This window comes from Pongo abelii, chromosome 13 (assembly GCF_028885655.2).
Source record: "Pongo abelii isolate AG06213 chromosome 13, NHGRI_mPonAbe1-v2.0_pri, whole genome shotgun sequence".
Lineage (NCBI taxonomy): Eukaryota > Metazoa > Chordata > Mammalia > Primates > Hominidae > Pongo > Pongo abelii.
In genome coordinates this window covers 66,333,599-66,827,070 of record NC_071998.2, presented here as the reverse complement: position 1 = coordinate 66,827,070, position 493,472 = coordinate 66,333,599, and the positions used below count along the sequence as shown (strand labels likewise).

The 493,472-nt window shown below is 40.1% G+C and overlaps 1 protein-coding gene and 1 pseudogene across 2 annotated transcripts; one reads left to right on the top strand and one right to left on the bottom strand.

Annotated features, from left to right (window-relative positions):
- Positions 1-23,857: 23,857 nt before the first annotated feature.
- Positions 23,858-491,731, bottom strand: PCSK5 (proprotein convertase subtilisin/kexin type 5). 2 transcript variants are annotated; one of them, XM_063714247.1, is made up of 38 exons: positions 490,993-491,713; positions 449,957-450,061; positions 396,852-396,965; positions 359,118-359,261; positions 355,969-356,045; positions 311,772-311,860; positions 307,890-308,062; positions 283,689-283,901; positions 272,627-272,727; positions 247,105-247,208; positions 224,162-224,279; positions 222,145-222,333; positions 211,503-211,639; positions 206,215-206,358; positions 201,721-201,823; positions 199,833-200,026; positions 196,673-196,757; positions 192,814-192,911; positions 192,266-192,395; positions 191,743-191,858; positions 153,943-154,045; positions 147,636-147,772; positions 138,693-138,899; positions 137,193-137,261; positions 88,873-88,915; positions 85,745-85,881; positions 84,287-84,487; positions 78,960-79,040; positions 74,985-75,068; positions 72,862-73,057; positions 62,104-62,321; positions 60,457-60,693; positions 55,449-55,679; positions 51,091-51,268; positions 45,258-45,475; positions 32,839-32,939; positions 29,532-29,718; positions 23,858-25,229 (listed from the first exon to the last, which is right to left on the bottom strand). In XM_063714247.1, exons 1-38 carry the CDS (start codon positions 491,182-491,184, stop codon positions 24,820-24,822), a joined length of 5,664 nt encoding a protein of 1,887 aa, XP_063570317.1. In that variant the 5' UTR covers positions 491,185-491,713; the 3' UTR covers positions 23,858-24,819. The 2 variants fall into 2 exon arrangements, with proteins under 2 accessions (XP_063570317.1, XP_009242803.1); XM_009244528.4 differs by lacking the exons at positions 23,858-25,229; positions 29,532-29,718; positions 32,839-32,939; ... (13 more) ...; positions 147,636-147,772; positions 153,943-154,045 and adding an exon at positions 185,634-188,263 and having other exon boundaries at positions 490,993-491,731.
- On the top strand, positions 93,035-94,621 carry LOC112134938 (pre-mRNA-splicing factor RBM22-like; annotated as a pseudogene).
- Positions 491,732-493,472: the final 1,741 nt, after the last annotated feature.

The window sequence follows — 493,472 nt, the reverse complement described above, 5'->3', positions numbered from 1 at the left end:
AAGAAATTAGGCATAAAAATACAAAAATGTCACAATGTAAAGCTATTTTGTAATGAATGATAATATGTGACAAACATTTGCAGAATGCAGCTAACACTTAAAAGATTTATAGTTTTAAATACTAGTAGACAAAGAAGATTGAAGAAGAGTCATGATCTAAGCTTTCATCTCAAAAAGCTAGAAAAAGAACAGTAAAAGAAACCAGATGCCTCGCAAAAACACGTATGTGTATAAATTTCAAGAACAGGCAAAAGTCATCTACAGCTGGGGTCCCCAACCCCAGACCATGGATTGGTACCATGGCCACGGATTAGTACATTAGGAACTGGGCCATATAGCAGGAGGTAAGCCGTTGGCGAGTGAGCATTAACACCTGATCTGGTTAGGCTTTGTGTCCCCACCCAAATCTCATCTTGAATTATAATCCCCACGTGTCAAGGAAGAGAACAGGTGGAGGTGATTGAATCATGGGGGAAGCCACCAGCCATGTGGAACTGAGTCAATTAAACCTCTTTCCTTTATAAATTTCCCAGTCTCGGGCAGTTCTTTATAGCAGTGTGAGAACGGATTAATACACCACCTGAGCTCCGCCTCCTGTCACATCAGCGGAGGCATTAGATTCCCAGGAGCGTGAAGCCTATCGTGAACTATGCATGCGAGGGATCTAGGTTGCTCACTCCTTATAATAATCCAATGAAGTGGAAGAGTTTCATCTGGAAACCATCCCCACGACCTGTCCATGAAAAAATTGTCTTCCAGGAAACCGGTCCTTGGTGCCAAAAAGGTTGGGGACCACTGATCTACAGCAATAAAGGTCAGTTTGATTGTTTAGGACAGGGTTGACAGGAGGATCATAAGGGTGTTGGGAGCTTATGTTTTACTCTCCTATTTCTAGATTGGGGCAATGGTTGCCTAGTGTGCTCACTTTGAAAATTCATCAAGCTTTATCCTTGTGTACAGACAAATAACAATGTTCTATATAGGCCGGGCACTGTGGCTTACATCTATAATCCTAGCATTTTGGGAGGCTGAGGTGGGTGGATCACTTGAGGTCAGGAGTTCAAGACCAGCCTGGCCAACATGGTGAAACTCTGTCTCTACTAAAAATACAAAAATTAGCCAGGCGCAGTGGCTCACGCCTGTAATCCCAGCATTTTGGGAGGCCAAGGTGGGCGGATCACGAGGTCAAGAGATCGAGACCATCCTGGCTAACATGGTGAAACCCCGTCTCTACTAAAAATACAAAAAAAAAAAAAAATTAGCTGGGCGTGGTGGCCGGTGCCTGTAGTCCCAGCTACTGGGGAGGCTGAGGCGGGAGAATGGCGGGAACCCAGGAGGCGGAGCTTGCAGTGAGCCAAGATCGTGCCACTGCACTCCAGCCTGGGTGACAGAGCAAGACTCCCTCTCATAAATAAATAAATAATAAATAAAATAAAAATTATCTGAGTGTGGTGGCAGGCGTCTGTAATCCCAGCAACTCAAGAGGCTGAAGCAGGGGAATTGAACCTGGCTGAGATGGCGCCACTGCACTCCAGCCTGGGTGACAGAGTGAGAGTCCATCTCAAAAAAAAAAAAAAAGTTCTGTATAGCTCAGGTATGACTATCATTTACATGGTCATAGAATTATAGCACTGAATTTTTATGTAACAAAATGTTATGTATATTAACTGGAGGAGGAGGAAATGGGAAGTATGCAGGGGTGGCAACAGAAGGGAGGAATCTGGAGAAGAACTGCTCATCTTGCGTTAGTGGGAATGAGTAGATAGATGCCTAGCCTGGAAACAAGCAGCAATCTAAGCATCTCACAGTTAGGGAGATAGATCTTAAATAGCTGAAAGGGTTGAAGTCGGTTGCTTTTAAGAAATGGGAAGTGCGATGTGATGTTAATGACAGGTTAATGTTTCTTTTTCTTAATACAACTTGTAGAACAATTTGATTCTTCAAACTACATGCAGGTTTATCTTGATGAAAAGAAAAATTAGCCTTTAAAAAGTTAATTATGGGCCAGGAACAGTGGCTCACACATCTGTAATCCTAGTACTTTGGGAGGCCGAGGCAGTGGATCACTTGAGGCCAGGAGTTCAAGACCAGCTTGGCCAGCATGGCGAAACCACTGCCTCTACTAAAAATACAAAAATTAGCCAGGCATGGTGGTGCATGCCTGTAATCCCAGTTACTTAAGAGGCTGAGGCATGAGAATCTCTTGAATCTGGGAGGTGGAGGTTGCAGTGAGGCAAGATCGTGCTACTGCACTCCAGCCTAGGTGACAGAGTTTCAAAAAAAAAAAAAAAAACAGTTAATTATGTATTTCCAGAGTGTTCAGAAAGTTGGGAAACATGGGATGAACTTTTTTCTTTACATCTTTCATATGGTATATTCTTTTACTTAGTAGCAAAAGATCGAATGCTTTTTTTAACCTCATTTATTTGTGGGCAGAACACTTAAAATCTACTCTCTTAGCAACCAGGGTGAACTTTTTTTTTTTTTTAAGACGGAGTCTCGCTGTGTTGCCCAGGCTGGAATGCAATGGCGCAATCTCGGCTCACTGCAACCTCTGCCTCCTGGGTTCAGGCAATTCTTCTGCCTCAGCTTCCTGAATAGATGGGATTACAGGCACCCGCCACCACACCTGTCTAATTTTTGTATTTTTAGTAGAGACGGGGTTTCACCATGCTATCCAGGCTGGTCTCAAACTCCCGACCTCAGGGGATCCGCCTGCCTCGGCCTCCAAAAGTGTTGGGATTACAGGCGTAAACCACCGTGCTCGGCCAACTTATTTTTAAACAGGATACTGTATTTGTGAATTTCATACCCAGCATGTTTTCATTAGGTTTTTAGACATCTTTTTAGGTAAAGTGCTTCTAAATTTAATAAGCCCAACTATTAATGTGGAAAAAACCCCCACACATACTCTATAGAGCATTTCTTTACTTGCATCAATAAATACTTATAGAGCATTTCATCAATAAATACTGTAAATGCCACATGTGTCTAGTGGCCACTGTATTAGACAATACAACTATGAGGGTCTAAAAGTCTGGAAACAGAGGAGATAGTAAATAGTACTTTTTTTTTCAGATTAACAATTGGACTCACTGCTTTAATTTTGAGCAGCTTCATCTGAAAATGTATTGAGCATTTTACCTGAAAATATAACTACATTCTGACTAAAGTTTTTTTTTTTTTAATCTAAAGAAGAAGAGAAATGCAGTCCATAGTGTTTCTCTATCTTGATTGTAGGACTCTTAGGGCTAAATTAGTTCAGTCACAGTAACTATAATTACTTAGAACCATGATTTTCAAAACGTTCTCCAAAGAGCCCTGGGGCCTCACAGAAGTGTCTTGGTGATGAGCAAGCAAAGGGATCTCTGCCCCTTCCCAACCTTAAGACAGCAATATTTTTCATTTGTTCGTTTGTTTTAAATTTTTTTAGAGATGGGATCTCGCTCTGTTGCCCATACTGGTGTGCAGTGGCGTGATCATAGCTCACTGCAGCCTAGAAATCCTGGGCTCAAGGGATCCTACCGCCTTAGCCTTCCCAGTAGCTGGGACTACACGTACGTGCCACTGTGCTCAGCACTTTTTGTTGTTGTTGTTTTTTAAGAGTCAGGGTCTTGCTCTGTCACCCAGGCTGGAGTGCAGTGACATGATCATAGCTCATTGCAGCCTCAAATTCCTGGCATCAAGTGATCCTCCTGCCTCAGTCTCCCAAGGAGCTGAAATCACAGGCCTGGATCATTGTGCTTGGCTTGTGCAGCACTCTTAATTGTTTTATTTTTATTCATTTACTTACTCTCGCCCATGGACTCAGGTCACACTAATTGTTTTATATATGGATTCCTTAGAAGACTTCATTGCGTAAAAAGGCCTCCAATGCTAAGAAATACCAGGTAACTTCTGCTTGGTTTGATTATTTACACTTCCTTCCCCCTCCCTCAAGGTTCACATTCTCTATTTTCACATCAACAACATACACATAACAGGCAGCGCCTCAAGCACCTTTCTGGAAGCAGTCCATGTCAATCCTAGGAGTTACCACCTCTAGGGCACTGAGTGGATTCCCAGGTGTGTGTTCTGCTTGGCTCCAAGTAAACATATACCAGCTGCTAACCACAAGTCAGTCATGGGAATTTCAGGCTCATTTCAGAGTCCCTTTAGGTCTTTCTGAGCCTTCAAAATATTTTCTAGGGTTGCCCAGGGAGTTGTTTTGCTTACCGATTTGAGGATATTTCAAATTTATTAATGGCTCCTCATCTAGTACAGAATTTCTGTCAAATGAAGTTTTTGTTTTATTTTACATTTTATCTCCTGAAATCAACAAAACTTAATATTAAGATTCTGAGCTTCCCAGCATATTTCAAAACCAGACTTTTCCCCTGGCCCTTCATCTGACCAGCTGATTTATTCGGTTCTCTACTATTTTCTGTGGATTTGGTTTGAGTATGTTTTTGAAATTTTAGAAGATGGAAGGCAATGTTACCTTGGATTCTTTGCTCTTTTGGAAAGTTTATTTTCTTCCTTTTTAGACAGTTTTCCTTTTTAGACAGTCTTGCTTTGTTATTGCAACAGCTTAACTACATTGAAGATATCTCGTTCTTCGGAACATTTTAAAAGTTAAACAAAGATAACTAGATGCACATTGAACATTCAAAAGAAAAAAAATTTAAAAAAAAAGAAAAATGAGGCCAGCATGGTGGTTCTCGCCTATAGTCCCAGCATTTTGGGAGGCAGCGGTGGGAGGATCACTTGATCCTGGAGTTCAAGGACAGCCTGGGCAACATGGTGAAACCCTGTCTCAACAAAAAATAAAAAAATTAGCTGGGTGTGGCGGTGTGTGCCTGTGGTCCCAGCTACTCCAGAGGCTGAGGTGGGAGGATAGCTTCAGTCTAGGAGGTAGAGGCTGCAGTGAGCCATAATTGCATCACTGCATTCCAGACTCCAGACTGGGTGACAGAGTGTGACTCTGTCTCAAAAAAGAAAAAAAAAAAAAAAACAACAAAAAAATTAGGTCCCCATGTTTCACCGTAGAGATTCAACATGTGAGTGAGTATATTTTCTCCATTTCATCTACTGAACTGGTAAATTTCAGCAGTTGTAGCAGCAAGAATTTCAGCGTGCTTTTCTTTATATCACTTCATTGTTCATCACAATACGTCTGAACCATCTAGCTAGATGTCACTGTTACTGCACTTCAGAAGAAACTGAAAGTCAAAGATAAACTGACACCAACTCAAACGGTGTAGCCAATATACCTCAGAGCTAAGCGTCGAATCTTAGTCTTCAAGCTTAGATTCAGAGGGACATTATGTTAGTAGAATCAGGCTTAGCTGCCATGCCCTGGAGTTGTGAACATCTGGGACTCGGGTCCCTGTGAGCTGTGGATGCTGGAGGGTAACTGAGGATGATCTGCAGACCCACCAGTACAGCTTCTGTAGGACATGTCAGTTCATCCTTTGCTTGGCTCTTGCCGCTGCTAGCTGGATTGTTTCAGGCACCAGGATAAAGTTAGCAAAGTTGGAGATCAACCTTTTAGCAGAGGCAGCAAAAAGGCAGAAACTTCATAGACACATAAGCCCTAATCAACTTGATACACTGTGGACAGGAACAAAGTCTCTGAGCCTGGAGGAATTGGGATGTAACAAGGATCCAGAACACAGACTGGACCAGAATAGTCAACTAATGTCAGGAGAGAATAAGCTTAAATCTAAGCCCCTGGCAAACTTCTTGGCCTACCTGTTGTTATTCCTTTGACTCATAGCTATCTTTTGTTCCCTGTAGAGTTTTACCACACCTGGACTCTCCATAGCAAGCTCATGTTCCCTAGTAATCCCCACACTCTGATTGCTTATCCAGATTCCAAGCCTTTGCTCATTTCTTCCCATTCCCTCCACTTATGCCTACCCATCTGTAAGATGATGCAAAAATGGAGCCCTTCATTTCTTCATACTTTTGGAAGAGGCTGCCCAGGGTAAAATCTTTGTAATAGATGCAAATCGATACACATTTCAAGTCCTAGAAAATCCAGGTCATGCTAAAAGATTGTGAAACCCTTTTTGCCCATAACTAATTTCAATTTATAAGGGAGTGGAGTTGAAGAGGGGAGAGAGGAAGAATTCCTTTGGAGATATCAGTGTGCTCCGCCTATATCCCCTTTAAGTATCAATCAGGGAGCTTGACTTGTGTCCCCCTAGCTTAGGAGATGGGACATAAGAATTGTATGAGAAGTTGTGGCTGGATTGGCCTTAGAGAACAGAGCAGGAAGAGAGAAGGCAGCACTTTCACCCTCTCTGTAGGGGGTTGAGGGTGGACAAAGATGCATGCTTCCCATGGACCAGGTCTGCAGATATGACTGGAGTCATATTTGCAGAAGATTCCATTCAAGATGGCAGCCTGGAGAGGTAAAGTGACCCAGAAGAGGGGCAGAGGAAAGATTTCCAGAAGCTCAGGGTCTGAAATGCTTCTTGGAGGCAGTCTGCTAAAGGAGATATTGGGCATACTACAGACATTGCAATTGAGTTGCCCCAAAAGAGAAAGTTCAGAAAGAGAATATGTTTTCATCACAGCAAGCTTGGAGTCAGCCATGTAGGGTTGGGTTCTTTTCCCTAATCTAGAGTTTCTCAAACTATATACTGTGAAATCAAATTAGTGGATTTTGGTCATCTTTTAAAAAATAATAATAAACTAGAATGCGTTGGAAAATATATTGGTTGGATAAATATTGTTTCCCAAAACTTTTGCTTCAGTTTTATAAATAGGTGTTGGTATAAATTTTATTTTTTACTGTGAATGTGGTCCAAAAATGTGAAAGTTCCTGTTTTAATTTGTTCTCCCTTGCTTGGTTTTGGAGGGATTAGGCAGCTGCAATACGGGAGATCAAGATCAAGGCCTCTGGAGCCAGGCAAGTTATTTTACCTCTTTGTGGTTTAGTGTCTTATCCATAAAACCCGGATAACAATAGTGCTTACCTCATAGGGGTGTTAGGATGATTAAAAGGATAAAACTATTTGATCCATGCAAAGTGCTTCTAATGGTACCTAAAAAACAGTATGTGCTTCACAAATGCCAATTGTTTTTGTGGTGCTGGAGATTTTTTTTTTTATCGTGGCCAAAGATAACAATGTGATTTTAAAGACACAGTAAATTCTTCCCTAAATTATGTGCACAGTCCAGTTTTGTTCAGGTCAAGACAATGATGTCTGTGAGCAAATACATACTCCTTAAATAGTTATGGAGTAGCTATTGTATGCTGGCATTCTGCTATGTGCTAGGGGTACAGAGTGGAATAAAATAATATCCCTGACCTTGAAGAACATACAGTCTCCAAAAGAAATTCCAATTTATTTGACTTTATCTCCATCACCCCCACGTGGTGCCTGGCATATTGTAGGTCCCTAGGGAATAGACGTTTGTTTGTTTGTTTGTTTAGGAGACAAGGTCTTGCTCTGTCACCCAGGCTGGAGTGCAGTGGCAGCATCGTAGCTCACTACAGCCTCAAACTCCTGAACTCAAGTGATCCTCCCACCTCAGCCTCCCAAGTAGCTGGGACCACAGGTGTGCACCACCATGCTCAGCTAGTTTTAAATTTTTTTGTAAAGATGGGATCTCCCTATGTTACTCAGCTGGTTTCGAACACCTGGACTCAAGCGATCCTCCCAGCTCAGTCTCCCAAAGTGCTGGGATTACAGGTGTGAGCCACCACACCTGGCCTCTAGAAAATATATATTGAGTGCATTTTGTTGGAAGGAATCATTAGCTCTCTTTACCTCAGCCAGATGCAGTAAATAAGGGAACCTCTTATCATGTCATCTTTTCTTTTCTTTTTTTTTTGAGACGGAGTTTAGCTCTTGTTGCCCAAGCTGGAGTGCAATGGCACGATCTCAGCTCACCACAACCTCCGTCTCCCCGGTTCAAGCGATTCTCCTGCCTCAGCCTCCCGAGTAGCTGGGATTACAGGCACGCACCACCACGCCCACCTAATTTTTTGTATTTTTAGTACAGATGGGGTTTCTCCATGTTGGTCAGGCTGGTCTCGAACTCCCGACCTCAGGTGATCCACCCACTTTGGCCTTCCAAAGCATGTCATCTTTTCTAGTATCTTTGAGATGTGGAGGAAAGAACAGCAGCATCGGAGACTTTTTCTGTAAATGCCAAAGGTTTCCAAAAGTCTACATTTGAAGAAAGATGAATTTGCTCTTATAGACATCCTCTGGTGTCTCCTTTATACTGTTTATTGAAAAAAGTTTCTAGGGAAGGAAAAAGAAAGGAAACAGATGGCTCCAAATGATAGAGCAGAATCTTATGATTTCTTCTCTCTTTGCTGCTTGGAGCAGCTGAGAAGCCAGCAGGAAAGAAAAGCAGGGATGTTGTGTGTCCTCCTGAATCATTCATCACCTCCTTCCTCCACTCCAGCATTCCCAGTCCTTCAGCTATGTAAACAGAGCTCTGACGCCACAGCCCAGGGAGGTCAGGCAGGGTGAGTAGGGCCAACACTTCCTCCCACACCCTGCTGTTCAAAGCATCGCAGACTTCCAAGCAGGTTGCATGGGAAATTAACCAATTGACAGGGTGGTTTTGTTTTTGTTTTTGTTTTTGTTTTTTTTTAGCACAGAGGGAGTAAGAACCAGAAAAGAAATGGAAAAAAAAAAAAAAAAAAGGCTGATTTGTGATTTGGGACAATAAAGCCGTCCCTAACCTTGCTTTGGAAAGAGTATAGAGCTGTAGGCTGTAGAGTGACGACACTGGTGCGGCCCAGTGTCAGAATGTGGGCGCGTCTCCTAAAAGGGCCAAGAACTACCATTAGAAAGGGCAACAGTAAAAATTGACACTTAATTGTTGTGCGCGTTTACACGTTTATAACGCACAAAGCATACCCGTATATATTATGTCAAATGAGTTGGCCAGTATCATGTGGAGCTGAAATGGGAATGAAGATATCCTGGACTTGAAGACCAGCTTGCTTTTAATTAAGCTTTTCATGTCTGAAATTCTTCCCCTTCCATATAAAGCCATCTTCCTCAGTGCTTACATGATTTGTGGATCTTAAAGAGCTGTTCCCCTCCCCTCAAAGCTACCACAGCCCAGGGAGGTCAGGCAGGGTGAGTTTGGTTATCTAAATTCTTTGATCCACTTGTGGGTGGAGGTAGATGCAGTAGCTGATGCATTTTGCATGCTGATTAGTGCTGTGAGTATATCGAATATCAGGGTCAGCTCTGTGGGTGTGCCCTGTGGCCAATCAACAACACAGGGCCTTATGCTTATTTTTAGTTTTTGAGACAGGGTCTCACTTTGTCACCTAGGCTGGAGTGCAGTGGCACGATCTCAACTCACTGCAGCCTTGACCTCCTGGGCTCAAAGTACCCTCCCACCTCAGCCTTGCAAGTAGCTGGGGCTACAGGTGCCCACCATCCCATCCAGTTAATTTTTGTAGTTTTTGTAGAGACGGGATTTCACCATGTTGCCCAGGTTGGTCTTGAACTCCTGAGCTCAAGGGATCCGCCCAACTCAGCCTCCCAAAATGTTGGGACTACAGGTGTGCACCACCATGCCTGACCAGGGCCTGGTGCTTATATGGGCCCCATGTGCTGCTGCTGCCATCTTGAAATTTATAATAATTTTTACACTGGACCCCACAAATTATGTTGCCACTACCAATTGACTTCATTAGTTTTCTGAGAAGCCAAATCCAGATGGTTGGTCTGAGAATATTGTTTGATTTCTCCCAGTTTCTGCAGTATAAGTGGCGCATGCCTACCTAGGACAGATAACAGGTGAACAAGGAAATAATTACATTGGTGTAGCAACTTATAGTTTATGACAGACTTTCATGTGCATAATCTTTAACCCTCACGAACAAATGTCAGCAGGCAAGTCTATTTAAGGTAATCAGAAACCCATCTGTAGGAGATTAAATTGATTTCATAGGCAAACATCTCTTTAAAAGTGAAAATCAGAAAAACAGGACAAAAAATTATCCAGATGTTACACAGCTGTGCTGCAAAGGAAGTTACAAAGTCAATAAAGGACTCAGTGTGGAGTTTAGCCAAAGGGATCATGTGGAATAAAAATTCCAATCACAAGCCAAGGAAGAGAGAGACATTGTTCTTGGAGCAACTTAGAGCATCAGTCACAAAGATCCCTCATGGTTGCTCACAGCCCACGGATACACATCATAGAGTCCAGCTGAGAACTCCTTTGTCAAGGATTCTGCCTTTGACTCATCACTTCTTGATTAGCAGTTTGATTTGGTTTCTGTGTCCCTTTTTGTTTTTTTAAAGCAACAGATCAATACTGAAAACAGGGTTTAAGCCACCTTTATAAGCTTGTTGGCCTGAGACCTAGACTCTCAAATCCAGACCAAATACAACCTTTTGACAACCCGGCAACACCCAGTCTGTGGTTTCTGATTTGCTTCCACCTGGTTGTCTGACCTAATCTCCTGCCTCTGCCTGCCCCAGTTGCACAACTACGGTTCTGATCTGAAGTCTAAAGTCCAGGCTGCTGCTGCTTTTGGCAAGGCATTGACTGGCTGAATTTCCCTGTGGGAGCACAATCTATTGCAACTTTGTCCCTAACTCACAGCCATTTGAGGACAGAATGAGACAAAGAAGGATGCCTTCATGACTTTTCACCTCCATGGTGCAGATATGCTCACTTTTCCAACTCTTTTCTCAGGGCACTCTTCAAATCCTGCATCCTAAGGGGTTTTCTACATGCATTCAAAGTAAAATTGACCTAGAAGAAAGACTGGATCATTGTTCTCCTTCCTTTTCCAATGTCCTCAGCATACTCCTAAGATTACCGGTGGCATTGCAGCCAAACTCGAACATTCAAGTTTTCCACAACTTGGAGAGAAAGGAGAGGTTCATTGTAGAAGCATGCATTCTTTTGGATGATCAAGGTATAAATGGGATTTCTATCAAGAGACTATCCTGCTGAGATGCAGCTATGGTTGCTTTATGGAGAGTGAAAAGCTGTAGGGGAGATAAAAACATTTCACTAGAGGTCAAGTACTTGGCCAGTGTATTTATAGATCTTCTGGCCCTTTAATCAAAACTTGATGACTTGAGTCAAGAATGTACTTTATTTTTTCCTGGTTCAGAAGCAAATCACTTTGGGTTTCTGAAAGAGCAGTCTTTTTGTTTCTCTGTCTGCTGAGAAATCAAGTTAGAAAATCCAGTTAATGATCTAGTTACTTAAAACCACTCATTAGAGTGTAATTGCTTTTTGGAGGAAAAAAGGAAGGTCTTGTTAAAAAGAACTGAGTGAGTGTGTCTTTGGTTCCAGATTAAGTTTATAGGGAAGTCAAATCTGCTTTTCTCTCCCTTATGTAATCTTGCTTCACAAATCCTGTCAAAACAGATTCACAGAAGGAAGACTATTAACAAGCTGCACAGCTACTAAAATGATATGGGAGGGGTGAGGGGAAATTAGCAATTATTGAACCCCTTCTGCATACCAGGAGTATTGATGGTGGAATCTCATTCCTCACAGCAACATTGGGAGGTCAGGAATGCAAGTTTTCCACATGTAACAGAGAATCAGAAGTTTAGTAACTTGCCCAAGATTCCACATCAGCAAATGTCAGAACTGAAATTCCATCCTAGGAATCTTTGTCTCCCACCCAAACTCAAGATGTTTCTGTTATGCCAAGCCCTCTATATAAACATAAATACTGTATAGGAATGATAAATCTAATCATGGCATCACCTAGTGAGGTTTATCTCTTTTTGTTTTTAAGACAGAGTCTCACTTCCTTGCCTAGGCTGGAATGCAGTGGTATGATCTCAGCTCACTGCAACTTCCGCTTTCCAGGTTCAGGTGATTCTTATGCCTCAGCCACCCAAGTAGCTGGGATTACAGGCATGCACCACCATGCCCAGCTAAGTTTTGTATTTTTAGTAGACATGGGGTTTGACCATGTTAGCCAGGCTGGTCTTGAACTCCTGACCTCGAGTGATCCACCCACCGCAGCCTCCCAAAGTGCTGGGATTACAGGCGTAAGCCACTGTGCCCAGTCTTTTCTTTTATATATATATGTGTGTGTGTGTGTGTGTGTGTATGTATATATATGTTTGTGTGTGTATATATATGTGTGTATATATATATATATATACACACATATATATACACATTTTTTTTTTTTTAAAGACAGAGTCTCATTTCCTCGCCCAGCCTGGAATGCAGTGGTTAGGTCTCAGCTCACTGCAGCCTCTGGTTTCTGGGTTCAAGAGATTCTTATGCCTCAGCCACCTAAGTAGCTGGGATTACAGGTGTGCATCACCACGCCTGATTAAGTTTTGTATTTTAAGTAGACATGGGGTTTCACCATGTTGGCCCAGCTGGTCTTGAACTCCTGACATCAAGTGATCCACCCACCTCAGCCTCCTAAAGTGTTGGGATTACAGGTGTGAGACACTGCGCCCAGCCTTTTCTTTGATTTTTTTTTTCCTTTTCTTCTTTTTTTGAGATGGAGTCTCCTTCTGTCACCCAGACGGGAGTGCAGTGGTGCGATCTTGGCTCTCTGTAACCTCTACCTCCCAGGTTCAAGTGATTCTTATGCCTCAGCCTCCTGAGTAGCTGGGAATACAGGCATGCACTGCCACATTCAGCTAATTTTTGTATTTTTAGTAGACATGGGGTTTCACCATATTGGCCAGGCTGATCTTGAACTCCTGACCTCAAATGACCTGCCCACCTTGGCCTCCCAAAGTGCTGGGATTACAGGTGTGAGCCACCTTGCCTGGCCTTTTCTTTGATTTTTTTTAAAACAAAGCTGAGCTGAAAGACCACTGAGATTTAAAAAAGAGAAGAGCTTTGTACTTAGGAATAGTCTATGTTTGAACAGAATGGGATGTAATTATTGAAATCAAAGTGTGGGTATAGTTTGTTCAGCTGGCACTGGGCCAATGTCTTTGGACACTGGTGGAACTTTCCCACTTCTTAGGATCACTGGTTCCTTGGAAAACTATCACAAGAAAAGGAAAATTAGGTGGGAAGAGAAAATAGGGTCCATTGATGACATTACTTATGATTTTTGCCTTGCCTCTGCCAACTTCAAGGAGGTTGGGTTGGCTCAGGAACTAAAGTCCTTTAGCATGTTGAGTTGAAATTGACCTGTGATTTCAAGTTCACTTGAAAAGTGCTTGTCATTTCATAGACCACAGGAAAGTCAAGTTAGAGACTTGACGTCTATAGTTACTAAGCTCTGAAGATCCTTTTATTCTCCTAAACACTTTTCTCAACATTTCTTCCAAAAGAGCCTGCATATGAATAAATTAGCTTTTCCTAATCTTCCCTTTCTTTGTGTTCCAATGTTTTGTTTCCCCCCACCCTCTGAATTATTGCAATGCTCACATTCTCTCTCATATTGTGGCTATTTGTACACATATATGTTTTTCCACCTAATTACTAAGCTCTTTGAGGGCAGATCATATGTCTTGCTTATCTTTGCTTTCTACGGTTTAGCTAGCATAATCAACATAGGGCTTTATTTTTTTTAATTGCAAAAATACAGTGGAAATGGTTGTGTACATAATAAACTTTTATATCTTGCTTATTATATGTAACTATTATAGCATATTTTGTATAGTCTTTATAAACTTACTTTTAAAATGTTATGAAGTAGTTTTATATACAAAAATGAACATTTTGTGTGTGAAAGCTCTGGTTCTGCTTATAATATTTTTTAATGTGGAACTGGTGAATTCAAATAGAACAAACACTTAAAAGACTTTTGATTTTGCTAAATTGATTTCCAAAGGAGTTTTATTGGCTGTGGTAGGCCCCCAAGCTTCCCCACCCTAAAACCTGGGACTGAATATGATGAAGTGTCATGCCTGTGACTGTTACAGCCAAAGGGAAATGATCCAGGTGGGTCTAATCTAATCACACAGAGTTATCTCCAGCTGGTGGTGGAAGCAAAGTCAGAAAGATTCAGCATATGAAAAGGATTCTAAGCACAGTTGCAGGCTTTGAAGAGGAGGGAGCCAAGCACAAAACCAGGGAGCTACCTTTAGGAGCAGAAAGTGACCCCTGGCTGACAGCCAGAAAAGAAACCTCAGTCCTCTAACTGCCAGAAACAATCTGCCAGCTGCCTGAATACCTTGGAAAACAACTCACCTCCAGAGCCTTCAATAAGAGGCCAGCCTGGCTAACACCTTGATTTCACCCTGGAGTAGACCCAAGCCAAAAACCCAGGGGAGCCCACCTGGTCTTCTGACTTTGAGATAACAAATGAGTGTTGTTTAAAGTAGCTAAATTGTGGTGATTTTTAAGTGCAGCAATGGGAAATAAGGCCAGGCACAGTGGCTCATGCCTTAATCCCAGCACTTTGGGAGGCCGAGGCGGGGGGATCACCTGAGGTCAGGAGTTTGAGACTAGCCTGGCTAACATGGAGAAACCCGATCTCTACTAAAAATACAAAAATTAGCCAGGTGTGGTGACGGGTGCCTGTAGCCCCAACTACTTGGGAGGCTGAGGCAGGAGAATCACTTGAACCCGGGAGGTGGAGGTTGTGGTGAGCCAAGATCACGCCACTGCACTCCAGCCTGGGCAACAAGAGCAAAACTCCATCTCAAAAAAAAAGAAAGAAAATGAAGACATTCGCTTACTCTTTTACCAAGTAATGCATGAAATTGCCTATGTTCGTGCAGGTGGTGGTGGACAGAACTCCAGAATTGTGTACTGTAATTAAAACAGTGTTTGCTGGCCTGGTGTGGTGGCTCACACCTATAATCCCAGGCCAAGGCAGGCAGATCACCTGAGCTCAGTAGTTCAAGACCAGCCTGGCCAACATGGCAAAACCCCATCTCTACTAAAAATACAAAGTTTAGCTGGGTGCGGTGGTGTGCGCCTGTAATCTCAGCTACTGGGAAGCTGAGGCAGGAGAGTTGCTAAGACATTATTAAAAATTTAATATTGCCTTCTCGTAGCACTGGAGTGTGGGAATAAACGAGAAAAAAAGAGGAAATTCTGGATAAGAGATTTGATACTGAGAGAAAAATCACAGAGAAGATTCTACTTAGAAAAGAGTAGTATGTTCTAGACTTATGGAAAAATTATTATATTTTTAAGAGTAGTGTGTTGAAGCTGGCTTCTCTTACCTTACAAAAGCCAATTGTTAAGTTTTCAGGAATCTAGAGTTGCTTGTTATTTTATTTATTTATTTATCTTGACATGGAGTCTCGCTCTGTTGCCCAGGCAGGAGTGCAATGGGGCGATCTCAGCTCACTGCAACCTCCACCTTCCAGGTTCAAGCAATCCTTCTGCCTCAGCCCCCCGAGTAGCTGGGATCACAGGCGCCCGCCAGCACGCCCGGCTAATTTTTGTATTTTTTGTGGAGACGAGGTTCCACCATGTTGGCCAGGTTGGTCTCGAACTCCTGACCTCAAGTGATCCACCTGCCTCGGCCTCCCAAAGTGCGAGGGTTACAGGCGTAAACCACTGTGCCCATCCTGAGGGTCACTTGTTAGATACAGCTATCATTAAAAGTTAAGTTACAAAAACTTTCAACTAAAGAAGTTATATTAGTGGCCGGGCGCAGTGGCTCACGCCTGTAATCCCAGCACTTTGGGAGGCCAAGGCGGGCGGATCACGAGGTCAGGAGATCGAGATCATCCTGGCTAACATGGTGAAACCCCATCTCTACTAAAAATACAAAAAATAGCCGGGCGTGGTGGCGGGCGCCTGTAGTCCCAGCTACTCGGGAGGCTGAGGCAGGAGAATGGCGTGAACCCGGGAGGCGGAGCTTGCAGTGAGCAGAAATCACGCCACTGCACTCCAGCCTGGGCGACAGAGCGAGACACCATCTCAAAAAAAAAAAAAAAAAAAAAGAAGTTATATTAAAAACAGGTAAAAAATGCCCCCCCAACTCATCTTTCTTAAGTTTACATTTTATTATTGTCTATGCTCTTGAGATTATTTACATCTAATGCATTTGTATGGCAGAAATACTATATAATGGTTTGCTTTTTTCAATTTCTTTCTCACTCTGTATTAAGTGGTATGGGAGTTGAAGCTTGAAATTGGCCATGATGAGAGTACTTATACCATAGAAACAGACAAATGCCTTTTCTAAGCCAATGAGATACCAGGAAAGCTTTTCAGAGACTTGGATCAGAGCTAAGGCCTTTTTCCTATTGGATGTGGACTAAAGAGAATGCAAACTCCGGCACTGGCGGCAGCCATCTTGCCAGTGTTTAGGGAGACTCCAGTGAGAGTGGAGCCAACATAGCAAAAAGCAGGAGAGAGAGATGGAGACAGACCGGTACTGTGGTCATGGCTTGTTCATTTCCAGCAGTACCTGGTCCCACCCCTAACCCTACACTTTTTTTTTTTTTTTTTTTTTTTTTTTTTCAGTAAGAGACAGAGCTTCACTCTGTCCTCCAGGCTGGAGTTAAGTGGTGCAATCATAGTTCACTGAAGCCTCAAACTCTTGGGTTCAAGCAGTCCTCTAGCTTCAGCCTCCCTAGTCGCTGGGACGATAGGCTGTGCCACCATGTTCAGTTGTTTTTGTTTTTGTTTTGAGACAGGGTCTCGCAGTGTCGTCCAGGCTGGAATGCAGTAGTGTGATCATGGCTCACTGCAGTCTCAACCCTGTGGGCTCAAGCAATCCCCCCACCTCAGCCTCCCGAGAAGCTGGGATTACAGATGTGTGCCACCATACTGGCTAATTTTTGTATTTTTTGTAGAGATGGGGTTTCGGCCATGTTGCCCAGGCTGACCTCAAACTCCTGGGCTCAAGCAGTCCTCCCACCTGGGCCTCCCAAAGTGCTGGGATTACAGGGTGGGCCACCATGCCGGGCCCTTTACACTTTTTAATTGGGCCAATACATTTTTTTTTGTATTTAAGTCAGTTTGGGTTGAATTTTCTATCATTTACATTAAAATCAGATTAAATGACACAGCAACGTCTGCACCAGGTCCAAAATTACACTGCTAGCCCCCAAAGTGGCTTCACTTGGTAACAATAACTTAGTCAGAGGGATGGGAATTCTCCATCCTCAGTTGTGTTCTGATCTTATAATCCTCTCTTTCACAAACAGATGTTTGCTTCATCTAATAAGCCTTATATAATTTCCCTTGCAGGCTGGGATCAGTTCTCAGTAAACACTTTTGTTAGAGTGATATTCTTTTTTTTAAATTAAAAAAGATTTAAAAAAATAGAAACGGGATCTTGTGGATAGGATAGGTATTCTTAGCTGCTGGTGACCTAACAGTTACTCTGCCCTACCTTCCTCTTCCGTGATAATGAAAATCGATTTTTATTCAGAGCTGCAAAGCCCCAGAAGATGAGTCATGATTGTTCTAAGTCCATCATGGTCATCTCATTACCCTTTATCACATAATTGCTTTCCAGCCTTCCTTACAGCTAAGTTTGGCCATGGAACCCAGTTCCATGGCTTCTACTCTTAGAAGGCACACATACACAAGCATTTTCATGTCTGTAATCACTCAGCAAATATTTGCCTTGTACCATGTAGTGTGCTGGGCACTAGAACCACAGAGATGAACAAAACATCTGGTCATTAACTTTCTTCACCTTCATGACTTTTTTTTTTTTTGTCTATGTTTGAGAATAATACAAGGTGGCATTAGTGGCTTTAAAACCCCAAAATATTACCTCAAATTTTAATCTTGTTTGTTCATTCTCAGAGTGCCTTGCTAAGAATTACATCTAGTTAATGTGTGGTGATCAAGTTAGATTTAAAGTCTATATAGGCCAAACATGCATTGATAGAAATTCTATTTCTTTTTTGAAACAGTCTTATCTGTACTTCTTTTTTTTTTTTTTGGAGACAGTGTTTTGCTCTTTCGCCCAGGCTGGAGTGAAGTGGTGTAATCTCGGCTCACTGCAACCTCCGCCCCCTGGGTTTAAGTGATTCTCCTGCCTCAGCCTCCCAAGTAGCTGGGATTATAGGCACCCACCACCACATCTGGCTAATTTTAGTATTTTTAGGAGAGACAGGGTTTTGCCACATTGGCCAGGCTGGTCTTGAACTCCTGACCTCAGGTGATCCACCAGCCTTGGCCTCCCAAAGTGCTAGGATTACAAGCGTGAGCCACCGTGCCCAGCCTGTACTTCTTATATGACAGTGTAAAATGTATTTCAATTAATGGCATCTAAACTTGGTTCCTCACTTAGGTAGTACACGGAGTAGTTTCTTTTTTTGTGAATTCTAAAGCAAACCTTGTTAACGCTGAACAGATCTTGAGAGATCTAATGTCAGAAGTATGTATTAAGCACCTAAAGTCTTTACCTTCAGTTTTTCTAAATATTTTACCTCCAGTTCATGCCACCTCTGAATCCACATTTGGAAATTCATAATTCTTCAGGTATTTTTTCTTTTATGGGGTAGAACCTCTCATATTTTTTAGTGGGTTGAAACATAGTTACATAGGGTTAATATTTACAGTCACCTAAATTTGTTTCTTTCTTTACGGATCCTCATCTCTGTGCCTCTAGATGAGATTGTGCACCTGAACTGCAGGCTTCCTTTAGGACCTCACTGGCATTGCCTTGTGGTGACTCACCATTATAGTAAATTCCACCCAGCTCAAACTAATCCCAAAATAGGGTTCAGAGATTACGGACAAAGGCTGGGCTAATTCTTTGCATAACAGCCAAGTGGTAGAGCAGAAAAAACATGAATCAGAGAGTCCTAGATTCAAATCCCAGTTTGACCATTTGCAGACACTTTGACTTAGAGCACTTTGAGTATCAGCACCGAGCCTCCCTTCCTCATTTGTGAAGAGGGATCATATTACTCACCTTGTAGCATTTGTGTTGTAAGAAGTCAATAAGATCATCATACGAGTGAAGTGCCAAAGACCATGCCTGGCCCATAGATGTCATTAAAAATGGTATTTACAGTACTTTTTTCTCCCTAACTATAAAGCAGCATCATTGTCTGAGGTAAATACCCAAGGTTCGTCATCTCACGTCAGGGAAATCGGAGATGCGGACACATAAGAAGTGAGTTTAAGAGCAGAGGTTTTTTCTGTTGTGGGGTGAGGGGAGGGGGGAGGGATAGCATTAGGAAATATACCTAATGCTAAATGACGAGTTAATGGGTGCAGCACACCAGCATGGCACATGTATACATATGTAACTAACCTGCACATTGTGCACATGTACTCTAAAACTTAAAGTATAATAATAATAAAATAAAAAAGAGCAGAGGTTTAACAGAGGAAAGAGAAAAGAGAATAGCTCTCTCCGGGTGCCCGAGTGGGTCTTCCGGTTTCATGGTTAAATGCATGGGATTTTATAGAGGAGCCTGAGGAGGTGGTGTCTGATTTACATAGGGCCTGAGAGGTTGGTTGGACCAGGTGTGCCATTTGCATAGTATGCAAAGAAGATAGCTATCCTACCCTAATCTTTTATTATGCAGATGGGGTCTCTACCTGGCCGGTGCCACGTTGTCTGCTTTTTTACTGCACGTGTGGTGACGAAGAAAAGGAAAAAGATAACCTCCATGTTGAATATACCTGCCTTCCAGGTATCCCTTTTCTATTGGCACAGCTGCTGGCATTTACCTATGGAGGCTTTTAGCTTGCTTATCTATGCCTGCACCATGATTTTTTGGGCTGCTTTTTATTAAAAGGAAATCTTATCGAGGACTCTCTCATCCTTACTATCTGCCTAAATAGTTTCTTTCTAGCTCCTGTATCAACTAGATTGAAAGTTCCATGAGGCCTCAAATCTGATGGATCCCAGTTGCTGTTTTTCCAGTAACTAGAATAGTGCTGGGCACATGCTAGACACTTAACAAATACTTGGTAATTGATTGTTATAATTATTATCATAAAAGTCAGGTAAACTCCAGTGCCTTCTTCAAAGAATCCTGCCTCCATCCACTTTTTCAAATTAAGTCCAAGCACAAATCTTCCCATGAAGCCACATCTGTATGCTCTAATTTGTAGCTATTTCATGCTTAACTGGCACCACCTCCTCCCCTCCTTACCATTTACTGTCAGGATTAAACAGGAGTGCACTGCATATACAACATATGGCCTAGATCATTTCTCCATATCTTTGAGTCTTGTCTTCTTAAAATTCAATTCTACCAGTCATCCTTGATTGTTAAACAATTGCTGGGCACTGTGCTGGGTTCTAGAAAAGAAACAGTAGCTGCCTCTAGGAGTACCTAGTCTTTCGGTGGATACAGCTTTTTAATCTAACGATTACATCACAAGGTGATATGAAAAGCTATATGCACAGAGCATCTAGGTAGCAGAGATGGGAGAAAGTGATTATCTTTCTCAAAAATCAGGGAAGACTTCCTAGGGGAGGTTATAAGGAAATGTGACTTTTCAAGGAAGGTCAGGAATTTTCCAGCTGGTTAAGGTGGGAGAAGAATATTCCAAGGAGAGTAAACAGTATGTGCCCAAGGGCATGAGATAGCAGTATATTATCCTGGAGAGCCTAGAAGCAATTCAGTACTGTTGGAGCATAATGGAGAAGCTGGGAAATAAGGAGGGGGCCAGGAAATTGAGGGTGCTAAGTCCAGAGACAGAGCCAGTGGCCATATGTAACAAAGTTTTGAATGTCATAAACACTGTAGGTGACAGGGACCCTGGAATGGGATTATCTGAGGAACCTTGGAAATGACCTTTGATAGCAGGGTAGAAAATACGCCAGGAGAGAAAGAAAAAGAGATTAAAGCTGTGCAATACTTCAGGAAGAGGTATGAATGGTCTAGATGAGAAACACCGAGGGCCTGATTTGCAGCAGGACGAGCCGCAGACAAAACTACTCAGACACCGAGTTAAAGAAGGAAGCAGTTTATTCAGCCAGGAGCATCGGCAAGACTCCTGTCTCAAGAGCCGAGCTCCCCGAGTGAGCAATTCCTGTCCCTTTTAAGGGCTCACAACTCTAAGGGGGTCCAATGAGAGGGTCATGATTGATTGAGCAAGCAGGGGGTACGTGACTGGGGGCTGCATGCACCAGTTATCAGAACGAAACAGCACAGGACAGGGATTTTTACAATGCTCTTCCATACAATGTCTGGAATCTATAGATAACATAACCGGTTAGGTCAGGGGTCAATCTTTAACTGCCAGGCCCAGGGCGCAGCGCCGGGCTGTCTGCCTGTGGATTTCATTTCTGCCTTTTAGTTTTTACTTCTTCTTTCTTTGGAGGCAGAAATTGGGCATAAGATATTATGAGGGGTAGTCTCCTCCCTTAGATTGAGGCAGTGCTGATGAGGCAGAAAGACAAATTAAGCTGATTTTTAGGAGAGAAAATTCAGAATTGATAAAGCTAGCTTGGTCTTTGGGTGTAGGTAGATAAAAAGAAGAAAAAATAACACTCTTGTTGTGTATCTCTTACTTGGAAAATGTAATGCTAAGCACATAAAAATGCTCAGAAAGTTATTTAATAAGTAAGTCTCCATAGCATTATCTGGTCTTGATTTAATTTTATTTCCAATTTTAAAATTACTTTCTATTAACTGGAACCTCCCATGTTTTACCCAGCCTCTTGGTGTGTTTCCAGTCTACAAGGATTCTCTTAATATTTCCAAGTGATTTGCAAGCAGAAAACTAAAAGGTGACTTTGTTTTCCAATCGCATATTTATCTATTTAGATAGTCGTTAGCAAAGTATTCAAAAGCCATCTGAGAATGACTGCGTGACTGAAAACAAAGAAGGAAAGATGTCAAACCTCAATACACAAGCATGAGCCTTCTTTTCATTGCAGGCCACACAGAGGAACACCACAATTTTTCTTAGTATTGAAGTTCAGCTCAACCTCAACCAATCTTTAACTGTGTATCATAGAGATTTTTTTTTCATAGAAAACAATTTCCAGTTTACAGAAAGAAATGTCAGACTCAGTCTATCAGAGCTTTAGAATTAACAAGGAAGATGAACAACACAGTATAAGCAAAATTGCTCGTTTTTGTAAGCTAACTGCAACCACACAGATGAGAAAGTCTTCCATTGATATGATGGCTATCATGCATATAGTTTTATATGTTTCTAAGAATTGAAAGTAGAACTATCAGAACTTCAGATACATTTTGAAGAGATAATGTTATTTATTTATTTTGAGACAGGGTCTTGGCTCTGTCATTCAGGCTGAAGTGCAATAGCAAGATCACAGCTCACTGCAGCCTCGACCACCCGGGTTCAAGTGATCCTTCCACCTTAGCCTCCTGAGTAGCTGAGACTACAGACACTTGCCACGATGCCTGGCTAATTTTTAAATTTTTTGTAGACACGGGAGTCTCACTATGTTGCCCAAGGCTGATGTCGAACTCCTGGGCTCAAGCAATCCTCCTGCCTTAGCCTCCCAAAGTGCTGGGATAATAGGCATGAGCCACCACTCCTGGCAAGGAGATAATTTTATTTATTTATTTAGTTAGTTATTTAGTTAGTTAGTTAGTTATTTTTTGAGACGGAGTCTTGCTCTGTCACCCAGGCTGGAGTGCACTGGTGCCATCTCAGCTCACTGCAACCTCTGGCTCCCAGGCTCAAGTGATTTGCCTGCCTCAGCCTCCTGAGTAGCTGGGATTACAGGTGTGCACCAACATGCCCAGCTTTTTATTGTATTTTTAGTAGAGATGGGGTTTCAACATGTTGGCTAAGCTGGTCTCAAACTCCTGACCTCAGGTGATCTGCCTGCCTCAGTCTCCCAAAGTGCTGGGATTACAGGTATGAGCCACCATGCCTGGCCAAGGAGATAATTTTAAGTGATCAGAATTTTTGGAGGCATATCATACATGTACGCGTATGATCTCTGAAAACTGTTTTAAAGATAAAGTCAGCAAAGTACAGCCTGTTGGCCAAATCTGACCCACCACCTGTTCTTGTAATGCTGTGAACTAAGAATAGTTTTTGCATTTTTAAATTTTAAAAGGTTGAAAAAATCAAAAGAAGAATAAAATTTTATAATATGTGAAAATTATCTGAATTTCAAATGTCAGTGTCCATAAATAAGGTTTTATTGAAGCACAGCTCACCCATCCGTTATGTACCAGCTGCGTTCATGCTATAATAGCAGAGCTGAGTAGTTATGACAGAGACTTTCTGGCCAAGAAAGCCTAATGTACTTACTAGTTGGCTCTTTCCAGAGACTGTTTGTCAACCCTGTTTTAAGAGCTTTCCTCTAAAGAAACACAAGCCTTTAGTAAACTGAAAACTTCTTCATAAAGATTTTCTGTGTCAGTGATACATTATGTTAAGAAAAGAAAATGCATGAATTTAGTAAAGATAACATTGATATTATAGACTAAAACAATAGGCATGACTTTAATTATATTTAGGATGCTTATTTTCCCACCTTATTTCAGTAGCATAGTTATAAGAACACATGCTTTAGGGTGATCATTCTTTTTTCTTGAATTTTGTTGAGCTTTGCATGACCTTGGACTAGTTACCTAACCTCTTGTAAGCCTCAGGTTTCCTACAAGAACAGAATAATAGCAATACCAACCTCATGGGAGTGTGGTAAGTACCAAAATGGGTAAGTGGGGCATTTTTGGGGGGGAATTACTTAGCTTGTTATCTGGTAGTAGGTGTGCAATAGATTATAATTATCATCATTCTCTGAAAATGTCATTTTTGCTTTCTGGTGCTCCATTTCTAGTACTGCCTGTAAGGTCTATTTTGACAAGGAAATCTGTAAGAACCTGCCAACATCATTTTGCATAGCAAGAGCCCTTCTCTGTGTTACAATCTGGACAAAAACTGTCCTCAGTTGCATGAATCCAAGAATACACTTGACAGAAGAATGGAAAAAAGGAAGCCTAGGAAGTCTAGAAACAAAAATCATCGTGATGAGCAGTGCTGGAAGGCTGGTCAGCAGCCAGAGTACAGCTTGTGAGCAGCATATTGGGATTTTTTTTTTTTTTTTCCATGTTAGACTCTATTCCAACTCTTTCTATGGAGAGTCCACGGTTTTGTGATGGGTTGTTGATGAAGGAAAGCTCTGAATTTTTTAGAGTGGATGAAGTGTTTGTCATTTTATTCCATTTTATGTTAGGTTAACACTGCCATTTTTCTTTTATTATTCGATGTCTTAGCTGATGTCTCCCAGGCGAAAAGTACCCAGAAAATCATGAGAGTGCAGTTCCTGGAAACTCAGTGTTTTCTTTCTCGCTGGGCTTGCTCTGCCTTTAGAATTGTTGTGACTCTGGATTCCTGCAGAGGAACTAGGGCCTGGGGTGACCTCCTGGCTCCTCAGCTATGATGCACCTTCTCTTTTCTTCCCTTATCTCAAGTAGGTCCTGAGCAGCACAGCCCAGGTGGTCTCTTCTGCTCACCAGGGGTGGCCTGGAGTCAATTGATAAGAGCCCTCTTTTCTTGGCCCTTACAAAACAAATTTCTGCCTAAAGACAACTAAAGGGAAGAAAAACACCACCAAACCAACAACTCCTTTGTACTTCCATTATCCCCAAAATTAGATAAAGAAAAATTAGAATACCAGGAGGCAGCAGACACCTCCACAATGCAGCTTGGAAACAGAATTTCTATAGATCTGCTGTCCTTTTTTTTAAATCACATAGAAGAGTTTGTACAAATCTCATTTGTTTTCACTTACTTCATTTTTGTGTCTTGACACATTATTTTGAGGAAAATGCCTCTGAATTTTATCCTTGCTCTTCAATTACGGTTGAACAGGAACTGTTAATTGAGTTTAGCCACTCAAAAGAAGAACAAAGTATTTCATCATTCTTACATATTCTGGTTGGACTCATGGTTAAAGAAGACAAATAGAAACACTCACACATCAGCCTGGTGTGGGGATAAAACCAAAAACAGTGATGCTCACAGGCATGCCTGAGAGTGGAATGGTGGTGGTGGGGGGGTGCCTGTTTACTGGTAGTAGGAGTAACTCTCGTCATCATATTCTAGCTCATCTACGTCATCATCATCCAGCAGCCCATACTTAAATTTCCGGTAGACTGTGCCATCCTGGCCCATGTAGACGATGTCATCATCATCATCCTCATCATAGTCCCGATCCCTGTACTCAATCACCTGATCCTCTTCAAAGCTGGTGCTCTCTCGATAGCTGCTCTTATAGGAGGAGTAAGACTTGTTGGGGTCGGCCAGTTTTTCATAGCCGGCCCTTGCTGCTGGCTGGACTCGGCCGCGAGATTTCTTCCACACTACCACAGCTGCCCCGAGCAGAAGCACCAGCATCATGGAGGAGGTGATGAACAGAGCTGTCTTGAAATGCTCAGTTGCAGTCCTAACCTTGCTTGTTCGAAGGATGCATTCGTCTGTTGGAAGAAAACCCCAAAGGAAGAGGCAAGAGGGAAAGAGTGGAAGAAATAGAATAGAGAAAATTAGTTTCTGAGGTAAAGAATTTCACCTTTATTTTAAAAATTGCAAATGGTAGAATCACTGTCTCTGATTTTCCTCTGTTTTTAATTTTAATTTTAATTTTTTTGTAGAGACAGCATCTCACTATGTTGCCCTGGCTGGCCTCAAACTCTTGGGCTCAAGAGATCCTCCCACCTTGGTCTCCCAAAGTGCTGGGATTACAGACGTGAGCCACCGCACCCGGCCTGTCTCTGATTTTCCTAGTGATTTGCAAGCAGTATGCCTTCCTAGAAGGCATGCCATTGTATAAAATTGGAGTATGTACCCCGTGAGAATCCTAGCCTATGTCTGATGAAGCCAATAAATCCTTCTAGAAAGAAGGTCAGTTTGCCATCCAAAGGGAGTTCCCTTACCCCCATACCTCATAGGTCAGTCACCAGGTGTCCAACCTTATCAACTGATTCTTCTATTTCACTCCTAAGAAAATACTTCATCTTGGACCAAGCTTTAGTTATTGCTAAATGCTCTATTTTCTTTCCCAATTCCAACTTCTTTTCTAAGACTGAGTCCTCTCCCAAGGTACCCTTAAGTCTGGGCCAACATGACTGTCCCACCACTTAAGGGCAAGAGCAGAAAACTTATAAAACTACTGACTCTGACAGCCATGTGGGGCCTTAGAAATTACTTAGGCCAATTTGTTGTTTGACATTTGAGGAAACTAAAGCCCATCAAGAGGAAGCGAATTGTCACATTGTCAGAGACAAGACCTTATTTGTGGAGCAATCAGAATTCAAATCCAGGAATCCTAGCTCCATGCTACAGTCTAAAGACATTAGGACAAAAGGCTCTGACAACTGTTCTTTGGCTTCTTGGAGTTTTGTGCTCCTAGCCTGGCAGAAAAAGAAGTACCATCTTTAAATCCTATCAACTTGAATGATAGGGAATTTTTTTCTATCATTATTAAGAGTTTTTTTTTTTTTTTTGAGATGGAGTCTCACTCTGTCGCCCAGGCTGGAGTGCCGTAGCACAATAGCTCAGCTCACTGCAGCCTCTGTCTCCCAAGCTCAAGCAATTCTCTTGCCTTAGCCTCCTGTGTAGCTAGGACTACAGGTGCACAGCACCATGCCTGGCTAATTTTTGTATTTTTAATAGAGATGGGGTTTCACCATGTTGGCCAGGCTGGTCTTGAATTCCTGACCTCAGGTGATCCACCCTCGGCCTCCCAAAGTGCTGGGGCATGAGCCACCACATCCAGCCATTATTAAGAGTTTTGAAATCCAGAGCTCTGACCCCCGTCATCCATCAGCCTCTGTTTTGATGCCTTGATTGAGAATATGGAGTAACCAAAACAGTTTCATGGAAGGAAAGCTTCAACTCTAACTTTAGTGATGACAATGAGCTCATTTTTCTTACTTCTTATTCATTTATCCAGGTGGTATGATTTGGGTAGTATGTCGATTTTTTTTTCTATTCTTTAACCCACCACATGGGAGTATGAAAGAACCAGAGAAAAAACTATCAGGCCATGTTGGATGTACAAGCTGAGTTACACGGTAGGTTTTTCATAAATATTTGTTGAACCTCTTGGATCTCTCTTGTTCAGGGGATAATTTCATGAGCAATTCTAGGTACATTCTACACAGTAGATAAATGAATATAACACTGCTGCCAAGGTGCACTGATTTTTGCTTATTAAATATTGATCAATTAGATTTTAATTCATCATGACTATGTATTTCTCTTTCTTTTTTCTAGTGAGAAACAAGTTTTCTATTTTATCATAATTTTCATTCTCATGGGATTTTACCTATCAAGCCGAGTTTCTTCTTCTAAAGTAACAGCCCTATCATTATTACATTAATCATTAGCAAGTTCAGCATAGAATTTTTCCCTGGAGAAAACATTAAAGCATTGGAGAGATTGATAAGCAATCTGTGTGTGGTACTGTGAGATAAATACTGCCTGAAGCAGTAGAATCAATAAGAAAACCTTTCGAGGTTGTTTGAATTACTAGGGTGCCATATGCAGTTATGCCTTGCTTACTATTCTCCATCCCAGGTCTGCAGAGTCAGGGTTAGCCTTTGTGATATGGTTTCTTTGAAAGGGCAAAGTGTCTCTGTAAAGAAGGATCAGGTAATCAAGAGCATTTAGACTTTTGCAGATTGCTGCAGGTGGCTCTTCAAGAGCTGCAGGGGGACCAGGAAAGCTGACAAGATAGTTCTTAGTTGGAGGCTTTCAGAAACTCTGCATGCAACACGCACAAACTTCTGGTTTCATTTAAAGGCGTTAATGTTGTGAGGTTTATTATTCTTAGCTGACACAGAATGGATATTAGGCAATCAGACCCTGAATGTAGGTGTGTATGAAGAACAGGGAAAACCAGCTGCTCATGGGGGTGGGAAAGCTGAAAGATGGAAAACGTTTTTGGAAAGATGACACTTAAAACCCAATTGAAAATACTGATCAAGCCAGGCGCGGTGGCTCACGCCTATAATCCCAGCACTTTGGGAGGTTGAGGTGGGTGGATCACCTGAGGTCAGGAGGTCAAGACCACTCTGGCCAACATGGTGAAACCCCTTCTGTACTAAAAATACAAAAATTAGCCAGGTGTGGTGGTGGGCACCTGTAATCCAAGCTACTCTGGAGGCTGAGGTAGGAGAACAGCTTGAACCCAGGAGACAGAGGTTGCCGTGAGCCGAGATTGTGCCATTGCACTCCAGCCTGGGTGACAGAGCCAGACTCAGTAAAAAAAAAAAAAAAAAAAAAAAAAGAAAGAAAGAAAGAAAGAAAATGCTGATCAAAAATAAAGTAAAAAAGAAATGGCTGGTAGCAGTTATGGGTCTGGGATTTTCTTTACTTACAAATAGACCAACTCACAAATATGGCATCTCTTTTTGTCAGTGAATGTTACTTCTGAACCCCAAAGAAATTATCCACTTCTGGACTAGGGAGTGTATTTTAAGAATATATGTTTCTTTTTTTTCTTTTCTTTTTTTTTTTTTGAGATGGAGTCTCACTCTGTCACCCAGGCTGGAGTGCAGTGGCGTGATCTTGGCTCACTGCAAGCTCCGCCTCCCGGGTTTATGCCATTCTCTTGCCTCAGCCTTCTGAGTAGCTGGGACTACAGGTGCCCGCCACCACGCCCGGCTAGTTTTTTTTTATTTTTAGTAGAGACAGGGTTTCACTATGTTAGCCAGGATGTTCTCGATCTCCTGACCTTGTGATCCATCCTCCTTGGCTCCGCAAAGTGCTGAGATTACAGGCATGAGCCACCGCGCCCGGCCATGTTTCTTTTTTTAGAAGGAATCCCTCAGTTTGAGATCTTTCTAAGTTTGTGACCAATGAGAACCAAGTACCCACATGGATGGGGTTAGACATGAGGACAGCTGAAAGACTGGGAATTGGTAAAGGGGGTTTTACTTCTTAGCCTTCAATAAAAATTCATTTCTAAAATGTCATAAATCTCTAAGAGAGGCCTAGGTTTGGGCTGAATTTCATAGAATGATTCTTCAACAGAATCACGATAATATTGACATCAGCTTCCTTGATAGTTAATTCTTTTCTTTTTTTCCCAGGAGGGAAGAATAAAAAAAGCAACAAAATAAATTCATAAAGATAAAATGCTAGCTCTACTTGAGTTCTAGTCTTGGAGGCAAGCAGAAAATCTAATTCCAGATGAACCATTTTTTTAAAAAAAATTTAGACAGCATCTTGCTCTGTCACCCAGGCTGAAGTGCAGTGGTGCGATCTCGGCTCACTGCAATCTTTGCCTCCTGGGCTCAAGAGATCCTCTCACCTCAGCCTTCCGAGTAGCTGGGATTGCAGGCATGCACCACCACGCCCAGCTAATTTTTGTATTTTTAGTAGAGAAGGGATTTTGCCATGTTGCTCAGGCTGGTCTCAGGCTTCTAGACTCAAGCCATCTGTCTTCCTCACCCTCCCAAAGTGCTGGGATTACTTACAGGCATGAGCCACCACGCCTAGTCCCCAGATGAAACTTTTAATATTGGTGTGGACCTGGCATGCGAATCCAGCTCTTTGAGCCTCAGTCTCCTCATCTGTAAAATGGAACTGATAATCCCTACTTGTGAAGTGAGACAATGGACATGAAGTTTCAAGTACAGTAGGCCCATAGTAGGCACTCAATAAAAAGGTAGCCATATTGATTCTCCTGAACTTTCCATCCCCCCTCCTTCTGCTCCCATTGGCTTCCTGAGGACATGCCCTTCCTCTGCAGGCTGCTCTTGCTCTCCCCTCACCCGTGGTGTCCTGGCAGTCACAGCACTCCTGGGCACTGGGGGGATCGGAGGTGTTGCAGCAGTGGAGGCAGCGGCTGTCATCCATGTGCAGCACCAGGTTGGCAGGGCACAAGGTGCAGTTCTTGGCCCCTGGTCCCTTGCATTCCATGCAGCTCTCGTGGCATTTTTCACAGTTAAACTTCTCTCCCTGTTAAGAGCAATCAAGAGGTTCGTTTTGAGTGCAGAGGGATTAACAAGGCACTGGAGTTCCCAGATGGTATTTCATCTTGTCTTCATAAGGAGGGAAGTGTGTGGGGGACGGCAGAAGGGTGGTGTGTTCTGAATCCATTTTAACTGTGTTGGGTGAAAGAACCAACTGTCTGTGATGGGGTGGAATCATGGCTGGGCCCTGCCCTTTGAAATCTGCTAATAACAGTGGGAGAACAGTTGTCTAGAATAGTTTGGGTTAGAAGCTGACAGCTCCTGTGCTCAAGGACAGCTCAGGTCAAGGACTAGTTTTGTCTGGCCCACATTGTTGACTTTCAGTTTAAAATATTTTGCATTCATTTCCCACATCTCAAAAGTGGGATATTTCACATGTAAATTTGTTCCTAATTTCTCTTTAGAAACTAGAAGACCTGTCAACACTGGATTCATCATTCCCACATGGTAATGGCCCCCCTTTCCACTCTTCTATTTGACACAATCCCCAGCACTTGCTATTATGTCACCAGCATGTAGATGATACATCAATTTCCTCTTTCCTTCAAGCATCAAGCTTACACTGTGGTTTTCTTTGACCCATCATTTATGTTAGTGACCTGTTTGGCCTCTGTGGTTACTGGATTATTGTGGTCTGGCCCCAGAATAATAAAGGTTGTGGCTGTGTAGCTCAAGTAGTTAAATCTCTTTGGGAAGGGAGTGGAGAGATGAGAAGAAAGTGGCTTCTCTCCCGACAAGTTGCCTTCTTGACTGGTGCTGGAAACATGGGTTAGGGAAGATGCCTTCCTATTTTACTTCTGTAACTTTGGAAGTATGGTATGACGGAAAAAGAAGAAGGAATGGAAATTGCTTTTGTTGAGCACCTTGGCATGTTTCAGGCACTGACAAGGTGCTTTCTCAGCTGTTATTATCTCTTTGAATCCTGCATCTCACATATTATCTCATCCTTCAGGTTTAATCCCAGCTTTGTTACTTACCACTCATATAATTTTTTTTTTTTTTTGAGACGGGCTTACTTTTTTGCCCACACTGGAGTGCACTGGTGTGATCGGATTCAAGTGATCCTCCTGCTTCGGCCCCACAAATAGCTGGGACTACAGGCATGCGCCACCATGTCCAGCTTTTTTTTTTTTTTTTGTATTTTTTGTAGAGATGGGGTTTCACCATGTTGCCCAGGCTGTAATCTTTAACAAATTGTTTAACCTCTTTGAGCCTCAGTTTCTCTAAACTGTAATGAGGGCTGTTGCCAGATTTTAAAGAGTGCTCATATGTAAATATGTTAGTTTGTGTTAATTTCATCATGGGAAGATTTACTACTTTTCTAAAGTTTGAAAACATAATCAAGAAATTTGTGGTCTTGCCGGGCGCAGTGGCTCACACCTGTAATCCTAGCACTTTGGGAGGCTGAGGTGGGTGGATGGCTTGAGCCCAGGAGTTTGAGACCAGCCTGGGCAACATGGTGAGACCCCATCTCTACTAAAAATACAAAAAATTAGCTGGGCATCGTGGTCAGAGGCATTTGAACCACAGCAACTTCATCTTGAATAGGGGCTGGGTAAAATAAGGCTGAAACTTACTGAGCTACATTCCTAGATGGTTAGGCATTCTAAGTTACAGGATGAGATAGGAAGTTGGCACAAGATACAGATCATAAAGGCCTTGCTGATAAAACAGCTTGCAGTAAAGAGCCAGCCAAAACCCACCTAAACCAAGATGGCAATGAGAGTGACCTCTGATGGTTCTCACTGCTACACTCCCACCAGCGCCATGGCAGTTTACAAATGCCATGGCAACATCAGGAAGTTACCCTATATGGTCTAAAAAGGGAAGCCATGAATAATCCGTCCTTTGTTTAGCATATCATTAAGAAATAACCATAAAGATGGGCAAGCAGCAGCCCTCACAGCTGCTCTGTCTATGCAGTAGCCATTCTTTTATCCCTCTACTTTCTTAATAAACTTGTTTTCACTTTACTCTGTGGATTTGCCCCAAATTCTTTCTTGTGTGAGATCCAAGAACCCTCTTTTGGGGTCTGGACTGGGGACCCCTTTCCGGTAGCATCTTTCTGGTGACCACGGAAGTGACAATAGGGAGGAAACCCCCAACCCAAAGGCTAACTTTCGGTAAGTGGTGTAGACCAGTGACATGGTAGTCCCAGCTATTCAGGAGGCTGAGGTGGGAGGATCACCTGAGCCTAGGAGGTCAAAGCTGCAATGAGCTGTAATTGCACCACTGCACTCCAGCCTGAGTGACAGAGTGAGACCCTGTCTCAAAGAAAAAAAAAAAAATTCATGGTTTCAGAAAATCCATGGCAAATGAATCTCCTTGGCAAATGAATCTCCTTCCTTCCTCCCTCCCTCCCTCTTTCTCTTTCTTTCTTTTTTCTTTCTTTCTTTCACTCTCTTTCTTTCTTTTCTTTCTTCTCTCTTTCTTTCTCTCTCTCTCTTTCTCTTTTCTTCCTCCCTTCCCTTCCCTTCTCTCTGTCTCCTTTCTCTTTCTTTTCTTTCCTTCCTTCCTTCTTTTCTTTTCTCTCTCCTTCCTTCCTTCCTTCCCTCCCTCCCTCCCTCCCTCCCTCCCTCCTTTCTTTCTTTCTTTCTTTCTTTCACATGGGGGGTTTCCTGGTAGAAACCAGAAATTCTAAAGAGCTGTAACACTGCAAATGAATCCTTCTTAATACACTGTGAAGGGGTAAAGGAAACAAAAGACCAACATTAGCTGTGTGGTTCCCATGTTACTCACACGTTTCTGCTTAGACCAGAGAGAAGTAAGAGAGAAGGTAGTTTGTATTCCGACATGGTATTCTTATGTTGACTGAAACTTCTATGTTGATGAATAACAAATGTAGAATTCATTCCGAGGCCCTCACGACTTAACTTCCCCATTATTTTAGATCTTCTCAGTTCCTTTTGAGTAAAGCTAAGGCTATAGGTGGGTAGCACCATTATTCCATGATGCAATGGTAGAAGATTTTAAAATATTAAACATGCACTATTGCTATAGTAAGAGAATTTTGGGACATTTTGATTGCCCAGAATGACATGCAGGAAGTAAGCTCATGTTTCCCTCTAGAAAGAGCAGAAGGCCCAGGACCCCCAGCCCTCCATACCTCTCCCACTCTGTATTCCCCAACAAGACAATCCGAGGTGCAGATCCCTCCCATGAGGTGGTAACTCCACACACAGGATAAACAATTCAACGCTCCTTTTCCTGAAAGAGAAAACATTCTAAGTTATGAGATTGACCTTAGATTTCAACCTCTGTCTTTGTTCCGGAACACTTAGGAACAAGGAATATGTCAAGTAAATTGAAGCAGAAGGGTGAATTGATTGAGGACACGAAAAAGAAAAAAGTCTCCCACACAAAGTAGAAATTATACAGTTAGTTCAATCTATGTAGACTCTCAGTCTGAAAATTAAGGATTTGGGGATGACAGATCTTTTATTACAGCAAGAGGAAAGATTTTCAGAGAATGAGAAATCATGTAGAAAGTTTATAAAGCCTTTATTCGTTATTCTGCTTATTGTTTAACTAGTGTGGAGGATGTTACCAGGTGTTTGGAGGACTGCAGTACTCAGTGCATAAATCATGAAGAGACAGTTTCTAACTGAGAAACGGCACTAAACTTGGCACTTAAAATGCTAGGGCTAAAAGGACTCAGCAGATCATTTTGTTTGGTGGTTCTTACTTTTGGGGTGGTGATGATGGTGATAAATTTCTTTGAAATTCTCTTGAAAGCTGTAAGTTCTCTTCTCAGAAATTTGACATCTTATTTATTTCTCATTTCAAAAATATTGATAAATGAAAACTAAGGCCCAGACATGTAATGTCACCTATCCAGGGTTACATAGTGATGGTCAATATTCAAATTCAAGTTTGTTGACTCATAATCCATTGATCTGTCTTTCTTTCTTTTTTGTTTTGTTTTGTTTTTTTCAGATGGGGTCTTGCTATGTTGCCCAGGCTGATCTCAAATTCCTAGACTCAAGGGATCCTCTTGCCTCAGCCTCCAAGTAGCTGGGATTATAGATGCATGCAATTGCGCCTTGCTGAGGTGCTCTTTCTACCACACATCTGCCTTAGCTCATGAGCCACCAAATAGAAGACGTCTGAATCTGCAGCCTCTGTTTCCTGTGGAGACAATACTCTTATCTCCTAATTCAGACACCCCAAAAAGGACTGATCCAAACATTTCTTCTATGCAAGTATCAAGGGATAACTTCTGGAAAGTTTGGGGACAGGAGACCTAAATCTAGCTCATTCTGTTAGGAAGTCCTGGACATTTTTGCTGATAATTTTTAAATGGGAGCATAAGATTAATGGGCATAGAATGTGCCTGGTATTGTAAGTTGGAACTTGGTATAGGTCTTCCCATCAGAACAATCCTGTAAAGGGTGGTTTTTGAACTTGAAATAGAACCATGGATCTATCATTTACATTCACATAGTTAAATTGACGTTTCATGGCTGAACTGTGAGCTCAATCATTTATAATGTTTCTGAGGAAAAACAAATTCTGAGCTCCAAACAACAGCTTAGAGAATAAACACCTTTAGTACTGAACTGCTTCTTAGGTTGGAAGCTGCCTGTAGTGATATAAATTCAAAACCAATTTATTTTTATCTTAGCTCTAGCTTCATACAGAATTTCCCACATGTTCTGGAACGTTATTGTGGTCTCTGATGGAAGAATCAATCTTCTCCTATTTCCATTCTTTCTTTTTCCCATTCTACATTTTTCTTTCTTTTTTTTTTGAGACGGAGTCTGGCTCTGTCGCCCAGGCTGGAGTGCAATGGCGCCATCTCGGCTCACTGCAAGCTCCGCCTCCTGGGTTGACGCCATTCTCCTGCCTTAGCCTCCTGAGTAGCTGGGACTACAGGAGCCCGCCACCACGCCCGGCTACTTGTTTTTTTTTAATGTTTTTGGTAGAGACGGGGTTTCACCGTGTTAGCCAGGATGGTCTCGATCTCCTGACCTGGTGATCCACCCGCCTCGGCCTCCCAAAGTGCTGGGATTACAGGCGTGAGCCACCGCGCCCGGCCCATTCTACATTTTTCTAAAATATAGCTTAGATGTCTTACTTCAATTTTTAACATACAAGAGAGTTTTTTTAAATGAAGAAATTTTAACGTGGAATCTAAAACAACTGAACTCATAGAAGTAAAGAGTAGAATGGTGGTTACCAGAGGCTGGGGGCTGGGAGGCTGAGGGGACTGGGGAGATGCTGGTCAAAGGGTATAAAGTTCTAGTTAGACAGGAAGAACATGTTTTTGAGATCTAGTATATCTCATGGTGACTTTAATTAACAATAATGTACTTTCAAAATTGGTAAGAGAGTAAATTTCAGATGTTATTACCACAAAAATGATTAAGTATTTGAAGTGATGGACTTTTTTTTTTTTTTTTTTTTGAGGTGGAATCTTGCTCTGTTTCCCAGGCTATATTGCAATGGTGCAATCATGGCTTGGTGTAATTATGGCTCACTGCAGCCTCGACCTCCTGGGCTCAGGTGATCCTCCTACCTTAGCCTCCTGAGTAGCTGGGATTACAGGCGCATACCCCATACCCAACTAATATATATTCTTTAGTTTTATTTTAGACAGAGTCTTGCTTTGTCACCCAGGCTGGAGTGCAGTGGCGCAATCTCAGCTCACTGCAGGTTCAAGCAATTCTCCTGCCTCAGCCTCTTGAGTAGCTGGGACTACAGGCGTGCACCACCACACTTGCCTACTTTTTTTGTATTTTCAATAGAGATGAGGTTTCACCATGTTGGCTAGGCTGGTCTTGAACACCTAACTTCAAGTGATCTGCCTGCCTTGGCCTCCCAAAGTGCTGGGATTACAGGCATGAGCCACTGCACCTGACCAAATTTTGTTTATTTTTTTGTAGAGATGAGGTCTCATTATGTTGCCTAGGCTGGTCTCAAATTCCTGACCTCAAGTGATCCACCCACCTTGGCCTCCCAAAGTGCTGGGATTACAGGTGTGAGCCACTGTGCCTGGCTTGATGGACATGTTAATTAGCTTGATTTAATTATTCCACATTGTATACATATATCATGACATCCCTTTGTACCCTATAAATATCTATAATTATAATTTGTCAATTTATAATAAAATAAATTAAGAGTAGAAAACACTAAAAGAGGGGGAACAGTCCATAACTAGGTTAGATCACAAAATTCCTACCGTGAGGTTGGTTACATTTTCTTTCTTTTTTTTTTTCTTTTTATTTTTGGAGACGGAGTTTTACTCTTGTTAGTAGAGGTGGGGTTTCACCATGTTGGCCAGGCTTGTCTTGATCTCCTGACCTCAGGTGATCTGCCCGCCTTGGCCTCCCAAAGTGCTGGGATTACAGGCATGAACAACTGCACCTGGCCAAGTTTGGTTACATTTTCTAGAAGACCAACAATAAATTGTCTGAGGCCTAGATCCCAGGCAATACCCAAGGGCACTATATGTCAGCTTTGGGTGACAAATCAGACTTCATTTACATCTCCTACACCAATTTATTGCAAAACTTGCACACTTAGGGTACCCAGAATCTTTAGCAAAAGGCAGTTTGTTAATTTCCAGAAGGCTTTCTATTATTTTAAAGTTTAACACCTTACATCTATCATTGCTTCTAAGGTTCTGCAGGAGCTTTGGGACCTAAAAGACAGGCATTTTGTCATTTCTTTAAAACTCAGAGCAGCTCACCATCTGCTCTCCTTCAGACTGAACCCCATGGGATGAATTCAACAAATGCAGAGCAACTTCTGGGGTCTGTTCATGGGCCGCAGTCTGCACAGAAAGATGCAGCTTGGGAGAGTTAAGAGGCTTTGGTTACTCAGCCTGGGTTTTGATTCCAAACCATTTCATGAGGAGAAGAAACAATAACACAAAATCAAAAAACAAAAATGAAAAAAAAATAGAAAAAACAAAATTTTATGCAGAGGATAAGTAAAAAGTTAGGTGTGTGAAGGCAAGGAATGAGCTAATTACGGAGGTATCAGTTACAGAGAAAGGTACATATTAAGCCTGAGTATGCTATGTTTTCCTGCTCCACCCCTCCTTCCATGCTTTTACATATTTTTCTTTTTTAACATCCTAAAATTATTGGGCAGTCCAAAGTGAACAAAATATGATTTAGTTGGTAATTTCTTATGTAGGTTGCTAAATTTTTTCTGATTCTTTCATGCATCCTCATTTCTTACTATGAGAGCTAATGACTTAAAAAAGAAGGAATTCGTCTTTTTTTCTACCTAGTTTATATCCCATGAGAAAAACCTGTCTCCAGATTTTGTATCTGTATGTTGCAAAACCAGATGATAGCACAACATTTTCCTAACCAGCAAGGGACATATGTGCTGTAGTAAAGAAAGGACTGCTCACTACAAAGAATTATATGAACAAATAACATTAAATAAAAAATTAAAATTAAAAAAATAATGATAGCAGAAAAAATGAGCACCAAAGACAGAAAACTTCAACTGGGCAAGTTCACAGGTTGATGTCAAATACAGGAGGAAGAGGTACAAACACTCAGGACAGCTTCAAGATTTACCCACTAACTCCTAGTCATCCCTTGAATACAATCTCAAGGATACTATGTGGATGAACTTTTGAGACTGGGAATGCCCCAAATCATCCTTAATTCACCCAGGAAATCTCAAACCCAACTAAAGACATGTATAGTATTTCTATACTATAAGGCCACAGTAACCAAAATAGCATGGTACTGGTACAAAGACAGACACATAGACCAATGGAAAAGAATAGAGAACCCAGAAATAATGCCACACACCTACAACCATCTGATTTTTGACAAAGTCGGCAAAAATAAACAATGGGAAAAATAATCTCTGGTCAATAAATGGTGCTGGGATAGCTGGATAGCTATATGCAGAAGAATAAAACTGGATCCCTACCTGTCACCATATAGGTGATAACTCAAGATGGATTAAAGATTTAAATGTAAGACTTTGGCCAGGCATGATGATCCACGCCTGTAATCCCAGCACTTTGGGAGGCCAATGTGGGCTGATCATTTGAGACCAGGAATTTGAGACCAGCCTGGCCAACATGGTGAAACCCTGTCTCTACTAAAAATACAAAAATTAGCCAGGCGTGGTGGTGCACACCTGTAGTCCCAGCTACTCGGGAGGCTGAGACAGGAGAATTGCTTGAACCTGGGAGGCAGAGGTTGCAGTGAGCCGAGGTCACGCCACTGCACTCCAGCCTGGGCAACAAAGTGAGACTCTGTCTCAAAAAACAAACAAAACAGGCTGGGCGCGGTGGCTCACGCCTGTAATCCCAGCACTTTGGGAGGCTGAGGTGGGTGGATCACGAGTTCAGGAGATGGAGACCATCCAGTCTAACATGGTGAAACCCCGTCTCTACTAAAAATATAAAAAAAAAATTAGCCGGGCGTGGCAGCGGGCACCTGTAGTCTCAGCTACTTGGGAGGCTGAGGAAGGAGAATAGCGTGAACCCGGGATGGGGAGCTTGCCGTGAGCCAAGATCGTGCCACTGCACTCCAGCCTGGGTGACAGAGTGAGACTCCATCTCAAAGAACAAACAAACAAACAAAGAATACGAAAATAAGCCAGGGGTGGTAGCATGCACCTCTAGTTTCAGTTACTTGAGAGGCTGAGGCATGAATATCACTTGAACCCGGTAGGCGGAAACTGCAGTGAGCCAAGATTGTGTCACTGCACTTTAGCCTGGGTGACAGAACTTTAGCCTGGGCGACAGAGTGAGACTCTGTTTCAAAAATAAAATAAATAAAATAAAATAAATAAAATAAAATAAAATAAAGTAAAATAAAATAGATGGGAACAATAGACACTGGGGAATACAAGAGCAGGGAGAGAAGGAGTGGGGCAAGGGTTGAAAAACTACTTATTGGGTACTACTCTCACTACTTGGGTGACAGTTATTTATATTCCAAACTTCAGCATCATGCACTATACCTTTGTAACAAACCTGCACATATACCCCCAATTCTAAAATAAAAGTTGAAAAAAATGTATTGTTTTTCAAACTGTGCTTACAATATCATGAATAATTTCTCTAATCCCCACAATCATCTTCAAAGGCTGATGTTGTCCTGTTTTGATTGGTTGATGGTAAGAGACATTAGCTTACCTAATGATGATTGCCTAATGTTAATTAGGACCCAAGTGCCCCCACTGCACTGCGCCGCCAACTGCACAACACTAGTGGGCTGGAATTAGGGTTGTCAGATTTTGCAAATCAAATACAGTATTTTTGGGCAACCCTAGTTGGAATAAAGGTCCCACCCATCCAATAATGATGGTAACAGAGGTAAGTTCAACTTTTAAAAAAACCAAATAGAAAGCCAATATTTACCACCATATGGCCAATGATATCAGCTTTCCACCATTCCTATCCCACCCCCAATTCAGTGTATTTTCTCATCTGTTATCTAATTCCAGTTAGAAGTTTTAAGTGGTAACCATATATGTCTCTGGAATGAAAAAGAGATAACAGATTAATGATTAGTTAATGCAGTTTGTTTGGAAGGCTAATTCTTTCATGGGCTGGAGTCAGTTGTGAATGGGCACAGACTGGGAACCACGATATGGTAGAGTTTTTATGGAGTTGCTTTAGGGGCTTCCTGGGAATGGTGGTGAGGGGAGCATGGAGAGGCATCAGATGGGGTTCTGGGGTGGCTCCTCTGCTCACACCTGAGCAGCTGTGCCTGGATTGGTTTACCTAATAGGATTCAGCCTCAGATTTTGTCTGAGGAAGGTGGCCACTGCTAAAATATCATTTGAAACCATTGCTCTAGATTATTACTGTGGTGTCCAATACAGCAGCCACTAGCCACAGGTAGCCACTGAGCAGTTGAAATATGGCTAGTGCAACTTGAGTTGTGCTGTACATGTAAAATAAACATTGGACTTTCAAAGACAGTACAACACATGTAAAACATCTCAGTAATTTTATGTAGATTACATATTCAAATGATAATATTTTGGATAAATAAAGTGTATGATTGAAATTAATTATACTTGTTTTTTTTTTTAAACATGACTACTAAAAATTTTAAATCACATTTTATTTCTACTGGACAGTGCTGCTACACCACTAAGTACAATTACACAAATTAAATTAGCCTGGTCTGCGGGGACCTTGGCTGTCTTGTTCACAGTTGTAGAACATTGCGCCTTAAGTAAACGGATGAATGAAGACACAGAGTACTAAGGGAACATAGAATGAAGGGTCTGGGGAGGTTTTCTGGAGGAAGTGATGACTCTAATGGATCAGAAAGAGGTAGCCACGCAGAGCAGGCTGGAGGAACTATTCCAGAGAGAAGGAAAGTGGGTGAGGTTGGCTCAGGTTTATAGTAACTAATTATGCCCTGATTAGAGGATAGGAGAAGAGATGGTAAGAGATGAGGCTGAATATGAGAAGAGCTCTGTGTTGAAAGGCCTCATACGCAAACATACTAAATTAAAATTCTATCCTGGCCAGGCCTGGTGGCTCACACCTGCAATCCCAGCACTTTGGGAGGCTGAGGCAGGCAGATCACTTGAGGTCAGGAGTTCAAGATCAGCCTGGCCAACACGGTGAAACCCCATCTCTACTCAAAATACACACACACACACACATTACCCAGGTGTGGTGGTGTGTGCCTGTAATCCCAGTTACTTGGGAGGCTGGTTCAGGATAATCATTTGAACCCAGGAAGCAGAGGTCGCAGTGAGCCAAGATCATGCCACTGCATGCCAGCCTGGGTGACACAGTGAGGCTCTGTCTCAAAAAAAAAAAAAAAATTCTATCCTAAGGTCAGTGGAGACTCGTTTTTTAAGTGGAGATGTATCATTATATTTGTTGTGTAAAGAGATCAGTCTAAGAGCATACGGAAGACTGGTTTATTACAGGGTGACTAATGCTAAAGTTAGGAAGACCAATTAAATAAATAATTGGTAAACAATTCAGACAATGAATGATGAGTCTGAACTAAGGCAGTGACACTAGAATACCAAGAGAGGGGAGATGGAATTAGAAGATATTTAAGGGGTAGATTTGGCAGGATTTGGGGACAAATTGAATGTGGGGATTGAGAGAGGGGGAGGAGCAGAGGGTAATGGCCAGGTTACTGTCTCAGGCAACTGGGTGAATAGTGGGGCCATTTATCCAGATAGGGAGCACAGAATAAGTAGTTTGGGAGTGGGGTGAGGAGTTGGAGGTGTCTGTTGAACATCCAATTAGAGATACTCAGTCAGCAACTGGATGTATGGAACCGGAGCTCAGGAAAACCATTTGGGAAAAGAAGCAGATTTGGAGACACCACGGCATAGGTAATATTGGAAGCCACCTTAAACTTGGAGATGGCTATATTCACATGTACTTGGGAAGAAGTTATTTTAAAATATAATGTCATCAAGATACTTTTCAGGAATTTCAGCTCAGTGGCTAGACAGCAAACGTGCTGATGGTCTTCTCCCAGTGTGGGGGAATACCTGATTTCTCATCTTGTTTTCCCTAATTCTTGGCGTTTCTATATCATCAACATATTGCCTCAAGATGAATCATTTTGGAAGGGGAAAAAAAAAAAAAGAGGATTAGAGGCAGGCTCTAACAGGTTGGCCTTTGCTTATTTCATCCACAAGTCTTAAGTGTCCCTCCTGCCATCCCACCAGGCATTTGGATTAGTAGAGTGAGGCTGGGCAATAATTTAGGGTACAATCCTCTTCCAAGAATCTGATTATCCATTAGTAACACATATGCATTAAAATAATATTTTATAAGCTCGGGTTCTGACATCCCATTTACTTTAAACATAATGAAATTATAGAATAAATGTAAAGAGAGGAAAACAAAATAAAGATAGATGGCCTTACAAAGAAAATGAAATCTCTTTGGAACATAAAGGAAATATAAATGCAAAATGGTAGTCAGGTTCAAGCCATCCACCTTCTCTGCTCCAGGACTAGAAGTAGGCAATGGTGACGGTGAGCTCACCTTTTCTACCAAAATAGGAACTAAAAGTGTTTTACATAAGAGCAGAGCCAAAATCCAGGCTTAGCGCTTAAATCAGGAGTCATGTTGGGACTCTGCCTTCATATATACATCACCTCCTGACAAGATCTCTCCTGAGCTGCTGATTGAATTGCTGATGGCATCTGTGCTGTCATCAATATCACTTCCAGGAATACTGGAACATCTTGTTCTGGACTGAGTTTCAGGTTGAAGACAGGGATAGAGTTAATGGAAAAATTTCTAGACTGTGAGAAGTAAAGATAAGAGAGAGAGGGAGTAAAGAACCAAAACCAAAATATTTCATTTACAATGAGTTTAAGACCAGCATTCCAAAGTATATAGATAAAATGAATGCTAAGAAAGATGACAGGCCAGTGCAGTGGCTCACACCTGTAACCCCATCAATTTGGGTGGCCAAGATGGGAGGATTGCTTGAGCCCAGGAGTTCAAGATCAGCCTGGGCAACATGGCGAGACATCATCTCTATTGATTATAAAATAAAGTTTAAAAAAAGGATGACAAACATAATCAACAATTAGAACATGAATTTATATCAGATAATACTGATTTCATAGAAACATTTGACAAAGTCTTTAAAATTGGTGTGTTTAAGATGCTCATAAATAAATGAAGACATAGTATCCATAAATATGTTAAATTATAAGACACAAACAGAAAGATCTAAAATAAAAATGATGAGAAAAAGAAACAATTAGAAATCTTTTTTTTTTTTTTTTTTTTGAGGCATGGTCTCACTCTGTCACCCAGGCTGGAGTGCAGTGGCACAATCATGGTTCACTGCTGTTTTGACATCCGTTGCTCAAGTGATCTTCCCACCTCAGCCTCCTGAGTAGCTGGGATTACTGTTGTGTGCCACCATGCCTGAATAATTTTTGTATTTTTTTTTTGTAGAAACAGGATTTCACCAAGTTGCCCAGGCTGGTCTTGAACTCCTGGGCTCTAGTGATCCTTCCACCTCAGCCCTCCAAAGTGGTGGGATTACAGGTATTAGCCACTGCACCTGGCCAATTAGAACTCTCAAAAGTAAAAATGTAGTCACTTAAATTGAAAACAAAAAAAATAGATGGGTTGGATTTTAGACTGAATACAGTCTTAAGCAAGTCAGGGAATGAAATGGAGTGCTGAAGAATTAACCTAGTATAACTCACATAGAGTCAAAGAGGTAAAATATAAAAGAGTAGGTAGGATACAAAGGAAAGATCAGTAAACTCTAAATTGCATTTAATAGAAATTCCATAAAAGGAGATTGGAGGGGAGAGTGGAGAAACAATATTTGAAGATTATTTATTAATTTTTTTTGACAGACTCTCTCTGTTGCCAGGCTGGAGTGCAATGGCACAATCTCGGCTCACTGCAACCTCCGCCTCCAGGTTTCAAGTGATTCTCCCACCTCAGCCTCCCAAGTAGTTGAGATTACAGGCACCTGCCACTACACCCGGCTAATTTTAGTATTTTAGTAGAGATGGGGTTTCACCATGTTGGTCAGGCTGGTCTCGAACTCCTGACCTCAGGTGATCCGCCCACCTCAGCCTCCCAAAGTGCTGAGATTACAGGTGTGAGCCACCGCATCTGGCTATTTGAAGATCTTATAGCTGAACATTTTTTCATTTGCAAAAAGACATTAGGAATTTGTTTCCTATACAGTCATTCATTCAGTGAACAAACACTTAATGAAAACTTATGTTTTACACTCCAGAGTAGAAACAAGGGATACACAATGAATGTAGTATAATCCTTGCCTTTGCTTGAGGGGTTCACAATTAGTAGGAGGGATGGACTTGTTTAATTAAAATGTAAAATTTGTATGATAAAGCAGTGTATTACAGAATTAAGAAGGAGGAAGAATACTCCTGGGAGGACTAACAAAAGCTTCATGGAGGAGATGAGATGATACTCAAGCTGAATCTTTAAGTTGAGAGTTCCCTAGAGCGTTGAGTCAATAGAGGCATGAAAGAGCATGGCATATTTTGTGGCTGCTGAGTGGTTCTGGGTAGTTCTAGCTTCTAGAATACATGGAAGACAAGTCCTTAAGACATAAGTTAAGGGGACTGCTGGGAAAATCTTAATCGCCTTTTAAATATAAAAACATTTATTGGCTGGGTGCGGTGGCTCACACCTGTAATCCCAGCACTTTGGGAGGTTGAGGCAGGCAGATCATGAGGTCAGGAATTCGAGACCAGCCTGACCAATATAGTGAAACCCTGCCTCTACTAAAAATACAAAAATTAGCCGGGCGTGGTGGTGCGCGTCTGTAATCCCAGCTACTTAGGAGGCTGAGGCAGGAGAATTGCTTGATCCTGGGAGGCGGAGGTTGCAGTGAGCCAAGATCGCACCACTGCACTCCAGCCTGGGCGACAGAGTGAGACTCCATCTCAAAACAAACAAACAAACAAACAAACAAACAAACAAAAAAAACACTTATTAAAAGTTTATTGAAGTGTAATAAGTAAATGCATAGAATGGAGAGATATACCATTATACCATATTCATAAATATGATAACTCAGGATCATAAAGATGGGGTTTTCTCCAAAATAAATTCAATGCAATGCCCCTCAATATCCAAATACTTTTTAAAAATGAAAGATTTTTAAAAAATGAAACCTGACTGGTTACATATTTATATAAAAGAACTAAAAATAGCCAAGATAATTTTGAAAAGAACAGATATGTATCCTACCAGCTAATAAATTTTTCTAGAAAGTTTTAACAATTAAAATATAGAAGTATTTCTTTCTTAAATATTCAGAAGCATTCATGGTGCTCATATATTTATGGCAAGATGTAGAGAAAAATGAGAAATTTGAATTTTAAGGCAATCACTCTGGCATTAGTATACCAGATGACCTGGTGTGGGGGCAAGATTCAGAGTTGGGGTGACCTGCTGGCTGCTTCAAAAGGTGTGATACTAGATACTGAGAATGGAAGATGAGGGTAGTGAGAATGAAAAAGATCTCATTAGATAACTATTTGGGAAAGAGAACCAACAGATCTTGAAGTTTAGCTTTGTTGGAGGTGGGTGGGTTGGGCAGGCAACAGGGGAAGGAGAAGAGTCAAGGAGAACTTCAAAGTATCAGCCTGGGTTCCTGGGTAGATGGTGAGCCTTAAGGATCTCTGGGATAGACAACTAGGTTTCTGTAAAAGAGGCATGGAGCTTGGGAGAACTTGAGGCAGAAGTCTCAGGGAATAGTGGGAGTAATGAAAATAAACAAATTTCCCCAGACAGACTCATCAGGTAGAGTAGGAAAATGATGAGTGGACGAACAATACTTCCTCAAGGAGATGATGCCTGTCTCTGGGCCTTGAAGGATGGGGGATGGGCAGGAGCAGCCCAGGTTAGAGGGAAGATGTGGAAGTTAAGAGCGAACAGAGGGCGCTGATGCTGGAAAGGATCACACACGAGGTGGGGAAGCAAGAGGAACCTCCCAGGTGGTGACAAGAAAGAAAGGGGCAAAGAAGGAAGAAAACCTTTTCATTTTTCTACGCACACATGCAAAATGACAGGTAGACTCTCACCTTTGCATTGATCACAAGTTGGATGGCATCTCTCACAGGTCTGTGTGCTTTGCTCTACATAGTAATGGTCTGGGCAGGAGCGATGACACTCTCCTTTGGAGCGCAGCAGAAAGAAAAATCTATCGCAAGACAGGCAGTCTGTGGGCCGTGGGCCCTGGCACCCCTTGCAGCTCCTGTTGCACCTCTCACACCGGCCAGTGGAGTTGTCTGCGTAATATCTGAAGCCAAAGGAGAAGAAAAGATGGAATACGAAGCTTTGCTCCTGAATTGGGTGCGGTGGAAAAACATGGTAGTCAGATGTCATTTACAAGCTGAAATATTTAGCCTCTTTACCTCACTCATTAGATTAATTGCTAATAACACTAATGAATCCAATGATTTCCAGTGTTCTTACCTGTAAATTGGGCCAATCCCTCCCCTATTTTTGTAAAAATTAAATTGGGTAACACATATGAAAAGACCTAGTGCTTATCACACCTAGTAGCACCTCCATCGTTGCTAGCTACCATTGCCTTTTTCTACCATGTGCCTCTCCAAATTCATACTTTTAAGTTGTGGTTAGTAGCTGGCATCAGAGAATGGAAGGGTCTTTTTTTTTTTTTTTTTTAAATAGAGATGGGTGTCTCACTATGTTGGCCTGGCCATTCAGAGGTACATTTAAAAGATCCATCCAGGCCGGGTGCATTGGCTCACACCTGTAATTATAGCACTTTGGGAGGCCGAGGTGGGTGGATCACTTGAGGTCAGAAGTTTGAGACCAGCCTGGTCAATATGGTGAAACTCTGTCTCTACTAAAAATACAAAAATTAGCCAGACACGGTAGCATGTGCCTGTAATCTCAGCTACTTGGGAGGCTGAGGCAGGAGAATCGTTTGAACCTGGGAGGTGGAGGTTGCAGTGAGCCGAGATCATGCCACTGCACTCCAGCCTAGGCAATAATGTGAGACTCCGTCTCAAAAAAAGAGATCCATCTGGCCAGGCACAGTGGCTCACACTTGTAATCCCAGCACTTTGGGAGGCCAAGATGAGAGGATGGCTTGAGGCCAGGAGTTCAAGACCAGCCTGGTCAATCAACATGGTGAAACCTCATCTCTACTAAAAGTACAAACAAATAAACAAAAATAGCCAGATGTGGTGTGTAGTCCCAGCTACTTGGGTGGCTGAGTCATGAGAATTGTTTGAACCTAGGAGAGTGAGCTGAGAGCACACCACTGCACTCTAGCCTGGGTGACAGAGTGAGACTGTCATAAATAAAATAAAAGATAACATAAAATAAATAAATGTACCTCTGAATTATTCTTCTAATTTGTCAATTAAAAAACAAATTTTGAAAAGGAGGTGACAAGTGTGATATTGACGTTTACATAATAGATACATAATAGATATAACCTTGTTTGAAAAGATTTTTGGAGGTTAAATATAATAACTATAACCACTATTCATTAAGTTTGTACTAATATGCCTGATAGTATTCCAGGGACTTCATAAACATTATTTCAGCTTATTGAACCTGCAAATGAGACACTAGAGTGTGGTAGTTATTAGCACTTGCCCTCTGGAACAAGACTATAGTTTTAAATCCCAGCCATACCATGTGCAAGCTGTGTGACCTTGGGCCAGTCACTCAACATCTCTGTGCCTCAGCTTTCTCATCTATAAGATGGGGCTAATGTTAGTACCTACAATTAAACATGTGATTACTGAGAAAGGGGTGGGGACCATGATGGGCACATTATAAATAATTAATTTATATTAGTGATAATTATAAATTTTATGATTTATCCTCATAGCAAATCTTATGATTTAGGTATTATTATCCTTATTTTACAGAAGCAAACATTGAGGCTTAGAGAATTTAGACAACTTTCTTAAAGTCAGTTAGTGAAATGAGACAATATGATTTGAGCTTAACTGTTAAACGCTATAACAAAATAGTGCATTAATTGAAGGTAAACAAAGGTTTGCAAGCAAGACAAAAGAGGGTAACGAAATTCTTACTAAGGATGAACTTCTAAAGGTCATCTGATTCATCTCTGTATCTCTAGACATCAGCACCACTAAACCTATCCTAGAAACCTAAAGGTTCATCTTTGTTTTCTCTGGTGCAACACTACAGGTCCCAATAGGCTTTTTTTTAGACTAATTCAGCTCCATGAACTTGCTGAAAACTCACACCATGCCTAGGTTATGCTGAGCCTTGCTCTATTTAGCCACCTGTCACTGATCTGAGTGAGCACACTTGAACCTCAGTGGCCTAGCTTGTGGTAACTTGAGACTGGCTTCACTTTCTGCAGTTATGTGAAGAACAATGACTACTATGTGTTAATCTGTAAGACTGAGGCATCTGAGAGTCAAGGCGATGATGAGCTGAATGGTTGACAAAGCCCACATAAGACTCAAGAAAAGAAACCATCAAGGAAAAGCGAAATCTACACAGAGCAGAGGGAATACACAGGATTAGAGTCAGAAGATCGAACTTTTACTCCTGGCTCTGCCATGTATTAGTAGCTCTGTGACTTTGGGCAAGTCACTTAACCCCTCTGACCTCAGTTCCTTCATCTGTAAAATGGAGAGACTAATAGCAACCTCATAAGATTGTTGTAGAATCAAATCATAATCTAAAGATACATTGTGAGTGGAAATACTTTGTAACTCTTAAGCAGCATACAAAAGTTTTTTTACCTAATGTTTTTATTATAGATTTTCATAAAGATGAAAAGCATCAGTGGAACTGTGGGAAAGAAATGTTATCAATTCCAAATAAGTTTTTAAAATTATCAAGGAGTAATGCTAAAAGAGATAATGAAGAGTTTATTGGATCAGATTAAAAGAGTACAACACCACTGCTTGCTCTGAGGACTCATCTTTTGAGCCTCCCAGCCTTGAAGAGCATAAGCACAAGCAGTAACCTAGGCTTTAAAGAAACTTCTCTGAGTTAAACACCAAAATAATTATGTGGGTTGGGATAGGGTGCAGAGAAGTCTATGCCTACTTTTCCAAGGCAGAGATTTAACATACGAGGCTTATGCCAAGCATGTGGAACACTGATTTTACAAAAGGAAGCATTCTCCTCTTATACCTCATGAATATTCCATTTCTTCTTTATTAGAGATCTATGGCAACCTGTGCCTCCCCACACCAGCCCTGGGGAACTTCACACGCTGTGGAACAATGGTCTTAATTCCATGGTCTGCATTCTACTTAGATCACAGGATGATCAAGCACCCTTTTTGTGCTTGAGAGTATTTACTGACTTGATTTGAGGAAGATGGGATCCAGATCTTTTCAGACACTTACTAGGGTGATGCAGAAGGGCTAAGCCAGGTAGCTTTATCCCTGTTTTGTTTTGTTTGTTTTTTGACAGAGTCTTGTTCTGTTGCCCAGGCTGGAGTGCAGTGGTGAGATCTTGGCTCACTGAAACCTTCACCTCCCAGGTTCAAACAATTCTTATGCCTCAGATTCTCGAGTAGCTGGGATCACAGGTGCCTGCCAACACATCCTGCTAATTTTTATATGGTTAGTAGAGACAGGGTCTCACCATGTTGGCAAGGCTGGTCTTGAACTCCTGGCCTCAAGTGATCTGCCCACCTCAGCCTCTGAAAGTGCTGGAATTACAGGCATGAGCCACCACGTCTGGCCATCCATCTCTGTTCTTGTCTGGCAGGGCCCTTTCTTCCTTGATCTATATGGCTGGTGTTTTTCTTTTTTTCTGAGACACAGTCTTGCTCTGTCACCCAGGCTGGAGTGCAGTGGTGTGATCTTGGCTCACTGCAACCTCAGCCTCCTGGGTTCAAGCAATTCTCCTGCCTCAGCCTCCCAAGTAGCTGGGATGACAGGCATGCGCCACCATGCCTGGCTAGTTGTTTTTGTATTTTTAGTAGAGACGGGGTTTCACCCTGTTGGCCAGGCTGGTCTCGAACTCCTAACCTCATGATCCACCCACCTCGGCCTCCCAAAATGCTGGGATTATAGGCATGAGCCACCCTGCCCGGCCTGGCTGGTGTTTTTCAAGAGCTGCTAATGTGTGGCTCTGTGCTGAGTGTTGTAGAAGCGAATGTAAGACATAAGAGGTGTTTTTCTTCCATGCGTTTATAATTTTCTTGGGAAGAGGCGTATAAAAATAAGAATAAACTCTTAAAGTCAGTGACATGGTTTGGCTCTGTGTCCCACCCAAATCTCATCTTGAATTGTACTCCCATAATTCCCATGTGTTGTGGGAGGGACCCTGTGGGAGATGGTTGGATTGTAGAGGTGGTTTCCCCCATGCTGTTCTTGCGGTAGTGAATAAGTCTTACGAGATCTGATGGTTTGATAAGGAGAAACCCATTTTGCCTGGCTCTCATTCTCTCTCTTTGCCTGCCGCTATCCACATAAGATGTGACTTGCTCCTACTTGCCTTCCGCCATGATTGTGAGGCCTCCTCAACCACATGGAACTGTAAGTCGAATTAAACCTCTTTAGTTGGTAAATTGCCCAGTCTTTGGGTATGTCTTTGTCAGCCGCGTGAAAACAAACACATTATTCTTTCTTTTACTCATCTTGTTTATACATACAAAGTACTCATCATGAAATGTGTTAAAAAAATAAGTGAACGAATGAGATAAATCAAAATGCAAGGCAGCATATAGCACTAAAATGAATGAAACAAGCAGTAACTGCTATAGGACTGAAGAGATGTGTCAATTTGGGTGAAAGCATTTGAGGAAGGTCTAAGGTTACAGCCCTTGATTTGGGTCTGGAAACTCCCAGTGCTCTAGGTTATTGATTGGGTAGAAAGAGTCAGCAACAGGCCTATCATCAATCTTTTACTCTTTACTGGGAATGCCCGGGGGGAGAAAAGGATATGCTGGCAATCAGACCTTCTGATAACACTAACAGTTCTTCCTAGCAGAAAAATAATTGAGTCTTTATCCGTGAAATGCTTTTAGAAGGATACATCAAGTGTGTGTGTCTAGGTTGTTTATGATAACAAAACCTGTAATTTGTGGATTTATAGGGGACATGACAGGTTGGGGAATTAATGGGGAATAAATGGAGATGTTAATGGAACTATTTCCTTTGTAAATCAATGTTCCACACTCACTGCTCTCCTCACATAAGCAGGTTGGGAGAAGGTGAGACCCTGAATTTTAAATCTGAATCAGAACAAGTCCTGAAGCTGAAGAAAAAGAACCTCCATTAATGGTCTTGGGCTTCTCTAAGGAAAGGATGCTTTGCTTCTGCCTTGTGATTGCTGAGACCCTTTGCCAAATTGTTTTAATTTTTAGAAACAAGGTCTTGCTCTGTCACTGAGGCTGGAGTGCAGTGGTGCAATCATAGCTTACTGCAGCCTCCAACTCCCGGGTTCAAGTGATCATCCCCTGACTCAGCTTCCATAGAAGCTGGGAATATAGCCTCATGGCACTATGCCCAGCTAATCTTATTTTAATATTTTACAGATGGGGTCTCACTATGTTGCCCATACTGGTTCAAACTCCTGCCTTAAGTGATCCTCCAGCCTCAACCTCCCACGTAGTTGGGATTACAGGCATGAGCCACAGCGCCCAGCTGCCAATATGCTTTGAATTATCAGTAAGGACTGTTGCTGAGGAAGATCAATTGCTCAGGTGAGTCTGGCTTGACAATCTGACCCTTTGTATTAACTCACTGGGTCACTCTGCCTCTCCTGTTTCTCTTCTGTTATTGTGAATTGGTTCATCTTTGCTCCTCACTAGCACTGAGACTTCAACCTGGTTTTATAAGTGTTCTGAATCTTAGTTTCCTCATTTGTAAAATGGGTTGATATCTGGTGTGGCTGTGGAATTACATGGGGGAAAATGTATTGAGCACTTACCCTTCCCTGCACTGGAGCAGGCACTCTTTTCCTAGCTGGAACCAGCCCGGTCGGCAGGAGTGGCACTGCCTGCTGTGTCTCCCTTCACATGTCCGGCAAGAACTGTGGCAGTGGGCACACCGGTGGCTGTCCTCATCGGCATAATAGCCCTCTGGGCAGTCCTTCACACAGGTTGTGTCTGTCATGGGAGAAAAAATATCTATTTGGACATCAAGCATGACACAAGTCTCCCCTGTATTTTCCCTCCTGTGTACCATGGCAGGAGGGAGGAGAGGGCTGCAGGAGGAATGGGACGATCCTGTGAGCTGATGGATATATTTGGGAACTAAGATTAGTGTCCAAGAAACAGAATTGCCCTAAGGCCGTGAGGAATACAAGGAAAACAGAAGTCAGTGATACGGTTTGGCTCTGTGTCCCACCCAAATCTCATCAGTGATCCCATCTCATCTCATCAGAGATCCAAATCTCATCTGTGTCCTACCCAAATCTCTCAGTGGATTAGCTGTGGTGGGTAGAACAGAAACTACAGTCCAGTGACTGTGGATGTTGGCAATGGCTCATTGTCCAGCTCATGTATCTGGTTAACTAGGGGGAAGCCCCAGCTTCTTGAAGGAAAAACACCGCTGTATTAGTCTCTTATTGCTGTTCTTACGAAGTATCCCCAACTTGGGGCCTTGAAACAACAATTTATTATCTTACTGTTCTGGAGGTCAGAAGTCCAAAATAGATCCACAAGGCTCTGTTCCTTTTAGAGGCTCTAGGAGGGAATCTGTTTCCTTTCCTTTTCCACTTGTTAGAGTCCACCTGCATGCCTTGGCTCATGGCCCCTTCCTCTGTCTTCAAAGGCAACAGTGCAGTAGCTTCTCTCTGTCCCTCTGCTTCTGATCACATCACCTTCTATTACTGACTGATCCCCCAGCATCTCTCTTTATTTTTTTTTTTTTGAGACAGAGTCTCACTGTGTTGCCCAGGCTGGAGTGCAGTGGTGCGATCTCGGCTCACTGCAAGCTCCGCCTCTCGGATTCACGCCATTCTCCTGCCTCAGCCTCCCGAGTAGCTGGGACTACAGGTGCCCACCACCACGCCCGGCTAATTTTTTGTATTTTTAGTAGAGACGAGTTTTCACCATTTTAGCCAGGATGGTCTCGATCTCCTGACCTTGTGAGCTGCCTGCCTCAGCCTCCCAAAGTGCTGGGATTACAGGCGTGAGCCACCGTGCCTGGCCCACCCCCAGCATCTCTCTTATCAGACCCTTGTGATGGCATTGGGTCTACGTGGATAATGCAGGATAATCTCTCTATGCCAAGATCCTTAATTAAATCACAGCCCCGAAGTCCTTTACCAAGTAGAGTAATACATTTACAGGATCTAGGGATCAGGATGTGACATCTTCAGGGGGCCATTATTCAGTCTACCACAACATCCAAAAAAAGTATCTAATTTATAAACAGCCTGACTCTGGTGGTGTGGTGGTGTGGGACACGGTAGAGGGAATGTGAGGAGACCAGGCTGAGCAAATCTGCACCCATTCCCCAGGGGGATTACAGCTCTGTGTCCTACACCAGCACTGAAGCCTCAACTCTAGTGTAATCTGCAGCCTCGGATGAGGGGAAGACCACTTTGTGGAGGCAAGGTGTCTTCTCCTCTGTATGAAGGCATCTGAGATGATTATTGGTGGCACTCTAGATTGGAAAGAAAAGAAGGTCCCACGGGGTGGGATTACATGGGAGACGTGGCTGGAGGAAATGCTTTTATGAAGTAGCAACTGCTGGGAAGGAGAGTCACAGAGATTTGTGGACCAGGAGCTAAGGTAGATGGATAGAGAAGACTGGTCTCTTTGAGTGTTTTCTATTGTGAAGTGATTAGGAATGGTATTGAGAATAGGTCTCCCTGTGTCTTAGCAGGGGGATGGTGTCCTTGCTCAATATGAAGAGGAAAAGCTTGCCACACATGTCTTTAAAACATTTTTCTTTTTTTAATGTTTAAAATTTTAAAATTTAAAATTTTTATTTTTTTCCATTTTTTGTAGAGATGAAGTCTCACTATGTTGCCTAGACTGGCCTTGAACTCCTGGGCTCAAGCAATCCTCCTGCCTCAACCTCCCAAAGTGCTGGGATTACAGGCATGAGCCACCGCACCCAGCCAACCACATGTGTCTATTTGGAGTTTCACGCTTCTCAGGTCTACTCTCCTGGTGGGGGGAGAAAAGTGCTCCTACTTCCTGGTCTTCACCATATTCATCTCTCTCTTCTGTCTCCTATGACTTCTTTTTTAGTTAAATTTTGTTTCATTTTCTTTCTCCCATGCTTGTTTTAAGCCTAGTCACAGTATCCCTGGGAACCTGAGGACATTGTTTCATATTAGCAATAACCTTCAAATCTGATCTGTGGGACATGGCCAACCTTGACCTGTGCCACATTTTGCTCAAGAGGGATTTCTTAATCAACCATGCTAAATGGAGGGGAAATTTTGACGAGGAGCTGAATATCCACATGTTCTTAAAGTGTAACCCCACAAGCTACTTATTAGTTACAAGGGAATAAATAGTAATTATGTAGTAGAGAAACTGAACATCTCGGCCAGGTGATCAACGTTAATATCACTGAGGAGAGGCATGTGGAGATCACGTTCCTCCAGGTGTGACTCTCGGAGGATACAACATCACTTCTGAAGTATGCTGGCCAAGCATGCACACTCTGCAACTGATCACGGGCAACTTCACACTCACCCAAAAGGAAAAATGAAGACTGTATTTTTCTTTTCTTTTCTTTTTTTTCTGAGATGGAGTCTTGCTCTGTTGCCTAGGCTGGAGTGTAGTGGCGCGATCTCAGATCACTGCAACCTCTGCCTCCCGGGTTCAAGCGATTCTCCTGCCTCAGCCTCCTGAGTAGCTGGGACTACAGGTGCCCACCACCACACCTGGCTAATTTTTATATTTTTAGTAGAGATGGGATTTCATCATGTTGGTCAGGCTGGTGTTGAACTCCTGACCTCATGATCTGCCTGCCTGGGCCTCCCAAAGTGCTGGGATTATAGGTGTGAGCCACTGTGCCCGGCCAAGACTGTATTTTTCTAAAGCATTGATATTGTAAAAGAAAAAGAAAGTCTGTGGAAACATTTCATATTAAAGGAGGCTAAAGGGACATGGAAGGGCCTGGCATAGTGGTTCATGCCTGTAATCCCAGCACTTTCGGAGACTGAGGCAGGAGAATAGCTAGAGCCCAGGAATTCAAGACCAGCCTGGGGAACACAGTGAGACCCTTGTCTCTAAAAAGAAAAAAAAAAATGGCTGGACATGACATGGAAGGACCAGGTATGGTGGTTCATGCCTGTAATCCCATCCCATCTACTTGGGAGGCTGAGGCAGGAGGATCTCTTGAGCCCGGGAGTTCAAGGCTGCAGTGAGCCATGATCATGCCACTGCACTCCAACAGCCTGGGTACTGCGCCTGGCCAACTTGTCTCTTAAAACAAAAAACAAACAAACAAAAAAGTGGCTGGGCGCAGTGGCTCACACCTGTAATCCCAGCACTTTGGGAGGCTGAGGAGGGCAGACTGCTTGAGGCCAGGAGTTCAAGACCAGCCTGGTCAACATGGTGAAACCCCATCTCTACCAAAAATACAAAAAAAAAAAAAAAATTAGCCGGGCGCGATGGTGCCCACCTGTAATCCCAGCTACTCAGGAGACTGAGGCATGACAATTGCTTGAACCCAGGAGTCAGAGATTTCAGTGAGCCGAGATCATACCACTGTACTCCACTCTGAGCCTGAGTGAGACTCCTTCCCAACAAACAAACAAACAAAAAAGGGACATGGAAGCTAAATGAAACAACTGACTCTAGCCTGAATCCTAAAGGGGCACTGAGAAAATTTTAATATGGATAGTATATTAAAGTATTGTATGAATGTACAATTTATTAGAGTTGATAACTATCTTGCGGTTATGTAAGAAAATATCACTAATCTGAGGAAATAGGCACTAAAATATTTATGGGAAAGGGGCCATGATGTACGCCTTCAAATGGCCTCGAAAAATATATATTGGGAATGATGTACATGTATACATTGAGAGAAAGACAGAAAGAGAGCGATAGACAGAGAGAGAACGAGTGAGAAGGGGGGAGAGAGCCCACAAACAAATGATAAAGCAAATGGGGTAGAAGATGAGTAATTTGCGAACTGGGTGAAGCACATCCGTGTGCTGTTCTTTCTACAGTTCTTACTCTTGCATCTTTTCTGCAGGTTTGAACATTTCCCAAACACAAAGCAAAAAATCAAAAAGAAAGAAGCCTATCTACTGGACAAGGCAGTTTCCCAGAGGGAAGGAAACACAAAGCTCTCCTCGGAGAAGTAACTCACTGAGAAGAAGGCTGTTCCTGGGGCATGTGTGACACTGGTCCTCCGCCGGCCCCATGCAGTGGAAGCACTTAGCATGGCAGGGCTTGCACCCGGGAGCATCCTCATCCCAGTACTCGGAGGGGGCGCATTTCTCGTTGGCCATGCAGCTCCCACGAGGGTTCATGATCAGGCCTTTCTGACATGAGGTGCAGGTCCCAGACAATGAGCAGGTCAAGCAGGACTTGTGGCAATCTGTGGGCATGGAGGGGCAGCAGACAGAGTGAGCGAGGGCCAGGGTGGCCCTCGTGGGAATGGCTTCCCCTGGAAAAGGGTCTTCACATTCCTTTCACATTTCTTCTGGAGATTTCCAGAGCTCTGGGCCAAGGGTATGGGGCCATGAGTTGAGTACAGCCCTTGAGCTCTGGGGTGGACCATTCTTTTGCAAAATGAGAGAAAATTATTGTTTTATTTTCTCTGTTGTATCCAGAGAGTGCTTTCCTGCAACAGCCACCTCAGAAATATTAGTAAGGCTCACTATAATTACCCAAACTGCAACAAAATAATAACAAGCCATTCGGTAATGGCACTGAATTTTCCACCGTCACAACACCTACTGTTATGGTCCTCCACTCACCTCCGGAGTACCTTGAGCTTATCACAAATACAGCAATTGTTGGAATGTATTTAATTGTCTGTCGACAAATAAAAGTCCCTTTTGCATGTATTTTTCAATACATGGTGCCTATGAGAGGGCCTGGCATGTAATAGGAATCGATACGTATTTGTTAAAAAAGAAAATAACAATTCTCTTCCGCCTCTAGGTTTTCATTTTCTGTATTTAACTAGAGACGGGGGCTGGGTGCAGCGGCTTACACCTGTAATCCTAGCACTTTGGGAGGCCAAGGTGGGTGGATTGCTTGAGCCCAGGAGTTCGAGACCAGCCTGAGCAACATGGCAAAACACTGTCTCTAGAAAAAACACAAAAATTAGCTGGGCATGGTGGTGGGTGCCTATAGTCCCAGCTACTCAGGAGGCTAAGGTGGAAGGATCTCCTGAGCCCAGGAGGTCAAGGCTGCAGTGAGCTGTGATCACACCACTGCACTCCAGCCTGGGTAACAGAGTGATACCCTGTCTCAGGAAAAAAAAAAAAAAAAAAAAAAGAGATGGGCCTTCACTTTGCTGCCCAGGCTGGTCCTGAACTCCTGGCCTCAAGTGATTTTCCTGCCTTGGCCTCCCAAAGGGCTGGGATTACAGGCATGAGCCACTGCACCAGGCCGACCATCTCTGGGATTTAGTAGTTGCCATTCTCTCTGCCTGCAATTCTCTTCTCCCAGAGGCATGCATGGTTTGCTTCCTCCCTTTCTCAATGAAATCTAAGACATCTCTCAAGTTTTATCTCCATCCTGCCTGTCTTCCTGTCCTGCCCCCTACCTTATTTTTGCTCTTGGCTTATGGTCGTTAGTACCTGTCTTCCCTAATAGAATGTGAGCTCCATGAAGGCAGGGACTCTGTCTCACTCCTTGCTGTTCCCCAGACCTGAAAGAGCACACAGCACATAGCAGGCCCCCCTGTAAGCATTCCCTGGGTGGATACATGCATGGTATTATTGTTGTTTATATTATCCTCTCATTTTATCTAAATCAGGAAATTGAGGCTGGAGATGCTAAGTCACTTACGCTAAGTAGTATCAGGAGTTGAGCCCAGGACCTTAGCAACTGCCTTGCTGCTTCTGCCCCAGTGCCTCAGGAAAGGTGTGGGACTTTTAGAGGTGTCTGTACTATCTATTACAGGATAATCTGGGTGATTGGAATGGATCCAAAGTCCTTGTGTTTCTTAGAGAAGATCCTGCTTACAGATTTTTTTTTTTTTTTTTTTTTTTTGCTATAGGTTCTTGCTCTGTCACCCAGGCTAGAGTGCAGTGATGTCATCATGGCTCACTGAAACATTGACCTCCCAGGCTAAAGTGATCCCCCCCATCTCAGCCTCTTGAGTAGCTGGGACTACAGGCACACACCGCCACATCTGGCTAATTTTTGTATTATTATTTTTGTTTTAGAAATAGGGTCTTTCTATGTTGCCCAGGCTGGTCTCAAATTCCTGGACTCAAGTGATCCTCCTGCCTTGGCCTCCCAAAGTGTTGTTGAGATTACAGATGTGAGCCACCATGTCCGGCTGAGATTGCTCCATTCTAAATGCTTCTCTACACTTCCCCAAATCTTAATTTTCAGATCAGGTTATTTGTATTATCTCTCTGGAAAGTTAGGTTGTCACTGTTTCTTCCAATACCACATTCCTTCCCCTCCCTTTGGTCTGGTAGAAAGTGCAATGGCGGCCAGGCACGGTGGCTCACGCCCATAATCCCAGCACTTTGGGAGGCTGAGACAGGCAGATCACCTAAGGTCAGGAGTTCGAGACCACCCTGACCAATATGGAGAAACCCCGTCTCTACTAAAAATACAAAATTAGCTGGGTGTGGTGGCACATGCCTGTAATCCCAGTCACTCGGGAAGCTGAACCAGGAGAATCGCTTGAATCAGGGAGGCGGAGGTTGCGGTGAGTCAAGATCGCGCCATTGCACTCCAGCCTGGGGGCAACTAGAGCGAAACTCCGTCTCAAAAAAAAAAAGAAAGAAAGAAAGAAAGTGCAATGTCATTGTAGGGAGACACCTGAAGTGAGTTTCCAACTCTGTCCTCACTAGTGGGGTCACATTGAGCAGGTGCTTAACTTCTCAAAGCATCTGTTTCCTTCTCAGAAAAATGGAGAAAATTGCCATTTACCTCAATGGCTCTCAACCCACACTAAGCATCAGAATTACTGGTGGTGGGAGAAGGAATTAGAATGTTGGGTGCAGGCATCTGTGGTTTTAAGAGCTGCCCAGGTGATTCTAATGGGCAACCAGGGGCCTATCTCAAGGAGATAATTAAATCAGATAAATTAAGAAAACGTACTCTGAGACCTGTAAAGCTCTCTGTATGGTAAATTACTTTCATTATTCAACACCAGAGAAAGGCCAGAAGTTGAACCTCAGTTCCTGCCCTCGCAGAGGCAAGATGGCGCTGGAGGCCTGCGGCTGAGTCTCTCACCTCCCAGAAGCCATTCCCAACTCCACAGCCTGCCTCCCACACGAACGCCCACCTCTTCTGCATGCGGACACAGCCTTGACATCCACGCTTTTTCACATATGGGCAGGTAGGACATTAACACTAAATAGTGCTTTATATAAAACACACAAAAAGGCATATCCACAGCACAAGGCTGGAGCAGAAAGCCTTCAGGACTGAGACACATCTTCATGTCCTACTAAAAACCTTCCCCTCAGTACGTCCTAGGGTGTGGGTGTCCCAGGGTTTCTCAGTGGAAGGTCACTCTCAGGATCTCACGGTTGTTAGGGGAATTGCCTCTGGACAGCTATCTCGTCGTGTTTGCTTGGGGGCGACATGTGGGGGTGAAGGACCTCAGGCTGCCTCATCGGAGTGAATCCTGGGCTCTAGAAAAGCCCCCTGCCCCACAACATTTCTCTCACTTTCTAGAGAATTCTAGAGTGCATAACTTTTTTTATTTTTCTGTTCCTTGATAATGAATAAGAGGCAAATGATTCATGCCAAGTTAAAACAACAGGAGGTATAAATAATAGCAGATCCTTTCTTGAACATGCAGGGACTGAGTGGGAGTGGAAATGGGGACCTTGGAGCAGGAATTGAAGGCTACGAAGAGGAAGGTGGGGAGCTTCCAGGGAGCAAACCATGAAGGGAGGCTGGGCGCAGTGGCTCACGCCTGTAATCCCAGCACTTTGGGAGGCCGGTGTGGGCGGATCACTTGAGATCAGGCATTTGGGACCAGCCTGGCCAACATGGTGAAACCCTGTCTCTACTAAAAATACAAAAATTAGCTAGGTGTAGTGGCAGCCGCCTATAATCCCAGCTACTCAGGAGGCTGAGGCAGGAGAACCACTTGAACCCGGGAGGTGGAGGCTGCGATGAGCTGAGATCATGCCACTGCACTCCAACCTGGGCAACAGAGTGAGACTCCATCTCAAGAACAACAACAACAAAACATGGACCGAGCGCCGTGGCTCACGCTTGTTATCCCAGCACTTTGGAAGGGCGAGGCAGGTGGATCACTTGAGGTCAGGAGTTCAAGACCAGCCTGGTCAACATGGTGAAACCCTGTCTCTACTAAAAATAGAAAAATTAGCCGGGCGTGGTGGCACACACCTGTAGTCCCAGTTACTCAGGAGCCTGAGGCAGGCAAATTGCTTGGACCCAGGAGGCGGAGGTTGTAGTAAGCCAAGATCGTGCCACCGCACTCTAGCCAACAGAGTGAGACTCTGTCTCAAAAAAAAAAAAAAAAAAAAAAAAAAAATCACCCATGAAGGGAGACAAGAGGCACCAAGAAAGTCCCTTATGGTGGCACAATTTGCTTGTATTATAAACTTTTAATGGCTTAACATTTCAAGAAAAGTCTCAGGTAGCTTTTGAAGGCTCCTCCTCTCTGCTGTAAATCTTTATATGATAACTTCTTTTGACCAGCTGTTCATAGCCACTGTTGTGAGGAAGGTCCACGTGATTTGTCACTAATAAAAGTTACCTGTACAAAGCTTATGAGCGATTCATTTAAAAATTATTTACAACCGGTTCAAAATATGCCTCCTTGAGTGAGATGGTAAAGGATGAGACGGACTGGTCATGGTGACTCACGACTGTAATCCTAGCACTTTGGGAGCCCAAGGCAGAGGATTGCTTGAAGCCAGGAGTTCAACACCAGCCTAGGCAACATTCTGAGACCTCATCTCTATGTTCCCAGCAACTCTGGAGGCTGAGGTGGGAGGATAACTTGAGCCCAGGAGGTGGAGACTTCAGTGAGCCATGTTCGTGCTACTGAACTTGAGCCTGGGCAACAGAGGGAGACCTTGTCCCAAAACAAAAACAAAACAAAACAAAAAAAAGATTGAGATGACAGCTCTGGCGCTGGGGCTGGGGCTGGAACTGTGCAAACCCCAGAGCCTATTTTGAATCCCAGAAGTCTTTACCTCTGCACTCCTTAATCTCCTTTTCATAATAGGTTCCTGCTGGACACTCCTCCAAGCACAGTCCATCATACAGGACCCAGGAACTCTCAAGACAGAGCTCGCAGTCGTCGGCTTTGGGGCCACTGCACTCCAGACAGTCTTTATGGCAGGGGACACAGTGGCGTGAGTCTGCATAGAAGCCACGGGGACAGGACTGGTGGCACATATCATCGTGCAGGAAGAACTCAGGCATGCACTCTGGGAAAAGGAGGAAGCAGCAAGTTATCTCTGGGGGATAGGAAAAAGGAATTCATTGTCTGCAGTGGGCTAGCTCCTTCCTCAGCACTTTGGTTGATTTGACCTGAGAGTATGCTTGCCCTTTCCCCACCCTGCCAGGGCATAGACTTGATGTCTAACAAGCCCTGCCTTGGGACAAGGAGGCCACACATGGTGACCATATTAGATGGTGCTGGACTTACACACTGAAATGATCTGCCCTTTGGAGGTGCAAAAATTTGCAATGCTGCAAAAGACAGGGATGGCTGAGAGGCTGGCGGTATTGTTTGAAAAACCCGAAGAGCATTAACAGATTTTAAAAATTGTATTGAGAACCTCACACTGTGTTCAATACAGAAAGCAGTTTAGGAATGGTTGGATTAGTTAACTTTTCATTCATTGATCAGGTACAACAATGAATAAAGGTTTGATCAGTGTGAAGAATACATTGCGGGTTTATTTTATTTATGTTCATTTTCTTACTTTGGGGGGAATCCTGGGAAACACTTGAGGTCACACCAAAAGAATACTTTGGATAGGACAGCACCAGTTAACTGAGTCTGTCTTATTCTGGAGAGAAAATTGAACAGCTTTTTGGGGGAGATAATTCCTGAGGGAAAAAAACAACAAAACTTGTTCACAGCCAGAGTGGTCATCTCAGTCATAGTTGCCCGAACTTTTCTTTCTTATCCTGTTTAACAGCTGCAGTTTTTTCTAGCTACCTCTGTGTTTTGTGGCTTACTATCAGTCTGTAAGATTTTGTGTTCCAAAAGATGGGAACAGCTGGGCGTGGTGCCTCACGCTTGTAATCCCAGCACTTTGGGAGGCTGAGGACGGTGGATCACCTGAGGTCAGGAGTTTGAGACCAGCCTGACCAACATGGAGAAACCTCGTCTCTACTAAAAATGTTAAAATTAGCTGGGCGTGGTGGCGCATGCCTGTAATCCCAGCTACTCTGGAGGCTGAGGCAGGAGAATCGCTTAAACATGGGAGGCAGAGTTTGCAGTGAGCTGAGATTGCGCCATTGCACTCCAGCCTGGGCAACAAGAGTGAAACTCCATCTCAAGGAAAAAAAAAAATATGAGAACATTGGGTTCTTCTCTGTACCTCTAGCACCTAGGATAGCGCTTGCACATCTGCTGTGTGTGTACATATGGGGGTGTGTGTAAGAAATCATGCATAAAGGGGCTCTTGCTTGTCTTAGCTTGCAGCATCCATAATGAAAAGGGTGTATCTCACCCTCAGTTTCTCTGATGACAGGCACAGAGACATACCTTTCAGGAATGGTAGGAAGACTGGTTCCCACAGCTCTTTGCCATCCACCCTCAAATAATCGGCCCCCACCTGGTGGCTCAGCAGAGCCTTGCTCTCCTGTGGGAAGCTCCTAGGTACCTTTGCATGTTTTCTCATGGATGCAGTCCTGACACATCTCTGGGCAATGCTTGCATACCCCCTCCACGGCCACGTGCCTCTTGGGGCAGTTTTCCTGGCACACTCCGTGGTGCAGGACGAGGCCTCCTTCACAAGAATGGCAGCTGGTGGCGTTTCCTTCACATGTTCTGCAAGGAGAGCTACAGAGTTCACATATGCCGTCTTCTGCATAAGAGCCCCTGTGGAAGGAAGACAGAGCGCAACTGGAGAAGCTGACCTGCTGGAGAAGTGATTCATTCCTGGCGAAAAGGAATTAGGGCTAAAAACAAAAGGGCTGCTGCTGTTGTCAGCTGAGAGGCATCCATGGGATTTATGAGGAAGTGAAAAGAACATTCAGAAAAACGGAAGGAAAAGGACAGGCATTATTCTTGTGAAAGGAAAATAAATCTTGGGACCCCAATATTACTAAGCCAAAGGGAAAAATCAAGCTGGGAACTGCTTAGGGTAAACCTGCCTCCCACGCTATTCCTTAAAAAGATAGCTACTGGCAGGGTGTGGTGGCTCACGCTTGTAATCCCAGCACTTTGGGAGGCCGAGGTGGGCAGGTCATGAAATCAGGAGATCGAGACCATTCTGGCCAACATGGTGAAACACTGTTTCTACTAAAAATACAAAAATTAGCTGGGCGTGGTGGTGCACGCCTATAGTCTCAGCTACTCAGGAGGCTGAGACAGGAGAATCACTTGAACCCGGGAGGCGGAGGCTGCAGTGAGCCGAGATTATGCCACTGCACTCCAACCTGGTGACAGAGCGAGACTCTGTCTTAAAAAACAAAAACAAAAACCAGATAGTTACTAAGATTTTAAAAAGCTACAATGGGTTGAGTAGGGTGGCTCATGCCTGTAATCCCAGCAATTTGGGAGGCTGAGGTGGGTGGATCACCTGAGATCGGGAGTTTGAGACCGGCTTGGCCAACATGGCAAAACCCAGTCTCTACTAAAAATACAAAAATTAGCCGGGTGTGATGGCTTGCGCCTGTAGTCCCAGCTACTCGGGAGGCTGAGACAGGAGAATTGCTTGAACCAGGAAGGCAGAGGTTGAGGTGAGCTGAGATTGTGCCACATCACTCCAGCTTAGATAACAGAGTGAGATTCTGTCTCAAAAAAAAAAAAAGAAGCTACAATGTACTTTTTTTTTTTTTTTTTTTTTTGAGACAGAGTCTTGCTCTGTCACCCAGGCTGGAGTGCATGGCACGATCTTGGCTCACCACAACCTCTGCCTCCCAGGTTCAAGCAATTCTCCTGCCTCAGCCTCCTGAGTAGCTGGGACTAGAGGTGCGTGCCACCATGCCTGGCTAATTGTGTATTTTTTTAGTAGATACAGGGTTTCACCGTGTTAGCCAAGATGGTCTTTAGGGTCCAGCCTACGGGGCTTAGCAGGTGTTCTCCCCGTGTGTGGAGACGAGAGATTGTAATAAATTAAGACACAAGACAGAGATAAAGAGAAAACAGCTGGGCTCGGGGGACCACTACCATCAAGATGTGGAGACCAGTAGTGGCCCCGAATGGCTGGGCATGCCGATATTTATTGCATACAAGACAAGTGGGCAGGGTAAGGAGGGTGAACCTTCTAAGTGATTGACAAGGTGAAGCAAGTCACATGATTACAGGATAGGGGGCCCTTCCCTTTTAGGTAGCCGAAGCAGAGAGAGAAGGCAGTGTACGTCAGCGTTTTCCTCTCTGCACTTATAAGAAAGATCAAAGATTTTAAGACTTTCACTATTTCTTCTACCACTATCTATTATGAAGTTCAAAGAGGAACCAGGAGTGCAGGAGGAGCATGAAAGTGGACAAGGAGCGTGACCACCGAAGCACAGCACCACAGGGAGGGGTTTAGGCCTCCGGATGACTGCGGGCAGGTCTGGATAATATCCAGCCTCCCACAAGAAGCTGGTGGAGCAGAGTGTTCCATGACTCCCCCAGGGAAAGGAGACTCCCTTTTGCAGTCTGCTAAGTAATGGGTGCCTTCTCAGACACTGGCGTCACCGCTTGACCAAGGAGCCCTCAAGTGGCCCTTATGCGGGCGTGACAGAGGGCTCACCTCTTGCCTTCTAGGTCACTTCTCACAATGTCCCTTCAGCACCTGACCCTATACCCGCTGGTTATTCCTGGGTTATATTAGTAATGCAACAAAGAGTAATATTAAAAGCTAATGATTAATAATGTTATAATAATGATTGATAATTGTCCATGATCATCTCTATATCTAATTTGTATTATGACTATTCTTATTCTAACTATTTTCTTTATTATACTGAAACAGTTTGTGCCTTCAGTCTCTTGCCTCGGCACCTAGGTAATCCTCCGCTCACAATGGTCTCGATCTCTTGACCTCGTGATCCGCCCACCTTGGCCTCCTAAAGTGCTGGGATTACAGGCATGAGCCACCGCGCCCGGCCTACAATGTACATCTTACATATATTGATTGATGTCTCATGTCTCCCTAAAAAGTATAAAACTAAGCTGTGCCCTGACCACCTTGGGCACATGTCATCAGGACCTCCTGAGGCTGTCATGGGCATGTGTCCTCAACTGTGGCAAAATAAACTTCCTAAATTGACTGAGACCTGCCTCAGATATTTGGGGTTCATATTCTTGTGAATTTGACTGGTTTGAGAACAATTGTTGTTAATTTGTGTATAGTTTAGTCATCTTCTCTTTTCCCTATATGACCCCCTAAGTTTTATTATTTTTTCTTTCTTTTTGTTAGAGCCTAACTTTAAAGTGGAAAATATTTTTTATTCAATTAATAAATTTTAAAAACATTTAATAAACAAAAAAAATTTCCAAAAGACTCAAAAGGGTTAATGCCCTGTAAGATTGGAACCACTGGATGCTGTCAACCAACCTCTGATGACTTTTTTCAAATGCATACATATGAACATTTGCACACAGCACTAAACATATTTTGAGTACCAGCGTGTTTGTGCAAATCACCTTCTTCCAGGCAGAATCTTATGTCTGTGTATGTAGAACCCCAGTGATTAAACTATCCCATTGTAGAAATCACTCACTGGTGGGGGAACATGGTAAAATATAAAACCCCAATCCTCTCACATATATTTGGGAGATGAGGGATGGATAGATGAGGTTTCTTTTTTTTCTTTTTTCCTTTTTTTTAATACTTTAAATTCTGCAGTACATGTGCAGAATGTGCAGGTTTGTTACACAGATATACATGTGCCATAGTGGTTTGCTGACCCAACTCGTCATCTATCTACATTAGGTATTTCTTCTAATGCTCTCCCTCCCGTTGCCCCCCACCCCCGACAGGCCCTGGTGTGTGATGTTCCCCTCCCTGTGTCCATGTGTTCTCATTGTTCAACTCCCACTTATGAGTGAGAACATGCAGTGTTTGATTTTCTGTTCCTGTGTTAGTTTGCTGAGAATGAAGGTTTCCAGCTTCATCCATGTCCCTGCAAAAGACATGAACTTAGATGAGGTTTCTTTGGTGGGAAAAGCTGAAGGGAAGAGCTGGAACTTGCAGAAGAGGAAGAACCATAAGCCAGCTTAGAGAAAATGGACTTCTGATGTCATAGGTACCTATTCCAATTGCTTTCTATCATGATGCATTAGTGAGTTAGTGCCATAATACTGCTGTGTCACAAACCATCCCAACCCAAAACTCAGTGGCTTAAAACAACAATCATTTACTTTCACTCGTGTGTGGGGAAGCAGATCTAGGCTGGGCTTGGCAGGCTTGACTCCAGGCTACACACTGGGTCCATGCCTTCACATTCCTCTATTTTCCCTGGCTACCGGGACTACCAGGGGACATTCTTCTCACAGCCATGACAAACGCGCAGAAGGGCAAATTCAATCGGGCACATTTTATGCCTCCACCTTTCTTCTGCTAACATGTCATTGGCCAAAACAAGTCACATAACCCAGCCAAAGTCAAGGGACAAGGAAGTCCATTTTGCCTCTAGTGGAGTTGGTGCAAAGTTGCAGGCAGTGGGCAAGAATACAAGGAGTGGCAAAGAACTGCAACAAATAACCCAGTCTACCAGAGACCTCTTTAAATCACAAGCCAGGAAGGGATCCGCTCCTACCCAGCATTTTTACTTGGTGTTTTAATTAATCAGTGCTCACATGTTTAATCATTCTTTCAGTTATTTCTTTACTGTATGCATTCAGTAAACAAAAATATATTGAGTGTTCCAGGAAGAAATAGGGCAGGGGTGAACAGAAGTCACATTTCTTTGTTTTGTTTTGTCTGAGACAGGGTCTTGCTCTGTCACCCAGGCTGAAGTGCAGTGATCTCAACTCACTGCAACCTCCACCTCCCGGGTTGAAGTGATTCTCCTGCCTCAGCCTCCTGAGTAGCTGGGACTACAGGCATGCACCACCATGCCTGGCTAATTTTTGTATTTTTTAGTAAAGATGGGGCTTTACCATGTTGGCCAGGCTGGTCTCGAACTCCTGACCTCAGGTGATCTGCCTGCCTTGGCCTCCCAGTTACATGTGTGAGCCACTGTGCCCAGCCAAAAAGTCATATTTCTGATATAGTTTCAGGTAAGAAAAATTGGAGAAGAAAGCAGTCTAGGTAGAAGAGAGAGAAAGAAATAGTGTCCAGATAAAAGCTAAGATCGGGCTTCCTCACACAGTAGTACCCTTAGCTTTTTTTTGACCATGACAGAGAACGCTTGAAGGAGAAAGACTCAGCTACTTTGCTCAAACAAAGTCTATCTCTTAAAAATGAATTGAACAAGACAGTGGATGGCAATGTGTTATATGCCCACCAGCAGTTTGATCAGATTTGAGAAATTTGAAATTAAGGAAATTTAGTGCATTCTTAAATAGATCACATTCTTTTTTTTTTTTTTTTTTGGTGAGACAAGGTCTGGCTCTGTTGCCCAGGCTAGAGTGCAGTGGTGCAATCATGGCTCACTGCAGCCTCGACTTGCTGGGCTCAAGTGATCCTCCCACTTTGGCCTCCTGAGTAGCTAGGACTACAGGTGTGTGCCGCCACACTGGGGTAATTTTTAAATTTTTATCTTTTTTTTTTTTTTTTGTAGAGATGGGGGTCTTACTATGTTACCCAAGCTGGTCTCAAACTCCTGGCCTCAAGCAGTGCGCCACCATGGCATCCCAAAGTGCTGGGATTACAGGTGCACCTTACCAATCACATCTTCTAATCGAATGAAAATTTGATGGATTCATTGTTCCTGTATGCATAGTAAAGAATCTGACCTCACCCAAAGAGAGGTCTGGTCTTTCTCTTCAGCTAACCTCAAAACCTTTTGAATTTCCTAAGAGTTAGGGGTGTCTTTGTTATTCATGATGGGCCTCTCTTGCCACACCTGAGAGTTGGTACTGGGATGACTCAGAGTGGGGCCAGCCACACCTTGTAAGCTTAAGGTGGGAACTGGCTTGCCACAGTTATCCACTCTGTGTTTAAAGGAGGGGAGCTTTGTAATATCAGGCCCACTTCCAGGGAATCTCAATGCTAGGCCTGGCCAAGACCTGCAGAGAATAGTTTCTGGACACTGAAGATGATGAATGCTAATACAGAGCTAAAAAGATGCAACACGAATAAATCTTTTTCAGATCCCTCTCAGAAGAGGGTCAGTGGATGTTGGATGAGATGCTGAAATGAAAGAAATGGATTCAAGCAAAAAGAAAGAAAAAAAAACCCTTGAAGTGGCTCATGCCTGTAATCCTAGCACTTTGGGAGGCCCAGATGGGCAGATCACCTGAGGTCAGGAATTCAAGACCAGCTTGGCCAACATGGCGAAATGCTGTCTCTACAAAAATACAAAAATTAGTCGAGCTTGATGGTGGGTGACTGTAATCCCAGCTACTCAGGAGGCTGAGGCAGGAGAATCGCTTGAACCTGGGAGGCAGAAATTGCAGTGAGCTGAGATTGCACCACTGCATTCCAGAGCAAGACTCTGTCTCAAAAAAAAAAAAAAAAAAAAAGTAGTCTTCTCCACACAGATCTGCCTGGGAGTTGGTTCTCCTTTCCTCTCTCTGCATTTATAAAACTGTTTTTCTTAGTGCTTTATTTCACAATTATTTTATTTAAGAAGACGAATATTTCTTTTGAAAAGAAATGGTTGCATGTACTAAATCGTTAAATTCAAAGTACTTTATGTTGAAGTCTTTCAGCTCAGATAAATCCATGTCCTGTGAAAGCTGTGTGGTCCTGGGCCTTCACCTCCATTTCACAGACACCAAGACAGTGACCAGCAGCACTTAAAGGAAGGCTGTTTTTCTTCAACAGAGCTTCAAATCTGTTCATGTTTGGTGAATGTGAGTCCACCTTAACTTTTCTGTTGCTTTTTAAACAACTACCGTAATGATATATGTTACTGGCACGGTGGCTCACGCCTGTAATCCCAGCACTTTGAAAGGCCAGGGTGGGTGGATCACCTGAGGTCAGGAGTTCAAGACCAGCCTGGCCAACGTGGTGAAACCCCATCTCTACTAAAAATACAAAAAATTAGCTGGGCATGGTGACGGATGCATGTAATCCCAGCTACTTGGGAGGCTGAGGCAGGAGAATTGCTTGAACCTGGGAGGTGGAGGTTGCAGTGAGTTGAGATGGCGCCATTGCCTGGGCAACAAGAGTGAAACTCCATCTCAAAAAAAAAAAAAAAAAGATAAATGTTACTGTTAAAACCTATTTTTGGCCTGGCGCTGTGGCTCATGCCTGTAATCCCAGCACTTTGGGAGGCCATGGTGGGCGGATCATGAGGTCAGGAGTTCGAGACCAGCCTGGCCAACATGGTGAAACCCTATCTCTACAAAAGATAGAAAAAAAAATAAAGCCAGGTGCGGTGGCATGCGCCTGTAATCCCAGCTACTCAGGAGGCTGAGGCAGGATGATTGCTTGAACCTGGGAGGCAGAGATTGCAGTGAGCTGAGATCGCGCCATTGCACTCCAGCCTGGGCAACAGGGCAAGACTCAGTCTCAAAAAAAAAAAAAAACCACTTTTTTTATCATGAACATATACTATATTTGAAAAAGCAGGGGCCACTAAATGCTAACTTATAAATAACTCTGAATATCTGGATGCTGTGTCATTGCAGGTTATGTTCCTGTTATAAATCTTATTGCTGTTCTAGGATGGGTCACACCCAAAAGGGTGATTTCTCAGAAACAGCAATAAAGCTTCCCAAGATAAACTGGATATTATATGTTCCTCAGACTCTGTGTCTTCTGTTGTTAGCTTTCTTTTGTGTGTGTGTGTAAACACAAAGATGAGGGATTCCACTATAATCAGATCACCCTACGCATAACAGGAGGGCATATGCTTGCAATTCTGTAGTCTGCAATATTCCTAGGCCATGCTGGTAGCTTTCCTACTGCTCAAGAAATACAGACTACCTTGACTGCTGCATGTCTGCGTAGTATCCCACTGCTCCATGAAAATGGTTCTACCCAGACTCGGAGGTAAAAAACATTGAGTGGTCAGCTAACTGGAGTAAAGCAAAATGCATCTCTTTCTTCCTTGTTTTAATGCGTTGTCAATTCCTGGAACACTCAAAGAATCCAAGAGAGAGTTGAAAAAGGTAATGATTAAATAAATAAGGCAATAATAATGACAACCAGTTCAATCCTACCACTGAGGAAGCAATGACTGACTCTGGTAAGCAAATCTCTTTCACCTTTGCTTTATTGTAACACTTGGCTGAGTTTGCTGGCGTGGAGCTCGGTTGATAGGGGAGGAGGACTGGGAGTTTCCAAACCTGCCTTCTCACCTGGGTTCTCTTACTCTGACCGTTTGCTACCCTTTGTCCACTCTCTGCTTGACAAAATCCTTCAAGAGCTAGTGACCATCAAGCCTTTTCTCAAATACCCAGCTGGGGATGAAGTTGGAAAACATTATGCTAAGTCAAAAAGTCTGTCACAAAAAAACATGTTTTGTCTTTTTCATTTTGTATGTTTTGTTTTTGTTTTCAGAGACAGGGTCTTGCTATGTTGCTCAGGCTGACCTTGAACTCCTGGGCTCAAGCAATTCTCCAGCCTTGGGCTCCTGATAGCTGGGACTAGAGGTGTGCACCATGGCCACCATGCTTGGCTCAAAGACCACATTTTATGTAATCCCATTTATAGGAAATGTCCAAGAATAGAAAATCTATAGGGACAGAAAGTAGACTAGTGGTTGCTTAGGGCTGGGGGAAATGAAAAAAGTAGGAATAACAGCTAAAAGCGTATAGGGTTTCTTTCTAGGTTGATGACAATGTTCTGAAATTGATTGTGGTAATGATTGCATAACTCTGGGAATATACTAAAAACCGTGAATTATACACTTTTAGGGGTGAATTGTATGGTATGTGAATTACATCTCAATAAAGTTGTGATTTAAAAAATACTCAATTGTACAAGAAGGCAGCACTGAGTGATAGTTAAGCACATGGACTTCAATGCCAGAGAGGTTTGGGTTCAAATTCTGGCCACACCATGTATTTGATGTGTAAAATTGAGCCTGCTATTCTTTTCCTCATCGGTCAAATGAGGGAAAATAATAGTAAGTGGATAAGAGAATTCTTGTGAGAATTAATGGGATCAAACATTTAAAGCCCTTAGCACAATACCTGGACATTGCAAGCATTCAAAAAATAGTGATTTAAAATGTTTTATTTTCTCTTGGAATCTCTTAGCCCTTTGTATATTAAGGCCCTGAGAAGTATGACGTTGACTGATGTAAACTTCCCTTAGTGGATTGTAAGCGTTTTGCAGACTTGGACTTCCTGGAGTTGGTCTTAACTTAGCTTTCCATATCAATGTCAATATCAACATCAATATCAATATCAATTGTTGGTAGAAGAATAGACTCCACTGAGCTACACATATACAATACAATATATTGATATTGTATCAGTATCAATTTTTACACCTAGTTGCTGCTAAATCTGTGTTGTTGAGCCGAATATGCTTGGCTTTCTACACTAGATTGGATGCTTTTTGAGGGTAAATACCTTATATTTATACTCTATATTTATACTCATAACTTATATTTATACTCTATAGAGTCTATCTCAGTAATGAAAACAAATAGGTCACTAGGAAATAGGTGCCAGTTTTGCTTTTTTGCTTTTTTTTTTTTTTTTTGAGATGGAGTTTCGCTCTTGTTGCCCAGGCTGGAATATAATGGCGTGATCTCAGCTCACCGCAACCTCCACATCCCGAGTTCAAACGAGTCTCCTGCTTCAGCCTCCTGAGTAGCTGGGATTACAGGCATATGACACCATTCCCGGCTAATTTTGTATTTTTAGTAGAGACGGAGTTTCTCCATGTTGGTTAGCCTGGTCTTGAACTCCTGACTTCAGGTGATACTCCCGCTTGGCCTCCCAAAATGCTGTGGTTACAGGCGTGAGCCACCATGCCCAGCCAGGAAATAGGCGTTGTTGTATCAAATTCTTTTAATAACAGGGCAAATGAAAATTCTAACTCCTTAAAGTAGACACTGTCAGTTACTTCCACACATTTATTTCCTGCCTCCCTCTCTCCATTCTTCCTGGCTGTCAGAGTCCTGAGTTGCTTGGATGTTCAGGCATGAATCTTGTTCAGCCTAAACCACTCCTATATTTCCATTCTTTTTGCCAGGGATTGATTTAGGGAGGTATCAGTGATGCATTCTTGCGACTGAGATTAGAATAAAAGTCTGAGGAAATTTTCTTTTCTTCAAGAAAAGGATAAACAAGGGGAAACATCCCCTTTCCTGGCCCTTTAGTGGCTGCATGGGGTGACCGTGTCTGGAGCTGAGGCACATAATGTGGGCTCAGCAGCGGTGCCAGTCAGAGAGGATGAGCTAAGGAAGGTACAAGAGCAAAACAGAAAAACCAGACTTTGTGATGACCTTGTTGGCCGCTCAAGTGACCGATACTGGACTTGCAACATTTTTGTTCTGTGAGATAATAAACCCTGTTATGTCTCAGTCATTTTACTTGGCATTTCTGTTGCTTATTGCTGAAAGTTTCTTGCTGTACTCTTGCATTTGCTATTCCTCACTTTCTTCCTAGGTAAATTCTGGAGGTGGGACTATTGGTAGGAAGAGTAAAGCAACTACAAACCAGGGGACCAAGGAAACCAGGAGGAATCAATAAATAACTAACCAGGTGTTATTTATTATCTATAATTCATGCCTCACCTATTTAAACCTTTAGAAGAGGTTCACATCACAGCCTTACTTTTGTAATGGAGGAAAAAAAAACATGACATCAGTTGATCATTAATATAAGGTGGGAAAATAACTTTTTTTTTTTTAAAAAAAGACAGGGTCCTGCTTTGTCATCCAGGCTGGAGTACAGTGGCGCAATCACAGCTCACTGCAATCTCCTGGGCTCAAGGAATCCTCCCGCCTCAGCCTCCCAAGTAGCTGGGACTACAGCACCCACTGGCTAATTTTTAAATATTTTGTAGGTGGAGTCTTGCTATGTTGCCTAGGCTGGTCTCAAATTCCTAGCAATCCTTCTGCCTTAGCCTCCCGAAGTGCTGGGATTACAGGTGTGAGCCACCACGCCGAGCCCCTGAACATATTTTTCATAAAAGTAAAAATATATACATAAAATAGTCACAAAGGAGAAGTGGGCATCTGGCCTCATGTAAGTTTTGGCTGCTGTGGCCCACACCCATGTCAGTCAACAGAGGACATTTATGTGGGCGCTCATAGAGCGGAGAAGAGTTTTTTGGTGAATAAGAAAGAATTGCTCCCAAAGTACCATAGGAGAGTGATTACAAGCAGGAAGTAAAATTAAAAAGGAAACTTACTCCGGGCACTTGGAGTAGCACCTGCCTTCATGGAGGAAGAGAGGGTGGCCTGGCTGCATCTGGCATTTTTTGCAAAGATCGGCTCCAGAGCAGATGGCACAGGCCTCCGTACAGTTCTCGCAGCTCCCGCTCCTTATGGAAGGCCATGTGCCTTGGGGACAGGAGGAAACACAGGCCTGAGCCAGAAGATATGCACCTAGAAATTCAGGGAAGAGGGAAGATAGGAATAGTCATCATGTGGTTTTCCATGCAGAGACATGGCTTTTTTAACCTTTCCAAAGACCAGAGTATCCAGGCACTTATTTCAGGCTTACCAAAATATTTGCTAGTGGTGCTAAGTCCTCCAGGATGAGTTACATTTCTAGAAGGCAATTGACAGCAAGAGGCTTTTGCCTGTTTCTTTCCTTTCCTACAGATATTAGGTATAGGTCATGATGGGGCTTCCCTTTGCCCAGTTGATCAGTCTTATTAACACACTCTCTATGTCTTCCTGGTGTAAGGCAGCTGTACATGCACAGCTTGATGGAATCTATTAATACTCTGCTTCCCCAAAGCCCATCTTGTTAGGACACTAACATAGTTGCAACTCTTTTTTTTTTTTTTTTGAGAAGGAGTCTTGCTCTGTCTCCCAGGCTGGAGTGCACTGGTGTGATCTTGGCTCACTGCAACCTCCGCCTCCCGGGTTCAAGCGATTCTCCTACTTCAGCCTTCCGAGCAGCTGGGACTACAGGTGTGCACCACCACACCTGGCTAATTTTTGTATTTTTAGTAGACACGGGGTTTCACCATGTTGGACAGGTGGGACTCAAACCCTGACCTCAGGTAATCTGCCCGCTTCGGCCTCCTAAAGTGCTGGGATTACAGGCTTGGCCCAGAGTTACAACTCTTCCACCCAACTCTCCCTTTAACAGAGGATCCATCTATTTTTTAATCGAAAAACAACAGATACTCATTAAGAAAACCAATTTTCAAATCACTCTCACACCCAAAATTCCAGGAAAATGCTTTAGCTTTTTGAGTGTAACCTTTTATATTTTATATGATTATAATCGTGGCTTGCCTATTATTGTAAATTTTTCTGCTTTTGCATCAGATTCCACTATTAACGTTGTACATTCCAACATGGACTTTATAATGATCATGTAAACATGTAAACGTTCTTTTTTTTTTTTTTTTGAGGCAGCGTCTTGCTCTGTCATCCAGGTTGAAGTGCACACTGCAAACTCTACCTCCCAGGTTCAAGTGATCTCATATCTCAGCCTCCCACGTAGCCTGGGATTACAGGCATGTGCCAACACATGTGGCTAATTTTTGTATTTTTAGTAGAGACGGGGATTTGCCATGTTGGCCAGGCTGGCCTCCAATTCCTGGCCTCAAGTGATCCTCCTGCTTCAGCCTCCCAAAGTGTTGGGATTATAGGCATGAGCCATCATGCCCAGCCCACTTAAACATTCTTTATGTCAGTGTACCATTTAAGTAAAATATTCCCCTAATTCAGGGAAGTTATGATATTTGTGATTTTTGTTTTTATAGATGAAGCAATTGATAAGTTATCAAGCTGTTATGTTGCTGCTCTTATTCCTTCCTCCCTCCCTCTTCATCATGCCTTTAGATTAAGAAACTTTTTTCTTTTTTAAGACAGGCTCTTGCTCTTTCACCCAGGCTGGAGCACAGTGGCATGATCATGGTTCACTGCAGCCTTGACCTCCTGGGGCCAAGCAATGCTTTCATTTCAGCCTCCCAAGTAGCTGGAACTACAGGGACATGCCACCATGCCCAGCTAATTTTTAAAATTTTTATAGAGATGGGGACTCACTATGTTGCCCAGGCTGATCTCAAACTCCTGGGCTCAAGAAATCCTCCTGCCTCAGCCTCTCAAAATGTGGGATTACAGGTGTGAACCACTGTACCCAACCACTTCTTTGTATTGTCCTTTGAAAGCCAGTTTTTATTATTGGTCAATGTTTGGGTCCCTGTGTGTCTCCCGAGTAGCCACTGTAATAGGAACATGTGATGGGAGTAGATCAAGGCCTTACAGACCTCCTTACACCAAGATGCCACTACATATGAGTTTCAATGACTTGGCTTGACTGCTGCCATCTTCTGTCACGTAACACACTAACCTTTGGGACATGAAGTGCACAGAGTTGCAGATCCATTGCAGGTATTACAAGAAGAATGACAAGGCTGGGATTTTCTCAAAATATCTATATGAGAAAGAAACAACAGTTCAGGCTTCTCCTTTGAACAGGCACATAGGATTCCAGTACTGAAAAAGATCTCATGGGTTACCTAGTCTCTTTTCCTGCCCCAAATGGAATCCTTTTGATTGTACATGAGCTGATTGTTGGCACTGGCTCATTGCCATCGTGTAGACTTCATTTATTTTTTTTTCTCTTACTCCGTTTGCAATTGATTATCAAGAAAGATACCACACGAATGTGTGGTACCACAAGGAATGTGGTATTCTACAAGATAGCCTCAAATACTGTGGGGATATCTGAACAAATAATTACTTCTTTTGTGTGTTAAAAATGGGAGTGAGTTTGTATTTGTGTGTATGCACTTGTGAGTGAGTTTATGAGTCAAAGGTAATCACTTCTATTGCCAAGATTGTTGGATGACCTTTTCTTTTCTTTTTTTGAGACAGAGTCTCGCTCTGTAGCCCAGGCTGGAGTATAGTGGTGTGATCTTGGCTCACTGCCACCTCTGCCTCCTAGGCTGAAGTGATTCTCCTGCCTCAGTCTCCCAAGTAGCTGGAATTACAGGTGCGCACTACCATGCCCAGCTAATTTTTGTATTTTTAGCAGAGACAGGGTTTTGCCATGTTGACCAGGCTGGTCTTGAACTCCTGACCTCAGGTGATCCACCCGCCTCAGCCTCCCAAAGTGCTGGGATTACAGGTGTGAGCCACCGCGCCTGGCTGGATGACCATTTCTCTTCACTCCAAGGTGATAATTGAGAATTCATTGTACCTCTTGTGGAGGAAACTCTTTTCTTTCTTTTTTTTTTTTTTCTGTTTTTGTTCTTTGAAAATCAGATTTTATTATTGGTCAATGTTTGGGTCACTGTGTTCTTCAGAGTAGCTACTGTGCTATGCAACCTAAATTTGTCTCATCTTAAGTTTGTCCCAAATCATTGTTAAACATCAAAATTATCCCCTACTCACAAGCTTTCTGGTTGGTCGGGCTATAAGTAGGTTGTCCCAGGTTAATATACCATTAACCAGGGAAACATTGGAAGTGTTCCCTTCTCCCTTTCCCTCCAACAGCATTTGATGGGCAGGCTTTCCCAGGAAGTCACCTCAGCAACTCCATGGGACAATTTCAAAGACAGAACAGCTTCAAGACATCACTCAATCAATACATATTGAGACCTTGACTAGAGCTCAGGGATTGCTCAGTAATCAGCATGGCTCACACAGGAAAACATTAGAAAACGAAGTTCTAGCTCAGAATGTGGGATTTCAATGACCCTGACCCTCAATCAATGTTGACATCTTACCATTTTCCTTCATTACCTCCTCCCTCCCTTTCTCCCTTCCTTCCTCTCTCGCCTTTCATCTTCTTTCTTCTCATCCTAATAGTCAGCCAGGTATAGATGGCTCTCTAGTCACACCTGCCTTCAGATCCCAGCTATGCCGCCGAAGGGTAGGGTAACCATGGATACAGTAATTGAACTCTCAGAGTCCTACTTTCCTTGTCTCTAAAATGAGAGAAAATAATTCTGCCCTTATAGAATTGTTGTGAAGACTAAATGAGACAATACGTGTCAAGTGCTTAACATAGTGGTGCAGTAAATGGTCGTTCCTTCAGCTTCCTGTTGATTCTCTCCTGCCACCATTCCACTCCATTTCTGAGGCTTGTTCTCCTCCCCTCTTCCTTCCCTCTGGTTTCATACCTGGGTGGCCTGCTCAGCTTCTATGATGACAGTCATGGATACAAAGCTGATGAGCCTTGCCATAGATGAAACTAGATTCAAATACAGATGATAGAAAGATACATACATAGGATGGATAGACACAGATATGCGGGTAGATGCAAATACAGGTGGAGATGGAGATGGAGATATAAATGATTAGGCTGCCAGGCTGGGTAGCTGGTTTTTTCCTAGCTTGGAGAGAAAAATTTACCCTGGCTTTCTTTTATTTTTTGAGACAGAGTCTCACTCCATCGCCCAGGCTGGAGCGCAGTGGTGCAATCTTGGCTCACTGCAACCTTCACCTCCCAGGTTCAAGCGATTCTCTGGTCTCAGCCTCCCTAGTAGCTGGGATTACAGGCGTCTGCCACCAAGCCTGGCTAATTTTTGTATTTTTAGTAAAGATGGGGTTTCACCATGTTGCCCAGTCTGGTCTTGAACTCCTGACCTCAGGTGATCCACCTGCCTTGGTCTCCCAAATTGCTGGGATTACAGGTGTGAGCCACTGTAGCCAGGCCCCTGGTTTTCCAATATACTAATTAAAGCTGATGATCGACTGGTGTATTCTCTCTGGGGCATCTGCTAAGGGCTGAATTTAGCCTTGTGCAGAGCCACCTTAGCCACAGGACTGTCACAAAGGTGTTCCGCATGCCTCTCAAAGTAACCGATTCTGTCCCCGAAGGCTTTTTAAACCTGCAGTATCACTCAGCCCCAAAGAGAAGGCAGCTGAAAGGCGAGCAACAATCCTGTTGCTAATAGTCAAATGCTCACTGAATGGCTGAGAGCAGTTGTTCAAAGAATAATAAGGCAACAATATTAATCAGACAGTGAACACCTTGCAAATCTTCAAAGTTCTACATCCAGGCTTCAGGCTGATTTTCCTTTGATGTTATCATGTATATACTAAAATATATTTATAAAGACATGAGTTTTCATCAATTTTCTCATATTTGTATAAGTTTTAATGTCTATATCTACAAATATGCACATATTTATAATTACATGTATCTCACATTCTGGCAATTTGGTATTTTACTGCATACACCTGGTATAAAATTCTGTACTGTCAGCCAAGCACGGTGGCTTATGTCTGTAATCGCAGCAATTTGGGAGGCTAAGGTGGGAGGATAGCTCGAAGCCAAGAGTTTGAGACCAGCCTGGACAACATAGTGAAACCTTGTCTCTTAAAAAATAATAACAAATAAAAATAAAATAAAATTCTGTAATGTCTTCATATGTCCACCAGAGGGAGATCTGTACAAGCAGTTAATTTAGCAATTAGGCCTGGGCAGGGCATAAAGTCCTCCCCAGCAAGAGTTCTTTATCATAAAAGATTGGGGACTTAATCTCAACAAGTAAATTTTAACCATGATCATAGTTTCTCTTTTTCAAACTTTGGAAATTCTAGACTGGACAGGACCGCAAAAAAAAAAAAAAAGAACCACTTTGACCCGAAAGTGCAGTGTCCATTCTTCAGAAATGACTGTAGCTAAACTATATAAAGCAAGAGGTTCATTTATTCTATTTATTTTTTATTTAATACATAATTCACACATGGTGCAAAATGGAGAAAAGGCATGTACTGTGATGTCTCCCTCCCAATCCCTTCTCCACCCTTTTTCATACAAGCTGTATCTATTCACATGGTTTATCACCTTGCTTGTAAAGTAAACAAGCAATATATTTGGAGATCATTCTTTATCAGTACAGAAAGAACCTCTTCCTTTTGGTGGCTCCATAGTATTCTATTGTATGAATACATCGACTTTATTTCTCTCATCTCCTACTGGTAACCACTTAGTTTTTTCCATTCTTTGTGATTTCAAACAATGCTGCGATGGCTGGGAAGGCAGAGGTGCTTCCTTAGCCTATTAAAGTTCTGCAAGGACAGAGGGTTTTCTTGATAGCCTCTGCCAGCCATGACCATCTAGCACGTCACGAATGTCCTTATCTGTTACAGAAATCTCCACTGCGGAACTTCTCACAGTCTTCCCTCTGAGTGCCCACTGATGTGTTGTGTCTATGGCCCCCTCCTCTCTCCATCTTTTTCTAATGACCTCTGCATCTCTGCACCCCGTTTGCATCTGGCCTCCCAGCTTCTTTGGGTGATTTCTCCACGGAGACCATCTCCAGAGACAGTCTCTGCTGCTGTGATTGTCTCCTCCCTATTTCCCTGTTACCTCTTTTGATTTGAACTTTCCACCTTCGTCGCTCCTGCAGCAGGCTCTTCACCACAGATAGGTTTGCAGTGGGCACAGCTTCTTTTTTATTAAAAAAAAAAGTGTTTAGTTTTTTTTTTAATGCAAAAAGGATAACGAAGATAAACTTCACCTATAATCCCACCACCCAGAAATGTCTGCTGTGTATACTGTGGTACATGGATGTCTCATCTTCATATTGGGTGTGTGAGTATAATTACATCTATGTATATGTGTGTCATCATTTATAGCTTCTGTATACATAAGACTGACCCTGAACACTGCATTTAACACTACAAATCTCGTAGGCATTTTCTCTTGTCATTAACATTCCTTGTAAACATCTTTTTTTTTTTTTTCCACGAGGAGTCTTGCTCTGTTTCCCAGGCCAGAGTGCAGTGGCGCCATCTCAGCTTGTTGCAGCCTCTGGCTCCCAGGTTCAAGCGATTCTCCTGCCTCAGCCTCCCAAGTAGCTGGGACTATAGGCAAGCACCACCATGCCTGGCTAATATTTTGTATTTTTAGTAGAGATGGGGTTTCACCATGTTGGCCAGGTTGGTCTCGAACTCCTGGCCTGAAGTGATCTGCCTGCCTTGGCCCCCCAAAGTGCTGGGATTATAGGCGTGAGCCACCGTGCCCAGCCGTAAACGTCATTTTCAATGGTTTGCATATTTATTTGTATGGACGGTAATTCAGTTAGCTTTTTTCTTTTGTTATATTTTTGAGATTGTTCCCTTCTCTTTTTAAAATCGTAAAGCTGCTCTCAACATCTTTGTGAGTATACATTCTTGGCTAAGTCAGGATTCTGCCTATTAGGTATCCCGACTTACCATTATCTGGTGCCTTTTTTCTGGGGCCATTTCCCTTAGACCCCTATTTATCTCTACACCCTCTCAAATGGCTTTCTTTCTTTTCTTTTTTTTTTTTTTTTGACAGAGTCGCGCTCTGTTGCCCAGGCTGGAGTGCAGTGGTGTGATCTCAGCTCACTGCAAGCTCCACTTCCCAGGTTCAAGTGATTCTAATGCCTCAGCCTCCCAAGTAGTTGAGACTACAGATGCGTGCCACCACACCTGGCTAGTTTTTGTATTTTTAGTAGACACAGGGTTTCACCATGTTGGCCAGGTTGGTCTTGAATCCTGGCCTCAACTGATCTGCCCACCTTGGCTTCCCAAAGTCCTGGGATTACAGGCGTGAGCCACTGCGCGTGGCCCCAAATATTGCTTTCTTTTGTGACTCAGGGAATGCCGCTTTGAAAGCAAACTAGTGTTTCAAGTGTTAAAACTGGACCAAGTCAAATAGGGAGTAGACTAGGCTTTATTGTGTCATATGTGTCCTGAGAGCTTTATATACATTTTCTCATTTAATTCTTAAAATGACTTTGTGTGAGGCAGTTTCATGTTTTCACTTTACAGACAAGGACACAGGCTCAGAGAGGATGAGTAACTCGCTGAAGTTCACACAGCTAGCAAAACACAGAGCCGGGATTTGAATTCATGTGTGCCGCGCCCTAAAGCCTGCATCTGCTAGAGGGTGTAGACATAGGCTTTAGAATTTTTCAGTAATAAATTTGAATTCTCAAGTAATTTGATGGAAGTCAAAATAATGGTGTGCTGGTAAGACAGGTCTCTAGAAAAATGAAAAATCAAAAACCTGATTTGTAGTGTTTCCAATTTCTGTGGTGTAAATACTCCCACCATAGCTAATTTCAAGCTGTCAATGGTTTCACAATCCACTTCCAGAACTCCTGAGTGTATAACGATCCAGGCAAGCTGATACAGATGCTTCCTTTGTCCTACTGGCCAAACAGTTAATTACTTACCCAGTGCCATGTGTTTTTTTGCACTCTGTGTTCTGGTAGGTTAAATAACTAAAAATGGTGTACTCATTTCTAAGTGAGACAGCTGTACACATCTATAAAGTCTCTCTAAAAATCAGATTTCCATGGCATCTTTGAAGTTTTCTAAAGTTCAGTGACTATTAGGCAACATATCTCCCCACTACTGAAGTCGATTTTTTTTTTCACATGTGATTGGCTTTCAGTGTTTGTGACTAACTCTGGGATTTCAGTCTTTCCCCAAGGATAAGAATTAAGATCAAGAGACAGGCTAGTGATAAATTGTTAGGATGTGGTCACAGACACAAAGCTAATTCACCATGTCTGTGTTCTGTAGATTAGACTATCACCAGAATATGTAATTAGAACCTGCTATAACATGGTTTTAATCAATGTTGGAAATATGAGGTAAGATAAATGTGCAGAAATTACTCCTGCACTACTGGGGGAAACCATTTAAGAAAATCCAAATGGTTTAACAGCAGCAGAGGAAAGTGCTTCCATTCCCAAAAGTGGCTTCAGGAAACCAGCTGAAGCCATCATCTTCCTTCAAAGCCCGTGGTCTGCCATACCTGAACCTTTCCACCAAGGTTGTGTGGTGCTTGGGTCACTGCTGAAGCCATTTGCAGCCTGTCGAATATTATATATTTTTGTTTGTTTGTTTGTTGTTGTTGTTGTTGTTTTAGACAGAGTCTCTCTGTTACCCAGGCTGGTGTGCCGTGACACAATCTCAGCTCACTGCAACCTCTGCCTCCCAGGTTCAAGTGATTCTCAAACCTCAGCCTCCTGAGTAGCTGGGATTACAGGCACTGACCACCACGCCCGGCTAATTTTTTTTGTATTTTTAGTAGAGATGAGGTTTCACCATGTTGGCCAGGTTGGTCTCGAACTCCTGACCTCAAGAGATCCACCCACCTCGGCCTCCCAAAGTGCTGGGATTATAGGCATGAGCTACCATGTCCGGCCTTGAATATTGGTTTTATTCCTGCCATTTAGGGACACTAAATAATTGTCACAATATACTAGTGACCAGGAGAGAGGGTCTAGGGATGATCTATACATTTGTGCAGTGACTTTTTGGTGGCTGAAAAAACAGAGAGTCGAGCGCAATCTTTGATTACTTAGTCTTGGCTGGAAGATTTGTCAGGCATTGTCTGATAGGTGGAGGAATCTGCATCCTTGGACTAGGTAGGAGGTATTCCCACTTTGTTGGCAGTTGGCAAAGAATGGTGGCTCTCTCACTGTAGTCATTCTCATTCTGATTAGCCACCTTATTAAAAGAGGAGTTCAGGGAACTCTAGCTGGACTTTTATTTCAAGGGTGTTTTCCCAGCCTGTGCTGATAGATGCTTATGGGGTTGGTTGTAGTCTTCAGACGCAAACAGGATCTTATTGTTTCCACTGGGGAGCAGCATGGGTGAAGGAATGGATTGAAGTGTGTGTCATCTTACCTTTCCTACCTGAATCTGAATCTGTGTTTGAAAAACAAAATAAAACAAAACCCAAAACGAAACAGAAAAACGTTCTGGTACCACCTAGGCAGCTATATCCTCTCAAAAACACTCTGTAATTTGCCTGGGTTTCCTCTGAATTGACCCAGGATGACTGCAATCTGCTTTCCATCATCTTAAAGGTGTGGCTAATTAGTGCTTGTTCTCTGGAACCCTCTACTCTCCTATTACACTCTCGATCCTGTTTTTTTTAAGAAAAAGAAGTCAGGAGTAGGCATTGGCTCAAATACTCCCAGGACTTTATGGAATGCATTTCCCATTTACTATCCATTTCAGTGCTTACACTATGCTGGGGGAAGCTGAGCTATAGCTTTACCTTGCTTAGTGAATAAATGGCTATTTCTCTGTGTTAATGGTCTGCATGTCTTATTTCATATATCATGGCAATGGGAAAGTACAGCTCTGTCGTTGACTTGATTGCTTTTGTCCAGCCATGAGAAACACTCTCATCTCTGTCCCCAGTCCCCTATTAGTGAAAAATCCCCAAATGCACTAATTCCTCCCTCTCCTCAAAAACATTACATTGTGATAGCAGAAAATGTGGAGGGGTGGGTGTGGTGCTTCGACAAAAGGGAACCACTGAAGCCTGGTTTCTGCTTGCAAAATGCGTAGTCCAGTTGAAGGGACGTGGAATCATTTGGGGAATCAAGCCTGCTCTAACTCTTGGCTCCCTGGACCGTGTCATCATCTGGATGCCAGATAAAATACAGATGTTCAGCTAGAAACACAGCACCAGACCATTTTCCTTTTGGCTTGCACTGCCTCTTAAATGCCTGAATGCCAGACAAATTCATTTTCAGCGTTTGCTTCAGCTATAACTCACAAAAGATAGCCCAATCTGGATTGAATAATCTTCTCGGCTCTGTCTCTGAAATAGGGCCCGTGTTCTCCGTGGCCTTTGGCTGCTGGGCTTTCCACGGTCTCTGAGCTGCTCTTCCTTGAAGTCACATGTGTAAAACTGCCGTAGTAGACAGCAGCCATGGACGTGCCTCCTCTCCAGCCCAGCAAAAACCACAGAGCTGTCACTCCCTCGAGCCCTTAGCACACTCCTCCTGTACAGCCCTCTCTTCGGCTGCCGTTGCCTTTGCAACGAAGTGACCCTTTTAACAAATTCTTGCCTCGAAATCAAACGAAGAGCAGCTCCTGTTTTTGTGACTGTCTCTGCATAGAACATGAGTCAGATTTTTCCAACAGGAAGAGGACTTTGTTTTTTAACCACCTCGGTCACGGAGGGGTCGCTGAAAGTTTGTAATTACCTTGCAAGGAAGCCTATAATTGAGGCTCAAGTGTGAGGAGGCGTGTTCTAAAGACTCAGGGAGGAATGAGCACCTGCAGGGCTTTGCTGTTGGATTCCAAGCTCCCACACCTGTCCCCTCTCCTCCCTCCTCAGAAGCTTCACGCTTTCCCTGTCGCGACTGGGAAGAGCAACTTTTAAGGGCAAGCTTGAATGACGGTGAGCTCTAATAACGCAGCCATAGAGACCAACTGTTTTTAGCATAAAATCTAATACATTCGAGCAGTCCTTGCTTGTCTAATCGGAAAAGCCTACCCTACAGGTAAAATTTTCCTTTACTGTAAAAATGATGTGTAATAAGGACATAGGACATGCCTGTGATAGAAGTGACTCCGAAATTTCCGAGAAAATGATACCGGGGCCATTTCCCTCCGTGACTCTCTTCACTTGCTTCTGGGCCTGCTTCACCCAGGTAGAAACTCAAGCAGGTAGACTAATCATAAATTGCCCTTTGGGCTCTCTCTGCTGGCTGAATGCCAACCTCAGCTTCCTACCCACTCCTACTACAAGCATCAGAGAGACTCGGGAACGATCCCAACTTGATTCTCACTCCCAACTCTTGTTTTTCTGCACAGCCTTTCTCTCCTGGATAACTAAAAAAACCAGTTGTAGAAGGAGGGAAGCAGAGTAGGTAGCTCGACCCCTGTGACCTCTTTTTGGGAGGCACATACCATTCCAGACTTTGCCCTCCTCTTGGGTCTTGGTGGCATGCACGCACACCCCACGCAGCAGCTGCAGTCCTTCCCGGCAGCTGCTGCACTCGTCATGACCAGGGCCTGTGCAGGTTTCGCACGCTCGGTGGCAGGACTCACATTCTCCCATTTCTCGGTCACCATAGAATCCAGGACCACATTTCCTCACGCAACTGCCACCTATGTGAGGACACAGAGAGAAAGCATGAAGGCTTTAGTGATCTTTGCAAGGCCAAGTTCTAAAGAGGCTGGAGGAAATTTTAGGGACATTTTTCTTTGCATTTGTTTTTATTATTTTTGAGATGGAGTCTCTCTCTGTTGCCCAGGCTAGAGTGCAGTGGCATGATCTCGGCTCACTGCATCCTCCACCTCCCGGGTTCAAGCAATTCTCCTGCCTCAGCCTCTTGAGTGGCCGGGACTACAGGTATGTGTCACCACGCACGGCTTATATATTTTTAGTAGAGATGGGGTTTCACCATGTTGGCCAGGCCACTGTGTCCGGCCTTTGCATTTGTTTTCAAAGAAACCAAGATGGCTTTAGCTTATGTCAACCAAGAAATGTGTTTTAATAAATCCAGGTCGGGCGAGGTGGCTCATACTTGTAATCCCAGCACTTTGGGAGGCTGAGGTGGGCGGATCACCTGAGGTCAGGTGTTCGAGACCAGCCTGGCCAACAGAGGTTGCAGTGAGCTGAGATTGCGCCACTGCACTCCAACCTGGGTGACAAGAGTGAGACTCTATCTAAAAAAAAAAAAATTCCAACACTTTACCTAAGTCCTTTTTCAACTGGGAATTTACATTGGCCATTAGAGGGTTAAGAGCATCGAATACAGAATCCTTGAGGCCTTGAAAAACTACAAATAAAATAAATCTCTGTGTAGAGAAACACTGAAGATCATTGTGGACTGTCCTTCTCATTCTTTCTCCCCCAAACACTCAAGTGCATTGGGCTACTATCCTCTTCAGCTGGAAGAGTCACACTGTATTTCTTTCCTAACTATCCATTTCCATCAGTCAGTGAGTTGACCAAAACCTAAGGCAAGGGATCTTGTTAGATTCTTACAGTGCACAGGGATATATAAGATGGATTAAGTCTCAAGACAAGGGTCAGAGCTCTCAATATGCCAGGTGACTTCAATGCCAAAACATTCATCTTCAGGTCCCCACTCTCTATCTCCATCCAATTCAGCCTTGTTTCCATCAGCTTGGAGATATTTGAGATTAATTAGTGGAACAGGAACCATGCTTCAGTAATAAAAGCAGAAGGAGGTGGTTTGGCTAATGTTTATTTCTAAACCAAATTAAAATTTCTCCTTGGGCCAGAGGTGCCCACACGCACAGACTCTGAAACCAATCACATGTGCACTCCTGTGGCCCCGACTGTGTGGAGCTCCAGTGCCTGGTTCTTACCTTGGAAGGTGCCATTTTCTAACTTACCCAAGAGAAAGAAGCCCTCTTCACACCAGTAACACCCATTCTGGTCACAGCTGCCACAGTTACTATCACATGCCTTGCATTCCACTTCCTCACTGTAGGTCTTCTCAGGACAGGTTTTATAACAATGGTGATCAAACCTAGAGGAAGAAGACATCATTTCTTTCATGACATATGTTGATGTATTTCTCTTCACCATAATTTAATCTCCTTATGTATGTCTATGCAGAGTTTTTTGTTTTGTTTTTTTTTTGTTTGAGATGGAGTTTTGCTCTTGTCGCCCAGGCTGGAGTGCAGTGGTCGATCTCGGCTCACTGCAACTTCTGTCTCCTGGGTTCAAGTGATTCTCTTGCCTCAGCCTCCCGAGTAGCTGGGATTACAGGTGCACACCACCATGCCTGGCTAATTTTTGTATTTTTTTCCAGAGAGGGGGTTTCGCCATGTTGCCCAGGCTGCTCTCAAACTCCTGGCCTCAGGGGATCTGCCCACCTCTGCCTCCCAAAGTGTTGGAATTACAGGCATGAGCCACCACGCCCAGCCTGTGCAGCATTTTCAACAGGAGTGGATAATTGAATTTCAGGCTTGGTCTGTTACGCCCCCCTCAACCCAAGTCACTAACCACCTCCTTCTGGACCTCCAAGGACTCTTTATCAGGGCAGCTGGGAGAAGGCTGGGGAGAAAGAAGGGGTACTGATACTTATTTATAGAGTACTGATTATGTGTCAAGTATTAGCTCATCTAAATCTCCATAAATCTCGTAGACATCATGTATCTTTAATTTCTAGATAAGGGAACTGGAGCTCAGGGTTAAGTGCTCAAAATCACACAGCTAGCTAACGGTGGGACTGGGATTTTAACCAAAGTCTGTGTGAAAAGGTTGCTTGTGTGATTTATCACATAGCAACTGGCACCGAGGCCTGAAATAGCTTGGTGTCGAGTCCAAGCAGCTTACTGAAATGTCTGTAACCAGATTATTAACAATAGTAGCAAAGTAGCTTAGCTTTTATTTATAAATATTTTTATGTATGTTATCTGTTATTCTCATTATACAGTAAAATGTTGTAATTCAGACTCCACTGAATTGCAGGCTTACCTGAAGGGGGAGTGGAGTGAAATTGACCCCTGCCTTTGATGAATTTCAAAGCATCAGCATGATATCAGGGGAAACCTTTGCATATCTTCCTTAACAACAGTTGTTTTTTTTTTTTTTGAGACTAAATCTCCCTGTCACTGAGGCTGGAGTGCAATGGCGTGATCTTGGCTCACTGCCACCTCCACCTCCTGGGTTTAAGCGATTCTCTTGCCTCAGCTTCCTGAGTAGCTGGAATTACAGATGCGTGCCACCACACTCGGCTAATTTTTGTATTTTTAGTAGAGATGGGGTTTCCCCATGTTGGCTAGGCTGGTCCCAAACTCCTGACCTCAGGTGATCCACCCACCTTGGCCTCCCAAAGTGTTGGGATTACAGGCGTGAGCCAACACATCCAGCAACAACGTCTATTGTAAGGCATTTCACTCGCTGTATTCAAAGTTTCTAAATGTTTTCAAAGATTATATATGTTTGTTTCTTGAAATAAATATCTCATGTTGTACCCTTAGTGATATTGGAGCATGTTCTTCCAGGGTATTTGTTTTTCAGAGGGTTTTATGAAACATGCTCATTAGCGGGTAGTGGTGAGCTGAAGAGGCGGCCAGGTTTGGCTCCAACATTTAACAGAGGATGTTTGACAAAGTTTAACAGAGCCTGGCCAACATGGCGAAACCCTGTCTCTGCTAAAAATACAAAAACTAGCCGGGCGTGGTGGTGTGCACCTATAATCCCAGCTACTAGGGAGGCTGAGCACAAGAATCACTTGAACTTGGGAGGCAGAGGTTGCAGTGAGTTGACATCGTGCCACTGCACTCCAGCCTGGGCCACAGAGTGAGACTGTCTTAAAAACAAACAAACAAAAAAAACCCAAAAAAACAAAGTGGGTCAGGAGTGCAGTGATGTGAGACATAGTCAATGTAGAGAATGGCAGGCTATTCTGGAAAAGTTAGATTAAAACCATAAGGCTAAGAACTGATAAGGTTAACTGATCATTTTTAGTATGTTTCAGCTTGTTGGGCTTCCCTTTCTCTCACATCCTCCTCGCTCCTTTTACTTTTTCTTACTTGTTACCACATTTCAAGTGTATTTGTTTTTGGACAGGTGGGTCGCCTCCTCTTGTCACCACATTGCTTTGTCCAATTCCATGGATGGAGGGAAAAGGCAATGTGGTGACAAGAGGAGGTGACCCGCCAAAGCCCAAATGTCACAAATGTAGACCTGTCACTAGCTGTGGTGCAACTGGAGTAAAACCTTGCCCCTCTCTGAGCTTCAGTTTTCTCTTCAGGAGATTAACATCCTCCTTGTGTCTCTGACAATCTCAATAAAATGATCGAGAGATGAAATAGTCGTGAGAGTTTGTATATCACAAAACTCCTGAGTTCTTAGGAGGACAGGGAGGGACTATGCAGCCCGTGCATTACCCACGGCCTTCCTTTCCTTTGCAGCTCCTTTCTCTTTAGTTTTCCTTCTAGGACAGTCAACAGTGTGTGCTGGAAGGGAGGCTAGACTAGGAAGAGGAGGCGATATTGAAACATGCCATTTTTGATTTTGTGATTGTTTTTAGAGTACATTGGGAGTGATGGTTACCTCTGTTTCATTTAACCTAGTGGTCTCTGTCTCTTGTTACCTAGGGGATGATTAAGAGCTAATATAGCACCTGGCTTCACCCTGGAGCCTTCGCTCTGGTTAAGGACAAGGTATCCATGCAGACGTTTGCAAACAGCTTACTTAGGACCAGGTATATTATTAAGGTCTGCCCAAGAACAGCAAGATCTGAATCTTGGTAACCCATGGCAGGATTCCTAGACACCAGTGTCAGGCTGGATGACTTCCAGGATCAAGAAAGAGATGGTCTCCTTTCGAGAAAAGGAAACAGCTGGGCTCTTATTGCTAAATCCAAGAATTGCTCATTAATAGCCTGACAGGACAGAGTTGCTTTGGGCTGCAGGGCCACTTTGCTTTAATCGCTGGATTGAGGATTATGTCAGTAATGCTTAAACTGCAGAAAAGTTAGTGCCATGAAAAGGAAGACCAGACTTACCTGTAATACCCCATAGCGCAGGATGTACATGTTCCTGGATCATCTGGAAAAAATTTAAAATAATAAAAAATAATAATCATGAGGAATTTGTCATTTGGAAAAATAGGGTCTGAAAGTTGTAGCTTGAGATAAACAATCCTGTGGGATAGTTTCATGAAATGTACTGTCCAGAAATAATATTTGAACAGATTGTACTGTTTTTAATTAGTAACAAGATGTACACTAGGATTTATCTTTATCAAAGGTAGTAAGAATTCTCATAAACACTTGGCCCTGACTTTCAAGGAGGAATAGGCTCAAGCTACTGGGTCTTCGAATTAAAGATCAACGAGCATCCACATTAAGAACCCCCGGCCTCTACTGAGATAGAGGGATCAAGCAACTCCACACACAAATATTTGGAAGGGGCTACAAGCTTCTGACCCTGAATAGAGGGTTTTCCATCAGTTACCCCAGAATCTTGCCAATGGAAGTGAGCATCATTTGGGACACTCCTTTGAAATCTGCACAATTATTTTTCTCAAGTATCCACTTCATGTTACGCCCTTCGCAACTTTCTTAAAAAAACTGTCCTGTTCTCATTAAGAGTAATGATTCAATGCATCCCTGCTGGCTCACAGAAGGGTTCTTTCCTGCAGCTTTCAGGGGACTTAAAGAGAGAGAAAAGATTTTGAGAGTCATCATCTCAGTCTATTTCTCTCCCTCCTAACACTTCCCAGAAGATGCAACTCTCAGATCTGGCTATTAAGAGAATTCGGTGACTTCCTCTGGCCTGCAGTTCTTGCACATAACAGAGCTACCTCTGGCAGGTTCTTTCTGTGATCTAACCTGCCCTCCAGTCTTGCTCTTTTTAATAGGAGATGAAATGCAACTGCTCCTCCTTAAAATGTTCCTCTTGGTATGTGAAAATTTTATGTCACCTTTAATTAACAAAATAAAACTATATCATTTGAACTTTGTGCATAGCTTTCCTTTCTAATCTATTCTGTCCTCTTCTGGTTTTTTCAGACTGCCCTTAGGAGGTAGACACAACCTCGCCCAAATCTTTAGTCACACATTCATCTTCGGTCCTAGGGAGGCTACCAAATGATATTCCTGTGTACTACACATAATACAACTAATGCAATGCACCAAATGTTAAGTGGGAAAATTTCTAGCAAAAGCTCTGCTAATTAAAGCAGGGATCTGCAGAACCTTCTGGAAATAGCTTGATGATGGTGCAGTGGAAAGAGTGCTGGCCTGGAAATTGAGCTTCCTGTTTGAAGTTTCAACTCAGGCTTAATTATCTTGTGAACTTGCACAAATGTCACTCTACTTTCTGGGTCCTGGTTTCTGCAGGTGTAAAATGAGCTGGTTGGACAAGATGGTTGTTAAGACTTCTGGAAAGTCACAGATTCTGAAGTTGAGCCTAGCAGGAGTTGGCAACTATGGCCCACTCCAGGACCTTGACCTTGCCATCTATTTATATGTATTGTGTAAGGATGCTTTCATGCTATATAACCAGAGTTGAGTAATTGCAAGAGACCAAAGATATTTACTCCCTGCCACTTCACAGAATTTGCCGTCCCCTGACTATAGCACTATTAGCTCATGACTTGGTCATGCTTATCTTTGCTAGGGGACACAGGTGTCTGTAATTGTCTTAACAGCTGGTTTCAGAGTTCCTCTTAGGAAAAGAACTGTCTATATTTAGGAAACTACCTTGTTAAGCTCCTTGGGGTAGAAGTTTAATTGGAAGAGTTGAACAAGAGCCAAGACAGCCAAAGAGATAGAAGGGGCCTTCTGCAGGAAGCTGTTATCTGCTCATGGGAAGGAAATGGTTTTTAATGTCTGGGTCAACATGGTTTGTAATACAGTGACTAAGACAGGACAGTGAAATGAACCAAAAACCAGGCTAATTAGGTGGAACCAGGAACTGAAGCTAGAGGTGACCATGGGAAAGAAAAGCTCCCTGGCATTCTTAGAAATCTTGGGGAAGGCCAATTCATAGGCTGGGGATCTGAACCCATTGTAAGGGCAAGCAGAGGCCCCAGTGAACACCAGCAGTTCCCCTGGACTAGTTCATTTTCCATTACGTGTCTATTTTTGCATCCATATTCTTTTCAGTTTCTAAATAACCTCCAACCACTCAGCTTGCATTTGGGCAGCTTACTTTACTCTGCCTCCCTGATGAACATATTTGACTCTAACGGTTTTGCTAATTTGGCAAGGGCTGGGGAAATTCTAATCCTGTTCTTTAATGTTCTGGTCATCCCTCCCATCTAGGAACTTAATGAGCTTGCTCTCTGCTCCTTTAAGCAGGTCACTGATGAAAATGTTAAACAGAACCAAGCCTCAGAAATGTGCACACCAATGCCATCTTGAGTTCAGGGACTTTTCCAGCCCAGTTGCACAGTGAATTTGGTACCTTTACAACAGTTTGCATAAATGAATAATGCATAGAACAGGAACTGTGCCTTATAACAACTTATGAATGCTCATTAGTTTTTCTCATTATTAGCAGTTGTTCTAAAGAATGGGAATTATTTAAAAAATTTTTTCCACCCCAGAAGATCCACAAGTCAGACATAAGCTAAATGGATTTAGCTTGACCACTGAGAGGCTGCTGTTATGAGATTAAGGAAGAAGGTAACAATCCCAAATCTAGAAGTTGACTCTAAGTCAGCTTGGCATTTAGATGGTGAGGAGGGGTGGCTTAAGGAGAAAGATCAATTTTCCTGGCTTCTAGTGTGTGTGTGTGTGTGTGCATGTGTGTGTGCGTGTGTGTGTGTGGTGAGAGGAATGGGAAGGGAGTCTAAACAAGCTACAATTGTTAGCTGTCTTGGAAGGTGTTATCCAAAGAAGGATGTTTAAATAGCTCGGGTGATTTGATCTTGTCAAACTTTTGAGCTGAGAGAGCATATTTTGGGGAGAGATGGGGAAAGTTCAGTCAGAATTCAGAGAGAGCCTCACACATTTGGAAAAAAGCATTCAGAAACAGTGGCTGGCTTCCAGCTGCTCATATCTTTCCTAAGGAGGACATGTGAGCAGATGCCTCGTCATGACGGGGATGCCGTCTTTCTGTCTTGAGAAAACTCATTTTTATGGTCTCATTTGTATGGGGTGGGGTGGGCAGGACTACAATGTCTGCTCTATCTTGAGAGCTCTTCATGATCCCCTGTGTCACCTTCCCACTGTGTCTTTGGGGATCATCCGTACTGTCACTCATCACGAACTCACTGTCCCATGGAGACATTGCCTCCTGCTTCAACATCACCTTCAGCAGCCAATTTACATTCTATGCCATTTTATTTTGTTCTCAGTAATAACGATCACCTTCACCATTGAATTTGGATGGATGAGGGCCACAGTGGCAGCTGTGCATATCATACCTATAAGATGTATTGGAAAGGAGATATTTTAAACGTGAACATCTAGAGAAGAAGAATTTATTTTTATGGTTTACATAAACTCGGTGTCCCATAATTCAGGATACATACAAGTGGAGGGTGAGCATAACCATGGCAACCCCACACAGACTGTGAAAGGGTCCTGGCCTCTTGCTGCTCTGTGAGAAATAAAATGTCGGCACAAGTCAGCAAGCTGGCATTTCATGAAGACAAAATGTCACAATTACAGGGTGAGACTGGCCGCCCTGGCCATGCTGGCTGTCTGAAGAGACCAGGTCTCCCTATAGTATCCAGGCTGATATCAAACTCCTGATCCCGAGTGATCCTTCTGCCTTGGCTTCCCAAAGTGCTGAGATTACAGGGAAGTTACTTTGTCACTGGATAAAGATACTTGTGAAGAAACTGGACTTCCAGCTTCCAGGTTATGTATCTCAGTATTCTAGCAGAAAAGCATGAATTTAAGATGGGGTCTCACTGTGTTGCCCTGGTGGTTTTGAACTCCTGACCTCAAGCAATCCTCCTGCCTCAGGCTACCAAAGCCCTGGTATTACAGGCCAGTCCTTGGAGAGACCAGGAAATCCAGAGTTTTCTCTAAGAATGGGGATTCCTGAGAAGTGAGTTTCACCTTGAATCAAGAAAGGAGAATCATATACTGTCAAAGGCAATTGCCCGGAGCATCAAGAACAGGGGAACAAAGAGAGCTAGGCTTGACAGGATCATGGTGGTTCTCTCTCCCACCTAAAACCTACCACTACCTTAAGACCCCCCTCAAGATGGTGACCTGTCTTGGTTTCAACACCTTAAGCAGGAAACACTGGGAAGATGCATACTTCTTCATTCCGTATCAGACATGTCTTAGAGGAAACCCATATATCTGAATGACCAAAGAAAAGTATGAGAAAAATGAGAAATCTGTGCCAGGCCATTCACAATGTTTTGCTGGTGCCCTGGGGCCCACATGCATTTCAAGAAAAATAAAGTGTGTCGAACCTGCAGAAGACTGAAGTATGTCTCTCAGACCTGCCTCTTAGACCTGGAGCATGGCCTGCCCACCTAGGTTTGTGATGCTGAGTTGTCTTTAAAAGAGGACATGCTGGCCGGGCACGGTGGCTCATGCCTGTAATCCCAGCACTTTGGGAGGCTGAGGCAGGCGGATCACAAGGTCAGGAGATTGAGACCAGCCTGGCTAACATGATGAAACCCCATCTCTACTAAAAATACAAAAAATTAGCTGGGTGTGGTGGTGGATGCCTGTAGTCCCAGCTACTCAGGAGGCTGAGGCAGGAGAATGGCGTGAACCCGGGAGGTGGAGCTTGCAGTGAGCTGAGATTGTGTCACTGCACTCCAGCCTGGGCAACAGAGCGAGACTCCATCTCAAAAAAAAAAAAAAAAAAAGATGACATGCCAAAGTCAGATGTTAGAGAAGAGAAGAGTACTACACACAGAACGTGGAGAGAGGGATTTCTAACTCGAATGGAAGACGGCCAGTTGGCCTGCTGGGGAAAGCCACATCCACCAGTGACATGCTAGACAAACTGGCCTGGACCATATCCTATTACCTAAAGAATAAGCCCCACATTTGCTCCTTCTGGGTGAAGGGAGAGCGTAAGAGTGGAGAGGAGTTTCGATAGAGACATGAGAAGCCTACAGGTCCACATGATTCCCTTGTTGATCAGATGTTAAAGACTGATATTATACAGTCAATGACCCTGTAGCAGATAAGCTTCTATAGTAGGCTTCAGCCATGCCTCATCTGGAACTCCCAGAGGACAAGACTATCCCCACACCAGATGCTGGTGATCCGGGTGATACCATTACTGAGACAGAGCTTAAGAAATAATCTCTACCTATTTAGAGAGATCTGGGCAATCCCTGTTGTGCAGAGACAATGGTGTGCTTTCATTCGGGTTTCCACAGGGCAGGCTGCACAAGTGGCTACAGAGAAGTCCTTTAATAAGTTAATCGTCAATGGCTGCAGACCAAGTGTAAAATGGGGAAGATCCCAGGCAGCCAGAGGAAAGGAAAATGACAGAACCCCAGACCTGGGGATCCAGCTAGAGCTGATTCCAGTACTGCCGGGAGCTCTTCCTCCTTCTGCAGCAGCAGATGCATCTGCCAATGACTTCAACCTACCTCCAAGTGCTCCTACAGCTGTGGTGAACATTGCCTGGCCATGTTCAACTGCTATTGCCGTATCCCCACCCCTGCTATTGCTCTGCCCCTACCTCCAGGATTTGAGACACACATGTTCCACTCAATGGGACCACCTTCCCCTTTCAAGAGGACTCCAGGATCCATCCACTGTCTTTCTCAGGACCCTCAGAGATGGAGCTCATGCCAGAAAACACAGCAGGCCCTAGCACATTATCACACCCCTTGCTGTATGAGAGAAAGGACACTTAAACATCCCAATCAATGAATCTTGGAATAAGTATTTTTTTTCTTCCTTTGTGGTTTCCATGGTATCTGAATGTGTTCAGATGTGGGCAGGTGAGAAACAATGGCCGTGGTTTTCTACACATATTCAAAGGATTGATGGACCTCAAATAAGCTACCATTAAAACATCTGGCTACTAATATCACATGACAAGTAAAATCTAATGCCTGTCTTCTTCATTTCTGTGGATGACAAGAAGCTGGGTGAATTGCAATACACAACAGAATTACCAACCCAATCATATGTTCACTTTGTCTCTGTTTATGGGGGGAAAAATTGACCTGTAGGAAAAAAACCTTTTGAACATGTTTATGTCCACTGGGTATATTGTATTTTATAATCTCCAAAAGGTTACTAGTACTAATTTTTGTAGTGGCGTAAGTGTGATTTAACTGTTTTAAATTCACATTATCAGAAAGACAAATAGAACCCAGTACTCATCACAGCCCAGATCTTTTCTTTCCTCTTTTTTTCTCATTTGTTACCAAAGAAATTTAATAGTTCACTATCTAAAAAAGACAAAAATGAAATGTCTTTGTATTCCATTCAAAAAAAGAGGAACATACTAGCTAAAATGCTTCTAACTTGGTTTTTTTTTTCTAATTTTATTATTCTTCTCGCATGTTTATTTTTCTTTTGAGGGAGACAGAAGAAACTCAGTGTCTTAAGGATAGCCTTTTATCATAGAATGTCTATATCTGCCACAACTGGCCGTGAAGTAGACACTATGTTTAGGCAGAATCAGCCCTCCGCAAAACTGGTGGTGGTGGGGGGTAATTTTAGGGTGCTCCTATCTTATCTTTGGCCATCTCATTCAAGCTTCTAGGACTTTCATTCATACCCCATGCAAGCCAGACTCCCCCCTACCACTCACCATTGAAACCTATCTATCCTGTGTCCTGTTACTGCAAGAACCTACTAGGTTACTGGCTAGGATGATAGACGAAGGGGCATGGCAAATATGTGCTCTTGGGAGACTCCTAGGCTCTCACCTCTCTCACTCTCTTCTCAAGTGTTCTAGACTCCTTAGGTTCCTTCCATTTTGACTTTCTTAGGCTACATCTGCAAATGCTCCATAAAACATTACCCATTTGATTGTAGTTTAGCACACCCTGGATACTTGCTTCTCCCAGACAATCTCAATCTCTTGGCCCAGTCACCTTTTCTGTTCTAATCATCTATATCTTATGCTCTACCAAACTAGGGAGGGGCTCCATTCACCTTCCCAGGATTCAGCTTGGCCAATATCTCCCACACTTAGGCCAAGTATTAGACCAAAGTCATGCTCCAGCCATACTTCATAGAACTTCCAGCTCCAGCCACTCTCCAATCTCAATCAACAACACAAATCTAAAGTTCTGATCTCCATACTGTTTTGATTAATCACTCATTGGCTTAAAAAATTAGTATGTTAGAAAATATAACATTTATACACGTTATGCTCACCCTCCACTTGCATGCTAATATATGTGTGTATATAAATTATTATTCATTATTATTTATTATGTACTAGTGCATGAATGTATTAGTGCATTTTCATCCTGCTAGGACGAAATACCCAAGACTGGGTAATTTAAAAGAAAAAGAGGTTTTGCCAGGCGCGGTGGCTCAAGCCTGTAATCCCAGCACTTTGGGAAGCTGAGGCCGGTGGATCACCTGAGGTCGGGAGTTTGAGACCAGCCTGACCAACATGGAGAAACTCTGTCTCTACTAAAAATACAAAATTAGCTGGGCATGCTGGTGCATGCCTGTAATCCCAGCTACTTGGGAGGTTGAGGCAGGAGAACCACTTGAACCCAGGAGGCGGAGGTTGCAGTGAGCTGAGATCATGCCATTGCACTCCAGCCTGGGCAAGAAGAGCGAAACTCTGCCACAAAAAAAAAAAAAAGACAAAAAAACCCAGAAAGGTTTAATGGACTCACAGTTCCATGTGGCTGAGGAGGCCTCACAATCATGGTGGAAGGTGAAGGAGGAGCAAAGACATGTCTTACATGGTGGCAGGCAAGAGAGTGTGTGTGGGGTATCTGTCCTTTATAAAACCATCAGATCTCATGAAACTTATTCACTATCATGAGAACAGCATGGGAAAAACCTGCCCCCATGATTCAATTACCTCCCACCAGGTCCCTCCCTTGACATGTGGGGATTATGGGAGCTACAATTCAAGATGAGATTTGGGTGAGGACACAGCCAAACCATATCAATGAATATTTCACATACATTAAAAAGATGTGCTAGAGTAGAAAATTTAAGATTTAAGAGGTTAACATAAAAATCATGAACATAAGTTCTTTTTTTTTTTTTTTTGCAGCCTAAATAAATTATTTTTCCTACCTCTTTCTGGAGACCAGTGACCCAGGCCACACCTAACCAAATGCTACATCTGAGCTAATAAATTCATATTTAACCTTGTCAAAACATGTTGAGTTTTGTTCCTTAAGATTGTAACTAGAAGAAATGGCTCTCTGATGGGGTCACTCACTTGCATGTACATAAGGAATCCCCTGCACTTGGCTTCCAGCCCTTCTTTATAGACGGACTATTTGATTCTAATTAACTTGTTTACCTAGCATTTTTGGGTCAGGAAATAAGTGGAAATATAGATGTGAATGAAAATGTTTGAATGATATGATTAGATTCCACTTTTTCCACCTCTTCACCACCTTCTGTAGCTTTAATACATAAATTTATTCCCCAGAGCAAACTTTCTAGATCAAAATAATCAATGGTTATGCCTTGATAAAAAAAGCAACCTGAAAATTCGTCTGTTGGGAATATATTTAAAATAGTATAGTACAGGCATGCCTCAGAGATATTATGGGTTCGGTTCCAGACCACCTCAATGAAGTAAGTGTTACAATAAAGCAGGTCACACAAACTCTTTTGTTTCCCAGTACATATAAAAGTAATATACGATACTGTAGTCTATTAAGTAAGCAATAACATTATGTCTAAAAAATGTACACACCTTAATTAGGAAATACTTTATTGCTAAAAAATGCTAATGATCATCTGAGCATTCAGATCTTTTTGCCTCGATATTGATGGCTGCTTGACTGATCAGAGTGGTGGGATTTGAAGGTTAGGGTGGCTGTGGCAATTTTTTGAAACAATGAAGTTTGCCACATTGATTGACCCTCCTTTACATGAAAGATTTCTCTGTAGCATGTGATGCTGTTTGATAGCATTTTACCCACAGTAGAACTTCTTTGAAAATTCGAGTCAATCCTCTCAAATTCTGCTGCTACTTTATCAACTAAATTTATGTAATATTCTAAATCGTCTGTTTTCATTTCAACAATGTTCACAGCATCTTCACCAGGAGAAGTTTCCATCTTGAAAAACCACTTTCTTTGCTCAACCATAGGAACCAATTTCTTGTCTGTTCAAATTTTATCATGAGATTGTAGCAATTCAGTCACATCTTCAGGTTCCGCTTCTAATTCTAGTTTTCTTACCATTTCCATCACCTCTGCAGTCACTTCCTCCACTGAAGTCTTGAACCTTCCCAGTCATTCATGAGGGTTAGAATCAACTTCTTCCAAACTGTTAATGTTACTGTCTTGACCTCCTCCCATGAGTCACAAATGATGTCAAGAATGGTGAATCCCATGGACATGAAGATGAGAACAGACACTGGGGACTACTATGAGAGACGGGCAATGGCTGAAAAACTACCTATTGGGTACTATGCTCACTACCTGGGTGATGGGATCATTCATACCCCAAACCTTGGCATCACACAGTATACCCATGTAATAAATCTGCACATGTACCCACTAAATCAAAATAAAAGTTGAAATTATAAAAACATAAGATGGGTGCAGTGGCTCATACCTGTAATCCCAACACTTTGGGAGGCTGAGATGGGAGGACCACTTGAGCCCAGGAGTTTGAGATCAGCCTGAGCAACATAGAGATACTCTATTTCTACAAAAAATAGATATTAGCTGGGCATATTGGTGTGTGCTTGTAGTCGCAGCTACTCAGGAGGCTGAGGTGGGAGGATTGCGTTAGCCTCAGAGGTCGAGGCTGCAGTGAGTCAAGATTGCAAAAACCCTGTCTCAAATAAAAAGAAAGAAAGAAAGAAAGAAAAACAGGAAATAGAATAAAAAATTGGCCAGGCCCGGTGGCACACACCTGTAGTCCTAGCTAGTTAGGAGGATGAGGTGGGAGGATCGCTTGAGCCCAGGAGTTTGAGGCTGCAGTGAGCTATGATCACACCACTGTGCTCCAGCCTGGGCAACAGAGAGAGAAAAAAAAAAAAAAAGTAAAGAAAAGAATGGTGCACTCCAGCCTGGGCAACAAAGTGGGGGGGGGAAAAAAGAAAGAAAAAAATGGTGCATCCTTTCCAGGAAGTTTCAATTTACATTGCCCAGATACATCAGAGGAATCTCTATGGCAGCTATTGCCATACACAATGTCTTTCTCAATAAGACTTAGGCCGGGTGCAACAGCACAAGCCTGTAATACCAGCACTTTGGGAGGCTGAGGTGATTGGATTAGTTGAGCTCAGGAGTTCAAGACCAGCCTGGGCAACATGGCAAAACCCCATCTCTATAAAAAATATGAAAATTAGCTTAGTGTGGTGGCATACACCTGTAGTTCTAGAAACCCAGGAGGCTGAGGTGGAGGAATTGCTTGAGCCCAGGAGGCGGAGGTTGCAGTGAGCCAAGAGTGTGCCACTGTACTCCAGCCTGGGTGACAGAGTGAGATCCTGTTTCAAAATAATAATAAGACTTGAAATTTGAAATTACTCTTCAATCCATGGGCTGCAGAATGAATGTCCTGTTAGCAGGTATGAAAACAACATTAATCTCCTTGCACATCTCCATTGGAACTCTTAGGTGACCAGGTACATTGTCAATGAGCAGTAATAGTTTGAAAAGTCTTTTTGTCTGAGCAGTAGGTCTCCACCGTGGGCTTAAAATATTCAGTAACCATTCTGTAAAGAGATGAGCTGACCCCGGCCTTTTTTCATTTATGGACCACAGGCAGAATAGATTTGTCATAATTCTTAAGGGCCTAGGATTTTCAGAATGATAAGTGAACATTGGTTTTAACTTAAAGTCACCAGCTGCATTAGTCCCTAATAAGAGAGTCAGCCTGTCCTTTGAGACTTTGAAGCCAGGCATTGACTTCTCCTCTCTAGCTATGAAAGTCCTAGATGGCATGTTTTCCCAATGGAAGGCTTTTCCACCTAAACTGGAAATCTGTTGTTTGGTATAGTAACCTCCATCAATGATCTTGGCTGAACCATTTGCTGCAGCTTCTGCATCATTACTTGCTGCTTCACCTTCACTTTTATGTTATGGAGACAGCTTCTTTCTTTAAGCCTCATGAACTAACCTCTGCTAGCTTCCAACATTTCTTCTGTAGCTTCCTTACCTCTCTCAGCTTACATAAAATTGAAGAGAGTTAGGTCCTTGCTCTGAATTAGGCTTTGGCTTAAGGAAGTGTTGTGGTTTGATTTTCTATCCAGACCACAAAAACTTTCTCCATATCAGCACTAAGGCTGTTTCTCTTTTTTATCATTTGTGTATTTGCTGGAGTAGCACTTTTAATTTCCTTCAAGAACTTTTGCTTTGCATTCACAACTTGGCTGTTTGGTGCAAGAGACTTAGATTTCAGCCTATCTTTTTGTTTGGTTATTGTTTTTTTGAGACAGAGTCTGGCTCTGTCACTCAGGCTGGAGTGCAGTGGTGTGATCATGGCTTACTGTAGCCTGGTACTCCTGGGATCAAGCAATCCTCCCACCTCAGCCCACCATGTAGCTGGGACTACAGGCCACCACATCTGGCTAATTGTTGTATTTTTAGTAGAGACGGGTTTTCACCATGTTGCCCAGGCTGGTCTCTAATTCCTGGGCTCAAGCAATCCTCCTGCCTTGGCCTCCCAGAGTGCTGGGATTATAGCCGTGAGCCACCGTGTCCAGCCCTATCTTTGTTTTTGACTTGCCTTCCTCACTAAGCTTAATCAATTTTAAGCTTTTGATTTAAAGTGAGAGACTTGCAACTCTTCCTTTCATTTGAGCATGTAGGTGCCACTGTAAAAGTATTAACTGGCCTAATTTCCATATTGTTATATCTCAGGGAAGGTCTGATGAGAGGAAGAGATATGGGGAAATGCTGTCAGTGGAAAAGGCAGAACACACACATTTGTCAACTAAGTTCCGTCTCACATGGTGGGGTTCATGGTGCCCCAAAACAATTATAATTGATCACTGATCACTGTGATCACCATAACAGATAAAATAATGATGAAAAGTTCAAAATATTGTGAGAATTACAAAAATGTGACACAGAGACACAAAGTGAGGATGTGCTATTGGAGGAGTGGTATAGACAGGCTTGTGGCAGGGTTGCCACAAACCTGTAATTTGTAAAAAATGCAATATGTGCAATGTACAATAAAGCAAAATGCAGTAAAATGAGATATGCCTGTTCATTTATATAAGATGGGCTAATAGACATTGAAATTTTGTTTCTGAAGAGTATTTAATGACACAGAAACATTTCATGATAGGCTATGTAAAAAATGATGATAATCCATATCTATGTATATGGTAGGTAGATACCTACCTTTGTGGATGGATGGATGGATGGATGGATGGATGGATAGATAGATAGACAGAGATGGCTTTATTGAAAATCAGAAGGCAAAAAGCTAAACTATTAACAATAATCTTTGGTTTACATATACATATATATGTTTCTATGCTTTTAAAATAAATGTGTGTTACAGAATTGATTAAAACAAAAATGTTATTAAGGGGGAAAAAAAAGCTCAGGTCCTGAGTTCTAGACATCATTTGGGTCATGTGTTTGAAAACAGCTCCTCCCACAGATCTCCCGTGAGGGAGCTTGTCGTTTGGCTAAGATCTTTACTTTTTTGTTCCTTTCTTTCCTGCCCACTCCTATTTCTCATCTTCCCATTTTGTCTCCTGGCATTTCCTAATTCCACACCACCAGGACAGGACTGATGTTCTTCTGTGGGGTGTGGCTAAAATGATGGCAGATGTTTGTATAATCTCCTTGAAGAAGATTCACTTTTAAAATGAATTGTTTTCCTGATACAATTTTGCAAAGGAGGCCAATGAATAGGAGATGGGTTATTCTTGGCTCTCCCAGGACTCATGGCTTTCACTGGGGCCAAGCATTCTTAAACAACTCCCTATATGAGCACCTGCAGCCTTGTTGGATTAGCAGCAGAATGTCCACCCCTGTTGAGATGTCCTACTACACCCTTTGAGGAGAAAGACAGCATTATAAGCAGCCAATACTTGAATTGTTTTGAGAGATAATTAAGTAAATTGTCAATAATGCATATTCTCCCAGGGTAAATATATACTTACTTACTGAGCAATGCTGTACAAATTTGCAGGAGAGTCACTGACGTTTTTCAGTCCACCCAAAGATAATGAACTGGGTAAAACATTTATATTCCCAAAGAGTGCAACTAATTATAAGCCCCAAATAACACTAAAAAGTACATAATTCAAATAGGTCTTGCACTTAGAATTGCCTCAAATAATTAACACTCGAATACAAAATGGATCTTCTGACAGTTTTGCCAAAGCTGATTTTTCTGGAAGGTTCAATGGTGCTGGGATACAAAGTATTTGGTTGGGGGTTTGCTAGTGATTTTCAATCATGTTGTCCTCATCGGTGCCCAGGGACAATGAATAAATGTTTGAATTGGCAGTAATGCAAATGGTGCAGCTGACAGTGGGGCACAACTCCCTGGAGGGACAGGGTGGTAGAAGAGACTAGAATAAGTAATTGAAATTATTGTCTACAAATGTTGGCTAAAGAGGGTTCAGTCTTCTATTGGACTCTAGTCTTTATCGTGTTCTCTAATTCCAGCGATGGAATATTATAATAGGCAAGCTCTTTGTGGATTTCCATGCTTCTCCAGACTGACTAGCAGGTAGAAGTGATGGATGAAAATATGCAGCAATTCCTATAGGGATCGCTCACTAATGCTGTACATTCATTCACGTATTCATTTATTCTGAAGCCTTCATTTTTTGGGGGGAAGACATAATAAAAAGAAAAAATTAGATTATTATTATTATTATTGTTTTTGAGACGGAGTCTCACTCTGTCGCCCAGGCTGGAGGGCAGTGGTATGATCTCACTGCAACCTCCGGCTCCCAGATTCAGGCGATTCTCCTGCCTTAGACTCCCTAGTAGCTGGGACTACAGGTGTGTGCCACCACACCCACTAATTTTTTTGTATTTTTCGTAGAGACAGGGTTTCACCATGTCGGCCAGGTTGGTCTCGAACTCCTGACCTCAGGTGATCCACCCGCCTTGGCCTCCCACAATGCTGGGATTATAGGAGTGAGCCACTGCACCCAGCCTAGATAATTATTAGAATGAAAACAAAGCATAAATTTTTGTTCAATAAATGCATGAAGCAAACAGTAAAACGCAAGCTTCATGAAGACAGGTTGTTCTGTTTTGTTTTCCTGTATCTCCAGTGCCAAGAACTGCTACTATATAGCAGATGCTCTAGAAATATGCATTGGGTGAAGAAAACACATAAGTAAGTACATAAATTCAGATAAAGGGTTAGAGAGTGATGAGACTGGGGTGGAGAGGAGAGGCCCTAATTTAGATGGGCTAGCGAGGCAGTGTCTTGCAAGAATTGACATCTGAGTAGATATTCGAATGATAACAAAGAGCTAGCATGGGAGGTTCTGAGGGCAGGTGTTCCAGACAGAGGCCAGGGAAAGCTTGTCCCCTTCAAGGAACATCAAGAAGGCCAGTGGGGCTGGAAGAGATGGAGAGAAAGGGAGAGAGTCAGGAGGTGATGCCAGGGTCATAGGCAGGACAAGATCATATAGGATCTTATAGGCCAGGACAGGAGGTTTACATTCTAATCGAAGAGTAATGGGGAGGCATGAGAAGCTTCAGTAAAAATGACCTATGTGATCTGATTTACTTAAAATGATGACTGTGTCTACTGTGTGGTAATGGCTTATTTAACTGCAGAAACAGATACATCTATTAAATCTTGCTCAACTAGATTCTATGTAACATACTCAAGAAACTTTAATTTAATGTAATTTATTTATTTATACATTTTTAGGAATATCCGAGAGGAGAAATGATTAGGGATAAACTAAGACTGTGAGTACAGTAACAGCAAAACTCAGATTTGAGAGAAAGTAAAGAAATAAAATTGAGAATATTAAATGATAAGATGTGTGGGGTGAGGGAATGGGATTACTCCCTGGCCTTGCCCAAGCACCTGGATGGATGGGAGAAGAGGAGCACCCAGCAGTGAAGTGGACTTAGAAGTAATAAACACTTAATTGATCCCACACTACAGTCCATCCACTGTTTTGGATACTGTAAGGAGTATAGATGAGAAAGGCAGTCCCTACATCAAGGAATTTGCAAATTGGTGAAGGGACAGTAATTGACAAAGCTAATTAGAGAGAAACCACAGTGTGGCGAATGACAGAATGGAGAAACCTCTAATCTAGTGTACCACAGAAATATTTTTTCAGGCTGAAAGAAGCCAAGTTATGATTCTTTCTCTTCTGTCTTCCCATATAATTAGGATTTCATCAGCCAGGCACAGTGGCTAATGCCTGGAATCCCAACACTTTGGGAGGCCGAGGCAGGTGGATCACTTAAGATCAGGAGTTTGAGACCAGCCTGGCCAACATGGTGAAACCCTGTCTCTACTAAAAATACAAAAATTAGCCAGGTGTGGTGGTGCAGGCCTGTAATCCTAGCTACTCAGGAGGCTGAGGAGGAGAATCACTTGAACCCAAGAGGCAGAGGTTGCAGTGAGCCAAGATCATGCCACTGCACTCCAGCCTGGGTAACAGAAAGAGACTCCATCTTAAAAACAAACAAACAAACAAAAAAACCCCCAAAAAACAAACAAGCAAAAAAACAAAAAATAGGCTTTTATTTATCTTGCTTAATGGGCAAATTCAGAGCATTCTTATTATAGTTAGGGTTGTCAGAGAAAATGCAGGGCTGGGATAGGAACACATGGATTGCAGTCTTAGTGAAGGATGGATGAAAAATAAACTTTTTAGGAGGAAGAGACGGGAAAAAATTATCTTGGTCTCATCCTTAGCATTGAGTAGTTCTATTTGACCCTCCAAACCTCATGTTAAAATTTTATCTCCTCCCATTCAAATAGGTATAAAAACAATATTTTTTTTAAAAGGATAAATTTTTTTTAATCTCCAATGTTAGGGGCAGGACCTAATGGGAGGTGTTTGGGATCCATATGGGTGGATCCTTCATGCATGGGGTGGTGCTGTCCTCTTGGGAATGAGTGAGTTCTTGCTTTACTAATTCCTGTGAGAGTTCCTATGAGAGCTGCTTGTTCAAAAGAGCCTGGCGCCTCCCCTCCCCTTGCTTTCTCCCCCTTCCACCATGAGTGGAAGCAGCCTGGAGCCCTCGCTAGAAGCAGATGCTGGAGCCATGCTCTTGTACAGCCTGCAGACGCATGAGCCAGATAAACCTCTATTCTTTCTACATCTCCTGGCCTCGGGCATTCTTTTATAGCAATACAAATGGACTAAGACAGGTAGATACAACAAAATAAAACAACAAAAAAAAACCCTTTGAGAATGTGTAACCCTAAGCTAGATATCACATAGGTTTATAGTCATAATTCATGTTACCTGTGTGTTCTAGAACATCTCAAAAGGAAAATTCAATTTCAAGTAGTTCCAGGTAAGTAATGCCTTAAGATAATTGATAGAAGGAAATGCAAATCTTCTCTTAAAAAATATAATCTTAACCCAGACCTTAAAGTATTTTCACGGGTAAATTTTCAAGGAAAATGGTCACAGTTTAAAAACACAGACCACATGAGGAAATCAGTCACCATGAGAGAAAGTCAGCAGAAATAACACCAGAATCAAACCCATAGAGACTACAGATCTTGAAAGTAGCTGGTACAAAATATAAAGTAACAAATATTTAACATTTTTAAAGAAATAAAAAGAACATCTTGAAAATATGAAATAACCAAGTGGTTTGTAAAACAACTACATGTAACTTCTGTAAGTGATAGACATAAAAATTAGAATCTAAAGCTCAGTGGATAGATTAAACAGTAGATTAGGCATAGCAGAAAAAGAATTAGGTAAACTCAAAGATAGGTACAAAGAAAAGATAGAAGCTTCAACCCATAGAGACAATAAAAGCTAAAAAACAGGAATGGGTAGTTAAGAAATGTGGAGGTTAAAATGAGAAGGGCTAAAAAATGTCAAAGTTCCAAAAAGTGATAACTGAGAGAATGGGAAAGAGACAATATTCGATAATAATAAAATCCTTGAAAATTTTCCAGAATTGTTGAAAAAATAAAAAAAAGACCCACCAATCTGGCTGGGCACAGTGGCTCATGCTGGCAATCCCAGCACTTTGTGAGGCCAAAGCAAGAGGTGCTTGAGCCTGGGAGTTTGAGGCCAGCCTAGGCAATATAGCAAGAAGCTGTCTCTACAAAAAAAAAAGAAAAAAAAAATTAAAAATTAGCCATGTATGATAGTGTGCACCTGTAATCCCAGCTACTCGGGAGACTGAGGCAAGAGGATTGCTAGAGCCCAGGAGTTCCAGGCTATAGTGAGCTATGATCGCACCACTGCACTCCAGCCTGGGTGACAGAGATATACTGTCTGTAATGATGATAATAATAATAATAATAATAATAATAATAAATCCCCATGATTAATTTCAAGAAGCAGCACAAATATATATATTACTATTTTGTTAATCTACAAGAAGACTCATCACAGTGAAACTACAGAATAACCAAGGAAGCAAACAGCTGTTAGCCCAGGGAGAATGATAAAGAGACATAGTATGTAAGAAGAAATACCTTAAGAAGGGGCATTGAAATTTGGTGGATGAAAGAAGGAGGCTATGAAGGAGACTAATTTCTAGTACAATATTTAGCTCAGAGTCAGGGGGAATGAAGCAAGTAGAAAGATATCACAATGAATGCTGTGTTTTCAGTATTGCTAAGAGGATTCTGAACAATTTGCTAAGAAAATAAAGTGATACCTAAATTAGAGCACGTGTGTATGTGTGTAGGGAGAGCCTTCAAATAATGGTTTCTTGAGGAAGCAAAAGCTTAGGTGAGACCTGAAAGATGAATTAGAGGGAGTGGTACAGACAGAAGGCAGAAAAGGAAAGAAAGGCATTCATGTAGAGAGAGCTGAATCTATAGAGATGATTCCTTTAGTGAAAGGATTTATTCATTTCCCCTTGAGGGAACTGTAGAGCGAGTGACAAGACCTCAAAATATAGCATAGTTGCCCCCGTCTTAAAAACATGCAGGTTTTCAATAATAGGATGGGGAAAGTACCAAGGTGGATTGCAAAGAGTTTGGTGTAGCTAGAGTAAGAAGTAGAAATGCTTGGAGAAGCAAGAAGAGGCAGGAGAGGAAAGGCTGGACAGATCAGTGGCTGAAGATCAATGATAATGAAGAAGGTTTTATGGCATTCTTGGGAGTGTGAATTTTTTTTTTTTTTTTTTTTTTTTTTTGAGATAGAGTCTCACTCTGTCACCAGGCTGGAGTGTAGTGGCATGATCTCGGCTCACTGCAATCTCTGCCTCCCATGTTCAAGCAATTCCTCTGCCTCAGCCTCCCAAGTAGCTAGGACTACAGGCACGCACCACCACGCCCAGCTAATTTTTTTGTATTTTAGTAGAGATGGGGTTTCACTATGTTGGCCAGGATGGTCTCGATCTCCTGACCTCGTGATCCGCCCCCTCAGCCTCCCAAAGTGCTGGGATTACAGGCATGAGCCACTGCGCCCGGCTGGGAGTATGAACTTTATCCATGGCCATGGGAAGTCATTTTAGATTTGTAGGCAGTTGTCACCATCAGGTTTATATTTTAAAAAGAAGGCCATTATTAGAGTAGAGAGTGGATTTTTGAGAATGAGAGAATAGAAGAAGACTGGAATCAGAGAGACTAGTTAGAAGACTGATGCGGTATCTAGGGGAATGGTGTCTGTGGCCTGAACTAAAGTATAGTTGTTGAGATGGGTAGAAGTAGACAGAGTGAAAAATATTTAGGAAGTAGAAAAGACTTGTTCAACCATTGTGAGTTGAATTATGTTTTCCAAAATGGTATGTCCAAACATTAATATCTACTACCTACCTATGAATGTGTACTCTACGTACACACTCATAGTACTCTAAGTACATAGTATACATAGTAATACTCATAGTACTCTAAGTACATAGTACACATTCAAATACTCTATGTACTTGGCAATAGGGTCTTTGCAGATGTAATCAGGTTACTAAGATGAGGTCACATTACATTAAGGTGGGCCCTAAGCTAAATCAAATGACTCAATTCTGTATAAATGTGAAGACACAGACACACAGACATAGAAGGGAGAAGGCCATGAGACTATGTGGCAGAGATGAGAGTTATGCAGCTGCAAGATAAAGAATGCCAAGGACTGCCAGCAGCCACAAGGAGCCAGAAAGAGGCAAGAAAGAATTTGCCCTCAGAGCCTCCAGAAGAAGCCAGCCTTGCCAATTCCTTGATTTTGGACTTCCAGCCTCCAGAACTGTGAGAGAATACGTTTCTGTTGTTGTAAGCCATCCATTTTTAATTTTTTTTTTTTAGAAATGGGGTCTTGCTATGTTGCCCAGGCTGGTCTCGATCTCCTGGCTTCAAGCGATCCTCCTGCCCTGGCCTTCCAAAGTGCTGAGATTACAGGTGTCAGCCACCTGCCAGCCTAAGCCACTCATTTTATAGTATTTTGTGGCAGCAGCTCTGGGAAACTAAAATGTAACTTACATTTAGGGGCACCATGTGCTCCTGCCTTGATCTTTAAAATATTCGAAAGAGAGCTGCCAGTTCTTTCAAATTCACCTACTTCTTTTTAGTGAAAAGAGGAATGCTTTATCATGTGTGAATTTGTGAGTTTGGGAGAAGGAACTCATATGCCCAGACGAGCGAGATGGGAAGGTTAACGCAGAGGGGAGTGGTTAGGAAGTTTGCAGTTCAGAGATCTAATTCGTATTTTCCCTTTTGGCCTTATGAGGAATAAAGCTGATGCTTTGATTTTTTTTCTGTATAATCTCCTTTCTCCCTTAATGCTCATTTGATTCTGAATTGTGGGAGAGGTGTAATTATTACCTTTTTATTTCAACGAAGCCCAAGGAAAGGGGGAGGAATGATGGGTTTCCTGGAGTTTTGGCTTGAGCAGCTGAACAGTGCTGTATTTGGATCCCTGGGACTCAGGAGTGGGATCTGGGGATATGGGCGGAAGATGATAGCACACAGCAGGCACTTAATATGTTTGCTGACTTTAAAGTGGTCTAACTTCCTCATTTTAGGGGTAATTAAACTGAGCCCCAAGAAACCTCAGTTACTTGTCCAAGATCACACAGAGCAGGTGCAGGTTTGGGAACTTCTCTTCCTATGATTTTCAAGTGATTTCCCTACTCCCCTGTGAACTACCTTTATTTAAAATTACATATCCTTTAATAAAAATATTCACACACCCACTTTAAAAGACCATACTACACAGGCTTAGGATGCTGTTCAAGATCACTGACCCCTCTGCTGGTTAGCAAAAGCCCACATCACATTTTCAGCTAGAGAATGTCTCTCCAGGCTGCAGGCCTTGGGACACTTCAGCTGGGACCTTGTGCCAACAGTTTACCCAAATCATTCAAGTAAGAGTACTCCATCCCCCACAGAAGGGGTCCCCAGGATATTTAATCACTGCAGTTTTTATTTCAAGACCTTGCCTTGAATGTCCTCTATTCAGGATACTGTGCCAAGGCTGAACTGCCTGGAGCAAAACAGAACAATCCTTTGGAGATTGTGGGGCCAGGCTGGAGAGCCAAAGGGAGTGGGCATTCAGTCCCACCAAAATAATATTTTTTATTACCTCTCCATTCAGACAGATAATGGAAGGTTTCAGCAAACACAACCTTCCATTTCCTGATTGCTTAGGTACATTTCACATTCTCAGCATCCGAGGAAACTCCCCAAATAAATATATTGCTGGAAAAAAGGAAAACCAAGACAACATACACTTATCTCCCTTGCTGCTCAAACAGAAACAAAACTGCTGAAAAACAAAACTTATTCTCCAACAGACATATTTTCTGATCATTAATTTTTGCCCAAATTGCTGGTTCATGTAAACAAACTAGGGCTTGTGTAAACAAGTCCTGTTATCTGAAAAAAAAGAAGAAAGAAAGAAATCTCAGAGACATCCTGTGTGATTCACTTTAAAGAAAAAAAAAAAGAGTTGCTCATATTTTTAAAAAAATATTTTGAAAGAATCTGCCTATTCATCATCAGGCATATTTTAAAGAAGTGATGTTTTCTTTTGTGTATCTTCAAGTCGCTATAGCAACTGGATCACTTTCTATTCATTAATCAGGAGGCACCAGCCAGAGAATCTATCCTTTCCCTCTAGGTTTGGAGCCTTGGCCTATTGCTCTACCTTTTTAAAACTTCACAGATTTTGGAAATAGTTTTCTTCAGAAATGTTTCTCTTGATCTGAGAGTTTTGCTATGTTCCATGTGTTATTTATTGCTACACATTTTTGTCCTCTGTGTTATGTGGTGGCTTCTATGGAATACTAGGTATGTTTTGGTTACTTCTCTCTACTTCTGTGCTTTTATTGCTTACAGCTATAGGAGGTTTAGCTGAATCTCCAGAGTTGTGTAGCAAATTATACAGAAGCGCTTCCACTTGTTCTTTCTTTTGTATACTGCCGGCTGGAAATGCTGTCTAGTTACAAATGGAGCTTTGTTTTCTTTAATACCCTTTTTAAGCTTCTCCTCCTTCTCAAAAGTCAGCAATCCATCTCAATTTTTACTAGTAACACTTGGACCTGCTGAAACTGTGACGAGTGATCGGCGCAATTCTTAATCACTTGGTAGCCTGAGGAATATCGTGATCATCTTTCCTGGGTTGTATTCACTCCCCTGAACACTTAGATTGGATGTCAATTGCTGGATGGTTCTAAACATCACACAAAGAGGGAAGGAGAGACTTGAGAGTGCCAGGAGTCTAGAAGTGGTGGACTGGAACATACTTTGCAGAAATGATTTGTTCGGCCAGCACAAACAATGTTTAAACTATATTTAAGGAAATCAAAAGATTTTTCATAAAAGTCTGAATTACCTCGAGTTCTGCACGCAGCAATTGGTTGGGGCTGAGGAGCAAATGACTCCTCTAGATGGGGATGCCCTGTGGCCTCAGTCCCCAGCTGGCCCACTTGACCGTGGTACCTGCCTGGCACTTGTAGATATGAATTTCACCCCTTTCCAAATTTTACAGATCAAGAAACTGAGACTAGAAATTTTTAGGGACTTGGCCAAAGCCAAACAGTTAATTAGTGGCAGCTTGAGGACTAAATCCAGTTTTACTGATCACTAGCCTGGTGCTTGTAGTTTTGTTTTTGTTTTGTTTTGATTCTGAGACAGAGCCTTGCTCTGTCACCCAGACTGGAGTGCAGTGGGATGGTCACAGCTCACTGCAGCCTTGACCTCCTGGGCTCAAGTGATCCTCCCTCCTCAGCCTCCCGAGTAAATAGGACTACAAGTGTGCACCACTACATCTGGCTAGTTTTTGTATTTTTTTGTAGAGATGGGGTGTCACTATGTTGCCCAGGCTGGTCTCAAATTCCTGGGCTCAAGTGATCTGTCCACCTCAGCCTCCCAAAGTGTTGGGATTATAGGCATGAGCCACTGCACCCAGCTGCTTCTAGTTTTTGAAGATTAAAACTGTTATCTTCTAGTTTCTCCTTATACTACAGACTGGGGTACACACCAGGTAATGAGGAAATATGTTTTAGACTGATTATGACTGAGAACTATACAAATCCACGTGGGCCACCACCAGGCAACAAACAAAGCAACAACTCTTATCACTGTGGGCTTTAAAAAAACACTTGGTGCTATTTAGAAAAAGAAGTGAATTATGATTCAGGTATAGAGAAACGCATTACCAGCTGACAAGCACGTGTATGTGTGTATGTGTGGGGTGAGTGGGGAAGAAAAGGAAAAACACCCTCTCAGCTCATTCTTCTCCAAAAGTGGCAGCTTTTCAGGATTTTTCAAAGGCAATCTGAGAGCTAGGAATTATGAACAAGATGAAAGAAACTTAGAAGCAGCACTAGGAACACAAAGCTGATTTGTCTAGAGAAGCTAGTGAAAGAGAAAACATATTTTTACATTATTTGCTGTCCCACCAATTAATGGCAGATGTCTTAAGTCTGTGGCACAAGTCAGCCTATCCACCTCTCCAGTCCCACGTTAGAACATTTTGAAGGAAGGCAGACCCACAAATGTGTGTGTGTGTGTGTGTGTATATACCCACAAGCATGTGTGTGCGTTTTGGGAGGGTAGGCAGTGCATTACTGAATAAAAAGGCAATGCTCTTCAACTTTGGGAGACTTTTCTCCTTGTATCCATTCTTAAAGAGAACAAAAATTTATAAATAAATCCTTGTTGTTTTGATGCCACAGTAAATTAAGAGAAGAAGTTGGCCATAAGTGAAGACTCAGACCGTGGTCATACTTCATCTAAATGGTTCATGGGGAAACAGTCATTATAATAATAAAAATAAAAGCTTAGCACCTGCCAATGGGGCAGGCTACCACTGAGATATTATGTCTTGCTCGGCTGGGAGATACTCTGCTTTAGTGTCTACAATGGTCTTAACACAGAGCTTTGTGATAACGAAGAAAAGATTCCTGTGAACAGCCAAATACCCAGTCTCTACAAAGCCAAGCTCTTCTTCCTAATGAACCTCATGTGACCACTTTAACAACATTCCCGGGGCACTGAGGTCTGAAGACAAGAGGGATTTTGCAGTATGATTAAGTTTACACAATCACACATAAAGTAGAAAGCAGGCTGACAATTATCTGCTGAATGTGGAGAGAGCTTTGCCCCACCGTGAAATACCTTAAATTGGCCGCTTATCTAAGATATGATTCTTTGGGATAATTGCTGGCTTTCTCTCCCCTGCATTTCTACTTTTATGGGCCTGATTGTTTTATGAAAGCACTTCTATTTTCCTTCTCTCTGGCATGGGAACAGCCCAGAACCAGTTTGCAGGGTTTACTGAGAATAAGAGCTCCATTTTAGAAGGCTGGTGGCCCTTTAGCCTTGCACTGGGATGCCTCTCTCAGACACTGCAGGTTCTGATTCCAAGGCCATTGTTCTTTGTGGCATTTCACAGCTCTCCAGGGGCCTTCATTCAGATTGGCAGGTGATAAGCTATTTTCAAGTCATGGGTAATCATAGTAATTCAGCATTTTTCCTTATTAGCACCTCTGAATGGGGAAGGTGCACCGAAACTGCTCATCTGTGCAGTCTATTTTTTTTTCCAGGTTTACAGCTTTTGTGCTCCAGATGGGCTATGTTGTTAGTCCAAAGGGTCTCAATGAAAGAGCATCTACCAATCTTTCTAATGGCCACAAATTACATGGATGACAATGCTCAGCATTGTTTCCTTTGCTTCCAGAGAAGCAACCGGCTGGTAGGAAAGCCATTGATACATCACTTCCAGTATCTTGAGGCTTTATTCAATGATAGATGCACAAGTGGCTGCTTAAGTCTGTGAGTGTTTATTCTTGGTGATGAGGCAATTTGCCAAAGCATTGATCCATTTTAGAAATCTTCAGTATTTCTAAGAAGTTTGGCACTGATGGGAGAGACGAGCTTGACCACAGAAGGCTCATAGATTTTGGCACGTGCATGGAGGGGAACAGGGCTCAGTTTCCATAAAAACACCGCTGTGAACATCAACGTTTTTTTATCAGTGTTACGAAAGATGAAAGGGCTTATTTTGCAACGGGAATTAAATAGGCACACATTTAGAAACATTTGGAGACCCCTGTGATTGACCCAAGCTGCCATGATCCCTCCTTTTGGCCCATTATTGCCAATTATGTCTACATATAGTAAGTACCATGTAATTATTTTTTACAATGGACTATTTACTTCATTCATCTAGCTGTTTAGCTGACAGCTTTGCCACTTTTTTGAAGCGATATATAGCTTACCAGAAATAATTTATCCTATTAGATGAATATTTCCAGGAACTATGCTGATGCTTCAGTATCTAAGAACTTAGCATGTAAAACCAGTGGATTACATGAAAATTGTATTTTCTTTAACCAGTGCTTACTTTTAATGCACCTAAAGGGAAGTTTGAAGAAGCTTTCTGTCTTTATACTAATTTTGAAAGCTCTACATTGTGAAAGTCTTAAAAATGGGCAGGCATAATAACATAGGTATCAGATGCAATTATAAATCAAAAGAAAAACTGTGGTTTAAATGGGCACCAAGAGCTAACATTTCCTTCTCTTTACAGGATTGCAAAGAGAATTGGGCAATATTTAAAACTCTTTATTTGAAAATAACTTCAAAATTACAGAAAACTTGCAGAATAAAATATTAACCCTTTACCTAGATTTCACCTACTGTTAACATTCTGCCACATTTGCTTTAGAAGGTGGTCACCCACTTGTTTTATATATTATACATACATTTTTTTGGAACTATTTGAAACTAAGATGGATATTTGTGGTCTTTTATCCATAAACATTTCAGTGTGTATTTCCTAAGAATAAGTATGTTCTGTCATGTAACCACAATAGAGTCATACTTCAGAAAGTTTCAACTCAGGAAATTTAATATTAAATACATTTATCTACTCTCCTACCTATATTCCAATTATTTCAATTGACCCAATAATGTTCAATAGAGATCTATTCTAGGATCATGCATTGCATTTAGTCATCTCATTTGTTTAGTTTCCTCTAATCTGGAACAATTTCTTGGGTTTTCTTTGACTTTGGTGATATTGATATTTTTAAAAGGCAATTTTTTTTTACCTTTTTTCAGCTTTTATTTTAAATTCAGGTGGTGTATGTGCAGATTTGTTACCTGAGTATATCGAGTGACACTGTGGTTTAGGGTATAACTGATACTGAACTTAGTACCCAGTAGTTAGTTTTTCAACCCTCCTCCCCCTCCCTCCCTTTCCTCTTCAGTAGTCCCCATTTTCTATTGCTGTCATCTTTATGTCCATGAGTACCCCATGTTTAGTTCCCTTTTATAAATGAGAACAGGCAGTATTTGGTTTTCTATTCCTGTGTTAATTTGCTTAGGATAATGGCCTCCATCTGCATCCATGTTGCTACAAAGGACATAATTTTGTTCTTTTTTATGGCTTCATAGTATTCCATAGTATATATGTACTACATTTTCTTTATTCAGCCCACCATTGATGGACACCTAGGTTGATTCCATATGTTTGCTATTGTGAATAGTGCTGTGATAAACATATGAGTGCAGGTGTCTTTTTGTCAGAAGGATTTCTTTTCTTTTGGGTATATATAAATATACTGGATATATTTGGGTATATACCCAGTAGTGGAATTGTTGGGTCAAACAGTAGTTCTGTTTTAAGATCTTTGAGAAATCTCCAAAGTGCCTTCCACAGTGGCTGAACTACTTTACATTCACACCAACAGGGTATAAGCATTCTCTTTTCTCCACAGGCTTGCCAGCATCTGTTGTTTTTTGACTTGTTGATAATAGCCACCCTGACTGGTATGAGATGTTACCTTTTTGTTTTGATTTGCATTTCTCTGATGTTAGTGATGTGGATAATTGTTTCATGTTTGTTGTCTGCTTGTGTTTCTTCTTTTGAGAAGTGTCTGTCTCTGTCTTTTGCTCATTTTTTAAGGTTTTTTTTTGTTTTTTGTTTTTTTTTTTGCTTGTTGAATTAAGTTCTTTGTAGATTCTGGATGTGAAACCTTTGTCAGATGTTTGTTTACTCTGTTGATAGTTTCTTGTGCTGTGCAGAAGCTCTTGAGTTTAATTAGGTCTCACTTGTCAATTTTGTTTTTGCTGCAATTGCTTTTGATGACTTAGTCATAAATTCCTTCCCAAGACCCATATCCAGAATGTTGTTCCCTAGGTTTTCTTCTAGGATTTTTATAGTTTGAAGTCTAACACTTAAATCTTTAAACCATCTTGAGTTAATTTTTGTATATGGTGAAATACAGGGGTATAGTTTTATTCTTCTGCACATGGCTAGCCAGCTATCCCAGCACCATTTATCAAATAGGAAGTGCTTTCCCCATTGCTTATTTTCGTCAATTTTGTTGCAGAGCAGATGGCTGTAGGTGTATGAATTTATTTCTGGATTCTCTACCCTGTTTCATTGAGCCATATGTTTGTTTCTGTACAAATACCATGCTGTTTTGGTTACTGTGGCTTTAAAGTATAGCTTGAAATTGAGTAATGTAATGCCTCCAGCTTTCTTCTTTTTGCTTAGGATGACTTTGGCCTATTCAGGCTCTTTTTTGGTTCCAAATAAACTTTAGAATAGTTTTTGCTACTTCTGTGAAATTGACATTGGCAGCTTGATAGGAATAGCACTGAATCTCATAGCTTTGAGCACTATGGCCACTTTAATGATATTGATTCTTCCAATCCATGAGCATGGGATATTTTTCCATTTGTTTGTGTCATCTCTGATTTCTTTTAACAGTGTTTTGTAGTTCTCATAGAGATTTTTTTATCTCCTTGGTTAGATATAGTCCTACATATTTGTGAGGGCAGGAAGGGGGTTATTGTGAATGGGACTGCATTCTTGATTTGGCCCTCAGCTTGAACATTATTGGTGTATAAAAATGCTACTGATTTTTGTACATTGATTTTCTATCCTGCAGCTTTACCAGAGTCATTTTTCAGTTCTAGGAGCCTTTTGGCAGTGTCTTTAGGGTTTTCTAGGTATAGAATCATATCATCCACAAAGAGAGATACTTTGACTTCTTCTTTTCCTATTTGGAGAAAAGCAATGGTTTATTTTTAATAAAGTTTTTCATTTGGGATTGTCCTGATGTTTCCTCCTGTGTAAACTCAAGTTAGGCATCTGCAGCCAAACTACTACATGGGTCGTGTTGTGCCTTTCTTAAGACATCACCCCAGGAAGCACCCAGTGTCCATCTGTTCCTCTTTAGTGTTGTTAATCTGTACACTTGGTTTTGCATCTCAGAAATTTCCTCTAATTGCTATCCAGCACAACACCTGGACCTTGAAGGTGGTGAATAATTCTTGTAAGGCAACTAAGAGTAAACGTCTTCAGGATAGGCATGAAATGGAGTTTCAGAATTCAAAGCTCAGCATCAAGGCAGGAAGAGGTTATTGATATAATATAATGATATTAATAAATACCCCATTAATAATATTTGTAAGAAATGCTCACATTTATTGAGCCCTTCCCATGTGCCAAGTACTTTATTACATAGTTTAAATGTAATAGTTAAATAGTTTTCTATTGCTGCCATAACAAATTTCCATAAATTTAGCAGCTTAAAACATAAAAGTTTATTATGTCACAGTCCTGTAGGTTAGAAGTCTGGTAGAGATCTCAGTGGGCTAAAAGCAGAGTGGCAGCAGGGCTGGGTTCCTTCTGAAGGCTCTGGGAAAGGATCCATTTCCTCATTCAATCGGGCTGTTGACAGAGTTCTGTTCTTTGCAGTTGTAGGCCTGAGATATCCATTTCCTTGCTAGCTATCAGCTGAGGGTTGTATCTGGCTTTTAGATGCTACCTGTATTTTTTGGCTTGGGCCGTCTCTTCTGCCAACTTCACGGCTATCAGTGATGGTCTCTGTCCTGTCTCATCTGTCTTTCTGATTGCAGTTGGAAAGGTTCTCCACTTTAAAGACTCATGAGTTCAGATTGAGTCCACTTAGCTAATTCAGAATAATCTCCCCATCTCAAAATCTTTAACCTTAATCTCATCTTCAAAGTCCTCTTGCTATGTAGGGTTACATATTCACAGGCTCTGAGGATATGAGCATGGACATCTTTTGGGGCCTATTATTCTGCCTACTACAGATGGGTTATCTCATTTAATACTCCCACCAATACTGTGAGACAGATATGGAAATTATCCTCCATTTACATGAGGAATCTGAGGCTGAAGTGAATTTCCCCAAAGCACACAACTAGCCTCTTACAGCTGAGCCAGGATTAATTTCTAACAGAAGGATTTATCTAAGCTGGGAGATTTAAAATTTTACTTTGGCAGCAGAATCCTTTACCAAATGAAAACTTACAAAAAATCAAATAACCTAACAAGATGAAAGCAAAGCTGTCCTGGCTAAATAGGGAGAAGTGGATGGTGAGGAAGAGAAAGGGCTTCACAGAAGAGAGGTGGCAAGCTGCTGATTTGGGCCACTGGTCCAGCCCAGCCCCCCCTGCTTCCAGATGAGGGAGGGAGACCCAGAGACTGGGTTGAAATGACTCACCTGAGGTGAGCCCTGAGGCTGAAGTATGGCTCTTCTATGCTCCACAAGGGCCCTTTCAAATCATTCACCATAGATTTACATGTGAGGATGCTGACATTGACTTGGTTGAACATTATGGATTACCACCTGCATGTGGTAAGCATGATTCAAGGAGCTGATGAAACAACAGTAAATAGAACCGATCAAGTCTCTGCCTGCCTGGAAGTTACATTTTAAGTGAGGGAAGAAATACAACATACAGATATTAAAAGTCAATAAAACATCAAAATATCAGATACTTATATCTGATCTGCTAGAATTAAAGTAGGATGACTGAAGTGAGTGTGTGTGTGTGTGTAGTGTAGACAGAGAGGGAGGGAGGCTGAATTGGGTGCTGAGGATAAGCCTCTTAGGAGCTGACATTTAAACTGAGATGTGATGACAGGAAGGAGCCAGCCACATTGGTATCTTGGGAAAAACATTCCAAGTAGAGGGAATAGCTAGTGCAGGGCCCTGGGGCAAGAATGGGCTACAGCAATCATGACTAGGGCCCTGCAGTGTAGCTGGAGTGTGAGGTGAGGAACAAGAGGTAGACACTGAGGCCAGAGATGTGCAGGAGACTAAAGTTAATAAGGCTCTTTTGAATAAAGTACACATCTGTCAGTCACCAAGCATTATCTACTAGTTCTAGCTTCAGACAGATGTATTATAGAATTCCCAAGTAAAGGATCACTGGCTTCTTGGCAGAGTAAAAGCATCATGCGCCATCATATGAGGTGTTTGTTAATTGGGCATAGCTCTGATGCTCTCCCTGGTTGCTTGCTAGGGTCCCAAGTGGCCCATCCTATTAATGCACATTTGGGCACATGATGTGACAGTTGGACAATAGCTTTGGGTAACTGTCATTAGCCATGTGCACCATGGCGAAGTGAAGTTGTTACTGACTTCTTGGTTCAGATTTGCATTTCAACATTCAAGGGAGTAAATGACCGTACTCAGTCTTAAGGAATAATTGACATAATTTATCTTTAAAATCTCAGTAGGTCAATCTTGCCATTTGTAAAACTTTCCAGTTGCTCCTTTGCTGAGCACACAAAACGAATTTACTTCTGAGCTGAGTCCTTGCATGCCAAATTTTTACAGCCTTAAATAGTATTTTTATCACTACTATAAATAGTTCTTGACTTACCTCCCACAGACCCTTTAGGGCTGAAGGCAAGAGGCCTCCCTAATTCACTTGTTTCAATTCATGTAAGATTTCTAAGTTGAAGCCAGGTCATTTGGATAATATTTCAAATGTACAGGCTGTATTTCTGCTAAACACAATAAATCTGAAATTTTACAATTAGCTTGGGCAGCTAGCATGGTTGCACTGGGCTTTCCAATAAGCACCCCTTCAAAAGAACTTTCCTTCTGTCTCAAGACTCACCTCCAAACCTGACCCAAAGGCTCAATGTCGTCACTCAAATGCTGGGGTCATGGTAATGTGGAGTCTATATTTTTGGGTTGATTTTATTTTTCCAGTGGAAGATCCAGGTTACTAGCAATTATGGGAGGGCATAGAATTCTACCATGATGGTAAATCAGGCTGTCAGCTCTTTCTGGTCCATAACAGAGGTTGGAGAGACTGATAAACTTTTCTATTCTAATATTCTACCACCTACCCCTCTGGAGATAATGCCATGTCTGTGCTCTTGCCCTGGTGATCTGATTGAGTGGGGACTGTTCTCCCAGTGTCCCCAGGGCCCTCCCTGTCCCTGGGAGCTGTGGAATAAGGACCTGAGAGGTAGACATCCTTGGGTTACCTGCCTGGTTCATACAAAACGTTATTCACTTGTCTCACCTAATAATGGATAGTTTATAGCTAGTCAGAACACACTGTCTTTATGGAAAACATATACATATAGGAAAACATATATACATAAAGGAAAGTTGGTTGCTACAGATGGCCACAGGCACAGCTGCGAGGAAAAAAGTTTTGGTTCACCCAGTCACATCATCAGTGAGAACATGACTAAGGTTTGGAGAGGTCAGCCTGGATACCCCTTGCCTTCCACTGCTTCAATTTGGGGTACTTGGCCAAAGGGTGATCAGTGAGGCATGGCCCTGTCCAGATCCTGCCCCTGGACCTGGTCCTTCTCCAGCTTGCTGCAGCGTTTGGTCCCTGTTCTGCTTCTGACGGCCCCGGCTGGCCCACTGTGCTGGAAGCTGAACTGGAGGCTGCGGGGAGGACTGGAGCCAAATTTTCCCTGGTGGGAGGTGCAGAGAGACTTTGTGGAAAGGATGAGTCTGGATGCCTACCAAATTACCCTCCTGTTGACTTTTGGAAAGCAGGAATTTCAGGCTCTAGAGGTGCAGAGGCAATTTACTGACACTCATCATTGGCCCAACTCTCAGTTGGAGACCAGCCTGTTGAGCAGCTGGGTATCAACATGCAGATGCTCCTGCCTCATCCACACACAGCATCTCTCTATTCTGGTGTCTGCTCTGTGACTTAAACCAATTTTTTTTTTTCTCCTCAACCAGTGGAGCTTGAAGCTCTTCCTACCATCTGGTAAAGGACTATGAAATAGCAGTTTGGTTGTGGCATAGGGAGGTGGAGAGTTGGGGGGTGAGATGAGGACAGCTAATAACAGGCACAGAAGTCACAGATAGTTACTGAGTGCCTCCCTGTTGACAGGCACTGTGTTAAGTGCTGTGACACAGTGGTGCATGTCAGACATGTGGCTTCAGATACACCAACAGGTTTCTCAGAAAAAGGGTGAACGTGGAGAGAAAGCAAATTAAATTTTGTTTTGATATTCACAATAAAGCCTCTTGGTTCCTCTCTCTTGAAGAACTCAAGATATGAGCACCTTTCTAGTTTTCATCATAATCTCTAGGGACGTATTAGGAGGTACAAGGAAGGCAATTTATGTGATGCTTTCCTTTATAAAACAGGATAGAATTAAGAAACAAAAAATGTAAAGGGCTTGCTCAAGATTTTCACTGTGTTAGGGGAAGGATGGACATGAATAGAGACTAAGATTTCTGACTCAATTTTCCACACTCTTGCAAAACTAAATGAGACCTAACCATCTGAAGTTCTAGTCACTACTGCCAGACTCATTTTTATTTTTCTTTAAGCTTGGTGAACAGACATGAGCTGGGGTCTTGATTGCCTAAGGATTTCAGAAAAATCGAAGATATTTCACTAAAAGGAAGTAATTTGGCAATGGTTTTCCAGGTTATTATTCCTAATCATGCAGAATCATTCTCACTAGTTTCCAGATTCATCTGTAAAGGTGAATCCATCCCTCCAGCTCAACTGCCCTTGGACGTTTAATGTCACAGACCCCACATTGCTTTCGAGACTGGCAGACGGTCTTCTGAACCCTTCACCCTGTGTGTCCGGCTCGACCACACTCCGCTTTTGTTTAACGAGGTTTGTTTTGGAAGTACTTGGCTCAGTTCTCTCTGCAAGCTTACGTGATCCAGACAGACTTGGCTCACAGCTCCACTTCGCAGGTCAGTTACACAACAAGTAGGAGGAACTTTGATTATACCCGGCTCCGGGGGAAATAGCGTAATAGCATGAAGAGCCAAGATGATGAGCTAATTGCTCTAGAATTGAACTTAAGATACCTCGCCACTATGTTCTTCTCTCCCATAACTCTAAGAATGTGAGATTGAATGTTGGAGAAGGAGCAAAGGAAATGTCAGGAGACACAACTAAGGAACAGAGAATGTAATCAAGAATGAAACAAATGCAGCAGACCGACCTTTGCACAACTTTCATTTATGTTCTTTAGGAAAATAGTGTATGAGTGCAGTCTACTTTGGAAAAAGAGCAACTATTTGGTTGGTCTGTGGGTTTGGAGCCAGGCAGTCCTAAGTCTGAATTTGGCTCTAACACTTGCTAGCTGTGTAACTTTGGGCAAATGACATAAGCTCCCTGGGCATTGGTTTTCTCATCTATAAAATGAGGATAAGGAATTTTTTTCTTCTTTTTGAGACAGGAACTATTTCCACTGCCCACGCTGGAGTGCCATGGTGCCATCATAGTTCACTGCAGCCTCAGCCTTCCGGGATCAGACAATCCTCCTGCCTCAGCCTTCTAAGTAGCTGGGACTATGGGTGCGTGTCACCACACCAGGCTAACTTAAAAAAAAATTTTATTTGTAGAAATGGGGCCTTGATGTGTTGGCCAGGCTGGTTTTGAACTCCTGACTTCAAGTGATTCCCCTCACCTGCAACACTGACCGCCCAAAGTGCTAGGATTACAGGTGTAAGCCACTGAGCCCAGCCTATCATAAGGATTTTGAGCAGAGAGAATTACATTGAAGATTAGAGGTCATGTTTGTAAAATGTCCACCTAGCTGAACAATACATTCTAATATAATGTATCTGCCTCTCTTTCAGCTTCCATTCTCAACACAGTATCTTAAACAGATGTTGAAGTTATCTGTTTCTATATCTATCTTAATCAGTGGCTTTCAACTCTGATTGCACATTAGAATTAGTCAGGGAGTTTTTAAAAATTATTATTTTTATTTTTTTGAGAGAGAGTCTCTTTCTGTTGCCCAGGCTGGAGTGCAGTGGCATGATCACAGCTCACTGAAACCTCAATTTCCCAGGCTCAGGCAATCATCCCACCTCAGCCTCCCTAGTAGCTGGGACTACAGGTCTGTACCACCACACTCAATTAATTTTTGTATTTTTAGTAGAGATGGGGTTTCACCATGTTGCCCAGGCTGATCTCAAACTCCTGGCCTCAAGTGATCCACCTACCTCAGTCTCCCAAGGTGTTGGGATTACAGGCATGAGCCACCATGCCTGGCCAGGGCATTTTTTAAAAATACTGATGTCCACACCTCATTCTAGACTAATTAAATCAGAAACATTGGGAATAGGTGTCAGCACCTGCATTTTACAGCTCCCCAGGATCCTAGTGTGTACCCAGAGCTGAGAACCTCTGGCCTATCGCATTTGCATGTGAGCCACTTAGGAGCAAAGAACAAGTTTTATTCATCTTTATATCCCCATGCCTAGCCTGATGTAGATGCTCAGGAAATATTTCTTGAATCTAACTCAAAAACTGAAAGATGCTGTTCAGATTTCCAAGACGTGTCTTATATGGGCTAATACATTTTTTAGGCAGCAAACAAAGGCAAGAGACAGCAGCACTTGCTATTGTCACAGTAGGCATTTGAAAAATGACACTAAAGAAGGGTCAAGGTCCTTTTAGCTGACAGCCTACTTATTGACTATAAGGCATTGACCACTGGTCCTCTTCTTGACTCATCAGTTGCCAGAGATAAAAGAAGTGAGGTAACAGAATACTTGGGGAAATTTCATCTCTTTTTTTTTTTTGAAATAGTGACTTCTTCAAAAGAATTGCTTTGAGAGAAGAAAAAAGTTAGATATTTCCAAGGTAAGACAATGGACAAGTTCAGAGGAGCAGAAGAGAAATCATTTATTGAAGCATATCAGGCACACATTTGGGACTATTTCATGTGCAAACACACAATGTGAAAGCTCAGAATATGCCAGCAACAGTCCCATGACCAATAGTCATTCCCCTGTGAGACTGTCACCATTACACACAATCATTATTTTCTCTCTTTTCTGCAGGCACATGGTAAGATTGCACCTCTCCACTCTCTGATCCCAGGCGTAATCATGTAACTTGCTTTAGCCAAAAATACGTAAGCAGGAGGTACAAGTGCCACATCCTGGAGAAACCTCTAAGAGCCAGTGTCTGCTTTGCCTCTGCCATGGCAAGATAGTGGCTGCTCTATCAACCTGGTGCTGAATTAAGGATCACGCAGAGCAGAGTTCTCAGCTCACCCATGATGAAGATGTAACATGAGAGAGAAATAAACCTGTGTTGTTTGAAGTCACCGAGATGTGGGAAATACAACCCTGTATATCCTAGTGTTTACTTATAACAAAGAGCTTCTAAGCCAACTACTTCCTTTGTGAAGACAGGGAGCAAAGTTAGGCACAAGGTTGCTCCAAACAAACTGCTTCTGAACTACTCTGTCATTTCCCATATGCATAAAATTGGTCACATTTCAACATTTCTCTAACACTCAGTTTCCCCATATGTAAAAATTGTTGGGTTGCAGATGTGAAAACACATCACGTACATTAAGTGTGTAGCCTGGTGATGCTTGATAAATATTAGGCTATACAGTCCTATTATATGTGGAATAAACAGAACAAGTGATAGGAAAGCAGAAAGCACAAAAGTACATAATAAATATGCACCAAATGAATCAATGAAGAAAGCCTGGATGAGTAAGGGACAATGAAACTGCACAATGTCTGCAAGTTCTTCCAACTTTGTGTTCTCTTTTTTAAAGGTTTTATGTCTTCTTAGTACCCACCTGTGAAATGAGGTATCATTTAGACAATGAGGGAGCAGGGAGGCTCTAATGAATACAAAATAGAAACAATCAGTTTATAATTTTTTTAAAGACAGAACTGTCTAATGGAGCTTGTTTCTCTTATCTTCAGAAACTATTGACATTGCATTTATATTCTAAACCTTCCTCTGAAGCTGGCTCTGAGTATGGCCTTAAAAAAAAAAAAGAAGAAGAAGAGGCATCCTGAATGTCCCTTCCCCATCTGCCCATGGAGACGATAGTCAGTAACTCCCTGGGTCATGCACTAAGGTTGGCTACACAGTGGATGATGCACTAGGTCCCTGAAAAGACGATGCTTTATGAATGCTGAGTAGCAGTTTTACAATCAGCCACTTCCTTCCAATTTAAAGGAGACACACTGCTAGTATATATTTTATTCTGCAATATATTTGGTTTGGAAGGTACCAAAATGGTTTGACACCGTTCTTGTGCCTCTGAAAGTATGTGGAAATGTTCCAGTGAGAGATCTGAGTAAAAGTGAAATAGATAGCAATCAATGTCCACAGTATTTAATTTGAAAACCTTGCATATCTGCTGCATTAGCAAATTAAAGAGTGAACTTCATGTCTTCCATATCGCCAATACTTTTTCTATGAACTAGGGTCTCACTTCTTATGGAAAGATGGAGTAGTAAGAGTAAATGAGGTTGGTTCTCTAAGTCCTAGATTTGAAGCTTGAATTTAATGTGGGTTGAGATGAAAAGGGTTAGGGTGTCTCCTGCCAATCACACACTTATAATAGAACCCACTTTCCATAGAGCACGAAGGTCCTTTGTAGAGGTAAACGAAACTGAAGGAAGGTAAAGTGATGGGGAGGATGCCACGGCTAACTGAAAATATGCTCACTGACTCTCTCAGTCTTGCTGCTGTAGAGCTCGCCCCTGTGTGCTCAATCCCATCTCAGAACCTTCCAGATGTAGGCCCTGAAGGCTGACAGCTCTAGATGAGCAGTGAACCCAAATTAATTTGCATGACTATGAAGAACAGTGTCACTGTTTGACTGGTTGAGTCAGTTATGTTATTGGGCATGAAGCTGCAGCCAAAACTAAGTATGATGGCTTTAGTATGAAGGACTGAGGAAAGGGGTAGAAAAGAAGGCTTTCTTTTATCTTATTTTTATTATTATTATTATTTTTTTCCGAGACAGAGTCTCGCTTCTGTCACACAGGCTGGAGTGCAATGGCGCGCGATTGCGGCTCACTGCAAGCTCCGCCTCCCAGGTTCACGCCTTTCTCCTGACTCAGCCTCCCGAGTAGCTGGGACTACAGGCATCCGCCACCATGCTCGGCTAGTTTTTTGTATTTTTAGTAGAGACGGGGTTTCACCATGTTAGCCAGGATGGTCTCGATCTCCTGACCTTGAGATCTGCCCACCTCAGCCTCCCAAAGTGCTGGGATTACAGGTGTGAGCCACCGCGCCTGGCCTCTTTTATCTTTTTATAATTGCAAAAAAGCATAATATCCTGCTCTAGAATCAGAAGGGAAGAACATTAGCTGGTATGATTAGAATGTAATAAAATACATGAGTTTTGGTCTGGGGCTATTCAGGGTCAAGTCCTGATTCTACTAGTTACCAGCCTAGTGAACTTATCCACATTTCTAAATGTTCTGACCTTTATGTCTTCAGCTGAAAAATGAGAACAATAATTATTATATCTATTCCATAGAGTTAAGTCAGGTAATATATTTAAAAAACTTAGTACAGCACCTGGCACATTAGTAAGTATTCAATAAATGCTAGCAATTCAGTTACTATATTATACAGAATCAGCAAAGAGAACATTAATGGAATCATTCTAATGTTGAAGTACTTTTCTTTTCTTTTTTTTTTTTTTTGAGACAGAGTCTCGCTCTGTCACCCAGGCTGGAGTGCAGTGGCACAATCTCGGCTCACTGCAAGCTCCGCCCCTCCAGATTTAAGCAATTCTCCGTCTCAGCCTCCGGAGTAGCTGGGATTACAGGCGTGTGCCACCATGCCCGGCTAATTTTTTTGTATTTTTAATAGAGACGGGGTTTCACCATCTTGGCCAGGCTGGTCTTGAACGCCTGACCTCGTGATCCACCCGCCTCGGCCTCCCAAAGTGCTGGGATTACAGGCGTGAGCCACCGCGCCTGGCCTTCTTTCTTTCTTTAGAGTTGGGGTCTAACTCAGTCACCCAGGCTAGAGTGCAGTGGCTTGATCATAGCTCACTGCAGCTTTTAACTCCTGGGCTTAAGTGTTCCTCCCACCTCAGTATCCCAAGCAGCTGGAACTAGAGCCATGCACACCACACCTTGACAATTTTTAAATTTTGTGTACAAATGGTGTCTGGCTATGTTGCCCAGGCTGGTCTCGAACTCCTGGCCTGAAGCCATCCTCCTGTCTTGGCCTCCCAAAGTGCTGGGATTACAGGTCTGAGCTACCATGCTTGGACTACTTTTCAAGTCAGATTGATTAAAATACAATTTTCATAGTGTAACTTTTGCCCTTTTTATGTGTACAGTTCTATAAATTTTGACAAACGCTTATAGTCATGCAATCACTCCAACAATCAAGATATAGGACATTTCTAAAACCCCAAATAGCTCTATCAGGCCCTTTATTTTTATTATAATGTGGTTATTACTAAGGTAAAGTTCGTAATTTATTCAGCTTTCTTTAGTTTTTACCTAGTGTCTTTTCTCTGTTTCAGAATCCCACCCGAGATGCCACATTACATTTACTCATCATATCTCCTTAGGCTCCTTTCGGCTGTGACAGTTTCTCAGACTTGATTTGTTTAATGAACTGGACAGTTTTGAGTATTAATCGGGTATTTTACAAAATGTCCCTCCATTGGGATTTGTCTGATATTTTCTTCACTACTAGACTGGGGTCATGGTTTTTTGGCAGAAAGACTACAGAGGTAAAGTGGTTCTCATTACATTGTATCAAAAGTACATTCAATACATATGATTTATCCCTGGTGATGTTTCCCTTAATCACATGTATGACGTAGTGTTTGTCAGCTTTCTACACAGTAAAGTCCTTCTTCCCCTGCCCTTTCCAAACTGTGCTCTTGGATGAAAGTCACAGTTAAGAAGTAGTAGGGAGTGATGCTCCACTTTCTTTCTTTCTTTTTTTGAGACAGAGTCTCACTGTCACCAGGCTGAAGAGCAGCAGTGCCATCTCGGCTCACTGCAACTTCTGCCTCCCAAGTTCAAGTGATTCTCCTGGCTCACCCTCCTGAGTAGCTGGGACTACAAGCACGCACCACCACGCCCAGCTAATTTTTGTATTTTTAGAGACAGGGTTTCACCATGTTGGCCAGGATGGTCTCGATCTCTTGACCTTATGATCTGCCTGCCTCAGCCTCCTAAAGTGCTGGGATTACAGGTGTGAGCCACCGTGCCTGGCCTTCACTTTCTTAAAAAAGGAATATTTAAATAAGTTATTTGGTATTCTTTTGCATGAAAGATTTGTCGCCTCCTTCCTATTTACTTATCCACCATTTATTTATGTTTGTATGAACTCGTGGATACTTATTTTATTCTTTGAGTTATAATCTAATACCATTCTATCTATATTATTGGCCAAATTGTTCCAGCTTAGGCCAGTGAGAGCTCTTCAGTTGGCTCTTGTGTCCCTTTGACATATTTCCATCATTGTGGATTTTTTCCTTTGAGCACCTCCTTACTTTCTGCAGTCAAATGCTTTACCTCTGAGCTATACCCCTTTCTATCCTCCTATATTCTGTCATTACAAGATGCTGCAGGCTCATCCTGTTTATTTCCTTTCCCAGTCGCCAAATCAGCCAATTCTCTAAGGAGCCTTGGTATTGTTTATTGGAGAATGGTATTAGAAACCACAATCAAGGCATTTGTGTTTACTGCTGCTGGGGTATTGTAGCTTTTAAGTCCTTTCTGCTGATAGAGCACTTCAGACATAGAGCACTGTCTCAAAATAAAATAAAAATACTTATGCATTTTCTTGATTGTTTTATCTCTTTATTCTTTTTTTAATTCCGTAATGTTCACTTTTCCCCCAAAATATTGAATTTTCTTTCCAAGTACAGGCCAACTGTCTTATAGATACCCCACATTCTTGATTTATCTTGTGATTATCTTGAGGCTAAATAAGACTTTTCTTGACCTCAGCATCATTGACATTTTGGACTGGGTATTTCTTTATTGTGGGGGAGCAGTCCTGCGCGTCATAGAATATTTAGTAGCATCCTTAACCTCTATCCACCAGATGCAAGTAACAACCTTCCAGTCACGACAATCAAAACTGTCTGAAACATCGACAAGTATTTCATGGAAGCATAATTGCCTCCAGTTGAAAATGAGTGATCTAGACATTTTTGTCAATACGAGGTGGGGGCTGGGTACGGTGGCTCACACCTGTAATCCCAGCACTTTGGGAGGCCAAGGTGGGAGGATTGCTTGAGGCCAGGAGTTTGAAACTAGCCTGGGCAACATAGCTAGACCCCACCTCTACAAAAAATAAATTAGTCCAGGCTAATAGTGCATGCCTGTAGTCCCAGGAACTTGGGAGTCTGAGGGGGGAGGATCACTTGAGCTCAGGAGCCATGATCAAGCCACTGCACTCAAACCTGGATGACAGGGGGACCCTGTCTCAAAACAAAACAACAAAACAAAAAGAATATGAGGTGATATTATCTACTCGAGTATCACATCAGGAGACATACGATGTCAGGTTTACGGAACTGATAATAGTGATGTTATGTATAATAACTTGTTTCAGTTGGTAGCCAGCAAATCTCTTCATTGTAATTAACTATTAATTGTGGTAGTACTTTGAGTCTGTATGATGATCTTGTTCCATAGCAATTTTCCACCCAGTGTGTTTAAAGCTACTTATGATTTGATGATTCTCCTTTGGGTTCATATACTAGGGGATGCAAAATGATGATTTCCTAATTCTTTCCTGAAATACATGACAGCTGAACTTTTTCTGTAAAGAAGAGCTTTCCCTTTTATTCTATTCCCCTCTCTCTTCCTTTTTCTTCACTATTGATGCATGGATTTAAAATATTAATTGAGTTGGAATTATCACCCATTTAAAAAAAATGCTCTAATTGTCCTACATTTGGCTAGCGGGAGTCCATTCACACTACTTACTATGTCACTTGTTATGAATATGTAAAATATTTATCTGGTTCAAATCAAAACTAAAAAGATACAGCAAGGTTGGGTGTGGTAGATCATGCCTGTAATCCTAGCACTTTGTGAGGCCGAAATGGGAGGATTGCTTGAGGCCAGGAGTTCAAGACCAGCCTGGTCAATATAGTGCAACCCCATCTCTTAAAAAAAATTAAAAAAAAAAAAAGATTAAGGTCAGGAGCGGTGGCTCGTGCCTGTAATCCCAGCAATTTGGGAGGCTGAGGCTGGCGGATCACGATGTCAGGAGTTCAAGACCAGCCTGGCCAACATAGTGAAACCCTGTCTCTACTAAAAATACAAAAAATTAGTCAGGTGTGGTGGCAGGTGCCTGTAATCCCAGCTACTTGGGAGGCTGAGGCAGGAGAATTGCTTGAACCTGAGAGGCGGAGGTTGCAGTGAGCCAAGATCGTGCCATTGCACTCCAGCCTGGGCGACAGGGCGAGACTCTGTCTCAAAAAAAAAAAATAAATAAAATAAATAAATAAATAAATAAAAAGATATAGCTAGTGAAGTCCTGCCCATCTCCTTTACCTTTCTCTATAGGTAAACACTTTCATTAGTTTCTTAGTTATCTTTTTTCTCTTTGCAGAAGTAAATAAAAATGTAAATACACTCATACATTTTATCTCACCATTTTCTTACCACAAAGGTAGCGAGAGACAGGACTAGCTGGATTTCCTAGGCTGACTAAGAATCCCTAAGCCTAGCTGGGAAGGTGACTTCATCCACCTTTAAACATGGGGCTTGCAACTTAGCTCACACCCGACCAATCAGAGAGCTCACTAAAATGCTAATTAGGCAAAAACAGGAGGTAAAGAAATAGCCAATCATCTATCCCCTGAGAGCACAGTGGGAGGGACAATGATCGGGATATAAACCCAGGCATTCAAGCCAGCAACGGCTACCCTCTTTGGGTCCGCTCCCTTTGTATGGGAGCTCTGTTTCCACTCTATTTCACTCTATTAAATCTTGCAAGTGCAGTCTTCTGGTCCGTGTTTGTTATGGCTCAAGCTGAGGTTTTGCTCACGTCCACCACTGCTGTTTGCCGCTGTCGCAGCGTCTACCACTGCTGTTTGCCGCTGTCGCAGCGTCCACCACTGCTGTTTGCCGCTGTCGCAGACCTGCTGCTGACCTCCATCCCTCTAGATCAGGCAGGGTGTCCACTGTGCTCCTGATCCAGCGAGGTGCCTATTGCCACTCCTGATCTGGCTAAAGGCTTGCCATTGTTCCTGCATGGCTAAGTGCCTAGGTTCATCCTAATCGAGCTGAACACTAGTCACTGGGTTCCACGGTTCTCTTCCACGACCCACAGCTTCTAATAGAGCTATAACACTCACCTCATGGCCCAAGATTCCATTCCGTGGAATCCGTGAGGCCAAGAACCCCAGGTCAGAGAACATGAGGCTTGCCACCATTTTGGAAGCGGCCTGCCGCCATTTTGGAAGCCACCTGCCACCATCTTAGGAGCTCTGGGAGCAAGGACCCCTGGTAACAGTAGCATACTATGTGTACTTTTGCGCCTTGCCTACCGTGTAACAGTGTGTCATGAAATCACCATCAGTTCATACAGATCGTCTTTGCTCTTTTGGTAGCTGCAGAGTGCTCTATTGTGTATATGTACCCCATTCATTCAACCAATTTTCCATGGACAAGCATTTAGGTTGTTTCTGATAGTTTACTACTACAAGTAACACCACAATAAATAGCATGGTGAATATGCTGTTTTGAATCCGAGGATGTATGTCACCAGGGTAAATTCCTAGACGGGGTGTTGTGGGGTCAAAGGGTAAATGCATATGGAGTTGTGTTACACTGCCAAATTTCCTTCAACAGCCATTGTACCATTTTGTCTTCCCACCAGGAGGCAATAACAGTGGTGTTTGCTTTCCTACAACCTTGCCTATAGAACTTATAAGCTTTTGAATTTTTGCCAGTCTGATAAATTAGAAATGGTATCTCACGGTAGTTTGTTTTTTTTTTTTTGAGACGGAATCTTGCTCTGTTGCCCAGGGTGGAGGGCAGTGGCGCAATCTCGGCTCACTGCAACTTCTGTCTCCTGAGTTCAAGTGATTCTCCTGCCTCAGCCTCCCAAGTATTTGGGACTACATGTGTGCACCATCATGTTCAGCTAATTTTTGTATTTTTAGTAGAGACGGGGGTTTCACCATGTTGGCCAGGATGGTCTCAAACTCCTGAACTCAAGTGATCTGCCCGCCTCGGCCTCCCAAAGTACAAAGTGCTGGGATTACAGGCGTGAGCCACTGCGCTGGGCCTCTCACAGTTTTAATTTGCATTTCCCATACAATGAACAAGCATCTTTTTCTTATGCTTGAAGGCCATTTGTTTCATGTGATTTTTTAAAACATCTCTCCCTCTGTCCTCATAATTTCCTGGCTATCACTTTAGATTTGTCTGCTTTATTTTATATCTGGATTTCTGAAATAGTCTTCTGGCTGGTTTATCTACTAAAGCCTCTCTCCCTTTAATTATCCTGAACACAGTTAACGCAATAACCAAATTAACCTCTTAATACCCCCTTCAAGACACACACTCTCTCACTTCTGTTTTTAAAAGAACCTTCAATGATTCTCTTTTAGTCACAGAATACTTTTAACCTCATTAGTCTGGAATTCAAGATTTTGTTTTCAACCACTTCCCCAAACTTCTCTTTGCCTATTTCCTTAGATTTCCTCATTCCTTCTGCAAAATTAGTATACCTGGTGTCTCAAAATCCATAGCAGAAGCCTTTTTTTCCTGCTATTGTCCAAATATAAAGACCCCCTATAGTGCAGCTCTTCTCTCTTATCTGTCTAAATTCTATGTAAACACTAATGTTCACCTCAACTCCTATCTTCTTAAAAGCCTTCCTTGAACACTTCAGTGCCCACAAGTTCTCTTTTTTTAAAAAATCCTTTTGGTGCATATATTTGTCCCCTTATTTGGCAGTGACTTTTTACAGCCTTTCTCTTTTTTTTGCAATTCCTTAAAATTTTTAAATTTGGATATGTTTTATCCCAAGAGTGGAGACTAAGCCATTTCAATCTGCAAATACTGATACGTTTTCATGATCTCTAAGTTAAAACAAGGGCACATTAACCACTATATTTATTGATGAGGTAGAAAAGTAAGAACAACTTATGTAATTTGATTAAAATCAATCATCAAGTCAATGGTATATAATCAAGATGTCTGGATCTCAGGTTATAGTTAGGTGTCATAGCTATTGCTACATTCCCTAAATTAAAACAAACAAACAAACAAAAAATGTGCCTCAAAACATTAGGTAAAATTACTCCATTTACTTCTATCCTCAGCTAGTGAAGAAATATAATTTAAAACTCTTAGATTTATCTTAGTAGTTAAAATTTCCATTCAGGATACTGGTTAGAAAGAGAAAGAATTGACATCAAATATTCTCAGAACAAAATAGTATTATATAAAATGTTATCTATTTGTTTACAACTTGATAAAGAAGAGAAATTGAATCTCATAATTTAAAAAATCCTTATTTCATCTCAAAGTATCTAATTCAACACTTTCCTCCAGACGAAACAATCATTTTTGGTCATGAGTTTAGTTTTCTGCCTCCTTTTTGGTAATCTTTCCTTGGAATGACAGATAGCTAGCTCCACCCAGGAAATAGATGAGATTCCAGTTAATCTGGAATTTGAGGGTTTTTTTAAATTAGGTATAAAAGATAGATATTAATGCTCACTAAATAGCTGGAAAGGAATACAAAGCTAAAAAAGAAAAAAACCCAGGATTTTCAACAGCTAATTATTACATAATGTAGATGAAATGTCTCACAATGACTGATTTCACTTTTCTCTGACTCCCCTAGAGATCATCTAGACCTGGCCCAGAGATGAATCTACATTATTAAAATGGAATAAAGTTAAGTTCTCACCAAAGGTTGATGTCCCTTCTCACAGGAAGAATCTTGGGGAAATCTATAGTAAATTATTCAGATTTTTCAAGTTTGTATTTATCTGTTTAAAATTATAAAACTTAATAAACCATGGTCTGATCAAAGCTTCCTTACAGTTCTAATAGTTCATGAAAAATCATTTTTTAATTTTAAATATTTATTTATTTAGAGAAAGGATCTTGCTCTGTTGTCCAGGCTGGAGTGCAGTGGCATGAATACGGCTCACTGCAGCCTTGACTTCCCAGGCTCAGGTGATCCTCCCACCTCAACCTCCTGAGTAGCTGGGACCACAGGTGCATGCCACCACATTTGGCTAGTTTTTTGTATTTTGTTGTAGAGACAGGGTTTCACCATGTTTCCCAGACTGGTCTCAAACTCTTGGGCTCAAGTGATCTGCCCACCTTGGCCTTCCAAAGTGCTGGAATTATAGGCGTGAGCCATTGCACTTGGCCAAAATCATTTATTTTTGTATTATATGGTTTATTTTTTCTTCTTCTTGGTTCATAAACAAAGTTTGATTAGAGAAAACAGCAAATCTAAGACCCTGCGTATCCTAAGCCATTCATCTCTGCTTTGAATTTGGACAATTCTAAAATTCAATTCAACAAACATTCATGCATTAATTGCACATTTATTATGTCCTGGGCACTCTGCTAGTTCAGAGCATATAAGTCAAAGAGCTTGTTCTCAGGTAGTTTAGTGTCCAGGCAGAAAGGTGTATACATAGCAAATATTACACTAGTCACCTCTAAAAGGTATTCTCACTGGCCTAACAAAGGGAAACTAGAAAAGGGAGAATTTATTCTATTGGAGAGATCAACAAAGGGTTCAGAAATAAGGTGACAATTGGGTTCAGCCAAGTCAATCCAAGAATAAACGAGGCCCAATACGTAGAGATATTATAAATTAAGGGACATTTTAGAATTTAAAACGAGAAATTAGAGGTATTTAGAATGGTCTTGTCACCCTTTCTGGTGGTGTCACTGCACTTTATACCTGTCTCTACTCTGGCAGATTGTCTTCTAAGAGATTTCATTCCAGGTGTATCACTTGGGACAGATCCTGCTATCCCTTATAGTAGGATCACAGCCATATCACCCTTGAAATTCTCCCCACCAAGGCGAGCACTCAGCACACAGTAGACAAAGTTTCTTAAGTAATGAATGAACTGAAGAGCTTAATAGCATTTTGTAAAGTAAATCAAGTAAATCAAACTTTCTAATCTATCTCTTTTTGTGAGGTGAGTCTTTTGGATTTTGAATCCCCAGAGGGTCAGTGTCTGCTGTGGAGTCCATTTCCAGTGGCTTCCCCTTGGTCTCATCTTTAGCTGGGTCGGCTAAGTGGAGGATGAGGCCAATGCAAACACCCAGTGACCATGGTTTTCTTGTCACTGTTCCCACCTCCATGCTAAGATCCTCACTGATCCTGAAGGAGTTCACACACATTCATACATTCCTCTCAAGGTGTCTTGAAGCTATGGAAGGAAGATCTTCTTTTCTCTATGTGTATCTTGCTGGGTAGGCTTGCCCCACTGTCATCACTGAGCAGAGCCAAGAGAGCCCAAACCTCAGATTTTAGATTACACACAACCCGCCTCCAAGACACACAAAAGATGCTAGTATGGGCACACAACACACAACAGCAAAGATGCCAGAGAAGACCACAGAAATTAGCTGGGGTGTGAAACTTAACGGGAAAATATATCTGAAATGGGCAAACAGTGAAATCAAGATAACCAAAACATTCATCATTGCTCTGTACAAACTCACCTTCTATCACTTCACATGAGACAGCCACTGGAATTTGCTTATAGTTTTTTACTTCAGTACGTTTATTATTTATGCCTAGGTTTATTTTTTGCTTCCCAGGTAATTAGCATTTTGCCCTTAAATATCTGACTCTAAATTTTATCTTCTTCTTAAATGTTTATTAACTTTATTATGAGATTTTATTATCCAGTAATATAAGCATCATTTTATAGTGGACGATAATGGGGGAATGGTATTTAAGCTTCCAGAAACTGTATTTTCTAGTTACAGATATTATAGTATATGTATCTTTTCCATTTAAGGCAAAGAGTGGTGGTGATAGCCACAATATAAATTATAATTCATGTACAATATTTAAGTATTAGTTTCAAATTAGCTCAAAGAGAAGATTTAGAATATTCCTAGCACAACGAAATGTTAAATGTGTGAGGTGATGATATACCAGTTAACCTGACTTGATCATCACACATCATATGCAAATATCAAAGTATCACATGTATCCCCTAAATATGTAAAACTATTATGTATTAGTAAGAAAAAAATTAAGAAAATCCACTGGGTAAGGGAAATAAAAAGTCTGCTTTATTCTGGCACAATCTTACCCCTAGCAACTTCATGAGTGTTCTATAGAACAGCATTGGCCTCACTGGGCAACTTGTCAGAAACACAAATTCTCAGGCCCACCTTAGACCAGTGAATCAGAATCTGCATTTCAACAAATTCCCCAGGTGATTTGTGCCCACCTTGAAGTTTTAGAAGCTTCAGTGGTTGATTAGTCAACCAATCCCAGGGCTTCATGGAAGTTCCATGAAGAAAAATTATTCCATGAACTTTTCAGCTGAGTTTCCTTTCAAAGATCACATATGCTAATTATTTTTTATATGTTGCCTAAATGTACATTAAGAAACAATCCTGGAATTCAGTAACCTCCCTATTTTTCTTTTTTTTTTTTCTTTATCACCAATGCAATGGTGCCATGTGTTAACAAACTGTCTGCATCACCTCCTGCAGGCATGTGAAAAGGGAAGAAAGAAGGAGCCACTGACTTGAATTAAAGAGTTATATGTGAGAGTGACAAGTACTTTGCATTGCATGATGGGGAATTCAACTCCACTGTTACCACGATGCTTGATTCTCTAAGGGTTGTTTTAGGCTCCAAGCAACAGAGTCATTTTTATTTTCATTTTTATTGTTTTGAGATGGAGTCTGGCTCTGTCCCCCAGGCTGGAGTGCAATGGCACCATCTCGGCTCACTGCAACCTCCGCCTCCTGGGTTCAAGCAATTCTCCTGCCTCAGCCTCCCGAATAGCTGGGATTACAGGTGCCTGCTCTCACATCCAGCTAGTTTTTGTATTTTTAGTAGAGATGGGTTTTCACCATGTTGGACAGGCTGGTCTCGAACTCCTGATCTCAGGTGATCCACCCACCTTGGCCTCCCAAAGTGCTGGGATTACAGGCATGAGCCACCGTGCCCAGCCCAACAGAGTCATTTTTATAAAGGAAAACCCCCCTCCCTCTACCCACAAACTTTTGTGTTTTACACACCAAGTGAGTTACAGGAATTAGGCATTTCTTTGCTTGAGTTCATTCACTGTTAATCTTCCAAATGTGTCACCTTGAGAAGCTAAGGAGAGGCTGAGTCTTAGGCACCTGAAATGCGGTTGCTGGTCAGTAAGCTCCAACAACTCATTGACAACCAGAGGAAAAGGTGCCATGGCCTCCTTTTCTAAACTTGAGTTTCATAAAGACAAGAAACCCATTCATTGCTTCAAAAGCAAGTATTTCCTCACAGTGATCCTGTTTGTGTTGAAGAGAGCATACTTAAGACGTTGATGGTGACACTGAGGCTGACAGCAATGACAAGAGTGCCTGCTGGGGCAATGACAGGATGAAGATGTGTGGAAAAGGACTCAGCTATTTCAACTCTTTAGGTGACAAAGGAAGAGGACATACCCAAGCTGCATCCCAGACATCCTTCTTCACAAGGGACACATTCTTCATAGTCTGGGTCTTGGACTTCACCTACACAGACAGAGAAGTGAAAAACACAACTCATTTCCATTGAGTGGAGACAAGTTAATTGCTATAAAAATATGTTCGTGTGTAGCTTATTTTAAAGTAAATCATAGAACAATTATGAAGCCCAAAACCATCCTCGAGGATATATGTGGTTTCTACTTTTTAATCGCCTTCTATTAATTGAATAGATTGAATCAGCTTGATTGGGTACAAAGAGAACCAGGTTGGACCATATGCCATGCAGCTCATTTTGAAGTCAAGCTCATTGATTTTATTTATTAAAGAAGCCAGCTCTGCTTCTGGGAAAATGGAATTGGGTATGTAAATGAACAGGTTCTTTTTCTCTTTCTATCTGTGCTACTAAACACTTTTTTAAAAAGTTTAAAATCTTTTACTACATTCATAAACATTAAGGAGAAACAGACTTGAGTGTCTTAATTATTCTAAAAATGTCTTGGAGCTCTCTTCAGCACCAGACCAGGCATAATTCTTATACAGAGCAGGGCAATAACAGTCCATGGCATTCTTACATAGGAGAGAGCTGAAATTATAAGTGTTGTTTTTTAATTTCCTTCTTCACATAAAAGATAAGAAACTGGGCAATAACAACACATATGATTCACAGAACATTTTAATATTTTCAAGTAGTTTTAGGCTGGTCCTCACTGGCTTCTCAAAGCCACTCTGTCTTGATGCTGTGCTCTTCCTTTGACAGATGAAGACACCAAGGCATGGGCAAATTAGATGAGTTTTGCCTAGGGTCTCATGTATAGTAATTGGGAAGGAGAAAACTGTTGACCTGGACTTTTGGATTCTAATTTTATTTTCTCTCGCCTATATCCTATCCACAATCCCCCCACCCACCAAGATCATTTTCTTTTTCTTTCTTTCTTTTTTTTTTTTTTGAGATGGAGTCTTGCTCTGTCTCCTAGGCTGGAGTGCAGTGGTGTGATCTCGGATCACTGCAACCTCTGCCTCCTGTGTTCAAGCCATTCTCCTGCCTCAACCTCCTGTGTAGCTGGGATTATAGGCATGCAATACCATGCCTGGCTAATTTTTGTATATTTAGTAGAGACAGAGTTTCACCATGTTTCCCAGGCTGGTCTCAAACTCCTGGCCTCAAGTGATCCACCTGCCTCAGCCTCCCAAAGTGCTGGGATTAGAGGCATGAGCCACTGCACCTGGCCAATTTTCTATACACTTAGGTGCATTCCTATGACCTTGGATTATATCTGAGGAAACCCAGAGAAAGGGTGTGTGAACAGAGAGGGAGAGAGAAAGTTACCTCTCTCCCCACTAGGATATGGAGTCACCCAAAATTATCCCAAGTGCTGACATGCAAGCCAGGAAGGCAATTCAAGTCTCCAGGACATCCAGGGTGCAGCCCCTCCTCCCATGTTCGGGTGCTGGGCAAGGGCCCAGGAGCAGGCTTACCTTGTCCACACTCCAACTTCTGGCACGTGTGGTTGGTGGGCGCTATGAAGTAGCCCTTCATGCATCTTGTGCAGACATGCACGCTGTGGCAAAGCTCACAGTTGTCTGGACAGGGCAGGCAGGTGTTCCCTTTAGTGGCATAGTGGCCCTCTGGGCAGCTATCTCGACACTCTCCCTGGTACAGGAAGTGCTCTCTGCCATAGTTGTCTGATCAGTTACAGGGGCAATGAAAAGAGGGAAAATGTACAAAGTTAGCCATGAAGCTATTATAATGTAAGATATTATATTTTAAAAAGATGCGACTGATCATGGTGGATAAGCTTTTTGATGTGCTGCTGGATTCTGTTTGCCAGTATTTTATTGAGGATTTTTGCATCAATGTTCATCAAGGATATTGGTCTAAAATTCTCTTTTTTTGTTGTGTCTCTGCCAGGCTTTGGTATCAGGATGATGCTGGCCTCATAAAATGAGTTAGGGAGGATTCCCTCTTTTTCTATTGATTGGAATAGTTTCAGAAGGAATGGTACCAGCTCCTCCTTGTACCTCCGGTAGAATTCGGCTGTGAACCCATCTGGTCCTGGACTTTTTTTGGTTGGTAAGCTATTGATTATTGCCACAATTTCAGCTCCTGTTATTGGTCTATTCAGAGATTCAACTTCTTCCTAGTTTAGTCTTGGGAGGGTGTATGTGTTGAGGAATTTATCAATTTCTTCTAGATTTTCTAGTTTATTTGCGTAGAGGTGTTTGTAATATTCTCTGATGGTAGTTTGTATTTCTGTGGGATCGGTGGTGATATCCCCTTTATCATTTTTTATTGCATCTATTTGATTCTTATCTCTTTTTTTCTTTATTAATCTTGCTAGCAGTCTATCAATTTTGTTGATCCTTTCAAAAAACCAGCTCCTGGATTCATTTATTTTTTGAAGGGTTTTTTGTATCTCTATTTCCTTCAGTTCTGCTCTGATTTTAGTTATTTCTTGCCTTCTGCTAGCTTTTGAATGTGTTTGCTCTTGCTTTTCTAGTTCTTTTAATTGTGATGTTAGGGTGTCAATTTTGGATCTTTCCTGCTTTCTCTTGTGGGCATTTAGTGCTATAAATTTCCCTCTACACACTGCTTTGAATGCATCCCAGAGATTCTGGTATGTTGTGTCTTGGTTCTCATTGGTTTCAAAGAACATCTTTATTTCTGCCTTCATTTCGTTATGTACCCAGTAGTCATTCAGGAGCAGGTTGTTCAGTTTCCATGTAGTTGAGCAGTTTTGAGTGAGATTCTTAATCCTGAGTTCTAGCTTGATTGCACTGTGATCTGAGAGATGCAAGGCTGGTTCAATATATGCAAATCAATAAATGTAATCCAGCATATAAACAGAACCAAAGACAAAAACCACATGATTATCTCAATAGATGCAGAAAAGGCCTTTGACAAAATTCAACAACCCTTCATGCTAAAAACTCTCAATAAATTAGGTATTGATGGGACATATCTCAAAATAATAAGAGCTATCTATGACAAACCCACAGCCAATATCATACTGAATGGGCAAAAACTGGAAGCATTCCCTTTGAAAACTGGCACAAGACAGGGATGCCCTCTCTCACCACTTCTATTCAACATAGTGTTGGAAGTTCTGGCCAGGGCAATTAGGCAGGAGAAGGAAATCAAGGGTGTTCAATTAGGAAAAGAGGACGTCAAATTGTCCCTGTTTGCAGATGACATGATAGTATATCTAGAAAACCCCATTGTCTCAGCCCAAAATCTCCTTAAGCTGATAAGCAACTTCAGCAAAGTCTCAGGATACAAAATCAATGCACAAAAATCACAAGCATTCTTATACACCAATAACAGAGAAACAGAGAGCCAAATCATGAGTGAACTCCCATTCACAATTGCTTCAAAGAGAATAAAATACCTAGGAATCCAACTTACAAGGGATGTGAAGGACCTCTTCAAGGAGAACTACAAACCACTGCTCAAGGAAATAAAAGAGGATACAAACAAATGGAAGAACATTCCATGCTCATGGGTAGGAAGAATCAATATCGTGAAAATGGCCATTCTTCCCAAGGTAATTTACAGATTCAATGCCATCCCCATCAAACTACCAATGACTTTCTTCACAGAATTGGAAAAAAACTATTTTAAAGTTCATATGGAACCAAAAAAGAGCCCGCATCACCAAGTCAATCCTAAGCCAAAAGAACAAAGCTGGAGGCATCACACTACCTGACTTCAAACTATACTACAAGGCTACAGTAACCAAAACAGCATGGTACTGGTACCAAAACAGAGATATAGATCAATGGAACACAACAGAGCCGTCAGAAATAATGCCACATATCTACAACTATCTGATCTTTGACAAACCTGACAAAAACAAGCAATGGGGAAAGGATTCCCTGTTTAATAAATGGTGCTGGGAAAACTGGCTAGCCATATGTAGAAAGCTGAAACTGGATCCCTTCCTTACACCTTATACAAAAATCAATTCAAGATGGATTAAAGACTTAAATGTTAGACCTAAAACCATAAAAACCGTAGAAGAAAACCTAGGCATTACCATTCAGGACATAGGCATGGGCAAGGACTTCATGTCTAAAACACCAAAAGCAATGGCAACAAAAGCCAAAATTGACAAATGGGATCTAATTAAACTAAAGAGCTTCTGCACAGCAAAGGAAACTACCAGCAGAGTGAACAGGCAACCTACAAAATGGGAGAAAATTTTCGCAACCTACTCATCTGACAAAGGGCTAATATCCAGAATCTACAATGAACTCCAACAAATTTACAAGAAAAAAACAAACAACCCCATCAAAAAGTGGGTGAAGGACATGAACAGACACTTCTCAAAAGAAGACATTTATGCAGCCAAAAAACACATGAAAAAATGCTCATCATCACTGGCCATCAGAGAAATGCAAATCAAAACCACAATGAGATACCATCTCACACCAGTTAGAATGGCAATCATGAAAAAGTTAGGAAACAACAGGTGCTGGAGAGGATGTGGAGAAATAGGAACACTTTTACACTGTTGGTGGGACTGTAAACTAGTTCAACCCTTGTGGAAGTCAGTGTGGTGATTCCTCAGGGATCTAGAACTAGAAATTCCATTTGACCCAGCCATCCCATTACTGGGTATATACCCAAAGGACTATAAATCATGCTGCTCTAAAGACACATGCACACGTATGTTTATTGCGGCATTATTCACAATAGCAAAGACTTGGAACCAACCCAAATGTCCAACAATGATAGACTGGATTAAGAAAATGTGGCACATATACACCATGGAATACTATGCAGCCATAAAAAATGATGAGTTCATGTCCTTTGTAGGGACATGGATGAAATTGGAAATCATCATTCTCAGTAAACTATCGCAAGAACAAAGAACCAAACACCTCATATTCTCATAGGTGGGAATTGAACAATGAGAACACATGGACACAGGAAGGGGAACATCACACTTCGGGGACTGTTGTGGGGTAGGGGGAGGGGGGAGGGATAGCATTGGGAGATATACCTAATGCTAGATGACGAGTTAGTGGGTGCAGCGCACCAGCATGGCACATGTATACATAAGTAACTTACCTGCACCTTGCGCACATGTACCATAAAACCTAAAGTATAATAATAATAATAATAATAATAATAATAAAAAGATGTCACTGAGTGCTTTTTTTCCTAGTGGATGAGGGGTGTAAGGATGGATTTAATGAAAAGTGCAATAGCTACATCCTTGTAGTTGAGAAGTTTTCCTTGCAGGGAATTATTTTCCAATATTTTATGTATTTCAGTGAACAGCGACTACTATCTGGGATGTCATTGCGAAACGATGCTCTGTGAATAACTACAATTCAAAATGTGTTTAACTTTCCCAAAGGCTCCTTTTGGTATCTGTGAAAGCTCTCAGAGTTGGGGGCTATAGAGAGCCCATGAGAATAAACACATGCGTAATGATCGACACTTTTTATGAAAGTGCAATCTTTTAAAATGATTTTGAATTGTTATCGGTCACATGCTTGCGTTAACTATCTAAGGTCTGAATTTCTGCAGAGCTGCCAATGCCTATAATGACAAGCTTATTGAAGCACTAGACCAAGCACACTTCTTTGATTCTTTTACGTGCGTTCCTGAGGGTTCCTGACTTCTGTCAACATTGGATTCTATAAGGAAAGAATCAGCAGTGCCCACAGCCTAACAGACCATGGGAATTTGTTCCTGGAGGGAATGAAAAAGCCTAACTAGTTACAAAGCATCACAATTAGTTACAAAGGATTCTAATCAGTTACAAATACAAAAACAACAATAAGATGAATACTGATGCATCTAGAGGTCTCCTGCTCCCACCCTCCTGGAGTTTTTGTGCTGAGTATGCTGGGGGTATCCATCTTCTCTGAATCAGATTTCCCATATGTCCCTGCCTCTGAAGAGCAGCTGATCTGTGTTACTCAGAATAACTGGGGTCTAGGGTTCGTTCATCATGTGATCTACCACATGGAGATCCAAAATCATCGATCTTCAAGATGCAAGGCTGCTGAATTTGTGGATAAAGATAGCACTAACCCCATGTTGCAAGTGCAGGAACTGAAAGTCAGTATAATGTTAAATTGACCCACGTGAAGTTGCTGATATTTGACTATTTTTTAATTGTGAGCATGGCACTTTCACATCATTTATCATAATATTTCTTATTTATTCAAAGCCATAGTTGAAATACATTTTCTTTTTTTTTTGAGACAGGGTCTCACTCTGTTGTCCAGGCTGGAATGCAGTGGCGTGATCTCAGTTTACTGCAACCTCCTCCTCCTGGGCTCAAGTGATCCCCCCGCCTCAGCCTTTCAAGTAGCTAGAACTACAGGTGCGTGCCACCATGGCCAACTGTTTTTTTTGTTTTTTGTTTTGTATGTTTTGTAGAGATAGGGTTTCACCATGTTGCCCAAGCTGGTCTTGAACTCCTGGACTCAAGTGATCTGCCTGGCTTGGCCTCCCAATGTTCTGGGATTACAGGCATGAGCCACCGTGCCTCGCCTGAAATGCAATTTTTAAAACATGCTTTTGGATTATGGGCTCTCAAGCTACCTTTTTTGCTGATTGTGATTTTATACTAGAAGGCTACTGGTTCCCATAGGACCAAGAAAATAAAAAGGGCTTCTACAGAGGTGGTGGAAGAAAATATTCTACTGTTTCTAAATTAGACATAGAATAGATTATCCTCTAAGGAAAGAAGAGGGTTTGGAAGGACTAATGTGCATTTGGTGATTCTACAGCTATCGATCAACATTGTGGAGCACAAAACTCTGATCTGGTGGAACCCGGAATCTCTGAAGATCACAAGAGGGTCATCCTTCCAAGTTATGTTCTCAGCCACTTTATGAAACCGTAGCAAATGCCATTTCCATCCACTATGACTCATTCAGAAAAAAATCTTTTTTTCAGAGTTCCCCAATTTCTCTGGTGTAGGTAGGAAGATTTGAGGGAGAGCAGTGAGGAACTCTACCTCTTCTCCATCCCTTGCGCCTTCACATGACATCAACTCAGGATCCAGATGCTTAGAGGGAGTCTAAGGCTCTAAATATGTATTTGTGGAATTTGGCAATATTCAATTTTTCCCCTATATCCAACTGGATCATCCATCTTAAAAATTAGCAACGACGGGCCCAGATTTAGAAGGAAGTGTTCTTCAATTCCATTTTTATTGTTTGGGCATGGCTTTATTGAGGCGCCTCTTTGGGTGTTATAATTTGGGTTTAAAGAACAGAGATTTGAGGGGGTCTCAGTGTTTAAAATACATAGACCTGCAAAGGGAGGTCACTTAGATGCCTTGGCCATGACCAGCTTTTCCCATAGGTTTGGTCCAGGACTATGTCAAGATTTGGTCAGATGTCGAGTAGCCCTGCTCAATTAGTTATGGATGATAATTTGGATAGCTCAGAAATTTAAATACCATGCACAACTTTTTGGCTACTTGCCCAGGGTCTTCAACTTTAAATTATTATAATAGTATGTAGATGAAGCTATTTGCAGTGGTAGAAGTGCTGATACTTTTGTTAGGCACCAAAAACTTTCCTGGGAAAACAGGCAACAAGAGTTCAAATGGGATAATAGGGGACAAGAGTTTGGATTAGCTTTTGTTTATTCTGGAGAGTAATTCACTTTTACCAGAGCATTTCTTGGCAGCTGATTCTGTTAGGTGAGAAGGTGGACCAGCATGATGATATTGGGTGTCCATAGAAGAAAAAGAAGGGTGAGGGTTGAAGGCATGAGGCGAAAAGGACTGCTGGAAAGGATAAAAGAAAGGTGCAGGGATTCTGAAAATAAACTTGATGAAGTTGACTACCACATTTTGCTTACTGTAGCTGTTGTGTGATTGATGGAATTTAGCTTTGGGTCATTTGGTAGTGAATAAATCTGGAAGAGAACTGGAGTGAATCCTCAGCAATATAGCTGGAGATGTGCACTTCCAAAAGGCATCATACCTAAACCTTAATGAAGTCACAATTAAACAAGGGATGCAGTCTCTACAAATTGGTGGGAGGGGCTTATGAAGGTTGATGGGACACCCCGGCTGGAGGATTTTTAGCCTTTTATCAAAGCTTCCATTTATGGATATGGAACTTCTTCAATTAAATCATCCATCTTCTTCAGCACTGTGTTATCAAGGTCTCTGCTACACTTGCTTCACTAATGCTTCACTAATGCTTCTTAAGGACATCACACTCTCAAGTAAGCAGAGCTACCTCAGGGCTTGGTAAACAACACCCCACCTTGAGGAAGCCTTCTCTGCTCATTACAGCTGGAAGTGATGCTGCTTCTCTGATCTGGGGTAGGATTTCTACCATGCATTTGGTCTTCATCTATTATTTTCTTGTTTTGTAACATATAAGGACAAACCTCCTTGTTAGACTGTAACTCCTTGAAGGTGAGTATCATGCTATCATTTATCTCATTTTCTCTGGCATTCAGTGCATAGTAACTTGTAAATAGAAGGGATGCAATAAATGTTTAAGATAATGGATTAAACACAATTTCAAATAGAAAAAAAAATAGAAGAAATGTCAGCGCATTTATAGGTAGATTGGTCCAAGTAGTTGTAGGATGCTTAGAAGACTAGACATTTGTTTGGTATCTAAACTTCTTTCTAATTTTGTGCTGTATATGGAGATGTGAAAGTGATTTTGGATGCCATCTTGTACTTTCTCTTCTTTTTTTTTGTTGCAAATAAGAAGAGGCATAAAGAGGTGAAGTGACTGGTTTAGTACCTTCTCGTCAGTAACAAAGGCGGGACTTGAACCCACATTTTCTGACTGCTGGTCTTAACATTCCTTCCATTGAACCATTCATTTATTAATTCATTCAGTTATTTATTGTGAACCTTCCATATACCAGACACTGTGCTGGTGCTTAAAATACAGCAGAAGCAAGGTAGAAACCATGCCATGCTCTTATGGGGCATAGAGACTTATGGACCAAATAGACATCAAATGTGTTGAGGCTCGTGAAGGGGGATGTGCAGTGTTCCCAGGTTGCTGATGTGAAGGCCTCATCTAGGCAAGGAGGTTAGGGCAGCCCTCACTGAGGAAATGATGTTGAAACTAAGATGGAATAGGAAGACATCAGCCAGACAACAAGTGGAAACATCTCAAATGAAGTCTTAGGAGCAAGAGAAACTCAAATGCTCAAAAGAGTAAGCAGCTACAAACAATAACAGTAATAATAATAAAAATAAGAATAGTTAATATTCCAAGTGCTCACCATGTGGCTAGCCCTGTTCTAAATGCTTTATTGTTTTATCTCATTTCATGTCATTTAATTTTCATAAAAACTCTTAAAGAAGTAAGCATTATCATCATCTTGTAGATGATGAAGGAAACAGAATAATGCAGTCTAGAAGTAAAATATGACAGATATTTGTCATATTTTGACACATGAAACACAAAGCAATACTTTTAATTTATATACAGAAATGTGTTATCTCCTGATCTCCTGCAAATGCCTGGTACTCTCAATGTGTTCTTCATTTTTCTTGGTTTATTGCAAAGAAGAATAAAGATCAGTAATTCTCTTCCACCAGAAAAATGATGTAAGGATGATGATGCTGGTAACTGACAGCCTCAGGATCAGTGAGACAACTGGGAATGGTGGGGACTGGGGAGAGATGGAGAGCAGCCTCTTTTGGACTCCAGGTAATGATTTGGGAAACGCAGGTCCAGTGTTGGCAGATCTTTTGAATTTTCAACAGACATTAAACCCCCAGGTTTTTATTTGCAATGTCCCAATTTTTAAATTTGGCTCAAATTTAAAAAGTAGTATATAGAAAAAAATAAAATATGAATCTGGCCCACATGAGGTCAGTAGGGGACAGGCATATGAGTTGTGGCTGGAAAGGAGTCAAGGGTCAGAGTGCGGAGAACCCTTGAGAGCATGAAATAGAATCCAATGACAGCAGGAAACTTTTAGTGCAGGTAAATCTGGGACACAAAAGGTCACATTTGTAATCATTCGAAATGATGATCTTGCTCTGCCGAGCTCTGGCAACTTATAAGTGGCATACTTTCCTTAAAGACAGAACGTGTCTTTCTTAATTCCCTAGCTTTTCACTTTTACCTCCACAAATCTTAGCTTCACTGTCTATCTCATGTCTCACCTCATGCTTCTATGTCCTTCTCTCTCCTTCTCTGGAAAGGCATCTCTTAGCTGCTTTCTCATCTTTTCAAGGGCACCGAGTCTACACCCAAATAAGGTGAACAAGTTTTTTGTGTCCTGACAACAAGCAGAAAGTTCAAGGTTGTACAGGCTCTCCAGTGAACAGCTGTCTGATCTTAACCCTCAACCCCAGACACAAGGCTTTTGGGTCAAACCAAAAAGCGTCTTCTGATGGCCATCAGAAGAGGAACAGGTTTGGGGTCAGGAAGATGGAGGAGCAGCAGTCCTCTCACCTGCTCCACAGGAGGTGCAGTGGGTAGGGCCACTTCCTTGGCATCTCTGGCAGGTGTGGTGGCATGGATGGCATTGGTTCTCAAATTCAAATTTCCATGAGGGACAGTTCGAAACACAGCGGCCATCATCAAAAATCCTAGAGGAAAAGCAGACTTTTAGAATTCTTCAGGGTGACTTTCCAGAGTGGCCCTAAGTATCAGAACATGTTGTGGTATTCATGTTTGCTGGACAGATTTGACTTCATTGTTCCAGAAACAAGGGGGATGCCTGGGAGTGATCATCTTAGAACATGTGAAATATTAGTCACGTACCCAACCTTGGCCCAAGATTTGGACCTAACAGCCAGCATGCCAGAAACTGGCTGGGAAAACAATCCCGAATCTGCTTCCAAACAAGCTAACTGGTGCCCACAGGGACTAAATCCAGATTATAGGCCCCAACCAAACCCAGCCAAAAGTCAGATGGAGGTCTCTAAACTTTCCACACACTCAGTGGGCCTCTGAGAGAGGCCTTGGAGAAAATATTCTTCCTTTATCTATCAGCATGCTCATGCTTTGCAAGGGAAATGTCAGCTCCAAGCGCTCTTGACGAGTAAAACAAAACACTGCTTTGTAGCTCGGGTGCTACTTAGAAGCCTGGCCTGTGTATATTGCAAGTAATCAATGAACTCTGATTTTGAGTGTCATGTTTTGCAAACATTTCCTGAGATGTGGAGTACTGCAGTCTCCTTTTCTGACCATGAACACCTACTGTGAACACCTACAAAGGGCATTACAGATGCGTTAGTATATGGGCTTCTAAAACTTTGGTTTTACGTATATACAATATATATCCTAATGTCATTGTTAATATTTTTATAGTTTTGCTTCATTATTCTTTGCAAACTAATCATAAGAGCAAATGTGATTAAGTAAATTGTATCCAAGTATTCTGTTCAGAAAAATACAATATGTTTATCAAGTGCAAGAGTCAGATAGGTAATATGAATAGATGAAGTGAGCTGGGGGCTGCACACCCAGAGTTCCTAATTTAGTGGGTCTTAAGGAGAGGCCGCTGAGAATTTGCATTTCTGACATTCCAGATGATGCCAGTGCTGCTGGTCTAGTGAGCACTCTGAGATCCGCTGCTCAGTGACAGTCTGGATTACTGTGGAATTCACTAAATGATTCCTATGTAATACAGGTGACATCAAATTGGCATCTCTTACAGCTCCCTTAGAATAACAGTTATTGTATCAATTGTGAGGTTCACTGAGCACATAGCATACGCAAGCTTCCGTGGGCATAATGCTGCCATCCAGGCCTGGGACATCTGAGTGGGCCTGCGAAGGAAGGGAAGGATGTCTTTTTCTCTCTACTACTCCTCTCCACTTATGATGGACACCACACGAAAGGTCAGGTGTAGGCCTCAAGCAACTTGTTCCTGTATTGGCACTGGCTTGTTTAAACTTCACTGTTTCCAGAGCTAGAACCAACCCTGAACTGGGGGGTGGGCCATTTCAATCCCAGGTTTGGAAGAAGGTTGGGTGGGGCAAGGCATCCTGAATAGTATGTCACTTGCAGTCTTCCATCTCATTCATTCCCACACCCTGAAAGTCTGTGTCATTTGCATCTGTTTGGAGGCAGAATGGGATTCAAGCCAACAACCTAAGACAGAAGTCCACCTCTTTCTTGGATTCCCAGGCCTTCATGTTCTGTTAACCATCCACAGCACCATTGAATGAACAATCCTTTTGGTCCACTGCAGAGTATGAGTCCCAGTCCTAAACAGACACTCACACACATCTGGCTGTCCATGTCAAAACAGATCCCCTGCACCATAGCATAGAATGAGATGCCTGTGCTCCCAGCCCAGATTTTTAGTGGATGGCACTAATGCCAAAGGGGAATATCCCAGCCCCACCCTGGCACCAGTTACTGAGCTAGAAGACTTTTCAAGGAATAGTCTGGATATGGCTAGTTTAAAATGAACAAACAAACAAACAAAAAAAACCCAAAATCTTTCTGTAAGAAAAACTGTGGAAGAGCTTTCTGAGGATTTTAAGCAAGGAAGCTCTTCAATATTCTGCTGAAAAGGAGAATGGGGCAAGTTTATTCTGGGGGTTTATTTTCTTGCTAAAATCAATTGAGAAAGGGATGTGAAGTACATCATCATTTTATCTCTTATAGCAGTGGTCCCCAGCCTTTTTGGCACTAGGCACTGTCATTTGATTTGGCTGTATCCCCACCCAAAATCTCATCTTGAATTATAGTTCTCATGATCTCGAGTCGTGGGAGGGACCCAGTGGGATGTAACTGAATCATGGGGGCGGTTATCCTCATGCTGTTCTCGTGATAGTGAGTGAGCTCTCACGAGAGCTCATGGTTTTATAAAGGGATTTTCCCCCTTTGCTCAGCACTTCTCCTTCCTACCACCCTGTGAAGAAGGAGCCTTTCTTCCCCTTCGCCTTCTGCCATGATTGTAAGATTCCTGAGGCCTTCCCAGTCATGCAGAACTATGAGCCAACTAAACCTCTTTTCTTTATGAATTACCCAGTCTCAAGTATTTCTTCATAGCAGCATGAGAACAATCTAGTACAGACCAGTTTCATGGAAGGCAATTTTTCTCCAAATGGGGGGCAGAGGATGGTTTTGGGATGATTCAAGTGCATTACATTTATTGTGCACTTCATTTCTATTATTATTACATTGTGATATATAATGAAATAATTATGCAACTAACCATAATGCAGAATCAGTGGGAGCCCTGAGCTTGTTTTCCTGGTCTCATCTGGGGATGACGGGAGGCAGTGACAGATCATCAGGCATTAGATTCTCATAATGAGCATGCAACCTAGATTCCTCACATGGGCAGTGCACAATATGGTTCACATTCCTATGAGAATCTAATGCTGCTGCTGATGTGACAGGAGGTGGAGCTCAGGCAGTAATGTGAGCAACGGGGAGTGGCTATAAATAAAGACGAGGCTTCACTTGCTCACTTGCTGCTCACCTGCTGCTGTGCAGCCCAGCTCCTAATAGGCCATGAACCAATATCAGTTCATGGCCTGGAGTATGCGGACCCTTGTCCAAGATGAGATGACAGATTGGTTTGGGGGGAAATCATTTGTCTTGGGAGAAGTAATCTCCCATTAATGGGAACCACTAAAAACCACTCAGAAATAGGAGAGGAAGCAGATATAGAACGCTTCCATGTTTACGTAGGAAAGGGGCTGTCTTTTTGACTTGATTTTAGGAACATACCAATCACATAATTATGTTTTAAACCATTCCCTCCATGTCCACCCTAACAAAAGCATAGGTGAGATCTCCAGTTTTTGTAAGAGAATGATTATTTCTAAAGATAGAAAGATAGGGAAGACAGTTATGCTTAAGTGAAGGCACTGAATTATGTCACCACGACCCACCCCACATTCTCCAACCTCCCCCCAAAATATTGCTAAGAAACTTGAAGAAAAATCCCATTTCAAATGGCCACAGTTTTCAACAGATACCAAGAAATTTTCCCTAGTGGAAGAGAATAGATATTTTGCTCTATAAAAGTAGAAAATGGAGCTGATAAAAATTTTCCTTAAAGCCAACTCAAGGCATCTCTGGGACCACCAGTCATACAATTCATGGATTCCTGAGATGCCCAGGCAAGCTCATCTCTGCAGGGGAAGAGCTTCTCTCCCCAACTCATGCCAGCTCTTGACCTTTTCATAGGAAGTGAACCATTCCAGACGGAACAGGGCTGAAAGAAAGGGAGAATGCAGTGGAACCAAGTGCTAAACAGCTGGGCAGAGATGATCTTAACACTGGCGCTGAGTATTCCAGAAGGCCCCCGGATGTGTGTGTGACATGAACTGTAATGAAAGAGATGGCATGTCAGGGTTAGCTGGTCCTCTTTGCTGATTGTTGACTTGGCCTAATTAAAGCCATTAAAACGGCACTTAGTGTAATTTCTTGGTGCTTTAATATTCTAAAAGAATGAAATCTAGTAAAAAGATTTTTTTCTCTGAATTCATTGAAATAGATCAAATAAAATGTTTGAGCATGGGTCAGAACAGAGGGAACTTTGAAATATTTTTAATTAGTTCACTGACTCTGTAACTCCTTCAGGACTGGGCAGGCAAATTAGGTTGGGCAATGAGGATCCTAGCATCACAGAGCTTTGCATGTTAAATACAGTGGCAAAGAGGGCACTTGCTTTCTCCAGGTTTTTAATTGTCTTTAAGAAGCTAAACCCAATGGTTTATAAAATTGTAAAGGAAGGGTGGTAGCTGCCTTATTAAACAAATGTTAAAATATACCCCTAGTTCAAAAGACATCCAAACATGCTTTGGAATTTGATTGTTGGTATGGTGGGGAGTTGGAGAAAAAACAGAACCTCATTTTGAGAATGCTATCTGTATCTTAGAGTAAGTCCTGATGCTTCTTTAAAGCAAATTCAATATTTAGAGGCATAGTTATTTTATTTTATTTTTTAATTTTTAAACGAGATTTTTTTTATTTTTTATTTTTTTATTATTATACTTTAAGTTTTAGGGTACATGTGTACAATGTGCAGGTTAGTTACATATGTATACATGTGCCATGCTGGTGGGTTGCACCCATTAACTCGTCATTTAGCATTAGGTATATCTCCTAATGCTATCCCTCCCCCCTCCCCCCACCCCACAACAGTCCCCAGAGTGTGATGTTCCCCTTCCTGTGTCCATGTGTTCTCATTGTTCAATTCCCACCTATGAGTGAGAACAGATGCACAGTTATTTTAAAGAGACACTTGGAAAAATATGCTCATGGTTAGCATTAAAAATTGTTAAAACTGTTCCTTTGTGTCTTCTTCGGTCCTTTCTCCTTCCTTCTTTCCTCTTTTCCTTCTTTTATTCATTCTTTCCTTTCTTCCTTCCTCTTTCTGAGGGAGCTATTTGGAGAGCCAAACCTATGATATTGATTACATACTTCATCAAGTTCAATAAAGCGCATTTATTGAACTATGTGTTGATCACTGTGGGGAATAAAGGAAGAAACACACCACAGCACCCACTTGCAAGAATGTTATAGTCCTGCAGAAGCAGGACAAAATGACGATTATGCAAAGCAGAGGGCATGTCCATCCCAGAGATGCGAAGTGCCTGCCACTGGAGCAGCCTCATCTCCCTTGCCTGCGAGAGACCTGCTTCCTTTGCATTGGGCAGGGCAGTGATTAGGCCACTCACTGAAACACTCAGCAGCCAAAAAACATTCAGTGCTAGGCTCAGAGGAGCATTGACTGAAAATACAACAGGCCTCCAGCTTTCTTTATTAGAAATTCCCAGTGTATTAGCAAACATGCTCATTCCATTTGCATACTTGCTATTCCCTCATTAACTCAGTTAGCAAACATTACTGAGTGCCTGCTATTATCCCCGAACTGTGGTAGGTACTAGAGATCAAAAATGAGTATCTCAAGTGGCTTACAGTCTAATGAAGAGATAGCTTTGTAAATGAAAACCTTCAAAGGCTACAGCTGCTCTTATGGAAGCTTATAGAGAGCAAAGGGACATAAAAATGGTTAATTTTTATGGGAAGAGATTATTTTTACTGGGAAGAGGTCAGAAATGCCTTTAAAAACAGTTCACCCCTTGTAATCCCAGCACTTTGGGAGGCCGAGGCGGGCAGATCACCTGAGGTCAGGAGGTCAAGACCACTCAGGAATAGGAGAGGAAGCAGACATAGAACCCACCATGGCCAACATGGTGAAACCCCGTCTCTACTAAATAACACAAAAGTTAGCCAGGCTTGGTGTTGGGCGCCTATAATCCCAGCTTCTAGGAAGGCTGAGGCAGGAGAATTGCTTGAACCCAGGAGGCGGAGGTTGCCATGAGCAGAGATTGCACCACTGCACTCCAACTTGGGTGACAGAGCAAGACTCTGTCTCAAAAAAAAAAAAAAAAAAAAAAAAAGAACAGTTCACTTTTTAACTGACTCTAGAAATAAGTGGATATTTGACCAGCAGACGGAAATGATGATTGAGGGATGGCTGTGCAGAAAAGGATGAGATTTCAGGCATCAAAAGTGGCATCAAAGGCACCCTAGTCATTGATGAAGAAATCTGTTCCATGTCCAGGGAACTGGTCCTTGTGGTGGGGACTGGGCATCACGGGGAGAGGATACGACAGAGCTAGGCTGTGCCCAGACCAAGGAGAATATCTGTGGAGTGGGAAAGAGTTTGCTTCTTTTTCACTGCAGGCCCATGGGGTGCCGCTAAGGTGGTGAGCACCTCCTCTCTCCACCCTGCAATCCATGAGCTCACACCACCAGGAGATCCTGAGAAGCCACTTACCTTGTCATGGGGCAGGTAGTGCAGTCTTCCTGGGTTGGTCCCTGGCACTTGGCACATGAGGCCTCACAGGTCTGGCAGTGGCCATGCTCATCAACATATTCTCCTGGGGAACAAAATCTAGTTGTTTATTTCATTTCTACATGGCAAGGCTGCCTGGGCTGTCAGTCTGAAAGCAGCCAGATCTCTGTGGCTGCCTGAAAGCAATGCAGACAACACAGAGAGGAGAGGCCCTGAATGGCTTCAGCTGCTAGTCCCAAATCCTGACCTTATCATAACAACTGCTCCTTTCCCGGGGGCCACAGAAGTTGGAACCTCAAAAAGTTATGAGGCAATGACATATTTCTGAATCTAGTCAACATGTGTTACAGATTTTATAAGTAGGGAAGGCCAAGCAGGGCTTCCCACCAGACCCCTTTACTGAACTCTTACTGACTTTTCCATTAAAAGCTGAGGTCTCCTGGTCCACAGAGGGCCCTATAGTCTTGGTTCAAGTGAAGCAACGAGCAGGACCCACCTAGATCTTGTCTTACCACCCCATGGGGTAGAGGTGCAGGAATCATGGTTACTAGTCAAGAATGGGTGCTGAGTCTTGGCTGACATTGGGTGATTGTAAGCTACATCTCACTCTGAAAGAGTAATAGTGAAGAAATAGCCAGGGAATTCTTCCTTTAATTGGAAACTTTATCTTTCCCAAGGAAAAACACATATGGGGCCCTGCAACAGAAGCAAATCCAGCCTCATAAGGTTCTTGGAAACATTTTAAGAAATTACTCCCACAGCAAAGGTGGCAGAGGGAGGCCAATCTCATGGAAAGTAAATCTCATGGATTGAAAGATGGGCCTCTACTCACTGAATCCAACCCTCATTGCGCTCATCCTAACCTGCTATTGTCTTTAAAAAAATTGACAGGCTTCTTTGGTCAGATCCACAGAGCCACTTTTTCTGGTTTAGAGACTGGTCATGCTCAGAAAATATGGTTTCAGATTTTGGCAGAGACATAACCTCCACTGGACCTCAACCCCCTCCAACTCTGACAGCCCCCATAAGCCATGTCTGAACACTGTCAATCTGAGATCCAGCTGGTGGGGTGAGATAGCAGGACCCGCCCAGGGTTTAATCAAGTTGTCTTACTGCAACTCCAAGATTCACTGCCTGATTTAGCATAGTTGCATTGAAAAGAACCCTGGAAAACCTAGACTTGACTGGTGAGGAAATGAGGGAAATTCATCCCTTTTTCTTTCCCCCATCGCTTTACTGGACTGTTACAGCTAGCATGTAAGTAAATCTTATATATGTAAATTTTGCACTTGCAAGCACTAAACCCCAAAGACAAATGTGAAGAGACAACTAGAGTTTGCCTTTATGTAGCAGAAAAAGTCTTTCATGTAGGGTTATTCTATTCATTTTGTTAACTGAAGGGAAAAGTGCATGTTCAGAGTGATGCAAACATCTAATCACAGCACACCCTGCACACCCTGGGCTCTGTTCCTCTATATCTCCTCATTGTTACCAAGGTACAGTTTGGACTGGGAAACTTATATACAACTTTTAGAATGGGAATGGGACTGTGATTCTTACTTCAGGACTGACTAGGAAACTTCCCAGGAGAACTAGGCCCAAAAGAGTGCATAACCAGCAGGGGCAAAGGCATACCAACAGGTATGCAGGTTGTTCACTGCACAAGGTGCCTACCTACCCGAATGGTCCAGTGGAGGCTGACATCCAGCCCATTTGCTTCACCATGCCAGGCACTCTGGTGTAGGCTGCCCCTGCCTCTGTAGAGGGACACCTTTTATTAACTCATTCAAATGTGTTGACTGGACTGGTTACATTCTTGGTAACCAGTAGTCCTGAGACAGAAAAAAGCTGTGACCTCCATCTAGCAGGAGTGGTGATTTCAAGCTGAGACTGTGTCACTGACTACAGGCATCATCATAGTTATGCAGCCTCCTTTTTATTTATTCAGGCTCCTCCACTTCACCTCTTGTTTATGGCTTCCACTATTGTTGTAGGAGGCACAATCAATTGAGCAGGGTGATTATCAGTCCAGGTACCAACAAAATTAAGAGCAGAGGACCCAGGGCAGACTCAGTGGGAAGAAGCAGACCTTGCCTACAGGGGCCAGTGCAAACGATTTGTGTTTACAGTTAGATGATATCTGTGTATCTTTCAAAAAAATGTGCTGAGTGGAACAAGAATGGAGGAGGTTCATAGAAGCTGAAAACCCCACAAAAATCATATTCTAGAGAAATGTGGACTCAGAGAGCACAGCTTATCCATTCATTCATTTTATGGATATATTTTTTAACACTACATACATGCCAGCTACTAAGGGAGATGTAGAGACATACAAATTAAAAAGACCCTACTCGTGGGTTCTCAAAGATTTTATGAGAATGATTTATAAAGAGATAGTTATAAAGCAATTACTAGCTAAGGGACTTCTACTTCCTCAGACAGGCCAGATTAAAAACCAGAACAGAAGAGCAAGGGTGTACACAGGACTCTGCTAGACCCAGAGGCAAAGACAATTACTTTGCCTTGACATCAGTGCCTATAGGAATGGACAGAACTCCTTACATTCATCTATCCTCATTTCCATGATATATCAGACCCAATGCTAGGATAGGATTTTAAACTAAAACACCTTGCTCTGCTAAATCAAATGCTGCTTAGAAGGTTCTCAGAGTTATATCATGTCTGCGCCCAAAGTCTTTATCATACAGATGAGGCATCATTAGGTTAGTCGAGGGTTATTAAGATATAACTGTGAAAATTTTAAATTTTCTTCTGTATCTCTTGTTTGCCTTCTCATCGGCTTTCATAAACCAGTAGGTGGCTTTAATACCCTGGCTTTGCACGTCTTCAATCTACTCAACTATAATGGCCTCTGTTGGCACTCACAATGTGCTGCCTTAGATATAATGACCACAAAAGATTACCCCATCTCCAAGATTTTAAATACATCCTCCAGACACACCTTTTGATGCCACACTATAAATCTACATCATCCCAGGTGACTCCCTGTCACTGTGCGATTATCCCTTCATTCATCTCTTCCAATCTCTGGCTTGCATCCCCCACTTGGGGTAGGCCAAGCCATCCCAAAGCCCAAGTTCCACCCATTCTTCTGCAAAAGGAGACATCACCTCCTCATTTGCAATAAGATGTCTGAGTTCCCTTGGCTTTTTTTTTTCTCGATGTCAAAAGTCATCTCTGTCTTCTCGTTGGCTTTTTACTTATCTTCTGTCTCCAAGAAAGGTCTGCCACTCTTCCTGGCTATTGTCAATTCCCCATCTACTGTTATAATCTTCTTTCCTCAGAATATTTCTCTGCCAGTTCCTCTATGTTTAATCTCTTCCTCACATCTCCCATCCTTGTCTGATCTACAAAAGTTTTCTGCTAATTTAAACCTTCCCAAGCCCTTTCCCTCCCTGATAAGGGACTCGTAAAACTTGTTTTTTCCTCCTACTATTTGGAAACAAAATGGTGAAAACTTCATGACCTTGAAGCTTATGTAAGAGAGTCAGTGTAAGACAGCTAAACTGTGCCTGTCTCTCAAGTCTGCATGCCTCTTCACGTTAGACAGCTGATAAGAATAGAGGAGGCTTCTCCCATTCTCACATTTATGTAGATGTTTAATTAGTTACATAAACAACTGCCCCCAGCTCTTACAGGCACAAGTTTTCACTGCATGTTTGGAACTGAAGAAACCGGATTCCAAGGACACAGAGAAGTTGCTTTTTTTGTTGTTGTTTTTGGAGCAGCAAATTCTTGTCATCTGTCTTCATTGCACAGTGAAGCTGAATGTTTATGACAGGCATGATATACAAAATTCTTACACAAAGTCAACTTTTAACAGAGCCTTCAGGAGCCAGTATTTTGTTTTCCACCTCATCCTACAAGCTCTTCATTCTGGCATCTTCATCCATTGTTATGATTTCCAGATCATCTTTCTCCTGTGATCAAAAAATGTTCCATTCCCCCTTTAGTTTCTTTCTCATCCAATGCTATAATGGTTCAAAGGACACTGAGGAAGTGTAGTCACTTGGAGAGGAATGCTACCTCAAAAGTTGAAGACACAGCTTAAAAATTAATACTTATAAATTTTAAAAAGTTACAAGTGGCTTGCCGTGCTTATTTCATCTCTTGATAACACTGTAGAATACTATCAACAAGTCCAGATTCTAAGTAAACATTATAAAGTCTTCCAGAATAACTGAACATGTATCATAGCATCCAAAGTTACAAAATATGATTGAAGTATAATCCTTTTTTAGGTTTACATGGCCAGAAGAGCCTCATTTCTCCTGAACAAATGCTACGCTTTCTTTTATACCTCATATTTCTTTATTGATTACAGCTAAATTTATTGTAGAATTCTAGCAAATAAATATGTACACTGAATAAATTAATCGATACATAAATATGATATTTTGCGATGTGAGTTTAAAAACTTTTTAGCAAGATGATTAGTAAGAGAGGATGGGAGGAATTTGATGAGAATTCAGCTGCTTGGTTTTTGATCTGGTTATTTCAGTGAGTAACCTTGGGGTATGAAATTATCTGTAGACTTCCCTGTGAGGCCTATTTATGTGCCTTGTCACTCAGATGCCAGAAATCATAGAGTATGAGTGATTCTACCATCACAAGTGTTAATCAAATAATACTATTTCTTTGCAAGAATGCCAACATATAGTTTCCAACTTAAGATACCATTTTGTGAAGATAATTTTTATTAAAAACATCTATATGTTTTTTTCGCCAGCTATAATAAATACTCAGCAACACTTTCAGCTACTTATGTGCTAATGGAATCAGTTGGTTTTCAAAGCCTTGTTAAGCATAAAGTTTTATAGCAAGGCTCAAACTATGAGGCCATCAACTGAGACTGCAACATCTTTAAGTCAACACAATCATTTGGCCTTAAAAAGAAAGGAAATTCCGACAAACTCTACAACATGGATGAACCTTGAAGACACTATGCTAAATGAAATAAGCCAGTCACAAAAGCACGAATATTGTATTATTTCACTTATATGAGGTACCTGGAGTAGTAAAAGTGATACAGACAAGGTAGAATTGTAGTTTCCAGGGCCTAAGGGTAGGGGGAAGAAAGGGTTATTTAATGGGTACAGAGTTTCAGTGGAAGAAGATGATGAAGGTCTGGAGATGGATGGTGGTAATGGTTGCAGAGCAATGTGAATGTACTTAATGCCACAGAACTACACACTAAAAATAGTTAAAATGGTAAATATATATTATGAATATTTTACCATAATTAAAAAAAAAAAAGTCTACACAAAGAGTTTGTGTCTTAGCAGGCCAATATTCCATTTTAGCCAAAAAAAAAAAATCAGTATTGCCTGTCTTTTGGGGATGGGTCCAAAGGGTATCAACCAATCCACCATCTTGGGAAGCCAGTCTGTTGAAGTGAGGCTTGGGAGACCTCCTGTGATAATGGAAATAAATTGATATATGAATAAAACTTGGGATAAGGGAGACATCTGGCAGATGGAAAACTCTGTCTTCTTCCTTTCCTCAAGGATGCACTAAAGACAGAATGAACATTAGGCAGCTAGAAAGAGGGTTCTACATCCCTACTCTGAAGGTGTCTGGAGGAAACCTCTTCTCTATCCCATCATCTCAAGGACAACTTGCCCTTGTCCTTCCTGCATATTCTGTTTTTGATTGACAAGACTTATCCTTCCTGGTCCCATTGCTTTTTCATTCTCAGGCAGGCACTGGCATTGATCTGTGGGGTTTGTGCAGATGCTCTGAAATGCTACTCTGGCAACCTCATGGGTTGGCACTCCTGCATAAAGATGGATCGTAAATTGTGGATCCAACACACACACACAAATATTTAGTTTCCTTCAGCCTACACGTTGTTCAAAGGGCAGAATTAAGAGTTGATCTTTCTAGTTTCCACCGTCGTTTGGCCCTTGACCACAGTCAGGCAGTTAAAAAAGTGTATCCAAAGTGAAGTCTTGTCTGACGCACCTGAATGTAGTGGTGATGTAGCAATCATACAAGCTCCTATTCATGGACGCCTACTGTATTACAAGTGCTGTTCTATGTAATATTTAGTCCAGACAAAAACCTCTTTTATAAACAAGAAACTGAGGCTCAGGGAGATTAAAAAATCTTGCATAAGTTCATTCAACTAGGTAAGTGGCAGAGCTGGGCTGTGACCCAGGTGTATCTGAGACTGAGCCCATGCTCTTTGTATGATATTTGCTGGTATGAATTCATTTCCCCCTTTAGTGTTCCAAGTAGCTTTGCTATTTGTAAAAAGAAAGAACTGAGTACATGCCTCATCTCAACTACTTGATGAGGTAAGGGCATCAAAAAGGAATTTACTGTGAAACAAACAAACTTTGAGCAGACATGTTTCACAAAGCAGATTTACTCAATGATTGATTATACCCTCCAAATTTATTTTCTCTGTTAAAATGGCCACCATTCTTTAAAAGGCAATTCCATGTATCAAGTAAACAGATTTTACAAGCAGTTTGTTGTGCCCGTTAGGCAGTAAGTTCCTAAGAGGAACTCAGAAATATTTTTTTGAATGAATTAACTTGGTTGAGGGTCTGGACAGGGAGTTTCTATGTTGTTTAATTCTATTCAAAACAAACTGGCTTCTCAGAAATAGCTTACAACCACAATTATGGTAACAGCTCTCTGTGGTGGTGGGGAAGACTGGGGGGATTTTGATCAAAGGATACAACATTTCAGTTAGGAGGAATAAGTTCGAGAGATTTATGGTACAACATGGTGACTAGAGTTGATAACAATGTATCATGTACTCGAAAAATCATTAAGAGTAGATTTTAAGTGTTCTCATCATGCACAAAAAATAAGTATGTGAGGTAATGCATATATTAACTTAATTTAGCCATTCCATAATGTATACATATTTCAAAACATTTTGCTGTACACCATAAATGCACACAACTTTTATGTGTCAATTTTTTTTTTTAAGTTTCTAAACAGCTGGTTGCAAGACCAGACCCAAAGTGTGGGGTTTGAGGGTGGGGTGGAGGTAAAAGGCCTGAGTGTGATTTTTTTTTTTTTGAGACAGAGTCTTGCTCGGTCGCCCAGGCTGGAGTGCAGTGACGCATTTTCAGCTCACTGCAACGTCTGCCGCCCATATTCAAGCCATTCTCCTTCCTCAGCCTCCCGAGTAGCTGGGACTACAGGTGCCCACCACCACGCCCAGCTGATTTTTGTATTTTTAGTAGAGACAGAGTTTCACCAAGTTGGCCAGGCTGGTTTTGAACTCCTGACCTCAGGTGATCCGCCCACCTCAGCCTCCCAAAGTGCTGGGATTACAGGTGTGAGCCACCATGTCCAGCCCTGAGAGTGATTATTGTCTGCAATTAAACAAAATAAATTTACAAAGCTTCTCATTGAACCTGTGGATGAGGAAAATCATGAAAAACATTGTTGGTGGATGGGAATCCATTTATTGCTCATGTTAGGTGTGAAATATTTCTTGACAGTCTCTTTATTTAGTGGGCTGTCTTTTGCTATTCCTGTGAGCCTAGAATTTCTACAGGTTTGCTAGTGCACTCAGTCTCTCTATTCATCAGTTGTGATTTTATCCCCAACTGTCTCCTCTATTTGTGGCTGCAGAGGGCCCACCCTAGTGGTGAGAACAGTACAGTATCTGATGCATTCACGGTGAGGCGATATCTAAGTTTTAATACATGTTGACAGAAATAAGTGAGCATAATTTGACAGAATAACTTATTTATCTTTCAGAAAGCAGCGGTGACAACCTGATGCAAGTCACCCTTGGGAGACACTGAGAAAGTGAATGACTTGAAAGGGCTGAGGGCCGGGAGAAAGGGGGCCTCTCTCCGCATGAGATGCAAGCCCACAGCAGGAGAGGGGACCCCGCTGCTGAGAGTGCTTCCCATGAGTGAGCACGACGCTGCCAGGCCTTAAGGGATGTGCCATTTCCTTTCTCTTTGGAGCGATGAAGATGGCAGGTGAAATTTTCAGGAGCGTGGCCCACAGAGCCTTCATGAGGTTCTGAACTACATACAGGTGCTAGTGCCCTGAGAGTTAAAGCCCCAAGTCCTTTCCACAGAGCTTAATACCACCCAAATGTTCCTTGTTACGGCTTTTAAGTCCTGAAACACCGACACATGGATGAGACTTGTTATCATCCTCTTTCATTTCTTTAGCAACCCAGTGAACCTCCCTCATGGCTTTTATAACTTGCTCTTAAACCCCTTGAAAATACCGCTGCAGTGTGGCTTTCTCTGCTCCATTGCCCTATGGGAAGGAACATCCTCAAATTACCCTCTTTCTCTTTCTCTGTGTCAACACATAGAAAGTACTGGCTCATCATTCCTCTCCCACACTCCTTTCCTATTTCTTTATGCCCTGACTTCAAGTGCTCAAACATTTCAGCCAAATCTCTAATTAAGAGAAAAGAGAAGCCCCTGGAAAGAGGAGTAGCTGCATACCAAGGCCTGGGGCTCTAGCTGCATGATAGCTGGTCGCAGCTTTGTAACTGACAGTTTAGTCTTTCACCGGTTCTCATTAACACTGTCTAAGAGATCCGCAGGTTTGCCCAGTGACAGGTCTGTATGGAATGCGGCACCCAGGATGCCTCTGTCCCTTGGTGACTGAAGAAGCATTTGATTAGTTGGGCTGCCCAATGATTTATTGGGAGTGACCAAATTGTGCTTTCAAAAAGACGAAGTGTGGAAATAAAGGAATCAAGGTTTGCTCTGTGCCTACTGCGGGTCAGCATCGTAAGAAGCACTACATTGGGTAAGGACACACATTTTGGAGTCATCCCGTCCTGGGTTACATTTTTGGATCCCTTCCTTCTCCAGCTGTGTGAAATTAATCAAATCACATATTTCCCGGACATTCCTCTTCTGTAAATGTGGATAATACTCTCTCTTTCTCTCATAGGACGTGGTGGGGGTCAAATGAGAAAACAGACCTACAGCACCAGAAGAATGGATGACAGAGGTTAGTTATGATTGTTTGTGTTATCTCGTTAAATATTAGATCATAATGTAGGGTAGTTAGGGGTCTCAGCTCCATTTGATCAAACAAGGAATTTAAGCACCAGAATGTTAACCCTGTGTGAACATCATCTAAACCCTGGTCAGACTGGATCCCAAATTGTGCTTTTTCTCCTGCCCCTGAGGAATGTATTGGTTGCATATGTGGGTGGCAATGAGGCAGCTAAAATTAATGACCCTCCGGACCAAGCACAATGACCTCGCAAAGCAATTGGGCTTCAGATGCAACCTACACACGTTCTTTTTTTATTATTAGCATCCCCTGGAGACAGCCTCCCTATACCAGCACAAAGCCAGCTTTTCCTGCACTGTGCTGTGGAAAATTCCAGAGCCATGGCTGTGCCCTCACTTAGGCTGCTGAGGTCAAAGTCGGTCAGAAATAGGTGAATCTCTATCAGATGGGGCTTTTCCCCAGCAGAGTTTCATCAAGTCAGGTTCAGAACTTGGGATCCTTGGTCCCCCTATGGACTGCTCACTGCACTTGGGCTGTACCTGCTTCTTCACTGGGTGGGTAGGGGCTCCCCTACTTGGCAGGTATCAGGACACATTGTACAGTCCTCTCCACCTCATTGAGGTGGAGCACATAAACAGATGAGAAAGTGAGGGCAGTGGCGTTTGTATGGATGGGGGTGGGGAATGTGGTGTGGAGGGGCAGGAGGCTTCTAAATCCAGGTGTCAGAGAGCTCAGGTGTTTCCTTGCCTACCAACGTCCTTCCCCGTGGTTTGCATCCTATCAGAGCTTTAGGCTGTCCAGAGTGTGGAATCCAGGACTAGCACCTCACTGGTTCCACAGTAGAGAGGATGGCTCTTTCTCCTTTTTGAGATTCCTCTCATTCCCACTGTGTGCTCGGATGACGATGAGCTATCTTCTCCCCACTTGGAAGCATGCCTTCCCCCAAGAAGTGGGAAACTGAAGTGCCTGTATCTGGAACCAGGTGTCTTAAATGTGAACCTCAGCCCTGTCTTGGCTAGATGTGTAACCTTGGGCAAGTTCTATAACCTCTCTGAGCCTCAGTCAGCTCATCTGTAAAATGGTGATAATCACAGCTAAGAAAATGGCCAGATGGATTAAATTAGTTAACACATGAAATGTGCTTTGAAACATACTGGCACACTAGTAAGCACTCAATAACATTCAGCTGTTGCTACTCCGGTGAGTAAAACTGGGTCCCTCAGATAAGCAACACCAGAGAGCAAACACCAGAGAGACCTTTAGAAACACTCAACGCTCAACTCACTTATTGTCTGGTGGCTTTGAATAATGTACTTAATCTTTCTTCAGCTTTATAAAATGAGTTCAATTGCTCCAAACTTTGCTAGTTCCTGTTTGTCTCCTGCCTAATATCAGGTAATATTATTCCTTCTCATACTGTGGTTGATTTAGAAGTGCATAGTAATGGCTGGGTAATAGTAATGGTGGTGGCTCATGCCTGTAACCCCAGCACTTTGGGAGGCTGAGGCAGGTGGATCTGAGACCAGTCTGGCCAACATGGTGAAACTCCATCTCTACTAAATACAAAAAATTAGCCAGGAGTGGTGGCGCATGCCTGTAGTCCCAGCTTTGGGAGGCTGAGGCAGTCGAATCGCTTGAACCCGGGAGGCGGAGGTTGCAGTGAGCCAAAATTGCACCATTGCACTCCAGCCTGGGTGACAGCGAGACTCCATCTCAAAAACAAAAAAAAAGAAATGCATAGTAAGTATACACAAAATATTTCAAAAGGATTTCTTTTCTCCACAACTCTTCAGGGACCCCTTAAGAAAACAGACTCCAATTTTATTAACCATTGTATTACTTTTAGGAAGTCAACCAGGCATGGTTCTGTTTGGCACCAAAGTTCTATTCAGGAAATGGCAGCCCCCTTCCCTTTGACCCCCAATACTAAATCTACATTTCTAGTACAATTCACTCACTAAAAAATTGTGGGCAACTTAAACCAATATTGGACAGAAAGGCAGGTCAGCTATTCCTCTATTGCTTAATATTATCCCTCTTGTTGCCTTATGGAGGAAGCTCTTGAGAGTAATATAACATTGTTTGTGACACTCACTGATCTTCACCCAGCTCTTAGCACAGTGGTCAGGAATTGGTTGTGAGCTAACTTGTGCAACCTCAATATAAACCCAAGGAATTGTTTCTTTGACATTAATAACATCATGAGAGGTTGCTTGATTCATCAAAACATTTCAGAGTAGTATGACTCAATGCATTCTTGCTCTTTTTTCCTTTCCTGAATGCCTTGATATCTCCTTTCAAGGCTCTACATGCCTCTCTCTACCCCATCTACGCTGTAGAGAGCCTGGTTCCACCAGTGACATCGTAGCCTCTGTCTCCCTCCACCATATGGACCTGAGAACTTGCCTTCTCAGCCTAGTCCTACAGAGAAGTCCTGCGGAGTCATGTAGAGGACAGAGGAGGAGCTTGCAAAAAACCTCTGACTTCACTAGAAACATTGCAGCTCTAGAAAGTCTATGTGGCCTCTAGAACAATTCAGTCCCTCTGGTAGAAGAGCCGATTGCAGTGCCTTCAAACTCTCCCCGCTGGAGTCTGACTCCACTCCCCATTTTTTTTTTTTAATTTTGAATTTTTTTAGACAGAATCATGCTTTGTCACCCAGGCTGGAGTGCAGTGGCGTGATCTTGGTTCACTGCAACCTCTGCCTCCCAGGTTCAAGCGATTCTCCTGCCTCAGCCTCTGAGTAGCTGGGACTACAGGTGTGTGCTACCACACCCAGCTAATTTTTGTATTTTTGATAGAGACCAGGTTTCACCATGTTAATCAGGTTGGTCTTGAACTCCTGACCTCAGGTGATCCTTATAGAGAACGATCGCCCGCCCGCGTTGGTCTCCCAAAGTGCTGGGATTACAGGTGTGAGCCACCACACCTGGCCTCCACTCTCCATTATTATCAAGCCCACCCCAAGCAGGCCCTCAGCGTCTCCCTTGGAGGCCACCGCACCTTCCTGAATTACTTAAGTAACTTTCCCCTTGGTGGCCTCTTTAGCAGCATCTCTAGGGAACAAGCAACCAGGGAAACAAGTCTGGGCCCCATTTGGGGGGTCCTGGGCCATCAAAGCCTAGCCCATGGCTTAGGTCTGCAGCTACCAGGCAGGCTTAGCATCCACGGCTCAGGAAGCCTGCCTTTCCCTGGAAACTCGATTCTAGTGAGCATCTCAGGCAGAGCTGGTGACTCAGGCCCTCCTCCCCTTCCCAAACTCCCTCCGGCTGCTGTCTGACCTGCTATGACTTCTTTTTGCTTTCAAGGCTGCTCTTGATATTTATCTTAACCAGATTTTACATGGTATGATGTGCCTGGGGCCCCAAATTTTCCTGGGGAGGGCCAATTCCTCTCTCTGCTGTTCACAGTTTGCCAAAATGGGCAGGGATGGGCTGTGGAAAAGCTGCCTGTGGGCTTGGGGAACTTGAACAGTCTTTGGCTTATGCAATTGTCTAGTGTCATTTAGGTTATAATTTTCTAAAGATGAATTTGTCAGAGGCCAACATTTTCTATGGAATAAAAACAACCGGCTTACAATAGTAGCATGAATGATAGACTTGCAAAATGGCTAAAGAAGTAGGGAGAGGAGAAAGTTGTAGTTCTGTTGTTTGGGGAGTGTAAGTCCAGGCATTGGGTCAAAGATAAGGGAAGCTTTTCTAGAAAAGCTTTCTCTATATTTTCACACTTAATTCTCAGAGCCAGCTTATGGAGGTGAGCATTGCTCTCATCTTACAGATGAGGAAACCAAGGCTCAGGAAATGTAAGCAGTCTGTCCAAGGTCACTGAATTAGTAATAATAAGAACAGCTAACACTTATTTCATGATTAGCATATGCTAGGAATTGTTCGGAGTGCTCCACAAATACTAACTAACTTGATCCTTACAATAACTTGACCCTGTTGGGAAAAAGGCATTGTATACTGCTTGTTTTTTATATCATCTCCAAGGCCTGCTTTTTGTTGTTGTTGTTGAGAAAGTTGAGGCAATGAGACATTAGTGGCCTGTTAAGGTCACCTAGCTGTTGCCAGAGCTGGGACTTAAACCAAGAAGTCAGACTCCAAACTCTCCTCTTTTAACCAGAGTTTTGCTATACATACCCTTTTCCAAGAAAGTAGTAGAGATGAGATTTTATGTTTAAATGGCACCCCCCTTCCAATATGCTAGAAATTCAAAACACTGGTGGGCTGCGTGCACACACACATATGTGTGTGTGTGTGTGCACGTGTGTGTGTGAGTGAATGTGGGGAAAAAGTCAAACATGCAATCCTAGACTCCTCAATCATGTAATCTGGAACTATTTGCTTGCCTACCATTTTCTTGCATGGGGCGTGGGGTGTTGGAAGAAGGCTCACTTTCTATCCTTTGTGGGATAGAATCAGCTGACATCAACTATCAAGAAAACTAGCCAATGTAGAATCAAGTGTTCAAATCTAAGTCTTGTCCAGAGCAGCTGGTTCTGATTGTACTCTTCCCCGAGGACAGGGCCATCTCTTGCTTATTTTGGGGTCTCTGTGGCCTCACTGTATGAGTGGAAGATTGTTCCTAAGTGTGAGGAATTCATTCCGTTTTTTTGTTTGTTGAACTGAAAATAAGATTGCCTTGGGCATGAAAGAATGGAGGAAGTGGTTAAGTGGGCAGGAGGGAAAGTGGAGAATGTTTCAGAGAGAGACAAGGAAAGAAAAGGGTTGAAGGTAGAATAAGTCTGATGTCTCTGGGAGCAGGCAAATGCTTGGGTTGACTGAAGTAGAAACTGAGTTTGAGAGAAATAAAAAATGACCTTGGATAGAGGATGTAGACAGATAACGGAACATCAATTTGAGGGGTATCAACTGGGTACAGCTGGTCAAAGGGAACCACTGAAGATTTAGAAAGAGATAAAGTCTATGCTGGGCACAACTTTGGTGAAGATCACCCTGGTCAAGGGAGACTAAATGAATTGAAAGACAACGTCCAGAAAATCAACCAGGAGATGGCTGCAGTAAGCCAGGGTGAGGGAGCGGAACCACTACAACCAAAATGGTGAGGACAGAGTGGTCCCCAGAAAATTGAGCCATCAGATCTCAGGGAGAGATGGCCTTTAGAACTCATCTACTCTAGCTGCCTTTATTTACCCTGCCCCAGGGAATGGGTTGAATTCCCTCAATGATTTTCTAGCCCAGCCAGTGACTGCTCAGTGTTTGAATGAATACTGAAAAGGAAGAAGAACTCACTACCTCTTCTTCCATTTTTGGAAAACTTCAACTATCTGAAATACCTTTGTAGTAGGCTAAATCTGGCCTCCCATGAAATTTTATACATTGGTCATTACAGAAGAATCAGCTTCTCTGAACAAAAAGAATGATATTTATGGGAATAATGAAAAGAGAGAAGATCTGAGTCCAAGGCATGGACACATGGTTTTGAGTAGGTCGGTGAAACCCCGTGGGGCTTAGTCACTTCTGTGGAAACGACAATGATACATGTCCTGCCTAGTTCTTTGCTCCACTTGGAGGATCAAATGATACGCTTTGTGACAATGCTTTGGAAACTTCAAAGTGTCACATACAGGAGGGGCAGATAAGATCATTAATGCTCTGCAGGAGGGACTATGGTGCATAAGTGGCTGGGAAAGCCAGATCCATATTCCAGCTCTGCCACTTTCTAGCTGTGTGATGTTTTAGGCTTGCTACTTAACTTTTCTAACCCTCGTTTCCATAAGTGCAAAAAAATATAAAAATAACCCTACCTCAGAAAGTTGTTGTAATGACTAAATTTGATAACATATTTAAAGGCACTTAGCACAGGGTTTGTCTGGAATATAATAAACGGTGAATAAATGTTATTATGACTGATAAATGATGACAGCCTGCATATAGGAAATGAGTGGAAAAAAAGGAGTCAAGTTGATGGACTTAAACTTGAGTGAGTAAGGAAATGGTGGTAGCATTGCCAGAGCCTGGGAATGTAGGAAAGCTGGTTGGAATGATCTAGCAGATGTATTGAAACTGAGCGACTCCTGGCGTAGCACTGTGTGTTTAACCACATGCCACAGGCAGTACTTTGTCAGTGGCAGTATTTTGTCAGTGGCAGTATTTTCAGCCTGCTCAACGCTGGGTGGCTGTGTTCTTTCTCTAACACACAACTCTTGTGCTATCAACAAGACACACAACTCTTGTTATCTCTCCTGCTATATCAACCCATATAACAAGAGTTGATGGAGCAAAATATAGTGCAGATGTTCACAGCCCATTCCCCCTACAACCATGCCATAAGCAATCAGGAGTGCCTTTCATTGTTGCCAGATAGAGTGTCATGTTTAGGTACCAAAATGATGAAAGAAATGTCATCACCTACACATTCCTTCAGAGGGGCCATCCTGCCCTTGGCCAGCAGAACTGGCGGAAGAGTTGCACATCCGTAGATACTTGGCATAAAACTCACGCGAAGAGAAGGTAAGTTGTTACAAAGGGCTTTTCTCACAGTGGTCTCAGTGGCTGGGATTTTGGGACCATTCTAAATGGTCCCAAGCATAGCTGCTATTCAATCAATTATGAAGTGCTAGGTAAAAGATGAACCAGCATTAGCAGGTAAAAGGTGCAGTGCTTGCAGGGGTTGAATGCTCATGGCGGGTGCAGTGAGGAGCATCTTGTACCAACCCACCTAAGTGCCTCGTAGGGCAAGAGCATGACTTTGATTTTTTTTTTGAGACAGGGTCTCATTGTCTCACCCAGGCTGGAGTGCAAAGGCACAATCACAGCTGACTGCAGCCTCAAGCTCCCAGGCTTACGCACTCATCTAGCCTCAGGCTCCTGAGTAGCTGGGACCACAGGCATGCACCACCATGCCTAATTGTTTTATTTTTGTAGACATAGCATTTCCCTATGTTGTCCATGTTAGTCTTGAACTTTTTGGCCTCCAGTGATCCTCCCACCTCAGCCTCTCGAAGTGCTGGGATTACAGGGGTGAGCCACCATGCCCAGACTTAAGATCTTTTGAGGTCAGGAGAGGGAGAAAGCTTTGGAAAGCCTCTCAAGAAAGTTTCTTCAATTGACTATCAGACAAACCGGTCTCCACTTATGGGATCCCCATTTTACAGATGAAGAAGCTAATAATTAGAGTTTCTACAGCTTGCCCCAAATCACACAATTTGTCTTGTTCCCTCTCCAAATCCAGCTAGGCTGAGGGAAAGAAATAATAATTTTGGGAAGATGCAGAGAGAAATAAAGGCAAAGCAATACCCAGGGATGATAGGTGCCAGGTCATCTCTAGCTTAGCAAAGGACTTCATACGAATGGATGTTGATAGTAACATTCAATTAACTCATCCCACATGGCAAACTTTCAGTTATGTATCCTGGAATTTCTTCTGTTTCTCTGCCCTTGAATTTCTTCCATAAAGTAGTGGTTTCTAAACAATTCTTCTCAGTCCAGATCTTTCTCCTGAGTTCAGTAATCCTGCATCCATTGCCCACTGGATTCTCCACCTGGATACTTTACAGGTATCTCCAACTTACCATGTTCAACAAGCCTTACCACTTTAGCCCAGCACTGATACCCCTCCTGTGCTTCCCATCTAGGTGAGTGCCACCATCATCCAATCAGGGGAGCCTGCGCCAGGGAGTCATCCCCGATCCCTCCTCACATCTAATCCCTCACAATTTCAGTCTGTTCTATCTCCCGAACAGCTCTCCATTCCATCTGCTCATCCCCATCTCCAGCACCAGCCCATGTCTTTTAGCTCAATCATTTCTATACCATATGGTGGATTTATCTTCCCAATTGGTCTCCTGGACTCGATATTCTCCACCCCCCATGCCAATTCTGTCATTCATTCTGTAGCCAGAATGTTCTCTCTGAAATTCAAATCTTATCAGACCACTCTCCTACCTAAAATCTTGCAATGCTGCTCCCTCAATACAGAATAAAGCTCGAAGAAATGACATACAAGAGCCTTAAAAATTTGGCCCTTGCTGCAATTTTACCCTCATCCTCCATTGCTCGCCTTACAAACTGTAGCAGACTCTTTTGGTGCCCTGCACACACCCTTTGGCCTCATCACATCCATATGCAGAAACCAACTTACAGGGGAGAGTGTTGCTTTGTACTTCCTTGAGGCCTGTGCTCTGTCAGGCACATGTGGCAGGCCAGAAGAGGGAGCGAACTGACCCCCAGGAGTTGTCCTCAACCAATGACAGGGATTTAGTATATGAAAAGCACAGCTCCATTGCCTCATCAGTGGGGTAACTCTGAGGCCTATGTTATATACCATTTTCCAGAGTTTCCCCATGACGTTGAACTCCAGTTGCCCCTCTGGTAGCTTACAGTAGCTGGCTTGATGACATTACCTTCATTGGCTGCGTTCCCTTCCCTATCTGACTCTCCTGCTTCACCACTGGCGTTTTCTTTGAACTCCCCTAAAAAACTCTTGGACTTGAATCTTTGTCTCAAGGTCAGCTGCTGTTGAGGTCAACTAAGACACATCCTCATGCTCTGGCATTTCCAAGAGACTTCCAGTCCCCCAAGCCCATGATACACTCTCCCACTTAGAACTGCCATTTGAAGTGTGCCTACTCCTTTCTTTCTTCTTCCAGCAAACTTCTACTCATTCTCTGCAACTCAAAGTAGCCGCCTCTGTGAAGAATTATCTGAATCTTTCCTACCACATCATTATGCAGCTGAATTAATTCTTTCTGTGCTTGGTTGTGCTTTGTACGTATTTTAATTTATAATTTAATATATACTTAAATTGATAATTTATATTTTAATTTATAATTTTATTTATTTATAATTATGTATATCAACTGGTGATTCTGCACGTATGTGTCTTCTTGACAGGGACTAGTTGCTGTTTAAGGTCAAGAATAATTTTCCGTGATCTAGACCACAACTTGCCATGTGACGAAGTGATCGAAACATTTTGGTAAATAAATAAGTTGACTATTGGACATTAGGGATGCGAAAAGCAGTGACACGATAGTTAAAAGCTCCATGAAAAGGCATTCAGTAATTCATTCATCATCTAATTATTGAGCACCTACTACATGTCAGGTACTATTCCAGGCATCTGAGATACAGTAGTAGGCAAAACACAGATCTCCTTCCTGGTGGAGTTTACATCATAACACAGGAGATATAAAGTAAACTGTAAACACAGTAAAGTAGCAAATTTTGCATGGTTAGTATGGTTAGAAGCTACTAAATTCTATGAACCAAAAAGCTGAACAGGGCAAGCAAATCAGGGAGTGCTGGTAAGGGGTAGCGATGGGAACGCAGGTTGCAAGTAGAATGTAATGGGGATCCAGAAATCACAACAATATAACTCAAAAGAAGGGTGTGTGCATTACGCTGGAGTTGTTCTGAAAGTTAGTTGACAAGGTAAATTACCAACATGCAGTGCAGTAATTTTGCTTTGAGTAGGCTAGACATTTGTGACTTCAGAGCACACCAGCCCTATTCTATCTAGGCTTGAAATATCCTTAGTTAAAAATGACTGCTTTCTTAGACATGTGGTCCCCAGGCAGATTGCCTGCTGTGAATCCAGTTTTTAATGCAAAATGTCTTTCCAGCACAGAAGTTCACTGCCAATTTATTGAAGTTCATGGAGAGAATGATATCAGTTGACAAAAATATATTAGAGAGGGGTGCTAAGTTTCGGGAGGTAAAGTGAAGGGATAAAATAGACCAAGGACTATGCATCCAGGAAAGCAAACATTTTCAACTAAATTCACATCACAGTTACCATCAATCCACTTCTTAGCAAAACCACCCAGGTTGGAAAAAAGTACTGCATGAGCAATCAGAATTATTCTTCTCTGCCTAATGGTTAATATGGTGAATTTACCTTTTGAACATTCTCATATAAAAAGAACTGCAAAGATTGGAGAGTTAAATGGGATCCAGGGGTATAAGAATATTTTTAAGAACAGGTGACTTATAAATTAGATTGACAGAGATTCTAAGGGAGATGATGGCTCACTGTAATGGGAGGCTCTAAAAATAAAATTCTGGAACTGTAAATCATAAAAGGTCCCAATGAGGAAGAAAGACAAAGGCAAGAGGCACTTAAGGAAACCACTATCACTTCACAGACAATTCTGTGAATTCGGTATTTTAATATTTATAAGGAGGACAGAGCTTTCAGGGTTTCCTGCCAGGAGCCCTGGATCCCTGCAGAGGATGGAATACTGAGAAGGGCCTCTTTAAACTTTCCAGTGGCTCCTGGAGAACATAACATGACCCAGATTTCTTTACATGGCACCCGGGGTCATTGCATTCAGACCCTTGGCAGCATTGTTAGCTCATCTCTCTCCCACTGTGCCTCAGTCCTTGGGACCTGCTACGGTTTGAATGTCTCCTCCAAAACTCATGTTGAAATTTAATTGCCATTGTGACAATATCAAGAGGAGAGACCTTTAAGAGGTGATTAAGTCATGGGGGCTCTGCCTTCATAAATGGACTATGCCATCACTGTGAAAGTGGGTTCGTTATGGTGAGAGAGGGCTCCTGATAAAAAGATGAAGTTTGGCTCCCATTTCTCTCTGACACATGTACACTCTCTCGCCACGTCATGCTTTCCACCATGTTATGATATAGCAAGAAGGCTCTCACCAAATGCAGCTGCTTGATCTTAGACTTTCCAGCCTCCAGGACCATGAGCCAAATAAACTTCTATTTTTTATTAACTACCCAGTTTGTGGTATTCTGTTATAGCAGCAGGAAGCAGACTAAGACAGCCCCAAGGCTCCATCAGGGAGAAATTCCTGGCACTTTCCAGGTGCTCACACCTCCCTGTCCCTTTCCAGCCTCCTATCTACAGCTCTATCCTTCCACTACTACCTCCTGCCCAGGGTACTGACAACCCATTCCGTAGACCATATCCTCTCCAATTTATTTTCATAACACATGTTAACACATCAGGGCATTTGCTCCCTCACTTAGATCCCTTTATTACAGTATAAAATCTGTAAAGGGAGGAAATGTATTCTATTATATCCTTATATACCCTTATATTATATCCCCTATGCCCAGCGCAGTACTTAACACATAGTAAGTGTTTAATAAAAGTTAGATGAGTAAATAGTTACCGAATTAATGCAAGATACACACAAAAGAGTATTGCAGGAAACATTCAACAATCCAGCAGACATTTATTCAGTGAGTTAGTGTGTACCACATGGTAATGTTCTCATGAGGATATATTATTATTTCCACTGCACTGAAGTAAAAATGGTGGCTCAGAGAGTTAGACAAAAAATCCAAGTGTGGGAGGCCGTATAGTGGCCCCAAAAGATATCCAAGTCCTCATGCTTGGGACCTGTGAGTATTACCTTGTACAGCAAAAGGGATTTCTCAGATGTGATTAAGTTAAAGATCTTGAAATGGGGAGATTATCCTGGATTATCAGGGTGGCACCAATATAATCACAAGTGATCTTAGAAGAATAAAACAGAAGGAGATTTTACTACAGAAGAAGGTGATCTAATCTCTCTCACTGCAGAGTGAGAGATTTAACGAGGCTACTGCTGGCTTTGAAGATAGAGGAAGGGGCCATGAGCACAAGAATGTCAGGAATGCAGCTCTAGAAGCTGAAAAAAACAATGAAATGGATTCTCCCCTGGACCCTCTGGTAGGGTGGCCCTACTGAAACCCTGATTGCTGACTACTGACCTCCAGAAGTGTGAGGGAATAAATATGTATTGTTTTATGGTACCAAATTGTAGTTATCTGTTAGAGCAGCCATACGAAATTAATACAGCAAGATTACAAATGCAGTTCAGTATAGGCGAGTCAGCAGGTGCATTGTCCTAACTCTGGAGCTCTGCCATTATTAGCTGTGTGGTTTTGGATGAATTACTTTATCTCTTAGTGTCAGGGCAAAAAGCTATGTGAAACACCATTCTTGCAGAAGCATCAGACAATAGCCTTGTTTGCGCTCTGTGAGGTGGGCTGATGCTCATCTTAGCATTGCCCTTGTGGACAGGACACCACTGGACAGAGGCAAGTGGAGACAATTAGCTGTGCCCTGCCCACTGCTCAAATGTTCCTATAGCAGCCCTGTTAAGGAGAGTTGCACCAGCAGCCTGGGGAGAGCAGGGGCTGGGTGTGGTGCAGGGAAAGGGGCTCTGTCTTCTGGGGTGGATGTTTCGTATGCTTCCAGATGCATCACCCATTTAATCCTCAGCATTGCTGCTGTTAATACTTTCTTGTTATAGATGAGGAAAGTGAGAATTTGAGAGATTTAATACTTTATCCAAAGTTACATGCTAAGTGGCTGAGCTGGGACTTGAACCCACATCTTTCTAGTATCATTACTAAGACTATGTAGTTAACACCAGTGTTGGTGGTTCTCAAGGTGGGACCAGCAGCATCAGCATCAATTGGGAATTTATTAGAAATATAAATTCTCAGATTCCACCTCGGATCTACTGAATTACAAATTCTGAGGTGGGGGTGGCAGATAGGAATCTGTGTTTGAACAGGCTGTCTGGGTGATTCTGATGGCCACTGAAGTCTGAGAGCCATTGCTCTACGCTCATTGCCTTAGAGTCCTTTGGAAGGACTGTCGCCATCTCAACCCAGGCTTAGGCTGCTTACTACTCTGAGTTATTGCTTAGCACCAGCAGTAGAAAGCGGCCAATGTGCACAGTGCAAGCATACTTCCAGACTTGCCATCCGGAAGAGTGGGTATGGTGTATGTCCTCTTGGTAGAGGGTTTAGGAGGGAGGTGAAGGAGGGATCCAGCACAGAGTCAGAAATTCTGCCGACTACCTGGAGAGTGAGTTTGATTTGAATCATTCAGTAAGACATGGCTAAACATCATCTTTATTCTATTTCTGAATTGTCCAATAATTAGCCTGAGACAACAAAAGGAGGCTGATGTTGTCTCGTTGACAACCATTTGATTAAGCTACAGGTTTAAAGCACCTGCCTGTATCTGGAATTCTCCATGTTAGACACGGTCCCTACATTCCTTGGAGCTTATAAGACAGGGAGACGGAACTTCAATGATGGAAGCCCAGAGAATACATATCACAGAATGGTGGGGTGTGAGTTAGATTCTGGAGGAGGGTTTCAGGCCTCCACGTTCTGCTAGCCTCATGAAGAGTTTGTGAACTTGGACATTCCTGAATGATGTATCTGTTCATCAGTTTTTTTTCTGGCACAGACATCTGAGGTCAAGTTGCCCCAGCCCCACATGAGGGCCCTCTATGGTCTGCAAATGTCTCGCCACCTCCTCACGCTGTGTTCTGTGTGGGAACAGCATAGGCGGGTCTTCATTCTCCAGCTCTGGATCATCGTGTTTTACACCTACAGAGCTGGAAGCGGGAGGTGGAGGCTTGAATACGGAAAGGGACAGTGAGGGCTAACCTAGTATTGAGATAGCTGCAAACTGAGGCTTATGTATTTTGGTGGGGGAAAAAATATCTGACAATGAGATCTTTCTAGGCAGCAAACCTAAAGAAATGATAGATATGGTGAGAGTGTGGAAAGACAATTTTTCAGCTTTTGGTAGTTATATAACCCCTTAGACTTGTAGCATATTTTGAGATGACCCCTTTGCTGAACCAATTTCTGGTTTCTCCTCCTGTGCTCAGCTACTTCCAACATAGTCTGTGACACACTCGCAAAGGTTGCAGTAACTCAACAGTGATCCAGCCAGCGAATTGATGTTTTCGATCTGACATAATTTAATTCTTGCCCTCCCTGCACCCAAGTAGGAGTCAAACCAAAAGAAGCACCAACATCTTATTTGTCCTGCCTCTTCAACTGTGCCACAGTATTTTTATTCATTCATTTGTTCATTAAAAAACTGTTTACTGAGCCAGTATTTGTGCCAGCAGCTGTGCTAAGTATGGGGTATGCAACGATGAGAAAAAGCAAATGCGCTCCTGCCCTCATGCTTAGAGTCTGGAGTGGGACTCATACACCCAACAAATAAGAACAAACACAATTGTGGACCTGTGATTCCAGCACTCTAGACTTAGGGAAGCATGTCTGCAAAGGGTCCAGTGCGGGGAGGCTTGGCCACCGGGACAGGCTAAAGGAAGGCCAGAGAAGCGGGGAGAGAGAAGAGGAGAGAAAGAGAGAGAGAGAGGAGAGGAGAGGGAAGAGAGAGAAAGAAAGAAAAAGAAAGAAACGAAATTGAGATGGGTGTAGGGGCATCAGACTTTGCAGGACATGTTAATGGATCCTGTATTTACCCCAGTAGCCACAGGTTTTAGCAGGAGAGCATTGTGATTAGATTTGCGTCTTGAAAAGTCACTTTAGCTTCTTTGCGGAACTGGAGAAGATTCAGAGTGCTTCTGGGAAGTGATGATGATAGCCAACCTAGGACAGTCATGGTGGGGATAGAGGGAAGAGGACAGATTCAAGAGAAACTCAAGAGGTAAATTAACTAGCTGGGTGATGGACTGGATATTAGTGGAGAGAGAGGGATCAACAATGAATAAAAAAATTCTGGTTTAAGTAATATTAGTAACCAACATGTTTTTGCCTAATACATATAGGCACTGTCCTAAGTACTTTTATGGGTTGTCATTTAATCCTCAGAATGTTCCTGGAAGAGAGGTAGGATTACCGTCCTCCAAATGGGAAAGCAGGGGCACAGAGAAGTTAAATGTGTTCCCTAAGATCACACAGCTAGTAAGTGACAGAGCCAGGATTTGAACCCAGGCAGCCTCCCTTCAGATTCTGTGATAGTAACTATGACATTGAACCATGTCTTGAAAAGATCAACTTGGGATCTGGCAAAAGGACATATTGTGATTGAGCAGGTATGGTCTCATTGTGCTAGTTTTCACTGCTGCCATCACAAGTTACTATAAATTTTGTAGCTTAAAAAAGCACTCCTTCACTAACTCACAGTTCCGTAGGTAAGACATCTGGGTACGGTGCAGCTCAGCTGCTTCTCTGCTCTGGGTTTTACCAGATTGAAATCAAGGTGTTATCAGGCTGCGTTCTTTCTGGAGGCTCTGAGCCTGGGTCTGTTGCAAGTTCCTTGGCTGTGGGTCAAGTCCATCTCACACCTTGAATCTCTCTAACTTCCCCTTCTGCCTTCTGCCTGTTTTGCCTTCTTCTACCACACCTCTCTGATCGCCTCTACCTTAGGCCCATCTGGACAATTCAGGCTGATCTCTCTATTTTAAGTTCATTGGATATTAACCTTTAATTTCTCTTGCAAAGTCCCTTGTCAATAGTGAGTACCCAGGGAATGAGAATGCAAGTTTAGAAATCTGCTGTCACACTAGACAATTCCTGGCTGCTATTGCTGCTGCTGGTCCACACTTTTAGTGGCAGGGTCCTAAAGCATTGGCTTTAATGGGTTTGTGCCCATGGTTTTGCGTGTGTTTTAGGACCAGTGACAGAAACTCTGTGAAGTCTCCTGCTATTTTCTCTTTACGTGGAACAGAATGGCTGGAAGGTTCACAGGGATGATGCTGAAGAAGGGGAAACTGAGGTGTAGACACATAGAGAGCTATGCTGAAGTTTTACAGAATTCAGGCTAGAACTTAGTTGTCCAAGTGTTGGATCAGAGCTATTCCTTTCCTGTCATTTGCTCAATTTTTCATTTAATTATTCATTCATTCATTTTTTTTCCAACTACCCATAACAGTTATCAAGCACCTTCTCTACGAGACATTTTACCAGGTTCACGACATATAAGGCATTTACAGACTTTGCCTCCATCAGACAAACTATGTAGTGAGAATTACATACATTAAACAAATATTCCTACAAGTAACTAGACATTTATCATAAAATTAATATAAAAGAAATGTAGAGGCTTCCTAGAAAGCTTATACAGGAGATCTAACCTTGTCTGTTAAGGATCAGGAATCAAAGAGGTGACATTTAAACTGAGGCCCAGATGATAGATGATTCAGGTGAGACAACATTAAAGGAGGGGGAGTGATGTGTGGGGGTGTTCTAGGGTGCAGGGCAGAATGGAAGAATCAGGGAAAGTAAATGTGGCAGGAAAATACTTGGGGAAGAAGAGAATGTCGTGAGCTAAGTTTAGAGAGGAGAGGTGGGTCAGATTGACCCTGGCCTTCAAGGCCATGGAAAGGAATTTCAATTTTATCCTAGGGAAATGGGAAGTCACAGGGGAGTAGAGTCTCATGCTGAGCTTTGAATTTTTAAAAAGAGCATTCTGGCTGTTGAGGAAAATGGAATAGGAGATGAAGATGAAGACACGTGACTGTGGACAGATGGGGTGTGTTCAGGGAGGCTAATGAGGAGATATTGCAATAGCCCAGGTGAGAAGTAGCTTGATCCAAGGTGTTAGACTAGGATAGGGACAGAAGAGGTGAAGAACAGAAAGTGGATCTGGGAGATTTGGGAGGTAGAACTATCTTGACTTGGTGTTGGATCAGATGTGGGAGTGACGAAGGAGATGGTCAAGATGACTTCTGGTTTCTGCCATATTTGTGGCTTTTCTGATAACATAGAACAATTAGACATTATATTCTTATATATAATAAAAAGCCTTACTTTTTTAGTAGTTTAGCTTTTATTATATTGTAACCACTGTGATTTTGGTGGCAAGAAATCCTGTTTAATATCACCTGGAAAGAATTTGTTTCACCAGATTTGTCAAAGGAGCTCACAGAATTTGTATTATGTATTTGTATTAACTTTCAGCGTGCTAATATTTCTTCTAATGTTCCCAATAACTCCATTTTAGTTCTTCTTCATTTCAACTTGGGCTAGAGAATGCAAACAATAGCCTCTTTACAAAGAAATTATGAAAGGAAGTGTCATGTCATCATATCCCCATTTCTTTGTAACAGCCACTGCCTCATTTACCGTAGGTCCATTTTGATTTTGTCCATATGGCCCATTGGTTGTTACTAACTTTAATGATCAAATATTGACTCCTGCCTTGTTCACACAAAGCATGATGTAGCCACAGTGTGTACTCCTGGGTGGACATTAATAACATGCACCTGGGACCTGACAGCACCAGCTAAAATATAGAAACCCGTCGCACACTCCACAATCATAGCTTGAAGCTTGTTTTGATGGAATCCTCCTTGGCTCTTGTATTTCTCCTTGTGGGTGCTCTGATATCAGATTGTCTGGGTTTAAATTAATCCCAGACCTTCTATCTACCACTGGAGTACCTTAGGCATTTACCTCATCTGTTTCCTTATTTGTAAAAAGGAGATAGAATCAGGCTATTGGAAGTATTGAATTAAATAACCTATATGAAGCCTTTAGCTCAGCATATAGGAAGTACTCCGCATATGGGGGTTACTGTTTTCATTGTTAGGGAAGGGAAGAGCTAGCACATCATGTTTTTTCATTTTGTTCTTCTCTGGTGATGACAGTTTAGAGGGCTAGGGGGTCTTCTCTTAGGAGAAAAAGTTGGTACTGAGCAGGCTTATGGTCCCAAGTCCAGTTTTGCAAACAGGCCTTGCCAAATTGTTGCTCTGACTGTGTACATCAGAGTGAGCAGAAGCTGTGGGCTGCTGCCTCTCATGTGAGCTTGCACCCTGTTCTTTCATTCAACTGGCTCAATACAGCCATCAGTGCCTGGGGACTGAGCATTTCTGGCCGCCTCAGCATTCTGTCTGAGTGAATGCTTCTCAACTGTTGGCAGGAGGCCAAGAGTTGACTTGATGGGGTCCTTGGGCATATCAATTAGCCTCTCTGAAAAGAGGGTTGATGACACTGAAGACAAGAGGGTGGAGGAAGGGCAACAGTCCAGCGAAGGTTCTTTACCGGTTGACCCCACTCATCTCTCCATCCTTTCTCCCAAGCTGCCTGCCCTGCTCATCCCCTGCCTGGGCCTTCATGTGATCACCGTCCACAAGACCCTTTCAATGGCTTTATGCCTTTGCTCAGGTTCTCTCTCTCGAATATCCTTCTTAAACATCATAACCTTCTTTGATTTGTAATTTCTTGCTTATCCTTCAAGGCCCAGGTCAAATGTCACTTCTCTCAGATGTTTTCTTGTTCATTTATTCCACAAATATTTCTTAAGCAAGGCATGTGCTGGACATATAAGACACAGCTGTGAACAAGACAGATGAAGCACCAGTTCTCAGGGGGCTGGCTGACAATAAGTAACGAACCATAAAATGTCACGTGGTAAGTGCTATGGAAAGTCAAAACGAAGTGGGCAGGTGTGGGGTCAGTGGTGGAAGGAACTGCTCAGAGGAAGTTATTTCTGAACTGAGACCTGCGGGATGAGAAGAAGCCAGCCATGTGAAGAGCAAGGGTCCTGGGTCCCAAACAAGCTGGTTTTGTTTGAAGGATGAAAAGAAAGTTGGCATGACTAGAACATGTGAGGGCATGGGGGATGGTGGTGTGAGGTGACAGCACAAAGACCTCAGGTAAGGAGTTCAGATTTTATGCTCAGTAAACAGATGAAATCTGATTTTCCATTTGTAATGGCACTATGCTGTGCAGAGAACTGATTAGGGAAAGGAGAGAAGAGAGGAGAGGGAGAAGTCTGGGAGCTGGTTCGGAGGCTGTTGCAGTAGTCTGGGATGGCAACAATGGTGGTTTGGCCACAGTTACAGCTATGGAGTGGGCAGAAGTAGACCATTTAGAGATATATTTGGAAATACAGTGAATGCCATTTACTGAGGTGGGAGAGATTTGGTGGTAAAGATGATCAGGGGGTTGGGGTGTCTGAAGTCTATTTTGGACATGTTAATTTTGAGATGCCTATTAGACAGCTGAAGGGAAATGTCAAGTAGTTAATTGAATCTACAGGTGTGAATCTTGAGGGAAGAGATCAGGAATCTATATATATTTTAAGAGTCATCAGCATATAGATGGTATTTAAAACCATGAGATTGATAAAGATCTCCTTGGAGAGAGTGTAGAAGGCACAGGGAAGAAGAGAGGATGATATTCAGGAAGACATCCACATATTGCAGTCCTGTACACTGCCCTTCCACGCCCCACCCCAGTGACCTCCCTGACCACCACCTAGGATAGGACATATCTCTCTCTCCTCTTTTCTATTCCCTAGAGGATGAATAGTGACTTCCTCCCTCCTTTGCAGGGCTATTAAGATTCTCAAGATCCTAGATTCTCCAATCTCTGCAGGTCTAACATCATATCAAGCACATTAAAATTCACCTTTATTCTACATTAAAATTAATTATAGTCACGTACCATATAATGACATTTCGGTCAATAACAGACTGTATATATGACAGTGGTCCCATAAGATTATACAAGATTATATTTACCATACCTTTTCTATGTTTAGACACACAAATACTTACCATTTTGTTACAGTTGCATGCAGTATTCAGTACGGTAACATGCTGTACAGCTTTGTGGCCTAGAAGCAATAAGCCATCCCATATAGCTTAGGTGGGTGGTAGGCTATGCCATCTAGGTTTGTGTAAGTGTGCTCTATGATGTTTGCATGATGACAAAATCACCTAAGGATGCGTTTCTCAGACATATCCCTGCCGTCAAGTGACAATGGCTGTAAGTATAATTCCTTAGTTGCAGTGGACTAGTTTGACATGATCCACTTTGTAGATATTTAATAAAGATATCATTTGATTTTGATCTTTGCAGTTTTATTTGTACATTTTACAGTCAACTCCATTTTTAAGGTTTCATGCTATTTTTGGAAGTCCTTGGGAAGCTTGTAGTGCAAGGGCGTGGAAACTTAGCATGTGATTAGTGAAGTGAGCTTGCTCCTTTGAATCCTGACAGTATTTTATACCTTTAAAGGCACTTAAACTGATTCACCTTGTAACCATGTGTTTTATGTATAAGTGTCTGTTTCCCTCAGACTATAAGTTTGAAGAGGGCAAGAGAAACCTCAGAACCTAGTTTGTGGCAGGGACTCAATAATATTTATTTGTGGAAGCAACTCTTTTGGAATGAGAAAAAGTCAAGCCCAGGGACACAGTGTGCTTTCTATCTTCACTTGAGAAAAGGCTGTTATCCCCTTGCCTTGCAACATATGTGATGTGGACTTGCTTTTCTCCAGCACTCTTAAAAAGGAATCAGTGTTGTACAGAATGTTGAAGCTGTGGGCTTGAGTCCCAGCCACACCCCTTACTAGCTGTGCCTCTTGCATCAGAAAATGAATGTCTATCGGCCTGATTTTTGTGTGGGCCAAATTAAATAAATCCATTTTAGTAAAACTCTGTGAAGCTTAAAACACTGTATTTTTAAAATAATGTACTGTTTTCTAAAATGAAAAAAAAAAAAGTAAAAGATCCTAAAACTCATGCCTCAGGGAATGTTTCTGGAATTTTCTAGAAAGTGGGATACAAAATATCTTTTGTTGCCTGACACCTGGCCCTAAAAAAACCACAACTGGATCCAAACAATGGTCCTTTAGAGAAGAGAACTTGTAAGAAAGTCCTTTGGTAATAAACCAGTCAAACTGTCCTTGTAAGTCCCTTGGAGGTAGAGAATGGGAAGGAGTGCTGGCCATCCCAGGTCACATTCTGGTCCGCTGAAACGTAGTGATGCTGCATAACTGTATCTTTATTGCTCAATAAGTGAATCTGGACCTGATCTTCACCTCTTGTGATGAAGAGGAGACAGGATTATACAGATTAGCCCCATTTCTAGGTGACAAGTAGTTCTAATGAGCTACAGTGAAATTAAGTCCACCTTGGCTATGCCCTGCTAAATATGTCAAAGGCTCTAAAGTATTTCTGTTCGAGAACTTCAGATTTCATGAGTCTGCAACAAACATAACATTTAGAAAGGGATGTTGACCAGAGAAGAGAAGAAGATCTGTGCTGTCATCTACACATATTGGGCGCAGGGCCCAGCCTGGGCTGGGTGGGGTCACACTGCAGCTGTCCTCTGTTCCACCTCTACCATCTTGTGGCTGGGGACAGAAGGAGGGGGTATTAAATTGGCTGGGCCATAGTTTAAAATTGCCTCCAATATGCAATTTCTGTTTAACACGTTGCCGTCTGCCATTGCTCTCTCTGTGCAAGGCTGAATGATAATATGGAAGCTGTTAAGAATGAATGTCTATTTTATATTTTAGCGGCATGACATTCTTTTTACATGAGGGGGATAAGATGTTATGTATTTATTTCCATACTCAGATATGTTGCAAGTATTGATCACTTTGATTGAGAAACTTTAGTAGTTACTATAGCAATCACTTCCCCTTCTTTACCAAGTACTCAGTTTGTAAGTTCTTTAAAAATGAAGTGTAGCTTATTCAGTGGAAAATAATGAATCTGGTAGAAGAGATCAGCAGTGTGACAAGCCTCTGGTAACTGGAGTGGAAAGTGAGTGATAATTAGCAGTCTTCCATGGATGTGGGGATTCAGAATGGGCACACTATCCTTCTTCTACAAAGTGTACAAATGTAGATTTTTCTGGACTAAACCACCAAATTTTGAATCACTGTTCTTTGTAGCAATAGATAATTAGATTAAAACCATGAAAACATCTTACTTCCCTAAGCATCTTGTATGCAGCAAGTTCACTGGTAACTGGAGCAAGATCATTGGTAACGTTCTTCCTGCTCTCTTCCTGTCTGCCCAGGTAAGACTCATCCATGCTTGAGGGACCAATTTTAGCTCTATCTGCTTTAGGGAACTGACCAGTCCAATTCAAAGGAATCTCTGCCTGTACTGAACTTAAGAACTCAGTGTACCACTCATTTGAGATTTGGCATGTACTACTTGCTGTTAATTGTCTTAATGTTAAATTGTATTATTATTATGAATCTGGATATGGAATCTCAATCAATTTGTTTCAAGTCTATGTGGCTCAGTTTCTCATGTGTAAATGGAGGATAATACATTCACCTCTAGAGTCCTTCTGAAAATTGAGAGAGAACATATCCACATCAGTATGTATATACATACTCTATATTCTCACATTGTGTAGTACATAGTAAGTGATCAATAAAATTAATTTCTCTCCATCCCCATAATGGGACTTCAAAGCAGTAGAGGCTCTTTCTCATACCTGGTTATCTCCAGATCTTTAAACCTAGTTGGAGCTCCATTTGTTTGTGGCTTTGGCTGGTTTATAATTTCTTTTCCCCAAAAAGCAGAGCACCGAACCTTTAAGACTGGTAATTGCATCTCAGGCATGGTTCAAAAAGATCTATACTCCACTGCTGTTTTTAGCTAGCTTGTTCAGTACCACCCCCCCCCCCGCCCCGGTATGTACCGGAGATTTATTTTAGACAAAAATCATCTTCTAGACATCCAGCCAATGTCGACTTTATGCAAGATGTCAGCAAATTGAACAAAGCCACCTTCCTCTTTAACAGCTTTTACACTGCCTACCTCCTTGCCCCCAGCCATGGCTCCCAACCCTACAGACACATACTAGTGGGTGTGCTGCGCACTAGAGGAAGAATGGGACCAGGTGGGCCCTATTCTGGGGGCCAGCATCTGTACAATCTGATAGAAACAATACCAAGCCTTTATAGATTTTTTTTCCACAGCCTTGCTTTCTAAAGATGGGATTTAACATATATTCATGATCAAATCTAACCCATTCCTTTCTTACATTGCTGTTTCTCACTCCTTCTCAATTCCCTCCTCTGCTCACTCTTTCTTTTCCAACTTTATTTAGATATTTCATGCGTCTCCACCCTTTCCTTCATATTCAGCTTCTATGTAGAAACAGGGAAGTTTCTCATGACCTTACCCTTTCAGAGAAGTTTATACGTGGGTATGAACAGATCAAATAAACAGGAACTTAGGTTAATTTAATAGAAAAAATAAAATATGGAATAACATTGATTTTGGCCAGTATCAATTACAACCGTTCTACTATATTTTACAAAAAAACAACTGAACATTTTACACATGTACAGTATTTTTCAGTAAAAGTGGATTTGGATTTAACAATGGGTCACTAATTGAAAATAAAAAGACAAAAGAAAACAGAAATAGGACTTTTGTCTCTGGAAGGTTAGAGCATTTGTTGAGTCTCCAAACTTTGTACTATCCATTACATATATCTCATTATGAATATATATATTTATACATAATATATAACATTAACTTAAACTTTGAAAGCATTATGTTCTAGTTAATAATGTTATGTAGATAAATGAGGCAGTAACACACTAGTAGTTAAACCAGTATTTCCGCGACGTGCACCTGCATGGTCAGTGGGAAATGGAATGCACGCTGGTAGACCCCAATGAATTTTGTTGTCATGTTGATGGTTATTCGTCTAAAAAAAACAGACATCATTTTTATCTTTCCTATCACAGTAACCTCGTGCCTCAAATATTATGGGCTGATTCAGTTAAATAGATTTCTTTGCAGGCAAATTCGGTTTTGCCATCTGCTTGACCTTGCTTTAGGCTTGTGCTTGCATTTGTCCATGTAAGACTGTGCCTTTAAATGTAAAACTGTATGCTGTACCCAGGATTAACTTTCATTTTTGTGTGTGTCAGAAGGGCCTGTGGTATTATAAGGGGAAGACTGCTTAGCAAAATCAGTTGGTTCCCTAGTTACTTATGAATCATTATGTGATTCAATAAAATTGCAATGCTATTAAGAGGGTCATCAGACTATTTACTTATTATTCACTTTGGGTTGTAAGTTATCTTTGATGTCTAGAAATATTTTCAAGGCAGGCTTTTTCCTAGCTTGCTGTTTGGATGGGGACCTCAGCATCTACTTCCCAGCTCTTTCCCAGGATAGTCCATATTGATAGTATTCCTCTCCTCAGCTGTGACTCCAGCAGCATCTTCTAAGTAAGGCTCTCAGAAGCATGAAGCCTGCAAGATGGCTGGTCACTTGTAAAGCAAATGAGGTCACCAATGAAACTTTCATATGAAGAAACTTGATATCAGTCTAGGCTCCCCTAAACAGAGAAACTGTCAAAAGATCTATAAGATTTCATCGTTTCTGGCCACTAATCCAAATAGTTTCCTCATAATTCAGTCTTCTAGTTTCGATGAAGTGTTTTAGAGAGTCATAGAAAACCAGTGAAAATATTTCTTAAAAAAACCCAAAAAACAGATCATCTCAACATTCAGTGGACCGGCATATAATAGTATGGTATAGTTATAGAGGGACAGAGGAGTGGGAAAATAAGAGAACTAAAAGGGTACAATCATGCCACCCATATTCAATATCCAGTTTTATTTTCTTAAAATGACAAGATGAAAAAACTTCTAATAAGCACCATTGAAAAAAGTTGCCTGGCCAATATGGGCACAAGCTTAAATATTATTTAAATAAATTCCATTTCTTAAAAATACAGGACCTCTTAGGAACTTTTCACTCCAGGAAGAAATTTCCTGCATCGTATCCAAAATGCTTCCCACCATGACAAATGGAATTTCAGATGGCCTTTAAAAAAAATGGGGGTAATGGCTAGATAGCACCAAGAGATTGTGCAGGGTCTACAAAGTTAACACTCCGAATTTCAGGGGAGCTGGATCAGCCTCAGCTCATCTATGTACCTCTGCATTCTGTCCATCTGTCCATCACCAATTTGACTATACAGAGCAATCCCATTTGGCGAACTGTGTGTAAAATAACCCAATCTACAATGGAAAAGCCAGTAGCAGCAAGTCTATCTGATGAAACCAGTGGAGCAGACTTATCAAGTGAGTAAAATGCAAAAACCAGTACATAATGCATGAAGTAAATGATGTGTGGAGAGTATCCATGTTTCACTGTGAAATACCATGGCAAACGACACTAAACACAACTCTGTAGGATGTTCCTAATGCCCTCAGGTCCAGTTTTCTGTCATTTTCCCCCAATGGTGGACTCAAGCATGCAAGAGCTTTCTATTTCATTTTTGTCTATGTATGCTCTCGCGATGTTTTGGAAAGGTATTTTTAGGTGTTTCAAAAGGGAAACAAGCAAGTCAATGCAAAAGGGGAAAAATGGACCTTCAAAACCAGGGCAGGAAATCAAATCATTACTTTAACGTCAAATTTTGGCATCAAATGCTTTGGTCATACAATAGTGTCTCTGTGGTTCTGGCTGTTTAGCACTAAACACCCAGTTATAAAAGGTAGGCTTGTTGTAGTTTTATTTTTTTTTTCCATTTAAGTTCTGACAAAACAGTTCACCATCTCCCTGCACAAACTTGAGAGAGAGAGAAAGAAAAAGAGAGCAAGAAAGAGAGAGGTGGCTTGCTTTTTTTTTTCTTTTTGGCTTTTTTTTTTTCTTTTTAATAATATGGAATAATCTATAAGTCTACAGGAACAAAGAAATCTAAGATGGCTGCTCAGCCTTGAAATGTACATGTTTTGCAGCAAAGTTGTTGAAGAACCTTCCGTTGGCACAGATTGTTCTTTTTCACAAGCATACAGAAGCCTCCTTCCGCCCAGGACTCTTCCGTTGCTTTTCCAGAAGTCAGCAAGAGAGAAGGGGAGTTGAAGACGAGAGCAGCATGATGTACACACACGGAAGAAGGTTGTGATTGGCCAGAGAGGCAGATTTGGGGAATTGGAAGAGATCATTCAGGAGTAGTCAACAGGAGGAAATTTGGTCCACCCAAAGTGATTTCAGTCAACCGCATTGTTTTTCAAGGAGAGACATTGCAGTCCAATGGTAAATGTATTGTGAAAAAAAAAAAAAGATTAGAAAAAGAATAAATTAGAAATCAATTAATAACACAAGCAAGAAATTTGTCTTCTTTGAGATACCTAGAGCAGAGAGTATACAGTCATTTATACCATATTTCATTGAATCTAAGACACAAGATTTAAGATGCACCATCATTTTAAGTAACACAAAGGAAAAGATGCTTCATATTAAACGGTGACACAATATTCTCTTATCAATTAGAATTTTAATTTTAGACTTATTAAAAGTATTTGTTATACTTATGTAACATTGTTTTGTTTCCATGCTTATGCAAGAACCTTTCCTTTGAATATTGAACAATAGTTTAATTTTCAAACCTCTTTAGAACTGCAATTAAATTCAACACAAGAAGTAGTAGTCATGTGCCTAACTCGGTTGAACAGATGTCTCTGCATCCAACCTGGGCAGTAACACTGATATCACATCAGTTTTCTGGTCAAAAGCAGTTGTAAACTGCCACAAATTATAAGATGCATCTGATTTCCGAGATGATAAAATGTAAAAAATATATGTCTTAGAATCACAGAAATATGACAGTTGAAAGAGAATAAATAACACATCCTTAAGTGCAGCTGCCATGTGATTTCAAAAGCCTGGTGAGCCATCAATATTCTCATTTTGTAACTGACCTGAAAATGGGCTCACTGCAGATACGATTCTTCTTTTCCCACTTCGGCCCACAATCCTGACACTCCACTAATCCTGACACTCCGCTTTTAGCGAAGTGCCATTTGACATAACTTATCCGGTGCTCACCATGGTTTAGGGAAAGCGGTACCAGGCATTTCAAGAGTTGTAATGCTTTAACTAAGTACTACTGGTGAACATTTCAAGTTACAATGGCTTTCCTGCATCAATCATTTTTTTTTTTTTTTTTTTGAGACAGTCTTGCTCTGTTGCCTAGGCTAGACATGATCTCCGCGCTCTGCAACCTCCACCTCCAGGGTTCAAGTGATTCTCACGCTTCAGCTACCCGAGAAGCTGGGATTACAGGTACATGCTACCATGCCTGGCCAATATTTGTATTTTTAGTAGAGATAGGGTTTCACCATGTTGCTCAGGCTGGTCTCACTTTCATCTTCCTCAATTTTCTGTTACTAACTTACCAAAAATTCTGGTCATATTCAGAAATAGGGGAACCATGTTTTTAAGTAAAGTAAAGCAGGCACTTGCTGGTAACTAAAAAATGATACTTACATGGCCCCTGGGGTGCCACCACCCCAAGCCTCTATCACCCCAGTGTGCTATAGTAGAATCAGCCCTGGCGAGAAAACCTCAGAACACAGGAACTGACTGTGTTGGGCCCATGCCTGCCAGACCAATCACATACTGGAAAAACGATGGAGATGCAAAGTCACCTACGATGCTCCAAAGAAGTAAGACCACAAATGATGTCCTATCAGTGCTATTAATCATGTGCTCAGTTCTTTCTGACACCTTTTTGAGATTCTGTGGAATAACCAGATGAGGTCAGTAGTATTATCTTCTTCATTTTTTACAGATGGTGGAAATGAGGCCCAGAGAAGTTCATAACCTGCCCAAGGCCTGGAGACCAGATATGAATGACAGCATTCTGACTTCCAAGTCCACATTCTCCTGACAATGGTACTGTTTTTCCTTTCATGAAATTTCCAGAAGGGAAAACATTCAAAAGCAGGGAAAGAATAAACCTAGGGCAGTGATCATGTCAGTCAGATTGTTCCAACTGCATATTTTTTGTTTTCTTTCTATTTTTATAACAATCCAAAGATGTTTTGAACAACAATAGTTTAAACAATTTCTACATCATTGATATGTAATAGCTGCATAAATTTAGGAGTAAATTTTAGGGTCCCTTCAGCATAAGTTATTTCAAGAGTCAAAAAAGTTCACAAAGTGTTGGAGTTGGAATAATTTAAATTCATTCATTTTACAGATGGGGAAACTGAGGCTAGAGAGGTGAGGAAACTTGGTATTAGCTAAATTGTTAGGGAGAATTGGATGTACAGTGGTTCTCAAACCTGGCTGCAGATTAGAAACACTTGGGAAGTTAAACCTATGATCATGGGCTGCACCCCAGATCAATTCAATCAGAATATCTGGGGATGGTGCTGCATCCTGGTTCAGGATCATTGGTGCAAAGAAGAACAGACCAACATTTTGAAATATTAAGTTCTATACTTAGGTCTATCATTTCCTAGCTCTACACCTTGGGTTTTCCCTTCTGTAAGATGAAGATATTACTTCCTAGCCTCACAGGCTTAATGAAAGATTCAGATACCATTTAATTACTGTTTATACATCAAAATTATAAACAATCCAAATAATAGGAGATTGGCTAAAAACTATAGCATCTTCACATGATTGATTGAATTTTATGCTGCTATTAAAAATAAAGTTTCCTAAAACTTTGTAAAAACATAGGATAATGTTTATGCCTAATGTTTAGTGCAAAAAGCAAGATACAAAACTATGTGCATGGTATTTTAAAAAATCTGGTGAAAAGTGCATATGGTAAAAACTGGAAAGAAATACAACAACAATTAGCTAGAAAAGGCTACATATTGTATAATTCCAATTATATAGATTCTGGAAAAGGCAAATCTAGGGAGACTTGCCTTTTCCAAAATCAGTAGGGGGAGGGAGAGATGAGTAGGTAATTCACAGAGGAGTTTCAGGGCAGTAAAACTACTTTGCATGGCACTATAAAGTTGCATACATGTTGTTATACATTTGTCCAAACCCACAAAATGTACAACCAAGAGCGAGCCCTAATGTGAATTGTGGACTTTGGGTGATAAGGATGTGTCTCTGTAGGTTTATCAACTGTAACAAATGTATTCCTCTAGTGCTTGATGTTGATAGTGATGCTGATAGTGGTGATAGGGGGGAAGCTATGCCTGTGTGGGGAAAAGGGGGTATATGGGAAATTTCTGAACTTTCTGTTCAATTTTGCTTATGAATCTAAAACTGCTCTCAAAAAATAAAGTTTATTAATTAAAAAAATTAACTTGAGCCATATTGGCCAGTGCCACTATAGCTGATTTATTTCTTCTTGCAATTCAAACAAATCCATTAAGGGCATAAGTTCAAGATGAATGAATGCCACCAAAATATTGAGCATGTCATATCAATATTGGGCATGTCATATCTGATGCATGCTGTGAGTTTCTTTTTTAAGTGGAAAAATATTAGTCCTGAAAGTAGAAAGATCATACTTTGCTCATAAGATCGATATGGGCAGTTGTACTCACCATCCTTGCAAATGGCTCCCATTTGACACATTCCTAAGTCTAAGAGATACCCACTGGGGCAGCTTGTACAGTTCTTGAATCCTGGGCCATTGCACGTCAAACAACTGATATCACATCTATGAGAAAAATGTACAATTTTTTAATCCATTCACACATGCACAGGGGAAGGTGTGTTTACTAGCAACCTCATAATGTCTTACATTTAATTATCCCTCTGAAGATTACTCAAAAATCTTTCCTCACAAAAATTGCTAGGTTAGGTGACACAGGTAGACACTGTGATTTTAAAGGGTATGGAACATGTCCTTGAAATTGAAATATTAAAGGTTTTAAGGTGCCCCTGAGGCAAAGGAATAAAAATATCAAAGATAAGCTGGGTTAAAGCTTCAGAACAGTGTCCACAGGTACATGTTTAAACCTAGTGTTATCATTACAAATTCTAAGTTTTCTTCTTTTCTTATGAAGATAGTCATCAAAAGAACTTAGGTCTAAATGCTAGGGCCTAGGGGGCAGATCCACTTACTTTTTGCAGGATTTGTATCCATTCTCTGAAGAGTGGTCAAAGTAATAGCTGATACTACAGCTCTGCACGCATCTCCCATCCTCCATGAAGTAGCCCTCTGTGCAGTTAATGCACCCATCAGCTCCTGCCCCTTAAAAGCAAGACAAATACAGGAAACGAGAAATAAAACCTCAGAGGAGGTGGTGTCATGGCCTTCTTCTTTAACAGTTTGAGAAAATGGCATCAAAGATTAATAATTTAACCTTCATGCTTTTTCTTGATTTCCCTGGGAAAAAAGCCTTCAAAGTTAAAATGGAACCTCTTGACAAAAACATTCACTGTCTTTTGAAAGAAGAGCTATCACTGGGCTATGTAAGTTTCTCAATGAGGATAGGATGCTGATGACTGCTTGACTTTCGATGAGAATACACACACAATTATCAAAAGAGAAATAAACTTTTCCAGCATTACTTTAAAAGTAGCAAGTGGGTTGCATGAGTGATGGCTCAAACCAGAAAGAAAAGCAAAACCAGAACCGGGAGAATAAACAAAAGAACTAGGGAAGGTACCAGCACAAGTGGCGCAGAAGCGGTGGCAGGGCTGGCAGTCCTGGCCATTGAAATACCGTCCATCTTCACAGGAGACAGAACACCGGGATCCCTGCAGGCTGGAAAAAGTATAAAGGGAGCTTCAAACAGACTGTTGTGATCAGGCCAAAACGTAACGACTCCCCAAACTCCATATGTAACAGATACAGTTTCCCTCAGAGGCCAGTGGATCTGGAAAAGCTTCAAAGCAGGGGAAATAGCCCGTGTACCCTTTTTTTTCTCCTCTCAATGCTTGTAATGCTTCTCTGTGCCTACAATGATGTCTGTAGCACACACACACGCTACTAGGCTTCGGGGACATCCTCCTTAATTTGTTAGACTGATGGGCACACTCCTACTTTCCGCAACATCTTACAACCCAGAGGTTTTAAATGATTGACAAAACAATCACATTGTCTAGCAATAAGCCCAACAATTTCTTAATATCCAGACTTACTACATAATAAACAGTTATTTCATGATTATAAATGCAGTAGGAACACATGGTACAATGAATTATGACTGAGTAAAAGTGTACGACCATCCTGTCCAACCCACAGCTCAAATTCTCCAGAGTAGCCGTTCTGATTTTAAGTGTTTATGATTTTAGTCTTCTATAGGTTCTCATCAAAACAAGATTTAAAATACTTTTGCCTCTATTTCTTGATTTATTCATTTGAAACACTCTAATGAAAAATTTATCAAAACTAACTGTACTGCTATTTCCCCAATCATCTTGACTTTTCTTTGTTATATTATTATTTAGTGTTTCTGGGAGTTAACTATATTAAATAATCTATTTAAATTTCTATTTACCTAGCAATATGAGATAGTATTTAATGAGTTGTCAGAATGTCAAATGAGAAATGCATATTTTTCTTTCCCTTCTAATATCTGTCAGCTATCATATTTTTCACAGTCTACAGGTTAATTCTTAAAATTGAAAGCAAATAAAAAATTTTTCCTATATTTGGCTGGGCATGGTGGCTCACACCTGTAATCCCAGAACTTCGGGAGGCCAAAGTGGGTGGATCACTTGAAGCCAGGAGTTTGAGACTAGCTTGGGTAACACAGTCAGATCCCATCTCTACAAAGGCTAAAAAAAAAATTGCTAGGCGTGGTGGTGCCTGCCTGCAGTCCCAGCTATTCGGGAGGCTGAGGCCAGAGGATTGCTTGAGCCCAGGAGTTTGAGTGAGCTATGATCACACCACTGCACTCTAGCTTGGCTGTCAGAGCAAGACTCTATCTCTTAAAAAAAAGAATTACAATAATTAATATAAAAAATGTTACTCACTGAATAACTAGTGTGATTGGAAACACAATGAGAAAATGTAATTCTACACTGCCAAATCAATGAAACTAGAAGATCAGTATCTAAACAGGGTTAAATTGTTTCCATTGTTTTAAACTCTTTATATTGCTCCAAATTGACATCTTAATTGACTGCTTTGTATGTGGATAATGCTAATTTAAAAAATTAAAATTTATTTTTCCCTATGCTCTTAAAAAAATTTGGAAAGTACAAAAACAAAGTTGAAGAAAAAAGAAACCCAAACAGTCCCCATTAGCATTTTAATTTATTTCCTTCCTGGATTTTGTGCACTGATATATTTTTTCCCTGTTTGTTTGTTCTTCACCACTATTTAAAAATTTACAAGTCTCTTGAGGCAAAATGGTCAACCCTGGAAGCCCTTAGAAAAATGCAAGGGGCCTCAAGGAGACTAAGGGCAGCATAAGTGAAAGTGGACTTCATTCATAGATCTCCTCACTGGCCAGAGAGAGAGCGCTGTCATTTAAAAAGCCAAAAGAAAATCCCCTTCCCTTTCTGTAGCACTAGAAAAAAGGATACTGCCTTAAATGGATCCATTTGAGAGGAAATAAGGACCACCAAAACACTTATCAAAGTTAAAAAGCTGCCTAGTTTTTCTAATACAGGACAGCACTTCCTTGTGAGGTTGGCATCTGTTCAGCAGGACACAGAGGTTGCATGAGGTAAGGGGGACGTGTAACAGACAGCAGTCACTAACCCTGAAACGTTCTGCTGCTTCCAAAATACAGGTACTGCGAGGCTAATGCACTTGGTATTGTGAATGCCTCTGTTCTCTCTGTGGTAAACTGGCCAGGTTAGACCTGTGCTGTACAACATAATCTGGCACACGTGGCTACTGAGACCTTGAAAGGTGGCTATAGTATGGCTAAGGAACAGAATTTTAAATTTTATTTAATTTTAACTAATTTAAGTCTAAATGGGAAAAATTGGCACTTGATTCCATTATTGGCAAAAATTTGGGTACGTGTGGAACAACTTGGCTATGTAAAATTTTCTTTTTCAACTATAAAACCTAAATAAAGAGCAAATATTTCTCCTAAAAACAATTTTGTCTGAATTGAGATGCGTTTTAAGGGTAAAATATATATCAGATTTTGAAGACAGTACAACAATGAAAAAGAATGAAAAACATCTGATAGTTTTTATATTGTTGAAATGATAATATTTTAGATGTATTAGGTGAAATAAAATATTTTATTAAACTCATTTCCCCTGTATCTTTTTACTTCTCTTAATGTGGTTACTGGCATATTTAAAATTACATATATGGCTCTCATGTTTCTACTGGCATGCACTGGTTTAACATACCCTATACAATGTTCCCTAAGAAATAAAATAATTTAAATCATCTTTTATTTCTCATGAACCAAGTATGTGCCAGATGGTAGAAGAGGTATTTTGTAAATGTTATCACAGTTAACCTTCATCATAATCCAGCAAAACAGGGGTTATTATCATCATTTTGTAGAGGAGAACATGAAGGCTCGGAGTAGTTAAGTGACTTGCCCCAAATCACACAGTTAATAAATAGCAGAGGAGGATGTGAGCCCACATCTACTCTCTTTCTATTATACTGGTTTGCTCCTTCTCCAAGAAGAATTAGGTGGCTAATTCTTTCTCAGTACTGAAGTCTTGAGATGAAAATTGCCAAGTAAGCTAATACTGAATGCATTCATGGGGGGAAAAAGAAATAAAGCCATAGATAATCAATCTAAATGAAAATGATGCTCCAATACTGGTTAATGGTGAAGAATGTACCTGCCTGGAAACTGCCTGGACCCTGCCTAGTTTACCTCCAATCACAGGTGGAAATAAAGATATGATCAATACTTACATCCAGTGCAGCAGAGTTCTAATTCTACATACAGCCCCAGTCCAACTCTTCACTAAATGCAGAATGGTCTCACCTTCCCTACTGAGATCAAGAGGCTACCTAGTTAATTTGAGCTGTACATTGTTCTCTTAGAGAGCTGACCAACTATTGAGCTTTAGCAATGAGCAAGTCATCCATTCAAGGAAAACATCTCCTGGTGTTAAATCTATGTGCATACCATAGCATAATGGAACCAAGCCCGAGGTACTTAAGAGAATGATTGGGTATGTGGAGAGAAATAATAAAGATAAGGGAATAATTTCCGACCGTCCAAGGAATGAATCAGGGGATTAAATATAATTCATTGGTATTACCTGCAAAGTAATCCTTGACTGGCACAATGCAGGTTAAAAAGCACAAAGAATGCCTCTCAAATGACCATTTTTATTGAGTTTTATCTGAGCCATCTTTTCTAAAGAGAATTTATTTGGATATAACCCTTCTTTAGCCAACACAGCATCCCATTTTTCACATATAATAGCAGAGATAATGCAAATAGCAATCAAGTGCTTGAATGGGAGTCAAACCAAGGGTAGCTCATAAGAGAGCTGTTTATTTACTTGTTTATCATTTTTTCATTTTATTTACACTGAGAAGCTCTTTGGACTGTTACTTGATAAAATCCTTCACTCTCTTACCTTAACCCATCCCTACATTCTGTACAGTTATGGAATTCAGTACACGTCTTGCAGTTTTCACTGCATTTCTGGCAAAGATTTTTCTCTGTTAAAAAAAAAGAGAAAGTTATAAATCAGTTGGTCAATTGGGTTCCACAAAAGCATCGAGATGTTCTAATGCTTGCTAATGTATGCTACAGTACCTATGGCCTTGAATAGACAATTGCAGGAAAAGCCACAGAATCACCATTTGTTATCATTTCTCAGCAAACCAAGAACAGACAGAAACCGTAACACTGGAAAACAGCTTAGACTTCTCTGCCATTTTGCAGACAAGAAAATGATAGCCTAGCTAATTCTTAGTTGAATAGTTTATAGGCCTTTTTTTTTTTCCTTCTTCTTGCTAGTCTCTCTCCCCAGGAGGGTTTCCTAACTTGCAACAGTGCAAATCCCACTCACAAAGCTGGGACAACATCACTGTATAGGGATTGAAAGGCAATGCCTGAGACGGAGGAATGGGAATGTAGACCCCCATGCTCATAGCTTTTAGGACTGGTCAATTGAGCTGAACTAGAGAAGGGAATCTATATTTAAGACTGCAAGGTAAGGACTGCTTATTTCTTACATTGTTTATTTTAAACACTATTTTAGTGTCTTGCACTTTACAGCCGCAGTAGAATTGGTATAAATGTTATAATTCAGATAATATCTATATTTTGGAGAAATCTATATTCTGGAGAATAGAAAAGTATCATTTGAACAAGTATACTGTGAATACTTGCTTTCCTAGTTACTACCAGGTCCATATTGAAAAAAGTTGGCAAATTTATGGTTGTTCTGTGGAGGAAAATATTTGGCATATTAAGGAAGACCTTCTACCTTAGAGAAAATTTTGCTAAAGTCTTGGTACCTGCTCTGATATGCAAGTGGATTATATCCATGTGAATTTGTAGAAATGAATGAAGCTTTCTTCATGGGCTTCCATCTGCTCTTTAAACGTTGATGCTCTTCAGGGTTCCATAGAGAAACACAGCTTAGAGGATCCCTGCAAGGACCTGCTGGATCAAGTCTGAGCCTCTGAGCATGAAATACGAAGCCCCTTACAATCTTAACAGTAGTCATCATAGGGTCTCTCTCACTGTCTCGTTGAGAATACTGCACATCTATAGAATCTTAACTCAGATGACCCAGATTTGCATTCTGCTTTTAGCACCTCCAGTGGGCAAACTCAGGATCTCTGTTTTTTATTCATTAAAACGAGATTACAATGTTACCCACCTCTCTGGTTGTCTTGAGAAGTTAAATAAAATTAATTATTCAAGGGAATGATATGAACTATTAAGCACTGTAAATGTATTGGCAGTAATTATTACTAGTCATGATCGATCATATGTGATCATTATGTTGTACATAAATGGACTCATTAGAGAAGAAAACTATAACATAAGGCAATTACATAGAAGAGAGAGATATACAAACTACTTGTGTCAACACTTTGTGGTAGATGAAGTCATAGTTTGAACACCTTAATTATCTACCTTCTAGGCTCTGGAAACAATGGACTCTCAATTACCTTGGTTCTGTCATACAACATTCCAGAATCAAATTTCTTTTTCAAGGCTCAACCTTCTTGATAGAATTTTGACTTTTTTTCCTCACAAGGAATACTGCATATTTCTGTGGATTCTTTATGCCCCCTTCTGTCTCCCAATTTCTCCTTTCTCCCTCAAGTCAAAGTTCATGTTCTAAATTTTGGGGCAAGCAAGAAAGGCAGAGTCCTTACCCACTGCCTTAAAGGGTAAGTTGAAAGACCCTCTCTGCCTCACAGACAAATGCTCCTCTTTGAAACCAGAGAGAATTTCACTTCTTAAGAAGCAAGAGTATTCACTTTAGATTTCTTGTCTGATTTTTTTAAATAACTCTTGTTCCTTTAAACTTGAGTTTTCTTTTTTCTTCCTTAGGTTGTGCAGAAACATGAAATTTAGTGCCATCATATACCATGGTATGAGGTCCTTGTTAAGAGAAATTATCCAGAACTCAGAAATAAAGGAAAAGATAACTGCAGTCCTTTTCAGAGCCACACTAGAGCACTGTCTAATAGGTCTACCTTAAGACTATTTAATTCTCTAGGGCAATATACCTTCATCTGTTTGCTAATGATGGCTGATTAGGGCCTAAACTCTGTGTTAATGCACACATTTTTGTTTGGTAAAGTTGCAAATTACTCCTATTCATTAGAAAAAAAAATTCCCCCAAATTCTACTTGTATTGCCATGTAGAAAATTATTAAATTATTCAATTTTGTCTCCAAGTTAGCAAAAGGATTTCCATTTTGCCTTTCCTGGTGGACTACAGTACCTGATCATCTTTCAGCCCTATTTGTCACCTTGCAAGTTCCCTCAGTAGTGGGTTAAATAAGTCATTGACAAATGTTCATTCTACTCTTAAAAGACAGTCATATTTTTTGAACTTTTTAAAAAGTATATTTTGATTTCATACAGGCCTGGTGTCTATTTGGTCAGTGTGCAGAAAAGAGCAGGCCGGAATGTTGTCGTTAGCAAATCTGCTTGTAAGGTTGGCCCACAGCTGGCACATCTGGGAACTTGAATTTTGGGAGGGTTCCCACTACCCTGAAAAGAGTGGCTCACTTTGTCTAAATTGTTTGTATAAACAATATGGTTTATGGTGAACACCTATTTTCCTTTGAAGAGTCTGGAATTTTGGTATGTGTCAGGTCTGACCAGCCCCCAGTGACAACCCTGGGCCGAGTCTTTAATGAGGTTCCCTGGTAGACAACATTTCATGCATGTCGTCACGCATTGTTGCATGGGGAACCGAACACGCCCTGTGTGGCTGAACCTTGTTCCATATACCTTTTCCCTTTGATGATTTTTTGCTGTAATATCTCCTATCTGTGAGTTCATGAGCACGACTATATCCCAGGCCTTGTGAATATTCCCAGCAAATCACTGAATCTGGGGGTGGTCTTGAGGATACTCTGACAAAGTTATAAGCATTTTTACATAAAGCTTCTAAAGGGTTCTCTTAAAATAAATGAACTAGATCCTGTTTGATATGAAGCACAATTCCAGATTTCACAAAGAGGCTATCCCTCCTGAGGTCACTCAAATGAAAACACCACATTTCTTCTCTAAAACCCAAGTATTTGAAGTGAGCTTACTGGTATCCTGATATGACCCATCAGGGCAGTGAGTAACACAGCTGTTGGTTTCTTCATTCAGAAAGTATCCATATTTGCAGGACATGCACTGGTCACCATGGCTCCCAAAGCAGGACTCACAGTTGGGGGCACACTTCCTGCAGCGCTTCTTGTCGGCGTGGTAGTGGCCTGGGGGGCAGCTGGAGACACAGATCCTGCATTGTGAAACAATAAGAAAGAAGGCAGCGTCATGAGCGAACCAGTCCTCAGCATTCTCTTGGAGGTGCTGAGCAAATGGCTGAGCTCAGCCTCCAAATCACTTTTAAACCAGGATGCCAACACCACATCCAGAGAGCCAGATTGTTTGTTAAACTTCCTCCTGCACAGTGTGCTGAAGTAGCAATGCAGTTACCCAACACCAAGTCTACCAAGGACTTGTCAAACCATTTCCTGGTTTGCACCTAGCTCTTGAAAAATGATGATGGTTACAGAGACGAAGGTTATGGTGGTGAATCAGAGGAAAACTATGTGGGAACCACAACTCTATTCAGAAAGGTCCCTTTAATAAGGTGTGACTTCTATTTTCGTGTGTTGTTTGTCATATGGATCCTGTATGTGCATGTGTGAGTGGCGGTGGTGGTTGTATGCTGTTGTCTAAATTAATATAAATATATTTAAATTCATGTTGTATATGAGAACATTAAAAAAAAAAACCTTTCTCGTTTGCCCATAAATGGAAGCACAGAGCTTTATTTATCCACTCAACAAATATTTACTGAGCACCAATTAAATGTCAGGCATTTTGCTAAGTGCAGGAGATAACAGAGGCTGGGAGATAGCCAAAGTCCTCCTTTCTCTTAAGGAATTTAAATTCCAGCAGACTTACAACAGGAATTCTTAACACGTCTAGGTCTGTCTGGGGGACTGGAGTATGGAGGAACCATGTGGCAGCTATGCTTAGTGAGTTTTCGCCTGAAGGAGGAGGGAGAAGGTGGGTAGGGCTGTGAGAGACAAGGGGAGGTCAGGATGAACTCCGATGGGGGCAGTCACCATTCCTTGGCTCTGCCCAGGAAACATATCTGCACAGCTCAAGCAGACACCAGGGGCTCAGAGGCACAGGGTACACCTTAGTGCCCAGGGCAGAAGAATGAGATCAAGCAGGACCAACCCCTTTGCCACACTGATGGCCTATGTGCTGGAGAATGTGGAAAAGCATCAGTTTGGCCTGTGCATTGGCATCTTTGTGAAGCCATGAAATCAAACATCAGTGGGGTGGAAAGGACATGAAACTTGTGTGAGATGGGAGCAATAAGTTCAAGAAATCTATTGTACATCATGATGACTAGAGTTAACAACAATTTATTGTGTACTTGAAAATTGTGATGAGAGTAGTGTTTAAGTGTTCTGGCCACAAAAAAAGATATGTATGTGTGCTAATGCATATGTTAAATAGCTTGATTTAGTTGTTCCAAAATGTGTGTACGTATGTATGTGTGTGTGTGTATATATATATATACATACACACATATATATATATATAAACATCATGTTATGCATTATAAATACATGCAGTTTTTACTTGTCAATTAAAAAAAAAAAAAAAAGAAAGGTCTGGAGGGGCAGGTGCTTAGCTGGTTCCTCCACCGTCCTCCAAATGTGAGAGAAGACATTTGCAGTTTCACAGCATACATGCACATTTTGCGTTTTGTAACTCAATATAGTTTTCACCATTCTGACTAACACAGGGAGGCAGTCGGCCTGCACAGCAGCCTCTTCTCTATGTTTAGGTCCTGGTGGGAGAATAGTGGAAGATGCCAGTGGCCTGCACACACCCCATGGTATTAGCCTTGCAGGAACTCCTAAGATGCCTGGCACATGCTGTGGGGATGTGACTTGGCCCCTCTCTTACCTGGTATTGTTTTTCAGCTTGTAGTAGTAGTGCAAACAGTCATTGCAGTGGTCTGGTCCTGGCCCGTCACAGCCAACCTCACTGCACTCAGGGTCGCAGGGACCTTTCCAAAAGACATTAGAACAATACTTGGAAAAATGATTTTAGAGCAGGTCAGCTTTACCTTGAATTTGGTATAAAATAAGACTTTTTTTTTGTCTTATGCAGAGAGTTTCTTTAAGACAGAGGAATAACTGTCAATGTGGCTTTAGGTCCAGAGATGAGCTCTTGACTTTTTTTGACTTTTGATTCCTAGGCAATCTCAATTACCTAGGTATAAAGAATGTAAATTCTAGTCATGGCCTGATCTTCAAAGCACATATGGTTGCCTTGTGGTAGATAAATATTTTAGAATTCAAATGAACTGTAGCAACTGGAAAAAAACCAACTGCAATTAAGTATGTGTAAGAGTAAAAAGATTGGATTTGTAGAAAAGAGAGAAGTTGTGGACAAAAAAGAAAAAAGCATTATTATTTAATGCCTAGACCAAATGACCTCTCTCATTAAAGCTACTGAATACCTCTGAAATACTGTGGCCAGGAAGAAACACCATTACAGCACCTGGCACAAGCTTATCAGCATCCAGTCTCAGACACAGATAATAGATTTAAAATTGCATCCTACACAAAGGCCAATGGGCAATTCAACAAAAGAAAATGACATATAAATTAAAAAAACGCAAGCAAGCTTAAAGGATTCCAGACCTGGGATGAAAGTTCCCAATCTCTCTTACTACATATTCTTTGGTATAGAACTGGAGATAATGAACAGTAAGAAAAAAAAAAAATGCCAGAAAGATGGAGCTATTTTGTGATTGATGAAAAACTTTCTAATGACATGGGCTAGTTACAAAAGTTTTTAATTCTCTTCTTTGTTCTCCATATTCTGGAACATTTGGTCTCATAATCTGCAAACTCTTTCCCACTGAAAATTCATATGATTTTAACTAGCAATAAATATATCGAATGAAATGTACAAATAGTAAGTCAAGGGTAGTAGAAAACCTACTTATTGTGACCCAAAGGACTTACTGTTATACCTTGGTTTCTTTGAGTCATTATGGGACTATGTTTCATAATTAACTGAATCACAGAAACATAAAAAAATGTTAGAACTCGGGTGGAATGACTTAGAGAAAAATCTGGTAGTCAAATACCCTCATTTTACTGATGAGGAAATTGATTTTCCAAGAATTTCAGTGGCTTGCCCAGTATCACATGGTGAGGAGAGGGGATCAACGTAGGCCCTGATACTTAGGTAAAAATTCCTGCTTAGAGGTAGCAAATCACGTACTAGGGATGACTTCTCCATCTGAATGGAAATAAGTCATTTCAAAATGCTGCAGACTTGAATATACTTCTGATTAACTGCAAGAGTCATTTGACAGCACTTCTTATTTCTATTTTCCCCAAAGCTTCAAATCGATCTCCAAATTCCACAGCTACTGCAACTTGGGACATTTTAGCCGTCTGCCATCGTACACCAGGGGAGTGGTGTCTCTGCTGTCTATGGACTGAAGTTCAGCCAGCTGTGATCTCACAGTCCCTTGGATCCAATGACACAGTACGGGAATCTGGTTATGATAACGCCATCTGTGTCTCTAATCTGGCTGACTTCTAAATGAAGGTGAAAATTGCAGCTCCAAAGGAAAGGAGTCATGGGTGGCCCTAAATTTTCACCAGATGACTTCTAGAATTAAAAAAAAAAAATCCCAAACGTTTATTCTTGATATTTGCCAAAAGGGCTCTCACTGTATGGCAAGTTCACATACTATGCTGTTTCTTTTATCATCTTAAACTGTCCCAGATGCAATTTAGCATTGTAGGTTGCAGGATAATAATGCAATAATTGTCTTGGTTCTCTCACAAGTGCCAATGTTGATGTTTTAGAGATATAAGCAGAAAAATCACAAAGATGTATAACTGTTCTGAATCTCAACATTCCAAAATTTGAATGGGAAACATTACCAAAATATGAATAAAGAGTAACAGCTTACTATTAAACTCTATTTATGTTTTTTGGATCTACTTTCTCCTATCCAAGAAGACAAAATAGTTTACTAGTTAAAATATAAGTAGCAATGCTATAGGCTCAAAGCAAAACATCACAAAATCTAATACAATCCAGCTCTGATAAGCTCAATTGGTCTTAATTTCAAGCATGTTTATTGATTCTAGGATGCTATCTGTTTAGAATAAAAGTAACTACATATGTATTTAAGATACTCTGTTCAGGTGGTTAATGAAGTACTTTTATTTTTAGTATTTAGAGGAAAATCTCAGAACTGCAAGAAAAAATATTTCTCATCTAAAGATACATTAAACTTGTATTTATAGTTCTTTTTTTTCTTTTCTTTTCTTTTTTTTTTTTTTTTTTTTTTTTTTGAGACTGAGTCTCACTCTGTTCCCAGGTTGGAGTGAAGTGGCACGATCCCAGCTCACTACAACCTCTGCCTCCTGAGTTCAAGTGATTCTTGTGCCTCAGCCTCTCCAGTAGCTGGGATTACAGGCGCATGCCACCACATCTGGCTAATTTCTTTTTGTATTTTTAGTAGAGATGGGGTTTCACCATGTTGCCCAGGCTAGTCTCAAACTCCTGAGCTCAGGCAATCCACCCTCCTCGGCCTCCCAAAGTGCTGGGATTACAGGTGTGAGCCACCGCGTCTGGCCTATAAATAGTTCTTCATTAGGAGAAGCTTTGTCCATTATGTGTTATATGTCATATCTTAGAAGGACTGAATGCTCCTAGGAGTGCTAGCTAATGCAACAAGACAGTAGTCAGAAATAATGACAAGAAGGACAACAAAACCATTTTGCAGATGATAAGGCTGTAATACCTAAACCATCCCAGAAAATCAACTCTAAACTATATAAATTAATGAGAGAGTTAAGCAAAGTGGCCATATATAAAATAAATACAACCAATAGATTTCCTACACACCAGCATATACTAGTTAGAAAGCATGGAATATTTTCCACTATAAGAGCACCAAGGCCCAAAATACTTAGGTGTAACACTAACAAGAAGAAAACTACATAAAATTAAAAGATTTCAGTTAAGTGGGACATGATCTATGTTTTAAATGGAAAGATTGTATGTTGTAAAAACAATTCTTCCCATAAGATTGCATATAAATTCAAATTAAATTCCAATGAGACTTTTAAACGGAGACTTAAAAATCATTCTAAAATTCATCTGGAAGTATAATAGGGCAATAATTGCTATGGAAATGGGAAGCAGATGTTCTACAAATATAAAAATACATCATGAAATAAAAACAAGACAGTGTGGGTGGTACTGGTTTGAGAATTATTAGATTGATGAATCAGAAAAGGTGGAACCAGAAAAGATGCTGGTATAAGAACTTACTATATTGTTATAAAGGAAGCATCCTAAACCAATAAAAAAAGAAGGGATAGTTACTCAGCCAATGATGTTAGTCTGTTTGGAAAATAACTAAAGACAGAGCTTCAATTGACACTATATGTCATAAACCAAAATGAGTTCCAGATGAATTAATGGCCAAATGTAAAAAATAAGAGATTACCAAGCAAAGCACGTGAATATTCAGTAGACATTAAAGGATAAAACTTCTGCAAAATATCAGTGTTATATCTGAGACCATAAACCCCAGCCTCTAATAGTTTTTTTTGTCAAAACACAAAACAAAACTCAACAGTGATAAGTGAGAATACGTTTTCAGCAAATATGAAACAATGTGAGAGATAATAACATACAGAGTGTTCACAAGGAGATAAGAGGATTACTGTACTTTGAATAGAAAAATGGGTAAAAGACAGTTGTATTTAATTCAGAGAACTACAGAGGAAGAAATGTTTAGATTTACAGGCAATCAAAACTATAACATTTTTAAAACGTTCACCTCTTTCTTTTTTTTACTCTTTATTTTTTTCTGTTGGCAGGAATGAGTGTAATAAACAATCACATAGCTGGTCACAGTGAAGACTGGTACATCTTGTCTGGATAGCAAGTGACAAAATGTTTCCAAGCCCTAAAGCTGATTATCCTCTTTGATGCAGTAAGTCTTAAAACAGAACTCTATTCTAAAGAAATAATGAAGATATAGACAAAGATTGATAAATAATGATGTTTATCCAAACCGTGTTTAAAATAGTGTAAAATTCTGTAAGCGAACAATATGTCCCAGATTATGGATTACCTATATTATGGTACAATCACGGTATGGACTATTAGCTTTGTAGATAACACATATGGATATTTGAATATATGAGTGCACTGATATACACACACAAATATTTAAGGGGAAGAAAATATGTCAGAGTATGGGTAGTAGATTGTTCTGTTCCATTCCATTCCCATTCCCATTCCTGTTCCCGTTCCCATTCCCATTCCATTCCTTTCTGTTCTCCCATGTGGTGGGATGATGCATGAGCTGCCTCTTTTTAGCCTGTGTCCCACTGGAAGCCAGCTCACCTGCATAATCCTCTGTGCCATAGTCGTCTGTGGGGTCTTCAACTCGGCTATAGCGGAACCGTTCCACTTTAGGAAACTCATTGGTTGGTGAATATGGCTGCACGGAGGTGCCATAGAGGACCAAAGACCATTCTTTCAATTTACCTTGAGAAATAATAATGAAATCACAGCATGACCAAATCTTCCCTCTTTAGCTCTGTAACATCTTTAAGTCCTTCTCACTCAAGAAAAAGCAACAGAACTGTGGAAGGCAGATGGATATGAATCACTACGTCAAACGCAGAGCTAGAAATGCGTATTTCTCATCACTCGCAGAATTAACTATTTAATAATTCATATACCACATATTGACTGAGCATGTACTACAAGAGAGGCCTTGATTTAATCAGCATTTATAGGAAGACTGAGAAACAAACACACTTCAGATTGCTGGATCAAGGGCTGAATTTCAAATTACAAATATTTAAGAGAATCCCAGGACTTAGAAGGCTTTGTTTTTCTAGGTATAAAAAGTCTTATATGGCCCGGCGCAGTGGCTCATGCCTGTAATCCCAGCACCTTGGGAGGCTGAGACTGGTGGATCACGAGGTCAGGAGATTGAGACCATCCTGGCTGACACGGTGAAACTCAGTTTCTACTAAAAATACAAAAAAAAAATTAGCCGGGCGCAGTGGCACGTGCCTGTAGTCCCAGCTACTTGGGAAGCTGAGGCAGGAGAATCGCTTGAACCTGGGAGGCGGAGGCTGCAGTGAGCAGAGATCATGCCACTACACTCCAGCCTGGGCAACAGGGCAAGACTCCATCTCAAAAAAAAAAAAAAAAATTTTTTTTTTTGGCATTATCTGACTTGTTAATAAGTAGACAGAACAACTCTTTGTTCTAATTCCTGGTATCAGTCATTCAATATTAAGAAAACATCACTAATTACACTATCCTACAGACCTGTGCTGTCCAATGTGATAGCCATTAAACATTTGATTATTTAAACTTAAATGAACTAAAATTAACAAAAATTTTGAGATTCATCTTCTCCATCACACTAACCATATTTCCAGTGCTCAAGAGCCATATGTGGCTAGTGGCCATCCTACTGGACAGCATTTCCATCATTGCAGAATGTTCTATGGGTCAATGTGCAAAACAGCGTTTTCTTTCTTTTTTTTTTGATTTCGCTCTGTCACCCAGGCTGGAGTGCAATGGCATGATCTAGGCTCACTGCAACCTCTGACTCCCTGGTTCAAGCAATTCTCCTGCCTTATCCTCCCAAGTAGCTGGGATTACAGGTGGCCCCCACCACGCTCAGCTAATTTTTGTATTTTTTGGTAGAGACAGGGTTTCACCATGTTGGTCAGGCTGGTCTTGAACTCCTGACCTCAGGTGATCCACCCGCCTTAGCCTCCCTAAGTGCTGGGATTACAGACGTGAGCTACCACACCTGGCCCAAAACAGCATTTTCTGGTCAGGAACGCCTTGAGACCTGAGGCAAGTGTTTCACCTTCTATGAGTTTGGATCACTTACAAGGAGCATTTTGCTTTAGTTTAGTTCCTATTTGTTAACTTACTTCTTAGCTTCATAAAATTGTGTTCAATGCAAAAAGTTAAAAAAAAAAAAAAAAAAGCAAACATACCTCCATTTCATTAAAGTTAGTAAAACTGACCTCAAAAGGAATCAACTGTAAGCAGAAGTGATTAAGACAAAACCATTACAAACATAGGCATATGCTGGTAGGAAGGTAGAATGCCCCTCAGAACCCCTCTCACCTTGGCTTAATGCATAGAATCTAGACAAGGTCAGGGGCTAGGGTCTGGGGCTAGCTCAGAGAGTGACGGATTTCAGCTTGTCAGCTTCCTTCATCTATTAGCACCTACCATCACCATCAAATCGATGTTTGATGTTTTTAAGTGCTTACTATATGCTGAGCACCAGTCTAAGTGGTTTGTAAGTTTTATTCCATTCAATGTTCAAAACAACTCTAAGGTAGGTACTAACATTCCCAATATATAGAGGAGGAAACAGAGCCACAGAGGTTGGTAACTTCCTCAAAGGCAATAAGAGGACAGACTGGTATTAAAACATACTCCAATTCCAAATCCTGTGTTTTTAAACCGTATACAATATTATCTCCTATTCATTTCTAGGAGTTTAGGAGCCTGACATTTAAAAGTGAACACATTCTGTGTTGCATGCATTTTTTTCTGACTTTTACATTGGACCAGTACAATTGGTTTATATATGATTTGCCCTCTGCCAGCTTTTCTTTGGACTCATTTGTTAATGACCAAGCTTTTCACAATCAGGGTATTATTCAGGCCCAGAATTCTAAGTAACACGCATTAGGGAGTGGTAAGAAGTGAATGACTGCTGGAAATTGATGACCTATCTGATTGCCTTTAGGTAACAGTGCAAAAGAGAATGCATTTTCCTTATGGCATCTCTCAAGTGTACAAATGAAGCATGTAATACAAGGACACTATAGGTCATCCTAATCATTAGTCACCTTAAAATTTAGTTCATTTTATTTAAGATCATTTTGGATGCAAAAGTTTACCCTCTAAGTGCTTTGAAGAGTGCTGTCTCAAAATTGATTATTTCCCTTTGTGCCATTTCTGAAGGACATCATAAGCCCACTAGGGATCTCCTTCCTGTGTAATTCATCTCTTTATATTTCACTTATTATGTAATTTTATTTCCTTAGAACCTCTACTATGATTCACATCAAATAACTGCCATATTTGGGCCATCATTTTTTTTTTCTCCTCTACCTCTTTTTCTGTTTGCTAAATTTTATAGATGATTTTGCAGTTAATATTGAAACCTGTTACTATGAAATAGCTGTGTAAATACAGAAGGAGAAAAATCCATCTTACTTGCTAACACATAAATGCAATCTGCATATATAGGTTCAATGTGCCAAAAATCAAAACAACACCGACCAACGCTCTTAATATGTATTGTAATAATAAATAAATGGGAAGAGACAATAAATAAATATAAATTCAGCTTGGAGCCAGGGAGTTCTATATTAGGGGATGAGTCTACCATTTAATTGGGCTAGAAAATTCTACAGATCCAACTGAATTTCTACTCGCTTACTGATGTAATCCCTTATTAATCAGAGAGGAAGAAACCTATCATAGGACTGTACAACACAGAAACAACGATATAGATACATGCACATACACACACACACACACCCACCCATAAACAGGACACTCAAAGTCCCTTACTAAAGGTGTAACTAATCCTGAAATGAAAGGTTGGTTGAAGGAAAGATACACAAAGACTATATGTTTCTATTAAAGTCTCCAGGCTAGTAATAGCATTAGGATATCTCTCGTCTGGTGTAAAAAGAACACCTCAACACCTCTAAAATGACTGGAGGTGACTAGGGTTAAATGTGAACATTTAAATAGTGTAAGGAGATGCCTCTGCTATGAAATAGGTAACTCTAGATTAGCTGAGCTACTGTAGAGTTTTAAATGCACATAATCATAGTAAGCTCTGTATAGACTCAGAACTTCTTGAGGGCAGAGGGATTTACATTCGTGACCCCTGACCCTTAGATGCAATGCATGGTTAACCAGTAGCCCTTAGGAGCAGCCTGGGCTTATCATGGAGAGTAGAATTTCTGGTGTCTGGTGGTAATAAAGAACAGAGTCACGTTTAGTTAGTTTTATAACTTTAAAATGCTCAAAAACGTACTCTTTATGTCTGCACCTTCCTTGGTACACAACTGCCACATTTGACAGTGTTTATTTCTCCGGGGTCTCTTGTCCTGTAAGAGTCCAGCAGTGATGCCTGCTAATGGATCACAGCCCAGTCACCATGCTTCCATTTCACCTATGCGCCATGACCCTGTGCAACCTCATGGCAGGGCAATAAGCATGCGCTGCAAAGAGGAAGAAAGGAGAGAGGAAGATCCTGGGAACTATGTAGATTACGAAGAGGTGAAAGGGTCTAGAAACTCTGTGCTATAATCTGCATGTTTTCTCTATCAATCCTGCCTTATTGACAAACATTTGCTTTCTTGATAGAAACTTGGTAACTACTATATTCAGGCTGCATTCTGGAGGTGAGCTGGGCACAGATACTCTTTAACAAAATGTTTATCCTGATTCATTGTGACCTGGCCACCATTCTGGCTTTGACCTCCCTGATTATGGGACCACTGTGGCAAACAAAGATGAACCTCATTATAGAACTAGGGAAGAGATAACCAAAATGTACAGTCAACAATGGATCTCTCAGAATGAGTAACTTTCTCAGATTGGCAGGCAAAAGTCTGGCAAATGTGCCCTTTATCCCTGTGTTCTGCTGTGTGCCTCCTTTGCCCTGTGCAGCTAGCTGTATCTGAATGCTACACACTCCTACAATTACAGAATGTCTAGGTTACTTTATTCTGTAATCTGGAGAGGGCTAGAACTGGATGTCAGTCCTAAAACTTCCCCCAAGCCTGGTTCTTCTAAAGAGGACTGGACAGAGCACTGAGAAGGAGGACTTTATCTGATGGCTGAAGATGTGTTCATGGATGGGTGGGAAGCTAATTAGTTATCAAACAGATCATTCACTGCTGAGCCACTCTGTAGGGCTCTGTAATGGGCAACACAGTCTCTCACCCCATGTTGCCTTGTACTTGCCCTTATTTTATATTATAAACAAGCTTTACAGGTTAGCATGAAGATGGGAATAGGCTGTGTGCAGAAACAGACTGAGCCTACCTGAAAAGACCTTTGTTAACATCATAATTTCTGTTTTACATGTCAAGAAGGGTTTCTTTTTCCTTGGCTCTTGGGCTCATGCAGGGAAGAATATCATCATCATTTTCTTTGGTGGTACCCAGATTAGCTGGCATGGGCCAAGCTCAACGTCTTGCCTAAACTGAAAAGTAAATTTAGGGAAAACTAAAAAGAAATAGATAACTACGGAAGACTGTCTCTTCTTGTGAAATTATGCAATTGAACTCAGTGCCGGTGGACAGGCTGGCTTGTTTACAGACATAGAAAGTCTGGGAAGCTGGTTAGAGATGTGGATCATGTATTCTGAAACATCAATCAAAAGCTGTCATGTTTTGTTCTATACTATATATCTTCTTTATTTCCTATCCTGAAATTATTATCTCTCAAATGGTAATCTTGAGAACTGAAATACATGCAGGTAATTCAAAGCACACATGAAATGAACCACATGAGAAAAGATGCTAATATGTGAGTGTGAAACACTCTGGCCAAAATATACTCCATCATTTTCTTCTACACAGTAGACCAATGTATAGAAAGGGAGTTCTCACCTGGAGTCTTAAAGTTCCTTAGCTGAGAGGGAGTATCATAAACTTCAAGGACCCAGTCACCAGCAGCTCTTTCTCCCCAGCAATGAATGGTCATGAACTCCCAGTTTTTGAATCCTTCCATGGAGTGATCAAATAGCCTGAAAGTGAATAGAACATTGTTATGTGCGATATTTCAAATCCAATGAGGGTCTAGTTAAGACCACAATCAACACCGTTTTTTGTATCCATTAGCAAGTTCAGCTGGGCACTAGAGCTGGTCTGCATCCTGGATGTCACCAATTTGCAGATATAGATATACATACATATATATATAAATCATTGTTTTACCACAGAGAAACAGAATTGGGGCTGGCTATGTAACAGCAAATCTGGAAGGGAGAACCCACTGGGGATCAGGAAAACCAGGTTAAGACTCTACCTACAAGACTGACAGCACAGTATTGAAGACGTGGAGGAGCTAGGGCTCTCTTATACTGCTGATAGGAGTGCAAAATGATACGAGGCTCTGGAAAACAGTTTGACAGTTCCTATAAAGTTACACACACACTCACCATAAAACTCAGCAATCCCCCTCCTACCTATTTAAACAAGATAAATGAAGACATATGTTCACACGAAAAACTTCATATGAATGTTCATAATTCCCCAAAACTGTAAACAACTCAAGTGTCCATCAACTGGTAAATGTGTAAATAAATTATGGTACAGTCGGTCCTCTGTATCTGTAGATTCTGCATCTGTGAATTCAATCACAGATTGAAAATGGATGACTGTATATCCATACAACAAACTACCCAGTAATAAGTACTAATACATACCATGATATAAATGAATTTAAAAAACATTATGCTAAGTGAAAGAAGCCAGACACAAAAGACTACATACTGCATGATTCAATTTCTACAATATTCTAGAAAAGGCAAAATTATACGTAAAGAAACAGATCGGTGGTTGCCAGGGGCTGGGGAGGAGTGAGGAAAAGAGGCATGGAGAATTTTTGTGGGTGACAGAATTGTTTCATATGTTGAAAGTAATGGCGTGTGGCTATACAGCAACACAGATTTGTCAAAACTCACTGAATTATTCACATAAAAAACTGAATTTACATTGTAGGTAAATTATGCTTCAGTAAAAAGACTGCCCATTAATCTTATCCAGTTCAGGGAGTTATGCCTGAAATCCCAGCCTAGATCCTGCTCTTTCAGCCCTGCCAGTGATTTCCAAAGCTCCGAATTTGCAGTTTAAAATCTCTTCCTGCTTGAAATAGCTAGAATTATTCTGTTTCCTGCAATGGAATCCTGAAAGATATGAAGTATGAAGGGAAAGAAAACAAACAGATTCCCTTTCAAGAATAAAGAGACATTAATAATGTATAAAATTAACATATTAAGAAATAAGTGGGTGCAGCGGTTCACGCCTGTAATCCCAGCACTTTGAGAGGCCGAGGTGGGCAGATCACCTGAGGTCAGGAGTTCCAGACCAGTCTGGCCAACATGGTGAAACCCCGTCTCTACTAAAAATACAAAAATTAGCTGGGTATGGTGGTACACCTGTAGTCCCACTACTCAGGGGGCTGCGGCAGGAGAATCCCTTGAACCCAGGAAGCAGAGGTTGCAGTGAGCCTAGATCATGCCACTGCACTCCAGCCTGGATGACAGAGCGAGACTCCGTCTCAAATAAATAAATAAATAAACACATCACTTATGCAGGTATATAACATAGACTTGACTACCCAAATAAATATCCCAAAGATACAGAAGACATTTTCTGTAAAGATGAAACCTACATAGTGGAAAGTGAAAGATGGGGCAAGTCCTTTTTGTATAGAACTTTAAAAAATTATGTTCATCTATTATTTCACTGAAAAAAATAAAAAAAGAGTAAAATATTGCAAGTGAGTGAGGCAAACAGAGAGGAAAAATATCTCTAAAATTTTCTTAGGTGCAATCATGTCCAGTTACTGAGATATTTCTCTCCTTCAATGGGGACAAATGGTAACAAACGTTATGGTAACTGAAGTTTGATGGCTATTCAGAACACACAAATCAACTCTCTTTGCTTTAATCTCATGTTTACCAGACAAACTGGTGGTTATAATTTGACCTTCTCTGTACCTCTTCCCATTGAGAGAAAATGTGCCCTTCTAAACATAAAAGTAACTAGTTCAGTCCTCTTATAACAATATATTAGAACTCTGATTTTTTAAAAACGTATTTTATCAGTGCATCTGAGGCTCTTTCTAAAATGCCGGCAGGGTTCTAAAGCTAAAGGGTTCAGAAACACAATTTTGGATTGTGATAGGTAAATGGCTAACACTTTGCAATGTTCCCTAGAGAAAAGCAATAAACAGGAAAATCACCTGCTATATGTTCCTGAACCCTTGAAAGACAGAAAAATGAAAATTATTAGGCAGCATTCTCAGGTGTCCCATGGTCAAAAAATCTGGGAAAGGCTGAATCAAACAAAGATGAATAGAACTCTTTAATAGAGGACATCTCAGATCTTCAGAATATGCAAATGTGTTTTATCAATTTCCATAATGGGGTTAATTGGGAGGCAGTGATTTTCAAAGTTTACCTGGACATGAAGCCTATTCTCTTTCTCTTTTTAGAACATCTGTATGTGATCTATAAAGGTTCCCTCTCGAAACAGAGGAGTGTGGCACTTCAATAAGGAACGAGGTTGGATCTGGCAACTTTGGCTCATAGTGACAAGGATGAAGATGGCAGCTTTTTACATGAATATTTTCCCACTGGAATGGGTCCTCAATAGAGAAAGGATGGTGCACTTTATGGAGATTCTACAATCCACTGAACGACCACAATCAGCTCATTTCACAAGTTTATGGCTTAAGACTAGACTTGGACAAGAAGAAATGGCTGTGTCATTATATACTTAACTTACATCCATTGAATCCTTCACTAAAAACCCACAACATGTGTATGTTGGGCAAGAAGACAACAGAGATAGGGGAGGAGGAGCTTTTTCAAACTGCCCTTTCTAACAGAGAGATGTTGTTAAAGGGAATATGTTGATACAGAAATGGCTAGAGGCAGAAAAGCAGTTTAGAACCACTTCCTTCCTTAAGTCCCACAGCTCCAGCTTAAGCTCTAATTCGTTGAGGCCATGGTGCCATTTGAGGGCACTGAAGCAATAACTTGTCACATAATACCTCTCCAAGAGTGCTGAACTTAAAAGCAGTTCCCAAACAGTTTAGACAGAACACTTGGCTCATTGCCTCACATCCAAAAACTACAAAGGAGACTTGAAGCTGCCATCACATGAGGGGCAGTCTTGTTTCCACAACCTCAGCCAACTTTTAATCACTCATGGGTCAATGATTTGACTGCTGGATTAGCAGACCCTACGTTTCTCCCCTTCCACCCTTTCCTGTCCACCTTTGAAAGTCATTTCATTGCTACCAATCACTTTCAAATCACATCGGGCACAAAAATTAAATATAAACTGAGTGCCAAGAAGAAATATCCACAAATCAGAATTCAAGTAAGTGTTTCAAAGCCCAAACATAAATGAGCTTTGCCTATGTGGCTAAGCAGTTTTCCACCCCCTGGTCTCTTCACATTATTCAGAGTTGGAATGTTCATTAATTTCATGTGAATATAAGAGTTGAGGAGAGGAATGAAAATGCAGCCAAACACGACCATCACATTTTGCTGAAAGAGTTGATAGGGAAAAAAAACAGGCACCAATGGTTGTTGTATCACCTAACTGGGCTTTTACATTGCTAGTTTCATTCCGTCCTTTATAAGTACACATTGTTGTGTGTTTTAACTTGGATTCAATACTTCAGCTACTTCTTATTTTCTACCATTGTAACATTAAAGGAAACTGCATCTCTGCATAAAACAAAAGGTAACATAGCTTGTAGGTTTGCTTTGCATTGCAAAGAACATACTTGCTTAAGACAATCAAGTGTCAAACCATGGACACCTGCTACAGAGATTCCAATTGTGGGATCTTCTTTTATCAACTAAAAAGTTTAATGCCCAGTGTGAATGTCCACGCTGTGCCAACAGTGAAGAGATCAGACACATGCCAACATTATTAGTGTGGGTAAAATGTCAATAAAGCAGAGCCAGTGTGCTGAAAGCCAAAGTACATTAACTCCATGCCTTTATCCACTTCTCCTCTTGCAGTGAAATTCTGTCCTGTCAAAGTTGACTTCATAATCACGTGCTCGATGAAATGATATATGCATGTGATGGCACAAATTGTGCATCCAGTTATTAAAATGGTGCCCCACAGCCCTATCCCTGCAAGTGGTTTCCAAATAAATTACTTTGGATGAAGCCTGGTAGAAAAGATGACCATCAAGTGTAGTACATCCTTTTGAGGAATTAACTCAGGAAATAACTTATATAATTACTGTAAGCTTTATTTCCCTTCCTCTTAAAGAGTCTAGCCAATGTATCAAGGCTACAGCATTCTTCTATGATGTTACGGCAACTAAATAACAAGATGTTTTATAAATACTGACAGCTATGTGTTATCCTATAATTATTTCTAAAATTGTAAATGGATCTTAATTTCAGAATCATCCACTACTATTCAAATGGTATTTATGTTCACTACAGAACTAGACATCAGGCCAATATTCCTGGAAATTTTCTCTTTTCTCTCTTCTATTTTTTATTTTTTGAAAGTGATTCATTACAATTTAAGGTAGAGCTTGAAGAACTCATTTGGCTCCACTGTAGTTGAGTTTTTGGTTTTCTTTAGATGTTTGGTTTTTGTAAGTTTTAAATAATTTCTTCTGATACAGGGTATTTAAAACATACTATTTGCTTTTTCTCTCTTTCCTAATCTCAATTACTTCTTTAAGAAAGATTGAGAAGGAGAAAGGAACTGGTTCTAGAGGTCTGTAATACCTAAAATGATTTTTTTTTTTTTTTTTTGGTAAAAAACCTTCCAATATGCAAACTATTATCAATTCATTCACCAACCCCAAAATGCATTCCTTCTTGTGGGTACATAAGTACTTAATCTTCCTCAAGATTTAATTCATTTTAGAGTAGATGGCTTTTATTGAAGTATCTGTTTTATATTATAAGCCCCTTTGTAATTTCCTTGCACAGCATCCAGCAGCATACTGCTTCCAAGTCTTTTGATGACACAAAAGTAATAAGAATGTGTATGAAAAAGCTGGATGATCTTTTAAATCCTTGCTATTTAAAGTGTGGTCTGTGGACAGGCAGCTTCAGTATCACCTGGGAGCTTATTAGAAATGCACATCCTTGGACCTCACCCCAGACTGATAGAATTAGACTTTTTGGGAGAGGGACCCAGGCAACTGCATTTGATAGAGTCATGTACCAGGTGCTTGGAGAAGCACTGTGTAAATAAGAGTTACTACTTATTAAGTGCTTACTATGCTAGGCACTGTGCTAAGTATATAACTGTACGTGATCTTAATACGTGTACCAACCAACTCTGTGAGGTATATACTATTACATCTATTTTATAAATGAGGAAATTAGGCTTTCTAAATTGAAACACAGATATCAGTGAAGTCAAGAAAAACAAAGACTGTACCTTCTTTTGAATGAAGGAAGAAGGTTCACGTGGTTGGGTGTTACTGGAATGTAAAACATTCACTGTAGAAGTGTAATTTTTACTGCAAGCCACAGATGCATTTATATACCATGATGCCTTACAAATGTCAATAGTCTGTCATTGAACATTTGGGTAGGGAAGTGACAGAAATGACTGAAGCATAAACACTACATTTTAAATATATTTAATTATAGGACTCTATAGGTTTTGCAGATTAGAAAGTATACCTTCTCTCCATTTAAGACCATAATTAGAAGCAGAGATATTCATCTGTAATCAAATTTAGAAAGGGAGGCAAAGTTTCACCTTTCATTCGAGGCCAAAATTTAGAACAGAGGGCCAGTACATCTAAGCTAAATCTAAAACTCAATGAGGGAGATTTAGAAAAAAAAAAAAAGACAGCTTTTTATAATTCTAACAAATGCAGTTGAAGAAAGAATCTGCTGGGATAAGCTTTTGTTTGAAAAATTTTGACACAGGCAGACTTTGAATGTGTCATAGTATATAGGCTTATATCTAAAGTTGCTCTCATCTAAAAACATTTTCAAAGGACCCAAGCCCACCTGGCTTCTCCCTACACACTCGACCTCCATGCTCTTTATGGAAGTAAATCACTTGCTGTGAATATTCAATTTGCCTTTTTGTTAGGCAGTGTAAAGGCCAAGGGGAGAACCAAGAGGGTGGGACGGCAGGGGAAGAACAAAGGAAAGTCCATTCTAGGACTTCTCCATTGACCCACGGCACCCACCCACTGAATGATCCACGGGGCTTGCCAGGGGAGCATGCACGCCGGGCTAATGGGGCACAGAGCTCAAGCTGGACTGGAGTTCTGAATGCTGCTGAGTGCCTTCCAGCGCTTAGCACCTGCAGATGCTTGGGGAAACTGTTCCTCCTCCAACAGCTGTTCTCCACAGGAGTTCGGGCAAGTGCCCGTCAGCCAGGACAGGGAGCCACTGAGGGGCTCCAGACGGCCCACACAGACTACATCAACGTGTTCAGCACTTCGCGGAAAACAGACTTTCAAGGAATTCCTGTGGTGAGGAGATAAACAATTCTGAAGAAATTCCTCACTGAAATGTCTAAGTAAATGAGGACTTCTGGAAAGTCAACCATAAATAGTGACCATAGTTTCAGGTCCCCAGACTAGGGTGTATATTTTGTCAATACTGTAAAGGAGAGCACTGTCCTCTGGATTCTCCCCCTCTGCTTCATCCTCATTGTCTGGTCTCTGGTTTTTTCATTGCAAAGGAGAGGTGTTGCCAAGTGAGCCTCCAGATTCTGGTTCCTTCTCCCAGGAGCCAACACGCAGCCTGCTGTGAGTAAGCCATGGAGCAGAGGAGCTGCTTCAAAGGCCTTGGGGAGTTTTCCACGTTGGCTGCCAGGCTAGTTAAGTGTGCAGTGTTGGAAATTCTAATTCGGGATGAAAAGAATCACCCCTGCCCCCAGAGGGGTAGGACAGATAAAATGAGGAAAAGTCTGCCACAAGAAGCCAACATCTGCATCTCAAACCACCTCTGCTAGGGAAACATTGTTTTAAACTTTTCAGAATTCTTATTTAAAAAAAAATCTTTGTTCTTTGCTTTACATGGGCCTCCTGAGAAATCTTGACTTCTCTGAAAAAAAGACAAGGGTCTGGCAGGGGAAATATTTATTGCTCTTACCGATCATCTCTGGCAAATTCCTTCTAAAACCTGACCTCTTCATTTTTTTTCCCTACCACGGAGACGGACTGCCTTGCATACCAACATGAAGGACACCAGGAGCAAAGCAGGCCTTTGCTTCACCTCCTCTCCACCCCTTTCTGTGCCCTTGTTCCCAGCTCTCCATTCTGGGAATGTGCTTTGAAATGGGGCCAAGGTGAGAGGGCATGAGGCCTCCTTGCCACTAGGTCAGAGACTGAGAGGTTTTGAGGAAAAGTTTCCTCTAATGAAATGAAAGCTTCAGAGTACTCCAGAGGGATAGAGTGCCAAAAGAAACTGTCTTTCTTTAGCTGCCTCGGTAGGAGGGATGCTACCAGTGTCAAGCACAGCAGGAACGGGGGAGCCAGGCCTTGGAAGGTGGCCATTCATGGTTTTGGGACCGGGTGCAGCTGTTTCACATGGAAAGGGTCAGATGCTCAGAGCAATAATTCTGCAGAGCTTGTAGACAAATGAATTCACAATATCCTTTACATCTCTTGGGGTCTCCAGCCCCCTCCAATCTCCAGGCTCTCTGCCTCTCTTCAGTGGCTACTTATTTTCAGGACTAAGATGGAGGATAAATGAGAGCCACATTTGAAGAAACTGCTCCAGACCAAGAAGACACATTCTGGGAGCAAACTTTATTCCCAGGTGGTCTTGATGAGGGAGACTGAGGTGCGCTATGGGAGCGCCGGTCACCGCATGTCGGAAATGCCTGTTTCTTTTCTCCAACACAAGTCATGCAGCACTCTTGTGTTCAGCACTTTGCAAAGAGCAAAGCAGATGTCGGCTGTTGAAGAATGCATGCGAGCCTGAAGCCAGCAACACTGCAATCCACCAAATGCCTGTGATGGAATCCATAGCTCCTCTGCTCACAAGTTTCCTCACTGACGTCATTTCAGGGGAAGCCAAAAATAAATAGCGGAATATGCAGGAAGAGCCCAGACAGGCTGAAGAGGTTGAGTTTTTCAAGCAAACAGCAACAGCGGAGGGACTGTTTCTCTACAAGGAAGGGGGCTCGGGGGAACACGATCCACACATGTGAAGCAAACCTTTGCACTTCACAGTGTTTCACCGGGATACATTTTCAAGTTAAACCCAGATGAATAATGGTAAAGAAAAGAAAAAAAAAGCAAGAAATAAAGGCCTTCCCTAGCTTCGGTAACCACAGCTGGAGAGACCTTCATTAATCACATAATCGTGTATCTGAAGTTTTGCTTGCTGGAAAGAAACCTCAGGCAGGTACCTGCAATTACCCTGCAGGCGGCCTGCTGAGGCCTCTTTGTCTGCAGTGGGAGGAGGACATGAGGAAGCGCCCAGGGATCCTATGCTGAGGAATCCTTATGTTCCTTGCACCTGCATACACTTATTGTGGCAAAGCTGCACATCACATTTAAAGTACTAAACCCAAGTTTCCCATACACTAATGGAAGATGTTAGATTTGAAAGAACACAGCAAGTCTAAGCACAGAAATAAAATGCACATGAAGATTTCAGATTCTGGGCTGGGCGCAGTGGCTCATGCCTGTAATCCCAGCACTTTGGGAGGCCAAGGCAAGAGGATCACTTGAGGTTGGGAGTTCAAGACCAGCCTGGCCAACATGGTGAAACCCCGTCTGTACTAAAAATACAAAAATTAGCTGGCTGTGGTGGCATGTGCCTGTAATCCCAACTACTGGAGAGGCTCAGGCAGGAGAATCGCTTGAACCCAGGAGGTGGAGGATGCAGTGAGCCGAGATTGTGCCAACACTGCACTCCAGCCTGGGCAACAGAGCAAGACTCCATCTCAAAAAAGAAAAAAAAAAAAAAGATTTCAGATTCTGTACTCCTAGTTGCTATAAGCCAGAAAAGTTATTGTTCTCTCCTTTTCTCACTGTCCTATAGTAGATGAAGTTAGGGATTTTTAGAAGCAACTGGCAAGTTCAGTCTCACTGTTGGCTGTGCAGACTTTCATGGGCCTCTTGCCTCTCAACACCTCTGGCCTGTTGTTAGTGTTCTAACAAAGATCACCTCTGCCATGGTCACCTGGCGTGTGGACAAGTGGCTATGTCTACATAAAAGGTTGACTTTCATTTGAACTATATATGCCACTGATAAGAAAGTTTTTGCCCCCATTAAATGTTCTTCTGAGAGAAAAAAAAATCAAAGAAGCTTTAGGCTTTGGGCTGTGGTTTGTCATTTAGAACCACCATTACAATGAGGATCACAAGAAAAGCTGACATCTCCCCTCTTCGGTCCCACTTGCTGACAACTTTCTCCCATGTTCCCAACTACTCAAAAAGCCAAGGGAGCAAAAGAAAATGAGTGATAGAACATTCTGGCCACATTCTCTCAGCAGGATCTTGGCTTGTACAAAATACAGTTACTTATATGCTGGGGAAGTGTTTTGGAGGAAGCAGGGAGGAGAGGCTAACAAGCGAAACTGAATACCCTCTAGGGCAATAAAGACTGAAGAGTCAGCTGGGCGCGGTGGCTCACGCCTGTAATCCCAGCACTTTGGGAGGCCGAGGTGGATGGACCATGAGGTCAGGAGATCGAGACCATCCTGGTCAACATGGTGAAATCCCGTCTCTACTGAAATACAAAAAACTAGCCAGGCATGGTGGGGCGCGGCTGTAGTCACAGCTACTCAGGAGTCTGAGGCAGGGGAATTGCTTGAACCTGGGAGGCGATGACTGCAGTGAGCCCAGATCACACCACTGCACTCCAGCCTGGAGACAGAGTGAGACTCCGTCTCAAAAAAAAGGACTGAAGAGTCAACCTTAAAAACAGGGGTCAGCAAACCATAATCCTCAGGCCAAATCTGGCCTGCGCCTGTCTGTAAGTGAAGTTTGGTTGGCACACAGGCATGCTTATTCACTTATATTGTCTAGGTGGCTTCTGTACTCGAATGGCAGAGTTGAGTAGTTGGGATAAAGACCTGGCTTACACAGCTCAACACATTTATTGTCTGGCTCTGTGCAGAAAAAATCTGTTAACACCTGCTTTAAAAAATTAGAATTTCCTTTAAGTTTTGAAAGTAAGTGCTTGGGCAAGAGAATTCGGTTAATCTGTAACGAATGACAGCAGATACTTAATGGTGGGGGAGGGGATATCAGAGGCCTTATGAGTTAGTGCTCTGCAATTCTTTTGTAGGATCAAGAACAAGTGGCCTTTAATTTTTCTACTGCATCCTTTTCTTAGCCAACTATTAAATGCCCCACTTTTCCACGTCTACAGATTATAGGCAGCTTCACAATCTCTACTTATCAGCAGTGAGATCCTGACATCTAAGCGCCCCCTCTGCTGGCTCCCAGGTTAGGTGAAAGCAGCAGCTGTTCCCTTCTACCTAAGGAATAGCCAAGTGTCGCTGTGACTACTACACTGGTGGGCAGAGACCACTGCTGTACCTGTTGGCCAAAAGCTGAGACCTAGTTCCCGAGGGCGAGGTCAGGTAGATGGCCAGGTCTCCTCTCCTGGGGTGGGTGATGGTGATGCGCACAACGACGTGCTCCAGGTAGTTGACATGGCGGTTGGGGTTATCCGAGCAGCCCGAAGCTTTGTAGATGGAGCGCACTGCACTGTTAGGGCGGATTGTCCTGTAAAAGAGAGAGAGGGAGTTGGAGCAAATGACATCACAGAGCTCAGGTGAGTGAACCTGGAGGCATGGAATAAATATACAATGTTTAGTATCCAGCTGATAGCTGGATACTAAATATACAATGTTTATTACCAAATGTGATATACAATGTGCTATCACCAAAATAACTGGGTCACTGAAAGGATTACCAGTTAGTGGGAAAGATGCAAGGGAGAGGTGAAAAAGGAACAAGGTTCTTTCATCTTCATGAAGGTAATAGATCTCAAACTTGAGTATGCATTGATATCAGCTTGTTAAAACACAGATTGCTGGCCCCAGAGTGTACGATTGAGTAGGTCTGGGATGGATCTCAAGAATTTGCATTTCTAACAAGTTCCCAGGTGATAGTGACGTAGCTGATTTATGGAATACACTGTGAGAACCACTTACTGTGGTACAGTGGAGGCTTGGGGATTAGCATAAAGGGGGTTCACATCCCTTGCTCTGTAACCCACCAGCACATTCTTCCCTCTTGCCTATAGGTTCCCATCTTCCTCTCTAGCTTCTTCCTGTGCCACAGTTCCCCTTGAACACTAGGCTGCAGCCACAGTGGCATCAGGTTCAACCTCTGGGATAACACAAGTTTCCCACCTTGGGGACTTTGCACACACTACTCTGCCTGAAGTACTTTTGTTGTTGTTGCTGATGTCCCTATGGCTAACTCTTCTTCCTTCAAGGTCAAAGCTTAAATTTCCCCTCCCTGAGACCTTCCTCGAGCCACAGGTGAAAATATGTCCCCCATCTCTTATTTTTTACATTTTAAAAATTTCCAACATCCGTTTATTAGAATTTGTAATTATATACTTGTTTTTTTTTTGGTGTGATGCCTCCATTAGACTGTAACCTCCACAAGGGTAGGAAGTATTACTTATTCTCCTTTTTATTCCTAATGTTTTGCTCAGTGCTTGATATTCAGTAAGTGCGAGAAAAAGTTACTTAGTGAATGAGTTTGTGAATGAATAAACAAATAATTCCTTTGATCCCATTTCCACACTTTTCAAATGAGAATAATACCCAAGTTATTACACAGCTTTAAGAGGAAAACATACATGAAGTGTCTAGCCCTTGGCATGGCCCATAGTAAGTGCTCAATAAACACTGGTTAACTTTCCACCCTTTTGTTTTTTCTCTCTCATTCTCTGCCACAAGAGTAGAAAGAAAATAAACTCAAACAACTTTAGTTGATTTACTTCTGCTTCCTAACAAATTTTCTCAAGAATGACAATGTCTCTAGTTTCATCATCAACCAAAGTTCAACAATATTTTTCAGAGAGAAAAGTCTCTGAACAGAAAGCCAAGAGCAAAACACTAATAAGCCTACTAAGATAGAATCCTGTTGGCAAACCCTGTCAGCACAGCCTCCAAGTCTGTGCCACTAAAACTGGGGAATAGGCCCTGAAAGCTGTGAGTAAACTGCAATCTCATTTACTGTACATTTTGTACCACTCTTTGGATAACTACGCAGTATAGAGTTGTTACAGTTTTTAAAAGTACACTGACTTCTGGAGAATACTTGTACCATCAAATAGAAATATTGACAGTAGAAAACTTTCAAGAGCCCAGGGGTAAGCATATCTCCCAATCCCTTTTTTAAAGATGCTTTTCTTTGAAGGATTCTTGGGCTATACTAGTATGAATTTAACAGCTCAGAATCCTAGCCGTTCTATTACCATTTCATAGTCACATTAGAGAGAAACTACAGAAGCTTTTAGCCTCTGTGTGCAACAAGGGGCTGTCTTGCTCTATTTTGGGGCATTGTCATGCTATTTGCCGGCAGCAAGCATTACTTGATTTGTCGGTCTGTGCTCTCCACACACACGTGCTGCCGGGGAACGGTGGTCCACTTCTCTGCCTCCATCACCATGGCTTCTGCGTCCATCAGTCCAAATCCATAAAGATGGCTCACTGTGGAAAGCGAGAGACTGGTCAGCTTCACTAAGCTACATATGTCAAATTATAACGTCACTCAGTAGAGACCTCAGACACCACCCTGCGGGATCCTAGCTATCTTTCCAGCAATGATTTGAGAAATAAATCCAGCAAAACAAATACATAATCATGTCAAGAAAATAAGACATATGTGCAGTTTTCATTGACTATCTATCACTACCAGTAATATGCCTATCATTTATGAATTGTTACTTCATGCTACGCACTAGTCTACAGTTTTACATTTAGTTCTCCCAACAATCTTCAGCTGTTAGTGCCATTATTATATCATCATTCATTAATGAGAAAGCTGAAGAACAGAAAAACTTAGCCAAGATTGACTAGCAAGTCACTGGTCGAACTAGGTTTTAATGCACATAGTTTTTCTCCAGGGCCCCACTGTTTAATCGCTCGCATTTAACTGATGGCATCACTGCTTTCATAAGATAAAATAATTAATAGGTTTAAAGAGAAGTAACAACGTATATGACTTCTCATAGAGCAAGAAGAACTTACATACAAGAGATACTAACGTTCTGACATATCTAGTAATTAGGTTGACTACCTTAGAAGACATAAATTATTAGCTTTCTTCTAGCATATACAAAATTTATTAAACTTTATCCATGAAATATTTGGAGGCCTCTAGACTTTTATGCCAGCTTCAGGTTTTTGAATCTTTTGGTTCTCAGTTAGCATACCTATTGATCTGAAGCTGAATTTGACATAACTGTCTCAGAAACTTCAATTAGATATAGGAATACTTGACTGATACAGTAATATATACATGTGCAGATCTTTCTAAAAATACTTTAAAATTCCAGTTGGTACTTAAAATCTCCACTTCTTATTGAACTGTCTCTTATAACTTTATATTCAATACTACGTCATATTTCCAGTTTTTGTCTAAAACATTTTTTATTATCATCACATGAATGACTTTATGCAAACATTTATATAGCTGCCCATGCTTATGGATTACTTAAATACACCAGCTTGATTGTCGCAACGTGCTCAGATGTAGTTCCATTCTACTTGCAAAACAACCTCATCACCAAACCTTTGCTTTAGGAAGGCCACTCTTAGAGATTCCAGTCAGAGGCTGCTCTTTCTGCCCCGCTGCCTTTGTCCAGGCTGAGAACTTGGCCTGACAACCCCTCTTTCTTTCTCTCTGCAGAGTTAAGCCCTACTCTAATAAGTTCCTGAAGGCCTGGCTAGTCTATCTTTTCCTTCTTGAAGTACTCTCTGACCAATGAAACAGTCAAAAGACATTTACTGAAATTCGACTATCTGACCAGTGAACTTTTCTCCTTTCTACTCTGGTAACTAATTAATTTGTCAATCCATCTGCCCTTCTGTCCATCCATCCATCCATTCATCCATTCATCATCCATCCCTCCATCCATCCATCATTTCTTGAATGCCTTTGATGTGCCACACACTGTTATTAGGCACTGCACCTTTTATCTGTGCCATCAATTGCATTGCCAATTAACTCTCTCTGTCAGCATATGTCTTTTTACTCCAGCTGCATTATAAACTGGTTGATGACAGCAACTGGGTCTTGTTTCTTTATATGTTCTATGTTAACAGAACTTGATGCACATAGAGGACAAATAAATTATAGTATATAAAAACGAACACTGTGCTAGGATGAAAAAATACTGCCTTAATTATGTGATTTGCTAATCACATAATTCTTAGCAAACAAGAAAATAATACACAATTTCCTTGTTTGGGGATGTTATGATCTATCTCATCTACATTATTAAGTTCACTGAGCTCCATGTGAGAAAATATGTGTAAAGAAACATATGAATGTAAGGTCTCTTTACTTTAATATCAGGTACTTAGCCAGATACGACATATTAAATAAAAAAAGTAAACCTACTTTGCTATGGCACAGATATATGTGGGAGTTTTATACAGGTACTTCTGCAATTTTTATTATTTTTTTTAAATTAAAAACTGAGCATATTCATTGTAAAACATCTTATCCAGAAAATAAACAAAATGAAAATTATCAAAAACCTTATCACAAGTTGATAAGTTTTATGAACAATTCTGAATATTTAGTTTCAGTTCTGTAACATCATGAGGGGTAATTAAAAAGGGACAGAGGTACTCACATGATACAGAAGAAATGTCAAATTTGGGCTTAAGGAACTAAACTGTGGAGATCTTTTGTAAAAGTTCATGAGAATCATTATGTTCTTACTCATCATTTAACCATAGCCTATACACCAGGTCGTCATGGACAGTTGACGGTATTTTTCCCCTACCCTGGGGAAATTGAAATTTTTACCAAAGATGTTATGTCAGGAGCTCTACCTCCAACCAGTCCTTAAATATCCCCCATGCTAGTGTCAAGTGGTTTTAAACTAGCACAACTCATCATTTTATTTCAGTTTAGGGAAATAAGATGAAAGATTTGATTGGCATGTTGGGGGTGTGGAGAAGGGAGGTGGGGACTTGGACAGGGCCAGGGCTTTGAGCTGTCACTGCAATACCAGATACATGCCCCACCTGAGCGGCCATGCTTGCACTCAGCTGCTCTGGCTCCTGTTTTCACCCTCCCCTCCTCCATAACTATCCACCTAACAACCATGAGGACATAAATTAACATGAACAATCAGACACAGAAAACACTTCATGCCTGTTAAACAACCACTTGAGTTAAGTAGAAAAGCACCTTGAGACTTTATGAAGGCCATAAATTTGTTTCCTTTTCCAATTCAATTTCTACCCTCCAGAGACAATGTCTGTTCACGAAACACTCAAAGTAGATGCTCGGAAAAGAGGCTGACTAACTACAGTTAAACTGCAGACTGATCAACCGAATAAAACTTCATACTAATATAATATTAGTGAACAAGAAAACTGGTTGCTGAGTAGATCAATGAAGGTCACTAAGTCAATAAGGGAAATTGCACAATAAATGTGTTGGGCAGAGGAACTCCCTCAAAATCTGGTGTCAATAGGGGAAAGAACCATTATGCAGTTTGGAAGAACTAACAATTTTTTATGTAAAATGTTCATACTTAAAATGACCTACAAAGAGAGAAACATTGACATTTTTGGTGACCATTTGAGTCAAGTCTGTCTTGCACATCTACTGTTACCCTGACGGGCTCCCAAGGGTTCAGAATATGATTCTCTCCATGGGCTGTGAAATGCCTGGCTTGGAGCAGGGCTTTCATAAATATCTGTGAAATGAATGAATGGTACCTAGAAGAGAAATGTTATTTAATTCACCAAGTGTCATAAAGTGTTTACCAGGGAATTGTAAGGGGAAATTAAGAGGCCTGTTCTTTTTATTACTGATTTCTGTAAAGTCACCCTTAACATTTGAAATTTATTCAAGGATAGAGCCAATATTCACATTTTACAATGTACAATTATAGCAAATATACCATGCAACAGTTGGTTACGATACGGCCATTCCATAACGAAAGTAATCTTATTTATGCACATTTCTCACGCCCAGTTCAGAGCAAAAGCTGAGCCTGAATATAATTTTATGATGATCAAGTGGAAGCCATTCTGCGCAAGCACTGTGTAAAATGCAAAATTCCATGAAATCAGAGCACTATTAACATTGGTGTGAACAGGAATCCCGACCAGTTCAAATAGAATTTTTCATTCCTAAGAGTGGGGGCAGAAACATTCAATTCAGTTTTAATCTTAGTTAAAATTCAAAAATCAAATATTAAAAACATAATTGAGGGAACAAGTTATGTATACAGAATAATTAAAGATCTTGAAACAGAGTTACTGGAGTACATTTCAGAAAGTAAATTTATTTTTTAGTGGAGTGAGGTAGGACAAGCTCTGTTTCAATAAAGGAGGTCTGCAAAACTTGCCTACCATTATATCTATTCCTTTAGAGTTCAGGGCTGTTTACATTTTGATAGGTATAAGATATCAATTGAGGTCTCACAAATAGGCTCATTTATGCACATAAGCTCAGGAAAGCCGTTTCATCTTGCACCAGAAGTACAGCTAGTTTTTATTCAAAGGTATCCAAAGGCTTCCTTGCTTGGAATAGTCAGATGGACAAGAGAACACAGGAAAACAGTTAATATTCTCTGGCAGGTATATTCTTATTTTCTGATGAGACCAGGAGTGCTGAGAGAAGATAATTGTTAGGCACACAAGTAGGTAATCGCATAGTTTGAAAGCAGATTCAGTTAATATATGCAACAGCTTTAGCTAGGAGGCCTAAAAGACTCTATTCTAAAGATAAGCTAGAAAGCTCAGCAGGAAAAAAAATAGAAGTTTCTGGGCATAAGAAGCTGTAACCAGGAAAATTGGGTATATGTTCATCTCTTTTAGTGGACTGTCCTTACTGGAGCCAGCTATTTAACATTTTTTAAAAATTACACTGAATGGATATTTCATGATGACACTAACACGATTGTGAGTAAATCACTCTATAAGGAATTGACTGGTTAAAAACAGTTTGAGCTTCCTAAAGTGAAAGAGGACCTTTCTGCTAAAACACAGTGTTATGCAGCATCCCGCAAACAAATAAATAAAATAGGGCAAACAAATAAAATAAGGCAAACAAGCAGCAACAAAAACTCTCTCCAAGGAGCCTAGGAGAAATTTTAAATTTTGCCTGTACCTGAAAAAATGCAACTTAGTAACAACTATCCATTACTGAGTATTTAATGTAAAAGCCCAGCTAAAATATCTCCTATTCCTTATGACCAGGGAGAGTAAATGTCCAGATTTGCTCAGGACTGTCTGATGTTAGCATTGAAATGCTTGTGCCCTGGGAATTCCCTCATTCCTGGGCAAACCAGGAGACTCGTCACCGTACGTGCAACTGAAATCGGAATGTGATAGTACTATGGAGAGAGAGTACTCTCCCAACTGTTAATATCAATAATCTAGTTCCTAGAGGGCAGTCAGGCATCCTGCACCTATATTTCTATTTGTTCGGATGCACATAACCATCAAAATATGAAACATGGCTGATAAATTAGATTCAGTAATTTGATTATTCGAAAGCATCAGTTTCAATATACTTCACCAATATAAGCTAATAATTGATCCAATTAATTATTATATCACTCAGGTTGTAAAGCACCTACTCTGTATTCAACACCGTACTCAACAGTGAGATCCAAATGCAACAGAAAATAATTTGTGTTCTCACTCAAGTAGGAGGTGAGACAAGAATAACTTTATAATTTGAGAAACAATTAAAAGCACCAAACTGCATAATTACTGTAAGTATAAAAGGATATCCAAAGAGTAAGAAATCAGTCAAATACAAGGGCTATCAAGCAACCAGGTGTATAGTAAGTACTCAATCCATGTGAGCCACGATCTGCAGTAACATAAGGTAACCTGAGGGGAAAGTGATCCATATTTGGATTGTGGTTTCATGCATGTGTAGGATTTAGTTAGGTGGAGGACGAAGGTAGCACATCGCAGGGGCCAGGACTGAGCATCCTGGTTAGATAATTAAGTCCTTCTGTGGTTCGTTGAGGCACCGAGGAAACCAGCATTCCTGCAGTCGGGTGAATAGTCAGCAGGGGAAGGGGAGAGTGGTAAGTGTGCAGGGAATAGAGGGTGAGACCAGACTGCAGGAGAACTCAAAGACAACCATGATTGCTGGGTGTCAGCTGCCATCAATCAAGTTGTTGCTATTCTCATCTACCTATAAGTAAACCACCAGAATAAAAGGTAGTTACCCAAATTCCCGTCTTGAGGAGGGCTGCTTGATCTGTGGGCTGGGTAGAAATTCCGAACCAGAGATCAAAGAGCTGCCTGCAGCTGTTGCAGTCCTAGCACCTTTGGATTCTTTGATCCTCAATGTGCTGAACCACCTGCTCTGAAATAACTGCTCCCACCAGGGACCTTGTGCCTCCCTCACCTACTAATCAAACCAGGCCAAATGTGCAGGACAGGAGGAGAGCATGAAACTGAGAGGACCTGGGACGCTTTCCCAAGTTGCCATCGTCCCACATGCATAATGTAAACACTTAAGTATGGTTTTGTTTTTTTTTTAAATGTAAAAAGAAACAGCTAAATATGAAAACAAAATGAAACTTCCTACGGAAGAAAGAAAAAGTGGGAAGTGATACTTTTCAGTCTCATGTCAGCAGTTTCACACCTAAATATCTGATAGTGGAAAGCCAGAATGCTCCCAGAAACACCTACTTCTTCCTCTGTCTTATTCCCTTCCTCCGCTATCTCTTCTACGCGTACTCTTATATTTCAGTGCAAAAGGAGCATGAGCTTCTTAGAGAGAGATTCAGAACTATAGTTGCAATGCTTTCTTCTGCTGCTCAGTGCAAAAATGCAGACTCCCTTGGGGTAGTAAAACATGGCAGCTGGCACCTGTGTTCTGCTGCCTGGTATTTATTTATTATTTATTTATTTAGAGACGGAGTTTCACTCTTGTTGCCCAGGCTGGAGTGCAATGGTGTGATCTCGGCTCACTGCAACCTCTGCCTCCCAGGTTCAAGCAATTCTCTTGCCTCAGCCTCCCCAGTAGCTGGGATTACAGGCATGTGACACCACGCCTGGCTAATTTTGTATTTTTAGTAGAGATGGGGTTTCACCATGTTGGCCAGGCTGGTTTTGAACTCCCGACCTCAGGTGATCCACCCGTCTCAGCCTCCCAAACTTTTGGGATTACAGGTGTGAGCCACTGTGCCCGGCTGCCTGGTTTGTTTTTATTTTTCCCTTGCTCTTCCTAAAATCTCATGCTCTCATAACAACTCCAGCCAGATCCAAACATGCCAGCCGTCACCAGCGCTACTGAGAACTTGCACGTGGAAAGTTTCCAGATACTGTCTCCTGGGCCTGTACTTCAAAGCTACTCTTGGGGATGGGTTTGATCAGCAGCTGTACATAGTCAGAAAGGCTCTTCAGTATAGACTAAGGAAATGGAGTTCAGGAAAATACTGCTGAGTTCCTCTTCTCCACGCACAATGTACTTCATTATACACATGTAGGAATATAATGTTTATATATACACACACAATTTATTATATTCTATATGAACATATAGAAACATATTTATTACTATTTGTTTCATTTGCAGAGTTAAAACAAGAAGGAGATATGTCTGCTTTCTGTCAAGGGCCTCTTTCCATTTTAAGAAAAGAAAAAAGTGTCAGATTATTTTCTTATTTTCTTCTGACCAGTCTTCATTTATTTGCTCCCAGCATGGTTACAATAGGCAAGTAATTCGCTTAAGGTAATTGATGGGTATTTCCTGAACAGGAGTAGGAAAACTACTATACCAGCTTGGGGAGACCCAGCCATGTAACCCACATCATATCCAGATCCCATTTTTGCTTGTTTTTAGGAATGACTGTCTGGACAAAGATGAGAACAAGATAAAAAATGTACTACCAGGGCCTTTGGGTAAAGGCTAGTTGAAGATTAGATTGACCACATGTCAGTTCCCCAGCCTAGATCTTCTTGATGTAAAACTTGAGCAAACAATGAATGAAATAGGATTTTGGTTAGCTGGCAGCCAAAATTCCTATTTGTGGATTATTTACATATTGCTTTTAGATAATTCTTTATTTAATTTTCCTTTAGTTTTGCTTTGCTTTTCCCTTAAGTTCTCGTAAGATAAGGGAATAGAAAATTTAGTTGACATTTATTTCAAGTGAGTGCCTGTTTACTCAGTGGTTAACAGTAATTACAAAGATTTGGTTATTTCATCCAGCTACACATCCCTCAGCTCACCTCACAAGGAGCCTTCTTCACCCACTGCTGGAGGTGATGATGGCAAACAAAGAAAAATTATTCCTTGTCACTGGGAATGTCACTATTTCACAGGGAAGAAAGCTACCACATATCCTTCTCAGTTTCTGCCACTATGTGGGCTTCTCAGGAGCATTCCCTTTTATTTTCATAAAACTCAACTGATTTTTAAGCTTAATGGATGTCAGTAGGGAAATTTCTGTAAAATTTATGAAAAGTAAGCCATTACTGAGAACTGGATGTTCTTTTAGAAGAATGGCCCTTAAATCCTTCAGTAAGATTTGGATTCATGGAGAGAAGGTAATGAGACCAGAATATTTGGAATGGTGACATTTTCAAGGAAGCTGTGTGGACCTGGAATGCATGGCTGGATTTACTCTGGAGGCAATGAGTGCCAACGATCAAGGAAATGACATAATTGAATTGATATTCTGGAAAGATTAATCTGGGATTTGTTATACGGGATATCAGAGGCAGAAGGACTAAGGCAGGGAACCTATTGCCATGGTGCAGGCATGTGAGATCATAAACCAGGTTATGGAAATGGTGAATGAAATGAGAGATCAGGTAAGGAAGAAGCAATGGAGTTTTGCAATTAAAACTGGAGGTGACCAAGGAGTCAGGAACAGGGTGACGGACAGAAGGGTATCCCCTGTCAACAGAGGCCAGCTTCGGGGAGAAGTTGTTTTGTGAAAGATGATTGATGGCTTCTGTTTTAGAAGTTCTCAGCTGTAAATGACATAGAGAGGGCCTTGTGCAGAGATTCTAGATTGGTAATGGATGAAGTCAATGTTGAAGACGTAGAATTGAAAATCTTTGGTGAAGACATGATACTTGTAACTGAAAAGAAGGCAGATATGTGAAAGAAAAGCAGTGGCATTAAGAGGATGGGAGAGGAAAGGAGAGAGGGAGAGAGAGGGAGAGAGAGGGAGAGAGAGGGAGAGAGAGGGAGAGAGAGGGAGAGAGAGGGAGAGAGAAACTCCCTCCTTCCCTCTCTCCCTCTCTAAGCAACAGACCTCAGGGAATGGCTAAGGTTAAAGAAAGGGAGAAAAGAATAAGTAAAGAGCCAAAGAACCAGGGCTATATCTTTGCATCATTAAAAACAAAGAGAGATCTAGATTGGGTTGATCTAGAGCATGAATCCTAGAGGAAGACAATAGGTCTTCCGATTTGGCAAGCAGGAGATGGGTCAAAGTTGTAGAATAATTTCCCTTCAAAGGTGGAAGTAGAAACAAAGTAGAAACAAGATTGCAAAGAATTACAGAAGGACTGAATGAACTAAGGAAATGGACTCAGCTAATTCAGACTACTTGCTGGGAATTTTTAGTTGTGAAAGGAGGGATGGAACAAAGGCAGTAGAATGGAAAAGGTTTTCTTTTTCTTTTCTCCCCCTTTAAGAGTGATACAAAGTTTGAAAACATAGAGTCATGGTCCAATTGACAGAAAAGAGAACAGATGTGGCTGGGAGCAAATGGCTCAGCAACTGACAAGAGATGTTTGGGGAAACCTTTCACAACTTCCTTATTGAAACAGCAGGAAAAACACAATTTGAGAGACGATTTTTTCGTTTCTTCTAGGGATGGCACTTCCAGATGCACAGGAGAGAAGGTAATTCATTACATATGGTGGGCGACTTAGGACAGTGGTCCTCAAACTTGCATGTGTATCAGAATCACCCAGGACTTGTTAAAGCACACATTTCTCAGTCTCAATGATTCAGGAGTTTTGAGGTAAGGCCCAGAATGTGAATTTCTAACATGCTTTCAGGTGATGCTGGTATATTGTTGGTCCGGGGACCACACTTTGAGAACACTTAGGTTATTAGGGATGGCATCTCCTGGCAAAGTCTGATTAATTAGGCTAACATCTCCAGCATAGATCCTGAGACTCTCTAGGCATGATTCTGAAATACCCCTTCCCTCATGCCAGGAGCAAAAGAAATGAGAGTTGACTGCACAGTATATGATGTCAGTATCTTTTTATATGGTTATCCCAAATATTTCTGCTTCTCTTACAGAAACATTTTGAGAGGATAAAAGTTCCCTTAATTAACCTAGACTTGCATTATCACTCACACTTCAGGGACAGATCGGTCTAGATACTTCCCTTCTTTGAATGCACATTACTTAAGGCGTTAAGTACACACGGCATTGTTAGGAAAGAATCCGGGTTTGACTGAGTTGAGATGAAAAATCATGCTCAGTGTACAAAGGTGAAAATAGAAAATGCACTGATCTGTCTATTTCTGAATCCTACTGCCCCTACAATTGAAGCACATTTAATGCATTGAGCATGCTTCTCAAAATGAGAGGCTGACGGGAAATTTTACAGGGGAGGCAAAATTCATATCTTACATATGTATTTTATTACACAGTAGCTAATAAAATCTTCACAATCATCTTATTAGCAAGATAGTATTATTCACATTTTCTAGCTGAAGAAACTAGGTCTCATGAACATGAAAAGAACTTGTGCAAAGTCATAGAAACTCAAGCTCAAGTCTTCAGAATTTCTTTCTACTACATATTTATCCATTGATTACTGTGGTCTACAAGACATACAGTATTTCTTTCCACTAAGGTACTCAAATCAATCATAATCCTCAGAATAATCCTGCAAGGTAATAAAGGGGGAAAACATATGAGGAAATCATCTACATAACTTATCTTTTCCAAGTCAACCACACAAAGTACTGCTCTCATCTTCAAAACTTCAGAACTCATTAAAACATCATGTGCAATATATATATTTATTTATTTATATGTTGGACTTGGAAGGAAAGTTTAACATCTGGTCCCTAATGCTTTCCCATATTCTTGCTGAGAAATGACCTTCTTCAGTCATTTCTATCAGGGATTTTCTGTGAGTGTGAAGATATTAATATGGAAAAGATACTTTATTTTATATTCACGCTTTGGCTATTTTTTTTTTATTAGAGCTAACCAGGCACTTATAGATGGAAGAATCACATTGAGTATCATAGAGCACCTTCCCATTTGTTAACATCCAGCAGTGATCACAATAGCTTTCTTTTTGGCTCTTTCAAGGATGACTCTGGAAATTTCAGGGAGAACTGTGTCTTCTGGTATAACACCATAAAATGAAGCCTGTTGAAGCCATTACTGGGACATGTGATAGAAGTTTAATTGCTTTGAAATGCCAAAGGCTAGCAAGATGTGAGCATGTGTAAAGAGACTGAATTGAGATTCTAAGAAAAAAAAAAAAAAAAGAGTCTGGATCTATTTATTTCCCAGAAGATGTATCCAGATGGATTCTGCAAAGCAACTGCCTGGAGTCTCACTTTATAGTGCTAGGTGCAGTGGCCTTGGAAGTCATGCACAGAACCAGGGAAGGATTAATTTTCAGCATTTCTTTTTGAGCCTTTGGATTTGGTTTATATTACAGACATTGGCACCAATATAAAGATCTCTCTAGATAACAAAATAGGATAGGCTAAGCCATCTTTAGTAAAATTAAATTTGGAAAAGATGTAATCATAAGCCCCCTTTCATCTTGTTTATCTGGGCCCTCTTATTGATCCTCAACTAGTTTCCACAGTGCCCACTTACCATGGTCTCAGTGTGGTCACAGCAAGTTAGAGCCCTCTGTCCCTGATGTGGGATATGAAACTGGTGCTGCAGTCTGTGCTAGGAATATCTGATGCCAGAATCCAAACTGATATGCATGTATTAATTTCAATAAGAGAGTTTCTCGTGTTTACCTCAATCACAGTTTATTCCTTTCACATTTAAAGCTCTATTCCTTGGTAGAAAAAATGAGCTGGGTGGGGGGTATTTTCACAAGACAGGTTGATGATAATCATGGAGGACTTCAAATGAAGCCTTTTCACCCCTGCTCTGGGCTCATGTATCCAACATATGCCAATGTTTACAAGCATTCCACCCCAAATATGAAACTTCTACTGGAACTCAAATGAAAGAATCATACATTTGAATTCATGAAGCTTCCATTATTTTTGTTGAATGTAAAAAAAAGTACCTGAAAAGAATTATAGATTTGTGCTTAGCACTTATGCTCACTTAAGAGTCTGAGATTTTACTTCAAACTTTGTTTAGAGAGCTGGTGATAAAGATAGTGATGAAATAGCCACAGATATTGCAATTTTTTTTTTAAGATGGAGTCTTGCTCTGTCACTCAGACTGGAGTGCAGTGGCACAATCTTGGCTCACTGCAACCTCTGCCTCCCAGGTTCAAGCGATTCTCCTGCCTCAGCTTCCTGAGTAGCTGGGATTATAGGCGCCCGCCACCACGTCCAGCTAATTCTTGTATTTTTAGTAGAGATGGGGTTTCACCATGTTGGCCAGGCTGGTCTCGAACTCCTGACCTCGTGATCCGCCCACTTTGGCCTCCCAAAGTGCTGGGATTAGAGGCATAAACCACCGCTCCTGGCCAGATATTGCAAAATTTTATTTGACTCTAGTAACACTGAGTTACTTTGCCAATGAAGAAATAGGTTCTGTGGGTATCAAGACTGAAGCAATGGCTGCAGATTAAAATGAACAGAACCATCTCTGGATGCATACTTCTTAAAAGATACCTGTGCCTTTGATAGCTCTGGAAGAAATCACAACAGAATTCCATGCAACGGGGATGCCCATGTGGGACTTCTGTTGATTAGAGAAAGGTACTTCTTTCCTTAAGGTGGACATCATCCCACTGCAGGGCACGTTCCTTGGTGACTGGATCCAAGGCCAGATTTCTGTCCCCACCCACTCAACCCTTTAGTTTGGCTCCCTTGTGCAGTTAACAACCTATGCAACCAAGTGTGGCAGCTCTGTCAAACAATCAGACATTTCTCATGTTTTTAGCTATCTTCTCTGATTCTTTCATGATATGTGACTGCAATTCAGTGGGAGTTTTAGGCTTCTAAGATGCATAGAATTGCACTTTGGAACCAAGCTGGATACATATCTTCTACTTTGGCTGTAAATATACTTCTGAAGGTAAAACATGAAAAGAAGCAGATGATTTCCTGACAAAACCATCCCACACAGTATATTAAGAAAGCATATACATTGTAACCTCTGGTGGGTTCAGAAAAACAATACAGCTTCTTAAGACTATTGAAAATTCTAAGTTGGCTTCATGGCCGAGAAAAAGAATATGAATACAATACTTTGGAAGGAGGAAAAGTCATTTATAAACCCTAAGTGCTTCTGTCATTCTGCTTGCATAATAGGTGTACAGCAACTCAAGATGCTAACCACAATTATGTATACTTGCTTTCTTTAAATCTTTGTGGGGTTATATGGCAAATACAAAGACTACAATTGTATGCTAAAAAGAAATCAAATATGGGAAGTTAGATGGCTTTTCGGAGGTCATGGTGAGCAATAACAACCAACGAAAAGACTTTGGTCAAAGGAAATATGTGAAGCCTTCTCAAAGCACAATTTCTGACCTGACATTTTTCAAGAAGCAATCTTGTCACCACACCCTTTGCCCGGGATTTATTAAAGAGTCATTTCAAAAAGCACTTCTTCTAAAAAAAAAAAAAGAAAAAGTGGGATGTAGCAAAGATGATTATATATCCCAACTCCACAACTTTCCTCATTTAGAAGAAGGCCAAGAGGTGATAAAAAATTTCGCTGAATGTCTCAGTCTTAAAGTCACAAATACATAATTGCATACTAAGATAATATAAAATGATCACTGCAAGACAATTTCCTTTCATTTCAACCAGTCAGTTTCTTACATACATGCCATTTTGTAAGACATATAGGAACAATGGATTCACACCATCAGTGTAAGAAATAATATGCTTTTTGACATCAGACTAGCAACTTGAATCAACTTGCTTGAAAGTCATTACTACTATCTAGCTCACTTTCTCAATCACTGCAGCGGCTCCAAAATGTTTTTCAAATGAAATGAGAACTCCTAACTGCAGGATTCAAGTAGCTTTGCTTTTGATTTCTTTTAGATTACTTTCCTCATCACACCATACCTGTCCTCTTTGTACACTGAGCCCTCTCTTTTGCCCCTTCCCCTGACTTGTTGCCTTCACCATAGCTGTCTCCTCCAGTTATAATTTCCAGTCCCTGAGAAACACAAACAAAAGAAGGCATTTGTTTAAACTAAAAGAAACTACGTTATTCCAGATAAGCTTGGTTCCCCAACTTTTGGTAACCCTCAAGTTCTCAAACATCTTTCACCCTCTCACTGTACTTATTTATGCTTTATTTAGGTTAGGCATATGTCATTAATATAATTCATAATCATTGGCAGATTATGCTTTTTCCAACACTTTTGAGGCCATTTATTGTTTATTGAAATCCAAGTAATCTTATAAAAAAGAGAAAATAAGGTTAATAATTTATCCAGAACCATCAACTAAAATCGCTGACAATATGAAATGAAAATAGCCCAAATTAGAGAAAACAGACTACAAAGAAGAGAAAAGAAGTGTCACAAGAGACATGTGACTATAATGTAGTGAGTCTAATATTTGAAAGTGCTAGGGATCAAATTTCATTTCGAAAACACAAATTCCATGTTAATGGATATAATTCTATATACATCTACATCTGTGTCTCTATATAAAATATACTGGATTCTTATCTTACAAAAATCTGAACAGAATATTAACTGAATATGTTTTATTAGAATGCACGACATATAGCTCATAAATAATTTTACTTAAGTATATACTATGAATGAAGAGAGGCATTAAATTCTTTATATGATACAATTTTCCTCATTCTTTCCTTTGCTCACTCCACCCCAGCTAGGATGGCCTCCTTGCTTTTCTTTGAACAGGTTTTGTACATGCTATTCATCTTGCCTGAAATGCTCTATATCTAGTTAGCCACTTGGAATGCTCCCTTATTCTTCAGGGTTTATGTTCAAATTAAAGAGGACTTTTCTGACTAGTATTTTAAAATTATAATTTGTCCACATAAAGATTTTTACGTAACTATTTGGAACAGTTGTACTCATACTAAGTCGGAACCAGAAACAATAAAATGTTCCATGAAAAAGTGAATGAGTATAGAAATTGTGGTATATTCATACAGTGGAATACTAGATAGCAATAAAAGAGAATGAATGCCTGATATACTTTTAAAAATTTAAAACATTACTTTTTTTTTAAACTTTTATTTTAGGTTTAGGAGTACATATGCAGGTTTGTTATATAGGTAAACTCACGTCACGGGGCTTTGTTGTACAGATTATTTCATCCCCCAGGTATTAAGCCCAGTATCCAATAGTTATTTTTCCTGCTCCTCTTTCTCCTCCCGCCCTCCCTGCTCAAGTGGACCCCAGTGTGTGTTGTTCCTTCTTTGTGTTCACGAGTTCTCATCATTTAGCTCCCACTTACAAGTGAGAACATGTAGTATTTGGTTGTCTGTTCCTGAGTTAGTTTGCTAAGGATAATGGCCTCCGGCTCCATCCACGTTCCCTCAAAGACATGATCTCATTCTCTTTTATGGTGGGAATGCCTGACTTACTTAATGACACAGATGAACCTCAAAAATCTTATATGGCTAGAAAGAAGCCGGTTTCAAATAATTTAATTTATATGAAAGCCTACAAAAGACAACCTCATCTATAGGGACAGAAAGTAGATCAGTGGTTGCCAGGGCAGGAGGAGGGTAGAGGATGAAAAAGGAGCATAGAGGATGAAAAAGGAGCAGAGAATAACTCGTTAGGGTGACAGAGGTTTCTATAACTCGATCGTGGTGATGGTCACACAGATGTACACCTGTGTCAAAACTCACTGAACTGTACACATAAAATAATGTGCTTTTTTATTGTATGTAAATTTACCTCAATAAAGCTGATTAAGAATGTATGAAGATTACCAGATATACTGTATAAAGCTGGGATTCACTTCCAAGTTGTTGGACTCTGGAGCCCAACCACTGAACCACTGAGTTCAGAGCTGAGTGAATTTTTTGTTTTAAATAAATACAAAACCTCAAATAAGAAAATGATTGTTGAATTTTAAAATAGGCTGTAAAAAGAATGTAGAGGGGTGTGTGTGTGTGTACTTTGCTAAGACTCTCTTGACTTAAATCATTTTTGGGCATCTTATTTTGGAACTGGATTCAGAATCCAATTATGAGTGGTTCAATTTCATTACTTTATAGTCAAAATACACTTTTGGACTGACATCATCCTCTATAATCACAAGCTTAGAGCTTGACGACATATATCTTTGCCTAAAATATCAACCACAACCACAAAATATTAAGAGTTGTTATTAAGAATAGTCAAAGTCATGTGCTGAAAGAAGAGTTTTACAAATACCTAGGTAAAGTCCAGCCTCATTAGAATTAGAGATTTGAATTTCTTCAGGTGATTACACAAAAGAGACGTCTACTTTCTCTTAAATGTAGATGCTTTTACACATTGCTAAAAATCATATTTTAAACTCACAGATTTACACTGAATATCAATTACTAGAGTTGATAGGCTGTTGATAGGCTACAATCAGTTCAGATTTCTATCATTAGTTCCTAAGTTGAAGCAATTAATTACAGCTTTAAAGATTTAGTAGGTTGAACTTAAGGTGACATTTAAACATTTAAATTAATTTGCAAAACAGAATTTAAGTATAGTTGCATTATCATTGATACACGATTAATGGTTAAAAAACTTTGATGCCATATTAGTAATAATTTTATTATAAAGTCCTTGATATATTTTCTCTAGCCCACTCCAGGTAACTGAATTAATTTTCAACCCCCCAAAAATTCTAATTCACATCACAGTTCTGCATCTTTATTCTCATTTCAGGGAGTAGAAAGGTTCATGTATGAAGATATACTTTTAAGACTCTTTTTGTTTGGTATTTTCCATTTTCAAAGCACTTTTCATTCAATTCATTCTTCTCATTATGTTTAGTATTAGCTATCCACATTCCTCAAAAACCAAGGTACAAAAACTCTAATTGGCTTCCTCAAAGGCCACAGAAAATATCACTAATAGACTTTCTTCTAGAATTTAAAGGCTCTTAAGATTTTGGCAAAATCACAAAACCACTCCAAACATAGTTCTCTTCATTAACTAATTACATCTTGTATAGAGATAACAGGCAAATAGTGCAACCATCATTTTAATTCTATTTTGAGAATGGGTTTTAAGTGTGAAACCGCATGCATTTAAAACTTACAGGGATGAAAGGGCAAAACAAAATGAAACCCCCAAAAGCCTAAAAAACCTAATACCACCATTCAGTCAAGGACAGGCACAGAGAAAACATCACTTTTCATTTGTAGAAAATATTTTTGAGCGTCACATATTTGGTAGGCATGAGTTGAACATTCTGATGAGACAAGTGGGCATTTTGGATGAAAGACTCTGGATTAAGCCATGACCAAGCAGAGTTTGCTATCAGAGCTTTTATATTCCCATGGAGATGTTTGGGTAAATCATCTACCAGGCAAAACAATAAGCGTAAAATTCCTGAATTCTGTGTGATTCACATTGTTTTGTTTGTTTGTTTGGTTTTTGTTTTTGTTTTTTGTAAATGAGCTAGAAGATAAGCTCATCTACACAATGGTCAATAAATACAAAAATGAAAGAGTTTCAGTCAATAAATATGAAATGGGTATGAGTTCGCAGAGCACAATGGTAGAAAACAGAATCTTAAAAAAAATATGTTAGGCAGCATTTCCAGGGGGCACATTTTATTAGGTGGAATCAAATGTATTTACTTCCCTCTGTCTTTTCAAGTAGGAAAGGCCTCAAGACTGGAGTCAAGCAACTAATTCTTCTGATAATACCACCTCAGACACTGACCAGATGAGTACCACTTCACTTCAACCTTTCTTTAAAACCACAATGTACACACTACCAATTAAAGTGCATTATGTAGCTTTAATCATAGCTACCAACAGTGTATCAGCATAGTAGGTGGCGAAGATGGAATATTATTTGTACAGTGAAATAATAAAGGAAAATGAAACTTTACCCTTTCAAATGGTAACACATCAGAAATCACTTTATACTCAAAACACAACTCAGAAGCACATTTCAAAACCTTTCATTTTGATTGAACACACAGCATGCTTAATGGTTTCAGCACTTTGAATTCTTTTTAATAAGTGTTACAAACTGAAAGCAAGACAGGTAGGTATTAAAAATATATTGGACATCTTAAAATTATCAACCCTACCAGTAGAAATAAAATGATGGCAATTAAAAGTAATACAGGTTATTAAAAGTTAAGGCCTCAGAGGCTAAGAAGTCATGTTAGACTGTCAATTGTTTTCCCCACGGTGGGTAATCAGTTAGAAATTAAAAAAAAAAAAAAAATCTAGTAGTTTAGTTGTGGTCAAAGAAAGAGTCAGTGGGGATGGGGGAGGTTTCAGCAACATGCTGGTAGAAAAAAAGAGACTTACATAGTCTGGGAGGGCAGTGAAATGGAAGGCGTGGTAACCTCTCTCACTTAGTTGTCATTTTTTGATTTTCAATGACATTTTTTTCATTCTTTCGCCTAGTAAAGATGACAGAAGGTCCTAATTTATTATCTGATGTCTATTCCTGTTCCTAGATTTAAGAGAGTTTAACTGTATACAGTCATATAATCCAATATAAACACTTTGAAAAAAAGAAAACTAGATCACTGATGTTGCATGCATTCAATTATAATTATAACTTCACACCCAAACCAAAGATAAGGACTTGGGGCAAGAATCAGCCTGCACAGCCCAGGCACTCGTGGGAGAGGTCAGTGGATTTACAGTTTCCTCAGATTATAGCACTAAAAGGGAGGAGATCACAAGAAAGAGCTAACTTCTTCCTGAAATGATACAAGCCATAGGTTACGAAAAATGCCTGATTTAAAAGTCTTCCGCATGGCTCTATGGATCTGCATATACTCTACGCCCAAATGGAGCTGGTCAAAATACACATCAGACACCACAGAAGATATTCTCTATAGCAGATGCCTTCTGCTGCCGACATTAAGGTGAATTTTAGATGATGAGAGAAGGATCATCAACACTTATCTAACATGACCTGGCAGATTGTTGGGGCTTGACTAAAGAAAAAAAGAGATGGAGTGTAAATTTCTGTTTCTGTATGTAAGTTACACCAGGGCAGGTCAGATTAGTCAATGCCATGGTGTCCCTGACGTTTCTTCCCCTCCCACTTTCTGCGCTCACTTCAACATGTGTTGGGTTGGCATGCTGAAGGTGCTCAGGAAATATTGGTAAATAAATAAATGAAGAGATAACATCCATTAAATTCCAGGAAGAAAAACCAGCTGGAATGGCAAAAGCCTTCACTTTTATGGCTAATTTGTATGCTTTAGGGAACACAAGGGAGAATTAGAAAGAATAGAAAACAAAACAAAACAGAAAAGACTTTTCATAAGCAGAAAGGGAAGGGATCAAGGGAGGAAAGAAATAATATTAACAAAACCCCAAACAGCTTAATGCCAAAGTCACCTTCTGGCATTGCAAATACTGGTCAGAAGCAAAATACTGGAATTTGGATTTCAGTTCTCTGGTGGCAGAATATCACATCTGTTCATCTGGTCTAAGGCAAATAATTCCCTATTTTCATGGGCAATGTAAAGTAGATTCTCTGATAGGTACATGATATTATACCATTTAATTAAAAAAAACTATCTCTGGAGGAGGTTTAAAGTCAAAAGCTGTTGTCTGAAACTTAGCTAGGATTATTCACAAGATGAACAAGGCCAAACAATGTTCAGTCAGTTTCCATAGGTATGTATTCATCAGATTATGTTTATTCTGAAAAACAAATCTACTGGAAAAGATATTTTAATTATACTATAAGAGATTGTTATTATTATTTAAGAAACAGCAGGACGGAATAATCTTAGTTTGATTAAAATTGTTGAAAATTAAGGTGCCATTAACATAAGAATGTTTACATGTGTCTTCCCTCTCTGTGAGGTCATCTCATTACAGGGTCATTTACAGAGTGCTTTTATAAGGAGGGCACAGAAAAAGAAGAAAGTTCTCTGTCCCTAGCTCATCAGTGAGCACCTCCAGGGTAATCCCACTCTCAGAGAAACAGAGATGAGTCATCAGAAAGCCACATTCTTTAGTTGTTCAAGGCCAACTTCCTAGCCTGAATGAGAATCTGTCCAAGCCAGCAGCTGCTTCAGGACGAGAAACCCTTCCCTGTTCCAGTCCATAACACATGTGGGTAAGAATGGATCAAGTCTGCCTTCAGGAGGGCTGCACACATCATCTAGCCCTGCTGTCTGCCTAGGATGTAGGACATGGGGGTATGTCTGAAGAAATGTAAGGAGGTTGGATAAAATGGACTGGGTAGGGTTTTGGTAGAGACTATTCATTGGGGTGTTGGCTTTACTGAAGTTATCAGTGATAACAAAGACTATCAAGTCTAGTGATGTCTGAACTCCAAAACTGAGTTGTTTGCTACTCTAAGTGGCTTCTGCTTTACCTGATGAGAAAGAAATTCTGATGGGGGAAGCTGATGTCCCTATTATTGGCAGGTACCTATTGAGCAATTTGTGAAATTGTTCTCCTATTTTTTTTTTAAACTACTTTTCCAACAAGTTATTAATAAATTACTCAACACTGGGAAAACAAAAGCAAGCCCAAGGAAGAACAGGAGTTTTCAGATTCATTTCACGCATATATTTTACTCAGTGTTAGGACTGAGTTGGGTGAGACAAAGAAGGGCACCCAGGACCACACACTTCTCTAGGTAGGCAATTTCCATTTTCCCAGTCTAAGGAGAAATATGTGACTATGGATTCCTGCTAAGCAAGACCTGCAAAAGCCGGCTGACCTAATTTAAATACAAGCCCTTGTTGAGCTCTTGTTGTAGGAACCTTTCCTAAGCACTAGCTCTTTTTTGTTCTTTCAGATGTTATTTCCTAAAAAGTCATAGCATCTTTCTGCAGTCCTAGTACCCTGCATTCTCCACTTCCCCAAAGCATGTTGCTTCTCCTGCTAGCCTCTGCCTTAATCACATTTATTTGTGGGACTCTAGGGAGGGATGGTAATGTTTACAGTAGAGAAGAAAATAACTTTTTTTTTTTTTTCTTAAAGTCATCTTATTATGATCCTGTTTAGATGAAATATGGGACTTGCCATCAACAAAATTACAAAACAATCCCACTTGGGAGCCCAGCCCATTCAGAATAATTCATCTGTGAAAAAGCGAACTTTAATTGTTACTCTTGGCAGCCATCTAAGAGAAGAGTGAAATATTATACTAAATATTGCCACGTGCAATAGTAAAATACCATTTCTTCCTTGCCAGAAGCAGTGCACAAACCCCTTCAGATTCAGGTTTGGGTCTGGTGATTTAGTCTAAATCCTCTGTTTCCCCCTCTCCTAAAATAACAGAGGTTTTCAAAAGAGCTGCATTTTTGTTAGAACCATTTGCTCTTTTTAAATTACCAAAAAGGAATAAGTAAAACTAAGACATTTATTTGGGTTAAAGTTTCTTCAGCTTCATGGAGGTTAATGTCCTTAGTCTGTGATCCTTCTACTAAGAAGTTCATTCCAGCTTTCAACTAGCTAAGGTTATGTGTCAGCTCCTTCTCTCCCCTGCAGCCTCATGGATTTATATTGTACGAGTTGGGAGCATGTGGAAGCTAATCAAAATGAAACATACATATGGCAAATTACATCCTGGATTTTCCGGAACAACCGAAATTTCAAATAATTTTGATGTCGCCCATACAGTTACAATTTTGGGATCAAATCTCCTGATTTGGGCTTCAGAGAATGCAATGCCAACAGGTATTTACAACTCTAGATTAAAAGTTCATTGAACACTGCTGCATTATATAGTTTACATGCATGGAAAGGTGTTTGATAATACTCCAAAGCAGAGAAATATTCTTTTCCTAAAAATAGAGTGAAGCCTTCTGTGAAGATATTAATCAAAGAATTATTAATGTGGCACTGGTTATCTAGGATATTTATAGGTTTTGTTTCGGCATGAGTCTATAATAAATTATTTACAAGTAATTTTAAAAATACACATTCTGGCAGAAATATTTGCATATATTGCTCATATAAGGATATATATAAGGATATATTAAGATCATATGTAAGATATGATATGTAGATAATGTTACTTAGCATCCAAAATGCTTAAATTATTAGGGCCTTAAAAATTAAATGACTTGCCCAGGACCATGTTACCAACGGTCTGACCATCAGAACCTCAATTTTTAAGTAGATGTGCCCTGTGCTATGGGACACTGTATTTCATCCATACAGATATATGATGATACTAAGATTATTTGGGAATACGTTTTAAGTCTATAGATATAAACAAATTAATGTTTGTTATAAGTTAGATTAATGAATTAAAACCTTATTATAACTTAGGTCACTTACAACTTGAGTAAATATACTAAACTTTAGGATATATGTTTTATATAGCTATTTTATTTTTATTATAACATATATTACCTATGACAACAAATACAATAGCTACTGTTAATAATTAACTTTGGGAATTATGATCTGTATTAGCCATGGGAAAATATTCAGTACTTGTTACATATTGTGCACAATTGCATAAGGACTGGACATTATAAAGCTTCATTAGAATTTTTAGTTTATATAAAGTAACATTTCTTAGAATTATTAACCTGCTTTTCTTTGTGGAAGATTTAAAACAAACAAAAACAAAATTTGTAGAATGCATGGCCTTAGCAACTAACAGTGCTACACTAAAGTGAACAATATATATCAGTTATTATTGAAGTGGAAGTAGTCCTATAGAAGGTGAGGAATTTTAAAATACATTATTATAAATATCACTTAGATATTCAGTGACAGCAAATAGTAAACTAATCAGGGGTCCCATAGGCCGACTATGCATGGGGGTTGGTCGATCTTTTAAAAAAATTGACCTATGATGTGGGAAGCCAAAGAAATCTCCCTTATCTGTGTAGTTTTAACTTAAAAAAATCAACCTGCCTTTTATTTACTAAAAGATCAAGCTCTTTGTTTGTCAGTACAAAATTTAAAGTTTCGTTTGAGGGGTTCTATTTCCTGCTCTCCATTTAAAATGGGGGAAAAATAAAAATATTTTGCCTGTGACAGAATATGAAAGAAGTTCTCACCCTTAAAACCAGCAGCATTGGTTTTCCAGTCATTAGCGTTCAAATGTCCCGCACGGGAAGTCCTGACAATAACATGCTGTACGTCTCTCCAGGTCAGAAACGGACTGGGGAAAGACAAGGTAAGAATCATTGTACCAAAAAAAAAAAAAGATGGGGGAAGCAGAGAGTCACAAGCAAATTAAAAAAGCAAAATCAAAATGGCAAAGTACTAAAAACAAAGGGTCAGAGATTTGGGTTTGGGATAACCAAATGCCAAATGCCGCTCTTGTTCTCAACATGGAGAAGTGACATTAGTCTGTGGGAGGCAGAAAATGTAACCTTAAACTGAAGAAATAATAAGACTGTAGTCAGGGTAACTTAGTTTTTTAAAAGGGTGAGCATTTCCAGTTTCCTCAACAAAATGGCTGCCTACTATGGTGCTGTGGTTCTTTGTATAAAAGCTTGGATAATCATCAGATTACAGTAAGCTAAAATCAAAACAGAAGGCCTCTGAAACGTTTCTTCTTTAATCATTGAATAGTTCGGTAATTGAGTTGCAATTTACCAAAAGAACTTAGCAATGTTTAACCTTCTATGCATACATATGTGGGATATGGAAAAATCTCAACGAAACAGCATCCCAATTTTCAGCATTTTTAAGGAAGAGAACATGGTACAGAACCCAAAGCTGGGCTCCAAGGCACAGACAGCTATAAGAGTATTCTTAATTTGCAATGGGTAGTTATTATAGTGTGTTCTTAGACACCTAGTTCTTATGGCTACTAGCACTGAAGAACACAAAAGAGACTACTGAGCAGGAGATACTTTCATTGGAGAACTGCAATGCTAATCATAATCACACAGAAACAAATCCAAGCACATACACACAGACTTTTATTCCCTTTCATAGACTATGTATATACTCGAAGACATTTGACTCAGCGCATGCATGCAATTCTAATCAGGATACTTATTTCATTCAGTCTTGAATTCTGAGGTGTGCTGATCTTTTACTTAACTAAGAAATATGACAATTTTCATGCAGCATGTGCAGCCATTTTATTTGTTTCTCACCAGCTACCTTCACTTCAGCAGTAATATTTGCAAAGGATGGGAGAGAAGATTTAGGGAAGAGGAGAAAATTACTCACTACCTGCCTTGAGGTGTGATGGGGCTTGGGGTAGTCTTTCTGCACTCTCTTTTGTAGGTGTATGGACATTGGGGTCTTTCGGGCAGAGGGAGAACTTGATATCTTAATTGTACCTAATTTTTCATGATAGGGCCTGTATGTTTCTTCACTTTATACTACATTTTTTTCCCTATCATACTCACCACATCTATGTTTTTTAGGGTGGTCAGGGCAGCCTTCTAGTAAGAAGGGGTCTAGTGATCAGATTCTGGCTCCTTCATTTTCTATGTGAAATTAACCTCTCAAAGTCTTAGTATCCCCACTTAGAACATGGATGCTAATATCTGCTTTATGTCGTTGTACTGATTGAATCAGTTAAAATAATGCCAAGTACTTAACCTTGTGCCTGGTGCATAATAAGCTATTAAGAAGTGGTAGACAGCAAAGCATTTTGCTAAAATTTGCAGCCACAGCTCTTATTTGGTGGCTTGAATATGAAAGAAATGGGGAAAGAAAAGTACTATTGAGTTCTGATACTTTTTCTGTTACGGTCTCAGATTGAAAATAAAAGGAAACTGAGTCCTGCCATTTTTTAAAGTTTCCAGAGCAGGTAAGACTGGATCTAGATAACTTGGTAAAATTATATTAACAAAAGAACTTGAATTGTGGAAATTAAATCCCAACTACATAAACTTTAAAAATATGAGAACGATGAAAACAGAATTATTCTTGTTTTCTTAGGATACAGCACTTGTTAGGAATCAATTTTAGAACCTGATAAAGCAAGAAACTTTCAAGAAAGGGAGGCAGGCTGTTTGGTGGAATCCAGGAGCAGGATGTTTTGCTTCTAAAACAAATAGCACGATTTGAGCCTTTGCTGACTAACACTAAATTCATTCACATGATCATTCAGTAGACTCAATGCACTACTGTCACAGAAATTAGAAAGTAAATCGAGGGATAATCCTGAATGCCAGTCTCAACATAAGATGTTCTAGCTCTGCCTAAGATGGTATGTCCTAGTTATTAGGGTGAAGGACAAAAATGACAAGAAAGCTTGGTCCAGAAAGACATTCTAGCCACTTAATTATGGTAAAACAGAATCCTCCCAAATGAACATGTTTTTATTTTGTCATGAGTAAACAGTGAGATACCAAAGAACACACTTAGGTTTGATGAAAATATCTAAATCAACCTAGTAATTTAAAAATAACATTTGACACACAGAACTTTCACATTTTAACTCCTTAAACTTAACTCTCCTTTAGGGAGGAGAAAAAAAGAAGTCAATGTCTCATGTTACCTGTCACCAGGGCAAGATTTCTTCAGAAATATTAAGCAAGAAATTCTGATCATTGGGAGATCCACATTTTCCCCAGTGAAGCTTAGCACTAAAAATTTAATTTTCATAATAGAACAGGGAACATTTACATTGATCTTATACCTTAAGCACCTGTATTCTGGCAGATTCAGGAAGCCTCCTGCATTCAAACTCAGACTGAAGAAATAAGAGTTACTTGTTTTCATGCTGAGTAGCAAAACCTAGTTCTTGGAGTGCTTGTAATTAGAAGGAAGAAATTAGCTTCAGGAAATTGGAACTACACATGGAAAAAGAAGGTGTTTGGATGGTTTTACTCTGATATTTGGTAATGCACAACTTCCAAAATGATCTAATTTGAAAATTTCCTGAATTTCACCAAATTAAAGTAAGGAAGATAAATTGAAAAACCAATGGACCTGGAATCAGTAGTTTTTCTATCTGTGGGAAGATAATTAGCTCAGGAAATAGCCATAGGTTAATTTTGCTGGACATTATGGTTTATTTATTGCTAGAATCCAGAGACGACTCTTGTTTATGGATATGTCTGATTCACATCTTACTTTTCATTTGTATTTGTACTCACAGGGACGATGCAGACGTGAAGACTAAGTCAAACTATGAGAGATCTCATAAACCATTTATAAAACAAATGCAGAGAGAGAAGGCTGAGTGCTCTCTGCAGGGAACTCCACAGTCCACAACCATAATTTAGGACTCCCTAATACCTATTTCTCTCTGCCAAGTATCTTGGACCCAAACTCCAGTGGCCTCTGAAAACTGAGACCTCTCTGATCTCCAAGAATAGACAAACTTATGCAACAAGAGCTTTGAAGCAAGCAACTATTGAGAGATCAAAAGTCTAACCCACCTGGAGAAAAGAACAACATCTCCCAATCCTGAGTCTCGTGACCACCACCCTATAATAAATCACATGTAGTTACGCTACACACCTCTCAAATTTCTTCCTGGAATTAACAAATGCCCTTAAACAAAAATATATATGAAGAGAATAACATTTATAAACACCTACAAGATATGGGTAGCCATCTATGACCTTTCAAACCAAGGAAATGAACATGACTTTCTCAGGAGTTCTGTATACGTAATCATTTATAGTTTTGCATCCTTTGCTGAACTCATAGCAATAACCAACATCTAGTGAGCACTTGGCCAGGGCCAGGCAGTGTATGTTTTATATGCATGATTGTTGCATGATATTGAAAATCATATGACGTGGGTAACATTCTTATTCCTGTTTCACAGACGACAAAACTGAGGCTTTGAGTTACACATAGTAACTCAAATACACAAGTAGTAAGTAGAACTAGAATTCAAGCCAGTTGGACTTGGCTGTATAACTTATGCTATCAATCACCATATAACACTATTTCCAAATGGATCCACAAAGGTGAAGCAGAGACACACATCTATTTGTCAGGAAGTTCTTTGACAAATGGATCAAAAAGCCAAGTATGGCACGTCGTGTCCTCATGGTTACACACACTTTGTACACATACTCTCTTTCTTGACTCTGTTGATTTTTGTTTACCATAGCATTCAGAAGATTCCTGAGTCTTAATCTGTTATGCAGGTTCCAAAGGCCTTTTACCCATTCTTTCAAAGGTAAACATAAAAATAACATACCAGGAAAATCATATGATTTTTATAATAGTTTACATGTATACTGTATGTCATAACATCAGTGTATTATTGCATACCATTATTGTTATGAACTTGTCATCTTGCCTGCCATGGACACACTTGGATGTGGTTCACAGCCAGGCTACGTGACTCTTCTCCATTCAACGAACCTCAGCTGAACCTCACCTTAAACACTTCTAGTTTTCTACTTTTCAGCTGCAAAAACAGCATAATTAATGACACTATCACGACCCAGTATTTGCATTACATTTTTACTCTGAGCAGTTCAGAGTATTTCACAGGCCCAACACAAGGTTTAGAAGAAGCAGGACATCTCCCAAGAGAGACATTTTGTGTTGTGCTTCTTGTTGGGCTAAGTGCAACCGCTAGCACTTCAATTAAAAAAGAAAAAAAAATCCTTCACCGAAGGGTTTTCCCAGATAATTCTGGGAAATTCATGTGTGAGTGCTAGAAATACATCTGTATCTGGTGGTCTTCAAAAACAAGGACCAATCTGAAATCTTGGGTGACTGACTCACCTGCACTTATTAAGGAGAAAAAAATAACCAACCTCCCACTCAACCCACCATCCAAATACATCCTCATTGTAATTTCGGGGCAGCTGATAAAAAAGACAACAGATACACATCTTATTACAGAAAGAGAACTTATCAATAAGAGGAGCAAGAGCTAGTCCAGATAAGGAAACTGCTTCCTAAAATAAAAGAGTGATTCTGTCTAATGAAATGATGAGGCCCAGATCAATGGGAAAAATAGCATGATCAATCAGCATCGCAAATATCCAACTTCCTAAATGTTCAAAACGAATTCAAGATGAAACTAGTCTCCTTCAATCCAAAATAAAACCACTTTTTAAAGATTATGTAAAATAGAAATAGAAACAAGCAGTCAGAAAATTAATGTCACTGTACCAATGCTAAAAGAAATCGGCAGTTATGGGAACAGATTCATGGTGAGCTGGAGACACAAAGATGAGGCAGAAAGTATTTAAAGCCTGCTGAGATAGGTAAAAACATTACTCTGATTGCAGCTAGTGTATGAAAGTGGTAATTCAAGAATAAAATACCGACCATCCAACAAAGAAAAACAATCTTCTTTTGTTAGGTAATGAAGAGCCCGAAAGGATCATCAGATTGTCAGTCCCATTGCGAGCAGGAGTATCCGCCACTGGGGGTGCATTTGTTTTGCTTTGTTTTGTGTTCTACAATAATTCAAAAGTCTCAGGCCTAAAATTGGTTTGTAGTATTGGAAAATACAGTTAATAATACCTCAGGATTTAGAAATGTGAGTTGTATTGGTATTATCCAAATACCCACTTATGATTCCTCCACACCTGAACCAAAGTGGAAAAAATGAAAGAAAAGCAGGACCACACAAAGTTTTATTGTGAAAATATTCTAATCCCCTGGATTTACTCTAAACCAAAGGTAAATTTGGATTCTAAACACACTTAACAAAAGATAGCCCCTAATTTATATAGAAAAATTTTGTCATTGAAGCTGAAGTGTCTTTTCCTTAGAAATCCTGGCTTATCACTGCAAATACTTACTGCATGTAAAAGACAAAAATTATGTTTTATGCAGCCCCTATGAAAATATAGTATTTTGTTTGCAAGCTCAATAATCATTTCCTTGAAATACTTTGCTACATAAGCTCTTACAAAATAGAACTTGAGGAGGAAGGGTCAGTCATTTGAGATCACATGCATTGAAACCAAATTGCAATTATGAAGCTTTCCACCAGGTCTCCCTGTACACTTAACTCCCTCCAACAATTGTGCCCTGAATATAATCCTTAAGGCCTCTTTTTATTCAAACCCATAACCCAGAATCTAGTTCTGGCCTTCATTTTTACCCCAAGCTTGAAAACTGTTCAGAGTAGGCAAATGTGACAGTGTGAGTGTTCCTAAATGTATCCCCCTCAACCTGTGAGAAACTCTTGCTCACTTTCCCTTTTCTGCTCATTCTGTGGGCTGTCCCAGGACTTAGCATGTATAAATTATGCAGTTCTAGGCTCGCAGACTAAGTCCTGCAGGAAGACATGGTTACCCCCCTCATTTCTACTTCTCATTCAAAATAATAATAAATTTTGTTTTGCATTCTACAGCCTCTTAATCACATGAGGATGGTGTAAATTATGCTTCAGAGTCAGGAAGACCTAGGGTGAATCATGATCTCCTACCTGATAGTTCTGTAACACTGGACAATTTACTGAACCTCTCGAGGTCTCTGTTTCCTCAGCCGCAATGTGGAGAAAATCACGCTGTAATCTCTCATCATTAGTATGCTGTAATCTCTCATCATCTAATCCCCTCCCACCACCTCCCACTTCTCATTCTCCATTGTCCATCATCCCACACTCGACATCCATGTGCATACATTACTTAGCTCTCACTTTTAAGTGAGAACACGCAGTATTTTGTCTCTCTGTGTCTGACTTGTTTCACTTAAGATAACAGTCTCTAGTCCATCCATATTGCTGTAAAAAACAGTTTTTGTTTGTTTGGTTTTTTTTTTTGAGATGTAGTTTTGCTCTTGTTGCCCAGGCTGGAGTACAATGGCATGATCTCAGCTCACCGCAACCTCCGCCTTCTGGTTTCAAGCAATTCTCCTGCCTCAGCCTCCTGAGTGGCTGGGATTATAGGCATGTGCCATCACTCCTGCCTAATTTTGTATTTTTAGTAGAGACGGGATTTCTCCATGTTGGTCAGGCTGGTCTCGAACTCCCGACCTCAGGTGATCCACATGTCTCAGCCTCCCAAAGTGCTGGGATTACAGGCATGAGCCACCGCGCCCAGCTGATTTCATTTTTTTATGGCTGAATTATTATGCCTATTTTAGAAACTCCTGGTTTAGTGTATCAATTCCTAGCAGTCTTTCTAATTATTAGACATCATCGATAGGAATAAAAAATATTTTAAAAATTACACCACACACACACACACACACACACATACACACACACAGGAAAAGATCAACAAAGACTAACAGAAATCTATTACAAAAATTTTGAAGTATTTCAAAAAAACTTATGAGCTAATGTGACTATGAGGAAAATAATTTTTAACTTTCTTTTTCATTGTCTCCCTCTATTATATATCTTGGGATGTCAAAATGCTATCTTTCCAGAATCCCTGATAATAAGGGGTACACAGGAGACAGAGTTCTGACTAATAAAGTCTACTGGGCATTTCTGAGAAAACTTTGCTTTCCTGCTATAAAGATTGCTAGTCCTGCATCATTTTGTCCTTTCTCCTTTTATTTGGAATGTGGATATAATGATTGGAGCTGCAGCAACCATTTGGAAAAGAACAACAAAAAACCCCACACAGACCTTGGCCTTGGAAGCCTTGAGCTTCTTTGGACTTGGTAGCCTGAGCTTGGTAGCCCTGAGTCAATATCTTGACTGCTAACTCGTGGATTTTTTTCTTGTACAACCCTCTTTCTTACTACTGAAGACATTTCCTAAAAGATGTATCTCCAAAAGTATGGAGTAGTAGATGGCATGTATTGAAAGCTTCTTACTGTGTGCCAGGCATACACACTATCAAAAGTATTCTATATTCATTATTTCATCTATTCTTCATGACAGTCCTGTGAGACAAATACTGTTATTACTTTCATTTCCAAAATAAGAACATCAAAGCAGAGAAAGTCTAATGATCTTCCTCAAAGTCATACAATTAGCCACAGTTGAGACTGGCCCAGGCAGCCAGATTCTAGAGCCTCAGCTCTGACCCTCGCTACCCGCACTGTCTTGGACTGGAGAGGCGCGTGATGGAGAGTCAGGTTAATGGTGTTTGTAGGGATTGGACGTTCAGCCTCTAGTTTTGTCAGAAGCGGGAGGAAATGATCCTCTCACTTCAGAGGGATCTCTGCTAGAATCTCAGAATTGGACAGGGAGGTTTATCCCTCATCCCATCCTTCAACGGCAGATTTGAGTAGGTCTGTGCTTGGAGGCTAAGCAGAGCAAGGACATAGCCACAGCCTTTCTGTAGCCAGTTTTTTTTTTTAATTGAGAATGAATAATTTTTTTAAACAAAGGAAAGAATGGAAACAAAGAAAGGAAAAGGAAAAGAAGGAAAAAGAAACGTAAGAGGAGAGTATAGGGAAAGGAAAAAGAAGTGGTGAGAAAAAAGAAGAGTCTAGACTAGAAGAATAACAATAATATGGAGCTTATGGAAAACACAGTGCAGGGAAAATGAATCAACCAAGCAATAAAGCAAACCGAGTGAGAGTAAGGAAGATTATGAGGAGTATGAAGTGGTATTAGCAAAAGCAAAGGATGCATAGGAAAGAGTAAATTGACATGGACAGGTGGAATTGATATCATGGAAAGCTGAGTTGATGTGGAATACAAATGTGAAGACTTCTTGCATTTTTTTTTTTTTTTTTGAGATGGAATTTTGCTCTGTTGCCAGGCTGGAGTGCAGTGGCATGAATCTTGGCTCACTGCAACCTCCGCCTCCTGGGTTCAAGTGATTCCCCTGCCTCAGCCTTCCTGAGTAGCTGGGCTCTACAGGCCCACACCACCATGCCCGGCTAATTTTTTGTGTTTTAGTAGAGATGGGGTTTCACCATGTTGGCCCGTATGATCGTGATCTCCTGACCTCGTGATCTGCCTGCCTCGGTCTCCCAAAGAGCTGGGATTACAGGCGTGAGCCACTGCACCCGGCCACTTCTTGCATATTTTTAAGGAAAGAGATGACAAGGAAGACAAGACGATGGATTTGGAGGACAGGAAACAAACCTGGCTTCAGAATATTAGCTTTATCTTGCTCTGAGGACTAACAATTACTGAGTCTTTCCTATTTACCAGATGCTTTACTGGGTGCTTTATGTATGCTTCACTTAATGAACACACAACCCCATGAGATAAACAGCATTATTATTCCCCTTTTACAGGTGTGGAAACTAAGGCTTAGAAAGGTTAACTTTCTCAAAGCCGTGTAACTAGTAAGAAGCAGAACAGGAATTTGAAGGCAGGTTTCTCATATACTTCAGGCCCAGGCTCTGAAGCTCTGTGGTGATCTTCGCCACTAATCAAAGTCACATTTGATTAAAAATGTTCAAGGCGGGCTAAAAATACTTAATGTTTTCCAGGACATATTAATGAAAAGAGTTGCATCCCTTAGACTAGTCCTAAAATATATACGTTTTCATTACAATACAAATGAAAAAAATCCTAAAACTAAGCAAAACAGGACTTCTAGTTAAAGACTTTCTCTGCAAAGCTAATTTTAGAAGATAATAAAAGAACAGTTAAAGTGATTTAAAAGAAATAAACCCAAGAATTTTACACTAGACTTGTCGTCCTTCATGAGTGAATACAGAAGACATATTTGCAGGATTGAGAAAACTGACCGTCAACAAATACAGACTCTGAAGATCAAAATAAAATAAATAATTTAAAGTTTTATTTTGATTTATGAATAACTCAAAATTTAAAACTGTAAAATGTGTAGTTGTTATTAGAAAAGACCTGATGATGACTCCAAAATAAATTGAACAGAATTAAGACTTAATAATTGTTTTAAAAGAATTCTTCTGGGGATAAAAAATAATAAAAAATAAATTAACAAAAATGGTCTGTTGCAGAAATCCAAATTATGGTATTAAAGATAGGGAAATAAGTAGATGAGGGCATTAAAGTAAATGTAAGCCACGTTTATATAGCAAGGAGTCAAAGGTGATAACTCTTCTATTACAAAATACATTTATTTTAAAATACGGCTTTATTTACAACTATCTATAAAATATGAAAACTAAAAATTAAATAATAGACATAGATTTTTTTCCCTTGCACAAAACATATACAAAGATTCATGAATGGGAGAATTCATTGCAAATAATATAACGTTTTAGATTCAAAAACACTTAAAAGGACAAAAAGTTGAATTTGTTGACAAAGTGCTATGTAAAATAAAGATGTAACAGCATGACATTTGTGCATCAAAATGGATGAATCAAAGACTTCAAGAAAAAAAAAGTAGGCCGGGTGTAGTGGCTCAGGCCTGTAATCCCAGCACTTTGAGAGGCCATGGTGGGTGGATCACTTGAGGTCAGGAGTTCAAAACCAGCCTGGCCAACATGATGAAACCCCATCTCTACTAAAAATAATAATAATAAAAATAGCCAGGCATAGTGGCGGGTGCCTGTAATCCCAGCTACTCGGAAGGCTGAGACAGGAGAATAGCTTGAACCTGGGAGGTGAAGGTTGGAGGTTGCAGTGAGCCGAGATCGCACCACTACACTCCAGCCTGGGCAACAGGAGCAAAATTCTATCTCAATTAAAAAAAAAAAAAAGAAAAAATAAGCAACTGATGGAAGCACAGTAGTGTTCAGATAATTTAGTCCATTTATGTCAGGAGAAAAACATATAGGATTTGTTTACATTATAGTTAAAATTTAATAATATTGAAATATATGTCCTACAAAGAGTCATTTTTTTAAAGACTTCACAGATCAACTTAAGAGTTTGTAAATGAAAAGTTGAAGCTACATTGGGCCAAAAGGAAATTTCAACAATTGCCCTAAGCAAAAACAATACCTCACAAAACACCAGTGTTGCTGATAATCTAACCCTATTATCTGATCACAATGTAGTGAAAAAAAGGCCAATAATAAATCTCAATAGCGACAAAGTTTAACACTTAACAGTACTTTACTCAATTGTCATTCTATCAAAGAGGAAGTGAAAATATCATTAGAAAATGACAGTCTATCAAAAGTGTGTTCAGAGATAAATTCACATCTTTAAAAAGTTTTATTAATATCAAAGGAAAGATAAATGAACCATGATTCAGCCACTAAGATTCATAAAAGAATGAAGAGGAAAACAGGAAAGAAATTTTAAAAAGAAAGAAAGAAAAACAGAAAAAAAAATTACTGATAAAGAAATCTCAAAACTGACCTTTGAAAAACAGTAATAAAAAATCTAACCAAGAAAATAAGAAGAAAACACTAATAAATTCTAAATATTAAGGCAGTCGTAAAAACCAATATAAGAGATGTTTATAGTATTAGAAAATACTGGGATTACTTCTAAAAATGGCTTTGAGGCCAGATGGTTTCCTTCAAACATGCAAGAACTCTGATCCCAAGGGTCTCTGGAGAGAAAATACAAATTGCAAAATTCCATAATTTATTTTGTGAATTTAACATCATCTGATACCAAAAACTTGCAGAGACAGGCCAGTTTCAAGGTCAAACCAACATGGGTTAAAAGCTTGACTCTCCGTTTACTACCCATGTTACCTTATAGATGAGAATTACATGAAATATACCAAAAGTATACTTTAGAAAATGCTATTTATCTGCTGTAGGTACACAACTAATGTTAGCTAGCTGCTGTAATAATAGCATAGAACACACATATATACACACACATTAGGTAGTAAAAGGAAATCTCAGAAAAATAAACTCAAAGACATAAAACACGCTAAAATGAAACCAATAGCATATTAAATAACTAAATCTGATTCATAAATATAAGCAGGGAATAATATTAACAAAGTATTATTCTAATAAATCATATCGACAAATCTAGTATGAGAAACTATATATTCATCTCAACAGATACGGAAACACCCAAATCTCATTCCTAATGATAATATAAAACCAAAAACGCTGCATAGGCATTATGAAGAACGTCTAAAAGAAACACAAACATTGACAAAAAGTGAAACAGAAGGTAAAAAAGAAAAAAGAAATCAATAGAAAATCAGGATCTAAGTGTGAACCCTTACTATCTCATAATATTTAACATTTTTTGAAGGGTTAATGTAATAGAAATAATATTGTGATGATATCAGCTTCCTTATTTTAGTACTTTCCATATACCTAAGTTCACTTAATCCTAGCAACAATCCTGTGATTCTGAGTTACTGACCCAAATTTCAGATGAAGAAACTCCAACTAAACAAGGTTAAGAAATACTTCCACTTGCTCAAGGCCATCCAGGAAACAATAGTAGAGGCAGGATTGGAACAGAAGTTAGCTTGACTCCAAAATCTGAACTTATAATGACTAATTTGTACCACTATCCAATAAGAACAAATATGAAAAATTATTAAAAATAAACAAGTATTACTATCATCAGATGCTATGAATATATTCTGAAAAAAAAAACAAGAAAATCAGCTATAATATAATGTGAGTTAAAGGACCGAGAGATAAGAAAAACATACAAAAATAATGGCTCTGTTATAGATAAGCAATAATCAGTTAAAGACATAATGGTAATAGCAAAACAAACAAATATTTGCTATTCCAAAAAATAAGTCTGAAAAACTATGAAACTAAGGACAAGTCTGATACATTAATATGCCAATAAAAAGAAGATCTAAACAATGTAGAAAGATTTTCTTGATTGGGAAAACTTGTGAAGAAGCCAAGATTTACACAATTGTTATAAATTGCCACTGGGATTGTTTTTGGAACACAAAAGGCTGGTTCTAAATTTTACCTGGGAAAATGAACAAATAAGAATGTTTAAGAAAATGTTTAAAATATGAAGTGATTCTGTAATGTTTAAAGATTTGGTAGAAGATAAAACAGAAAATGCTAAAGGAGATCTTCATAAATGCAACAACTTAAAAGAATACAAAACAAACTGCTTTTGGAGGAGATAGATTACTTAACAAATGACATTGGGCAAATAGGATCCCTATAAAAACTCAATTTACATCCTCATACTGGACAATAAAATAAACTCTAGTTGGTTAAACTTTAATGATGAAAAATAAAACAAGAAAACAGCATTGCATATTGTCACTGATTTATGGTATCTAAAAATCAAAACCAGTGAATTTATGGATATAGAAAGTAGAAGAAAGGTTACCAGAGGCTGGGAAGGGTGGTGATGGGGAGTGCTGGGGGTGGGGCGGGGGGTAGGAATGGTTTGGGGAGGTCAAAAATAATAGTTAGAAAGAATGAATAAGACCTACTAAATGATGGCACAGCAGGGTGACTATAGTCCATAATAACTTAATTGTACATTTAAAAATAACTAAAAGAGTGATTGGATTATTTGTAACTTAAAGGATAAATGCTTGTGTCACGGATATCCCATTCTCCATGATGTGATCATTACACATTTCATGCCTGTATCAAAGCACCTCATGGACCCCATAAATATATACACATACTATGTACATACAAAAATATTAAAAATTAAAAACTCAAAAAAGAATAAAGAAAACACTACATGAAAATGCCAGTCATTAATTAATAAATGTTAACATAGGAAAGAGCTTCCTAGCCTGAGGTTTTTTAATCTGGGGTCCATGAATTCCCCTAAGGTACAGGAAATTCCTTGCCACATGTAAATCTGGACTCATTTAGGGTAAAACATACATAGCTTCATCAGCATATGTAAAATTCTCTAGGAGGTACAAAAAGATCAGGTATGCCTATATAATTGAAGATTTCATAAAGGACACATATATTTGACTAAATAATACTTTTAAAATAAATTTTAAAATTCCCTATTTCAAAACAATATAAACAATACCTAAAAGCAAATGAAAAATTAAAAAAAAATTTGCTGTAACTATGGCCAAAAGGTAATATGTTGAGTATATGCAGGTAAGACAAATATGAACATGAAAGAGTATTAGGTGATTAGTAGAGGATTCAAAGCATTATTATCTTTTTGAGTGACTTTGAAATACGCTTTTGAAATTCAATTTGAATATTAGTCCTTACAATTCAAAAATGTCTCAGCATCTAATTTCCAACAACTGAATGGAGACAGCACCCACAAAAACTTGAAACCTTCTTTAATCAAATCTTGCTGACTGCAGGTTAGAAAAAACATTATTTGGTTAAAAAAAAGGTTGGTTTAAAAAAACAAATGGGAGGGGAACAACAAAATGAACAACATGATCTGAAAGGAAAGCAAAATGCAGATTAAAGACATTAAAAGACAAAGTATGCAATATTTTTTATAGTAAACATGATGCCTATATTAAGAATATTTGGAACTAGCATCATAGCATTAGGAGTTATACTAAAAGCTTAAAACATGCTTAAAGTTGGCTGTGTAGGGAGACATTTGATTTACATGTCTGCATGATTTCTATATATATTTTGTAAAATGTGTTATTTTGATAATATAATTTAAACTTATATTAATTAATTTGAAGATATTATCAAAATAATACATCGTATAAATAAACACCTAAATTTTAAAAATGGTTCTATTGCTAATAATAGATTATAATGGTCATGGGATTGCTCTTCCTGGTATCTGTCAGTATTAAATAAATACTTATTTGCTTCTAAGATATTAGTGGCAAATGAAATCAGTAGAATGCTTGCAAACACCACTGTGATGAAAAAGGCTCTCAATCTTTTGGATTTCAAAGACTGGAACATTGTTTTTCAACTTGGGAATCAAAGTGAGATTCATCACTTTCATTGCTAAGTAAGGATAGCATCATTTCATACAAGTAAGAAAATGTTATGCAAAAACAGTATATATAATCAGAATGAGTCACTTTAAAATTACTTTTTTAAAATTAAAAAATATACCTTTGTTTTAAAAATAACCTACATTGCCACTGTTATTCACCTTTGCCTGGTGACCCCTGAACACTCTCACTGAATAGCATCTCTACAGACCAGATGGTTTCTGGGCAACCTTCCAATGTTACGATTCCTCAGACAAACTGATAACAATTGCTTTATATTCCAGGTATGGGATCCCAAATGCTTGAGAATTTTAGCACAATGAAAATTATAAAATTGAATACATCTGCTATGGAAAATGAGGCTATCAGATGTCAATTCCAATGGCACCTAAATTCAGAGCAATGAATAAAAATTCAGCATGACTAATACGATCACTCCTGTATCATACTCTCTCCAGGAAGCTCGCTATGACATTCTTTCAAGTTGTTCGTAAAGGTTTCCAATAGCTAAATGACAAGCAGACTCTGCTGAGAGCCCTTGAGAGACCTCACCTCCCTATTTTAAATCTCACTAGAATTCTCTTCCTTCGTACCAACATTCCCTGGTTGTGTACCAAGTTTTTCAAATAAATTCGAGTGCTCACTGAAGACTACATAACTGCATTCTTGCTGACTAGATGAACAATTTTAATCTGTGAAGTGATGCCAGTTTTCAACCTGTTTTCAATCATATACAGGCAGGTTTCTAAATTCATTATAGGAATATAAAAATTATGGATCATTCAGGTATTCCTCTTTATCATTTGGCCTTCTATTAAGGCTTGGTTGTGACTGCAAGCTCTATTAGACGAAAAAGCTAAGATGTGCTTAATGTTGCCAGAAAGCAGTAACTCAGTAAAAACTCACAAAAAGCAAGTGTAAGTTGAATCACTTTTATGACTCCAGTTGCAGCAAAAATGCTGTCATCTCTTTGATGGCCTTGCCACTTCTTTTCCTTATTTGCCATTATTCATCCTTTCCTACTCTTACCCTACCGTCAATCCCTCTAGCACAATATAATGCTTTGTTTTATTTTTTCCTTCATGCCAGATATAATTATCTTTAATCTCTGCCTCCCTTGACTGAAATGTAGGCTCTATTGGAGCCAAGTTCAAGGCCTCACACACATTTGTGCTCAGCTTACTTGACTGTTCCTGGCAGCTCTGGCAAGGACCATGCATGTTTTGTTCATAGATGTATTCTAGTTCTTAGCACGGTGCCAGGCACATACCGAACTAGCTAAACATTGCAACTATGACTTGTAAGATGTATTGCAGGTTCAGAAATGTGAAAAAAAAAAAGTTTGTTTCAAAATAAAGAAATTACGGTAACAAGTATGACTCAATAAATATTTCCTGAATGAATCAATCAAGATTTAAGAGTTTAAACTTGTTGGCACAATATCTCACTAACTACAGATACCTGAATAGATACCTATCCATACTTTTGAATAACTGTAGGGAAAGTTCCTTCTCTCCATTTACTCATTCATTCCCTTTACATTTTTTAGTGCCCATTTGTAATTAACCACGTCCAGTTACAGTACTTAACAAAGAAAGGTGATATGGTAGAATGGTGGGTTCTGGTGTCACATTACCTTGTATTCACCTTCCACACCTATCACCTGTGTGAATTCCTAACCCTCATTTTCCACATAGGAAATATGGTGATAATGCCTACCTTAGAGCACTGCTTTGAGGATAAAATGAGATTACCAATATAAACATTCAGCTCAGTATTTGGCATAAAGCTTTCATTGAAGGCTGACTGCTGTTTTTTTCCACCATTTTATCTCTTAATTTTATCTTTTTGCACTATGCAACATCTCCACACTCAAGGGGGGCCAATGGCAAGTAGAATCTTTTGGGTCACAAACAGGATGTCACTGTCTGATGTACTACAATCTTTACTGGTAGGGATGATACTACCAGGCGTCACAGACTTATTGCTTTTTCTGTGATATGCAAACAACATAAACTTTTACTTCATCTTAGTCACACATATGGTGGTTACTCAATAAGGTTCAGAATTATGAATAGAGAAATGAAAACTTAATCTAAGATGGTAAGAAATAATGCAATCTTACAAACATACAATGTCTTTCTTTTTGTGTTGCATGTTCTATTCCAGGTATTACAGTTTATTTCACTATGAATGTGCTGCTTGGAGCTTTCAACACATCAGATGTCATAATCATCTTGTTGATGTCAGGATGAATAAAATCTTACATGTTAGTAAAATGACATGTTTTAAATCTGTCATTTTTATTTTCCTTATTTACTTTTCTCTCCTATTGATGGCAAAATGCATTATGATTATAAATTTTTAAACAGAGGAAAAAAAGAACGCTGCAATCAGTTAATACAAAAACTAGATTCCAGTGTCACTAGGAACAATTAGGCTCTTCTGAGCAAATGACACCAAACAATTTTAACTTTTATATGACAAAAATGTCCTGGAAGTAAAAAATTATAGGGCAAGACAATGTAGCCATAGGCTAGATCAATTCAAAACTCAGCCCAAGAAAACTTGGCATATAAACAGATTAAGTTTGAACTATGTTTCAATATAGAGTAGAAGAATATAATCTGAGAATTTTCAAATACAAAAACAGCAATATTTGATGAAGCCATCCAATGATACATTATGCAATGAGTCTTTTAATACGCTTTGACTAAAGTGATTAAGTAGCAGGCTACGATGTGAAACTAATGGACCCTAAAAAAGTCATCTTCTCTTTTTCTTAGCAAGAGAAATCATATTTGATGGTATTTGGGGTGTTACCATAGGCACTATCAGAACAAAAATTTCCTGGCATTGAGTAAAATCCACAAACCCTCAAGAGACTAAATTTAATACTAAATTTCACATATTTCTTGTAAACTCACTAATACATCAGTGGAGTTTCTAAGCAATCTTATCGAGTAACTGCGTAAAGGTTAATTCGCTAACACTCTGTTTAAATTAAAAGACACAGAAGCAGATGAGCAATTTATAATGTAAATAATATTCTCTGTTTTCTTTTACTTTTTTAAAATGGGAACTGTCTCAGTCATTTATAGCAATCATGATCTCCGGGCAGGCACTTTTTGCAGATTAATTAACTGATAGGGAGGCTGGTGTACCGAAGGACAGTCAATAATTGCCAGAGAAATTTGCTACAGGTCTTGTTGCAAAATCTGTAGGCCCAGAGACTTTCTTGTACAACTGGATTTTTATGCAGCTTCTAATCCCCAGAATCCCATGGGAAGAATAAAGGGTATCTATTTCCATAGATGATACCACAATTTACTTGAGTTTAGCAAAGAAACTAGATCTTGATTTTTTTTTGCTTTTCCCAAAGGCACATATGTAATTCATTACCTGTTGGCTATACCTACAAAATATACATCAAATCTACCCACTTCTCTCTGTCCCCATTGCCATCACCTTGACCAGGCTACCCTAATCTCTCCTGCACTACTACACTGGCTTCCCAAACGGTTTACTTGCCTTGCTCCAGCACAAACTGGATATTTATAACATGAGACATTTCCAACATTTGACACTTGAAAATGATACTTGATCAGCTGTACAAGGAAAAGGTCTGGTGATTGCAACAGGACTGACAACTATTCTTTGGAAAAAGCAATCTTTATTATTATAGTAATAAGAATAAAATGTTTTTAGTGACTAATACATTTTTCAAAATACAGCTAAGGAAAAAGAGGCAGGTAACAGTCTCCTAAGAACTCTTCTGTCTTCAGTTCAGTTTCTGAGCAACTCAACTATCTAACATGTTTCTTAGTTTTCTCATATAGGGAAGGAGTTGGAACACACTGGCTACATTTCAAGATAATCCAAGGTGAGTGAGCCTGTTGACCAGGGCTTTTCCAGTTATAATAGACACCTCTGGAAGCTGTAGTTTTTGAAACCATTAGTTAAGGTACAAAGATGAGTCCAGGAAAAGTTGGCTTCTACATAATTTGAACTTGAGAAGGACTAGAGGACAGAGTGTATTGTCTGTGTGTATGTAGACATAACAAAGCTATTTTCATGCACAGTCCTGGCAGAAGGCCCGTGGTAACTGCTCTTTGGGTCTGGTTACAATTATTTCACTATAGGGAATAGTTCAGGACAGTACATCCCTTCTCTGTCCGCTAGGCCTCAAGTCAAAATGTGCATTGTTTTTACCTTATAAACCTTTTTAGCTCTCCTCCCTGGTTTTCTTCTAATTCTCTTCACCTTCTTCAGGCTGTGTACCCCAAGCATTCATACCAGAAATCTCAGCAAAATTTTAAGCCCAACATACAACACTCCAATACACAAAAAAACTCTAAGAGTGTATGAAAGGAAGGGCGTGTGGAATACCTGCTTCTTTACCCTTGTAATTGTGTGGAATCAGGGCACATATGCTTGTATTTCTCTCTGTGCAAGTACTTTCTAAGTTCTAATTGAAATAAATAAAACTCTCTTAAAAGGAAAAGCTTGGTATGCCCTCTGCAATTTTTTACCTCAATAAGCAAATACACTTGTGCTCCCTGCCCACTGCAGCATCTCATAGAGTTGAATGTGGCCCTCGGGAAAATTTTTAATGAGACATTTTATACTAAAATGTGTTTTTAATTTAAAAAATACACAGATGAGAAGACTAGTTTACAGGATATCAGTACTAAGATGCTAACCCCAATATTAAGAAATGTTTATGTCTATCCTTCCCATGTGGCCTCCCTTAACAGTACTCAGTTCTAGAAATATGAAGCACCCCTCGCCCCAGTGAGTACTTTAACTCAGAGCTGGCTTGTTCAAAACTCCAGAACCCTTCTCGACTGTCCCACAGTCGCTGTATCCCAAATATTCTGGTCATTTCCCAACAATTTTCCAATGCTGGAAACATGTAGGTAAGACAGATTATAATGAAAGGTGAAACAAAGACATAGAGTGGTTGATTCATCTGAATTATGTAAGATTTATATAGACGGACTTTTTAGGTTTACCAGAAATGCAGATGGTCAGTTTAATTTCCTGAGAAAATTTTCAAGATGGATTTGTGAAATCAACAGCATATGGTGTGAATCATCCTTTGGCTCAACACTTCTTTAACTTCTCACACTTTGACCTTTCCATGTCTCGAATGATCCCTTCCTCCAAAGATAAAAAGGTAGAGGGGCTTCCCTTGGAAGGTGAGAGCGGGAATAACATCATGTTAGTGGACTTCACTAGAAGTCCACTTCTAGCGAATGATAAATCAACAGGATGAGAGATGAGTTGAGGCAGTTTGGGAGAAAGAAATCACTAATGAATATCAACTAAAGGATTTGGAAGGTAAAAGTAACTAATTGAGCAATTGAACTTCTCTAGGACTCAGTTCCATTGTACAAAAAGTAAGGTTGGACTAGATGAATTAATATTTGTTGAGAATGGACCTTGTTCAAAACATTATGCTTAGGTGTCGTGGAGGATACAAATTTCTATGGAACCAATGTTCCAATTTGAATCATCAAAGCTGGGCATTTTTATTTTCATCCAAGTCCTGCACCCTCTACAACCCTTCCCCCAGAACGATTTCATTGACTTCCTTAAATAATTTGCATATATCTGTTAGTGTACATTTGCTTCCCTGATGAGAATATAAAATCCCCTGAAAGCAAGTGATATATAATATTTTATACATATTTGAATTATGTCCTGAGTAACTTAGTGCCTAGTATGATGCTTTAATTTTTTTGTAGCGTTCAATATATTTGTTATATACACATAAATAAAGATAAGATATAATCCTTATTCTCAAGGAATTTAAATTTAATTTGCAATAGGAGGGAAAAGATAAGTAATAAGGAGAAAGTAGATGAGCCTACCTAGAAACATGTGAATGTGTATATGTATGTGTATATATAAGATACCAGAGGGAGCTAATGTTCAATATGCACCAGGTGTATTTCTACTGTAGAAGAGCAGCTGTTATTTTAATTTATTTTCTAAATTTAGATCTAGATATATTGGGTTTTCTCACAGTAGGGTATTCTTGTGGCCTCTGAGATATGAAATGTAAGAAAAAGGCTTTGCGGTCATTTAAAGCAAGAATTTATAGGAGATTCTTTATACCAATACCCTTTTAGGAAGTTAAAAATAATTTCAGAAGTTTCAACCTGACTCAGTCCCCTTTATTTACCATTCACTGTATAGTGTAACATTTCTTGATTACTGAACATGTATTCTTCAATTTTCCAATGAAAGACCCTTTGCATTTAGAAGCAGAAAGTTTTCTTTGATGAACTTAATTTTTGTATTTCCTGAGTTGATGCTATTTTTACATATGAAATATTCCACCAAAATAAGCTTTCCTTTGCTAATAATTGCAGATGGGTCAGGAAAACTTTCAGTACAACTTATTATTCTGAGCACTCTGTACTTTCATGAAAGTTAGTTATTTTGACTTTATTTTATAAACAATTTTATACAAAACATCATTTACCAGCAAGCTCTTTCATTTTTTTCCCCCATAGGTCTATAGCACTAGGAACATATGGTAGGACCTAGATGCAAAACACTTTTCAAACATAAGGTGTTCTGCCAGGTTGCTAAGCTAAAATTAGTACAGCCATCTTTCATTTTGGTTTTTCATTTAATAAACCTGCTTCCTTTCATACTCATTTTATTTGAACTTTTTGAGTTAGGCTATGTAAAAAGACATCATTTTAAGCAGCAATAGCCCAAATGATATCCTATAATCACTGATTACATGTTCCCTATTCATTTAGCTGAAACACCAGAAAGTTATCAAAAAAAACCACACAAAAAAATCATACTATTAAACATTCTGAACCAATAAAAATGTTCTGAGGGTACCACAACACAAAAAATTTTTTCTCCCCTCTCTTTTAAGATTAAAGTATTTTTTCTTACTCTGAAATTGTCCATAATTTTTAGAAGCATCTTTGAGAGCAAGGAGGAAATCTCCCACTTTAGCAGAAAGGCAAGACTCATGATGAGACTGTCAAAGGTGGCTGTAGAGCTTAACACAACCCAAACCAAAGAGGCTCCAACCCAGGAAAAAAAGGTAAAGGAGAAAGATTTTCAGAGGAACTGAGAATTCTTCTAGTCTTGGGAGCAGAACAATTTCATGCAAGTATCTGCGAGCATATTAGAGTGGAATTTGTTGCAACACATATTCTTATACATCCTGTAGAAAAAGGATGGCCTGAGAGTCGTACTAGCTGTTACAGCAAAGTTATTTCTTTACTTTTTTTTGTTTTGAGACAGAGACTTGCTCTGTCCCCCAGGCTGGGGTATAGCAGCATGATCTCAGTTCAGTGCAACCTCTGCCTCCTGGGTTCGAGCAATTCTCCTGCCTCAACTTCCTAAGTAGCTGGGACTATAGGCGCGTGCTACCACGCCTGGCTAATTTTTATATGTTTAGTAGAGATGGGTTTTGCCAAGTCGGCAGGCTGGTCTCAAACTCCTGACCTCAGGTGATCCTCCCGCCTCAGTCTCCCAAAGTGCTGGGATTATAGGCGTGAGCCACTGCTCCTGGCCATTGCAAAGTTATTTCATGATCAAACTTGTTATGTCTGGAAAAAAGATCTGGATACTTTAAGTTTATCTGTTTCTATGTTTTGTATTTCATTCCACTTCTTTTTCTTTCTCCCCCACAACCTTTTTTTTGAGATAAGGTCTCATTCTGTTGCCCGGGCTATAGTGCAATGGTGTGATCATAGCTCACTGCAGCCTTGAACTCCTGGGCTCAAGGGATCCTCCTGCCTCAGCCTCCTGAGTAGCTAGGACTACCGGATGTATTTGTTTTCTTTTCCCTTAGTTTCCTGGGAAGGTTTTTGAATGGCAGAGAGGCCAATGGTAGAAGCAGCATCACAGAAAGAACCACAGTCCTACCCATGCAGGCAGACATCTGGAATGTAAGGAAGGGAGGCTGGGGAAAAGCTCAGGACCTAGTTTTCTCTAATGTTCCTATGACTGAGTAAATACAGTAATCTAGTGATATTCAGAGAAACAATAAATTTCTCCTGATAGTACAGGGATAGCTAGGACATGCAGTCAAATAGGGACTGGCAGACTCTTGCAGTTTTTCATTCAAAGGCTCAGCATATCCAGTTACTGAATGAACCCTGGCAGGCCATGCATACCCAGCGAGTAGGGCAGTGTCCTGAGTCATAACTCTGCCTAGAGCTGTGGCTTTCTCTCCTCTCTTCTTAAAAGAGTGTATCTTGTAGATCTTGCCCCTCAACTTGTGTTAGTAAAGGCTGAATCTCAAAATACCAAGGTTCAAGTGCTGTTGAGAAGTAATAGTGTAAGAGGAGATTGCAAGGGGTGGGGCTGGGTAAATGAGTGAGGCACTTATACAAGGATTAGGTTTAGTTTTAGAGCAACTGCAGCCTTAATGCACTGTTACTGGAGCTCCTCTCTTCAATTTCTTAGTTTTAGATATGTTTCACATTAAGCTGGAGGCCCAATGCTTATCGATGCTAATTTAATATCAATATCTGACCCACCCTTTTAGTACTCAGACCTCTTTCCCATAATTTTCAGCTTCACTTTACAGGCAAAGATTGGGCTGTACAACAAACCAACGGAGTTACAAAAAAAGGTTTTTTACTGAGTTTATCAGATAGTTCACCATCCATTTTGGCCCCACAATTAGAGTGGACTGTTAACATCTTAAAACACAGTGCATTTTCCAGGTAGCCTGTATCTTAGGAACTTCCTTCTACTCATCACAGTTTTGTCAAAAATAGATCTTTAAAAATGCTCAAAACGCAAAAGAGAGAGAGAAAAAAAAAACAATTCCAGTCTTTCAATGTGTTATGCAGTCCAAAGTGACCTTATCTCAGGTTATTTGAGGCATAAAGCAAGATTTTTGCATTTCAGCTTAAATCGTGATGAAAAGAACTGGTTTTTAAAAAAATAATAGTGTTATAGTAATATCTCAAACAGCTGAATATCACCTAATTCTATGACGCAATAGTTACAGTATCAGGTTGCCAAGTTTTAGTTTGAGATAGCCTTTGAGGGCGAGCATGGTAGAGGAATTCCTAATGTTTTTTCTTTTAATATTTTGTGGATAGAAACATATTCCAGAGAAACAACCTAGAATTTCAGAATAAGAACAATATATTTTTCAAAAATCCTGGGTAGAGTTCACCAAATTAAAAACACAGACACTTAATTGAGACTTCTGCTGCCAGAACACTTTAGCGAAAAGTTGTAAAGTGAGAATTTAATAGGATAAGTGCCAGTTCCTTGCTAAACCCAAACTTTTAACACCTTAAAAGATGTAATATGTTGAAAATGACTTCATATTTAACCTCGTCAAAAAGAAAGAAATCCCAATGTTCATGGGGGCTTGGATATCTCTCAATCTCCAGGCTTGGGCAAGAGGCCACCCAGAGACAGGGCACCATATCCAGAGCCCATGTCCTTCCCCCGGTTTCAGTCCAACACATGACTTAGCAATTTGCTGTGTCCACGTTATATTCAGGTCCAGCTGCCTTAACATAGGCTCTCCGTCTTACAGAGGGGCAGCTGTGAAAGCTGGGAAACTACCTGTGTCCTGAGAATGAACTAGCACGATTCTTTTTTTTTCTTTTTTGAGATGGAGTCTTGCTCTGTTACCAGGCTGGAGTGCAGTGGTGCGATCTCGGCTCACTGCAACCTCCGCCTACTGGGTTCAAGCAATTTCCCCGCCTCAGCCTCCCCAGTAGCTGGGACTACAGGTGCCCGCCACCACGTCGAACTAATTTTTGTATTTTTAGAAGAGACGGGGTTTCACCATGTTGGCCAGGATAGTCTCGATCTCTTGACCTCGTGATCCACCCGCCTCGGCCTCCCAAAGTGCTGGGATTACAGGCATGAGCCACTGTGCCCGGCCACATGGTTCTTATTGTAATCCCTGAGCCTCTTCATTATCCTTGTATTCCTTCTCTGTCACTGGCTATTGCTCTACTTCAGAGTGTAGCTAGATGAATGGGCCTTTCCCTTCCTCCCTAGGGCAGAGGTGCAGGGCTATTTTTAGAAAACCGCTTATATCATTAATTCAGTTCCTTTTTCTTATGATCTTCCTGCAGGGAGAGCCTCAGAGAACAGGCCTTCAATCCCTATTCTAAAATTGGACAGGACATGTTTGGAATTCAAAATTTTTTCAGAGATGATGCCCATAACATACATGACACAAAATCTCCAGCGGGGTCTGAGCCAGCACTTCACAATCAAATACATGAATATTTCACAATAAATGTTATAAATAATACTGTAAATAGCCTCAAATGAGTTTATGGCAAACTTTGCCAAAAAATGAATTCTAGTGTTAAATTTGCAAAAGAACGTTCAGTTTTCCTGGCATTTAGGATTTTAAAATTGAGGACAAGAGATTTTAGATCTGTATTATTAGGTTTTCAAAAAGTTAAGACAAATTAACCTATTTGTTCTTAGAGAAAAAAGAGATGAGGACCTATTTACAAATAGCCTAAAGGGGTCTTTCACAGTAATCTTTTTGACATAGAATTTGACTATACTGAACAGGATTTGATATAAGTGGGTTGTCCTCGTCCCTGGCATATTCTATTCTGCAGAGCCAGTCTGTGACTGTGCTATCGTCGTGGGATTGGAGCTGCCTAGTCATGCTTCAGAGAAAGAGACCAGAAATGGGCAGACCTAACCTCTCTGGGACGCTCAGGAACATTCCCAGACTAGAATAAAAACCTCAACAAGGCAAGAGAGTTGGAGCCAACTGGCATGCATGTGCTATGACTCCATAATAAAGTAATTACACAGTTTGATTTTTTAAGCATGTAAAACCAAAAACCTTATCTTCTTCTTAATATAGGGGAATTTTTTTTAAAAGCCCAAACCTTTTAAGTTTTAAAGGTGGGACTGGGAAGATTATATTCTAGGTTGTCATGCTAGGGGCCCTATACAAGGGAAGGGGTACGTTTTCCCTGAGATCAGGGGTTGTCACCATTGAAGACATATAGAGATCAAGGCTTACTTGGCTTCCAGGGCCAGTGCAATGATGCCTGCAGCCATGGGGGCTGAGGCTGACGTCCCAGTGTGGTTGTCCGTGCAACGCTGCCTCAGATCTGTAGTGATCTGGAAAACAAAGTGAAAAGTTTAGATCTCTGAGGCCAATGTGAGTCACCTGCAAGTAGAAAGAAATATACTCATAAAAGTAGAATGGGGGTATATGTTAAATACTTGTTTTAAATTTCTTGTTCCTACATGCCTGTAAATCATATCACTTCCAGAGAATTGCCTGTATAGATCAACTCTGAAAAGGGAAGGGTTTGGAAACTGAACTCCATTTCTGTTAAAACCAGGGTGAGCCTATGGATGAACACATAAAGATTGTGCAAATACCTCCTTAAATTCTGCTCTGTAAGCATCTTGCTTGCTTCTCCCTAGTGACAGTTCTGGTTAAAACTGAAGTTCTTTCCTTGCCTCAACATTTTAAAATAATCAAACACATTGTGTCAAATCCAGACACTGAGCAGGCATTGGCAACATACAGAATAAAAGTACACGGTCCCTGCAGCCCAGAACTGTTACCTTGGGGAACCACAGATTTCAAGCCAAAAGTATGCTCTGCCATAGGAAGAACCTTTGGTTGTGGACCTGTTTCTAGAATCAATAGAAATGTTGCATCTTCCTCAAAGATATAACATGGATACTAAAAATAAGACTGAAGCCAGTGTACTTGATATGCAATTACAGCACTAAGTGTAAGCTTGTATATTAGAGAAAATTAGTTATTTCTCCATTTTATTTTTTAATCAGAATGTGAGAACTAAGTCATTTTTATTCTCTTGGCTTAAATCCAGTTCACTTCAGCTGTGACGGAATAATATTACCATCCAGCAAAGGCAATGTTTCTCAACCTTTGTTTCATTATTTTCTCACTATGGAAAAAAATACATTAAATTTAAATTCTCCTTAAATACCATGGAATAAGATTCTAGAAACCACTATAATAGCTCTAAGATTTTTTAAATCCTCCCTCTTGGACAAGAATCCATTTTTTGCCCTCTTTGGGACAGTATCACCTCTGGGGGAGTATAGAAGTCTGTGAGAGGAGTTAGTGCTCTCATTGAAGTTACTGGAAGGCTATTAGTAAATCTGTCTCTCGCATCAAGGCAAGTATATTACCATATATTACAGATAAGAGAACAGTCATGAAAGGTCCCAGAAAGGTGAAGGGGGATCCAGGGAGCTGAAAACAAAGGCCTCTCCTTCAAAGTGCTTCCTTCAAGAGGAGTGTGAAAATTAGTTAAATTTGGTTTGGAAAGAAACTTGATCTTCACAGGAACAAAGTGCTGTATAGCTCCTTAGAGACAGACTCTCGCTTAGAAGTTTATTCTATGTCACATGAAGATGTCTAAGTAGACTCTTTTATGACCTCTCATAGACCTAGATAGGCATTCTGGCTGATTTAGTTTCACACAAGACCATGAGTTCTTACTATCCTTTCTCTGTTCCTTTTGACAACTCTAACGTTATCAGATTATCTGTACTAGACAGGTGTGGGTACTGATATAAAAGGAGTGAAAGAACGAACAAAGATCTATAGAACTACATAGATATGGTGGTGGGGCAAGGAGTCAAACCTTTCACTACGTTTTCCTGAATGAATGAATGGTGTGCGAGAACCCTGAAGCCATCTACTGAACCTCGACATGTGATGCTTGCAGGATGTTTCGGTAAATAGGGCCCTATCCACCTTTATGGTAAGAAACTGTCTGGGCTTTTCATTGTTGAGTTTAAAAAGGTATTTTTTTATTGTGTTAAAAAACCAATTTTTTTACTGTGTTAAAAAACATATAACATACATTTACCTCTGAACAATTTTTATGTGTACAGTACAATGTTGCTAACCATATATGTACGAGCTTGTACAATATCACTAGGCTTTTTCATCTTGCAGAACTCAAGCTCTGTACCCATTGAACAATTCCCCATTCTCCCTCCCCTTGCTTCCCGGCAACCACCATTCTTCTTTCTACTGCTATGTGTTTGATTCCTCTGCGTACCTCATGTAAGTGGAATCATACAGTATTTGTCTTTTCATAACAGGATTATCTCATGTAGCATAATGTCCTCAAGGTTTATCCATATTGTACCATATGACAGGATTTCCTTACTTTATAAGGCTGAGTATATTCCATTATGCCACATTTTCTTTATCCATTCATCTGTCGATGGACACATGGGTTGCTTCTACCTCTCAGCTGTTGTGAAGAAGGCTGAACATGCACATGGGGGTGCCGAAATTTCTCTGAGACCCTGTTTTCAGTTCTTTCAAATCAGTAATTCCAGAAGAGGAATTGCTGGATTGCTAAAAGGAATTGCTGCCTCATTTGAAATTATGGGTGAATTTGCAGCCTGATTTTCCAAAGCCCTGGTCCCTAAGTCAACGCATGAACACACCAGAAGTAGCTTGTTTCCAGGTGTCCAGATCTGCTGTTGTTGAGACGGCCTTGCCTGCATTCTTCCTATTTTATCTCACCCCATGGTCACATTCCTTTGTCCAAGTTTTATTTTTTTTCAATGACTTGTGCCTGGATTCAAGATTTTTCATGATATTTTCCCACTTGGCTCTCCTTGCTTATTCTTCAGCTGCACCAGACATTTTCAATGCACAGAAACAAATCCAGAATAAACACTCCAAGTGTGTGTAGCACTTGAGTCTAATAAATAACCATCTTCAGCCAACCTCAAATGTGAACAATCAAAATTTTATGATCTTGCATTTGCAACAGTAATATGCTTCATCTGCATAGTGACCAGGTATCTATGCATACAACTTATGCTTTAATATAAAGCTACTTAGTACATTTATATATAAACGCCAATGAAGTGTTAAATGCTATTAATGTAGGCACATCTGTGTAATTCCAAATCCCCACTGGGTTATAATTTTTTTCAACCACTTTAAATGAAACTTGAGACTGGTGAGTAGGGCTGGATGGAGTGGAGGAGAAAGGTGATGGAAAGGGGTAAAGTTAAAAGGAACGGGGAGAAAAGAAACAAAAACATCCCCACTCCCTTCTCATCCTGCTTGAAATGGAAATTCCAGCTGGGTCATTTCAAGAGGAAGTTACTATCAGAGGTGGCAATATTTAGGTGTAAATTACTGGAAAGATCTAAGGCAGGGTTTTCGTCATTAAGAGAAGCCACAGCATTGGAGTTTTTGTGTCTATCTTTAGAAATAAAAGGCAAAGGCCACCAAAGAGCAGGCAATCTTGAAGAGAAATGACGTTATGAAAACTGGAACCACATGGAATATCCCCATTAATCACAACACATGTATATAGGATCTGACAGTGTAATTTAAAGGCAAGTTGCATTCAACAGTCGGCCCACTACATAGGGCGGGGAACGCAGAGATTCTACATGCAAGCACTTTCAATTTAGATTCCACCTTAAATAATGTCTCAGAATTTGGTTTAAATCCTGATGGCACATCTTGCATGCTCCAAATTCCCCCAATTCACTACACAAATCAGAAACAGAATTTTTCTCCAAAGAACTTCTCAGATTGCTCAAGAAAATATCATTTGTGCCCATCAGAGTGATGGAAACTGGAAAGGACATCAGGCCCTGAGCCAGATCAAAGCTGTCCTGATCAGCAAATTAGATTTTCAGCGTCTCTCAGGATCAGTAGCAGATGGTTTTTTGGACTCCACTATGTTAGGGATGTCATCTTCCTTTGATGACAAGCGGTGGGTACTGTTCAGGTTTAGACAGCCTCCACTAAGATGAACCATCACTTTTTCTCACCCTAAGCAATTATGTCCTAGTATTTCACATTTCATTACTTGTTCTGATTGGACCTTTGATTTTAGCCTGTTGATGTAATTCTCCAGGGAATCTCAGTTCAGATTGACTTTGGCCATAAGTGACAAGCTTTTATAGCAACCCCACAGTCAAGAGTTTCTCTCTCCTTGATATCTAGTGATCCATTTTACTTTGAAGGTGCCATATTGTCTCATATCTGTTAAAAGAGCAACTGAACAGATATTTTTGAAACATGAAATGATTTTACTGTCTGTTAGGTTGAATTTGTTTCTGGTGTTGATTTTGATTTGAACTAGAATTGTGCCAAGAAAGCTGTTTCAGACACAGCTATGGGGGAGAAGGGCAGAAATAAATTTTAAATGTGTCAATGACTAAAATAGAAGAAGCTGATTTATTAAGCACAGTAAAATAAAAAAGAACTGAAGACTAAAGAAAGCTTTTTGTGTCCACAGAAGTCACAAAGACTGGTGTAAAATTCAGTCATGACTGACAAGTCCACACAAAATCCCACTCTCGTGTTGCTAAAAGAATCTGTAAATGTTAAGTACAAATAGAAGATTTTGCTTACAAATGGAGGGTTGCTATCACTAAAGAAGAATCCCATGTTACATCACTTTTGTATCTCCATAATGTTCAGCTCAGTTCCATGTACCAAGAGGCACAATATTTATTTGCTAAGGTGAATCCCTAAAATCAAGCCCCTTTATATTCATTTCATTCTATACTTCAACTCTTCCGTTCATTAGGAAACACTCAAAGTCACTTCTTTTTCCACCATCTAAACAAAACTCACAGAAATTTGTAGTCAACCTACAAAAATTATGTGTGCATATGTGTATATACAATCCAGGGTTTAAAGTACAGCTAATACTCTCACAAGTACTACAGGTTGCATATCCCTTACCCAAAATGCTTGAGACCAGAGGTGTTTTAGATTTCAAATTTTTGCAGATTATGGAATATCTGCATTACCCCAGTTCAACATCTCTAATCTGAAAACTTGAAATGCTCCAAAATCTCAAACTTTTGGGACACCAAAATGACACTCAAAGGAAATGTTCATTGGAATGCTACAGATTTTGAATTTTTGTATTAGGGATGCTTTATCTACCACCAGCTACCACCAGCTCCACTGCTTCCTCTAAAACTACCACAATGAGCAGCTTACAATGAATGAGACAGTATGCAAGAGGTATTTATGTGTGTCTGTATAAAATGATATATAAACCCACAGGAACACTGCAAGGAAGATATTTTATTAGCTAAAGAAATAGAGGCTCAGAGGGGTTAAGTAACTTGCCCAAGGGCAAACAGCTACAAAAGGGCTCATCAGTGGTAAAGATATCCAACTGTAAAATAGCAGCAAAAGAAAAAAAAAGCTGAGTTACAAAGTGTAGTCATTCATGAGAGCAAAGGTAACAACAATGGCAGAACTGGCCTCGTGGCCCAGCCCAAGTCAGCAAGTCCGTATGGAGGTTCCTTCAGGCCATTAAAATGAGACCTTTTCAGAAGCAACGTTTCCTTTTAGCTTTTTAACTTTCTCAAGAGAATATGTATCAAACTTCCAAATAAACAAAAACACATATGGATTCACTAGACTTTTACTCATGAAAAATAATGGAATTTTCTAAGTCAAAAGAAGAAATGGAGAGATGACAGAGAATAACCTAGTGCAAATGGTGAATGCATTTGAAAAATGAATTGGGTGGTAGAAGAGGAGGGAGAGGAGAGAGCAGAATATTTCTGCAAAAGAAAATGTAGAGCTGCTTAGAAGCATTAAAAGCAATAAGATAATTCCTCCACATGGAATTTGTTTTTCAGGCCAACTCTGAGATACCCCAGGCAGCAACTTTGTTTTGAACACAAATAAATAAAATGACATCAGGAGAGGGCTAAGCAGAACATATATTCTCCCAACTCTGGCTCAGAGAACCCCTCCCAGGAGGAATCTGAGAAACCCTATGTCCCAATCACTAAGATAAATTACTAGGGGGAAAAAAGTCAAAGTCTGAACAAGTCCCAAAAGAAAGAGATAATTTAATGATGGGAGGGACTGGAGAGAAGGGGGAGCCTTATTTATAAAACAGAACTTGAGAGAAATGTCAGGAGGAGGTGAGGGGTTATAGATAGGATCTTTTAGGCTTTTTGACACTAAAAACAGGTTACATGAACAGCTTTATCATGTTGCAGGATTCCTGCTGGCAATTTTCTATGCTAAATATCCTGTCAAATAACGTTTAACTTTCACCAACCTACCGATAGAAGTTTCTCTGAAAGAAACAGAGCAGCTCCCTGTCTTCCTGCAGCTATATAAACAACTTGTAAAGCCTCCATCCTTCCAAATGTTTGCTAGTCATTTATGCACGAATATTTATTAAGCTCAGGCTCTGAAAAGGAACAAAACACGGTCTTCATCCTCAAGTAGTTTCCATTGTAGTGCGAAAAACAGACAGTAAATAAGAAAATATGTACTACCATGTGAAGTAGCTATAAGTGCACTAGAAAAAAAAAATTGAACCGGGTAAAGGAGTAGAGAGTGGTGGAGGGGCATGCCCCTATTTTAGAAAAGGTGATGAAGAAAATCCTCTTTGAGGTGAAATTTGAGAGGAGACAAAAATGAAGTGATATTTGGTAGAGGAGTGTTCTAACAGAGGGCACTTTGCACATCAAGAAGCCCTGGTTTGAACATCAAACAAAAAATACAAAAGCCGTGACCTTGGGAGCTCAGTGCTAACTCTGCTGCCATAGGAACTAGCAATTCAGCTTGAGTTTTTTGCAAGAGGTTCAATTGTGTGAGGGAGTATGAAAAAGGGTAAAGGAATGAAATTCAAAATGAGGAGACTAAATAGTGAAAAACAATGGAAATGTATATCTTCTAAATGCTTCTTTATGACTCTGAAAAGAACTCAAAACAGGTAAGAAAAGCACTATTCTTTCACATAGCCCCATACTGGATATCCCTAAGATGCATCAGGGTGGGATAGCACACTGGCTACAAGATGAGTTTGTGGGTCTATCTTGACTTTGATTGGAATCCAAGCTCTACCATTTACTAGCTGTGGTTTTTGTCTGCTTGTTTAACTTGTCAAGCTTTAGTTTTCTCATCTGTAAAGTGGGGGCACCATGATCTTTCTGCATAGGGTTTCCCAAGAATACAATGAGATGTTGCATTTGATGTGCATAGCACAGTGTCAGGCACAAATGAGAAGGACAAAAAATGTGATATTTTCAACATGTTAATATATAAATATATTACATGTGAGACATGAAATGTGAACAATTATGTTAATAAAAACATTCTTTCATTATACGACTTTAAAATAACTAGTCATTTTAAATGACTTCTATCTAGCTTATGAAAGGGCTTCTTTCATTGTAATCTTTATACTTTGAACGCTTCCTTTGCTGTAGTAAGATATAAGGTCATTGCTGATCCAAATCTACTAAAGCATGAATGCAATACCAAGGTCCACAACTGGGCTAGAAGTAATGGCAGGAAACCAAGGGACAGGGACTTCCTTATGTTTTGAAACCCAGGGCAAGGCTTTCCTGTTTGCGTATCATGAAAAGTCATTTTGTCCAGAACAAGTAAAATTTATTTAACAAAAACGCTTTCCCAGAAGCAGAGAGGAGATTTTTTTCCCTCTCTCCTCACATCCTCAGCAACTGTCTTGGTTCAAATCACAAAGGTGCTCTATGAATGAAGAATGACAACTGTGCTCTTCTGGGTAGGCTGCAGATGACAAAAGGAAATGAATGTCTCAGGCAAGGGGGCTTAGTACAAAGACAGGCACTGCCATTCCTGTAGCACTCAATCACATACGCCACTAACAGGATGCGGGCATCACCGAGGGACCAAAGGCGTCTGGGTTCATAGCCTGGTGAAGGAAAGGTCCCAGGCGCAACACAGGATTATTTGTCATTCTGATATCTAGAAGGAAAAGGGGTCAGCCGGACCATAAAAGGCTGATGTTACTGCCAGCTCCACTCATGTTCAAACTGTTAACATGTTCCCGATCAGAGTGTCTTTCTTTATGGGATGAGCGGAACAGATCGCAGTGTTTTATAGATTGGAAAAACTGAGGTGCGATAAGCACCTAACAGCAGCTGGAAAAACGCCCTAACCTCCCAGGATGCAGAAAGCTACAGGAGCTTAGGCGACAATGCGACTGGGCATGCAATGAGCTGCTCCTGTGTACCAGGCATCAGGTACCTTAACTCAGTCTTTTATTATCTTCATGGAAATCTCTGAGGTCGGTGCTGGTATTATCTCCATTTTACAGAGGAGGCAATCAAGACTCCACGAGGGTTGCTTATCCACTGAGTGGTCTCTCTCAAGCTAGAGACTAATATAAACAGCTTCCAAATTTCCTCTCCAATTGGGAGTAATTTGGGAATTCAGGCAAAATAAGGGAATCTAAGAACTAGCTAGAGAAAATTTACTAATATAATCTCACAAAAACAGAAGAAATGCATTAAACAAAAAGGAAGAAACGAATTAAGTTAAATACATAGAGTGAGTCACAGAAGGCTTTGAAATCACAAGCAAAAACTGGGGAAAAGTATATGACCTCACGAAAGGATATTAACATTTAGTCATGGTGTCCACTTTCCCTTGTAAGCTCTCTCCCTGCCCACAGAATGGATCAATTTGTCTATCCTTGGGAGAATCCTAAATGACACCCCTGCCATGGGAGTCACAGCAGCAACCACACAATCACAGCAAATAATGACGAAGGCCCCAGGAAGGTTAAGTTTAGAGAGTAAAACTCACAGTAGTGATTTCGCAGTCCCTCTGTACATACTGTGTTCTCCCATCTGGACCGAGACAACCTTTCCTTCTTCTTTGATATTTTTACCATGACACTATATGCTTCCCTTACAGAAGGCATTTATAAAAGTTAACAATACCCTTCCCACAGCAATCACCCCACAGAGAATAATAGGACTGACTAAATGGGCATAATTACTTTGAAGCAATAGTGAGTTTGACTTAAGATGATTTCAAACTCCAGAGGTAAAAAACGAGAACTCTTATTCGAGTTTTCATCAGGAATTTCACGATGCAGGACTGATGGATGTCACTCCGTGCTAGTGGACGTTGACCATGAGTTAGAAGACACAAGGTCTTCTTATTTAAAAGCAAAGGGATATTTCTAGATTATAACATTTCTCTAATGGAGGCAAAATTTCATTGGGGCATCACTTTCCAGTTAAGGAAGCCAGAAACCTCAAATGCAAAGCTCATCTCTGCATTTTCGCCTTTTATATTTTACTTGCTGTTTCAGAGTTACGCTTATTAATGAATGTTGGAGGTACTGACAGGTGGAATTGGGTGTATATATTTAAACCCAGACATTGTGGAGCAATTAGGGAAAGATGGGGACATGTATATGGGTAGGCAATTTTTACCTAAATCAATCTACAAAATTTAACTAAAGAAGGTAGTAAAAAGTAGCTGATAAATGAAACAGAAAAATCATATAATAACCAGGAATCAAGAGGAATAGAATGGATGTGGATTAAGACTTGCACAAAGGAGGTACAGTTCTATCCCCTATGGACTGCGGGAAAGGCAGACGGAGCACCACTAGAGTGACCCCAACCTGCGTAGATCTGTTAGAGCCAGAAGCAGGGTCTTGGCTAAATGCTAAAAAGTGTCAGGTACAGCAGCTTAGCTTTACCTTGAAAAGACAAATCCAGAGACAGTTTACAAAATGATGATCAGGAAAAAGGGCAAAGTGCGAAGGTGTTTGAAATTTATAATCAGCAGCACAGTGCTGGGCGCCCCCAAAAAGTTAGAGCTTTCCTAAGCACTGAAGGGCCGGGTACTGTGCTAAGCACTTTTTACTGCCTTCCTCATTATTTTGTAATAACTCCATGAACTACGTGCTACTAAATGTCCTCTTTGTATAAATAAGTATGTTGAGACAGACAGATTAATTTGTCCAAAATTACTCAACTACAAATATCTCCAGAGTGAAAGAAACTCACGCAGCAGGCTGAGCCTGCCACCTGAACTCTTAATTACACTGGCTGTTTGCCTAGAGTGCAGGATATGTTGCTAAACGGGAGATCCCATACAGCTTCTGTGCTTCTCCATCCAGCAAACTTTGTGCTCTCTATAAGAAATGCACTTTTCGGCTGGGCGAGGTGGCTTACACCTGTAATCCCAGCACTTTGGGAGGCCAAGGCAGGCAGATCACTTGAGTTCAGGAGTTTGAGAACAGCCTGGCCAACATTGTGAAACCCTGTCTCTGCTAAAAATACAAAAAATTAGCCGGACATGGTGGCACATGCTTGTAGTCCCAGCTACTCGGGAGGCTGAGGCAGGAGAATCGCTTGAACCCGGGGGACAGAGGTTGCAGTGAGCCGAGATCGCGCCACTGTACTCCAGCCTGGGCGAAAGAGCAAGACTCTGTCTCAAAAAATAAAATAAAATAAAAATAAAAATAAAAATAAAGAAATGCACCTTTTGTGGGGGCACAGTGGCTCACGCCTGTAATCCCAGCACTTTGGGAAGCTGAGGCGGGACGATCACTTGAGGTCAGGAGTTTGAGACCAGCCTGGTCAACGTGGTGAAACCCTGTCTCTACTAAAATACAAAAATTACCTGGGCACAGTGGTGCACACCTGTAATCCCAGCTACTCGGGAGGCTGAGACAGGAGAATAGCTTGAATCTGTGTGCGAGGTGGAGGTTGCAGTGAGCTGAGATCACACCACTGCCCTCCAGCCTGGGCAACAGTTAGACTTCATCTCAAAAGAAAAAAAAAAGAAACGCACCTTTTACAGAGGTTTAGTTCATGTTAAATAAGTATAATTTCAATGAAATTCTGAGTTTCCTTACACACTTTTGTTTTTCACACTGAATTGGCTATACTCAGAAACCAAAGCACTAAAGATAAAGTTAAAAGTCAGTGCGGAAACCCAGTGATAGGAGCACAGGACTGAGTCAGGCGTAGATTCCAGTCTCTTGTCTGCCACTAACTCACAATGAGAACGTGAACCAATCATTTATCCTCAATAAAATTGAAGCTTAATCACGTCTAAGTCCACATTAAATGTTGCAATGTGATGACTGCACAAGCATTTTCAATTGGTAATGTTTACAACTTCTTCTATTATCAGCGAATCTAATTTCCTATTTCCATATATTACTTCTGTGTGTGTATATATATCTATATTTATGGTTCTCCCTTTGTATTTCAAAGTGAACATTAAATAAACAGATCATGATGGGCATGCACATGTCACGTACGATTTTCTTATCGTAGGACTCCCCGCTGCTGTAGGTTGTGGCCAGCGTGGATGAACACTCTTCCAGGTACCAAGGTTTCTTTCCACTTTCTGCAGTGCTGCTGATGGAGATGGTGTAGATGCTGTTGGTGTATCCATCACAGGAGCAGTGGTCTTTGCTCCTTCCGCCATTTCCAGATGCCCAAACAAACACAGAGCCGAGGCCTCTCCGCCCCTGTTCACAAACAGAGAAAGCTAAATGATGGTGTGCAATGACTCTAAATGAAGAGGTCAGAATCCACTGAGCCAAACTGAGTAGGTGCAGGTGGGGTGTGTTGCTATCTTAATATGCTGGGCTTAAGCAGCTTTTGGGAGTGGAGTAAGAGGCGTTGGTTTTATAGACTAAAATGGTCAGAAAAGTTACATGAGCACACATAATGACAATAATAATGGCTAATATTTATGGACCAAGCACAATTCAAAGCGTTTTACATGAACTGCATTGAATTCTTTCAAGGATCCTGTGAGGCTGGCACAATTCCTGTCCCCATTATGCTGTGGAGAAACTGAGGTACAGAAGTTAAGTAATTCAATTAAATTTTTTTTAAAAGGAAGTTAAGTAATGTTCCTAAGGTCATAAACAGTAAGTGGTAGGGCCAAAATTTGAACCCAGACAGTGAGATATGAGAGTTGGGATATTATTAGTTGTAATTACCATAGTTATACACTATTGTTTAAAATCTTCAAATCTGCCATGAATTGGGTGCTATTAAGCACCCTCATTTACATCTGAGGAACACGAGGTATACAGCTTATGCCTCCATGCTGAATCACACTGTTGGTGAGCGTCAGAAGCAAGTACTAACTGTGTACTTCTTTCTATAGAACAGATCTTCCCATGAGTGGTGTAGACACTAATTACTGAGGGATGTTAATGGATGCTACCATAAATAAAAGGATTTCAAGATCACATATGTTTGGGAATCCCTGAATTAAACAAAATTAAGTGAGCCTCTTCATTGCAAAACTTCTAAGAACCTTTAATAAATGAATGCTTATTCTAAAATTCTAAGAACAGGATACAGTCTAATATAATTTTTCCAAACATATTTGACCATAGATCCATTAACATTATCTTAGAATGCTACAAGACAGTGTCACATTCTTCATGCCAAAGCTTGGTAGCTAAAAATAACTAAAAGAATTTCTTGGTTAGGCATGGTGGCTCATGCTTGTAATACTAGCATTTTGGGAGGCTGAGGTGAGCAGATCACCTGAGGTCAGGAGTTCAAGACCAGCCTTTCCAACATGGGGAAACTCCATCTCTACTGAAAATACAAAAATTAGCCAGGCGTGGTGGTGCACACCTGTAATCCCAGCTACTCGGGAGGCTGAGGCACGACAATCGCTTGAACCTGAGAGGCAGAGGTTGCAGTCTGCAGTGAGCCGAGGTCATGCCACTGCACTCCAGCCTGGGTGACAGAGTGAGACTCCATCTTAAAAAAAAAAATGACTTTCTTAAAGTCCTCAATAATTAAGGAATAGAAGCAAAGTAGAATATAGACATACACAGTGAAGTGACTATAAGATGATGTCTTCAGGAGAAAACAGAGAATTAAGCCAAAATGGAGAGTATTTCTGGGAATAGCTGCAGCTGAATCCCTAAGAAATTGTGCCATTTTAAAGCTAGAAGGCAAATTGGAAGACATCGAGGCCAAATCCATCATTTTCTATTAGGAAGTGAGAACCCAAGTCACAAAGCTAGTGATGGCAGAGACTTTCTTCCTTCCAGGCTCTAATTTTCTGGTCCCCAGGTGGAAGGAAAAGCATTTGGGGGATGCTGTCTTAGAATTTCTGGAAAAAGAGCCGAAGAAAAAGAGACAACAAAGTCTGGAGTATCTGTGATAAACTCTTCCTGACCTTGAATCCTCAAGGAACAGAATATTTAGGACATGATTTGATAGACCTGATCATATGTTTCTTTTTGTCCTTGAACTTGGAAAAAATGCTTTATGATTACCCAGGAACTGGAAATATTTATGAAGAGAGAGGGGGATAAACTTTCAGTTGCCATTGCTGCTCGACAGCTGGGCCCGGTTTACCATCCCTCATTGTTTCGTCAAAATATTCATGAAATAGAGAGAAAGGTGCAGAAATCACCAAGCCATCACAAACTAAGAATCTTGTTCAACGCTATGACAATCTCTAGGAGGGATTGTGCATCACTATGGTGAGGGTGGTCAGACTGAGAAACTGCGGTGACGGACTCATGTCTAGACCTCAGAGACAGAACAACATACCAGAGGGAAAGAAAGAATGTTCCAGCTCATCATCAATATGTTCCCTCTCTATCAGACACTGAGGGGCTGTGTTACAGGCAAAAATCAGAGTCTCACTGGGCCTCAGTGATAGGTCAATAGAATATATGGGATTGTGCAAAACCCACCTGATTTAAACAGCACCATAACAGATGATAGACAAAGACTCACAATGCAATTAAAAAGCATATATGGTACAAGCACGTGTGTGTGTGTGTGTGTGTATATATAAAATTATGACAGTGTGCCCATGAATAAAATTCAATTAAACTATCTTTAAAAAGTAACTTGATTTTAAAGAATATTTAATAAGAAAATATTTAGGAAGCATTTTTGTGATAATGTAGTTACAAACATAGGATACAAAATGATATAGCACAGTCTCAGTTTAGGAAAAAATGTGTGCAGACTGGGTGTAGTGGCCAACACCTGTAATCCTAGTGCTTTAGGAGCCCAAGGCAGGAGGATCATCTGAGGCCAGGAGTTAGAGACCAGCCTGGGCAATAGGGTGAGACCACATATTTACAAAAAATTAAAAAGAAATAGCCGGGTGGTGGTGCATGCTTCTAGTCTCAGCTATTTTAGGGGCTGAGGTGGAAGGATTGCTTGGAGCCAGGAGTTTGAGGCTGCAGCGCGCTACGATTGCTCCACTGCACTCCAGGCTGAGTGACACAGCAAGACCCTGTATCTTAAAAAAAAAAAAAAAAAAAAAAAAAAAAAAAAGGGGAAAGACAAAAAAGGGTGTGTGTAAAGAAGTCTATATGCATAAATTTTGATGCATACCATAAAGTGAAAATGTAATTGAAGTTATCTTGTATGGTAAGATCAGAAAAGCTTTTTATTTTCTTTTTTATGTCAATCTTCTATGACCATGTCTTACTTTTATAAAAAGAAACAAGAACATTAATTCCTCTACTAAGAGGGAAAACAAAGAGTCAATTCTTAAGAGATAATTTTTTAATGTTATGGCCAAAAGGGGTTTTACCCATAGAAGGTCCACTGTGTACTAAAAACAACAGAGGCTAACATTTCTAAAAAACCTTCTATGCGCCAAGCACTGTACAAACATTACTCTGCACAATCCAAGTTTATATTATCATCATTTTACAGATGACCAAACTGGTTCTCTCAGAGGTGCTCACTAACGGGCTGGGTGCAGTGCTTATGCCTGTAATCCCAGCACTTAGAGATAAGCCTGGGCAACACAGCGAGACCTTGTCTCTAAGAAAAAAATAAGAAATTAGCCAGGCATGGTGGCATGTGCCTATATTCCTGGCTTCTAGGGAGGCTGGGGTGAGACGATCACTAGAGCCCAGGAGGTCAAGGCTGCAGTCAGCTATGGTCACACCACTGCACTCCAGCCTGGGCAACAGGGCTCAGAGAAAGACCGTCTCTAAACAAAAAAAAAAAAAAGAAAAAAGAAAACGCCAGACCTTGAAAACTGACTGGAGCCACAGCCTGAGCTATTAATCCTTACAACAGTCTTCTTTTGGGCAAAAAGAGGGCTAGTGGTTATTGTACCCTTTCTGGCCAAATCCCCCATGTCTCCATTGCAGCTTGGCCTTAGGATATAAGAGCAGAAAAGCCCTAAAGTCCTTTCCCGACTTGGCAGTAGAATTAGAACTGATAAAGAATACATGTATGCTTTGCCCTTAAGAGGTAGGATGTAATTTCCAACACCCAAGTCCCCTGAAATCCCATCCCGAGGGGGGACTCCCTCAGAAGTATGAACACAGGTCATTCTATTCCAGTAGCACTCACGGAAGACACCACTAAGAAGGGGCAATGGCATTGCTGAGGGTCCTTTGGGGATCCACTGGGTTGAGAGAGTCCTGAGTTGAGAGGACAGTAGGTTGCTGCTGCCCTGAAAATGTCCCTTCCAGACAGAGGTGACGTCCTTGTATTGAACAGATAATTTGAGGGAATTATTTTATAACTGAGCATGGTAAAGGAAAACCTCAAAGGACAGTGTGAGGTCGATAACCACTCCCAGGCCTGAAGGGGCACAGAGAGAGGGGAGTCACTGGAGCTGGTGACAGAGGGGCTAATCGGAGTTGGTCAGGGGATATGCTAGCCTGTGTTGGACCTGCAGGCAGGGGGCTGGTGAATGCATACCTGAGCCCCCAATCTCCTCGTCTTACATTCCAATTTCTGGCCAGCATACCCCACTGGCCAAACCTCATTAAAACCCATAGAGATTAGTGTCCGCATGCACAGAGCTCATGGAGAGAAGGGAAGAAGAGATCTTAAGGGTTAACTAGATGACACCAGAACAGTCCCGAAGGTGTGCTGTGGACTGCACTGTGTTCCCCTAAAGTCATATGCTAAAGCCCTGAAGACCAATGTGACTATATTTGGAAAAAGGGTTTTCAGTGAGGCAATTAAGCTTAAATGAGGTCATAAGTGTGGGGCTGCACAGGACTGATGTCCTTATAAACAGAGGAAGAGATAACAGAGCTCAGATCTCTCTAGCTCGCTCGCTTTCCCTCTCTCTCTCTCTCTCAGGTTGTAGGCACAGAAGCAAGGCTATGTAAAGACCCAGCCAGAAGGTGCCTATCTGCAAGCAGAGGAGGGCCAGGACCCAGCTCTACAAGCATCGTGGTCTTGGACTTCCAGCCTTCCAGCCTCCAGAACTATAAGAAAATAAATTTCCCTTGTTTAAGCCAAGGGTCCTCAACCGAAATCGATTCGTGGCTTGTTAGGAATCTGGCCACACAGCAGGAGGTGGGTGGTGGGCAGGCAAGTGAAGCTTCATCTGTATTTACAGCCATTCTCCATTACTCTTACCGCCTGAGCTCCACCTCCTGTCAGATCAGCAGTGGCACTGGATTCTCACAGGCGCTCGAACCCTCTTACGAACTACACATGCGAGGGATCTAGGTTTCGTGCTTCTCACAAGAATCTAATGACCGATGATCTGTCATTGTCTCCCATCACCCCCAGATGGGACCATTTAGTTGCAGGAAAACAAGCTCAGGGCTCCCATGATTCTACATTATGGTGAGTTGTATAATTTCATTTTATATTACAATGTAATAAGAGAAATAATGTGCGTAATGAATGTAATGTGCTTGAATCATCCCTCAACCCCCTATTCTGTGAAAAAACTGACTTCCATGAAACCGTTCCCTGGCACCAAAAAAGTTGAGGACCGCTGGTTTAAGCCACCCAGTCTGTGCTGTTTTGTTACAGTAGCCCAGGCTAATACGAGGAAAGAGGAAGAGAAGAACAATGGCCTGCCCATCATTGGATTCTACGTGCTCTGCCACAGAAGGCATAGAGACTGCTATCATTCGACCCAGGAGGTAATCTGACCTTTATTCCTGTGAGTATGGTTTATGATTGAAGTCCCAGAAATAAACAGACTGAATGTGCAGGCTGGAAATGCCATCAAGACAGCTGCTAAAGATCTATGGGGTTAATCCTAAACAATTAGCAATTCAAAGATACATTTCCTACAGAGGCACTGGGGGTTTCCATTCATAAGAAATATCCAGAAACCAAAACACATGTGCGAAAAAATTTAAAATCTGCACATTTCTCCAAAAAAAAGTAATTTAAGAATTAAATCTTAATGTGGGGTGTAGGGAGAAGGGAGGGTGCACGGAGTACTATGAAGAGAAAAGAATCTTGAGGCATATATTTTCCTAAAGTGTGGGAAATAATGACATTTTCTAGCTTGGTGAAGTCGTGTGATTGCAATTGGCTATTTAAATATGGCTTTGCATGGCAAAAAAAAGAAAACTCTCTTCAATTTAATTGAGTGCTCCATTAAAAGTTAGTTAACTTAAGGCGAAATATATTGTGGAATCCATGCAGGATCCATTTGAACAACCTGTAAATACTCTCTTTGTATCTAAATGCACATTTTTTTCTCATGAATGCCCTATGAAAACCAATTTGTATTACCCTATCAGAATTATTATTAAAGGATAGAAAAGAATTGGATTTCCTTGTGGCTCAAAAAGTCAGAAAAGGCCACTTTATGCTGGATTACCAATTAATTACCAATTAAATCATACACTCCGAGCCAGGCTTTGAGAACATTAGTGTAGGATGGAACTAAATTTCTTTCTTTAAAATAATGTGATTATTTTTTAGTCAGTGCAGTTAGGTTTTATTTGATATTTAGTATTACTTTCTTCTCCTGTATCGCTTAGTAAGTATTTTTAAAAGGCCATGAGTAAATGACGCAGGTTTCTTGTGATATAAAAAGGAGTAAGAAAGATAGTAGCATATATTAATATGTGCCTGGATACTGTGCTAGAAGCTTTCACATATTGTTAGTTAATTTAGAGCAAAATTTAGAGCAACATCAGCAAAGTAGATAGCACTAAATGGATTGTTCCATATTAGGAAACTGATAACATTAAGTAACGGGCCCAGTATCATATAACTAGGACGTGGTAGAGACAAGAGGTCGAGACCCTGCGTCTGATCAGAACCTCTGGATCTGTACATGTCGACTTGAAGAGAGACAACAAAACAACTTTGGAATTGAGGCACTTCCACTCATCCATGATGTCTCCCAAGCACTGCCTCAATACCCAACTTATCAAAGCCCCTTGTCATTCCTCTCCCCACCTTTTTTGATATTCTTCCTCTCGGGGAGAAAAGAGCACAGTTCTCTGTGTAAGCTCTTTTATGCCATGGTTATTCCATACTCCATATTCCCTGGATAAAGGGGCATCCAGGGATAAGGGGAAGAAGTTGGAGAGAGACAAGGACACTTATTACTAATGACTTAGTAGCTAAGAAATAAAGAACTGTTCCTATTTTTAAAGCTCAAGGACATTCTGACTAGCATTTCCGAAATAAATCTTGTTGCTTTATGGAACAGGGCTCATTGAAAGAAATAGATCTCATCTAGAAACATAATGTAAAGACCAAAAAAAAAAAAAAAAAAAAAAAATTAAAAAACCTCACGAACACCACCAAAACCTCCTTTAAAAACTACTGTTTTTTGTAGCACTCACACAAAACGTTTGTTCCAGAATTCTGAAACATATTGCTTCTTTAAGCAATTTAAATAACTTTTTGATAACATTTATCATAACTTGGTGGGAGAAAGCATTCTTGGTGATGCACAGAGATAATGTAGTCGTGGTAAAGGTGTATGAACACATCTATGGGATAAGAGCTTACTTAAGCCCCAGACTTATTTTTTCAATCAGTTCATCCGAGTAAGATGGAGCTGAAGTTAGGGAAATTAATTATATGGAATTGAGTTAAGACTCAGGGAATAAGATCGTCCATCCCCTCAAAAAATCCACAAATAACTTGAATGAGACAATATGAGATGTTTTGTCCAATGCAATGTAGAGAGGATCCAGGTTTCTCTTGTTCTGCTTCTACACTTAGAATATTTCATAACTGTGCTCTCAGAATAACTAAGGTAAACAGAGGAACTATTATGTGTATTTTAAAGCAAACGCTCATTAATTATGCTTTATTTATTTGGTGATGTGAGTAAAGGAAACAATTCATTAATTCCACTTGTTTCCAAGCAAAAATTCCAGGATTGAAAATGCTTACCAATGGAAAACAACAGCTCCCTAAATCTGATCTCAGCAACCAACCAACAACCAGTGAGTGGCCTCCACCAGCACCTGCTGATGTCCAGCACTTCCAGCAGCCCAGTTCCTGGCCCTGCTACTGGTCTCAATCTTTACGCACCTGCTTTAGCCTGTCAGCTGCCAGACCCACACATGCAGCCTAAGAGAGACTCTGAGGAAGGGCTGTCTAAACATCCTCAGACTGGCTTCCAGAGAACACTGTATGGGAGTACCTTCATTATTCACATTCTATGCTACTTAGCCACTCAAAAGATGGCTGATGAGAGAGATGGGAAATACAAATGCCGTTATTTTCTACTTCTCTGGTGAGAAAAAATGAGCAAAGAAGGCTTTTGTGGATAGTAACCTATTTCTGCTCATTTCTGTCTTCTTGCCATTTCTTATGTGACATGATTTCACTCCCTCCTCTTCCTCCACATCTGAACCTCACCAATCTATCTTTTCAGCCCCATACCAGGTAGTCTGTATTATGATTTTCTGTGCACACAATAGTCACTAAGCCAAGAAATTTTTAATGTTCTTTTGACTTTTTAATGATGCACTGAAGTTATCAGATGCAGTTATTAGCAATCATATTAATTTTACCATTCACAAATGAAAATCCATTTTATGTGCTTCCTGAGCATATCAAATGCAGCCGACTTCACTTCCAAAAAAATAGAGAGCCTAATAATGACTATAGGATCAACTGCAAATGACAAAATTTTAAATGCCATTTATAAGCTACTTTTAGTCATGGTATTGTTCACATCCTAGTCCATGAATGGAGAGCACATTGCACTGAATTTAGGGACTTCAGGTCAGTTTTCTAAAGTGACACTTGGAAATGGTGAGTAAGGTGGTCAAAGACTAGTGTCAAGGACAATGAATCAGTGCTGCAAATACAGAACTTGCCTACATCCCTATCATTAGCTAATTTTATGTTTATTGTGTGAATAGAAAGAAAAAAATTGAGTTACTTATCCACCATATCTGCTAGAATATAAATTTGGTAGAGCATCAACTTACAAAAGGCTTAGTAGAATTAATTTCCTTATCAGAGATGCCCTTTCTTCATAAGGGTTGATTGACACTGAGGATTTACACACTTAACACAGCTTCTTAACTTTATCACAACAGTGTACAAGTTGGTGTGACCCTTGGCTCCTGACAGCAATATCACAATTGTGTAGATTTCTTTTACTTTATTTTCACAGCATAACTGGAAGAAGAAAATCAGTCTTATATGGAGAAAGAGTAGTAGAATATGTGTGATGAAATAAAAACTGGGTGTGTTTACCAATGGAAATAAATATGCTTTCATACTAAGAATTCTATTTCGATGAACCTTTAGATATTCTGTATATTCAGGAACTTCAAATAATACAATTTTGGAGCTGAATAATGTCCTATGGATATTATGTAAAGCTGGACACATAAAAGGTTCATTCAGTATAATTTTATATTTCTACATAAGGGAACTAAGGAAATGATGTTACCAGAGCCAGTTAGAGGCAGGGCTGGGACCAGAATGCACCCAGTCTTGCCTCATCCAATGCTGATTTCCCCTGACTAGTACTGACACCAAGTGTTGCTAAAAATACTTAACAGCTTGCTTAGGAAAACATGCTTAACAATACTGGATTCGAGAAAATTAAAAAAACAAAATAAAACAAACTTCTCTTCTGCCTTATCTCATTTGCCAAATCAACAATTCCCAAATAATTAGCTGCTTTAATAGTCCCTCGATGGTCATTCATACTGGTCAATTCTGCTTTTTCTCAGACCTCGTCTCATCTGTTCACAGAGGCCTCAGCAAGACTCAGGTGATTAACTTCCGGTTACTCCTTCCAACATCCTCCATGCTTTGAGCCCCTGCACAAACAGTTTTCCCATTTTGTGGGGGCATCTCACATTGGCTGGAAAGAGGGGCAGGCAGACTAGGTTTCTCAATTCCTCACTCCAAGTGCTAAGAAAATAAATGTCTATCTCATATGCTCTCTGAAATAACCACAATCAATAATTACTAGCACCAACACAGCTGTACTGGGTACATCCACCATCTCAGCATTTCCATTTTTGGGAGAAGAAAAGCTATTCTCACACCTGCCAAAAGTTTTTACAACTTGGTTCATCCCAGAGCAAAGGCAAAACCATGCTCAGACTTTCAGGAAGGCCAGGTTTATGAAATTAAGAAGGATATTTCTAATATTAACATTGATTACCAATATTGAAACTGCTCAGAAATGTATATCACCTTTAAATGTATATGGAAGGGGTAAAATTTGAAAATTCCTTTCACAGAGAATAAAAACATTTATTATCGACAGAGGTATGAAAGGAACTTACTGTAAATATTTGGACAGGCACTTGGAAAGGAGGATAGAGGGATATTCCAGCAATAATGAAAAGTTCATACTCTTCTCTAAGTTAGCTCTAGATTATGAAATCTCTCACTATGAAGTGGTTCCAAGTGCCAGCTCAAGTCTGCAAGGGTAAGCCACCCTCATCCAGAGCCCAGCATGGGGCCTGAACTGTCACACGCCTCTACTATATGAAGTAATAATACTTGATCTTACACGGAGTAACTCCTAACATTTCTGAAACAGAGAAGATCAGCCCTCTCCATTTCCTACCCATGAACACAATCCTGTCTTAATTAAAACAAATTACGCTTTAGAGAAAATTACAGCTGTTATCAGGCTCACATTATTTACAAGCCTCTATAGTGAGTATTTTCAGGTCCTTAAAGATGCATCCAATGTGGCCCTTTTAAAAGAAGCCCATTGCAGGACTGCATACTTCATATGTGCAATCTTATTCAGCCTTCACGATAGCTCTGTAAAGCAAGTCCTATCATAGCCTTTTCTCTGGGAAACAGAAGCGCTGATAATTTGTCTCAGGTGAAATAGCTAGAGAGTAACCAAATTGAGCAAGAGAGGGACTCTATACCACTATAGGCCTCATCCAAGGATGAACAGGAAGAGAACAGAACACACAGTAGGGTTCAGGGGTGTGCCAAATCAGCTGCCTGGATGATCAATTCTCCAGGAACTCAGAGAAGATCTTTGTTGTAGTGTTCACTTTGGTGACCGCAATTCAGCTACGGTTGACTAGGAGCTGAGTGTGAACAGATGGGCCCACCTGACCCACTCGACAGGAGCTGCTATTGCACAGAGCATGGTGGCAGAAAGTGCCACAGTCATTTTTCTTACTGGCCGTGTTGCCTAACTTTGCCAAGACTCAGTTTACAAATCAATAAGCTGAGTGTTCCTGTGAGGCTCATGCCCATGCCTACCTCAACTGGCTATAGGTGTTATAATCATGTTCACAGCTAAATATTAGGTTTGACTGTATTCATCAAACATGAAGTGAGGAACGCAAGCTCAGGTGAAGCAGAAAAACAAACCTGCTATCTAAGCCATATACACTTTAAAATCATTTGATATTATCAACTAAGTTCCATGGGCCCTTGTTTGTTACGTAGTGGTTTTGCTTTTCCAATTACTGCCTTGTTATGTTGAAGGAAACTGATCTGTCTGTTCTCCCTATCAACTTTCTCAAATCTATGTTTAGAATCATAGCAATTCAAAATTAGTAAAGACCTCAACTTGACCTAATCTAATCCCTATATGATTTTGAATCTTCCCTTAACAGGGACATCCATACTATACCATACTAGAACACTCTTGTGAGGAGTTGTTCACTTACCTCCCAGGTAGCCCAGCAGTCACTATAAACAGAACAAACCAAACCAAAAGAACAAAGGACGTTATTGATAACTGATTAATCTAGGAGTAGAATAGTCTAACAGAGGGATTTAAAATAGGATTCGCAGAAGTTGATTTAAATTGCCCACACAGTTACTAATGGATCTCTAAACTAAAACTGAAAACAAGATGATAATAAAAATTTGAAATTTGCACCTACACAAGGTTAGAATAGATTTGTGTTCCTCTCCATAAAAATGCACAACAATTCACATTAATATAGTAACCTAAATTTGATACTTGGATGTCAGATAACTTTGTGCAATTAAATAATGTGAAACCACATATGTATTTATAAAAAACACACATTTCTTTGTTTCCAAAATGGATGATATTATATTGGGTACACTCGGCAAGCCAAGTCTTAGCTTTGTTAATGTTCTAAATACACAGAATTCCATCAGGATGTAGTTAAATCTTGAGGGAGAATTTCTAAAGCAAATCCCAGTTAAAGTCAATTTTCATTAAGTGGAACCAATTTTTAAATAAGCTCCCTTTTCTTTCCGCCTAGCCATATATCATTCCAAAATTTTACATTTGCCAACTAGTTTAACAGTAATCTGTCATTTATTAAAAAGCAAACTGGTACTAATCCTGCTACAGCTGGGTGTATATCAGATAAAAACATATCCCTCCTGGATGGAATTGGTTAAGTTTATTATGATTATTACTACTGCTTTAATTTTATCTCTTCTCTCCCCTCATGGTGAACGTATGCCTTTAATTTAAGGGTGGGGAAATATGTGTATGTTCACTTGTGTGTACGTACAAGCAACCTTTGCTTTCAGCAAACACTCCACATAATCCATCAGTTTTTAAATCTGGTGAACTGAAAAGGCATTTGATGATGGGAAGGGAACATAGTGGTCAGAGTCTTCCTAAGAGACTAAACAGACATACGCCAATAGATGTCTATCAAATGTCTTGGTTTCCATCTGGACCCCTAAATACAATAGAGTCAGGATGGGATGAGATACACAGTTTGAACAGAGAGTGAAGGGGCCAATGATCCTGATTTCACTGACTCTTCTTCACCATCCTTGACAATGGCTCTGTTCTGTTAGAGTTCACTGGAAAGCTTTAATTGGTATTACCAAAGCCAAAGAAACTCAAAGAAAAATGACTTGAACTTCAAAGTATACTTGTAGATAAAATGACAAAGCAAACCCTATAAGCTATGCTCCTAAAATATCTACAAAAAACTGCATGATTTCTTCAGAAAAAAAGACTAAGATAAATGCCAAACCAGTGCTTGGCATATAGTGTGTATTTAAGAAATACGTCTTCTTCTTTTTTTTTTTTTTTTTTGAGATCTCGCTTTTTTGAGTCTCGCTCTGTTGCCCAGGCTGGAGTGCAGTGGCCCAATCTCAGCTCACTGCAACACTGGCCTCCCGGATTCAAGTGATTCTCCTGCCTCAGCCTCCTGAACAGCTGGGATTTATAGGCGTGCACCAGCATGCCTAACTAATTTTTGTATTTTTAGTAGAGAGGGAGTTTCACCATGTTGGCCAGGCTGGTCTCGAACTCTTCACTGCAAGTGATCCACCCGCCTTGGCCTCCCAGAGTGCTGTTATAACAGGCATGAGCCACCGTGCCCAGTCTTAAAAAATATTTGAGTAAAATAATAATGGGAATACTGGTAACCTTAATATAGGCTTTTCTGACTATGAAAAAGATTCCATTTCAAGTTTTTTTCTCTTTTTCTAAAAAATGTTATTAAACACACTTGTCAGGAAATTGTGAAATGCTGTCAATATTATACACCTGCTGATGAATATTGATTGCACCAAGTGAATTAAAATCCAACTGGGGCAAAAAAGATGATTCCAAGGCAACTAGACTGTGCTACAGTAAGTCTTCTTATTGTGGGCTGTTTACTCTGCCCTAGCTTACCAGATTCTGTAAACTGAAGGGACTTTGGGAGCTTGCTTGCACTTTATTTAGAACATTTATTCATCATTATACAGTGAGCTCCCCAAAGACAAGGGCTGAGTGCTATTCATCTTTCCCTACTATCTAGAAAAGTGCCTGGAATATTATAACCCCTCAGTGAATGCCTCTTCAATGCAACCAGGAATAAACGAATGAATAAAGAATCAATCAGAGAAAACTTTAGGGTCTTAGCTTCTTATTCTGACACAAACCCTGGGGTCATCTACAGCTGAATCATTGTCAACTCACTCACTTGTTTTATAAAATCATTTTCCTATTTAGGACTGACTGGGAAGATGAAGCCAAGAATGTTCCCTGAGAGAACACTTTGCTGGTCATGTCAAGGAGCCAAGCCAAAGGCTCACCATGGTAAATGCAACTGTGTAAGTCTAAATGAGAGAAACTTTTAAACTGTCCTTTCCTAAGATGACATGTAAAATTTCAATTCTGAGACCCTGGCAAAACTGACAAAGAACCTGTGAGAGAACCTATATGCCCTACTAAGAAGCCTAGGATGTCCCTTGTCAGTCATAAGGAGCAGTGATGAGTTTTAAAGAGAAAAAAAAAGACAAGATTTGCCTATGAAAATACTTCATTGACTGCAGTATTCAGGCAGAATTGAAAGTTGAAGCTCAAGCTGGGAAGTTTGGAAAGTATGCTATAGTAGAAGTCTGTATGCGAGATTTGTTTCTAACTGTGAGGACAAGAAGGCAGATGGATTTCATAAGGTTTTAGGAAACAGTACATGCAAGACTTACTAGATGACCAGCATGAGGAATGGAAGAAATCTCAGGGTTAGGAAGGGAGACTGGGTGAATGGGAGTGCTATCAACAAGTGAGAGAATACACAAATGTTGATAAAATTAACCACTAATATTATTTCTAGTTCCAATGTTTGGACTCTAAAGGCCTAATGACTTTAACTGAATTGCACAAAGTAATTCCGCAAATTTTAAAATGAAGTTAAATTTAAAAGCAATTCAAAAAAGTAATAAAAAGAAAAGCTTCTATGCAGTTAGTTGAGAACCGTGGTTAAATGCATCGTTTTACTATAGGACTTCCCAGAGTCCTTAATATGCTTTTATTTATTTATTTATTTATTTATTTATTTATTTATTTTTGAGACAGAGTTTTGCTCTTGTTGCCCAGGCTGGAGTGCAATGGCGCAATCTCGGCTCACTGCAAACTCCGCCTCCTGGGTTCTAGTGATTCTCCTGCCTCAGCCTCCTGAGTAGCTGGCATTACAGGTGTGGGCCACCATGCCCAGCTAATTTTTGTATTTTTAGTAGAGGCAGGGTTTCACCATGTTGGCCAGGCTGGTTTCGAACTCCTGACCTCAGGTGATTTGCCCACCTCAGCCTCCCAAAGTGCTGGGATTACAGGTGACAGCCACCACGCCCAGCCTTAATACGCTTTTAAATCTTCAAAAGGAGCATATAATAAGTGGTGTTTCTTCAGTATACTTGACAATAAAACCTCTCTACCCCCAACCCCTTTTGCCTGTCATTTTATTAAATTAGTGGTTTATGCCACATACTTTAGAAAATATTATCTTTGATATTTTTCCCAATTATATAGGCCATTCTTTTATAATAATCTCAAGATTATATAATGACCTTCTGTAAGGGTTACTCAGCAACGTGAGATTTAGAACAATAAAAATTTTATGGTATTTTGCATGATTAGTCAGTATTTTGTTTTTATTACCTTTGCCCATTTTAAATAGTGATAATGACTAAGATTCATAACATATTTAGAGACTTTACATTGTTACAGGAGCTCTGCTGAATATTTTACAGGAATTAATCATATAATCTTCACAACATTACTATAAAGCATTTACTAGCATTTAGCTCCATTTTAATATAGAAACAAACTGATCCTCAGAGAGGCTAATTAACCTGAACATGACACAAAAGTACTGGAATTCATATTTCCAAATCCAGGGTCTGGGTACTTTAACCACCATACTATACCATGTATGTTTATAACATTTCTAGAATATTAAGCAAAAATAATACCAGTGTGATACTTAAGTAAATTATCTCAGTACATGCATCAAATTGGCATGGAAGTCATTTATAAATTCATTCACTCATTCATCCTTTCTTCACTAAACCCCTGTTGAGTGCCAGCTACTATTGTGGGTACTTGGGTACAAGCATGGAAGAGACTATGAGATCAGTAGAAATGATCAATAGAAGGAGGTATAATAATTGCAAAGAAGGGATTCTGAAGGGCTGGAGTGCATGTGTGTTATATTGTATATAGGGAAAACCAGCGAAGCCTTTTAAAAAAACAAGTTAGATGAGAACTCAGAGAAGCATGGGGTTTTGTATATACGGGTCACTGTGACCTTGTCAAAAAGCAGCTTCAGTGGATTGCTGGGGTGGAGTCCTGAAGCGGTGGCTTCAAGAGATAATGGAAAAAGAAAGTTGGAGGATGGCAACGTGGGACAACGGCTTCAGGGAATCTCATTCTACAGGGAAAAAAAGGAGAAATGAGGCAGTATTAGGGAGGAGATAAGAAACTGAATCCAGCAGCACATCAAAGCTAATATACCATGATCAAGTTGGGGTGCAAGGCTGGTTCAAGCATGCAAATCAATAAATGTGATTTACCACATAAACGTAATTAAAAGCAAACCCTACATGATTAACTCAATACAGACAGAAAAATATTTCAATATAATCCAATATCCCTGCATAATAAAAACCCTCAACAGACTAGGCATCAAAGGAACTTACCTCAAAATAATAAGAGCCATCTATGAGAAACTCACAGCCAAAAACGCACTGAACAGTCAAAAGCTGGAACCATTCCCCTTAAGAACTGAAACAAGATAGGGAATGCCCACTCTCAACACTCGTATTCAACACAGTACTGGAAGTCCTTGCCAGAGCAATCAGACAAGAGAAAGAAATAAAAAGCATCCAAGTAGGAAAAGAAGTCAAACTATTTCTCTTTGCTGATGGTACGATTCTAGACTTGGAACACCCTGAAGACTCCACTGAGTGGCTCCTGAAACCAATAAACAACTTCAGTGAAGCTCCAAGATATAAAACCAATGCATAAAAATCAGTAGCATTTCTATACACCAATAATGTTCAAGTTGAGAACCATATAAAGAATGCAATCTGGCCGGGTGTGGTGGCTCATGCATGTAATCCCAGCACTTGGGAGGCCAAGGCGGGCAGATTACCTGAGGTCAGGAGTTCCAGACCAACCTGGCCAACATGGTGAAACCCCATCTCTACTAAAAATACAAAAATTAGCTGGGCATGGTAGTGACCACCTGTAGTCCCAGCTACTTGGGAGTCTGAGGCAGGAGACTCATTTGAACCCCAGAGGCGGAGGTTGCAGTGAGCCAAGATCACGCACGTCACTGCACTCCAGCCTGGGTGACAGAGTGAACTCCACCTCAATTTAAAAAAAAAATGCAATCCATCCACAATAGCCACACACACATAATAAATACCTAAGGATGCGTCTAACCAAGGACGTGAAAGATGTCTACATGAAAAATTAGAAAACACTGCTAAAAGAAATCAGAGATGACACAAACAAATAGAAAAAACATTCCATGCTCATGAACTGGAAGAATCAATATTGTTAAAATGGCCACACTGCCCAGAGAAACCTATAGATTCAATGCTTTTCCTAACAAACTATCAATGTCATTTTTCACAGAACTAGTAAAAACTATTCTAAAATTCACATGGAACCAAAAAAGAGTCCGAATGGCCAAAGTGATCCTAAGCAAAAAGAACAAAGCCAGAGGCATTACATTACTTGGTATAAACTATACTAAAAGCCTACAGTAACCAAAACAGCACGACATTGGTACACAAACAGACATGTAGACCAATAAAATTAATAGAGAATCCAGAAATAAAGCCACACATCTACAGCAATCTGATTTTCAACAAAGTCAACCAAAAAATAGCAATAGAGAAAGGACTCCTTATTCAATAAATGGCGCTGGGATAAGTAATAGAGAAAGGACTCCCTATTCAATAAATGGTGCTGGGATAACTGGCTATCCTTATACAGAAGAATGAAACTGGACCCCTACCTTTCACCATACACAAAAATTAACTCAGGATGGATTAAAGATTTAAATGTAAGACCTCAAGCTATAAGAATCCTAGAGGAAAATCTAGGAAATGCCATTTCGGATATGGGTCTTGGGAAAGAATTTGTGACCAGGTTCTCAAAAGCAATTATAACAGAAACAAAAGTTGACAAGTTGGATCTAATTAAACTAAAAAGCTTCTGCACAGCAAAAGAAATTATCAATAAATAACCTACAGAATGGGAGAACATATTCACAAACTACACATCCAACAAAAGTCTAATATCCAGGATCTATAAGGAACTTAAATAATTCAACAATCAAAAAACAAACTACTCCATTAACAAATGCGCAAAAGACATGAACAGACACTTCTCAATAGAGGACACACATGCGGACAACAAACATGAAAAAATTTTCCACATCACTAATCATCAGAGAAATGTAAATCAAAACCACAATAAGATACTATCTGTGGAAAGCAGTCTGGAGACTTCTCAAAGAACTTAAAACAGAGCTACCATTCAACCTAGCAATTCCATTACTGGGTATATATCCAAAAGCAAATAAATTGTTCTACCAAAAAGACACAAGCACTCATATGTTCATTGTAGTGCTATTCACGATAGTGAAGACATGGAATCAACCTAGGTGCCCAATCAATGGTGGATTGGATAAAGAAAATGTGGTACACATACACCATGGAATATTACCCAGCCATGAAAAAGAATAAAACCATGTCCTTTGCAGCAACATGGATACAGCTGGAGGCCATTATCCTAAGCAAATTAACACAGGGACAGAAAATCAAATACTGCATGCTCTCACTTATGAGTGGGAGCTAAACACTGGGTACTCATGGGCATAACGATGGGAACAACAGACACTGCAGACTATGGGGAGGGGAGAGAGGAAGGGGTGGATGGGTTGAAAAACTATCTCCTGGGTACTATGCTCACTACCTGGGTGAGCCTCAGCATTACACAATTTACCCATGTAACAAACCTGCACGTGTACCCCTGAATTTAAAATAAAGTTGAGATTATTTTTAAAAAAACCAAAGAGGGAGTCTCCTCTTGTTCTTTTAAGACAGGAGGATGAACAGTACAAATGGATATTGATGGTAATAATAGAGTTGAGAGAGAAATTTTGATGATAAAACAATTTTTTTGAGGCAGGTCTTTGATGGGGTGACATGGGGTAGGGTCCAGTGAACAAATGGAGGAGGTGGCCTCAGGTGGAAGATGAACAATTAATTCACCATAGTAACAGAAGAAAAGCTAGAATATGTGGCCACAGATAAAGGTGGAAGGTCAGGTGTGCCAAATAAAACCAAAATGACAACATGTAACAGAATTTACCAGATTTCTTTGAAGCCTATGTTTTGTCTTCTGCAGCTAGGCTGAATTTCTGTTTTTTCTCCCTATAAATTGGGAAAAACAGTACCTATCTTTTGAGATCATCATGAAGATGAAATGTTATTTAAGTCCCAGAAGATGACTATAGTATAATAAACTGGATAAAATGTTAAATATTCATGTTGCTACTATTATTATTACTATTAATTGCATGCAGCCCAAATTATATAACTCTAACTCTTGCACTTAATTTTATAGCTCCTTAGAAGAAAGAGCACGTTGTCAACTGTGACATGGTTTGTTTAACATAGTTTCTCTAATGTAATTTTGCCACATTAATTCTAAAAGGGCTATAAATTGAATCAATTCTGATTTTGTTAAAGTCTCTGAAAACAGTATTACATTCTCTGAGCCAAATGCTTATCTTATAGTAAACAAGTAGGGAGCATTTTGAAATTCAATATTTGCTACATTTTTTCATTAGCTTGCAGAAAGAATGGATGCAATCAATACTTGGACTCCCTGAGCAAAATGTATTTATTTCCTCTGTGAAAATCTCTCTGGATACTTGGGCTTATATATTTCTGCCTGATCTCTTTGATGGTCTTGATGCTGCTGCCACCCTGGTCCAGCACTCTCCTGGACCACTTCAATCTTCCAGTCACGCCTCTTCATCTCTCACCCCACATACAGTTACTGTTTACACAGCAGTGATCTTTTAAAATTGTATAAGGTCAGGCCACAATTCTGTTTAGTCTTTCATGGCTTCCTATAACAGAACACAATTCACAGGCCCACCATGATTTAGAAAGCCTTGCTGAGCTGGCCCCTGCCTTCCCCTCCAACACATCTCCGTTGGCTCTCTTCGTGTTCCACCTTGCCCCCAACACCTACATTAGTATTGTGTTCTGGAAATACACCTAATCTTTCCCTACCTGGGGCTCTTTGCTCTTTCTGTTCCTTCTGCATATAATAGTTCTTCATATGATGGGCTTGTTATCATTTATGTCTCTGTTCAAACATCACCTCCTCAAAGAGGATGTTCTGTCTTCCCTAACTAAGGCAGCTGTGCTTTTCCTCAGCAGAAATCAGTTTACTTTTATTCATACACTTACCCTCAGCTGAAATAGTCTTGTTTCTATCCTTGTTTCCTGTTTTGTTGCTAGAATGTAGGAACTTTTATGTATTACATAGAAGATGCAGATGTCTTTTTCACCCCTTTATCTACAGTATATAGAAAGTGGGAGCTCATTAAGCTTAATATGATGAATAAATAAATTCCAATCCCTACATTTTTGTAGATGCTAAACCCCAATAGGCCAGAATGACTTTAGGCTGCTGCATAGGTTTTCAGCCAGCTAACTGAAGGAATTATTTTATCAGTCATTTATTTCTTCATTCCTTAAGTAATTAAGCCAATAAATCACTTATTTATTTCTTTGTTGTACCCTATAATCTAATATTGTATTAAGTTTTTATTCAATTATTTTCTTTATCTTTGACAATGTGTGTGACACAAAAATACAAATGATAATACTATCAAAGAATATAAAATTTCCTGTCTCACTTGATGCCTCATGAAAAAGATTTATTTAACCTGGAAAAGAGAAATATACTGCTTAAAATATTAAATTATATATTAATAGAGATTTAGAGGAACACCCTTTGGGAAAATACAAACAAAATTCCGGACTACAAACACAGATAACTAGACTGAAATTTTATATCCAGAAGTTATCTCACTGAAATTGAAGATATGCTTTTAAAGGCAAGTGAAATTGAAGGTTTGTACAGACACAGGAAGAACAAAATAAATGACACTACAGAGCTCAGGAAGGTTACATTGACTTGCATCATATTATTATTATTATTATTATTATTATTATTATCATTATTTTATTGAGACGGAGTCTTACTCTGTTGCCCAGGCTGAAGTGCAGTGGTGTGATCTTGGCTGACTGCAACCTCCACCCCCTGGGTTCAAGCGATTCTCCTGCCTCAGCCTCTTGAGTAGCTGGGATTACAGGCACCCACCACCACACCCAGCTAATTTTTGTATTTTTAGTAGAGATGGGATTTTGCCATGTTGGCCAGGCTGATCTCGAACTCCTGACCTCAGGTGATCCGCCCTCCTTGGCCTCCCAAAGTGTTGGGATTACAGGCATGAGCCACCACACCTGGCCTGCCTCATATTATTTTTAATCTACCCCAACAGGTAACTTAATGGAATTATCAGGAACTAGGCAGTGTGGAAATGGTATAGGAGAGAAGGATGATGGACTGAGGACAAATTTAAATAGTTTTATAGGAGGACATGATCTTTTCTCTGAAAAATAAAATGCATTTATTATATTTCAGGTATTATACTAGTTGCTTTATATGCATTATCATCTCATTTTGCATTTATAACATCTCTGTGAGTACTACTAGTGCCCTACCTTAGATGAGAAAATGGAAGCAGAGAGGTAATTTGATCTACATAAGGTTAGAGAGAAGTAAATGGCAAATATTGGACTCAATTCTAGCCTATTTATAAATAACCTCTTTGTAAATAACCTGAAAGCCTATTTGTATTAAACACACGAAAACAGTATCTTCTTGACCTCATCACATTTAAATGCATCACCACGGTTTTTCCATATTTATATGTGCAATGCTATGAGCCAAAAAACAATTTGTTCTTATTGATAGTTATTTCTTTTGTTACTACCTCAACTCTAAAAGCAAATGGTTTGATTTAAAACTGAATTCCTTTTTTTACCCTAAGTAAAACCCTGGAAGATCTTCAATGGAATGTTGAATTAATTATGGTATCTCTATACTCTAAAAATTCTGAAGCAAATAAAATAAATGAGTTCTATTCTTAAGGGTTGCCCCAGAAAGATGCCTAGGGTAGACTGTTAGGTGCAAATAGTAATGTGCAGAGATATATAATCTCTGTTTGCATGTTAATATGCACGAGAGTATGGAAACATGTAGCTTATACTCTTAACAGTGGTTACCCAGTTGGGTGGGGAAATCTATTAAGTTCATCTTTACACTCATTTGTATATAATCTATTCCAATAAGCATAGGTTACTTTCATGATTAATAATGAATATAAAGTAAATTTCCTCCAAATTATTTCTAAATATAATCTTCCTAATGTGTTGGAATAATTTTCTCAGGTGATTTTGTTTCTAATCTTAACCCCTTTTTACTCTTCTTTTAACCAAAGTACCACATTTTTAATTTTTTACACACTAAGCTTCCAGTTAAGATTTCCACTGAATGAAAGACTCCCCAGCAAAAATAAATTTGAAAATTGTTGGTTCATGTGTTCTGCTTCAGTGACACGCCTACTAGTCTGTTAGTAAAACCAGCTATTGAATATGGGGCATTCTTTATATATACATGCGCATTCATGAGGTTACGTGTATTACTAATTTAAGTATTTTCAGATTAATGAGAAAGTCCAGATTGCTCTTTATTATAAGAGCCATATACATACAATTTTATGATTAAATATGAACAGTGCTTGGTTTACTTAATTTGAATGATCATTCTATTGAAAACATAGAGATCATTGCAATTTGTAGTCTGTGGCTTCAGTAATGAAATCACCAGATTACACAGAATATATTCATTTGCTGTTAAGGCACCTTGAAAGAAAACTTCTAGACAATGAGTTAAAACATTATCCTAAGGTTTAAAAGACTCTAATATAGGAAGCTGAAAATTGATAGAGCTAAAAAAAGTGAATGTTTTAACCAAACCTGAACTATCATTCAGCTAGGAAATACCTACAAAATAAGTATATAATTTTATACTCCAGTCTATTTCTGAATAACTAGAAGACAGCTTAGCTCAGTCTTCTATTAAAACCCTAACAAAAATGCCATGAAGATGTGGGCAAATCATTATTATTTTTACTCCAGCTGCAACATTACATTAATCAACAATGCATTCCACTGTAAGTATCTGAGCTGGATATTTAACAACCCTGTGGTTAGCATCATTTGTGGTTAATTAAATTTGATTCAACAACTTTTATTGAATACTCACTAGAATTCAATGCACTGTCTAGGTTTTGCAAAGCCCATGAAGATGTGTGGAGCACAAGTGCTGTTCTCTAGGAACTCGCAATTTAGTAAGGAAGAGATACACCCAGAACTAACTCTGATATAAAGCACAATATGATAAGAACTCTATGTAACACTAGTAAGAATATAAAGCATAGGTAAGGGCTATTTATAGTTAATTCTAGTTTGGGCAGTGAGAAGGCTTCTGGGAAGAGGTAAACCTTTTTTAGCTGGGGCTTGATGGTCAAACAGGATTTGGCTTACAGTGGGAGGACTTGGGGATGGGACACAGGAGCTATGCAGGAGGAACAAGGAAAGCATTCTGTGCTGATGGATAGGAGCGGGGCACATCTACATTATAAGGAGTAAAAGAGAGGAGACGAAAAGGGAGGTTAGGGCCAGATCAATAATGGCCTTAAATGAACAAGACTAACTCTATGCTTTAAATCACCCAAAGGTCCATTCATGAATAAGAAAAAGACATTACTTGCGGTGGAGCTCTCCTTTCATGATTACAAAGATTAGTATCCTTACTTTTAAAATTTAATTTAAATAAGACAGGGTTTCTTAAGATCTGTAATTTGAAATAGACATTTTTTTACATTAGATTATATGGTTAGTTTTTTGGGGGAGAGTAGTCAATCAATTTTTTGGTGTAATTAAGGAAAAGAACGATGCATTAAGCTACTTGGTTGTAGCGATCAGGAGCTGGAACACAAATAATATTGTCCTGGGACAGAGGTGAGAGAAACTAGGGAAAGTATTAAAAAAAGGGAGATGCCCCGAGGGGCATCACTAGCAATCTATTCACGCTACCTGGAGAGTGTTAAATACCTTCACTCAATTTCACAGTCCTAAGAATTTATTTCTCCAAATGCAAGATTAACGTATTAATATATTTTCTTTGAAAGAATTTAAGCACTGTAACATACCTCTGTTCTCTTCAGAAGAAACTCTCTAGCTCTTAGTTCACTGGCAGAACAGAAATAACTCAGAATCCCCAATGTTCACCACCTCTTTCCATTAGCCTTCCTGCTGGCTCAGCCTAAGAGCTCCATCCAGTTCTCTAGACTGCAGCTGGAAACCCATAGATTCTTCATATGAGAATCATCACCCATCCACACAGCATAAGCCTCCATGCTTTTAAAACCTACCATTCTAACGCCGTTTTCAAAGGCTTGCCGGGTGAGGGGGGCTGGTCCGTCCACAGTCTTGCCATCATCATCTGGGCCCCAGCTGGCGCTGTAAATGTGCACGTGCTGGGGGTTGAAGCTAACTGATTTTGCTTCAACCATGTCCGTGACATCTCCGTCCAGCATTCGCACTCCTTCAACACAGAAAGGAGAACTAGCTCATTACAGGGCTTTACGACACAACACTCGAAGAACAGAGTTGCAGGATTCTCAGGGGGAAGAATACATTTTTAATCAACACTTAAGTGAGCATATCTTCCCCCAGCAAAAGGATAATGTATACTTTGCAGGTGGTATCTTGGGCAGAAACGATGTCACATTGTATATAAAACAGCAAAACTTCAATTTTTTTTATCTATCATTTTTTTTCTAAGGTTCCTTTCCTTATAACAGCTGCCACAGTCTCTCCCTTCTCATCCCTCTCTTGAGTGAGTACTTGACAAAGAGACCTTCAAGCAATTCGTCTCTCTTAAACTCTTTATTGAATAACTTGTGTTCATAATTGATATAAAACATTCTATCTAACCTCAGCAGTCATATACTATTTGGAAAGCTGCCAAGATAGGATGGTCTCGTGTCCTCCATATTTAATATTAGCCCCTAATCATAAGATTGATGTGAACTTAATGTTTCTTTTTTTGCTAAGTTATTTATGTCAAATAATAAATAAGAATAATCTCTGTGGATGTAGCATTTCAAATAATTCTCAAAGGGTTTTAGCAATGTTTAGTTATTAATCTTCATTTAAGTATATTTCTATCAAACAGATAGGAATTTACTATTAACCCTATTTTGCAAAAAGAGACATTAAGATACTCAGAAATAAATTCTATGCCAAATGTCAGGCTTTCCTTTTTTCCTTTTATTTTGGAGGCTCATAAAAACAACCACAACCAAGCATCTAATTGTTAAGTAAACCTATCTCTCATTCAGCTTAAATTAAACACCATCACTGAAACACTGCATCATTTAAAAATTATATTTTTACAGGCCAAATTTAATCCTTAGGAAAACCTTGTCATCAGTAGGATTTTAAGTTTTTATTGGTTATCAACAAACGGGGATTAAATAATAAAAACCCACATCAAACAGGTTTAGATAGAGACTATGTGAACTGAGGTGGGAATACTGGTAGAAATAAAAATATTATTGAAGGAACTATGTCTTCTTTGTGCATTAAAAAATGTTTAACTTTTAACTATAAAACTTGCAAACAAAGAAAAATAGAAAGAATGAAGAATGAACATATATATACATAGCCACTACTCAATAACTGTTAACATTTTGTCTCATTTTCTTAATCCAAAAATATAAATATTAGGTTGAACCATTTTAGATTCCATGACAGATGTGACCCTTCATCCTTTAAAATTTTTTACAAAAAATAGGGAAATAAGTTCCCACTGTCATCTAACATCTAGCCAACATTCCATTCCCCTCCATGTATCTCTACAGACATTGCATTTGGTTGTTAATGTCTCTTGACTGTCTTTCTTCTAGACTTTTGGATTTTTAATGGAGATGTGTGTTAACAGGAGAGGCGGAGAATGAAAGCTGTGAACAAGTTCCATTAAAAATTTTGGGGACGGGTGCAGTGGCTCACACCTGTAATCCCAGCACTTTGGGAGGCCGAGGCGGGTGGATCATGAGGTCAGGAGATCCAGACCATCCTGGCTAACATGGTGAAACCCCGTCTCTACTAAAAATACAAAAAATTAGCCAGGCGTAGTGGCGGGCGCCTATATTCCCAGCTACTCGGGAGGCTGAGGCAGAAGAATGGCATGAACCCAGGAGGTGGAGCTTGCAGTGGGCCGAGATCGCGCCACTGCACCCCAGACTGGGTGACAGAGCAAGACTCCGTCTAAAAAAAAAAAAAAAAAAAAAAAATTTGTAATGGAAATTGGCAAGTTTGTCCATGGTGTGAGTAAAAAACCCTACATAATGATCTCGATGTACTGCATCCTGAGTAACACTGGTTTAATTTAATTTAAATATTCAAAATTTATCTGAATGTTTTTTAGCAAAGAAAGATGAATGACTCTATCCTCTTACTTTCTATTGAAAAGCATAAAATGAAACTATTTTATTGGTACCATGAGGTCTGAAATAAACGCAGTAATTGCCCCAAATAAGCTCACTGGTGTTCTAAATGCCAACAGGAGAGTAGGACATAACACTTGAATTCAGTTTCTATGTCATGCATGAAAAAATGCTTGTAAATCACACTTAGAGGGTGATGTTCATTTTCTAACAGAAATTTCACAAAAACAGAATTTTACTTTGTCAAGTTTAAAGATAAAACGCTGCTTTTTCCTCATTTAACGCCGAGCCTTCATGCCTTGGGTATGGGGGTTAAACTTATTATTCAGAATGTTCTTGTCGTAGAACATTTTTGATTTGTTGCCATATATTCCGTTTTTTTAAAATAAGGTTCTGTAAGCTAGGTCATTGGTTTATCTGTGAGTTCACAAGTTCATCCTCTCATTTTTTAAAAATTATTAAGATTTCTGGGTTTGTGCTGGAGAGTATTGATAAGAATCTGGGGCTGTGTGTCTGTGTATGTGAGAAACTATATCCTGGACCATGAGAAGGGCTGACCTGGCAGCCTCTGATCTAATTCTCTTGGGATGATGAGGGGCCTCCAGAACTCTCATCATTCTTCAGGGAATGAAGAATTTTTTTCTTTGCCTCTTTTCTTTAGCTCTTTCATATGCATTGTGCTTAATAAATAGCAGATGCTCTCCGCTAATTAATTACTGCTTAACAAATTGTCATACTCATAAGAATTCAGGGGGAGAAAAAGGAAAGAAAGAGGTCAAATGCACTATGGACCAATATTCAAGGTAGTTTCAGAAAGCCTTTTCTTAGTTCTATTATTGTATACCTTAAATATTTCATGTTAGGGAATCTCTACATTTGTATTCCTATCCTAAAAAGAATTGTCATTTTTATTTTTTAGTTCTAACACTATTTCCCACTTGAAAACAAATAGTGCATTGGAAACAAGGAGGTCAACCTGGTTCCAGGAGCTTCATTCATCTTATGACGCCCTTAGGAGACCCCTAGGGAATACCTTCAGGCATAATGATAAAATCATGAGGATCCATAGAATCTATTACAATATTTTCTTCTCATTTGTGTGTGGCTGTGGCACCAGGCTGTTGCTTACAAAGATGATTACAAATGGGAAAGTTAAGAGTTTGCTTTTGACAATGCTTAAATTTATATTGCTCTGGCTGGGTCCTTATAGTAAGTATATGTATAATTGAGTTTTTATGTATACATGCCTGCATATAGATATAATCTGAATCATTCATGGAAATAGTATCACTATATTACGGGATTACAAAAGGAGATTTTTGCCATATATCATTTTAATTACAATTAAAAGGAACTTTTTAAAAGCCTAAGCCAAAGGAAAAAAAACAAAAACAAAAACAAAACCAGGATTTTCCACTTTGAGAGAATTACAAAATGCTTCTTTCCATAGAGATATTATGGCCTAATGTTTATATTATTAGTTCTTTCTAACCCAGGCACCAATTGTAGCATTTTGGTACAAATGTCAATGACCCCCATCTTCACTACTAGATAACATTTTTTTCAAGTCTGTTTAAAAGAAAAGTGTTTACAATATTTTAGGGTGACTGCTTCAGAAGTCTTTAACTAAATGTATTTAACAGCGCATGCTAACATGGTCATGTTGGGGCCAGCAATAGTTGAACACTATTAGGTAAAGATATGCCCAATCGTTTAACCTCCATTTATAAAGGATTCTGAAAGCCAGTCAGCCAAAGAGCTAACTGGCGCATTTCTACATCCACGTGAGTTGGTTTCCCATACCTCCGATCTTGGCGTTGAAAGCAATTCCGACTGTGCAGTGCGAATTGTTTGCAGCGGCTGCCACTTCTCCAGCACAGCGAGTCCCGTGCCTGCAGGCAGAACACACACACTTTCTCAAGTAAGACACACCATTCTCACAAAGCCAATGCGTCACTGCCACCACTCAGAGTGGTGTACCCAGCTGTGGTGTTTCTGGGTACAGAAGAATGTACCCAGCTGTGGTGTTTCTGGAACTTCCTTCCCAAGTAGCACTTTGTCTGTCCATGGCAAACTTCTAGCACTTAATTAGATTGTTTTGGATTATATTCTTGACATATTTATTTTTGATATCTTGCTTTCCCAACCAGACAATCTCCTTGAAAGCTAAAAGTTAGAAAACCTTCGTTTCTATATCCCCCAAACTTCTACTGATCCACATAGTTGTCACTGGATATATGTGCTACCAGATACTTGAAATGTGACTACTGCAACCTCATCTCAATTTTTTATTTAAGCTTAAGAACTAATACTCAAATCAATCATTAGAAAACTTAAGATGGGTATGAGAATCTGTTTTTTAAATTGTAAATTTAATAACAGATCAAGTATTTCCAATAACAATTTATTAGCAGAAACGTGATGTGCTTTGAACACTGGATTTCAAAGATTTTGTATGCAAAAATGAAAAGGTAAAATATCTTATTAATCATTGTTTTATACCAGCTACATGTTAAAATATTTTATTTAATAAAATATGTTATCCACACTTATTTTGCTTGTTTTTACCTTTTTACTTTTTAAAAGAAATGTAGCTACTAGAAAATTAAAAAAATTATTTACAGAAAAAGCATTCTCTGTTATTTCATCACAATAATTTTGTGCCTTGATCAGAGAAATCTTTTAGCTGAAAGAACTTCTAAGATCCTCTTTCAAGGATGGCAAAGAAGTTTTCAGTATAAAGTACAATTTGCTTAGAAACGGTGGCCTAAAACTGTGTGCTGAGAATTCTAAAGCATGACTGAGCCCAGAGAAAGAACACCAAGACTGACCTCTAATGTCTGCCATGCCTGCAGAAGGGGGATGTGACAGTCATTATGGTTTATCTGTCATTGCTAATGAAGTTAAATGCCCATCCCTTCCCTCATTTTTCGAGAGGAGGGCATGCAGGAGGACCAGAGATATGAAAGGGTACGTTGAGAGTAGCACAGTTAGCAAAACAGTGACTAAAACTCAAGTCCCCAAATCCATTTCAGTGCTTTTAATTTTACAGCACAGCTGCCTCAGACCACTACTCTCTGTGCAACTATAATCAAGTTACTGCTTACAACTGATAGGTACACATGCAAGTTTACATAAAAGAGATATATACTGCTTTTTTCACTTAGTAATATTATGTTTATCTTTCTAAGTATTAATCTATATATTACTTTAATGGTTATTAATGTACTGCATAATTCCTTAAATGATATATATAAATGTTTGTGTAGTGTGTGTGTATCTATCTATATATATACACACCATAAGCTTTTTAACAAGTCCTCTTTTCCTGGAACTTTGCTCAGTTATTCACTAATATTAACAACAATACGAAGAACAGTCTTGAGTACAGACATCATTTTATGCCTTGGGACGAATTCCTAGAAGTAGAATTACTGGATCAAAGAGTAGAGAGTATGTTGTCAAATTGTTAACAGCACAAAAAAGTAATATAACCAAAACTCACAAAAGTTGCAAGATTGAAACAATTACTACACAATGAAAACTATAAAAAACGGATCAAAGAAATTGAAGAAAACACAAACAAATGAAAAGATGTTCCATGCTCTTGGACTGAAAGAATTAGTATTGTTAAAATGTTCATACTACCCAAAGCAATCTACAGATTCAATGCAATCTCTATCAAAATACCAATTACATTCTTCACAGAAATGGAAAAAAAGTCCTAAAATTCATATGAAACCACAAAAGATTCCAAATAGCCAAAAGAATCCCAAGCAAAATAACAAAGCTGCAGACTTTAAAATATACTAAAAGTTGTAGAAACCAAAACAGCATGGTACTAGCATAAAAACAGACACACAGACCAATAAAACAGAATACAGAACACAGAAATAAATCTATGCATATACAGCCAAATGACTTTTGACAAAGGTGTCAAGAACATATACTGGGGAAAGAATAGGCTCTTCTATAAATAATGCTGGGAAATCTGGATATCCATACATAAAAGAATGAAACTATTACCCCCCACCCCCATCCACCTCGCACCCTATATGGAAATCAAATTAAAATGTAAGACCTGAAACTATGAAACTACTAGAAGGAAAAATATTGAAGAAATGCTTTGGGACATTGGTCTCGGCAGAGATTTTTTTGAGTAACACCTCAAAAGCTCATGCAACAAAAGCAAAAATAGATACATGCGATTATATAAAGCTAAAAACCTTCTGCAAAGCAAAGGAATCAATTAACAGAGTGAAAACACAACTCACATAACAAGAGAAAATACCGGCAAACTCTCTGTCTGACCAGGGATTAATAAACTGAATGTATAAGTAACTCAATAGCAGAAAGCCAAGTAATCCAATTTTAAAATGGACAAATGATTTGAATACATATTTTACAAAAGAAGACATATAATTGGACTAAGGGTATGTGAAAAAAATGCTCAACATCACTAATCATCTGGGAAATGCAAATCAGAGCCACCATGAGATATCTTACCCTGGTTAAGGTGACTATTATCAAAAAGACAGAAAATAACAAATGCTATAAAAAACGGATCAAAGAAACGATCGGATCAGAGAGTGCAGTGAAAAGAGAACACTGCTGGTGGGAATGTAAATTAGTATAGCCACTACAGAAAACAGTATGGTGGGTCCTGTAAAACCTAAAAATAGATCTAGCTTATCATCCAGCAATCCCATGGCTGGGTATATATCCAAAACAAAGGAAGTCAGCCTATTGAAAAGATATCTGCACACTTATGTTTACTGCAGCACTATTCACAATGGCCAAGATAAGTGTCCATCAACAGATGAATGAATAAGAAAATGTGGTATATGTACACAATGGAATATTAGCTGTAAAACAGAATGAAATCTTGGCCAGATGCCGTGGCCCATGCCTGTAATCCCAACACTTTGGGAGGCCAAGTCAGGAGGATTACTTGAGCCCAGGAGTTCAAAGACAGCCTAGGCAAGATAGGGAGACTGTGTCTCTACAAAAATAAAAAAGAAATTAGCCAGTAGCCAGGTGTGGTGGTGCACACCTGTTGTCCTACATACTCAGGAGGCTGAGGTGGGAGAATCGCTTAAGCCCGGGAGATCAAAGCTGCAGTGAACCATGATCATGCCACTGTACTCCAGGCTGGTTGACAGAGCAAGACCCTGTCTCAAAAAAAAAAAAAAAGAAAAAGAAAAAAAAATTAAATCCTGACATTCTCAGCATGGATGGAACTGGAGGTCATTATGTTAAATGATATCAGCCAGGAGCAGAAAGACAAATATCGCATGTCCTCACCCATATGTGAAAGTTAAAAAAGCTGATCAAGAAGGTGGAGTAGAATGATGGTTAACAGAGGCTGGGAAGGGTAGGACCATGTGGGGGATGAGGAGGCGTTGGGTAATAGGTACAAAAATACAGTTAGATAGAAGGAATAAGGTCTAGTGTTCAATAGCAATAGAATGATAATAGTTAACAATAGCTTATTGTATATTTCAAAATAGCTAGAAGAGAAGATTTGGAATATTTCCCACAGAAAGAAGATAAATATTTAAGGCAATGGATAACCTAGTTACCCTTATTTGATTATTATACATTGCATGCATATATTGAAATACCATATATAACCCATAAATATGTACAATTATTATGTATCAGTCAAAAATTTTTAACGAGAAAATAGTACTATAAAAAATTAAATTTTGTGCATGGCAAACAAAAAGCCATAAGCCAAGCTGAATGACACATGGAGAAAATATCTGGATAAACCCTGTGTACACACACCCCCGCATATGAGTTTTTCAATCTCTTTCATCCTTAACAATTAGACATGAAAATTGTTACTTCACTGTTGTTTCCCTCCTCCTGCCCATTATATTTGATGTCGAACATTTTTCCAATATTTATTAGCTATTTCTATTTCTTGCTTTGTAAGTAACCTCTTCAGGCCCTTTGCCCAAATTTCTTAATTTCTTTCCTGTCGTATCTGTCACAGATGTTTGATATTTGGAACATACAATCTTATTTAGATCAATTTTGGGTTGTCATACACAATTTCAATTTTTTTTTTTTAGGAGACGGGCTCTTGCTCCCAGGCTGGAGTACAGTGGCTTGATCATAATTCACTGTAACCTCAAACTCCTGGGCTCAAGCAGTTGTATCACCTCAGCCCCTTGAGTAGCCAGGACTACAGGTGTGCACCACCACAGCAGGCTAATTTTAAAATTTTTTTGTAGAGACAGGGTCTCACTATGTTACTCAGGCTAATCTCCAACTTCTGGCCTCAAGTGAATCTCACATCTTAGCCTTCCAAACCAATGGGATTACAGACTATCTTTAATTTTGATGTACTCATAATTATCTTCCCATTCTGGCATTTGGTTGTCTCATTTTAATCATTGAAAAATGATCAATTTAAAACATTTTTCAAAAATTTTAAAGATTGATACATAAGAGATGTATATATTTTCAGTGTACATGTGATAATTTAATACATTCACATAATTTGTAAAGATCAATTCAATGTAACTGGGATATCTATTACCTTAAATATTTGTCTTTTCTTTTTTTTTCTTTTTATTATTATTATTATTATTATTATTATTATTATTATTATTATACTTTAGGCTCTATGGTACATGTGCGCAATGTGCAGGTAAGTTACATATGTATACATGTGACATGCTGGTGCGCTGCACCCACCAACTCGTCATCTAGCATTAGGTATATCTCCCAATGCTATCGTCCCCCCTCCCCCCTACCCCACAACAGTCCCCGAAGTGTGATGTTCCCCTTCCTGTGACCATGTGTTCTCATTGTTCAATTCCCACCTATGAGTGAGAATATGCGGTGTTTGGTTTTTTGTTCTTGCGATAGTTTACTGAGAATGATGATTTCCAATTTCATCCATGTCCCTACAAAGGACATGAACTCATCATTTTTTATGGCTGCATAGTATTCCATGGTGTATATGTGCCACATTTTCTTAATCCAGTCTATCATTGTTGGACATTTGGGTTGGTTCCAAGTCTTTGCTATTGTGAATAATGCTGCAATAAACATACGTGTGCATGTGTCTTTATAGCAGCATGATTTATAGTCCTTTGGGTATATACCCAGTAATGGGATGGCTGGGTCAAATGGAATTTCTAGTTCTAGATCCCTGAGGAATCGCCACACTGACTTCCACAAAGGTTGAACTAGTTTACAGTCCCACCAACAGTGTAAAAGTGTTCCTATTTCTCCACATCCTCTCCAGCACCTGTTGTTTCCTGACTTTTTAATGATTGCCATTCTAACTGGTGTGAGATGGTATCTCATTGTGGTTTTGATTTGCATTTCTCTGACGGCCAGTGATGGTGAGCATTTTTTCATGTGTTTTTTGGCTGCATAAATGTCTTCTTTTGAGAAGTGTCTGTTCATGTCCTTCGCCCACTTTTTGATGGGGTTGTTTGTTTTTTTCTTGTAAATTTGTTGGAGTTCATTGTAGATTCTGGATATTAGCCCTTTGTCAGATGAGTAGGTTGCAAAAATTTTCTCCCATTTTGTAGGCTGCCTGTTCACTCTGATGGTAGTTTCCTTTGCTGTGCAGAAGCTCTTTAGTTTAATTAGATCCCATTTGTCAATTTTGGCTTTTGTTGCCATTGCTTTTGGTGTTTTAGACATGAAGTCCTTGCCCATGCCTATGTCCTGAATGGTAATGCCTAGGTTTTCTTCTAGGGTTTTTATGGTTTTAGGTCTAACATTTAAGTCTTTAATCCATCTTGAATTGATTTTTGTATAAGGTGTAAGGAAGGGATCCAGTTTCAGCTTTCTACATATGGCTAGCCAGTTTTCCCAGCACCATTTATTAAATAGGGAATCCTTTCCCCATTTCTTGTTTTTGTCAGGTTTGTCAAAGATCAGATAGTTGTAGATATGTGGCATTATTTCTGATGGCTCTGTTCTGTTCCATTGATCTATATCTCTGTTTTGGTACCAGTACCATGCTGTTTTGGTTACTGTAGCCTTGTAGTATAGTTTGAAGTCAGGTAGTGTGATGCCTCCAGCTTTGTTCTTTTGGCTTAGGATTGACTTGGTGATGCGGGCTCTTTTTTGGTTCCATATGAACTTTAGTTTTTTCCAATTCTGTGAAGAAAGTCATTGGTAACTTGATGGGGATGGCATTGAATCTGTAAATTACCTTGGGAAGGATGGCCATTTTCAGGATATTGATTCTTCCTACCCATGAGCATGGAATGTTCTTCCATTTGTTTGTATCCTCTTTTATTTCCTTGAGCAGTGGTTTGTAGTTCTCCTTGAAGAGGTCCTTCACATCCCTTGTAAGTTGGATTCCTAGGTATTTTATTCTCTTTGAAGCAATTGTGAATGGGAGTTCACTCATGATTTGGCTCTCTGTTTGTCTGTTATTGATGTATAAGAATGCTTGTGATTTTTGTACATTGATTTTGTATCCTGAGACTTTGCTGAAGTTGCTTATCAGCTTAAGGAGATTTTGGGCTTAAGGAGAATATAGCCCACACCTGGCTCAGAGGGTCCTACGCCCACGGAGTCTCGCTGACTGCTAGCACAGCAGTCTGAGATCAAACAGCAAGTCGGCAGCGAGGCTGGGGGAGGGGCGCCCACCATTGCCCAGGCTCCCTTAGGTAAACAAAGCAGCCTGGAAGCTTGAACTGGGTGGAGCCCACCACAGCTCAAGGAGGCCTGCCTGCCTCTGTAGGCTCCACCTCTGGGGGCAGGGCACAGACAAACAAAAAGACAGCAGTAACCTCTGCAGACTTAAATGGCCCTGTCTGACAGCTTTGAGGAGAGCAGTGGTTCTCCCAGCATGCAGCTGGAGATCTGAGAATGGGCTGACTGCCTCCTCAAGTGGGTCCCTGACCCCTGACCCCCGAGCAGCCTAACTGGGAGGCACCCCCCAGCAGGGGCAGACTGACACCTCACACGGCCGGCCAGGTACTCCAACAGACCTGCAGCTGAGGGTCCTGTCTGTTAGAAGGAAAACTAACATAAAGGACACCCACACCAAAAACCCATCTGTACATCACCATCATCAAAGACCAAAAGTAGATAAAACCACAAAGATGGGGAAAAAACAGAGCAGAAAAACTGGAAACTCTAAAAAGCAGAGTACCTCTCCTCCTCCAAAGGAACGCAGTTCCTCACCAGCAACGGAACAAAGCTGGACGGAGAATGACTTTGACGAGCTGAGAGAAGAAGGCTTCAGACGATCAAATTACTCCGAGCTACGGGAGGATATTCAAACCAAAGGCAAAGAAGTTGAAAACTTTGAAAAAAATTTAGAAGAATGTATAACTAGAATAACCAATACAGAGAAGTGCTTAAAGGAGCTGATGGAGCTGAAAACCAAGGCTCAAGAACTACGTGAAGAATGCAGAAGCCTCAGGAGCCGATGCGATCAAATGGAAGAAAGGGTATCAGCCCTGGAAGATGAAATGAATGAAATGAAGCGAGAAGGGAAGTTTAGAGAAAAAAGAATAAAAAGAAACGAGCAAAGCCTCCAAGAAATATGGGACTATGTGAAAAGACCAAATCTACGTCTGATTGGTGTACCTGAAAGTGACGGGGAGAATGGAAACAAGTTGCAAAACACTCTGCAGGATATTATCCAGGAGAACTTCCCCAATCTAGCAAGGCAGGCCAACATTCAGATTCAGGAAATACAGAGAACGCCACAAAGATACTCCTCGAGAAGAGCAACTCCAAGACACATAATTGTCAGATTCACCAAAGTTGAAATGAAGGAAAAAATGTTAAGGGCAGCCAGAGAGAAAGGTCGGGTTACCATCAAAGGGAAGCCCATCAGACTAACAGCGGACCTCTCGGCAGAAACCCTATAAGCCAGAAGGGAGTGGGGGCCAATATTCAACATTCTTAAAGAAAAGAATTTTCAACCCAGAATTTCATATCCTGCCAAACTAAGCTTCATAAGTGAAGGAGAAATAAAATACTTTACAGACAAGCAAATGCTGAGAGATTTTGTCACCACCAGGCCTGCCCTAAAAGAGCTCCTGAAGGAAGCGCTAAACATGGAAAGGCACAACCGGTACCAGCCACTGCAAAATCATACCGAAATGTAAAGACCATCGAGACTAGGAAGAGACTGCATCAACTAACGAGCAAAATAACCAGCTAACATCATAATGACAGGATCACATTCACACATAACAGTATTAACTTTAAATGTAAATGGACTAAATGCTCCAATTAAAAGACACAGACTGGCAAATTGGATAAAGACTCAAGACCTATCAGTGTGCTGTACTCAGGAAACCCATCTCACGTGCAGAGACACACATAGGCTCAAAATAAAAGGATGGAGGAAGATCTACCAAGCAAATGGAAAACAAAAAAAGGCAGGGGTTGCAATCCTAGTCTCTGATAAAACAGACTTTAAACCAACAAAGATCAAAAGAGACAAAGAAGGCCATTACATAATGGTAAAGGGATTAATTCAACAAGAAGAGCTAACTATCCTAAATATATATGCACCCAATACAGGAGCACCCAGATTCATAAAGCAAGTCCTGAGTGACCTACAAAGAGACTTAGACTCCCACACATTAATAATGGGAGACTTTAACACTCCACTGTCAACATTAGACAGATCAACGAGACAGAAAGTCAACAAGGATATCCAGGAATTGAACTCAGCTTTGCACCAAGCAGACCTAATAGACATCTACAGAACTCTCCACCCCAAATCAACAGAATATACATTTTTTTCAGCACCACACCACACCTATTCCAAAATTGACCATATACTTGGAAGTAAAGCTCTCCTCAATAAATGTAAAAGAACAGAAATTGTAACAAACTATCTCTCAGATCACAGTGCAATCAAGCTAGAACTCAGGATTAAAAATCTCACTCAAAACCGCTCATCTACATGGAAACTGAACAACCTGCTCCTGAATGACTACTGGGTACATAACGAAATGAAGGCAGAAATAAAGATGTTCTTTGAAACCAATGAGAACCAAGACACAACATACCAGAATCTCTGGGATGCATTCAAAGCAGTGTGTAGAGGGAAATTTATAGCACTAAATGCCCACAAGAGAAAGCAGGAAAGATCCAAAATTGACACCCTAACATCACAATTAAAAGAACTAGAAAAGCAAGAGCAAACACATTCAAACGCTAGCAGAAGGCAAGAAATAACTAAAATCAGAGCAGAACTGAAGGAAATAGAGACACAAAAAACCCTTCAAAAAATAAATGAATCCAGGAGCTGGTTTTTTGAAAGGATCAACAAAATTGATAGACCGCTAGCAAGATTAATAAAGAAAAAAAGAGAGAAGAATCAAATAGATGCAATAAAAAATGATAAAGGGGATATCACCACCGATCCCACAGAAATACAAACTACAATCAGAGAATACTACAAACACCTCTACGCAAATAAACTAGAAAATCTAGAAGAAATGGATAAATTCCTCAACACATACACCCTCCCAAGACTAAACCAGGAAGAAGTTGAATCTCTGAATAGACCAATAACAGGAGCTGAAATTGTGGCAATAATCAATAGCTTACCAACCAAAAAAAGTCCAGGACCAGATGGATTCACAGCCGAATTCAACCAGAGGTACAAGGAGGAGCTGGTACCATTCCTTCTGAAACTATTCCAATCAATAGAAAAAGAGGGAATCCTCCCTACCTCATTTTATGAGGCCAGCATCATCCTGATACCAAAGCTTGTCTTTTCTTTATGTCAGAAACATTTGAATTATTCTTTTAGATAATTTGAGATATACAATAGATTACTGTAAACTATAATCAATTGTAAACTATGATCAATTTTTAAAAGAAAAATTATTTATTTTGGAAACTCCAAGCTCAACTATTAATTTTCCCCCAAACCTAGCAATTATTAACTATAATCCTTCATTAGGCTTCATAAGTTATTTTTATTCAAATGTGTAATTCCTTTAATGAGACTGTTCTTATAGTTCATTGTATCTATTATTAATTAATGCCCAGTGCTACTGAACCACAAGGGCCTCTATTTTGAAATTCAGCTCTGGTTTATTATTTGGCCCACAGGTTACTTGTAAGTATGTTTTGATATTTTTAAATATATGTGGGTAATTAGTTATCTTTTGGTATCAATAATAATCTGATTAACTTGCGATAAAATAATATTATTTCTATGAACCAATTCTTTGGATTTTGTGAGATCTACCCAATGGCCAAGTTTGTGAAAATTGTTAATAAATGTTCCATGTGTTTGAAAATGATCTATATTCTCCAATTATTCTTTATGTGTCCATCATATCAGGCCTATTTATTATACTGTTGGTTTGTTAATATGCTTTGCAGTTTTATCAATTTTGTTTTACTTAGAATGGAATTATTAATCTTTCTAATGAAACACACCATTTATAAATATGTACTAACACTGAATGGCTCTTGCAGTTAAAAAAAGATATTTAGTGACTATTTAATTTGTATACATATATTTTTTACTTTCAAATACTCTGTTTATATTAGTTATATCTCTCATAAATAGAATATAACTTGGTCTTTTTTGAAACTAGACTTTCAATGAGTCTTTAACTAGAGACTAAGACCATTTATAGTAACTGTGTTTATTGACATATTCATGTTCATTTCTGTAACCTTTTTCCCTATACCAGCTTGGTTGTTATGTATTCTATTATTTAGTGGCAATCTTAGGTATTTGATCACAAATACCTAACAACACAAAGTCTAACGTTATCAATCCTCTTTTTCCAAACAATACAGACTTTAGACTGATTCAACCCTGATTACTCATCTCTTATACCCATGTACAAGCTTCTTATGATTACAGTGATACCCTGGATTTTTTAACCCTAGAAATTAATTAGTTAGTAATATGAACAGTGTTTGTCTAGATTTACAAATACAGTTGAACTCTGAACAGCACAGAACTTCTTGGGTCCACTTATATATGGATTTTCTTCCACCCTTCCCACCCCTGAGACTGCAAGACCAACCGTTCCTCTTCCTTCTCAGCCTATTCAATATGAAGGCGATGAGGATGCAGACCTTTATGATGATCCATTTCCACTTAATGAATACTAAAATAATTTTCCTTTATGATTCTCTTAATAACATTTTCCTTTCTCTAGCTTGTTTAATTGTAAGAATATAGTATATAATACATGTAACAGACAAAATATACATTAATTGGTTGTTTATTTTTATTAATAAGGCTTCCAGTCAACATTAAGCTATTAGTAGTTAAGTTTGGGGGAAGCTAAAAGATATATGCAGATTTTTGGCTGCATGGAATGGAGTCAACATGCCTAATTCCTGAGTTGTTCAAGGGTCAAGTGTACATTCTTTGCTCTGTTTCTTTCTGCAGCTCGTATTTCCCTCTTGGATCATTGATTTTTTTCTGAAGAACATTTCATAAATATCTGGGCATTTATTCTACAAATGTGAAAAGACCTTTGAGAGAGTCTTTTGGCTCTTGAAAGTCTTCAGAAAGTAACTTTTTACTTTTCTTAAAAAATGATTGCACTGGGTACAGAGTTCTAGAGTAAGCCCACTTCAAAAGTGTCATTCCACTGTCTTCTAGCTTGCATTGTTTCTGGTAAGAAATTAGGTATTTGGGCAATCTATTTTTCTCTGGATGCTTTTCTATTTGACTTTTTTTATCCTGTAGGATAAAAAATTTGAAATATTTATAATTTTTTAGAATTTAAAAAATTTCTTTCTAGGAATTCTTAAACCTGTTGTTGTAAAGTCTAATTCCTCAGAATTTTCAGCTATACTCTCTGAAAACTGCCTTTCTTTCTCTAGTTCCTTTTTTCAAAGTCCTTTGACAAACCTGACAAAAACAAGAAATGGGGAAAGGATTCCCTATTTAATAAATGGTGCTGGGAAAACTGGCTAGCCATATGTAGAAAGCTGAAACTGGATCCCTTCCTTAACATTATACAAAAATTAATTCAAGATGGATTAAAGACTTAAATGTTAGACCTAAAACCATAAAAACCTCAGAAGAAAACCTAGGCAATACCATTCAGGACATAGGCATGGGCAAGGACTTCACGTCTAAAACACCAAAAGCAATGGCAACAAAAGCCAAATTGACAAATGGGATCTAATTAAACTAAAGAGCTTCTGCACAGCAAAAGAAACTACCATCAGAGTGAACAGGCAACCTACAGAACGGGAGAAAATTTTTGCAATCTATCTATCTGACAAAGGTCTAATATCCAGAATCTACAAATAAACAAATTTACAAGAAAAAAATCAAAGTCCTAATGAAGCACACATCAGACATTCTCTCATCACCTTAATGGTTACTCTCTCCTTCAGACTCCCATAACCTTCTCTCTCTGGGCTGCATTCTACGTAACTTGCTCAATTCTATATTTCACTTTAGCTACCTTCAACCATGACAAATCTGCTATTTAATCTATTCACTGCATTATTCACTTAGATTATTATACATTTCTTTTCTTTTCTTTCTTTTTTTTTTTGTCTGTGTGGGGAAGTGGGCGTGGGTCTTGCCAAGTTGCCCCGTCTGGCCTCAAACTCCTGGGCTCAAGTGATCCTCCTACCTCAGCTTCCCAAGTAGCTGGGCCTACAGGTGTGTGCTACCATGCCTGGCTTAAAAGTTTCATTTTGTGAAGTTCCTTTTCAAATCTGCCTGGTTAATTCTGATAGTCTCTTTTGATTTAAACACTTAAAAAATATTCTTTATACATATACAGTATCCTGTATCTAATAATTCCAAAATTGTGAATTTAATTCCACTGATGTGTCTGCTGCCCTTCTGTTTTCATGTCAATTTTTTTCCCCATGTAGCTGATGAATTTTCCATTTAGAGGTCATATTGCTTGAGCTTGTATCTCTGTGAATTCTTTGAGGCTTGAGGGAGAAGCTCCTTGATCCAAAGAAGATTTAAATTTGCCACTTCCAATTTAAAATTTGGGCTGTACAGGTAATACGAATTACCCATAGGTGTAAATCCTATGAGGATGTTAGTAATTCATATACATAAGTGTAGTTATTTATTTATCCTCTTGTCTCATCTATTACTCAGGTTGAGAAAGTGAAATATGTCCCTCTATCTCACTATGTGTAGGTTTTGTTTTTCCCATCTTGTTAAAGTACTGTAGATGATATCTCAGGGGTTCTGTTTTACGCAGAATCCTCACTCATCCCACTGAACCAAGGCCCTGAGCTTATTAAAAATTACCTCCAGGCTAGATGAAGTTGGTTGCTCACTCTCGAAAATGCATGTACCTGCCTAGGCTTATAGATTTGAACTTTCTCAGAGAAATTCTCTTGGTGTCCCACCAACTCAACCATGCACTAAAAAGTCCCCTAAGGTCGGGCGTGGTTGCAATATCTGTAATCCTTGCAGTTTTTTGGGGCTAATGTGGGAGGATCACTTGAGCACAGAAGTTGGAGATCAGCCTAAGCAACATGCCAAGACCCTGTCTCTACCAAAAAAAAAAAAAAAAAAAAAAAATTAGCTGGGCATAGTGGTAAGCACCTGTAGTCCCGCTTACTCAGAAGGCTGAGGCTGGAGGATCGCTTGAGCCCAGGAGTTCATGGATGCAGTGAGCTGTGTTCATGCTACTGCACTCCAGCCTGGTCAACAGTGAGACCCTGTCTCAAAAAAAAGAAAAAAAAAAAAAGCCCCTGAATACTTTCCTGAGTTTTAGATGTACTATACTAGGAAAGATGTAATTGAATATTTATCCTACCATATTATTAAAATATGGAAGAGCTAACTTGGTTTTGTAGTCCAAAAATGTAAAAAAGCCCTGCACAGATTACATGCATCATTAATACGTAGTGAATGTTCCTGAGTGAATAATACAGTGACTATTTCCTTATAAAGGGCTTCTTATAAAGATTTCTGTACATTGCTTTACACCATATTATATGAACCATTTTTGGGAGAGAGTGAAATTATCTGAGCTGAACCTTCACTCTGCTGCTGATACATATGCATTATGTAACAGTTAAATAATACATTCCAGCATACTGTAATTGATGGTCCAAATGGCTAGCTCAATTACATTTAAATCACCCTAGCCCATTCTCTTCAGATGACAATGATCACTACCCCGAGAAAAATATCAGTCATCTTAAATTTTTATATCTTACTTGGACTCAGTGTTTTCACATGGATTTAAAACAAGTTATAGAGCAATAGATATCATCATGACCTGTTTGAAGTTCAAGTGTATGAACAAGATTCATTTTTTTTATTCCCACAGAATTATAAGGGTGGTCAGCAAGAGGTATGTTTATGATGTCAGTTAAATATAAAAGTCACAAAAAGAAAAGTCTATGTTTCAGATGTGTTTTTGCTCAGAGACCACAGAGTATGAGCATCTAGAATACTTTCAGCGTAAGGAGAAAACTTTAGTAGATTTTACTCCAGAAAAACAATATATTCATTATATTACACTCTAACATACATGCACCTACACATGAATTTTACTAGTCAATTCTTATGTAATAAATACTCATTGGAATATTAGTAATCTGTTAAGCTGTCTTGCATATGCCCACAATATTACTAAGATGCATATTTTCCTAGACTTCCAGAAGACAACCCATTATGTAAATCATAATCGATCTATAGACCAATGACTTACAAGAAATAGGATGTCATCTAAAATAAATTGGCTGTAGACAAACCAATAACTTTAAAAATGCCTCTTATTGCATCACTTCTGATTCTCTTAAGGATACTGTCATTACTGTCAAAGCCCTAGTAAGCATGAAACAATTTGTTACATAATTTTTACCTCAAAAAGCCATTTTAACTCTTGAAGAGCATCTTGACTTAAAGATCATGCCTGCCTTTGTTCTACTGCCTTTCTTACTAAGTTTTATCATCTACTACTAACAATAAACCACTATAATTAAAGGTCTAAAGTTTTACCTGGGATACCTTATTGAAAAGACGGAAAATCAGATGAGAAAGTGCCTGCTAATTTCTGTGTATCATGAACACATACAAAATAGGTGAAGTGAGTGTGGGGCCTTCATGGGGTCACTGTATCTTGCTAAGTGGGGAGATGTGGCCTTCACTTCTCCTTTTGCCCTCTCCTCATCACGGCTTTGAGCACTTTTTTTCTTCCGTATCTGTTAATGTGGTTGGAAACATTAACTTATTTGAGGTTTCATCCCAGATCGGAAGACAAGATGTGAGAGAGCTCAGAATGAATCAGAGACATCAGGTCACACAAAGGGGGTCATCCTTTACCCTTGACATTGCCTTGCTTGACAGTCACAATTATACATATAGGTTAACAAGCAATGGCAAGTGGGAGAAAGGTGACTTTATATTCCACTCTTTTCTTGGAACAAACATCTTCAGGTGTTCACGGATTCTGTCTACTTTCACCGTTGGTATTCCCTTCTGACACCTAGGGTGTCTATTCTTTCTTGCAGGTTTTAAGTTTTGTATGAATCTAAGCAAAAACCATTTAGGTTTATTTCAAAGGCCCTCTTAGAAGGAGAGAGGAGAGCCAGAAATAGGGATATGTTCTCCAACATATTGTGCAAAATTGATGTTTCTAATTGGTCATGTTACGCATCATCATATTACCACCTTCTGCTTATATCACACTCTGTAATGCTCAAAGTACTTTTGCCTCATTTGATTCTCACATCAAGCCTGTGAAGTAAGCAAAACATATATTATTTCTCTTATTTTACAAATGAGAACTAGACCAGGGAATCCTAGCTCCTTGTATAATGACTTTCTATCATTCTGCTAAGACTCAGAGAGGCCTACATTCTTAAGGCTTTGAATAATTGCCAAGGTTTCATGGCTCCTTTATCTGCAACCCTACTTTTTGCCTACTATCAATGCTCTGTGGAGGAGCAGTGACTATATTCCTTCATTAGTATTGATGACAGGATATTTGATAGTATATTTCACTGAACCTCCACAAAATTAAGTTGTATTTTTCAACTTAATTACAAGAAGGAAATACTAACAATCTTAAAAATGAAACTTAAGAATGGAAAATAGCTGAAAATGCATTATCCCCCTGTTGTCAATGAAAAGCTTACCAAAATACATTTGAGAAAAAAAATTTAAAAATTTAAGAAGTAAAAAGAAATCATATAGTCTATTTGTGGTGATTAGTTTTTGTGACTCAACGATGATAATAACTTCTGAAGTACTTGGAATTACATGAAGTCCATGAGGCCTTAAAAACAGTAAATTTTTTGTTATGGGGGAAGAGAGTCAGGAAAACTTGTTCAAAATAACAAATAAATAGATACATAAGATAATACAAGAATATGTTCAGAGATCCTTTGATAGCCTAATACTGAAATAATCTTAAGCATAAACTTTTAAATTATGATGGCTTTTATATTTAGCAATAGAGATTCTGAATCCTCATTTTGGCCATCGGGAATAATGTGCAATATTTTAAGAAATTATTAAAAGCATTCAACAACTGCTCCAAAATCTGACAGATACCACGTTGTAGGCAAGAAAAAAAAATGAAAAGTATATTTCATAGTACTGAGTAATAATAGATCACTATTGATAATTAGCATTAGATATATCAAATGTAAATAACTAGCAAGCTTTTGAAAACAAGAAAATATTTCTTATGGTGAGTTAAAGTATTGTCTGACACACACACATACACACACATGCATGTCAAAACCAGTGAAATCTGAGTAAGGCCTGTAAAGTGTACCAATGTCAGTTACCTGACTTTGATATTATACTAGAATTACATAAACTGTTACCATCGTGGGAAACTAAGTAAAGACCTCTGTACTATTTTTGCAAATTTCTGTGAGTTTATAACATTTTCTCAAAAACAGTATTTTAAAAAATAATTGTAGGTTTGAAGAATCGTCAGGTATTTATAAGACTGGTTGTAATTCAAGATTTCAGTCAGAGCACAAATAGTATTGACAATAAAATAACATCAACTCAAGTGGTCAATCTACTGCTTTAGAAGTGTTTTCTTACCTGTTATTTTGCCTCCTCCTTATCCTTCCCTGCCTAGATCTTTGATATCTTTTCTCTCCTTTTATCTGCCCCAGTCTAGGAAAATAGCTTATTCATTGTTAACTGAAAGAACACAAAAAATTATGCTGGTCCATGTTTAAAGGAATGAATAAGTAGCTTGGTTTATCAGAAAATATAGTTCTTCACCTCACTTTGGTTGTCTTCTCAAATATAATGTTGCATGGCATGAGGAAGTACAGTAAAAACCCAAGGCAGGGTGACATGGTTTGGCTGTGTCCCCATCCAAATCTCATCTTGAATTGTAGCTCCCATAATCCCCACACATCCTCGGAGGGACCAGTTGGGAGGTAATTGAATCATGGGGGTGGGTTTTTCCCATGCAGTTCTTGTGATAGTGAGTCTTATGAGAGCTGATGGTTTTATAAATGGGAGTTTCCCTGCACATGCTCTCCTGCCTGCTGCCATGTAAGACATGCCTTTGCTTCTCCTCACCTTCTGCCATGATTGTGAGGCCTCCCCAGGCATGTAGAACTGTGAGTCTATCAAACCTCTTTTTCTTTATAAGTTACCCAATCTCGAGTATGTCTTTATTAGCAGCATGAGAACAGACTAACATAGTAAATTGGTACTGGGTAGTGGGGTGCTGCTGTAAAGATACCCGAAACTGTGGAAGTGACTTTGGAACTGTATAACAGGCAGAGGTTTCGAACTTCCTAGAGACTTGGAGGGCTCAGAAGACAGGAAAATGTGGGAAAGTTCAGAATTTCCTAGAGACATGTTGAATGGCTTTGACCAAAATGCTCATAGTGATATGAACAATAAAGTTCAGCCTGAGGTGGTCTCAGATAAAGATGAAGAACTTGCTGGGAACTGAAGCAAAGGTGACTCTTGTTATGCTTTAAGAAAGAGACTGTGGCATTTTCATCCTGCCCTAGAGATCTATGGAAATTTGAACATGAGAGAGATGATTTAGGGTATCTGGCAGAAGAAATTTCTAAGTGACAAAGCATTCAAGAGGAAGTAGATATAGTTTGGAAAATCTGCAGCCTGACGATGCAATAGAAAAGAAGAACCCATTTTCTGGGGAGAAATTCAAGCCCACTGCAGAAATCTGCATAAGTAACAAGAAGCCAGATGTTTGGGAACTTCCGCCTAAATTTCAGAGGATGTATGGAAACGCCTGGATGTCCAGGCTAAAGTTTGCTGCAAGGGGGGAGCCCTCATGGAGAACCTCTACCAGGGCAGTGCAGAAGGGAAATGTGGGGTGGGAGCCCCCCCCACAAGAGTGTCCCTACTGGGGCACTGCCTAGTGGAGCTGTGAGAAGAGGGCCACCATCCTCCAGACCCCAGAATGGTAGATACACTGACAGCTTGCACCATTTGCCAGGAAAAGCTGCAGACACTCAATGCCAGCCTGTGAAAGCCTCCAGGAGGGGCGCTGTACCCTGCAAAGCCACAGGGGCGGAACTGTCCAAGGCCATGGGAGCCCACCTCTTGCATCAGTGTGACCTAGATGTGAGACATGGAGTCAAAGGAGGTCATTTTGGAGCTTTGAGATTTGACTGCCCTGCTGGATTTGAGACTTACATGGGACCCGCAGCCCCTTCAGTTTGGCCAATTTATCCATTTGAAATGGATGTATTTACCCAATGCCTGTACCCCATTCTATCTAGGAAGTAACTAACTTGCTTTTGAGTTTGCAGGCTCATAGGTGGAAGGGACTAGCTTTGTGTCAGATGAGACTTTGAACTGTGAACTTTTGAGTTAATGCTGAAATGAGTTAAGACTTTGGAGGACTGCTGGGAAGGCATAATTGGTTTCAAAATGTGAGGACATGAGACTTGGGAGGGGCCAGGGACAGAATGATATGGTTTGGCTGTGTCCCCACCCAAATCTCATCTTGAATTGTAGCTGTCATAATCCCCACGCATCGTGGGAGGGACCCATTGGGAGGTAATTGAATCAGGGGGTGGGTTTTTTCCCATGCTGTTCTCATGATAGTGAATAAGTCTCATGAGAGGTGATGGTTTTATAAAAAGCAGTTTCCCTGCACACACTCTCTTGCCTGTTGCCATGTAAGACATGGCTTTGCTCCTCCTCACCTCTGCCATGATTGTGAGGTCTTCCCAGCCATGTGGAACTGTGAGTCCATTAAACCTCGTTTTCTTTATAAATTACCCAGTCTTGGGTGTGTCTTTATTGGCAGCGTGAGAACAGACTAATGCACAGGGTTTATGTATGTATATATGTTTATGGTTCTGACCAAGACACTAAGCACCTCCTTACTAACATTTCTTCTCATCTGTATCTTGGGGATCAACAACAACAAGGCCATAGTGTATGAGAGCTTCCTGTTGATGAAATATACTAATCATGACAATGAAATGCAACCCCTTGTCTTCGCTCCCTGGTTAGTACTCCAGATTTAACCTGCCATGCTTTTTGGTTCCTTTTCTGCTTCAAATGATTAGTTTTGGTGTGAGACTTGAGCTTGTTTCTATGAAAAAAGATTGCCCATGTCTGTCTGCAGCCCCTAGCTATGCCATGATGATTTTCCTTCTGCATTGGGTCTATTAGGACTCTCAAATCCTGCTCTTCAAGCTTTCTAACTCTATCAGAGGGTTCTGTTTAGTCTTCTGAGACTTAGATCCACTAGTTTTTACTCCATGTGGTTGGAACGTTAGGATCAGCCTGTCTGATTTTCCACCACAAATGGAGGACTGGGAAATTGTCTCCTTTACTCCTTGACAATGAATATACAGAAAGTAGTCATTCTTGCTGATTCACTTTAGGTCTGTTCTCAGTGTGCTGGGAGGCAGTGTTTTCTCATACAAATGTGAATCCAGAGGATCAAAATCTTCCTTGAAATTGGAGGGGTCAATGTGGTGCCTGTTTTTGTTGTTGTTGTTGTTGTTGTTTTTTGGACATCTGTCTGCTCTACTGAGATAAGTATTACCTATGATATCAGAAAATAAAAATATAACACTTTCAAATAACGAACTGACAGAAATGCTGTTTTCATTTTCCTGGAAAATACCGAAGTACCACTTAAGAAATATTTTGGTCAACAATATTAATTCTCTTCTTCTTCCCTCCTTCCTTTCTCAAGTCTAAATAATTCACATACCATGTCCTAAGCATTTCTGGGGCCTGGGGCATACAAAGCTGAATAATGCAGGGCTGTGGTGCTCACAGTCTTGGCGGGGAATATTCTGAGTAAAGGATTAACAAAACCTTTTTTTCCTCATGTTTGGAAAAAGTACTTTGGTTTAACTTTCTAGCTCTGGTCTCCCTGATATCTGAGAAATGTGAGATGTCAGACACTAAGCAATGCTACTTACAGTAAAAATGAACCCTGGTTGGTAAATTACCATGAACTGGGAGATCTGTGACCAGGACTATAAATAAATGATGGGGAGTCTTAGCATTGGGCTTCTGAGGTTAGACCCCTAGAAATGGAGTGTGGCCTTCTTTTCATGGCTTTGGAAGTTATATTCATAGGCTATTGCAAAAAATATTGCTCTTATGAGCATGGGGCTTTTAAGGTAAAGTGACTGTCATACCCCCCTCTGCCATATGGCTCATTCTTTACAACTGTGGTGTCACTTGGGAGGCAGTGAGACAGGGGAGGAGCAGAAAATTGTTCTGGGACTGCTGGTCTCTCTTGGTGAAGATACAAACCAGATACTACCCTATTAGCACATTATGTTTCTATCCTAGAAGGATAGAATAATTACCTCCTGTGGCCTAATGAGTTCTATGAATTTGGCTGATTAATGGAACCTAAGACCACTGACAGGGACATTGCAAGACTTATGCAAATAATCACCAAGTACTGTGGTACAAGTTAATCAAGGTTTACGTACAAGGTGTTATAAGAATTTCTGCTCCAGTTGTTCTGGTTTGGGATTGGTGCTTATGAAAATGTGTAGTATGCAATCTAAGCAATTTCCTCCTCCTTACACCTGAACTGATTTTCCTATAATTTCACATCATCATAATTGAAAGAAAATTTTATAATTAGAACTCAGTAATGCATGAAATATGAAGTGTATACTGAGTGTATATGCTAAGAGACTAGAAAAGATCTATAAAGAGAATGAAAGAAATAATGACCTGTATCAAATTATAATTTTGATTTTTGTGGTCTATTTCTTTCCATATATATTTTTTTGAAATGTACACTGAAATCCATCTCATGTAAATATTTCTGAAGTAGCAAAGCAACAGACCAGCTTGGCAGAATGGAAACAGACCACGTTTCAACTTTACCTATACTCCTGTATATAGGTAAAATCTAATTTTATGAATATTATTATAAAGACCTTCTTAACTATACCTAATGAGACTACTTCCATCTTCTGACTCATAATTAATTTTTCTGAAGCATTCATTCAGCAAATATCTATCAAGTACCAACTACCTGCTAAGAATGTGATTATTCACTAAGTATTCAACAGTGAGAAAAAAAGACATGATACAACATAGTTTCAATAAATTCTGTTGGCCAGAAAATCCTGACAATAATTTACAAGTCTACATTTATTTAACAATAAATATATTTAATGGATCTGCTTTTATTAAAATATTCAAATAAAGATACAATTCAATATTTGTAAAATAGGCCAAAAATACTTGTTTTGCCCAAAATCTGTTAATGATTGGCTGATGGAGAAAGATGATATTATAAATGCCTGACTTTACTCTGCTCAGGGCTGTTTCCTGATCATAAGCAAACTGTGAAAACACTTCTGAAAATAGGAGGCTTCCTTCGCAGGGAGTAAGGGTTGACAATATCTGTTTGACTGAAATACAGGTAAACAATGGCCATGAAATTCTGATCCAAGGGCTCCTTGGTGTTACTAAGTTTCTTCTGCAATACACTTCAGGGTGTGAGAAGGTGGGTGGAGCTTTGTCCCAGGGTTATTCTGCACTCTGCACTCTGCACAGGGGGTGCTGAAGTACAGATAAGCAGTGCTAACACCATCTATTCACTGAGCGTTCATGTTACCATTTCAAATTAGCTACACCAAGCAACTGCGGGCCCTTCCGTTTACTGACGGTTATTCCTGGCTCCTTTTGCAGAATTCATCAGGGCCATTTCCACTCACATTGTGAGACTATCAACATTATGGAAGTAGTAAACCAAAAATTAAAGAATGCTTCCCTTCAAAACATATAATTTATTATAATCCCTAATGATCAATTCAACATTCTAGCATATATACCATATTTCATTTAGAAATAACTTACGGGATGGGTTTTTATTATGATGGTATTTGCATGAGCTTATGAGCAGGAATCGCCAAATATTTTCTGCAATGCACCAAGTAGTAAATATTTTAGGCTTTATGGGGACACATGCAGTCTCTGACATATATCCTTTTTTCTTTCTTCTTTTTTTTTTTTTTAACCCTTTGAAAACATAAAAACTGCTCTCAGGTAGAGGGTCACTGGGTAGAGTTGAACCCCAGTCTGTAGTCTGCCTATCTCTAATTTCTAGGCCTAAAGGATAAATATGATAAATATGATCGTAGCCATTTATGTCATCTTGGGAACCAAAAAACACATGCTTCTACCTTTTCTACCTCCATTCGCTATGATTTTATATTGATACTGAATTCTGTTTTATGTAAATCAATAAACTCAATAAATATAATGTATCATTCATGTCTACTGAAATAATAATTTCCATTGGAAAGAATACTTAATATAATTTGCAACTTAGACATCAAATCAATTAAGGTTGTAAGGATCACTTATCTTTTACTTATCAGGCAGTTTCACTTAGGTTCTCACATTTAATTTCATTTGATCTCTCTAATAGTCTTGTACTACATGTATTTTTATCCCTAACTTATAAGTAAGAAAATGGAAATTCTTGCAGGTTAAGTGACTTTGCTAAAGTAATACAGCCATCTTACTTTGAAAGAACTTAAACCCAGATCTTCTGAAACCAAGTCCTAGAGCTTAACAGTAAATGCAATATATATTTAAACAAGAAGATGCATACATCCTCAGGTACACACGTACTTAGTGCCAGAACAAAGTAATGATGATTTGAGATCTTTCCTGAGACAACTGCTCAGAAGTCGCATTTTTAAGCTATCTGGATCAGTGTTCACAGGTTCCTTCTAACAGGATACCATAATTATTAGGTTTCCTAAGTGAGAAAGCGTTCACGGGTTCCTTCTAGCAGGATACCATAATTATTAGGTTTCCTAAGTGAGAAAGCCAAACAAATCCATGCAAGAATAATATTATTACTAATGAAACTAGTGCCAATTCGAGCACCCCTCTCCTTTTCAGTGCCATGACTTTATATCTGTGTGGACATAAAATGCAAACAAACAATAAAAGTCAAATCAAGCAAATTGATTTCCTAATGAACTTTCAAAAGACACAGGGTTTTATACAATGAAAATAATATTTGAGAACAGCTTCCATCACACTCAAAGCCATGTTGAAAGAGGATTCAGAAGTGTGAGATCAGTAAAAATGGAAGAGAAAATCAACAAGGACGGCAACGTGACAGCGGCTTTAAATGAGAATGATTTGTCAATAAAATGATTCCAAATGGCTCTTGGAAAAACCGATAAAGATTTTTATAAACTGAGTCTGTTTATGACCCTACTAAAATTCAAATTTTATAATATTACAGAAAACCTACAACTTTAAACATGATTCATTTTTGTTTGATACAAGAACGACTATAGCTGCATGCTCTATTAGGTAATAAACTACATGAATTTTCATACATTTACTTTTATTATTACAAATAAAGCACCATTTGCGATGTTTATAACAAGACTCTGGCCTCAATTTAAATAGATTCATTTTTAATGTTTTCTCCTCACAACGCCCATTTATCCCATTAATGAGTCCCTGCTACACTGCCTCTCCAAATTGGGCAAGTTGTAGATTAAATAAGAGAATAAAGAAATTGTTCCCCTCTCTTGAGAGGGCAGAAATGGTGACAGCAATCGAGTCACTGCCAAATGTTAAATTGGTTTGCTACCTTGACCTCTAATGTATATTCTATGCAAGTCCCTTTCCACGTCCTAAATGACTCTTTCTCCAGTCACTAGAAATCACAAGCTGTTTACACCAAAATAGTTATCAAAGTGATAGTCTCCCATGAATACAATATGATAATAGAAAATGCCAGGCCCTGAATTGCATGCTCAGCATCAGTAAGATTTCCCTTGCACTTTGGGAGGCCAAGGCGGGCGGATCACAAGGTCAGGAGATCGAGATCATCCTGGCTAACACGGTGAAACCCCGTCTCTACTAAAAATACAAAAAATTAGCTGGGCGTGGTGGCGGGCGCCTGTAGTCCCAGCTACTCGGGAGGCTGAAGCCAGAGAATGGAGTGAATCCAGGAGGTGGAGCTTGCAGTGAGCCGAGATCACACCATTGCACTCCAGCCTGGGTGACAGAGCAAGACTCCGTCTTAAAAAAAAAAAAAAAAGATTTCCTTGAAGTATCCATGTAAATAAGGATCTCATTTCTTTGGCTGACATATTACCTGTTTTGGCTAGGTGTGATGTCACACTTAGAGACACAGGGGCAGTCCATGGCTGGAAGCGTCTGCTTTTCTTTTCTTCATTAATGTCAGACATTGGGACATACAGAAACTCACGCCTGTAATCCCAGCACTTTGGGAGGCCGAGGCGGGCGGATCATGAAGTCAGGAGATGGAGACCATCTTGGCTAACACGGTGAAACCCCGTCTCTACTAAAAATACAAAAAATTGGCCGGGAGTGGTGGCAGGTGCCTGTAGTCCCAGCTACTCAGGAGGCTGAGGCAGGAGAATGCCGTGAACCCACGAGGCAGAGCTTACAGTGAGCCAAGATCATGCCACTGCACTCCAGCCTGGGCAACAGAGCCATACTCCGTCTCAAAAAAAAAAAAAAAGAAAGAAAGAAAAAAAAAGAACTAGAGTTGTATTCCTTCTCACTCTAGTATCTAAACATCATAAAATATAAAAGAAAAAGTTATGTGTTAATGCTACTAAAGTTAGCATTTGAACATTCATATTGAGTCATCTGTCCAGTCATAAAACAAGACAAAAGAAAACAACTGTATTAACGCTTAACCATTGTATGCTAAAGCATTTATTTATAATATTCTTCATTCTCCTTCCTATGGAATAGTTTGGGAAAATGTAGCAGTTATGAACAATAATTGCAGAAATGGAAAACCCTTATGGCAAATTAACTAACAATCTCTCAGAAGTGAGAATTTGCCAACCCCAGTCTCTACCACTCCCGCCACACCCTTTATCAACAGATTATCATTCCCTTAGGTTACAGATCACTGAGATCACCAGATTGTCTCCTTCCAACATCTAAATCACTTCAGTGCCCACCATGGGGATAGCAGGTAGAGAACCAGGAAGACCATCACAGGTCAGTTATTAATTTATTAATAAATCACAATGAGTTAAAGAACTTTGTGAAGGGTGGAAAAGAGATTTAAATTGATTAGTCAAGAGACATTGTTGGACTTTGTTTCGTCTGACAGTCATCTGTCAATAGCTCAGACGATCATAAAACTGTGTCCTTTTCAAAGGGAGAAAAGTGAAATGACTTGGCAAAACTTTTCTTTTCCTCTCCCTCTGCCACTTTAAAATGGAAGAATTCTGAATCCTTGCTGTTAACCAAATGGCATTTACAGCTCTCAGTTGGCATGGGGTAGCTGAGAATCTAAAAGGAGGAATGCTTATTCCATTTCCATTTCTATGGAAACCAATCACCAACTGGTGAAAACAAGGTAGATCAAATTTTTGAATAAGAGTGTTGAAATAATCACTGTTTTAAAACTTTTCTCTTGCATCAGGATGAAGAGCATAGTCTAATCTCCGAAAACACACAGAGATGTCTGTGTGGATAAATAATTCGCTGCTGCTTTATTGTTGCAACTCTTCTTCATAATCACGATAATTACTGTATTCTAGTGAGGTTTTCTGATCATTCACTGAAGGACAAATTGCTATAAATCCAATAAATAACTTACATTTGAAAATGGGAAAATTCCAAAGCCAAGAAATCCATTCAAAATGTATTTTCATGTTCCTCTTCTACATCCTCTTAGCAAATGTATGAGGAAAGAAACATGGTGACTTTCAGAGAAGGAATAGACTGTGATCTGTTTTTGCAAGAAGATTTGGAGAAGTATTCAATTTTTTGAAACTCTACCATGAAAATCAGACTTTAAATAGACGATTTAAATGACCAATTATTACAAAGCAGAAATAATCTTCATAGCTCTTAAACCATTCGGCCTTTCCAAGAGAATTTGAATGGTCCCTTCACAAAATAAATAAATAAATAAATAAATAAAAATTCAGGTATTACTTTGACTATTTGCACACTTAAAATACAAACATCCCAATAATTTCCCATAGAGGAGTAACAGGATGAAAAAAATGTCAATAATTCATTTAACTTGGAGCTCTCTTACTAGGCTTTCCTGATGACAAAAACCTCTAAATTAGCTCTAATACCATGAGTTATTACAAAAGGGTTGCACTGCGTACAGCATTCCAAACATTCAGAATGCATGATCTGTAATGCTCACAGAAAACTGCTGGTAGCTTTTATTTCCCCCACTGTTTTACACGCAGAAGATAATTAAGTCTCCCAGTGGTAATAAGACTTACCCTAAATTATTCCTACAACCTTTGAGCTTCTTTCCCAATATCAGACTTTCACGATCGTCCTGCACAGGCACACTTCCATGTTTCTAGCTTGTAACCCCAATTCAAAAATATCATCACATTTACTTCCCATCTCATTAATTTTAATCTCCTCATATTAGTAAAAGATAAATCAGTATGGAAATGTCTGACTTCAAATACTATCATGAATACATGCCAACTCATTTACTATTCATATTTCTGATTTTTAAAATCTCAAGTTAAAATTATAGCCAAATTCTACATCTGAAGTAGTTCCTTACGTTGGTCTAATTATATCTGATTTGTTTCCTTATTTCTGCTTATGCTATTTAAGAGGCTTAACCTTAATTTTTAAGACCAACATTTACATTTATTAACATTTATATGGTTAATACATAAAAATATAATAAGAAAGTTGATAACATTTTTCAAGCCACCCTCTTTTATTTAAAAAAAACTGTCCCTAATTATAATTAGTTAGGGGTACATGTGTGTGATGAGACATAGAGAGAGAAAGAGAGAAAGACTGACTGATTTTGGCTAAAATTCAAATATCTCCAGGAATTATTTCACAAGTTTTATTAATCAGGCTGGGCACAGTGGCTCACACCTGTAATTCAAGCACTTTGGGAGAATGAGACCGGTGGATTGCTTGAGCCCAAGAGTTCAAGACCAGCCTAGGCAACATGGTGAAGCATTGTCTCTACCAAAAATACAAAAATTAGCCAGTCTCATAACTCAGACTCAAAATAAATACATACATAAAATAAAAAGTTTTATTAATCAATAATTATATGTGCATGGCCCATTTTCATTTTTTCATCCTAAAATTTCTTAGTGAACACATTTTGTAAAGCTTATACCACTGATTTACCTCCTATAAGCAAGGCCAGCACATGACATCTGAAAGAAAAACAAAAACCTCCAAATCAAAGGTTAATTCATAATTTCCTTTCAGAGGCCTAAGAATAAGAATTAGTCAGTGTTAATGAAAACAGCCCCAGGTAACTTGCAACATTTCCTTTCCATGAAAATTGCAGTCTTTTTTTCAGAGTCTAAATGGAAGCCTGTCTTTTAATATCTGTAAATACCTTGAAAATACATTTTTTTTTTTTTTTTTTTTTTTGAGATGGAGTCTCACTCTGTCACCCAGGCTGGAGTGCAGTGGTGCGATCTCGGCTTACTGCAAGCTCCGCCTCCCAGGTTCACGCCATTCTCCTGCCTCAGCCTCTGGGACTACAGGCGCCTGCCACCACGCCCGGTAATTTTTTGTATTTTTAATAGAGACGGGGTTTCACCGTGTTAGCCAGGATGATCTCGATCTCCTGACCTTGTGATCCGCCTGCCTCGGCCTCCCAAAGTGCTGGGATTACAGGTGTGAGCCACCGCGCCTGGCCTGAAAATACATTTCTTTACCATCTTTGATCTCTTCCTAGTCTGCCAATCCTTTTGCAATAGAAAATCTTGGCAGACTGGTTGGGATTAAAACCTCAAACTCTTCATCTCACTAATGCTACAGTCCAACCCACAGTGATAACAGTGAAGCTGTTATCACTGTCCCGTTTGAGGAGGCACTTCATGGGAAGGAATTACAGGCTGCTGCATTGCATGTTCATCAAAAACATCTCAAGGAACATCACTATGTGATTGTGCTAATACTTTATGTAAGTTTGTACATAAGTAAGTTGGAGATTTTGTGGGAGTGGAGTGCTTCTTATTTCTAGCTAAGGGAAAATACTTCCAACAAACATTCAGGCAACAAACATTCAGTCTACAGTAAAGTTTTTTCCCTTTGCTGAAACTTTTAGGTTTTTTAACAAAGAGTCTTACTCTGTGACCCAGGCTGCCATGCAGTGGCGTGATCTCAGCTCACTGCAACCTCCACCTCCCAGGTTCAAGCTATTCTCCCACCTCAGCCCCCCTAGTAGCTGGGATTACAGGCACATGCCAATATGTCCAGCTAATTTTTGTATTTTTAGTAGAAATGGGGTTTCGTTCACCATGTTGGCCAGGCTGGTCTTGAGCTCCTGACTTCAAGTGATCTGCCTATCTTGGTCTCGCAAGGTGCTGGGATTATAGGCGTGAGCCACCATGGTGCCTGGCCTGAAACTTTTAGTTGAAGTCATTTAAGAGAAATAGAAACAAAAGACAAAAATGGCAGTTAGTACGCTTTTACACAAAAGTTTGGAATATCAGAATAAGACTAAAGTTCATTTAAAACTTATTTCTGCCACTGGTTTTAGGTTTTTTATCCATAAAACTTGAATATTTTGCATTTCATGGCATTTTTTCTTTCCCTTTATTTGCTCAAGAAGTGAAAAGGGAGCAATGATCTTGCCACAGGGCAGGGATGTAGCAAAACTCAGCTTCCAACTAGGTTAAATTAGAATTAATCATAACACACAAGGTAACACCCTATATATAAGGATCTCCAAGCACTGTAGAATAACAACATGACCACTTATTGAGTATCTACTATTCATCAGTCTCTAGTATTGAATAAGGTATGCTATTTTCAGATGACTGTAAAAAACATTAGTTGAAACCACAGCATATTGTAGAAAGGGTTAAGGGGTGAGGCTAAAAAGATAGTGAACATACTATAAATTCTTTTTTTTTTTTCTTGAGACAGAGTCTTGCTCTGTCACCCAGACTGGGGTGTAATGGTACAATCTGGGCTCACTGCAACCTTTGCCTTCCCGGTTCAAGTGATTCTCCTGCCTCAGCCTCCTGAGTAGCTGGGACTACAGGCACATGCCACCACACCTGGCTAATTTTTGTATTTTTAGTAGGGACGGGGTTTCACCATATTGGCCAGGATTGTCTTGATCTCTTGACCTCATGTTCCGCCCACCTTGGCCTCCCAAAGTGCTGGAATTACAGGTGTGAGCCACTGCACCTGGCCATAAATTCTTTACATACATTTAAAGAGTTTGGACGTGGTCATAAGGGGTTTGAAGATAGAGGCAAAACATGTTCAGATTTAAGTTTTAGATAAAGGAGAAGCTCCAGGGAAAATAAGAAATGTCTGGCTTCACAAGAAGATGCCTTTTGTTCCAAAGCTTGCAAGGAGCTCACTAATACCAGGGCACTGTCAGTCATTACAAAAGTCATCTCATGAATGGTTGTTTCCTTTGGTCAGTCATTTTCCAAGACTCAGGTGAAATACTATTGCCTCCAGAAGTCTTCTCTGAATTTAACCTACAGTAATAACTTCTCTAAATCCTATTCCTATGGTTTATGGCCCTAGTTTACAATTGTGTATTTTATTTTACATAAAAAGAACTTTTTACTTCAAATATAATTCTAAGAGAAATTCTACCACGTAAATAAGATTTTAAAATAGATTTTAGTTTGTTTGAGGAAGAGAGAGCTACACCCGTCCACACAACCTCTTGAGCCACATTTGGACAGCCTGTGAGATCATCAGCAGACTCCAGGGTTCCATGAAATGCTTTTGGAAAACTGATGGTCTCCAAGTCACATCCTGCCTAGTGGTTTGTTTTAACTGCACTGTGTTAGTTAAGTGATGGATCAATACTAAATTTCTACATACTGTAAGTATATCACTAGCAGATTTTTAATGAATAACCAAAACACTGCTATGTTTCTACTAGGTATTCAGAAATCCTTTCTAAATGAAACGATATGCCATAAAATAAACACCAAATTCTCATAAATTAACTACAATTGTTTCCATGAATTAAACAGTTTACTGCTTATAAACACTATGTTCAGAAAAAGCATCTAGGGTCCTGCTCCAAATTAGAGTGTATTATGATACAAGGAGCACGGGTTTGGAGGCCAGACTCACTTTCATAAGCTATGTGAGAGCCTGCCTTCAATTTTACTTTCTTCCTCTGTAAAAACGGGGCACTGGCAATGACATTTAATCTCTGGTTCTTTGCTGTAACTGACTGAGTTAAGCAGAAAAGTAGTTTGTTAAAGGGATCTTGGGAAGCTCAGAATTGTTGGGAGCACGGATTAACCAGGGTGGAAGCTAAGGATCAAGAAAAAGACACAGCTGATCTATGAGGAAAGACCTGTTGAGAGAGAGAGAGAGAGAGAGAGAGAGAGAGAGAGAGAGAGAGAGAGAGACAGAGAACACATCTAAGGGAGTGAGACCTTACTTGGCTTATGCTCTTAATAGCAGGTGCAATTGATTTTTACAATCTGGATCACATGGCCTGTGCCCTAGAGTACATAAAGTGAGGAGTGTTAGCCGTTTTCAGCTGCCATACTACCGAGTAGTCTTTGTCCTCAACCAAGACTCTTAAGACAGAAGATTCCTTATACATAAAAAAGAATTCAGAAACTGGGGGACAAAAACAAAAATCTACCCTACCTACCTGACATGAATGTTTACAAGTGATGTGAGCATAAATGTAAAAGTACTTTGTGAACTGGAAAACTCTAGATAAATGATTATTTTTAGTTGATGGCTCCTCCTCGCTTGACAAGGTGAGATCCCAGACAGGTGAGATCTGGGAGGCACTAATGCCTTTCGAGGGAACGTGAGATTTGCTCTTTTTTCTCATTCTGTCATGAGAAACACATAATGACCCTGCTGAACTCTATTTAGTCTTCACTGAGTTTATAGCCCAAGGCAAAAGCAGCCAAAGTTTTTTTGGAAGACAAAGTTATTCTTCACTTGCCTACCCAAATCATATACCAAGCTTCTCAAAGCTGTAGAACAGCTCACAGGAAGACCAAAGAAGCAGTTCTTGTATATTGCGTTTTAAAAATTATTGTAACAACATAACAATAACTTTTCAAGTACAAACATGTAATGTTTGTCCATGGATCAGCACAGGCATGCTTTTAGAGGTTATTGCTTAGTACATTATCTTAGCATATAATAGAATTATTAAATTTTATTAAACAATTTACCTAGCAGTTACTTGGGCCTCCCTTCCTCATACACATTTTTCTGTTTCCCTCCAAATACCTGTCTTGGAAATCTATGAGTATGTGCTATCCAAATGTATTTGAGAAATCTATAAATTTTTTAAGAAAAACATTTTGTGAATTTAAGATATAGGTACCATCCTTAACAAAGTATTTTGTTAGTATGACATCTCCCTAACTAAAGACAAGGGGGAAAAAATGATATCACAGATATAAAGAAGTTCTGAGTATTTTTTGTTTGTTTGTTTCAACCGGGATGCATTAAACCTGTGTTAGTATACCCTATAAGTGAAATAAGTTTTACAGTGCAGATTCTAACTGAAGCTTATAAAAACACAATGAGAATATGGGATGAACATAAGTGGAATGAACTGATGTAAAAACAGTATCTGAAAACATGAAATATACAAGAACAGAAATACAATTTGCAATTGCTTACTGAAATACCTCCTCATATTTGCAACTGGGCTACAAAGATTTCAACAAATATGAACACACCTACAAATATAACAGTGAAATTGGTATTGTTCCCGCACTCCATGTTGTGGAATGTGGTTCTACTAAAACAATGCCACTAGTATTTCTCCCTGCAGGGGGGTTGAACAATTTGATATAAAAATCAACCTATGGAAGAATTAAACCCCAGTTGCTGTGGCATCTTCGCACTGGAAAAAAAAAAAAAAAAACAGTCAAAATGATGGGGCTCCTATTGTCCCAGGAATGGTGTCATTCAGTGTATGGATGACAAAGTGAATGCATGGTTGTCAATGGAGCTGCGCCTAAGATTGTTCCTGACTTTGGGGATTTCCCTTCCCTCTTTATGAATTAAATTTCAACAAAGCCAAGTATCCCAACTCTTTGATCTCTTCAATTCAAACAGCAGTTCCCCTCGGATGCTCCACTGCCCAACCTATCCCATTACTTCTTATGTGATACACGAGATGGGTGGATAAGAGAAGAAAACAATCAAGTGTTTTTGTTTCAAGTATAACAACACCTATTTCCCACTCTTTTGGAAAACATTAAAGGGATTTGTCATTCTTTAGGAAAAATAAAAAATTTTATGAAAGAGTATGACTTTCAATAAAATTAACAACACAGGTCACAATTAAGACTGCTGACCAATGTGAATTCAAATCAAATCACCTAGCATAAACTAAAATGAACCGGTCCCAAGACCGAGGCAACTGCTAGAGACAAACGTGTCCCTCTTTCTCTGCGGAATAACAACATAATACTAGAGCCTATGGGAAGATCAAGGTATCAGGATAGTGGAAAAAGAAAAGGATATGTGACAACCTGATACTTGTGGGGGCTGAAGGGTTGGAGAGAAAATGAGATACTATGTATGGTAATTGGGACAGGCATGGGAGGGGGTGTGATCCTTTGAGAATGAACCTCAGAAGGAGGGAATACCAACCAAGAGCAAAAAGGTCATACAAAAATGTTAGCAGTCAGCTCATCTCAGCTCAGGATGTCACCACAAGGGATTTTATCTGCAATTCATGCAAATTCAAATGCATTTACTAGCATATGCAAATTACATGCAGCTGGTGCGTGGATATCTAAAAATAGGAAGTGGTAAACTCTTAACAAAGGTCACTCTTTTCTAAAATTCATGAGATGGCAGCTTTGCCTGAGAGTGGAGAAGGAGGGGATGCAGGAGAATTGGCGGGGATTCTCCAGGTACTCTACTGCTCTTCTCAATTCCTTAGAGCTATTTTAGGTGTTGTATAGGCAAGAGAATTCACCACAATTCCCCACGTACGACACATCCTCACTATCCCATCCCCTCCTTAGGGTAAGAGGAGGTTTCTGATTTTCACAGGCTCTTCTTTGGCTCAGTCTTTTCCTCCTACAGAGAATCTTTCTTCCACAGCCCACATTCCAGAGGGACTCACAAAGGTTGTCGCTGAAGTGCAAAAACATTGGAAAAGTGTCTTTTATTTTATGTGATTCCAACCTCAAAGAATCCATATCTCCAAATAGAGAAATGTGAAAACTAACCACCTGCCCTCTGAGAATTAGACTAAAACCTTATCTTTACTTACTGTCACCTGTAATAATATTAACAACATCTGTACCTGTGGTACTTTTATACAGTTTCCAAAAACCTTTTGTTTATAGTATGACCAGCTAGAACTCATTCAAGTTTAATTTAAAAAAACAAACAAACAAACTTGTAAATATATGTAAGTAGAACTGTTTGAGAACAAAGAGACCCAAGCTCCAGCTTCTCCGAGACATTCTCCAACAGACCAAATGTGAAGTTTTCCCCTTCCTTTGTTTGGCTTTTTTCCCTCACTACAAAGCTTTCCCAGTCTTGTGTCTGTTTTGGAGTCTCTGCAAGCGATGGTGACTGACTCCTTGCTATTCCAAGCTCTGAACAGTGTCTTGTCTCATTTGGGTGGCCTTCATTTACTTCCACAAAATGAATACCACTGTGGAGTCAAATTTATATAATCATTTACTGTAAAAAATAATCTTTGTACTTGTTCAGAGTTACACGTACACATGGTATTAGCAAACTATGCAGACCAACCCCTTCTCTCTGGAGAAACAGGGAACTGAGTACCAGCACTTGGTACAGCCAAGTTATTAAGTGTTTACTGAACACAATGCTGTAAATTCTGGTGATTCTAGTTCTCTGTTGATAGTAAACTTACTGAAGCTTGTGCTCCACACAAGAATTGATTTCTCATCTACTCATCTACTTGACCACCAATTAATTTAGTTATGCACGTAATCAGACAGTGTGAGAACAAGCAAGCTCAAATTCCAATTCCGCCATTCAGTGACATTAGGCACGTTATTTACACTCTCTAGATTTCTCTCTGAATGTGGGTTTTTGTGAGTAGTAAATGAGACAACATGCAGATGTACTAATTTTATTAGCAGTTGTTTACATTGCACTCAAATAGAGTCAAATAGCAACCCCAGACATTTGTAGGTGTTTTGGTTGTTTAATTGAAACAGGAACATGGAGAAACTGATGTGGTGAAGAAGGTTCTGAGAAGAATGCTTCTCCAAGGTCACAGACACAGTCAATAAAAAGGCTGGGGCTGGTACCTAGGTCTCCTCTAAAAGCAGAATATTTTTTACTCTATCACCCTGCCTTCTTTGGTGAACTATTTTATGAGAATCAAATGTGTTGTAATCTAAAGGACATATTTTCTTCCTTTCCACTTTTATTTAAATAGCCTACAGACCCAGTGTTATTCACCTTTTATTAAGGATTATAGTTAAAATGCATACCTATCATTGGTATTAAATACACATACACAAATACTTAAATACACTGGAATAGAAAGCTTGCACTGTAATTAACTAAATAGCTAGAATACAAAAATTATAACCTTTCCTTTAGCTTACAAAAATAAAATTCTAACTTTAGTTCTTTAACTCAGAAGCTGTATGATATGAATAGCAGGGTAACCAATATCTAAACAATATTTTGGTAATGTTAAAATGAATAATCTATAAGCTTGAGGTTTTATTTATTTTTTTCAGCATGCTCTTCTGGTAGCTGTAAGGGAGTGAAAAAAAAATAAAATAAGGGCTTTTTTTTCCTCTTTGTTCAGCAACTGAGTGTTCACTGGCTGATGAGATTTGAAAGTTCTTGGATGTCTTCGCCAATGTTTAGTAATGAAATAAACAAAAAACTGCTATTGCTGACCTCTCAGGGGCCTCGGTCTCTACCTCTTACATATTTCTACACATAAGGAAACAAGAAAATATAAGGATGCAAGAGAAGGTTAGAAGGGAAGATTAAAAGAGAAAGCTAATTAAATACACCTGTCTTGAAAACCTGTTTAAATGCTTAATCCATTATTTAAAAAGGATACTTATCTGTTTCCTTTACTGCAATTTCTATCTGCTGTAAAGGCCCCAGGAATTTGTGAGTCTGTTTTTTAAATAAGAAATTTAAATTCAAGCAACTATCAATTATTCATATCAATAATACACTGAGTTAGCATAAATTACACTCATACCTCATTTGAACCTATAACATCAATCAGACCCTTTATCAAAACTGAAGTCCCCAAATCCAGAGAAGAACATACTAAAATTGGCAAAGAGAAAAGGAGTTCTGAAGGCTGCATCATCATGATTATGAGCCTGGAAATAATTAATGCATTGTTTTACAAAGATGAATATTTACACTGCAGGTAACAGGTATATAGGAATTCAAGGTTAGATAATCATTCTCTATATTTACTTGGCTTTCATTAAAGAATAAACAGGTATTTAGACAATTGCCGTGAATTTAGTTCATTCTCAGAGGTATTTAAACATTTTCCCTTTTATTCTACCAAAGATACCAGGCTAAAGAACAAACATACTCGTGTCAGTCAAGGGCCTATTAGGAAACACTGGGCTCTTTTATAATAGATAACCTGAGAAGAATTTATTCAAGGGGCTTGAATTTATTGACTTGAATTTAGTCAAGTGACTTCCCAAACCCAATGGGAAGCCAGAGGGCAAGAGAGACAATTAATGCAGTCCCTCAAAGTCAGCCTTCTGGGATACAGAGCAGAAATGGAAGGTCAGAAAAAAAGATATCTAGCACAAAGGCCCACTGTATATAACACCATTTAATAGGTCAGCAACTTCAATTCGGACACATTTTGCTCATTCATCTAGATGAACTAATCAAGGTCAGTACTCTTGTCATTATTCTAAGAAAGAACAAATGGATATTTTATATCCCAAACTAAACTGAAAATCAACTTAGTATATGTTCTTGCCTTTCTATTTCCTACTCTGGCAAATGTGACCCCATCTATGATTTTAAAAAAGTTTTATAAAAGAATTAATAAATTCACAGGTGCTGTGAAACTGGAGGGATAACCAGCTCATACCATGCGGGATGAGAGAAGGCATCACTAGAAAGTGACGTGCATGGGAGGTGAAGGAGGAATTCTCCAAGTGTAGATGGTGGAAGGGTGAACAGTTGGAGCACATTAGAGGAATGACACAAATCCTGACGAATGGAGGAGGAGGAAGAAGAGGAAGAGGAGGAGGGGATACATAGAGTAGAATAAACTTGATAATAAGGAAGGGAATGGGTCCTGAAGAGTCTTGTATTTTTAACATATGTCAAGATAGTAAAGGATTTTAATATTCTTATTTTGGTTCAGAAATATCACTCAGGCAGCAGGATAGGGGAAGACCAGAAACAAGGAAACGATTTAACAGACTCTTAACAAGGGTATAGGTAAGAGAAGGGGATAAACATAGTGGCTAGTGTGGGTGGCTGGGGGTTTGTGTCTAAGGCTTTTGAGAGCTACTACAGGGGAGGAATTAATTGGTATGAATTGTCAGGACTTGCTGACTAACAGTTGTTGAGATGAAGGGGAAGGGATGGCTGGCTTCTGGTCTGAAAGAAGCCTTTTCCTATTACACTGCAATTTTCCGTGGGAGGCCACTTCCCAGAACCTACGTGATGATCAAAGATGTTACTTACTTCAGTATAATGCATCATGAACCTGTACGTATAGAAAAGAATTTTCTAAAATATTTGCTGTAGGTTCTTTCATGAATATAAAATCTACGGCTGTTACTATGATCTGAATGTTTGTGTCCCTCCAAAATTCATGTGTTAAACTCTAATCCCTAACATGTTGGTGTTAAGAGGTGGGGCTTTGGGCGGTGGTGACTAGATCATGAAGGTGGAGCCCTAGTGAATGGGATTAGTGCCCTTTTAAAGAGGCCTGAGGGCCTTGTTTGTCCCTTCTACTATGTAAGGACACAGCAAGAAGGCACCATCTCATGAGGAACGAGCCCCCAGCAGACAACAAAATGGCTGGTGCCTTGATCCCAGGTTCCAGAACTGAGCATTACATTTCTATTACTTATAAATTACCCAGTCTAAGTTATTTTGTTATAGCAGCCTGAACTAAGACAGCTGTATATGGAAAGTGTCAGATTTTTTTTTCCCCACAATTGCATGTTTGGTATATATTAAGCCTCTAGTAATGTACACTTGTAGTCCATGTTATGTAAATTCATTTGATAATCATTGATCAAGGATCTACTATGTAGTATACTGTAGATGTTATTTTGCAAAAGTATTAGAGAAAAAAATTTGAAAATATTTGAAAATCAAATCAGCCTCTGATACTGACCCTCATTTTCTTTGTTAAGTTTTATCTGACCTACTAAGCTATAGGAAAACTTTATCTTAACATATTTGGCCAAATCCTTGGTACAAAGAAAAAATGTTTGTACTTGTTAAGGCCACAGACCTATAGTGTGTTTTTTTCCTCTAGTACTATTATAATAAGTTAACATATTTCCCCTATATGCGGAAAATGCTGACTATATCTATTGGTTGCTTTGGAACACTATCTCCTCACAACAGTCCTTGTCTACAGAAATGGGAAAGGGAAGGACACACTTTGGTTTCTGCAACATGGCAACATTCGTAAAACCAGAAATGATGCATGAAAAGAAACTAAAGAACTAGAAGAAATTCACTTCCATTCACCCTGGTTAAAGCTTCCTTGAATCAGAGATAAGAAACATGAAAAATCTATTCCTTTTAGAAAATAAGTCTTTAACCCAGAGGTTGGTTTATTTTGAAAAGGAATTAGACTCTGGGCCCACACACCACTCGTTCAAAATATAATGCTGTGGTTTCAACTCCTACTAAATGTTGCTGTGACTTTTAAGCAGAGAACTTCTAAAAGGAAGTAACCTAGGGAGGGGCTGATATAACTCAGACATCAATAATTCATTTTATTGGAAATAGGAGTAGTAGTATGAAATGCCAGCAGACAGTTTCATTTGTAGGGAGGCATTTTCTATTTTAAGCCTAGAACAATGCAGTCAGCTTTATTTGGCAAGCTAATATGAATGAAGGCAAAGCTGAATCGAAGGATGGGTTTTTATGGTCTCCTCTAATCATGCTATTTCTTTAGCATCAGTTATTTAAGTCTGACATACCACCATTTGGGAACTTGCAAAAGTGACGAGAAAGGGATTTTTATAACTTTTGTACTTCAGAGGTGATTTCCTTCACTCCAAAGCCTTGGCACTAGAAATGTAATCATGCAAGTCTAAGAGAGATGATTTGCATAGTTTTGAGGCTAAATCCTCTGTTAGTACTAAAAACCCTGCAGGCATTAGAGTTTCTTACTAAATTTTCTCCCAATTCAGCCCATTAATAATCTACATTATTTCATCATTGATTCCCCAGGTATTTAGCACAGAGCCACTCACCACGCAGCGTCTTAATGAATACTGCTTGAATGAATAAACAAACGCAGGCAAGTATGACATAATTCCAAATATGTTCTGAAGCCTACTGGTCTGATTGTTCAGTGAGGAGGCATTTGCATAGCACATGCCTCAACTTCCTTATTCTGATGATAATTACAAATTCCTCACCTTCACTATTTTATATCAAATTCAAGGACTCATGCTCTACCAAGGGAGATGGGAAAATGGAATTAAAGAAAAGCAGATTTACTGTAGACAGAAAAGAGTCACAGCTCCTAGCCCCAAGGAAGCAGACAAACCTATCTCAACTTCTAACCCTGGAAATAAACCTTAAGTCCCCCCCAAGGAAGCAGACAAACCTATCTCAACTTCTAACGCTGGAAATAAACCCTAAGTCTTAATTTAAATTTGAAGTGTTCATAAGCACACATATTTTGAGATAACTGTAATTTTTAACTAGTTATTTATCAAGAATTAGATATATGAATAGAACACACAATTACAATAATAACAACTGTAATTATGTAGCATCTATTATGTAGTAAGCTTGGTATTTTACACATTTTATTGATAATCTTTAGAGGTATTTTATTATTATTATTCTTTGAGACAGGGTCTCACTCTGTCGCCCAGGCTGGAGTGCAGTGGCACAATCTTGGCTCACTGCAACCTTGACCTCCTAGGCTAAAGCAATCCTTCTATCTCAGCCTCCCAAGTATCTGGGACCACAGGTGCATGCCACCACACCTGGCTATTTATTTATGTATTTAGTAGAAACAGGGTCTCCCTATGTTTCCCAGGCTGGTCTCAATCTCCTGGACTCAAGTGATCCTCCTGCCTTGGCCTCCCAAAGTACTGGGATACAGGTATGAGTCACTGTGCCCAGCCTAGAGGGAAGTATTATTATGCCCATTCTAGAGACTTTTTAGAAGGTACTGAAAGCTCAGTCGTTAGCTCAAAAGACCATAAAGATAATCAAGGAGAGCCAAGGCTAAAAGTCAACTCCTCTAAACTACAAAGCTACTCATTTCCTAACTCTAGGTGGCCACTATCCAAATAGAGTTATCTATCTGTGGATTCATGCTTAAAGATAGATCCACTGATCATATCCATTATTACAGTCTAATGAGCAAAGAGGGCATTTTAATCCTAAATGCCTGACTACATGCTCTTGGTCAGCTGAGAAAAAAAATCAGGCAGAACTACTGAGAGGAGCTAAAGGTACTAAATGGCAAACCTAAGCATACATTGGGAACAATGTCTGTGTCCTCCAACAATCAATCCCCCACTGCACTCAATGAACCATGGCCAGTGCTTAGGATGGGTCAAAGCAGGACACCCTAGAATACTCCAGATGAGCACGACTGTCGTGATTCTTCTTGAACAAGGGTCTTGGGAAGTGGCCAAGTTTAAAAGCAATCCTGAAGAAAAAAAAACAGTTTTAAAAGGATAGTCTATAAAAAGCCATCAAAGCCAATATTCAAAGAATTGCCTTTACATATAGTCTGTATTATAATACAGACTACAATACATATTTGGCTTATTTAATGTATTAAAATCATGCAGGAAACATTGTTAAATATAAAAAAGTTTTTAACTTTCTTTTGGTTATACTCACATAAATTTGTTAGTAGTATGTGTTATAAAATTGTATAAGATTCCTATAATTCTGGTATGTCTCAATACATGTCATCAGTAATAATTATAATTGTTATGTTGGATTATTGTGTGTCACCGAGGTAACAAATTTCCTTGTCAATTGTGTCTTTGACTGTGGCTTCCCTAAAATATTTTCGTCATCCATAGATAATTGTTATCTTGATTTGGTCCTCTTTAGAAGACGGTTTTATAATCAGCTATAAAACTTTAACAGGTGCTCTTGAATGCAAGTTTCTGTTAACTTTGGAGATTATGACATTAGAATAAAGGAAAAAAAAACTTTCAGGACTCTCATGGAGAGCTAAAATGTTTATGAATATCCAGCAGAACAGGAGTTAACTAAATGGACTGAACTAACAGAAAACTGAAGTAAACTTTTTAGATTTTTTTTTTTTTTTGCTTAAAGTGTTGCTGATCCTTTTTGTTTTTCAGGGAGAAAAACACTTCTTTAGAGCTATTTTCAGCTTTTAACAATTGAATAAAGTATACTCCTGTGAATAAAATTTAGAGCATATTTGTTTCTCTCTACCTAATTTCTCCAGAATTTAGAAACTATTTTTGAGTATTCTTAACTCATGGCAATATAATTGTTTGCATAAGTGCAAGCATGTTTTCTTTTGAACAGGACACAGTTGAAGAAACTGGTTATTTTACCAAGGCTTTGACTGGAATGGTATGCTTTCCTTTAAGGAATCAAACTTGACTTGTAAAGTCAATAATAGCCCCTTAGGAAAACTTGCCTCAAACCTTGCCTACATAGTTCCTCTACAGGGTTCCTGACCTGTGGTAAGTGAAGAATGTCACTTTCTGACAGGCCTAGGAGCCCCAAGTTACCCTGGGACCTCAAAAGGAGAGAAATTTACCCAACTCATAGGTATTGGAGGGTACAAACCCATGGCTGAGCTTGGCTTTAAAAAAGTCTTATCTGAGATTCCTTATGGAACACAGTTCCATCAAAGCCAATTTAAAAAGCCTACCTAAAAAATAATTATTCTTGCTGCACCTTAAGCAAATAATCAGGTCAAGTATAATAAAACTAAAGTTTATTGGCAAACAAATGAGTCCTATCATGATTTGTTTCAATAAAAATAAGGACTGGAAAGAGAAAAATTATGTCCCAAAAACTATAGTACACCTGTTGTTAGTTGTTTTTGAGTTTTTATTTTTATTTTTCTTCCATTTAAACTAAATCCTAAATTTTTGGTGGACTGTAAGTCCCCAAACTAATGCTTTCAAATCTTTACTTTTAAAACTGGGAATTGCACTCCTTATCCTAAAACTCATTATTTACCTTATAGTACACTGTCTGCTTAAACGCTATATTAAAACTATAGATGAGAATACTAACATCTTTGTCATGAAAGCCTCGGAACCCCAGCCTGGCCTGAGTTAAATACGGTCAGACAGCTCAGACAGCAGCAAAGCGGTTCCGCTCCTCTCACCTTGGGGTCAACATCTACCCCACCTGCCCCCATCTACCCCACCTGCCCCCATCAGCAGGAAGAAGCCAGAGTGATCGACGGCCTTTTCCCATCTTCATAGGCCACACTTTAAGAATAAGGTGTTATGACACCCAAAGGGAGGGACTAGAATCACCTTTGCAAAAATTATAACTGAGAAAATTATGACACTGAAAGAGATCAGACCCAACCGACTCCTCCATCTTGCTTCTAACCTTTAAGCTGTCCTTGTTCATTCCTGGGTGTGGGCCAAACTAAATTTGGGAAGAAATTCAGTTCATGGTTTAACCCTGAAACAAAACTGATAATAGCCCTCTCCTGAAAAGACTCCCTTCTTGGCTGGAGACCAGTCTGCCTTTGCAGGACTAACAATTAGCTATAAGATAAGAAATTACAGTTTAGGGGTCATGCAGCCTCTGGCTCCGAGAGAGTGTGAACTCCCCAAATTGCTCCTGGGGATAACATCACTGTTGTAAAACCTAAGATCAGTGCTTGAGGTATTTTGCAGAACCTGCACTCGACGACGGATCAGCTGACACCACCCAGACTGGTAATCTGGCTCAACCATTTCTGCCATCTCACCCAGGAACAGAAGATGGCAAGAAAACCTCACTTCAGCCCCCTATAATTCCATCTCCAGCCTGACCAATCAGCACTCCCCACTTTATAAGCTGCTACCCACCAAATTATCTTTAAAAACTCTGATCTCCATATGCTTGGGGAGGCTCATTTGAGTAATAATAAAACTCTGGTCTCCAGCACAGGCAGATCTGTGTGAATTACCCTTTCTCCATTGCAATTCCCCTGTCTTGGTAAAATGGCTCTGTCTAGGCAGTAGGCAAGGTGAACCCACTGGGCAGTCACAGTAAGTATGAAAGAAAACTATCCAGTTTAATGTAGGTCTCTCTTTTTGCTTAGAAGTTCTGGAAAATTCTACCTATAGCAATTTGTGTATTAATGCTTTCACCACTGAATCTGATCTAGAAGATTTACTTGGTTGTTCATGTCAGCCAACAGCATGTTTTTACAGTTATTTTGTTAAGCTTTCTTTGTAGACAGTAAAGAAAAACCACATAGGTACAGTGACGGTTTTCTAGGTCATATGGTTTTATCTAAACTTACTGACTTAATCAAATAAACCTAGTTGAGAAATTTTTCCCTAAAGAAAAAAGCAGATTAGAAATAATAAGATAAATGGGCTAAACAGTTCTGTTTGCAACTTCAGTGCATGTTATGTAAATAAAACATGTAAATAAAAATTCAAATGAAAGTATCTAAATTACAGCATTATCCTGAGGAGCTTCATAGTAAAAGGGAAAAAAGTTACTGTGATTTAGAGATTAGAAATATCTACTAATATTGTAAGGAATCTGGGTCATTATGTAAGCAAGAAAATCCATTCTCTCTTACTTGCCTGAGGAATGTTAAAATATTCTGTTATCAAATGGATGTGAATGTTGATTTGCATTCACTAAAAACCACAGTAGTAAACGGAAAGCATAATTGTGGTTAACCGGGTTTCTGTGCCTCTTGCCTGGGCGGGGGGGATTAAGAAAGGTAATGCCTTCTTCAACTGGCAATAATCCTTCTAGGTATTTCAGGTATATTAGTGAAAAACACAATAACTACAGAGGAGAGAGAAGCGAAGGAGGAGTAAAGAAACGCTCGGGTAGGGACCTCAAATGCAGTATTCAATCATGTGTTGAATTTAACAGAACAAAGTAATTCTTTTGGGAGGTACTTTGCTTGGCCTCTCCCTTCACCACCCCTGTCCCTAAACAAATGGCTCACAGGGCAATTACCACGTGAGCGTCATCTCTTAGTTCCAGTCTCAAGATTTGGGAATGCTGAGCCATTCCCCAGGGCTCTCTCTGCAACCATTCTTTCTACATGGACCACCCCTTTTTTCTTACTCAGAGGCTTCAGTGGAAAGACATTTGTTAATCTTGGAGCAAATTAGGAATCATATGTTATCAAGGATTTTGAAGAAAATACTTCCCTCAGCATGAGCAGAAAACAAAGCTCCTTGCCAGCCACATGCCAGCCACCCCTCACTTGGGCCTTACTTGTTCTCGTTGCTTGCATCATAACGAGGCATTGGGTCCAAGTCATTCCCATTCACGTCGCAACTTGCCAGAGCGTCCTATGGCCACAGAGGAGAGAGCAAGGGAAAGGAAATGGACATTCATTAATTAGCCATTGACCCACAGGCTCATGCATTTTTAAATACATTTCTGCCAGAAAGTAATTAGGTTAACTAATACGCTCGCTCACGGTTCGGTGGTGTCAGGATGCCTTAGGGAGGCAGTGCTCATTCAGTGATAATTAGTGCTGTATTTTTCCCCCTTAAGGTGAAGAAGAACTCTACACAGACCAAACAAGTACCTGGTTCATTCTTACCAGCACTTCTTCCCCTCATACCTAGAATGACCCAGTTCACGAAACGTATGTCTTTCAAAGACATCCTCATTACTACCTTTTCTCTGAGGTATGCCTTGACTACCTAGGCACAAAGTGATTTATTCTCCACAGACACTCTCCCCACTCCTTACTTGATTTCTTGAGCTTGCAACTTCCTTATCATAATGTAGATTTCAGAAGACAAAAATCATTCACATATCATTGGCAAGCCAATTAAAAATCAATATTCGATCTTTATTATGTCAGGTATCTTGGGACCGCTATTAGACAACCCTCATCTGGTTTCAGGTATTGTATCTACTATAAAGGAGTCCATAATTTAGACATTCTACTAACAACCAATGGCTTTTGGACCAAACAAAATGATGAACAGTTTTCCTACACTAAGATTTCAAAATGAGGAAATAGTATGTCCAAAACCAAAGTTGGATTTGCTCATTTGCTTTTAAAACTGATTGTGAAAAATATCTGCATTACTGAAAAAAAATTACTAGATTGTTACAATTGATCAAATTTATGTCACTGTAGCCAGCCTAATTTAACATGCTTTGAATTTTCTTTGATTGACTAATTGAAACAGGGTCTTCCTCTGTCACCCAGGCTGGAGTGCAGTGGCGTGATCATGGTTTGGCTCACTACACCCTGGATCTCCCATGCTCAAGCAATCTTCCTGCCTCAGCTCCTGAGTAGGTGAGACTACAGGCAGGTGCCACCACACCCAGCTATTTTTTTTTTTTTTTTTACTATTTTTAAAATTAATTATTTTGGTATTTTAAAAATTCAGTTAGAGCTATTTTTCATAATTTGGTTAGAACTCCTGAGGGGCATTCATTTTAGTATAGTAGAACATTTTTATGGCACTTCTGGTTATTTGAGTACTTAATGAATGCTTACTTCAAACATGGGCATAATTTCTGCCCTATGTCTTTTTCAGTTAAATTTCCTAAGATACAAGAGTATAAGGAGGGAAAAGAAGTCTCAGAGGGAATACAAGAGATTAAGACCACAAATATATGGGGTCACTACAATAATCTGGCAGAAGTTTCTTTCTCTTTATGTTAGGTGGCTATAAGAAACATATGTAGATAAATAGCAGAGGAATATAGATGCAGGGTAAAATGGTGACTCAATATCTTACTATCAAATGAAAAATGGGCTGCTTCCTCCTTCTAGTCTGGAATAATGTGGTGTTATTGAGACCCCTTTTCTGGAGTACAGTTTGGCTTATTTTCAGTTCTGGTGGTTTGTTGAGTGGCTTGGTCTCTCTCTCTCTCCTCATTTTTTTACTTTTATTAGAGATGAGGTCTTGCTGTTTTCCAGGCTGGTCTCAAACTGCTGAGCTCAAGCAATCCTCCTGCCTCAGCCTCCCAAAATGCTAGAATTACAGGCGTGAGCCACTGCACCTAGCCTGAATGTTCTTATACTTTATTATTATTCCTAATTTCAATGTTCGTGAAAGTAAACACTGTCTTGACTTTCTGTCTTTATCAAAGGCTCCTCTTTCTGAAAATAACTTTTAGTACATAGAGCCTAAAATGTTTCGGGAAATCAAGTAAAATATACATTGTATATACAGGTGGTTTAAGTTCCTGCTTCTTGTGCAAAAGAGGCTCTGCAGACCTGCTAAGTGTCCTTTGGAGCACGAAGGCTTCAGAGTGTATCTAATGTATCTTACTAATTCTACTGATAAGGAAAAAGAGGCCCGAAACAGAGGACCAACCAAAATGATAAACAAAGTTTTCCTATGCCAAGATTTCAATATGAAGAAACAGTATCTCCAAAACCAAAGTTGGATTTGCTTGTTTGCCTTTAAAAGTGATTAAACAAATCCAGACCGGAAGGAACCCAAGTCTTTGACATGTTACCCAACGTGCTTTCTCTCTTACCCACCAGGTCCAACATAAAGAAGAACCGAGAGGCACCAATCATGCTAATTGCACAGATAATTCTGGAGAATTTTTTCTCAAGAGGAGAAAATGAAAAACATAAAAGACAGCACTCACAATTACATGAATGCTATTTGTATTTAGTCAAATACATTCATATGCAGTGGGGAAGAGCAGCATGCTGTAAAACCCTCTTCGCGTGTGACAAGAAAGACATCTCTGCTGGGGCACAGGCAGCCACAGTTTCTATTCTTCTATCTGACCATGGATAACTCACTTCAGTCTTCAGGCTACAGTTTATTCTCCTATCAAAGGAGGAGACTAACCTGAAGTTCCTTTTTAACTTTAAAATTCTATTCTGTAAAGAGACAGTTTATCTGAGTGCACTTAGATGCAGCAACTCAACTGTTTTGTTCAAATGAGAACTAAATGGATTTGTGGTTTCTTCTTAAGAAAGGAATTGATTCCTACAGACTACTGGGAGGCTGATCATTACTGTCCTTTAAAAAAAAGAAGAGGCAGAGAGAGAAAAAAACCAGCAGATAACTGGAGAAAAGTTCGAAGTATATTTTTCTCCATAAAAGAAACAAAGAGTATTGCCTGGCTGGTTGGATAAATTGTTGAGAACAGCGAATGTTGCTGGTAGCAGATGGTGTGGTGGTGGAGTTTCTGCTACCTTATTGCTTTCTTTTTGTAAGTCAGAACATCAAAGGCACTGGAAAGTTGAAAGGGTTATCTCATGCTTCCTGTATTCAAAGAATTCTCATCTTTTACCAGAGAGAAGCAAAACACAATACCCTATTGTATGTTGCTACATTTTTCAGTAGCTATCCACCTTATTGATAATCCTAACATGAGTTTCTCTGTTTCCCAGAAGGAAAGACCTTCTAACCACAGCATACACTCACATAGTTTTGCATCAGATCTGGATGGGTTCTCTCAATTCCGTCATCCAGGATAGTGACCACAATGTTCTTTCCCGTGTAGCCTCTCTTCCAGGCTCCTTCGATATTCATATCAGACTGGCAGGGATGCGTATTGTCACTGCAGTGCTGAAAGAAGAAAAGCATGCTGCAAGATTACTAAATAGTGAGGAAATGGAAGAATTACCTGTTTCTTTCTTTCTTTCTTTTTTTTTTTTTGCTCTACTGCCCAGGCTGGAGTGCAGTAGTGTGATGAGCTTACTGTAACCTCAAACTCCTGGGCTTATGGGATCCTTCTCCCTCAGCCTCCTGAGTAGCTGAGACTACAAAGGCACACCACCATGCCCAGCTAACTTTTAAATTTTTTGCAGAAACAAGGTCTTGCTTTGTTGCCCAGGCTGGTCTTCAACTCCCGGACTCAAGTGATCCTCCCACCTCAGCCTCCCAAATTGCTGGGATTACAAGTGTGAGCCATTGTGCCTGGCTCTACTTCTTAAGATAATGCATTAAATTAGCAGCAATTTGGCACATTGTCTACTAGTGTAGAAACATAGATCTCCAGCATGAACAAGGGAAGATAGGAAGAAAAGATGTGGGAAAAGCAAGTGAAACAGAAATCTCTCCGCCACCAGCTCTGACCTGTTCTAATACCATAAGTCTTTTGGAAAAGCATAAACTAAATAAAGTATATCTCAACAGCAGAAAAATGGATGTATCATTTTATTGTTGACATGTTTTAATGACATACAAATAGGCACCATAGCATTTCATTTATAAATCCAAACCGTATCACTGAAGAACATATACTTTATAATTTCTCAACCACATGCCTAGAAGCCCATCCAGCTACCAATGGAACCACTCAGGCAGCTTCTGTACAGCGGCTAGATGTGTGCTCCTGTGAAAAACCCATGGGCGAGAAAAAAATAACAGGTTCTCCACACTTCTTTCACTAAATTAACAATGTCTATTGTACCATAATTTGTAGGCAGTAGACAAATTCATCCAGCACTATTTCTTTGAGAAGGAAAAGAAGAACAGTGCCAAGTCCAGAAAGGTGCCCTACACAGGACAATGTGTGTGAAGGCTTCGAGGGGCAGGCTGTAAGACATGGAACCTGAGCTCATTATATATAGTAATTTCATTCTGCAATGGCTACAACATACAAACATACTGAAAAACAAATTAAGGCAGCAGCTTTTCCTGACATAATTTACTAGCATTCATCTAACCCACACACTTGTTCCTTTAAAGTCCACCTCTTTGAAATATTCCTCTGTGTGATGTTGTTTTCCAGGTTCTTAAGACTCGGGAGAGGAACAAAAGATGAGAGCTGGGCTGCTACATAATTCCATAGCAACACGAGCCACCCCAGGTCTTTCCCCATTCACTACGTTCTTCCTGCTTTGTAACAAATAGTTCAGCATATCGGGAATAGAAGACAGTAGAAGCTTAATATGCCCTAAATACAACAGAGACTTCACTGCCATGGATTCACTTAACACACACTTCATTGAGTACCTACTACAATTAAGAAATTATAAAGTATATGTTCCTCAGTTACCTGGCTTGAATTTATATGCCAGGGTATGGCTGTGCGCAAGGCAGATGAGTTCCCTGTCCTAAAGGCGAGACACAGAAGATAAACCACCAAATAAACAAGACCATTCAGAGAGCTCCCTGTGTTTTAAAGGCTCTTTGTGTTTTAAACACTGTGATATGATGGTGAATGCTGAGGGATCTGAGTACACCACTTTAGATGAGATGGTCAGAAAAAAGACTCCAGTCTCTGCAAATGTGAAATGTGAGAAGGAGTTGGTCTGCCCAAAAGCCTAGGGACAAGTGTCCTGGTAGAGGACACAGCAAACGCAAAGATGGTAAGGCAGGAAAGAGTTCAGCGTATCAAAGAAAGAGAAAGAGGATGGGTAGGATGGGTATTGTTGGAGCTTAGAGAACAGGGAGAGAATGGCACAGAAGGCAGAAAGTTAGAAGCGGAGCAGGGTGTTGTAGGCCACAACTCGGCTTTTATTCAAACTACATCCTAAGCGGAAGCTCCTTTCCAAACCTCATCCCTTACAGGTGCTTCCAATGCTTCTGAAATAAATTTGTTAATTAATTTATTCCCCAAATGAGACTGCCTTTTGTTGAGTGTTATAAATACATTTGAGTAGTTTCAAGGATTCATTCTAAGAAAGGGTGCACACATGTTTTTATGACAGACAACATTGATTTCCTAGAGAACAGGGGCTTCTACATTTTTATGAACACTTGTATCTTTACCCCATCTTCCTGACTTCTTTCTGACACTTGAGGCCCTGAACACACACTCTCTGCTATTCTACTCTACTAACCCGAATTCTCTCTCCCTCGTGCCTTCAGTTTTTTGGGCTCAGCTCTGGACCTACCTCTTAACACACAGCCTTTTTCAGCCTACTTGTCTTTTTCTTTTCTCTGAACTTAGAAATACACCCCCCCCAACCCACACCCACACACACACTTTTTTTTTTTCTCTCTCTCTCTCTCTCTCTGTGTCTGTCCCTCTCTCTGTTCTATGCAATCCAACACCGACCCAGTGAATTCTGCCAAACTGTTGTTGACTGTTGAATCTTGGGTGTGAATTTTGTCTCCCTGACTGTAAGCCCTTAGAAGACATGCAATAAACTAAGTCTGACCTAGGATTTCAAAAATATTGGCTAATTATATCCCAAAAATGGGGGCATATTCTCAACTTTATTTCCAATATGTGTACTGCTCTGACTTCTTCCAAGATACACAGCCAGCTAACACTTGGTTAACAAAGATTGATTAAAAAAATAGTGTAGATTTCTGAAATGCCTCCATTTTTCAGAAGCCTCATTCTGGCCAAGAGTTTTTGGGCCTCTCCTCGCCAAATATTTTAATTTAACACAAAGCAACCTTGACAGGTTTTTATTCCATTCTCCTTTCAAAACCTGCCGTGGCCACCTGCGGTATCGATTGTGACATGAAGTCATGTTAATGTGGCCAAGAGGTGGGCCGGAGGAAGGAAATGCACAGGAAATGGGTAACCCACAAATGGGATAACCGGCCTGGAGTGGAGGGATGCTGCCTGAAATTGTAATTACAAAAATTGAAGAAAACCAGCCGTCTACGGAAAACATGTGTGTTAAAAGTGAAGCAACTAGGTTCCTTTCTTCCACCTCTGCTTGTTGAATCTGACTTTACCATTAAATATTCTTGTACCACCTTTTTGCTTGTTTTCTTTATATACATCACCATGGTAGGAGGTGAAAGAGAAGAAATATCCAACTGATGCTTTCATATGGATAATCTAATATAGCAAGCAACCAAAATACAGATGACAAAAAGGAATGTTAAAGCCTAGGGTGTCTTTTGCAAATGTGAGTAATAAGGTCAGAGTGCATTTAAATCAGAACCCTGAATCCTGAATGTGGATCTTCGACTTTTAATGCATTTCAAGTGGCCCAGGCTTCCAAATATGTTTCTAATGTAGTTGTTTCCTATACCTCAAGAATCCAGAGACCAAAGGCTATGGGAAATACTGATGTCATCCAACACTGACCAGAGATGAAAATGAGTTCATTTCCTTAACCGCCTAGTTGAAATGGTCTTTAAACTAGGCCCTATTTACTTGCCAGGAATCTATGTTACAGCAGCACCCAGAGGCAAACGGAACACATATTAGCCATGATTCCCTCATACATCATCAACCATGGTGAGAAGGTCTCTGCCAGAGCTGGAACTAAAGAAGAGTGTCTAGAATTGTGTTACCACACATGCAGCCCACAGGCTGGTGTTCACCAAAGGGGCCGGTCAGAAATTTCCAGCATATTTGAAGCTATTGAAAACCACATATGTGCACAGTATATGCAAGATAAATATTTATAGTAAATGTAGGTATTTTCAGTTCTGAATAATGCACTGCACTTCAGTGATGGTCTATTAAGTATTTAGAAATGACACTGGACACATAAAATGGAAAATATCCTGAAGAAACAACCATTATCACAAGGTCTCCACTTTCTTATCCATATCAGCTTGTACTTTTTTAGGAATGAAATTTTAAAGACATTGTCCTGTGAGTTCAAGAAATGGCCTTTTCCATACCAGGGTTATGAGCTATTCTGCTTATAAACCACTCTGGGTGTGTCTACTTCTCTTGGGTCTTCATAAACATCTCACAGCTCAATGAAAGATAGTTTATACCCCAAATAAACACCTTTATTATGTTCTCATCATCATTATTTTAAGACTGAGGTGGGAGGTGCTGGCAGGGTTTGTGGGTGGGAGGGCTTTTGGTATTATATTTTTTAAATTTCTCTAAGTTCTGAGGGTCTCCAATGAACTGCCAATTTAAATGCTGTCAATAATCTGCTAACAATGAAAACATCTGTTGTTCATTATTATTGATACAGTGGCTTATAAGACTTCATCTCCGACTATACAACATTAACAAGAAAATAAAATTAAATATACAAAAACCTGCTTTACAGAGAAATGAAGACACACATCTAATCAACTAGGTAAAGGTTACATATACTTGAAATTCTTTGTAAAATTTGGAGTTCAGGAGTTGTTGGAAGTTAAAAAAAAAAAAAGAATTTATATTCCTTAAGTGAAAATATAACTACCGTTTACTAGGTCCTTACCATGGCCAAGCATTTTACTAATCACTTTATCTGGATTACCATCATTTAAAATTTACAACAACCATTTGCAAGAGGTACTTTTGTCATTTGCTTTTAACAGATAAAGAAAATGAGACTTAATTAATCAGCCTAGGTAACCTTCCAGAATTCAAACAGCTGGCCAATGTGAAATTAGGATTCAAACCCAAGCAGTCTGACACCACAGCATAGGACTATGTAACTCTTGTGCAGTGCACCAGCATGGCACATGTATACATATGTAACTAACCTGCACATTGCGCACATGTACCCTAAAACCTAAAGTATAATAATAATAAATTAAAAAAAAAAAAAACTAAAACAGAAAGGGCTTAGAGCAGGGCCAAAAACAAGCAAATTCAGATGAGGGTAGATAATGAGTAGATAAGGCGCAGATGTTGGAGAAAGGTTCCAGTAAAGAAACTCAAATAACAGAAATCACTCTGGCTTAAGCACTTTGATGAGTACATTCAAGTGATAAAGTGGAATACAGTTGTTTAAGACCTTAGAGACCTAATTTTTCCTTATTCCATTTATTGCATCACATCTTTCTGGAAACACCAAGTTTATATTTGAAAATTTTCAGCAACAGGAAGTTCACTTCTTTATTAAATAGGCAATAAAGTGCTGGTAAATCAGTTCTTTAGAATAGCGGTCCCCAACCTTTTTGACACCAGGAACTGGTTTTGTGGAGACAATTTTTCCACGGATGTGGGGTGGTTTCAGGATGAACCCACCTCAGATCATTGGGCATTGCTTAGATTCTCATAAGAAGCACGCAACCTAGATCCCTCGCATGCGCAGTTCACAATAGGGTTTGTGCGCCTCTGAGAATCTAAAGGCGCTGCTGATTTGACAGGAGGTGGAGTTCAGGCGGTAATGCTCACCTGCCACTCACCTCCTGCTGTGCAGCCCGGTTCCTAACAGGCCACGATCAATACTGGTCCGCAGCCCAGGGCTTGGGGACCCCTGCTTTAAAAAACAGCCCTTATGTGTTAGTGTTTCCCAATTTCCACAGCGTAAATACTCACATCATGGCTAGTTTTAAACTACCACAACTGCAAAATTTCTAAATGTGTAACAATCAATGTTCATGACTTACAAAAGGTGGATCCAGGGTACTACTGGAAATAGCCCACTATGGTTAGTCCTGCTCCATTTCTGCTTAAGTCATGCCTTCCAATGGATCTGAAATCTGCTTCTCAGTACTTGGGAACCACCGAAGGCTCCATTCTCCCCTTTGCAGTTTCAGACAATAGTTTTTCATTTTTTTTTTTTTTGGAGGAGACCTTCTTTAACCTTTCCCTCTCAAGATTACCTTTTAAAAATGAACATTTGACACGTGTGAGGAAGGCCGTAAGTTGATGGATTCTTTTTGAGGTATATGAAGTAGAGATTCTGCGCCTCCAAAATTGCAGGTGCCTTTACAGATTCTTGGAAATACAAATCAAGGTAGTTAAGTCCTAAGATGTTTATTACAATACTTAACGAGCCAATTTGATGGACTTCAAATCCTTAGTTATTACACACACACACACACAATTACCCCCAGACAAAACAGACACTCTGTCCAATTATTCAGAGGATGATTATTCAGTCTGTGGATTATCCAGAAATCCCATGGAAGCCCAATACATTTCAACAACACCAAATTCAGCAGAGCAGATAAGGAGGTGAGCTAAAGGGAACTGGGCAGAGGAGAATTTGAATTCTACCTCTCCTACTTTCCAGCTGTATGACTTGAGTGTCAAGTCACCAAATTCTTAAAACCTTATCTGTAGTTTGAACACAGATAATTGCTATAAAGACTAAAGAAGATAAAGTACATACCAACTGGTTGCTGTTATGATCATGCTACTGTTGATGGCAGCACCTATATAGGGGCAAAGCCTTCTTATAATTTAGGGAAGAAAATTTTAGTTTTTTTAAAAAAGGAGATTGATTATCATAAAATAAGGAGAGGATGATTTTCTTCATTGTCTGGAGAGATAGATTGGCAAAGTTGAAAGGGCAATTGATCATTTGTAAGGTTAGCTGGGATGACCTGAATTCTTTTACATTTGAGGTCGTGGGCTGGAACTGGGAAATGGAGCCTGGGGATGGGGTGCACAAGGAGGAAACCACATGCAACGTCCTTTTGGCACACTGGCCAAACGTTTTTGGTATCCTATGAATCATCCTTTTTACTCCACACATTTATACCACTATTCCAACTCTGCTAGAACCATGGTCCTCATCTACTATGATACAGTCTTGACATAAGATCGTTTCTCAGTTAGAAATGTTAAGAGCGCCAGACATAATGCCAAGGGAACATCAGAAAATAGTGGAGGTTGGGAGAAGAAAGCTGTGATCTACAAGATATGCTTATAGAGAGGAAAGCAGAATAAATCCCGTTCCAAAATTCTACTCATAATTGAGGGTTAAGAAATCAAAGCATAGAAGTCAAAGTATAACTAGATGGTCTTTAGGTTTAGTTAAGTGGATGGTGTTTCTCATTTGTACATTTTGTGACCCTCTTTGGATCTTTCCAAACCTGACCCATCGTGCATTAGAAACTTTCAGTCTTAAAACCATTTAACGAAATAAAAACCAATAAACCAAGAAACACATCTTGTGTCACCATTAAGGAATCTTTACAAGTCTCATATTAGTGTATGGAGAACTGGTTTCCACTATATTACCTAGCCTTGGTGCTAAACCATGTTTTATGCTTCTAAAACTTAGCGGGCATTTCTGAGGCACCAAGAACAAGCTTATCTTTTGTATGTATAACTCTCTGGAGCTGCCAGGGTTCACACCAATCTCAAGCACCTCAGTTCAAAAAACTGATTCAGGCTTCAGAAATCTAGGTCTGAAACCATTGCCTCCATCTCTATTGTCACTTCTCCTTCTCACTTACTACATTCCAGTCACCATACTGGCCATGACACTGTCCCTATTGTTAGGTCCTTGAAGTCTAGTCCATGCAACAGACAAGCAATTGCAAAAAATTGTTCATGAGTTACAGAAAGTGGATCCAGTGTACCACTGGAAACAGCCCACTATGGTTGGTCCATATCTTTACCAAGATGGAACATATCCTCTCCATCCCCCACTTGCCCTCTGGCAATACATGTTAGGTATCATTAACACAGTTTGTCAGGATACTGTGAGAACATGCAATCCAGTCAGGGGGAAGTGTAGGAAGGCTAAGAGAACTTTCTTGAGAAAATAACATTTAAACTGAGCCCCTAATACAAGCTGACTAGCCAAAGGACAAGTCGGAGATGAAGAAGATATGTTCCATCTTGGTAAAAGTATAAAATAATCATAGAGAGACTGGAGTGTTAAAGGAACTTAAGACAGTATAGCTGGAGAATACAGGTTACAAAAGGTGAGGTGGGAGATGAGAAAAATGGGAAGAGTTGAGGCTGGAGAGGTGAGGAGGGTGTGGTTTGCTAAAACGACAAAAAGCTCACTAATGTTTAAGGTTATCAGTCTAAGGGAAGTTGGCCAAACCAGATGGGCAGGAGAAAATCCGTGCATCAAGTTGAAGCCGCTTCTCTGAGAGTTGGCTGTATAACTGGGGAAGAAAGGCAATGAGAACACCTAAATTTGTCCAGTATATGATTCTAAAGCAAATTCTAAGATCCCTGGGCATTCCACTGAACATTCTTTTCAATGGAAGCCCAGTGTTTTTCTGCTCACCCATCCACCACTCTTCGTATCAGTCATCTTTGGTTATATATGTGTTTTATCTGCCTAATGAAATTACAAGACACTTGTGCTGTATGATTATTATATCTTTATAATCTTTAAAGTTCATAATAAAAATACTCAATCATTCATAAATCAATATTTTTTGAGAGGGTGTGATGGTTAATTTTATGTGTTACTTGACTGGGTTAAGGAATGCCCAGAGAGCTGGTAAATAGTATTTCTGGATATGTCTGTGCACGTGCTTCCAGAAGGGATTAGCGTTTGGATAGATGGAGCTAGTAAAAGAAAACTGTCCACACAATGTGGGTGGGCATCATCTGATCTGTTGAGGGGCAGAATACAACAAAAAGCCAGAGGAAGAGTGAATTTGCTTTCTCTGGCAGAGCTGAGACATCCATCTTCTCCTGCCTCTGGGCACTGTTGCTCCTGTTTCTCCTGTCTTCAGATTCAGACTGGGACTTACACCCTTGGCTCTCCTGGTTCTCCAGCCTTCTGGGCTTGGACTAGAACTACTGGCTTTCCTAGGCTTCCATCTTGCAGATATCAGATCACAGGACTTCTCAGCCTCCATTATCACATGAACCAATCCTTCATGATAAATCTCTCTGTCTCTCCCTCTCCCTCTCCCTCTCTTTCCCTCTCTTTCTCCAGATATATATAATACAGGTAATATATATAATACAGGTAATGAAGGTGTAAATAAGATCTAGAAATCTTCATCTTCTGCACATTGACTCATAATGGGACATTGCCAATGTAAAGGTCTAAGAAAGAACATACGGAATGTGCAGGGACTGAAGCCTTCACAGGGAATTCTATGAGAAGAGAAGACATTCATATGGGGTTGTTGATTATTCTAATATGCCACTAACAAAGTTCAATCCTCCTGGCAGAAGAAGTCAGAAGGGCGGTAACATAGCGACAGGTGGGCTTATAGGTCTGGTGGGAAACTTCTGCTGTCGGGAGGAGCTCAGGGATGCAGAAGTTTGCTTGGAATAACACAAGGCATGACAGAATCGAATACTGTTCAACTCTCCTCTGGTTTTGTATATAGTTCAACTTGAATATTGTTTTCCTTTTGAGGTCACGCAGCAATTCTACCGTAAGTTGAGGAGAAATTCAGTTTTGCCAAATGACTTTCTTCCTGGCTGACTATGAATCAAAAATCAAATATTTCTTAACACATCACCCTCTCACACAAATTGTGCAATTAGTATATTAGTTAATCGTGTTTGCTTATGGAAGATCTCAACTAAAATGTTTTCCTTAAGTGCTTATATGCCAAGAAACAATTCCTATGCTGGAGCTCTTAAAAATAAATTTTAGAAGCAATTGAGCTGCATTATTTAATAATTATGGGAACAAGAGCAGTAAGCAGCTCTCATTCTTTTCTAAAATGTAATTTTTTTGTTTCTATTATTTGCAAAATTCTGCTTGCATAGAACTCTTCACCCTCTCAGTCCCCTCTGAGCATAAATCTGCTGAGAAACCTCTGCCTCCTCTCTAGTCACTGAGGTCTCAGGAAGCGGTGTTCATAGAATGGAGTACTTTTTCCTTTTTAAAAAATGAGTAGAATGTGGTGTGGCTTGGATAAGCACAACCAACGGGCTTCAGTTCCCACTTCTTTTATTTCTTCAAAGTCAAAAAAAGAAAGTTGAGAAAAAATTATGGGAAATAATTTTTTTTCTAATGTTGGAGACATATAGGGTCAAGGAGAGGGAATTTAAACATCATTTGAAATTACTGAAAAACAACTTTATTAATATGTCATCTTTCTTCATTTATATTGCTTCAAAAATGACAATAATCTCATGAAATACAATGGCAGCTATTTTTTAGGTGAGAAACCAATCCGTTTTTCAGTTGAACAAATCAAGCAGCACAGGGTTATATTTATACAATATCTTCCCAAACCTTCATTCATTCTGCAGTCAGCTTTTGACAATATAATCATTATCTTTTCAATGAATGGGTGAATGGACGAATTAACAGACGGACAGAAAGACAAATAAATAGAAGAGCAATACATAATTTACTCTCCAAGTCCTATCACATTTCAATTTCTCACAAATTTTTACTGAAGGCTACACCTCTTTCCAGGACTCTGCAGAACTTCTGAACAGTAAAAGCCGCTTCAGCTTCCTTAAGTCAACCCCTAAAACTCCCATAGATAAGATGCTTTCAAGGGATATTTTCAAAGCCAAGTCACACAGGTGGCATGTATATGAAAAGAAGAGGACACAGAGGGATGGAAGAGGAAGAGAGAATCAAATAAATGCACAAAACAATGAAGCTGTGCGCATTCAAGTGATGGACACATGATCATTAAATAGTCTTGGCCCCTCCAAGAACAAGAACCACTTGATATTTCCTAGCAAAATACAAGTTTAACCTGTTTAAACTCAACAGAGAGCAGCAGACTTTTGGTATCAAACATTAACAGTGGTCCCTTAATTACTGTCTCAAATTAAGGCACTAAGGTGGATACCTTAAAGGACAAAAAAGACTTATTAGTGTATTGGAATTATATCTAAAAATAAAGGGGATGCAGAATTTCAAATGGGTCTTTCCAGATTTTTTTGGCTTTGCTCCTCTCTAGATCTATGAGACTACTGGCTCAACTTTTTGAATATTCTAACAGTTCTAAAGGATTTTTGCCATGCCCTGTAATAAGTTATTACCCAAAATACATTTATTTCTATAAGAAATCTGAAGCAATTGTGGTATGGAAGCTCGGAAAACAGGGAGTAATATAAAATCAAGCAACCATATCAGAAGAGGTAGGGTTTCTTAAGACCCACATGGACCATAAGTAGTTGGAGACAAAATCTGAATTCGACTTTGCTTTCTTGCCAACACACTAGCCCACTGTGACCCTCACAAATCTTTTCTTTTTCCTAGTAACATGACTTCTTCAGGTATAACTCATTGTTATGCTTTTATATAATCAAAGAGTATGTCTAATACACATAATGACCTCAAATAAAGGTGCGCTGCTTAGAAAAGGAGAATAACTTATATCAATAGTTGAAGTTTATATTGCCAAATTTTTGTTTTTCCCATATTGCACAAGCCAACTATCCCAAAACATAATGGCCGGAAACAATAATTTATTATTACCACTCACAGTCCTACCGGTTGAGTAGGATCAGCTGTGTGGTTTTCACTTGGGGCCTCCCATACTTTGCAGTCAGATGTCCACTGGGGATAAAGCCATTTGAAGGCTTGATTGACATGGAAGTTAATATGGCTTTTTCATTCATGTGAACACTAAGAATTTTCAATCTGATGTGTAGGATTTAGTTATTAATGTGTGTTTGTCATAGTTGAGTTATCTGAAAGTCCTTCTGAAGGACATATATCTATTGCATAATGGTTTATCCCATAATAGCTAGAAGCAATGGCAGTTACATTACAGTTATACTACATCTGTAAACTGTCGAAACATGTATTCATTTGCTTGTGTGTGTGTTTATTTTTTAAAATTTCCCACCGTGCTTATTCAATGCCTTTTAGATACTAAGTCTACATCTGGGAATGAGAAAACACATGATCTAGTCTTCATAAAGGTGATATTCAAATTTGGGCAGATGGATACTAAATAAGTAGGCAAATAAGACAAACTATAATTAGAGATCATGGTAATAGTTATGAAGGAAATAAAAAAGAGACCTTGCATGACATTAAGGGAAATGTGTTATTAAATTTATACCCTGAGTTCTTTATAGTTTTTCTGTTACTGAGTTGACATTTATTCAATAAACACTGAAACTTCATTTGGAAAGAGGCTTTTATAGGCATCAGGCAATAAAGTCTGGCCATGGAAGGGCAAGTCAGAGCAAAATTGAGGTTCCCAACCTACTGTCATTTAAAATTTAAAAACAAAACAAAACACATTTCCACATTTCAAATAAAAATTTAAAAACAAAAAAATTACTTATGACAAAAACAATCCACACTGTGGTATGTGTGATGTCTAAAGAGCATGATAATATGCTATTGCTATGATGTATCCACAGAAAAATAAATCTACTTACAAGGTAAAGGAAAAACCATCTCACTTCTGACAATCAGCGTAATCAATTCTGACAGCTACTAAAAAGACCACTTTAATATCATTCCTTTTAGGCTGAATAAAAATAATTGTCCAAATCTACCTGACATCTTTGCTTTTATTGTCCACTTGAAGATGTAAACTAGTATAAAATCTACAAAGTTGCTTGCAAGGAAAATGAAACATTTTGCTTGGACAGGCCAATAATATGTCCAGGGCTTCTTGCACAGTGGCAAGTAGCAGAGGCTTCAAGAAAAGATGAAGGATCCCATAATGTATTTGATTGGCCACTCAATAAAGGAACCTACAGAGAAGATTGCCTCTTCGACCTGGTGAGATTCTCTCCAGACCCTGGAGTATAATGAGCAAGAAAACAAACTCATTTTTATCCTCCACTAGCAAGCTTAATTGCAAATGTTTTTCTTATTAATAAAAAATATCGAATCCTTTCAAGAATTTAACCAAGCAACTTGCTTTAATAGCATCCAACAGAATTTCTTGTTAGAGAAAAATAATAATTCCAGAAAAGTCACTATCCAAACACAGTGACACATCTTCATGCATAGAGCAAGGACACTGAACTTTATAGTAACTCCTAACCTCTTACAGTGGCATATTCAAGGTAAACTGGAATACTGTTCCTGTAACCTAAACCACATTTTTTCCATTCATTAATGAAAGGAATAACGTTAACACAATTAAATTCAACACTAGGGTAGCAGCTTTCCACAGCCACATTCAGCAGCCCACATACATATTTTAGAACACAGTTTTCCAAGCATGTTGTCTTTTCTATCTAATTAGTAAGCTCTTCATGGGTAACTAACATAAACACCTTACAGACAATCAAAGTCCAAAACATCCTCATGTCTGACAGTGGTATGTTTTCACTGATTATTTAGAACAGGGCTTTCCAAAGTGGAAAAAGTGGAGAAAGATGTTGAAAGATGTTAAATTGGAGTGACAGAGATCCAAAAAGCTGCTCAGTCGACACAGCAGAAAAATGCAGCCCTTTCCACTTTATTCTCCAACACCTTATTTTTCATTAAAAGGGAAGAAAGGGCATAGTGAACAATAAAGTGATAGATCACAGTCCTCCAAAGATTCTAAGACAAACAAAAAATAAAACTTCCTTTAAAAGGATGTGTTTAACCTATAAATTCCTGAAGTTACTTTCTAGTGAGAAGTTTGTACCATTAATAGTTTGGAATGTTTTTAGCTGCAAGGAAAAAAAGCCTCAATTAACCATCATCAGAAAAAGCATTTAATCATCATCCAGTTAATCTGAAAGTCGGTGGTTCCAAGTTAATGACATCATTATGGAACCAGACTATTTTCTCAGCCACCAGACTTAGCTGTTGGCCCTTTGTCCTCTGAAAGTGCCTCCTGATTTCAAGATAACTGCCACAGCTCCTTGTATGATATCCCTCATCAGTATCCCAAGTAGAAAGAAAGACATCACAAAAGGCTTTCTCTCCTAAGAGAAAGAAATCCCTCAGTATCAACTTCATCGGTAGTTGTTATTTGGCTAAAACTGGGTCACTGGTATGCCTCTTTCTTCATCCCTGGTGCAGTGCACATGCATCCCATGACTGGCTTGGACCATTCATGATTTATTCCCTAGGGCTAGGAGACAGTTTGCCTTCTCTGAGATTAGGTAATCTCCACCAGAGCTACATAAACATAAACATAGGGATATAAAGCAGGTAATAATGAAATATGATTGTAGAGTAGAAAAAAGACAGTCTGAAATACAGTTATTCCTTAGCTTTTGTGATTGCTCCATGTATCTATCAATCTAGCTTTCATTGCACTTATCTAGCTATATATGATCTCTCGTATATAAATATATATATACACTCCTCCTTATGACAGTTTAAGGTAATAGGATTTTTCTTTTTTTTTTTTTTTTTCCTTGAGACGGAGTCTCACTCTGTCGCCAGGCTGGAGTGCAGTGGCGCAATCTCGGCTCACTGCAACCTCTGCCTCCTGGGTTCAAGCAATTCTCCTGCCTCAGCCTCCCGCGTAGCTGGGACTACAGGCACCCGCCACCATGCCTGGCTAATTTTTGTATTTTTAGTAGAGACAGGGTTTCACCATGTTGGTCAGGCTGGTCTCAATCTTCTGACCTCGTGATCCGCCCACCTTGGCCTGCCATAGTGGGTAGTAGGATTTTTAAAGGTTATTTGAAAAATCAAACATGAAGAAAACCATTAAGTAGAACATCAATTCATATAACTTGAAAAAAAATGTTTTAGTCCAACTGAAACTGAGATTGAATAGAATTGAACTTTTTTTTGGTTATCCTCACATTTCATTAGGAAATAATATATTACGATCACTGTTTGTTATTCAATTTGCATATTTAACTCAACAAATATTTTGCACATGCTTTTCGCTCAGCAGGATCCCAGGTATCATTCTAGGTACCACGTGGACTATGAAAAATAGTAACAAACATTTATTTCCCTAAAGTAGAGCTGCTAGATAAAATGCAAGAGCTCCAGTTAAATTTGAATTTCAGATGAACAAGAAAAACTTTTTTAGTATAAGTAGATCCCATATATTGGATGGGACATACTTATACTAAAAAGTTATTCATTGCTTATCTGAAATTCAAATTAACATCTATTTTCACTTTCTACATCTGAACCCTTAGTGCCACCAGTCTAAGGGTGGGTAACTTTACAGCATAATACTAATTTGTCCTATGACATCTCCAACTTTAATTAACTGCATCTATCTTTCTTAAGGAAGAATTAAGATGCCTATGGTAAGAATGCAAAGCTCATGCCTGTAATCCCAGCATGTTAGGAGGCTGAGGCAGGCGGATCACGAAGTCAGGAGATCGAGACCATCCTAGCCAACACGGTGAAACCCTGTCTCTACTAAAAATACAAAAATTAGCTGGGTGTGGTGGTGCACGCTTGTAGTCCCAGCTACTCAGGAGGCTGAGGCAGAAGAATCACTTGAACCTGGGAGGCGTGGTTGTGGTGAGCCAAGATTGTTCCACTGCACTCCAGCCTGGGTGACAAAGCGAGACTCCATCTCAAAAAAAAAAGCAAAGAGAAGGAAATATGCGGTGTTCTATTTGCTTCCTACCCAGAATAGGATCTAAAGAATCTAATCCTAGTTTCAATAGGATAATGAAAGCCATCCAAATCTTAATCTCCCCATGCATCCTTCAAAACAACATAAAGATAAAACAAAGAGAAACTATGAAATTTTTAAACACAGATTTATATCATAACTAGGAAAAAGGGACACAACAAACCTCAAATTACACATAAGCAGGAGAAAAATACTCAAATCTAGCAGAACCCTCTTGAGTTCACTCCAGAGCAGAAAGTCAGATAGAGACAGCAGAAAAGTAAAAGGAAGCAGAAGCCCAGTAACGGTGAGACACAAATAGAATAATCTTACACAGAGAAAGCCCCTCTACAGTAGGGAAATATGGTGAACAGATCTGAGACCTGCATGGAGCCCAGAGTGCAAAGGAGCAGAGATGGAAATTAGAGAAAGGCACCAGCTCTGGGAGTGAAGGAGCAAATTAGAAGGGGAACCCGTTGAAGACTTGATGGAGAAAGATACGAAAGTGAAGAAAATCACTTTATCTCAGGAGTTTTAGACTAGCCTGGGCAACATGGCTAAACCATGTTGTATTTTTTTGTGGCTATAAAAAATACACAAACACACACACACACACACACACACACACACACACACACACACACACACACACACACAAATTAGCTGGGCATGGTGACAGGCGCCTGTGGTTCCAGCTACTCAGGAAGCTGAGGTGGGAGAATCACTTGAACCCGGGAGGTCAAAGCTGCAGTGAGCCATAATCACGCCACTGCACTCCAGCCTGGGCAACAGAGTGAGACCCTGTCTCAAAAAACGAAAGTGATGAAAAGCAGAAGTCATATTAAAGCAACGGAGAATCACTAAATCAGAAGGCCATCTACCCTCCTCTCACTCCCTCCAAATGCATTGATAAAATCAAATGATTCTTACTGTATCAAAATATTATTGTTCTTTTGAACTAGGAGACTTAATAAGTCATTCAAATTCCCACCTCTTTCTACACACAATTGCTACTAATGATCTAAGAAAATAAAACATCTCAAAATGAATGGAGACTAGTAGACAAATATCTACCCAATGTTCTGTAACAACAAAGTATAAAAAGAGAATCAAAATATTGCAGTTGATTAAAATTCTACTCAAAAATTTGCAACAGCACAAAAATGAAACACATCTGAACCTAAGTGAAACACACTGAAATAGAATCTGAAGATATGGAAATATAGCTCAAAGAAATATTTTTAAAATATATGGACAGAACAAAAACCAGAAAGATGTAAAACCAGAGTTGATTAAACCCTGGAAATAAACTGAACACTACATTATATTAGAAATAAAAACTAATTACAAGGTGTCTGAGAGAGAAGTGATTCAACTGAAAATATAATCAGGAGCACTGAAGAAAGGCATAAATATGGGAAAGAGAACAAAAAGCAACATAGAGGTCAAAAGTATTCAAGAAAAAGTAACTAATAAAGAAAACAGGCAAATAAGACCCAATATGCTTGTACCTGTGTCTAATCTTTAACAGTACACTCTAAGAAAAAAAGTCTCCTGGACCTCCACACCAAAAAATAAATAAATAAAGGGTTACCTGCAGGGGAAAAAACGATCAGTGAAGCTATCCTTCAAATATGAAGCCTCTAGAAAACATTTTATTTTATACAATTAAGAACCCAGGGTATACTGCACTTACAAGCCCTTTCTAGGTAATCTAGCAGATGTGTTTTGTCCAACCAAGATATGACTCGCAAAAGAACTGATGGTGCATGAAACATATTTATTTGCAAATCTAAGATAAAAGCAAAGGAGGGAACCAGGGTGGAAGAAAAGTAAGGAAACATGTGTTCTGAAAAATAGAATTAATGAACTTAAAATAGAAGGAGAAAAGAGACAGAAACGGTAAAACAGGATAAGCTAATGAATTGTTCCATAGGTAGACTCAACGGATCTGATTTAAAGCTGACAAACCAAATATAGATCAAGTGAAGGAAAAAGGAATGAAGGGCATACAAAGGTTACATTTAATAATCACTAAAATAATAATACAACCTTCCCCATAACCAAAATAAATTATTTCAAAAGAACAAGGAATGGGCCACATACAAAACACAATAACACAATATAAACTATATATACATAAAATCTAAAATAATATGACAGATGAGATGAAATTTATTGGTCATATTTATAAATGTAAATGAGCCTAAAAATCTCTATTAAATAAAAATACATTAAAATTGTCTCACAAAGCAAAATCTAACACCTAAAATAGAGTAATTCAAATGCCTAAGAATAAAGAGTTGGGGCAAAGCAGGGTTGTGATTCTGATATCAGATAAAACACACAGAGATGCCATTTCTCAACCATCAAAAAAGCCAAAATTAGCCTTGGAAAGATGGTGAGACTTGATCTCTAGAAAAAAATTAAAAAAAAAAAAAAAAAAGGGCCTGGTGGTGTGCTCCTAGCCACTTGGGAGGCTGTAAGTCCCAGTCACTTGGAGGCTGAGGTGGGAGGATCACTTGAGCCCAGGAATCTGAGGCAGCAGTGAGATACAATTTTGCCACTGCACTCCAGCCTGAGTGACAAAGCATGACCCCGTCTCTTAAAAAGAAAAATTTCAAAAATTGACAACAGAGCCAGTTGAGGGGAAGAAGGCACCCAAACATGGCTGATGAGAATGTAAACTATCCTAGCCCTTAATGAGGGAGATTTAGCAATATCTAATAATGCTATATTCCCTTCTACCTTTGGAATGAGCAATCTATTGCCAGGAACTTATCCTGAAAATACACCTACAAAAACAACCACAAAATATGTGTACAAGGGTCATTCAGTTTGGAGTTATTTGTAGAAACATATGGAAACAACCTACCTGCACACTCATTGGTAGCTAGTTAAATAAATTATGGTAACTCTACCAGAACACCACTGCAAAAAAGAATAAAGATCTCTATGAACTAATATATAGTGTTTTCCAAGAATAGATTAAGTGATAAAAGCAAAACGTAAAAAAGTGTGTATATAGTATTCCATGTATTTTACTTTGAACCATATGTTTTATATATTTTAACATAAAATTAAGTAAATAATACAATTAAATATATAAAGATGAGCGAGAGAGCTCTAAAACTGAACAAAACAGAAGAAAATTAACCTAACTGTATTATCAAATTAATGACATAATCATAGAGAAAAAAATTTTTTCAAGCAACTTTGGAACCAAAGAGTCTGACTCTATTGCCTCAGGGAATATATTCTAAGGACAAAGAGAAATCTTAAATTGTACATAAGTTTGTGGTTGGTAGTAGTAGTGGTTTGGTAATTCCAACAGTATTTTGCATGTACTGTAGTAAATTTATGGATATGGTTAATAACTATGATTCTCACTGTGAAAGGAAGGGAAAGAAATCTGAAACGTGTGAAGAGGAAGAACCTGTGGCATGGAATTGCATTTGGAGGTACCACTATAACCTCCAGATATATCTTCTTAGCTGTCTGCTGAAAAAGGACATTAGAACCAATGACACCCTTCTCACTGATATCTTGATTTTTAAACACCATTCCTAAACAAGAGAAACCACCTATTTGAGAAATGGCTATTTGTAGGTCTGGAGCAGAGAAGATACAAGGTGAACATTCTGTTGTGCTGTAAAGGAAGAAGTACTGAAAAACTGATGGGAACTTCTGAAAAGGACACAGGAGTCAACTTGAAAGGTCTCCCACTCATCAAACTAGGGCCAATTTCAGAACCAAAAAAGAAAGTCCGTAATGTCAGTAATGAATCATCACTCTTGAATAGAATCCATGAGTTAATAATGATATTTTTAAAAAACAGCAGAGTAAAGAAGGTATTCCAGAATTAGAAAACCAACACCTTGCAAGCACTGATGTAATGATTTATTTAGGTAGAAGTCATCAATAAATGCTAAAATCTTGGGGAAAAACTGACAGGGAATAGGATATGCACATGCTACAAAATATCATCCCTCAGATATTCTGTTAATTACAAAGACAAACCATATCTTTACAATAGAGAAATCTAGCAGATATCATCTCAATCCACCAAGTGAACAAAGTTAACATCACCAAAAAATGGGACCTCTGACATTATACCACCTGACAGGAAGCCGTGAAAAGGATGCAGTCTTACCCTAGGTAGTTTTTATGCTAAAAATATTTAACTCCTCATCTACTCCTGAAAAAAAAACATCAAAGAAATCCAAAGTGAGATCTGTTTTGCAAACCATAAGCCTGGCCTCATCAAAATCATCAACGTGAAAGACCACTTCCTACTCTCCCCAGTTTCCCATTCCTCCAATAAGGCAGAGGAGCTCTTCTAGATTAATAGTTAAAAGAGATGGCACAAGCTGGACACGGTGTTTCATGCCTATAATCCCAGCACTTTGAGAGGCCAAGACAGGAGGATCACTTGAGGCCAGGAATTTGAGACCAACCTACGGAACATGAAACCCTGCTCTACAAAAAATAAAAATAAAAAATTAGCCAGCTGTGGTGGTACACACCTGCAGTTCTAGCTATTCCGGAGGACTGCTTGAGCCCAGGAGTTTTTTGCTGCAGTGAGCCGTGATCACACCACTGTACTCCAGCCTGGGTGACAGAGTGAGACCTTGTCTCTAAAAAAATAAATAAAAGAGAGAGAGATGGAATAAATAATGGCAATGTATGACCCTGTGTTCTGGAATCAAAAGGGATAGATCTTTAAAAAAAATCACTGTGACAACTGAATATGGACAGTAATTTTGATAAAATCACCATTAACTTTCTTAGAAGTGAGGGTGGTACTTTGGTTATACAGGAGAATGTTGTTCTTAGGAGATGCATTCTGCAATATTTTGGACTGTATTTTCACAACGTCTGGAACTTAATTTCAGAGTTCAGAGAAAACACTCTATGTGTGTATAAAGAGACAGAAAAGAATATTAACTTTTTGGTAAATCCAGGTGAATGGAAGGTATTAATATGTGTTCATTATACTACTCTTTCAACTTGTTTGTACTTTTCAAATTTATTAAAGCAAACTATTGGAAGGAAAAAAAAATCACAGACACTATTTTATTTTTATTTCTTTGAGACAGGGTCTCGCTCTATTGCCCAGGCTGGAGTGTAGACACATGATCACAGCTCACTGAAACCTCGACTTTCCAGGTTCAAGTGATACTCCCACCTCAGCCTGCCACATGTCTCTTCTTGAAAGCTGTCAGGTGAGGGCTTTTCATCAAGAGTTGCCTTTACGATTGAACACACGTGATAAGGATGCCTGCCCATGTTCCAGGATTTCTACTGGGGAGGGATGACCTCCTTTCCATAGACTTGTAGTCCTCTCTAGACTCTTGCTATCTCTTACATGCTACTCTCCCTCCAAATCACTTTGTCCCAAAGGCATCCAACAAGGTACTCAAGGCTCCGTAGTCAGAAAACAAGAACAGACTGCAGAAAGAGGTAAGGGGAAATGGAAAGCAAAGCGTGTACCCGCGAGAATTTTTCTTGGCATACCAAGGCAAAGGCTGTCACTTTTTTCGTATTGAACTGAGGACTCCTGACAGCTATCTTGCAATGATATGCAGGAGGCTTGTTTGAGAATCCAGCAATGGGAGAGATCAGGGCTACACTGAGTGGCAGAAAGAACTGAGTTCCTGGAGCCCTGCTTTACCTCTGAGATCAAGTGAGGCACGCCAGAGTTCAAGAAGCCAATAAATTCCCTCCTTCTTTCACTTGTTTCCTTTCCGCCAGTTTGGATTGAATTTTCTGATCACTTACAACCCAATCTCAATGGACACAATGTTTTGCTGTAAAAATGTACCCTCTGGACAAACTGAAAAATAGGTCAGGGAAACAAATACTGCCTATTTACATCTCTTCTGTCAATTCACACAGCATATTAGGATAATAAAGTCTATGAGAATTCCCACAGTAAATAAATCTTATGTTTGTTCATATCAAGTATGATTTACATTTGGAGATGCCTATTAAGAATCCTTAAAAGTGGTCTTCCAAGGGAGGCAATTTTTGCAGTAATTGTGTGAAACTTGTTCATTCGCATGCAAAAAAATCCTCTCCTGTATCACATAATTTTGATATATGACATATGTTTGTTCTCACATTAGGAATTTGAGGCCCGTGTAATCAAACTAAAGATCCTAACAAAATTGAAATGCTTGAGTATATTTGCAAGGGTCTCACAGTACTTCATGCATGCCTGCACTATACTATTAGATATTACATAAAGTTAGCTATTTCCCAGTTTGACTATGTCCTGCTAGTGAGCAGGGTATATAACCTTTTCATACTTGTTATCTCTAGCAGGTTGAATTACACCTGATACATAGGAGGAATTCAATAAATGTTGTTGAATGAATAAAATCATTACCAATTTACTTTTCTTCTATGGGAATTACATGTCTTGTTTCTTTCCTTCATCTTCCCTTCTGTTACACATTAAATTAATGCCCTTATTGAGCAGCCTGTAGTAACTCCTAGTTCTTAGTCCTGGGAGGATAGAACGAATTCAACGCTCATTAGTGTGTACAACTAGTTTAAATGATTTGTTCACTGCACATTCCCTTTCACTTGTCCAGAATGAATCAGGTTTGATTATTACGGATCTCTTTAATCTTTCATTTTCTTGGACAAAATTCTGCAATTAGAAATGTTTCCAGCCCTGCTTTACCTCATCTTTCAGACTAATAAAGAATGGCAAGTTTAACACACTCCTTTCTAAAACAGGCACATTAGGGGAAATAATTATATGCTATTGTGCAAGACCTAGTAGAGTTAATGTCATCCCTTCAAGATAGAATATTTATTTCCAGGGCATCAGGTTGCTGGAACAGATGGTTTTGCTACCTTCCACTTACTATTGCCTGTGCAAGCTAGAGTAATGCATATCGTTGGAATATTTTCTAACCTTCCGGTGACAGGAGAGAGAGCATAAACTAAACTACGTTGGCAAAAAAAAAAAAAAAGCTATAATGGTAGAGCAGACTTGAAATCATGTAATATGTAACAAAGATTTTTTTTCTGGAGGACTAAAGATAGCTCATCTTGAGAAGATTCTGGGCAGCATGAGAGTCATTTCAAAATACTTATATAGAGAGAAATATTTCAATTAATTTTGAACAAATAACTTGACCACATGACATCTGTGGGATACATTTTTAAAGACAAAAAGAACTATATAAAATTTAAATTATTGGCAGCTATCACAGTGCTGATAGTAGTTCTGTCATTCTAAGAGAGTGTTGTATATAGCGCGAGATAAAATCAAAGAGTAATTATATTGGTGACACTGAGAACAGAATTTTCAACATGGGGAAAAGATGCAGATGTAAAATTGGTGAGAGTAAAACTGAATTGATTTTAAATTGAAAATATCTGTATAAATTCATGGGCTATTTTACATGTAAAAAACATTGCTCAACTCTGCTCACTGAAAACTCCTAAATATTAATCCAACAGCAATGAGAATCACAACACTCATATTGTGGTCTCTAAATATGAGTTTAAAAAAAAAAAGGAACAAAGGATCTCAGAGAAAAGGTTGATTCCAGGCCTGGAACACAAAATATGCAAGATAATAATGGAAGCATTTATTATACCAGAAAAAGAATATACTAGGGTCACATTAAAGGACCCAGAAGTCAACTTGAATAGGCTCTCTCTAGCCAAAGATGAGGCAATTTAAGCAAGAACAGGTTTACAACTTCAATGAAATAAAACACATGAACTATGTTTAAGTTAATGAATTTACAATGAAACTAGGAAAGAATCTCATTGGTGACCTTTAGTGAATACTAGGGAAATAGCCCCTGTTAAATAAAACGAAAGAACTTAGGATTAATTTCGCCTTTCCTACAGAAACTGTATCTCACTGTAACAAATGATTGATGAGAAGTTTCTCTTTATAAAAATATTCTACCGAGTAAATGAAGAAGAAATAACAGAATGAGTGTCATTATCTGGCAAACCTCAATGAACACTTGTAAGGATCTAGGTGATGGCAGCTGCTAATATCACAGGGAGAGACAAGCAGACATTTTGTACCTACAGATGGAAATACACACCGTCACTGGGAAGCAGTCTTCCCTCACCTTCTCAAAAATAAAATTAAACTTGAATTTGAGCCTTTTGCTCTTACTACCTACCAATTTATTGATAATATCAGGGATAGAACTTGCAAAATGACCCCATGAGATTGCAGCCAGCAAAATCCAGATCACATGAAGCCTGAAATAACCTAGATTCTTCAACCAAAAATTTTCAAAGGAGAAAAAAATGGAGAGGAGCCTGTAAAAGTAAGGAGACGTAAAAGACATATCATCCTTCACCCACTTTTTGATGGGGTTGTTTGTTTGTTTCTTGTAAATCTAAGTTCTTTGTAGATTCTGAATATTAGCCCTTTGTCAGCTGGATAGACTGCAAAAAGTTTCTCCCATTCTGTAGGTTGCCTGTTCACTCTGATAATAGTTTCTTTTGCTGTGCAGAAGCTCTTTAGTTTAATTAGATCCCATTTGTCAATTTTGGCTTTTGTTGCCCTTGCTTTTGGTGTTTTAGTCATGAAGTCTTTGCCCATGCCTATGTCCTAAATGGTATTGCCTAGGTTTTCTTCTAGGGATTTTATGGTTTTAGGTCTGGGAGTTGAACTGTTGGGAGCAAGTGCCCCAAAATCTGGCCATAAACTGGCCCCAAAACTGGCCATAAACAAAATCTCTGCAGCACTGTGACATGTTCATAATGGCCCTAACGCCCAAGCTGGAAGGTTGTGGATTTAGGGGAATGAGGGCAAGGAACACCTGGCCCACCCAGGGCGGAAAACCGCTTAAAGGCATTCTTAAGCCACAAACAATGACATGAGCGATCTGTGCCTTAAGGGCATGTTCCTGCTGCAGTTAACTAGCCCAACCTATTCCTTTAATTCGGCCCATCCCTTCGTTTCCCATAAGGGATACTTTTAGTTAATTTAATATCTATAGAAACAATGCTAACGACTGATTTGCTGTTAATAAATATGTGGGTAAATCTCTGTTCGGGGATCTCAGCTTTGAAGGCTGAGACCCCTGATTTCCCACTTCACACCTCTATATTTCTGTGTGTATGTGTGTCTTTAATTCCTCTAGCCCCACTGGGTTAGGTCTCCCGACCAACTCCGCATTGAACAATGAGAACACATGGACACAGGGAGGGGAACATCACACACTGAGGCCTGTCGGGGGCTGAGGGGCTAGCGGAGGGATAGCATTAAGAGAAACACCTAATGTAGGTGATGGGTTGATGGGTGCAGCAAACTACCATGGCACATGTATACCTATGTAACAAACCTGCATGTTCTGCATATGTAACCCAGAACTTAAAGTATAATAAAAAAATAAATAAATAAATAAGAGACACATCATTAATTAATCACAATGTATAAGCCTTGTCACAAATGACAAAGAAAAAATTTTTAGGTCAGGAAATTTGAAAACTGGCTGGATATTTGATAATATAAAGAAATTAATTTTTATGTGATAGTAATATGGTTTTATGAAAAGTAGTTCATATCTTAAACAGATACATACTAGGCTATTCGGTGATGAATGAGGTATACTATTTGTTTTAAGACAATCAGAGTAAAGGGGGCAATAAATGAAAGAACACTGGCCTTGAGTTGATAATTATTGAAGTTGGTAATGGAGATGTGGATGTTCATGATATATTAGTCTCCTGACTTTTGCTTTTAAATTTTCCAAAAGATTTCTATAATATTTACAGTGAAAGCATGTAAACTAGATCAAATATGTGATCCCCAACCTGGAACTTAGACCAAGTGACGTTAAGTTTCTGATAAAGTACAAGGAAGTGTTTTTGAGTGGAATCACCCATTACAGAAAGAGCCATCTGAGTAGAGTATATTTCTAGTTACTGAAAACATACTAGAGCGGTATTGAGCATGAGCTGAGGGCTTGAATTATGATTTAGACTCATTCTAATTTGGTGGTCTGTGAGCTCTTTTTCACTATCTTCTTAAAGACCACCTGATTCAAAGTAAGCACTAATTGCAAAAACATGCACAGTGTTTGTTTCTGTGTGCTTGTGTAAATGCACAAATGTTAAGTGGAAGGGCCTGGGACACAGAGCACAGTAATGAAAGAAAAGTCAGAATTAGCATTTAAAACATTTCAGCAGACCAGGAATGAGCTGAAAAAAAAAAAATTATGTGGGCCTGCTGTGCTTGACTTACTGTGACTGAGAATACTGTTGAATTTCTACGAGTTCTCTAAAAGATAAAAATGATTTCTCTATCACTAGATAACACATCCAAAGACCAAGTTTTAAAGGCACTAATTTAACTAAGTTTCAGGACACCATGCAACGAGACTATTAGAAGAACACAGTTCTGTGCTACCTGACCATAGTTTGTTTGACTTTGCTTCAGACACACTAATTTTGAATGTCTGGATCAGAACTTCTATACCAGTAGGCTTTTTATAAGGGTCAAATTCAACTCACCAGGAAACTAAAAGAGAAAAGAAGTAGAACAAAAGCTAGACTTCTTCCAAACAGTCGTTTAAGATTATTCTGTAACTCTCGTACCAAATGTTTGAATAGACACCATCCAGACAAAATGACTGACTTTTTTTTAGCATAAAGAAAGAAATTAGGTTTCTCATCAGGTTTTTCCTCTTTTTAATCATGGAAACAATAAGTGGTGAATGCATTTTTGACTGTCCACATCATCTACCATCAAAAAATAACACCTCTGCATTCTGAACCCAATTTCAATTCTGACTTATGCAATTAAGCAATCAAATCCTGTTTCAGTAATTAATAGTTTTCTTCTGCATGTCTCACTGTAATTTCACTTCATCTGCTGTGGAGCAGCTCTTTCGGCTTGAATCATCTGCATTTTGGACTATCCACCACCAGTCTACAATCCCACCTTAGGCTGAGGCAGCCTATGAAGGATCTCCTTACATTGGAGAAACTGGAAAAATCATATTGATGTGTATGTGCATTCTATTTGAAGATGGTTAATACTTTCTCCCCAGACAATTTAGGCATTTTTCTTCTTTCCAATTCATTTCATCACTGGATTGCTAAAAATCATTCCTTTTACTCCATGAATTTCCTAGCCAAGTTCACTGCTAACCAAAATTAAGAAAAAGAAGCATTCCAGATGCTTCTGTCTCAGATAATTTTAGAACTTGAATCTCAACACAGGAAATCTGAAGGCAAAATCACCTTTTAGAAATAGCCAAACTCAGTTCTGTGAATTTGTAAATGAAGAAATCTAAATGACCGGCTCCCTCCTCACTTTATATCCACAGACATTTATTGAGCACTTACTGAAAGAACCCTAGTTATTGGCAGAGACATAGGTTACAGTAAGCCAGAAAAATGTGCCCTGATCACTACAACTAATCCCAATACTGAGTGAAAAGTAAATGAGCAATGAGGCATCAGAGCAGCTGTTTGATAAAAGAACTTGAATCAACATGTTCAGGAAGACAACCACAGATTAAGATAGGTCAAGGGTCAATCCTATCTGCTCTCCAAAAGAGAATGAGTTACTAATTAAAGAAAAATCTTAGCTACGATCTTGATAAAAAAAAAAAAAACTTTGTTAACAGAACCGCCATCATGGTAGAGAGGGGCCCGGAGGGCAAGACTATTCACATATTTTTTACTCTTTGAAAGCAAAGCTGAGAAGATAAATTACCTGTATGAAATAAGTTGTATCTTGTGCAAGGAAATTCTTAAAAGATTGTAATAATTTGCACTGGCAGAAATAGATGTTATCAAAATGATTTTTCTAAGTGGATCATTAATTATTAGCCTCTTCTGGAAGCACTTTGACTAGTTACTTACAGGTTAATTTAACATTCTTAATATAGCCACTTCCATCACAACCATCATGTGGGACAATGAAATCACAGTTATCATAATTATCATAACTTAATTAGCAAGTACCAATTATAGTTCTGCCATGTCCCGGTAGGCCAGCATCAACTGATTAGGCAAAAGGATGAAAATTACCCAAATCCCTACCCATAAAATGCTCCCCTTAAACTTCATTAAAGAAGGCAACATGGTCATTGCATTTATTATTTTATCCTTGGCATCAGGAATAATATACATTCTTGGAAAAAATAAATCTTTGCCAAATATAAATGAATGAATAAATAAATGCATTAATAAAAGTCTTCTTCATAGGAACTTTAATTCAGTTGGGATTCCCTAAGCTGTAGAACAAATACAGACCACACCTGAGATACAAGTTTGCTTTTTCTTGGAATTATTAATTATGAAAATTTTTATTTTGTGTTATTGATTTAATGAATACAAAGTATTTTTTTTAAGGAGGTGCTATTATTCCAGCTCAATCATTCACATGTTTGGTTCCCTAAATAGCCTTGGACCAGTATTTGAAAGTCTTACAGGTCTAAACTCATCAAGGAAATGATAGATATTTCAAAATGCCATAGTAGAAATAGATCTTCACAAACTACCACAGAAAATTATGATTATTACCCATAATGAAAGAAATAATGGGTAGAAAACAAATGATAAAGAAATATTATGAAATATTATTGACTTTTTCTTCCTAGTGAAATCATCATCATTGGGAAGAGAACAAGATCAGAGAGGTGTGAATGTGTGTGTGTGTGTTTGTGTGTGTGTGTGTATGAATGAATCCTGTTAAAAGTATTGTCAACATTTGCAACTATTAACAGATTGGACCTCCATCTAGCCCACAGACCTAAGTTAAAGAAATAGTCCTCTGTGACTAGAGGCCAAGCAGGACAGTCGTAAATACACCAGATTTGAGGACCAAATCGCAACAATATCTCAGGCACACAACTCCCAATTCAAGATTTCAGAAAAAGTACTCCCAGATAAAATCGCAAAGACATAACTTCTTCCAAAACATACCAAAAAATCATAAAACACCTATTTCTTCTTTTACTGGCAGTTTATTGAAGTTAATGTAAACTAGAAATACAGTACAGTATAAACATGAGCACAAATAATGTTTTACTTATTCATGCTTTATTAATCCATTCATTCATTCAACACACATTTATAAAGGCCTATTATATATCAGGAACTATGTGAGTCACTAAGGTTTCCATGATGATTTTTATGGTTTCTTCCTCCATGGAATGTATCTAATGGGAAGGATAGTTATCACATGATCACACACAGAGATGGAAAGTTATAACTGCATCAAGTACACAAAAAGAGGTGTGCATGGTGATATAGCAAATGGAGTGAGGGACCTGGCTACTCAAGATTATGGGAATCTCAAGGGAGCATTGGAATCAACCCAGCAGAGGGACATGGGAGAAGCATCCAGGCAGAGAGAGGCCATGTTTAAAGGATCTGTGAAGGGAAGGAATTTGGTATGTTCTATGAAGAAAAATAAGGCCTATGGGCTGAAAGCAGAAAGCGAAGTAGAAAGTATTGCAAGATGTTTGGAGAGGAGAGCAGAGAACAAATCATGTGAGGCCTTCAAGGCAATGGTATGCATTTGGGTTTTTATTCTTAAAACAGTGGGAAGTCTTTTCAGAAGTGTTAAGCAAAGGGAAATGACTAAATGGGGAGGTGTTTTCTTTGGTTGGTTGGTTGGGGGTTTTAATAATCACTCTGGCTGCTGTATGAACAGACTGGAAGAGTTCAGAAGTAAAAACTGGGAGGTGGGGCTGGGCGCAGTGGCTCACGCCTGTAACCCCAACACTTTGGGAGGCCGAGGCGGGTGGATCACAAGGTCAGGAGATCAAGACCATCCTGGCTAACACGGTGAAACCCCGTCTCTACTAAAAATACAAAAAAGTAGCCGGGCATGGTGGCAGGCACCTGTAGTCCCAGCTTCAGGAGGCTGTGGCAGGAGAATTGCATGAACCCAGGAGGCGGAGGTTGCAGTGAGCTGAGATCGCGCCACTGCATTCCAGCCTGGGCGACAGAGTGAGACTCCATCTCAAAAAAAAAAAAAAAAAAAAAAGAAAGAAAAGAAAGAAACTGGGAGGCGGATAACTAGCTGTTGTAGTAGTCTAGTTAAGATATGATGGCTTAGACTAAAGGTGGTGGTGGGGAAGGAAACATGGCAACTGACTCAAGAGGTAAAATAGCTTTGACTTGGTGGTGGATTGGCTTTAAGGGCAGAGTCAAGGATGACACCCAGGTTTCTCTCTACTCACTAAGAGCAGAAACAGTGGAAGCAGGTAAATCTGGGGGGTAAGATCATGAATTTGGTTTGGAAAAGTGCAGAGGAGTTAACATAGCAGACCTGAGACTGGTGGCCTTTGAAAGTCCTGTGTGCAAGGTTGGGCTGTTTGGCATCTGGGAACTTGGGTTTCGGGAGGGTTCCTGCCATTCCCCAATTAGAATTGTTCACTGCACCTAAACCATTTATACAAATGATATGGTTTATTATGAACACCTGCTTTTCTTCCGTGGATGTGGAATTTTGGTATATGGTAGGCAATGGATGCCTATGAGACCATCTCCTAATACTGGGCACTGAGTCTCTAATGAACTTCCCTGGTAGATAACATTTCACGTGTGTGGTCACAATTCAGTGCTAGAGGAACTAAGTGCTTTCTGTGTGATTTACTAAAGTAAGTCTCTTGGAAGCTTGATCCTGGTTTCCTCCAGACTTCGCCCCATGTGCGTTTTCTTTCTGCTGATTGTGCTTTGTACCCTTTTTAGGAAATAAATCATAGCCATGAGTATGACTACATGATGAGTCATGTAAGTCTTCCTAGTGATTTACCAAATTTGTAGGTGGTCTTGGGATCTCCGAAACAAGGTACATATTAACTTTGAATTAGTAATGTCATGAAAGCGCAGTATACATCTCATGGGGTAGCTCTTGGCTGGAGATCAAGACATGGGCCCATCGATGGTATGTGATCTCTCTAGGCTCAATATTCAGTACAACTAGCCATGTAGAACTAGATGTTCAAACAGGAATGATCTTAAGAAAGTATCTAGTCTAGATTCCTCAGTTTTTCAAATGAACTAAGGTTGAGAGAGGTAAATACCTTTCTAGAGGTCACAGAGCTAGGACCAGCACAACAAAACCACATCTCAACTCTTACTAGTTCCTACCAGTTCATTATTTACTGCCTCGCTGGCATCTGTCCTTTCTCAGGAGGTCTCCTGCTTGCATCAGAATGTGCCACATGGTTGCAGATTTCTACCATGTTGCATTTTCAATTAAAACAGCTAAATGGGGTGTCTTAAAAGGACGATTTCCAAGCTGCCAGGGCAATAATGCCACAAACTCCACCAGATTTTATGAGTCAAATGACAGTATAAATCATTAGAAAAATGTGTGCCAACCACAGAGACAGTGATGTCTCAAACTCTTGGAGTACTGAACACCATCCAGTTGGCTGAGAAAAAGCCATGGGGCTTAAAATCATTTTTCACAATTACTATCCTAGCTAGTTCATAGCTTTTGGCAGATATGCCCCACATGCATAACCGAACGCAGCTAATTTTCACTCTGCTGATCGACAAACGTGAATTTTTTTTTTCCCTCAGAAAAACCACCCAGAGAGCATTTATGAAATCTGAGGTAGTGCATCAAAAATGAATCCATTTATTACAGTCTACCTTTAAATAATGCATATTAAATAGGCCACCCAATATTCATCACAAAAAGTTCTACTGTGCTAACCAGGATGATGAGTCAAGAGTACCAGTCATATGAATTACTAGAGTCTGAGAGTCAAATAGAAACACTTCTGGGTCCTTCTGTGAGGCAGAAAAAAAATTGTGTGTGTGTGTGTGTGTGTGTGTGTGTGTGTGTGTATTTAAAGTTATTTACTACGGGATTCTCCAAAATCATTATTGGCTAACAGTTAAACTTGAAATACCGTAAATGCGACATCAATTTCCTTAAGCAATGAAATATTTACATAACTAAAGGAATAAAAGATTTTTTCGATTAAACTCACATTTTCAGCCAAGTGTCATTTCTAAGTTGTCATCTTGGGACTATGCAATAGCCCAACTGTTGAATTCCATGTATGAATGTGTGTTTTATGTTGACTTCAAAAACATACATCTATTGTAAATTGAATAAGCTCTCCTACAAAGAGAAGCCTCCCACCAACAAGGGAGAAACCCCTCAATGTATTTAGAATTCAGCGCAAGTGATGACTCTGTATACAGAGGATGAAGAGATGCTACTAAAATAGAGATCACGAGGGACTTCAATTATATAGATGAAACTCCATTCCTTAGTTTGGGGGTGGGTGGACAGCCATTTCAATATTTATTATGATTTTAGAGATGGGGTCTTGCTCTGTCTCCCAGATCAGAGCACAATGATGCAATCATAGCTCACTGCAGCCTCGACCTCCTAGACTCAAGTGATCCTCCTGCCTCAGCCTCCCAAGTGGCAGGAACTACAGGTATATGCCACCAAGCCTAGCTAATTTTTTTTTATTTTACATTTTTTTTGAGAGAGGGGATCTCACTATGTTGCCTAGGCTGTCTTGAACATTCTAAACATTTTATAATTTTTAAAATATTTAACTCCCTAAACTTTCTCAATTGGTAGTCCCAGATTCTTGAGGAAGAGTCTTACTTCACCTCTCTGTCTCTAGAGTCAAACTGAGTTTTCTTTATTCATGAAAAAATGGCCCACCGTATCAGCTGGGTACCTTAAAACCAATTCTATTACACTGAGTTTCCAAAGGCTTGGCCAAATCCTCATGACCTTTCCTATCAGATATCCTCTGTCTCTGGAGCAGCTTGAAAGAATATATAAGCCAAGGGTATTTTCAATTAGCAAAGGTAAAGTGAAAATATCTTCTCATATTAAAGCTGCCAGCTTTCCAAATAGAAAATAGTGTCAGTAAGAGGAAGGTATAAGATCAAGAAAAAGTTAAATTGACCAAGTGCACTTTAAAATGCCTCATAAGTTTAAAAGCCCTTCTTTCCCCATCTGATAACTGGGGAGGCTGTGCTCACATAACCTTGGGTTTAAATATGGTAGGGAAGTGGTGTCTCAAAGGGGTTTTAAGACCCTAGCATCAGCATCAATTGGAAACTTGCTAGAAATACAAATTCCCAGATTCTGTGCCAGGGGTGGGAGGGTAGGCAAAAATCTGGTTTTAAGAAGACCTCCAGGTGATTCTAATGCCTGTCCTTTATGAAGCATGATGTAGAATTACGTTACAAGTAAATGACTGAGTTTGAACACCAGGGCCAGTCCCTGGTAAATGGTGTGACTTTGGGCAGGTGACTTAACTTTTCTTTGCTTTCATTTCCTCATCTATAAAATGAAGATAATAACTGTAGTTATTAACTCACTGGAACACTGGTGATAAGATAATACACATGAAAGTGTGGCAAAATGCTTGACACACACTAAGCGTTCTCTACTATGGAAATGACACAGGTTTGCTTTCATTACAGAGTTTGCTCATCCATTTATTCAATCAAAATTTATTGAGCATTTACCACATACTACACGTTAGTTCTGATGAAATCCCACTGCCTTAGCCCCACTCCACATCAAAAACTAGAGGAAGGCCCAAGGTTGGATTTGTTTAACAGTTCTGCAGGAGCTTCTAATGGAAGAAACAAATCTGCAAGCAAAAATTACAGGCCAATGTCCAGGGAGCAGAGGCTAGATACATGCACATGATCCCAGAGAAACTTTTAGCAGAGAGTTGCTTGCCCAGCAAGTTTTCTTTGATGCTTACATATTCCTCCCCTGCTTTATTAATCTTAGGAGGCACAAATCATGTTTTTCTAAACTCTCAGCGCTTAGCACCATGTCTAGCAAATAATAGATGCAGGAGAAGCTTGTCAATGCAACAAGAAGTGAACTGAATTTCTAGGATTAACCCTCCAACTCCTAGAAATCTCAACACAGTATGTCAGGACACAGCAGTAATTATATAGCTATCATCTCCATAACAAACTCTCATAAATGTACTCTTCCCTGAATATATTGCCCAAGCCTCAAGGCTAGACATCATGATTTTGCACACCAGTTTCCAAGGGGAGGAGCGACATGGGAAAAGCTTTTAAATTAATTAAAAGAGACACTCAGGCACACTTTATGCCATTCTTTAATCTCCATCCTCCTGTGATAAATATTGAACGACAGAAATGGGCCCAGGCTAACGAGCTGGAGGCAGGACCCTACGGAGGTCAGAAACACTGCAGCAGCTCCAGGGCTCAGGAAAAGAAAGAAAAGAAAGAAGGGTATCAGCACCTCGCCTGAGCTGTGTCAGTGATGCGCTGCCAAACAATACTCCAAAGAATGCCCACTGGACATGGGATCTCACCTTTCTTTGACTCATTTAAACAAAAGGTAAAAAGGAACTACCAAGTATTACAATTAAGAAGTCAGAGAATAATAACAGTTATGATTGACTGAGGGTTTTCTGGTGTCAGGCACTGTGTTAAAGGCTTCTCATTAAAAATTTCATTTAATTGTGGTAGCCAGCCTCCAAGATGGCTCCCAACACTCCTTACCTCCTAGGACGCCATCCACACATATTCCCTGTCACATTGAATCAGTGTTGACTCGTGTGACCAATAGAAAACTACAGAAATAAGGGTCTGTGACTTCTGAGGTTAGATGTCATAAAAGACATCACCACTTCCAACACGATCTCTTGGATCACCTGCTTGGGAAGCCAGCACCACGTCAAGTGGACATTCACACAGCCCTGTGGTGAGGCCCACATAGAGAGGAACCCATGTGCCAGCCTTGTGACTGGGCCAACTTGAAGTCTATCTTCCCACTCTCACCAAGCCTTTGAGTCTTCCAGCTAAAGCCCCAGACATCCCAGAACAGAGGAAAGCCATCATCCCTGGGCCCCGTCTGAATTCCTGACCCTCAGAATCTGTGAGATAATTTTTTTTTTTTTTTTTTTTTTTTTTTTTTTGAGAGGGTGTCTCATTCTGTCACCCAGGCTGGAGTGCAGTGGCACAATCATGGCTCACTGCAACCTCTGCCTCCCAGGCTCAAGCCATCTTCCCACCTCAGCCTCCCAAGTAGCTGGGACCACAGGAGCACGCCATCTCGCCCAGCTAATTTTTTGTATTTTTGGTACAGATGGGGCTTCATCGTGTTGCTCAGGCTGGGAGATAATTGTTTTAAAAACTAAGTTCTAACAAAACTAAGTTTTGTTATGCAGCAAAACACCGCTCATACATAAGAGCTAGACACTTTTATGTTACAGCTGAGGAGAGTTTGACTGATTCAATCATGGAGATTCTAAGCGAGGCAATGGGGATGGGTATCTAGATCTGCAGATCTGAGAGTCCTGACTCGTTCTGTCCTAACAGAGAAGCATAAGGTATGGAACCTGTTTCCCATCCCTTTTATTAAGGGAAAGTAATCATTTAACAGGAATCTGTGAAGTACTTTGGTTGTCCTCAAGATACTTTATTTATCCTACAGGGGACCCACCATTCTGCCATGTGTTTCAGTGATTTCTCTCTGGATAGATTAGAGGCTTCCTCACAGCACCGTAAACAGCAGAAGGGTGGAGACAGGATGTTGTGCTAATCCCACGGACTCTGCATCAACCTGCCTCTATTGGCATCTCCACCACTTTCAGGCTTGGTGATCTTAGGTAAGTTAACTAAATTTCGCAAGCCTCACAGATTTCTCACTTTAAAACTAGGCCAATTTTAACACATGCATTTGTTCCAGCTGCATTAGAAAAATATTCATGGCCAGGCACAGTGGCTCACACATGTAATCCCAACACTTTGGGAGGCCAAGTGGGAGGATCATTTGAGCCCAGGAGTTCAAGACCAGCCTCAGCAATACAGTGAGACCTTGTCTCTACAAAAAGTTTAAAAATTAGCCAAGCATGGTGGCATGCACCTGTGGTCCCAGCTATTTAGGAGGCTAAGGTGGGAGGATCACTTGAGCCCAGGAGGTCGAGACCAGCCTGGGCAACATGGTGAAACCCCTCTTCTACAAAAACTACAAAAATTAACCAAGCATGGTGGTGCACACCTATAGTCCCAGCTATTTGGGAGGCAGAGATGGGAGGATTGCTTGAGTCCAAGAGGTCAAGGCTGCAGTGAGCTGAGAGATCACGTCACTGTACTCCAGCCTGACAGAGTGAGACTCTGTCAAAAAAAAAAAAAAAAAAGAAAAGAAAAAAGAAAAACCTCATAAAGTACTTAGCACATTGCCTGGTGCATAGTAAGTACTCAATAAATGTTATGTATTTGTAATATTATCATCAAATATGTGTTGAAAAACACCCAACATGTTAAATGGCCAATCAAAAGCTCTTCTCTCAGTCTTTCCTCATGTTAGAAAGACATGAAATAATAGTGGTTCTTCAGAGTGACAAGATCTCACTATGCAGGCACTGAAACCTTCAGCCACCAGGCTAGCCAAGGGGTTAAAGCCCTGGTCATGGCTCCTGCTAGAGTCCAGTCTGCCCTGCTGGGGTGATGAAAGCATCAGGGAAAGCTACCAGATAGTTCTACTGTCCAGTGGATCATGCATAGACAGCAATTTGGCTCTTTCCTATGAGAACAAGCAAAGAGGGTCTCTCTCACCCTGGTCTTATAAACAGGGGTGTAGAGGCAGCTTTGCTTCCTCCTATCTCTTAATCCCATTACATTCTTATCATTTTGTCAGTGCAGACAAAGCTCCTTAGCTCCTGCCAGTGCTCAGTCCAATGCCTTCCCTTGGGGTTCACTCTTTGCGGCTACTGGGGCTAAGGATGCTTAGATCCACCTTCCCTTGAACTTAGCTTTATGATTCCTCCCTTTTTCCTCCTTAAACCTGAGGAAAATTTCTGTGTAAAATTCTGTTTGGGGTCCAAAATATTTCCATTACCTTTCATTTCTGGGTAAGACCAAGAAAAGGGAAATTAAGAGAAATACCAGCCACATTCACCCATCTCAAAATAAGCACAAATTCCTAGCCTTACAAGGTGCTGGGTTAGCTTTCTGGGGAAGATATAAAAAGGGATCAAGATGCAGAGCTTGCCCTCAAGAGACTCCCCCGCCCCCAAGTCCCATGGGGAAGGTCAAAAAACAATATGAATAACTACAGTGTAAAGTGCCATGATGGATGCTATGAGCAGCAGGGAGAGGGTCCAAGAGACCAGAGGAGGGAAAATGACAAAAGATAGGAACACAGGAAAGGCCTTCCAGAGCAGTCAGCCTCAGGTGTGGGCTCTGAGGACAGGGGATCCTGACCCAAGGAGGTGGGGAAGGGCAGGGAACGTACTTCAGGCAGAAGGAATGGGAGGCAGGGAGGCAGGGAGCCAGGAAAGCATGAGGCAGCTATGGGAATGCTATGGATTCATGTTCTTCTTTCAGTTTGGAGACATTTTGTAAAGAAGCAGGAACAGGAATACAAAAACTAAAGTAGTATAGTGAATAATATACTGGCAAAATTTAGCAATAAAAACTTCCAAGAAAGAAGAAAGTAAAGGGTGATTTACACATTATAGAGCAAATTGGTGACATGTGGATTTCATGAGTAAGAGTAAGTAACATATTCAAATTCATTTCTCAGTGATCATGAACCTAAGATCCCTAAGAGATTAGAGATGTATGTTTTCAAAGGAGGCCATGCCAAGTGAACTGGTGGATTACTCTTCCCAACATGTTAAGTAAGTTTCCTTCACTGAAAAATCTTTTGCTTGAACCATGAACTACCAAATCGAACACTTTCCAATGATTTCTTTTCCTGGTCTACTTTTACAAAGTATTACCTAAAGTGAGAGGGCACACATTAGATGACATAATTTTGGGGTCTGTTGCTTACCAGCAGAGTCATTTCAATGATGTTCAAGAACCAGTGTGCATTAGCTAGACTAGTTTCAAGGTACAGTAAATGTGTATCAGAGGTGAACATGATTATTGATAGGTCTAAGGGTATGTGCACCTTTGCATATTTTTCTACCCTCTGGCCCAAAATTAGAAAGCTACTGCACAAAGTAAGCTCTCAAACAGAATTTCTGTGAATCGGAACTCCCTTCTTTTTCTCTTTATTTTAACCAACAAGCTAAGTTAGAAAGAAAATCCACACAGCATCATAGGCCATTAACCAATCTCAAATGGTGGGTATTAAAATAGGAAATAATCCCTGGTCAGTATTTCTGTGCCCTCCCAAGACCAACAGATTCTCTGCATACAACACAAAACTGGATGACTTGGCCGTAGGCCAGGCTTCCTTAGCAAGCTTACCATATACCACATGCTGGGCCATTTGGGATCATTGAAATAGGTAGACTGGGCACGATTGAAGTCATAATCCCTCTTTGTCCGCTTTTTTACCACTTGCTGTTGGATCCATTCCACCTGCCAAGAAGGACATTTGGTGAGTATTCACGTTTCATCAGGGTTATCACAACATAAATGACAGTCTGAGGCATTTCCCATTGTAAGTCAATGCTATTTAAGTCATAAGTTTCATTGTGGCTACTAAAATCTCTGAGTCTAAGTGCTCAGAGATTCCTTAGAAACCCAGGGGTTTTTTTGTTTGTTTAATGCAAGCAGGTGTTTTAGTTTTTTATATACAGAGTATTTATACCTCTCAACAACAAGCTAACTTTTAGCTTTCTCAGAAATCCTATTTTACTTCCAATTTATTACAAATTGGTAATGTTAATTTTTAAGGTAATTTTTCATCCTTACTTTATACTAAGGGCTAGCCAACTTTTTCTATAAAGGTCCAAATAATACATATTTTAGGCTTTGCAGGTCACGTGGTCTCTGATGCAATCACTGATTTTGCCATTGCAGCACTGTAGATGATATATAAATGAATGGGTGTGAATGTGTTCCAATAAAACTTTATATACAAAACCAGGCTGGATTTTGTTCCACACGCCACAGTTTATAATTCCTGACTTACTGACTTAGAGTATGCATCAATTTTTAAAAACACTCTGGGATCAAAATGCTCCAGGATCATTTTTTTTTTTTTTTTAAATGGCTTTCTACAACACCGTGCGGTGGAAAAGCACTATTTGGAGAGTTGAACAACCAAATCCCTAGTCCTACCTCTGGCACAAAATTGGAGAAGCCACTCAATTTCCTATGCCATAGGCTCCCTGCCAACTGTAAAATTCAAACATGCTCTATTGGAGAAACATCTTAATATTTAGTTATAAGCTTGTTTAAACAAAGTAACCAGAAACCTTGAGTCTAATGCAGAATTTATAACCTAGTGGTAGGGGTGTGTATGGGAACACTTTCTTTAAAACAGATTATCCTTATGGCAACACAAAAATAAGCATGTTCCAGTTTTAGCGGGATGTCTCAAATGCAGAATCAGCCCTGGTGGCATTCTTTAATTTGTGCCTAAATGCTCCTTTGTTTGATTTCTTCTGGTGATAGCTCATTTAGTCACAATGCTCTGGAATGTTTTGTTCCACCATTTATCCCTCCTCTCTACAAAGGAATTAAAAAATCAGTGGGGAGGAAGGGAGCTTTGTGGTCCACTGCTGTAATTCCATATCCAGCCATTCAGTAAACATTTTAAGATCTCCCTCACCTACTCAATTAAAAGATTACTGGAGAAGGGATCCTAAGGCATCCTTCTCAGTCAAAGTGGAGCAGCAAGGATGGGTTTGCACATACATTTTCTATTTCCAGGAAACAGTTTAACCTCTTCATTTCAAAAAAATCTAAGGAATCAGGTTCATTCACTCATTTATTCATTCAACAAACAAGTGCTAGGTACTGTGTTAGAAATACAAAGATGAGTAAGAATTGGTTTTACCTTTGAAGGACTTACACTTTACCAAGGAAATGTAACAAGTATTCCACAATTCTCCACTTCATAAAAATATCTTTACCTCCATGAATGACATCTGACACAGGCCCTATCACTGTATTACTTAGACTATTTATGATGATTTTGACTATGCAACTTGTAATCCTTATATTACTGTCTATAAGTATTATCCTAATAAAGTTAACTAGTTCATATTTGCATGCTTGGTAAAAGAAGGCTGCTTAGACAACTCTTTTCAAAACTAATCCTATATTGGCAGTGGCCTTTCCTAATGAAGCATTCATAAATTCCACACTGCCAACCTCTATGTGTGCATAAACCGGAAAGTATCATGTCTTCACCAGTGTGGACTCATTAAAGAGACTCCTAGAGATCAGGACAGTCTATCCTGGGGTGGGAGTAGATAACTGTTCCTTAGAAGGACACTATAAATATTCATTTCTCCCTATGCACACATTCAAATAGACAAATGAAATAAGTATGTGAGAAAACCAAGTGACAGCCATTTTCCTAGATGAACTATAGGTACTAAAATAGAACAAAATATCTTACCCGACAGCATCCCTTCTATAATTTTACCAAACAAAAATGCTTAGTTACAGGACTTAGTGGCTAGAAGGTGACACAGCAACTTGGCATCTAGATTTGACTACAAGTCACTCTGTCTGATCACAGGGCTGCAATACTCAAGAAAAGTTCAGTGGGTTTTTTTTAGTGTCAAATACCATGTATTTTGTCTTGGTGCCTTATGGGTATGTGTATATAGCCCTGTATTTTTTGGAAAGTGGGAAAAGCACCTCTTGGATCGGAAGGTTTCTATGACTGGAAAGACCATATTTATATTTTTAAGCTATTATCCATATGTCTATCCTTGAGCTCTTTAAGGAAAAAGCCAGAGGTAATGCATTATACAGATTTTATTTCTTGCCAAGAAGCCTCATGCAAAGAAAAGACACTTAAAAATTCATTTTCATAAAACTATGGTCAGCCTAAGAGAAGGGAATTATTGTGTGCTTTGCCTCACTGGCTTAACTTTTGAAAGTTCTATTTCCCATACATTAAGGAACTACAGTTAATCCAGGGTGTAAAAGCTACTGGACCTTTGAAATCATTAGTCTATCCTTCGTTAATTTAAACATACATGTGCTACATGATTTCAGAGACACTCCCTCCCTCTACTCAGAGTACTCTCTCCCTTTGGACGTTGGTCCAAGTAAACATTGTGCATTTGCTGCTTAAGAACCTTTGTCTAAAGATGTCCTGCTTTATAAGATCCAAAACACATTAATTGACAGTTACGGGAAGCCTGCCCTCATAATCTCAGCTGAACTTGTATCTCATTATTTTGGAATTTGCCAGCTTTCTGATACTACACATGGGGAAAGCAACAGGAGGAAAAAAAATGTGATCATATGAATATAAATTATGTAAGTTATTACATAAATATAAATGGGAAACAAATTATGCTGTTGCTTTAAAAACGCATCCTGCAGTGATAGGGAATCAGCCCTTTAGATATTAAAAAGTATTATGCTAATAATTAAAACACATATTAGTAGCAAATGTCTACAGATATACCAATGTAATAGCATAGAAAGTCAAGAAATTGACCCAAAACATGTTAGAATACAGTATATGATACTGGTATTATTCTAAATCAGTAGGGAAAAAAATTACTTCATAAATGTTTTGGAACACGTTGGTTGGAACAACAACCAACTGGAAAAAAAAAATAAAGCTGAGGCCATTTCTCATGTCTTAGGTCAGAATGAATGAATCAAATATTTAAATGTAAAGGTACTTTAAGAAATATGAGATGTTTAACACTAATTTCAGAGTGCAAGATTGTATCTAGATGATTTAGAAACATTGACTAATTTAGCTACATAAAAATAATGTGAACGACATGGCCAAAAAAAAAGAATCACAGGGAAGGTAAAAGACAAACTGGGCAAAAGTGTATAGCTCTTACCATGAACAAAAGTCTATCTCCCTAATATAGAGAGAGTTTCAACAATTAGTAAGAGAACAATTCAACAGGAAAAGCAGCAAAAGATAGGGGTAGAGAAACCTCTGGAAAGGTAAATCGGGTTCTTAAACATATAAAATACACTTAGCCTCATGCATATTAAGACAAAAGCAAATAAAACCAAACTGAGATACCACTTTTCACCTTTCAGATACAAAGAGTCTAAAGGTTGATAACATACTGTTAGTGGGAGCATGGGAAAAGGTTCATTCTCACATAATGGTGAGGGGAATGGAAACGTGTACAACTCTATGGAAGATAATTAAACAATTCCTTTAAAAAGGACGAAAGAAGTAATCTATTTTTAGGAGTTTACCCTACCTATGTACACAGGTGAATTTGCGAGGTTATTTACTAAAACACTGCCAGTAAGAACTAAAAATTGTAAACAACCTAAATATAATATCAATAGAGATTAATATAATAAATGATAGCATACCTGTATGATGGAGTAAAGTACAATACAACCATAAAAGAGAATGAAATGGTCTTAATGTACTGACAGAGAATCATCTCCGTGATACAGTTAAAATGGAAAAAAAAATGTAAGTTACAAATGGTTTAAAGGGATACTATATTTCTGGCATCTCTCTAAAGTGATTATACACAAAAAACCTGATAAACTGGTTGCTTTCTAGGCAGAAAACTAGTGACTGGATACAGGGATAAGAGGGAGACCTTCTACTGCATGCCCTTTTAAATCTTGTTACTTTTGATCCATGGGAATATGTTACCGATACACACTATCATACAATCAAAAAACAATTTCAAATATGACTAAGGCTGGGCCCAGTGGCTCACACCTATAATCTCAGCACTTTGGGAGGCCGAGGCAGGAGGATGGTTTATGCCCAGGAGTTCAAGACCAGCCTGGACAACATAGCAAGACTTCCATCTTTACAAAAAAAAAGAATGTTTAAAAAAGTTGCCAGGTGTGGGGACATGAGCCTGTAGTCCCAGCTCCTCAGGCAGCTGAGGTGGGAGGATCACTTGAGCCCAGGAGTTTGAGGCTGCAGTGAACCATGATCAAGCCACTGTCCTCCTGCCTGGGTGGGGGAGTGAGATCCTGTTGCTAAAAAAAAAAAGACTACAAGTCTAAATCACAACGTATTTCTTTAAAAAGCAGTTAATGAGAAAAAATAATACATACAAAGTGCCTTAGATGATTTTATATTATATTCCAACACAACTTAAATATTAAGAAGAGTTGGGTAAAGTAAGAAAAAGGAGTTGGATTTGGAAAGAGCTTGGTTATTATCTTAGATTAGCTACCAGTCACCTATGTGATCTTGCAAAAATCTTTGTGGGCCTCTTTTATCTGTAAAATGAGGGAAGGCATACTAAATGTGTCCTCTACTCTCTTTCTTCCAGCTTTGAAATTTTATCTAGAGAGTCTAATTCTGTGGTTTGACTAGGAATAAACATTTTGTTAAAAACAACAGACAGGTGAGGTCGATGTTCTAGTTGATCAATGATCTTAAGTCATTCTGTGAAGATATGAGATTAATATTCATAAAGGAGTGTCGTAAATCATATGTTACTCTATGATTTGAATGAAACAGTTGCCAGGAAATAAAATAGGTGGTATTCCATATTTTGTATCTTGTTTGAACTAACTAGCTTCAACCAATTTAGGGAAAAGAACATAAAAATACTTCCCCTCTATTTTCTTCTCTGACTTTGAAAACAAAATAGAACACCTTGGGTGTTGTTTTTAAGTATGAGTTAGGTGGATAATGGACATACATGTTTTTGCTATGGAAAGCAAGGGCTTAAGAAAACGTTTTAGTACTGACATTTTGTCACCTTTTTAAAGAAAAAAATTATCAAGATCGTTTAAATTCTGTTTATTTCATATAGCTACTTGTGAACCAAATAAAGCCTTACTTTTGATGTGATGGAGAATTTTTACTTGATTTGCTTGAAACAGGCATTTTGAATCTTATTTAATGACTGCAAACATCAAATGCTTCCATCAGAGAAAACATCTGGTCATGAATGTGAAGAATCATTAATTTTTGAAAGGTCATTCAGAGGGAAGTTGTGAAATAAACACTGCATGTACATTCAGAACAGTGTTACCAAAGAAAATATAGGCCAAACTGAAAAACCTGACTCTGCTGTAAAATTTTATATTTAGTTGGCTTTCTCTAAGGAAGCTAAAATTTTAGAAATGTATGTTATCAATTTAATCTTGCTAAATTTTGTTTATAGAAAAACTCATAGTGTTATTGTTCTAATTACATTACTCACTTTCAAAGAATTAACATCATATTTCTCCCCTTAAGCTATTCCCCTATTATGCACCTACTTCTAAAAATTTGATTTTCCAATTTGTTGCTTGTTTCTTTTCCCCAGTTTTGATAAGATGAAATGTGAATGTGAAAAAAGAAATGGTTATATCCAATCAAAGCACTAAAATGTGCTTTCCACCCTCAAGACCCTTTCATTTATTTTTGTTCACGCTAAAATATTTATTGAGTAGCTCCTATGTGGGAGGCACTCTCTGGATAAACTACAGAATGGCAGTGAACAAAACAGCCAACTGACTTTCATAGTTATTGATGAAAAAGTTAAATGATGCAAAAAGTAAATAATGTAAGGAGGTAGAAAGTGATTATGGAGGAAGGGATTATTTCAAGTAAGGTGGTCAAGAAAGACCTCTTTGAAAGATGTGATATTTTAATAGAATTTTGAATAATGAGAAACCATCTGTGCAGATTTCTCAAAGAAGATATTACGGGCAATGTGACCAGCTAATGCAAAAGCCGTCTAGAACAACTGTGTACCTTTGTATTTTTGTTTACAGTTCATCCATGAGCTACAGATGCCTATTGCAATTCCTCAGGCCTACCAGTATTGCATTCGCCCTCCAGTGGACAGACAAAGAAGCTCACTCAAATCATGGAAGCAGAACCCCAGCCAGCATTACCCCATTAGTAATCAGGAGCCTAACTGTGGGCTCCTGATTACCTGGAATATAATCTAGAAGGGGGATACAGGTTCCAGCTGAACTTGTCCCAACAACTCCACCAACTTCTCAGCTAATGGTGATAAACTCAGCTGAAAGAGGGATCAAGCAAGGCCCTCTAAAGCATGAGGCCCTAGGCAAAAACCCTCTTGCCCAGATCTGGAGGTAGTACCCTTGTGATGCCAGCCAGTATGAACTGGTTTTTTTTTTAGAGGGCTTTGATGAACATCTGTCTTTTCAATTAAATTATGGAGTAAAAATCACAGATTCAATCAATGCTGCCATCTAAACAGCAGATAAATTATAAAATAATCTCTATGATAAAAAGTGTCCCAGGGCGGATGCGATAATCCCAGCACTTTGGGAGGCCAAGGTGGGCTGATCACCTGAGGATAGGAGTTCGAGACCAGTCTGACCAAAATAGAGAAACCCCGTCTCTACTAAAAATATAAAATTAGCTGGGCAATCCCAACTACTTGGGAGGCTGAGGTAGAGGAATCGCTTGAACCCGGGAGGTTGGAGGTTGCGGTGAGCCGAGATTGTGCCACAGCACTCCAGCCTGGGCAACAAGAGCAAAATTCCATCTCAGAAAAAAAAAAAAAAAAAGGGAAACATCCAAACAAAGCCTAAAATTCAACTTAGTGCACCATCAGATGTATGTAGATCATTGTACTAGGAATCAGAAGACACAGTGACTTAATCCTTTGATTTTGGATATTAACCCCTCTGGAAACTCTATGAAAAAAGAAATAATATCAGTTGTTGGATGAATCTTGCTAAACAATTTAACATTAAATTAGGTTTTATAAGAACAAAGTAATTCTTTCTGGAGCTATTAAAATATCTAAAAACATCCTGTATGTGATCTTTACACCTACCATAGCAGCATGATTCCCTCTGTGCCCAGAGCTAGGCTAGACTCTGCCACAGATGGGCAGTGTAGAACAAATTGGGAAAACATACTACTCAAGTTCATGGTAGAGGACTACCAATCACTAGTCTGGCCACTTGGGCAAATCACATAACTTCTTGGTATTCTATACTCTCATTTGTAAAATGGAATTACCTGTATTGTTAAGAGGGTCACACTTACAATGTGCTTCACAATTGCAAGCTCCAAAAGTACTTAGTAACTTGTGTTTTAATTGCATGTTTCTACCGCTGGCTTGGGGCAAAAGAAACTAGGTTTTAGATCCCTAGTACCAAAGGCAATGCTTGACAACAGGCCCTCAAGAAATAGGTAAGGTGAATGGATATTTTTACCTTGTAAGTACATTTCTTGGTAGGGATGTCTAAATTTTCTCCTTATTAAAAGAAAAAATAGCAAATTTTAAATAGAAGGGCGTGGGAAAAAAAGGAGCCAAAAATTTAGGCTTAATCCTATCAAGTTACAAAATGTTTCGTATTTCAACAACAGATAGATGGTAGCACAAGGATGATTATATTACTTAGCAATGAACAACATGTAAAAATATTAATGAAGGATATGATCTTTCTTTACATAATTCTATGTTTTTAATGTTTCATTGACCCCTTCTCTGTTTGACACCCACTTGAAACCCACTCTTGGCCAGGCGTGGTGGCTCAAGCCTGTAATCCCAGCACTTTGGGAGGCTGAGGTCAGAGCTCGAGACCAGCCTGGCCAACATGGCAAAACCCCATCTCTACTAAAAACATAAAAAATTAGCCGGGCGTGGTGGGAGGCGCCTGTAATCCCAGTTACTTGGGAGGATGAAGCAGGAGAATTGCTTGAACCCAGGAGGTGGAGGTTGCAGTGAGCTGAGATCACACCACTGCACTCCTGCCTGGGTCACAGAGCGAGACTCTGTCTTAAAAAAAAAAAAAGAAACCCACTCTTGTACACATTTTTATCTTTTGAGATGGAGCCGTTTCCTCCACCTTACCTGTCTTACTGGTAAGGCTGGAGGAAATGGCTCCGTCTCAAGAGACAAAATCTCAGAAGGAAAGAGATAAAATCTCAGAAGCAAAAAAGACAGTGGGTACAATTAAAATGGATAAACACAGAAGAACAAAGTAGGTGCTGACACAGGTCAAGAACCTGGAATATGTGGCGGGTCGGGGGAGGGAGAGTATCAGGAAGAACAGTGAATGGATGCTGGATTTAATACCAAGGTGAAGGGATGATCTGTGCAGTCAGCCCACGTAGATGGCACACGTTTACCTACGTAACAAACCTGCACATCCTGCACAAGTACCCCTGAACTTAAAATACTAGTTAAAAAAAAATTTCATTGTATGTATGTTTATCCATCCACCCATTAAAAAACAATTTGGTTTATTCCAATCTTTGGCAATTATAAATAAAGCAGTTATAAACAAACATATGACTCTAGAAATAGATACGAGCAGTTGTTTCATAAACTGCAAAGACCTAGGTTTGAATCAAGTCAATGAAACCTATTATGTTAAGTGATGCATTCTCCCAGACTAATAAAAGACATCTCCAGCATTTCAATGGTCAATGCCAAGTCCATAATCAAAGCACACAGCAAAAGAAGTATGAATTTAAAAGTACTTACATAGGGGAAAATACAAAGAGCATAGAAATGACTGTCAACCAGCTCTTACAGCTAAGTGGAGAAAAGGTGCCAAACTGATAAATTACGGGATATTTCTTTAACATTTAAATATTAAATGATTAAATATTTGAATTTTAATATTTTGATATTAAATATTAATATTTAATAAAAATATTAATATTACAACATAATAACATAAATATTGAATAAAGTATTTAATATTTTAAACATTTAAATTTAAGACTACCCATCTTGGCTGCTAGTAATAATACCCATAAGCAACTGTTTTTTCACAACTTGTAAGGACAATTTTTTTTTTTTTTTGGCTTTACTTTATCCTTCCAGGAAAGATAATTTCAAAGACTTCAGGCTCATTTTTCCATTGATGATGTCGCTCCCAAAACTTGCTTAAAATCTCTCAAAGGCAAGACACTTATTTTATATTTGTCTCAAGTAAATTTGTTCTTTGGGACAAGTTTAATTTGTCCTCTGGGGAAAAAAAAGGATAGCTCCCTTATTCCTAGTCATGCCAAGATGCTTTCTAGAGGGTAAAAAGAACTTAGTTTATGTAAAAAGAGAGAGAGGGAAAACAGAGAAAAAGGTGTGTGTGTGTGTGTGTGTGTGTGTGTGTGTGTGGTGTCTGTGTGTATGTACCCAACATGAAGTAGGGGGTTGGGTATTAACAGGAAAAGCCAGTGATGAGAACTCATTAAATACTTGTTGAATGGAAAGATTATAACCCCAAACCTTCCATTTTCTAACTTGTATTTCAGGTTCTTACATTTTAAACTTTAGGACATCTCATTTAATCAATAAGAGGAAATTTGAAAACAATTTCGATTGCTCATGTATTAAAAGGAAACAAATTCTAAAGTACCTAAAATAAATTCTACTGTCTGAATGCCACCTGGGGTTAAATTCACACCATTTGATTAAATGCAGTCTTAATTCAGAGATTGAACTGGAACAACACAGAATTCCCTCCAGCTTCACTCTAGGATCAAAATCATCATTGCATGAAAAACACAGTGGCATGACTTCATTCTACATTTATTTGTCTTTTGAATAATCATCCTCTAAGCAATTTGAAAGCCAAGGCAAGGTAATTAATAAAATCTATTCAACATTTAAAGTAAATATATGTTACATCACTCTGCTCTTAGTATTGTTGAAGTTTTAGATAACTGCAGGAATGACAATTTTACCTTAAAACAAAGCATTAATCACTTAATGGGTTTTTGTTCTTTGACCAATCCCACAAATCTGTGCCTAAATCATTTCAGATATCCCCAGATCTGTATTTGCAAAAATTGGATGCCCTCAAGTTGTATATCAAGTGAATACAAAGAGGAGCTTTATTTTGTACAGAGTAGAGAAATTGTTCAATTCAGCTGAGATTAGTATAAAAAAGAGGCAAATGCTGGCAAAGGAAAGGGCGTTCTCATTGTTTCTCCAAGCAGAGGACATAGGGTGATCTGCTAAATATCAAAAAGCATGTCAGCATCTTGCTTCTCAATATAACATACCACTTAATTCCATAGCTCATAAGCAATGGTCATGAAAGCTATATTTCTATGGAGAGAAACACTCTTCCCTTGTGACTAATTCAGCTCCATTGCACATACTGTCTTCTCCTAGCTATTTAAATATAAATGGCAATGGCTATTGTTTGTAAATTTCCATGGCTCCTACTGCTATGGTTTTGATCACAGTGGGAAAACTCAGGGAGGGGGAATGGTTTGAGTGTGTAAGTTCAGAGCTGGGTACCAGGAATTTTCATTTCATCCATTTTGCGCTTTCTCTTTTTAAATAAGAGGCATTCTCAATACTCTGGGAGCTTCAGTTTTATGTTTTTTAAATCTTTCCAGCATCTTTCAATGTCTTCATTGTCAGAATTTAAAATCTTAGAAGTCAAGGGGTGACCAATTGTTATGTTGGCAAGCTCTAGCTTTACGAATCAAAGGGAGATGGGTAAAAATCAGTCTTCTTTCTGTTGTTAGAAGATAAATATGCAACTTTTAGGGAAATGTGTGAAGTCTGCATAAGTGTACTCTGTCCCCTTGAGGTTAACCTATGTTTTTAAATCCTAAAATGAGTTCAAAATACATAAATAAATAAGTAGCATGAAGTCGCTGGTGAGGAGGAGTGTGAATGAAGACCCGCAATGTGGGCCCCACACACAACAGAGAGAAATGATAAGGGACCGCCTTGGGGGAAGGTCTCTGACTTGGGGTTTTCATTATATTTTCCTTTTTCCTGAACTCTAACCTTACACTTGGCAGAAAGGGCAGGGGTGTTTTGCAACCAAAAACACTGGAATTGTGGCAGCTCTTAAACACCATCATCACCCTCTGAAATATTTAGCAAACAGCTACTTTGGTCAGGGTGGGGGAAAAGCATGCCTTTTGGCCTCAGGGAAAAATGCTGTCCAAAATCCCCGGGCAAAGGGAAAGGGACTGGCATTTTCTCCCCTAAATCCAGTTGCCTGAGGCAAACCAAATGTTTTCTCAATTTGAGTGCTATTCCCTCACCTCAGAAACCACTGTCGGGGCTTCCAGCGAGGTGGTACTTGACAAAACTTGCGGGTCATAGCACATAAAATTCTGGAAGAAGGCCTGATGAATGAGTGCACCGGCTGGAGCTCCCGTCGGTCCTACGCCAGCCCTACGGGAAGGCGAACAGCGCCCCAGCTCCCAGCTTCCTGGCAGTCTCCATGTGTGTTGCAGAGAGGAGTGCCAAGTCACTTCACTGGGCCTCCCTCACCCTGAACACGTAATCCATGCCCACCACAGTCAATTAGAGAAGCCCTGGGGCTGAGGCTCAGAGAAGGAGAGAGAAAACACATTTTCATCACTGTCATCAAGCCTGACACTTTCTCAGTCTGAAGACCCAGAAGCAGCGAATCTCCCCCACCAAGCTTCCTTCTTTCACGCTGTGTGTTTTGGATGGCTCACCCTGGAGTCTGTTGTGTCAATGTTCACGGAAATATGATGTGTGTACTGGACCCAAGGAGGGTGCCTATCACCAGTTCTCTCTCTCCACTCCTCGGCCCTCTGCCCCTAAAAGGGTTCCACCCTGGCACATTTGGGCCCTCAGCACTAAAATGAGAGTTGGCCTTGACCACAGTTCCCAACAACCCTACTGAGCATTGGTGGCTTGAGGAAGGGCTGTCAAATTTCTAGCACCTGCGTTACTTTTTAAAGATTTTGTTCAGTATAATATTAAATACTTAGCAGCTCAGTATCAGAGTGAAGAAAAGTAGAGGATAAAGACTGAGACTATAGGCTAGAGGGAGGCTGAGGATCTAACTAGATTTCCTGGAGATCCAGGAGGCCAAGGCCAGGTCTCCAAGCTTCTCTAGTCCCCACAGTGGCTATGCTAGTGCCTTGCCCAGAGTAGGTGCTCCGGAGTGATTCACAGAATCAATGACTGTATTCACTGCTCTTTTAGTCAAAGAATAATTGGTAATCCTGTTGTTTTCCAGGGCCTAAACGCCTAGGAGAAAGCAGAAAAGCAAGCCCTAGTTCAAGAGTTCTCAGTCTGGAAAGAGGAAGAAAATAATCCTATGTCATTTACAGTTAGGAGCATCTGGACCTAGGTTCATGACAGACCAATGAAGTTCTGTCACAAAGCTAAGGCGTAAATAATGTAGATGTTGATGGTTGTTTTTCAGGTACTCTGACTTCCAATGGGTAGAGAAATCACTGGTTATAATAATTGTTAAAATACAACTATTTAATGTTTTTCATGTTTTGTGCAAAATAAACTATTTCTACCCATTGTTTCCTTAATGCCACCAAACTGTCCCATGAAAGAATCATCCATTTTTTTTTACCAGGGAGACTGAGGCATAGTGGGGTTAAGTGACTTAACCCAGTCACATGATTGTAAGGGACCTGAAACAAGAACCCTGATGACGTAAATCCATGCCCATGGATTTCCATAGAGCACAGGAACTCCCTTCTGAAATATCTATCTTCTCAGCTGATGGCATAGGTTAGGGGAGCGCATCTTTTTTCTCTCCCTTTGGGTTATCACAACATTTCAAAGCCTGGAGATTAATCGAAGCCATTCAAACACTTTACTAAAAGTTGTACAGTTGAAAGGTGGGGGAAGGAGGAAAGAAAATAGGAGAGAGACAGCCCAAAAGCTTCTTAAGCTGAAAAGCAACTTCAACAAAGTCTCAAGATACAAAATCAATGTGTACAAATCACAAGCATTCCTATACAAAACAACAGACAAGCAGAGAGCCAAATCATTAATGAATTCCCATTCACAATGGCTACAAAGAGAATAAAATACCTAGGAATATAGCCTACAAGGGAAGTGAAGGATCTCTTCAAGAAGAACTACAAACCACTGCTCAAGAAAATCAAACAGGACATAAACAAACGGAAAAACATTCCATGCTCATGGATAGAAAGAATCAATATTGTGAAAATGGCCATACTGCCCAAAGTAATTTATAGAGTCAATGCTATTCCCATTAAACTATCATGGACATTCTTTACAGAATTAGAAAAAACTACTTTAAAATTCATATGGAACCATAAAGAGCTCATTTAGCCAAGACAATCCTAAGCAAAAAGAACAACACTGGAGGCATCATGCTACCTGACTTCAAACTATATTACAAAGCTACAGTAACCAAAACAGCATGATAGTGGTACAAAAACAGACATGTAGACCAATGGAACAGAATAGAGATCTCAGAAATAAGACCACATATCTACAACCATCTGATCTTCAACAAACCTGACAAAAACAAGCAATGGGGAAAGTATTCCCCATTTAATAAGTGATGCTGGGAGAACTGGCTAGCCATATGCAAAAAATTGAAACTGGACCCCTTCTTTATACCTTATACAAAAATTAACTTATAGAAGAAAATCTAGGCAATACCATTCAGGACATAGGAATGGGCAAATATTTCTTGATGAAAATGTCAAAAGCAATCACAACAAAAGCAAAAATTGACAAATGGGATCTAATTAAACTAAAGAGCTTCTGCATAGCAGAAGAAACTATCATCAGAGTGAACAGGCAACCTACAGAATGTGAGAAAATTTTTACAATCTATCCATCTGACAAAGGGCTAATATCCAGAATCTACAACGAACTTAAATTTACAAGAAAAAAAACAATCCTATTAAAAAGTGGGCAAAGGACATGAACATGTACTTCTCAAAAGAAGACATTTATGCTGCCAACAAACAAGAAAAAAAGCTCATCATCACTGATCATTATAGAAATGCAAATTATAACCACAATGAGATACCATTTCACACCAGTTAGAATGGTGATCATTAAAAAGTCAAGAAACAACAGAGGCTGGTGAGACTGTGGAGAAACAGGAACACTTTTGCAGTGTTGGTGGGAATGTAAATTAGTTCAACCATTGTGGAAGACAGTGTAGCAATTCCTCAAAGACCTACAATCAGAAATACCATTTGACCCAGAAATCCCATTACTGGGTATATAACCAAAGGAATATAAATCATTCTACTATAAATGTTCACTGCAGCACTATTCACAATAGCAAAGACATGGAATCAACCCAAATGCCCATCAATGATAGACTGGATAAAGAAAACATGGTACATACACACCATGGAATACTATGCAGCCATAAAAAAGAACAAAATCATGTCCTTTGCAGGGACATGGATGGAGCTGGAAGTCATTATCCTCAGCAAACAAACACAGGAACAGAAAACCAAACACTGCATTTCTCACTTATAAGTGGGAGCTGAACAATGAGAACATATGGACACAGGGAGGGGAACAACACACACTGGGGCCTGTTGTGGGGGTGGGGGTGGGAGCAGAAGGGAGAGCATCAGGATAAATAACTAATGCATGTGGGGCTTAATACCTAGGTGATGGGTTGATAGGTGCAGCAAACCACCATAGCACACATTTATCTATTAACAAACCTGCACGTCCTGCATGTGTATACTGGAACTTAAAATAAAATTAAGTTGTCTAGGTGTGGTGTCTCATGCCTGTAATCCCAGCACTTTGGGAGGCCGAGGTGGGCAGATTGCATGAGCTCAGGAGTTCAAGACCAGCCTGGGCAACACGGTAAAACTTCGTCTCTACCAAAACACAAAAAAATTAACCAGGTGTGGCAGTGTGCGCCTGTAGTCCCAGCTACTCAGGAGGCTGAGGCAGGAGAACTGTGTGAACCTAGGAGGCGGAGGTTGCAGTGAATCGAGATCGCACCACTGCACTCCAGCCTGGGCGACAGAGCGAGACTCCATCTCCAAAAAAAATAAATAAATAAAATAAAGTTTAAAAAAAGACAAAAAATAGCATAGAGAATGGCATAACTCTAGCGCCTTTATGGTCCACATAAGGAATTTTGGGAGGTCCTCACTTACTGGAAGCATTTAAAAATGGTTGAGACTCATTTAGTCTGCAAATGACAGGAGAACTGTTTGATGAGCAGAGAATAAAAACCTAAACAGGCAAAAGAATTCTTAGGCCCAGCCTTGGCAATGATGATAGAAATCCTTTTTCCCTCCAGGGAACCTTCTGACTTGTAATTTAAGAGCACATAAAGTTCAAGGCCTGAAAATTGCCCAAATTTTGAAAAAGGAAGAGAAAAACCTGTAACCAAAATCTTTAGTTATCCAGCTGCTCTGAATTAGATTGAATTAACAAGAGACTGAATTAACAAGATGAGGCAAAAGGTATGATGGTTACTGATTAAGAACTGGGTTTCTGTGGCGGGGCATGGTGGCTCACACCTGTAATCTCAGCACTTTGGGAGGCCGAGGTGGGCGGATCAACTGAGGTTAGGAGTTCAAGACCAGCCTGGCCAACATGGTGAAACCCCATCACTACTAAACATACAAAATTAGCTGGGCATGATGGTGCACACCTGTAATCCCAGCTACTTGGGAGGCTGAGACAGGAGAATTGCTTCAACCTGGGAAGTGGAGATTGAAGTAAGCCAAGATCATACCACTGAACTCCAGCCTGGGTGACAGAGCAAGACTCCATGTCAAAAAAAAAAATGATTTCTGGAATCCAAGGAACCCATGTTTGAGAATTCTCACTTGCCCAGTGCAAAGTAGGGTGACCTCAGGCAAGTTAACCTCTGTATGGAAAATGGCGAAGATCAATGAATCTAAAGAGTAAATGAGCTAATTCATGTCAAATACTCAGTACAGTCCTTGGCACAGGAATATCCACCATGTGACTATGGTAATGCGTTCATGAACCAAGCTACGCCCACCAACGAGCTTGCTTCTTTTATTGGTCCAAGAACTGCAAGCTTGAGTTTAGACCTGACTGACCAGAGAATGATACTGAAGGTAGAAGTTTTATAAAGAAAGTAGAAAGCTGGAGACCTATACTATACAGCCCTTTACTTCTTTGTTTCAATTTCCCTAGGTATAAGCTTAAGGGGTTGAGTAAGGTCAGTGATTTGACTCCAGGGGTCCAGGGAAGTGCCTCCAAGACCCAGGGAGTGAAGTTAAGCAGTAAGGCCAATCAATGTTCTGGCCCCCCTCCTCTCTACTCTCCAAAGTAAGCCATCTCTTGAATGAAATGTTCTGCTTCAAACAAGAAGACAGTCACCAAAGTTCTGAGATTCTGTGTAGTTAGTAAAAGTTGACTGAGTCTCTGAAACTTGAGGACCTACTTTTGTCTAGCATTAGGACAATGACATTAACCTCTGAGAACTGGCATCCAGATCACTTATACAAAATTATAGCTATGTTAAGTTGATTCATTGTTGTTTGTAACAAATTTTCTAACTACTTTTTCTTATGGAGTAATTAGCAGTAGCCTTAGAATGAAGACAAGAACCGTCCTCAGCTGTGTTGATGCCAGAACCCACCCCCGACAGAGGGCAGACCATAAGGTTTCCCCATTGAAGTGGACTTCCAGACCTTCTCTATAGCAATTCCAATGAACACAAATGTTTCCGAGGACACCAAAGCCATGTTTAGAAAAACAAGTAGGTAATGTACATAACGACGTCTATGATGATAAATAATCAAGTCTATAATAAAGAAGGTCACACGAAGTTTTCATACACCTTATCAAATGGTCCCTATCGTTGACTATGGAGAATTTTTGAGTCTTTATGAGATGAATCAGATCTGACCATTTTTCCACATTTCCATAGACATAACTCTAACTTAGATGCTCATTTTCTCCATCTTGCTCACTGAAATCCCTAATAATCCCCTGGCTGGATTTCTATAAAGTCTGGCCCTCATGTATTTCATCTTCCAAGCTCTTGCAGTGGACTTCAGCAGGCAAATTCTTTCACCCTCGCACCTTCTAGGTGAGGGCATCTTCCTTTCTATGGTGCTTCCAGAGCACACTATGTTTATCTCTGCCACAACCACTATGAACAGCAGTTTAACCGTTTGTCAGACTTTTTCATGAAGCATATTCCTCTGGAAGGAAGAGGCTGTATTTTTCATATCTTTATCCCTGGCATCTGGAAGATTACTTGGCTGATAACAGATGTGCAATACATGTTTGCTGAATAAATTAACTTACCTGTTAATGCATGAGCAAGATAACAGGACTCTGTGATATACTTAGACTGGCAGTCAAGACCTTGCATCAGTTGAGCTAGTTCCTGAGACTGACCCTTCAACATTTGTTGGACACAGTTGTTCCTTGCTAAGCTTTCAAATCAATTCGATTCAACACACGTTTACTAAGCACAATCAGGTGCCAGGCACTGTGCTAGGCACTAGTGTTGCATCAGTGAATCAACAACATCCCTCTGAGTCCCTGGATCAGTGAAGATGACTTATTAATTGCTGGCAGTTAACTATAAAAGGCTGGGCCCCGGCCAGGCGCAGTGGCTCATGTCTGTAATCCCAGCACTTTGGGAAGCCGAGGCGGGCAGATCACCTGAGGTCGGGAGTTTGAAACCTGCCTGACCAACATGGAGAAATCCCGTCTCTACTAAAAATACAAAATTAGCTGGGCGTGGTGGCGCATGCCTGTAATCCCAGCTACTGGGAAGGCTGAAGCAGGAGAATCACTTGAACCTGGGAGGCAGAAGTTGTGGTGAGCCGAGATCACACCATTGCACTCCAGCCTCGGCAACAAGAGTGAAACTCTGACTCAAAAAAAGAGAAGAAAGGCTGGGGCCTGCCCTTGAGGCGCTCACAGCCCAGTGAGGGAGTTATTAGAATACTAAATGACATGTCTTTAGCAACAGAGGAATCCCCTTGGTCCCTTCATGTTCTAAAATGTTCTATCAGGCAACCTTTTGAAAGCTTCAGCATGCTCCTACCACTAAATTGCATTGTATGAAATGGGCCAACAACACAGAAAATAGGCACCCAAGCTTAATCCTCAAGGACTGTTTGTGAAAGCTGTTCCCTTAATGTACATCATAGCTGCTTCCAGGCTCTGCATTATAAAATGTTGCGCTCTACATACACGCCACGGAATACTATAAAGCCACAAAAAAGAATGAAATCATGTCCTTTGCAGCAACACGGATGCAGCTGGAGACCATTATCCTAAGCAAATTAATGCAGGAACAGAAAACCAAATGCCGCTATGTTCTCAGTTACAAGTGGGAGCTAAACATTGGGTACTCATGGACATAAAGATGGCAACAGCAGATACTGGGGGCTACTAGAGGGTGGAAAAAGTAACTGTTGGGTACTATGCTCACTACCTGGATAATGGGATCAATTATACCCCAAGCTTCAGCATCAGGCAATATACCCACGTAACAAATCTGCACATTCACCCCCTGAACCTAAAGTAAAATAGAAGTTGATATTATTAAAAAAAAACAAAAAAACAAAAAAACAAAAACAAAAACAAAAAACACTTAAAAACAGGGGTAGAAATGTTACCCTGTATTTGCAATAAGATTCAAGAGGAAACGGATTACCTCCTTCCCCCCTTGGAGACTATTTACTAATGCTACCTGTGACCCAGATCCAGAGGACCAAAAGTCATACAGAGGCAGAACTAGTTTTCCTTTATGTTAAAGATATAACTTTAACATAAAGAGCTTAAGGGTTTTTCACAACATATGCTGTGGTAGAAATAGGATGGACAAAACTAAATGGTTCTAGATCTAATTCTAGGAAGCAATACATAGTATGTGACCCTGCCTAAGTGACTGAACTTATCTAATTTATTTGTTTTTCTCATTTTGTTGTGAGCCAAAGTGCAGGGCACATAATAGGTATTTGGTAGAAAATAGTTCTCTTCCAATCCCACTACCACTCTTCCTACAAAATTGTCACATATGTTTAATGACAAGTCAAGTGGACACCCTGGAAGTGAAAACATGGGTAGGTTCACCTGCTATTCATTAAATTTCATTGAAATCTGTAAAACCACTAAAAGAGATCTACCTCTATAGCAAGAAGAGAGACTTTTTTCAAGAGCACATTCCCATGAGATTGGGATGGCAAGTTGCTCTCCTTATGGGCAATGTATCCAATAAATAACCTATTTGTAAGTAGATCTTAAAAAGTTATTGTTGAGGGGAGACACTTCAGCTGACAACCATAATGTCATTTTCCAATTTGATGCTGCTACACACTGTTCAAAATAGTTAAGTTATCAGAGTTTTTGTTTCACAGTCACCATTGTAAGAAATATCCGACAGGCATTTGGGCCAGTCCCCACCAATACACAATCTGTCAAGACTGACTTCTGAAGAGATTGTTCCTTTTTGTGACATGCCTCCAGGGTGGGGTATTGAGTACCCTTTCTAGCCCTGCCTCAGTATAGGTTAGTATGTACCCAAAGTGTTAACCTCCTAGAGACACTGGCTGACACAAGGGCTTAGGGCCAAGAGAGGTCAACACAGCATCTAAGGGCAACACACCCTGAAGTGTGTTGATCCTTGCACTGGACTTGTCTACCTTATGATACCTTTCATCCACCCTCTGGTATATCTGTCTATAATGTGTCCCTGATAGCTCACATGCTGCTGAACTTAGTCCATGTTCCCAATTACAAACCACATCACTGCTAGTAATCTGTAGCCCTCGGGTGGTGGTTGCAGAGTTTAGGATGTTGTTCTTCCCAAGAATCCCCTCTTATTTTGGAATCAGTGACTGAAAAAGCAAACAACTGGCTTTTTACATTCATTAATTTTTACTTCATAGACCTAAGAATGGGGGAAATAGCCTTACCAAAAAAGTCACCAATAGGCAGTATGATAATTAATTTTATGTGCCCACTTGACTAGGCCACACGGTGCCCAGATTAAATACTCTCTTTGGGTATAACTGTGAGGGTGTTTCTGGATAGGATCAGCATCGAATTGGTGGGCTCGGTAAAATGAATTGCCATCCCCAATGCGGGTGGGCATCACTCAATCCACTGATGGCCTGAATAAAACAAAAAGCAGAGGAAGGGAGGATGCATTCCCTTCCCGCATGCCTGCATGAGCTGGGGCACTGGTCTTCTGCCCTAGGGCTGGGATTTCCATCAGTGGCTCCCCTGGTTCTCAGACCTTTGGACTCAGACTGGAATTACACCACTGGCTTTCCTGGGTCTCTGGCTTGCAGAGGCAAATCGTGGGACCTCTCAGCTTCTGTAATCAAGTGAACCCACTCCTCATAATTAGTATCGCTCTTTCTCTCTCTCTCTCTACACACACACACATACACACACATATATACATATATACACACACACACACACATACACACATACACATATATAGGATATAAACAGGAGATGTATATCTCCTATTGGCCCTGGGTCCCTGGAGAACCCTAATACAGTGCATACTAAAGGCCTACAAATTGCTTCACTTGGCTGCCTCTTGTGTCCTCCCATGGATGCTTTGCCTTTGGGGCAGGATCTAAGAGATCTTCCAGTTCAAACCCTTCATTTTACAAGCAAAGAACATGAATCCAAGTGGGATCACAACTTATTTGTGATAGGAAAGGTCTATTCCCCCTCAGGCCTCCACCACCATTTCACGGTCTAATCATTGATGCTTGGCTTTGACATGGAATTGAACCAATATGGATTAATGCTCCCCCACCCCCGCCATTGGCAAGAAGAGAAAAGATGCTATTTAAAACAAACTTTTGGCTTCCTAAACAAATTGTTGATTTGGAATATGGGCCTACAAGGAAATAGCCTTGTTACACCTATATAGTAGATACGCAATGAGCACTTAATTAATAAGTGAGGTTGAAATGGACCATGAATTAATAATGGCATTCATCAAACCAAAATTCTACTGCTATTAGTCATGCATTGGCATTTATGGGCTTTATTCCCTCACCCATACATCAACATGCACACACCTAGTAACCATCAGGTATCAAGGACAAACATCCCAGGTGCAAAGCACAGACTCTCGGCTTACGGAAGGCAGGTGGGGTGGTGCTAGCTGCCCCATAACTCACTGTGTTGTTGGCATGTTTTTTTCAACTGTGTCCTAAACACAAGTTTTATTTCATTGCTTTTATCTCAAGGTGTGGTTAAATATTTGAAAACATTAAGATAATGTCAGAAAGAGGGTTCTAGAATACTCTCAATGTAAGCTCACTAGTCAAGCAATTAAATATTCACTGTCTTGAGTGAAAAAAAATTAAAAAAGAAAAACATTATAATATAAGACATTTTTAGAACTCTGACTTGGTGTTCTGGCCAAAGGACTTTCACCCAGTTATGATCTGAGCTACCTAAGTATGGAATTTAGATTTTCCTGGTATTCTGGCCAGCGCCTTCTCAAACCCATATACACAATTGAGCATGTTCTCTCGAGGAAAAAAAATGATGCAGCAGAAAGTGTCATCAAATGTGCTCACCAAGAACTACAATGACAGTCCAGATACTCTCCCTATATAGCTTCGAATCCTCTCAACAAAAGAAGCAGTTGTTTCCATTTTCCAGATAGAGAAAATGAGATTCAAAAAGGGTAAGCAAAGTGTCCAAGGCCACGTAAAAATGTGCAGAGCTGGGATGTGAACCCACTCCTAAGCCTCCGCTTTTTCCACTATATGGTATACGGTGACTGAATTATTTTTTATTTATTTTTTTTATTTATTTATTTTTTTTGAGACGAAGTCTCACTCTGTCACCCAGGCTGGAGTGCAATGGCACGATCTTGGCTCACTGCAACCTTTGCCTCCTGGGTTCAAGCAATTCTCCTGTCCCAGTCTCCCAAGTAGCTGGGATTACAGGTGCGTGCCACCACGCCCAGCTAATTTTTGTATTTTTAGTAGAGACGGGGTTTCACCATGTTGGTCAGGCTGATCTCGAACTCCTAATCTCGTGATCCGCCCACCTCAGCCTCCCAAAGTGCTGGGATTACAGGCATGAGCCACTGTGCCCGGCCAGCTGAATTATTTTTTAACCAAAAGTAAAAATGAACTCAAACAAATGCTCTAACACTACCCCCAGCCCACACCTGGCATGAAGTCTACACCTCTTTAAGTTGGCTAAAAACCACAGGAAAACTAAATGTCAAGAGGCTGTATGTGGCAGACACTGTCAACAAAATGATTCAGGTGAAGATGCCGCTCTATAATTCTTATTCTTCCAAGTTGCTTATTTTAAACACAAAAGTTCCTTAGATTTTCACCATAAATTGTTAGAATTGAAAATGTGAGAATAATTTTAGAGGAAAGCTGTGATTTCCATGGGTCTGCCAAAGCCTGCAGCCCAGAAGAGCCAAGATTATGTTATTTTTCCCCAGAGTGGTATGTTAGTAGAGCCATCTCTCTCTTTTGTTGGATAAAGTATCCCCAAATGCTAACCTGTGAGCCATGGCCCAATCTGATCTTTTAACTTTGCTTCTATATGGTAATTAAAAAGAGAAAGAAAAAGGAGAATAAAAAATTATGCTAATAAGAATAATAGCTATAATTTATTCATACAACAGTATTAGGAGTGTGGTTGGCAACATGTAAATGACATTATTATGGATGAGGAAACTGGGACTCAGGTTTCATTCTTTGCCCATGTTCCCACAGCTAGTGATTGGCAAAGCAGAATTCAGGCAAGATCTGACTCCAGAACCCATGCATAAGACACACACAGTGTCTTATGAAGCAAGAGGAGACCAGCTCTGCGTGTGCGGAGAGGCCCATTCAGGGCTGTGCTGCCACTCAGCACTTCTGTGGGTCCCATTTCAATTTCCGCCAGCCACTCGGGTATGATGTCTTCCCAGCTCCCTGACATTCACTGATGTGGCCACAGTGTACAGATGGGCCAAATTATGTGTGCCCATCACAAATGCTGGTTCTCGATCAGCTTCCAAATCTCTGCTGAGAGCTCCGTGAGCAGATGACAATGAGCGTCTACTTCAGCCTGTCTCTTTTCAAGGTTAGGCTGCACAGTGGAGCCAGGCACACACTCCAGCACCACAATTTAAAACTTACTATCTGTTCTGCCGCAAATACCCAGTTGTCAAAATGCAAGAGTTTTGATTCTTATGAAAGAGCCACTCTACTGCATTCCTAGCCCTCAACATCCAGCTGGCTCCAGGAAGAATCTGCCAAGACTCTCACCCCATGTGCTCGCTGACTGCCTGGCCCCTGGCCCAGCTGGATCTGCACCTGCCGAGTTGCCAGGCCTGGTCTGAAGCCAAGCGCTTTCTCCACATCCTCCTTTTGACCCAGGAGCTGAAGAAGTCTTTCTGAATGAGCTAAAGGAAGAACGACATATCCACCCTTCAGGGCCCACATCAAAGGCCTCCTCTTCTGAGAAACCACCCATGCTCCTTCCCAGCTCCTCCCAATCCTCAACTCCACTCAGAGAGGTCTTCCCTGACCACACTCTCTCAACGTGGCCTCCCTCCCCCAGTTACTTGAGCACCACCCTGCAGACCTGCCTTCTAGTGCTCACCACAATCCCAATCTATGCTGGTTATTTATGTTTATCTGTTTATTTTCCATACCCGCACAGGAACCCTGTACTCTACCTGGGCAGTAACCTCACAGCCTCCATCCCTACTGCCCGTGGTGAGCACAGCGCTGGGGATACAGCAGATAATCAATACCAGAATTAGTGCTATCCAACAAAAAGAGAATGCAAGACGTGCTAGTTTAAATTTACTAGTGTCCACATTGAAGATGCAAAAAGAAACAGTTGAGATGACTTTTTAACAATATGCTTTATTTAACCCAGCATATCCAAAATATTATCACTTCATCATGTAGGCAATATAAAAATTACTAATGAGCTATTTTACGTTCTCTGTCTTTAAAATCAGCTGTGTCTTTCACTTACAGCACATCTCAGTTTGGATGCCAAGTTTTCACCAGAGATATTTGATCTGCATTTAGATCTCATAAAATTGACAGTTGAAATAGGTTCATATACCCAAATCATATCAAACATACTTAAACATGTTCTAATAACTAAGTCAAGTGTCAGTTTTAAAATTTGAATTTAAAGTTAATACAATTTAATTAAGTGAAATTAAAAACCCAGTTCCTCAGATGTACTAGCCACATGCCAAGCACACAATGGCCACAGTGGTTAGTGGCTGCCATATTCAGGAGTCAGATTTGAATGATTAAATGAGAGAACAAATTTATCAAACATTTTACAATATTGGTCATTTCATCAATTAAGTGTAAGGAAAGTACTCTTGGCACGAATTGACTGAAAGGCCTTAAATTTCACAGATTTCCTCAGGAGCTTAAATCACTTTGTAGCAAGTGAATGGCATTTTGTATCACTTTCATGTAGAGGTGCACCAGCCCCGGGGGCTGGGCCACCAGTCAGAGGTGAAGCTACATAAGAGGCACTCGATGCAGTGGACTGGACTTCAGGTTCAGCTCAATCACAAGGACTCAGTTCAGTAGCAACAGTAACTGGTAGAATCAGGGACACTGCTAAGCCACACAGCTCTTTTGTTTGATTAGCAAGAAGCCATCCTTCTTCCAGGCAGATGTTACTTGATGCCATTCCTTTGGTACTTTACCCCTTTCCACTTTTCATTCTAATTGTGGACATCATTTCAATTTCCCTTATAGAAGAGTCACCTACTTGGTTTCTGGAGAGAGCCTTCTTCATCACTGAATGAGGTGGCCAGATGTGCCCATTTGACCAGGACAACTGAACTCAAGCCTGTTGCCCTGGTGTCATCTGCACCCCTTTTCACTCTCAAATTCTGGAAGAGTATAATTTATGGCAGAGCCTCTCAGGAACTGAGCTCCTGGCAGGCACTCGGGAAACAGCTGTTGAATGTTAATGAGCACAGCATGGCTGGAGCACGAAGGAGAGCCGATGCTCATCTCTGGCCTTCTCTTCTACAAATATAAATTTAGGGAATAATAAATGCAACCCTGTGATATAGAAAAAGTGTCACCTGGCCTTTATAGTAATAAGATTTAATTTACAATCTTTGGCGTCTTAAATTTCCTTTTGTTCTTCAGCTGTTCTTCTTTATTCATGCCCTTTCACATGATCACATTCCCTCTGTTTTCCCAGAATATTAAAATTAGTTTTTTTCTCTGATAGTCTCTCTCTCTTGTCTTGCTTCTTCCCCAGCCACTACTTCCTTTCAAGGATTAACTGCCCACAGAGTTTTGGATTTCTCACTCCTTCAGAAGTCTACACTATTGAGCTGCCCTGACCTCTGGTTGTTTCAAACTAATCCTATTCCTTCCAAGTCTTTCATTTATTTCCCCTTCAGTTCTCCAGCTTGTAAGAATATGACAATTGCTCTGACTGAGTCTTCTGACCTATAATTTAACAAAGGTAGGCAGAAGAAGAAAGAATTGTCTGTTTTATTTTTATTTCACAGTTGAAAAAAGACCTAAAATCTATTCTATGCTGCTTCTTCAATCTCCTTCACTCTCCAGGTCTTCACCTTACATACAGTTAGTTACACTTCTGTCTCCATCATAGAACACAGGTAGGATTACAAACATGGACTTTGGTGTTGGGCACATGAGTTTGAATCCTAGGTCCTCCACAAACTAGTGTGCAAAATTGCTTCTTCTCCCCTACATAGCATGGGAATTACAATATCTACCTCAGAGGGCTTTGCAACGTTTAAGTGGAACCATCACAGACCCACAGTGAGCACTCAACAGGCAGCTATTGTCTTTACCATAAAGCCTTAACCATACCTTACTCATTCCTATTTCTCCCCTGCACTAAGCACAGTGTTGTGCCCAGCACGTGGTGAGTATCCAATAAATAGTCTTTTCAGTTGAATGTTTATTGCTGCAAATGAAACCAGTGGGACTTGGTTCCCATAAGGATTCTTAAGTTTCACCAGCAAATATCTCCATTTGTGCCGTGGCCACAGAGTCGGCCCCAAGCCCAGCCACACTGGAGTATGTAAAACTGCTGGACATGGGGCATTCAGCAAGAAGTTAACTGGGTTAATACAAATACTTCTCCAATCTGGGTAGGGAGCAGGGGGGATCATCGAATTACATGAGCAGCTCATAGTGGCTCAATAGCATCCTCTTTTAGTAAGAGCATGACATCCTGTAGTCTCATGTGTACATGAAACCTTAACCCATGCAAGGTGGAGCCCAAGCTTGTCAACATGGAACAAACAGCTGTCTGTGACATGGTTCCTAGGGTATCTACCTCATCAGCCTGGTCCTCCTCACCCCACTTGCTCCATATTCACACACCTTAGCTTGAGCAATAATGAAATGTGGCCTAAACAATGCCACTCTCTGTCATGCATCTGAAGTTTCCCCAGTCTTCTTCCTTAGAATGTCCTTGAGCCACTTCAATGTTTTTGTCCACTGGCAAACTTCTTCTTAAAGATTGGCTCCAGAGTCTTCCCTTCTCTGGAAAGATATTCTAGATTCAATTTTGTGTGCTCTTTCCTCAATGTTCCCTCTATGTCATGAGCAAACTTTCTTCACAGGTCTTAAATGATCACTGCTCTCCTATTAATTTCCCCTCTCCCAGGCGTAAAAATATGTCATTTGTAATATTTTGTCCCCTAAGTTTCTATTTCTGCCAAATTGCAAGGTTAGACCTTTGAAGGAAGGCCAGTCTGCCACAACGTCAGCTTCTGTGTCTATCAGCCCTCTAGATTACCAATTCCTTGTTAAGCTAAACAGGGGATGTGTAGTGTTGACTGAATGAATGGATAAATACAATGCTTTCAAGTTTACAATGTGCTTTTTGCACGAATTAACCTCTCTAACCTTCACACTACTCTGAGTTCTTATTATTACCATTTCGATTTCATACAGAAGGAAACTTTCGCTCATAGAGCTAAATCATTTGCCCAAATGTTCACTGTCAATGAAAGACAGAGACAGAACTAGTTCTTCTGACTCCAAATCAAGGGTCCAGAATCTTCCATGGTGGGGGGTGGGGGGGGGAGAGAAAAATCTTTCTGCATTATCTCACAGAGAGTCTCAAGCTCATGAATCTTACACAGGTCATGGCCTGGGTCCTCAACACAGGTTTTGGCCTCTAAAGCTCATACTCTTCCCCTGAACCAAGCTGCCTCCAAGCTACACAACCCATGGATACACATGGGTACTCAGAAAACAGAATTCCTTCCATCTGTTGTTTATAGTCAGGTTGTGTAAATCACTGTTAAGCATACAGAGTAAAACAGCCTAATAAACTCATTTCATTCTCCTCCCCTGAACTGCACTCCATTCCAACTTGGACAGGAGCTTAGGGACGTCAGGTCTTGACGTCCTTACGGACTATCGAGCCTGGACTGGGTCAGAGGCTGAGTTTATTCTAGGCCTGTTACAGGGGATTGTTCTCACCCAGGTATCATTTAAAGCTAAGTAGGCTTGCCCCAACTTAGACCTTAAATCTTACAACTGTGAATGCATTACATTCTGATTACTTTTTGCATAATCTTTTCATGTTTACAAAGTGGTTTTAAATCTTATTTGAGCTTCACAACAACCCAGTTAGATAGATAGGGTAAACATTGTTCCTAATGAATAACTGCCTGGAACAAACCTGAGATCTGAGATTTAAGGCTCAAAGTCATTGTTCTTTCCTCTGTTTCATAAACCATCATTCTCAGGTAAAAAAGGAGGATCCATTTGCCCGCTCTTAGATCCTTGGTGAAACGCTAAATGATAACATAATCCTCAAAATAGAATTACCTAAAAGAAAACAGTCACACCATACAACCACTGCAAAGCAACTGCTCTCTGTACCTACATCATTGTTCCAAATGTTTTCATTTTTTCTTCTTGCCTAACAGGAAATGTTCATATTAATACTGCAGTGTATTCCAAAAGCATATTTTAGATTTTAAAAATGAGATGTGTAACAAATTAGATTAGAAAACAAAATGGCTAGACATGCAGGTTGGAACTTTTGGGGCAGATACTAACAAGCCAGCTATATATAATTAGGAGACAGCCGGATCCTACTACAGTCACCATTTCAGCCTTCCGCAGAGAGGCAGGATTGTGCTTCTCAACAGATGGTCGCCAAAATCCTAAAACTATGTTTTTGTCAGAAAATTGGAGGAAGATTTTTTTTTTTTCCTCGTGACAATTTCTGATTCTTTGCTATACCCACAAGTCATCAAGTGTAGGAAATTTAAGCTAGAGTCACTAATTTGCTATTTATTGTAACAACACTGCCTGGTGTTTATACAGCACATTCCATTCTGTGATCTCCAAGAATGTTACGATCTTTTTCTACTAAAACAGATGGAGAAACTAAGGCACGCTAGACCACCCACATAGTCACCCTGAGAAGCCAACAGTAGAAGCCATCTTATGGATCACTTGGCCCGAATCGTCCTGCCAGGACTGAGTCAAGATTCAGTTTAATAAAAAGACGCAATACTGAGAAGGTGGGCTTCCCTTAGCACAAAAGCTCAGCTGTTGAAAAAGGTGGGTATACAGCAAATCTCATGACACCAACACTCATTAATTTGACTTATAACTTGCTGATGGGTAAGCCTACAGACAGCAGCCCTCTGTGTAGGATGCCAGGGACTTGGTAAGGCCCTTCTATGAATTTTCCCTCTCCCAGGCCTAAAAAAATGTTATTCGTAATATTTTGTCCCCTAAGCTTTGATTTCTGCCAAATTGCAAATCTGCTGGGGAGAAATAATACTTTAAGCTAGTATTGGACTTTCACAATTTGTGACTTATGTCTTTGAGAATCAGTCTGAGAAGTGCTGAGGAAGAGAAAAGGATGAATTTCTATAGGAGAATAAGAACAAAAAGAGGTGGAAATAGAGGAAAGAAGACTTCAACGAGAGGCGGACCACCAAGAAAATAAGGGATCTATTTTGCAATCTTGTCCAAGTTCCAAGACATTTCTTCTTCCTTTCTAATTAATGTGCAGGCAGTAGTGCCTTTTAGCCAGCATTCCAGTATTTCTATGTAGTTTATATCTTAAATCTTATATCTATAAATCTCTTAGATTTCAGAGGGTAATTTTGAGTCACTCTACTTTTGTCTTCAAATCTAGGATTATTTCAAAGAAAACTTTGAATGATATGAATATATTTTCAAATGTGTAATGAGATGTTGGAAGTCTACCCAGAGGCTGCCATGGAAGATTATCTGGGAAGTGACCAAGGGTAGGCATGGGCTTTGGAATCTAACCAATCAGGATTGCTTGCCTAGTTTAGTAGCTGACCTGCCCTGTGGCCTTGGGCAGATTTCCTAACCACCCAGCACCTCCCTGATTTATCTGTAGAATGAAGATAATAACAACTACTCACTCTACAGGTTATCAAGAGGATTAAACTAGATAAAAGAGTGACAAGCTTAGTAAAGGGCTGAGACAGAGTACGTGCTCATGCTAAGAATTGCAAAGTATGCCAAGGCCAAAACTTCAAACCAGAAGGTAACAAACAGGGCAATTTTAATAGACTTGATCATATTAGTTAAAGATGGCTGTTTGGGATATAAAATTTGTTTGCAGAGAGGCTGCAGCCAGCAGGAATGACTGAAGAGTTAGAGGCAATATAGTGTAGTGGTTACGAGAGTACAGCCTGGATGCTTTAGCTGTTTATTAAATATGCTTTGAGCGAGTTACTTAATCTCTTAGGGTCTTTGTTTTCTCATTTGTACCATAGGGAGACTACTAACGGTGCCAACCTCTTAGGGTAGTCAAGAGCATTAAATGATTTGAGTTAGTACATGTATTGTTAACAGGGGTGATAGCACGTTGGAGGGTAAAAACAATCTTAGGTATTAGAATGGTTTATGGCCCTCTAAAGCTCAACCCTGTCTGACAAAAACTCATTCCTTTGTATTTAATTTCTCTCATTATGGATAAATTAAATTTAATTCAAATTCAAATTAACACAGTTAATTTAAATTAAACCTAAATTTAATTTAATTTTTCTCCTCAAGGGGACAATAACAGGAAAAAAAAAAAAGCTGAGAAACACTGAGTTAGTATATACAAAGCACTTATAACAGGGCTTGACATATAAGAAGCATCTAAGAAGTATTTATTGTGGTAATTTTTCTTCCTATTTTTAGTAGTAGTAGTAGTATCCCGGCCTCAATTAAGTATGTTACAATTGAATTAATTTGAGGCTACAGTTTACAACTAAAGTTTAAATGTTTTAAGCCCTTTAAAATTAGTTAAATCATTTAAAAAATGACTACAAAGCATGTGTGTTGGTGAGAGGGGGTTTAAAGGGTAGGAGAAGGAAAGCTGATTTTCCAACCATGCATGTGAATTCCAGTGTAAATAATGCTCATCTTTCTTCATTGTTCCTTTCCCCCTTCCTGCTCTATATTTTTATCAGAAAGAAGAAAAACAAATGCAAGAGATAGCCCGGCATAGTGAAAACAGCATTATTTGGCTAAGTAACCTGGCCTCTCCGAGTCTGTTTCCTAGAAAGAGGTGCACTTTCCCCAAAGTTTGTCGGAAGCATCGATTGACAGAAGGTTTATGAATGCACAGCACTTGCCCAGCACATACTAGGTGCTTGACAAATACTAGGTTTCCCTTCATATAGGCAGTCCGAATTAATGTGAACCACAGATTTTTCATTAGGATGCAGTCAATATTCAGTGTAGAACCTAAAAGATTTCCAAATCATTTCTAAAGGAAGATGTCTATTTTAAAAAGAAAAATATTTCATGGTTCAGAGAGAAGGTACAAATAGCATTTCAGAAACGTACAGGCAACCTCTACACAATAAAATTTGAGTGTGCTCTCTCATAATTTTTCTTTCTCCTTGGCAAGGACAGCACAGAACTGGTCTCCTGTTGAGAAAGCCCTAGAGCAAAAGGATAGGACAGATTTTCAGGCCATGCTCCCAGTGTGCTAGCTTGGTTTGGCTGTTGGAGGCTTCCACGGGGTATGTGTGTATCTCCCCTTGGTTTTCCTGATGTCTCAATCCACTTGATCCATGTAGCCAAATTCCCACTTCAGTCTCCTTAATAGGGATGTTCTGGAGAGCCAAGCATTTTAAGTTTAACAAATTGCCATTGTAACAACTACAGTAAATTTGATCTTAAAAGAAGTCAAGGCACAGTAACTCAGTAACTTTCTAACACAGCCATCATTATAATAAGGATAAAGTACCACAGTGTTTTCCTGGGTGCCTCATCAGTTTCCTCTAATACTAGGAGTGGGAGGGGGAGATATTCAAGGGTATGCTTTCCCTCCTACCCAGGATGTTCATTAACCAACTTGTGTGCTTGTAAATTCATTAGCACCATGAAGGTTTACAAACACAAAGACAGAGTATTGATGTGATTTGAGTGTTAAAATTATTGATGAGTGTAATCTGAACAATAGAGTTCCAATAAAGAAAAAACATATCCTGATGATAATCTCAGAAGCCATGTACAGACTCTACCAGGAGGAAAAAATAGGCCTGTTTCTACAAATGTCCAGCATGTTTACAAAATCACTTGGTTTTCTGTACTTTCGTGTACTGTTTAGCCACATCGTTACAGATTATTAACCTATTCAGATGGCTTACAGTGTCCTTTTATTCTTATTTGAAGTTTATCAGCTTAACACCTTCCAGTGTGAATGTGAATACAAAGGTTACTGTAAGACCTTTCTCATCTTGATTCTTAGCTCCAAGTCCAAATTACTGCTTTAAGGTGCAAAGAGAGAGGGAGGCTTTCCCCCACAGGACTTCACTGGGGCTCATAAGTAAAATGCCATCTCTACTCAACTCTTATAATAGTGACAAAACCACATACTCATTTTTTCTTTCTTTTACTAAGGTCTAATTACTCTGACTTACAGTTTCAAAAGTGTGGGAATTTGATAGGTGCTTAAAACACTTCTGTTGAATAATTGAGTAAATGAGTAAAGCAAATACAATATTTTGCTATCTCTAATGCTACTGTAAATCTGCACATGTAAACACACACACACACACACACACACACATACACACACATATGCATACCAGTAAAACTACCAAATTGTTTTTGCTTTCATGGAAAATGCAAGAAGCAAGAAGAAACAAGCATGTTTCCTTCCAGTAGGCACGTGGCAGCAGGTTCTCACATTTGGTACCAGATTCCTGGCCAAAACAAAAGGACAATCTCATGGTGAAATTCATCCCCTCATCAGTCTCTCAGCTCACTTTAAACCCTGCATCAACCTGAATTACTGTTAAGCAACTTGACCTGGCGTAACCATTGCCACATAGCAACACAATAAAATATTTATTGGTGGTTGCTACTCTTTCTGGAAGCCCTCCCCTCCTCCCTATCTCTTTTCCCTAATCTCACTTCTTTTGCTTCCTCACCATTAAATCTTTACTCTTGGTGCTTGGAGTACAAGGGTGGATTACACATACTTGCTTCCAAGATGAGACTGGAAAAGTAAAACATTTGCCCTGCCCAGGAAAGAAAAATGCTCCCAAGTCCATTCGAAAAAAAAAGTTTCAAATGAGACAGTCATTTTAGACTATGAAATTCTAGCAATTAAGGATATTTTTTCAGGTTCCCAAAGTGAAAATACACAATGCAATGTAATACATATTGTCAACCAGGTGTTATAAGCTGCAGATTTCAAGGGAAATAACTGAACAATTTTCTCCAAATCACAGAGTTCATACCCCTGGAAACTCCTGACTGTGCATTTGTCTTATATATGGTAATAGATTAAAGTTACAAATAAACACCAAAAGGTGGATAGTGCAAATCCCCAATGTTCTTCAACTGGTGAATGGATCAACAAGCCATGATACATCCATGTAATAGAATACTAAGCAACAGAAACGAATGAGTTTTGACACACACTGCCTCATGGATGAAATCTCAAAGGCATTATGCTAAGTGCAAAAATTCAGACTCAAAAGATTACATACCAAATTATTCCATTTTTTAATGCCATTCTAGAAAATGTAAAACTACAGGTCCAGAAAACAGACCAATGGTGGCAGGAAGCTAGGGGCAAGGAAAGGAGCTGAATATAAGGGGACCCAGGAGAATTGTTGGTGGGAGGTAGCAGGCACTGTTCTTTGTCTTGACTGTGGTAGTAGTTATACAACTATATACATTTGTCAAAATTCAACAGAACTGTCCAATAAACAGGATAAATGTTACTATATATAAATTAAACCTGATTTAAATTTTCAAAAAGTATGCCATTCAAAACTAATTTATAGTGGAAACAAAAAACAAACAAGGATGGCTTCAGTATGGAGACAACGGAGTAGAAAGGTGCTTAAGGGAAGTTTGTGCAATGAGTTGACAGTCTGTATCTTGACAGGGATATAGACTTTTGTCCAAACTCAAAGACCTTATGCTTAAGACTTGTAATTTCACTGTATGTAAATTTTACATTAAAAGAAGAAAAAGCATAAACAAATATTGAATTATAGTTAATGACATGCATGCTGAAGTATTTGGGGGAAGTGGATGGATGTCTGCATTTTACTTTGAAATGCATCAAAAAATTAGCTGGATTAATGGATGGATAAAGATGGATAGGTGCATAGATGTGATAAAAGAAGTGTGTAGAATGCTAATGGTAGCATCTAGGTGGTAAGTATAGCGATGTTCACTTTAAATTCTTTCAAAATTTTGGTGTATGGTTGAAACTTGTTATAATGAAATGTTGGTGGGGACATCAGTTCTAAAGAATTAAAATACAGTCATCCCTCGGTATTTGTGAGAATACTAAAATCCATGACTGTTCAAGTCCCTTATATAAGATGGACGAGTATTTGTATATAGCTTATGTACTTTTAGCCATCTCTAGATTACTTATAATACCTGATACAATGTAAATGCCCTGTAAATAGTTGTTATACTGTATTTTTGTTTTTAATTTTATTGTTATTTATTTTATTGTTTATTATTTTATTGTATTATTTTTACTGTTTTTTCCCAAGTATTTTCCATATACAGTTGGTTGAATCTGTGGGAATCTGTGGATAAGGAGGTCTGATTGTATGTATTAATACATAAAGCAAAGGATTTTAAAGGATGTAAGAGTTAATATGCCATAAAATGTTAAAAAGCTACAGGGTATCATTTTTCTATGTCTATCCTTTTGAAGCATCTAACATATTATTCAGATTCAAAGTTTGTAAATCATGCCACAACTGCAGAACTATTCATGTTTCTTTGCATAGTTTGCTCAACTACACACTTGAATTGAACACATGAGGCTGAACTATTTATCCACTGATTATAAGAGAAAACCGACTGTTTCAGAATGCCTTCATAATTCCCTGCCCCTGTATTAACTCACAGTGCAGGGGCTGATGCTGGTCCACTGGGGAAAACTGTCTCTAAGTTTTATTCCCAGTGATGTAATCCAAATGTCCCCCAAAGTCTAAGCTGTGCAGTCATGAAACTGGAAAAGACCAGCATTATCTATACTGGCGACTCATTCTGTTATCTTCATTTAGGTCTACATGCGAAGCCTTTGCCCTCTCAGGGTAATTCAGCAATCTCAGATTCAGTGCCAGTTTGGACTCTTGACCCTGTTTCCATCAGTTAATACTAACTACTGGTTAGGACTTCTGCCTACCGGGTGGAAACTTTCTCCTGTGAAGGAACAGTGCTACAACTACACTGCTTACAAAACTTCCAAAATCTACAAATCTTTCAATGGTTGCTTTGCCTATAATCATACAATCTGAAAGACAACAGCTGATCAGAAAGCAACTAAATAGATGCATTCATTTAAAAGGCCCTTGTTGTGGCAGCTCTGAGGTTAGCTGTAGCAGTTCCCCACCTCAACACACACACACACACACACACACACACACACACACGAGTGTGTCCCACTATAAAGGTTTAAGGGTCAGGTATACAGAAGGACAGTTTGTACAGTATCTTGAAAGGTGCAGAATAAGTTTGTCTTTCTACTAAACTACAAAGAAATAACCATTATGGTGTGGAGAGACTTTACTTGTTGGATTACAGATACTGTTATAAACGGGGAAACCAATCTTAATGTCCCAACATAGACGGATACTCCATTCTCCATGATATGATTATTATGCACTGCATGCCTGTATCAAACATCTTGTGTACCCCATAAATATAGACACCTATTAGGCACCCACAAAAATTAAAAGTTAGGCCAGGCATGGTGGCTCATGCCTGTAATCCCAGCATTTTGGGAGGCCAAGGTGGGCGGATCACAAAGTCAAGAGATCGAGACCATTCTGGCCAACATGGTAACACCCTGTCTCTACTAAAAATACAAAAGTTAGCTGGGCGTGGTGGTGCGTGCCTGTAGTCCCAGCTACTTGGGAGGCTAGGGCAGGGGAATTGCTTGAACCCAGGAGGCAGAGGTTGCAGTGAGCTGAGATTGTGCCACTGCACTCCAGCCTGGCAACAGAGCAAGACTCCGTCTCAAAAAATAAATAAATAAATAAGTTTAATAAATAAACAAATGTCCCAACATAAATACTGGCAAAATAAACAATGGTTACACAATGCATGTTCCTTTATGATGATGATTTCAAGGAAAACTTCATGACATGGAAAAATAGGAAATCCCCTGACTTACTGATGTCATGGGATACTGGGATTTTTGTCAGTCCTTACACCTTAAATCCTTTCAAATGCTCCAAGCCCATTTGAAAATAAAAGTTATGCCTCAGTACTTACACCAATGTTGCAGTATTGGTATTCTTAATCCTAGTCTTAAAATTGTTTAGGTATAAATTAGGGTTACCCAATAATAACAAAGGATGCTGAGTTAAACTTAAATTTCAGACAAGCAACAAATACATACTTCAATACAGGTATGTCCCTTGACATATTTGAGACATACTCATATTAAAAATTTGTTATTTTATCTAGCATCCCTAGATACAAATATAAACTTGAGATGTATTAGTGAAAAGTTTTCTTAAAATATATTCACTAGTATCTTCAAAAGTAGTTTTTTGGTTTTGTTTTTATTTACTTTGGGCCCAGATTTTAGATTTGATAAGATAGTAAGTGCTATGAGGGCAGTGACTAGGTTTGTTTTTCTAGTTTTATATCTGATGTCTAGCTCAGTGCCCTGTACACAATGAGCTCTCAAAAATACCTGTGGTGAGTTAGAATGGTGATTATTAAAAAGTCAGGAAACAACAGATGCTGGAGAGGATGTGGAGAAATAGGAACGCCTTTACACTGTTGGTGGGAGGGGAAATTAGTTCAACCATTGTAGAAGACAGTGTGACAATTCCTCAAGGATCTAGAACTAGAAATACCATTTGACCCAGTGATCCCATTACTGGGTATATACCCAAAGGATTACAAATCATGCTACTACAAAGACACATGCACACGTATGTTTACTGTGGCACTATTCACAATAGCAAAGACTTGTAACCAACCCAAATGCCCATCAATGATAGACTGGATTAAGAAAATGTGGCACATATACACCATGGAATACTATGCAGCCATAAAAAAAGGATGAGTTCATGTCCTTTGTAGGGACATGGATGAAGCTGGAAACCATCATTCTAAGCAAACTATTGCAAGGACAGAAAACCAAACACCGCACGTTCTCACTCATAGGTGGGAGGTGAACAACAAGAACACATGGACACAGGGTGGGGAACATCACACAGTGGGGCCTTTGGTGCGGGGGGAGGGGCGAGGGGAGGGATAGCATTAGGGGAAATACCTAATGTAAATGACGAGTTGATGGGGGCAACAAACCAACATGGCACATGTATACATATGTAACAAACCTGCACGTTGTATACATGTACCCTAGAACTTAAAGTATAATAAAAATACATATATTTATCTGTGGGGAGGCCAGGCATGATGGCTCATGCCTATAATTCCAACACTTTGGGAGTCTGAGGCAGGAGGATTGCTTCAGGACAAGAGTTTGAGACCAACCTAGCCAACACAGTGAGACCCTGTCCGTACAAAAAATTAAAAAAAAAAAAATTAAGTGGGCATGGTGGTGCGTGCCTGTGGTCCCAGCTCCTCAAGAGGCTGATGTGGGAGGATCACTTGAGCCCAGGAGTTTGAGGCCACAATGAGGTGTGACTGTACCACTGCACTTCAGCCTGGGTGACAGAATGAGGCCCTGTCTGTAAAATATCCATGGAGAAAGCAAATGTGTGAATGGTTAGTAGAACTCTGGGTATCTCTTTCATGCTACCTGATTCCTGGGAGACTTCAGTTTTCTCCATGTAAGGAGCAATCTCATTTTTCCCAAAGTTTCTATCTTCTTTTCTCTCTGTACAAAAGTGAGTTGAAAAGGGAATCCCATGAGTCCCAGGAGTAAGTCTGAAAAGTATGTCCACAGCCTAAGGGACATTATTGGAACATTCCATTTAAAGCAAAACCTGCCTTCGAGTTGGGCCCTAGCAAATCTGGCCTAAGGACACAGTCCTGTTTCTTATCTACTTACTCTGTTAGTCTTTTGCACTTTTGTTGGTTCTTTTCTTTCTTTTTTTTTTTTTTCAATTTTTCTTGGAATGGCAGCCTAGGCTTGCCAACTCATATGCTTACTTAGCTTTGTGAAAGGATTAAAAAGTAATCTACATAGCCACCAAAAATTTTCATTAACTGCATCCACCCTTGTTCTATCTGACTTTGTCTTTGGTTTCTTCTATTTCCTATCCTGACTCTACCACCACTGGCCTCCTAATATATTTCTAATTCTAATTTTCATGGCTTTGTAAAATTTGTTCTACTGTTGTTGTCATCTTAGAAGGTATTCTATTTCTTCAAAAGCCACATAAAGTTTTTAACTCCTTAGAAGAACCTCTGTTAAGTACAATGTTTTGCTATTTGGAACTACCTTCTTCTAGAACTTCCTGAATGCCAGCAATAACACTTAATTATTATTATTCTCATCATCATTCTCTTATATTGTAAGAAACACGTACTGCAGGAACAAAGAAGCATTGTTACTTGTTCCTCGTTTATTATATGCATAGCTGAATAGATAACATCTGTATTAAGTCTGTCTCAAGACTAACCAAGTTAATCTCAAGCCCATCTGCAAAATTAGCCTTTTAAGGCAAAACAGTGTCTGGGGAAGAGCTCAAAGTGCTAAGAAATATTTTAAATATTGGCTGGGCGCGGTGGCTTACGCCTGTAATCCCAGCACTTTGGGAGGCCAAGGTGGGTGGATCACGAGGTCAGGAGTTCAAGACCAGCCTGACCAACATAGTGAAACCCCGCCTCTACCAAAAATACAAGAAATTAGCTGGGCATGGTGATGGGCACCTATAATCCCAGCTACTTGGGAGGCTGAGGCAGGAGAATCACTTGAACCCGAGAGGCGGAGGTTGCAGTGAGCGGAGATTGTGCCACTGCACTCCAGCCTGGGCGACAGAGTGAGACTCCGTCTCAAAAAAAGAAATATTGTAAATATTGAGGAAAAAGGCAGAAGGAGAAAGTTTGGAAAGAAACTAAAACGGAGAATATGAAAAAAGCGATATGATGGCAACATGGACTAATAGTAAAATCACAAGTGACACTGATTCAAGATGGTAATTAATGGATCAGAATGAACATTAGAAAATAGCTCATCTGCTCCATGATTTTACAAGTGAAATAAGCCCAACGAGGAGTGGCATGCTAATAGCCACTCTGAGCTAGTAGTAAAGCTGAGACCAGAATCCAAATATCCTAAATGCAATTGATGCTGCTTTCATTTTATAACAATGTCTTCTCTCCAACTAGCTGCTCTAATGTCTATACTTAAAATGAGACAGTACTCTGTATGTCACCATAAAATGATGTCAGTACTAGGAGAATAAAGAAAAAAATTACAGCTCCAAGCTTTATTATTGCCTCTATCACTTATCTTCCAAAATTAATTTCAAATGTCATTTATTCATTCATGTATTCTTCTATTGAAGGTTTTCTATGTGCTGGACATTGTTCCAGGCCATGGGAACACCACAGTTAACGAGATGCATGGCCTCTGTTGAATTTATATCCTAGAATGAGAAAACCAACAGTCACCAAATCAACAATACGGTTTTGGATTTAGATAGATACCAAAGAGGAAATTAACATGCTGAAGGCAGGCAGGAGTTAGGCAGGTGAGATTAAAGATCTACTTTAGCAAGGATATTGGGGGAGGTCTTTCAAAGGAAGTGACATGAAGGCTGAGAAGACATCCATCATACAAAGACCAAACGAAGCATATTCCAGGCAAAGGGAACAAGGGAAAGAGCTTGAGACAGAAAGACAGACAGAGATACAGCCAAGTGTGATGAGCAAAAAGGAGGTGTGTCAAACACTAGCTCAGAGAGGTAGAAAGAGGCTAGATCATAGTGGTCCTTGAAGATAACTAAAAAAAAATTGGATTTTATTTCAGGATCAATGGAAAGTCATAAAAAAAAATCTCTTTTGAACTCTGGAAGTTTACTCTCTGTGGAGAATGACTGTAGAAGAACAGCAGTAGAAGTAGAGGCAATTGCCGTGAACCAGGTCAACACCAACGGTGAGATTAACCAGGATGGTGGCAGTGCAGGGAAAGAAAGTCCACAGATTCATATCTGCAGGATAAATTTTAGTGGTGGGGCCAACAATATCTCTTGATGACTCAACGAAGAAAAACAAGGGAAAGGGAGAGAATCAAGAATGATTCTGTTCCATTGTTGGCTTCAGCAAAAATGGATAAATCATGGTGCCATTTCCTGGGAAAGAAAAGGCTTGGGGACTATGGTAATGGGTAGAAATGTAAAAGTTCCACGTATGTTATTTTTATTATTATATTTTATATGTTATTATATTTTATTATATATGTATAACATATATCTTATATGTTATTCTTATATTATTATATTTTTATATGTTTTATTTTATTTATTTATTTAGTTATATTTTTTGAGATGGAATTTCACTCTTATTGCCCGGGCTGGAGTGCAATGGTATGATCTCGGCTCACTGCAACCTCCACCTCCCAAGTTCAAGCGATTCTCCTGCCTCAGCCTCCTGAGAAGCTGGGATTACAGGTGCCCACCAGCATGCCCAGCTAATTTTGTATTTTTAGTAGAGACGGGGTTTCTCCATGTTGGTCAGGCTGGTCTGGAACTCCCGACCTCAGGTGATCCGCCTGCCTCGGCCTCCCAAAGTGCTGGGATTACAGGTGTGAGCCACCATGCCTGGACATGTTATTTTTATTATTACATTTTAGGTGCTTATTAAACATCTAGTTGGGGATGTCAGGAGGGTAACCAGTGATAGAAATTTGAGGCAAGGACACCAGCATAATGGTGATTTAAAGCAATGGGAATGAATGAAATCCTCTGGGGAAAGAACAGAGCTGACTGAGCCCTGGGCTCTCCAAACTTTACACATGAGGTAGAAAAGGTATGTAACAAAGACAGAAGATACAGGGGGAAAGGCAGAAAGAAAACTCGGGGAATGTGCTCTCAAGAAACAAGTCACCTTTTTCAAGAAGGAGCAAATTATTAACCATGATGTCAAGTGAAAGGTGGAGTCGGATGAGAACAGAAATATATCCATTAGCTTTGAAATATCATTGCATTGTTGCTTTGATATTTCAACAAAAGCAATTTTACTATCATTTTTAAAAATCAGCCACTGTGGAAAGGTTAAAAGTTATTTTTATGCATATGTGTATCCTTTCAAACCTATCCTGCATAAAACGATAGCCACATACACACAGGTCTTTTTAGTTTAAATGTAAAACATAAATGGGAACACATCTTCATCTTCTACTCTCTTCATATACTGCTTTTTAAACTTTATATATATATATGTGTATATATATATGTGTGTGTATATATATGTGTGTGTATATATATGTGTGTGTGTGTATATATATGTGTGTGTGTGTATATATATATATACACAAAATTTTTTTTTTTTTGAGATAGGGTCTCACTCTGTCACTCAGGCTGGAGTGCAGTGGTGTAATCTCGGCTCACTGCAGCCTCAACCTCACTGGTCTTCCCATTTCAGCTTCCCGAGTACCTGGGACTAAAGGCCCATGCCACTACACCCAGCTGATTTTTTTATTTTTTGTTGAGATGGGGGTCTCACTATGTTGCCTAGGCTGGTCTCGAACTCCTGGACTTAAGCAATCCTCCCTTGCCTCAGCTTCCCAAAGTGCTGGGATTACAGGCATGAGCCACCACACTCGGCCTACATATTATTTTGGGGATCATTCCTTACCTGAATATATAAATTTATGACATTATTTTAATGGCAACTTACTATTTTGTTATAAGGATTTAACCTACACTTCTGATCTTTTCTTACATGCACAATTCATTATATTGCATTATACTGTGTACTTCTCTAAGTATATGCACAAAAAATGGTAAGTCTTCAAGTGAGGAAGATTGATGGGTAGAGCTCACCCTACAGGAATGAGAGTGAGACCTACAATACAAAGGTTCTTTCCACTGCGTCTTATTGCCTCCTTTTGTATTGTAAGAATTGATTGATATTTGGAAGAACTCAGCACACAAATAAAATCTGCAAGCATTTAATTAACAAATAACGTACTTTCAATGGTGGTGTTTTAATTAGATTTCTTATTTACTCTTGCATTCATTAAAATAAAGACATGAATTAGTACAATTTCTCTTCAAAGCCAGACAATTAAACTGGCTTTGAGTTTTTTTGTTGTTGCTGGGTTTTTGTTTGTTTGCTGTTTCCACTTATTCCCTAGATTTGCTTACTTATTTTATCCTAATTTGTCCAAGATTTCAACAGAAACTATAGGTTCAAAATTCCCTTCTTAATATCTATCTAGAAATTTAGAATGCTATCATTACATTTTCTAGTTTCAACAGCTACCTTTTTAGAATTTGACATCTTAGAAATATCACATAGGCTGGGCATGGTGGCTCATGCCTGTAATCCCAGCATTTTGTGAGGCAGTGGCGGGTGGATTACCTGAGGTCAGTTCGAGACCAGCCTGGCCAACATGGTGAAACCCCATCTCTACTAAAAATACAAAAATTAGCCAGGTGTGGTGGCAGGTGCCTGTAATCCCAGCTACCCAGGAGGCTGAAGCAGGAGAATTGCTGAAACCCGGGAGGCAGAGGCTGCAGTGAGCCAAGATCGCGCCACTGCTCTCCAGCGTGGGTGACAGAGCAAGACTCCATGTCAAAAAGAAGAAGAAAAGAAATACCACATCAACTAGAAAAAGTAGACTTTACAGTTAGTATCTTTCCTTCAAGTGGCTAAAGAGATTATGAAAAATCCATAACCTGCCTCCCCTCATCATACTCTTCTTCCTATTTTTATGGCCATCACTTTTATTTCCCATTTGTTCTTTGCTTTGACTTATGGTGCTTCCTTGAACAAGTCTGTTAAGCCTGTCTCTCAGGGCAGTCACAGGTGTCAGTGAAAAACCGCATAAAGCAGAAGAGAACTAGAATAAGCCCTCCACCTCTGCCACCATCACCGGCAGCCTTCGCTCCACAACTTGCAAGACCTGAGCCTGTTATGTTTTGCCTGATACTCATATTTCAATCTGGAGACTAAAAAGGCACAGAGAGAAATCATGTTTGGGCCCTCACCGTGGTACATAACTGACAGAACTAATATTGTGTGTCCACATGAGCATTAGACCAAAGCGAAATCATCGAAGTGATGAGATCTGTCGTTTACGCCTTTCTCCCTTTCTCCCAACACAGCCAACCCAAGGGGTCACAAACTGGGATGCCCCAAAGATGTGTTTCCTTTGATCCACACAAATATTTTTAAACTTTTGAACTAGTTGCCAACATTTAAAATTGGAAAATGATACGTAAAAGTCGAGACTTGCAGGTCCTTTTAAATTGGCAACACTGAGCCAGCTCCGCAGCCTGAGGACAACCGGCCTTGGTTGAGTAGCAGCTGCTTCGTGTAGGCAACAAGTGCGCTACGCTTTGGCGCATGCCCGGTGGCCTGGCCTGGCCCTTCTCGCTCACTCATGTTACCTGCACTCCCACTCGAGGCATGTGAGTTTATGACCTTTCAAAGTGAAGTACTGCCAAGCACTCTCTAATAAAGATTTGGCAACCTTGCCAAAGTAGCTGAGAAATCATTTTTTAAATAATTTACTTCTAGGGGGGAGGGATAGCATTGGGAGATATACCTAATGCTAGATGACGAGTTAGTGGGTGCAGCGCACCAGCATGGCACATGTATACATATGTAACTTACCTGCACGTTGCGCACATGTACCATAGAGCCTAAAGTATAATAATAATAATAATAATAAAAAGAAAAAAAAAATTTACTTCTGCCTGTAAGAGATTGGGTCTTTGATCGAAACTTTCCCATCAGATATTCCAGCAGCGTACAATCTGACCCTCTGGTTTCTGAGCATCCAGACACCTAGGAGACCTGGAAACAAAACAGATAGGACAGGGAGGTGGAGAATACAGTGGACCCGGCACCCACATGCCTCTTCAGGTCCCTTCCACACTCCTCATCATCGTGTCACCATAAATGGATCCAAGGGCTAATCTAAGGCTGAAAGGCTTCTCCCAAGAGTGTATGCATTCTAGTGGGATTTGCAAAGACTCAGAAATGCTATCAAATGCTAAAGACAGGGATTTGCTATAATGATCGCATTCATAGCTGGTGAAAACATGGCAAAAAAGGTAGCCAGAAACGAGAGAGCTGCCCTAAGTCTCTCCTGATCAGCACATCCGCAGCCTCTCTGCTTGTCATTGGATCCAAGCCCATTCTGTTTCCAGAAGAATATAGTGCATTCTCAGGATATTTGGCAACCATTTTTACTTACCAGTAAGACGATGAGAGGCAAACGTGAAATCACCATTCCTAAGCAACCACACAAAGCCTCAGGTACCTACCCGAAGAAAACACAGCCACCCTCATTGTGCAGGAACACAAGGCCAAAGCCACAAATCTCAACACACCCTGGATCAGCCCACACAGCTGGATGAGCACAAACCCTGGATTGTTACATTACACTTATAAAACTGCACTGCACAAAAGAAAGCCCAAACATTAAGTCATTATCGCATTTAAAACTGAAGAGCAGCACGTTAACCTGCCAAAGAAAACACCCAGGAGTGCCCGCTGGAAGAAGGGCAGGCTGTGAGAGAGGCAACGCAGCAGTGGCCTGCCCAGGAAGCACTTGAACTCCAGGTGAAATTCATTTTGAAGCTATGCTAGACCCCACGAAATATTATTTGTGAAAAGGCATGACCACAATTAATGAAGAGGCATGGTAGCAATGTAAGCCATGTAAGATTGACCTCAGACACTTCTGAATACTTATTTTTAACCAAATAAGGTTCTTTAACTCCAAAGTTCACCTAGTAGATCAGCTGTATGTAAAAAGCTCACAAATGGTTTTGTCTCCAAGTTCAGGAAAGAGATAGCAAATGTGATGGTTGCCTCCATGGATGAATTACAGATCAATTAGTAGTAAAGAAAAAATACTTCCGAAATTATAAAGTGAATCCATAGGGAAATGGAATTTGACTGATAAGGAGTAGATGCGCACAACCTCTCCATTATGTACAGGGAAGTGCCCCTGTACTCCAGTTACTCCATCACACCTATTTTACTCTTGAGGCAAAAAGAGAAACCCCAGGCACCTGAAAATCTAATCCTGAGCACAACAGGCACCAGCCTGAGTGAGTAGGAAACTTGAACTTGCTTTTCTTCTTTCACAGGTCTGAATTCATCTGATCCTGCCAGCTACATCCAATCACTTCATTTCTCCCTTCCTGTCCTTCTCCTATGCCCTTTCCTCGTTGCACAATGCTTGAATGCTCTGCTTTAAATTCTTTTCAGAGGAAATGGCTTATGGATAAATGTAACAAATGGGAAGCTAAAGCCTTGAACTTGATGCTGGGCCACACTTACAAGGAGACAATTGCTTTTCCAAGAGAATAAACAAAAGGCTTCAAATATTTAAAGAACTATTACAGAGAAATGGATTTAACAGTGTATAGAATTCTGGAAGGCAAAAGTAGCCTCAATGGGTAGACGTTACAGGCAAGCAGATTATAACTAACACGTTAAATCTCTTAAAATATAGAAATGTTGGCCCTGTCTGATGGTGAAGCCTCTTTGATTGGAAATGTTCAAACAGATCTGAAAAAATTCCTTTTAGAAGTACAATGGATGGTATGGCAGCATTGGATAGTAAAGTGATAAGACTAAATCAACTCTAATTCTAAGGAGTCTGTGATTCCACAATAAGTAATGTTATATGAATAGCTTTTCCAAGTGAGAAACGCAGCCACACACATCCACGTGATGAGGCAGGCTGGCTGAGGTGAACGTAGGGAGCAACAAGATGGGAGATGCCCATTGCTGACTCATCGGAGGGAGTGACACTGTCCTAGTCTTGGATGAAAACTGGCCCATAATAGATTGGAGGATAGAAAAAGGAATGGAAAAGATAAAAGATTGATAGGCTAGAACCTTCAAGATAAAATCTAATGGGAAAAAGAGGAAGCTATGCTTATGTAATTAACTACATATGCATAGGGCATGGGTGTCTAACTTAATGGCAGTTTATGGTTTTTATTTTTAAAAGTCAAATATGCCCTACCCTACTAGAAAAGTTAGGATTTTAGTTTTTCTGTTTTTGGATAAGGGGAAGGAAAATGAAAGAAAATGATCTTCTCCGCACTCCTCCTCACACCCTTCCAACTGCATGAGCAACTAAAGAGCTTCCATCCCATATTCTCCTACAGATAATACTGTCCTTGACCTAAATGTTTGTGGCTGGCCAAAATTTATAAACAGACTAGTAAGAGGATTTGAGAACGTGAACTCAGACTATTGTTTCTAGAATTTAGCTTAGATGTCTCAGAGAAATGTTAAGTCAAAAAGAAAGATGTGGACAAGAAGGATGAAAGCCTTATTGGGCACACTGCTATAAAATATAACAGCACTTTCTGCAAAACTGTGTTATTATTGCCCTAGTGTTTCTATGTTAGAAGTCTGTGAATCTCTGTCATTTAAAAAGTTAATCATAACATAATGTTAACACACATTATGTGTGTGAGTCAAGGCTATTCTTGTTCTCTGGGCTCATGTGCTCAAACTGACCACATCATTTTCTTAGCACCAACAGGGTTGCTCTTACAATGTGGCTACTTTTGCATTTCCTTCTTCGGAGCCTTGTAAGTAAAGAATAAAAGGAGGGGAAGAAGGGAGTGTGCAATTTACTATAGTAAGTAAAAGCCAGGATCTGTTTAGTGTGTGTATTCCCTACGATTCACTCACGTGTTTTTCCTTTCTTGAGAAGGTGGTGATCAAAAATAACTTTAAGGTTGCATCACCAATTTTCCACGAAGTCATTTCACATGGTCCAAACCCACAAATGTACCTCCACTCTGGCACACAAATCACCCACCCTATCCACATCCAAGATCAAAGAAAAAGAGACCTGCCCAAGAAACCTCGTCACACCAACACTTGCCTTATATGCCCAATGAAGTCAGCTGGGAGTAAAAAATAAAAAACGAGCTTGTAGAAATTTGCAGTCTCTAAGTATTTTCCCACAAAACACTTATTAATTGGAGAAGGGAAAATACAGGCATACCTTGTTTTATTGCCCTTCTCTTTATTGCACTTTGTAGATATTGCACTTTTTACAAATTGAAGATGTGTGGCAATCCTGTATCGAGCAAGCCTGTCAGTGCCATTTTTCCAACAGCGTGTGCTCACTTCGTGTGTCTGTGTCACATTTTGGTAATTATTGCAATATTTCAAACTTTTTCATTGTTATTATATCTGTTGTGGTGATCTGTGATCAGTGATCTTTGATGTTACTATTGTAATTGTTTTAGGGTGCCACAAACCTCACCCATACGACAGTGAACTTAATCAATAAATGTTGCATTTGTTCTGACTGCTCTAGACTGACTGGCCGTTCACCATCTCTCTCCCTCTCCCCAGGCCTCCCTATTTCCTAAGACACAACTATATTGAAATTGGGCCAATTAATAACCCTACAATGGCCTCTAAGTGTTCAAATGAAAGGAAGAGTCACTCCGGTCTCACTTAAATCAAAAGCTAGAAATGATTACACTTGGTAAGAAAGACATGTCGAAAGCAAGCATAGGCAGAAACCCAGGCCTCTTGAGCCAAACAGCCAAGCTGTGACTGCAAAGGAAAAGTTCTTAAAAGAAATTAAAAAGTGCTACTCTCATGAATGCACAAATGATAAGAAAGAAAAACAGCCTTATTGCTGATAGGGAGAAAGTTTTTGTGGTCTGTATAGAAGACCAAACAAGCCACAACGTTTCCTTCAGCCAAAGCCTAATCCAGAGCAATGCCCTAACTCTCCAATTCTAAGAAGGCTGAGAGAGGTGAGGAAGCTGCAGAAGAAAAGTATGAAGCTAGCAGGGGTTGGTTCATGAGGTTTAAGGAAAGAAGCTGTCTCTGTAACATAAAAGTGCAAGGTGAAGCAGCAAGTGCTGATGAGAAGCTGCAGCAAGTGATACAGAAGATCCAGCTGAGATCACTGATGAAGGCAGCTACACTAAACAACAGATGTTCAATATACATGAAATAAAACAGCCTTCTGTTGAAAGAAGATGCCACCTATGACTTTCACACTAAAAAGAAGCAGGTGCCTGGCTTCAAAGCTTCAAAGGATAGGCTACCTCTCGTGTTAGGGGCTAACGGAGCCAGTGACTTCAAGTTGAACGCTCATTTACCATTCTAAAAAATCGTAGGGCCCTTAAGAATTATGCTAAATGGAGGGCTAGGAGTGGCGGCTCATGGCTGTAATCCCAGCACTTTGGGAGGCCGAGGCAGGAGGATCACCTGAGGTCAGGAGTTCAAGACCAGCCTGACTAACATGGTGAAACCCCGTCTCTACTAAAAATACAAAAATTAGCCAGGCATAGTGGCAGATGCCTGTAATCCCAGCTACTCAGGAGACTGAGGCAGGAGAATCACTTGAACCCGGGAGGCAGAGGTTGCAGTGAGCTGAAATTGTGCCATTGCACTCTAGCCTGGGTGACAGAGCGAGACTCTTTACAAAAAAAAAAAAAAAAAAAGAATTATGCTAAATCTAGTCTGCCTGTGCTCCATAAGCGGAACAACAAAGCCTGGATGACAGCACATCTGTTTACAGCATAGTTTACTGAATATTTTAAGCCAACTGTTGAGACCTATCACTAAAAAAAGGTTCCTTTCAAACTATTACTGATCACTGACAATGTACCTAGTCACCCAAGAGTACTGATGGAAATTTACAAGCAGATTACTGTTCTCATGCCTGCTAACGCGACATCATTCTGCAGTCCATGGATTAAGGAGTAACTTCTACTTTCAAATGTATTTAAGAAATAGATTTTGTAAGGCTACCGCTCTGATAGATAGTGTTTTCCTCTAATGGATCTAGAAAAGTAAACTGAAAACTTTCTGGAAAGCATTCACCATTCTAGATGCTATTAAGAATGTTCTTGATTCATAAGGGGAGGTCAAAAGAGCAATATTAACAGGTGTTTGATGGAAGTTGATTCCAACCCTCATGGATGACTTTGAGGAATGCAAGACTTCAGTGGAGAAAGTCACTGAAGATGTGATATGTGACAGAAACACCAAGAGAACTAGAATTAGAAGTGGAGCCTGAAGATGTGACTGAATTGCTGCAATCTCATGATAAAATCTGAACAGGTAAGGAATTGCTTCCTATGGTTAAGCAAAGAAAGTGGAATCTACTGGTGAAGATGCTGTGAACATTGTTGAAATGACAACAGAGAATTTAGAATATGACATAAACTTAGTTGATAAAACAGTGGCAGGGTTTCAGAGGATTGACTCCAATTTTGAAACAAGTTCTACTGCAGGTAAAATGCTATCAAACAGCATTGCATGCTACAGGGAAATCTTTTGTGACTACAACTGTGTTGGCAAACACAGAGTCAACTGATATGGCAAATTTCATTATTGTTGGATTTTAAGAAATTGCCACAGCCACCCCAACCTTCAGCAACCACCACCCTGAGCAGTCAGCAGCCATCAACACTGAGGCAAAACCCTCCACTAGCAGAAAGATTATGGCTCAGTGAAGGCTCAGATGATCATTAGAAAATTTTAGCAATAAAGTATTTTTTAATTAAGGTATGTACATTTTTCAGACGTAATGCTATTACACACTTAATAGACTACAGGATAGTATGAACATAACTTTTATATGCGTTGGAAAACAATTAGTGTGACTTGCTTTATTACAATATTTGCTTTATTGAAGAGGTCCAGAACCAAACTGCACTGTCTCTAAGGTTTGCCTGTAGTAATTTTAAAGTAGAGAAACTGGCAGATACGATATTTACCATTTGTTCAAAGTTAACACTACCAGTAATGAAACAAAGCAGTATCATGTGCCTCTCAATCTGATGTACTGAGAAGAACACATCAATTCTCTGATATTCTTGCCAAAAATGTTCTTGCCAAACCTGAATCTAATCATGAGGAAACAGACAAACCCAACTTGAGAAATATTCTACAAAATAACTGGCTTGTACTCATTAAATGATTTCTAGCTTATGAAAGAAAAAAAAAAAAAGAAAGCTGAAGAAATATGACAGAGTAAAGAGAACTTGGGAAACATGACAACTAAATGTGTTCCTGGCCCTGAAAAGAGGCAATCAAAAAATTTGGATAAAGTCTGTAGATTAGATAATATTAAATTAATATTAATAGCCAGATTTTTATTGTTATACTTACGGTTATAAAAAAGAATGTCCTTATTTTAAATGAATACACAGTGAATTACTTAGAATTGAAGGCGCATCATATCTGTAACTTGATCCCAAATGTTCAGAAAATGTATATATATGCATACCTTACATACATATACGTGTGAATATCGGCCGGGCGCAGTGGCTCACGCCTGTAATCCCAGCACTTTGGGAGGCCGAGGAGGGTGGATCACGAGGACAGGAGATCAAGACCGTCCTGGCTAACACAGTGAAACCTTGTCTTTACTAAAAATACAAAAAATTAGCAGGGCGTGGTGGCACGCACCTGTAGTCTCAGCTACTCGGGAGGCTGAGACAAGAGAATTGCTTGAACCCGGGAGGCAGCAGTTGCAGTGAGTCGAGATCGTGCCACTGCACTCCAGCCTGGGTGACAAAGCGAAACTCTGTCTCAAAAATAAAATAAAATAAAAATAAAAAATATGTGTGTATATGTGTGTGTAGATAGAAAGGATGATCAACTAAGTGTGGTAAAATGTAAAACATTAACATTTGGGGAATCTAGGAGGAGTATATAGAAATTCTTTGTAACATTTTCATGTTTGCAAATTCTCTGAAAATAAAAACTTTCTGAAAATTAAAACAAACAAACAAAAAAAACAAGGCCAGCCATGGTGGCTCACAGCTGTAATCCCAGCACTTTGGAAGGCTGAGGCGGGCAGATCACTTGAGGTCAGGCAGATCACTTGAGGTCACTAGCCAGCATGGTGAAACCCCGTCTCTACTAATAATACAAAAATTAGCCAGGGGTAGTGGTAGGCACCTGTAATCCCAGCTACTCAGGAGGCTGAGGCAGGAGAATCGCTTGAACCCGGGAGTTGGAGGTTTTAGTGAGCTGAGATTGCGCCATTGCACTCCAGCCTGGGCAATAAGAGTGAGACTCCGCTTCAAAAAAAAAATTAAAAAAAAAAACAAAAAAACTTAGGAACCCCCAATGTCCTTTGCTCCCCCCACCCCCAACACCGAGAAGCATTGCAATGTCCTGGATGGTCTTCCCTGAAAGCAGCAAGCTCCCTTAGGGCACCAATGTATCTCCAAATCCCGGAGCCTAACACAGGGCCTGGCATACGCTAGGGGCTCAAAAAAGGGCCAATGAATAAATGAACTACAAGAAAGATCCAAAAGTGTGGGCAAACCCCAATTTGTGGCTCTCTCTCTGCAAAGCTGGTAGGAACCGTGGCTGTCCTGTGTAAATGCTAGGTGGGAACGATGAGCAGACGGCATTGGAATGGAGAGTAAGTTGTGGCTCTACTCTGGGGGATTATTTCTATTGAGGAGGCAGGGGAGTGCAGCATGTACCCTTGGGCTGGCCTGCAATGGCCCCACTCTCCTGAAATAGGAGTGCATTCCAGGTACTATGTGTCCTAGCATACAAGGTCTCTGTCGGATCACGCATAAGCCGTGTGATGCACTGAGATAAGAAGAAATAAACACCAAGATGCCCCAAGATAACAAGAAGGATCGAAATAGCTCCATGTTCAGTAAATCCTTCATCATGAAAATAATGCCTCATAACATTCTGTTCTTACTTCCCAAACCACTAGTACTTGGTTTTTCAAATTCACATTGATTTTGTACATGAGCTCTGAAATTAGCATCGTTTTAATTACCAAAGTTCAAGAAAAGCTTCAAAAAAGTTTAAGAGATGAAAAATATGACTTTGCTTTGAAAACGCAGATAATTCATGAATGTCCCAAACTGACTGCCTTTCCAGAAAAATTCAGTTCTGAATAGTGACAAATGAAAAAACATGTAATCCACAGACCATGAAAATGTATTAGGGGATGTTCCTACAACCCACAGAAAATAGGGACATAGAAGGTATGTGCTTTTTCTAGCCAAGTTACAATTTCATAATCATGAACATATTCCAGAAGAAAATTAAACAAGGCTAACTACAGCACATAACTGACGGCAAGACGCAATATTGCAAACCTCATTTGCATATTAATTCAAACAGGGGCCTTTTTGCTTTATAAGGAGTATAACTTTCGAGATATCTAGCTGAGATTGCTATGCGCACTGGTAGGGACTTATCTACCAATTTATTTGAAAATGAGTTCTTAAGGCAAACCCAAATCATAAGGAGGGGGAAAAAGCAAGAACACCCTACAATCAATAATACACAGGGAGCCCACAGAGGAACTAGGGCAAGTTGGTACAGATGCGCCCTCTTCCCCTTTATTTGACACATCAGAGAGGCCAATAAGTTCTCATTCAAAACTCCATTCCTTCCTCCAACTTAATTAATAAGGGCAGATACTTAACTCGACCTCAGAGTCTTAGTTGTTGGCTATTAGTTTGTCCCTAACACCCCTCAGCTTCCCATCTCCCATTTCAAAGCTGCCCCACTTCTCTAAAACGGGAGAACCTAGGCATAGCATGCTTGCTTCTAGGCTCTCCCCGGGGGGTACGTTTTCTGGAAAACCCAAAAGGACCTGGCACAAGAAAGATACCTGATGAGGCCCCAAGAGCAGGAGTCAGCTTCTCCCCTTTCTGTGTTCAGTATCCCACCTGTTCCAGACACAGTCTAGCCCTGAGGCTGCCAGTGGTGTGGGTCTATCAATGCCAAGTAAAATCACGAGGATTCACGGTGATCTGTACCCCTGACCTAAGGGTTCCAGAAGAAACCCCTCCTTTCGTGGAGCTCATACAACCTCAGATCTGTATGCAAATAGGTAGACAGCACGGTATTGTTAACAGTTCAATCATTCTCAATCAAACTCTGTCTTCCCCACTCCCTAGCCCCTCTCACTTCTCCGTGAGAACCCATAGCTATGGATACCCCTGGGCTGCTCTACAACTGGGATGATAGTGGCACATCAATAAAAATCAAGCCACTGCCTAGTTTTATCTAAAGAGGAAGCATAGACACTAGACCAAAGGATAATATGACAGTTCTAGAAATCTGAGCCTTCATGCTGGCCCTCATATTACCAATGAAAAATGCAGAAGCTTTGCCTCTTGGTCCCCACCCAACTGGTTCTTCTTACCTTTGGTTCCATTGAAATGAAACTGTGGGTCCCTCTGCTGGAGATAACTGACCTTTTAATCGTCCTGCTATGGTAGAAGTGATAGTAGTCCTTCAGGGCCCCTATCTGCAAAGGAAGGGCGGGAAGGAAAGAACAAAAGAAAGACATTAATGTGTGAAAACCGTCTTCTGTTTTCCTGTTTTTCATTTAAAAAGGAACACAAAACAAAAAAGGTCCATAAATTATGCAGCTGCTGGCCGTGCTTAAATGTTACCTGAACCTTGGTGATCACTTTTCAAAAGAAGGACATGTGATATGAAATGGAGTGTCCTTGAGGCAGTGACTGCGGAACTAAAGATTATAATGGGGCAGCTTAGCCTCTCCAAATCTCCTTTTAATGTTTCATTTATATGCAGCATTTTAAGTAATTCTATATCAATCTATACCCAAATGTGGGAAAGAGGGGGAAAAATCAAATAGCTATCTAGTTATAAAAACACATTGCATTTTGTTTGCTCTGAGAAATGTACAATGAAGGACCTTGTTAGATTATTTATACAGTTAATTTGAAATATGTCTTAAGCAATTGATCATTCACAAAGATAACATGACTTCGTTTGTTTCTGACTTCTGTAGACAGTATAAATATATAGCTTATTCATTTATTGCAAAACTAAAAGTAAAATCGCAATTCTAAAACAAGACAAAAACATACATCCTACGTATCAGCTAAGCTTCCTGTATAAAAGCAGTTGGTTCTACTTTATCTTATCCATTTCTCTAACATTCTAGTCCTCTCATTTACATACACCTTTCCTCAGTTAGGTCTGTTCAGGATGGCTTTGAAAACAAGCCCCTGTCCACTTTGGGAAAGCAAACTAGCAAAACCTCAACCAACCACATTTTCTCAGCAAATTATAAAATGTGGATCACAGAATGAAAATTGAACTACGCATTGAAGACAGAAGAGCTTGGTTCTAATTCCAGCTGACACTCACCAGAGCTAAATAACATACACTAAGTCTCTGTTTTCCTTTTCTAGAAAATTGGACTTTGGGCTAGTTAATTTCCAAGACCACTGCAGTGCCCAGATTCCTTTCTTTGACACTCACATGCTTTGGGCAAATACTATAGTAGCTATTTCTCCAGGACATCCACGGCTCTGCCCTAAAATAATAACTATCATCAGGATGTTTTCCAGTTGGGACAAGTCAAAAGTTCAGCTTTCCTAATTTAAAAAAAAAAAAAAAAAAAAAGTCTTGGCCCAGGTTAATTTTTCCAGATAAAAAGTTTATTTCTCTTTCCCTTCTGTACATCACGTTCTCAACCATCACCCCACTCAATTTCTGTGCTATTTAGAAATCATGTCCTCACTAGGGCTTTACACAGTAATTGAATGTCTCATCATTAAGATTTGAAAGAAAGTCTAAGTCTCACATTTTTTATTCAAGTGGAAACTGCTCTGACCTACACAGATGAAATCCTGCACTCTGAAAACAAGTGGGGAATGCAGGCAGGGAAGCCTCTCATCTCAATGATCCTGGACTCTGAAGCAGCAGTGAACAATGAGGAAGAGGGCACAGATGCCAGCCCCAGCCTCCAGGAGTGTTTTAAGGAGGGTTTTACAGGCTCATTTTAAGATTCCAGAGGACTAAGGGTAGAATTCAGGAGTGGTTGCATAATCCTTTACAAGAAAACCTTAAAATCCCAAGAAGCTTAGGGTTTTCATCTCCTGTAACTTTTGTCAAGAGCACTCTTTGGTAAATACAGTAGTTCTTGCGGAAAGAAACAGAATCTCCATAAGGAAGATCATCACAGAACAACCCCCTCTCATATCTGTTTTCTACACAGTAGCTGGAATGAAGCTTTCAAAATACAAATCTGGCCGTGTTCTATGTCCTACCCCTGCCTAAAATCCTTTAGTGGATTCCCTTTGCCCTTAAAATAAATAGTATCAGTCAACAATTAATACTATTTCATAATATAGTTTTTTAAAAGTAAATCAGAATAATAATATTGTATTAAACTTTTATTCACACTGTGCCAGGAACTATTCCGTACGCTTCATCTAACTCACTGAATAGACCATTCTCCTCCTCCGACCTAGGGGCCTGTGTGGTCTGGCCCAGTCTCTCTCTGGCCTCACCTCAAATCACACTCACCAGCATTCTCTCTGTACTCTGGCTGATATTGTTTGGCTGCGTCCCCACCCAAATCTCATCTTGAATTGTAGCTCCCATAATTCCCTCACGTTGTGGGAGGGACCCAGTGGGAGAAAACTGAACCATGGGGTGGGTTCCCCCATACTGTTCTCATGGTAGTGAGTAAGTCTCAAGAGATCAGCTGGGCACAGTGGCTCATGCCTACAATCCTAGCACTTTGGGAGGCCAAAATAGCTGGATCACTTGAGGTTAGAAGTTCAAGACCAGCCTGCCCAACATGGTGAAACCACATCTCTACTAAAAATACAAAAATTAGCTGGGCGTGGTAGCACATGCCTGTAATCCCAGCTACTCAGGAGGCTGAGGCAGAAGAACCACTTGAATCTGGGAGGCGGAGGTTGCAGTGAGCCAAGATCATGCCACTGTACTCCAGCCTGGGCAACAGAGTGAGACTCTGTCTAAAAAAAAGAGATCTGACGGTTTTATAAGGGGAAACCCCTGTCGCTTGGCCCTCATTCTCTTCTCTCGTCTGCTGTCACGTGAGACGTGCCTTTCACCTTCCTCCATGATTGTGGGGCCTCCCCAGCTACGTGGAACTGTAAGTCCATTAAACCTCTTTCCTTTGTAAATTGTCCAGTCTTGGGTATGTCTTTATCGGCAGCATGAAAATGGACTAATACGCTAGCTATGCTGGCCTTCCTTCCACTCCTTGACTGCGTCAAGCTCATTGCTCCCTCCACCTGCGGCACCTCCCCGACCTCCACCCTCTCCAGCGGAACGCCTCTTCCTCATAGTTTGTGTCTCATCTCAAGGAGGAAGTATTCCAAAACTCCCCAGGCGAGTTCAGCGTCATTAATTACACCATCTCATATTAATAGAATCATAAGAATATGCACCTCTAGTTATACCTTAATTAGTACAAATACTGGTTTAATGCCTGTGTCCCCATCAGCCCATATGTTCCATTGAGACAGGAAAACATCTGTTTTGCTCACCATTTTATTCCCAGCTCCTAGTGCATGGCTCAACACAGAATAGAATCTCATTAAAGACTGCTGAATGAATGGCCTAAAAATCAGAATCCAGCTGGGCGTGGCGGCTCACGCCTGTAATCCCATCACTCTGGGAGGCTGAGGTGGGGGGATCATGAGGTGAAGAGATCAAGACCATCCTGGCCAACATGGTGAAACCCGATCTCTACTAAAAATACAAAAATTAGCTGGGCATGGTGGTACACACCTGTAGTCCCAGCTACTTGGGAGGCTGAGGCAGGAGAATTGCTTGAACGAGGGAGGCGGAGGTTGCAGTGAGCCGAGATTGTGCCACTGCACTCCAGCCTGGTGACAGAGCAAGACTGCATCTCATAAATAAATAAATAAATAAATATCAGAATCCTTAAATTACTGAAACCACATACAGTAGAGTTACATACAGCTCAAAATCTGTAGTATGAGTATTACAGAATTATCACATTAAGGCTAATTTCAGCAAAAATGGTTTAGTTCTACCTTAATTGCAGTACCAACTCTTCCAAGGTTCTGAAAGTTGTGGGTTGAGACATCTCTACCCTTTATTTTCTTTCATTTTGTTTGCAAGACAACAGCTAAAGAGTAAAGCGCCTTAGTTCAATTACTCTGCCCCATCCAAACAAAATAATCTATCGCCTTCTAGGATTATATATATATATATATATATGTATTTATATGTAAAAGCATGTTTATGTCTCTCATCTATTAATATGCATGTCCCTTATTGACGAGAATTATCTTTTATATTCTTTCAACAGCACCAAGCATGCTGTTGGGCATTTAATAAATATTAAGAAGAAAAATGTCACAACATGTTGGAAGTTATTCAAAAGAAAGGCAGTGTATGAAAACAGCAGTGATATTATCTATAAGCAGGCATTCCATCTAGCTTCTCTCGGGTAATGTAAAACAAAAGCTGATTGTGGTTACGTTATTCAATAGCAGCAAGGACTGAAACAAGGAACAATATGTAACTAACATGGGGATATCTTATAAATAAATCAGAAACAATAGGAGTATATGAAGTATAAAATCGATAGCAAATAGTGCAAAGCCCAACCTTTTCCTTAAAGCTAGCTACATAAAGGAAAGAGAGAATAATTTCTTCACTCTTAGCCCTCTAAAGCTCCTCTTCTGTACAGTCACACACTAACACAACTCTATACACAACTCTAAGTCAATGAATGTCATCTCTTCTTCCTAATTCTGTCAAGTTTTTGTGCTTTTTCTTCCTGAGTGAGAGCCCGTCACCCTTGCACCCAGAATTTTCCTATCTCTATCCTTTCTAGAACCAAAGTGTGTTCTTAGGAAAGGCGTTGTAAACTATTTTATACTAATAAATGACCGGTAGACTCAATGTTTCAGTTCTTTCAGGGAAAACTGCATTTGATCAGAAAATTAAAACTTGAGCCAAATAAATGAGTTCACAGAGCCTGTAATTTCAAAAAATAATCACTGAAGTTTTTGGTTTACTTTTTTTTCTAGCAGCAGGAGGGCACCTTCCCAATGTTCCTAAATTTTCATATCACAAGCAAGCTGATGACTTTTGAACAGAGAGCTGAGACCCACGTGTTAACACTGGCTTTGCCCCTGATGAGGAGCTGTGTGGCCTTTCAGAAATCATTCACCACTGGCAGCTTCACCTGAGCATGCAGCGAAACCCCTCACCAGTCTAATGACTCCTTGCACAGAGTTTGCAGCCTCCTTGTACATAGTTATGCAAGGTGACCAGCCAACCCCCACAGAGAGTTTACCCAAGACTAAGGAATTTCCTGGGACACAGGATTTTTCAGTGCTGAAATAGGGACAGTTGGTCACCTAGTTATGAAGCACTGGGGTCACCAGCACTGTGGCCACCTTGAGGAACCTGTCAGTTCTCTTGGGCTGCTTCTCTGCTTGGTTTTCCCTCCTGCCTTCTCAATTTATAGATTCCTCCAAATTCTGTACCTCCTTTTTGAAAAGTTATTTACCTCCATTCTACAAACAAATTAACCAAAGGGGCAAAAGCTTGAATGGACATTTCACAAAAGAAGATATACAAATGGTCAATACACACATGAAAGGATGCTTGAATGAGAATGCAAGAAAATCATAATAGCACTGCACACACACTAGAACGGCTAACATTAACAAGACGGGCAATACCAAGTTTTAATGAGATTGTGGGGCATGAGAATTCTCATATATTGCTAATAGGAGTATAAAATTGTTCAACGTCTTTGGAAAACCATTTGGCCACTTATGAAACATACACTCTCCTCATGATCTAGGCATTTTGTTTCTAGGTATTTACCCAAAAGAAATTAAAACATTATTTCTAGACAAAACTCATACACAAATGTTCATAGAATTGTCTTAATAGTAGCCCCAAACTGGAAACAATGCAAATGTCCATCAATAGGTGAATGAAAAAATACATGTACCATAACTTATTTTCATAAAGTATAAAATAGAATACAACAGGATAAAATAAAGATCATATGGCATATAATAGAATGATACCCAGTAATGAAAAACAATTAAGAGGAACAGTCAATCATGAATACATTTCAAAATATGTTAACACAAAAACGTGCATACTATATGATTCCATTAACATAAAATTCTAAGACAGACAAACCTACTGTATAGTGAATGAAAACAGATCAGTGATAGCCTGGGTGTGGAGTGGGAACAGGCTGGGAGATGCCTGGAGAACCAGGCTGAGAATGTTTTGCATTTTGATTATGATGGTAATCCCATAAAGTGCAAAGGTGTGTGCTGGAAACAGCTCCTCCTCATCGGCTTCTAACATCCAAATACATCTTTTCCCAGCACCCTATTAAGTGACAGCAGGTTGATGACTTAACATCAACAAGGATAGAAGTATTTACATCACAAAAAACTGGCAAAGGTCACAAACTAGGGCTTTCTTTTCTCCATAAAGAGCCAGTTAACTATTTATCAGCACATCACTGGGTATATACATTTGCCAACACTCAGCCAACTATATACAGGATGGCTGCATTTGGGATATGTAAATTATACCTCAATAACCAATGATTTCAAAAAAGTTATAAATTCCCCTTTTCTGAATTCTGGTTATTTCTTTGCAATCCATAGAGTGACTTAGAGATTGGGAAATGAAAGAATGAATGAAAGAACGGGGAAATGAAAGAATTGAGAAATGAAAGAATCCATGATGTGGAGCTGGAATGTGTCCACCAGCTCACACTTGTCCTACCTGCTCAGGTGAGATGGGGGAGAACCAAGTCATCAAGACCATTGTTCTTGTTGACCAACCTCTTTCCAATACTCAAAACTGAAAAGTCTGAAACTTCCACTTATTAAACTCATTTCTGATTTAGACAGAAAGTTACAGAGGCAGTGATGAGATACTGTTTTCTTTTCATTAAAATTTAAGTGTGATGCTTCCTTAGCACTTGGCTAAATGTGAGAATGTTAAAATAATTGTAACTACTTGCCTTCTGTGTTCTAAACTCCATAACATTCAAAGGAGAATCCAAGAGGAGGAGGCCACGATTGCTTTCCTTAGTCACGAAGAGCATTCCCAATCTTGGGGCCCTTGCACCTCCTTCCTTCTGCCTGAAATGCTCCTCCAGAAATCTCCAGGACTCACTTCCTCACTTCTCAAAGGCCATCTTCTTAGGGAGGCTTTCTGTGACCACCCAATTTAAAATTACTGTTGCCCCTCTGGCATACCCCATACCCTGATTTATTTTTCTCCATAACACTTATCCCCATATAACATATATATTTCTCTTTACATGACCCATTTATTGTCAGTCTTTCCCCACTAGAATGTTAACCCCATAAGGGCAAATTTTTGTTTTATTCACTGCTGGATTAGTCTCACCTCCTATTAACAGTGCCAGGCACACTCAATAAATGAGTAGAATAAAGCAATGAATGAATAGCCCCTGGCATTGAGCAACTCAAAATAACAGTGGGCATGTCTCTAAACCTTAGGGAAAGTTTCTTGCTCATTCTTTTATAGCCCTTTTTGGGTAAATCATTGACATATAATGTAACATAGGCTCTATGCTTAGTAAATACATGGTGAATGAATAAAAATATCTGAAATTAAGAATGTATCACCAATAACCACATAATCATCAAAGTCTGTCTATATTTCTCAGTCCCCTCCCTCATCCCATCACAGTTAATGACTTCTTCAAATCACTGAACAAAAATCAAACTTATAACAAGGCTACTGAATTAATTTTAAAATAGTAAGTCAGAAGTCAAGGAAATGCAGCAATCTGATGAACTGCTAATATTTATGGAGTACGAGCCAGGCATTACTTCACTGCAGCCTCACAACAGTATCAGCAGGTTATCATTATCCCTAGTCTACACATGAGAAAGCAGAGGCTCACAGAGTGTAAGAACCTGCCCAGGGCCACACCGTTAAAGGATGAAGCTAAGGTTGATGGTGAGCAGCCTAATTCCAGAGCATATGCTCTTAACTACTCTAAAAGATGTTCGAAATATAAAGTTTCTAAGGATGAACTTAAAACCACAGCTACCCAGAGATCGCAACCGCTGTCCAGAAAGCTGTATTTCTAAGAGTTGTACAGAGAGGGGATATTTTCTAGGAATATTTCCACCTACTTTGAGCAGATGCAAAAAGAGAATTGCCAAGTATCTCCAAGAGTAAGAGAGAGCTCATTCCTTTTCTCTGGGGGCGAGGGGTGGGGGCAAGAATCCTGGCCTTCACACCTGGTTACACTGCTGACCCCAGAGAACTTACATTAGTGTTTCCATGTCAGCAATAAAGTATCTTTAAGGTATACCTTCACCTCAAAGTGCCCAAGCCAGAATTTGAAACCATGCCAGCCTGACTCCAAAACAAGCACAACATCCTGACACCAAGATTCATAAATGCTATTGCAACAGGCAGTAGAATGCCACACGATGACAAAAGAGCTATTTTTTTTTTAGACTTTAGTTTCAAGTCAATCATTCAGAGTATCCTTGATTCCTTCCTAAATTCCTTCAGGTTCAGACTCAGCTTTGAGCTCTTCAGAAAATGGCATTAAAGGGCATGAATTCAGAGCAAAATCACTACAGTATAGATATTTTTAAATCAGGGTGCTCAAGGAAAGATGTATAATCTCTATGATTTCAGATGTCTCATCTCTATGAAATGCAGGTATGTGGTCAGCTGATTAGTGCTCCCCACCAAATGTCTACATCCTAACCTCCAGAACCTATGAATATGTTACCTTTATGGCAAAAGAGACTTTGGAGGTGTGATTAAGTTAAGGATCTTGAGATGGGGTTTAATATCATCACAAGGGTCCTTATAAAGAAAAGAGGAAGCAGCAATTAGAGAAAGAGATGTGATAACCAAAGCAGAAGTCAGAAAGAAAGAGATGGAAACAGAGATTGGAGAAAGATTTGAAAATGCTATGCTGCTGGCTCTGAAGATGGTGGAAGGGGCCACAAGCCAAGGAATGCAGATACCCTCTAGAAGCTGGAAAAAGCAAGGAAACAAAGTCTCCTCCAGAATCTCCTGAAGGAGCACAGCTCTGCCAGTATCTCTATTTTAGGTTAGGAATTCTGGCCTCCAGAATTGCAAGTTAATAAATTTGCATTGTTTTAAAACATTAAGTGTGTAGTAATTTGTTACAGCAGCAATAGGAACCTAACACAAGGTAGAACTAGTACCTCAGGAGACACCCATAAGAAAAGGAAATGAAACTAGAAAGACTATTTGAATTTGGTTCCTTTTTATTCTTCATAATTTTCAGGAATCCTTGGGTATTTGGTTATCAGCGTCCAAATAGTTATACCAATATAGCTATAGCAATAGCTCTTAGCTTACTCTGCTAAGCACTTTTTTTCACATGATCTTGATCTCGTTTAATCCTCAAAACAAACTGAAGCCCAAAATGAAGGAATCTGCCTGGAAAAATAGAACTAGTAAATGGCTTATCTATTCAAAGCTACTGTGTAATTGACATGATAAACATTTCCACTTCCTGAATGCTTTCCCTACATTACGTCCAATCTTCCCAACAACCCTCCAAAGGAAGGAGAATTACTCTAATTTTATGGACAAGGAAACTGACTCTAAACCTAAAAGAAGTTAAGTAATATGCCCAAGTGAAGAAGTATCCAAGCCAGGATTTGAAACCAGGTCAGCCTGACTCCAAAAATCTATGCTTTTTCCAGGCACAGCACCTTGATTTTATTTAAAACTTACTCAAAGGGTTTTGTAGAGTCACATTCAATTCTATGGGTACACTAACATAGTATCCCCACCCTGTCTCACCTCCTTGCCCTCACTAATATAAGGCCTCATTATTTTATTCTAAAGCCACCTGAATAGAGTACAGAAGAATTTAAGTCCTCATAGTCTACCTTACTAGCAGGTAATCAAAAACATCTGATTACGAATCCCGAACAGGTAAGAAACAGATACAACACTTTCACCAAGGAAACTTAAGACACAGCAAGTTGAATACGCACCAGATTTTCCCAGGTTCAAGTGAAAATCTGATGGCCTGCCCAACTATTCACAAGGGACATGAGATTTGCCTCAAAGCAAATCATAGAATCTCAGAGTTGGAAAACACCTTCATAAGATTTTAATCTGCCCTTCCCCACTGGATGCAGAAATCCTTCCTTCCAATTGGCTAGGGTGCTGCATTTTCTGGGGCAGCCCATTTGTTCAAAAGTTCTTCCCAGTAATTAGCCTAGGTCCACTGACTACTCAAGGCAACAACCCAATAGCATCATCCCTCTTGTACATGGCAGACAGCCAACACATCCCTACTGGGTCTTCCTTGTTTCTGGCCAAACCTCCAAGTTTCTCCATTTTCTTTCTCATGTAACAAGCTTTTGCAGGTTACTTCCCCTAGGCAAGCCATCTGTAATGTCTCTCCAGAAATCCTGGAGCCTAGAACATAACACATCTCAACTCCAGGTAAGGTGGAGTTGGGACAGAGTCCATGATATCATGACCTCCCTTGGCAATGTACTTCTAATAAAGTAGCTTAAAATCAGAATACTTTAGCAGAATAAATAATCCTTGGGAACTCTTTTTAACTTGGTTCTCCTCCAGTCTGTACTTTAATTTTTAAAATGTACATGTAAATGATAGAAATCCATATTTCTGTCAAATGTTGAATTTCATTTTCTGTACCCTACTAATGCTTTTACAGACTATGAGACATTCATCTATTAACTGAGTGTGTACTATGTGCCAAGCAATGACCCAAAGACACTGCAGATAGACTGAACAAAACACAGTCCCCGTTGACATGAAGATAATGTCCTGACTTGATTCTGCCAACCCCATGGTGTCAACTGTGAGTTTGAAACATATGTCCTCTACTGAATTAGAACATTTCTCCCAAGAGTACTCAAATAAATTTTCATATTAGCACACTACAGATAAGGACTGGGTTCAACATTCAACTTACAGTATGTTTATAACAGTTATTTAAGAATGACCTGGAAATGACATTACGCTTTTATTTTCTTCAATCCATTTTTGTCCAAAATGAGTAATTATATCCTTAATATAAAATAACCCATGTACTCTAGTCCTCAGATAAGAGCATTTATTACTGCTATTTATAGTCAGCTATTCTTATGAAAAGTTCTTCAAAACCCATCTGTAAGTAATTTCTGGAGAGACTTACAGAGGTTGTTGTTTAATATTTAAGCTATCCCACCTGTTTTTAGGACACACATTTCCCATACACACACACACATACACATACACACAAACGAAACAGATAGCCCAAGAGAGGCAGAGAGAAAGAACACGTCTGAAAACGGGGTCTTCACTCTTTTCTGTACCATCATCTCGGGAACCAGAAGCATTGCCACATAGATGGAAACAAACAGAAAACAGTACACATTTTTATAGGTGAAAACATTGCTAGAATTACTGCCTAGAGCAGTATATGTTCGCTTTCGGTCCAGTCATGCTCAGTGTTGTCTATGCATTAGAATTATATGGTGACTTTAAAAAGTACTAATGCCAAAGGACCGACCCCCTGATCCCTGCACACCTGCCCCAGAGATTCTGATTCTGACTTAAGGGTCTGAGTTAAGGGCAGGGCATCCGTACTTTTCTTTTTGAAAACCATCTAGGTGATTTTAGTATGCAGCCAAGGTGAAGAACTACTGTTCTAATTCATCCATTTCATTCGGCAGAAATAGAAACATTTACCCTGAATCCTGCAATCTCCATTTAAATATTCCTATCTAGTTAATTAAAATAAGCTTAAATGAAAAAAATCTCTAATCACTTTTTTATTTAAAAACTAATGTTAACTGGCATGTTTCATTCTTTTGTGCCTTCCATTAATGATTCCAAACACTCTCTCTCCCCTCAAAAAAAAATTTACAAAATATGTATTTGAATGTGTATGGTATAATCAGATTCAGAATTGCCAGTATTTTTTCATACTGGTAAACAGAGGCTATTTTGAGCTCTATAGCATTTTTTTGTTTGTTTTTTTATCTTTTTGGAGGCAGAGTCTTACTCTGTCACCCAGGCTGTAGTGCAGTGGTGCGATCTTGGCTCTCTGCAACCTCCGCTTTCCAGGTTCAAGCGATTCTTGTAACTCAGCCTCCAGAGTAACTGGGATTACAGGTGTGTGCCACCATGCCCAACTAGTTTTTGTATTTTTAGTAGAGACAGGGTTTTGTCATGTTGCCCAGGCTGGTCTCGAACTCCTGAGCTCAGGCAATCCTCCCAGCCTGGCCTCCCAAAGTGCTGGGACTACAGGCATGACCCATACCACCCGGCCTTGAGTTTTATAGCATTTTAAATAACCCATTTTATTCTTAAAGGAGAATATTTGGAGTAGAGAAGATGTGAGCATTAAATTAAAAATATGTGTTAGATTCTAGCACTTTGGGAGGCCGAGGCAGGAGGATCGCTTGAGCCCAGGAGTTTGAGGCTGTAATGAGCTCTGATCACCACAGCACTCCAGCCTGGGTGATAGAGAGAGAGACCCCCACCTCTTAAAAAACAAAACAAAACAAAAAACATGTGACAGAGACTAGCTTGGGACAGCTTATGACCCTGTCACTCCAAGTTTTAAAACCCTATTAGGAGGAGAAGCTCCCCCTATATCTTTGCTAATGGCTGTTCAGTTCAGAGATGTTTCTTTTTTTTGAAATGGAGTCTCACTCTGTCTCTCAGGCTGGAGTGCAGTGGTTTACTGCAACCTTTGCCTCCCGCATTCAAGTGATTCTCCTCCCCCAGCCTCCCAAGTAGTTGGGATTACAGGCATGTGCCACCATACCCAGCTAATTTTTGTATTTTTTGGTAGAGACAGGGTTTCACCAGGTTGGCCAGGCTGGTCTCGAACTCATGACCTCAGGTGATCCACCCACCTCGGCTTCCCAAAGTGCTGGGATTACAGGCGTGAGCCACCACACCCAGCCCAGAGATGCTTTTTGTTCACTTGTTCCCATCTGAGTCCTTCTAAGGACTGGCAGAGTTAGCACCTGTACCATGGTGACCACAAAAGTGGGCCCAGACTAGGGGAAGAGCAGCAGCATCTGTGGATAATGGCAGAGGGGAAGTAGGGGAGGCTTCTAACCAGATGTGAAGTTCTGCATCTAGGCAGATGTAAGGGTGGGTCCTATTTTTATAGTTCCTGAGGTTCAGCCACTGTTGGCAGCTACTGGCTTGTTGTATTAATTAAAGACATCGCAGATAAACACCCATCGAAACAGATAAAAATAAAAGGAAAAAAATGGCAATATCAAATGACGGTGAGGATGTGGGGTAAGCGGAACACTCATACATCGTTGGGAATACTTGGAAAACAGTTTGGCAGTTTCACATAAAATTAAATACTCACTTAACATACAACCCAGAAATCCTACTCCTAAGTATATTCCCCAAGAAAAATAAAAACTTACTGTTCACTCAGAAACTTGTACATGACTGTTACAGCAGCTTTAGTCATAATCACCAAAAACTGGAAACAACCCAATGCCCTACAGCTGGTAGACAGATAAACTGGTACATCCATACAATGTAATACTGCTCATCAATAAAAAGGAGCAAACTACTAATTAATTAATCAAGGATGAATCTCAGATGCACTACAACAAAGGAAAAAGCAAAACTCAGAGGGCTGCCTACTGTATTATTCCATTTATATGACCTTCTGGAAAGGCAAGGTACACCAGAACACACATTAGCAGCTGCCAGGGGTGAGAGGTGAGAGGTGAGGCAAAAGGCTGACCACATAGCAGCACTAAGGAATTTTTCGAAGCAAAGGAATTTTTCTGTTTCTTATGGTGGTAGCTATACAACCATATGCATTTGTCAAAACGTACAGAATTGTACAGTGAATTTCATTGCATGCAAATGATACCTCAATAAACCTAATATTTTTAACTCTACAGAGAAAAGCCCTGTCATCAAGAGAGCTAGTTGGAAAGGTAATGCAAAAGGAAAGGCAAAACATTAACAAGTTATTTGTTTAGATTAAAATATATGATCAAATTGATGTTATTCAGTTAAAGAACTTCCCTAAAGTCATAGCAACCACATCAACATTTGGAATTATACAGTGCAAAAAGCAACCTTGAGAATCATTTGCAATATGTAAAGCTTTCCTTTTATGAAATAAATGAAATATTTCAGCATTTCTAGTAAAGTGCTGCTTTCCACTAACATGACCATCTTAGTCACAACAAAATACAAACGATTATGCTACATGATGGAGTCATTTGGAACTACTGTAACCTGAAAAAAAATGGCTGCTAATTTTGAAACGAAGATGAGAAGGTGTATATAGTTCGATGTCTCCTAAGTGCTATCAGCCATACAACACCTAATATAAATGTCTTGAAATAAGTAATAAAAATCTATAAATCAGTGGCTCTCAAAGTGTGGCCCTGGGGCCAGAAGCATTGGACCAGCAGCATTGGCATCAATGAGCTTGGCAGAAATGCACGTTAATGAGCCCCACCCTAACTGAATCAGAATCTAGTCATCACCTGCTCAGCCAGCTCAATCCAAGAGGTGAGAAGGAGGTCACCAAGAGTGTTGATGAAGCAACATTCAACAAAGGGTGCAAGCACATTATCGTCTATCCTGACCTGTGCAGTCAAGATGAAGCACAAATATACCCTGCATATACCCAACCAATCTATATTAATTTGTATTCTTTTATAACGCTAAGGGCCCAATCTATGTTTAGAATAAAATGGGATTTCAAGAAAAGTTTATCCAAACTCAACTCCAGAAGATAATGAAAAACATTAATGATGTTCACAGTATTAGAAGAAGTATAGTTACCTATGAGAAACTATCTTGAGGAAAACTCAGTTCACCTCATAACCGAGTAAAACTTCAGAACTAAAAATTCCCAGGTGACATGCATACTAATAATTGTAACTATTAAAAATTAAAAGTTTGTCTTCCCATAACCATTAGGTCCTGCCATATTCTACTTTAGGTTAATGCTCTTCTTAGCTTCTACTTCCTAAATAGAAGGACCAATAATAATTTCTAAATTTTTCTTCCTCTTTTCAAGTAAAATGTTTAGATATCTCAACATATAACTTAGTAGAAAAATGTTATTCTTATCAGGCTTAACAGGAGTTCATCAAACACAAGCAAGATGAATAAAGTAATCCCAAATATCTTTACAATTATATCAGCAGATATGTGCAATGTGTAAAGCAAGGTTTTATTTGCATTAAATTATCAGTGTCTCCTCTTGGGGTTCTGTTTTACTGACACTATCTGCTCATGATATCCATGGACTATAAATCTTGATTCTGCATAAATGAACCATCTACTCTTTGAGCTGCTTCGGGGCAAATATTGAATCTGATGTTAGCTCCCAGGTGACACAGGGTTCTTCAGCAGATGCATGCTCAAAGCAACGAAAATTTAAATATCAGTCTAATTAAAATATTACCAAGACAGATTTGCTGCCTCTCACCTTCACACACACTTGTTCCCAAAACACATAAAAATGCCAAGTGTTTTGGATTATCTGTGTGTTTCGGCATCATACGTGATTGCCCAATTCAACAGTTTTACAACCTTGTAAACAGGATAAATAACTCATCAGGCCACGTGTCTTCGTCTTACTGTCTTATCCTATGTAACACCAATATTAACTGCTTATATTCATATATTATTCCCATCTTTTTTTTTTTTTTTTTTTTCCTGAGATGGAGTCTTTCTTCGTCGCCCAGGATGGCGTGTAGTGGTGCAATCTCGGCTCACTGCAACCTCCACTTCCCAGGTTCAAGTGATTCTCCTGCCTCAGCCCCCTGAGTAGCTGGGATTACAGGCACGTGCCACCATGCCCAGCTAATTTTTGTATTTTTAGTACAGACAGGGTTTCACCATGTTGGTCAGGCTGGTCTCGAACTCCTGACCTTGTGATCCACCCGCCTTGGCCTCCCAAAGTGCTGGGATTACAGGCGTGAGCCACCTCGCCTGGCCCTGCTTTTCCCATCTTTAAAGAGCTTTCCCTTACTTTGTTTTATGTAAGGTAATATCACCCCTTTGGGAAACCTGTCAATTACTTCCTGTTACTTTTAAATTAAGATACAAAATGCCTTTATTTGACCCAAGGGCCTATCATATCCGGCTCCCATTTACCTGTCTAATATCATCCCCTAACACCTCTCCCTAACCCTCACTCACTACGCACCAACCCACTGGCCTTCCTTCCAGCCTCAGAACCCTCGCACTTGCTGCCCCATCTGCCTGGAATTCTCTTTTTTTCAATCTCTTGCCTCTTACTTCCTTCTCGTTTTTTGGATCTTAGCTCAAATATCACTTCTTCAGAAGTCAAAGTCTTCTTTGACTTCTCTGCTAAATTGCCTTCCCCAGTTACTTTCTATCTGGTCAAGCTGTTTATTTCCTTACTCACTTTAAAAACGCCACTATATTGCCAGCACCTATCACAGTGGGTGGGATAGAGTGGTTGCCCAGTAAGCATTTACAGAATGAATAAGTTATAATCTCCATTTTTGAAATAATAACACTGAGGCGCCACTAAATTCAGTAATTTACCCAAGTTTATACTAATAGCAAGAGAAAGAAACAAGATTTTTCTGACACCAAGCTCAGTGCTATTTTCACCATACTGTATTAAACCTAAATAGGCTAAATGCTGAAGTATATATTCGTGCTTGGAGTCATATTTTCAATTTTTATTAAAGTTTAAACCCTGACCTGATTAACTTTAAGATTAATATCTTTATCTTGACAATTCCTGAGCCTGGCTTTAAAGTGCCAAGCTTTTAATTTTCTTTCTTAACATAAAAAGTCCACTGACCTTTATCTCAGCAGCTTGCTTAGTCTTAAATATATGTCAAATAAGCCCAAAAAAGAGTTTAAATAACCATTATGCCTATCAAGTAAATGTTTGTATCCATAAAATAGAAAGTTAGAAGTGATGTTTAAGAATATGTAACTTCCCATACCAGATTGAGTTTTAAGTATCTCACTTCCATCATTCCTAAGTACTCACTGTTGATGTAAAAGATAAATTCAATACAGTGTTTTACCAAAAGAATCACTGCAACATTTATAGATTTTTGTAGTTACTCAAGACTTATACTTATCTGGACAATTCCTCATATCTGCATAAATGAAGAAAGTGCATTTAATATATATTAAGCTTCAATCAGAGGTTTCTACACCACTGAAAATTAATCCATGAATTACTTTAATATTCCAAACACTGGATATTGCCTGTTTTATTTGCATTGTTCAAATACATGCAGGTAATTTAGTGAAAGAACAGGGCTTCATAAGTTTTCCTCCCTCTTAGTTCTAACATGCCAACAGTCTGTCACTAAGTTGTGGTTTAAAGCCTCAAGAAGTTAAAGTGATAAAGACCAGGAGTGGGGAATGGTTCCCACAGCCCACAAGCACTTTCTCCTATTTCAAATGTATCATGTTAATTTTGATTCTTAACAGTGACTGCATTAGATATGCAGCGATGTCGCTATTCTATTGATTTGGTTACTGTATAAGTTCTACAGACCCATAGACAAAACAGGCTGCTCAACATGATGGATGCAGCAACTTACTCCTCATCACACAATTGCACAAACCATATAATACAGTCAGGATCAGCCAAGGAAAGCCAAGGTTAGCTTGCCAGCCCTGAGCACTGCAGTCATGGGTAAAGGCATCCCCATTATAACACAGTCAGATTCCTACTGGGAAAAGTCATCACTATGCACGCCTCCCCAAAATGAGCCTTCTAACTTCCCCTAGGAAAGAGTTCTCTGGTTCCAACGGACAGAACAAGATGGGCATGCTTTAGCCGTTCAATCAATCATTTACCTTATTCCTAAACAGTCACCAAGGTAGAACTGTAAACTATTCCTCACACCTTTTACTGTATCAAAGTGTGGAATATTTATCATTTCTTATCAAGGCAGCTTAATGAAAGGGGTGTAAAAGCCAGATTTTCACAGAAGTAGGGGAAAAAAATACTACCTCTAAAACTGAATTATTTGCTTATATGCCATATACCTATACATGCTAACTCCCTTGACCAATTTTCCCCACACATATCTCCTAAAGAAACACAGGCCCTGATAAATATAAAAATTATTAGCAAGAATTATTAAAGAAATATATACATCCTACTGAGGATCCTGAGAAATAGAAAAGCTTAATGAGGTAACTCTCAGGAGTTGCTTTCATAATCAGAACTTGAAGATACTGGAACTCAGGTCTGCTAAATACCAGTTTAGTGTTGTCTCCCTACTGAAAGGGGACTTAGTTTTTTCATTTTTACAATGAGGGGGCCAGGTGACATTCTTGCTCCCCACTCTAAAACCCAATGGTCATTGGGTTTTAGGTCATTGGGTCATCTAAAACTACCTAAAGGTCATTTGTATTTTAGGAGACTAGTATTAGAGCTCCTCTAAAGCCATGGACTGTTGGAAGTAGCATTTCTTTCAAGACAAATAAATTACCATTAATTTAAACACACTCTTCCTAATAGTAAGTAACAACCAAATCTAACGTGGTGCTGTGGGGGCAAAAGGCAGTGCCTTAATGGAACACTGGATGCAACAAGATTCAAGCAATAAATTTTATGGAACTTCGTCATAGTCTCACATCTCAGAGCCCTTTATGATAACACTCAAGTAAATCCATCTGGTTGAGTTAATAATTAGTTTAAATCTGTTACAAGTTAATGATGCACAGCCAAGCCATTCCAGGTACATGATGATACAGCGAATTTGTGACACGATTTGTAGATAACATTTTGCATTGCCTTTCATTTTTCTTTATTTCCTCCAATGATTAGAAAACTACAAATCATTTAAGAACAAACTGGACCTATAAATAAGACCTATATACATACAGGCTGGATTAAAAGAGGAGAAAAAAGCATTATCTTAAGGAATAACATAGGGTTTCAGAAGGGACTTGCTAAGTTTGAGATAGATCCCAGGCTACTTCTATATACATATTTTGGCATTCCTTTTTTTATAATACAGTAGGAATTGCTATATTACTGCATTGGGTTCCTACTGTATTACAAAAAAAAAAAGGAATGCCAAAATCTGTAGCTTATTTATTTCAGTATTTACATGTAACCTCCAAATACAACTATGCTATTCATCAGATAGTTCTGTAATGCACAATGTGTATTAGCTCCTAGTGTACTAGATGCAATGAGATGTGGTAATGAGACATGAGATGAAAGTTTTCAAATGGACACTATATTTCAATCCAGCCAGGGCACAAAACTATATCTAAAAACTCATTGGAAGGTATCTTATAAATATGCAGCCTGGAGCCAAATGATCTTCTAGCCCATGTTCCCAGTATTCCCTGGGTAAGACCCTGAAGTTTACTTAGAGATTTGTAGATGTGGACGGGGCCTCTACAGCATCAATTACATTTAAAAAGCACAAATACGTGACACTAAACATCAACAAATATTTAAATACTCATATATGTGTAGCTATGTAAAGATCATCCCCTACCTCAAGTGCAAATGACTGTAATTAAGCAAAATCTGACTACCGACGCATCAAAATGCAACAGGGTTGAAAATAAGCTAATGATTCATGTGCTTTGATGGTAATGAAAAGAGAAAAGACTGAGACCAGAGTGGAGCGAGAGTGGACTCCTCTGCAAAAGAGAAGCTCTGAGCTCTGTGGGAACAGCCAGCATACCAGGTGCTGAGGAAGAATGTGCCCAGTCATTGTTCTGAATCCTGGCTGCATATAAGATCCCACCCAAACCCAATCAACTGGGCTCTCTGAAGGTGTCTTTAAAGGCTTCTAGTTGTTTGAAACAAGTAAGCAGGATTGACAGCCACCTGAGTCAGGGAGCTGAGGATCAGAGAAAGAAAAGGCTAAGTAAGAAGAGTTCCAAAAAATCAGGATTTGAGCGACTGCAAGGAGACAGAGCAGGTTCATTCTAGAAAGGATCTGGTATGAGAGTGCGGTGGGGAGGTGTCCAGAGCTAGGTCCCTTTGTCATTTACAAAAAGAGCAGAGGAAAATAGCTTTCTGTGGAGGAAATGATATTCAGATGACTGAAACTACGGCAAGCTGAACAGACAATGTTCCCCACACTACAGACTGTAGTCATTCCTTATGCTATGTGTATGTATGTACACATTCTCAACAATTACCTTCTGTTATCATGTAGTAGAGAATGGGCCACAGGTCTGCTCAAAGCTAATGGCTTCTCTCCTCACTCAGTACTGACTGTGCATGCAAGTCTGCAAACACCTATAGGCTTCCTCCTCAAAGCATTGTTTCAGGACCACAAGCAGCAGTAGCAGCAGTAACAACTGAGAGCTTGTTAGAAATGCTGAATCTCCAGCCCCATCTCAGATCTACTAAACCAGCATCCACATTTTAACAGGATCCCCAGGTGCACATGAAAGTGTGAAAAGCACCAACCTTCAAGATTTAACCCATCTCTCCGACCCACTCCCATTGCCTCTCCAGCCCATCTTCTACCACTCTCTTGCTCACTCAGAATCACTAGGCTTCTTGCCATGCCTCCAACATAGTAGGGTTCTCTCCTGTCCACGGCCTTTGCACTGGCTGTTCCCTTAACCAGAACGTGCTTCCTCCAGGCATCTTTAAGGCTCATTTCTTTCCCTCACCTTCTTCATAAATTTGCTCATGCCACCTTCTCCATGAAGACTTCCTAAGCCTGTTTACAATCGAAAAAAAAAATTTCCAGTCTCTATTCCCCTCTTCCCTGCTTTTTTGTTGTTCTTTTTTCTTCTTCTCCTTTTCTCCTTTCCTGTTCTCTATCCATAGCACTTACCACTATCTGACTTACCTTTTGTTTCTCATTTATTCGATTATTAGAAATCTCCTTTAATAGACTGCAAAATACGAACACAAATTCTATGCAACTCCTTCTATCAAGAGATGAAATATATATCTCTACCTCTTGAAGCTAGGCTTGGTCATATGACTTGGTTTGACCTATGGGATATTAAGACACAGGGAGAAATTGGAAAAGCACTTTGCACATTGAGACTACTCTCTCAAGATGCTGGGATACCTTCCTGTCACTATGGGAAGATACCTAGCCTGCTGAGTAATGAGACACAATGGCCAGGTCCCCCACTACTCTCCGTAACCCAAGCCAGCACCAGCAACCAGTACCAACCACCAGATATGTGAATGAAGCCATCCTAGACCAGCCAGGCCCAGGTGACCCAGCAGTCAACTCAAGAACCTACCAGTCAACTCATAGCTTCAGAAGCAATAATGACTGTGGTGTTAAACCACTGAGTTTCGAGTGATTTATTTCTAAGCAAGTTGGCACACTCTTCTGATGAGCACGTAAGTTCCAAGAACGTAGGGATCATTATGCACTGCTGCATCTTCAGGGCTTAGCACAGTGCTCAGCACAGTGTGGGCATTGTAAAATATTTGCAATGAATGTTGAAGGACAGAACGATGGCAAAGGGAAAACTCACAAGTGAAAGAAATGAATAAATGCTAGCCATGACTTCCACAGGTGAGAGACTATAAAGTGGGAGAAAGACTTCCTGGGTTCACTATAACCTTTGCCTTTTCAGAATTAGGTTGAACAAAATAAGATTTTAACTACTTTGGCAATAGAATATCTTAGCAAAAAAAAAAAAAAAAAACCTACATGTTCACACGCAATGTATCAATTATTTCAAAATAGTTCTTGTTTCATGATGCCTAACTTGCCTAAGACTTTACAACCAGGTGACCTTTAGAATATTTTTCACATTACACAGCCTTTACTCTCCCTGTTTTTAAGCTATTCAGATTTTTAACAGATCGCAAATCGGCAAACCAAATCACTGCATGTTGCTTCAATTCTGTCTTGCCAAAGAAGAAAAATCTGCTGCTTTGGATTCATTTCAACAGTTGGAAATTCAGACCATCACATTTTAAATCTCAGATGTTCCCCACTGTGTCCACATCACATAAATCAGTGAGTGAACCAATACCCACATGTTTGTGAAGCCAGTTCTCTCACAACTAAAGCACAATGTCCTTTGGAATGGAGAGGCAAATTTAAGTGGATTCTGCAGCAGTGGGTGTCATAATTCTGGAAGCACAATGTGGCCCTCAGCGAAGGCACAAGCAAGTGCTATTGGCAAGCAGAAAGAGAGTTCTCTATTAAACAATTTTTTGAAGTACAAAATTAACATGCTATTTTCAACTGATGGGGAAAAAGACAACCTGCAACACATTAAGTTTCTGTCTTCATGGAAAGAGGAAAAAAAAAAAGAGAACTCTGAATTTTCTAACGAAGCTTACCAGTGATTAACAGGTCTATCTGAACTCACAGAATAAGTTTCATGCAAACAACCGGCAAGGTCAATAAATAATGTGAGGACAAAGAAGCAACTCTGAGAGCAATTAAGCTCTAGGACCTTTAGGGTTTCTTTCAGGAAATGCAAATCTCTAAACAACAGAATCACATACGCACATTGGAAATAACTAATAAGTGGCTTCTGATTTTTTTCTTGGATATACATAATTACCAATTGAATAATCAGTAAAATGTATGCTGGAGTTCACTAGGGTCTTCCTATTACATCACAGGGTTCTTATCCAGAGTATCACAATCTTTTTCTCTCCTTTGATCACATAGCTTAGTCTACACTGCACACAAGGCTAAGGAGAAAACTATTGAGCTTGGTCTTTTGTGTTTGTCGAGATGGACTAGGTTCCACTAGAGTGAACTGATCCCATGAGTCTCGGTGACTTAAAACAAAAAAGGTTTATTTCTAGCTCATGTTATATATCTATCGTGCACTGGGCTGGGAGTGCTGCTCATCGCATCCCTCAAGGACTCAGACTAACGAAGCATCCACCATCTGGAGCTCTGCCAATCACAGAGCAGATGCAGCTCACCACAAATCACTCACTGACTGTAAATGAAGGGACACGTGTCACTTCTGCTCACATTTCACTGGGCCACTGAAGTCACCTGGCCATGCTCAACACCAAATATAGGGAAATTCAATCTTATAACACAGCCAAGGGAGAGAACCAGAAACATTCAGTGGACAGTACTACAACTGCTACGGGCTTTATTTACTCCCTGCCTGTTTTCGCCCACTTCCATTTATCCATTTTAGAAAATCTTTGTGAGGGCAGTTTTTTTTTTTGTTTTTTTTTTTTTGAGACGGAGTCTTGCTCTTGTTACCCAGGCTGAAGTGCAATGGCACGATCTCAGCTCACCGCAACCTCTGCCTCCCAGGTTCAAGCAATTCTCCTGCCTCAGCCTCCCAAGTAGCTGGAATTACAGGCACCCACCACCACACCCGGCTAATTTTGTATTTTTAGTACAGATTGAGTGTCTCCATTTTGGTCAGGCTGGTCTCGAACTCCTGACCTCAGGTGATTCGCCTGCCTCGGCCTCCCAAAGTGCTGGGATTACAGGCGTGAGCTACCGCGCCCAGCTCTGAGGGCATTTTAACTACAGAAAACTCTTCTAGGTGCCAACTGGGTCACAAAGGTGAACCACACAGAAATCGTATCTTTTTTTTTGAGATGGAGTCTCACTCTGTCACCCAGGCTGGAGTGCAGTGGCACAATCTTGGCTCACTGCGACCTCTGCATCCTGGGTTCCAGCGATTCTCCTGCCTCAGCCTCCCAGAGTAACTGGGACTACAGGTGTGCGTCACCGCACCTGGCTAATTTTTGTATTTTTAGTAGAGACAGGGTTTCGCCATGTTAGCCAGGCTGGTCTCAAACTCCTGACCTCAGGTGATCTGCCCACCTCGGCCTACCAAAGTGCTGGTATTACAGGCACGAGCCACTGCACCTGGCCCAGAAACCCTATGTTTAGGGGGATTATTATCTAGCAGAGGAGAGAAAATCAGATAGATAGATAGAAGATAGATAGATAGATAGAAGGATGCATGGATGGCGGATGGATGGATGGATGGATAGATAGATAGATAGATAGATAGATAGATAGATAGATAGATGGCATGTAAGATGAAAATGCCAAGTGCCAATAAAAAGAAGCATACAAGGTTCAATGAAAGTTTAAACAAAGGAGGTTTTAGCCATCGGAAGTTTCATTCGAGGAAATGACATCTGAGAAAGGCTTTGTAGAACATAGTGAGATCTGGACATGCGGATGTCCCGGCAGTGAGAATGACATGAGTAGAGGCAGAAAAGCAGGACATGCCAGTTCATGTACACAGAATGGCAAAATAGTTAGGTTGAATGATGTTGAGAACATTAAAGAAGGAAGAGGAGGAAAGAGAAGAAAAAGGGAAAGGAAGAAGCAATTCTTTTTGACCAGAGGAAAGGGGCAGGCAGTGGGGACAGGGTAAGACTTGCACAATAATCCACATAAGAGTGACAAAGGCCTTACCTACAGTAGGCCCATCACAATTGTGAGGAAGGAATAGCTCTACTTTCAAACCATATATCCCATGAGAAAGCTCAGCTTTTCCATCGCTCCTTCATCTGACCTAGAAAATACAACTCACCTTTCCCTCTATCTACCCGAGCCTGAAGGCCTGGAGGTTTGCAGCTTGGATCTGATAAAAGAAGAGAGGTCAAATGGGGAGACTCATCTCTACTGAGAGATTGGCTTCTGGCCATGTCACCCAACCAAGAGAATGTTCCCTTTATCATTAAAGGGAGTTAACTCCCAATAAATACTTGTTCTATTTGTCCTGAGTTTGTTTCCTATCTCCCAGGATGTTTCTGAAGCCACTCCTTAAGGACTGAGCTGCAGGGCTTAATTTATGACTGTTTGTTCTAGAGTCTGCAATCCCTCCTCCTCTCTGGATTTAATTTCAGTGTTTTGGCACTTAAATGGCCAATCCAGCTAGGCCCTGCCATGAGCCTCTGACTATCACAAGAGTGTACAGCTTATTTTATACAGAGGACCTTTCTTTTAGGACCTTTCACGTGCACCAAACCTGCTTATTTTTGCTAGTTCCATTGCTTCTACATAAACAGTGAAATTTGCCCGTGATTGGAAATTGTTTCTTACTACTGACCAGTTTCTTCATTAGGGAACTCTGTGCTGTTCTTCCCACTGCTCCAATAGACAAAAGACTTTCACTGCCACCCCAAGGAGATGGTCACAGCCAGAAGGATCCTTAGGGTTCACCAAGATCCACAGAGAAGCAATCACAGTCCTAGGATAATCTGGGACTTGGCTCTCGGAGTGCATGCTGTCACACTGTGTACTCTGACTTTCATACCAAAAATGCTCATAGAAGTCAAAATCAGAAGAATGCCCCTGCTAATGATGCCAAGGTCTGAAACACTCAAAGATAAGGGCTAGGCTATTTCCCAGGAAGCCTGGACTTTCGAATCCACACACAAATGACTCATCAATCCTAGATCACTGCTTTTTACCATACCCCTTTATAGAATATACAATTCACTACTGATTTCATTCTTGACTATATAGAATTTTTTGTAATTTTTCTCCAGTGTTTATATTTTACATTTTGTATACATTCCATGTCTGCAAAATACTTTAGAATTCAACCAATATTTAATGACTACGTATACAGAGTGAGACACTATGCTATATGCTACAGAGTAATAATTAAGTCCCTGTAGACCGAAAAAAAAAAGAAAAACTTAACTATATTTAATTCCCTAAGAGAATTTTGGGCAAGCTATTATGCAAGTCAATGAAGTTAAAAATCAGAGCAATTTTATCTATACCTATATTTTACGTATACTTCCAGAGCAAAATATAGGTAAAGAGGTGATATTTAATGAGACAGGGCGCATTCAGCATAGTATGGCCATAGACAAGAGTTGACATTTGAGAGGTGCCTTCAAGAAGAGATAAAATTTCCAGAAGAGCAATGGATCAGGTGAATAGTTCAGGTGGAAAGACTGACACAGCAATAGGAAAGCATTGAGCGTAATATCTGAGGAACAATAGGAAGGTCTAGCTTTATTAAGGGAATGAGTAGGAGAAATGATGGAAAAACTATTCCAGGACAAGTAGGTACAGGCCTTTAAAAGCCCAGAGAAGGAATCCATTGTAATGCAATAGGCAAATGGGAGCTACTGGTGGCTTCTGAACAGGGAAATGACATCACCAAAATTAAGCCTTAAGATGATCCTCTCCAATCTCAAGCTCCACCTGTTCTTCCTCGTTAGTCTCCATTTACACTGTCTGACCTTCTCTTCCTCTGAGACCTTTGCATTTGCCATCTCCTTTACAAAGACCTCATCCGACTCCAGACTACCATGTGGTTGGTGCTTTCTTAAAATTAGGTATCTGCGGCTGGGCTCAGCGACTCACGCCTGTAATCCCAGCACTTTGGGAGGCTGAGGCAGGCAGATCACAAGGTCAGGAGTTCGAGACCAGCCTGACCAACATACAGAAACCCCGTCTCTACTAAAAATACAAAAAATTAGCCGGGCATGGTGGCAGACACCTGTAATCTCAGCCACTCAGAAGGCTGAGGCAGGAGAATCGCTTGAACCCGGGAGATGGAGGCTGCAGTGAGCCGAGATTGCGCCACTGCACTCCAGCCTAGGCGACAGTGGGAGACTCTGTCTCCAAAAAAAAAAAAAAAAAAGATAGGTATCTGCTCAAGTGTTCCTCCTCAGTGAGTCTCCCTGACCAACTAAATGAGTTCTCTCACCCTTGGTCACACTTTAGTCTACTAACATGTTGCTTTCCAACAGCACCTATAATAATTTGAAATTATTTCACTCATGTCATTACTGGATTATGGCTTGTCTCCTCCCACTATAACGCAAGCACCGTGTGAGCAGACAAATGTAATTGTATTGTGCCTAGTAGAATGACTGATAAAATAGGTACTCAATAACTATTTTAACAGCTTTATTGAGATATAATTCACATACCAAACAAATCACCCATTTAAAGCAGTGGTCCCCAACCTTTTCGGCACCAGGGACTGGTTTCATGGAAGAAAATTTTTCCACGGACAGGGGAGGGGGCAATGGTTTTGGGATGAAACTGTTCCTTATCAGATCATCAGGCATTACTTAGATTCTCATGAGGAGCACGCAACCTAGATCCCTCACATGCACAGTTCACAATAGGGTTCGCCCTCCTACCAGAGTCTAATGGCCCCACTGATCTGACAGGAAGTGGAGCGGCTCACCTGCCCTTTACTTCCTGCTGTTCAGCCTGGTTCCTAACAGGCCACAGACCGTATCAGTCCATGGCCTGGGGGTTAGGGATCCCTGCTTTCAAGCAGTGTATTAAATTGTTTTTAGTATGTTCACAAAGTTGTACAAAAATCACCATAATCAGTGTTATTATTATTATTTTTTGAGACAGAGTCTTGCTGTCATCCAGGCTGGAGTGCAGTGGCACCATTACGCTTACTGCATCCTCAAAATTCTTGGGCTCAAGCCCTCTTTCTGCCTCAGCTTGCCAAGTAGCTTGGACTACAGGCTACCATGCCCTGCTAATTTTTTATTTTTATTTTTTGTAGAGACCAGAGGGTCTCGCTTTATTGCCCCCGCTGGTCTTGAACTTCTAGCCTCAAGTGAATCTCCCACTGTGACCTCCCAAAGTGTTGGGATTACAGGCAAGAGCCAGTGAGCCAGGTCAACAATCTATTTTAGAACATTTAATCACCTCCCAAAAAATCTCATACCTGTTAGCAGCCACTCTCCATTTCCCACCAACCCTTCCAGCCTTACACAACCACTAATCTACCCTCTGTCTCTATAGATTTGCTAAATCTGGACATTTTATGTAAACAGAATGATACAATAATGTGGCCTTTTGTGACTGGTTCCTTTCACTTAGCACGATATTTTCAAGGTTCATCTACATTGTAGCATGTATCAAAACTTCATTTCCATTGTGAAAAAATATTCCATAATATTAATATGAATACACCAAATTTTATCCATTTATCCATTGATAGACAATTGGATTGTTTCTGCTTTTTGGCTATTGTGAATAATGATGCCATGAACATTTATCTACAAGATTTTGTGTGGACAAACGTTTTCATTTCTGTTGGGTATACATTTAGGAAAGAACTGCTGGGTCATACAGTAGCTGTATGTTTCACCTTTTGAGGAATTGCCAGACAGTTTTCCAAAGTGGTCTCACAGCTTTACATTCCCATTAGCACATTCCCATTGTAAATTGGAGAGTTGCAATTTCTCCACATTCTCATCAACACTTGTAATGATCTGTCTTTTTTATTATAGCCATCCTAGTGAGTGTAAACCAGTAGCTTATTGAGGTTTGACTTACATTTCCCTGGTGACTAATGATGTTATACATCTTTAGATGTGCTTCTTGCCCATTTGCATATGTGCTTTGGAAAAATGTCTACTCAGATATTTTGTGCCCCATTTTTAATTGAGAAATTGGTCTTTTATTATTGAGAGCGAGAATTCATTACATATTTTGGGTACAAGTCTTCCTCAGATATGATTTGCAAATATTTACTCCCATTCTGTGGGTTGTCCTTTCACTTTCTTCACGGTGTCCCTCGCAACTATTTTTTAAATAAAACAATGAATAGAATTAATCTTTCATGACAAAGGAAACCTGTGACTGGCTCATAAATATGTGACAAATTCATGGCAGGGCTGGATCTAGAAGGGTGACTCAAGTCACCTGTTTTCAGCTTTGAGTTTCCTTCACTGGTTCCCAGCATTGTCCAACCAGCCCAGGAGCAATGACATCATCCCGTGATGAGTCAAAGAATGCAGCATTTGGTAAATTGGTCCGTGAGCACCAAATCGAAAGATGCCCCACAGTTAAAAATAAAGAAAAAAGGTCTTGCTGGAAGCGAGCCTGTAATAAATCCTAAGTGGCCTACAATTTTGTTTTCTTTGAGAAACTTCGAAATTGATGAATGGGGTTCCCGCCGACACACAAACATATTAGTTAAATGAAACTAGAATAAGCACAGGATGAGTAGGCAGTATCTTTCTAAATTTACATTATGGATATTTGCTTACAAAATTATAGGCCCTGGGATGATCTCCCCTCCCTGCTCTGTATTCAGACTACCCAGCTTTATTTTGGTTGAGGATCTCCCACCAGAGAAAACAAGGTACAAGCATGGGAACATGGATATACAGAGATCTGGTATATTTTTACAGCTGTAAGAGCTTCTCAGTATAGAAAAATACCAGACCTTAAGAACTTATTACAAAAATATCATCCCTTAAGTACTTATTTTATATATATGTATATATACACACACACACATATACACACACGCACATACACACACACACACACACACACACACACACAGAATATAAACAGTTTGTCATACTGGGAAAGGCACCAAGGAAAGACTTGCTTTTAATAAATCTTAACTAGGTTCAATGCTGGCATGGTATCCAAAATGTAATTTTTCCAGGATAGAATTAACCTCTTAGATAATGTATAGAAAATTAAAATAGAAACTTAAATACTTCTTTTGTGATGCTAACCTCAATTAACAATCAGATTATCATACAAATGTAAACAAGATTAATCTATTATATAGAGCAATCTAAAAATGTTATATGTGATAGAGCAATCTATAAATAATTTTAAAGACTCATTTTAAAACGTATCTGTATTCCTATAAGGTGGTAAAGTTTAAGCTAAGAATACATGAAAGGCATGTTCAGAACACAGCTTTGTTGTACTATATAAAATACATATTTAAAGGGCAGAATACATGAAATGTGAATAAATTATAGTTATAATTATCTGTTATAATACTGAGATGGAAAGTAGACTATGTGACAACCTAAGCTAAAAGTCAACCTAAAATGTGAGATAGTATAGATCATTTAAAAAAATCATCCTTAAATATTGTGCCCTGGTTTTACATTCTGTTTCCACTGTTCCCCCTATATTCAGTGTTCAATACAATCTTCAGTTTTTAAACCAAATATGGGAGTTGAAAGCAATCACTCATGTGTCTGTCTTTATCCCTTAAGTTGGTAAGGGACCTGCAGTGCAAATAATAGCACACAGATGGGTAAAGCAGAGATAATACCTACATTTATCCAAAGAGAATGAAATACGGGGTAAGCTTCATGTTTATCTGCCCAGTGGATATATCAGCACAAATTACTTGGAATCCTCTTCTTCCACGTACTGATAACCCCTCAAATACTTCAGCCTCTGTTTCTTGACTCTTTCCCACCCATTAGCCTTTGCCTGTTCTCTGCCTGGTCGTCTCACCCGCATCTCCATACCCTGGACCTTATCATCGAGCAGAACAACTCTAGCTAGTAGCTTACAAAAAAATAAAAATACTCTCTGGGTTGGCTCTCATCTTTCTGCTTCTACCACTCTTATCAAACGGGCCATCCATTTTTCTTTTGTTTGTAAAGCCACTATGGCCACCCTATTCCATTGGTCCAGTAGTCCTGTTTTGGCCCCACCACCTTCCTCACAGACTATGGTCAACCACTTCAGAGGTGGCACATTTTGTATTCAAGAACTGTTTGCCCCCTAGTTTCCCAGGGTCTTCTTTCGCCTTCTCTCTTACTCTGGTAAATTCAAACTCCTTGTTTTGTCCTTTTCTTTTCTCTTTTTTTTTTTTTTTTGAGATGGTGTCTCACTCTGTCACCCAGGCTGAAATGCAATGGCGCGATCTCGGCTCACTGCAACCTCCACCTCCTGGGTTCAAGAGATTCTCCTGCCTCAGCCTCCTGAGTAGCTGGGATTACAGACGCTCGACACCACGCCCAGCTAATTTTTGTATTTTTAGTAGAGATGGGGTTTTGCCATGTTGGCCAGGCTGGTCTCGAACTCCTGACCTCAGGTGATCTGCCCCCCTTGGCCTCCCAAAGTGCTGGGATTACAGGCGTGAGCCACCGCGCCCAGGCTGTTTTGTCCTTTTCTAATCTCAGGCTCCTAAGCATTCGTGAGAAAGGCACAAAACAATACAGACTGGTTCATTTTTTCTTTTTTTCACTCACTCATTTAACCACTACTCACTGTGCAATGGCTAAGAACAAGCAGCAAATAACCTCATTGCTATTTGGCACATTTTTATATAGTCATCAATCATTAATTGTTATCAGCATTTCCTAAAAGTGTTCCAAAATAGTGAAGTATCCAGACATCCATTTCATCCAGTTTCCGCTGCTCCAACTTGCCACAGGTGGTCTTCATCTTTTTTTTTTTTTTTTTTTTTTTAAGTTCTGGGATATATATGCAGAACGTGCAGGTTTGTTACATAAGTATACATGTGCCGTGGTGATTTGCTGCACCCATCAACCCGTCATCAAGGTTTTAAGCCCTGCATGCATTAGATATCTGTCCTAATGCTCTCCCTCCTTTTTCCCACCACACCCAACAGGCCCCAGTGTGTGATGTTCCCCTCCCTGTGTCCATGTGTTCTCACTGTGCGATTCCCACTTATGAGTGAGAACATGTGGTGTTTGGTTTTCTGTTCCTGTGTTACTTTGCTGAGAATGATGGCTTCCAGCTTCATCCATATCCCTGCAAAGGACATGAACTCATTCTTCTTTATGGCTGCATAGTATTCCATGGTGTATATGTGGCACATTTTCTTTATCCAGTCTATCATTGATGGGCATTTGGGTTGGTTCCAAGTCTTTGCTATTGTAAATAGTGCTGCAATAAACATACGTGTTCATGTGTCTTTATGATAGAATGATTTATAATCCTTTTAAGTGACTGAGATTGAGGTCACTCTATACTTCCTTTTCTCCTCAGCGGAATTCCTCTGACTCGCCACTCGCCCTTCCTTCCTCTTTAGTCTGAGGCACCAACGTTTCTCTTCCTTTCCAGATGGACTTTTTATCCCTCTTTACTTACACCCTGCATGCCCCCTGCCCACGTGCTCACTGTGTTTCTCCTGTGCCATACACCGTTCTAGGTGCTGGGGATACAATCATGAATGAGGCACTGCCCTCTCAAAAAGCTCACCAGCTAGTGGAAGGATAGGTGTGTAATTACACACACACACACACACACACACACAAATTCACATACAATTGGGACGACTACATCATTTATCTTCCAAACTTGGACATGTTTGAGAGTGAATGGGGAGGTAAAAAATAATAAATGGGGTGAACCGATTTACTGCAGGGTAAAAAAAAAAACAAAAAAAGTTTTTTTTTTTGTTTTTTTCTTTGAGACAGAGTCTCGCTCCGTCACCCAGGCTGGAGTGCAGTGGCATGATCTCGGCTCACTGCTGCCTCAGCCTCCTGGGCTCAAGCAACTGTCCCACCTCAGCCTCCCGGGTAGCTGCAACTACAAGCGCAGACCACCACACCTGGCTAATTTTTATATTTTTAGTAGGGACAGGGTTTCACCATGTTACCCAGGCTGGTCTCGAACTCCTGGCCTCAGGTGATCCAGCTGCCTCGGCCTCCCAAAGTGCTGGGATTACAGGCATGAGCCTCTTCACCCAGCCAAAAAATTTTTAAACAAGATATAATAACTCTCATTTACTGAGTATTTGTGTGTCAGATACTATTCTAGCTACTTTTAACTCATCCTCACAACAATTGTATGGGGGGATCACTCTTGTTATTATATCCTTTACAGACATGAAGAAACTGAGGAACAGAGAGCTTAAGACACTTATCTAGGGTCCTGCAGCTAGCAAGGAGCAGTATTAGGTTTCAAACCCTTTTGATTCTAAACCTATGATCCTAACTACTCCAGCACATTGGCAAGAAAGAGATGAAGGGAGGGAATGGAGGCTGGCAGGTGGATAGACGCAGATGTGCAATGAAAAACTGTTGTACTCCGTTTCTCTACTGCTCCACAACCTGACTTCCACTCCACTATTCAATCAAGCATTGGTGCTAAGAGCACTGGAAGCCTCCTTATCACTTTACACACATCCTCCTGGGTTCTTTCTATAGCACTTCTCACTACCGCACACCATCTAAAGGAGGCACCCTTTCTTCTGGTGGCTCTCTCCATCTTCCTGGCCCCTTCATCTACTCCCATTCTCCCTTCCTCCCTAAGTGGAGACATTCTTTTCTCTGCCTTCTCTTCTCAGTGCCCCTCTCTTCATGCTTCATCTCTTAATAATCCTAAGCCCTTCCACAAGCTTCCTTTATACTGAGGTTGATGATGAGTGCTAATTCATACTTCTTTCCCAACCTAAATGCTCTTCCACCTACTAGACATTTCTATAAGCATGTCCTTCTATCTTCCAACAAAAAGAATGCTGATGATCCCACTTATATGTGGAATTTAGGGGAGAAAATGTTGATTACATAGAAACAGAGTGTAACGGTGACTACCGGGGTGAGGAGGGGGAGGAGGGAGACGTAGGTCAAAGGGTACAAACTCACAGTTATGTAGGATGAATTTGTCCAGAGATGGAATGTGCAGCAGGAGTACTAGGGATAAACAACATAATAATACTGTGTTGTTTATTGAATATTTGCTAAGAGACTAGATTTAGGTGCTCTTACCACAAAAAGGAGGGGTAACTATGGAAGACAACAAATATGTAAATTTGCTTACCTGTAATAATCATTTCACTATGTATATGTATATCAAAATATCATGTTGTATACCTTAAGTATAAACTAATGCTGAGCCTATCCTTTTGTTCTCAAAAATGATCCTGCAGACTGTCCTAATTCTACACAACAGTCCACCATTCTCCTGGTCCCAAGGCTAAAACTTTACAGCTATCTTCACATTCTCCCTCCTCCTCATCCCCTACTTCCATTTAGTTACCAAGCCCTGTTGAATCATCCTCTATAAGAACTTCCAAATCTTTCCATTGTCACGGCTCCTGTTTCCGTTACCAATAATCATTGCCAACACAATAACCACTCTGCCATTATGCATTCAGTTCATTGTGCACACTGCTACCAGCAGACTCTCCCAAGGCGTGACTGAACCATACTATACTACCCAGAAGTCCATTACTATTTGTCTTACTAAATGATAATTATGGGTGAAAATGTTCTAGCTTCTCAAGAACAGAGAATGTTTTCTGATCTGCATGTTACATGGTAGACTTGAGTTGGTAGAATCAGTGGGTTGTTGTCTCTCCTTCTCAGAGATCTTCAATATAAACTTCAATATAAACTTATCCAAAATGATAAGGTTGAAACTCTCTAGCCTAGGCATTTAGGGCCTATAAAACCTGATCTCTAGTGGGTTTTTTTTTTTTTCCTTATCCCACATCTCTTTTCTCTTATTCTAGTAACAGCATCCCACTTTCCTTTGGGGAACTGTCCCTATCCAACTGGTGGACTGCCCATCAATGGTCAACATCTCCCTTCGAGGGAGGACATGTGACCCAAGCTCACCCATCAAAATATTGCTACCCTCCTAGACAAAGTGATTGGCCCACATGTGGGGTACGACCCCACCCAACAATCAGGAGTCTTTTTCAGGAGTTAATTTCAATACTGGATAAGAAAGGTACTAAGCAGCATATGAACTTTGCTGCTTACTAGAAAGCACCTTCTGAGGGAAAAGGAGAAACAGCTGACATTAGCACTATCTCTGGCTTTTCAGCTGGACAGGCCCACAATCATTTTTTTGAAACTCTTGGATTTAAATATGTTTCAGAACTCAGAATTATTCAGGTGAGAAAAGCACAATGAGGCACATACTTGAGTATATTACATACAACTCTATCTGGATCAAGGACAACATCACTGCAATCAAATTCAATTCATATTTCTGCAATGAAACAAATTAAGGGCCTAATTAATGTCAGTTTAGGTCAGGGTAGGTTTTGCCATGAAGAAAGTGCAGATCAGGTAAGGTCTGATTACAAAAAGCGTTCAGCTGTTTTCAGAAAGGCATATAAAGGCATGTGAACTTGTTTAAACTAACAAATTCCCAGTGTGCTTATCTGCTTGTTAGTTTTAAGCAGTTTGGGGTTGATTTTTGACACCTGTACCTGAAAAAGTCCCATCTATATTCCTCATGGGCCTATTATGTGTCAGTTTTACTTCCCACTAGTCTTCTATACAGACTCACACTGGAGTCAAACTAAAAGACTAAGTTTTGATACTTTAAATAGAAAATCTTGCCTGGTCCCAGTGGCTCACACCTGTAATCCCTTAGGGACACCAAGGTGGGTGGATCACTTGATATCAGGAGTTGGAGACAAGCCTGGTAACATAGTGAAACCCCGTTTCTACTAAAAATACAAAAATTAGCCAGGTGTGGCGGTGCGTGCCTGTAATCCCAGTTCCTAGGGAGGCTGAGGCAGGAGAATCACTTGTGCCTAGGAGGCAGCAGTTGCAGCGAGCTGAGATTGTGCCACTGCACTCCAGCCTGGGCCACAAAGCAAGACTCCGTTTCGGGAAAAAAAAAAAAAAAAAAAAAGAAAAGAAAGAAAATCTTGCAACCTCCATATTGTATATGTCTTATAAACAAGGGCTGTCCAACAGGAGATGGGAGCCTTAGCTGGCTGGTTTTCTTGTCAGTTGCCCCCCTCCCCTGTCCTGTCTCCATGGCTCTCGGGGGAAAAATGTAGCTATCACATCATCCTATAGGAGAATCAGGCACAACACTTATTCCTCTTCCTTTCAGCCCCCATTATATCCCCAGGGACAATTACAAGAATCTGGAAAATCACTGTATGTTGTTATTTTCTTTTGAGTGCCTGTGCATCTCTTCAGTGTCTTTAAAGATCATATAACGCTCCCTATGCCTTATTTTAGCTAATACACACTCATCTTCACTATTAGGTCACCTGATTTTCACAGCAACCCTATGAGGTGGATGGAGTAGGTATTATGGCTCCCTATCTGAAAAATGAGGAACTGAGGGTCAGGTTGGTTGATAAAAGTAAAGACCCTGGAATTTCACTCAAACCTGACTCTTAGTCTTGTTTTCTTTCCAACCTAATTTTACTCTCAGGATGAAGTCAAATTGGAGAGTTTATTGGCATTGATTGTTCCTCCTTGGTACCCTTTGATGTAGAGATGGATAATCTGTTGAAACTAGTGAGAACACTACATGAGTAATTTTACTCTAAACTATGTGCAAACCTTATTCTGGTAAAAATAAAAATTGACATATATATGCTGTGTATATGTACATATATTACATACATATCTGTGTATATATCATATATATGTGTATATATGTGTGTGTGTGTATTCTAGCATGCATGAATGTCTATAAGCATTTATTTTTACCAGCCAGGAAGCTAAAGTCAGCTTTTCTGTCATTGATTACAACCTGAATTAAATGAATTAAAAAGTCCCAATGCAGAGCAATGCCCGGAGATACTTCAGCCTTGGTGAAAACCAGACACTGCTTCACATAACTTGAACCGACAACAAAAATATCCCTCCCTGCCCAGGGGATATTTCTGGGTCAGGACTCCCTCTCTCAGCCAAAGAGTCAGACATTGCTGAAAATTTTCTCACCGTACTACCCTGTCTCTCTGGCTGACCTTTAAGGTTAGGACCTCTGGATGTAAGCCCACGAAAGACAGTGATAAGGGAAAGACAGCTGCCTTTAGGCTCACAAAAATGCAGTCGTTCACTTCAAATAGACCCCAAAATCCCCAATGACCACATACAAACCATTCCTTATCTATGAGGTTAATGCAGCAGACACGCCATCACCAGGCCATGCACTCTGAATTGTTTTTTCCAGCAAAGGTTCCCCTACTATCCCTTCATTTGCCTCATGATAAGAAATATGCATATGAGAGTGGCTAGCAGAGGTCAGGGCTGAGGTTCTTGAGCATGAAGAGCTGCCCTGTGCAAAGCCAGATATATCACACAGAGACCAATCTGGGCCTACAGCACCAATTAACTCTCCTGTTTATAAAATGCCTAAGAATTTATTAGGCAAGCACAATCCACTCCCATACAACCCATCAGACTAACCACATCCCCTATTTCCAGGACTATCCATAAGCACCCAGAATTCACTGCCCATGTGAATCAACATTTCAAGCATCCTATAATATTCACAACTCAAAATTAATCAGCAGGGTGAGAGGTGTTCAGGACATCTCTGAACAAAGTTCTCCCTGCCAATGTATCTCTTCCTGCCTACTTGGGAAATGCTTCTTCTAGCTTTACTCACACAAACTACATTCAGAATAAAAAATAAAATGTAAATGCGAATATGATTTAACAAAAATTTCAGGTTATTTTTCCTCCCTTTTGTCCATCTGCAGCATGCTTATCCTGTAACATTTCATGGCCTATGACTAGGATCAATGAGGGAAGAGGGCCCTGCCATGGGAAATCAATCCTAATTGTTTAGAATCTAACATAAAACTATTTTTAAACTATTAATATGTTAAATTACCATTGAAAGGGAAAATCATTTTCCCTGCCTACAAAGCTATGATATGGTTCTTACAATTCAATCTTCAAAAATATATTTTCCTGATCTTCACATTTCGCATCTCCATTTTTAAAATGTCTTCCTTTCTCCTTATCTAAAACTTTGGATCTCAATTATTTTGACCTTTCTCCTCAGATTCAGATTAAACAAACCTTTCACTGCAAGCCTAACTATGTGCTGAGCAATGCATAGTTAACTCACTCTATTATCTAGAGATTTATCATTTTACAGATGAAGGAACAGAGGCTCCATTAAGTTCAGTGACTTTCCTGCTTTCACAGCCTCGAAAGTGGTCTCTCCAGAGTTTCCAAGTCCACATGCTGTCAATGGGGGGGCTCTAGGTAAAATATTTTTCCAGTATGGCTTGCATTTAGTTTTATCCTTCAGAGGTGTTATTCAAATTGTTATGTGGTTTGGGGAAGGGGCTTTGCTACTGGTAATCTCAGGCTGGAATCGAGGATTATAAGCAACTCACAGAAGGATAAATACAGCTATTGCACATTGTAAACAATCTGTTTGTTCACAAGGGATCTTCTCCCTGAATTCAAATAACCAGACATTAATTCTTCTTTGTAGATTTACTCTAAATGGAGGTCCACAATTAACAATATGTCAGGTCTTATTCCTTTATATCATTTCAATTGCCTAACCAGTAGATTGTTAGCTCAAAGGGTCAGAGCACATGATTAGTGAGGGAGGACAAAGGCTTCTCCCTCCATTCCCGTGCAGGTCAATAGGCATGCACACCTCCTACCCTCAGCCAGCTTAGAAGGTGCTGGTTCCACTAGATACTAAGAGGGCTGGTAGTCAGAACTTGTAGGGAAGAAAAGCAGGGCATTCTGCAGCTGACTCCGATACCAACCAAAAGATTATATATGCTAACATGACAACAACTAACAATGATTATGGTTAAGTATTATTATTGCAGGATTTCAAGGCACAACCATTCACAAAATATAAACATTTTGTGAAAACATATGCTAGCTCTATAAACAAAGGCAAGAAAACCTTCATTTATGTTCCCTTCTGGAAATCAAGCACGTCCTTTTTGCTTGTTTGTTTGCTTTCTTCTTGTGTTACTCTGCACATCCCATCTTTTTTTAACAGAAGAAGCACAGCTATTGTTTTCCATAGAAATCCCCCAGCCAGAAATGTTACCTCTCGTGACTTTTAAATGCTAAGATGCTATACAAAATATTACATTGATATTCTGAGTAAATGATCAAAACTGTACCTTTACTGTGGTGCAAATTTACTACCTTACTCACCTAGAATATCATACCGAAGATATAAAAAATACTACCAGGATAGTAAATGACTGCAGAAATAATAACAAGTTTCAGTTCCAATTCGCAACATGTAAGATGAGACCCCAAGCCCAAATGGGTAAAAAACAGAACATTCCAGAGGCATCTGCAAATTAGTTACTGCCCTCAGCTGATCCACAGCTGGTTTACTGATGGAAAGAATAACAAAAGGATGTCTAAAGTGTTGAAAGGTCAGAGCAGTAAAGGATGAATAAGAAATACATTTGGCCCTTACAGTGCAATGATATTGCACGTGTGAACCCCATTTACCACCCCAAAGACTTAGCATAGGCTTAAGCTCCTTTGATCTACAGAGGAAATGCTCTCCACTGTAGAATAGCTGATCTTTTTACACTGGTTCAAGGGGTCCTCTGTAACCTCTATAAGCACTAAATTTCCTCAATGGCGCTGTAAAACCACAATAAATCATCCTTGGTGTTATTTGTATGTAAACTTTCTTAGTATTATTATTTTTAATGAGAAGCCATGAATCTTCATTATAAGGCCTTTTGTAGAAAGTCAAGCAGAGGTTGCAGGACATTGCAATGTTTGCTTTTTCAAAAGTGGATTGGGTGACAATTTCTCCCATCTCACTATGCCAGATTCTCTCATATACCAGTTCCGCTCAATTAATTCAGAAAGGTAACAGCTGTTTCTGCCCTTGTTGTTAAAGTCAAGAAAGCTAGGTTCGTTTGAACTAAATATCTGTGAACTGAGACCAGATATTTGCTTCCAGTCTACTGAGCCATTAAATCAGAATTCAAGGAAATGGAGATTTTACTTTCTTCCTCCTTCATCATGGGATGGAAGGGTTCCCTAAAAGGCAGGATCCATGGGGGACTGGGCCTGCAACAGTCAGAGTACCAGGTCTGAATCATGGCTTTGCCACTGTCTAGCTGGTCTCGGTTTCCTACATCTCCTGTTTGTGTGAGGTAATATTCACCAAACAAGGTTGTTTTGAGATTAAGAAAGAAGGGTATGTTCAAGAATTTATTACTCCAAAAATGCCTGGTCATGTGTGAGATGTTCAATGTTAGCAGAACCCGAGATGAATCTCTGGAAAGATTAATAGTACTAGCTACTTTCAGTGCTAGCCTCCCCAGTTCCATTCCCAGGGCATAGGCAGTACCCAACTTTAAGTTCATGCAAAAAGACCTGAACGGACTCAGTGTTTTCTTCCAGAGAAAAAGAAGCCAGTAGAATCCCAACGAGCCTTTAGAATGGAAATCTTCCGCAGATGACAGTCACTCAAGCAACAAAATCTGGCTGGCTTCCCTTACTTCCTTAGTTCCAGGGGCAGGATGGAATACAAACCGTGCCCCTTGCCCTAGTCTCAGTTCTCCACAGGGCTGGCTTCTCTGGAATATGTCCTCCCTCTGGGCGGGCAAAGAGCAAGATCTTGTGCTCCTGCTCCTCTGAACACTCCCCGTACTCCCCAGCTCCTTCTAAACGCGGCGACAGCAGCTCTGCCTCCTCTCCAGGTGCCGCATCCCCCAGGCGGCGGGGAGGAGGGGTGGGGGGTGTCCCCGGGTTCCTGGGCGTGGAACGCAATGGCCTCAGAAACTGTCCGTACTCTCCCACTCCGCTGGCACCAGCCAGCACCTCCCTCTCCCTTCCCCCTGGCAGAGCACGCAGGGTGCGTGCACCCCGGGCAGTCCCCAAAGCGCGCCTGCTGGAAAGGCGCCATCCATCACCCTCACCTCCCATTCCAGAGGATTCTCGCCTGAGCCCAGCCAGGGCCCGCCCCTCCGGCCAACCCCAAAGATGCTTGCGGTGTGTATGTGGAGGGGGGTACTTTCTGGGACCCACTTTCATAGCCCTCTCTACCCCCATTTCTCGCAGGGGTGTGGGGGGAAGAGAACCAGAAAGCCAAGACCACTGAACCCGGAGTACTTCCAAATCTGTTACGCTTCCAATCATCCTCATAGCATCACCTAAGTTTATGGGCATTTCTCCCTAGCAGGGGAGCTCTGCCAAAAGCCCGCGAGCGGCACCCCACAAAAACCCCGCGCCCCTGCTGCCTGCCCAACTCTCGCCCCACGGCGCAACCTCCCGGCCCGGCACCTTCCGTCCCGGGGTAAGACTCCTCGTTTTCCTGGAGCGGAACCCAGCCAGCCGGTTTCGGAAGTTTCCCACCTCCCCACTCCAACTCCCTTCCGGGAGCCTCCACGCGGACCTCGCTTAAGGCGACGAAGCCTAGAGGTCTCCCCTAAACCTGCACTCACACCGGGTCCCGCCCCCTCTTCCATCCCCCTCCTTTCTCCTCCCTTCCAGCTCCAGTCCCCGCGCCTCCGGCGTCTCCAGCGCCAGAGGTTCTCTCGCCCAGGAAGAAACTTCTTTCTGGGCTAAATTCAGGTCCGAGCAGGAAAGGCTTTCCCTTCCCCGCAGGCATCAGAGGCGCGCTCACCCCCTATCCCCCAAAAGACCTAATTTTCCTCTCCCCACGATCACCCTCTCTGAGACTTTGCCTCAGATTACTAGTGCTACTCGACTTTTCAGGTCAAAAGGTCCAGCCGTCTCTGAAACCACCACGGGGGCACTCTGGATTTTTCCCGAGACCCTACCAGTCCCGCGTGGCTTGGAAAAGACAAGTAAACAAAACACGGACCCGGCAACTCTGGGGTGTGTGTGTGTATGTGTGTGTGTGTGCGTACGCGCGCGCGCGCAGGAGACAGAGCATCGCCCAAGAGTTAGGGCAACAGCTGCTAGAGCACATCTGGAAGAGGGGGAGGGGGTTCCACGCAGAGGGGACAAGAAGCCCCCAGTGGCTTCAGGGCCGAGGGCTGGGCTAGCCTGTAGTTCGTTACCTGTCCTATGTTGATGAATCCGTACTTGCTGGCGATACGGTTGGCCTCCGGGAAGCCCCCGGCGATTTTGACTGCCCAGTGGTTGGTGTAGACGCGCGTCCGGCATACGGGGAGCAGGCAGCCCCCGAGCAGCGCCAGCACGCACAGCAGGTCCAAACGTCCCGGGCAGCAGCAGCGGCTCCCCCAGCCCATGGTCCCGGCGCCTCGCTGCTCCCTCGCTCGCTGGCTGGCTCAGCGCACTAAGGGCGCGCACAACTAACTTCTCCGGCCTGCGCCGCCCGGCGAGCAGCCCCGGGCCGCCGCAGCTCGCAGCCCCGGGCGATCGGCAGGAGGCGGCTAGCCCCGGCAGGGAGCAGAGCAGCGAGCCTTACGCCGGCTCCTAGACCATCCCTGGGGCTGCCGGGACCTGTGCTCCCAGCTCTCCGGCCCGCGGGGCGCTCGGCGATGCTCCCCGGCTCGGGCGCAGGAGGCGGCTGAGTGGGGCGGGCGTCCTCCGCAGTTGGGTTTCGCCCGGCTCGGCTCCCGGACTCTCCGACTAGGTCTCGCTCCTCCCGGGGCCCCCGAGCGCGGCGGAGACGGCCAGCGGGAGCGGTACAGGCAGCGACCGGGCGCCCCCTCTGCTGGCCCGGGCTCCGAGCGCTCGCTTGCTCGCTCCCAGCGCTCCCTCCGGCTCCGAGCAGCGCGCGAGGATTCTGAGTGGCAATGGCAGCAGCTCCTGCTCTGCATAAATGACTTCCCCCGCCCCCCTTAACACCCCTCCTTTCCCACATCTCCCTCCTCCTCTCCCTCCTCCGCCCTCTTGAAAGCGGCCGCAGCCAGGCGCCGACCAGGTCCTAGCGCCTCCGGGTTCGCCCAGCTGTAACCTCCAGGGTTCCGGGCAGCAAAGGCAAGTCTTTCCAAAGGACTGAGAAGAGCGCTCCGAGATCGTGGTTTTACCCTCTTCTCTTCCCTCCCTGCTGGATTTGTATGAATTTACCGCCACTTCCCGAAAGACTAAAGAAATTTACACGCCGGTGCGAATTAACCGCCCTGAAGATTCATTCATCCTCGTTCTAAACGTCCTTAAATAATAACTAGGCATTTAAGGAGGTCACTTGCGTGTCAATTGCCGAACAAATAACTCGAGATTTTCACTTCATTAATTCTTCATGCTTTTCAGCAGCTGTTTATTTTACACTTTCTGCTGCCGGGAGAAGCTACCACACAGGACAGTAAGTCGCATCGACTCCTAGAATTGGCTCGAAAGCCAAGTCTGTTGCCTGCTCACTTTCGAAATCTGCGCATCCGATACTAGGCAACACCACAGGAGAGTACAATTCCGGCCTTGGAAGTGAGGAAAGATGTTTCTATGAATATTTGGTGTGCCAGTGGATGGACATGTTGGGCCAAGGAAATAACTCCATTCATTTGTTGGATTGCGTCTGACGAGGGCTTCTTTTTCTCCACCAAGGGAAAAGTTTCCCAACTTTTCCAAGCACAGTCCTGTAACAGTGAAAGACTTTAATATAAAAAAGACCACAGAGGAAGTTCAGATGAGATATGTGGCCGCGTCACCTTCATTACTCTATCATGCACTGTGACTGCAGCAGGCAGGAGGGAGCTCAAATTAACCCGCTTCTCACTTCTCCTTTACAACCTCCCTGCCTTCCTGGAGCGGGGGTGGGGCACAGGGTGATTTACTGTGACAAGAAAAATTACCCCGTATGAAATAATTCAACTGACTTTAAAAGTATTCACTATATCCCTAACTGTCCTCCTTTCTCTCCTCCTACCATGCCCTATTTCTTCCTGTTAGTTAAATATGTTTGAGATTAATTAACTCATCCCACCTACAGCTGCTGGTACTGATTTTTTTAAATCTGAAAGATACCTGCAGACTTAAAATTCCACTAGTACTTTTGAGCATAGCATTCGACATTTTACATATTGTATAAGGTATGCTATATTATTTAATCTTGAAAACAAACCCACAAAATAAAATCATCCCCACATTATAGCTGAAGAAATAGAAGATCAGAAGAACTAAAACATGTGCAGAAGGGTATGTATTTTATTCGTTTATTTATTTGACTGATTCAACACATCTGTTTTGAGCACCTAGCATGTGCTATGAATTGTGCTGTACGCTGGAGAAAGGGGAAGGGGGAGGCACAAAAAATTAGTGGAATTCAGAATCTCTGAATACTCTAGAGTAAATGTGGTTTATTATTGTATGTATGTATGTATGTATGTATGTATGTATGTATTTTTCAGACAGAGTCTCGCTCTGTTGCCCAGGCTGGAGTGTAGTGGTGTGATCTTGGCTCACTGCAGCCTTCGCCTCCCGGATTCAAGCGATTCTCCTGCCTCAACCTCCCCGAGTAGCTGGGATTACAGGCTGGCTAATTTTTGTATTTTTAGTAGACACACGGTTGGCTGGTCTCGAACTCCTGATCTCAAATGCTCTGCCTGCCTTGGCCTCGCAAAGTGCTGGGATTACA

Bases quoted from the DNA above. Each gene is read 5' to 3' on its own strand.
- PCSK5 (XM_063714247.1), bottom strand. From the start codon at position 491,184: ATGGGCTGGGGGAGCCGCTGCTGCTGCCCGGGACGTTTGGACCTGCTG. The intron at 396,966-449,956 runs GTAAGAAGAACC...CCTTCTTGGCAG, and splicing joins TCATTTCAATGGAACCAAAG to GTGGAATGGATCCAACAGCA. The intron at 84,488-85,744 runs GTAAGTTAGAAA...GTCCTCACATAG, and splicing joins AGAGGGCTTCTTTCTCTTGG to GTGGCAGTTGCGTGAGGAAA.